Source organism: Aethina tumida, chromosome 4, assembly GCF_024364675.1.
Source record: "Aethina tumida isolate Nest 87 chromosome 4, icAetTumi1.1, whole genome shotgun sequence".
NCBI lineage: Eukaryota > Metazoa > Arthropoda > Insecta > Coleoptera > Nitidulidae > Aethina > Aethina tumida.
Genome location: NC_065438.1, coordinates 22,355,392 through 22,842,599, shown reverse-complemented (window position 1 = coordinate 22,842,599; position 487,208 = coordinate 22,355,392). Strand labels below are relative to the sequence as shown.

Sequence of the window (487,208 nt, the reverse complement as noted above, 5' to 3'; positions counted from 1 at the left end):
TTTAGAAAGATATTTCACTTTAATATCTCAATTTTAACTGAAAACTTAATGTGATACAATTTGTTTAAAAGATAAGAATTCTGCAAATATTTAACTCAGAAACATTAAAAACATTCTTCGAATGCCTGTTGAAAAGGTTTATGAAAACCTTAATCAGTAAAATTTTAAATAATTTATATGTAATTAATATTCAAAATGTCAACATTGACATACATAATTTTGTCTGTAAAATTAAGTACTTTAATTATTCACACAATTAAATATTCACCACAGAAATATTTAAATGTACTTAATATACTTATTAAAAGATTTGATTAAAAATTTTATAAATAATATTAATTAATTAATGCAAAAAAAATTATTATCTCAATGTTGAAAAGTATATTATTCTTTTGTTAAAACTCTTTCATCCAAATTTAATTAGTAAACAGAATAAATGTTTTCTAAAAATATATATAAATATATATAAAAAAACGTTGAAATATACAATTTTCTGTATAAAATCTCTCTTTTCTAATTAGACCAAATATACAACACAAAAAATTTCAAAACTTGATGAAAATTTTTATTAAAAATTGAATTATAAATATTTAATCCACAAATATTAAAGAAATTAAATGTAATCATTATTCACAATGTCAAGATTGAAATATACAATTTTCTCTTTAAAATCTCTTTTGTGTAATAAGAGAAAATATTCAACATAAAAACATTTAAACATGAATATTTTCAAAACTTGATGAAAAATTTTATTAAAAATTTAATTAATAAATTTTTAAACCGAAATAGATTAAAAAAATTATATATATATATATATATATATATATATATATATATATATATATATATATATATATATATATATATATATATATATATATATATATATAATTATTAGTCACAATGTCAACATTGAAATATACAATTTTCTCTTTAAAATGTCTCTTTTTTAATCAAACCAAATATTTAACATAAAAAATCAAAACTTGATGTAAACTATTATCAAAAATTTAATAAATTAATATTTAGTCCAAAAATATTAAAGAAATTAAACATACTTATTATTCACAATATCATAATATTCACATAATTTTCTCTTTAAAATCTCTCTTGTCTAATTAGACCACATATTCCACATATAAAAAATTTCAAAATTATTAAAAATTTAATTAAAAAATATTTAATCCAAAAATATTAAATAAATTAAATAAACTTATTATTTACAACGTCAACACTGAAATATATAATTTACTCTTAAAATCTCTCTTCTTTAATTAGACTAAAAATTTATCATAGAAACATTTAAAGATAAAAAATTTGATGAAAATTTTTATAAAAAGAAATTAAATATTATTCACAATGTCAATATATACAATTCATAAATGTCAACGATAAATATACAATTTTCTGTCTAAAATCTCTCTTGTCCAATTAGACCAAATATTTAACATAGAAACATTTAAAGATAAAACACTTCTAAATTTGATGAAAACTTTTATTAAAAATTGAATTAAAAAATATTTAATCCAAAAATATTAAAAAAATTAAATAAAATTATTATTCACAATGTTAATAATGAAATACACACTTTTCTCTTTAAAATCTCTATTGTCTAATTAGCCCAAATATTCAATACACATACAATCATTTAAACATAAAAAATTTCAATACTGGATGAAAACTTTTATTTAAAATTTAATTAATGAATATTTAATCCCATAATATTAAAGAAATTAAGGATAATTATTATTCACAATGTCAACATTAGAATATATAATTTTCTTTTTAAAATCTCTCTTCTCTAATTAGACCAAATATTTAACATAGAAACGTTTAAACATATAAATTATAATATTAAATATCCTATTTTTTCTGTAAAAATTATTTCTTTTAATTGTATCAAATATTTAGCACAGAAACTTTTAAACATACCTTAAATACTTTTATTAAAAATTTAATTAGTAAACATTTAAACCCAAAATATTAACTAACGAAATTAAATATAATTAATATTTAAAAAGTCAACATTGAAATATATATTTTTTTGATTAAAAATTCTTTAATCTAATTGTATCAAATATTCGACACATAAACATTTAAACATTCCTTAAATACTTTTATTAAAAATTTAATTAGCAAACATTTACACCCAAAAAATTGACGAAATTACACATAATTATTATTCACAATGTCAACGCTGAAATATATAATTTTCCGTGTAAAAACAAAATATAATTAACTGTTTTAATTGTATCAATCAAGGTTGATGTTTAATTACTTGATTACATTTAAGATAACAGTTTTTTATTGGCCATTTAAGAAAATCTATTTTAAGAATTTTTTGTTACCTTCAGTAATTTAATTTCGTGTTAAAAAATGGAGTATTTTAAGTATTCGCATTCATGTTCTTAATTCGATTTTCATAATATAAATTATAAATAAATACGTGCAAACGTGTGTGCTAATTTTTTGCCAAGGTTGAAATATGAATTTATTACGTGAATAATGTTTGGGGTTATAATTATTTATTTTTTGTTATTTACGTGAGTCGCCTTCGAGGATTTTTGTGTCATATACTTCTCGGAACTTTTGAGGGAGGAGTAAAATCCCGGTGACCTTTTAAACAATCGTAAATTTTGTGGATTTCCTAATAAAATTGTGGAAACTGCCCAAAGCAAATAACTTAAACTAGTTCAAAACACTAAAAACACCAACAAACCTAATTATAACAATCAAACAAAATTAAAACCAAATAGGTGTTCAAAAAATGGCCATCCAGTTTCCTAACAAGCGTTTAAGTATTTTGAAACAGCCATAGAATAGTTAAACGCAAAATATGCTCCTAAAATAAAACATATAATTATAAATTTAGAAGTATAACGAAACAATAAACGTCCGTGACTAAACCAAAACGATTTATTTGATTTTTAGTCAGTAATAGCTCATTACCTATCATTAACCATAGTAATTTGTTTCAGATTTTGCCATGGGCTGACTCATACCGATTAAGACAACAGAAAAAGGTAAGAGTTTATTACACATACTATTCTGCCCGCTTCTATGTTGTACCCATTAACAATTATCCTTGTTGCGAGTCGAGATCGGAGAAAGTCGAAGGTTTTCACCTAACTTTTTTTAAGAAAAATCACAATTTCTGATTGATGATCATACACCGAATTTTTCGAACTCGAGCAAAACAAAGAGTTTTCTTTGCTGTATCTTTTTTTTATTTTTCAATTAGAGATACTTTTAAGACATCTAAATATTTATTTTGAAGACTCCAATTATATTTTTTATTAAAGTCTTTTACTGTACCTTTTAAAATAGAAAAATGGTAACATATTAATCATTGAAAAAGATAAGAGTCTATAACTATAATTTCACTCAATGAATGTTGATAAATTTAGTAACAAAACAAAGAGTTTTCTTTGCTGTATCTTCTTCGTTTTATTTGTCAATTATAGGTACTTTTAAGATATCTAAATATTAATTTTTAAGACACTTCTTATATTTTTTTATAAAATCTTTTTACTATATATTTTAAAATAGAGAAATGGTAACATGTTAATCATTCAAAAAGATAAGAGTCTATAACTCTAGTTTGACTCAATGAATGTTGATAAGTTTAATAGCAAAACAAAGAGTTTGCTGTATCTTTTCCTTTCTTATTTGTTAATTAAAGATACTTTTAAGATATCTAAATATTTATTTTGAAGACTCCAGTCATATTTTTTATTAAAGTCTTTTTACTATACCTTTTAAAATAGAAAAATGGTAACATGTTAATCACTGAAAAAGATAAGAATCTATAACTCTAGTTTGTCTTAATGAATGTTGATAAGTTTAGTAGCAAAACAAAGAGTTTTCTGTGCCGTATCTTTTTCTTTTTTATTTGTCAATTAAAGATACTTTTAAGATATTTAAATATTTATTTTGAAGACTCCAATCATATTTTTTACTAAAGTATTTTTACTATACCTTTTAAAATAGAGAAATAGTAAAATGTTAATAATTCAAAAAGATAAGAGTCTATAACTTTAGTTTGACTCAATGAATGTTGATAAGTTTAGTATCAAAACAAAGAGTTTTCTTTGTTGTATCTTTTTCTTTTTTATTTGTCAGTTAAAGATACTTTTAAGATATCTAAATATTTATTGTGGAGAAATTGTAACATGTTAATGATTGAAAAAGATAAGAGTCTATAACTCTAGTTTGACTCAATGAATGTTGATAAGTTTAGTAGTAAAACAAAGAGTTTTCTTTGTTGTATCTTTTTCTTTTTTATTTGTCAGTTAAAGATACTTTTAAGATATCTAAATATTTATTGTGAAGACACTTGTCATATTTTTTATTAAAGTCTTCTTACTATATTTTTAATGTTGAGAAATGGTAACATGTTAATGATTGAAAAAGATAAGAGTCTATAACTCTAGTTTGACTCAATAAATGTTGATAAGTTTAGTAGCAAAACAAAGTGTTTTCTTTGTTGTATCTTTTCCTTTTTTATTTGTTAATTAAAGATACTTTTAAGATATCTAAATATTTATTTTGAAGACTTCAGTCATATTTTTACTAAAGTCTTTTTACTATACCTTTTAAATTACAAAAATGGTAACATGTTAATCACTGAAAAAGATAAGAGTCTATAACTCAAGTTTGACTCAATGAATGTTGATAAGTTTAGTAGCAAAACAAAGAGTTTTCTTCGTTGTATCTTTTTCCTTTTTATTTGTCAATTAAAGATACTTTTAAGATATCTAAATATTTATTGTGAAGACACTTGTCATATTTTTTACTAAAGTCCTTTTACCATATATTTTAAAATAGAGAAATGATAACATATTAATCATTCAGAAAGATAAGAGCCGTTAACTTGAGTTTGACTGAATGAATGTTGATAAACATAGTAGCAAAAGAAAGAGTTTTCTTTGCTCTTTCTTTTTATTTCTAATTTTTCAATTTGATAACTAGAGTCTTTTGTCTTTTAAAATTTTCAAATAAAGATACTTTTAAGACATTTAATATTCTATTTAAAGAACATTTGCAACATTTTTCTTAATAAAATTTTGAACTGTATCCATCAATATGTAGAAGTGGTAATTTATCATACAATGAAAAATAGTGCCGAAAGAGTTTTTTTTTTTTGCTCTATATTTTTCTTTCTAATTTTTCATCCAATAAAAAAATTTAAATGCCTTCTTTTTCGTTGACAAATATCGTTTTAAGCTTTTCTGGTCACTTTTATTAATAACATTTTCTCCAATACCAACAAACTTCTGTGATATGGGCGACGACCTCCACCGTCCGGCGCAACATCGATTCAACTCAATAAAAAAAAAAAAAAATTAAAATACCTTTATGACATTTTCGTGCCGACAAAATTCGTGCACTTGAATGAAACGTTCAATTTGAATCAATTACTCCGCGGCCATTGTCTCTCGTGTAATTTTTTTACGCCTCCCCTCGCGGAACGAGCCGACCGTCGCCCCGCAGCCAATCTCATTTTCCTCGATCTGTTGCAACCGGCCGCGCAATTATCTTTTCATTTTGCATTATCATTAAAATCCGTCGACGAATCCGCTCGGTGTGTACTTGGCCATGCTCCAATAAGCTTATTACATATTAGGTTTCGTATCGGGCAATTTGGTCGTTGCCTTCTCCCCGATTTTTTCTCTTCTCCGTGCGCAAAACGGCGCACCTGTCAGGTGAAACGCCAGGCGTGATGGAATTGTTGAAAAAGATATTTGATAGTTGATTTTTCGATCGACAAATGCCACAAAACTGTGAGTGTGTGTGTGTGTCTTAATACCTCTGTACGGGGAAAAAACGTTGCTTGTGGTAAAAATTTTTTTTGAAAAAATGCCTTAAGACACAAGTGACCCAATTGTATTATATTCGACCGTTTTAATTTAACTTTTTTGTTTCCCAAAACCGACAGCATATGAGTTGGCTGCTGGCAGTTTAGAAAATTTGACGATAACCGGACAAAAACACAAAACAAATCTCTTCAATCGTCTCCGACTAAACTAGGTTGCCACATTTTAATTTAACGTAAAGATTATTACAAATTTCTTGCAGTGAAACAATTTTATTTAAGCAATAAACTACCGTAATGCCATGAAGATTTTCTCTAGTGTTGCGATCTCGTTCTGCGGACGTGTAATGGTTCGAATCGCATTTAGACACCCACTCGGGTCTCGGATACGCATCTTAGATGGTCTTGCCATTTTTACAAAGACCTTTATAAGGCACAAACTGGACATGCATTATTCGCGATAAGACCATCGAGATAGGCACTAAATACCACGCTGCACCTGTTCTTTAACTCGATCAAAATGGATGTGGAGAAACACACTGTATTTATTGTGCTTAGATAAGATTATAAATAATGCATTTTATTACGGTAACAAAAAACCCGTCCATAAAACCGTCTAATTTAGAATAAAGCCATCGGTTCTTAAGTTTTATGTTGTTAAATTAGATTAAAACAATTAATCACACAATCAACGACCCGATTCTCTAGCAGCCCAATAATTTACGTGCCACCCAATCTAACTGTAGTGTATTTACATTGTTCGACGATCAGATAAAATTAATAATGAAATCACACAGTGGAACCGGACGACCATTAGCGTTCGAACTGAAAAAATGAACAACTAACACCCATCTCGTCCAGATTCCGAATCGTGAAGCAGAAGTGTCTGACGACGCCCAGGGACCACATTCGAGTTCCGTGGGCGTCACACCTTGTATTTACATCTTCGAATCGTTGTTACACAAATTCACAAATATGACTATCAATCAGAAATTGTGACTTTGCTTTCCATTGAGTCATACTCGAGTTATCGTTATTCTATTTCAATGTTGAATTTGTTATCATTTATTTATTTTAAAAGATACAGTAAAATATCTTTATTAAAAAAGTTTAAAAAATAAATATTTAGATATCTTAAAAGTATACTCAATTGATAAGTAAAAAAGAAGAATATTCAGCAAAGAAAACTCTTTGTTTTGTTACTAAATTTATCAAAATTCATTGTCTCAAATTTAAGTTAACGGCTCTTATCTTTCTGAATGATTAATATGTTATCAATTCTCTATTTTAAAAGATATGGTAAAAAAATTTTAGTAATAGTTTAGTTTTCAAAATAAATATTTATGTATCTTTAAAGTACCTTCAATTAATAAATAAAAAAAAGATACAGCAAAAAAACTCTTTCTTTTGATACTAAATTTATTAACATTTATTATATCAAACTCAAGTTAATGGGTCTTATCTTTCTAAATAATTAACATGTTACCATTTTTCTATTTTTAAAAGACTAGTAAAAAATATGATAAATGCCTTCAAAATATATATTTAGATATCTTAAAAGTATCTTTAATTGACAGATAAAAAAGAAGAAGATAGAGCAAAGAAAACTCTTTGTTTTGTTTTTAAATTTATGAATATTCATTGTGTCAAACTCAGTTGTCGACCCTTATAATTTTAATGTTTAACATGTTACCATATCTTTATATTGAAAGAAAAAGACTTCAATAAAAAATGTGGCAAATCTTTTTAAAATATATTTTTAAATGTCTTAAAAGTATCTTTAATTGAAAAAGATAGAGAAAACTCTTTCTTTTTTTATTAAATTTACCGACTTTCATTGAGTCAAACTCGAGTTATCGACTCTTGTATTTTTAATGTTTAACATACTGATAATAAAAGACTTCAATAAAAAATGTGACGAATGTCCTTAAAATATATTTTTAATTATTTTATAATTTAAAAATTATGAATAAAAAGATAAAACTCTTATTTGCTACTAAAAGTCGACAAAACTTTCATTTAATGTTTAACATGTTACCATATCTTTATATTGAGAGCAAAAGACTTCAGTAAAAAATGTGACAAATGTTCTTAAAATATATTTTTAAATATCTTAAAAGTATCTTTAATTGAATAATTAGGTAGAAAACATAGAGCAAAGAAAACTCTTTCTTTTTATACTAAATTTGTCGACTTCCATTGAGTCAAACTCGAGATATCGAGTCTCGTATATTTAATTGAAAAATTAGGTAGAAAAATAGAGAAAAGTGTTTCTTTTAGTACTAAATTTAATCGACTCTTATATTGTTCAATTTTTATATCTGACCATTTTTTTATTTGACAATAAAAGGTAAAAGGTACAATAAAAAGACTGATCTAGTAAAGGAAAGTCTTTGTTTTACCACTAAATTTATAGACATTCACTGAGTAAATCAGTTATCGACTCATATTTTATAGTGTTTCATATATTTTTTATTTTAAAAGATATTGATTAAAAATTTGTGTCCTCAAATTAAATATTATTATAAATTGACTTGTGTTACTTTCCACGTTTTTAGGGTCCTTTTTATTAATAATTGTTTTTATACGTCGATTCGATTACTATAATAATTTTTGAGACACGGTCGATTACTCGTGGTGTTAAATTTACAATCTCGAGTTGTTAACAGTGAAGATTCAAAGGTATCTCGTCTATCTTTCGCAATATGTAACAAGCAATTACAAGAGAAAAATGAAAAGCTAACCGCTGCCTGAGTGGCATCGATTAAGCTAATAATACGGTGTACATTAGCATATGAAGAGATATAATTTATTGAGTTCCTAGATGTTTAATTTCCAATTATCTTGAGTTAATTTGGATTCCACGTAATCATTTTCTGATCGTTTAGCTTAAGAATGTTTAAAAAAAAAACAACAACAAATTTTATCGAAAAGTCTTCAGAAACAGTAAGTCGTTTTCCAAACAGGATGCAATAAATTGATTTCCATTATATATAACATTAATTGGCCGTTTCAGCAAACAACAATAATCGATCGTTACCGATAGTGTCGAAAGAAATGAGATATTTAATTGAATTTCCTGCACATGAAAAAAATGCGTCCATAATAGGTCGTGCAACTTTCTAACGAAGAAATTTCCTTTGTTTAAATATTAATTTATTTAAATTTTTCCGACTTAAACTACGGAATTATGATTTAATAAAGTTGTTCGAAAATCAAAGGCAATTTGGCCAGCAGAAATTGATACGTTCCAGTTTTGGTAATTTATGTAATTGAGTTTTGCCTGGATGCCGAATAAATTATGTTAAACGCACGCTGTCTTTTGTATTGATTGGTCAATTACCCCCGGGATTTTTATCGAATTTATCATAATGCTGCATTAGATAGCCAATATTGATTTAATGACCGGCATAAATCAGCGGATGCGGTGTCATATATTACGGTGGATGTGGAGTATCGTGATTTTTTTTAAGTCGAATCGATTCGATTGTCACGTTCGATTAGATTACGTTAACGGGGTATTTTTTCGTGAAATTACCCGTCGTGCGTTGTTTATGACGATTATTACGGATGGATGTTGTTAGAGATTGAATTCACAGCAGGTCCTGAGCCCACAGACAATTACACTTTTAAAGCCGTTTGATGTAATGAATAGTGTGCCAGTTTAAAGCGATTTTTAACAATATTCAGACGCGGTCAGTGGAAATTGGAGCCACCGTTATTTGATTTATTCAAATTATCGTCCATTTATCTAATTGGATTATTAATATCGCTGCCATTAATAACGAAATTGTTCCGGTGATTTCTTTATTACTTGTTTAACTGATTTTTTATGCAAATGGGAGGTAAGTAGGCAGAATTGAATTGGAAAAATGGATGCAACAAATAAAAGGCCCAAAGCGTGCACTCGGGGGGAAACTAATTACAGTACTAAGGTACCGTGCAACGCAACAACGCCGTCCCTCCAGTTGATTAAAGGAAAAACGCGGAAGAGTAATTACGATCATTTCTCAACGGTTGACAATTCGATTTAACGGCAACAAGTAATTATCCGACGTCCAAAACAAAGCAAAACGTTTTCGCTCCCATTGTCCCAGATTCTGCGTTGCCGCGAACAAAAATGCACCCCGTGAGCTGAAGAAGCCGTTCCTGGTCGGATGATAAATTGTGGGGCGTGACCATTGTCTATCGACGATTGTAGGCCGTTCGTTCTACCAGATCTGCCTCCAAAACATGTCACATCTCTCGCCTTTTTCGTGTCACTTTTACTTGAGCATTTTCCTTCCTGATTGTTCGTCGGGTTCGTTACACTCGCCACACGATTTAAAACTGTGCATGTTTTCTAATTTATTTGAATATCAGATTCCAGGCGATTAAAATATTCGCTTTATGTTCTTGAATCGATAAAATTAAACACACAGTGAAATTATCGTTCGCTTACATGGCTGGCATTAAGGATGGTACGGGCAAATTGATGTCTACTGAAAGTATGTAAATTATTTCGCTTGCTTTATTAGGAATTAATAACCTGGCGGAACCAATATGACGGCCGGCATCAAGGATAAATCACTGGAATTCTTCCTCCTCATTAATTTATGTCAGTAAGACGACGGTACGTAAAAAACCTCGTGCTAACTAGTGCATTCGGTACTCGGAGCGTTGTTTAATGACGTCCGAAATAACTTAATTCGATTAAAAAATGCTTTTAATAACAATCGTAAAACGTAAAGCTTAATGCCTCTGCCGAACGGTACATTTTATATTGGCATTTAATGTCTATCAATCATGTAAATCTAGTAGAACCATTACGGAGTACCAGACATTTATCACTTGTCCGGTCGAGTTCCGCATGGTCAGTTGGTCAGTGCTGGTTTGTTGTGCACCGAGGGGGATAATGGGAGGCTGTGGACGCGGGTTCGTGACTCCGCATGCCTTTCCAACTAACCTACTGTTCGGTTGCCTCCGAGGAACGCACCGGTTTTTCTGTGACGGTAATTGCTGAAATTATCGGATAAACTGAACGATTTTGATTATGGAAATGCCGATGCGAGATAATTTCTGATATCTAAAGCGTTTGTTTACTCACAATGTTCACTACACTTCGTGACAAGTTAACTTTGGGTGGCCTCGGGCGGTCGTAGCAGTACCGCAACAGTTCCTTCGCTTCCAGTCTTCATTAGGTAAACATTATTAAAATAATGCCACCTGGCTAATGTCAACCTAAACCTAAAAAGACTATTAATGTTAAAGAAACAGTTCAGGAAGAAATAGAAAGAAAAAAGGAAACAAATGATAGTAATCTTGCCAACTGAAGTCTAGGAAGACGAAAGATAAAAAAGCAGGAAATTAAAAGAGGAAAAATGCCATTAATAGTAATGTAGTGATAATCTAAAATAAGTACCAGAAGTAAAGATTATCACTGTGTCAAGATAGATAGAGGAGAAGAAAATATCCCATATAAACAAAATTAAACTAATATGACCTAATTGACCTCAACCTAAACAGGATAATTATAAATGATCAGAAATCGAAAAAAAGAAAAATGGAAAAAATAAATCAAAAACAAATATCTATAATAGTAATAATCTAGTGCCAAATTAAGTCTGGTCAGTGGAAAGAGGAAAGATGATAAAATAGATAATAAAAAAAAAGAAATATGCAATTAATACTAATGAAAAGATAAGCTAAAAGAAGTAGAAGAAACAAAGTTTGTCAACGTGTCAGAATAGAGGAAATGAAAATGTCCGAGATAAACAAAATTAAACTTACATAACTTAACTGACGTCATCCTAAGCCTAAAAAGGAATTAATGATAAATGATAAGATATCGATAAAAAGAAAAAATGAAACAAAATAAATATTTATAATAGTAATAATCTAGTGCCAAATTAAGTCTGGTCAGTGAAAAGAGGAAAGATGATAAAACAGCCAATAAAAGGAAGAAAAGTGCAATTATTAGTAATGTAGACATAAGCTAAAAGAAGTAGAAGAAACAAAAGTTGTCACCGTGTCAGGATAGAAGAAAAGAAAATATCCTAGGTAAACAAAATTAAACTTATGTGACTTAATTGACGTCAACCTAAGCCTAAAAAAGAATGAATGATAAATAATCAAATGTCAAGAAAAAGAAAAAAGGGAAAAATTAAACGAAATTAAAATAATTATCACTTGACTAATGTGAACCTGAGTCTAAAAACAATTAACACGAAAGAAAAGATAAATGTTGAATGATCAGATATCAATAGGAAAAAGAAGGAAAAGAGAAAACAAGAGACATATCAGAACAGTATTATTAATCCAGTTGCCAACTTAAGTCTGGTCATTGGGTTGGAAAGATTACAATCCAGCCAATTAAAAGATGAAACACGCAATTAATAATAATGAAGAGATAAACTAAAAGAAGTAGAAGAAACAAAGGTCATCACAGCCTGAGAATAGAGGAAAAAAAATATGTTAGATAAATAAAATTAAAATAATACCATATGTCTGATGTCAACTTAAGCATAAGAAAGTAATTAGTGTTAATGAAAATATAAATGATGAATGATCATATATCAGAAATAAACTAAATATTTACAACTATATTCATCCAGTTGCCAACTTAAGTCTGGTCATAGGGAAGAAGAGAGATGACAAAACAGCTAATTAAAAGAGGAAACATGCAATTAACTAATTGTAATAAAAAGATAAACTAAAAAAAATGGAAGAAACATAATGATAATCTTCATTGTCAGAGAGAGAAAAATAAGATCTAGCCTAACAAAATTCAAATAATACCACCTGACTGATGGCAACCTAAATCAACAAAGCAATAAATTTGAAGAAAAGATAAATAATTAATTGTCAATGAGAAAAACAATGAAAAGCGAAAACAAAATAAACATTTATAATAGTAATTAGTTATTGAGGAGCCTAAAAAGGAATTAATGATAAAGGGTCAGATATCAAGAAAAAAAAGGAAAAAATGAAACAAAATAAATATTTATAATATTAATAATCTATTGACAAATTTAGTCTGACTAGTAAGAAGAACAAAATGATAAAACAGCCAATAAAAATAAGAAAAATACAATTAATAGTAATATAGAGATAAGCTAAAAGAAGTAGAAGAAACAAAGGTTGTCTCTGTGACAGGATAGAAGAAAAGAAAATATCCTTGATAAACAAAATTAAATTAATATGACCTAACTGACGTCAACCTAAGCCTAAAAAGGAATAAACGATAAATGATCAGATATCAAGATAACGAAAAAAGGAAAAAATGAAACAAAATAAATATTTATAATAGTAATAATCTAGTGACAAATTAAGTCTGGTTAGTAAAAAGGGGAAAGATTTTAAAACAGCCAATAAAAATAAGAAAAGTACAATTAATAGTAATGTAGAAATAAGCTAAAAGAAGTAGATATAACAAAGCTTACCACTGTGTCAGGATAGAAGAAAAGAAAATATCCTTGTAAAAGAAAATAAAACTAATATGACCTAACTGACGTCAACTTAAGCCTAAAAAGGAATTAATGATAAATGGTGAGATATCGAGAAAAAGAAAAAAGCAAAAAATGAAATAAAATAAATATCTATAATAGAAATAATTTAGTTGCCAACTTAAACATTCATTGGGAAGAGAAAAAATGTCAAAGCAATTAATTAAAAAAGGAAAAATGCAATTAATACTAATAGTAAAGATAAGCTAAAAAGAATAGAAGAGATAGAGGTTATCACTGTCTAAGGATACAGAAAAATAAAACTGATGTCAATCTAAGCTTAAAAATCTTGAAACCTAAAAAAATAAAACAAAATAAATATTTATAATTAATCAGTTAAAAGAGGAAACATGTAATTAATTGTAATTTACAGATAAACTAAAAGAAAAAGCTAATAATTATCTGAGGAAAGAGGAAAAGCTATCCAAGATAAACAAAGTCAAAAAAAAACCATATGACTAATGTTAATCTAAGGCCAAAAAGCAATTGGTATTATTATTGTTGTTTCCTTCATCATTCATTTTTTCTTTAACATTAATTGCTTTTTTTGGTTTCTGATCTTTTTTTGTCTCACTAAAAGTGATTTGCCTCTCCTACTCCGTCTTTTTTAGTTAATTGGACATTTTGTCGTCCACTTTTTAAACTTTCCTACAAATTGTACTCATATACTGTTACTACTTGAGATTAGAATATGTCTTCTTCTTTACCTCCTTCAGTTTCGTCTTTTTCTTGGTAACCAATCTTTCTTCTCCTTCTTACCCACTTCTTGGTATTTTCTCTTAATTTCTTCGACCATTAAATAGCATACTAAGTACTGTTAAATTAAACAATTAACAACGACCTCACGATTCGACGATAATTTCTAAGTGTGTGACCGACGGACGTACTTATTAAGCATAAAAAATGGTTTCGCGTCCAAAAACAATGATTATTTCTAATTGTGAGCGCGTCTGATTAAAGAACCAGCGTCCGCCTGTCTCACAAAATAAAATAAACGATGCGGATAATGTGGCGGTAATGAGAATAAAAAATTAACTTATTATTTTTAATGTGCGCCATTTCGGTGCTGCGGCTAAATTGGACCGAAATTGTGTGACTGGTTTAGTGGTTTATAAGTGCATCAATTTCGGTTGCAGCCGGATTGTTCGGTCGAAATTTTTCGGTTTTAGCCGTTGCGTCAGGACGGATCGTTTCTGTTTAATACGTGTGTGGTGTTAATTATGTTTATGGTTAAATTTATGGCATAATAAAACGATTCCACCAACAAAGTCGCAAATTATCGCTTCAATTTAAACAAGTTTTTAACGCTGACACCATTATGTAATATTTCCTCTGGATCTGCTCTGAAAATTACGGTACGGATTTTTAACGAATACCTGTTTTTCGAGATCGCTCGCACCACATATTATAATTAAACTGGCATACTGTGTTATTATGACAGGCCGTGTTATGATAGTGTTGAATATGTGTTTATGTACTAATAAATAGCTCTGTCGAAATATCTTCAATCACGCGAGCGTCTTGTTTAATAATAAGTGTTTTAAATTAATGCCCAAATCGTTGTTTATGGGGCTGCAAAAGCTGCGAAAACTGCACCCACGAAACAATTCATTCCTGATGCCTCCAAGTGAATTCCGATGTGACAGCGTTCAATACGGCACAGCCGAGACCGGTCATAATCATGTTTCATTCTCAATTAGATTTACTTATGCGCGATTTGATTTATGCATGTTTATCAATGTGGTTAATAGGAAACAAACCATACAAGGTACATCACAATCACGTTCGTTTCGCCGATTTTAATTGGGCGTGTTTTCACCATCTAATGAAGACTGGAAGCGAAAGAACTGTTGTGGATATTACTTAGACAGTGCTAACCTTTGTCTCTTCTACTTCTTTTAGTTTATCTCTTCATTAATATTAATTGCATTTCTCCTCTTTTAATTAGTTGTTTTGCCTTTTTTCTCTCCACAATGACCAATTACTATTATAAATGTTTATTTTGTTTCCGCTTTTCTTTGTTTTTCTTATTGATAACTAATTATTTATCTTTTCTTTAAATTTATTGTTTTGTTGATTTAGGTTGTCATCCGTCAGGTGGTATTATTTGAATTTTGTTAGGCTACGTTTTCTTTTTCTTTCTTCTCTGACAATGATAATCTTTGTTACTTCCACTTCTTTTAGTTTATCTTTTTATTACTATTACTCTTTTAATTAGCTGTTTTGTCATCTTTCCTCTTTCCTATGACTTAAGTTGGAACTGGATGAATACAGTTGTAAATATTTAGTTTGTTTCCTCCTTTCCTTCATTTTGTTTCTGATATCTGATCATTCATCATTTACATTTTCATTAACACTAATTACTTTCTTATGCTTATGTTGACATCAGACATGGTATTATTTTAATTTTATTTATCTAGAATATTTTCTTTTCCTCTATTCTCAGACTGTGATGACCTTTGTTTCTTCTACGTCTTTTAGTTTATCTCTTCATTACTATTAATTGCGTGTTTCCTCTTTTAATTGGCTGGTTTGTAATCTTTCCTCTTTCCAATAACCAGACTTAAGTTGGCAACTGGATTATTACAGTTCTAGATATGTCTCTTATTGTCTCTTTTCCTTCTTTTTCTTACTGATATCTGATCATTCACACATTTATCTTTTCTTTCGTGTTAACTGTTTTTTTAGACTAAGGTTCACATTAGTCAAGTGATATTATTTTAATTTCGTTTCATTTTTTCCTTTTCTTCTTTTTCTTGATATTTGATCATTTATCATCAATTCCTTTTTACGTTTAGGTTAACGTCAGTTAGGTCATAGTTAAATTTTGTTCATCTAGAATATCTTCTTTTCCTCTATTCTGATACAGTGATAATCTTGTCCCTTTTATTTCTTTTAGTTTATCTTTTCATTACTATTAATTTTATGTTTCCTCTTTCAAATGGCTTCCAGTGATAAGATTTAAATTGACAAGTGAATTATTACAGTTCTTCATATTCATTTTGTTTCCTCTATTCAGTATTTTTCTTATTTTTGATCGTTCATCAATTTCTTTTGTTTAATATTAATTTCTTCTAGACTTAGGTTGACATCAGCCCAGTGGTATTATTATAATTTTTTTTATCTCGAATATTTTTCTTTTCTCTGTCCTTAAACTGTGATGACCTTTGCTTCTTATACTTCTTTTAGTCTATCTCTTCATTACTATTACCTACATATTGCCTCTTTTAATTGATAGTTTTGTCATTTTTCCTCTTCCCAATAATCAGTTGACAACTGGATTAATACTGTTCTAGATATTTATCTTGTTTCCTCTTTTTCTCCTTTTCCCTAGTGATACCTGATCATTCATCGTTTACCTTTTTTTATCATTAATTACTTTTTTAGGCTTAGATTGACATCAGTCTGGTGGTATTATTTAAATTCTAGGTTATTTTCATTTTCTTTTCTCTGACAGTGATAATCTTTGTTTCTTCCATTTCTTTTAATTTATCTTTTCATTGCTATTATATTAATTGCATGTTTTCTCTTTTAATTAGCTGTTTTGTCATCTTTCCTCTTTCCTATGATCAGACGTAAGTTGGAAACTTGATGAATACTGTTGTAAATATTTAGTTTGTTTCCCCCTTTCCTTCATTTTGTTTCTGATATCTGATCATTCATCATTTATATTTTCACTAATTACTTTCCTATGCTTAGGTTGACATCACACATATGGTATTATTTTAATTTTATTTATCTAGAATATTTTCTTTTTCCTTTATTCTCAGACTGTGATGACCTTTGTTTCTTTTATTTCTTTTAGTTTATCTTTTCATTACTATTAATTGCGTTTTTCCTCTTTTAATAGGCTGGTTTGTAACCTTTCCTCTTCAGAATGACCAGACTTAAGTTGGCAAATGCATTAATAATACTTATTTTCTCTTTTCCTTCTTATTCCTTCTGATATCTGATCATTCAACATTTAACTTTTCTTTTAGACTCAGGTTCACATTAGTCAAGTGATATTATTTTAATTTCGTTTAATTTTTTCTTTTTCTTGATATTTGATCATTTCATCAATTCCTTTTTAGGTTTAGGTTAACGTCAGTTGGGTCATAGTTTAATTTTGTTTATCTAGAATATCTTTTCCTCTATTCTGATACAGTGGTAACCTTTGTTTCTTCTACTTCTTTTAGTTTATCTCTTTATTACTATTAATTTTATGTTTCCTCTTTTAATGACTGGTTTGTAGTTTTTTCTCTTCCCAACGACCAGATTTAAATTGACAAGTGAATTATTACTATTCTACATATTCATTTTGTTTCCTGTTTAACTAGGATATTTTCTTTTTCTCTATTTTCAGATAATGATAACTCTTGTATCTTCTACTTCTCTCTCGATTCTGTTACAGTGATAAGCTTTATTTCTTCTACTTCTTTTAGTCTATCTCTACATTACTATTAATTGCGTGTTTCCCCTTTTAATTGGCTGCTTTGTAGTCTTTGCTCTTCCCAATGACCAGATTTAAATTGACAAGTGAATTATTACTGTTCTATATATTCATTTTGTTTCCTCTATTCAGTATTTTTCTTACTTTTGATCGTTCATCAATTTCTTTTCTTTAGTATTAATTGCTTCTTAGACTTAGGTTGACATCAGTAAAGTGGTATTATTATAATTTTTTTATCTATAATAGAATCTTTTTCTTTTCTCTGATGATGACCTTTGCTTCTTATACTTCTTTTAGTCTATATCTTCATTATTATTACCTGCATGTTTCCTCTTTTAATTGGCTGTTCTATAATCTATAAGACCAGATTTAAATTGACAACTGAATTATTACTATTCCCTTAATTATCTCATATTTAGCATTAATTGTTTCTTAGACTTAGGTTGACACCAGTTAGGTGGTATTATTTTAATTTTGTTTAACTGTGATATTTTCTTTCTGTCTATTCTCAGACATTGATAACTGTTGTCTCTTCTACTTCTTTTAGTTTACCTCTACATTACAATTAATTGCATTTTTTGCATTATCATTTTTCCTCTTCCCAATGACGAGACTTTAGTTGGCAACTAGATTATTACTAGAATAAACGTTTAATTTGTTTCCTCTTTTCTTTCTTTATTTTTCTTGATATATGATAATTTATCATTTATATTTGTTTTAACATTAATTGCTTTTCCAAGTGGTTGTTTCCATGAAGATTAATACAGACCTCCTGCATCGCTAATAGATTGAGATGATCGTAAAACTGGAATTGTGGCAACAATAAGAAAATAAAACGTTTTTGGCTTTAAGCTTTCATTAGCACACATTTTAGTTGATTTTCTAATTATGCCTGCACCATAAACTTATTTTAACCTGTCAAGGATTATTTAAATTAACTTAAGAAACATTATTATATTTTAAAATCATCTTAAATTACAACATTTTAAATATGTTGACAGTTAATTAACCAACAAATGGAAACAGTATCACCAACGAACGAACGTGGCCAATTATGCAAATAAAATTAGTTCCAATCAAGAATGTTGTTAATAAACTAAACTTGCATGTAAAATGGTACATTGAATTGCCACTAAAACATAAAATGTAGGAATTTGAATCGTTCGAACTATTCGTACAGTTTAACAAATATTATTGGCCATATATGCAGATTCTGTAACTTATTTAACCCAGATTCCGGCTAATCGATGACAAATCAACTCTTGTGGCAGCCGCAATTAATAATAAATATTAATATTTATAAATTTACGTCGTATATTAATATTCAAAATTTTCTCCTGCAACCGTTACAAAAAATGCATTAACCCCAACCAACTAAAAATTATACAGACGTGTGTTATAACTAATAGTTTTATGAATATTCATGTGCAACAAATTTATTTTAATTAAATGGCGTGCAAAATTGCCCGTACATTGAACTTGGTTGTTAGATAAATTGAAGTTTTATTTAAATTTAATTTGTGAAAAAACCTCTAGTGGTTATTAAATTAATTAATTATCTTAAGTACGGCGATTTCAAAAATAATAAAATCACTTTTGGCATCTCATAATTCAATTTGGACACGATGTAATCTATCAGGATTAAATCTTGATGGGTTTCGACATCGCACATCCGATTTGACATTAATAAAATGTATTAATTACAATTTAGATCAGTAATTAATTTAAGGCCCTAAGCCATTTGTTGTTGTTGTTGTGTGCTTATAAAAAAATAGAAAGCCTATAAATCAAATTGCTTTGGAAACATTACAAGTTGTACAGCCTCAAATGTAAAAAGGCACCAAAACAAAAACACACCGCAGTTTAGCGTTGTGTTTCGAGTGTTTAATATTAATTTTACAATAATAATAACACTTTCTAAAGGCAAATTACGTACGTTTTTGCGCACGATTCAGTTTTATTCATGTACGTGCATTAGACATAAGAATTATCAATTATTACATGCCGCCGTGTCTGTATTATATATCAATTATACAAATCCAAATTGCATTTAAATTAGCGGTTGTACACGTAACGCTCGTTTGCCATTGCTGACGTTTGCTCCACATCTTTGATTATTCGTTGTTGCCTTCCTCTTCTGCTTTATTTAATCATTTCTGCGGCGTCTTAAGACTCTCGCCACAGCTCTGACGTATCTGATTATTCTGAAGGATAAAAATTCGGCTTGGGCCCTGAAAATGAGGTTCCTCGAATAATTGTTTTACTCGTAAGTTAACTTACTTGAAAGTCGCCATAGTAATTACTCTTGTGGCGAATAGAATAATAATTAGAGTTCCAAAACTGTATATAAAACTGATACCTTCGCTCTCGAAATAATTTATCAGCATCTTCTCGAGGGGCATCCACACGTATAGAAGTTCGTACTCGATAAACACGTACGCTAAAAGAAACTGACCACCAAAGTTTAATACTAAGTTATACGATGTCCAGCACTTACCTCCAAAAAACACTTCATAGGATTGGTCAAACGGAAATAGTCCAGGAGAATCTTTGCTTGCCAGGAAATGAGGAAGGTGCTGAAGAGGAAAAGGTAGCACGATAAAATTGGTCCGTTTTCGTTTGCCGTTAAAAGGTCTCGGTAGTAAACCTCAAAACATGTTAATATTAATGCCACAATTTGAGGAATCATTTTTTACTTAAGTTAGAAACTAGCATATGATTGAAGAATAATGTGACACATCGAATTAAATGACAGTGATACGTATTGTTTTAGTTTTTTTGTGTCCAAACTTAAGTTGGCAACTAGATAATTCTTCTACTTCTTCGTCCCTCGCACTATGGGGGAAATATGGAACTAGATAATTGATTAAAATGAAAAAACAGTAAATAAAAAGAGGGAAGATGCAATTAATAGTAATGTAGACATAAAATAACAGTAGAAGAAATAAACATTGTCATTGTGTCAGGATAGAGGAAAAGAAAATATCCTAGATAAACAAAATTAAACTATATGACCTGAATTGATGTCAATCTAAGCCTAAAAGTTATTTGTGATAAAAGATCATATTGAAGAAAAAGAAAAAAGGAACAAATGACTCAAAATAAATATCTATAATAATAATATTAATAATCTAGTGCTAAATTAAGTCTGGTCATTGAAAAGAGGAAAGATGATGAAACAGCCAATAAAAGGAGAAAAAGTTCATAGAATTAGAAGAATCCAAGGTTATCACTGTGTCAGGATACAGTGACTAAAATTAAACTAATATGACCTAACTGACGTCAACCTACGCTAAAAAAGGAATAATGGATGAATAAAAAGATTAAATGATCAGATATCAAGAAAAAGGAAAAAGGAAAAAATGAAACAAAATATGGTAAATACTATAAGAATAATAATCTAGTTCTAAATTAAGTTTGTTCATAGGAAAGAGGAAAGAAGATAAAAACAGCCAATAAAAAGAGGATAAGTGCAATTAATAGTAATGTAGACATAAGCTAAAGAAATAGAAGAAACAAAGGATATCACTGTGTCAAGAAGAAAAGCAAATATCCTACGTAAACAAAATTAAACTAATATGGCCTAACTAACGTCAACCTAAACCTAAAAAGGAATTAACGATAAATGATCAGCTATCGAGAAAAAGACAAAAAAGGAAAAATGAAACAATATAAATATCTATAATAATTATTATCTAGTGCAAAATTAAGTTTGGTCCTTGGAAAGAGAAAAGATGATAAAAACAGCCAATAAAAGGAGAACAAATGCAATTAATAGTAATGTAGACATAAGAAGAAAAGAAGTAGAAGAAACAAAGGTTACCACTTAGAAGACTAAAATAGTTTAAAAAATTATTATTTTTATCAAAAATAATTATTTTAGTTAAAAATAGTGTAATTAAATTAACAAATTTTAAACATTTTTTGATTTCTTTTCATACTTTAGAATCAATTAAAATTTATTAAAACAATTTACTTTTTGAGTTAATGTTTTATTTAGTAATACATTAAAAATTTCAAATTTTTTTGTAATTTTCTAAATTTTAAAAATCAGTTAGAAGTTTATTTTTGATTTTTTAATTTTTTTTATTTTTAAATAAATTTTAAACATTTTTTTTTCTATTTCTATCTATTCTTTAAAATCAATTAGAAGCTGTAAAATTTATTAAAACAAATTATTATTATTTTTTTAGTTAATTAATGATAAATAATCAGCTATTGAGAAAAAGAAAAAAGGAAAAAGTGAAACAATATAAGTATCTACAATAATTATTATCTAGTTCAAAATTAAGTTTGGTCCTTGGAAAGAGAAAATATGATAAAAACAGCCAATAAAAGGAGGGCAAATGCAATTAATAGTAATGTAGAGGTATAAGAAGAAAAGAAGTAGAAGAAACAAAGGTTACCACTGGGGAAGGATGATGTTAAGAAACAAAATGACAAAGCTGCCAATTAAATGATGAAAAATGTAATTAATAACAATGTAGAGATAATCTAAATGAAGTGAAAGAGACCGAGGACAGAGAAAAAGGAAACATCCCAGATGAAAGACGTTTTATTTTCTTATTGTTGCCACAATTCCAGTTTTACGATCTTCATCCATTTGCGTTACAGGAGGTCTGAATTAATCCTCATGGAAACAACCGCTCGATTGCCAACACAAGTGATTAATTATCTATAAAGCTACCATTTCCTCCCGATGTAAATTCTGATTTGTAGCACGTGTGCATTTTCTGAAACCGTACGAATTCTTCATTAATTAATTAAACCATTGTTCCACCGTTAATTAATCAAAAACAAAACTGGACGAGTGTCACCGCTTCGTTCCAGATACACAGATGGACCTTTACGATTTGCATTGGCGTGTTTCCTCGCCCGTTTTGCTCTTTAGATCAAGTTTAAGTGAATTATAATTAGAAGGTGTGTTTAAACACTTCTCCGGTAATTAATTAACCGTGGAACGTGTGGGCAAATCGAGGATTTTTATTTGGATCAACCTATATTTTATTGATGTGTTTGTGTCGATAAATCGGTGACGTTTTTTTTTTCACTTCGATCCTTTTAGCTTGTTGAACGACATTTTTCTACGCTGAATAATTGTTAATGTTTATTCATGTGATGATGGATGAGACTACGACAGGAAAAACCAGGTTATTTATTTATTTTTTGTTTGTAGACCAAATTAAATTATTATATTAATGCGTGCTAATGGAATGGTTTATTTTGAACGTAACGGTGAAAGAATCAACGAAAGTTGTGAATTTTATTATATATTATATATACAGATGTAAATTGAAAGATGACCAGTGCCAACAATGGAATATCTATATCGGATGATTAATTAATGCCAAATGGAACATCGTGTAACGTTATAAATCCTTTCGAAACCAGATCGGTTAATTATAAATTTAATAGAGCTTATTATATTATTTGGATCGCATGTACCAAATGGATTTATGCACGAAATCGTTTCGTTGCCCGTCAAACATTTCACTAGTCAAAATATTGTAAAAACTGTTACGTAGAAACCCCGAATAAAGGCGATTAGTAAACGATTTCGACGTATAATGAACCGGTGAATAATGGTGAATACACTCTCTCACCCATCACAAAGAGGCCTTACCAAATATAAAGGTGTTGTTCGTATTGTGTACGAAATTGAAATATGAAAAATCACTGAAAACTCATCGGTTGTTTTGTGTATCGATCAGTTGTTTATCAATTATGAGTGATGGCAACAATACCTACGTACAATCGATGGCTGAATTGATTTTTTCCATTGACGATCGAACAACGGTTGCTTTTTGGCAACCATCACACCGGGTAATCAATGTTTAACAATGAGCAGTTAGTAATTAAAAACATGGGTGTGACGGTTCATGAAATTGTTCATCACTAGTTACTGTATTTTTTTGGATCATGGAAAACTTATTAAAACCGATTATTAATTATTTTCTGATTTTAACATTTAATGAAATATGATATTATTGATTTTCTTAAATTAAAATAATATAAATAATTAAAAGTTACGTATTTCTTTTATATTTTTTCTGTAAAGCCAATTGGATGATACAAAATTACAAAAAATTTATTCATATTATTTGTTTAAATAATCTAAATTAAAAAAAATTAAACATTTCTTTGATTTTACCTATTTAAAATCTTAATTTTTTTTATTTTATTTATTACTTACTAAAATATTATTTGTTTAAATAAAAATAAGGCAAATTATTAAAAATTAAAAATGTTTGTTTCTATTTGTGTGTATCAATTGGTAGACAGAAAATTTATTAACAAAATGTTCAATTATTTTAATTTAACATTTAATAAAACATTATTTTTTTTTTAATAAAAATAACATAAATTATTAAAAATTACTCATTTTTTGATTTTAAAACTAAACAAAAATTGTAAAAAAAAATATTAATTATTTTTTATTTTATTTATTACAGAATAAAATATTATTTGTTTAAATAAAAATTAGGTAAATCATTTAAAATTTTTGTTTTCATCCATTTTTGAATATTAATTGGAAGAGAGTAAAATTATTAAAAAAAATATCAATTATTTTCTTATTTAATTTATAATTTAATAAATATCATTTTTTAAATAAATTATAAAAAATTACGCATATTTTAATTTTCCTAATTCTTTAAAACTAGTTGGATATAATAATATAATATTATAATTTTATTTCATTCATTACTTAATAAATTATGTGTTTAAATACAAATTATCTACCAACTTTCGAAAATCAATTATAAGATTGTTGACAGTTTTTTAAATAAAAATAATAAAAATTATTAAAAATTACTAATTTTGTCAAATTTTTTTAAAACAAATTAAAGAAATTATATTTTAATAAAAACAATATAAATAATTAAAATATATATTTGTATTATGTTCATTTTTTCTAATTCTTTAAAACCAATTAGAAGACAAAAATTAAAAAAATAATTTTTTATTAAAAATAACTATTTTAATTACAAATAGTGTATATTAATAAATTTTAAAATTTTTTTGATTCTTTTAAAATCAAAGAAAAAACCAGAGAATTTATTAAAACAATTTATTTTTTGAGTTAATGTTTTATTTAGTAATAAATTATTGATTTTTTTATATTAAAAATTATAAATTATTAAAAATTTCAATTTTTTTTTTGTATTTTCTAAATTTTTAAAGAGTTTGAATAGTTTAAAAAATATTTTTTTAATTTTTAAATAAATTTTAAATTTTTTTGTTACTATCTATTATTTAAATTCAATTAGAAGCCGTAAAATTTATTGAAATAAGTTAGTTAATTTATTATTTAATAATATACTAATAATTTTTTTATATAAAAAAATTATAAATGAAAAAAATTTCAACTTAAAATTGGAATTTAATATTATTAACAATTACACATTTCTTCGTTTGTCTCTATTTTTTAAGATCAATTGGAAGCGTGAAAATTTGTCAAAAAATAGTTAATTAAATTAAAAAATTATTAATTATTATTTTTTTATTATTTTTTATATTTTATAAATATTGTAAACTACTAAATTTTAAACATTTTGTGATTTCACACTATTCTTTAAGATCAATTATAAGCCATAAAAGTTATTAATTATTTTTTGAGTTAATTTATTATTTTGTAATATATAAAAAAATTATAAATTATTAAAAATTACATTTTTTTACTGTCTAATTTTTGAAAATCAATTAAGAGAGAGAAAATAGTTCAAAAACTTAATTATTTTTTTTATTTTTTAATAAATTTTTAAATTTTTTTTGTTTCTATCTTTTCTTTAAAATCAATTAGAAGCTGTAAAATTTATTTAAACAAATTATTAATTATTTTAAATTTAATTTATTATTTAATAATACACTTATGATTTTGTATATAAATAAATTATAATTATGAAAAATTGTAAATTTTTTTGTGATTTCCATTTTTTTTAATCAATTAGAATTTTACATTATTAAAAATTGTACATTTTTTCGTTTGTCTCTATTCTTCAAAGTCAATTGAAAGAGTATATTATTTAATAAAATATTGATTCATTTTTTAAAATGAATTCTTATTCATCTCCAGTTATCGTTTTTTGGGTGTGCTCTTAGACGCAATTAAAGGACTCAAAACTAGGAAGCGTTCAATCTTAATTGAGGCGTCAAAACAACGCGTGGAACTGTCGTAAATCTCGGTGCGTTACAGAATTTCGCGTCGAATATGGGCACGGTAAACGCCTCTGCCTTATTTACGATAATTATTACAATGCGTCTGGCTTAATCACTTTATGAATTATGATAAGACACTGATACTTTATTTCCCGGATAGGCTGGCATTAAACTGAACAATGTACAGTTAGGAGGATGTTGGATCTTGACACATAAACTACCTTGAAATTTTATATTCAGCATCAGCGCTTAGGAATTACTACTGCATGATCTCTGATTTATGCCACAATGGCCGTAAACTGCTTTGAACGTAACAAAAACCGATCGCGGGTCGAAAAATTGTTGCAGGTAAATCTGTCGGAAACTTCTCGGGTTTTAAGCCAAGTAGTTTTGTTGTTTGTGTGGCGAAACGCAGAATTATTAGTCGCCAATTTCCTTGTCTTGTCAAGGCTGTTGTTTCGCATAAAAAAAAACTCAATTACCGACTGTAAAACGTATTTTTAATAATCCGCGTAATTACTATTATGTCTTGGGACTGTTGTCGCAAGACGACAAAAACTGTCTTTGCTTTGCGGCAAGGACAATTTCTCGCGAATATTTTACGTTAAAAAAACCGCATTAATTGGAGGGTACCGTTACAACGGAAATTAGTGGGCAGACGAAAACAATATTTTAGTGTAAAAGTAGATTAATTTTTAAACATGTTTGCTTTATTTTAGAATAGGCATGATTAAAAAGTATTTTTTCCTGAGATACATTTAAATTTTATTATAATTTATTTCTATTTATTAAAACTATTTATAAAACAAATAAATTATTAAAAGAAATTATTTATTATTTTCTGACTTATTTTGATAATATAGAAAATTTGATAAATAAAATATTTAATAAATTATTTAAAATTATAAATGTTTTCTTTTTTTTATTGTTTCTCCTAAAAATATCCTTAATTATTAAAATTTACACATTTTTTTGTTTCTTTTTTTTTCTAATTATTCAAAACCAATTAAAAGATAACAAACACACTTATTAAAACAAATTATTAATTATTTTATTACTTCATTAATTATTTTACATTATATGATTTTAACTTTTTTAATAGAAATATTAAGAATTATTAAAATTTTCACATCTTTTATTTTTTCCAACAAAATAATTATTAAAACTAATTTTTTTTATTTTATTTAACAGTATATTATTCTCTTTTTAATAAAACAAATTTTAATTATAGAAATTTACACATCTTTTCGTTTTTTCCCAAATTATTCAAAACCAGTTAACAAATATTATTTTCTTATTTCATATACTTTTAAAATGTATACATTTTTCTGTTTCTTTTTTTCTAATTATTCAAAACCAGTTAAAAGACAACACATTTATTAAAACAAATTATTAATTATTTTCTTACTTCATTTATTTATTGTTTAACATTATATGATTTTAACTTTTTAATATTGTAAATTATTAAAATTTCACATTTTTTGTTTTTCCCAATTATTTAAATCCAATTTGAAGAAAAAACACTTATTAGAATAAATTATTAATTATTTTCTAATTTAATAAATTTTTAAATATTATAAATATATTTTCTTTTTTTTTTCAATTATTTAAAACCAATTGAAATACAAAATAAATATTAAAGCTAATTATTTTTTTTTACTTTATTTAACAGAAAATCAGTTAACAAAATTAAAATAAAATTATTTTCTTATATCATTTACTATTTAACATTATATTATTAACTTTTTTATAAAAATATAGTGAATAATTAAAATTTACATATTTTTTCCTTTTTTCCAATTATTTAAATCCAGTTTAAAGAAAAAACTCTTTATTATTTATTAAATTATTAATTCTTTTATTTTTTTCAATTATTTAAAACCAATTGCAGTACAAAACAGTTATTAAAACTAATTATTTTTTTTACTTTATTTATTATTTAACAGTATATTAATGTCTTTCTATTAATATTAAAATTATTTTCTTACTTTATTTATTATTTAACATTATATTATTTTAACTTTTTTAATAAAAATATTGTGAATTATTAAAATTAATTAAACATTTTTTTGTTTGTTTTTTTCCAATTATTTAAATCCAATTAGAAAAAACACTTTTTGAATAAATGATAAATATTTTTCTTCAATTATTTAAAACAATTATTAAAGCTAATTATTGTTTGACTTTATTTATTATTTGACAGTCTATTTTTGTCTTTTTAAGAAAAATATTTTTAATTATTAAAATTTAAACATTTTTTTGGTTTTTTCAAATTGTTTGAAACCAGTTTGAAGGAAAGACACACAAAAATATTATTGTTTCTAAATAAAAACTTAACAATTTATTAAATATTTTGTGCCTTCTCTTATTAATTTAAAATCTTTTGTTTTTAAAAGTGACTTATAAATTGAAATTGATATTACCATCCATTTAAATTATACTACGATGTGTTTAAAATCAACTCGTTATTGTTTTTTTGATTGATAACATTTTCCAAGCCTAATAAGATTTGAAACCATAATATTTTGGGACGTAATATATTATGTATTACGAAACAAACGCTCATAACTTGGAATTGCGGTTAAAAACACTTCAATAATGTTTTATTTTGTGTTTTTGTGAAAATTCCTCGAACACATATAGATTGATATATTGAGTTTGTAGCAAGAAATCGCAGGTTGTTAACGTAATACTTCTGACACATGGCAACGGACATTTAAGAGTGATTTATCATCCGGATTTTTGTTAAACGCGTCGAAAGTTAATAATTTAATATCACAATTGTTGAAAAAATTTTTAAAGGAAACGTTAAAATTACACGGCAATTACTCTTTTAGACGTCCGTTTAGCATGGGCAGCCGGTCGACAATTACGGCCGACCCGTACGCGACCGCGCCAATAAATAACGAAACGGCGAACTTTTGATACTTCGCGGACTAACAGAGCATGTCTGTTAAAACAGGTGGTTAAAATTTTTCAACAATCGTCGATATATCACGCACCGAAACCGGTCGGCGCTGCGATTTTCACGGAAATCGGCGACGGCCGCCGGTCCCGGGCCGCTCCGGAACCCGGACTCCATTGTCTCGACGGTCGGACGCGAATTGAACGGCTCGCGCCCATTAATCTTGGGGGCCCGTCCCGCTAATGTGTCTATTTGTGTGTGTCGTTCGGCGACTAAACACGGGGATTTTCATAATTTATTGACCGAACGGCCGGACGGATTCTTATCGTTGTGCCGGGACGTTATTGAATCGTTCGCTTAAGAGAAAACCCATTTGCATCCCATCTTCGTGGGCACTAATGGTTAATTTTTTAGCGACAACGACAAATCAACGTTTTATTGTTGGCTCGTTTGATTACACGTTTGTTTTGTGTAAATCTAACAAGGCTTGGAACGTTTTTGTTATGAGCTTTAATGGTTACTTTCTTGGCGAATCTCTCGGTGTTAAGACTGATTTATAGATTGAAATTACCTTTGCCGTTGACGTAATTAATGATGAGAGGTGCGACATATAAATTTTTCATTGTTTCTTCATTTAACTACGCTTTTATTCGCAATAAATCCAACGAAAGTTGAAACTGTTAAGTTTTTTTAAGAATCTCTTGCTGTTAAATTTATTTTCATTAAGTCTCGAAACGATTTTATTATTTTTTATTATTATTTATAGACTGAAATTCGACTTAATTAAAATTAACAGTTTAATTAAGTTTTCATTTTTGTTTTTTTTTTTATTATTATTTATACTACTTTTATTTTTACTAAATCGAACAAAATATAAAAAGGATTTGTTGTAGGTAATAGCAAATTCTCTTCTGGGATTCTCTGGAAAACTAACATTACATATCATAATAAAATCGTTTAAAGTCTTATTCGATTTATTAAAAATAAAAGTATAATAAAACAAAGAAAGAATAAAAATTTGTTTTTTAACTCCTCATAGTATTAATTAAGTTTTAACAGCAACAGATTCTCTTAAAGACTAATAATTACATCTCATAATAAAATTATTTCAAGTTTTATTTAGTTTATTAAAAATATAAGTATAGAATTAATTAAATCAATGGTAATACATCAATAAGTTTTAACACCAAGATATTCTTCAAAAACTAACTATTACATCTCAAATAAAACAAAGAAACAATAAAGAGTTGACTTTTAAGTCCCCTCATAGTATTAAATAAGTCAGTGGTAATGGCAATTTATTACAATTTACACATTTTTTGCTTTTTTTTAATTATTCAAAACCAACTTAAAAAATAACACACTTATTAAAACAAATTATTATCTATTATATTTAATATTATATTATTTTAACTTTTTTAATAAAAATATTGTGAATTATTAAAATTTTGACATTTTTTTTTTATTTTTTTCAATTATTTAAATCCAATTTGAAGAGTAAACACTTATTAAAATAGATTATTAATTATTTTTTGACTTAATTTAACTTTTAATAAATGATAAATATATAAATATTATAAATATATATTGTTTTTCTCAAATTATTTAAAACTAGTTGAAGCAAGAGTTTCTCTAAAAGACTAATTATTACATTTCATAATAAAATTATTTCAAGTTTTATTTAGTTTATTAAAAATATAAGTATAATATTAATTAACTCAATGGTAATGACAATATATCAATAAGTTTTAACACCAAGATATTCTTCAAAAACTAACTATACAATCTCATATTAAAGTTGTTTCAATCTTTATTCAATTTATTAAAAATATAAATATAGTGAAGCAAAGAAACAATAAAGAGTTGATTTTTGAGTCATCTCATAGTATTAAATAAGTCACTGGTAATGGCAACTTCAACCTATAAATAGGTTTTAACAACAAGAGATTCTCTAAAAACAAACTATTTCATCTCATAATAAAATTACTTCAATTTTTATTCAATTTATTAAAAATAAAAATGTAGTAAAACGAAGAAACAATAAATAGTTGATTTTTATCTGCCCATAGAATTAATTAAGTCAATGGTATTGATAACTTCAATCTAAAAATAAGTTTTAACAGCAAGATATTCTCTGAAGAACTAACTACTACATCTCATAATAAAGTTGTTTCAAGCTTTATTCAATTCAATTTATTTAAAATATAAATATAGTAAAACAAAGAAACAATAAAGAGATGATTTTTAAGTCCCGTCATAGTATTAAATAAGTCAATGGTAATGGCAACTTCAACCTATAAATAAGTTTTAACAGCAAGGGATTCTCTAAAAAACTAACTATTTCATATCAAAATAAAAATGTAGTAAAACGAAGAAACAATAAATAGTTGATTTTTATCTGCCCATAGAATTAATTAAATCAATGGTAATGATAACTTCAACCTAAAAATAACTTTTAACGTCAAGATATTCTCTGAAGAACTAACTACTACATCTCATAATAAAGTTGTTTCAAGCTTTATTCAATTTATTAAAAATATAAATATAGTAAAACAAAGAAACAATAAAGAGTTGATTTTTAACTCCTCATAGTATTAAATGAGACAATGGTAATGCCAACGTCAATCTATAAGTTAAGTCTTAAAAGCAAGATATTCAATTATTCAATTTTTTAAAAATATAAATAGTAAAACGAAGAAACAATAAAGAATTGAGTTTTATCCCCTCATAGTTTTAATGTCAGTAGTAATGACAATTTATAAATAAGTATTAAAGCAGGAGATTCTCCAAAAAACTAACTATGACATTTCATAATAAAGTTGTTTCACGCTTTATTCAATGTATTAAAAATAAAAGAACAATAAAACGAATAAACAATACACAGTTGAATTTTAACACCTCTTACTATTAAGTAAGTTGATCGTAATGGCAAATTTTAGTTTATAAATCACTTTTAACAACAAGACATTCTCTGAAAAACTAACTATTACATTTCATAATAAAATCGTTAGAAGCTTTTTTTGATTTATTAAAAATAAAAGTGTGGTAAAACGAAGAAACAATGAAGAGTTCATTTTTAACATCTCATAGTATTACATCTCATAACAAAATTGTTTCAAGTTTTATTCGACTTATTCAAAATAAAAGAGTATTAAAACGAAGAAACAATAAAGAGTTGATTTTTAACACTTCATATGGTAGTATTAATTATGTCGATGGTAATGACATCTTCAATCTTCAAATCAGTTTTAAGAGCAAGGAATTCTCTGAAAAACTAACTGTTACATCTCATAACAAAATCATTTCAAATTTTATTCGATTAATTAAAAATAAAAGTGTAGTAATAATAAGACAATTTTTAACACATTAATTCTCATTACAAAATCGTTATTCTTTATTAGAAATAAAAGTGGAGTAAAACAAAGAAGTGTAGATTTTTGACACCTCATGGTATTAATTAAGGCAATGGTAATTCCTTTAATAACTTTAATCTATAAATCAGTTTTACCAGCCAAATTAAATATTTATAGATTTCAGGAATTACTTAGACATTCAACATATTTTTTATTTTAATAATAAATGTTCATTGTAGATTAAATCAAGTTAATTTTTTTATATCTCTAATCCAATTTGATCATACATTCACTCCAACTAGTTTTGACCGTTAGTTGCTCGCGAAGCACGAGCTATTCCTTCCGATTTTTTTCCTCCATTATTTATTAAACACGAAATCGTTTCGATCAATTAACGTGGCCGAGTGGAAAGTTTGATGATGGATTAGCCCATATCGAGGTCTTTCGGTGCCTAACTAATCCCTTTTATGTTACGATCGCATCAGTTAAAAACGGTCTTGAATTCTGGGATCCGTTCGTTTAATGGTACAGCACCGAAAACCAGTCGCACATATCTCGGCAAATATGTGCACTTTCTTCGCTTTTTCTCATAATTAATTAGTACGAATCTTACATAACCGGCCGAATAGTTATCTGCAATTAATTCAAACGTGATTTAGACTTGGAATTGTTTTTTAACCAAATATAGAAATGCCGGCGACCGTTAATTAATTTATTAGATATTCACTACAGTTTAATGCTTTATTTTTCCACAATTAGAGACCCGATTTGCGCAAAAGAGGCTGTTGAAATAAATCCGCGCCGCTGTGACTTTCATTTTTGAGTAAATTATGCCCCCGATAATTAAGTTTTACGGCCGGTTACAGATCGGATCTCGAAACACAATTACATTTCAAAACGTGAATAGAGACATTAATCGGACGTATTTATTAGGACCATTATCGTTCCATTGTTACGCCGTTAAATTCATTTTTTATTTGGGAAATGCAAAAAAATTATGTTAATTGGCCTTTGCAATGACTGCAATCAAAAGTTTTTCTTTCTATTACTAGCTGGTGGCAAAACGTTTCAAGTCATATCGAAGTTGACATTACCATTGACTTAATTAATACTCTTTATGGTTTCTTCGTTTAACTGCACTTTGAATTTTATTAAATCGAATAAAACTAGAAACGATTTTACTAGTTAGTTTTTTAGAGAATCTTCTGCTATTAAAACTTATTTATAGATTGAAGTTGCCATTACCGTTGACTTTTTTGATACTATGAGAAGTTAAAAATCAACACTTTATTGTTTCTTCGTTTTACTACACTTATTTCTTTAATAAATTGAATTGAACGATTTTCTTATGTGATATAATAGTTAGTTTTTTAGAGAATATCTACTTAATTGGTACTATAAACTACTAAATATTTATTTTTATTAAATTTAATAAAACTTAAAGCATTTTTATTATGAGATCCAATAGTTAAAATCTCTTGCTGTTAAAACTTATATTTAGATTGTAGTTGCCACTTTCATTGACTTAATTAATACCATGAGGAGTTAAAATTCAACTCTTTATTGTGTTTTCGTTTTACTTGACTTATATTTTCAATAAATTATATAAATTTTGTTTTTTATAAAATCTTTTGCTGTTAAAACTTATATTTAGATTTAAGTTTCCATTTTCATTGACTTAATTAATACTATGAGGAGTTAAAATTCAACTCTTTATTGTGTTTTCGTTTTACTTGACTTATATTTTCAATAAATTATATAAACTTTGAAGTAATTTTATTATAAGATTCAATAATTAGTTTTTTATAAAATTTCTTGCTGTTAAAACTTATATTTAGATTTAAGTTTCCATTTCCATTGACTTAATTAATACTATGAGGAGATAAAATTCAACTCTTTATCGTGTTTTCGTTTTACTTGACTTATATTTTCAATAAATTAAATAAAATTTGAAGCAATTTTATTATGAGATGCAATAGTTAATTTTTTATTAAATCTCTTGCTGTTAAAACTTATATTTAGATTTAAGTTTCCATTTCAATGAACTTAATTAATACTATGAGGAGTTAAAATTCAACTCTTTATTGTGTTTTCGTTTTACTTGACTTATATTTTCAATAAATTATATAAACTTTGAAGTAATTTTATTATGAGATTCAATAATTAGTTTTTTATAAAATTTCTTGCTGTTAAAACTTATATTTAGATTTAAGTTTCCATTTCCATTGACTTAATTAATACTATGAGGAGATAAAATTCAACTCTTTATCGTGTTTTCGTTTTACTTGACTTATATTTTCAATAAATTAAATAAAATTTGAAGCAATTTTATTATGAGATGCAATAGTTAATTTTTTATTAAATCTCTTGCTGTTAAAACTTATATTTAGATTTAAGTTTCCATTTTAATGAACTTAATTAATACTATGAGGAGTTAAAATTCAACTCTTTATTGTGTTTTCGTTTTACTTGACTTATATTTTCAATAAATTATATAAACTTTGAAGTAATTTTATTATGAGATTCAGTAATTAGTTTTTTATAAAATTTCTTGCTGTTAAAACTTATATTTAGATTTAAGTTTCCATTTCCATTGACTTAATTAATACTAGGGGGAGTTAAAATTCAATTCCGTATTGTTTCTTCGTTTTATTACATTTATATTTTTAATAATTTGAATAAAACTTGAAATAATTTTATTCTTATAGGTAATAACTAGTTTTTTAGAGAATCTCTTGCTGTTAAAAGATATTTTTAGATTGAAGTTGTCATTTCCATTCATTAAATTAATACTGTGGGGAGTTAAAATTAAATTCTTTATTGTTTCTTCGTTTTACTACTTTTATATTTAATAAATTAAATAAAACTTGAAACAACCTTGTTATGAGATGTAACAGTTAGTCTTTTAGAGAAACTTTTGCTGCTAAAACTTATTTATAGATTGAAGTTGTCATTACCATTGACTTATTTAATACTATGAGGACTTAAAAATCAACTCACTATTGTTTTTTCGTTTTACTAGACTTATATTTTTAATAAATTCAATAAAACTTGAAACAATTTTATTATGAGATGTAATAATTAGTTTTTAGAGAACCTGTTGCTGATAAAACTTATTTATAAATTGAAGTTACCATTTCCATTGACTTAATTAATACTATGAGAAGTTAAAATTCAACTCTTTATTGTTTCTTCGTTTTACTAAATTTATTTTAAAAAATTGAATAAAATTTGAAAGAACTTTATTATGATATGTAATAGTTAGATTATTATTATGAAATGTAATACTTAGTTTTTTAGAAAAATCTGTTGCTGTTAAAACTTATTTTTAAATTGAAGTTGTCATTTCTATTAATTTAATTCATAGTATGAGAAGTTAAAATTCATTTCTTTATTCTTTCTCCATTTTACTACAGTTATTTTTAATAAATTGTATAAAAATTGAAACAACTTTAACATCTCGAAGATGTAATAGTTAGAGAATCTCTTGCTAAACTTATTTAATGCTACTTCGTTTTACTATATTTATATTTTTAATAAATCGAATAAAACTTGAGACAATTTTATTGTAAATATCTAAACCATTTTTAAAAACTGACCTAAAAAAAGAAAAAAAAAACTGTGAAATTAAACTAAATGGTGATCGTATCTAGTGTCCACCTGTCAGCTTATTAACAACCAGTCCCACATAATTTATAAATTAAATTTCGAGCAAGTATTTTCTAAAATTTCGCACAACCCGAGGTATTTCCTTGGTGAAACGGCGAACCGATTTCTTTTCGTCGTCCGAAATCAATTTACCACCTACATAGGCTGAAATTTATTCACTCGCTCGACGGCAGCCCATATTAACAACATATTCGACGGATGTTAATAGATTTGAGGTCTATTAGTGCAACGGTGTGGGCTGAAAATCATTATCCATCGGTGCAATGGCGTATAAATTTTAATTTCCTAACATCAAACAATGGAAAATAATGGCTATATTAGCCTTGCATCTTAAATTGTTCGCCATTAACCTTTATGTGGAATAATTGCAGGATTTTACGTACACCTCAAAATCACGAACAAACAACAATTTCTAAGAGTTTACGAATTGGAAACGGTCGAAATTAAATTTATTCAGTATGTGGAACTGACCGTTAAGAAATTTAATTTCGCACCGCTTTTTCGAGACACTAATAAAACGAAATTGTTTCCGCAACGAAATCCTTAATGAGATCGAAGGAAATGCTCGGTTTCCTCGTTTAATGGCGCAGTTTTTATTTAACAGTGGGTTAATCCTTCACATTTATATAATTTTTTTACGTACAGAAGTAGGCCACCATACATCTTAAAACACCTTATTAAAATCGATTACCGCCGACGAACAGACGTTACCGTTTCCCCAAAACGCCGGACCAGTTTTTTTTTCTTCTTATTTATTTGAACTAGACGAGAGATGCATTAGTATTTTATAATTAATGTTTCGGTTCGCGTTCCTGATAATCGTTCGGTCAGGTGTGTACGTAGAACGGCACGATTTTTCTGCTTAATGTAACCCACCAATTTAAGCTAATTAAGAGGAAACGAAAACTGTTCAAAAATTTAGGTTGAACATTAAGATGATAAAAGATAATGAAAAGTTTCGGATCTCGATTGCGGTTTCATGTCAATTGTGAACGATTTTAATTGTGTACAAATACAAATTAAGGTTTTTTTTAACGAACCGTTAATGTAAAGTGGTTGTTTGAAAGAGTTTTATGTTTTTCCAGCCTATAAGTTACAACAATATAAATCAACTGATTAGTGGTTAACAAAAGCTTTGTTGTAAAATAATAAAATTCAAATAACAATTTAATTTTATTATAATGCCTATTTTGAATAATTAATTTATTTATTCAATATTCAATACTGTTAAATAATATTTTAAAATAGACGTTTATTCAACATTGTGTGACGAAGACGTCTCTTGTTTTGAATGCCGCCAAATATTATCTTAAAACAGACATACTTTGCTCATTTTCTTTTCAAAGACCATCTCAGAAAAAAGCCTTTGACATTTATTTTCAAAAATATGTGATGAGGTCATGTCCGATTTGAATGTTGTCAAATAATCTTTTAAAATAGATATATTTTACTTGTTTCCATTTCAAGTACTATTTCAGCAAATAGTCTTTGACATTTTTCTTAGAAAAGACATATTTTGCCCATTTTCATTTCAAAAACCATCTCAGAAAATATTTTTCGACATTTTTTTCAAAAACATGTGATGAGGTCAGGTCTTTTTCTGAATGCTGCCGAATAATCCCGACTTTTGATAGTTTCCATTTCAAATGTCATCTCAGCAAATAGTTTTTGACACTTTTTTTAAATTATGTGATGAGAACATATATGATTTTGAATTCTATCAAATAATCTCTTAGAATAGACATGTTTTGTCTGGTGTTAAATTACAGAAAACAGTTTTTGATCTTTTTTCTCAAAAATATGTGATAAGGTCATGTCTAGTTTTGAATTCTGTTAAATAATGGTAAGAATAAACATATTTTGCTTATTTCCATTTCAAGTACCATTCCAGCAAATAGTTTTTTGACATTTTTTTTTTAAATTATGTGATGAAGTCATGTCTGGTATTGACTGCTGTCAAATAATCTCTTAAAATAGACATGTTTTGCGTATTTCCATTTCAAATATAATCTCAGAAAATAGTTTTTGACATTTATTCATAAATATGTGATGAGGATATGTCTGTTTTGAATGCTGTTGAATAATTTATTAGAATAAACATATTTTATCCATTTCCATTTCAAACACCATCTCAGAAAATAGTTTTTGACATTTTTCCAAAATTATATGATGAAGTCATATCTAGTTCTGAATTCTGTCAAGTAATCTCTTAGAATAGACATATTTTGTTTATTTCCATTTCAAGTACCATCTCAGAAAAAATTTTTCACATTCTTTTAAAATTATGTGATTAGGTCATATCTGGTTTTGAATTCTGTCAAATAATTTCTTAGAATAGACATATTTTACCCATTTTTATTTCAAGTACCATATCAGCAAATAGTTTTTGATATTTTTTTCAAAAATATGTGATGCTGCTAAATTATCTTTTGGAATAGTCATATTTTGACCATTTCCACTTCAAATACCATCTCAGAAAATAGTATATGATATTTTTTTCAAAAATATATGATGTCACTTCTAGTTTTGAATTTTGCCAAATTATCTCCAATCATTTATAAGTGATGAGGTCATGTCTTGTTTTGAATGCTGTCATATAATCTCTTAGAATAGACATATTTTACCCATTTTTATTTCAAGTACCATATCATCAAATAGTTTTTGACATTTTTTTTCAAAATTATGCGATGAAGTCATATCTGGTTTTGAATGCTGTCGAATAATCTCTTAGATTAGACATGGTATGCTCATATCCATTTCAAATACCATCTCAGAAAATAGCTTTTGACATTTTTTCAAAAATATACGATGAGGTCTGTTAAATATCTTGTAGTAGATACATTTTGGCCCTTTTCATTTCAAATAGGATCTTAGAAAATAGTTTTTAACTTAATTTTCAAAACTATCTTGAATACTTTGAAATATTCTTCTTCACTTTTGCAGTACCGAAAATATTTTTGAGACTCAATGGAAGGGTTTGTCTTATCTACCATGTAATTCAGTTATTTCTTCATTGACCATAATTTCATTTAGTCATTGTCAAAATTATTTCGTAGTAAATGGTTAAATTCTGAAGAGGAGGTCAAAACTGAGATTGACCTTTTCTTCAGTGCCAAGAACTCATCTTTTCTGATAGCAAGACTTCTCTTGCAGGACATGGCAAAAAATTATTCATTATGATGGCAATTAATTGTTGAATAAAGTTAAACTTCTAAAAGGGACATTTCTTCGATACAGTTAATAAATAAATTTTTTAAGTGCGCCACCAATAAATTACCACAAAAAGAAAATCCTTCGGAACACCAATTGTTTACAACTTATTAAACACAAACAGAAATATTAATTAATCATTCTCGAGTTTCAAATATCACATGCATGTGCAACTCGGAAGATTAATATTTATCTTGCGCATTAATTATTGAATGCTCATCGCGAATTTTTATTTCGTGCTCCAGCATCTCGATGCAAGTGTCTAACCATCCCACGTTACTTAAGTCGGTGCATAAATCATCGGTTAACGATAATGAATCCTTGTAACCCTTTGGGTGTGCCACCGAACATGGTGGAATCGTCGACGTTACTCAGCTAGGAATCCCCCTCGGGATTTATTTGTTAAATTGTGTCTTTGTGAGCTCAGTAATTGGTTGTTTAGATGATTTTTTTTTTTCATAAATTCCAATAGCAATTCAATCGGGATAATTCCGAGTGTCTGTTTCCGAGATAACGTGCAATCAACCTTGTGTCTAGTGTTTGTGTTCGTGTGTGTGAGTGTATTACGGCAACAAAAGAATATTACGGACCGATTATAGTTGAGATAATTAGAATTATCACGTTTCTTGTGTGTATTATATTTAAACTTATGTAGGTGTCAGTTTACGTTCGAACAATGCGCTTGATAGAAATGTATGATAGTTTCTCACGGTAGTGATTTAATCGGTACACATAAAGTCGATTGCAATTAATGGGGCAGGACGCGAATTAATTAGCGATTTTTCCATCGGCACAGGTGACAATATACAATGTCGCTTGATTGATCAACAATAACAGGCATCGCAGTTTCAAAACGTGAATGTAAAAAAAAAAACAACTAAAGAAACTAAGTAAACTTAAGTCTTAGGTTATATACAGAAAAATTGAAAGAAATAAGAAACAAACAAATACCTACAAAAAACTATATTTAAGAAAATAAATGTAAAAATTCAAATTATTTTATTTGTACGTGGATAAGCATTAAAAAAATGAAGCAATGGAAATAATGTATTATTATATTTAAAATGTGTAACAAATATGAAATTATAACAAACAAATTAAAATATTCTGAAAAAATTAAAGAAAAAATATTAAAATGAATAAATTAAAAACATAATGAATTATTAAGAACATGAAGTAATAGGAAGAATATAAATGACATTTTTTAAGACTTAAAATATATATTTACAAACAAACAAAAAATTCAAAACAACTAGGAAAAAATATAAACACTCTGAAATATTCTAAAAAATTTAAACAAAAAATGTTAAAATAAATAATATAAAAAATGCAATCATGAATTCAAAATTTTTTTAATTAAAATATTTATGAAAATAAATTAATTAGTATAAAAAATGCAAAATAAATAGGACAAAATATTAAACAAATTGAAATATTCTGAAAAAATAGAACATAAAATGTTAAAGTAAATAACATAAAAAATATAATCATGAAATGAAGATTTTTTCAAATTAAAATATTTAAGAAAATAAATTGATTAATATAAAATATAAAAATTAGAAAATAAATAAATAATGAGTTAATTAAGGAAATGGAGCACTATGAAGAATATAAATAAAAATATAAACATTTTTGAAGATTTAAAATATATACTTACAAACAAATAAAAAATTTAAAACAAATAAGAAAACTATTAAATAAATTGAAATATTCTGAAAAAATTAAACAAAAAATGTTGAAATAAATAAGATAAAAAATATAATCATGAAATGAAGATTTTTTTTAATTAATTTATTTAAGAAAGTAAATTAATTAATATAAAAAATAAGCAAATAAATAGATAAGAAGTTATTAAGAAACTGAAGCAATAGGATGAATATAAATAACAAATTAAAACATTAAAAATTTAAATTATATATTTTCAAACAAATAAAAAAACTTCAAAATAAATAAGAAAAATTATTAAACAATTTGGACTATTCTGAAAAAATTAGACAAAAAGTGTGAAATTAAATAAGATAAAAAATAATTATTTTTAATTTTATTTTTATTTTTAATATTGAAATAAAGATTTTTTTTTAATTAAAATAATTAAGAAAATAAATTAATGTAAAATATAAAAAATAGGAAAAATAAATAATGAACTGTTAAAAAATGACGCAATAGGAAGAACATAAATAACAAATTAAAACATTTTTTAAGATTTAAAATATATATTTTTAAACAAATAAAAAAATGTAAAGCAAATAAGAAAAAATATTAAACAAATTGAAAAATACTAAAAAAATTAAACAAAAAATGTTAAAATAATGAACAAATATAATCATGTAACGAAAATATTTTTTAATTTAAGAAAATAAATAAATTAATATAAAATATAAAAAAATATGAAAATAAATAAATAATGAGTTATTAAGAAAATGAGACAATAGGAAGAATATAAACAACAAATTAATACATTTTTAAAACTTAAAATTATATTTTCAAACAAATAAAAAAAATAAGAAATAATATTAAGCAAATTGAAATATTTTGAAAAAAAAATAATCAAAAAATGTTAAAATAAGTAAAAATATAAAAAATATAATCATGAAATAATAAATAGAAACAAAATAAAATATAGAAAATAAATTAAAGTAAAATATAAAATAAAAATAAGAAAATGAATAAAAATACATTTATATAAAAATTAATTAAATAAGAAATTATTAAGAAAATGAAGCTGTAGGCGGAATAAAAAACAAAATAAAACTTTTTAAAATTTAAAATTTCAAAAAAAAAAATAAAAATAAATAAAAAATCTGATACAAATTAGAAAAAATAATAAACAAGGTGAAACAGTCTGAAAATATGAATACTAAAATAAATCATTAGATAAAGTATTAATTAAATTAATTAACATATGTTACTATATTAATATAATATATAAAAATAAGAAAAGAACAATCCATTTATTTAGTACAAATTTTAAAAATTTTGAAAATAATTATGATATTTAATATATATATATATATATATATATATATATATAAATAAATTGGATTATTCTGAAGAACTGGTACAGAGAATTTAGGAAATCAAATTAGGTAATACTAATTTAAATAATAGATACAAAATATGAAAACAAATAGACAAGAAAATGAAGTTGCTGAATCACCTGAATTTACTCCATGAATAGCTTTAAAGATGTTGCTAAAAAGGATAATTGTTGTTATATACATACATATCATACAAATGTAGGTGATATTACATGCTAACACATATATTTTTACTTCCGACAGCTACTTACAATTACTCACATTGTTTTAATGCCTTTTTGTATTCAAATTTTCGTTTTTTCTGACATGAAAGATGTTTATTAAATACTTAACTAAAATTATCATAATAATAAGTACAGTGTTTGGTTAAACTTTGCAGTCAAGTGTATATATACTAATTCCCAATTCCAATTATGTAAATCACTGAAATAGTATATTAAACAGTAGTAACTAAAATATTCATACCTCCATTAATTTAAATGTGAGAAGATATTTATCACGTGGTTCTGACTCAGATGGAATCCTTTAATTTCCCTATTCATTACGCTGAAAAAATTAAATTTTATAGCTCATACAGTTACTCAGGAACAAATTACCAAAAGGAAAACATATAATTAAAACATTTTGTATGAATAATGGAGATTTCGGGTGTATAAATTGTTGATAGCTCAGCAATTAATATTAATTAACATAATTAATTATAAACGGATTTGAATACGATTTTTGTGTTGTGGTTATTTTCGGCACTGGGTCACAATATTCTATTTTTATCGAAACGCACGGTCTTAATTATAATATTAATTATCGCACGGTTTAATGGCGTTGCGTTGCCCAATGTTTAATATCCTTAATTTACATTTCAGCGTTTTAATAAAATTTCAAATCAGAATTTTGTTACACATACGAATTATGTGTTTCTAGCTCGGAGCGTGTTTCCGATAACATGTTTTTAATTGTTAAAAATCTTTTAATAGCATTATATAATACGTTCCACTTTCTACATGCATAATTACAAATTAATATCTGTTTGTCATTCGGGTGGCGACAATCAATAATTAAACGGGTACGTTTACCGCACTTTTACGCGAAACTCCCCAACCGCATAAAAGCATAATCAAAAGGTCAGAATTAAATACCGATTTACAAAACCAGAATATTGTTATTATTATTCACACCAATTTATTCCGGAAAAATACGCGAAAATATTAATCACGTTTCCACTTACAATGTAATAACGTGCGATATAAAAAAAAATACAACACAATATTCATTGATGCATATAGAATCGATTATCGTGTTATTTATTCAAGTAATTATTGGTATTGGGTAATGTGGTTGTTTAAAGTGAATTTCCCATTTTTTATTGGGAAATCACGATCGTAAATTGAATTAGACTGCTGTAATTATTTTCTTATTTTAATTTAATATAGTATACAAAAAGCTTGAAAAATATGAAATAAATAAAAAATTTCAGAATTTTTACAAAAATTTGCTTAAGAAATTAAAATAAGTTTGAAATAATGTCAAAAAAGAGTTTTAATATAAAATAAGTGTGTTGTAAAATGTAATTTATTAAAATAACTTAATATAATATGTAAAAAGCTTAAAAAATATGAAACAATTCAAACATATTTAGAATTTTTAGAAAAAGTTAATTCAGAAATTAAAATAAGTTTGAAATATGGTAAAAAAGTTGCTTTAATGTAAAATAACAACTTAATATAATATATCAAAAGCTTAAAAAATATGAAATAATTAAATAAAATGTAGAACTTTTACAACAAACTATTTCAGAAATTAAAATAAGTTTTAAATTCTCTTTAGCCTTTAATATAAAATAAATGTGTTCTAAAATGTAATTTATATAATATAATATATAAGAAGATTAAAAAATATTAAATAATTTAAAAATTTTTAGAATTTTTACAAAAAAAAAATACTTATTAATAAAATAAATTTGAAATAATGTTAAAAAGTGGCTTTAATGTAAAATAATGTGTTGTACTATGTTATTTATGAAAACAACTTAATATAACATATAAAAAGTTTAAAAGATATGAAATAATTCAAAAATTTTTAGATTTTTTATAAAATAATACTTCAGAAATTAAAATAAAATTGAAATAAGGTCAAAAAAGTGTTTTAATATGCAATAATATGTTGTAAATTATAATTTACGAAAACAACTTAATATATTATATAAAAAGTTTAAACAATGTGAAATAATTCAAAAATGTTTTAAACTTTTCAGAAAATTACTTGAAAATTGAAATAAGTTTAAAATAATCTCAAAAAAGCCTTCAATATAAAATATGAAATAAAAAATATTAAATAATTCAAAAATTCTACAAATTTTTACAAAAAAATTATTTCTGAAATTAAAATAAGTTTGAAATAATGACAAAAAGGGATTTTAATGCAAAATAAATGTGTTCTATAATTTATGAAAACAACTTAAAATAATATATGAAAAACTTAAAAAATATGAAATAATTCAAAAATTTGTAGAATGTTTACAAAAAAATTATTTCAGAAAACAAAATATGTTTAAAATAATGTCAAAAAATGATTTTAATGTAAAATAATGCGTTGTGAATTATAATTTATGAAAACAGTTTAATATAGTACATAAAAAGCTTAAAAAATATTAAATAATTCAAAAATTTGTAGAATTATAACAAAAAATTAAAATAAATATATTATAACATTTAATTTATGAACGTCATACTAGTATAGAAACCAGAAAAATATTAAATATCTCAAAGATTCGTAGAATTATTTCTAATTTATTTTAATTACAAAAGTAATTTTTTAAAAAAATTCTAGAATCTACCAAATATTTTTTATTCTTAGTATAATATATTAAGTTGTGTTCATAATAATTTTAAACCCATTCTTGACATTATCTTTTAAAACAATTTTTTAATTTTTTTGATATATTTAGTAGTTCACTTTATATAAATTATAAATAAGTTAATTGTATAATTAACACTTTTTGTTTTTCAAATTCATTTTAATTTTTTCATTAATTTTATACAAATTCTTCACATTTTTTGTTTTTTTTTTATATATTATTTGTGTCCATAAATTAAATTTCTGCATATTATAACAATTTAAATGTCTGAGATCGAATGGGCAGCTGAGTCACTTGATATTTGAACACACTTGTTCCGAGAAACCTTTTGCGGATTTTTAATCGATAGAAATCTTGGGTTGATCCGAGCGAATTCCGAACATCCCTCGGGGTGCGCCACCGCACCAACTTAGGTTATGTATCTACGACATCGAGGCGTTACGCCTTAAGGCAACGAAACGTCTAATGGCCCGCCAGTTGCGAAACTCCCATTCTCGAACGGGGTCAACAGCGAGAAATCAAACGCTAATGTGCACCACGACAACAACAAAAAAAATATTACGGGTAGCAGATCACGGCCACCCACGCTCCAGTCAGGGGCATGTGCAATTGTTTAGATTTATCTGGGGAATATCGGAGATCGGACGGTGATTCACACACACAAATGTTGCGACAACGTTAGTCTTTTTTTGTTAGTTTTTCTTGATCGTTTATCAATTTGTCATGACTAACCAAATCTTTGCAATTATCATTGGAATACTTTAGTTTTGTAACTGTATAATTTCTTAAGACTCATCAACATTTAAAATATGTTGTTGAAATTACTGACGCATCATTTTTTCTTAACTAAATTTATAATATCAAGTGTATAATGACTTTAGCAACTAAACCCAGATATAAATTATACTCAAATTATTATTGAGCTTTCAATTCATATTTTAAAAATGTTGACTTTAATTGATTTTCAAGTTAGATTACATTAAAGGACTTTTTGCCATTGTCAAGTAAAAATATAAATTCTTCGAATATATGAATTATGAAATGTGTTGTATAGTCTAATTTATGAATTTATCTTAATAATAATATATATAAAACTAAGACAGTACAGAATAATGTTTTTTAAAAATTAAAATTAATTTCAAAAAGTGAGTTTAATGTAAAATAAAGGTATTGTAAAATGTAATTTAAAAATGTGACTTAATATAATATATAGAAATCCAAAAAAAATATTAAATATTAAAAAATTTCTAAATTTTAAAAAAAAATTATTTAAAAAAATTAATATTAATTTTAAATAATGTCAAAAAATGAGATTAATGTAAAATAAACGTATTTTAAAATGTAATTTAAAAATATAACTTAATCTAATATATAGAAAACCATAAAAATATTAAAAAATTAAAAGATTTAAAAAATATATATTTAATAAATTAAAATAAATTTTCAATAATGTCAAAAAATGAGTTTAATATAAGATAAATGTATTGAAAAATCTAATTCGAAAATACAATATGTAAAAAAAATGTATTGTAAAATCTAATTTAAAATTTAAAAATACAACTTAATATAATATAATATATATATATAGAAACCAGAAAAATATTAAAAGATTTCTAGAATTTTAAAAAATATATATTTAATAAATTAAAATAAATTTCAAATAATGTCAAAAAAGTTAGTGTAAGATAAATGTATGGTAAAATCTAAATTAAAAATACAACTTATAATAAATATTAAATAATTAAAAAAATATTTAAAAAATTAAAATGTAAATTTTAATTAAAAATACAACTTAATATAATATATATAGAAAACCAAAACATATGAAACAATTTAAATAAGTTTAAATCTAATTTAAAAATATAACTTATTATAATATATTGAACCAAAAAAATACTAAAGAAGTAAAAAGTTTCGAGAAAAAAAAATTATTTAAAAAATTAAAATAAATGTATTCTAAAATCTTATTTCAAAATACTACTTATTATAATATATTGAACCAAAAGAAGTATTAAATAATTTAAAGGTTTTTAGAATTTAAAATAAAAATATATTTAGAAAATTAAAATAACTATTAAATGTTAAAAATTGAGTTTAATGTAAAATAAATGTATTGTAAAATCTGATTTAAAAATACAACTAATTATAATATATTGAACCAAAAAATACTAAATAATTAAAAAATTAGAAAAAAATTATTTAAAAAATTAAAATAAATGTATTGTAAAATCTAATTTAAAAATACAACATAGAATATATACAAAATTTTCTATTCTAGAAAAAATTCTAGAAGAAATTATTTAACAAATTAAATTAATTTGTAAATAATGTCAAAAAATTAGTATATTGCAAAATAAATGTATTGTAAAATCTATAAAAAATTAAAATTAATTTTAAATTAAATTTTAATATAATATAAATTATTGTTATTAATTATTAATATTGTAAAATCTGATTTAAAAATACAACTTAATAAAATATATTAATAAATTATATTAATTAAAAAATTTCTAGATTTCTAGAAAAAATTATTTAAAAATTAAAATAAATTTTAAATAATGTTAAAAAAGGAATTTAATATAAAATAAAAATATTAAAAATTCTAATTTATAAAGACAAAAATTAAAATAAATTTGCCAAAATGTCAAAAATGAAATCAAAATGTTTTTTAAATTAATTTGAAATAAAAAATGGAATGTAATAAATATTTTACAAAATTTTATTTATGAATACAACTTATAATAAACAGGTAACAAACAAATACTAAATAAATAAAAAAATTTCTCAAAAAAAATTCTTACAATTAAAATGAATTGGAATAAATGTGAAAAAGTATAATTAATGTAAAATAAAATAATTATTAGTAAATCTGATTTATGAAGTTATTTTGCTTCTATATGATATAAACACATAATTTAACGATATTGTCCAAAAAATGGATTAAAAACATTTTAATGAATTTAAAAAAATTAATAATGATTATAATAATATTAATAATAAGCGATCTTTGCTTCGAATAATAAAACTCATTTAGTTTTTAAAAGTTTACGTTTCTTAATAAATCAGTAGCTTGAATTAACGATCAGTATCAGTTTATTACACTACAAAGAAAATGATTCAAATATACCAATAAAAACAATGCATTTGAAAATGTATGTCAATCAAGTCAAGCAATTAAAATTATCATGTACTTTAATCCCATACAAGTAATAAAATTAATTTTAAAATAAACTGTGTTTTCCAATGTATTTAGATCAATATCATTAAAATCCATTCAAAGTTGGTGGCAACGAGTTCATAAAAAAATCTCTCAGGAACAATTTACTGGATGTACCAACAAATTGTGTGAACCAAAAGCAACATTTTAACATATCAGCACATTTAAAACCATCCATCCGACTTCGAACCTTCAACGTTGACATGCAAATCCAAAATTCGTGCCCGACTTTGATTGACTGAAAACGGATTAAAGATTTTTCGATAATTAACACACATGCATGATTCAACTTACGCGGCACGAAGATGATTATTTGACCTGGATCTGTTATTTTGGAATTCGTGTTCGTAGTAAATGCAAATGCACATGGTATGCTAATTGTTGAATTTTAATTGGCGGACGATTAATAATTAACAAACCGGAGCCATAAACCGAACAGAAGCGCAATATTTGTAAATCAAAAACGTGACAGTGGTTTAATAAAGGGGCCGCGGGCGAATTTCCTTCAACTTGAACGACCATTAAAGCCGTGTAGAATGATAATTTGATTCGATTGCAATTTCCACATGTGTTATTTCTTTTTCGGGGTATGGGCCAACTCGGTTGCGACAGCGACAGATATCGCCGAGTCATTAGCCAAAATATGAACAAAGACAGCGCCCGGAGTGGTTTTCTTATGCGATAGTCGTTCATTCATTAATTGTTCTGGAAAATAGACCATTAAGGACGGTTGCGTCACCCCGGTTTGTTATAAAATGTACAAAAGTGGAACAAAGAAATTTATTTTTATTTATCGTCCGGCATTTTTCAATTTATCATTTTTTTTTTCTGTTCATTCTCCTCTCTCGTTGCAACTGATACTGCAGTTACGTACCTGTCTCGCCTCCCATCGACACAAAAAAATGACCATTTTTATTGTTCGATTCGGAATTTACTGGGGGCCGGTTGTGTCTAGTCGAAAGCAATTATTGGTAATATTCAATTTATCTTACGAAATTGACTTTGAGATTTAATTGACGAATGGTCGACGATTCGTTGCCCATTATTTTGATGTGTAATTAATTACGGTACGTTTTTTATTGACGATTAACTGAAATAATATGAAAATGTGTTTAATCAATTTTTTTCAACTTGCACCGCCATTGCACAACTGCATCTTTACCAAGAACTGGGCGACGCCCTTTAATATTAATTGCTTGGACCAAATTTTAGTTGACGACTTTGGTAGCCGTTTTAAACACAAGTAGCCCGTGGTTATTTGATTATTGTTATTTTGTTTGTAATAATTGTATAACAATATAATTATACATTCGCCAATTAATCAATCGGTAATTATACGGCACGCTTTATTATTATTTTCAGCTGACCTTTCGTTAACAAAACTGTGTTTTTTTCTCTACAAAGCAATTGTGCTAAATTTGTGTTTATTAAATTTTTTCCATATATGGCTTAAAAAAACTGCTGCAATTGTTCACCACTTTCACTAATAACATTTTCTTCAATAATTTAATTTGTTGTTTGTTTTGTTCGAATCCCCAACAAATCAAATTGAATTGCAAATAGTTTTAAATATTCTCTTACATTAAATTAGAAAGTGCTTAGTTAGATATTATTAAAAATGCACAAGATACTCTAAAATTTTAATTGTAGTAAATGGCTGAAAATTAATTAACGTGAAAGTGTTTTCGTCGCTTTTAAATTCATATACAAAATAATGTTACACAATTATAAAAAATAATAAATCGAACTTAATTGAACTCTAATACAATCGTAAATGCGACTAATTAACACAGTAATTAAACAAATTAAATCGCCTTTTTAATGTTGTATTAATACAAGTTATAATTACTTTTTAGGGCGTTTTTAAAATTGTTTAATTACTTATTATTATATTATTGGAGGATACTTTGAAATTATATTAACTTTCAACATATTCTAAGATTTTAAATTGTATTTAAAAATTACAGTTAACTAGAGATTTTATTGTCTTATCGTCTCACACCCTTTATTGAAATATCAAAAACTATTTTCTGAGAGATATTTTAAATGGGTAAAATAACTCTTATAATTAAGAGATTATTTGACAGCATTCAAAACTGGACATGTTCTTATTACATAGTTTTAAAAAAAATGTACAAAACTATCTCCCGAGGTAGTATTTGAAATGAAAATGAATAAATGAATGAATGAATGAAGTAATTTATACCTATTGTATGAGATTAATTGACAGTATTCAAAACCAGAGATATCCTCATCATATGTTTCTAATTGCTGTCTGATCTGGATGTAGTGGAAGAGGTAGATCTTTTCATTTGATATGCTGAAGCCTTTTTAAGTATTTATTAATAAAAAAATAATATGATAAAAAAATAAAAAGTAAAAAATTTAACAAAAATTTCTTTTTTACTTCTAAATTTTATAACTCGTAGATAAATAAATATTATGAAATGCCCAACATATATTTATATAGGAAATTAAACGCTCTATAAAAAAGATATCTTGTGGTTAATCGATTACTCTAACCATTTAGAAGATATTCGCTTTCGAACCCTAGTACTGATTTTAATTGTTTTTTAATAAATATTTTAAATTTATCCATTTAAGTCGTGAAAAAAAAAAGGATCGAATCTGGATGTAGAGAAGTAGATCTTTTCATTTGATATCTTGAACTTTTTTTAAGTATTTATTAATAAAAAAAGTTATTACTTTTGAATAATAAAATTAATTAATTATTAATGAACTTAATAGGGGGACCAAAAAACTCGACTTCTGAAAAATTCCGACACTGAAAAATTGATTTCTATTCACTTTTAAAAATGCTCTCCAAAGATGATCTCTTAATTTTAATAGGAAAATCCTCCTTACCTCAGTTCTCCACTTTTTGGATATGACACCATCGATATCTCGCCATTACTTGATTATACAGTAAATGTCTATGTACATTTTTTGTAGGAAATTGAACGATCTACAAAAAAGGTATCTCACAATTTTTTCATAAGTCTTTCCGTTTAGAAGATATCGAAAATTAAAGTTTGAAGAATTCAACACAAGTTTACTTCCAAATTTTATAACTCATAGATAAATAAATGTTATCTCTTACCCTTTAGAAGAATTTCTTTTTAACTTCTAAATTTTGTAGTAAACATTATAAAATGTCCAACATATATTTTTGTAGGAAACACTCTTCTCCTGTGATTAATCGATTACTGTAATCATTTAGAAGATATTCGCATTAGAATCCCAATGAGAACTGATTTTAATAGTTTTTTAATAAATATTTTAAATTTATCCATTTAAATCATGAATTTTGAAATTATTCATAAAAATTTGAGTTTATTTTGATATAATAACAGTTTCTAGTTATGTCTTATATTTTGTTTTGTAATATATTTCTTTATATATTTTTCAACAATATTTTTTTTTCATAATATTACTCTTATCACAATTTAATATCATGATTTAATATTTTTCAACTGATTTATTTAAAATGTAACTCATTTTTTTTTCACAAAATTTATAATTAATTGTTTTTTTGTCTGGGGAATTTGAGAATTTAGTTGCAAATGTTGATAGTCTGTTGGTTATAACTTATAATATTAATGCCATCTGCGTTTTTTTCTAGCAAAATATCTTAATTGTAATAAAAATCAATTTTTATAACACAAAAACATATTTTTATTCATAAAAATTTGAGTTTATTTTGATATAATAACAGTTTCTGGTTATGTCTTATATTTTGTTTTGTAATATATTTCTTTATATATTTTTCAACAATATTTTTTTTTTCATAATATTACTCTTATCACAATTTAGTATCATGATTTAATATTTTTCAACTGGTTTATTTAAAATGTAACTCATTTTTTTTTTTCACAAAATTTATAAATAATTTTTTTTGTCTGGGGAATTTGAGAATTTAGTTGCAAATGTTGGTAATCTGTTGGTTATAACTTATAATATTAATGCCATCTGCGTTTTTTTTCTAGCAAAATATTTTAATTGTAATAAAAATCAATTTTTATAACAAAAGCTATATATATATATATATATATATATATATATATATATATATATATATATATTCAATGTAATATTTTCGTATTAATACTGGATCAAAATATAAAATTTCGAATAGAGAAATGGAACTTTTTTTCCTTTCTATTGATATATTTAATCATATTTATTATATAAAAAAAATTATTTTTTTCTGAAATAAACAATATTAAAATTCATAACTTACATGGATAATCTTATAATATTTATTAAAATACAAATATCGTCTAAATTGTTAGAGTAATCGATTAACCACAAATGTAGAGTGATTAATTTCCTATAAAAATATATATTGCGCATTTTAAAATATTTATTTATTTACAATTTATAAAATTTAGAAGTAAAAAAGATTTTTTTTTAAATTCTTCAAATTTTGACCTCTTACATCTTCTAAATGATACGATGTTTGTAAGATACCTTTTTGTAGAGCGTTCAATTTCCTAAAAAAATGTAAATATAAATTTTCTGTACGATCAAGTAATGACGAAATATGGATTTTACCATATGAGATTGAACAAAAAATAGAAAACTTTAAGAGTTCATCTTTGGAGAGCATATTTTAAAAGTCTAGGAACCAATATTTCATTAGCGAAAATTGAAATGATTCCATTGATGTGAATTAATTGTAAACAAAATAATTTCCAGCCGATTTTCAACGAGTTTAACGAACCGTCCGTAAATGGAAAACTGGATGGAAACGAACCCGAATAAAACGCCGCGGGAATTATACATATGTTAACATGTTCCCATAAGATAAATAAGCGCATTTGTTAATTAGATGGCGAGCGTGTAATTCAGAACAAGTATTATAATATGTGTGCCGGTATTTTATAATGGACTCTGGTTTCTGGTATCAATGCGAGTTATTAGTTAGCGTTTTGCGTCATTTAGGAAACGGTTTTGTAATCGTTTTGTCATTGGTGCGAATTCGTTTTAAGAGAAATTATAACGTCACAAACGATTAATATTTAATAAATGACGCACCCTTTTTTTCGTGTATTTTGTGCGTGAGTCATTTTGTCATTGAAAAAATCAACGAGCGTTTGTCGGTTCGGTAATTGATCACTTGAAAATTTGTAATCGACAAGTCCAGATTAGAATGATATCTGGAATAAATTTGTGTCCGTAGTTAATAGCCGTTTAATTTGAAAGACGTTTGTTATTCGGTTATCGATTTTTATGACAAATAATATTGCTCTCGAGATTTTAACAACTAAATATCAACCTTGTAATTATAAAGCCACATAATCGACTCACGGTTTGTTGATACAACCGTCTGATAAATTGTTTAACCTATTTATTAGTTTTTTTTATTGTTAGAATAAATCTTTTGTTGGTTTCGAACCTTCACATTTATTGCTACGGTTAAGGTTCTATCAAAAGTTGAAAATCACTAAACTAGGAAATGTTAATGTGGGTTGTGTAAAACCAATTGTTTAAATAATGATTCAATTACTAGAAATAATACATTATTGTATCAGACAATCAGTTTTTTACTTTTTACAATTAATATAAATGGTTTATTGTCTCCCAAGGAACAAATAAATGATTTATATATAATAATAGTAATGGAATTTAAATTTCGAGTATTAAAATAACAAGTCGAGTACTTTTTTATTTGATTGGAAAAATGATCTAATATTGATTTTAAACCTTGCAACAGTTAAATATATTTAAACAAGGAAATGTTACTGTGGGTTCAGTAAAAATAATTGTTTAAACAATGATTCAATTTCTTGAAATAATAGATCATACAATCAGTTTTTTTTTGCTTATTATAAATGGTTTATTGTATTTTGTTTTGGTCAAGTTAAGTCACTTTTGAGTTAGTCATGAACCTTCATATTCATTGCTACACTTAAGATTCTATCAAAAGTTGAACCTGAATTAGGAAATATTGCTGTGATGTGGGTAAAAACAGTTGGTTAAATAATGAGTAAATTCCTAGAAAACATAAATAATTATATCACTTAAACATATTTTACTTAATATACGAGTAAATTATTTATTATAATTTATGGTCTATTGAGAATACAAATTAAAGACTTATGAATAGTTTTAATAAATAAATTTGAATTTTGTTCCTTAAAATAACAATCAAGTACCTTTTTATTAGATATACATACCAAAATGACCTTGTGTAAGTTTTACACCAACACACTTATTGTTACCCTTGTGGTTCTATCAGAAATTAAATTTGATTAAATTAGGAAATATTAATATGAATTGGGTAAAAACAATTGTTTAAATAATGGCTAAATTCCTAGAAAACATAAATAACTGTATCACTAAATCATTTTTTACCTAATATAAATGATTTATTATAATTTGTTGTCTATTAAGAGTACAAATTAATGATTTATGAATAAATAAATTTAAATTTATACCTTATAACAACAATCAAGTACGTTTCAATTGAATCCACTAAAATGTTCTTATGTTAATTTTACATCTACACATTTATTGCTGCCCTTAAGGATCTATCAGAAGTTGAAACTCATTAAATAAGGAAATATTACTGAGTTGGATAAAAGCAATTGTTTAAATAACAGATCAATTCCTATAAATAATAAATTATTATATGACACAATCAGTTTTTACTTAATATTAATGGTTTATTGTAATTTGTTGTTTCCCAGTGAATTATTAAATGATTTATGTTATGCAGTAAAAGTAACTGTTGTCAGTTGGACATTTACTCTTTCATCTGGTATAATCATATATTGTTTCCGTTGTTAATTCAAAGCTTATTATTTTATTTATACATTATCTACTTTGAATTAAAAAAAAATGGAATTTTTTATAAATAACGTATAAAATCCGACGATTAATAGTTTCTTAAAGGCAGATAAAACGTAATGCAGCAATCATTAAGACATTAGATGAGCACCACCTTAAAACCCATTACAGATAAAGATTTCTTTATTAATTACCAATAAATAATAATTAATCAACTTTTTTCAATTGACTATTAGCATGTGGCAATCCCTTCATAACTGTACCATTTTATAAACACTTGCACAGATAATCATCGATCGAGATAAAATCTGGCCGATCCTAAACAATATCGAGTAAAAAAACCATCATCGCAACCAAAGTATAATTTCCCATGCGATAAGTAATAACTAATTACATTTTTGCCGCGGCTAAAATTATTCATTCAACATAATCACTAACAATTAACATTTTGTGCCATCATCTCATATTAATTAAGACTAATCCTTATCAGATGCAGTTTTTTTTCTTGTGTAGTTAGTTATCTTTATTGTTCGTGACTTTCACACTCGGCTAATAACCTAATAAATAAAACATCGGAGACCTGAAAATTTGCACAAAACGTCTATTTCTAATTTAAACACAATTTATTTTATAGATCAGCGAGTAGCGCGCATAAAACATGACGGAAAGTGGGCTTCCAGGTCGAAAGAGTGAAATTGCAATAATAAATGTCCATTTTTTTTTCGTAGTCGAATACAAATAAACGTCAACGATTAGATGTCTATGTATCGTTGTATCAAAATTGTATTTTTCAAGACGACCGAGAGAACTTCGGTCCGGTAAATATTTAATATTGAACACGCAGAGCATTTTGTCTAATTACACGTTCTCGTTGTGTGTGTGTGTGTATACAAATGCTTAACAAGTTGATGGCCGGGTAAATGGGTCGTCCACGATCTACCTGCAAATTACCGCGTCGAAGATTTGGTAGAAAACAGGATATATCATGTGTCAGGATTAATTAAAAGTTGTGTGTCTATCAAAGAACATAAAAAACGCCGGCGATATTAAATTCCAATTTAATGGGTTTTTGTGTGTAATTGTATAGTTTTCGATCGGGTTCTGCGTGGCCGAAGGAAGTTTGATGTCCGATGACACGGTAATCGAGTCGAGTGCCGTATATGGCGGTCATTAATTCGAGTTTTAATGCAAAGTAATTAATGTATAAATTGCTTGCGAGCAGACACTAAAGGTTCGCTCGCAAATACATTAAAACCGCCTGTTTATCTTGTACGCCGTTGCTTGAAAGCATCTTTTTAACGAAAGTTTTTGCTTTTTTCTTGTTTTCTGCGTTCAATTTTTATTATGTGAAAACGATTGATAATTGAATGTGTGTATTGTTTATTGATTAAAATTCGATACATGTACGGAGTGTCACAAATAGGTTGTCTCGAACTGTAAGAGTATTTCTAAGACAAGTTAAAGAAAAAAATATCTCCAGAGCTTCACATTTTTGTATTTAAGATGTTGATTGCTCCAAAAAGCAGTACAAAGGATAACTTTTTTATTGAATTATTTTTATACAAACGGTATAGTCTTTCTCTAAGGACTTTTTTACGAAAGTAAGCTACTTAACTCAAAAATGATATAAATCCTAAATTTTCTAATAATCAAATTTATATATTTATATTTTAATTTTACATTTTATTATTTTATATTTATTTATTATATTCTATATATTCTATATGTTCTATATATTCTATATATTCTATATGTTCTATATATTCTATATATTCTATATATTCTATATATTCTATATATTCTATATATTCTATATATTCTATATATTCTATATATTCTATATATTCTATATATTCTATATATTCTATATATTCTATATATTCTATATATTCTATATATTCTATATATTCTATATATTCTATATATTCTATATATTCTATTATTCTATATATTCTATATATTCTATATATTTTATATATTTTATATATTCTATATATTCTACATATTCTATATATTCTACATATTCTATATATTCTATATATTTTATATATTCTATATATTCTATATATTCTAAATATTCTATATATTCTATATATTCTATATATTCTGTATATTCTATATATTCTGTATATTCTATATATTCTGTATATTCTATATATTCTGTATATTCTATATATACTATATATACTATATATTCTATATATTCTATATATTCTATATATTCTATACATTCTATACATTCTATACATTCTATACATTCTATACATTCTATACATTCTATACATTCTATACATTCTATACATTCTATACATTCTATACATTCTATACATTCTATACATTCTATACATTCTATACATTCTATACATTCTATACATTCTATACATTCTATACATTCTATACATTCTATACATTCTATATATTCTATACATTCTATACATTCTATATATTCTATACATTCTATACATTCTATACATTCTATATATTCTATACATTCTATACATTCTATATATTCTATACTTTCTATACATTCTATATATTCTATATATTCTATATATTCTATATATTCTATATATTCTATATATTCTATATATTCTATATATTCTATATATTCTATATATTCTATATATTCTATATATTCTATATATTCTATATATTCTATATATTCTATATATTCTATATATTCTATATATTCTATATAGTCTATATATTCTATATATTCTATATATTCCATATATTCTATATATTCCATATATTCTATATATTCTATATATTCCATATATACATTCTATATATTCTATATATTCTATATATTCTATATATTCTATATATTCTACATATTCTATATATTCTATATATTATATGTATATGTATTCTGTGAATTCGTGTATTTTATACTCTATATATTTTCTACATGTTATATATTTTAAATAGTATTTTATATAATTTATATATTTTATATATTATTTCATATATTTTGTATATTTTATATTTTTTTATATTTTTGTACACTTCATGTTTTATATATTTTATGTTTTTGTATATTTTTGTATAATTTTAATATATTCTTTATATATTATAAATTTTATGTTTTTATATATTTTATATATTTTGTATAATATATATTTTATATGGTTTATACAGAGTATTAGAGAAATCAGTGCCGAAAATTTAACCATGGTTTAAACTCGTTAAAAGTTAACTTTCTCAAATCCATTTTTTTTTTTCAAAAAATCCATATTTTAGATTCTTTTTAAATTTTTTTTCGCTACCCGGAAAGTGTGCAGAAATATGACCATTAAAAATCAAGTGTTGGCACTTTTTGCACCTTTCTCGACTTATAAAGTGGGTAAAAAAATAAATGAAAAAATCTAAAATATGGATTTTTCGAAAATAAAATGTATTTGAGAAAATTATTGCACCGTATAGGTATTTTATAAATTTTATTTGACAACCTTACTATTAAAATATTTGTTTGAGAAGTAGATTGGGAGTAATAGATTATCAGTTACATTTTTGAAAAATTTCTAAAAATCTTAAATTTTTAAGGATTTACATAGTTATTTCCTATCTGGCTTGAAATTACTCATAACAAACAAAATCAACAAATTTGAGATACCCTGTACAACATTGTGAACTCATAATTTCACTTGTTTTTATTACATGCAAAATAACCGTAAATTGAATAAGTTGCTTTCGCCTTTATTTAAATGCAACTTTATATGAAACGAAACCCATGATTAAAAATATTTTGTCACAAAAAATAAATTGATGTCTTTAGCTTGTCGTGTACGTTGGCTGTACAGTTATACAATTATATATGCAAATCATCGACAACTGCCAATAAAACACATAAATTTAATAATAACTAAATTTCTGCATAACTTTATTTTATATTACTTAAATTATTACATATGTAAAATGTCACGACTTCATTAACACCGTGAAATTTTCTTTCTAAATCCTTGATTACATATTTACAAAGTTTTATGATCTGTTTGTACCAAAAAGAGTCTGTCAATACTACTCATAAATCTATTTTAGTATTTATTAATAACTTATCAACTAAATTAAGCATTGAGTGACTTTATTATTATTATAGGTATAAAATGTGACGACTTCATAAATACATATTAAGAATATTTTTATTTTTATTCTTATTTAATGGACGAACATCCTTGATTTAACTACTTCTACGGGGTGTTTTTCACATTATATAAACAAAGAGAAATTAAAATTAAATGAAAATTAAACAAATTGTTTGATTAAATTATTACAAATATTTTAATTGTACCTCTTGGTTTTTTATCACATTAATTAACATGATTAATCGATATATTACTGATAAAATCTATTCCAGGAAATAATATTATCTCAATATTTCACCAATTTATATTGTAAAAAAATGAAATAATTGTGTGATGAAAAAATTGCCAAATTAATTAATGAAATTTAAATTTAGCTTCTTCAGGAGAAATTAATTATTAACTATTACTTACACAAGTAAGTTTTGAATAATTTACCTCTGCACAATTAATTAATTTCAAAATAACTCTAACGTAAATAATAAATCATTTAAAATATGACTAGTAAAGTAATAGTTAATAATTAATTTCTTCCAAAAAATAAATTGATGATGTATTAAGTAACATAATCATGATTTTTATTTATAGACCACCTACCCAAAATTTTAGAAAGTTAATAATAATTGTTATAAATTTTACATTGTACTAAAGAAAAAAATCGTTGAATTTAAAATTTTGAACAGATAGTCCACACTAAAATGGTTGGGCAACAGACTAATTAAATCGATCAAAACTAAATGCACCGAACAAGCAAATACTTGATTGACGCATGTCGAACACAACATGACAATCCATTATTCCCTAATAGTTTCTTTGTCCGTTTTTTTTCTTACGCCGACACGTCAAGAAAAAAATAAAAATAGGTGCACCTATCGAAAACAATTGGGCACGACAAATCGCCAAACATCTTCGGCCTTGCGAAGCAATTTTTCTCAGTGCAGTGGTAAAAATGCAAATGTGCCGCGTGTAGCCGCCATGTCGGACGGATTTAAATCCACTTGTCAGATGCATAAACATAAAGAAAGGTGTTACAATTCCATTGTACGACACGGCATGACATGCATATGTAAATCCGGAACAGTTTACATGTTATTCTATTCAAATCCGCTTGTCACATTAGAAGCGGGAGTTTCCGAAACATCGGGTAATTCGATGTAATTAGTCACGATTCGGGTTTAGTTATTTTCGTTAATTTTATACGTAAACGTTGCACTTAGCAGATTTGAGAGTTTGCACTAATTCGATCTGTCAATACAAACGGCGATAGAATGCATTTCGTTGTGCTTATTTAGGTTGTAACTGTAAACTGAAATTGTGTCACAGTGTGCAAATATTTTTAGTTCTTTTTACTAATAGTATAATTAAAATAACTGCAAAACTTTTATTGAATGTGCAAACACTAAAAAAGGAACAACATTCGACCAGTTGTGGCTGATTATTCCCTTCTAATTCTAATCGTCTTGTAACAAACTTAATTAGTTAAACATAATTAATAAGTGATATTAATAATAATAATAATAAATTTTATAGCCATGACAACAAATATCCTTTGGTAACGCATCTTAAATGTCATAATATACAATAAAATTAAAATTATTAACTAACCAATTGATTATGATTGTAATTTAGTGCCACAAGCACGGTTATAAAATCATAAATGCAAATGCACGGACACTAAAAATTGTCACCAAACGTAAAAATAAACTTTATTGCCCATTATTTTCTCATAGACGAAAACTTACATAATTCAATCTATCGTAGAAGAGAGAACGCCAATTTGGTTGCATTGAATTGGATTAGAAACTAATGATGTACAAGCCATTCATTGCTAACAAGAAAAATTTCTCTTCGCTCACACCTGGGAAAACTGCAACCTAAAAAATGACGTGTCGAATTTGAATATTCCACTAAAACTTATTGTGCGACGAATAAAGAAAATGGTTGCGCCATTTAAAATGCTGAACTTGGAAGCCAACAAGACTGTGACTTTAACCTAGATTTTATTTGTTAAAACGAACCCATTGTTGGCATTTCGTTACAATAGTACAAATAACTCGAAACGGCTTAAAATGAAATAAAATAATTGGTTTATTTTGCGTTTTGCGTTCATTGAGGTCTAGGACTGGCGACCGAGACCCAATATTATTTGTACGAAATCGTATTATTCACTAATAGCCGAATCGCTTCGACTTCGATTTGAAACAAATAGCAAATTGTGCATGATAATGCACGTAATTTTGTATTCATAGACTGCTGAATGAATGCTTGACATTTGAAAAAAATTCCTTTGTTTCTGCAGTCGGTCGTGATGTGAACCAATAGTTAATCTTTCGGCTGTGCCATTATCCCTTGTTTCCAACAATAATTCATTTATGAATGCATTAAGACCGCTTTACATTGTCGTTTTTGCATAATCAAAAGACATTTTTTTATTGTTGTTATTGTCATGTGCCAATTTTGAATGATTAACCTGTAAGCAAGCATTTATTACAGTTGAAATTAACGAATATATTAGCATAGTAATTAGGCTGCTTTGAACGCCCATTTTTATTTCAAATACCATCTCAGCAAATAGTTTTTGACTTTTTTTTCAAAACTATGATCAGGGCATGTCTCTGAAAACAAACATATTTTATACATTTCCATTTCAAATACCGTCTTAAAAATAAGTTTTTGACATTTTTTCAATAGTATGTGCTGTCACATGCCGATTTCCATTTCAAATATCACCTCAAAAAATAGTTTTTGACATTTTTTTCAAGACTATGTGATGAAGACATATCTGGTTTTGAAGGCAGTCAAATAATGTGTTAGAACAGATACATTTTGATCAATTCTGTTTTAAATATTATCTCAGAAAATACTTTCTAAAATTATTTTTAAAACTATGTGATTAGGATATATGGGATTTTGAATTCTCAACTAATCTCTTAAAACAAACAATTTTTACCCATTTTCATTTTAAATATAATCTCAGAAAATAGTTTTCGACATTGTTTTCAAAACTATGTGATAAGGACATGTCTGATTTTGAATGCTCTCAAAAAATCTCTTAGAGTAGACATATTTTGCCAATTTACAATTCGAATACCATCTCAGAAAACAGTTTTTCACATTTTTTTCAAAACTGTATGATGAGGATATGTCTGTTTTTGAATATTGTTAAATAATCTCTTAGAGCAGACATATTTTGCTCATTTCCATTTCAAATACAATCTTAAAAAATAGTTTTCCACAATGTTTTAAAAAATATGTGATGAGAACATATTTGATTTTGAGTGGTGTCAAATAATCTCTTAGAACATATATATTTTGAACATTTCCATTTCAACTACCATCTCAGAAAATAGTTTTTGACATTTTTTTCAAAATTATTTGTTGAGGACATGTCTGTTTTTTAATTTTGTCAAATAATCTTTTAGATTAGTCATATTTTGCTCATTTCTGTTTCAAATACCATCTCAGAAAATAGTTTTTGACAATGTTTTCAAAATTATGTGATGAGGGCATGTGTGATTTTGAATTCTGACAAATAATCTCTTAGAACATATATATTTTGAACATTTCCATTTCAAATACCATCTCAGAAAATAGTTTTTGATAATGTTTTCAAAATTATGTGATGAGGACGTGTCTGATTTTGAATGGTGTCAAATAATCTCTTAGAACAGACATATTTTACTCATTTCTATTTTAAATACCATCTCAGAAAATAGTTTTTGACATTATTTTTAAAACAATGTGATGAGGGCAAGTGTGTTTTTAAATTCTTTCAAATAATCTCTTAGGACAGACATATTTTCCATTTCCATTTTAAATGTAATCTTAGAAAATAGTTTTCGACATTGTCTTCAAAAGTATATGATGAGGGCATGTCTAGTTTCAAATGCTGTCAAATAATCTCTTAGAATACATATTTTGCCCATTTCCATTTTAAATATCGTCTCAAAATATACCTTTTGACATTTTTTTAAAGACTATGTGCTGAGGACATGTCTAGTTTCGAAAGCTGTCAAATAAACTCTTAAGACAAACATATTTTATCAATTTTCATATGAAATATCATCTCAGAAAATAGTTTTTAATATTTTCTTCAACAGTATGTAATAAAGATAAGAATAATGTCAAATAATCTCTTAGAATATACATATTTTGGCCATTTCCATTTCAAACACCATTTCTGAGAATAGCTTTTCACATATTTTTCTAAATTGTGTGATGAAAACATACTCCTCAATTGAAGGTTAGGTTAGATTAGATGAAGACCATATTGGTGACTCAAAGGAAATTTTAAAATGTTAAATGGAAGAAGGTTCTACCTCATTCAAGATATTATACACATATTTTTACAATAACCCTTTTTTCCTGAAGTATAGTTATGAACAATCACATTAGAGTCTCAGAGGAAGCTTCAAAAATTTAAATCAGAAGTTCTACCTTATCCATCATGTAGTACAGATACTTCTCTATGTGTAATAATTATTTAATTCTGAGGAGGTCAGATCTAAGGTTGATCATTCGTTCAGTTTCAAGAACGAGAAGATTTTTCTCGTGTCATGAATTTGCTTTTAGATGGTTTAAAAAGATTGTTGATCATAATGGTGATCATAAAAAATCTTTTTTATAATAAATAACAGTATTTTAGCAGAAGTTTTTCAACATAATCGTTCTTTATACTAGTTATTAACTGATCAAGATTTTGTGAGAAATTCAAATAAATAAAAAAACCTTAATTTAAATTTATCGGACAAACACACAATCAAGATATAGGAACGCGATAATAAATAGTAATCCAAATTAAGGAGCCAAACACTAAATCTTGACTACAATTATTGGCAAGCAAAGATCTATTGTGGAATAAATAACAGTATTTTAGCAAACGCTTTACAACAACCAAAAATGGCCCAATAATCTTAAAATGCCCCGATAAGATTGCAGATCCAATTAAGATTTCATTCACGTAGTTGGCAAGAAAATAATAACACGGTCGTGATGTCCTTTCTCAAATTGACTGGTTGTTAATTAGCGGCCGGACAAAATCCAAATCACCACAATTTTCAACTGTTAAAACCATATAATCCAGATACGTATCGAATTTTTTTCGCACAATAACAGTATTTCTGCACCATTGTCAAACAAAGCTGATGGCTTAATTTGCCACGAAATAACAAAAAAAAGACCCAACGGATAATTACCACCTTCCGACTCCCAAGCAACGACGAGACACGGTTTTTTCAGCCACGGATGCCGGAGAGGCCGCAGCCTCAAACGTTTTTCGGGTCAAGGCTGTTCTCTGACCCATTTCACCGTGTCCCTATCACTCGGCGGCCGTTTGTGCACCGCGCTGCACGAACGTGCCCGTTCGATTTTGAAATGTGACCGCGTGAACCGGACGACCGGCGTTTCGTCTTCTTTTCGTTTTCGCGTGTGAGACCTGCGAAGTTCACGGTGTGTCGGACGCGCCCACCTCTTAACACTTGCCATTTTGCACGGTGACCTTTGCACGGTTTTCCGCGTAACGTTTCGACGACGTACTCGGGCCCCGGACTTTTTGGGCTCGGTGAAATTGTGATGCGGCGCGGCTGAAATGTCACATTTTAATTGTATTAATTAACGATTAACGACGTTTTAATGGTATTCGATACGGAGGAAATATTATGTTACTGCATTATACATGTTGGAAAAAAATTGTTTACGAGATGGATTAATTTATTTATAATAATACAGTTAGTTTATAATGCAAAGGTCAGCTTTTTGCGAATAATAATAAATGTTATAGGTTAAGCTTGAAATTGAAATGGAAAAAAATACAGTGAAACTTATTTTATTGTTACACATAAATATGTAATAAATAATGTCAATTCTAAAACTATGTCTTTGACATTTACTTAAGCTTTTATGCTATTTAAGATATTATTAAATTACCATTTGAATTTTTAACAAATAAACTTAATATAAATTAACATCTTATTGTTTTTTAATATTAATTTAATTAAAATTAAGAAAATTATGGGAAGAAACTGATTCTAAAAATGTGTATTTGACATTTAGAGACCTTCCATTCCTTTTGAACCATTTGAGATATTATTAGATGAAGTTAAGTTACAATTTTCAACAAATAAATTTAATATAAATAAATATCTTGTGTTTTTCTAATTTTTATTCAATTTATCATTAAAATTAAGAAAATGATGGAAGAAATTAATTCTAAAAATGTGTATCGGATATTTAGAGACCTTCAAAGCTTTCATAGCATTTGAAATATTATCAGATTGAGTTAGGTTGCAATTTTCAACAAATAAATTTAATATAAATAAATATACGACTGTACTATTTTAGATATTATTAGATTGAATTAGGTTAGAACTTATTTAATATAAATAAATACTTTGTTCTTTTGCTAGTATTAATTAAATTTATAATTATATGAGAAGAAATTGATTCTAAAAATATGTGTCTGACATTTAAAGACCTTTTAAGCTTTTGTAGCATTTTAAATATTATTAGGTTAAGTTAGGTTGGAATTTTAAAAAAAATATTTGGAAGAAATTGATTCTATAAATGTGTATGTGACATTTAGGGATCTTCCAAGCTCTTGTACCATTTGAGATATTATTAGATTAAGTTAGGTTGGAATTTTCAACAAACAAAATTTATTAATAATATATATTTTGCTATTAATTCAATTTATAGATAAAAATTAAGAAAATTATAGGAGAAAATTCATTCTGAAAATGTGTATCTAACATAACAGACCTTCCAAAGTTTTGTATCAATTGCCATATTATTATATTTAGTTACGTTGGAATTTTCAACAAATAAACTTAATATAAATTAATATCTTATTGTTTTTTAAAACATTAATTAAATTTGTAAATTAAATTAAAAAAATTATGGGTAGAAATTAATTCTAAAAATGTGTATCTGACATTAAGAGACCTTCCAAGCTTTGTACCATTTAAGACATTAATAAATTAAGTTAGGTTGGAATATCTTATAGTTTTTTTTAAATAATTTAATTTATAATTAAAATTAAGAAAATTGTGGGAAAAAAGTTATTCTAAAAATGTCTATGAGACATTTGGAGACCTTCCAAACTGTGTACCATTTGAGACATTAATAAATTAAGTTAGTTTGGAATATCTTATTGTTTTTTTTTTAATTAATTTAATTTATAATTAAAGTTAAGAAAATTGTGGGAAAAAAGTTATTCTAAAAATGTGTATCTAACATTTAGAGACTTTCCAAGTTGTAGTACCATTTGAGACATTAATAAATTAAGAAATTTTCAACAAATAAACTTAATATAAATTAATATTTTGTTGTTTTTTTAATATTAATTCATTTTATAAATAAAATTAAGTAAATTATAGAAAGAAATTGATGTATGTATCTTACATTCCAAGCTTTTATACCATTTGAGATATTAGATTAACAATTTTCAACAAATAAATTGAATATAAATTAATAATATACTGATATTAAGAAAAAATATCATAAATTAACATGTTTTTACTACTTTCAGTAGATTAAATTATGGGGTTGATATTAAAAAAAATCATTATTTTTTAATATCTTATAGAACAATACAGTTAAGCGGTACAACTAAGGTCAACGTTTCGTGCAAAACAATAAATATTATGCAGAACGGAATTCAAAATTTAAATTTATTCGCTTATCGCAAAATATAAAACATAAATAGACAATATAAAAATCGAAGGAATCTGCAGAATTCAATAAACACTTTTGAAAAACATCGAAAGAATTTTAATATAAAATTTAATGAGAAAACGTGTGAATAATTTATTCATAGCTTACGCATTATGTCGCGTGAAAATCTACTAAAAATAAAACCAATTTTTGCATTGCTCAATTGGGTTTTTTATTCATCGAAATTGTTTAATTAACCAACCATTACCTACCAGTAATGTCAAGCACATGTTCCCCAACATCACGGAATAACAAACGGCGAACAGACAAAACAATGAAATGTCATGGCCTTCCACATAATAAGTCATGAAAATTAATTTTTTACAGCATCTCGTTTATTAATAGACGAGATCCTGCGTTCAATTTAAGAGCAGTACTTTTGCACGAATGGCTGAGGAAAAAATATGGGCCATCCACCTGTATTACGTGCATTAAAAACGAATTACCGCACGGGCATAAATTAAAAGATTATTTGTTGTTTTATATAGTTTAAAATTACGGTCGGATTAAGTTTCACGAGACCGTTATCAGTTTGTTAATGACATTAACGAAGTATGCGATTGGGTAAAAATTTGAGAAAAAATGTTTAAATGGATCTAAATTTTTGGAATATTTTCGGAGTTTGGTCCAAATATAGCCTTAATCGTGCATCGGCATCTGAGAGATCAAAACGTCTGTTATTGAACGCCATCAATCAGTCTTAAGTCGACTTTGGTTCTATTGAACGTAAAACTACAACCCAAAAACTGATAATCGTTCCGTAATTTTCCATGAATAAATAAATAAACGTGTATAATTTAATAGTTTTACGTAAAGTTGACAGATTAACATTTTATATTTACCAAATTACAATATTATAACCATAACATAACTAACAGGTTTACTTCACGGTTGCGCAACAATTACAAAACTGAAAATTGTCACCACACAACACGAAAAAACTTGTGAGTGATTATTGTAAGAGTAATTTTAACCCAGTGACAAAACACTAATGGTTATTTTAACCAAATCACTTTTTTCGACGCAACAACATTTTCTAAATTAATGGCCAATATGACCGGACTGAAAAATCTAGATTAAAATCTACCGCTTAATGTACATAGCTGGGCGCACTAAAAATACCCATCAGCAGGTGAAATCCAGCAGTACTTTTTAATGTGCCCGATCTAGTGCACGATAATTATCAAAAAGGTCTTCGTATTATTTTTGCATCCGTACCCAGAACAACGATTACACCAATCGACTCTTATTAATTACACGAATTTACTTAGGGAAAAAAACCAAGCTTGGGCTTACGAAATTCATGTTCGTTCGTTCGTAGTTTTTAGGTGTACGAAATTGGTCACGCACCGATATTAATTTGGACGGGCGTAATTAGTCATCGGACGGCGCGGGAAAACAAATTGCAGGAGATGGCACGGCATTCGAAGTCGATAATTTTCCCCTCGTGAATGCGATCGATCAATTTCACGTCTATTGATATGCGTACGTACTGAAACTGGTGCTGAATGTGTGAATAAGTAAATTGTTTCGATCAAGATAAGAATATATTTGATTTAGTGGTAATTGAACGGATTTCCATTTGTCAGGCTGAATAAATTATTAAATGTCAACGTGGTTATATTTAATATAACATATTTAATTTTAAATATTTTCCTCGGTGATTCATTTATTCTTGATCTACAGTTCAGGGTAATAAAGTAAATGATAAAAAATATTGGATAGATTTATCAGTATCACTTCTTTAAACTAATAATTAGTTAGACCTTCACGATGATTCAAGCATTCATTGACTCATCCTGGCATTAATCTAATGACTTGGTCAATTTCATCTTAAAGTACCTAATTCCATGTCAACTTTAATCGACGCTGAAGGTCTACCAAAGTTTGTTGAAGGAGGGATATATTACGAAAGCTCCTTCCTATGATGTTCCACACATGTTCAATCAGAGATAACTCCATAATTGCCGAACAACATTGGAGACACTCCAAAATGACCTTACAATATGTGGTCAGGCATTATACTTTTGGAAAACTGGATTTTAAAGGAGAATTAACAAATTTCCTTGATGCATCGCTGGCTTGTAAAATTACTTTTGTGAAAAAAAGATTAAAATGAATTTTTCACAAGATATCGATGCTGTACAACCATACAATTTCTATCCAATATTAATTTCATCTCTAACCTTTACTTATATTGATTAGCTTTAGCTTAGATGCAGATTGGCTGATATAATCTGCAACGGATGTCAAGTATCAGATACAATATACACATCTCTCACAAAATTGAATGTCAATTACCTTTACTTACTGTTTTACTGTTCTTATTTATAACACGAGAATTTAATTAAAACTTAGGTTAATACCAATCTAACTATACATGGTTACGTTCCCGACATTTTCATTAGAAGTTTATGGAAAACGAAATAAGATATTGATTTGAAATTTTCATAGCAATTATACAGACATTTTAGTTTGTCTGTCCAAATTTTTCCACGAAATTAAATATACATAACAAATACCCGTTATAAAATTTGGGACTATAAGATGATCCTTGGTTAACATCTGTTCCAACATCAAAATTGATGGCTATACAGACATTCTAGTTTGACCATCCACCTATCCAAATTTTTGCACAAAATTAAATATAAATAACTAACACCCTGTATAAAATTTGGGATTATTAATAATGGTTTCTTATAAAATAGTCTTTGGTTAAAATCTGTTCCAAAAATGTACTTTTCAGTCTCAAAATTGGAGGCTATTCATATATTTTAGTTTGACCATTCATCTGTCCAAATTTTTGCACTAAATTAAACATAAATAACACCCTGTATAAAATTTGGGATTATTAATAATGGTTTCTTATAAAATAGTCCTTGGTTAATATCTATTCCAAAAATGAACTTTTCAGCATCAAAATTAGTGGCTATACAGATATTTTGGTTTGACCATCCATCTGTCCAAATTTTTGCACTAAATTAAATATAAATAACTAACACCCTGTATAAAATTTGGGATTATTAATAATGGTTTCTTATAAAATAGTCTTTGGTTAAAATCTGTTCCAAAAATGAACTTTTCAGCCTCAAAATTGGAGGCTATTCATATATTTTAGTTTGACCATCCATCTGTCCAAATTTTTGCACTAAATTAAACATAAATAACACCCTGTATAAAATTTGGGATTATTAATAATGGTTTCTTATAAAATAGTCCTTGGTTAATATCTATTCCAAAAATGAACTTTTCAGCATCAAAATTAGTGGCTATACAGATATTTTGGTTTGACCATCCATCTGTCCAAATTTTTGCACTAAATTAAATATAAATAACTAACACCCTGTATAAAATTTGGGATTATTAATAATGGTTTCTTATAAAATAGTCCTTGGTTAACTTCTGTTCCAAAAATGAACTTTTCAGCATCAAAATTGGAGGCTATTCATATATTTTAGTTTGACCATCCATCTGTCCAAATTTTTGCACAAAATTAAATATAAATAACTAACACCCTGTATAAAATTTGGGATTATTAATAATGGTTTCTTATAAAATAGTCCTTGGTTAATATCTATTCCAAAAATGAACTTTTCAGCATCAAAATTGGTGGCTATACAGATATTTTGGTTTGACCATCCATCTGTCCAAATTTTTGCACTAAATTAAATATAAATAACTAACACCCTGTATAAAATTTGGGATTATTAATAATGGTTTCTTATAAAATAGTCCTTGGTTAACTTCTGTTCCAAAAATGAACTTTTCAGCATCAAAATTGGAGGCTATTCATATATTTTAGTTTGACCATCCATCTGTCCAAATTTTTGCACAAAATTAAATATAAATAACTAACACCCTGTATAAAATTTGGGATTATTAATAATGGTTTCTTATAAAATAGTCCTTGGTTAATATCTATTCCAAAAATGAACTTTTCAGCATCAAAATTGGTGGCTATACAGATATTTTGGTTTGACCATCCATCTGTCCAAATTTTTGCACTAAATTAAATATAAATAACTAACACCCTGTATAAAATTTGGGATTATTAATAATGGTTTCTTATAAAATAGTCCTTGGTTAACATCTGTTCCAAAAATGAACTTTTCAGCCTCAAAATTGGAGGCTATTCATATATTTTAGTTTGACCATCCATCTGTCCAAATTTTTGCACTAAATTAAACATAAATAAAACCCTGTATAAAATTTGGGATTATTAATAATGGTTTCTTATAAAATAGTCCTTGGTTAATATCTATTCCAAAAATGAACTTTTCAGCATCAAAATTGGTGGCTATACAGATATTTTGGTTTGACCATCCATCTGTCCAAATTTTTGCACTAAATTAAATATAAATAACTAACACCCTGTATAAAATTTGGGATTATTAATAATGGTTTCTTATAAAATAGTCTTTGGTTAAAATCTGTTCCAAAAATGAACTTTTTAGCCTCAAAATTGGAGGCTATTCATATATTTTAGTTTGACCATCCATCTGTCCAAATTTTTGCACTAAATTAAACATAAATAACACCCTGTATAAAATTTGGGATTATTAATAATGGTTTCTTATAAAATAGTCCTTGGTTAACATCTGTTCCAAAAATGAACTTTCCAGCATCAAAATTGGTGGCTATACAGATATTTTAGTTTGACCATCCATCTATCCAAATTTTTTCACAAAATTAAATATAAATAATGAACACCCTGTATAAAATTTGGGATTACAAATAATGACTCCTTAGAGGATGATCCTTGGTTAACATCTATTCCAAAAATAAACTTTCCAACATGAAAATTGGTGATTATACAGACATTTTAGTTTGACCACCCTGTTTTTTTTTTTTTAGAAAAACATTAATACCTCAAAAACTATTGGGTGTTTGGTACTTAAAATTAATGTAAAGAACTCTTCTACAAACAACCTTAAAAAATCTAGTCACTTTTGGACCTCATTTGGACAATTGTACAAACCAAGCTTTGTTAATATTAGACCACTGTATCTACGTGTTCTATTTTCTACATTACTAAATTATTTCAATCAAGATAAGAATATGTTTGATTTAATGGTAATTGAACGGATTTCCATTTGTCAAAGGCAATGAGTTATTAAACGATGAGAAGCGATCTAAAGTGGTTTCTACAATTTACTCGCAAGGATTAATTTTATGCCTTTTGTAAATATACAGATTCCCAACACAAATAAAATTAACTAAGTTTGTTGTTACAGTTGCACTAATTCATCTACAGTTAATCCCGATCCATGTTATTAGACTCCTCGTTCCATCATCAAAGAAACAAACAATCCTCGGTGTTGTATTAAATCAAGATTACCAACAATTATATCGGTCATTGTGGCCGTAACTCATGTTTTAATTACACATTTAAATTAACGCATGGCAAACTTAATAAACATCTTAACAGATTTGCTAGGTTTTTCGTTTATTTTGGACGCTCCGTTAATTATTAGTTATGTTTTAGTATCGAGGAAAAAAAAAATGCAATGTGCACAGTGTGGCTTTTTAGTAAATCGACAGGTGTTCAATATTAAATTAATAAATAAGCGTATAAACCGTCCGACTTTAATTAAATAGCCCGATAATCATTTCTTCATTATCCTCGCCAGTTTTAATTACGTTTTTGTACGATCCACATGGCAAAAACACAAACGGTTTCGTCACACGGTCGTACCATTTTCTAATTAAGATCGTGGCGAAATCCGGCGCAGAACGACGGATAGATTTGGCGGGCACTAAAAATTAATTAACCTATTAATCAGTGCGCAGTATTAATTCGTGGCCGTACGCCTCTATCGTTGAATTTAGTTGGCCGTTTGTAACTAGATATCATTTATGGGCGAGCGTAAAATGGAGTAATAAAGTTTTAGATAAGGTACTGTTTGTGGTCTTGGTCTAGGCGCTCCGAAACAGGACCGTAAAGTTTTAATGAGCGTCGGGTTTATTGCCTCTTTTTTTTTAATAATGTAAACGTTCGTTATGGACGTTTTTAATACACAAATGTACGAGAATCTCGTCAAATCGACGTCTTACCATTGGATAACTGTAACTTACAATCTGTAAGGTCGTAAAATGTTGCTGTCGTGTTGAGAGGTAAACGGATTTTTGATAACACGCAATGTGGTCTCTTAAAATGACCATTTGATTAAACAAATATTTGTTTTTCATTAACTATTTTAATTCAAAAAATTTAAATTTTTTAACAATTTTTATATTTGTTTCATTTTTACTGAGTTACCTTATTTGAATATTGACTCTAAATATTGTTAGATTTGTTACTAAATTATTTTTAAAATTTTAAAAAGTAAAAAAATTATTATTATTATTAAATTTTATATTTTATTATTTATTTGGAATAAAAAGAAATTATATAAATCTATTTTTTTTTTAAATTCAATTTATCTATTTTTTTAAACTTAATTTTTAAAATTATACAAATTTAAACAAATTTATTTTTTTTTAATTTTTTTACATTTAAAGTTTATTATTTTTTTTAAGATTAGCTTTTTAAATTTTAACAGTTTTTTATATTTAAATATTTATTTTTAACCTTTTAAGCTTAACTTTATTAATTTATTTGACAATTTATTTATTTAATTTAAATGTTTTTTATATTTTATAAAGTTAAATTAATAATTTTGTTATTTAATTTATATTTTATTATTTAATTTTTAAGTTAAATTTTTAGATTAAATTTTTTATAATTTTATTTTTTTGTCTCTTGAGCTTAATTTATTTTGTTTACTTAACAATTTTTTTTATTCAAATGTTTTTTTTTATATATTCAAATTGGTAATTTATAATTATTATTTTTTAAGTATTTTTTTTAATTTTTTCATATATAAAATTTTCTTATTTTAATTGGGTATTTCTTATTTTTTAAGTTTTATAGTTTTATACATACAAAATAATATTTTATTTATTTCTTTATTTTTTCATAATTTATTTAAGGTTCATTGTGAAAATGCTGTAAATTTAAATCAATAATTTTATCTTTAAGGTTAATTTTTAAACTTTTATAATTATTATAATTATTAATAATTAATTTATTTTTATAATTTAATTTTTAAATTAACAATTTTACTTTTTTATTTTAAAAGTTTATTTTTAATCTTTTAATCTTAACTTTTTAAATTTTTATTTTATTTATTTTTATTTATTTATTTATTTTTAAATTTTATGTTTTTTATATTTAATTTTATTTTTTTATTAATTAATTTATTTTTATAATTTAATTAGTTTAAATTAACAATTTTACTTTTTTATATTTAAAAGTTTACTTTTAATCTTAATTTTTTATTTGTTTTATAAAATTATATTTATTTTTTTAAGTGTTAGATTTTTAAATTTTATATTTTTTTATATTTAAATGTTTATTTTTAATCTTTTAAGCTTAATTTTATTAATTAATTATTACTTTACAATTTAATTTTATCTTTTTTATTCAAATGTTTTTTTTTTATTTTTATAAATTCATAATTTTATTATTATTTTAATTTTATTTTTTTAAGTTAATTAATTTTTTAACGCAAATTTTTTAATTTTTTTATATTCAAAATAATAATTTTCATTCATTTGTCACAATTTTTTTTTTAATTATGATTGTGTATTTCTAATTTTTTAGTGTAAATTTTATAAATTTGAATTCACAATTTTAATTTTTTTATGTAAATGGTCATTTTTAATCTTTTAAGTTTATTTTTTTAAACTTTTTAACATATTTTTTTTTTGAAATATAAATTTAAAATAATAATTATATAAATATTTTTAATTTACTTGTATATTTTGTATTTGTTTACTTTTATTTTTAAATTTATAGCTTTTTAATACTATTTTTTTTTTAATTTTAACAATTTTATTTATCTATTTTTTAATTTTATAAATTGATATTTTTAGTTTTTTGTGTTTAATTTATTTTCAAATTTTAAAAATTTCAAAAAATATTTTTTTAACTTTTTGAATTTTATAAATATAAACTAATTTTATTTTTTATTATATATATTTTTTTTAATTTAATTTTTTTTTATATTATTTTTTAAATTTTGTAACTTTAAATTAATATAATTTTATATTTTGTTAAATCAAAATATTTTTTTGTCTCTATCATTTACTACTTTATTATTCTCAACTGTATGCCAAAAATCATTTTATGTGTCATTCCCAATAATTTTCAATTAATAACTTAATTTAATTTCTAAATCCGCAACAAAAAGGCCAAACAACTTAAAGCATCAATTAAAAAATTTTATCGACCACGTGTTATAATTATCCGGTCGTTTGTTTCTTCCTTTGCTCCTCGAAGATTACACGATAGGACAGACTTTCTGCCAACGACACGATTCGAGAACTAATGGCATCCGGTGAAACTCCAACTGAAAAAGTCCAGCGAGTGCGTATCGGTTATTAATACCGCACAAACGTTTGCTAATTTATTCGTTTTTTCGTAAAAAAAAGGACAACAAACCACGGCATCCTTGAATAATTTTAATCGATGACCGTTCTCATCTGTGATCAGATAAACTTCATAGCAACGTTTTCTGCGTGCGAGATTTACGACAGCAATTATCACTACGGTTATTTCCTCTATGCACACGTTTGCGACGAATTGTTTTTTGGCCCAGTTCGTAGTGGTGAAGGTGGATCAAAATTACCACGACTTTCAAATTATTAGATGCGAAACAATCACTCCGTTTTGTTTACAGTTAATACGCAAAATAATTTTGCGCCATCGGAAGGTCAGCCATTGTGGTCCAGTTTACATGTGTATTTTTTACAACGTGATTAAAATAATTATTCACCGGCTCAGGGAATTACATCTACATTAATGAAGCGTTTAATAATAATTCGTCCATTGTGTAATTAAAAAAATCTATATTAATTACAATTTCGAACAATGTAACATGTATCTGAGATCTAATTATTGTTTGCCTAATATGTAACGAAGAAGAAAATGGGACACACTCTCTCAATTATTCCTACCTCATTACTTGGAACATTAATTTGAAATAAAAAATTTGGCCATGACTGAAGATAATACTTACAAGTTTATTATATGCAGTTCTCACAGGTAAAATTGATGGCTGAATATTAATCAATACACATCATTTGAATAATCCTAAACCTACTTAAATTTTAATTAACCCACTGAATGGGTGAGGTGATATTTGTGTGCCCTTACAAATATGTTATGCTTTACTATCAGATAACAAAAAATTTCGTCTTCCTTTATTTGTGGCCTCTAATTTTAATGCGAAGCAATAAATATAGATTTTGATAGAAAAAACACAACATATAATTAATGTTTCGAAAACAAACCGGATAATAAATAATAAAATGGCATTTCTGAGGCTGATTCTAATCAACATCTGTCGATACAATTAATCCGACGAGTTATTTCGATTACGAATCATTAATTCAAGAACAATAAAAGCAATAATATCGTGAACAATAAATCACACATTAAAATTAGCCGCGAACAATATGCGATGATTGGTGTAACAATTGGATAAAGTCAACAAGCTTTTACCAAAAGGTACACAACACATGTTGGTTGCGGTAACACTTTCCCAATCGACGGTGTTTCATTTGAATATCTGAAACTGATAGCTTTTTAATGGGGTATCCATCAACTGTTTAGAAATTACGTTTTCCAATCAGATCCAATCGGAAATTAAATATTACGTACATCCTTCATTTATTTCGATGGAAAACGTAAAAAGGAACATTGAGCAATGAAAACATTATATAAATTTCAATTTATTATTTTTATGTGCAACATCTAACATTTTTATGCATATAAATAATTTAATATATTTATGAAATCTATAAATTTATTATTAAAAAAATAAAAATAAATTAATTTTAAATTTATAAAATTTTAAAAATCAAGTTTAAAAAATTTATAAGATTTAAATAAGTATACTTATAAAATTAAAAAAAAAACCTAAAATTTTTATTATATTAATAAAATTAAGCTTAAAAAAATTAAATAAAATAAAACAACTATTTAAATTTAAAAAGTTAGAAATACTCAATTAAATTTTAAAAAATTAAAAATAGTCAATTAAATTTAAAAAAATTAAGTATTTAAAATAATAATACCAGCTTTAAAGATTAAAAATAATCATATATGTTATATAACATACAATTACAAGTGGTACCCTTAAAGAAATATATATACATACAATATATAACGATGTTACGAAAAACTTAAAAATTTACTAAAAACATAAAAAACTACTAAAATCTCAAAAATTCATTAAAAACGTGAGAAATTACTGAAAGTATAAAGTGACCTAATTACATACGATCAAATTTCATACGATCATTTTCCATACGATCATTTTCCATACGATGAAAATCCGTACGATCAAAATCCATATGATCATTTTCCATAGGATCAAATTCCATACGATCATTTTCCATACGATCATTTTCCAAATGATCAAAATCCATTATTTCATTTTTTATACGATCAAAATCCATCGATCATTTTCCATATGATCAAAATCCATTTTCCATTTGAAAAATTGTGTTTAAAAATTTAAAGTTTATGTTTTAAAAAATTGAAAATCATTTTATACTCAAAATATTATAGTATTATTAAATTAAATTAAAAATAACAAGAAAATTGTTAAGTAAACTAATAAGGTTAATTATAACAAATTAAATAAATAAAATGAAGTTTTAAAAATTAAGCTTTAAAGATTAAAAACAATCTTTTAATTATAAAAAATTAAAATTATAATTTTAAATTTATAAAATTATCTTAAAAATTAGAAAATAGCTAAATTAAATAATATAAAATTTAAAAAATAAATCTTAAAGAATTAATTAAATTAAAAAATTTATAATAAAGTATTTTAGATTTATAAAATTATTAAGTTTCAAAAAATGAAAGAATATTAAATTAAAATAAAATTTATTTTTATTAAAAAAAAAATAATCTTAAATAATTAAAAACAACTAATCAAATTAAAAAATAATAAATTGTTATTTAAATTTATAAATCAAAAAAAAATAATCTTAAAATTAATTAAGAAATATTAAATTTAAATTCATAAAATTTTAAAAATTAAGCTTAAGCAAATGAAAATTATTATTTTTAATTTATAAAATTTTAAAAATTAAGGTTGAAAATTTTAAAATAAATTTTGCTTAAAATTTTAAAAATAAATAATAAAATTAAAAAGAAATTAAAATTATTTAATAGTTATAACATATCCAAATTTAAAAATAATCTTTAAAATTAAAAATTATATATAATTTATCAAAATTAATGTAAGTTTAAAAAATTAAATACTACCAAAAAAATTAAAATAATTAATTTATTTATTATTTTTTTTTTGAACAAACAGGGTAAAATCTTAAAAAAGACGCACTGGTGGAATTCGGTGTCAGATTCACACAAACAAAAAACCCCCCTCGGGGCACTTTTCCGCAGATGATAGTCAAATGTCAGACATATTATATATAAAAACTCATATATGGATGACAAAGGACATATATATAAGGCATATGTATATTTAAACAGTTTATTGTTTATCTGGAAATCTAACATATACATCGATAGTAATATATCAATTAGTCTAAGTAAAAAAGTACATCAGGTTGACCTTAATGACTGCAAATTCCTAACAGATTAATACGACAAATATTTATGAAACACTCATTTTAAAATAGTCACAGTTGTGCTTAAAATTAATAAATAAAAGATTTAATTAGGTAAATTAAGTGATAATTGCGTTTCCGTTACTTATAACTATATTGTTTTTAATTGCACTCCACTAACAACCATTATTTAAACACACAGAAACGTTTCACCAACACAGAACGATAATTACATGCAGATACGAAGGTTCTCCACTCGATATAATATTTCCCAGGACACCAATACACATTTATATAATTTTAATTATGATAATACGTATTATTAATAATCTATTACATGAAATTTATGAGATGACTGTAATTTATCTGAGCAAATTGACCACCCAATCATCGGATATCTTATTAAATTCAATATCGGATAAAAACTTCGTCGGTTTTTTTTTTTTTGAATATGTAATTGTGTTTATAGAGAAACTCGAAATTATAGTTATTTAATAATTTTCATCACGGAACTCTTTATGATTCGTATGCTGATGAAAAGCGCGACAAAAAAGCACCTGTAAACTTTCTAACCGCACACACGGGCAATCAGATCATTTTTTAAGGCGAATTAATTTTCAATTTGCCTAATGCATATATTGATTTGCTTCTCTTTGAATTACACAAGTCTCCAGCTAGTTGGCAACGACACGCAACGTTTTCATTATTTTCGTTGTTTATTTGCTGTTACGTAAAATATTTCATCTCCCCTTAAGGAGTTCGTTTTAATTATGCCGATGGTAATTATTTTCTAACCTATTTTACACCGACTGTAAAAAGATGTAATCTATGTGAGACACGTGAAATACTTAATCACAATAAAAAAAAAAAGGTGAAATTTCCCATCAAGAACGTTGTTTAACATATGCGAGAGAAGTTCCTGAATTCAGATCAGCACGACTGATACGGCCATTGTGTTAACTTATATTATTTATTATTCGTCTTGTTGTAGTTTTATCGCCTATTTAAATTTTATAACTGGTATTACGATTTTCATTTTAGGTGAGTAATTTACGGGGCTTCGCTGAGCTGAAAAGCCAACGCGAGGAGAACGAGATCACGATCCGGTCACGGTAAGAACAGTTTCAATTTATATTTTAATTTTATTAGTATTGCTTAAATTTCTTATTGGATGATTTACAAAAACAATAATATTTTGTATTATTTTAACTGAAACTAATATTAATTCTTTTAATTTTCAATATGGAACAGATAAATAATTAAAATTAGATCCGTAAGTTATTGTTTAATAACATTTTTAAACTTTTAGTGGATTCATTGGATAATATGCAAAAGCAAAAAAAAGTTTGTATTTTTTTTTAACTAAAAATAATTTTAATTCTTAAAATATTAAATATGTAAAAATTTTATTTTAAGAACTCCTTAAGACATTGAAAATATCCATTTTTTATAATATTTTTAAATTTTTTAATGGGCACATTCGATGATTTACAAAAACAATAATATTTTGTATTTTTTTAACTGAAAATAATTTTAATTATTTTAATTTTTAATATGTAAATGCTAAAAGATGTAAATTTTATTTTAAGACATTAAAAATATCCATTATTTATAATATTTTTAAATTTCTTTCTTTAAATTCGATAATTTACAAAAATAAAAATATTTTGCATCTTTTTTAATTGAAAATAATTTTAATTTTTTTTAATTTTTAATATGTAAATGATAAACGACTTACATTTTGTTTTAAAAACTCCATAAAACATTTAATATATCCATTTTTAATAAGATTTTTAAATTTCTTAGTGGATAAATTCGATAATTTTCAAACATAAAAATAATTTGTATTTTTTTTAATTGAAAATAATTTTAATTTTTTTAATTTTTAATATGTAAATGATAAACGACTTACATTTTGTTTTAAAAATTCCTTAAAACATTGAATATATCCATTTCTATAAGATTTTTAAATTTCTAAATGGATAAATTCGATAATTTACAAAAATAAAAATATTTTGATTTTTTTTAATTGAAAATAATTTTAATTTTTTTTTAATTTTTAGTATGTACATAATAAACGACTTACATTTTATTTTATAAACTCCTTAAAACATTTAATATATCCATTTTTAATAAGATTTTTCAATTTCTCAGTGGATAAATTCGATAATTTACAAAAATAAAAATATTTTGTATATTTTAATTGAAATTAATTTTAATTGTTTTAATTTTTAGTATGTAAATGCTTAAATTTTGATTTAAGAACTTCTTAAGACTTTGAAAATATCCATTTATAATAACAGTTTTAAATTTATTAATTGATACATTCGATAATTTACAAAAACAAAAATATTTTGTATTTTTTTAACTGAAAATAATTTTAATTTTTTTAATTTTTAAGATGTAATTTATAAATAAAATTTTCTATAAGTAAATGATAAATGATTTAAATTATATTTTAAGAATTCCTTAAGACATTGAAATTACCAATTTTTAAAGAATGTTTCTAAATTGCTTATTAAATTAATTCGATAACATACAGAAATAATAATATTTAGCAATTTTTTAATTAAAGTTAGTCTTAATTCATTTTAATTTCATGTACGTAAATGATAATTTATTTAAATGAGATTTTAACAATGCTTAAAACAATGAAAAACAATTTGTTTAAATAAATTTTTTATTTGATATATTTCATAATTTGTATTTTTTATGTGAGTTGAAGAATTTAACAAGATATTTAGGTTTCTCGCTGGACCACTCGTTAAAGTTTCTCGTAAAATGTAAAATATGTACATTAAAAACTGAGCTACTAAGAATTTAAAAATTAATTTATTCAACAAAATTGCTGGCAATTGACAAATAAATAAAAGATGAAACTGTTACTGAAAAAGTGAAAACCCAAAAGCAATTATATAACAATATTTTTGTTCAAATAATGATGTTCATTATTATATACATTATTATAAAAAATTAAACATTCTGATTATAATTATACCTGACAATTCAATTAATAATTCCTAAGCTACACCTCCTCTCATTCTAATAAATTATTGTTTTCAATTGTTGAAAATTACAATATTTAATGTAATTATGCTAATTCGTGCCTTGGAATGTATGTTCTACAGTATACCAAATAAATAACTGTGAATTAAATCTAAAAGTTCAAAATATTCATGTACAAATAAATACAATTGAAATGGCTTTGAATTCTTTACATAGTATTTAGATTAGGTAAATGTCAAGAGAATTACCCATAATAACATCAATTTAAAATTACATTCAATTGACTTCTAATTACCAACTTGTAATTAAATTATACAAAAAACAAGTTTCCACTTGGTTCATTATAAATTCTTGTGTTATAGTTGATAATCTTTAGACGCGTATGCTAATTATAACCATAGTTATTTGTCAGGTGCTTTTTTTCAATTTATCTTTCCACACTTCCATAATTAAGTTCATTTTTATACGGCCAACAAGTTTGGCGTACCAGCAACGAAAATCTAGGTTAGTTATTCTTAACGTAGCCAACGTATGATTGGCGTTTACAATGATCGTTGTTCTTTATTGGTTAAGGTACCACACATTGTTACCAACAAGATTGCGCAACGCCAATAAAATAAATATTAATAAAGATTTTTTTTTTGTTAAAGGCACCGTCGATTATTTTTGTTTATAAATAATGACCGTTACAAAATGGGTCAATCAATGTTTCATTCAATTTGCGATTGTTGCGATACACATTTGAGTTATTGTTATTTTTATCCGATAATTTGAAACTGTTCAGGATCGTGACTCGATCGTGATCTCGTTCGCCTTGCGTTGGCTTTTCTGCTCGGCGAAGCCCCGTAAATTGCTCGCCTAAAATGAAAATCGTTTTGCCTGTTACAAAATTTACATATAACTGCTTTCAGTTGTAAAAATACAAAATAATATTATTTTTAATAATTTTTTTAACGAATTCTAATCTAATTTATGTCATTTATCCTTTATATATTAAAAATTAAAAGAATTAAAACTATTTACTGCAAAAAAATACAAAATATGATTGTTTTTGCAAATTATTGAGTTTATCCATTATGAAATCTAAAAATATTATTAAAAATGAGTATTTTCACTGTCTTAGTAGCTTAGTTTTTAATGTACATATTTTACATTTTACGAGAAACTTTAACTGGATCCAGCGAGAAACCTAAATATCTTATTAAATTCTTCAACTCACATAAAAAATACAAATTATCAAATGTATGAAATAAAATATTTATTTAAAAAAAAAATATTCTTCATCTCATTTAAATAAATAGTCATTTATGTACATGAAATTAAAAAAATAAGACTAATTTTAATTAAAAAATTGCTAAATATTATTATTTCTGTAGCTTATCAAATTAATCTAATGAGCAATTTAGAAACATTCTTTAAAAATTAGTATTTTCAATGTCTTGGAATTTTTAAAACACAATTTAAATCGTTTATCATTTACACATAGAAAATTTGGTTATTTATAAATTATTAATATTTATTAATTTATTATTTAATTGTTTATTATATATTAAATTAAATTAAAACTATTTTCAGTTAAAAAATGCAAAAGATTATTGTTTTTTTAAATTATCGAATGTATTCACTAAGAAATTTAAAAATCTTGTTAAAAATGGATATATTCAGTGTTTTAAGGAGTTTTTAAAACAAAATGTAAGTTATTTATCATTTACATCCTAAGAATTATAAAAATTAAAATTATTTTCAGTGAAAGAAATACAAAATATTTTTGTTTTTGTAAATTATCGAATAAGAAATTTAATGCGTTAAGGAGTTCTTAAAACAATATTTAAATTATTTATCATTTACATATTAAAAAATAAAAAATTAAAATTACTTTCAGTTAAAAAATACCAAATATATTTGTTTCTGTAAATTATCAAATGTGTCCATTAAGAAATGTAAAAAATGTGATTAAAAGTGTACATATTAAGAAATTTAAAAATGTGATTAAAAGTGGATATTTTTAATGACTAGGGAGTTTTTCAAACAAAATTTAATTTATTTATCATTTACATATTAAAAAATATAAAATTAAAATTATTTTCAATTAAAAAAATACAAAATATATTTGTTTCTGTAAATTATCAAATGTGTCCATTAAGAAATTTAAAAAATGTGATTCAAAGTGGATATATTTAATGACTTAGGGAGTTTTTCAAACAAAGTTTAATTTATTTATCATTTACATATTAAAAAATAATAAAATTAAAATTATTTTCAGTTAAAAAATACAAAATATTATTGTTTTTGTAAACTATTGAATGTATCCACTAAGAAATTTAAAAATGTTATTAAACATGGTCATTTCCATTTACTTAAGGAATTCTAAACATCTAAGTTAAGTAAAATATCCTTTACGTATTGAAAATTAAAAGAATTAAAATTATTTTCAATTAAAAAAATACACAATATTATTGTTTTGTAAATTATTGAATGTATCCACTAAGAAACTTAAAGAATGGATATTTCCAATGTCTTCTAAGAAATTCTAAAAATCTAATTTATGTCATTTATTCTATTCTATTCTAAATTACAACTAAAAAATACAAAATATTATTGCTTTTGTAAATTATCAAATGTATCCACTAAAAACATTATTAAAAACAAATATTTTCAATGTCTTAAGGAATTCTAAAAGTCTAATTTAAATCATTTATTCTTTACATACTGAAAATTAAAACTATTTATATTTAAAAAATACAAAATACGATGGTTTTTGTAAATTATTGAGTACATCCACTAATAAATTTAAAGATATTATTAAAAACATATATTTTCAATGTCTTAAGGAATTGTAAAAATCTAATTTAAGAAATTTATCTTTCACATATTAAAAATTAAAAGAATTATAACTATTTTCAGTTAAAAAAAAAAACAAGAAGAATAAAACTATATTCTTTTAAAAGATATATATTATTTTTATAATTTATCGAAGAAAATTAACAACACAACAAAAAACAACAAAAAATAGATATTTTCACTATCTCACAACAATATTCTATTAATAATATCTATATTTAATGTTTAAAGTTCTAAATAATTGAAAACACTTGCTATAATGTTTTATCATTTAAAAAAATATATAGTAAAAAACAAAATAGTAGTGGAGACTTCAACGAGTGTCAAAGCGTGTAAACCAAGTAACAAAATTAATAAAATAATCATAGAAATATAAAAAAGTAAATGTGTGAAAAGTTGATTATTATACGGCTTATTACCTAAAGCTTTCAACTGGAGACTTAAACAATAAAGAAGTCGAGAAGAACATCAAATAAAAAATTAAGTTTCCCTTGTTTCTACACATGAAAGTATGGCAGACTGCGCGCCGCGACGCCCTCCGCGCAATGCCCATCAGACAGCGTCGAGTCCTTGCGATTGTGCAACGCACCCGAACCCGTTAGGTACCGGTACGTAGCGCCGCGGCCCGTTCCGCGTTCTGGCGGCTCCGTCTGTCTCGGCGCTCCGTGAAATTTTCGTCGGTGGGTCAGAATTTACACCTGCGTTACCCCACCAGCGGTACCAGTACGATCTAACGCCGCGGTGCCTAGTCTATCGAGGACCGTGCACCGTGCACCATACAACCCGATGTCTTGGCCGGGTACCATGGTAACATAGAACTGAACTAAATGCCGAGAAGTCCCGTGTGTTTGCTGCACGTAACGACGTAGTAGTAGAACGTTAGAACTGTGCGAAGTGTGATATTAGTGTTCTTAGGGCCCCACCGTAGGATTAGTGTGCATTTATTTAGTGATTGCATCTTATTGTTGATCAGTGCCGCCGAATTTGATACACAGGAATACGTTTCGTGAGTGTGTGCTATCCAAATCGTTTGATTGGTTCCTAAACTCCCGCTGCTGGTTGCCCACGAACTCTTTATTTTTTTTTTATTTCAATGTAAGTGAAAACGTGACTGCGACCAATTCATCTTCAGCAATAATTAATGATGATAGAAAGTATCTGATTTAAACGGAAGCACTTGTAATTTATGAAGTAAATATTTGCTTAACTTAAGTACGATCTGTAGAAAACAAAGAAAGATGTGAGCATCTACATATTTGCGGAGCTATTTTATTTTTACTGACACGTGGATAACTATTAAAATAAGCCTTATATTAAATAAGTATGCATAAATTAATTAGTAATGCATAATGCTTTGAAATAACGAATGTGTTTGAATTATTTCAGAGACTTTAACGAGCGATAAGACATGAAACAGATTTGTATCGAACACATTTGTACTTTATTCATTTTGTTCTTTATGGAACGTTTTGCATTATTCTTGTTGCTTAATATTTTATTGCTTCTTTACTTTACAAAAATTTTTATAATTAAAATAAAAATATTATTAAAAATTATAAAATTATAAAAAGATTTTATCTTCTTTAATTATTAATATAATGAATTAGAACCAGTAAATAAATTATTTATAATGATATTTCCTGCATCAACAAATATATTGATTCAATAATTAATATAAGAACCAATAATTAGTAGTCTAAATTATACTAATAAATATAAATAATTAAAAAAACAAAATGGTAATTTATTTTTTATCACATTGAATTAAAAACATACACATTCATACAGGTTTTTTCATGTCAAAACTAAATTTCAATGATTATTATTACTACCTAATTATTAATTAAATCTGTTTTTTACTCGTTAAAAATTATTTATACTCCAATAATTAAAATACTTGAAAAAAATTTATTATAAAATTAATAAAAAATAATTTATTTTTAAATTGATTATTAGTAGTTAAACTTATACAATTTTTTTATTATTAAAATAATAAAATAATAAATTTACTAACAAATTAATTTTTTTACTCTAAGAAATCTTGATATATTTAAATGTCTCTCAAAGTCAAAATACTAATTTATTTTTTAATTAATGATTAATTTTATTAACAAAAAAATATCAAATTTTAAATAAAATAACTGATAAGTCATTTGTTATGAAATTAATAGAATAATAAATTTACTAATAAATTAAATTTTTTACCACCATTAAGAAATTGTTTATGTAATCTCTCAAAATAATATAAATAATATAATATATATAATTTAATAAAAGTACCTACCTAATTCAAAAAAATAATAATATTTAATTTGCTAAATACAACTTTTCCTTCAAAAACAAAATTTTCAAACAAATTATCATTAATGATTTAAATTAGATTGAAAAATATAATTTAGTGACACATTATTAATTAATTAATTAAATTAATGATCGATAAAACTTTTCTTTTTTTCTTTGAAAATGAATAATTCTTATTAACATCTGTAGAAGTTATTTAAACTTTTACAATAATTTTATTTCCAACAAAAGTACTAAATTTTTAACAAAGTAACTCAAGTTTTTTATTATTAAATTAATAAAATAATAAATTTACTAATAAAATACATTTTTTACCATCACTTAGAAATTGTTTAAGTTTAAGAAAATATTATTAATAATTATATAATTTAATAAAAGTACTCACCTAATTAAAAAAATAATTTATACATATTTGTTAAATAAAAGTTTTCGTTCAAAAACAAAAAATCTAACTTGGAGACAAAAAATAATTAATTTTTAAATTAATAATTGATAAAACTTATTTTTTTTTCTTCAAGAATGAGTAATCTTAATAAAATTTTTAGAAATTATTTAAACTTTTTCAATAATTTTATTTCCAACAAAAGTACCACATTTTAACAAAATAACTCAAGTTGTTTGTTATTAAATTAATAAAATAATAAATTTACAATGCAACTTTTTTTTCAAAAACAAAGAAATTAAAAAAAATATCTCGTTAATAATTTAAATTAAATTGAAATATCTAACTGAGAGACAAAATATTAAATAATTTTTAAAGTAATTAATATTAATTAAAACTTGTTTTTTTTCTTTGAGAATGAATAATTCTTATTAAAATCTTTATAAATTATTTTAACTATAAATAACATTTACAACAATTTTATTTCCAACAAAAGTACCAAATTTTAAATAAAATTACTCAAGTTTTTTGTTATTAAATTAATAAAATAATAAATTTACTAATAAATTAAATTTTTTTGCACCATTTAGAAATTATTTATGTAATCTTCCAAGATATTATTAATAATTATACAATTTAGTAAATGTACTTACCTAATTTTCAAAAAAATTATTTAATTTATACATATTTGTTAAATTAACCTTTTCTTTCAAAAACAAAGAAATTTTCAAAAAAATTCACATTAATAATTAAACTGAAAAATCTAACTTAAAGACTGAATATTAATTAATTTTTAAATTAGTTATTGATAAAACATCTTTGAAAATGAATAATTCTTATCAACATTTTTAGAAATTATTTATACTTTTATAATAATAATATTTGCACCAATAATACCAAATTTTTACACAACTTTTTTGTTACTAAATTAATAAAATAATAAATTTACCAGTAAATTAAATTTTTTGCTACCATTTAGAAATTGTTTATATAATCTCCGAAAGTGATATAAATAATATAATTAAAGTTAAATGCAACTTTTTGTTCAAAATCAACAAAAATCTACAAAAAAATTCTTATTAATAATCTAAATTAAATTAAAAAATATGTCTCAGAGAAAAAATACTAATTTATTTTTAAATTAATGACTCATAAAAATTATTTATACTATTATAATAATTTTAACAAAATTACACAATTTGTTATAAAATTAATAAAAAAAATAAATTTACTAATAAATTAGGTTTTTTACAACTATTTGAAAATTGTTTATATAACCTCCCAAAATAATACAAATAATCAAATATTTTAATAAAACTATAAACCTATTTTTAGATATTAATTATAAATTTAAAACTTATTTATTAGATGCAACTTTTTGTCAAGAAAACGATGAAATTTTCATAAATATTTATGTCAATAATTTAAAATAGATTAAAAAATCTCTCTCAGACATAGAAGTATGTATTTTTTCCAACTTAATAATAAATCTTTTTAAAACTGGTTGAAATATTAAAATTGTATAAAATTAATATATTCAAATTACGATTAATTAATATAAGAAGACATTTATAATTTACAATTAGTAAATTAAAAAATATTAATAAAAGTGTCAATTTAAAAAAAACAAAATGCTAATTAATTTTTTATGGAACGAAATTAATTTAATACATACTTAATATTTTTAAATTTATAGGTATGTATTTCACATAAAAAAAGAGTTTTATGTCGCTGTGACCTATAAAATAAAATAGTAAAATTATAACATTTTTTTTTCTGAAACAATATGTTAATACCCATTAATATTTTAAAATACATTTTTTTATTGAAATTTTTTTCTTTAGTGTATCCATAAAAATAAAACGACTATATAATTTTATTACGTCCATAATATATTTATGTGTCTTACTCAACTAATTAATATTGGATTTAACTGACATTTTGTACATTTAGAATGTAACTGATATTGAAATAAACTGAAATTAATATTCCAAGGAAGCAATACAATATCCTTAAAGGTTTTTAAAAGAATAAATCGTTAATTAATACTAAAGTATCGGTAAATACAAAACTATTTAACTCTTAAGCGATAACCAATATATAATTAGACGGATTATCAATAAGCTATTAACGGTGAAATTTGCAGGTACAGATAGGAAATGCCTAAAACGAAAGTCGAAATGTTTTGTCCGGCTCAATTTTCATTCGACGCGAATCTATAAAATTCATTTATACGTTTTACACGTGTGCCAAATAAAGCCGTTTTAACAGCCGAATCGACATTCAACATTTGAAATTAACAAATGAAACGCTGCGCAATAAATCGTCGCGTTTCAATTTATTTTAATTACAAATAATCGCTCGAATATCGTAAACACTCGATTTGGTTTTTATATGCACAATTGCCACACGGCCTTAATTTAAAGCCGGGCAAGTTGTAAAATTCGAGATTTCTGTAAATGGGTAAGTATTACGGTATTTTAATTTAAAATCTGTGTACGACCGAAATCGATTCGGTTTTAATTTAATTAAATGTGTAATTAAACTGAAAATTGAAACGCGCACAAATAACTACGTTTCGCGTTTACGTTTTATACGTTTAATCGTTTTATCGTTAACTGTAATTAATACTAAATTTGCTGGCAACAATGTATGTGTAATGCGGAGATGCGTAAAGCTTTGCCCCCATATCAAAACGACTTATCTACTTTATGGGAATTCCGAGTTTTTAATGCGTTTAAGGAAGCTCAAAGGCAGAAATTTTTAACTGAAATTAATCGTTTTTCTTTATTTTTAAAGAGCCAAACTCTCGACCGTGTTTCAAGGTCTGTGTCTACGGAATCCCAAGTTTTTACATCTCAGAAATTTCGTGTTCATTATGAAAAAGCATAAAACCAAAGAATTTTGGCTCCAAATTTTGAATTCAAAAATTCATCGCATTTCTTTATTTTTAAAATAAACGCTGCTTTAGGGTAAAGCGAAACTCACCACTGAGCTTCAGGGAATGTGACTATCGACTTTCAAGCATGCTCAGCACAGAAATTTCAGGCTCAATATGGACTGAAGAAAACACAAAAGCAAAAATTTTTGGTTTGTTTTTTAAATTATATGTAATTCTAAAGGTAAAGATTTCCTAATTAAGTTTAACTGGTTAGGCCTTTCAAATGTAATGTTTACATATAACAGGAATTTTGAGTATTTTGTGGACTAAGGGAAACCCAAAAGAAGAAATTTTTGAACTCAGAAATAAGTCGTTTGTCTTTATTTTTAAAACGAGGGAGTAGCTTTACGGTAGAGCCAAACTCTCCACTGAATTTGAGGGACTGTGTCTATCGAATTTCAAGCTTTCACAGCATATAAATTTCAGGGCTATTATGGACCGAAGAAAACACGTAAGCAAAGATTTTTGGCTCCAAAAATAATTGTTGTTTTTTAAATTATAAGTAATTCTACGTAAAGGTTTCCTAATTAAGTTTGACTGGTTGGACCCATCAAATGTAATGTATACCTTTAACTGGAACTTCGAGTATTTTATGATCTAAGGGAAGCCCAAAAGACGAAATTTTTGGATTCAAAAATAAGTCGTTTGTCTTTATTTTTAAAAAGAGGGAGTAGCTTAACGGTAGAACCAAATTCTCCACAGAATTTTAGGGACTGTGTCTATCAAATTTCAAGTTTTCACAGCACATAAATTTCAAGGCTATTATGGACCGAAGAAAACACGAAAGCAAAGATTTTTGGCTCCAAAAATAATTGTTGTTTTTTAAATTATAAGTAATTCTACGTAAAGTTTTCTAATTAAGTTTAACTGGTTGGACTCTTCAAATGTAATGTTTACATATAACAGGAATTTTGAGGATTTTGTGGACTAAGGGAAGCCCAAAAGAAGAAATTTTTGAACTCAAAAATAAGTCGTTTGTCTTTAAAACGAGGGAGTAGCTTTACGGTAGAGCCTAATTCTCCGCTGAGATTCAGGGACTTAGTCTATTGAATTTCAAGCTTTCACAGCATATAAATTATGGACTGAAGAAAACACAAAAGCAAAGATTTTTGGCTCCAAAAATAATTGTTTTTTAAATTATAAGTAATTCTATGTAAAGGTTTCTTAATTAAGTTTAACTGGTTGGACCCATCAAATATAATGTTTACATTTAACAGGAACTTCGAGTGTTTTGTGGAGTAAGGGAAGCCCAAAAGAAGAAATTTTTGAACTCAAAAATAAGTAGTTTGTGTTTATTTTTAAAATGAGGGAGTAGCTTTACAGTAGAGCCCAACTCTCCATTGAGTTTCAGGGACTGTGTCTATCGAATTTCAAGCTTTCACAGCACATAAATTTCAGGGCTATTATGGACTGAAGAAAACACGAAAGCAAAAATTTTGGCTCCAAAAATATTTGTTGCTTTTTAAATTATAAGCAATTCTACGTAAAGGTTTCCTAATTAAGTTTAACTGGTTGGACCCATCAAATGGAATGTTTACAATTAACAGAAACTTCGAGTATTTTGTGGAAGGGAAGCCCAAAAGAGGAAATTTTTGAACTCAAAAATTAGTCGTTTGTCTTTATTTTTAAAAAGGAACTTTCAAGTTTTCATAGCAATTGGACTAGAAGTAAGCACAAAAGCAAAATATTAAATAAATACGGGCAGATATTTTGGGCACAAAAAATATTGTGGTGGAGCATGGTCCAAAATTCCCAAAATAGTTTTGACGTAACAAAGGGTGTAGCCTTGCCCACCTAATTTTCGGTCAGTTACTTTGTTCTCTCATGTACCACACGTCGTATCGTCGTGGGCAACAACATATGGCGCTCGCCGTCGCAAAATGCAGTTAGTCATCGAAAGATCTTTATTGCGGGTACCATAAATCGACGGCGTTTATTAAGGAATTTCCGACCAGACACAAATCACCGCCAATAACGCTCAAAACAACTATTTTATCTCCGTGTTCGTCGAGCATCGCAGATCCGGACGGATTTTACGATTTAGTTAAAACCGTCCGCGTCCGATGTTTATGAGTGTGCTTATCTGATTAGTGCCTCGGCCAATATTTGCATTGTACAAAACGGTTTAATATTTATATTTGAACGGCTACCGCGAATTTCTAACGTCGCACACGCCACTTTCGTGGTTTATTCATCGAATTAAACCGATACCAATTAAACTCCGAAACGAAAGCGCTTTCGTTTATTTATATAAATAAACATATAAAGAATTTCGTGTCGGTTGAAAACGATACAAAAAAATTGAAAAATAACTCGTTTTCATTCGTGTGCAATTTCTGTTTTATATTAATTAATAAATAAGTAACGTCGTACGTTAATTTTACGATTATGAATTTTTATCATACGTTAATGCAACCTTTTATAATCCCCTAATGTATAATTCATTGGCTCGAGGAAGCCTCTTGCCTCTTGGATCAACGTACCTACATTTTGATATGCATATCATTAAATTCGTGATCGTAAAATGGAACCGCATTTAAAATCATTTCCTAATATAGTTAAAACAATTTCAAACTTTAATTGTATTTAATTTTCAATTTCATAATGTTTTTTTGAATTTTAATCAAATACCAGTAGGATTAATGAAAGTGTTGTTTCTAAATTTATAAAAGTACAAAAATATTCTGAATCAATGATTAAGTTAAAAATGAATTTTTTTTATAATTTAATTAGCTAAAATAACTATTAATTGTTAATTAATTAATCCATAACTAATGATTAAAAATATTTTTATAAATTTATAAATATGTACGAAGTCAATTCAAAATTCTTTTTTAAAATTGTTTTTTTATAATGTGTATGGTTAAAATATTTATAATTTAACTCATTTTTCATAATTTTTTGTTAAAACCACATTTATACTTCAATAAATTTGTACTGAAACAATTTTTGAAAAATTCCTATATAAAATTGAGTTCCTTTATGCCTTTTTAGTTGTTTTTTGTAATTCAAATAACTAAAATAACTAATTATTGATTATTGAACTCAACTTTTGAAAATTTCTTTTCTAAAAAATAACTAGAATTTAACCAATTTTCCATAATTATTGATTAAAAATATATTTATACATTTATAAATTTATACTGAAACAATTTTTGAACATTTATTTTTTAATATTGAACTCCTTTATGTCTTCTTAATTGTTTTTTATAATTTAAATAATTAAAATAACTAGAATTTAACTCATTTTCCATAATTTTTATAAATTTGTACTGAGAGAATTTTTGAAAATTTCTTTTTTAAAATTGAGTTCCTTTTTGTTTCATGTTTTTAATTGTTTTTTTTTTATTTTAATTTTTATTTAATAACTGAAATAACTAGAATTTAACTAATTTTGTATAATTATTTATTAAAAATATATTTATACATTTACAAATTTGTACTGAGACAATTGTTGTTATTTTTTAAAATTGAGTTCCTCTATGTCTTTTTATTTGTTCTTTGTAATTTAAATAACTAAAATAACTAAAATTTAACTTATCTTCCATAATTATTAACTAAAAATATATTTATGCATTTATAAATTTGTACTGAGACAATTTTTGAAAAATTATTTTTTAAAATTGACTTCCTTTATGTCTTCTTAATTGTTTTTTATAATTTAAATAATTAAAATAACTAGAATTTAACTCATTTTCCATAATTATTATAAATTTGTACTGAGAGAATTTTTGAAAATTTCTTTTTTAAAATTGAGTTCCTTTTTGTTTCATGTTTTTAATTGTTTTTCTTATTTTGATTAACTGAAATAACTAGAATTTAACTAATTTTACATAATTATTGATTAAAAATATATTTATACATTTATAAATTTGTATTGAGACAATTTTTAAAAATTTATTTTTTAAAATTGAGTTCCTTTATGTCTTTTTATTTGTTCTTTGTAATTTAAATAACTAGAATCTAACTTATCTTCCATAATTATTAATTAAAAATATTTTTATACATTTATAAATTTGTACTGAGACAATTTTTGAAAATTTCCTATATGTTTTTTAATTGTTTTTGGTAATTTAAATAACTGAAATAACTGGAATTTAAATCATTTTCCATAATTATTGACTAAAAATATCTTTATACCATTATAAATTTGTACTGAGAGAATTTTTGAAGAATTGAGTTTATTTATCTTTTTTTAATTGTTTTTTTTTTGTAATTTAAGTAACTAAAATAACTAGAATTGAAGTTATTTTCAATAATTATCAATTAAAAATATTTTTATATCCTTATAAATTTGTACTGAGACAATTTTTGAAAATTTTTTTTTAACAGAGTTCCTTTATGTCTTTTTAATTGTTTTTTATAATTTAAATATCTAAAATAACCAGACTATTTTTGCAGTCATTGATTTAAAATATTTGAGATAATTTTTGTAAATTTTAAATTATAACACAGACCAATTAAATTCTGAATGGAATCTTAAACTAATTATCAGACAAATCTCATACAAAAACAAAAAACATTGACATTTTTAATATATGTAAAAAATAACAGCTAAATAATTATCATCGTCAAACAATTAATTAATGAAAAAATCAGTTATACCGAGAGATTTTAACGAGTGAGCAGGAGGGAAACCAACCAAAACTTACGAAACCACTCCAAAACCAAACAATAAATTGAAATCGTTTTATTTTTAATTTAAACACCTTTTTTAAAACTTTTCCCATTTTTACACGTTTTTATAAGGTCGTTTTTAATATACGACAAAAAGGAATGGAATCACAATACAGTTAGCAGTCGTAAAGATCATCTGCACCGCTGAAAAAAAATTGATGTCACAGATTTTTTGCATCGCAAATCGGAATGCGACCAGATATAAATTATAACTTTGTCGTTGTTTTTTTTATTATTATTATTTCTTTCACATCGAAACTCACCTTTTGAACTATAGCCGTGTCCTTGCCTTCCATAATATATTCAAAGCGATTCGAATTCGACGTCGATAAGATCATTAGCCAGGCCAGAAAGCGGCGTACGGTTTTGCATAATGGGAAATGATTAAAATTTTATACATTTAACAAACGGCGTGCGTAACCCGAAAACAGATCTTGAAACGATAGGCGGAAGTTGGATATGTAATAGATCACGCTGTTGTGCTCGTGTAATTAATGAAGAATGTCAATCAATTAGTGGACAAATTAAATATGGATTAGACACCTTATTTAGATAATTTTTTTACGTGTGCGAAATTGCGTGTCTATAAATAACAACGGCGTTGGCCAATCTAGAAAACAATGTAATTTTGATTTATTGTCCGAAGCATTTTTACAGTAAATGTCAAGGTTTTTATTAATATTATATTATCTTGAGTAAATTTTATTAATAAATCATTCGACGGCTGCAACATTAAATTAGGTTGCAACCTCTAAAATCTAATTTAATTTCAGCCATTTTTTTTTTTTGCCATCCACGAACAAAAGCTTTGTTTGCATACAATGTAGAAAACGGGGCGAATTATCTCTTCACTTCGGTCTCCGAACAATACAAGGAATTAGACAAATATTTGTCGAGATCTTCAAGATTCAGACAAACAAGACAAAACAGACTACAATTCGATATGTGTACTTTACAAGCGGGGTCTTTCTCGAGTGGTTTTCTTAAAAAAATGACTGTGTTATTGTTGTTTAATGACAATATGCAGAATTTTACTGGCTTATTTAACTAGTGATACTTAAGTTTGAACAAAACAACAGTTTATTGAACTTTTGTTTAATTTTATGTATTGTCGGATTTGAAAACTAGTTTTAAAATACTTAAGGCTGCAATAAATATAAATAATTGCTCTTTGTGCATATGTTAATGAATTAATAAAGTTTAAACAATATTGATGGAGAATCTTTGTGCAAGTTATTTTATTTAAATAGAAATAAAATTAATAGGAATGTTTGTTTGTAACAACACATATTGATATAAAAGCATTAAAGTAATAATAAATTTATTATTATTCAAATTTGCATAATAGTGTGTATTGTTAAACGTAAAAATGTTAAATAAATTTCTCTTTGTACAAATGCAGTTAAAATTTAGTTAAAATTTTGTTTTGAAAACTTATATTTAAGGAAAATTTAAATTAAAAATCACATTTTAAATTGCTGAATATGGAAATTTAATTTAAAAAAAATGTTTCATATTAATTTTATTCAATATAATTATAATTCCTTTCCATAAACATGTACATATGTATAAAGATTTCAATGAATAGAAATTTGTATTTAATTAGCCTGAAATCATTGTAATAGAATTATGTACAGCAACACTTAAATAATGCCTTAAAATAAATCTGTAATGGGCGAAGCTAACTAAAAGTTAACCGCAGCAATTCTATTTATTTTTATTGTTTAAATTATAAAATTTATTAAAAATAACTAAATATTAAAAGAAATATTTGTTGTCTCTGTTAAATTATAGATATTTTAACCATTTAAAATATTTCAAAAATTACCTCAGTACAAATTTATAAAGATATAAAATATATTAAATCAAAACAAAAAAATATAAAGAAACTCAATTATAAAAAAAAAACTTAAAGTCTTGTTAAATAGCTAAAAATTATAGAAAACCATTAAAAAGACTTAAAATATTAAAAAATAATTATTTTAAATCATTAATTATATAAAAAAGAAATAAATTGTATTTTCTATATTTAAATTATGATAAAACAATTAAAAAAGAAAACATAATTAAAGTCTAGTTATTTTAGATGTTTATGTTAATATGTAATGTGGGAGAATATCTAAAACTTAACCGTGTCAATAATATTATAAAACGTAACGAATATTGAAACAATTTCCTCGATAATTGCAAAATAGTTTTACACTTGTTGCACCGCAATACATTTCAAACTTTCCGTCGGTCGCATGTGAACAACAAAACCAGGAAACTTATTAGAACTGCAATAAATTAATTACGTTTATTTCTCTCGTGTTAATTAACGGCGAAATATCACCGACACAACGGCACCCGAAAATATTACATAAATATGATAATAATTAATTAATCACGGTTCCGCCTATTTTCAGCCATAAAAAATCGACAATTTTTTTTTTTTCAAAATATTTTATTTTTTGTGCATTAAACAGTATGTTAATTATAATTAACATTTTTTTTGTAATATTTTATTTACAAAAAAAAATGGGTTAGGTTAGGTATCCATTTTTTTTTTTTTTTTTTGAAAATATTATATTTTTGTATAAGAATATTCCTTTCACAAAAATGATATTATATTTTTAATGAACTCTGAAAAAAGTTAGGTTAGATTTCCATTTTTATACAAAAATATTTTTTCGTAAAAATTTCTAGAAAATCACAAAAATTTATTGATTATATTGATTTTTTTCAATTGGTCAAAACAGAACAAAAAGTTCATTAAAAATAGAATATAATAAAAAATGTAGACAACATATTTTTTCAATTTTTATGAATTTTTCACGTTTTATTCACAAAAATATTAAAAATTTGATTTAAATTATTGAAAATTAATAAAGGGTAATAAAAATAGAACAACAAAAAAAATGAATTTTTGAATATTTATTAAATTTTATAAAATGTATACGAAAAATTTTGATTAAAAAAAAAAACAAATTTTGAATATTCCGTTTTAAACAATTTCTCTTTTACCATCAACAGATACAGTTTTATATTTATTATTAACTGAGTTTACTCAAAGTTTACGAGATATTTTAGGAATTTTTTAAGATCTTGTTTAAATATTTGAAAATCTTGTTATTCTTAAAATATTTATAAATTTTGAAAAAACTTCAAAGAATCAGTTTGGTTAGGATTCTATTTCTTTTTGAAAATTTTCTATTTTTGATAAACCTTCTGAAAAAAATGGGCATACAGTATAAAAAAATATATTCATAAAAATTTCAACCGAAAACCTCAAAAAATTAGTACTTTTCAAATTTAAAGTTATTTTTCCTGTAAGATTTCACTTCATAAAAAATTGAAAAATTACGTTACTGGCCGAAATGGAAAATCGTTGCGCATCGAAAAAAATGTATGCAAATCCCGATGGTGGAAACTTTCACCCGTCATTTCTGGAGCGAATCTGACGTTTCAGACGGCGAAATATTCGTTGAACAGAAAGAAAAAAAAACCGGACCGAAGAGTGTAAGTCTAAAACGCACGCGTGTATAAAAAAAATGGCTAATGCTATATTAGGAGTTTCGTAGTGGAAACAATGATAAATAGTTACGGCAAGCCGGTAATTATGCTCCGAGTACTTAATGTTGGATATTCAAGTCAGCAAGAACAGAAATTTATATTAATGACCGGTGATTTGAGCAAACATTAAAATTCCATTTTCATTGAGGTACAAATTGAAGAAAGTTTCGATAAATTTCCAGGAATGTTAAGCAGCAATAACAATTTATGATCTATTACAAGACGCGTAACGTAATCGTGGACGTAATTTTCCCTTTTTCGATCACCACTACAAGACGAACAATTAAACGGGGTTTTTTTTCTTAAGGTAACGGAAAGTCCGAAGTTGCCGCAACGGATCGTTCCAGGAACGGCCGAAAATATATATTTTTTTAATAATATAGGTTTTCGGTGCTTCCGAGAAGTGCGGTCCTCACGAAATTAGTCATTTTATGGACGTCCGGACATTAATATTTATACGAAAATTTTACCCATAATCAATCGCATTTTTATGTTTGATAATGTCCGACCTTGATATTTAGCAAACAAGATTTTATATAACAGATCTGTGTATAAACTATACATATTTAATTAAAATGCTGACCGTTCGGGAAAAAGGTTATCACTAATGGATTTTTATTATTGCCGGTAATAACGATTCAGATATGGCGAATTTTATGTAATGTTTTTAATGATTTTTATTGATTTTATCAAGTTATATTGTTTCGCACAAGTAAATTACTAATAAAGTTTGTCAAAAGATTAATTTATTCGTGGTATAAGAAAGTTAAATTAAAAAGAACGCATTTTTATATTCGAATAAAATTTAATTTGTTTATTTCTCGGGTTATTTTAAGATTATGATTCAGTAACATTTTGTGCCAAATTGTTGTTTCTGTGAGCAATGATCTTACGCAGAGAAAATCATGAATATATTAAATATTAAGTGTTTATTATACCATATTTACTTATGATACAATTCAAAATATAAAAAATTAATTTAAGTATTTAAGTTAGAGTATAAAAAATCAATTTATTTTATTAATTCACTGGAAAATTTGTTTTTTTCTTTAATAATTTTAAGACTATGAATCAGTCGTATTATTTGACAGTTTAATATATTAAATTTACTAGGAACACAAATTAGAGTTTGAAAATCAATTTAATTTATTTATTTAGTGGAAAATTTGTTTATTACCTTAATTATTTTAAGCCTATGATTCACTCATATAATGTGACAATTAAATATATTAAATATAAACCTTTTTCACAGCAAATTCACTGGTGAATCACCTTAGAGTATAAAAATCAATTTATTTTATTAATTTAGTGAAAAACTTGTTTATCCCTTGAGTTATTTCAAGACTATGATTCATTCATATTATTTGATAATTTAATATATCAAATTTATTGAAGACACAAATTAGAGTACAAAAAATTAATTTATTTGACAATTTAATATATTAAATATAAGTTTTTTTCATATCAAATTTACAAGGAACCCAAATTAGAGTATAAAAATCAATTTATTTTCTTAATTTACTGTAAAATTTGTTTACTTATTGATTTATTTTAAGACTATTGATTCATTCATATTATTTGACAATTTAATATATTAAATATAAATGTTTTTCATATCAAATTTACTGGTGACACAAATTAGAGTATAAAAAATCAGTTTATTTTATAATATTACTGAAAAATATATTTATTTCTTGAGTTATTTTGATTTTGATTCAGTCATATTATTAGACAATTTAATATAATAAACATAAGTTTTTTTCACATCAAATTTACTGGGAACTCAAATTAGATTATAAAAATATAAAAAATATTTTATTAATTTACGGGAAAACTTGTTTATTCCTTGAGTTATTTCAAGACTATAATTGATTCATATTATTTGACAATTTAATATATCAAATTTATTAGAGGCTCAAATTAGAGTACAAAAAATCAATTTATTTTAATAATTTACTGAAACATTTGTTTATTTCTTTAGTTATAGTGTATAGTGACTCAAATTAGAGTATGAAAATTCAGTTTATTTTATTAATTTACTAAGAAAAATTGTTTATTTCTTGAGTTATTTTAAGACTATGATTCAGTTATATTATTTGACTGTTTAATATATTAAATATAAGTGTTTTTTACATCAAATTTAATGGTAACTCATATTAGAGTATAAGAAATCAATTTATTTTATTAATTTACTGTAAAATTTGTTTACTTATTGATTTATTTTAAGACTATTGATTCATTCATATTATTTGACAATTTAAAATATTAAATATAAATGTTTTTCATATCAAATTTACTGGTGACACAAATTAGAGTATAAAAAATCAGTTTATTTTATTATATTACTGAAAAATATATTTATTTCTTGAGTTATTTTGATTTTGATTCAGTCATATTATTAGACAATTTAATATAATAAACATAAGTTTTTTTCACATCAAATTTACTGGGAACTCAAATTAGATTATAAAAATATAAAAATTATTTTAAGACTATGATTCAGTTATATTATTTGACTGTTTAATATATTAAATATAAGTGTTTTTTACATCAAATTTAATGGTAACTCATATTAGAGTATAAGAAATCAATTTATTTCATTAATTTACTTAAAAATTTGTTTATTGATTGAGTTATTTTAAGACAATGATTCGATCATATTATTTGACAATTTAATATATTAAATATAAATATTTGTCATATAAAATTTAATGATATGAATAATATTATGATTAATGATTTAATGATTAGAGTATAAGAATCAATTTATTTTGTTAATTTACTGAAAAAATTGTTAATTTCTTAAGTTATTTTAAGACTACAATCCAGTCATATTAAGTGGCAATTTATTATTTCAGTAAATAATAATTTTACTCAGAGAAAATGGGAAATAATTAAATGTAAGTGTTTTTCATATCAAATTTGATAAGGACACAAATTAATGTTCTTACGCAGGGAAAAACATGAATATATTAAATATTAAGTGTTTATTATTTCAAATTTGTTGGCGACACAATTTAATGGATAAAAATTAATTTATTTTTACTAATTAACAGGATAATTTGGTTTTTTGGTATATTTGAAGACTGATGATGATTCACTCTCATCATTTGGCAATTTATTCACTCTGTAAGCAATTATCTTTCGCAGAGAAACATATGAATAAATTAAATATTTTTCATATCTATAAAAAAGTCAATTTGTTTTATTCATTTTTTGGATTATTTGTTTATTCATTATATAAACAATAATCTTACGCAGAGAAAAATGTAAATAATTAAATTAAAATAAGTATTTTTCATATCAAATTTACTAAAGACACGAATTAAGCCATAAAAAACAATTTATTTTATTAATTTACAGAAAATTTTAGTTATTTTTTGAGCTGCTTTAATGTCATGATTCCGCTCAATTTTTTTATTGTAAGTATTTCAAGTGTACAACAAAAAAACAAATATTTCTGCCGCAACACGAGTAGAGTAATGGAATTAATTACATTGGTAATATAATTTTATCAAATATTCAGAGTGGCACTTTCCGCTGGCACTTTCGAAATGAAATGAATGCCGGATCTGCGTTCGAAAAAACTTGGTCTTCACACACATCATCGCGTATAAACAGGTGTTGGTCATTTATCTAAAAAAAAACCGTAATGATAAAATAGATGAATCTAGTAACTTTCACATCGGATCGGTAAAGATGGGAAGTTTTTATGGGCCGATCGCGATTCAGGCAAAACGTTTACGGCGACCAGATTTAAATATATTGTTGTCTGTGAAAAATTCGACGTTTTTATTGAGACGTTGCAACGTGTTTATATTGTCTGCCTAACTGGATAGCACAATAAGAAAACCGCTTTCTTTCAATTGTGGCTCAACAATGATGGTACTCGGGTTCTAAAACTCACATGGACATGTTCCATTTGATGAAAAATCTTCATATAAACGTAACGCAAAACGACGATGTTGTTTGTTTATTATAGTGGGCCGTAAAATTTATAAATAAACATGTTATTTTATAAACGTTGTGTCCGTGTTCTTGCACAAAACTTGCGCAACGTTCGGGCAATTAAAGAAATCCAATGGATAAAATTAATTATCACCGATCATAATTGAAAAATTAATTAAACAATCGCTGTTACGTTACCGAATAAACGTCTCATTCATACATTTATTATTATTACTGAGAAATTAATTGTTGTGGCACTGAAAATCGTTCTTGCAGAAGTGAATCTTATTGTCGTTGCGAAACAAATTCGCTTTGCATTACGCCAATAGTTTTGTAGAAATTGTGTCGTCGTCTTTCCCACAATTAAAATAAAACTGCCGAAACGTTTTCACCCTCGGTTTGAAAAATACGACGGAAACTGTGTCACTTAATCGAGTCCGTTAATTAATTAATCATCAACTGTTGGACGTCGGATAGGGGGGAGTTTTAATTAAAATGCGGAATAATCGAATTCCATTCGGAGGCGCACACGAATCTCATTAAAACGAATTTTTAAGCGAGTGTCGAAACCGATGGAGCGGACCCGATGGACCTTTCATTGCCTCTCCTATTCAAATAATAATTAGTCGTCGGAATCGGAATATGAAAAAATGCCATTTGTTCCATTCCGGCATGCCTAAAATGGAGCACAATCGCACTTGTAATTTTAATTTCAATTGTGTATCGGTTACACATTCGATTGGGGGGTTACAGTTAGATCGAGATCAAAGGATCTGTAATTATTTTGCTTGACGAGAGGGGAAGCGCATCGGTTGAAGATTGATTTTCAATGATTATCTTAAATGCAGATTACCGTAAAAGGAAACTGGTGATTTTTTATTTTTAGGTTTTAAGGAGAGCAAGTGCACGACAGCAATAAAAAACGGTTTATTATAGAATGACCTAAAACTGTGTCAATCTTTGTTGTTAAAAATGAGAAGGAAAAACTCTTGTACGTGAATTCTACAATAGTGTTATTTGAAAATTTATTTTAATTATTACGTTTTCTCCTAAGATACTTAAAGTAAATCATAATTAATTTTAGTCACCAACAATAAAAGTACAAATACGTAAAAAAAATTTATCTCTTGCAAATTTTTTTAACACTGATTTAATTAACCTTTAGAAACTAAAAAAAATATTTAAAAATAAATTAATTCAAAAAAAATTAATTAACTTCCCTGATCTAATTAGAATAAATTAATTTTTACAAAAATGTCCTTTAGTTCTTATCGTTGGAAAACTTTTATTTAATCCAATCCTTATCTATCCAAAATTGGTTCACATTTACTTCTCCTGTAAATTAATAAAATATATTGTTTTTTATATGGATATTTTATGCTTAAATTTCTATTCCTATATGAATAAAATTTTGTATAATTTATTCATGTTTTTCCCCGTGTAAGATTCTTGCTTACATTAACAATAAATTGACAAAAATTATTACTGAATCATAATCTTAAAATAACCCAAAAGATATACAAATTTTGTTGTAAATTAATAAAGTAAATGGACTTTTTTATACTAATTATTGTGTTTTTTCTTTATTCACATTTTCTACTATATTCTATATACAGAAAAAATTAATTGCTAAATAATATACTTTAAATAAAAGAAAATAAATAAATTTTCCAGTAAATTAATAATATAAATTAATTTTATATATTCATATTTTTCTCTGTGTAAAATCATTACTTACAGAAAGAATAAATTGCCAAATAATATAAGTGAATAATAGTATCCAAATAAACCAAAATATAAACAAATAATCCAGTAAATTAATAAAATAAATTGATTTGTTCATATTTTAATTTGTGTTCTTTATTCACATTTTGTTCTGTGTAAGATTATTGATTACAGAGAGAATAAATTGCCAATTAATATGACTCATCACAGACTTCAAATAACCCAAAAAATTAAGCAAAGTTTCCAATAAATTAATAAAATAAACCTAATTTGTGTCAGCAAATTTGATATAAAGAATATTTGTATTTAATTAATTCACAGTTTTCTCTGAATAAAATTATTACTTACGGAAAGAATAAATTGCCAAATAATATGAGTGAATCATGGTCTTCAAATAAACCAAAAAATAAACAAATAATCCAATAAATTAGAAAACTAAATTGATTTTTATGCTTTAATTTGTGTTCTTAGTAAATTTGATGTGAAGAACACTTATAATTACACATCACATGTTTCTCTGTGTAAGATTATTTCTTACAGCGGGGATAAATTACCAAATAATATGACTGAATCATAGACTTCAAATAACCCAAAAAATAAACAAATTTTACACTAAATTAATAAAATAAATTTATATTGTATACCTTAATTTGTGTCCTTAGCAAATTTAATATGTGAAACACTTATATTTAATTAATTCACATTTTTCTTAGAGCTAAAGTATACTTACTAAAAGAATAAATTGCCAAATAATATGAGTGAACAATTAATCTATTAAATTAATAAAATAAATTAATTTTTCATACTTTAATTTGTATTCTTAGTAAATTTGATTTGAAGAACACTTATAATTAATTTATTCACAAGATTATTGCTTACAGAGAGAATAAATTGTCAAATAATATAACTGAATCATAGTCTTCATATAATTCAAAAACAATTTGTTGTGTGAAATTAAATTGGTTTTTAATACATTAATTTATTTCTTTAGTAAATTTGTTAATTATTAACATTTTTTATTATCAGATCATTACTTACAAGAACAATAATATGATAGAAAATGTGACTGAATAAAAGGTTTAGAATATCCCCATAAATAAACAAATTTTCAATTTGTTATATTTTAATTTGTGTCTCCAGTAAATTTTATCATAAACACATATTTAATTTATTCATATTTTTCCCTGAAAAAAAAATTATGTGTATGTGTAAATATAAACTTTAATTTTTGAAATCATAAATAAAATATATTGTCAATAAATGCCCTTTTTGTCTCATAAACAATAATTTTAAATATTGTAAAAACATTTCAAGATATTATATGCAATTTTTTTTATCAAAATTAACATTTTAAAGTACACTTAAACCAGTTTTTCTCAATATGGTCTAAGACGATACATAAAAATTGAATTATAAAAAAATATGTTAATTAATAAACATAATTGACAAGTTGTACACTCCTGAAACAACAGAAATGCGGCATTTTCTCAAAAAAACTCCCATTGATATATGCTAGAATGTGGACGAGGTAACCAACAGCAATTACACGTTTCCTTGCTTATGGCAAACCAAGCCTCTCCCGTCCCGTATTATGGTAATTGCGATTTAAATAACAATAAGTTCGAAAACAAATTGTAAAATAATAATAAATCATCCATCTTATCTGTGCACGATTCCTAAAATAAGCTTTCGAAATCGGCGTGAGTCACTTAAATTAAATTCCGAATCCAATTTTCGTTTGCAGCCCGACACGGACAAAAGGTTCTAGTCGAATTGGGGACTAGAGCAGCGTAAAAGTCCGATAATAATAGTAATTGTTTTGGGTTTCGGTATCCATAAATGAATTCAAGGAAACAAGAACGAAAATATAACAATTATGTGAAACTCTTTAATTAAGCCATAATTACGGTTAATGGAAGCCTTGAACTATTCTCACTATTTCGGGTTAGCCGTGATTTTGACCCCTTCGCCTCCTCCTTTGTTCCATCCGGAGTTTATTAATTGGTAATTGTGTAAAAAATCCGAGTCATATCTGCGTGGTTTTTTTAGAAAAGGTTAAGACCACTTGTGCAACGTCGTGCATCTATTAGCATGAGAACGAACGATTAAAATTCCGATTGCACCAAAAGCGTTTAAACACCTTTTTCAGATTTGCTTTGGAATTTTTTCGCGACGTTAATTGCTGCCAAACGCAAATCTGGACCGCGTCTATATTTGGAGGAAGTTACGTAAGAGGCTTGTTGTAAATTTGCATGCAAGAAATATCCTGACTCGATCGTCGACGTTCTCTGCCCATTATAATTTATTTGCCACTAATAATCTTGTGTAAACATTTAAGTGCATTTCTCAAAACGTCGTCGATAATATTCAATCACGCCACGGTTTTCTCGTTTTCCATCAATTAAACATACGAGATTTATTCATCTGCGGCCGCTTAAAATTTAATTGACATGCGGCCCGTTTTATTTAAGAATATTAACGAGTCGATCCCAAACCGAAACTTATGTATCTGGAGCAGTTCCGAATACATTTGAATCGTTGAAATCGTTAATAAATTACCGCGTGTTTACACTCCGGCGATTCGGTGCGCCCAATAAATTTTGTTTAGAATCGCGGCTCCACCTACCTAATTTAGGGTATAAAAAATCGGAGAAACTACATTTTTTCATAAATTTTTTGTTTCAAAATATTCTCTTCGGTGCATGTTTTCATTGAATAAATAAAATTAGAGAAAATTATATTTAAATTTGAAAAAATACTAATTTTTGCGGGATTTCCATGTAATATGAAAAAAAAAATTATTATTATAATTATTACATGTCTATTTTTTTCAAAATTTTCAAATATATGGATAACGTAATTTTTCAATTTTTTATAAATTTTTGTTTAATAATTTTTGTATCATAAAAAATCAAAAAATCAATAATTTTTCATATTTTTTTCAATGTTCTATTTTTAAAGGTGTCTTGGTCAGTTAAAAAAACTCAAAATTTCTTGGAGAAAAATTAATTTTAAATGTGTCCTTTCTTTCTTCTTTGAATTTTTCAGAAAATTCATTAAAAATATAAAAAAATTGTTAATAACGAAACTTTTCAGTTATGAAATGAAATCTTTTAAATTTCTGATTTTAATTTTTTGAGTTTTTTTTTTTCTTGTAATTTTTATGAATACATTTATTAATTAAAACTTATTGTTTCTTTTTTCCAAATTTGTAAAGATTTATCAAATATTTATGTAACAAAATTTTGATAAGGTAAAAATAATTATGATTTCTTGGAGAAAAATTAATGTTAAATTTTAAAAAATACTGATTTTTGATTGAAAATTTTATAAACAAAATTTCTTACACTATATGACTATTTTCTTTCAAAAGGTTCATGAAAAACAGCATATTTTGAAAATAAAATTGTTGATAACGTAATTTTTCAATTTTTTATGAATTTTTGAAAATTTAACAATTTTTATATGATAAAAAGTCAAAAAAATAATATTTTTTCATATATTTATTTTGATTAATATTTTTTTATATATTTATATATTAACTTTGAGGTTTTTTTCTTCAAATTTTTATTAAACATATGCTATTTTTTCAAATCATCAAAAATAGAATATTTTCAAATAAAAAAGGTATAGAAACCTTACCTAACTTATTTTTTTAGAAAGTTCTTCAAAAGTAGAATATTTTCAAAATAAAATTGTTAATAGCATAATTTTTCAATATTTTTATGAATTTTTTGAAAATTTTGTAATTTTTATTAAATTTAATAAAAAAATATAATTTTTTTTAATAATTTCTGTGCTTTTTCATTTGAAATTTGTATGAAAAAATATTTTTATACAAAAATAGAATATGTTCAAATATAAAAAAATAAATGGAAATGTAACGTAACGTAATTTTTCAATTCTTTATGAATTTTTGAATAGTTAAAAATTTTTAAAGAATTTCTTAGAGAAAAATTAATTTTAAATTTCAACAATACTGATTTTCATAATTTTTTCTTGAAAGTTATATGGAAAAATAAATTTATACAAAAAAAAAATTCAAAAATAAAATAGAAATGGAAACCTAACCTATCCCATTTTTTTTCAGAAAATTCATCAAAAATAATATTTCAAAAAAAAGTAATTTTTATTAAATTTAATAAAAAAATATTTATATATTTTTCATTATTTCTTATGATTTTTTTATAATTTTATATTGACTTTTTTACAATATTGTTGATAACAAAAATATATTTAAATTTTTTCATAATTTCTGTAGTTTTTTCCTGAAATTTTTATGAAAAATAGAACATTTTCAAAAATAAAAAAGAAATGGAAACCTAATCTAACCCATTTTTTTATGATTTTTTGAAAATATTTATATTTTTTTCATGATTTTTCATAATTTTTTTATAATTTTATATTGCCTTTTTTTACAATATTCTATTTTTAATGAACTTTCTAAAAGAAATAGATTAGGTTATGTTTCCATTTTCTCAATTTAATAAAAATAGCATATTTTCAAAAAAAATAATTATCGATAACGTAATTTTTATTTTTTTTTTATGAATTTTTGAAAATGTAACAATATTTATTAAATTGCAATTTCACGTTTTATGTCACAAAAAATCAATATTATTTCATATTTTTTTTTAATATTCTATTTTAAAGTGGGATGGAGAAATTGACTTGGCCAATTGAAAAAAATCAAATTTCTTAGAGTAAAATTTATTTTAATTATGAACATTTATTCAAACTTTTTGTTTTTTTTCTAAATTTGTAAATATTTTAACAATAATAAGATTTTCAATAATATAATATTAAAAATTTAGTAACTTTTTTAAATAAACAAAATCATAAAATTCCAAAAATATATGATATAAATAGAAAAAACGAATAGCGCCAACGGTTATCTCGTAAACTTTGAGTAAATTCAGTTGATAATAAATATAACTTTATGATAAAGGAAAAAACATTAAAAATCATGAAAAAAATATAAATATTTTTTTATTAAATTTAATAAAAATTCTCAAAAATTACATTGACATTTTTTTTTTTTTTTGATAATATTCTGTTTCATGAACTTTGTTAGGTTAGGTTAGGTTTCCATTTTTTTTTCCGTTTTTGATTTTTTTTAATGAACTTTTTGAAAATATTAGACATGTATATTTTACTCTTTAATGCGCCGAAGAGTAGAATATTTTGAAGAAATAAATTGCCATAGCTCAATTTTTCAATTTTTTATGGTTGAAAATAGATGGAGCCATGATTCTAAACAATTACCCAATAAATTATTCACCCCTTCCCTTAGTCCAGTCCGGAAACTGAAATCTGTCAAAATTTCTAACCCAATATTAATTTTGACAGCGTCCAAATTACCGTTCACAAAAATCTTCCCCACCAAAATGGCCGAGTGCAAAAAAGAAAGCGCAATTAAGCACAATAGACTGTTGGAAGAGCTGAAAAACACGGTGAAACGTGCGAGATCTGATAATGCGATTCACAGGTGATTTCTTATTTAATTACCAAGGCCCACGCCAATTAATTTAATCTCACGCAGATGTCCGTTCGTCCAGACTAAGCCGAAAACTGTATCGAAACGCACCAACTGCAACGCGGTGAAGGAGGAACCGCCCAAGGTACCCACATAAATGGTAACTCACCTCAGAAGAAGTTACACGTTGGCCGTTTTTTTGTTACAGTACGACGCCGGTGCAAGAACGAAATTGGAAACTTCGAGGCAACACTGAATGAAATTAATTGGTTTCGTGTAGTGCGTCAATCTAAAATCAAAACACGTGATTTTCCACACCTTTAAAGGCAACAGAGCAAATATGATTCCATTAAAGAAAAAAATGAGACGCGTGTTTTAATCAATTCGTTATGGGGATACAATGCCGTCATAAAATTGTGTAATTGAGACGTCAGAAAACATACACTTGGCGGTGCCTTAAGTGCTGAAACGAACCGGTGCTGAATTTTACGTTTCACACTTTCGCGAGTTGCATTGGTTGTGGGAACTACTTCTTCGGTTTTACTTACTTAGTCGATTAATTGGGGCAGAAAACAAAAAAATTTAAAAGTTTAAAGATTGATTAAAGTTTTTGAAATTAAAATAGTGACCTCTACGAATGAGGGTTGAAAGTAATTACCATTTAATTTGAAATAATTTTAAATAACAGTTTTCTGTTTTCAAGTTTACTTAATGGAACATGAAGTAGTGTGACTTGAAACCAAAAAAAAACGACAACCGTGATTAAACTATTCAACTCTTTTTGTTTAATTATTAAATATGTCTAAATTAATTGAGTTCAAAGAAGTAGCTGAAAGCCGGAAGATTTTAAACCATGACATCTACGAAAAAGGATTTAAACTAATTATCATTACTTTTGAAGTTGTTTAAAAATACAGTTTTCTGTTTTCAAGGTCGCTTAAAACATTAAATAATTTTCAAAAAACAATTAACGAACAAAATTGAATTGGTTATAGATTCCCTTGTTATACAAAATTACACAACAATAAAAAAAAATTAAAGATGTTAATTATAACTTTGGAAATTAAAATGCTAACATCTATTAAACTGGGTTAAAACTAACTGTCATTAGTTTTGAAATAATTTAAATTTACAGTTTCCTGTTTTCAAAGTCTATTAATATTAAATGGAACATTAAATGGCGCAATCTAAAATCAAAAGAGATAAACGTGATTAAATTGTGCAAATGAGATGGTCAAAACATTGTTTTATTGGTATTAAATTAAAGCAAAACAGATTTTACTTTTACTGACTTTTTATTTTGTTTATTTACAAAGAATTAATAAAAAATCAGGAGATTTATAGATTTTAGAGAATTATATGATTATAATTTTGAAAATATAATAGTGAAAAAAAAATATGGAAAAACGCTCAAACTTACTATAATTATTTTTGAAATTATTATTAATTACACTTTTCTGTTTTTATGGTTGGCTTAAACATATTTTCAAGAGGAAAAAAAAATGAACTAACAAAATTAAACTGATTATTGATTATTAGTGAAATAAACAAGAAAACAGAGAATTCAAAAATTTATACATATTTTTTGAAAATTAAAATTGAGCCATCCATGAAATTAAGTTTGAACTAATTCTCATTATTTGTAAGTAATTTTAATTTATAATTTCCATAGGAACAAAAGAAAAATTCTGCATTTAAAACATTAAAAATATTGTTTTAGTTTGTTCTAGACTATTGTCATTTATTCAATTAAGTAAACATTAAGATTTTGAAGTACTGATTTTCATTTTAAAAATCAAAATCTATCAAAATGGATTAAAACTAGCATCAATTAAAATTTATAATTAACTATTATTACTTTCAAAATTATTTATAATTTTCTGTTTTCATAGTCTGTTTAAATATATTTTTACAAACAAGAAAACAGAAAATTTAAAGATATTAAAACAGTTGAAACTAATTCTCTAATTTTTTAAGTAGTATCAAATTATAATTTCTTATAATATTAGATTGACACTTACCTTATTCTAGATTATTGTAATTTATTCTATTAAGTAGATAACAAACATAAAATTTAAAGATTTTAAAGTACTAATTACAATTTTTGAAATCAAAATAGTGACATCTATGAATAAACGTCCAAACTATATGTCATTACTTTGGAAATTATTTTGAATTACAGTTTTCTGTTTTTATGGTCGCTTTAAATTTGTTAAATAAATGCGATTAAATTCTGCTATTAAAGCATTCAAAATATTGCCTTCTTAGTATTAAATTAAAAAAAAAACACAAAATTTTGCTTTTACTGACTTTATTTTTTTGTTAGTTGTCAGTCAAAATTATTTAATTAATTGGTTCACGAAGAAATAGTCAAAAATAAGATTGTAAAGCATTATTCGTTTATAATTTTAAAAATAAAATGGCGACATCTATGAAAAAATGTTCAAACTAAATATTAAGAATTTTGAAATCATTTAAAATTACAGTTTTTCATTTTTAAAAAGCTCACCAAAACCAGAAAATTAACGAAATTCCTCAACAGAACAGTTCAAAACATTGTATCAAGTGCTAAATCGAACCAATGTGGAATTTTACATTTTACACTTTCATGAGTACGAGTGAGAAAATTCCAGCGACTTCCTTTTGATTATAATTAATTATCAGCTCTCGTAAAATTAATCGAACAACTGGAGCGCAAACTATCAAAAACTTACATCTCGTCTCATTGTCTGAAAACATCTAATTGGATTTGGATACAACAATGGTCCGTATTTTTTTTGTGTGTCACGATGTTTGCATTAAATGGTCTATAACAATTACGAGTTTAAAACTTAATTATCGCCATTAATTGTGGGATTCGTGACACGAATCGGTCCGCATGATTTCGTACGTTTTGAACCTCGACTGTCAATAATGCGTCGGAGGCTCTTATCTACGGTACTACCGATGCCTAATGATTTTAATTGTCCCTTTTCATTGAGTGTTTGAAAAAATGTAATTATGGAACTTGAATGGACCACCACTGTATGATAACGGTTCTAAAATTGGACAATTTATTTAATTTGTTTAGTGTTGTGTGAAAATTAATCACAAGGTGATGGCTTAATTGCTTAACAACTTAATTTATATAAATATTTGTTTGGAATTGAATGTTTTATTGAATGTTACCCATGTAAAATGAACGAAAGCCGTAACAATTCTATAAGATGTTAATGACACAAAAGTGAAACCGAACGTCGTTTAAAATTAAGTTGCGTTACGGCCTTATCGTCGCCAAAATTTAGTGTACGACCCAAGGAAACGGCACCAGGATACCATAACCGTTAATTGAATCGTTTATCCCATTAACCGTCTGGCAATTAACGTAGACAACCCATTGTAATTACTCCAATTTATGGGCGTCGAGATGGCATTTCAGTACGGTACGATCTGACAGCGCAACGATTGCGCCTTCAAAGTTTATTGTGACCCATGATATTAATAGGTAATTTGTATCATATTCTACATCAAACAACAATAACACAAGGGCACTGCTACAATGGTTTTTTTTTTCTCTCCCATTCCGCCGCGGCTGGAAAAGAAATTAATTGCAACACAATCTAATAATATTGTTTACTGTAGATAATACGGAGCACGACTTGAATGGTACTGCAGGATATAAATTTGCTCCTTAATTGCCTGGGCAGAGAGGCATTTGTATTCGCGAATAAAACCATTATTCACTTGTATCTCTCAGCGTTCAGTTAATAAGGTTAACTACCAGACCATTTTTCCACACGACCCGAACGGTTTTAATGCATCATAAGTTCCTATCGCCGAATTAATCGGCCAAAATTGTGAGACAGAAATTCCTTTGTTCCACTGATTAGCGATGGAAGAGTCAATATTGACGGTTTAACGCGTTCTGCCTTAATTAGACCTACATACCACCAGTAAACAAACAATCTCATTGTACGCTTCTATTATAGTTAAACAATATCGTCTTTATCGTGATTTAAATAAATCTTCATTATAACTATTCCATTATTCCTCTCTGTCTGTTTGTTATTCAGCTCGTTTAATCACGGTGTGTTCCTCGTATATTTATGTGCGGTTTTTAATTAATATTCATAACAGTTCGATCACGGATTAAATGTACCTGTGACCATTTACATTTGAAATTATGGTATGCACTTTAAATTGCTAAATATCTTGTGTATTTAATATTTTACTATGGAAACCATTTGTAATAGGAAATTAACTATGTATTATTACACCATATGAATTTAAAAGAGACAGGATGAATTATTAAGATGTAGTTTAACCGGTAAATAAATATCAATTATGTTTTAATTTAAATCACTGTGTGGACCACCAGAAAAATCAATTCAAGTTGTTAACATCCATAATTATCCATAAAAATTACATATAATGCTTTTGAAACTAATTAAAATTACAGTTTTCTGTTTCGAAACCATCCTTTGTTGTTTTGTGTCTCTAATTTATGTGTTTGCTAAAACAAAAATTTATTAAGATTAGTTGATAATGATATAAACTCGTAAACATTAATAATAATAATAATAACACTAGTAATAATAAATCTGTGGATCGACAGAAAATTGAATTATTGGTGCTGACAGCTACAGTGATCGATCAGAACTACAAATAATGTTTTTGAAACTAATTAATATTACAGTTTTCTATTTCGAAGCCATCCTTTGTAGTTTTGATTCTTCAATTTAAGTTAGAGGCACAAAAATATTAAAATTAGTTGATGATAATATAAAACTAATAAACAGTAATAATAATGAGTCTATGGACCAACAGAAAATTGAATTATAAGTGCTGACAGCTGTAGTTATCAATCAGAACTACAAATAATATTTTTGAAACTAATTAATATTCCAGTTTTCTATTTCGAAGTCATCTATTGTGGTTTTGAGTCTTTAATTTAAGTTAGAGGCACAAAAATATTAAGATTAGTTGATAATATAAAACTAATAAACAGTAATAATAATAAGTCTGTGGACCAACAGAAAATTGAATTACAGGTGGTGACAGCTACAGTGATCAATCAGAACTATAAATAGAGGCATAAAAATATTAAGATTAGTTGATGATAATATAAAACTAATAAACAGTAATAATAATAAGTCTGTGGACAAACAGAAAATTGAATTATAGGTGCTGACAGCTATAGTGATCAATCAAAACTACAAATGATGCTTTTGTGACTATTTAAAATTACAGTTTTCTATTTTGAAGCCTTCCTTTGTAGTTTTGATTCTTCAATTTATGTTAGAGGCACAAAAAGATTAAGATTAGTTGATGATAATATAAAACTAATAAACAGTAATAATAATGAGTCCATGGACCAACAGAAAATTGAATTATAAGTGCTGACAGCTGTAGTTATCAATCAGAACTACAAATAATGTTTTTGAAACTAACTACTATTCCAGTTTTCTATTTCGAAGTCATCTTTTGTGGTTTTGAGTCTTTAATTTAAGTTAGAGGCACAAAAAATATTAAGATTAGTTGATGATAATATAAAACTAATAAACAGTAATAATAATAAGTCTGTAGACCAACAGAAAATTGAATTATAGGTGCTGACAGCTATAATAATCAATCAAAACTACAAATAATGCTATTTAAAATTACAGTTTTCTATTTCGAAGTCATCCTTTGTAGTTTTGAGTTTCTAATTTAAGTTTTAGACACAAAAAATGTTAAAATTAGTTGCAGACGATATAAAACTAGAAAAAATTGATAATGATGCATTTAAAGGAAATGAAAGTGTGTATCATTATATTTTAAACCTTTTAAAATTCGAGTTTCCGGTTATGCCCAAATGTAATAACATATAATTGTCTCTGTAAACCATGAAAGATGCATTAATTATTCCACGGTACCGCTCGTTCCATTCATATATATATATAAATATAACCCGAATAGACGAATTTCTCGGACCTCCCACAAAATCAAACACAAATCCACCACGAAATTGCTTCAATTCATCACCGCACAAGATCCTAATGACGTAATGACCCCATATCATTTCCCCATCTGATCAGATACGTGTCTCCCCGTGACACCTACAGAAAAAATTCATTCTGAGAACATGAATAGATCGACAATGGTCGAATTTTTGTTCCATTGTCGCCTCGGCTATTATTCGTTGTTGCGGCGGTCGAAAAATTTCACGATTTAACGCCTAAATCTATTGGTAACTAGTTCTGTCGGTTTTTCGTTTTTCGGCAATCGAGGTCAGTGCGACTTTTGTACGACGATCTGGGAATTTCATGATTTCTTAGGCGGAATTAAATTTAACGCGTGTGGAAACTTTCACACTCGTCCAATAGATATTATTATTCGACATTAATGTTGTTTTATTATTGTTACAGATCATTACCTCCACAAAGGATGTCCACAACAAAAAGACGTACAAGCTACAAGTAAAACTAGTGAGTATTTATTACGTTTCACGTTATATTAAAATATTAAATTCCGTATTTATGAAATCAATTACTTATAAATTATTATAGTTATTTGAGCTACCATTTTTGGACATAATTAAACTAATGGAAGGCTGGTTCTAATAGCTGTGCCACGTGAAGTTAATACACAAAATATGTAATTATTTATTTCGAAACGTACAAATAATTATTAAAGAGATTTTTGTTCTTATTAGGTTACGAAACTCAATCATTTTTTTATGTGGGTTATTAAAATGGACTTGTTGATACCAAAGAAAATATCTTGAGTTGTTCTTCGTCTCTTGGTAACTTATTTTTTGGTACCAGAGGAAGTAATTTGTGTTCTTAAGGCTACTTTCTTTAAAATAACTTTTATTCAACTACATAATCACCTTTATAATCAACAATTTTTCTCCAATGTGACTCTTGAAGCTTCCTTTAAGTCTCCTCACCATCACTCAATCATCAAAACCTGTTACCCATGGGTTTACTAAAGACTAAAGCTTTTCATACAAGGAGAAACTGGCAATTATCCAACAGTAATTCTGTTACTGTCACTTAATTTGTATGTAAAGTAGACGAAGTGACACCTATGTTGGTTTCTTGAAAGCAACACACCCCATTAATTTTTTGTTTTACAATTACAGTTTCCTAACTTAAAATCGTCTTATTGATGGCGTTCTTTGTATTTAAATTTAAATAAACAGTCATCAATTAATTTTTTTATGAACCAAAGATTCCTTCGACAATTTAAAATGCCCCATCGAAACAATGAAACAAAGAAATTTTCACACGCAACGTTATGTTTTGTGTCTACTAGAAAGCTCGGATTCACGTTTGAAAAAAAATAAAAAAAAACGCCTCTCGGAATAATTCATTTTTTATTCAAACCCACGTGCATATGAGCCTGGACGAGGCAAAATGCATGATGTACGCCGATCTTCCCATTAATATGCGCGACCGGGAGAAAACGACATTAATATTAATCTGGCCGTATCGTTTTATTCATAATACGTGGCTTTTTTTTTTTTCTTTCCTTTTCGTGGATGCACCGTCAAACTCCGAAGTGGTTGTTGGTTGGTTACACATTCGAGGTGCCCATAACGGTATCGCGGGTTCGTTTGTTAGATCGAACATGTGTAATGTTAACCATAATTGCGGGGCCGCTTTATCACGTGAGAGTTTCACTAAAATTATATGTGTTTTTTTTTCCTTCGTACGTTCGGTCGCGCTGTTCACTTTCTATTGTTTTATTGTTTCGTTCCCGATAAATCGAATCCGTGTTTATCTGCCGCATCCCATCGGTCAGGGGCCGGAGATTTTGATCGGCGGCCCGTCCGTGTTGTTTGTTTTACGGCGGCAACCGTAAAATTCGGTGGCCGCTGACAAATTTTAGCGATTTTTTATGCTAAGTGTTTAAATGTACTTGTTTACATGAAATTAATGTAAATAAATAAACTTCGGATTCGTTACTTAACTACTTATTTTAAATATTTAATTGTTGTAACATGAAAATAAACGAGACATCAATAGTTACTGTTATTTTTCAATTACAGTTTCCTAATTTAAAAACTTCTTATTTATAGTGTTTCGTATGTATAAATTTAAACAAATAGTTATCTATTATTCTTTATATAAATTAAAGAATTTCTTCAACAACTAAAAATTCTCCATCATCAAACAGAGAAATTTTCACACCCAATGTGTTAAGTTGATAATCTTATATTTAATTTTTGTAATTTTTGTGCTTATGACATTGAATTAATTTAATTTTAAATAAATTGTCTATCTATTAGTTTGTTTATTGAAGAATTTCTTCAGCAACATGAAATTCTTCAACAAACAATAAAGTTTTCACAAATAATGTATCAACTTACTATTAATATTTAATTTTTGTAAAATAAAAATAGATGTAATGACATCTATGTTGGTATCTTCAAAATCACATATCTGATTATTTTGGTATCACTTTGTTTACAGTTTCCTAATTAAAAATCTCTTATATATGGCGTTGTATTAATTTAATTTTAATCTATTAGTTGGTTTGTTGAAGATTTTCTTCAACAACTGAAAATTCTTTAACAAAACAATAAAATATAGAAGTTTTTAAAAGCAATGTATCAACTTACTTTTAATATTTAATTTCTCTAAAATGAAAATTGACAGAGTGACATCTATGTTGGTGTCTTCAAAGCTACATATCTGATTATTTTTGGATCTTTTTTATTTACAGTTTCCTAATTAAAAATATCTTATTTATGGCGTTGTATTAATTTAATTTTAAACAAACTGCCATCTATTGGTTTATTGAAGAATTTCTTCAGTAAATTAAAATTCTTCAACATAACAATAAAACATAGAAGATTTCACAGGCAAGGTATCAACTTACTTTTAATATATAATTATTGTAAAATAAAAATTGGTTGAGTGACATCTATGTTGGGGTCGTCAAAGCTACGTATCTGATTATTTTTGTATCTTTTTTGTTTACACTTTTCTAATTAAAAATGTCTTATTTATGGCGTTGTATTAATCTAATTTTAAACAAACCGTCATCTATTAGTTGGTTTGTTGAAGAATTTCTTCAGCAACTTTAAATTCTTCAACGTAACAATAAAACATAGAAGATTTCACACGCAATGTATCAACTTACTTTTAATATTTAATTTCTGTAAAATGAAAATTGACGGGGTGACATCTATGTTGGTGTCTTCAAAGCTACATATCTGATTATTTTTGGATCTTTTTTATTTACAGTTTCCCAATTAAAAATCTCTTATTTATGGCGTTGTATTAATTTAATTTTAAACAAACTGTCATCTATTGGTTTATTGAAGAATTTCTTCAGTAAATTAAAATTCTTCAACATAACAATAAAACATAGAAGATTTCACAGGCAAGGTATCAACTTACTTTAATATATAATTATTGTAAAATAAAAATTGGTTGAGTGACATCTATGTTGGGGTCGTCAAAGCTACATATCTGATTATTCTTGTATTTTTTTTATTTACACTTTTCTAATTAAAAATGTCTTATTTATGGCGTTGTATTAATCTAATTTTAAACAAACAGTCATCTATTAGTTTGTTTGTTGAAGAATTTCTTCAGCAACATAAAATTCTTCAACATAACAACAAAACATAGAAGATTTCATAAACAACGTATCAACTTACTTTTAGTATTTAATGTCTGTAAAATTAAAATTGACGGAGTGACATCTATGTTGGTTTCTTCAAAGCTACATATCTGATTATTTTTAAAATTAATTCTAATTAAAATTCTCGTATTTATGACGTTGTATTAATTTAATTTTAAACAAATCGTCATCTATTTGTTTTTTTGTTGAAGAATTTCTTCAGCAACTTATTCTTCAATAAAATATAGAACTTACTTTTAATATTTAATTTTTTTTTTAATGAAAATTGCTGTAGTGACATCTATGTTGTTGTTATCAAAGTTGCATGCCTGATTATTTTTTATTTTTTTGTTTTTACAGTTTCCTAATTTAAAATCTCATTTTTATGACGGTTTTTTTAATTTAAATTTAAACAAGTCACCTATTAATATGTTTACTAAGGAATTTCTCCATTAAAGCAATAAATCATAAACATTTTCACACGCAACGTTTTATACCGTAGAAAAAAAGAGACACAAAATAAATCTTTTTCACCGCATCCGATCGGTACGGCACCGGAGATTTTAACGGGCGCAGCCGGACAAACCCGGCGTTTGTTTTCCGGCGATGACAAATTCGTACTGAATGCGGCCGTCCAAAAATGCAAAAAAATAAAAGGGAAAAAAATGAATGCGGCAGCGGCAACCGATTTGCATATCACAACTTAAAGGTCATGTCGTCGGTTCAATTTGTGAATATCGGTGGATCTCGGTGAGAGCTAACGGGACGGCAACACACGTAAAAGTGTACTAATGAGCCGTGGTCCGGTGTGTAGGCTGAGGTTTTATTTAATTCCGCATTAATCCGATGAATATATGACGGATAATTATATGTCGCGGCGTCTTAATGCATGCCTGCAGATGCCCGTACGTGTATGTTTTACACTATGTCCTCAAAATTATATGGAATCTACGCGTGTTGGCACATTGTAATTAGCGACGACTAGATGCGGTTCTGTACGTTTTATCGGCCATAAAACGTACGTTGTTTTTTTGGACTAAATTATAATCCATTAAGATGATAACACTCATTAATTTCCAATCGGTCCTCGTACATAACACGTATCGTACTCATAACTATTTTTGTTGTATTAATTAAGGATGTAATAATTGTCACGGACGTTTTTAAAACATTCTCATACAACTGGAAACATTATTTCCTAAAACCTAAAACTGCTGTTATTTTTTAAAAAAACTTTTATGCTGATGAAAATGCGAATTGATTAACTGTATTATTTAAATTTAAAAGAAAAAAATGTAATATTTTCACTAAACATATTTATGTGTGAAAGAAGCAGTTGTTATTTCTCTGCATGAACTGTTAATTACAAAAATGACACAATCTTTTATAATGATTTCTAAATTCCTAACGTTTAAATAACGATAATTTATTTTTTTTTTTTAAATTAAGAATTGTAATAAATATCAGAAATTTATTTAAGCGTCTATAGAAATTTTTAGTTTTGTGTAATTTCTAATAAGAAATAAAAATACATCCAACTGTTTTGTATTATTTATACTTTTTATATTTACATATTTCCCAGCATTTTTATTTTATGTATTTACTTAATTTATTTTATGTATTTATTTAAGAAAAATTTTTAAAGGATTTCTCATGGATCCAATTTTAAATGACTTAAATACTAGTAACTTCAGTTAAATGTATAAATAATATTTTACACTAAATTCTTTGTATCTTACGATACAGATTTATTTATTTTATATATTTATTTATGTAAGAAAATTTATTTTCAATTGAATAAATCATTACTGTTATAAATAAATTACTAATGGATATGTGCCATCTATTATGTCACCCACAAATTAACGATATTATATTTTTGAGAGGAAAATGACATTACAGTTTTCTGTTTTTCAAATTATATATTTATCTCAACATATAGATTTGTTTATATTTTTAACTCCATATATTTAGTTAAGCAACAAATTTATTTTAAACAAAATAATTATAAAAATTTCATAAAAATTGTAATAAATTATAAGCATTGAAAATCTAATAAAACATGACTATCATAAATAAATTGCAAATAAGCATGTAACACACAAATTAACAATATTATAATTTTTGGAAGGATAATAACACTAAAATTTTCTGAATAATATCTCAACAATAACATTGATTTGTAGGATATTTGACAAGAAATTTATTTTAAACCAAATAATTATAAAAATTTCATAAAAATTCAATCAATTTTATATCATTTTCTGTAATTTATTGTCTTTAACATTTCTAAAAAATAAATTAAAAGCATTGAAAATTACGCAAATAAATTATGTGCCATCTATTATGTCACCCATAAATTAACGATATTATATTTTTGGAGGATAATAACACTTCGACATATAGATTTGTAAGATATTTGTATACATATTTAACTCCATACAATTAGTTAAGCAAAAAATTTATTTTAAACAAAATAATTATAAAAATTTCATAGAAACTTAATCAATTTTATGTTGACATTTCTGAATAATAAATTATAAGCATTGTAAATCATTACTATTATAAATAAATAAATAATAAATAAATTACAAATTTTCTTTTTTCAAATTATATATTAATCTCAACAGGAAATTTATTTTTAAACACACTAATTATGAAAATTTTATAAAAATTGAATCATTTTTCAGTTATTTTCTGTAATTTACTGTTTTTGACATTCCCAAAGAGGGAGAATAATGAAACTACAGTTTTCTCTTTTTCAAATTATATATTTATATCAATATATAGATTTGCAGAATATTTGTACATATTTTTAACTCTATATATTTAGTTAAACAAGAAATTTATTTTAAACCATATAATTATAAAAATTTTATGAATTTCATGTAATTTACTGTCTTACTGTACTGAGATTTCCAAAGAATAAATTATAAACATAGAAAATCTAATTGCACAACAAATTATATATTAATCTCAACATATAGATTTGAAGGATATTTGTGTATATTTTTAACTCCATATATTTAGTTTAACAAAAAAACTGAATAATTATAAAAATTTCATAAATATTTAATGAAATTTAAAATATTTTCTGTAATTTCTGTCTTTGACATTTCTAAAGAATAAATTAAAAGAATTGAAAATCTAATAAAACATTACTATTATAAATGAATTACAAATGAATTTGTGCCATCTATAATATCGGTCACAAATTAACGATATTATAATTTTGAAATGATATCCATACTACAGTTTTCTGTTTTTAAAATTATACTTTTGTCTTGACATATAGATTTGTTAAATATTTGAATATATTTAGTTAAGTAAAAAAATTATTTTAAACAAAATAATTAAGTTATTTTATGTATTTAATTATCTTTCATTTCTAATGGGTAAAATTTCATAAAATATAATCAATTTTATATGATTTTTTTGTAATTTACTATTTTTATATAAAATATAAATTTAAATCATAATTATTATAAATAAATTTTAAAAATGCAATCTATGATGTGGCCTAGAAATTAAGGGATATTATTGGGAAGGTAATAAAACGGTTTTCTGTTTACCTTTTTAAGTATATGTATGTTTTTTAACAGCAGACGAATGTGTGAAAAGCATTTGCAAATTAATCATAATATTAAATATTATAATATTAAACATTTTTGTAACGATTTCTAAATTCCTAACATTTTTTTAGTGTGCATCCATAAGCAATCCCACAACAAGCATTAATATATTCATCTTTTTTTTTTCCTCTTAATTAAGTCCCGATAATCTCGGATGCAGGATAATAAATATCAGTGTCACATTGTACCGTTGGTCGTGCGGACAAAAAAATCGCAGCATTTTATATAAATCAGCCACGTATTTGCCTAACAAGTCTAAATATATCGCGGACAAATTTCCATTAAAAACCAGTTATTGAGATTGGGTGAAATAAATTAGCAATTTTAGTTTTAGCGTTTTATTGTTCGCAACACCCGACAAGTGATGTATGAATTAAACATCCGCGGAGTCGCGCGGTTTATAAATAATGCATAATTAATTCAAAAACGTGTAATATGCATTTTTATTAATCCTCTCCGATGCCATATCGGGCTCTGCCATTTCCATATTATGTGTTCTACTGTTCCGAGACGGCCCGGCCGTGATATATTTTATCCTTAATGATGGTTCACTTATTACTTCTTGCATTATTATGCAAATACCTTCATTCTTCTCTAATTGTTTACGAGTCCGTCCTTTGACAACCTTTACGTGTTCACCTGCGATAATCGTCATGTTGCACTGACGTACCGCACCAACGTCTCGAACGTCCTTTATTCTTACAACGCGATTATTATTCATATTTACGACACTGAAACCGACGCTGAAACGTTCCGTTGACAGCGTTAGTTGTTCTAGAAATTTTTTTGCGAACGCTCGTTTCGCGTTATATAACGAAATTTCTCCATCGATAAAGCCCGCCATTAAAACGCAGACCGATAAATATTTCAATATATCATTGAATATAATTTACACATGTGCGTGCCTAATTAGTTGTTGATGCCAATAAACGATCTTGTTCGTTTTCTGTTCCAGTTTTAATTAATTGCGGCAGGCGAATGACGACGAAACGAAGAAAAAAATAATAAAGTAAATTTAAGGTCACGTCTAAATGGAAACTTTTAGTTAGTTAGTTTCATGAAGTAATCGTGGAATTTATAATATTGTATATAAAACCTAAACGACACTTATGTAACGTATATCCGTCTCGGCACATTAAAACGCGGAATGCGAACTCATCAAATGTTAAATTCATATTACGGACTTTTCTATCTTTTGCAGTCCATCACCGGGAATTTACTTTATTTAGAAAATTAATTTCCCATGTTATTATATAAATCTTGGATTTCTTCAGATTTACTACTAATTGCATTATATCATTTTTTTATACTGGTCGAGATTTGTACACACATAACACAACGATATTAATTAGGTTGCTGAGTCATTGAGAAAATTTAATGGGGAAACCACATAAATATGTGGTATTTTCCACGACATCTACTGTTCCCAAAAGAAACTATTGTGTATTGACTTTTTAAGAATAGTTTTCTATAAACTGTGGACATCTCTTATGTAGAATTTTCAACGACACCTAGAGTTCAAAAAAGGAACCACTGTATTTTTGATTTTTAAAAGCAGTTTTCTACTAACCACTACCTTGTAAAATTAAATACTTTTAACTTATTTTAACATACCTACAACAACAAACTATAATAATTTATGACAATAAGGTGTGTTATTATATTAATCTTGGATTTCTTCAGGGTTACTACTAATTGTATTATTTGTACTCACACAACAAAACTATTTTAATTAGTTTATCAAATCATTGAAAAATTTCATTAAAATAAGAATAAATAAAAATATAGAATATAAAATTGTTGAAAAAAATAATTATTGTATTCTTGATTTTTAAAAAATAATAAAAATTATCTTAAAAAATTAAATATATTTATCTTATTTTCACATACTTACAACAACAATTGTAATTATTTATTACAATAAGATTTTGTGTTATTATATAAAGCTTAGATTTCTTCAGATTTCTATTAATTAATTTAGATTGTTTTTGTACTTACACAACACAACTATTTTAATTAGGATATAAAATCATTGAGAAAATTCAATAAAATAATAATTTTATTGAATTTTTAGGTACAGATGTCTTTTTTAGGTACAGATGTCAACCACATCTAAGATTCAAAAACAGTTTCCTACACCTCATTAGTTAAAAAAAATTAAACACTTTTATCTTATTTTAACATACTTACCACAACAAACTATAATTATTTATTACAATGAGATTCTGTGTTATTATATAAATCTTGAATTTCTTCAGATTTCTACTAATTATATTAGATTGTTTTTTGTCTATTCAAAATTTGTACACGCACATTATTTTAATAAGGATAACAAATCATTGAGAAAATTCATTAAAATATTAATAATAATAATAATAATAATAATAATAATAATAATAATAATAATAATAATAATAAATATATTTTAAAATTTAGAATATTTTTTCATATTTGTGTAAAATTTTCGACGACATCTAGGATTCAAAAATGGAATTACTGGATTCTTGGTTTAATACTTTTATCTTATTTTAACATACTTACAACAAGAATTACTGTATTCTTGATTTTTAAAAACAGTTTCCTACATATAATTAACTTAAAAATTAATACTTTTACCTTATTTTAACATACTTGCAACAACAAACTAAACTATTTATTACAATAAGATTGTGTGTAAGATTTTTTCTACATACATTAAATTGTTTTATGTACTATTAAAGATTTCTACAAACACAACACAACCATTTTAATTAGGATATCAAATCATTGAGAATTTATTTTAAATAATAATAATAAATAAATATATTTTAAAATATTAGAGCATTTTTACATATTTATGTAGAATTTTCAATGACATTAGTGTTCAAAAAAGGAATCTTGATTTTTAAAAACAGTTCCCTACACTTCATTAGCTTAAAAAATAAATTCCTTTATCTTACTTTAACATACTTAATACATACATATATATCTTACAACAAACTGTAATTATTTATTATAATAAGATTGTGTGTTATTATATGCAGCTTGAGTTTCTTGAGATTTCTACTAATTGCATTAGACCGTTTTTGTACTATTCAAGATTTTACACACACAACTGTATTAATAAAATTACCAATTCATTGAGAAAATTCATTGGAATAATAATAATAAATAAAAAATTTACAGCATTTAACTATATTTATGTAGAATTTTTAACGACATCTACATTCTTGATTTTTTAAAAAGTTTTCTACAAGCAAAACTCCTATGTTTTATTTATTTTAACATAACCTACAACATCAAACTATGATAATTTATTACGATAATAAAAAAATATATTAATAAATATTACAGGAAATATTTTTGTTATTGCAATTCGTTTTTGCGCATTCGCCATTTTCCCCAACCTCGGAATTAATAAGAACAAATTAAAATACATTAATTAATATTTATCGGAATGCTTCTACATCTAATTTAAAACTAGTTAGCAACAGTGTTGCGAATATTATCTGCCCACTAAATAACTTAAACTCGCTTCGTTTATTATTTTTTATTTCCAATTCGTTATGACCGATTGAAAAACGACGAATACGGATATTGGAAATTTGTAAGATTAAATCGTAAATACCGAATGTGGATCGTATAATCTAATGCTCGTAATTTAAACATCGGCGGTTTTAATGATGCGTACACCTGGAGTGGAAGAGTGGATAGATGAATATTGCACTTTTTATATGCGTTTTGTTTTCTTGTACTGCCATTTTATACCGATATGTTAATTTTATTATCTCTAAAAGTCAATTATACACACTTGCAGGCGTGCGGTAACACACACTTAAAAGACTTGAATGCGCGTATAATAAAATCCATTGACACTAAAACGCCGTTTCATCATCACTTGTATCGTACGTTAACTAGCCCTTGTAAAACAAACACGCTTAATCAATACTTATTGTCAGACAGGCGAATTTTTAGCCATTGACCATCGAGTGGTTTTGCGATTTCTCTTGTTTCTTTCCATCGCCAGTCAATTAACCAACAATAAAACACTGAATCCCGTAATTTATCTTGTTTGTTTTTTGTATTTTTTCAGAATTGGCCAAATAAAAGTTACCAGAAACCAACAATCGACGAACACAAGTGGTAAGCACTGAATTCGTACCATGTTAAACACAATAAAAATGATTGTTTATAACAAATTCGCTTGTTGTTACATGAATGGCTAATGAACAACCAGTCCGACCAGTTTTAATTAATATAATCTTATGAATTGCCCGGCATTTAATTTAATATATAATAATAATGCTTGTTTAACGGTTATATACGCCATTTGCGCGAGTTTAATTTAATTAAATGTACGTGTGAGATCCGAGCTAAATGCAGATGTTCTCGAAGACCTAATTTCGATCGTTTCAAACATTCCGCACCGCGAACATTCGTAAAAGATGTTATTGGTACAGATTTCTGCGTTGATAACTTTAACCTCCCTCCAATAGAGGGCGTTGATCTAGTTTTTAATTCATGTGCTCTTCTGAAACATTATAACATATAAACTTTTTAATATTTGATAAATCAAAAATTTTAAATATTTAAAACTTTGACTTAAGTTTTTTTAGTTTATGAACATTACAGCTTAAGAAATATATTCAAATATACATAATATATTACGTTATATATTCAATTTATTAAATTTTTTTAAATTAACATTTGTAATTTTATAAACTGGAGCATTTTGTCACAAAACTCCTTTAATATTTGATAAATCAGTAATATTAAACACTCAAAACTCCTTAAAACTTCCTGGTATACAATTTTTAGTTTTTGAACCTTCTGGTTTAAAAAATATATTCAAATTTAACATTTAGTTTATCAAATTTTTTAAATTAACAATCAGAATTTTATAAACTGAACCATTTTATCGTACAAATTCCTTCAATACTTGATTAATCAGTAATTTTCAACACTCAAAACTTCTTAATACTTTGTATTGTACAATATTTAATTTGTGAACCTTCTGGTTTAAAAAATATATTAAAATATTCAAAATTAATATCCAATTTTTAAAATTTTTTAAATTAACAATTATAATTTTATAAACTGAAATATTTTATCATATCCTTTAATATTTGATGAATCAGTAATTTTAAACATTCAAAACTTCTTAAAACTTTGATCTATATAATTTTTAGTTTGTGAACCTTTTGGTTTAAAAAATAAATTCAAATATTCAAATTTAACATTCAATTTATCAATTTTTTTTAAATTAACAAGTATAATTTTATAAAGTGAAGTATTATCATACAAACTGCTTTAATATTTGATAAAAAACACTAAAAATTTATCATTTTTTTTTTTTAATTAATAATTATAATTTTATAGACAGAAGCATTTTATCGAACAAACTCTTTTAATATTTGATCAGTAATTTTAGACACTCAAAACTTTTTAAAACTTTACTTTTTTTGTTTATAATATGTTATGTTTAATTTAACATTAAATTTATCAAATTTCAGATATTAAAAATTATAATTTAATAAACTGGAGTATTTTATCTATTTTTAATATTTGAGAAGTCAGAATTTTTAATTAATCCAAAGTTCTTGAATCTTTGTGCCTTACTTGCTTGTCGTTTTCAAAAACCTAGTTTGAATCGTATGAAACAATCTATACCACAAACATTCATAGAAGACGTTATTAGTACAGATTTCTGTAGTGATAACTTTAACCTCCCCTCCACAGAGGACGCTGATCTATTTTTTAATTCAGCAAACATTTCGGTATTTGCTCCAGTTTCGTGGTGATTTCACTCATGCATCGAACATTTTTGTCTCGTGTGCTTTTTATGCATCTAACTGTTAAATTTTGATAAATGCGATTAATTTAAATGACAAATTAACGCGAGGTAGAAACAGGACTTTCTACTTTGCGACGTGTGCAACCCGATAACCGAAGAATAAATCATTATGGACCGGAGAATCAACATAATTTTTTTCTTTCTTTGCCCGTGAATTTATTAACTACTGTTTTCAACAAATTTTGCTAATGAGTTAATTTGGTACGTGGCTATTTATAACCGCCACATATTTATTTATATTTATGATATTTATTAACTCGGCTACCACTTTCATATTTTTGGGTTTTTACGGGTTTTATTAGCACTATTCGGATCAACGATTTTGAAGATTCCCGAGCGGAATTATTAGAAAGTGGTACAGTCTAATTAAGTCACTTTGTACTAACTGTGATAATTGTGTTCGAACGAATTCTTTCGTAGAAAAGCGAAAAGGTTTGTTTGTTCAAGGTTTTATTGGGTACAGTTTTGGGACGTGGTCCGCCGTAATTAGTCCATCAATCAATCGATAATGTCCGGCAATTAAAACCCAACGAATAATCGAATGAAGATCTCAATTTTTTCGAACAGATGTACGAACATATGTCGGCGTGGCTTCTACTACAGGTAGCCGTCGAACGAAATAGCGTGAACAAGTGTGGTTAATGGAAAAATATTAGATGCGATTAAAAACAATAAAAACAACGAAACTATTCGAGTGCCGTTAGTCAACACCAATTCCCGATTTGTGATGCCGAAAGACGATGGCGGATATTTTGGCCGAACCGGGTCTGAAATCTCGTTGCTGCATTGTGCCCAATCGATTTGTCATCAACAATGTAATATGGTTCAGTTCGTACGTCGATCCTTATCTGTGAAAACTGTGTTGGCTTTATCTGTGCGGACCTGTCGCTCCGTTACGGGAAACTAATTAGATTACCACGAGGAAAGTACACACGTCCGATTTTTCCAATCGGTAATTATAATAGGATTCGGTTTTATCTTGATCTGCGTTAAGAGCGGATTGGCAATCTTTGACCAGTGAACGGAGCAATTTGCGATGAAAGCCCCGGATAAACGCGCGGGTCTTTTGTGTTTTCAGCGAACGCGAAACGGTCCCGGTGACAAGTGATCTAGAACATTGTAACGCCGATAAATTTCCGTGACGAAATCGCTGATTTTCAATGTGCTCATATTGTTGGTTCGGCGCGTCAAAAGGAACGATAACTGTAAGGAGATGTGTTGTGCAACGAGCCGAACATCTTGTCGATTAAAGCGTGGAAGTCCAAAACTTTCCGAGGACGTTGTCGATCCGTTTAACCGTTCGTTGTCACCGTTTTTATACAAACATGAGCGTTACATTTCTACCAAGGACACTACAAAATTAAAGGGATAAAAGTGTTAAGATGAATTTGTTTTATTCAAGGAAATAATGAAGGGCTTTTTTGCTAGCTTTCTACAAGCCAACTGAAAAAAATTGTACGTTCCTGAAACAATACAAAAAGTATATTTTAATATGTAAATTTTTAGATTACATACAGCAAATTTTAGAAATTAACCATTAAATTTAATAAACTGAAGCATTTTATCATATAAACTCTTTTAATATCTGACAAATTTGTAATTTTAAACATTCAAAGCTTCTTAAAATTTTGTACTTTATTTTTTTTAGTTTATGAACCTTCTAATTTAAAAATATATTCAAATATACAAATTTAATACTATATTTATCAATTTTTTCAAGTTAACAATTATGTATTTTATAGACTGAAATATTTTATTATATAAATTCATTTAATATCTGCTAAATAAGTAATTTTAAACAATTAAAATATTTTAAAATTTTGTACTTTATACATTATTTTAGTTTGCGAACTATATAGTTTAAGCATATATTCAAATATACAATTTTTTAGATTATATTTACCAAATCTTAAAAATTAATAAATAAAATTTAATAAACTGAAACAGTTTATCACATAATATCTGATGTATTTTAATATCTGATAAATAAGTAATTTTTAACATTCAAAGCTTTTCATAATATTGTGCTTTAAATATTTTAATTTGTGAACTTTGTAACTTAAAAAACATATTCAAATATACATATTAAACATTTATATTCATCAATTTTTTCAAGTTAACAATTAAAATTTTATAGACGGAAGCATTTTAACAAATAAACTTGTTTAATATCTGATAAATCAGTTATTTTAATTACTCAAAACTTTTTAAAACTTTGTACTTTACATTTTTTTAGTTTGTGAACCTTCTAAATTAAAGAATATATTCAAATATACAATTTTTTAGATTATATATACCAAATCTTAGAAATAAACAATTATACTTAATAAACTGAAGCATTTTATCATATAAACTCTTTTAATATGTAATAAAGAAGTAATTTTAAACACTCAAAGCTTCTTAAAATTTTGTGTTTTAAATTTTATATTTCATGAACCTTCTAGTTTAAAAATATATTCAAATATGCAAATTTAATATCATATTCGTCAATTTTTTCAAGTTAACAATTATAATTTTATAGACTAAAACATTTTAATATATAAGCTCGTTTAATATCTGATAAATCAGTAATTTTAAACACTCAAAACTTTTTAAAATTTTTATTCTTTACATATTTTTAGTTTGAGAACCTTTTAATTTAAAAAATATATTGAAATATATACAAATTTAACTTATATTCATCAAATTTCTTAAATTAACAATTAAAATTTAATAAACTGAAGAATTTTATGATATAAACTCTCTTAATAATAAAAAATCAGTAATTGCAAACATTCAAAACTTCTTAAACTTACTGCGTCTCATATTTTAGTTTGTGAACCTTCTAATTTAAAAAAATATGTTCTAATATAAGAATATAACAATATATTCATCAAATTTCTTTAAATAACAGTTATAATTTTATAAACAGGAACATTTTATCATGTAAACTCTTTTAAAATTTGAAAAATCAGTAATTATAAACATTCAAAACTTCTTAAAACTTTGTGCTTTATATTTTTATTTTATAATTCTTTCTACCTTAAAAAATATATTGAAATATAAATATACCAATTTATTGTATATTTTATAGAACAACAATGTGTGTATTTCACCAATATTTTGCCAGTTCTGCCAACATGTTAATTCTTAGATTAAGTTATTATAACAATTGTAATTACCCTTTACGTGTATGCTAATTTATGAACGACCTTGGAAATTTATTAATGCATATATTGAAATTAACCGATGTATTGTTTAAATTTTAATAGCCCAATAAATAATTGTATAATAATAGTAACTTCTTAGTAACATTTTATTCTGCCAACTTAAAAACATAGCTTTGTTTACAAACATACCGATGTGACCTAACCTGAAAATAAATTGACAGAAACCACAACCGTCCCCAGTCCTCATCATCACCATAAAACGCGTCAACACCGCTTACGTCACAGTTCCTGCTCTATATACGCAGGTGTACGGCTTCTGTGAGTTACATAAGCGCAAATAGCAGGACCGAACGAACGGCCCCGCGTTACAGGTGTCAATAAGTTTGTTCCAGTTCATGCATTCGAAATTGGCACCGAGCGCCAGGGACGGACGGACCCGGACTCCAAGGCCGATCCGGATTTACGAAACGGGGAATTTTTCCATCGTTTCCTCCGCCCACGATGCCGATTTGTAATTCAATCTGGCCGACATTAGCGGTCCCATCACGTCTTAACTGGAATGGAAACTTAATAACGCCGGCAATTACTATATTAATTTAAAACAGTCTGATAAATAAAGTAATTGTGTGATAATGTCTGTGCGATTTTCACGGTGAAGCGGGACGCGAAATTAAACGTAATTATTTCGATGCGAAACACACACACGAAGAATATTTCATGTATTAGATGACATCATGGTTTTTAAATATCTGTTCGAGTGCATTTTTTTACTCTTGAAGCGTGCAAAGGTCGAAAGATTCACAGTCGACACACTGGTTAAATATTTATGTGCGTCGTTTACTTTGGCTAAGATTATATGGTTCTCCTCAAATGTAACCTTTCTTGTATTCAATTAATTTTACTTTAATTAAATTGTAATTTAAACATTAAATCAAATCAATACATTAGTGTGTTAATTATATTACTGTAATAAAACTAGGATAAAATAAATCATTTATTTGTGAATGCCATCTGTTGGTGATCGTTTCAAGTTATTAAATGTAGGAATCTGTACGTCATCTATCAGAAATTATTTTAATTTATTAAATACAGGAATCTGTAACAATTGCATCTATTACTGACTTAATTCGTAACTCATTTAAATTACGGAAATTTGCATTTTACTCCAGTTTCTATTATAAAATTTAAACCCACAAAAAACCGAAGAAATTTAGAAATCGCATTACCAAGACAATTTATCAAACAACACACTTTTATATCGAGAATTAATTTTAATTGGCGGAAGTTCGGGATTAAAGCGGAGATATTAAGTTGCGAAACCTCGATTTTAATGCGATGCTTTTAAGGCAATTACGTGAAATATTCGGCCCCCGATCCTGTGGCGAGATGTGAAAACCGGTGTGTCGTTTTAGGAAACGGGAAATTGTCGAATATTCAGTTCATTCAATACGACAACGTATCGGCGACGTGTTTTTTTTTGCACCGTGAAGAAATCCATTTACAATTTTATGTCCCGGTTTTTTTTCCATTAGTTGTTTATTGCATTCTATAAAGTTCCAGTTAATAAAATAATGTAACGCAATAATAAATAACTTTTTGCTCGATTTTAGAATGTGCACGGTATGCATGTTTTGTCACATGAATAGAATTTCAATTGAATTGATCACTTATCAAATTTGGAGCGTTTCTGCTCCTTTTTATGGCGTTTCCTCATTTGCTGCCGCATTAACGTCTGGCGAATATTGCGGTGAAAAAAACCAATTATTGAAAAATTTTTAATTTACAATTTCAACACGACGGGCCGATTGATTGATTGATTCGCGAAGCGTGCACAAATAAATTGATTTAATACGACTTTCTTGCCGACAATATTTGGTTAATTTATAAATAATCCGCGGCAAAAATTCTCCGCGGTCATTATCGGGAAAATGGGATCGAACATCTGCCTCCCTAATGAGCCCGATTTTCTCCAGACAAATAACAGTTGGTGCGGTGCTAATAATGATCTACGTTTCACGTGTTGGCAAAACGTTAAGTAATACCTCATAATAACAGGCGAATATGTTACAAGAGTCAATGTCTCTCCCATTGTGTACCCAGTCACGATAAACGATTTTTACAAGACGTCGAATAATAATAATAAAAAAAAATAATTACTGCTCTATTCACCGCTAATGCACTCGGTTGCGCAAAGCCGTGTTTGCTCTTTGAGCAGATCCCGTTTGACAATGATTGATTGCAAGGTCGCCACACACACAAGGTGCAACAACGGGGTTGGATCTGTTCTCTTCGCCTTTGCCCCATTACCAGAAGGCCATTGTCGCAATTTCCCACTTTTATTCACAAATTAAATGGGAACTAATCACCGTAAACGATCTTTTAATGGTCAAGTCGAACAATTGCTTGTAATGATGTTAAGAAATCGCCGATTTTTGCACGATAATAATGGCAGGTATTAGGCACCGCAAAAAGTAATACACGTTTTTGGTTCGTGATTTAATTCGTTTTAATTTTGTATGTCACCTGTTGGAGGTAGTTTCAAGTCACTAAATGTAGGAATCTGTAACGAATGCGTCTGTGATTCGAGTTTTTAATACACATAATATGCGTCATCTATCGGAAATTATTTCATACTATCAAATACAGGAATCTCTGTATGTTTTTGTTTTTAAGCTACTGATATTAAATGTTACTAATTTGTAAGGAAATTATTTTCCAGCAATTTATTAGCCAATCAAAATTTAGACGATAAAATTTAATATTTTCAATTCAAAATTGTCCAATAAATTACCATATATAAACATAAATGTTATAATAACCTAACTTAAAAATGAACATGTTGGCAGCACTGGCAATAAATTGGGGAAATACACAAATTGTTGCCAATAAAATGAAAATAAATTAATATATAAAACAGATATAATTTATTTATGTTTTTAAAACGTCGTTCATGATTGACAAATATTCGCCATCGGTCAAGCCTTACGTGTAACTAATCGTTTCCATCATGCCGGGTTTAGAAATTGTTTTAATTACTTATATAAGTCGTTTATATGCGAATATTGTGGAGCATATTCAAATCACCTCCGATTGAATATTAATTTCGAAAAAATTAACAACCAAGGTTATGCTAAACAGTTTTAATTAATATGCACGGATTTTCAGTTATTTACATTGTTAAACCGACACACACACACACACCAAACAAATCCGAATAAACTTGTGCACGTAAAATAGTTGTTAACACGCAGTGTCACTTTTTAAATTGCCATGATTTATTTTATGGGTGTACGAACGCATGTCCGACATCTTAAAACACGTAATTAAAACCGGACATTAACACATTTTTTTTAATATTAATATCAACGGATCCTGCAAACGGATCATGACCTTCCTCTACGCGATCAAAGGTCGCCTGTCAAAAAATTTCGATCAATCACTAATTGTACGTATTAAAACCAATTTACTTGCGAGGTCGTCATTAACTAGATCGTTACAATGTAAATTTAATTAGTCGGGAAGGGTTATTAATTGTTGATTTTTAATTAAAGATATAATACACGCAATATTCGTATGGGCCCACCCGCTGTTGTCCGATATTAATTAACAATTAATTGATTGTGTAATTCGAAACTTGTAAAATAATAAACGCAATACTTTACTGTTATTTTGCTTGTCCAAATACTAACTGGCTGTGTTATGTTAACATGTACACAAAACGCATTTTATGTATATAATTAATGTTAACGACTGTATAAATAATTTAATTCGTTTTTATTTACCACCCGAAGAGATGCATCCATCGATAAATGTCAGGAGGAAGTTTCGTTTAATGATGGAATGTTCTTCAAAGATATGCTAATTATAGTCTGTTACATTAAATGGCCAAAAGGAATATTTGTTGTTTTAATTTAAGAGTGAAACAATAGAATTGGGTTAATTTTATATTCAAAGAGCTTAATAGGCGCCATCGTAAAAAGAACAATGTTGTGCGGTAGTTAAACTGCTTCTAGTTATACACAACGTGTTTTCTTCAATTTTTTTCTTTAAACAATGGACCGGATTTTATTACTTAAGTTGCTACTAATTAATCTTTTTATTAAATTAATACTGATCTCCTCCTCTTCCCCCGCCTTTTGTCTCCATGTTACTCTATTTACTAATTTTGCCAGGTGTTAAATTTCTTTTTTTTTTTTGCTAATTTTGTCCTGCAGGTTCTGGTCAATAAACAACTTGTCTATTTTGTTTATTTTTCTTAAACTAATGGACTGAATTACATTATTTAAATTGGGGATAATTGATTTTTTACCAAATTAATATTAATAATATTAATGTTTTCATATTAATATTATTTTCCCGACCACCTCTTACTTCCCCTTTTTGTCTTCATACTAGTTTTTTGCTAGTCTTGTCAAGCAGCTTTTAGTTATATACAACATTTTAGAGTCCTTTGTTTTTCTTAAACTATTAAATCAATATTAATAACATTGTTTTATATATTAATATTATTTTCTTGACTACCTCTTGTCTCTGCTTTCTGTTTTCATGCTAATAGTTTGCTAGTTGTCAAGGAGCTTCTAGTTATGAACAACATATTTTTCTTTAACTAATGGATTGTTTCTATTAAATCAAAATTAATAACATTATTTTTTATATTAATATCATTTTCTGGACCACCTCTTGCTTCTCTTTTCTGTCTTCATGCTACTTTTTTGCTAGTTTTGACCAACAGCTTCTAGTTATATACAACATGTTAAAGTCCTTTGTTTTTTTTTTTAACTAATGGATTGTTTCTATTACATCAATATTAATAACAATATTTTTTGTATTAATATTATTTTCTTGACCTCAGTTTCCTCTCCCTTCTGTCTTTATGCTAGTTTTTTACTATGTTCGTCATGCAGTTTAAAATAATATTCAACATGGTAAATTCACTTGTTTTTCTTAAACTTTCTTCCCTCTCCATTCAGCCTTCAAACTAGACTTTTACTAGTTTTGTCTTGCTGCTTCTGGTTTTCTGGTAAGTTATATTGTTGCTAATTTTTATATTAAATAAGTATTAATAGCATAAGCTTTTGTATTCCCTTCTGCCTACATGTTAATTATTTACCAGTTTTGACATACAGCATCTGGCTAAATTTATGGATACTGTACAGAAACGTAGTGGAAGAAACTTAATGGTTTGAGGTGTTTTTCTTCATAAGGCATATATACTCTAATATATTACAGCAGAAAATTGTAGATAACATAGATGTAATTTTTACAGGTTCCTGTATTTAATAATTTGGATAATTCCCGATAGATGGCGCATATCATTTGTATTAAAAATTCGAATTTATCACAGATGCAGTGGTTACAGATTTCTTTAAATTCTATATATGTTTGTAAACAAATTTTGATTCATAAGTTGGAAGTATGAAAAATTACTAAGATATTGCAAAAATATGATGTATGTATTAAATTATTTATTAAAAATCAAAATATTTATCAAAACTACATTTACTGAAAGTTATTAATAATATTGTGTATGATCAGAATCTAAAATAAAAAATGCATGATGTATAACTTTCCAATATCAAAAGCAAATCAGTAAAATATTGAGGTTATCCGATTGTTCGGGCGCATCTACGTGCAATAATTCATCATATCAAACACATTTCCCTTTTTGATTCGTTTCCAATGGTTTTTTTTCGTCTAATTAGGCACTCGATAAATTAAAACAGCTTATTTTCTAATATGAATTCCTGATTGCGTACGATTAAAATGATTAATCATCTTGCTCCTCGTGTTAATCCCAGTGTCCCAAATAAAACTACTGTTGCTTTTGTAATTATTAATGCAGAATGGCGTTTTTAATTTGCCGTCGACGAATTATTGTTATTAATAAATTTGTCGGGCGCATGTAAATAACTTGATTCGTCACACCTTCGACTTTTGCGGCGTAACAAATTATTAATACATTGATATCGTGGTTATTAAACACAGGTAGCGTCGTTTTAAAAAATCCTAACGGTGTATAAATTACTTTATGACTTGACGAATATTTCTAGCAACAATATGTCACGTGATGACCGACTTAGTAAAACCAAGAAATCACAAAAATCCATATAAAAGTACGTCCAAAGAATCGCACCGTTCAAGGCGTCGCCCAATTTGACTGCAACACGTATTATTCGGACCGTTCGGCGGCTTTTTGTCCGTTTCAACTCGACCAGGATGTGTAAATGCACCATCGAAAAAACACCACAATCAGATCTAATCGTGACCGATAACTACGAAAAATCGAATGTACAGTTACAAGCAAAACGACCGATTAAAATGTATCGTAGTAGTTTATATTCCTTGCGTCTGACCCAATAAGACCCTACAGCGCAGCAACACGGAACGGATCGTGCGTCATTTCGTGTCGGACACGCGCAGCGAAATTCGAGACGACTTGTCGTCGGTCCTTTTTTTCTGCCCTCCTCGATTGTCTGGGCGAATGTCGGCGACGCCCGTCACGATTTCTGCAACACGAGCTTGGGTTTTTTCTTTTCGACAATCCGACGAGAGAACTGAAAGCAGAGCGCCAATCCTCGTATTTATTCATTTGTGACTTCGGTTTTTAGTCGTGGTGCTCGGATAATGGAGAAACTGGTAAAAAACTAATGTGGAGAAGGAATGAAGATAGGAGGAGGTCAATAACTATAAAGACTTTTTACAAAAGTTTATATAATACAGTCCATTAGTTTAAAGAAAATAAAGGAATTTAACATGTGTCATCACCAATTTATCTGTCAAATACCTTTTGGAAAACTTATATTCTTCTACATGGACCTAAATTTTTAAGCTATTGTATAATTTCATTAGACTGATCAAAAATTGGTACGTGTAATACATAAATTGCAGCAAATAAAAATAAATTGAACAATAAATTGGTTAATAAATTGTCCAATAAATGAGTGTCTGTACGACATTTATAAGTTGAATGGAAAGGAAAGAAGAACAACAACTACAGTAATACGACATTAAAATTTATTTTTTAACAACAATGTCCAATTTATCTTTCAAATGCTTTTTGGAAAACCTATATTCTTCTATATTGACCTAAATTTTTAAACTATTATATTATTTCATTACACTGATGAAAAATTGATAAGTATAATAAATAAGTTGCAGAAAATAAGAATAAATTGGCCAATTAATTGGTTAATAAATTATCCAATAAAGATGTATATAATAAGACATTTATAAGTTGAAAAGGCAGTAAAGAAACATTAAACAAATTCGGTAATTTGATATTAATATTTATTTTTCAACAACAATCACCAATTTATCTTTCAAATATCTTTTGTAAAACATATATACATTAAACTCATGAAAAATTGATACGTGTAATACACAAATTCTAGAAAATAGGAATAAATTGACCAATAAATTGGTTAATAAATTGTGCGATCAATCGATGTGTGTAAGACATTTAGAAGTTGAAAAAGAAGAAAACAAAAATTAAACAAATACAGTAATTTGATATTAAAATTTATTTTTCAACAACAATCACCAATTTATCTTTCAAATGTCTTTTGTAAAACATATATACACTAAACTCATGAAAAATTGGTACGTGTAATACACAAATTGCAGAAAATAAGAATAAATTGACCAATAAATTGGTTAATAAATTGTCCAATAAATCGAAGTGTATAAGACATTTAGAAGTTGAAAAAGATGAAAAGAAAAATTAAACAAATGCAGTAATTTGATATTAAAATTTATTTTTCAGCAACAATCACCAATTTATCTGTCAAATGTCTTTTGGAAAACTTATGTACTTCTACATTGGCCTAAATTTTTAAACCATTGTAATAATTTCATTAGACTGATGAAAAGTTGGTGTAATACACAAATTGCAGCAAATAAGAATAAATTCACCAATACATTGGTTAAAAAATTGTCCAATAAATCGATGTGTACAGTAATATGACATTAAAATTTATTTTTAAACAACAATGACCAATTTATCTGTCAAATACCTTTTGGAAAACTTATATTCTTCTACATTGACCTAAATTTTTAAACCATTGTATAATTCCATTAGACTATAACAATTCTTACTTTTAGCACATTACAAGTGTAAAATTAACTCGTTTCGTTTTATTAAATAAAAATTAACTTGACTATTGCAACAATATAACGGAGTGGTTTCAATCAGAGTGATAAATTGTTAGTTTAAATATTCTTCTTAGCAATTTTTTTACCATTATATAAACGAAATGTCATGCACTTTACAATTTATTAATTGCGTTGCCACATGTTTCATCAAGTTTATAAATAAATTTTGATATCATTACGTAAAATAACAGTTTGAGAAAAACTCACAACGACTCAAAAAAAAACAGACAATAAATAACAATTTGTGCTGACGTAATCGTTCAATTGATTCGATTACAGAATCAATTAATAATTTATTATTATTTTAAACCGTCTGATATTTGAAAACAATTAACATTTAAATAATTTAACTAGTTAAATTATGCACATAACAGATAAAAAAACGATTGAGATTCTTCCGTGCAATAATTTATTCGGTGTGCCGATAATTATTCGCGACTCGTTGCATTTTTTACATGGTTTTGTATAATAATTCAGACATATTAATACATCCAACACCTCATTAGGTCTAATCAATGCTTGTAGATCAGACAGGCGGAACCTTGGAAAGAATACGTAATTGTTTTTTTCGCGATTAATTACCGATTGTAAGAAGTCGAAAAATATTTCGATGCGTGAATGATTTAATTAAGCTCGCAGCCTTCGAATCGGCATAAATTGATATCAAACGCGATGAAATCACCGCCGCATTTACGAACACAACGAGAACGGAGGAAATTCAGAAGTCTGGATTTTCTTGCCGCAAAACGTTTTGTGACTAATGCCCGGCAAGGTCGCAAACTGGGGTATTTTGCAATGTCAATAACGATTGATTTTTGCAATACGAAATTAAAAAAAATGTATATCGCCACGCTACGCCACATACCTCGTTAAGGTCAACGGTGGATTTCCTGAAGATAATTATCTAATTAGCAATGATTGCGGCGACAACAAACGACAGGAAAACGTTCTAATACGCCCAAAAATTTTATGGAATAAACCATTAACCTGGATTGGTCGTTTGTGCAAGTCAGTGCATCGTTAATTTTTTTCGATGGACCAAATTGATAATCTATTAGATTTAGTAATCCACGTGCCAGTGCTCATGATTGAAACGGAGATAAAAACTGCTTGATTTAAATATTCTTAACGGATACAGATTGTGAACAATCAGGATTTTGTTATATCAATATATTCAATTTTTCACTTATTTTAGGTTAGGTTATGCAGATGTTTGTAAACAAACTGTGTTTATATGTTGGTAACGTCAAAAGTACTAAAAGTTACCAGAAAAAGGGCGTCAGTAGTTAAAAATTTAATAATAAATTGGCGAGTATAGTAAGTCTTGGACAGTTATCTGACTTACCGTGAAATTCATGTTATAATTATTTTTAATATGTGTAATTAATTTATTGTAATGTTATTTTTATGTTTTTAGTAACTTTTCATACTACCAAGTTATTAAACACAATTTCCCTATAAATATGTACAGGTTATTCATTACACACCTCTTATTAAGAGTAATGCTATACTCCATTCAAGTTAAGTACAACGTACAAACACATTTAGTTGTGTGAGCTGATGTTGTGTATATTCTTATACATTAACATAAAGTTTTAAACTATTGTACAATTTCATTCAAAAATTGGCACATATATTATACAAATTGCTACAATAAATTGTCCAATAAATAATTATAAGTTAAAAAGGAAGGAAAAAAATTACTCTAGTAATATAATATTAACATTTATTTTTCAACAACCAATTTATCTGTCAAATACCTTTTGGAAAACTTATATTCTTCTACATTAACCCAAATTATAACGTGATAGATTAAAAAGTCTTGGACATTTATCCGACTCATTCGTGAAATTCATGCGACCTGCACCCGACAAAAAGGAATTTTATATAAAAAAAATAAGTATAACTGTTTGTTTGTTGCTTCGGTTTTGTGGTGTACGAACTAAGTAAATTGAATTGTGGTTCTTTTTGAGTCGTCTATTTGGACGCGACGTTTTTCGATTGAAAAAAAAATGCAACACAATTAATCGCTTCTAATTGCACACCGCAACAGTAAACAATTCCCCAAAGGATCGGGACAGTTGTGCACAGGTGGCGAAATTCCAACGTTTCATTTGACATTTGCGCGTTCGCAGACTAGGAATTCGGCTGGATATGGAGTGAAACTTAATTGATGCCGTACGCCCACGTTAAGTGCAACGCGGCCGTTAGAACGCCGCGATCCATTTTCCGCGGCATGGGTTTTAATTGGGCGCGCGGTGTGGGCACAAATGACATCCAATCATTTGACACGGTACGAAGACAAAAGGATAATCGGGCGTTTTGCAATTGATAATTTCTGGCGAACGAGGTGTGTTTCATATATTTTGATTGACACGTGTTAATGTATTTATTTTATAATTGTTTACGATGTTGGTTTGTGTTTAGAAAATGATGGGTTTAATGAAATTCCCAACTAGGTAAACTTTCAAAACTATCTACGAGTTGTGAATCCAATTGTCGGAACCTCAATTAATCAATCCGTATTTGGACAGGATCAAAATTATTTGAATAATCAACATTTTATTATTTAAATTGTTGCTAATAGATTTTTTATTAAATCAATATTAATAACATAAGTTTTTGTAGTGTGGTTTTTTCTTGATCTCTCCTCTTTCCCTTCCCTACTATCTCCATGTTCAACAACGTGTTAGATTTCTTTACTTTTATTGAACCAATGAATTAAATTTTATTATTTAAATTATTACTAATATGTTTTTATCATTAAATCAAAATTAATAACATAAGTTTCTATAGAAGTATATTTTCTTGATCTTCTCTTCTTCCTCCCTTCTGTTTCCAAGTTAGTTTTTACTAGTTGTGACATACAGCTTCTAGTTATATACATTGTGGTAAATTCTTTTAATTTTGTTGAGTCAGTAGACTGAATTTTATTACTTAAATTGTTACTAATAGATTTTTTCATTAAATCAATATTAATAACATAATTTTCTATAGTAGTATTTTTTCTTGTCCTTCTCTTTTTCCTCCCTTCTCTTTCTATGTTAGTTTCTACTAGTTTTGACATACAGCTTCTAGTTACATACAGTGTGTTAAATTCCTTTATTTTTATTGAATCAATGGACTAAATTTTATTAATTAAATTGTTACTAACGGATTTTTTCATAAATCATGATTAATAAGTTTTTATAGTAGTATTTTTTCTTGACCTCCTCTTCTTCCTCCCTTCTGTCACCATGTTAGTTTTTACTAGTTTTGATATACAGCTTCTTTATATACACAGTGTGTTAAATTCTTTATTTTTATTGAACCAATGAATTAAATTTTATTATTTAAATTGTTACGTAAGTTAGAACATAAGTTTTATTTTTCTTTTTGATCTCCTATCCCCCCTCCTTTCTATATATCTGTCTTATTTTGACATATAATTTCTAATTATGTATGGTAAGTTTTTTCGATGCACTGTATTTTATTATTTATATCGTTGCCAATTTTTTATTAAATCACTATCAATACCGTAAGTTATTATAGTATTTGTTTCCTTACTTTTATTCTTAGAACTACCATTTTCTGGTGAACGAGGTGTGTTCCAATATTCTGACTGACACGTGTTAATGAGCTTATTTCTAATTATTTTCAATGTCCAACGCATAAAAAATAATAATCTAATGAAATCTCCAACTAGACACACTTTCAGAAACATCATCAAAGCTCACAAATCAGTTGTCATAACCTCAATTAGCTTCGGCCATATTTGGACGCGATCAAAACCATCCAAAATAGCCAAAATTCCCCAATTTCCAAACGCTTTGTACATTTCGAATCCCGGTCAATTCGGTTGCACACTTCTTTTATTGTATCGTTTCCCGTTTCATTCCATTTTTACCAAGTTTTTTTACAGATGATTGTTGTGCAGTGAAGCATTCGAATTCTTCGTCAATTATTCGACCGTCTGCTGCGATTTTTAATTTGTTTGTTCGTTAGATTTTTGTTACTCTGGGCGTGTAATTAGAAAACGACATGGCCGGAAATTCGGCGGATTTTTTCGCTTCGCGCAAAAATGGCTGATGTGTCCATTAAAATTTGACAGTGTGTCCCCTGGAACTAAATTAAATTGGGTTTTTGCTTGGCCAAATGTGCATGTGTTATTACGTTCCTTTAATGGAATACGAAAGCTTTTTTGTGCCAAGCAATTTAACACTAATCAAATTAATTTCAACAATCGACTTGCAGGATTAGTTAGAAAACTGCAGGTTGGAGATTAAACAGGTGTGCTTGGGTGTTTTTACGTTTGTTTAATTACCATATAAAACTACTATTCATCTTATTGAATTTAGATGTGGAGATAAGGATTACTAATAAGTTGTTACGTCAAAAACCCCATTAACGAATTAGACGGGTAATTGAATTTTTTGAATGTTTTAATAAGTAATTTTTTGTACAAAATGAGTTATAAACATGTTAAGTGCACGTTGGAGCGAACATATGATATTTGTTTAAAGAGCAAGTTACAACATTTCATTGGCAAACTCTCATTAAACTGAATAAAATTGGAAAATCGACGGACATTTCCAAGCACTTGTTCATGTTTCCACAGATAGTTATCAAGAATGGCGATAAGTATCAAACTAATTAAAGATTCAAATAAAATTAAGCATCGCCAATGAATAAAATACATACAAGGTATCCGACTACATTTCTTGTCTGGCTATAGATAAATTCCTATATAAAGACGTTGGTCATGCGATAATTGCCAAAGAAACTGGAATCGGCGGCGTAAAAAAAACTGCTAATAACTAGAAGTATATTAATAATTAATTTTTAACAATTAAAACGTGCACAAGTACGGAATTGCAATTTACAATCAACCTCCGGATGAAACGACTCGTCTTTGTTGTTTCCTCCTGTGCCGTGGCTTTCATTGGACCGTTTTACCATTTGCTACCAATAACTGAATTAAATTAAGGTCGTACGAGTATCCTAATCTCACCGTTTTGTTGCCGAGCTAATTAACGATAAAATTTCATGGATTTTTTTGAAGAAAACCTCGCGAAAAAAAACTCGTTATTGGCCAATAAAAAATTGGGTTACTGTTTAAGATTCCGATTTAAAAATAAAATAAGTTTATCTCCGAGGACTTTTTATGGGTGACAATCGAACGTGCGATGATTGGTTGGATGTCCTTCCCCAAAGTGAATCGTACGGTTTCAAGGGTAAGTTTTTATCGCCTCGTTAATAATAAGGAAGCACTAAAACTTAAATGATTAATCACCTTCAAGCGTTTTTTGACAAACGAAAATGTAAACATGAACGGTTTATATGTTTGCTGTTTTGTCGTTGCAATCGTAAACTTTTTTAATTTATTTTAAACAAAATTTCGGTTTCGCCTGTTATTTTTATTATATAAATAAAAGTACAACTATCTCCACTAAGGGTCTAATTTGTTGGTTGAAATCTACTGTTTACTAGATGGCAGCACGTTATGTATATTGTTAATAGGCAACTAACGACACTTCTTTCAGTACATCGTTAATTTGTCACTGTGATTTAAAATCTAATTTATTGAATATTAATTCTTCATTTATAATTAATCTACATGTTATTGCACATAAAATGACTATACGATACCCAATTGTTTTTGAGATATTAGTTTTTTTTTTTAAAAAATTTTGGTAGATTCGTCTAACTAAAATGGCTATAAAACAACCAACTTTGATGCTGGGAAGTTCATATTTGGCGTACACGTTAACCAAGGACCATTCTATAAGAAGTCATTAATAGTACTTCAAAATTTTATACAGGGTGTTCGTAATTTACGTTTAATGTTGTGCACCTTGAAACATCAATAACTATTACGTGGTGGTGTTTCATTGAGCACCACGTATATTTTAGCATACTTAAATTGAATATTAAAAACCCTTTCGACTGGTATAAGTCTTCACTACGTCTAAAATGAATATTAACAGGTGCCTTATCAAAAATAGAAAGAAGAAAGAAAGATAAATATGTTTTTCCTGTTCAACACTTAAAATTATGTAAAAGAAAGTTTCTGCATTTGTACCCTTCAGCAATATTTTGACAAAACGAAAATATAAATATGAACGGTTTACATGTTTGCAGTTTTGTCGTTGCAGTTGTAGAACAACGCCGCAACAGCAATCGACCCATAACTCACGACCGGGCAAAACATAAAACCGAACAAACTAAAAATGTTGCAACACGACCGATAAATTAATGGTATAATTTACAATTAGAAAACCCATATCGACGATGACTGCATAAAACAGTAGCGTGCAACCAGATAATAATTAATAAAGGACAATAAATAAGCAGTATGCAGATAAGTTTTGCAAAATCCTTGGAGGTATTTGCGGGGAAAAAAATCACCATCTGAATTATACACGGTAGGATATCTAGTTAGCAATCAAAACCCCGAGTGTATGAATGAAATAATCAATTACCAGCAATGGAGCCGGATTAATAAATCTATACGCGAATGTTTCCTTGTGCCTTTACATGTTATTAATATACATGTGTTTTCGATATGTTTTCTTTATCGACATCCTAGTCGATATTTAACAGGTGACTGTTGAGTAATCGGTTCTACACACGGATCAATTAGAATACAATGAATTGCTTATTATTAATATTATTACATTGGTTTTCTCATACATTGTATAAGGTTACTTTGAGTTTACTGATTTATCTTTAACAAAATTTCATTCCTGGTTTTACTGGAAGTCAACTTTATTCTTTTCAGTGGAACACTCTGTATGTCTTTGTATTTTTAAATTGTACATTTAATTGTAAATAAAATGGCTATACCATGTCCTGTACCTAAAACCAATAGTTTTTGAATTATTAATTTTTTTCCAAATATTTGGACAGATTGATGATCTGATTGATGCTGGAGAGATCATTTTTGGCATATACTTTAATCAATTACTATTCTGTAAGGAGCCATTAGTAATACTTCAAAATTTTATACATGGTGTTCGTTATTTACGTATAATTTTATGCATTTTAAAACCTCAATAACTTTGTTATTTTTAATGGCATACCCTGTATATTTTTGGATTTTTAAATTCTACATGTAATTGTAAATAAAATAGTTATACCATGTCCTATACCCAAACCCAATAGTTTTTGAGTTATTAATTTTTTTCCAAAAATTTTGATAAATTGATGGTCTGACAAAAATATCTGTAAAGTCATCAATTTTGATGCTGAGGAATTGATTTTTGGCATACACGTTAACCAAGATGCATTCTATAAGGTTCCATTAGTATAACTCCAAAGATCATACAGGGTGTTCATTATTTTTTATATTTCAGTGACACACTCTGTATATTTTTGTATTTTTAAATTCTAATTCTAATTAATCGAATGGTTATACCATGTTATATACCTAAACCCAACAGTTTTTGAGTTATTAATTGATTTATAAAAACTTTGACAGATTAACGGTCTAACTAAATGTCATTTTTGGCATATACGTTAAACAAGAACCGTTCTAAGGAGCCATTATTAGAACTCCACAGTTCTATACATGGTGTTCGTAATTTACGTATAATTTTATGCATTTTAAAACCTCAATAACTTTATTACTGTCAGTGACACACTCTGTATCTTTTTGGATTATTAAATTCTAAATTTAATTTCAAATAAAATGTTTATACTATTATGTATAGCTAAATCCAATAGTTTTTGAGTTATTAATTTTTTTCCGAAGATTTGACAGATTGATGGTCTAACTAAAATGTCTGTAAAGCCACTAATTTTAATGCTGGTAAGTTCCTTTTTGGCATACACGTTAAGCAAAAACTATTTTATAAGAAGCCATTATTAGTACTCCCAAATTTTATACAGGGTGTCCGTTATTTACATTTAATTTTGTGTATCTTGAAACATCAATAACATTGTTATTTTTAATGAAACATAATTAAATTGAAAATTAAAAACCATTCAATTGATATAAGGATTCCCTATACTTAATATGAATATTAACAGAGAAATTGTATAAAAGAAAATTTCTCTATTTTTGCCCCAGTATTATTATTCTATCAAACGATGCCGATGGATCATAAATAAACAATTGAACGTATTTGCAGATTTCCAAAACGACACCAGCACCGGCACGGCGCACGTGAAGGAAGGGACCCGCAATGACCGAGTAGCTTTATGGAGCTGAAAGAATCTGTGATAATGGACGTGACGGATGCATTTCGCGGCGGCGACGACATAACGAAAACGGACTTTTTCGATTTCGTCGTGACGCCCGACTCGAACGACAGCCACTCGATACAGCAGTTCACTAAACAGATGCGATCGGTGAACGCGTTCCTGGGCAACGGGGGCGGCGGCCAGGACGGCGACGCCGACGCCAACGGCAACAAGGAGACGAACAACAACAGCCTGCTGATGCAGGACATACCGACCACTACCTCAGAAAGCGCCGCCAATTTCGAGGCGAGCTTCTGGAACGACAAGGAGACGGTGAAGATCGAGACAGCCATTTTGGAGGATCTGAACAAGTACTGTTGGAACACGGACGAGACCAATGGGGTGGTGCAGATAGCCAACAAGACGAATAACAATAACAACAATAACAACACGGACGGGCAGATCTACACGTTGACGGTGTTGAATGGGATCGATCAGAATGCCACGTGGTACCGACAGCCGTTATCCGCCATGGGTAAGGATGAGGACGGGTCCGTGTCCAGTCCCAGCTCCATGGAGCACCTGCAGACCGGCTTAGACATCGACTCCATTTTAAGTATTATGCCCGGCACCATCAATGGGTTCACGGGCACCTACAGCGAGGGGACCATGAGCCCCAACACCGACGGTCTTATCAAGTCAGAAACTTACACCTACGAGGACAGCGGGTTTGCTGACAACAAAGAGGAGCTGGCCAGCTCGCTGATAATCGACACGCCTCTCCTCGAAGCTCACGACAGTTTCAACAACAACAACAACGACTGGAAACTGACGAACAACAACAACACGGGGAGTGGCTCTCCGGACTCGTTGCTGCGGAGCGCCTTGCAAGGAAAGGCCTTCGTCAGATACAACGGGGCGACGAACGTAAAGTCGCCCAAGATCGAGAACAACACGGAACTGAGAAGAGCACTCAGCACGCCGCCCTCCAAATCCGAGACGATATACATCAAGGAGGAGGTCGACTCGATACCCACCATAGTGGCGGGCATCGACGCCAACGGTAAGTCACCCATTTAAAACGCCGTGGTTGGTTAATTAATGAACCGGTTTGATTTAAGGCAAAGTAATATTCGAGGAGCAGATAACAACGCGACCGGTGACCGAGACGGAGAACAACCCGTCGAGTACGCACAACGTGGACGACCTCCTGCTCTCCCAGCTCGACCACTCGTTCCCCGAGGACTTCGAGAAGCTGAAGCGCATCGCGAACGAGGTGGCCGAGTCCGTGAACCAGTACTGCCAGATCGACACGTCCGCCGACAATACCGTGAACAGTATTAGCCCCGATCAGATCGGCATACTGTACAACCTCAGCTCCCCCATACAGATCACCACGCCGGTGGTTACGAGCACCAAGCCGACGACCAAGAAGTACAAGCGGTCGAACAGCGGCGCCAAGTCGCAGACGACGGTCCAGAACGCCACGTCGACGAGCAACGGCGTCAGGAAGGAGAGATCGCTGCACTACTGCAGCATATGCTCGAAGGGCTTCAAGGACAAGTACTCGGTGAACGTGCACATACGCACGCACACCGGCGAGAAGCCCTTCACGTGCAGCCTGTGCGGGAAGAGTTTCAGGCAGAAGGCGCATCTAGCCAAACATTATCAGACACACATTGCGCAGAAGAACGCGGCGGCGGCCGGCACCGTCACGGCCGCCAAAACCAAATCTAGGTAGCTTATTATTAACTTTTCCGACCGATTTATTCTGTACGCGTTCCGTTCGACGTCCTGGATGCTGGGCGATTCGGTCGCCCACAATTGGCGACTTTCTTGTGTTTTCGTCGTAGCACCAGTTACAAAACGTGACCAGAAAAACTCTGAATAAATTCCTATGCAAATTGTAAACTTTTCGAACACGTTTTCTCGCAAGAATTGCAAATTTGGTTGTTTAGAAAAAAATAAATTATTAATAACTTGTATATGTATTTAGAAGACTTATGAATTATGTAAATGTACGTTTTCGCATTCTGAATTTAATTAATGTCGTTTTCCGTAAACACTTACGTTAATCATTTGCCAATTTAAATGTAAATTTTTGCTGAACGACCGTGATGGCCCAGCTCCAGTCAAAATCTGATCAAAAGCTCAAAAAATTGAAATCAAACAACGAAAATCAAAATACTCAATCTTGTACTTAAAACTCTTAATTAAGGTACTACGCAAATTAATTGTTTTTCAATCTTGTTCCTAAGCATAATTTGTTTTGTTAATTTTTTTATATAATTATGTGCTGTGATTTTTGAATGAAAAAAGTTATTCAAAAAAACAATGTGTAAGTTAATGGAATTCTGCCTAAAATTGTTCTTGCCATTTCTGTATTATTTACTATAATAAAATTTAGATATTTTTTATTTATTTATGATTACCTTGTAATTTTGTCGTTTTTAAGATTTACTTCTACAACTGGATGGTTCATAATATCTAGACTCGTGGGTTGCGCCAGACAAAAAAAAATCCACAGTTAGTCAGGATTTCAAAAGAAACGTCCCTCTCGGCCATATTTACAAATAACGCGCCCATAAAAAAAGACACGATATCATGAACTGTACCAATGATCAGGGTAGTTTCTACCCACATAAACTTAATGTAAGTACTTCCTAATGATAAAAGTATTATGACTCTACCCTGTTTCACGATTTTGAGGTGTGTCGAAAGTTTGCTGAGATGTGGCTTATTATTTATTGAGTGGAAATGTTGTAATTTCTGTAATAGTTTAATTGACCAAAACTTTAGATACATCTTCCGATCGATTCAATTAGTTAAAGTCGCTTTTAGCTGTTTGTTAGTGCTTAATTTGTTAGTTAAACTTCAGTTTACCATACGACAAGGCATTAAAAATGACCTTCTTACCTTATAATACTCACTTGTAAAAAGTATTAATTAAAATAATGTATATTGCGATAGTTTAATTTATTGTAACCAAGTTACAATGTGAGTACAACAGCATCCAGTTAGCTGGTGCATATTTTGTTAATCATTTTGTAATTTTACCACCTTCGAATTGTTGTTTATTTTATAAATATTTATATACGTTTGCAAAGTTTATTGTACGAAATTGTTCTTTTCTACAGTACTTACTTGTTTGTAATCAGTATTTGTTGATTTTTTTTACGAATGTTCTATTTCTTATTTACGAGAGATTGCCATGGTATAGGGATTTTTATATTCTTTTTGGATCTCATTCAAGTGTTTAGTACATCGCTTACTGTTGGTTTGTAACTGCCAATTTTTTTTTTTGTTTACTGTGTTCTATTAAAGACATTATTCCGATAGTCTATATACATATACACTGAGCTCTTCCACAAGACAAATGTCGTCAAATTCAAGCAGTCCGTATCTTCCAGGATCACTGACCTCAAAACATGTTTTCTTGCATTCCCGGCCACAATTAAATGTTCTAAGAAAGTAATAATGCGAAAAAATTGATTCTGGAATGTATATGACGATTGACGATCAAATATATTATACATATTTAAATGCATATAAACATTTTTTGTTTATACATTCGCCATAGATCATGTTTTTATACACAGTTTACGTTATGTATAGTTGTATCAGATTTTATCTCTTCTTTATTATTGTATTATTGATTTTATTGAAGTATTTTTATACCTAGATTCATATATTTACATTTTATAACTTTTTATTATATAAATGTGAAGTTTATAAATAAATATTAATTTGTGTTTTATTTATATTCCTCAAAAAATTACAAAAAATTAAATCTGATTTGTCTAATATGTAGGCAAAAATAATAATATAAAATGCTAATGAAGTAATGTTATTCAGGTGTGAAACTATAAGCTTATAAATTCGAAATCGCAGATTATGAATTTTTTTAAAATTCTTATTAATTTTTAATCAATTAATTCTTAAAATCTAACAATGAAACTGTGTTATCACAGTGTTTCACACGGAACGCGGAACAAGACCTCCATCTATGCATTATGCTGTTAATTTATTAGTAGTTGAAACTAACAGAAAACTGCTATATGTTTTAATTTAAAATTTAATAATTTTTACACAGAAATTACAAAAGATACTGAAAACCAGCCACAATATTGATTTTATCTCATTATTTTAACTATATGTATATCGAAATTAAATTTTATAATAACCATAATAAACCAGACACCATTGGAAGTTCCAATTTGGAACCTAACCTTTTTCTATCCAGTTCTGTGACATGAGATAACCTAAAATATTTAATAAATTATAAATACCAAATAATTAGTAAAAATGACGATTTTTAAGCTGTTTCAAGCGCCTCAATACCTAAAAAATGCCGCTAATCTCCTAAAATTTTCTCTCGACGTAAGTAATAAATCTTATATCATCAATGTAACCTAAAATTTATTATTTTTTTAATTTCTAGTCGAACTCAAAATTCATGTCCAGTTATGCAAAATACGCCGAACACAAAGACCTGAGATCAATCCGAAACATTGGAATCTCCGCACATATTGACTCGGGCAAAACTACTTTAACTGAAAGAATATTATTTTACACAGGCCGGATAGAGGCCATGCACGAAGTCAAAGGTAAAGACAATGTTGGTGCCACTATGGATTCAATGGAACTGGAACGACAACGAGGAATCACTATTCAATCCGCCGCCACTTATACTCTATGGAAAGACCACAATATTAATATAATCGATACACCAGGTCATGTGGACTTTACTGTTGAAGTTGAGAGAGCTTTAAGAGTTTTAGATGGGGCTATTTTGGTGCTTTGCGCTGTCGGTGGGGTGCAAAGTCAATCGTTAACCGTCAACAGGCAGATGAAAAGGTATAATGTTCCTTGTTTGGCTTTTATCAATAAGTTGGACAGATTGGGGGCAAATCCTACAAGAGTTTTGTCACAAATGAGGTAATAAACCACCATTTTCCAATTCTTCATTAATAATTAAAATGAAACATTTGTAGGTCAAAAATGAACCACAATGCTGCCTTCATCCAACTCCCAATTGGTGTTGAAAGTAACTGCAAAGGAATAATTGATTTAATCACACAAAAGGCCATTTATTTCGAGGGTGACTACGGGGACAACTTGCGCTACGATGAAATCCCCCAGGACATGCGCACTGAGTCGTCGGAACGTCGTCACGAACTGATCGAACATTTGTCCAACGCTGACGAACACCTGGGAGAACTTTACTTAGAAGAGAAACCAATTGAAGAAAAGGATATTAAGGCGGCAATAAGAAGGACCTGTTTGAAGAGAACATTCACTCCAGTTTTAGTGGGCACCGCCCTGAAGAATAAAGGAGTTCAACCCCTGTTGGATGCTGTGTTAGATTATCTGCCAAATCCTGGGGAAGTTGAGAACTTTGCTCTGAGAGAACAGGAGGGAAAAGAACCGGAAAAAGTACCGTTAAACCCTGCCAGAACTGCCGACAATCCATTCGTAGCGCTTGCCTTCAAACTGGAGGCGGGCAAGTTTGGACAACTGACTTACATGAGATGTTACCAAGGTTGTCTCAAAAAGGGAGAAACAATCTACAATGTGAGGACCCAGAGAAAAGTCAGAATTGCCAGGCTGGTGCGCATGCATTCCAACAACATGGAAGATGTCAATGAAGTCTATGCAGGCGACATTTTCGCCTTATTTGGTGTTGACTGCGCCAGTGGTGACACTTTCGTTACCGATCCCAAATCTGAGCTGTCCTTGGAGTCGATTTATGTTCCGGAACCTGTCGTTTCGATGGCTATTAACCCAGTAAACAGCAAAGACAGAGACAATTTCTCCAAAGCAGTAGCAAGGTTCACAAAAGAAGATCCGACCTTCCACTTTTACTTCGACAACGACAACAAAGAAACTATCGTGTCTGGTATGGGTGAGTTACACTTGGAGATTTACGCCCAAAGGATGGAACGTGAGTACAACTGTCCGGTAAAACTAGGAAAGCCTAAAGTCGCCTTCAGAGAGACTCTGGTTTCGCCGTGCGAATTCGATTACTTGCACAAGAAACAATCCGGAGGACAAGGTCAATACGGTAGAGTTACCGGTATCTTGGAACCTTTGCCACCAAACAAGAACACCATGTTGGAATTCGTAGACGAAACTGTAGGTACGAACGTACCCAAGCAATATATTCCGGGTATCAGACGTGGCTTTTTGGCCATGGCTGAAAAAGGATTGCTGGCAGGACAGAAATTGTCTGGGCTCAAATTCAGATTGTTGGACGGTGCCCATCACATCGTCGACTCCAGCGAGTTGGCCTTCTTTTTGGCTGCTCAAGGAGCCATCAGGGAAGGTACAAAATTTACTGCACTTTAAAGGAACTAAACATTTAATCAATTCAATTTTGTAGTGTTTGAAAAGGGAATCTGGCAGATCCTGGAACCCATCATGACCGTGGAGGTGACCGCCCCAGACGAGTTCCAAGGCGCTGTTATGGCTCAACTTAACAAACGCCACGGCATCATTACAGCCAGCGAAGGTACAGAAGGTTGGTTCACCATTTACGCCGAAGTACCGTTGAACGACATGTTCGGGTATGCGGGTGAATTAAGATCGAGCACACAAGGCAAAGGAGAGTTCACCATGGAGTACAGCAAATACATTCCTTGTTTGCCTGAAGTACAAGATCAGCTGGTGCAGGAGTACCAGAAGCAAATGGGTATCTTACCTGAGAAGGATAAGAAGAAAAAGAAAAACTAAATAATACGTATTTAGTTAATATTTGAATTAGCTTTAATTTGTGCAGGAACTGCAAAATGTTTTATTATTTATATTTTGTAAATATTTCTTGTTGTACCCAAGTAATAAAACTGTTTTATAAAATAAGATTGTTTTGTTTTTGGAATGAAAACAATGAAATGTGCTGATTATTTTATTTATTCAATAAACAATAATTGAAACACTGTTCTAGTAAATACAAATAAAAAACACAAACATCGAACTAAATTAGGAAAACACTGTTCAACTGGCTTCAGCATCATCTTTGCTGTCGGCGGGAATGTCTTTCTTGGGGGTTTCTCTTGTACCAGGCGGGGCAATGTCGTCCTTATCTGCCCATTTACCGTCGAACGCCTCCCGATCAATCACCTTGTTATCACCGGTATAATCGTCTCTGTCTTCACCTTCGGACAACGGGCCCTCGTGCCTCACGTTCTCATGGACTTCGTCTGCGTACTTGTTTACTTTGTCCGCGTCCTTTTCAACGTGACTCTTCTTCACGTTCTGTGTTTGGTCGTCGGAGTCACTGCGGCTATACGACCTGCTCCTCTCCCTCGACCTACTCCTGTCGTAGCGAGACTGTCTGTCCCTGTAATCCCTGTAGCCCTGGCCACCGCCTCCGCCTCTGGTAAACCGACCTCTAGGTCTTCTCTGATTGTACGGTCTATTGAACGGCCTGCCACCTCCTCTGCCGCCTCTGTATTCTCTGGTGTCCCTGTTATTGTAGTAGCCTCCACCGCCACCACCTCTGCCCCTCATATTGTTGTTGTGACGTGGATTTTGGAAACGGGGCTTATAATATGTGCCACGGTCGTTGTACCTTCCTCTGAACCCACCCCGTCTGTATCTACGCCTGTCTCCGCTGTAGCTACGTGACCTAGACCTCGACCTGGAGTAGTAAGAACCACTGCGAGACCGCGAACGGGAATAGTACGAACGCGACCGTGAGCGATAACTGCGCGACCTAGATCTTGACATCGACGTCGATCTGGAACGGCTCATCTTCGAGCGACTACGAGACCGACGCTTCGGCGACCTACTGTCAGACCTTGGCCTACCCGGCGGTTCTGGTGGTCTGCGACCCGGAGGCAGCGGCGGTTGATCGTGCTTCTTCATTTCGGGCGGCGTCATCAGCCTAAAGTTGCCGAACTTGTCCAGGACCACCGGCCCTGAAGGAATCATCGGCTTGGGCGGCGCCACCGGCGCCAACAGGGGACCCTTCACGCCCAACTTCTTGGCTATACCCGGCGGTATGCCCATCGGTATTGGAGGCGTCTCGATAGCGCGTTGCTTGTTGGAGGTGCCTGGCACGTCCTTCATGGTCTTCTCCATCTGCTTGCGCACGCTCTGCGCCTTCTCCGCGGCGGTGGGCGGCATCTGGTGCGACTTCATGCCGCCCCTGCCGTGAATCGGCGACTCATCCATCGAACCGTTTTTACCTACAACAAGAAAATGTTGGTTGAGAACCGAAATAAACGAAAATCACAAACTATCGTTAACCTCCTCTTTTGTTATCTTGTTCGTCGTGCCAATCGGAAGACGAAGGGGGCGGCACACCCGAACTGCGTTCGGGCGCCTTCCGCTTGAATCGGGTGTTACCTGAAGTGCCGGGTCCAATGTGCATCTTCCACTTTCCAGCGCTTGCGGCTGCGTCTGCGACCGTTTGACGTGCCTTTTGTTCCCTAGTGGGGGAGGGGGATTGCAGGAGGTCGTCTGCTGCTGCACCGCGTCGGGGGCTCTCGCTGTCTGACCTGAAATTGGCGCTCAATCTGCTTCAATTAGATTGTTCTTGTGTGAATTGGCTTAATAAATAAACAAACACCAACAATGCTTTTGATGTTATGGCTAAATGGTTAATTGATTGTTGTAAAAAGTTAGTAATATTTATGTACCTTTTGCTATCTTTTTCTAAAGCGTAATAGGCGTTCAATTTCGACTCTAATTCCTCCAAATCGGGTAAGCTTTCAAAGAACCTGTGCACACAAAAAGATAAAAACATTGACAACCTCCCAAAAATCACATTTAAATCTTCACTTCAATCAAGTTTCAATCAACTAAGTTTCAAATGCTAAAAAAAAAACAAAAACATATAACCATGATTGAAACTCGTACTAATGTCACGTATCCTTAAAAATAAACAACCACAAACCTCTTGGTGTATCCGGTTTTTTGGAACAGATACTCATCGTCATCTGAACCGGCCTGATGTCGCTTCGAATGTTTATCCTTGCTCAACTCTTTCTTTATGGCATCGCGTAATTTTTTGTGGGTGTCAAAATCGCTCAGATCCAATCCACCCGACTTTCTCTTTAGCTTGTCCTTCTTGCGCTTCTTGCGGCTCTCCTTTTTGGCCTTCTTCTCCTTTTTCTTTTTCTTCTTCTTGTCGGAGCCGCCCTCTTTGCGCTTCCACTTATTACTCTCTTCCAAGAACTTGCGCACCTTGTCTTCGTAATCTAGATTATCTTTGGTATTATCCAGGAAGGCACGCACTTTGCTCTCGTACTCGTCCATGTAGGCGGGCTGTGCCGACTTCGAGGTACTCGCCTCGATGCCGTGCTGCAAATCAAAGTCGAATGTAGCCGGGGCGGCCGGCTTGTTAAAGTTAAAATTGGACGTGGTGTCCTGTGATTGGTCCATCATCGCCATCCGTTTGCTCAACGGACTCAACGAACTCTGTTTCTCCCGTCTGAAAGTGCATCGAGTTAGTGACGTTTAAGGTGACATTGACAGTTGCCAAACAACAAAACTAACCTGTGCGACCTGGAACGTCGTTTCTTTTTCTTCTTGAAATCGGAATCGCCGGAGGAGGAGCTACTGTCGCTGCTGGAACTTGAGCTTGAACTCGAACTGTCTGAGCCGCTCGAGCTAGAGCTGGAGCTTGAGCTCGACCTGTGTCGGTTCTTACGTTTCTTGCTCTTTTTGCCCTTCTTTTTCTTACCACTGCTCTCCTTTTTACCCTCCTCCTCTTCCCTCAGCAGCTGCTTGAGGGCATCGTTCACGTCCGTCGACGACTTGCTGTTCTGCCCACCCAAATTGGGCAACATGAGCTCACCGGGCTCGATCAGGTTTTTACTGGACGCAGCGGCCGGCGCCTTCGATTTTAAAAAGTCCAACGAGCTCTGCGCCTCCTCGTGATACGGTATTATGGTCAGACAGCTCTGGTACGCTTTGCGCGCCTCCTCGATCTTGTTGTCGTCCTCGTAACTGCGACCGAGGGCCACCAACGTTTCGCCCATGTATTTGCGGGCGTTGGCGTGGTTGGGGTTCAGTTTCAGGGCCGTTTCGAAGTCTTCGATGGCACGCTGAAAGTTGCCGCTGTTCGCGTAGAGGGCGCCTCGCGCCACCAAACCCTCGACGTTTTTCGGATCGATGTTCAGGGCCTTGTTCAGGCATTGGAACGCCTCGGTGTGCTTGCCCGCTTTGAAATGGTCAATGCCGTCGGCCACGTTGCGGTACGCCCACTTGCTGGCCTGCACCTGGCGCAATTCGCCGGCGTACTCGTTTTCGGGGAACTTACCACTGAAAATATAATTAGTGAATCTCCATTGTTTTATATTTATTAAAAGAAGAAGGTTGGTTCCCTTGCTTTAAATTATTCATATTTGTGACTATTTTAGCATCAAAATTGGTGATTTTACAGATATTTTAGTTGGACCATTCAAACAAGCAAAATCTTTTGGAAAAAAAACCAAATTGGTGATTTTACAGACATTTTAGTTTGACTATCAATCATTCAATCTGAAAAAAAAATAATAACTCAAAAACTTTTGTGTTTAGGTATAGAACAAGGTATGGCCATTTTATTTGCTAATACATATAAAATATAAAAAACAAAAATATACAGGGTATTCCACAAAGTTTAAAGCCAAAAAAGAAAATTTTGTTGTAAATATCTAATTCTATCCAGGAAAAAAATTATAGAAATAAAAAGATAAACTTAAGAAAATAGTATAACTCAATTAAAAGTGTGGAAAAATATTGTAAAACCTTAAAATATAAATTTTAAACTTATAAAAGATTATTAAATTACTGAATAAATTTTATAAATATAGCATATGAAAAAGATACTTAGATAAATTGTATTGCACAACTAAGAACGTCTAATAAAAAATAATAAAATCATTATTACTAACTTTTAGAGTAAGAAATCCAAAAAATACTTAAGAAAATTATTTAAATGTAAGAAATATGATAAAATCGAAGAATTCTAGAAAAATTTTATCACGATTTTAAAAAATTTAAACCGAATTCTAACCAAAATAATAAATAATTCCTGGAAAAAAATACAGAAATATGACTTAAAAAGTATGACTCAATTAAAAATGTGGAAAAATATGGTAAAACTTTAATATATAAATTTTAAACTTATAAAAATTCATTAAATTTCTGATTAAATTCTAAAAATACACCATAAAAAATAATTTGATAAATTGTATAGTACAACTAAATACGTCTAATAAAAAGTAACAAAAATAATAATTTTATGAAACCTGCGAAATCTTTTATATTATATTAATAATTTTAACTTTCGAAAATTAATTAATAAACTAAATAAATTCTAGTGTAAGAAACCAAAAAAAATAGTTAAGAAAATTATTGAATTGTAACAAATCTGATAAAATCTAAAAATTCTAGAAAACTTTAACCATTAATAATAACTGAAACCAAATACTATATACTTATATATATGAAAATTGTATAAATCAACTAAAAATTTGGAAAAATATAACCTCAAACAATAATATTTTAAATATAACCTATTGGGTTTAAGTATAGGATGTGCTATAGCTATTTTATTTGAAATTACTGGTAGAATTTAAAAATCCAAAAATATACGGGATGTTCCATTGAAAATTACGAAAATATTGATATTTTAAGAAGCAAAAAATTAGACGAAAATAATAAACCCTCTGTATAAAATTTGGGGGTACCAAAAATGGCTCCTTATAGAACGGTACTTGGTTTACGTGTATATCAGTAATGAACTTTCCGGCATCAAAGTAGGAGACTTTACAGACATTTTAGTTTGACTATCAATCATTCAATCTGGAAAAAAAAATAATATTTCAAAAGCTTTTGCGTTTAGGTATAGGATATGGTATAACCATTTTATTTGCTAGTACATTTAAAAAAACAAAAATATACTGCGTATTCCACAAAGTTTGAAATCAATAAAGGAAATTTTGTAGTAAATATGTAAAAGAATTGTTCAAATCAATACCTATTTTCATAATCTTCTAATGACTAAATTAGATGAGTCACCCTGTATATACTTCAAACATATTTTTATCTTATTAATGTACCTTTCATAAATTGTAATTAAACATTATTTAATGAATAACAAACCAAAAATAGTCACAAAAGGAAACAATTTTAAAGCAAACAACACATTAATATGAATTAATAGTACTTACCTAAGCCCCTTCATGACAGATTTGTGATTGTTAACGTCCATCTGTTCGGCTAGATACTGAATGTTATTCGGATTGTTGAAGCCGACGCTCTTCTCTAATAGTGCATCGTAGGATTCGTTCTTGTGCTCCAGCGCTTTCCTGAAACCGAGAAGCGAACGTTTCACACAAACACACACTTCCGCAACGAAGGTAGACCTCCTCGTCCAAAACTATCGTTTTATTATTATTTGTTGTTGTATAATGTTGTTGTTGTTGGTTGTTGGCAAAAACACATGTACATGAACGCACAGACACGAGAGACGTTGTTGCTTGTGCACCGAGGAGGATGATGCTGCGATCGTGCTGTTGTACATAATCAGGTAGTACGGTAGTACGTAGCGGCAGGTAAGAACATTAAACAGGATCGTCCTCGGTGCCATATTTCTAGTTTAATTGCTCGTTTAATCGGGATTTACGAAAATTTACACAACACGCAAACTGCGTCGCAAAATTAATTATTCCTGTGCCTAAATCCCCAACATTTTGTTTAAACATTATGAACCAGAGTCACTGTGAAAATTTCGATTGATTGGGGGGAGGGGTGGATTTCGTGTTTTTTTTTCTGTTTGTTCTCTGTAAGAAATCTAATGATTTAAGTCAGTCCCTTAAAATTTAATGGTTAATACATACCGAAACACCACTGTGTCCATCCTAGTTCCTGTTTTATTATTTATCTACTTATAGAATGTGTTTTTAGTTTTATTATAATACAAGCGGTTTTTGTTTCAATATATATTTGGTACGGTTACTCCTTTTTATTTAACATGTTTTATTTGTCACAGATACAAATAATTCGCATCCTCACGATACGTATCATTTCATCGTGGTACTGCGAAAAACATGAATTCATCAACAACTATTTCAATAATATTCACTAAATATTATAATAAACACACATGTGTAAAATTGACAAATTATCCCTCACCTGATTCGATGACAAAACACATAACAATATTCTGGGAGGTTTCGTAAAACGGTGGTGTGTGCAATTATTATTGTTTATAACCAACAGGGTGCTGTGCACACACACACACTATACAACATTTTTGGGGTGGACTTTTGTAAGTCACGTTTTATTTGTCTACACTTTTTTAACAACAACGAGAGACGATTTGAACGCATGTTTAAGGCATTTTTGGCTTTGTTTTTTATCTATCTATCAATCAGTGATTTGCAGTACGTCAAGTACGAAACCTTCTAAAAAGAAAAAAGTACTTTAGTTACACGGTGCTGCTGCGTCCGGACCACAACAAAAAAAAAAGACTGCCAGCTGCTGGTGTCGTTTCATTTCATTCAAACATCCTAGCCAGCTAGAACAATGTTTAAACGCCGTTCTGACGCATGCATGAAAAACAACAAACTGCGATCATCTTCTAGTTCGAGCGAGTCCAGCCTGATCGATTTATACATATATAAGAATCGACCTAAAAAACAAACCCGCGCCCAAAAAAAAACTAAATAATAAAAGGTAAATTTATGAAAAAAGAGCAGTCTCGGTGAATGAAATGGAGATAATACAAGAGAGAGAGAGAGATAGAGATAAAGAGGTGAAAACGACCCGTGGCGTGACGACACATGCGCACTTACTTGTAGGCGAGCGGAAAGTCGTCGGTGGTGATGAGACCGAGCGGCGGTCGCGGCTGGTCGACGTCGCTCGGCTTGCGGGTGACGCCCTTCATGCCGCAGAGCATTTTGTCAGTGTCGGCGACTATTTCCAGCACCTCGCAGCACACGTAATCGTTCATCATGTAGCTGCGCGTCGTGCCCTTTTTGTCCACGGCCGGTATTATGCTGGCGACCGGGCAAAATGCCTGAAAGATGTTTTTTTTTACAATCTTATGTTCTGTTGCCTATTATTTATTTAATGGATGTTTTGAACATAATCAATGGTATGCACTATAATTATCTCTTTAGAGATAATTAAGTATTTATACTTTAATGATAAAATGTGAGATTATAAAATTGCTGAACATAAAATTTAATTTAATTACTCAATAATTTCTATAGTAAACAATACTCAAAAAAAATAATAAAAAAAAACAAAATAAAAAATGTTATTTTATTTTTTTAAATATATTTTAATTTTTTTTCAAATTTTTGAAAATATAACAGAAAATTTTGTTCATACAAATAAAAATAAAAATAATAAAATTATGAATTTTATGAAACCTGCTAAAATATTTATATTTAGTAAATAATAATTTTAACTTTCAATATTAATTAACTAAAAAGAATTATTTAAATGTAATAAAATCTGAGAATTCTAGAAAATTTTCATCATTAATATTATTAAATAATAACTTAAACAAAATAAAAAGATAAACATAAGAAAATTGTATCACTATTAAAAAATGTGAAAAATATAAACTTTAAACTTATAAAAATTCATTAAATTACTGAATAAATTCTAAAAATATACCATAGAAAAAAATACTTAGATAAATTGTGTGGTACAACTAAAAATATCTAATAAAGAGTAATTGTATCATAATTTTATGAAACTTGAAAATTTTTTATATTATATATATAATAATTTTAACTTTAGAAAATTAATTATTAATGTACTAAATAACTTCTTGAGTAAGAAGTCCAAAAAATACTTAAAAAAAATTATTTAAATGCAACAAATATGATCAAATCTAAGAATTCTAGAAAACTTAAAACTCATTAATGATTTTGAATAATAATTTATAAAGTTGCAGAAATAAAAAGATAAACTTAAGAAAATTCTATAACTCAATTAAAAATGTGGAAAAATATCATAAAACCTTAAAACATAAATTTTAAACAAAAATTCATTAAATTACTGAATAAATTCTAAAAATATATCATAGGAAAAAAATACTTAGATAAATTGTATGATACAACTAGAAACTTGTAATAAAAAATAATAAAATCATTATTTTATGAAACCTGTGAATTTTTATTATATACATAATAATTTTTAAACTTTAGAATATTAATTAATATACTGAATAACTTCTTGAGTAAGAATTCCAAAAAAAATACTTACGAAAATTAATTAAATGTAACAAATATGATAAAATCGAAGAATAAATAATAATTTAAACCAAATTTTTATCACAATGATAAATAATTCCAGGAAAGAAATACAGAAATAAAAAGATAAACTAAAGAATAACTCAATTAAAAATGTGGAAAAAGATTTAAAACCTTAATATATAAACTTTAAACTTAAATTACTCAATAAACTCTAAAAATACTTATATAAATCATATACATTATGATTTTAGCTTTAACGAAAATTAATTAATATACTAAGTAAATTCTATAATACTTAAGAACTTTATTTAATTGTAATAAATATGACAAAATCTAAAAATTCTAGAAAACTTTAACCATTAATGACTTTAAATAATAATTTAAACTTCTAAGAATAATATTTTAAACATATAAAAATTCATCAAGTTGGTGAATAAATACTTAAAATATACCATAGAAAAAAACTTTGTATGGTAAAACTAAAAATGTCCAATAAAGTGATAAAAACATAATTTTATAAATTACATAAATATTAATTTTAACTTCTTCAGTAAAAAATACAAAGAAATACTTAAACTTATTTAAAAATAACACATATGATAAAATGTAAACATTCTAAAAATGTTAACCATCAAAAATTTGGAAAAATAATAACTTAAACGAAGCCATTAAAACCTTAAAAAATTAAATTACAAATATAGAAATAAGATAACAAAACATATGAATTAATATATTCTAGAATAAATAAAACGCAAGAGGAAAATTGGGTGAATAATCTAAAATGTGGAAAGATAAGCAAACAAATATGATAAAATGTACAAAACCTTGAGAAGCTTAACTAGTACAGATAGAAGATAATAAACTCATATAAGAGGTATAATAATTTTTGAGGAATTTTACACATATATAATGTATGAAACAATTTATATATTATATTTGAGTAATATATTATTTGATAACTTAAATCAATAAAAATTCTTCAATACAGCAAATATTTGAAAAATGTACTTAAATAAAACTGTATGAGAGTCAAGTAATTAACCTCAACCAATAATTTGAAGGATCTACTTGTAATAAACAGATAAAACTGTGTAAAAAATGTAACATTGCACAACACTTTTAATCAGGCTCACGTAAAACTGAGATAATATAACCCAATTAACCTTTAAAATTCTAAAATTAAGTCACTTGTCAGTGGTGCATAATCAAAACAAGACAAAAACAACATTAAATGCACCTGATAAAATACCAGAACTGACCTTTACATTAATGTCGGCGGCATATCTGACATTGGCTCCCACTCCAGTGGTGCAGAGCACCTTCAGCATCATGCCAGACTGTTGCTTACTCACAATCGTTCCAAGAATCAAATCTCCAACTTTCACATTCTGCAAGAAATCAGAGGAGTCCTTATAAAATTCTAGCGCACAGCCAGACATAATAGAAATTATGAATGACAATCAAAAACCAATCGAATGACAACAACAAACAACAAAAACAATCAGTGACACTTACATCAGTAAAGTATTGAAGCCTCTTGGACCTGTCGGCGCCGATAAACGTCTCGACCGGCGGCATGACCGCGTACAGGTCCTCGCCGGGCTGCTCCTCCCGTTTGGGGCACCGCGGCGCCGTCGTCTGCATCGAGTACAGCCGGGCCGCGTTTTTCACAATGAACTGGTGCAGCTTCAGCCGTTTGCCGCGGTCCTGGAACGGTAGGTTCTTCTGCCGTTGGCCGTACACGTTAAAGTTCAAATCGGAGATGTTCCTCATGGCGAGATCGCGTTCGCCGTACTCGGCCTCCCACATTTTCTGCAGCTGCTGCCCGTGGAAGTTCATCGCTTTGGCTAGCAGCTGCACGTTCAGCTGCTCCATGATTCGATTATTTGCCTTTTTGTCTCTTATGTCTCTCACACTACTTTAACGATTTGTTTTTTGGGGGGTTTAATTGTAGTGGTAGTAAATAATAAAACCTGTAAAGAAACACGGGCAAATGGACAACAACGTATCGACTGGCGTTGCCGTTTGACTTTTTGTTTGTTTTCGAAAAAATTTTTTCTAGACTACACTTTTTTTTTGACTGCACTTTTGCGGCTATTAAAACGGACTAATACAAACACAGTGGTTCCATTTGTATAATCGACTGAATTTCTTACAGGACACATTCAAAATGGCGTGCTCTCATTTGGCGACAACGACAGAAATGATTAATATTGCTACGTCCACTGCGGCTCCGTTTCCTCGCTCAATCAATCATCACAACAACATTCAATTCTACATTTGCATAATGTATATAACAAAATCGGCCTGGAATATTAGTTATTCGATGCGGCGCGACCAATATTCGGTCTCTTACCTGGTTTTTATACAAACATGGCACAGTGCATTTCAAACAAAACACTTCCCCCGGCTTCGCTCTTTGCTAACGACTGATTTGCGCATGGACGCCGGGGCGTCTCGCTCGCTGTTTATCTGACGCGCCAATTTCAAATGGTCCCGTTCGTTTTTGACATATGACTAGTAACGCCAGCATGACATGTGTCATTCGTAAATTTAAAAACAATAAAAACAAAAACAAAATTAAAATAATCATAAATTAAAGTTTGTATCACTCTTTTTTAAATATTTCACTTATTACTGTAATAAATTAGTAGTAATCTATATCGACGAAAACAAATAAATTAAAAACAATTTCGATTAAATACGGTTGTTTAAAATGATTTGATAAACATAAAATTTAAAAATAATTATTGCAACATGCAAAACAAAACCTAGAAGCTAATTTAGTAATTGAATTATTGATTACAAAAATTTAAACGAAATTGTTTCTGTATTATTCGAAATAATGCTATAAAATATATAAATATTGTTAAAGTCAAATTTGTCAAACAAAATGTATAAATTGTTTTACTAAAAAATCATTATTAAGTGTGTAACTTTAAGTTGTTTCAGAATCAGATTAAAGATTCCTGTAATACCATACATGATACAGCTTAAAAACGATTTAAATAAATCTTTAATGACATTCAATTCAATAATATTAGGTTAAATACCCCTTTTTATAACAATTAATTCAATTTATAAATTTATATTAATTTTCAGTACAATTTTTCTATAATCAATATGTAAAGACTCCTTAGAAAGTTATTATTCAATTAATTAAATGTGTAAATTTAAGTCTCGCAATCAAAATAATATTTTCAGTAACATAAAGCATAAAATTATAGTTTAAAAACAATATGAATAATTCTCTAATGATATAGTCTATTTTCATTTAGTAATATACCTTTTTTACACAAGTAATTCAATTCATAAATTTATATTCATTTTCAGCATAATTTTTCTAAAATTAATTTATTAAGGCTCCTTGGAAAATTAATATTTAAATAATTAAACGTATAAATTTGAGTCTCATAATCAAATTAATATTTTCAGTAATATAAGGCTCCTTAGAAAAATAATAAGTAAATAATTAAAAATATAATTAAAATCTAATAACATAGTCCCTTTTCATTCAGTAATCTTACATTAAAAATCCTTTTTCTATTTTTCTATAATTAACTTATTAAAGCTCCTTAGAAAATTAATATTTAATTAATTAAATATATAAAGTTAAATTTCACAAGCAAATTAATTTTCAGTATAATTTTTCTATAAACAAATTAATATTTAAATAATTAAACGTATAAATTTCAGTCTCACAATCAAATTAATATTTGATATATAACACAAAATTATAGTTTAAAAACTATATGAATAATTCTCTAATGACATAGTCTCTTTTCATTCAGTAATATTAGATTAATATTAATATTTTCACTAATAAAAATCCCTTTTTATTCAGTAACATTAGATTAAATATCTCTTTTTTACACAAATAATTCAATTTATAAATTTATATTCATTTTCTGTATAATTTTTCTATAAACAAATTATTAAAACTCCTTAGAAATGAGTAAAGTCTCGCAATCAAATTAATATTTTCAGTAAATTAAAACAAAAAAATATAGTTTACAAACTCTGTGAAGAAATGTCTAATAAAATAGACCCTGTCAATTCAATAATATCAGATTATTATATAAATAAATAAACGTTTATATCCAAATTTTTGTGTAATTTTTCTATAATATAAAAAATAATACATCAATATATGAAAAAAATATGATAAATCCATGAAAGTTAAATTTTATAGTTTAAAAATTTGAAGAAATGTAAAAATTAGCAAACAAATTTATCATATCATAGATGCAACAATGTTGAAGTTTCCAGTAAATATTTGCATCAAATTTCTAATAGTTTAAATCATAAAAATAAACACGTACCCAATTCTAATAATATGTTTGTCTAAGACATATCGTCAAAGCACAATTACATGAACAATGCGATAAAACAGAATTTGTTTTCTTATTATTTTTACCATACCAGATCTTTAATTGCAATGTCAAAAGTTTATCTGTATTGTTTTTTACCCTTTATGTGTGTGGCAACAAATATTTTATGCCTAATCGAGTTATGGAAGGTATTTAAATAGGTCCGCGAACAAAATTAAATCAGTTGTGCAGCAGTTGCGGTTCACTCCAACATGGGTGCACATACACACATCGGTCTTTTATGTAAGTTTATTTACTGTATTTTATTATCCGTGAGTTAGAATTATTAAATATTAAATTTTTTTAATTTATTATAGTTTTGGCGTTGGTCGCCTGCAGCAGCGCCTTCAAAGTATTCGTACCCCAAAACCAAGAAGTAATTTACGAGTATGAAGCCCTGATTAAATCCGGAACATTATATCCCGCCGCGTTCGCTTCCGAGTTCTTCCTTAACGGTAAACTCCACATCCAATACCATGACCAATACCTGGTGGTCCAATTCTCCGACCTGAAGTACAAAATGTACAACGGTCTTGAGGACGGTAGCCAATACAAGGCACAATACGTGCCGATGCCAGCTGGTGTTGAAGACTTGTACAAGAGCTTCATCATAGCCATCGATCAATCGGGCTTAGTTTTGGGCATCAAGGTGGACAAATCCGAAAAATTATGGTCCGTTAACATCAAGAAATCCATTGCTGGTATTTTGCAAATGGAATTCTCTAAGGTGCAATACGAGTCTAAAAAGGCGCACGCCTTCCATCTTAAGGAACACTCGATCTACGGGCCTGTGGAAGTTTTCTACAACGTTTTGCCTCTTGACCACTATGTGGAAGTTCAAAAAATGATCGAGATGCCAGATTTCGACAACCTTTACACACACTCCATCAGTCCTGTTAATGAGAACCTGTGTGACGTACCGTTCCAAGAACCGATCAGCTACGACGCCTTCAGAAGATACTGGATCGTCGAAGAAGATGGACACAAATACGTCAGTTTCATCCAAGGTAGCGGAGGAGTTTACTACCACCCCTTCGCAGGACAATCCGAGGCTCAATACATTTTGGTCAATCAGACTTTCAATTTAATCGAACACATCCCAATCTCCAAACAATTTGCTGCACCAGTTGATGGTCTTGCAATTAACGATCTCAGTTACATTTTCTTCGATGAAATGGTCGAAATTGAATCCGTGCCATACCTTAATTTGGGACGTAACGTGATCGATCAAAAATCTATCATTCCGAAAATTTTGAGCTGGTTGGAGGACATCTGGAACTACCCTCAGAAAGATCATCTCAAGCCACAATTGCCTAATCTCAAAGAAGGACAAGTCATCAACCAACTTAAAAACAAATTGATGCTTTTGGACTACCAACACTTAACCGAGCTGTACACCCAAATACTCGCCAAGCCTGAAGAAATCCAAAAGATCTTCTACGAAGTTTTGCCACTTGCAGGAACCAAAGCATCGAGCTTGTTGATCTTGAAACTGGTACAAGAAAACAAATTAGACGAAAGCATCATCACTTCTTTGTTGGAATACTTCCCCAGTTATGTAGTTGTTCCATCCCAAAAACTGGTTGTAGCTATGGAAGGGTTAATCAAACTTGACGACAAATACGACTGGGATATCAGGAAATCAGCCATTTTGGCCTTCGGTAATTTAATCGGAGTCTCCTACGAATACTTGGAGAACGTACACAATTCCAGCTACTTCCATTACCACATTAAAGGAGACAATCTCGTCGCCTACGGAGAATACGAAGAAAACTATGAAGAGAATTTGAACAACTTCTTCAACAAGTATGTAAAATGGTACTTTGAAAAAATGAAGGAAAGCTCAGACCGCGACGTACAACTGGCCTACATCTACGGTCTGTCTAACATGGGCTTGGACATCGTTCTTCCCAGCCTCATCCCTATTGTTAAAGGAGAAGTGAAGGAACTTGAAACTCACAGATTGTCCGCACTTTGGGCTTACGTCACCATCGATTACGATCCGTATTCAATCTATAAAGTTCTCTGGCCAATCTTCACCAACAAATACGAGCCACTTGAACTCCGTATTGTCGCCTACTGGATGATCATGGAAAATCTGCCCGACATGCAAACTTTCAACTACATTTACTGGTACATGCAAAAGGAACCAAATCCCGAATTATACAGTTTCCATTATTCCTACATTTCCTCCATGAGCGAGAACACCGATGTTTGTCACAAGGAAAAGAAGCTTTATGCCTCCCAATTGTTGGCTTACATGCATCCACCACAGGAAGGTTACTCCGAATATATTTTAACCAACTTCATGAACATCAAATACAAATGGGGATTGGGCACTCAAGCAGCTTTCATCCAAACCAATAACTCCTACATTTTCAACATACTCGGTAGCAGCACCATTTTCAACACCTATTCCGAAGACTGGATCGCCTATGTCAAGATCCAAGGTTTGGAATTGGACTGGAAATCAATTATGCAAGAAAACATCGCCGATGCCAACGCACTGAACAAGATCAGCAAAGCTAAAGTAGAAGAGGGTGGCGGTCACGTTGAAATAGTGGTCATGTCCAACCAAAAGGTCACCGACTCGTATTTCGTTACTTTCAACGAAATCAAGGACCTCATGTCACTTCCTTGGTTGGAATTGTTCTTCACCAAAGACAAGTTCGAAGACAAATCTGTGATGATCAGCTACGAAAAATACGTCAAAACTTTCCTCCCGACCGATATTGGAATGCCCGCCCTTATGGAAATTCTCCTGCCTTCAGCCACATACTTCGAATTGACGACCAGCAAGGAATTCAAAAATGAATACTTTAACATTCACTGGCAAAACTATTTAATTAACTGGATCCACTCCAGACATGGACTTTCAATCTACAATTCATTCGTGGATGTCTGGCAAGGCATTAACAAGTTCCACACTTACGACATTGCCTTCCCTCTGGTCTTCGACTTCTCCTACAACATTCCCACCAACGTAATGAAGATTTCCTTCGGCCAATTAAACGACCCCATCAAAGATGTAGTTGGCATGAGAAGTCACGCCACATCCCTCGTTTTCGTAAAACTACCAGAGAATTCCGACGTCCTGAGCAAATCCTGTCCTGGTTCCATTCCATGGTACATCGTTAGCGCCGGTGATAAGTACAGACACAACGTAAGTACCTTTACGTCCATCCCTTTTGTTTAACTAACTGAAGTTGTTTACAGTACCCATTGTACTCAGAAGAAGACGAATACGGTGGTCGCGAATGGGACATGATCGTTTTCGACAGTGAATTCGAAGTTACCAACGGCACCTTAGGATATGTGGACGAAATTATGTCGCAGATGTACACCAAAACTATCAGCACTCCTTGGGATCACATTGTTCTCAGCCTTTTGGATTGGGACACTTATGTTTTCATGTTGCCGGAACAATTGAATCACGGCTTGTTGATTCGTGGTACTCCTTTGAAGGACGTGAGCACAATCGATTTGAGTATTAAATGGGACATCAAGAGCGGATCCGACAAGTGGACATACACAAGTGGTTACAAATTAAACACCAAGTGGAGCTGGGCTGTTAAGAGCCAAGAAAAGAGTTTGAAGAGTTTGCACTTCAACACTGTTATTGACATGAATGACGGACACACTGTCAACGGTTTCCAGATGGACATTAGCGCCGTTGTTCCCGGATCACCTGAGTACAAAATGTGCTTGGATGGTAAGAAGAAATGGGCCTTGGATAAGGTTACTGGTCATCTGGTGGTTGGCTTCAAGGAGTCAGGCAAATGCGGACCTGAAGACACAATTTTGGATATCCAGATGGAAGGAGTAAAATCTAATGAACAACTCAGTGGTAATTACTTGTATGGCACTTGTCAATATCCAATGCCATTCTCCATTCAACCCTTCAACACCCTCGAATGTATGGTCGACCACTCTACAGTCAGGAAATACACTTACAACATCAAAACTCCCAAACCCTTGCCTCCACAATTATTGGAACCTTTCTACGGGATCTTGAACATGGTCAAGGGATACTTCTTCTCTCACTACGACACTATCGATTCCACTAGCATTAAAGACAACACAGCTTTAATCGAAGTCTACTACCCAGTAACAACGCAAGAAGTCAACATGTACGTCTACACTCCCAAGGGTAGCTGGTCTTTAACCGGCTTGCCTTTAGATTACTGGGGCTGGTTCGGCTTCTACCCCGACTCCCTGTATTATCCCCTCGAATTCTACGAAAATCTAGTTCAATCTAGCGATTACCACGTGCTCCATGTTGACGAACAAGTCTTGAAACAAAGCGCGGTCAATTTCAACGACTGGATCTTCTTCATCGGCAACGATGAGAGCTCAATCACCGAAGGTGTCTACCTAAAGAAGTCCTCCAACGGCAAATTCGATCTCAAAATCGTCGTCGACGGACACACCGCCATCATGAAACCCGGCAAGGAAATCACAGGCACGATGGACGGTGCAGAAATTAAAGAAAACCAGAAGTACGAATTCCTGTATTGGGACACAATTAAGGCTTTGGGCAGGAACGAGTCCGTGGCCATCATGTTCCCACGCAGCGGTCTCTTTGTGGAATACGATGGATGGGTGAAATTGCGTGTACCTGAAGCCGACTTTAAATGGAAGGGTGCTGCCCTTGCTGCTCTTTGAATGTATTTTATGTTTTGTATGACTGTTTAACTTTAGGATAATAATAAAGCAAATTAATTCATAGATATTTTTCTTTCTTCTTGCAAATATTAAATAAATATTCCAACATAAATTAAATGACTTACAATGTATCATGAAGATTAATAATTAAATATATTTACATATTTGTCGGTAAGTGATAAGAATTATAACATAACAACAGTTATCAACAGACCTGATGAATCAACAACAGCAAATTATATAACCTATTATCTCAGTTTAATAAACCGCTAACATCAGTAATTAATATTTAAAAATAATAAAAACATTATAAACAAAAACAAACAGATTAATTTATAGAAAACATTTATTTATATATAAAATTCATTTTGTTTTATTTTTTCTGGCAGATTTATAATCATAATCTTTGGCTATGTCAATTTCGAATCTCGGCACAAAAAACTCGTAAATCTGAACAATTATATACGCTAAAGAAACGACCAAAAGATACGGCCAAACTCCGCTGGGCAAATAACTAAAAAACAAACGAAGTTAATATATTACAATTATTATGGATAAATTATAAAACCTTTTCAATTGTGCTTTTAAATCCTTTTTCGGTTCATGCGAAACCCGTTGATAAACAATTTCAGTACGATCCGAAACGTTCTCCCAATTATAATACTGTCTAACTCTTTTGTTACACTCAAACGGACATACAACATTGCCGGTTTTTAAATCATTTATCGCCGTTTCTAAACCTTCCAATAATGACGGAACTGTTGGTTCAGTCAGATAGATTAAATCACTTGGTAAAACTTCCGGAATTCCACCTACTTTTGTTGAAACGACCTGTAAACTATTTGAGAGATTTTTAATGTTACTTTAGGACAAGACTCAGTATTTTTACCCGCATGAAACAGCTTCAACTATCGCCATACAATAAGCTTCAGTTAATGAGGTGTTTAAGAATATGTCGCCTCTGATTAAAACGTTTCTGACTTGGGAATGTTCAAGACTGCCTAGCAAAGTCACGCGATCTTGAAGACCCTCCTTTTCACGTACTTCTTCTAACAACCTAACAGTTAAAGATTAAGATACTGAAATTGGTTATGAAGTACACATGTTACCATCTTTTTGGTCCATCACCAGCTATTAAAAAGTTGATTTCCTTATATTTTAGACACAGGTCCCCAATAATTTGAGCAGTCAAATCAACACCTTTCCTGTACACCAGTCTTGAAACAATAACAATGGTAACTGCAACAACAAATAATTATAAAGCAAAACGTTTTTCTACTCAAAAAAATTACAAACTTTGTGATTTATTCCTTTGCGTCGGATCTGGTGTGAAGCAGAAGGTGTCGACAGCGTTGGGAATAACAGAAACTCTTTCACTAGGCACACTGGCCCTCAGGACAGTGTTTTCTTTGCCAGTATGTGAAACACATATGCAGTGATTGCACCCTGACAATGATATTTGGAGAAACATATTGGCAATTACCGCAGTCACGTCGGCGAATCCGAACAAACTGTGGTCTGTGAATACTGTTTTAAGACCCAAAAGACTGCCAATGAGCATGGCTTCGTGCGCCAAAGCCGAGAAGGACGAATGGCCGTGTATAATTTCGATTTGTTCGCGGAGCAAAATGTACCTTAATAGTGGGATGTTGCCGATCATTGTGGGGAGAATGCATTGATTGTAGAAAACTTTTATGGGGAGATAGTACACCTTAAGACCGTTGGTTAAATAACGGACACCTACGCGGTCGTTGTAACTGTGGGTGATTATAATGACTTTGTGGCCTTTCAGGATGAGGCACTGTGATAGATTATAAATGTGTTCCTCGACCCCGCCCATGTTGGGGAAGAAAAAGTCTGAGACCATGCTGGAACATTGAAATTAACTTAAGGGTGATATTTTTATTAAGGTTAACAGACAAACCATATTTTGTGGCGCATAGTTTTAATGCAACAAAATATAAATGAACTGTTAAAGCATCAGCTTTTTATCCATGTGACACTTTGAATATAATCAAAGATAATTTTATATTTAATGTTTTGACAAGTTACAAATTATAGGTTAGCTCCCGAAATGGGGGTACATTGTATCTATTAGTAGAAGGAACTACAATAATTTACAAAAATTATTACAATGACGACATATTATTTTACTAATCTTTTATAAAATATACATCAATTATTATTCAAATTGTGTATTAAAAGTCGTCACATATGTTTTAAATGAATTTTTATTTTTGTAACTTTGGTTGCATAAAAATTTCTAAGTTAATCTACCCGTCTGTAGTAGGTTAAATTGTCATCCAAGGTCCATTCAAACTAACCAAAATAAACCTAAAAATGATCCAAAAAACCGCAATATTCGAAAGGACACTTCATAAACTATTAAAAAACAACATTAAAAGATTTTCTACTGCGTATATACAAGGGCAGGAACCCGAACCAAAAGTGAGGGAGTATTTCTACTACATTGACCATCAAGGAATGGTAAACAAATATAAATTACAAACATTCTGTATAGTTTAAAGACTGTTGAACCTTTCTAGTTGTTTTTAGACGACTCCAAGATGAAAAACTTCACTTCCTGCTTCAAAGAAAAGAAATTCTTGAGGTTCTTCTTCAATCAACTCAGACTGAACAACACAAACCGTTACAAAGAATTTCCATACCTCTCAATTTGCGGCAAGGAACGTAACTTCATTAGATGCGACGATTATCCCATAGTTTTCACGCATTTAATTGATAAAATCATGAAAGATGGAAGTAGGGAGAAACATCTTTCATACAACCATGCAGGTGATTTATTGTCACTAAAGTTTCAACCAGAGAAAATCGTGATGATGCCTCAAACTGGAAGGGTTTATCATCCTGCTCCAGAAAGAGCCGGTTCCATTGGACTTGTGCAATCAAAATTGGCCATTGAATTCAGCAAGTCCTTTAAATTTGGAAATGGGGAAGAGTTGCCGCCAACTCAATTCATGTTTGAAGGGAAAGAGTTTGTTTTAGATAATAATTGGTATAGTGAACTGGTGAAATAATATTTATATTATAGATATTTTTTATATGTATATATTGAAGGAAAATAAATTGACTTTTTAAAAGATTTATTGAAAATAGTTCAAAAGCATTCATGTATATAAAATTGTATATATAATTTGTAACTTTATTGCACCTATGTTAAACAATAGCAAAGTGCTCTTTAATAAACTGATTGGTATAAACAAATAAAACTGGGCTTTAGTTTCATCACTGTCATTCACAATTTGGCAAGTATAACACCAGAAAATACTGTTGATTTGATTGAACATACCTAGGCACAATGTAAAAAGATGTAAAGATCCTATTAAGCACCACTATATACATGATATTAACAATTAACTGAATCACACAGTTTTAAGTAGTAGGCAGTAGAATCGCAATTTAACAAGTCAAAAAACAACATCATGAATTACATAATGGAACCCCTTAACCAATTGTCATGACTCGCTCTCAGTTTCTGGAGTTGGAGGTCTGCCTAAAGGCTTATTGCTGCCTGGAAGCACCCAACTCAAGCCCATTTTCACTGGTTTCTCATCCTTCAAGTAGTTCAACATTTGCTTGTGAACCTTGTCATGTTCTTCTGGGTCATACGGACAGAAACTTATGTAGTGTTTGTCCTCAGTTGGCGGATCGTCATATAAGTGATCATGGCTCTGTTTTACCAATTGTTTGGCTCGGTTAATGAACTCTTCACGGTTTTGGAACAGTTCAGTTGCTTGTTCATTAATGCTGTGTCTGGTGCTGTCTTCAATGTGCTGGAAAATCCACTGGATATACTTTAATACTTGCCAGATATGTTGCTCCTCTTTTCTCCAAGTGGGGAATGCCCCCAGTAAGTTTAGTTCATTGCTTTCTGGGTGTATCACAGGATGGACAATTTCTGATTGGAATATCACTTTCTAAAAATCAACTTTTAATAATAGTCTAGGTATTGAGTGTTAAGTATTTACTGGGTGTCCAGAGTCTGGGAACTTTTCATCTAAGAATATGCTAAACCTAAACACACCATCTTCATATGGGCCTTCTCTGACGTAAATAAACCCAAACCACACTAAAAATCATCCCATTAATCTTAAATTTAAGAGAGTTAAGGGAAACATACAAAAGGGACTTTCTCTGGACGGAATCACGTAAACGCCTTTCAAGTTTTCACTTTGCACCAACTTGTATTCGGCCAATATTATATACTCTTGTCTGTACATGTGATATATTTCACTGTAGTCGTCATTTTGTAGTACTCTACCGTGCTCGGGTGGCAGGACCTTTCTCAGACTGCCTTGTCTCGAAAAATTCTGATTATCGCTCTAAAAAGTAAATGGTTCATAACAACTTCAACGACATCTAAAAAGCAGTACTTTTGAGGCCCTCACTGCGCTGTACATAATTGGGGGGTGTTAATATAACTGTATAACATAATAAAACAAAGTAACAGATAAACTTAACGAATTTATCGTGAGATAAACTATCACATCTCTAACTACGTAAACATATTGTTTGACAGATGTAACTGTCATCGAAATTAGGTTATTCGTCTTCTCGTTTATTCATCTCTTTTTTTCAAGGTCAAATTTAAATTTGAATCAGATAAAAATATTTAATAATTACAATTGTTAATTTTTAGAGTATGAAACATTCGTAACTGTTGAGTTATTGTAATATAATTTTATTGCTCATCAATTTTTCATTAAAGTTATAAGTTATTTTTTGTTAAATTAAAATAAAATTTTAAAATATATATTTAATAATATATATACGAAATTAAGTTTAAATATTGCTTGTCAAAAACAACCCCTCGTCTATTCAAGTATTTTCATTGACACTCCGATACCTCGCTTGTCTGGGAATCCCAGCACGGTACTGTCAATTGCAATGAGGTCGTTCCGACAAAGCCGTATCTTAGATTTTTTTACACTTTCTTTTTATAATTTCGTTGAATACACATGTGTTAAATTATTAATAATATTTGTCGTATTGGTGATATGTCATGATTTTATTATTGTTTTCGTCCGAATTCAATAATCAATTTAATACGTCCGAATTCTCGTAAACAGAAAAGGTTATCGGTGATAAATAGGACAGAAAATAATTTCAAGAACTGATATCTTATTAATAGTTAAGAAACTCGTGTAAATTGTCCTTGTACAATTTTAATTAGCAAGAATAATTACAATTATCTTGTGATTTTCATAACTTTATGTTAATTTAACAGTGCAATTTTCAGCTTTGTGCTAAGATACTGTTCGTGTAAATGAAGGTTTTGTGATAAAATACCGTTATTGTATTGATTAAATTTATAGAATATTTTCATTTTTGATAACATGATTCACTGTTTGTGAATCACTGACGCTAATCTGCAATAAATTTCCATACATACACATCAATTACCTAATAAAAACCCCCCAAATCAACAATTGTACTCAGCACAACAACAATCCCTCATAAATATTAAACAAACAAAATTCAATGAAAAATACTACCGAGAATCAGTTTAACAGTCCCCTCTCTTTGTACACTGAATCGAATCATCGTGATCGCCGGTTCGAGCAACGCTTAAAATCAGTCAGTATTTGTCTCGCCACTTGAAAATGTGGTGCCTCAAGATCCTCGCCTTGGCCCTTGTGGCCGTAGCCGGTTACGCTGATGCGGACAGCAAAGTTGTTTGTTATTACAACAACAGATCTTTCTTTAGGGAAGGTAGGAGTTTTTTAATTATTATTTATGTTTTTTTAAGTACTAGATTACCGGTTTTTCGACGAATTTGCATAATTTATTAATAAAGCTTTCTCCACTTTTGGATTATGTAATTTTTTGATGTTATAATATTCAGATTGCAAATAAGTTTTTAAGTGGTTATTTTTTGATTTATAATCACTTACGAAATTATTGGTAATATTTGCTTTCATTGGGATTCTCTATAGACTTCAATAATTTTATTTGAAAGTTGGTTTCTTCACTAAGCCATACATTGTAATCTTTGTTCGATTTATGGCCGCACCCAAATTATTCAAACATCATTTATATCAATTAAAGCAAAGCCACAAGAATAGATTTATTTACATTTATTAATAAAAAATGCTCACATTAAATTAAACTAGATCACCTTGAGGACACGAAGCGTAGCGACCGTAAACTCATGTTATTCAAGCCTCAAGAACTAAACAATTGCTTAAACGACAATTTCAGGACAGGGAAAATTCGACATCCCTTTCTTGGAACCAGCTCTTCAGTTCTGCACCCATTTGATTTACGGTTTCGCGGGCATAAACGAAGTTAACCACAAGCTTGTGCCGTTGAACGAAAATTTCGATATCACCAAAGCCAATTACTTGCACATTACCGAGCTGAAACGCAGATACCCTGGACTTAGGGTGTTGCTGTCTGTCGGTGGTGGCCAGGATGTCTCTGGGGACGGCGACGAGAAGAATCTCAAGTACAGGACTATCGTAAGTACTATGTCATCGTTATAAATACACCCAAATAATTGATTTGCATATAGAATTAAGGTACTAAAATCAGAAACTTGTGAGTAAACAAAACTATGAACTTTAATCACGGTGTCACGCCAGTTGGTTGCTCTAAAAATAGATGAGAATTAACATTACAGATAAAATTTGTGTTGGTGACAAACCACAGGAACATTTTTATTGATTATTACTAACCCATTGTTTCAAATTGATAATTGAGTAATCGATTATTAATTATAGTTGGAAGCCGTTGAGAATCGTTTGTCCTTTATCAACGCAGCCAGAGACCTTATCAAGCACTATAACTTTGATGGCTTGGACCTCGCCTGGGAATTCCCCGAGAATAAGCCCAAGAAAATCAGAGGAAAGATCTGTAAGACTTCTTTTACTTAATTTTTACACATTTGGACATTTTTATTGCAATTTTAGCTTCGTTCTTCTCCGGACTGAAGAAGAAAATAGTCGGCGAATCTGTAATTGATGAGAAGGCGGAGGAACACAAAGAACAATTCACCGCCTTGGTACGCGAAATCCGTAACAACTTCAGACACGACGGCCTCCTTCTGACTTTGTCCGTACTTCCCAACGTCAACAGTTCCGGTACTTATTGCTCAATAAACTCCACAGAGCTGTGACTGATGGCGTACTATTTTCAGTCTATTACGATCCCCGTCAACTGGCTCCAAACCTAGACTTCGTCTCGATTCAAGCCTTCGACTTCTACACCCCGGAACGCAACCCCAAAGAGGCCGACTATCCGGCACCATTGTACGACCTGATCGACCGCAAGGTGGACGAAAACGGCGACTATCAAATCAGATACTGGTTGAGCCACGGCTGTCCCAACAGCAAACTGCTCATGGGTATCCCGACCTTCGGACGTGCCTGGAAGCTGACCGAGGATTCCGGATTGACCGGAGTGCCGCCCCTACCCATCGACGGACCGGCCGAGGAGGGTCCGTACACCAAAGAGCCCGGACTTTTGAGCTACCCGGAGATTTGCGCTAAGCTGGCCAATCCGCAGAAGCTGGCCGTTCAGTCCGGCACGCATTTGAGGAAGGTTAACGATCCGACCAAAAGATACGGTGAGTGTTGGATTGCGTTTTGATTATTTGGTGTTTGGCCCGGTGATAATTAATCACGGGGACTTTTCAGAGAATTGGACAGTTAGCGATGTTTCAAACAGATATGGTAAGATTCGTTTAATCTGCCTGTGCTTCTCTGTACTCTTCATTTCCATCGTCTTTTGTTTGGAACTGACTAAATTTGTTCACCCTTCATTAATTTTTGCACAATTTACATTTCATTAGGAGTTTATTATTGATATGGCTTTTGTTATAGGAACCTACGCCTACAGACTTCCCGACAAGAACGAAGAAGGTGGAGTTTGGGTAGGCTTTGATGATCCAGACACAGCAGGAAACAAAGCTGCTTACGCCAAAGCCAAAGGCTTGGGTGGCATTGCCATTTTCGACATAACTTTAGATGACTTCCGTGGTCTTTGCACCGGCGACAAATACCCAATTCTGAGGGCTGCTAAATACCGATTGTAAACTATTTTATTTGATGTGAATATTTTGTTTTTGTATTTATGTTTTTATTTAATAAAGAATTATAAATTATACATATTTGTTTGTTTTTGCTTATACGCATTTAAATGTTGTTGACTGCAATTAAGCTGATCAACAAATTAAAGAAGCAATCAGCAGTAAAATAATACTTTGTGGAAGCATCATTTTCTCTCGCCAAATAAGCACAATTAAGTTGGGGACAGGATATTAGTAGTTCTTCAATTTACTGCTCATTATGCAATATTCTCTGATAGCAGCAATTTTTAGTTTAACTAAGTCGATTTTCTAGAATATTCCAGGAGATTATCATATTTTTGTTAATCATTGTTTTTTATTCCTATTAATTAATCTCTGGTCAATATTAATGAACGATAACCTTTTATTCCAGTTGTTGTATTCAAGATATGATTACTCACAATATTTATAAATAACACACAATATTTGGTACTACAATATAAAAAATTTAAATAAATGAACTAAGAGTCAAAGCACTATTTAATTTTTTTTTTAAATCAATATTTGGCCTCATCTTTATGAGTCACCCCTTTCTAATTTTCATATTAAAATATCCTTTTATAAAATGGCCATTTTCTTCTCGAAATAATTGATTCAATAATAACAATTTCTTCAATATTGATTTGTTTTGTTGCACTGGAGACCAGTTATCAAATGAAGAAACAAATGACATCATCAACGTTAAAATCGGTCGGTTCGCCGCTGAGAAAACGTTCAGTCAGTGCGAAACCGGCCACAAAAATGGTTCTCACTGTTTTAGTTCTGACTGTGGGGCTTTTGGCCCCCGCCTTTGGCCAGTACGCCAAAATAGTTTGCAACTACGAGACCAAAGCTCACACCAGAGAAGGTATGATAATTTTGTTTACTATAATTTTGTAGTTTGTGAAAACGAATATTGTTTAAATTAAATGTGAATAAATTTAAATATCAAGCGCAAAAAATAATTAAACCTTGGTTCACCTGACTTTTGACCATGATCTGAAAAGCCAATGAAGAATAAATAATATTCTGGACCTTGCGAAACACTAGAATTATTCATTACATTTATGATTTGCATAATTCAGACACGGGCATTAAATTAAATTGTTTTTTCGTGTTTTTTTTACAATTCAGATCACGAGTTTGTTTGCTTTGTTTTTAACAAGATTAGTCATCCCAATAAATGTTCTTTTTTAATTTGTTTTTCTCATACATTAACAGCATTGTTGTAAAGCACATTATTTAAATTTATGCACTATAGTTCTACTTATGTTATGTAACATGAAACAATGAACAGATAAAACATTGTTATGATATTTGATGCTTCAACATTTACTCACTGAATGAATAATGGATAAATTATTCATTGTGTTTCAGGACAAGGAAAATTCGACGTGAACAACTTAGAACCGGCTTTAGATATTTGCACCCACCTAAACTACGGTTACGCCGGAATCAACGATGATAGCTTAAAGCTCGTTCCCCTAAATGAACATTATGATGTCATTAAAGACAACTACAGACGCGTCACAGACTTGAAAGCCAGACATCCAAAATTGAAGATCCTGCTTTCGGTCGGTGGCAATGAAGATATTACCGGCGAAGGTTCTGAAAAAAACCTCAAATATAGAGAGTTGTTGGAGTCGTCGACCAAGAGAATGGCTTTCGTAAACTCCGCCTACACTTTGGTCAAGAGTTTCGGCTTCGACGGCATCGACTTGGCGTGGGAATTCCCCGAGAACAAGCCCAAGAAGGAGCACTCAACCATCGGCAAATTGTGGAAGTCGTTCAAGAAAACCTTTACCGGAGACAGCGTTTTAGATGAGAAAGCTGATGAGCACAAAGATCAATTTGTAGCTTTGGTCAGAGAGTTGAAGAACGCCTTCAAACCCGACAATTTTTTGGTCACCTTGACTGTCTTACCCAACGTCAACAGCTCAAGTAAGACTATAACTTAAAGGTATAATGCTTGACTCATAATTGTTATTTGTAGTTTTCTATGACCCGAGAAATTTGGCCCCGCACTTGGACTACGTGGCTCTGCACGCGTTCGACTTTTACACCCCCCAACGCAACCCAAAACTGGCCGATTATCCAGCCCCCTTGTACGAACTGATAGATAGAAGACCGGACGAAAACGTCGACGCCCAAGTCAAGTTCTGGCTGTCCAATGGTTGCCCAGCCAGTAAAATAGTCCTGGGAATCCCCACCTACGGCAGGACCTGGAACCTGGACGAAGACGCCAAAGTGGACGCCGTGCCACCGCTAGGATTGGATGGACCTGGTGAACCAGGCACCTGGACCAAGGACGCTGGACTGTTGAGTTACGGTGAAATTTGTACCAAAATCAAGCCTCTTAACGTACCCACCGGACCGGGAGATCTTAAACAGGTCCCCGACCCCACCAAAAAGCATGGGGTTTACGCCTATCGTCTCCCAACTGATTCGCAAAAAGGTATCTGGATTGGTTATGAGAATCCCGAAACTGCGGCCACCAAAGCCGATTATGTTAAAGCTAAAGGATTGGCGGGAGTTGCCATTGACGACTTAACCCTGGACGATTTTAAAGGCGTTTGTGATCGCAACAGTTACAGCATTCTTCGCGCTGTTAAATCCAGATTGTAAACTAGTTTATTGTTTATTTAGTTTTTAGGAATTAAATTAATGTGATTTACTACTGACTTTTTTTATTAACACGACTAAAGGGGGAATAATTGTAAGCTCAATACAAATTATTTATTTAAACTCGGATAAACGTTCAAAAAAATACAAAACATTAAATTAATTACTATATACAATTATAATTATTCTTAATCTATCTTCCTCTGCCTCTTCCTCCTCCTCCTCTTCCTTTTCCACCCCTATTGCCACCAAATGTTTGTGCCCTGTTGAAACCTTTATTAGGGGCCCGATTTTTACCCTAAACAAAACATTTTACATCAATTATTGACCCAAAAACTATTAAAGATATAAACTACCTTTGATTTGAAATTGCTTTTAAAGTCTTTTGGATTTTGGACGCCTGAAGCGCCACCTTGGAACTGCCGGTAGTCCACAGACGAGTAATCGAAAGACGAAAAGTTCTCCTGAACATTCTGATAATTATTTTTCTTTTTCTCTTTTTTATTTTGCCTAGCCTTTTGCTTCTTCGACAACTTATCACCCTTATCGTTTTTATTACCCCGATTTTGATTGTTCTGTTTATTCTGCCCCTTCGGCTGTTTTTCAGGACTGTGCTCCATTTCGCTGGCTTTCCTCTTCTGTCCCCTCTTAGCTATATTATCTCCAGAAAGCGTGACATGGGGAACGGGCGTGTGAAGCGTATTTTCTGGCTGTTCGTAAGCATCGTGATGGGAAATTTCTTCTAACTCGTCGTGTTTTCGTTTCTTGGAGCCGCCCATTTCCACCAAACTCCTCTCCTCTTCCGCCTTGTCCGCCTCTGTCTGTTTTGTGAGATTCATGAAGTGTTCCCGTATCTGTGTTTATTAAATATATTAATATATTATTCTATAATTAATAGTAAATACGTACAGATTCCATTCGTTGATCGTCTGTGGGTTCATCAGCCTTCTTCTCGTTATCAGCCTTTTCCTTTTCAGCTGCCAATCGTTCCTCTTCAGCTTGTATAAAAGGTTTCACCATTTTATACCTCTCAAAAGGACCCATGAACTTTATGGATTGCAGTTTCTCACTAATCTCCTCATCAATCTGTAAATTAAGACCTAATAAGCCATATCTATTAATAGTTTTATTCAATTTTACCTTGTTGAAATCGTTTACTGAGCTGTTAAAAATAGATAACTCTGATTCAGGTTTTTCAAAGTCAAAATCCTTGTTGAGGAGTTCCATAAGTGGATTAGAGTTGTTGTCCAGTAAAGTAGGTAAATCGTCCCTAAACTCGCCGCTCTTGCTCAAATCGTGGGGGCAGTACAAGGGGCTGTCCATGTTCAATTTAGACACCTTAATCGTTTGGCCCCTTGACCTGGTTTCTTCTTGCAAAATCGGCTAAAGAAAAGCAACGTTAAGACACTCTTAACTTCAAAATTTTAGTATTTTGTACCTTGTTGAGTGACTGTTCCCTGGCCCTCAAAATAAACTGATGCAAGTTTAATAGGTTGGCCTTAACTAGAGGTGGTATTGGGTTACAACACGCCAAAATGCCCTGCATCTCCCTGGGCAGACTTTCGGCGATCTGCAGCAACATATGATTGGGTAAAACGTACCCAGTACTCTCGTCCTCCTCCCTCGAAATTGTGTCCCGCCATTTGTACAGTTCTTTGAGTGCGTACAGTTGCCTGTTGTCGAATATTCGCTTGCCTTTCCTATAGAAATCCATGTAGCTGTCTTCCCTTAAAACTGGCTTGAAATATCTCTGTAAATAAAACATTGTTAGAATCACAGCTAGAGCCTGAATGAGTTACATTTACTTTCAAACATATTTCGGTGCTGCGTTGAAAAACGGACTTCAGAAGGTTGTCTTTTCCGTTGGCCCTTTCGTACAGGGCCTGCTTGAGCTTTTGATACACGTAAATCAAGTAGTGCGTGTCTTCTCTGGCGTACGCCTTAAATTCCTCCGGCAAAGGTCTGATCCTCCAGTCTGCCAGCTGGAAATATTTATTGGGTGTAACGTTACAGAATCTGTTCAACAAATACGACAACGATAATCCGGAATACTCCAGAACTTTAGACGCTTGATGGGTGTCAAACATGTTCACAATATACAGGGACAAATCCCTTTGCAACCACTGGATATCCATGTCTGCTCCGTGAAAAACCTGTAAAATAAGTCACCCGTCAGTCTGCGCATGAGCAGTAATAGAAAACCTCACCTTCAGAATTGAGGGCTTGGTGAACACCTCATTGAGAATCCACAGTTTGTCCCTCAGGCTCAGTGTGTCAACAAGATAGTCTTTATCCAATGTCGAAATCTGCATTAAGCAGGTGATCCCCATAAAACTCCTGTATGAATGATGTTCCAAATCAATAGCAATTACTTTAACGCCCCTCAGTTCCTCCAGCATTGCGTCCAGTTGCTCAGGCTCAGTGACCTCGACCAAAGGGGTCTCCTCAATTGGTTTTGGCTGGATTGGTTCTTCCTTCTGCAGAAACTCGTCCGCAGGTTCGAACCGTTCCAGCTCATACTCGTAGGGATGAGAATACTCTTCCCCGTTTTCCGTTTCCTCCAAGAATATCGCCAGGGGCTTCAACGAGTTCGGTTTTTCTTTTATTCTCGGTTCCCATGGTTTATCCGAGTCGTTGCATATTTTATCCTTGAAGAATGTTTGTGGTCTTACAATGTTTTTGGCCGTCAATAACCTAATTGTCTTGCCCGCATTGCTGTCTGTCACTGGTGGCTAAAAAACAATGAAAATTAATCAAAGTCACATAAAAATTCCAGTTGAAGCATACCACAGAAGAACTTATTGAAAGTTTGGCGTTTTCAGCACGGTTCCATGCCCCATTCGTCGGCAATTCTACACTCACTGCTTGCATTTCTACAGGTTTGTTTGAAACGTTTCTGATGCCATTCATTTCGTCGATATTCCCGGCCACTTTTTCCAACATGTTGTCGTTCGCCTCTATTATCAGTTCAGTTGCATCGGCTACTATTCTGTTACGAATGTTGCCTTCAATATCATTCTTTCTTAGGATGCTGTTTATCATTGTTTGTATTTTGTCCCCTTCCTTGGACAAGATGGTTTTGAAGGCATCGTGTGTGCGGTAGAAGTCATAGTCGCGTCCCGTAGGCAAGGCATTTGAGTTTCTTATCGCTTCCACTAATATTTTGAAGCCTTCCTAAAATCAAACGGTATTATTTTAAATTTGACGTTATAAAAACACAGAAAAATTAGTACGTACTTTTGTGAAATCCTCAACTGTTTTGTAGCCCGGAAAGAATTGTTGTGGGGTTGTGCTGTCTTCTGAACTTGTTACAACGTGTTTTTCTTGAGACATTTTTCACAGTAACGGAATAGATTTGGGTGGTGACTACGTGCATTTATCACACTTTTATTGCTTTCAAATATAAACTATTCAATACGTGAGCAATCAACGTTAAATAATATTATAAAGGTTCAATTTTTAAAATTGACGTCCCACATAACCTATAAACTTAAAATGTGAGTCACTGTTGCCAATTCTATCACCATATTCGTGTTGTCAAATTTACCAAACGCCAAATTCAAAATTTTCGTAAATTCTTATAGAAAAAAGAAATTGTTCCTGCGCATGTCTTCAGGCTCATATACGTATTATTTTACGTCCAGAATTAGGATTCAAATTTAAAGTTTATATAGACGAATTAATATTTAGCTGAATAATTATCGAACTGTGCCAAGTACTAGGACCCCCAAGGCTAATGCGTAGTACGGAGTTCGCTAATAAAGTTTACAAATCGTTGGTGCAATCGAAAAAACCGACTATTTCTGAATATTATTTAGTTAATTTCGAACGTAAACAATGCCATTAACATCGTCCGTCAGAATATCCTCCACAAGACAACAGTTTTGATCAACCGCCTAGCTGCAATGTAATTGATACATTAGCGCTTGACCAACAACGCTCTAAATTACTTTCCGCTGACAGATTTCATGTATTGTTCCAAAAGCAACAGGTTGTTGTGTGTCTAATTAATTTTCGCGTTTCAGAACCAGAAACCACGTCCAGTTCTTCGACAGTAAATTTCCTGTAGCCTAGTTATGTAGGTAAAAGTCACCCACACCTACTTTCACAGTTCTCCCTCAGGAGCGAAGAAATCAAACTAAAATAAAAATGGCATCTGAATATATGGAAATGGCTGCGGCGGTCGCATTTGGTGTCCTGACCGCGATATTCGTGAGCGCACTTGTGATATTAGTTGTAATTTGTAAGCGGCAAAGGTTCTTCCGCGACATGTTCGGTGAGGGCGGCGAAATGTCCAGGTAAAGAACGTCCGTTTCAGACCCCAAGAAAAAATCTTCAAATGCCTGTTTTAGGCCGGAGAAGAAGTTAATAGAGCCGGACAAGCCCGAAATGGAATTGGGGGAAGTCGGGGAGGTGCACTCCAACATCGACGGCATCCTGGCCAACGAACAGTGGGTGGATGATGCCACAGGTTTGATACCTCACTGTTTGTCAGTGCTCAAGACTTGCAGATGTCTGACTGAAAGACTGACTGGACTGGCTATGAATTCCGTGCCTTTGTCCGGTAATTTTGCCCAATTTGTTGAGGTATTTTACATTAAATTATTTGTTTTACTTAGTTGTCAACTTAATTTTTTGTGGATTTTTTCAGTCTGCCCGAAGAATCTCATTTAGAGTGGATGAAATGGTTAAAAGCATGTATCCACCACTGGATCCTAAATTGTTGGAGGCTAGAGCCACTGCTTTGTTGCTGGCTGTTACACATTTAATTTTGATTGCCAAGTATGAGTGTGGGAAAACTGATAGGACTGAGTTTTATTGGATTGACAGAGCTTTATCTGATATGGAGGGACACATATCTGTAAGTAATGAACTTACAAACACATGTATTTAATTAAATTATTCCTCTTTTAAGGTCTTGCGTCAAGCTGCAGCATTAGAGGAGAGACAAAATGGTGTTTTATATTTAAACGCTGTTATGTAATTATTATATCTTTGAAGAAAGTGATATTTTATATATTTGTTTTTAATAAAAACTTATAATTGTTTGGTTATCAAAATTTTATTTATTTTATTAATAAAAAACTGATAAAATTGTAAATGTTTTATTACTGGTTTTATCACAAAAGAACCCTCAAATAAAAAGTAGTTGGAGAAAAACGTCAACAAAAAAAAGAATAATTAATTATACTGTGCAAGTGTTATATAACTCTGATAAGGTGATAAAAATCAGAAGCCATAATTAGTTAGTAAATTTAAATAAATAATTCAATAGTTTTAAAATTGTAAATTACATAGCACAAATATTGTTCATACTAATAAAAATAATTTACTATACAAAAAAAAAATTGAATTACTATCATTATTTCCGTTTCGAATTCTCTTTCAAGATTTTATTCTTCAGATGATCCTTGTAATCCAAAATGCCTCCTTGCCATTTCGTCACCGTTCCGTTCTCGCAAACCCAAATTACCTCGGCCACCTAAAATAAATAAAAAAGTTAATACCTTAAATAATACCCAAAAACCGTTAATTTACTTGATTGATGAGCCTGAAGTCGTGACTGACAAGCACCATGCCACCTTCGAAGTCGTTTATGGCATCGGCAAGGGCATCGATGGTCTCCATGTCCAAGTGATTGGTGGGTTCGTCAAGTAGCAAGAGATGCGGTGCTTGCCAGGCCAGCCACGCAAACACCACCCTGCACCTTTGTCCGTCAGACAGTTGACGAATTGGACAAACTTGTTGACGTCCGGTGAGACCGTATCGCCCGATGATCTTCCTCATCTCCTCCTTTTCCTTGACGTCGGGGAACTCCTTCATCATGTACTCAAGGGGCGACAGATCCAGGTCTAGAAGTTCGTGTAAATGTTGGTGATAACGGGCGATGCGCAAGTGAGAGTTCTTCCTGATCATACCCTCCGTCGGTGTCAACTGTAAACGACAACAATTAGTAAAAGTACTTAAAAATTGTGGAGGAAACGTACGTCTCCATAGAGTAGTTTCAACAAGGTACTTTTTCCAGCTCCATTGGGCCCTACCAAGGCCAACCTAGTGTCCAAATCGATACCGAACTCCAAGTTCTTGTAAATCCAAGGCGTAACATCGTTGTACCTGAAGCTGACGTTCTGCACCATGATAACTGGCGGTGGAATGGTGCCGCAGCTCGGGAAATAGAACGTGACTGTTTTCTCGTTGGTCACTTTCTCCGTCAGCCCTTGGGCCACCATTTTCGCCAAAGTCTTTTCCTTAGACTGAGCCTGTCTGGCCAACTTGGCTGAGCCGTGACCGAACCTTGCGATGTAGTTCTTCATGTGGTTGATCTGGTCCTGTTCCCAGTTGTACTGTTTCATCTGGTTCTCGAGCAGTTCCATGCGGGTTTTGACGAAGGCGTCGTAGTTACCGGTGTAGTATTTCAGGCGTTTCTTGTTGATGTGAATAATGTTGGTGCAGACGCCGTTCAGGAAGTCCTGCGAGTGGGAGATCAGCACCAGGATTCTCTTGTAACTATAAAATTAACAGATTAGAAGTGATCATGTATGCAATCAGTGGGTATTACTTCTTGAGTTCTTCTTCAAGCCATACGCAAGCGTCCAAATCCAAGTGGTTGGTGGGTTCGTCGAGCAACAACAGATGTGGCTTGACGTACAGGGCTCTGGCCAACGCAATCCTCATTCTCCAGCCTCCACTGAAGTCCTTGGTTTTCTTGTTCTGCATGGCGGGTGTAAAACCTAAACCGTTAAGTATGTTGGCGGCCCTCGCTTCAGCCGTATCCGCAGAGATTTCATCCAAACGCTCGTAAATGTCCATGAGTTGCTCCTGCGACTCTACAAACAAACAAAACGTAGTTTTCGTTGATTATAAACCCTCAGGATGAGTCCTACCGTCATCCTCGCAGGCGACCAGTTCATCAGCCATCTTCTCAAGCCTCACCCTCTCTTCATCCACCTCCATGACGCACTGCAAGGCTGTTTTATCGGACGCCGGCATCTCGCGGGTCAAGTGGAAGATGTCGATGTGTTCCGGAATGGGGACCTCCCTGTTGCCCAACACAGCCAAAATCGTGGACTTTCCGCTGCCGTTCAGGCCTAGTAAACCGTAACGACGACCACAATTCAACTCGAGCATGGCATCCTGCAACATTTCGCTGCCGTGGAAGGTGATCGAGAAGTTGGCGATTTTAATGTCACGGGACTTCGGGTGGACGGCCAGGGAACCGGTGCAGGCGCGTGCCTCCGCATTCAGGCGGGCGTCCGCCTCCAACTTTGCACACAGTGCCTCTAAAATGATTTAATTTACGTTAATTACGACTATAACGAGCTCAAATATTGTTTAAACAATATTTAACAGTCGGAACTGTTTAGAATGTATTTCAATACTTTTAATAGTGATTACATGCAGATAAATTAACCAATAATGAGTACAAAGGTACAACAAACTTTTAATTAATAATGAGTAATAGAGAAATCATTCCTCTTGGTGAATTAAAAACCACAACAATAAATAAATAAATGCTACGTTTGCATTGCAGTCAAGTGGCACAGTTCAATTTCTAAAAAACAACCAAACTTTACACATAAACTTTCTCCATACCGGCATATATTTTGACCAAAACAAACAAAGTATTCATACCTTCAGCACTGATTTCCTCGTTCTGCCCATTGGAGACGCCGTTGGTGGTCTCGCCGTTCTTCTGGGCGGGCGCCGGTGTCTTCTTGGTGCCCCCGCGGGCCTTGGCCGCATCCTTCTTCCTCTGCTGTTCGCGTTTCTTGGCGTCCGACGGCATTTTACGTGGTCCGGCTCACCTGTAACACGAAACGACCGATTTCGATTAGTTTTTTCTCGCTGCCACGCTCGAATTACACGGGAAATTTCCGTCTTATTAAGGTCATGCCGTCGATTCGTTCGTCGGCTATTAATTTCACACTGTCATTCACGTAACTGAACCGTTTCACGTGGGGTGATCATTTCGGGGGTTGAACTCACCGGAGATGCGTTAATAAATAAAAGCGGTGCGTTTTTACGGCGATTCACGTGCGTCCACCGACGGATGGACGATCCAAATGGGTTTGGTGACTTTCACCGGACTGTCAATTTTGAAAACGCGGTGCCGATCCAGTGGAACTAACCTAAGTTGTTCGGACGAAATGCGCTGCGGGTTAACTTAATTGCACATTGTGGAGGGCGCAAATCGTTCGGTTTGGTCTAAGGCAACTGTCTGTGTGATGGTTGTGCACATCAAACGTTCACGGGATGATTTATTAACGATTTATTTATTCGATACGTCAGGGGGATTCCGCACGGAAAATCCCCCAGGAAAGGCGCGGGATTCAAAATTGGCACATGCAAGGTCAAATTATAATAGTTATCAATTTTTATTACACTTCCTTATTTCATAATTAATATTCTGATTAAATTATGAAATACCTGTCAAAAATTGTCCACGCGTGAATGTTGTCAAAAATTTTTAATTTCAACGGTCTTTAAACGTCAAACTCAAAAATGAAGAGTAAAATATTTTATTTAAATTCTACTTCAACTTAGAACATCAGACCTCAGAAGAATTCAAAAACATTTCAAACATACTTTAGTACTTCAGTCACAGTAATGTCACCTTTTGTTAAAATTAAAAATAAAACAACCAATATGACAGAAGCCATAATCCATATAACATTTTATCATCAACAAAGTCCATCTACAAATTGCACATCCTCAATACAAAACATGTGTTATATAACAGGCGTATATTTACTGATATACATAATACAAACTTTATAAAAATACGCATAAAATACTCAGTTGTTCTTTTTACAACTATTCATTTTAGGTAAGCTCTTCACGTTTTCCATGATCCCGTCCTTGCGCATCTTCAGTTCGTCCCTCTTCTCCTTGACGTTGCTCAGCAAGTTCTCCTTTTTGCTCAGGACGTTCTCTATAATGTTATCCTTCCTTTCATTATACATTTCCTTGAGAGCCTCGCGACTAGGAACAGGTTTGACCCAACCCCACCGTTTTAAATAATTAATCGCAACGGTGGTGCCTCCCAACGTTACCGTGTATCTTGCTGGTGTGGCGATTTTGTACAGGGCATAAGAAATGGCCATGTATCCCATTTTCGAGTCCTTCAGGGGTTTCGTAATGGTTTCGCTCACACTCATCGACTCCAAAAGTGCTGGGACATCTACCCCACTAAAATAAAATAATTTTTGTCAATATTTATTTATTTAAGGAATAATTCAACAAGTGGTCAAACAGTTTGACACATTGTACATGTTTACTTTGACAGTTCCAATTGTTCGAATTGATTTTTACCTTTTTGCTAGGTAGTAGAAGCCTCCAAACCATGCAGCAGACGTGACCAAGTGTACAGGCACCAAAACATACCAGTACTCCCTGTACATTTGCTTAAACCTTTTGAATAGTGTCAGTTTTACTTCCTTATTTTCGCTTTTTGGGTCTGGTTTTTTGTCACTTGTGGAATACCATTTAACGTGTGCATAATTGGACCAAACACTTTTGACTAGAGATTCGTGCGTCGTTTTGTCGTACCTTGTGTGTTTGTGTAAAATACTGTATTGGCACATTGGTGGTAACACCGAACACACAGGCAAATCCTTGAAGCTCGAAACGCGACATTTCAGGACCCTCCTAGCCAAACAATTCATAGTTGTGGTCGAAACGATCATTTTCTAGTGTGTATAAATATAATAAAACCGCCCTGGCACATGGATGCAGTTGAAAAATGTGTGCAATGTGTTGCGTTTTAAGTCAACACATTATTTTATGTTTACACTGTTAGCGGCTGTGGTATTTATCTCGTGAACGTGCGGATTTGGTTGTTAATAAATTGCGTTGCACCAGTTTTCCTATGAATTTACACCAGTTTTCGAGAATATTTTCTACATTTTTCAAATTCAGAGCGACAACTTATGACATAAGTGACAAATCAGCCGATACGGCGGACCAAATCAAATCACATCTAATTTATACATTATAAACATGTGCACTAATTAGTAGTGCGACTACAACAATTTTACCAATGATAGAATTACAAAATTACCGATAATAAAACTTTTTATGTAAACGTCAAATTTGACGTTTCAAATCAATTGTACATTTATTTCCAACAGATTAAATTGTTTGTGTGAAAAGACGCCGATTAAAATTATGTTTTGTTGAAAATTTCGTTCCGGTGACAGAGGGGGCAAGAGGCACAGACTATAGTTGCCATGTTTTCTCGATTTTTTTGAACGTCTCATTTCCTCCGCATCTTCGCACAACAAACGGCCGAAAATCGCTGACAAGTCGACGTAAATTCCGCGAATATCCAAACGTCTCGACCCTCTCCAAAGCCGCATATAAATAGAACCGGATCTCGATAAACAATGACCAGTCGAAAAATCTAAAACGAATAGGTAAAAAAATGTATTTTTAGACGTGTTTTTGAACGCTCCCGTCGTTGTGCCACCTAAATTGTTTAACCGTTTCCAGTTTAGATTGTAGACAATGCCAAAATCCCACTGAACCTCACAACAACAACAACAACAGCAACAAAAAAAGCTACCAAACAACCACAACTATCATGAAGGTGACAGTCACAACATTAACGGACGTAATATTCGTCCTGGACGTGTCCGAGGACCTGGAACTGGAGAATTTCAAAGCCTTCTGCGAGATCGAGTCCGGCTTTCCGGCGGGCGAAATCGCCATCGTTTTCAATGGGATGCCACTGCTTGACAACAAGAAGTCCCTCAAAGACCACGGGGTGCAAGACGGCGACGCCGTAATCCTCCAGCATATGCAAAGTGCCTCACAGGCCAGCATCGATCAGGCATCCTCAGGTCAGTTTTGTTTGGGGGCTGTTTTGAGGTAAATTTCATGAGTCATCTGTGGGTGTTTAGAGAACAAAGGGTTTTTGTGTGTCATTGTTTGTTTGCACATTTATAAATAGAACAATAATCCAGGTTTGTGTGACAAACTTACTCACCTAATTAAACTGTTTAATTGAATACCAAACAATTGAAGAATTACTGCATGCCTGTTGACTGTCAAATTTTGTGTCAAATCAAAATTCCTAGTCCTTTAACTCAACTGATGTAGTGACACAATCGATGAAAGTGATTTAAATTGCATAAATGTGCCAGTGCGTAATTTTAATCGTATTGTTTCAGTGACGAGTTTCGATTTCAGTCGGATCGAAATACCGAACAGTCAACGAAACCGGTCGGTCGAAGATGATCCGGTTATGATCAGGGACATGTTCCTCGCTAATCCCGATCAACTGGCGTTGCTGAAACAGAACAATCCGCGGCTCGCCGACGCCTTACTTAGTAACAATATCGGTAAATATAGCTTTTTATTGCTAGAAAGGGGGCGCGCATGCGCACTGCAATAATTTAGTTTGTCGTATCTTTGAGTGCGCATGCGCACTGTAATAATTTAGTTTCTCATATCGTTGAGTGCGTATGCGCACAGCAATAAATGTTCATTGCATGAAGTTTAGTTTTGTGTTGTTTTAGACACGTTCGCGTCCGTGTTGAGGGAACAAGTGTCCGCCAGGCAAGAGAGGGAACAACAGAGACTCAGGATGATCAACGCGGATCCCTTCGACACCGAGACTCAGCGGCTGATAGCCGAAGAAATTAGACAGAAGAACATTGAAGCGAACATGGAGGCGGCGATGGAGTACAATCCGGAATCGTTTGGCACGGTGGTAATGTTGTACATTAACTGCCGGGTTAACGGGTATCCTGTAAAGGCGTTCATAGATTCCGGTAATAATTATAAGTATTAATTATAAATGGGTCTAATTCGAAGTAATTATTAGGTGCTCAAACGACGATAATGTCTAGCCGATGTGCGGAACGTTGCAACATAATGAGGCTGGTGGATACGCGATGGGCGGGCATTGCAAAAGGCGTGGGCGTACAAAAGATAATAGGGCGCATACACATGGTTCAGATCCAGATCGAGAACATCTATTTGACGACCAGCTTCTCAGTGCTGGAGGAACAACCCATGGACATGCTCTTAGGTCTGGACATGCTGAAACGCCATCAGTGCTGTATCGACCTGCACAATAACGTGCTGAGGATCGGGACGACGGGCACGGAGACGGCGTTCCTAAGCGAAAGAGACCTACCCGAGTGCGCCAGGCTCAGCAGCATGTCGGAGGAAGAGTTGATCGACCGTTCCAGGAAGGATGTGGAGGAGAAGGACCTGCAAACGGCGATACAAAAAAGCAAAGAGTCAGGTCAGTTAACTAACTACGTCGTTCACGAACGAACTATTGTCCTGTTCAGAGTTCCATGAAGGTCATCACCCGTCCAAAGTCTGTTTCACATTTCTTTTCCGTAGAAAAGAAACGCCATAGTTGTCCCCACCATCACCGTCACAGGCAGCGTGAATGCGACGGCGAACCCTCCCCCAGACCCAAACGCATCCACCACTAAATCGACCATCCGGATTAACCACCTCCTTCTCCCCTCATCAATAAAACAATTGTATGCTTTTAATGGGTTTGTGTTGTTTTGGTTTTTGTAGCGGCCGGTACGAGCGGAACGGCGCAGGCCACGTCCACGCAGCCGGACAAGTTCGGGGAGCAGGACGTGCAGGAGTTGTGCGCGATGGGGTTCGCGAGGGACCAGGTGTTGTTCGAGCTGAGGCGTTTCGACGGCGATAAGACACAGGCGACCGCCGCCCTTTTCGCAAAATCGCTCAAGTTTTAATAATCAGTCTCCGTATTCTCTGCTTTATTTTGTACAAAGACGACAGATTCATTTATTTATGTATACCCAATGAACACTACTATTGTGAACAACCATTCAGAGCTGCTCAACTTTTTTAATTGTTTGTTAACTTTTTATTTTATTTTGTATATATTCACACTTTTTTGTGTTAAAAATCGGCTATTACTGTAATATCATGTTGAAAACAGTACAAGTGATCAAGTAGAGGATACTGCTCAATCATTATTTTATTTTTTGATCAGGTTTCTCTATTTAACGTATCTTGGAGAGTTATGAAGACCTGTTGAAATCTTTATACACGTTATATAATTTTACAATTGTAAGCAGGTAGAGAAAACAACTCGACAAGACGCTATTGTTTTGGATAATCGGATATTTTTGTACATTTATAAACAAACAGCGATTTGGCGAAAGTCTCATGTAACATTATGAATAAGTATTTTGTGATTGTGCGGTGTTACCGGTCCAGGCCGGTTGTCCTAAGCATTTCTATTATTATACAAGACTGCATCGTTTCATTAATTATATTAAGATTTATGACAATTGTACGGGGATTTATATAGACTTACGGTGTTTATAAATTCATATCACGGCACTTTCTTTTGTATCTATTACCTACAGTGCAGCATTATTAATTTGGCTTTTCTGTAGGGTGGATTGATTGTAATTGGACAGTGGGATGTTCCAGAAAAAGGGCATGCAATTGTGGGATATAAAAATCTTATTAAAAAGTTATACAAGTTATTTTATTCCTTTTTCCCTTTATTTATTGTGATTGTTTTTGGAGGGATAAATGAGGTAAAACTAAATAAATTACATTCATTTATTAAAGTATTTCCAACACAAAACTACAGGAAAAAAGTGTCAGTTTTCCACTTCGTAGTGGCCCAATTTTTTGGGGACACGTTTTCGTTGCTATAAAAATAACTCGGCCTACAAATTTAAAAGCGGGCCCCCATAAAATCGTCGCCAGATAAAGTGTCAGTCTATATTAATTTCTTACCATATTTTTATGGTACAGAAGTAAAAAACGAACACTCACAAATAAGATAACCAATGGACATCTTAAACTAGCTATGGAATGCATTACGATTTAATTAAAAATGTTAAAACGAAAAGAGGAAGCTTGGAATGCACTTAAATGAAACAGAAACGAATTGTGGAGTAAAGTGGGTGTGAAATTGGGAGGAAAGCAGCTCAAGTGAACAGAACAAAAATGACTAGAAATAGTATAATCTAGTTTGGTATATCCACAGGCTCTTGATTAAACCTGATTTACAACCTAAACGCCTTAACAATTACAATACATAATCATCAAAAATATACATATCTAAACTGGGTTTGTTTTCTGTGTTACCTATAACTAAGTATTCCTGGTTTCTGTTATTAGTTTCAGTATGCAGTTTATCAAATAAATATCTACCTACTTAAAAACAAGCAATATCATATTGTTCCTAGCTTTTATCACATTTGAATTTTAAAAATGTTTGTACAGAGTGGTTTTTCGTTAAACTTTACACCATTAAATTTTCTTTGGTAGATAATATTAAACAGCATATATTTACAACTTAAATTCATCACAATCTCGTGAAACTTATGCTAAGCTATTATACATAAATAGGAGCTATATATTTATAAAAAGTAACAATACAATTTCGCTAATAGATTCATAGTTCTGGGACACTCTGTACACTTACGTCTTAAAATAATATTCATGTCTGATTATTTCCGAATGTCGCACAGAATATTGAGATTCTTTTAATTAATATTGCATACCAAAAATCACATGTTAACTAACCAAATTAATCGCAAATATATATATATATATATATATATATATATATATAAGTACAGGGTTGTTCAGCGACATTCAGTTCCAAGACACTATTAAAATCCTAAAATAATAATTTCACTTATCACCTATACGAAATAAAACATAACTACATCTGACTCCAAGGGTTATCTTACCAAATACTAAAACAATAAAACATTGTCATGGCGAAGACTCGAGAGTTTACCCACGAAATTCATCAAATGAGAGAGAGAAAGAGATCAAACATCACACCGGCCAAAAAAAAATTAATTTAAAAACCAATAATTTATCGAGGTTTGCCCAATTTTATAAACATAAATAATAAATATATCATATATATATACAACGAGAGTTCAATACTTGTGATTGTTCAATGAAACCTCTAGCAGGTACACATCATGTAGGAGGCAAACTGTCTTTATCTTCTCGAGCCTTTTCTTCTCGCCGTCGACTTCTTGCTGCTCGTCTGTTTGTTCGCCAACGTCGGGTTCGTCAGCCACGGCAATGAGAATTCTCTGCGAAAAAATGAATTAAAATATAAATTTATTAAATAATACAGTTGATCTCTTCTATTATGGTTCAATTTTAAGGGTTTTAATAGTGGATAAATAAATTGGCCAATTTCTCTATTATACAGAACGAAAAGAGTTTGATCCATCTGAATCCTGAAAGAGACATCATGTGCAATAGAGACAGTATGTCTCCCACTATGGGATAGACTTCTACTGTCTCCGTCCTGCATGATTTCTCTCTAAATTCAGACGGGTCAAACGCTTTTCCTACTATATGTCGCAACTACTTGGAAGTTACAAAATTCGACAATGAATGGGTGTGGGTAAAATAGCTAGTAAGTATATTTGTGATTTATCTACAGGGAACTAATAAAACAAATCATCCGGTTACATAATCAAAACACAAACTTACTCTGTTGTGTTATTGAAGACGGGACTGTTCGATGCGCTATTCCACGTCCGTTTCTGCTCCAAACTAAAGCAAAAACACAGTAAAATGCGCACATTCCCTTAAACAACCTGGTCCAACCCAAAACTTACCTGGGATGCAGCTTGGGAATGGGGGCACCAAACGCACAAACAGGCAGTTCATCGAACACCTCAATGCACTTGACGTCCTCGCCGAAAGGCCACAACGACGTAAGTGCGTCCTGTTGGTCCTCCGTTTTGGCACCGGAACCCACCCTCTCTTGGCGCAGCTTCAGTTTCTCAATCACCCTCTGCTCTCGTATCCTTTGTACGTCCCACCTAATAAATAATTTGTAAACTAGGGGTGTTTAAAATGTTGGGTTGGGTTTTACCTCTTTCTTCGCCTTTCATCTATTTCTAACCTACTGTGACGTTTATTGTAGACTTCGTCGTCCAGATTCTCTGTACCCTCCATTGTATAACAACTGACGTAGTGCTTTATCCTCCACCTCGGCACCTAAAACAATAAAAAACGTTAATATCGATGGTACTAAGGGTGAGACTATTAGCCCTGCCTCCAGATTACAGGAAGATTCCGAGGTGGCGTCCAGCTCCGACTGCACACCGTTCGTCTCGCCGACCTGCGTAACGTACGGCTGCGACGTCGTCACGATGCCCGTGTCCTTCGGCACGCGCCGCCGCTTCTTCTTCATGCGCCTGAAACTTTTGTCGTCGTTCAGCGAATCGTTGTTCGAAAACGCCGACGAATTACTGTAAACCCGCTTCCTTCGGATGCTCATCCTCAAACTTTTCATCGGATCGAAGTCGCAGTTCTCGAACGTGAAATTGAAACTGTCCCGTTTCCGTTCGTAGTCGCCGTCCAACGGCCGCACACTATCGCCGGCCTCGTCCACGGGCGCCGCCTCCTTCTGCACGTCGTCTAGAAGGGCGGCAGTCGCGCCACCATTGTCACCGGCGGCGGGCGCACAAACAACACCAACAACACCACCACCACCGCCGCCACTTAAACAATTGTCCAGGTCGAGCAGTTCGATGTTGTCTTTGTTGTCCTCCTCCTCGTACGGCGACGAGTCCTGGGTCATATCTTCCGCGTATGCGGCCGGCGTCAGGTGGCGGTACGCCGCCTCCTCGTCCTCCTCTTCCTCCTCCGCTTTGATCGAACGCTGACTGTGCTTCTCCGGCCGGAAGGGGGTGCCTTTTTCCATGCAGTTTATGCGCTCCTTTAGCTAACACACATTTTATGATCATTAAAAAATACATTCAAAGTTTCTTGTTTAATATAAAACATATAAACTACAAAAAATAATTCTATAAAATAATTTGCGCACGTGCAGGTCGAATAATTATCCGAATACACACTCGAATATTAAATAATTTAAAAAAAATATTTTATTTTAAATAAGTGATTATACAGAATTAAAACTACGCATGCGCAGAACAGATTTAAAGTTGCGCATGCGCAGAACAAGTGGTTGTCACTTTAAAAATCATTTGAACTAATAATTAAAAAAAAACAAGAAATTGTATTACTGTAAACAAGTTAAAAGTTAGAAGAATTATACAAAATTAGAACTGCGCAAACGCAGAACAAGTGGTTGTTAGCCTTAAAAATCATAAGAATACAGAATAATTTAAAAAATTCGAAAATTGTAATATTATAAACAAGTTAGAGGACTAACTGAAAGACCTAAAACTGCGCATGCGCAGAACAAGTGTTTATCTTATTTAAATCATTTAATCATAAAATAATTTAAAAAAATTGGAAAACCAAATGAGCCAATTATATAATATTAAACTGCGCGTGCGCAGAGCATTTATCTTCGTTTCAACAATATATAAATAAAAAAATCATAAATTAAATTATTATAAATAAATTAAAGTACTAATTGCATATAATTGAATCTGCGCATGCGCAAATCGAGTAAAAATCATTTAAACGCTAAACAATTTTAAAAAATAATGAAAACTGCGCATGCGCAGTACTAATACTATACTAAAAATCATTGTATAAAACCAAACAGAAGGTCAAAGAACTAATTATATAGAATTACAACTGCGCATGCGTGAAACTACATGCAAGACCTAATATTCATTTTATAAAACGTTGCACGTAAAGTAATAAGAAAAAGTAGAAACAAGTTAAACGATTTTTAATTATAAAACATATTTAAAAAATAAAAATACTTGATAATTTACATAATATTGAATAAAGAATCCACGACGTAGAAATAAACTACGCATGCGCAGATCAACCAACTTATGTCCATTCTAGAATATAAAAAATTCAAAACATCGTTACCAGATGAATTAAAAGAAGTTACATAATATTAATAACAATATTTAGAGACTACAATAAACAAATAAATTTATTAAAACTAGTAAAAATAACTAATAAACTTGCTCATCGATAACAAAGAGCTTTAGAGGTTATTAATAAATAATATTAATAGAGTATGTAAAATTTATTGTTTAATATTTATTAAACACTCTGTATATAAGTTACCGTTATTACATAGAGTTGTTATTTGTTTATATACACTGGGGTAGTCAATAAACAAAACATACAGAGTGTGTGTGTAGAAGAGATGCTACATATGGTCGAGATAGCGGAATAGTGGCATTACCATTTCATTTTCCTTGCGCAGGATGTGTATTTGGTTCTCTTTGTCGAGTATCTCGTCGTTTTGCTGCTGTATCAGATCGAGATGCAGGATGAGCCACTGTTTGAGGAACTTAACCTCGCTTTCGGTGTTTTGACAGTTCTCGGCATCGGGGCCAACGTCGTCGTTCTCGCTGTTCGACGCGTACATATGATCGTAGGTCGTGTTTAGGTCCTCGTCGTCCGTCTGACTGTCGTGGTTCTCGTCCAGGTATTTAAGGCAATTCGAATTCCTCACTATCGCATTGTCAGTAAAGTCCTCGCTCATTTTCGACCGAACAACGTTATGGGCATTGTTTACGTGCAGTATTGGCATTATACACGCGAACCGGGGCCGATCCCCATCCTGCCACCCTCGCCGACCCGTCAGCCAGTGCAGAAGCGCCAAGACACCCACCTGGCCTTCATGCCCGTAAACAAACGCACGCACAACGAACTGAGGTTATGTCCGGCGCATATTCGAACTACGCACGGACATGCGAACGCTCATCGCGATTCCTAAGCGTACAACAATTGGCGTTTTGGCCGCGTCCCGTCGCGGTTCGGTGGCGGAAGCGTTGACAGCGGAGCGGACGGCGATCGGGGCGGTGCGTGTTCCGATCCCCGTCGCTTTGATTGATCACGGTGCGGATGCGGTGCGTTAATTCCCGATTTTGCGGGTTTAAAATACGCCAAAGCGATTTGTCAACAAGCCACACTTCTTTTGACTTTTAAACAATGCTGCCAACCGCTTTCACCTGCGAATTACGTTCGCCCTGTAAACGTTACATCAATTTATTGGTTTATTCAAGCGGTTATTTATAACATTAAGACAATAAACTGGATTTTCCAATTGGTTTTTTTATTGTGTGTTTATAAATATAAGCAAAAAATTAATGGTATATGAATGAATAAGTTTTCCCGCCCTTATTTGCGCATGCGCCTTGGACATCCGTCCATGGAAACTTTGGATCATAAAATTAAATATAAAATCCATATTAATAATACTCTCACGTATATATTATATTATATTATAATATAGACTAAATTTGAAAAGCAAAAATACATATTTTAATAATTATTTAATTATTAAACACAAATTTTAAAATACAATAATAAAATATTTATTAAAAGTTTATGGAGAACAGGAAAAACTATTGGTTTTAAATTTCAATTATAATTTGACTTGAACCACTTTTCTAATCTCTTTTGAACAAAATTTCATTTCCGGTTTCGCCGGAATTCTCATTAACTTTGTTATTTTCAATGAAACGACCTGTATAATTTTGGATTTTTTAATTCTACATGTAATTATAAATAAAGTGGTTCTACCATGTCCTATACTTAATCTCAATAGTTTTTCAATTATTAATATTTTTCCAAAAATTTTGACTAATTGATTCTCAAACTAAAATGACTGCACAATCACCAATTTTGATTCTGGTAAGTTCATTTTTAGTATACATGTTAACCAAGGACCTTTCTATAAGTATTCTTAAATTTTATACAGGGTGTTCGAAACCATTAATATGTTAAAATCTCTGTTAATATTTATTTTATGAATAGAAAATGCTTATCCCAATCGAAAGTTTTATTAATAGTCAATTTAATTATGTTAAAACATAATTGGATTCCATTCAAAACGACAAAGTTAGTGATGTCTCAATATGCACAAAAGTAAACATAAATAACGAATACTCTGTATAAAATTTAGGAGAATTCATAATGGCTCCTTATAGAATGGTACTTGGTTAAATTGTATGTCAAAAATGAACTTTCCTGTATTAAAATTGGTGACAGACATTTTAGACTATCAATCTGACAAAATTTTTTGAAAAAAATTAATAACTCGAAAACTATTGGGTTTAAGTATAAAATATACTATATAGCCGTTTTATTTGGAATTACTTAAAAATCCAAAAATATACAGATTGTTTCACTGAAAATAACAATGTTACTGATTTTTAAGATGTAAATAACGAACACCCTGTATAAAATTTGGGAGTACTAATGACGGTTCCTTATAGCATTGTCCTTGGTTAACGTGTATGCCAAAAATGAACTTCCCACCATCAAAATAGATGGCTTTATAGATATTTAAGTTAGACCATTAATCTGATAAATTTTTTTGGAAAAAATAATTAATAACTCGAAAACTATTGGATTTAAGTGTAGGATTTGGTATAGTCATTTTATTTGGAATTACTTATAGAATTTAAAAATCCAAAAATATACAGGATGTTCCATTGAAAATAACAAGGTTATTGGTGATTTAAGATGCAGAAAATTAAACATAAAAAAGAACATCCTATATAAAATTTTGGAGTACTAATAATGGCTCTTTATACGATGGTCCTTTATAAACGCGTATGTCATAAATGAACTTTTTAGCATCAAAATTGTTGGTTTTACAAACATTTCAGTTAGACCATCAACCTAACAAAACTTTTGGAAAAAAATTAGTAACTCAAAAACTATTGGATTTAGGTATAGGACATGGTATGCTATTTTATTTGTAATTACATGTAGAATTTAAAATTCCAAATATATACATGGTGTCCCATTCAAAATAACAAACCGGACACACAGAAACTGGAACTGAAATTTTATTCAAAATATATTAGAAAAGTGGTTTAATTGCTATAAAATTTCCAAAAATACACCTTTTTCCTACATAAACTTCTAATTTAATCAGATAATGAATTATAATTGTGCAAAATTAATTTAAAATATAAAAGCAAACAAATTAAATGATTATTGTAGAAATAAAATATTAGCAAAGATTAAATATGTAATTTTATATTTACTTAATCCTTGATATTAATCTGATTTCTTACGAAATAATACAACTAAAAATTCCATAATACATATGATTTAAAATTGTTAAAACTCTCTTTAAAATTTAGTATTTTTTAAAAGATTTATATTAATAAAATAAATTCTAATGTCAGTGTTTAAATATATATTTATATATTTTATTATCAGTGGCACCACCTTAAAATCACCTGAATTAAACCACATATACTCTGTACGTAACAGCATTACACGCGAATCGTAAAGTAAACATTAAATAAGGATTTAATAAACAAACATTATACAAATGTTGAGATCAAAGATCAATGCTTCCCAGAATCTCCCTTCCCGCAACTAACAAAAACGGCGGTTAGTAATAACGTCCACTTCAACAATCACATTTCCTACAAAAACAAACATTGTCCACCCATTTTTTACCAATACAATCTGCAACATTGAAAAAGTTAAAAATACAACGATTTTCCAATACAACTCAACGAAATGAGCGCATGCCTAATGTTAAGGTTATATGTCTAAACCGATTCGAATTTTGTAATCATTGCCGATGCGTCCACTACACTAACTGGACCAGTTCAATAAGCACACGAACTCGTGAGTATTAATAAACATTCACATTTAATAATGCTAGGATTAATTGAGTTTGTTCGTTTAAAATTATTTTTATGTATTGATCCAATAACCTCACAAATTGCGGCGCATCATTTGAAAGCGGTTTTAATGGTTTTACGTGTTTTATAACTGTTCTTTGGTACGGCGTGGAATAAATCGATAAAAACGTTTAAATACATTTTTTTGCCCTTATATATAACAATACAAAAGGTAAATTTAGTACAAAAGTATAGTAAATCATTTTGTAAGTCTAGAAAATTTATTTAAAATTGAAAGTTATTGTCTACAATAAAATAAATTGAATTTGTTCAATTAAAATAATGTCACCCAGAATGTAATTTGTATTTGTAATTGTGGGCGCACATTTTATTTCAAATTTACGTAACTGTTGATAAGGTTTTTGAAACACAAAAGACCTATCATAAGTAATTAAATTGGAGGATGTTGCGAACGTCATTAGGATGTTTATGTGAATCATACAATTAATTTACTTGTATCGGAATCGGATATTCAAATATGTTTGTGTACACTTCTGTAATCACAAAAGATAATTATTTATCATTGCCAAAACCAAAACCTTCGGTTTTAATCTAATAAGAATGTAGAGATAAAACGGATTTAACTTGTATTTTTAACCAGACACTTTGATTAAAGGGATTTGGTTTTAATTGCATAGATTAACAATTAACCCATATATGCAGATATATGGTGGTACAATAATTTTTATTGTCATTTAATTAATACACACGTGATAACATGATATTGGATATTCAATACAATAATAATAAATAAAATACATAAAAAACGCTGTATCTACTGTTATTTTAAGTTAATTCGTTCAACGAACTTGAAACCTTGAACGTGCGGAAAGTGATCACCTATTAGATAATAATTCTATTGTCCGATCGGTGATTTTATTTGCATAATTATATTTATAAAACTGAAAGTAACACTTGAACATGTCTCGCACGCAATAGAGTAATGGAAATAAAATTACAGTCATGATTGTGTTGTTAAAATAAACTTTTTATTGGCGTCTGAGATTTGCGGCTCAAATAGCATTAATTAAGATAAATCCATTGTGTTATATGGTACATGTTTTTACACATCGGCCGTCAGTACATTGTGAGTACGATAAACACAAATCTATGCTAATGTATATAGTTTAGATTATTGGTTGTAAGAAAAAATTGTTTATTAGTCTAATATCTGTATTCGTCACGCAGTTTAAGCCGGTGCCATGGTTCTGTTCGGGGCATGGGACTACGTGGTCCTTGTCATCGTGCTGATGATTTCCTCCGCCATCGGGATCTACTACCGATTCACGGGTGGCAAGCAGAAGACGATGACGGTAAATTAACTCCCATAGTGTTGTCTCAGTGTCTTTTAAACTTTCAAATTAACAGGAATATCTACTGGCGGACAGGAACATGTCCATAGGACCTGTGGCGTTCTCCCTGATGGCCTCATTCATGTCGGCAATCACCCTTCTGGGTGTCTCCAGCGAGAACTACTCATACGGCATCCAGTTCGTGGTCATCAACTTATCCTATGGCCTTTTAACACCCGTCGCCGCCTACTTGTACCTCCCCGTATTCTTTAACCTACAAGCCACCAGTGCCTATGAGGTGCTCTGTTGAGTTACACCTCAATGTACGTTTTATTCACAACGATTGTTTCAGTATTTGGAGAGACGATTTGGCAAGTTCTCTCGAGTTGCTGCCTCCCTTTCCTACAGCTTGCAGATGGTTCTGTACATGGGTGTAGTCTTGTACGCCCCTTCGTTAGCTTTGGAAGCCCTCACGGGCATCAGCAAGACCACAGCTATTTTATCAGTGGGTTAGTTACTGTCCCACATTTCCCTTCAGGGACACAATAATGGAACTCATTGTTGTAGGTCTGGTGTGCACCTTCTACTCAACAATCGGCGGTATGAAGGCCGTACTGATGACGGACGTGTTCCAGTCCTTGCTGATGTTCGCAGCCGTCTTCAGCGTTATAATTTGCGCCATCGTGGACAAAGGAAGCATTGCGGAGATCTGGAGGATTGCCGAGCAATACAACCGGACGGAAATCCTCAAGTAAGCTTCCGTTATTGATCTCGTACAAGAATTACACCTTCGTTATTGTTTGCAGCTTCGACCCCGACCCCACAGTCCGGCACACCTGGTTCACCTTAACTCTGGGAGGTGGAGTCACCTTCTTGTCTTTGTACGCCGTTAACCAAACTCAAGTGCAACGTTACCTAACAGTTAAGGATCTGAAGACTGCGCAAAAGGCTTTGTGGTGGAACTGGCCCATATTGAGCGCCCTGAGTTTGAGTACCTCCTTTTCTGGTTTGGCTATTTTTTCCAAGTACGCCACCTGTGACCCAGTGATGAATCACCAGATCAACAGCACAGATCAACTGATGCCCTACTATGTGGTGGACTCCCTGGGACACATCCCCGGGTTGTCCGGGTTGTTCGTGGCTGGAATTTTCAGCGCCAGTTTGTCCACCGTGTCTGCGGCCGTCAACAGCTTGGCCGCCGTCACCATCGAGGATTACTTTAAAGCAAGTCCTTAACTTACAAAGAGGGCCTCACCAGCTAATTAATATTAATTTGTAGCCTTTGTACAAAATGATAACGAAGAAACCTTTGTCGGAGAAAAATGCGAGTATTAAAACGAAGATAATTGCCCTGGTGTACGGTTTCGTATGTCTGGCGATGGCCTTCCTGGCCCAGTTCTTGGGCGGAGTCCTCCAGGCCTCCCTCACCATTTTCGGAGTAATAGGAGGGCCTCTCCTGGGCTTGTTTTCGCTGGGGATGTTCACGACGACAGCCAACGAACTGGTACACTCAAAAAGACTTATATAAACCAGATAAATCACTCTTAAGGGTTTGTTTTGTAGGGCTCAGTTACTGGATTAGTGGCCGGCATGTCACTGGGACTGTGGATGGCTTTCGGGAGCCCTAAGCCGCCCCTAAAATCGTTACCTACTTCAACTGAAGGCTGTGATAGTACTTACTTATTTAACGCCACATTGGCGAAAGCTTCAGAAACGATCGATGAAAGGTATGATAGAAAAACGTGTACCCATTCGATTTTTTAATCAATTTTGTTGTTTTAGTCAGTATTTTTGGTTGTACAGAGTTTCCTATTTGTACAACGGAGTATTCGCTCTTATTTTAACTTTGATTGTTGGTTATTTGGCCAGCTATTTGTTGGTGAAAATTGGGAAGGTGGAACAAAAGGAACTGGATCCTAAATTGTTCGTGCCTCCGGTCGCCAGAATGCTTGAGAAGTCGCGTCCCAAAGCGTTAAACCTCACCAATCTTTCAGGGTCTGATGAAAGTCTGAAAAATGGTACAAAGAAAGATAGGAAATATTAATATTTGTACCACTGTAGTACAAATTATTAGTCTAATTGGTTTATGTAATGTTAATGTTACTTAATTTTAAATGTTATAGGTTTGTTACAGATTTTATATTTTGTAAAATAGAACATTTTATGAGAAGTGTTTTTGTTTGATCACAACGAAAGTCGCAAATCAAATTTGAAGACAATAAATTAACGTATTACTATTCTGTTTTAATATTTTATTATTATTATTTTTATTTTATTAAAAAATCATTCACCTCGCGTCTATAAAACTGCCAAAGTACAAATAAATTATTTAACTTATAGTATATATAATGTTATAAATGTTTTAGAACAAATTTGTGAACAAATGTCTTCCAAAAGAACAATCATTTGTTGTTAAATTAAAAAAATATTTTGTAAAATGTTTATTGTAGTAAATCATACTATGATACAGTTTATGGTTTGTTTTATTTTTTTACAAATATCCTTGATAAAACCCGAATTAAAACCTAGTTAAACATTAAACCAAAAATAACAGACTCTCACGACACTTGACCAAAATCCTTGTTTACCACACACCAATTAATTTATTGTTCTGAACACACATGAAACATGTGTCACTAATATTATTATTGTTTCGATATTTTCGCGGCAAAACCGCAAACCAAGTGAACTGAAATACACAAAACGAACCGGTATGAACTTAATATATCGGCGGAAACCAGATCGAACTGAACGGAATGGGAACTGGGAGAATGCGGTGCATTATTTTTTCTATTCTTTGTTTTAATTGTACCGTTTAATTGAGTTCAATTGATCTGTCACTGATGCATCCGTATTCGTTACAATTTTATTTGTCACCAGTCGAAAATTGGTTCGGTTGGCCGAAAATCTCGGAAAAGAATTCGTAATGAACAAGATATTAATCGTATTGAATGAATCACACGCCACGTTTGGGGGATTTTCTTAAACGTCATTTGTTACAGTGGTTTAACGAGTCGAATATATCAAAAATGTCCCAAAATAAATATAAATTTTAATATAGTGAGCGTTGGAGATTATAAAGATGTATTAATTTAATAATTTGTGATAGAAATGTACTTGACAGATTGTAATAAACAATTTTTCTTATTAAAATATATACTAATTGTAAAATTTGAACAATAACTCACAAATATCTAACTAAAGACCTTATTAAAAATGAATTTATGATAATAAAAATAGAATAAATCATTAAATACATATACTCTAAAGTAAATTTTAAAGATTATGTATAATTATAAACAGATAGAAGATAAAATCGAACAATAGGAACTTGATAAACCTTTTCAAGAAAAAATCCCAGTAAATTACTATTTAAATCAAATATTGATTTTGCAAAAAGATAAGGAAGTCGCCAAGATTACCGTTTATTCAAATTGATAAAACAGAATTTTTAATATTCTTTTTTTAACATTACAAAAAACCCTGAACTAAATAAAATATTGTGATGCAAGATGCCTTATCCCTTCTTAAAAAATCATCTTTCCGTGTTAATTAAGAATGTGCTATTTAATTCACGACACCAGACAAATTCGACTTAGTTTAACCAATCGGTGGTCTTTGTTCAGTTCAGTGTTTTGTTGGTGTCGGGTTTTAATTACGTTGGTGATTTTCTAATGTATACATGTCCTAATCGACAAATCATTCAGATTCAATTTCGTACCGATTTAATTTTTGTAAAAATTTATTAATTGGGTAAGAATTATTCTTTAATCACCCCCTGTTTAAATAAAATTTTATGTCAGTTTTCAGCAATTAAAAAAAAAATTAAATAGTACAAATGATTTTCGCAAAAAATCACAGACTGAAACTCTTCATAGTCATATTCGCGATTAACTCCCAGTCGGTTTGGGCAAATTGTGAGCAAAATGTGGAGAAAGACAGCTTCATCTGGGCCGACTACCTGGTGTTGGGGTCGATGCTGGTGGTGTCTTGTGGCGTCGGGGTGTTCTACGGCTTCTGCGGCAAGAAACAGGAGACCGGGAGCGATTTTCTTCTAGGCGGAAGTTCCATGGGCACCTTCCCCATGGCCATGTCACTGGCGGCAAGGTATAATGGTTAATTTAAATCTGCGCTGGGATTTAACGTAATTGTTTCAGCTTCGTAACGGCGGTGGAACTTTTGGGAAATCCGGCTGAAATGTACAGTTATGGGTCGCAATTCTGGGCGATTTGCATCGCCTTCATCCTGATCGTGCCTTTGACGTCGAAATTTTATCTACCTGTGTACATGACTTTGAGATTAACCAGTAGTTACGAGTATTTGTCGCTCCGGTTTTCCCCGCACATTCGTTACCTGGCCAGTGCCCTCTATATTTTGCAGATGGTTTTGTACACTAGCGTCGCCGTTTATGCTCCCGCCTTAGCTTTAAGTAGAGGTAAATGTTATTTTTACGAAAATTAACCATTTTATTAACTTTTGGTTTCAGTTACTGGATTAGACGTTTATGTGGCGGTAACAATTGTGTATATAGTTTGTATATTTTATGCTTCTCAGGTAAATTTCTGCAGCTTTTCAGTTTCAACCAGCAATTAAATAATGTTTTTTTAAGGGAGGAATGAAAGCTGTAATAATCGCTGACACATTCCAAGCAATAGTACTTATAGGTTCACTTCTGACCATCGCCTATATTGGTGAAAAGTATATTGGAGGAACTGGTCCATTATGGTCAGAAAATTACAATTCAGGACGACTAGAAATATTCAAGTAACAATTAATATTATTAGTTAATACATTTTACTAATTTACATATTTTTTTCGAAGTTTAAATCCGGATTTCACAATAAGACACAGTTTTTGGTCCGTTGTTATTGGAGGAACTTTTTATTGGATGACCATGTTTTGCTCCAACCAAGCCTCAATTCAAAAATACTTATCGGTAGAAACAATAGGACAAGTCAGAACGTTAGGAAATATTTCTTATTCACAACATTTATATTACTAAAAATCCTAATCATTTTAGGGCACTTTGGACGTCTTCATTCGGCTTAATTCTAATCTACACAGTCAATTTTTACACAGGAATGATAATGGTAGCCCATTATAAGGGTTGCGACCCTTTAACTTCGGGTCAAATCGAAGCTTCAGATGAAATATTACCCTTTTACGTAATCACCAACATGGGTCACCTGAAAGGCATGACTGGCTTTTTTGTTGCCGGCATATTTGCAGCCAGTTTAGGGTAAAATATTCCTTCAACTTCGTTAAAAAATACTAATTAGTTGTTTCTAGAACCGTGGCGTCCGCCTTGAACAGCTTAGCAGCAGTAACACTTCAAGACTTCATATTCGGTGCCTTTAAAATCCACATTGCGGACGGCAAACAGGCGTTCTGGGCGAAAATAATTTCCGTAGTTTACGGAGCCATCAGCTTCGGCTTGGTTTGTATTTTATTGCAACCACGGGAATTGTCCTAAGATGAATTGTTTTAGGTGTTCATTGTAGCACAATTGGGTAGTGTGATGCAAGTAGCAATCAGTTTTAACGGTATGGTTGGTGGGGTGACCTTAGGGCTGTTTTCTTTGGGGATGTTCTTCCCTTGGGCGAACTCAAAAGTATTTATTATTTCAGTGTCGTGTGTAAGAGAAGATTAATTAAGTTGTTTTTAAGGGTGCCATGTTTGGTAGCATTGTAGCCTGTGCACTTATTTGTTTAATGTGTCTTGGACAACAAGTTTTAATTGCTAATGGTACACTGGAGGCGGACAGAAAACCGACGACTATTGAAGGATGTTCCTGTTTTAACACCAGTTTGATACAATCAGATCAAATTATTGAGGAAAATAGGTAAAAAATGTGGTACAATTTATATATGGGTGGTTATTTAATTTTTTGTAGTGAGGAGTCGTTTTTCCTGTACAGAATTTCGTACATTTGGTACTCGATGATAGGATTTCTGACAACTGTTATCATGGGAATGATAGGGTCGTTCGCAACCGGTCATCAAAACCCTAAAGATGTAGATGTGGACCTAATTTCACCACCTGCCTTTAATTTCTACATGTCTTTGTCTGACAGAACTAAGGACTGGCTCAATTTACCTCTAAAGCGCAACAGCAACAAAGAAATGCCGTTAAAAGTTACAGTTAACGGCGAAGGAAAAAAAGATGACGACCCTCAGGAAGTCAAAAGGAGAAAATCTGTACCCGCCTAATTATGTACCTTAATTTTATTTACTTAAACATATTATTTATTACTTTTATATATAAATATTAATAGAATAAAACTCTGGTTTTACTGCTTTCCTTTACTGGGAATAAAACTAGATTCTATAGAGATTCTGTATTTACAATGTCATGAACAATGAATTACGAGAAGTTGCCAATAGTTAAACTTAAAACTAAACAAAAACCATATAATCTTAAAGTAAGTTTGTCATCTTATTGTGGTCTCCAGGTATACCGGAAATACTGGGATTGTTGTTGCTGTGATTCTGGCAGGGCATCGAGAAAATAATCGACCTTATGAGACCGTCCCTGACGCAGTCCGCACATTGTCTGTGACTGAACATGAAACAAACCCCATTGCTTGTCGACTGCTGCGGATACGTTCCAATGGGGTAACAGCCTATCTTATTCAAGACCACCCCGACTTTATATATCTGGAAAACAAAGTTATTTTTAGTGTTGACTATGGAGGGGAGATTGGTTTTAAGTTCACCTTATTTCGTTGTATATAAACGGGGCGGTTGAACGAAATCTCTATGAGAGATCGATAGCCGACTTTGCTTGTGAAATGCGTGTAAGTCAACCTGCTGCCGTCTGCGTCCAATAAATGTGCGTACAACAGTTCAGGATAATTAGAATTCGACACTTTATCATCGTCCATGGGCAACTGAGCGGGTACCTGAAATTAAACCATCAGTGGAATGGAGTGGAGGTTTTAATGAGTATTGTTACTTGTATTCCGTAGACGCAGATGTTTTTGTCGCAAGTGAATGTGACGGCGCAGTCCAAGACGCTGGTGTTCATGCACTCGGTGATTCGCAACACTTGCCTCGTACAGTACATTTTTTTTGTCGTGTCGACGCCCCCCTCGATAAATTTGGTGTTGAACTTGATCATCGATGCCCGCGATGTGATCATGGAGGTCGCCCCCGCCTGTAACAATACAAAATTGTTAATTAAACCTCATAAGTAACAACCACAAAGACCCTCAATTGTTTCAACTATTACCTTGCCTTGCTAAATAATAATATTTACAAACTATAAATAATAATTCAGAGATTTGAATGATCAGATTCGAAGAAGCTGTGAAAGCTGTTGTCGTTGAATTCCTGTCCTTGGATCCAGTTGTGGACCTTGCTGAAGTAGGGCTCCTCAGGTGCGATCTTCTCCCTTTCATCCTCTCTTTCCTCGTCTTCGAACCACACCTTCATAAACTCCTTGGCCAACCCATCCATGTTATCCACATCATACTTTTTCCCGTAATCCTCCAGGAACTTTCCCGCATTGCCTGGCGCCGTAAACGCCTTCCTGGACGGTTCGACCCTGGTCAGGGCGAACCTCAACCGCCCAGCTTCAGCTATGTTAGTGGCGTTGACCACCGGCGTCTTTTTAGGCAGATTCTCCACCCACTCCTGCATTAACTCTGAGGATTTTTCAATCACATCGTCCCAGTCGTCAGTGCTCCTCCCTATTTGTTGCCTGAATATTTCCCCGAGTGAATTACTGTAGTAGACGACAGGTTCGTCGTCTTCCAACACTAGTTTTAGGCCGGCAATCGAATAGTCGATGCGTTCATCCACGGTAAAGTTTAAAAGTATGTCTTTCCTAAGCCGACACTCTCTTAACGTCCTTTTTAAGCTGGGCATTGAAAGAGGCAAAGGCAAACCAGTGTATAAACATTTCTGTGTCTCTTTTTGACCCGCACAACACACCAAACATTTTTCAGGTAAAACTTGCAAGTAACAAGGCATCGAGTTTAAAGCGTGTGAGTAATAATCCACATTTTCAAAATCTCTTGTGTCTGCTTTCAATAAATAATGTCTGGAGGATAAAAACAAATCGTTGTTGTGCAAAACTAGATTGCAAAGAGGGTTACAATCGCCCAATTTTAAGTCGTGCACGTTTCTATCTCTGGATCTCAGGTCGAAAAGATAAATTTCCCTTCCAGTCACAGCATAAAAGGTGTTTGTGTCTCTGAATGTGAACTGGCCAAACTTGTCTTTGTTGCATGCAAATGTTCTCATGTGTTTACCTGTTGTTAAGTCTGTTACTTGTAGTCTTAGGTCTATAGTTAGGGTGCCAAGCTTTGTTTCATCTTTGTGCATTTTTGCGTCAAAAAACCCCAATTTGTGTTCTATTGTGTGTTTTAAATTGACTTCCTTCAGGTCATTTATTTCTATAATACTAATGCAGTTTTTTTCTCTGGTTGCCAAATAATGTTCTGTGACCAAAATATTATAAATAGATGTTTTGGTTTTGAAAGGAATTTTGTGTGTTTTCTTTGACTTATTCAAGAAGGTAACACACAAATTGTTTTTGCAATTGGGCCTGATTAAACCTGTTTTACCATCAATACTGCAACATTCCAAAAATCCACCAGTATAATAAGCATTATAGTCAAAATCAAACATTGGATCAGGATCCTTCATTTGGTAAAATCTTAATAGACCTTTGGGGATGTGCAAGTATTCAGTTTTTCCAAATCTTTCTCGAATGATATTTTGTTTATACTTCTTATAAATAACCTGACATTTAGCCTGCTCTTCTTTATATTTCGCTTTGGCCTTTGGCAACTCCAACAAAATGTCATCCTTTAAAATAGGAAATGGTTTATGCAAAGGAACTGGCAAATGGACCTTAATTTCACCATTACTTTTCTGACAGTCTTCGAAAACGTCACGTTCAACAAAATCCATTAACAAACTGTGTTGCTCATTCTGCTGCAAGTATCTACGTTTACCGTTCACAAAAAACATCGTCACAAAACTTCTCCAGTTGATGACTAAACTGTTACTGACAGTTCGCGCCAACACGTGTCTACATGACAACAGGTAGTCCCAATGTCGCATAGCAAACACACCAGAACTACGCAGTCGACTGACTAAGCCACAAGCAGGGTACATTTGAACTAATTGCTAAATTTAAAATTTCAAAAACTGACCTCATTGGACACCATGTAAGCGTCCTGCTTCCTGCGCCGCATCTTGGAGGTGGAGAAGCCGTCTGGCATCGGAACCGAGGCGGTTTCCGAACATATGTTCATCAATATCGCGAACTTCTCCGCCTGCGTCAGTAAGGTGGAGTGGGCCGGCCCGTCAGCGAATTGTTGGGGTGTCAACGTTAAAAATCTTACTTTCATCATCGCGTCGCGGATCGTTGGTCGATTCGCCGTTGCGTTTTCGAACGATGAACTGCCTGCTGAAAGTTTTTATCAAGTTGTATTGAATGGTTCAGTTTTAAATGTGGACTTTTGTTAGTTTTGTCCAAACTGTCACGAAAACCTGGTTGTATTAGTGTAAAAAACAAAGCGCAATTACCTATACCCTCTAGTCTAGGTACTTTCGCACCTGAACTGTGATTGTGTTTCTCGGCGTAGCGCGTCAACGCTGAGAACAGTTCCAATTCCGAATTGATGTTCAGCTCGTCCTGATCCATGACGGTTAAAATGGTTGAGAGTTCCACGTCGTCGAAGCTGCTTTCGCTTAACACTTCCTGCGTTTGGCTGCAAATTATCTACAAACCACACATTAATTAGTCACTTTCTTGTTTGGTGAAACAACAGTACTTACTTTGATGCATTTATCCATTAACATGGGTTCCTCGAAGAGCTTGGCGAACTCGTAAGCACGACAGGCGTTTTTAGGGTACAAATCTGACCATAGATATTTCGTGCATTCCTCCACTAAGTGAGGCAACATGTACTTTTTCGCTCCATAACACAATTCACATGCCTGATCGAATGATGTCAAGTTTATTTTGTCTGTGTAAATATACCTGGCAAAAATTATATTAGCATTAAACTCAAATGTAATAAGCAACTAATTAATAGTAAGAACTAGAACAATTCCATACTCACTCAAGCAGGGCTTTGAAAGCGTCAGGTTGAACGTCCAGGATGGCTATAGGATCCTTCTCGGCCATGCCCCCGTAAAACATAGCCTCGAACACCGGACTGGACATCGCCAGGAACAATTTGTGACCCTCCAGTATCTGCGTGTTGGGTTCGATGCCCACGATGAAGCGACAATCGCTCCATATTCCCGTTTCAAGCAAATACTGTCCGCGTTCCTTGACGATTTTCCGGGATGTTTGCCAGTCGCAGGGCGGAGGCGGAGAACCCATTTTTTCACGCACCGACGCACTATTTATAACCAGGTTTGGTTCGTTATGCCGTTTCAACGATATCGATCACTGGATTGGGCGAATTGGACACATGTCACTCCCCCGCGATGGAGTTTTGGCGAAATCAGCGGCAGTTCTTTGCTTTATTTCACTTAAGACGTAAATATTTTTGTTCCTTTGACGTTTCGACGGTTTGACGTTTCAGGTTTCAGTGGTTTTCGCACCGACTGGTCACACTGTCATGGTGGGAATTTTAAAAATTATAATGCATAATCAAGGGCGCTACACGATTGATTTATGTTCAATAAAATGTTAACCACAGAAGGTATTTATGCAAGTATAAATTATTATAAATATACAATTTTATGAAACTACTTGGAGTAGTTCCATTTCATCCTTATTCTAACCTATAAAAATGTTATTGTGACTGTCGCCCGAAGTTCCTTTTAAATAGTCACAAACATGCCACCAAAAAAAGGAGCAGCCAAACCCGCAAAAGGCGGTGGAAAGAGCGACGACTCAGGGGATAAAGGTATAACTCCAAGCACATCAAAATCATAAAATTTATCGTTTCTTTGTAGGTGGTAAAGAAAAAAAAGGTGGGACTGCGGTAAAAGTGCGCCACATCCTGTGCGAGAAGCAAGGCAAATGTTTAGAAGCTTTAGAGAAACTGAAAGCGGGGCAAAAGTTTCCAGAAGTGGCCGCCGCTTACAGTGAGGATAAAGCTCGATCAGGAGGTGATTTGGGTTGGATGACTCGGGGTTCAATGGTGGGGCCTTTTCAGGACGCCGCTTTTGCTTTACCCGTTTCGTCAGTCAACAACCCCGTGTACACGGACCCCCCGGTTAAAACTAAGTTTGGTTATCACATTATAATGGTTGAAGGGAAAAAATAAATTTTATAATTTCTTAAAAGTTGTTTTCTTATTAATTATACCATCAAAACATCAAGTTTGTTTGTTTTATTGCACCTGGTACTTAACTGTAATAAAAATTACATCAATTTTTAATTCAAAACTAAACCAAAAATAAACTAAAAGTTCCTCAAACTCGGGTACACGACCGCGCGCATGCGTGGCACGCAACTGTCAAATACAGTCGCATTGATGACATCTTGGTCGTCCGCTGGCGTTTCGTCTTGTCGTTCGTCCTCAGCAAACTTCAACGAAAACGTGCACGTCAAATAAAATGGGTCGCAGCAGATCGAGGAGCCGAACGCCCAGGAAACATCACAAGAAACACCACAAACGCAGCAAGTCGAGGGATCGATCGGACAGGAGTTCCAGTTCGCACAACAAAACGTACAAGATCATCGACAAGCCGAAGGAACGGGCCCCGAAAAGCAGGTAGAAAAAAAAAACAGTGAAGAAGCGAAACTGAGAAAAGTTCTGGCGAGCGTGGAAAAGTTGAATGACTGGTTTTGTAGTACCGTTGTTTGAGGAAGAACAGTTTTGTTCCTGTTACAAGCATTCTATTGAAGTGGATTTGTTATTGTATTCAATTTCATGAGGAAGCTAATGATTTTTATGTTTTTATGGTGTATTGTTGGCTTGTAAATACGTAGCAATTGTGGAAATTTTGGACTGGTTTGATAATGGTTTTTTGATAAAATCCTATCAGTTCAATTTAATGTACTTTCTATTGTATATGTAGATGATTTTGAGAATTATCAGTTTTATAATAAAAATACTGTTATTTACGTATGGTTCATTTGCCAAATATTAAATTACACGGAAACATCTACCATGCACAGTCCAAGCTGTTATAGAAGAAAGAAATACGACACAAATCGTCTAAAACTAAACTAAAAGTAATAGTAAATCATATTGGGAACTGTAAATTCTATGTTTAATGGATTTTACACATTATGAAGTAGTAGATTAATTAATTAATGGATGTAAACATATCAGAAGTTGGCTAATTTTCCCCAAAACCGTTGAAGGAAACGCTCCCACTCGGTGTCTTCGTCGACCAGCAGTGAGGTGTCCATCGACCTGACGAAGGGCGAGCGCCATGCGAAGAAACCGTCCCGCACCCACAAAATGGACGAGGTGGAGCGGCTGGCCGAGATGGAGCGGCAGAGGCGTCAGAGAGAGGCGGAGCAGCGGCTCGTCGAAGAGGCGACCGCCAAACGTATCGAGGAGCTGGTCAACCGCAGGGTCGAAGAGGAATTAGAAAAACGTAAGGACGAAATAGAGCGCGAGGTGACGAAGCGGGTGGAGGAGGCGAAGCGGATAATGGAGCGACAGATGATGGAGGACATGGAGCGGCGTCGTGAGCGGCAACGCGAAGAAGAGAAACGGCGTGAGGTAAGAGTTCAGTTCAGGCCGCCGGCCGCAGTTTGATCCTCGAATTAATACCGTATATTTTCTCTGTATACCATTGTTTTTATTTTTTATTTTTTTTGCTTTTCTTATTTATTGTTTCCACGTGTTTTGTAACAGTTTTGTGGTTGTCGGCCACGCCGACGTTGTTGTTTCTATTCCGTTTTTCTGTTACTTTGTACAACATAAAACCGGTGGATTTTTTAGCTAGTTTTTTTAGAGTTGAGGACACAACAAGTTTATTATATAAGACGTTTGAAAGTGATAATAAAGTTGCAGATTTTAAAATCGATTTTGTTTTATATTGTAAATTACCTAGTTACGTTCAATATTTTGGGTTGTCTCAGCTAAATTTGTTTTATGTTTTATCTAGTCAGCTGGTTTATTGTCCACTCACAAATATTTAGCGATAATATGGTACTCTTCCATTTTGCGTCATTCGATATTTAAATATTTGCAAGGAATTTATTAAATGTATAATCAATTTAAATGATTTAACCTCACAAATACAAACAATGGTCTACAGGGTCCCTAACCTAACTTAATGGGTCGTAGTAAAATACTTTATTTATGACGTCTTGTTCAGGCACTTCTCTATATAAACCATTTTTTATGACAATTTGCTAAAACATTCATTTAAAACAAGTAAAGATAATTTTTGATTATAAAATTATTGTTGGGAATACCTAACCCAACTTAGCCTAACCTAACCTAACTTAACTTCAAAGATTATATTGTATTTTAAAACCACTTGTTTAATTATTGAGTGAGGAAAGTTTGGTCACTGGGTAAAGGGACATCCTGTATTATACTTGTAAAAATTGTAAGAAATTATTTAGCTGAAGCAGCCCAAAACAAATAGTAATAAATCTCTGTAAAACACATGTAGTAAAAACCACACAAAAGAGCAACAGTGTTAAAAATTGGGCACACAACACGAAAAAAATCCATATAAAAATGTAACACATAACAGACAAGCAAAACAGGCAGGTAGAACGTAGACTTTCAAGAATCTCCAAAAAAGCAGTGTGAAAAAAATTGCATACAAAATTAAATAAAAAAAGACAAAAGACACTGTTTAATATTTTGTAATCCGTATGATAAAATAGCCGCTAGCGATTGAATAATAAAGGTCTAAAGGGTCTCGACAGTGAACAATGTGCGAAGCGTAGGTGAGAAAATTGTTGGGATGCAGTTGTAGCCGATTTGTTGGATGAGCACACACGCCAATAACCACGCGTCTCAGGTATTATCAAATCTTTTTATTTTATATAAATATATATATTTTTACCTCCTAAGACAAGTTTTCAAAAAAAAAAAAATATAATCAGTTCCATTCAATGATCAGGATTTGTATTTGTATTTACTTTTTTTTTGGAAAAGAACCTGATTTGGTCCAAGCCTAGCTGTGAAAGTCAACCCTAAAATTAAACAGGATTGCAGGCTCAAGGAGGAGGTTTGAAGATTGTCCTTAATTTTTATGTGGCAAAAATCGTCAAGCCTTTTCAGACTTAAAAAATGTGCCCCAAGATCGTCCGGTTTTTTGTTCAGAAAGGCGTTTTTGGGGCACGCTTTTTAACAGGTTGTCAGTGTTCAGTTGTCACCACAAAAGTAACTTATTTAAGGTTTTTGTGTGAGCAACTGGAGGTGTGAAAGAGAGCTAGGAACGGACGCACAAAAGTGTGGCTTGTTGCTGATTGTACAAAATGTTTTATAGGAAGAAGAAAGGCGGAAACAAGAAATGGTGGAGAAGATATTAGAGGAGAACCAGAGGAAAATCGAGGAGGCACAGAAGAAACTGGTAATGTTACCGTTTACCATGAGTGATGTCTGGGTCGATAGTTGTTGGTTTTAGGCGGAAGAACGTCTGGCCATGGTGGAAGAACAACGAAAAATGGACGAGGAGAGGCAGAAGCTGAAGAAAGAGCAGGAGAAACGGACTAGGGAGGAGCAAAAAAAGATCCTCGGAAAGAACAATTCGAGGCCCAAGCTCTCGTTTTCCCTCAAACCTGTTATTTAGTGCGGTGGTGTGTGTGTGTGTGTGTGAGTGACTGACTTCGATTAGTTGATATGAAATTGTTGCAAACTTATTAAAACAATTGTAACTTTATAGGGATTATATGATAATGCTTCTCTTGTATTTTTAATATTTGGATAGTGTAAGTATGATTGTTTATTATAAACAACCATTTTGTACGAAGAGGATCGTTTTATTGATCCCAACTTTTTATTTTGAATATCCAAGTGTTTTGGGTAAAATCTATTTTCTTTATTTAATATAAATTATGTTAAGTAATGTGTCGTGTTTTATTTATGGCCAAATTAAGTTTAAAACATCATTTATAACTCACTTGTCTTGTCTCAAATAAATTACGTAATTTCAAACATTGTTTTTATTCTTATCATGTCATTATAGTTACTGTTATCAAGTTTTACAAATATTTTAAAGTAATAAACAACCTGCACAAGAAATAAGCTCATGTCGCTCCGATCTGTTTGATTTTTTGCAAAAAATCTTTCCTGCCTTCATTTTTTAAGTTGCTAAGCACAGCTTTAAATACATCTAACAAGTCCTTATCCGAAGACTTCGAAGTTTTAGCCTTTTTAGCTTTTTCCTTTTGCACCATGAGCAAAAACTCCTTCAAGGTTTTGCTTAGCTCCTCGTCCGTTAGCTGATTGCCCTTAGTCATCATCTCCAGCTTTTGCAACGAGGTAGTGGATATCGAAACGTCGTCCTTCTCGTTTTGATCCGCCACAGCGTTGCAGTACGTGTCGTGGCCCTTCGCTCCGACGTTAGTTTTGGCTGTCTCGGTGCCGGTACTCTTCTTGTTGTTCTGCTTCTCCTTCTCCCTCTTGATCAACTTCTGCAGATTGTCGAGCGTCTCACGCATCCCCTTGCCGAAATCGACCAACGCACTCTTCGTCCTCACGATCTCCTTCGTGGGACTTTCGCGTTTCTCGGTCGCTGACATGGACCGTTTTTCGGTGCCCGACGTCTTCGTGACGTCCGATATGACCGAATCGACGGAGGGTAACGTTTCCACCATGTTGATCAGGGACATTTGAGGCGCCGGCTTGCCACACACCCGCAATTTCAGGGCAGTTTTGCTGTACTCCTTCTCTTTCTGCTTGTAAATCAACTCGAAGTTGCCGGTCGGCGATTTGGGGTTGCGCCGATGGTCCACAACAACTAAAACATTAACTTGAGTAGAAGAAAACTTCCAACAGCAAAAACGTACCTTTGATCACGTCTTCCAAAACCTGAGGACACATGACCCGTGTAATCGGTGTCGAACTGAACAAAGCCGGATTTGAGTTTATCTCGATCAACCAGGCGTTGAAGTCTTCGGTCACGACGTAGTCAGCACCGTACAGTTCGAAGCTGTTCAAGTTTTTCTTGTCCATTTTGTTTTGCAACATCAGCACGGCCGCAGTGAAGCACTGCTTCATTGCCGGGTAGATGCTGTTCTTGAACGCCTTCGGGTACCCGATGTTGGACAGGTAATCTTGGAACTGTTGGGACGTCCACATTAGGTACGACGGCAGCGTCAGGTCCCGCATGTTGTGCATGTATCGTTTCTGCACTGCATTGTTGGTCAAATGGACCGATTCGTGCAACCAGTTCAGGTTGTATGTCTGGGAGCAGAACCGCAAGTAACAGGATCTGAAAAAGGAAAGACCAAGGAAGAGTTTGGCTCGTTGCTACAGGATGCATGGGGCTTACTTGTACATCCAAATTGTTAAGGGATTTGAGCAGCTGATTAGGAACCATTGCCTTATGTCGAACTTGGTGTTGTGGATTAGGAAAGGACGTTCTGGAAGTGAATGAAGAAGTAAAACATGCCTTGGTTTTATTATATTATTTTACCAATATATTTTTGCGCAACATATCTTCTTTTGGTGTTGGCGTGGACAATGTTCATGATCCTGTTAATGTCCCGACAAACACTAATGCCAATTCCCATGCAACTGTTAATGGGTTTGAGGATCCACAAGTTCATGTGCCCATCCATTTGCAAATAAGGGAAAATCTCCCCAATAATCTTCAACAAAAACTTACTTTTCTTAACCATATCGGATTCAGATTGATCGTGTGTGACTTGCCTGAAATGGTTTCCGATGTAAACGATTTTGGAGAAGGCTTCCAGGAACACTTTCCATTGTCCTTCGGTCGCCTCAACAATCGGATAATCGATGTCGTGGTGCTTTTTACGTTTGATGAACTTGTAACATTCCGCCACTGCGAAGTCGAACATATTTATGGAGATTTTGCCTGAGGGCGACAGGATTTTTTGTTCACCACTTTCGTGAGTTTTAACAACCCATTTTATCAAGGAAATGGCCGCCGTCGTCCTGCAAAACAAACCTTCAAAACTAACACCGATTAATTGCTCAAATGGACCTGTAATCCTTAATGAAGTTCTTCCTATCCTCGTCGTCGTTAACCCTGTAGGTCCTGGGATGGTTCATCCCCGCCACATCCGGAATCCTGTACCAGTACTCCTGCTGCGACCCGTCGCACAACCCGCCCTTGTTCGTGTACGAGAACACGTCGTTCCTGAACCGGTTCACCAGCGGCTGCTTCTGGCTGGTGAAGGACTGGTGGTGCGCCGACCAGTACAGATCGACGGGCTGATCTCCCAAGTAACGGGAACAAATCACCCGCTGGACTATGGGCCGTTTGTCCTCGATGCGCATGTAGCTGGCCAGGTCGGTGACGGTGTAGCTCATGAAACGGCGGACGTCACCGGTGCACGAGGGAAAGTACAGCTTCTCGATCCAGCCGCGGCGCACCAACGCGTTCCTTATGGCGTCCCATCTTCCACGTATCATGAACACCTTGTGGTGGTGCACTGCGAAGTCCACGCGGGCCTTCAACTCGGCTAGGCTGGGTATCCGTTTGCCCTGTCTGGAGTAAAATCAGGTTGCAAACCTTCTAAATAAACTCCATCCCAAAATTAACAGGACACTTTATAGAACACATCATGAGTTTATGTCAAAAGGTTTGTCGAAAAAATAAGTGGTATTAGAAGTGTTCTGTTGCTATAATATGACCAGAAGAAGCAGCACAAGATACAGCTTATCACAATAAATGGACATACATCATGATATATCACCAACTTGTTTAGCATGCCTCAAGATTGCCTAAAGAAGAAAAATTTCAATCAACAAAAGTAGATGGAGCCCTTTTACTATGACTCCAAGTTCTATCCAAGACAAGATACTTTCTGCCAGACCTTTTAAGGAGTCTGATCCAAACTGTATTAACAATATAATAGGTGAATAAATTTTAACCTCATACACTTGCCACAAGCGTTCTTTAGGATGCAACTCATCCCATGTAACCCATCTAATTTCTTTGAAGTTAGACATTGTCTAGTCGGTCAGGGGTCTAATATACTGCATTTTTTGTCCCCTTAGATTAGTTTGAAGATCCAGGTGTAATGGCACATGTGGTACCTTTCATTTATTGGACATAATAATGGTAATATAATGTGGTTCTCATGATTTGACACAGGTGTTGGGGTGACCATCCAGCAGTTCTGACTTAAATTTGATAGAGTGTATGACAACCAAGATATGATGATTAGATGGAACTGTGGCTAGTATGAAACACACCTGCTACGAAGGATAAGAGCTGTCATTCAGACAAGGAGGAGAAATGTCTAAATACCTAGTGTTCGGTTAATTTAGAGGTTGTATGCAGGAGTAACACGTACGTGCGAGTTTTGGATTCGGGTACTATCTTCGGAGGCGACTTCTTCTTCACCTGTTTCTCGTCCTTCTTCTGCGTCCTGACCGGTGTGGCCAGTCTGATCTTCGAGTTCTTGATGCTGGTTCTGTAGGTCTCCTTGATCTGTGACAAAACGTTCGTGTAGGATTCCTCCTCAACGCCACTCCGACGCTGGTTCAGGTTAATCAGGTGCTCGCGCAGATCGTTCAGCACCGCCTGCATCTCCTTCGACACCTTCGCCAAGTGGTCCTCGTACGAATACTTGACGAGATCGTACTCCAGCTTCTTCATCTCGCTTTCGCTCTCCATTTTGCTGAGCTCCTTTTGTCTCGGTTGTTGCTTATCCTCGTTCTCCTCCGCTATGTCCGTCAGTTTCGGTTCGTTCTCCTCGGGTATTTCGGTCAGTTTGGCGCGATTCTCGTCCGGCGTTTCCGGTGCTTTCTCGTCGTTGTTGTGTTCGTCGTTTTTGACGGTGAGTCTGACGCTTCTGAACGTTTTATCCTTAGTGTCGCCTATTTTGGCGGTCTTGTCCCGTTTACCGTCGGTCGATTCGTTCAACGACGAAAACACCGAGACGCACTTCTTCGAGTCAACGTGCTCCTGCTCCTGGTCACCATCCTCAACACTATCATCGGAAGCAATTTTTTTTAAACACTTCGTGCACACTTCGTCGTCACTACTTTTGGAACCGTGTGTGTTTTCTATATCGTCAATTGACTAGAATCAAAAATCAAAATTGATTTATAAATAATTGAATTATCAATGAATTGTACTTTGAGTGAGTTTGATGTGCCTATATTGGAGCTGTCATCACTCAAAGACAAGTCTGCGTTAAGCAGTTCCTCACACAGTTCCATTATTATGGACGAATCCGTGTCTTCAGCTATACGAACCTGAAAAACACTTTTTGAGCAATTTCCTTCCGGTTTTTCAATGGAATTTACCTTTTTCCCCACAGATCTTTTTCCCGCGTATTCCTAAAAATTTACAAATAAAACTCTTGTGCATAATTTGAAGGGGGACATGACGAACCTGTTTTTTGTTCATGTTACGTGAATTTTGTACGATGATTTGACATTTACGAACGGTGACATTGACAGTTTTTTGAAAATTTTTGCTGTGGCTTTGCGTGTGTGTATTTCAATCATCATCAATCAATATGGCCATTATTAATTTTGATTTGAATGGGCCGAGGTCGTGTTTCAAACTAATAAATTAAGTGGCGCAGGGAAAACTATATGTTATTATAGTTGTTGGGAATTTTAATGAGTTTCTAAAGTTAGTTTTGAGGGTGTTGATGGTAATTGAGTTTGTTTTCAACCAAAATTAGATTGTTAAAGTTTAACGACGATTAATTACACATAATTTCCTTCATAAAAAAATCACTTGGATACTTCCTTTGTTCAAATTTAGCTCTCTATAAGTGTTTACATGAATCAATAAAGTGATTATCTCATAAAATCAATTTGCACCTAGGATAAGGCGTAAGAGATTGGATCGAAACGGATCCGTGACGTAGGGCGGGTGTTTTTTTGTGCCAGGGCGTCACGGTTGCATTTTCCTTGGCGCGTCGATCACCTGGCACCGCGTCCCACTTTTTCCTGCCAGCTTAGAACTGGGACAACCTGGAAACTGTTGCATTCCAGTGTTGGACGTATTGTGATCCATTCGATCGTTAGGCGTGTTCCAAGTGTGTTCGTATAATTTAGCTTTACCTACACTGCCCATTTTTCAATTAATTTTATATAATAAAGCAATGAAAATTGTTTAAATGTCATTAATGGAGGCCAAGCTTAATGAATCAACAATGGACCAAAGTCAGGTGACAAGAAAACCTAAACAAGCCATCGATCTGTTGTCAAAAAACCCATGAGGCAAGTCCCTGGGTAACATTGAACGACCGGCGTTACCCAGGCGAGCGAAATTCCCCACGAGCGGCCACAAAAGATGCGCGACGTGCCAGCAAATGGATTATAAAACGAAGCCCAATAAACCGGACAATCCCGCGATCCAATCAAAATTTCCCGAGATCCAAGACATCCTAGACAAAGTCACGAAAAACGTCAAGAGGGACATCAACGATGACCTGAACATCGAGCTGCCCGACAAGAAGGAACTGCAAGGAGCGCCATCGTCGGCCAAACTGACCGGCACCGACGGCCCCGGTGCCTTCGAAGCCATGAACAAACGTTCCAACAGCGTCGTCGAGAACAAGTACAAAATAACCATCACCTCCGAACGGCTGTGTCAGCTCAAGAAAACCGTCGACACGGCCGTCAAAGAGCACAAAATTTTCACCATGCGAGGTCAGTACCACCAAATGCCAGGCGCGTTAACTTTTAAGACACAAACCGATCACCACCTTGGGAACTAATCAATTCCACAAGACCCCACACAAAAACCAACACGGCAGGTCCGACAGTTTTTAAGAAGGGCCCATTTTTAGGAAACTGGGGCGTGATAAGGCGCGAACTGCTGAAGCGCGGCTGGATCGAAAAGTACGAGCCGCAGAACAGGAAACTGGTGAAGCCGGAGGAGGACATAACCGGCAACCTGCCCATGAAACAGGAGTGGGAAACTCAGAACGCCTACGTGCAGAAGTGCGAGAAAACTGTTATGTCACGCATGCTGCAAAACGTCGAGTGCGACCTGTACTACAGCACCAGAAAGGACCAACTCGATTTGTCGCATCGTGCCAGCGCCTACAAACAAATCAGCAGGTTCAGCAGGAGCTTGTTTTCGTCCAAGGAGGGTCTGGCCTTGCTCCTAACTCAGGCCTATTGGTATTTGGAGCCGGGCGTTGCCTCCGTAAACTTCCCCAGGTGTTACGTCTTGGGTTAGACTTAGGTGTTGTTGTTAAGGTTAATTTTGAAGTAAGTAATTCCCACAGGGTTCCCGGATCATTTCAACATGTTCGTCGACGATTTTCGTATGACCTCATGCATAGGGATGCTAAAGTGGTTCTCGGAGAAGTACAACCCCAAAGAGAAATTTTCGGTGCAAGCGCACGACGGCAAAGTACCATTTTCAGCCATACAATTCGCCATGATAAGATGCCAAGAGTTCGTGGACCGTCAGAAGCACAACGACATCGACAAGGAGCTGCCCACAGTTTTCGATTACGAGTGGGACGAGTTCCTCAAACAGTTCTACCAACTGGCCCACTACAACGGCATGTTGGTGTACAACAAGGACTATCTACTGACCTCCACCTACGCCACCATCAAAAGCATCCTGAAAGAGGTGGAGACCCACTGGCCTGAGTACGGGTTGGACGGCCGCAGGAACATTTGGATTGTGAAGCCGGGCAACAAGTGTCGCGGTCGTGGCATACAGCTGGTCAAAAATTTGGACGACGTCGAGAAGCTGATGAACTTGAAGCAGAAGTACGTGGTCCAGAAGTACATAGGTACGAGGCGTTGGTGCACGTTAATACGACTCACGACGATAATCATTAGGTAATTTCAGAAAGGCCCCTCATTATCTACAACACCAAGTTCGACATACGTCAGTGGTTTTTGATCACCTCCGTTCAACCACTGACCATCTGGATGTTCAGGGAGTTTTATTTGCGGTTTAGCAGTCAAATTTTCAGTTTGGAGAACTTCCACGAGTCCTTGCACTTGACCAATCACGCGGTGCAGTGCAAGTACACGAACGTCGAGCAGAGGAGCAAGGAGCTGCCCGACAATAACATGTGGGATTGTCACATGTTCAAGGCTTACCTCAAGACTTTGAACGCAAGCGAAAAGTACGACCAAGTGATTTATCCTGGTACTGTCGTCATTTCTTTTGTTGTTCCAGTCAGATTTCTGTTTTGCCAATTGATTTTTAGGGATGAAGGAGAATATTATTTGTGCAATGTTGGCCAGTCAAGACACGATGGATCGAAGGAATAACACGTTTGAACTTTACGGTGCGGACTTTATGATATCCGAGGATTATAGGCCGTGGCTAATTGAAATTAATTGTTGTCCGGACATGTCGTTTTCCACGTCCGTCACCTCCAGAATGTGCGTCAAAGTCATGGAGGACACCATCAAAGGTAACCCAATTTACCCACATCGACACAACTTTAATTATTGAGTTTTTTAGTGGTGATCGACAGGCGTACTGACCCGAAGGCAGACACCGGTTTATTTGAACTGGTTTATCGCCAGAATTTTCCAAAAACTCCTCCCTACTTGGGCATGAACCTGGCCGTCAGAGGTAGGAAGATTTTCAGGATGAAATCCAAGTCGAAGCAGGAGAAGAAAGAAGAGAAAAAGAAGCGTGACACAATTTTGGTTGGACAAAAACGAAGGGAGATAATCAAAAACAAGTTTATACCAGATAATAATATACTGAAGACGTTCCCAAAATCAGTCAAAGGTCCAGAAGCCTACAAAGGCCCACTTATTCAGGATCTAATTGAGGAGTTGCACAAGACCTTCACATACAGTGACGACAATGGAATTGATTTTGTTCCAGCTCTGCCGACGATCTCCGGGAAAAAGGAGGACAAGCTGGACACGGTATCTGACAAAAAGGGAACGGCCAAACCGAAATCAAAGACTAATCATCAATCTTCTTCCAACAGAAAATTAAGCGTAAAAGAAAATGATGGCGAAGGAAAGAAGTTGGTGAGGAGCAGGCCGCAACAACTGCTCAGCGGTTGGAATGGCGTCAAGCTGACCAATTTTAAGGACACGTGGGAACAACAGACTATTAGCATATTAAAGGGCAAAAATGTATTTTCTAATTTTCCGGTGAGTGATACAAATAAAAATTTTTTAGCCAACGATGATTATTTCGATTTGAACAAACTGCTGCCTCAGATCAATGAGGAGGGCAAAGTTAGAGGTAGTGATGTCAAAGGTAATGTTTAAGTTTGGGGAATTTTGTTGATTATGGCATATTAATTGTAAAAGAAAAATTTATTGCGACAAATATACAACTGATAATTTATTAGATTTTTATTTATTTTCTAGCATAAATAATTTTAATATGATTCTTAGACTACTAATGTCAATTTTTGTGCATTTTTCTGACAAACCCTCGTAAAGAAAAATTCCTCCACTTTGTAGAAAGCAAGCGATGTTGTCGAATCGCCTTGACTGAATTTTACTATATCCAATAAATTTTGTTTTTTGATGGATCTTAGTTTGCATATCTATTTAAGTACAATTGCAGTAATTTAAATTATCATTTATTAATAACTTATCTAATAATAATAAATCATTATTGTCATGACTAATTTAGTCAAGTAAGTAAGAAAATCAGATAGTGTATTTTTAATGGTATTATTATCTTATAATTTAGATCAAGTGATTAAAAATTTAGAACTTTATCAAAATTACTAAAATAAGTTAACCGCACGGTGGTAATAAAACACATTTGTAAATTAAACAGGATTTTATTATTTCGTATTAATTGTGAATAATAATACATGAACCAAGTATAAAATTACTTTAGTATACTTTGGTTTTATTAAATATTAACTTGAGGTTTTTAAATAATCTTTGCTTAAGTTGATTTCTATTGCATTGCCATCTGCCTGGCAATATCCATAGTTAAAGATAATACAGGTTTCTATACTGATATTATGTATTTAATTTTATTTTTTATATTGAGATTTTGACTCTTCACAAATGTCAAATCATACATATTTAACAAATTGAAGTAATGGCTTCATTATTCAACTTATTAGTTATGTATTATTAAATCAAACCCAATGGGCTTTATGACTTTAACATTCTAAATAAATCTCAAAACGTCATAATAAAATTGACGTATTTAAATTCACTAGATTGAATAAATAATGACTTCATTATTCAATTTTCATTTTCAAATCAAAATTAATTGAATAATAGACACATTATTTAATAGATGTGAATAAAATATTTCTCACAGGTTTATTTATTAACAATAATTTTAAATATATAATTTTGAGATGTCTATTGAGGACAATTCCAATTTTTTAATTTTAGTAATTTTCCCATTATTCAGTTTAGATTATTTTCTTATTTGCTAACAATACTTTATTTTGAAGATGACTTTCTCAGAACAAATGTCGAACAAATATTAAGATAGATTAAGTAATTACTCCATTACTCAATTTTCATTGTCAAATCAAAATTAATTCTATAATAGACATTTTATTTAATAGATGGGGATAGAACGTCAAAATAAAACACAAATATTTAAAATTGACAGATCGATTAAGTAATTTTCTCATTATTCAACTTTTCTTATTTGTTAATATTTTATTTTGTCATTCTCTGAACAAATGTCGAATATTAGTTAAAAATATTTAAATTCACTAGATTGATTAAGTAATGACTTCATTACTCAATTTTCTTTATCAAATAAAAATTAATTGAATAAGAGACATAGTATTTAATAGATTGGGATAAAATATTTTTCACAGATTTATTTGCTTACAGTATTTTATTTTAAAAATGTAATTTTAAGATGTTTATAGAACACAATTGAATTTTTTTATTTTCGGTATTCTTGACTCTTGACTCATTAAAGTCAAAATAAAATATAAACACTTAAATTTAACTGATAGATTAAGTAACTTTCTCATTACTTAACTTTGATTATTTTTTTATTTGTTAATAGTTTATTTTGAAGCTGTCATTCTCTGAACAAATGTCGAACAAATATTTGTTAAAATATTTAAATTCACTAGATTGATTAAGTAATGACTTCATTACTCAATTTTCATTATCAAATCAAAATTAATTGTATAATAAACATAGTATTTAATAGATTGGGATAAAATATTTCTCACAGACTTATTTACTAACAATATTTGATTTTAAAAATGTAATTTTAAGAAGTCTATAGAGCATAATTGTATTTTCTTAATTCTGCTCATTAACGTTAAAATAAATACAAATATTTAAATTTGACAGATTGATTAAGTAATGATTTCATTATTCAATTTTCATTATCAAACCAAATGTATTTGAATAATACACACATTATTTTATAGATATGGATAATATATTTCTCACGAACTTATTTGCCAATAATATTTTATTTTAAATATGTAAAATATTTAGAGCACAATTGTATTTTTTTTTAATTTCCGTATTCTTGACTTCCCATTAGTTTCTAAATAAAAATATTTATATAAAGGTTTAGAGATGGATTAGGTAATTTTCTCATTATTCAACTTCCCAACATTGGCTTCAAAGAAATGTTACTTGAAAGTTTGATTTTAGCATATTAATAGAACAATGGCTCCATAATATTGCGTAATAAATACATAACTCGTCAGTTGTAAATTTTAAACAAGTTTCCAAAACCAGTGCAACCAACCGTCCGAGCTTTTCCGACTGCCAACAATATCCAACAAACCGCCGCGTCGAAACCACCGTGCGCCAGCGAGACACGGCAACACGGTCCCCTTTTACCGATATTTGTTTGACATGATGAAAGCAGCAATATGGCGGCCGGCAGTGTAGCTGGTGCACGAGAGATGTGCGTGAAAACGCAGTGATTTTTCCGCGTCCGCAGCGTCTCCGGGTGCGACCACCGCACCAACCCCGAACGTCCGAAGTACCCCACGCGAAACGCGACCGACAGTTACGCGACACAATCCGCTGCGAGGCCCCGTTTTTGCCCACCTGAGGAATGTTGGATTTTTTCGTCGCGACCGAGAGTGCATGAAAACTGACTTAGTTGAGCCGATTTTTGGATAATTCGGCTGTTGTGTTGTGCTGTTTTGATTTTGTACGTGTGATGCGGCAGTTTTGATTCATTGGTGGCGATCGAATCGGTTGTAAGCGTTCCGTACGCAGGTGAACAGACAGGCCATCGAACCACTGGACAGATATGGCCTTCAATGAGGTAAATTTCTCCCCGGTTTTTCGCCGTACGTAAACAATTCGTAAACGTCGTTATAAATAGACGATTTACGTCGCATTTAATCATCTTACATGCTTTGAACGTTGAATAACACGACCCGTTCCGGAGGCCGGATCGATTTGCCTCTGGGTGCAAGGGTAGCCAGCAAAACAAAACTTCTATCCGGCCCGTGCATCTCAGCCGAATCCATTGATAATGAATTAGTGGAGCGGATCGGTCGTGCTCTCCATATGTATTACGTTTTGGGTCGACTTTTCTAGCCGTGATGTAACGTTTGATATTTAACCCGATTCGGAATGAACGGACAACCTGTTTTTTCAACGTTTCGAATCACATACACGCTGATATTTGCCTAAATAACACCGCAAACTGTCCGTCAGAAATTCCAATAACAAATCGATGGAACGTTGAATTGTTCGGTTGGCCGGTAATTAATCTTGTTATCTATCGATTGTCGGTGAAATTTGCCTGGATTTCACGTTAATTTGCGTCCCCAGCTCGAATGTTTTATGGTGTGATGCAACGGTCGACATTTACCTGAATCACGATGCACTAATTATTCATTTCAAATCTGCGGCTTTGCCATTTTCCTTGTTTTAAATGTTAATTGATGTTATTTTTTAATAAATTCACATGAAATTGTAACTAAACCAAAGGCTAAACGGCATAAATGTCACAACCTAAATTTGAGGTTAAATATTCCACAAACTGATTAAAGCATAATGTCACAACCTAAATGTGAGGTTAAATACTTCAAAAACTAATTAAATCACAATCCAGTTGGATTTTTGTAGGAATTAAGGCAAAAAAGTGAAACCGAATATAATTTTGGTAATTGTATTTGACGTCGTTAAAATACAGTTCTATTCAACAATTTTTTAACTTCAATTGATGGTATGTTTTAAGAAATTGTAACTAAACGAAGGGCCAAACGAAATAAATGTCACAACTTAAATTTGAGGTTAAATACTCCACAAACTGATTAAAGCATAATGTGAGGTTAAATACTCCACAAACTGTTTAAAGCACAATCCAATTGGATTTTTGGGGGAATTAAGGCAAAAAAGTGACACCGAATATAATTTTTATAATTGTATTTTACGTCGTTATAAAATACGATTCCATCCATCATTTTTAACTTTAATTGATGTTATTTTTTTATAAATTCACACGAAATTATAACTAAACCAAAGGCCAAAACAGGATAAATGTCGCATTCTAAATTTGAGGTTAAATACATACACATACTGATTAAAGCATAATGTCACAACCTAAATGTGAGGTTAAATTCCTCAAAAACTGATTTAAGCACAATTCAGTTGGATTTTTGTAGGAATTAAGGCAAAAAAGTGAAACCGAATATAATTTTTATAAAGCATAATGTCACAACCTAAATGTGAGGTTAAATACTCCACAAACTGATTAAAAAATTGCACAAAACATTCTTTTATAATAATATTAATATTATTTAATATTTATAATTTTATAAGAAACATCTTAAAAAAACATTTTTAAGTTTACACAGAACATCCCAAAAAGTTTCAGTGCATTCTTTATACTGTACAGAACAGCTTAAAACGTTTCAGTACACTCTTAATTTTACACAGAACTACTTAAAAAGTTTCAGTACATTCTTAATTTTGTATATAATAGCTTAAAAAGTTTCAGAACATTCTTTATTTTATACAAAACAGCTTAAAACAAACTGATTAAAGTACAACCCAGGTGAATTTTTGTAGGAATTAAGGCAAAAAAGTGAAATCCCATATAATTTTTATAATTAAAGCATAATGTCACAACGTAAATGTGAGTTTAAATACTCCACAAACTGATTAAAAATTACACAAAACCTTCTTAATTTTATACAGAACAATTTAAAACGTTTTAGTACATTTTTAATTTTATAAAGGACAGTTTAAAACGTTTCAATATATTCTTAATTGTATACAGAACAATTTAAAAAGTTTCAGTACATTCTTTGTTTTATACACAACAGCTTAAAACGTTTCAGTACATTTTTAATTTTATGCAGAACATCCTAAAAAGTTTCAGTACTCTCTTAATTTTACATAAAACTACTTAAAAAGTTTCAGTACATTCTTAATTTTATACAGAACAGCTTAAAAATTTTCAGTACATTCTTTATTTTATACAAAACAGCTTAAAACAAACTGATTAAAATACAATCCAGTTGAATTTTTGTAAGAATTAAGGCAAAAAACTGAAACCCTATATAATTTTTATAATTAAATCATGTCACAACCTAAATGTGGGGTTAAATCTTCCACAAACTGATTAAATTTGCACAAAAATTTCTTAATTTTATAATAATCTTATTTAATACAGAACAGCCTAAAAAGTTTCAGTACATTCTTAATTTTACACAGAACATCCTAAAAAGTTTCAATACTTAAAAAGTTTCAGTACATTCTTTATTCTATACAAAACAGCTTTAAAACAAACTAATTAAAGTACAATCTAGTTGAATTTTTGTAGGAATTAAGGCAAAAAAGTGAAATCGCATATAATTTTTATAATTGTGTGCTACGTCGTTAAAAAATGCGGTCCCGTCCATCGTTATTTTTAACTCTAAAAACTGGTAAAAGTGTGACTAAACCAAAAACGTCGGACCTTCCTCAACATTTATAGCAATGATGTAATTTTTTTCACACACTTTTCCGCACGTTTTGCGCTTGCACTTCCAATTAGCGACCCAAAAAAAAAATAATAATAAATAGATTCATCTACGTACAATATTACGTTCAAATATTTAAACAAGTAGTTGATTGTTTGTTTATCCGTTGTAATTAACGTGCCTTGAGCAAACAGCCGGTGTTAAAAAACTACCTAGTACAAAAATTTCCTGCTCAAATATTTACTGATGGTAGTTTTCTGGGCGAAAAAGATTTTCGCCTCGTTCAGTAAAAAACGGTACGACTGCGTGCCTGCGGTACAGCCGATTTCACATCGGAAAAGTCATTCACCCAATGCCACCTGTTCCACGCGGTCTCCTTCTCTCTCTGCGGCACGCTCATCTTCATCGTCATCACCACCCAGTCCCTTGTCGCCTCCTCGGGGTTTCCTGCAAGGTTGGAGATTTTGCGTGGCTGCGGGGCTTCCCCCGTCCTAACAGGATGATTGCGTGACCCGAAACCCCGACTCGGGTTTGTTTATTAATAACATACGTAAACAACAAACACACACACATGTGTCGCAACAGACGTAATTCCGATTATTACGTGCCGTTTTTTTTTCCTATAATAAACACACATACGAAATGTCAACAACGGAGATGAATAATTAAAGTTTCAAGGACGTTCCCGAAACGCTCGTCGTCCGTCCGTCCGTCCGTAGTTTCTACGTTTCTCGCTCTCTCGGCCGTTCCGGGTTTTACAGTTAAAACGGTCCGTGTAGTTTTTCATATCGAACGGCTCAAGTGCCGGGAGTACTGGTCGGACTGAAAAATATGTAAAATGGGGGGAAAATAATGTAGAAGGTGGACGGAAATTTACTCGAATCTTGTTTGTGTAAACACGAACTAAATATGTTATTTTATGGACGTGGGGGAGGCATAATGGTTTTAATTATTCACGCTTATCGTTCCCGTTTGATGTTACGTTGGCCGTTGATTAAACAAGGCTCCCCGAAGTTTCCGTTTTTCCTGCCTCAATCTAAATACATTAAAGTTATGGCATGTATCAACGGTGTTTGGAGTTGTTGCACGACGTGCACGGAGTTTTATTTTGCTTAGTATGTGTTTATTGATAGTTATACGAACATGTTCAAACTGAATTTTATATGGAAGTACTCAAAATTGTTCTCCCCATTCTGAACAGCTTAAATAGAGTCGCTGCATTTTAAATTTTATTCAAAACACTTACCACATTGTTTATTTTATACATATCAGCTTAAAACGTTTCAGCACATTCTTAATTTTATACAGAACATCTTAAAATGTTTCAGTACATTCTTAATTTTATACAGAACAGATTAATAAGTTTCAACAGGTTCTTTATTTTATACAGAAAGACTTAAAACGTTTCTGTATATTGTTTATTTTATACAGAACCGTCTAAAACGTTTCAGTAAATTCTTAATTTCATACAGAAGAGATTAAAAAGTGTCCGTATATTCTTTATTATAACTAGAACAACTTAAAATGTTTCAATACATTCCAAATTTTATAGAGAATAGCTCATAAAGTTTCAGTACATTCTTTATTTTATACAGAATAATTTAAAATGTTTCAGTACATTCATAATTTTATACAGAAGAGTTTAGACAGTTTCAGTACGTTCTTACTTGTATAAAGAACTGCTTAAAAAGTTTCAGAACATTCTTTATTTTATACCAAATAGTTTAAAACGTTTCAATACATTCTTAATTGTACACAGAACTGCTTAAAAAGTTTCAGTATATTCTTTATTTTATACAAAAGAGCTTAAAACGTTTCAGTACTTTGTTAATTTTATATAGAACAGCTTAAAAGGTTTCAGTACATTTTTTTATTTTATACAAAACATCTTAAAATGTTTCAGTACATTCTTTATTTTATGCAGAACAAACTAAAACATTTCAGTACATTCTAAATTTCATACAAAATAAGTTAAACAGTACATTCTTTATGTTATACAGAATAATTTACAATTTACATTGTTTATTTTATGCAGAAGAATATAAAACATTTCAGTATATTCTTAATTTTATAAAAAATAATTTAAAATATTTCAGTGCATTCTTTATTTTATACAGAACAGTCTGAAACGTTTCAATACATTCTTATATTATACAGAACAGTCTAAAGGATTTCAATACATTCTTAATTTTATACAGAATAGCATAAAACGTTTCAGTACATTCTTTAATTTATACAAAACAGCTTAAAAAGTTTCAATACATTCATTATTTTAAACATAACTTAAAACGTTTCAGTACTTTGTTAATTGTATACCAAATAGCTTATAACTTTTCAGTACATTCTTAATCTTATACAGAACTGCTTAAAAAGTTTCTGTACTTTCTTTATTTTATACAAAACAGTTTAAAAAGTTTCAATACATTCTTTATTTTATACATGTCAGCTTAAAACGTTTCGGTACTTTGTTAGTTTTATATAGAACAGCTTAAAAAGTTTCAGTACATTCTTAATTTTATAAAGAACAGATTAAAAAGTTTCAATACATTCTTTATTTTATACAGAACAGCTTAAAAAGTATCAATATATTGTTTATTTTATACAAAATAGCTTAAAATCTTTTGAGTACATTCTTAATTTCAGTTGTTTGTTAATTTTATATAGAACAGCTTAAAATATTTCAGTACATTCTTTATTTTATACTGAACAGTTTAGAAAGTTTCAGTACATTCTTTATTTTATACAGAACAGCTTAAAAAGTTTCAATACATTGTTTGTTTCATACAAAACAGCTAAAAATCGTTTGAGTATATTCTTAATTGTATACAGAACATCTTAAAAAGTTTCAGTAAATTTTTTATTTTATATAAAACAGTTTAAAACGTTTCAGTAAATTCTTAATGTTAGTGTATTCTCTTATATGGTATTGCTTTAAAAGTTCCTGTATATTCTTAATTTTACATAGAATAGCATAAAAAGTTTCAGTACGTTCCTTATTTTATACAGAACATATTAAACAATTCCTACATTCTTAATTCGATACAGAACAATTTAGAAAATTTAAAAACATTCTTAAATTACTACAGAAAGCTTTAAAATGTTTCACTACATTCTTTATTTAACATAGAAGAGCTTAAAAAGTGTCCCTGGATTCTTTCATTTATACAGAATAGCTTAAAAAATTTAAATACATTATTAATATAGAACATAAGGTATTCTTATTCTATAGAGAACATTTAAAAAGTTTCTTTAGAGTTTTTAATTCTTTCTTTAATAACATGTTAAAAAGTGTCACTATGTTATTCAATTTATGTAGAACAACTTAAAATAATTCAATACATTTTAATTTATATAAAATAACATCAAAATGTTAATATATTCCTTATTGAATAACGGAAAAACCTGTCACTCCATTCTGCATTTATTTGAATTAAAATAAATAGTTTAAGAAAATTAAATTTTTACATGTATTCTTGAATTTGTATTCAATACGTCAACATTTCTATGTACAATGTACATTGTAGATAGTCGTGGAATGTCTAAAATAATATTGGTTTCTACATAACATTTATTATATAAAATTAAGAACGTTGTGAAACTCCACAAGGAATTTTATATGTAATTTGACAAATACAAGTTTCATCGTTCTTTCCCCATTAAAACCGCATTAAAATAAAAATAGGTAAACCGACCGTGACTCACAATCAGTCCGAAAGGCCGATAAACCCGATCGCGGTGGGTTTTTTTTATCATCGGTCTCATAACGCCCGAACATTTCCCCCCATCGATATGCAAATGTGTGCGAGTTCCACATTCTGCATGCGATAATGGAATGGGAACGGTGCCAAAATCGGTCCGCGCTGCGCCAAAAAGGGTCACCGCACATAGTTGTTTTTACGTGTTTGATTAACCGCAATCGGTTTTTTTGGTAATCAAACGAAATCTTGGAGGGTTCAAAGTTCGTCGTCGTGAGTCACCAATTCGGCGGAAGAATTTATCGGATTCGTTTTCGTCGGAACCAGATCGTGAAACTGCAAAGAGGTAAACGAACCCGAACCAAACAATGAGTTCCCCCCCGGTTTCTCTCACACACACACACCCGGTGCACGTCGTTACATCACTCACACAATCGGCGAGAAATTTCAATGGGTGGCTTTACGTTTCGATTAATAAACGCACGGCATACGGACGACGGGACGAAAACTGTCGAAGAAGTCGTCCGATGCAGCCTTGAGGTGATCACATTAATATATGTTATTTTTTTATTCGTTATGCAACTTGGATGGATGATGAACTTTAAAAATAGCATCGATGTTCGTGGTGAAAAGTTGTTTGTCTAGTCCGGACACGTCGCATTGTTATGGTGATTTCGTCGTGTCGTATTAAATAACGCATCCTTGCCGAATTAAATCATGCAATCTCAAGGATTTAACGCGATTCTTTTATATCTGATTCACCGTTTTGTCTGTGCAGCATCCGTCTTTACGACTGTTTGACCTTTACTGTTTGCTTCACTTTCTAGACATATGGGAAAATCGTTGAAATTATTTAGCCAATAAGTTTTCTCTTCTCTTATTTTAATTATATTAATGATTATAATGATTTTTAAATGTTTACAGTAACTTACTTTCGCTTCTAATATTTTATATTAAGTCATTTGCATTTTGTTTTATTAATACTAATATAAACTGATTTCACATTACATATTGAATTTTCCAAATTCCTAAATTTATATAGACAGACTTTCAGTACATATTTTATTTTATGTGAAACAAACAGTTTAAAAAGTTTGTTTATATTTTTCATTTTATGCAGAACAGTTTAAAACGTTTCAGTACATTCTTAATTTTATACATAACATCGTAAAAAGTATCAATATATTGTTTATTTTATACTGAACAGCTTAAAATATTTTAGTACATTCTTAATTTTATACAACGCAGCTTAAAAAGTTTCAGTACATTCTATATTTTATAGAACAGTATAAAAAATTCTTCTACGTTTTTAGTTTTATATAGAACCATCTCAAAATTCTTTATTTTATTCAGAGCAACTTAAATAATTTCATTACATACATTCTTCATTTTATACAAAACAGCTTAAAATGACCCTAGATTTTTAATTTTATACAAATTAACTTAAAAAATGTCTTAATGTTATAAAGTATAGTTTAAAAAGTTTCACTAAATTTACACTTTTTATTTTATACAAAATAGCTTAAAAATTACACTTAATTTTATACAGATTAACTTAAAATTTCACTAATTTTTTAAATCTGTACAGACAATTTTAAAAAGTTTCATTCATTACAGTCTTAATTTTATGCAAATTAGCTTAAAAAGTGTCACTAAATTCTTAAAGATAAGTTTTAAAAGTTTCACTATAGTCTTAATTTTACATAAAACAGTTTAAAATTAAAAAAGATGTTTAATTTTATACAAATTAATTCAAAAAGTTCCACAGTTTTAAATCTATACAGATAATTTTAAAACAATTCACCACATTCTTAATTTTATAGAAAACAAATTAAAAATTTCAATAGATTTTTTATTTCATATAGACTAGCTTAAAACGTTTCACTAAATTCATAAATATATACAGATAAGTTTAAAAAGTTTCACTACATTCTTAATTTTATACACATTAGCTTAAAAAGTTTCACTAAACTCTTAAATCTATACAGATAGGCTTAAAATGTTTTACTACAATCTTAATTTTATAGAAAACAGTTTAGAAGTTTTACTAAATTCTTAATTTTATACAGATTACCTTAAAAATCTTCACTAAAAATTTATACAAAATTGCTTAAAATTTACACTAGATTTTTAATTTTGTAGATATCAGCTTAACGTTTCACTCTCTCACGTAATTTTCTACAAAATTGTTTAAAAAGTACATTCCTAATTTTATACAGATGTGCTTAAATGATTTCATTACATTCTAATGATTTTAAATGATTTTCAAATGCTCAGCTAATTGCTTTTGTGGGTAGCACTCGAGATTAGATCTACAGTTCATAAAATATTCATTTCCAAACATGAAATAAAAGTTTGGCCGTTGATTTTTCAAATTAAGCAGTGACGCAACCGAGAGGGGGACGAAAAAGCGAATTTAATTACCGAACTGGAGTTAATTAAAATGGGTCTTTTGCCGGGTGGCGTTTTAAAAAGCTGTTAAGTCCGCTAAAAGCACACACGTGAATGTTTTTGCGAGCCTGCCGACGTAATTGGGTCACGAGATTTTTATGTGTTTTTTTTTCCGTACACTACCAAAAAAAACGTTAATAAGTTGGACTCTTTGGAACAATACAAGATTAATTACGGCAGCGTAAATTTTTAAGATTTCGATCAGGTTTCGTTTCTTACGGTCATTATTAATGTCGTTTGAACGAAAAACCGTGGTAGAAATTTAGAATCGATGCGCCGCACATCTGGAACTATCGATACACCTGTGTAGTCTGGGTTGTCTATATTTAGTAACTCAAATAGGTTTATTCAATTTTAACGCTCCCATTAATATTGATAACTTTCGCTTTACTCCTATAGTTCACATTCACAAAATAATTCACTCAGTAACCGTGTTTGAGCCGATAAAACAAACGATGCACGTCAAACCCCCAGCTGGAAAAAAAGTGAGGTTAAAGTTGGGAATTGCCCGTCTGGGGACATATTATGAATAAATTAGCAAATCCCAACATTTGCAAAAATAATTGAGGTGAAACGAAAGCTGCTTTGTTTCAATAATAAATCAATAGAGAAAACAAATGTGTGGTGCATCCTGGTTGCCTATGACTGATCATTTGACAGGCTAATTTGTTGGTTCCATTTAAAAACAGACACGGTTATTTTATTAATTTTTTTATTAGCCGGCCACAACAACCTTCTTCCGCATCCGCAGTTTGTGCGGACCTCTAAAATAAATTGACTAATTAGAGCCATATAAATGCAACGCTAACGAAACGCTATTTTCGTCGATTGGTTTGGGTAATTACTTATTACTAATTAGTCAGTGATTTAAATTAAATGTGACTAACGCCGATAAAACATTATCTGAATAATTATTGTCTATTGTTTGTAGGTATTTGTTGTTGGAAACGCAAAAAAAAAATTGTTTACGTTTAAACAATGTATGGATTTTTAAGTCAATAATGGCCCCCTGGATAGAGATTCAGTTGTGTGTGTTTAAGGAATAATTACGGTAAAAGTCAACGAACGTGGTTGAATCATGGATCTGTAAAAGGGAGTGCTCGGTACACGTATTAGTCAAACCGAAAACCTACACGTAATTTCTTATTATCATTTCGTACGGACAACAAAGAAACCACGGGCACATTAGACAAAGGACCCGAATCAGTTTCGTCATTTCATTTGAATGCGGAACGAAAAGTTGCGTGAACATTTTTCGTAACCACGAGGAGTTTTTTAAAAATATATACTAGTATAATAACTAAAAATGGAACAGTTTTTCTGAGGTTAATGTGGTAAAAGTGGGAAGTAAACAAAACAACAGACATAATTTAGCTCATATAAACTTTGTTATCTAAACACTTCAAATATTTATTTTATAATAAATTGAACATACTTTAGTTAGCTGTTGCTCTCTTTGTTTCGTCAGTACATTCTGAATTTCATGTAGAACAATAGTTTAAAAAAAATTACCACATTCTTAATTTTATACAGAACATCTTAAAATAATGATTCAATACATTGTACACTCAATGAGTACATTTTCAATTTTATGCAGAATAGCTTAAAAAGTTTCAGTTATTTCTTTATTTTATACAGAATTACTTAAAATATTTCAGTACATTCTTAATTTTACATAGAATAGTTTAAAAAGTCTCAGTATAGGTTTTATTTTATACAGAATAGCACAAAATGTTTCAGTACATTCCTTATTGTATACAAAACAGTTTAAAATGTATCAGTACATTCTAAATTTTATACAGAATAGTTTAATAAGTCTCAGTATAGGTTTTATTTTATACAGAATAGCATAAAATGTTTCAGTACATTCTTTATTTTATACAGAACAGTTTAAAATGTATCAATACATTCTCAATTTTATACAGAATAGCTTAAAATGTTTCAGTACTTCTTAATTTTACATAGAATAGTTTAAAAAGTCTCAGTATAGGTTTTATTTTATACAGAATAGCACAAAATGTTTCAGTACATTCTTTATTTTATACAGAACAGTTTAAAATGTATCAGTACATTCTCAATTTTATACAGAATAGCTTAAAATGTTTCAGTACATTCTTAATTTTACATAGAATAATTTAAAAAGTCTCAGTATAGGTTTTATTTTATACAGAATAGCACAAAATGTTTCAGTACATTCCTTATTGTATACAAAACAGTTTAAAATGTATCAGTACATTCTTTATTTTTTACAGAACAGCTTAAAAATCCTTAGTACATTTTTTATTTAATACAGAACAGCTTAAAATGTTTCGGTACATTCTTTATTATATACAAAACAGTTTAAAATGTATAAGTACATTCTCAATTTTATACAAAACAACTTTAATACATTATTTACTTTATACAGAACAGCTTTAAATGTTTTAGGCACATTAGACAAAGGATCCGAATTAGTTTCGTCATTTCACGTGAATGCGGAACGAAAACTTGCTGCATGAATATTTTTCGTAACCACAAGAGGTTTTTTTAAAAGCATGTACTAGTAGAATTACTAAAATTGGAACTGACTTTTTTCAGGTTAACGTAGTAAAAGTGGGAAGTAAATAAAACAACAGACATAATTTATGCAGCTCATATAAACCTTGCTATCTAAACACTTCAAGTATTTATTTTATTATAAATTGAACATAATTTAGTGAGTTGTTGCATTTTTATTTTGTTTCTTTAGCTTTCAACGTCCGGAGTAGACAATAATAACAGTTTCGTTCCCCGCAAATTCGCCAATCGTTTCGTGATATGTTTCATGATTTGGGCGCGACTCTCGCAATTAACCTTGTTTAGCAATAATTCCGTCACAAGGTCGCGGTCCAGTTCGATTTATCCAACGAAATCGCTCGACCATTGTCCCAACGATTTTACTTACGATCACTGGATCTAAATATTTTCCCACTTGGTCAGACATATCTCGGTTTTCTTCACGTTTCAGATAACCGCCACGTTTATTATACAACATTTTTGTTGTATCTCAAGGATGCGTACCGTTTAAGGCACGATTTCCTAGCCGGTGAAAGTCTATCTTCCAACATAATAACGCACGACGTCCGATAATTGTGCCCCGTGGTTGGTTGAAATAATTTTTCCTACGTCTGTCCGCGGGTTTTCGTTTGATTTGATTGCCCGGCAATTTATAATGCACGTTAATTTTCTTTGTGAGTTTGTGTGTGCGCTCGAAGCGAACAAAATTCGTTGGGTTAATTGCGATTCAGCTCGACAAGCTCTCCATCTAATTAGCTAGGTGTGTAGGTGACATTTTCCGCTTGCCAAACCTTTGAATACAATCGGGCAAATCGCGTTGCAGAACCGTTTTTCAATTGTATCGAAACGACGGTTTTTACGGGCGGCCGCTACCGTAATTTCATCTAAAAGCAGTACGGTGACTCAGTTTTTGGGCCTGGCATTTTAAATGTCTTTTTGGTTGCGTTTTTTTTTCTCGCGTTTCCATTAGTCAAGGTCGGTCTTGCGATTGAACTGGTTCGGAATTTTTACTATAACTGTTTTTGTAGACTTAATTTATTGTTTTTGTCAGTTTTGTTTTCGTTTAATTTTATACAGAACCGATTAAGAAGTTTTATTATGTTCTAAATTTATATAAAACAGCTTTAAAAGTTTTACTGCTGTCTTAATTTTGTACAGAACAGCTTAAAATGTTTCAGTACATTTTTTATAGAACAGCTTAAGAAGTCTCAGTACATTCATTATTTTATACAGAACAGCTTAAACAAATTTAATACATTCTGTATTTTATACAGAACAGCTTGAAATGCTTCAGTGCATTCTTAATTTTATATAGAACAGCTTAAAGTGTCAGTACATTCTTTATTTTATAAAGGGCAGCTTAAAAAGTTTCAATATATTCTTTATTTTATACAAAATATTTTAAATTGTTTCAATACACTCTTTATTTTATATAGATAAGCTTAAAACGTTTCAGTACAATCTTAATTTTATACAAAACAGCTTAAAAAGTTTCAGTACATTCTATATTTTATACAGAACATTTTAAAAAGTTTCAATATATTCTTTATTTAATATAAAATATTTTAACTATTTTATACAGAACAGCTTGAGAACTTTCAGTATATTCTTTATTTTATATAGAACAGCTCAAAAAGTTTCAGTACATTCTATATTTTACACAGAACAGTTTAAAAAATTTCAATATATTCTTTATTTTAAAATATTTTAAATAGTTTCAATACCCTCTTTATTTTATGTAGATAAGCTTAAAACGTTTCAGTACAATTTTAATTTTATACAGAACAGCTTAAAACAGTACATTCTTCATTGTATACAAAATATTTTAAAATGTATCTGTACATTCTCAATTTTATACAGAACGGCATAAAAAGTTTTAGTACATTCTTTATTTTATACAGTTTAAAATGTATCATTACATTCTCAATTGAACAGAACACCTTAAAAAGTTTGAGCACATTCAGTATTTTATACAGAATTGAAACATTTTAATGTTTCTGTATATTCTTTATTTTATACAGAACTGTTTAAACTGTATCAGCACATTCTCAATTTTATACAGAATAGCTTAAGATGTGTCAGTACGTTCTCAATTTTATACAGAACTGCTTAAAATGTTTACCTGTAATGTATTCGTAATTTTATATAGAATAGTTTAAAAAGTCATAGTATAGTTTTTATTTTATACAGAATAGCTCAAAATGTTTCAGTACATTCTTTATCGTATACATAATAGTTTAAAATGTATCAGTACATTCTCAAATTTATACAGAACAGCTTAAAAAGTTTCAGAACATTATGTTATACAGAATTGCTTAAAATATTTCAATACATTCTTTATTTTATACAGAACAGTTTAAAATGTACCAGTACATTCTCAATTTTATACAGAACTGCTTAAAAAGTTTCAGTACATTCTTTATTTTATACAGAATTGCTTAAAATGTTTCAGTACATTCTTTATTTTATACAGAACAGTTTAAAATGTATCAGTACATTCTCAATTTTATACAGAATAGCCTAAAATGTTTTCGTACATTCTTAATATTATATAGAATAGTTTAAAAAGCCTCAGTATAGTTTTTATTTTATATAGAGTAGCTCAAAATGTTTTAGTACATTCTTTATTGTATACATAATAGTTTAAAATGTACCAGTACATTCTCAATTTTATACAGAACTGCTTAAAAAGTTTGAGCACATTCAGTATTTTATACAGAATTGCTTAAAATGTTTCTGTATATTCTGTCAACAGCTTAAATGTTTCAGTACATTCTTAATTTTATACAGAACATTTTAAAATATTTCAGTATATTCTTTATTTTATACAGAACAACTTAAAATGTTTCACTTTATTCTTAGTTTTACGCAGAACACCTCAAAAAGTTTCATTACATTCTGTAATTATACAGAGCCCAAGAAGTTTAATTAACATTGTACTTTAAAATAATCTTTTGTCAATAAAAACACCATACATATTCTCGTGTAAAAAAACGTCGCGTTGTTAAAAAGTCCGGACACGCGTGTCCTGTTCAACCTCGCGTCGTACTCTTGGCATTACAATCGAAGAAACTGAAGGAGCATTCGGTTCTGCGAACGGACACATTCCTGGGAACGCAACGAATATTTATGACTGTTGTTTTCAGGTGCGTGCGATCTGTCAGATTGCACAATTTTTTTAAAAAAAAATCGAAAAAAATAAAAAATCGGTACGAATGTGTGACACTTACTGAGGGCAAATCCGAGATAATATGGTGGTCGAATGGAAACTTGCACTGTTCAATTGGGTGAGTAAGTGGTGGAGTTGGCCCTGGTGTTTTCAAATTATCCGGGGAAAATTTGAAAGATGTCACAGTCGGTCGCAGTCAGAATTGGCAGCTGTCTTGAAAGTGGCACCGGTTTTTTGAGTGTAGCAAGTTGTAATCTAGTTTAAGTCGGCTACAAAAGAGTTCAGTTTATAGTTTGAGGTTATTATGATTTGTTTGAGACTATTTTCTGTAAGTATCAAATGTTTATAAATCTATTTTGGGTCTGCAACGATGTGGCCTACGGCCATTTCACACACATCACAAGTTTTTGCATAAATCGTGAGCAATAATTTATATTTTATGTGTGTCAAATTTTTTACCAGTGCAGGCAACGTCCCTATTTTTAGGTTAGAATATTTTATTAAAGGAACCTGTACATTTTGTAAACAAACTTTATAAGTTGGCTGTATTGAAAGTTACCACAAAATTGCCAAAAAATGGAAGTCAAAAATTAGAATAAACATTAGACAACAAATTGGTCTACAAACAATACACGTAGCAATTAACCGAAGGTATCAAAATTGACGAGTGCAAGGCAGCTATTAAATTGGCGAAAATCTGAAACGTCCGAGACTCCGGGGACAACAAAATGACGATAATAGTAAAATTGGTTGGAAGACAACGAGAATAAAATGCCGCGCTCCGGTGAAAGGTGCGTCGCCGCACGCCTATTGTCCCCCCGTTTGTTTTTGTTGTGTTCGGTACTCGGGTTTACTGGGTACGCTCGTCGCGAGTCGCGACTTCAGTGCCGTTCGAGTCGTGCGCGTGCCAATGTGTCAACCGTCGTTTTATTGTTTTTGCGTAATTGTTAATTAATTCGTGCGTTCACAAGTGGTTGTTGTGTGTGCGACAGTTTTACCGGGTGGTACGGATCAGTTTTTTGGTTGTTTGTCGCCCCGCATTCAGAATGTTAATTTATGAACATTCCTGAGACCATAATCATACGAATACGTTTGAATGGATTCGTAAAAATTTCTCGCCGTCGATTGCGCGACGATTTGAAATCGTTAATGACCGAAAAGCCCACACCGCACACATGTTTATAAATATTAATGATTATTCATAAGGAGGCGCAACGAACGAGAGAGAAAACCAAGCCCCGGCCCAGGCGGATAACGTAACAGACAACAAACAATCGAAATATGTAATTATACAATTACGGAACGATTTTACAATTAAATTTTCCCACTACAATTTATCAAACGTTCGGTTTTGTCCTCGCGATTCAATGTACTTTCTCACATGTGAAAGAGAGTTTTATCGGGTCGTAAATGTTGGTTGTTTTATGCCATTAAATCTGTCGTATTTCATATTCTATCGTTGCGTTGCGTTGCATTGCGATATTGTGATACAATGTGTACGACGGATTGAATAAATGGTTCGATTCGCGTACCTTGCGACGACAATCTGGATAACTGTTGCGGTTGAAATGTTCGCGGTTGATCTTCCCAAGATTACTGATAACGGTGGTATTTATTACTACTTGTACACAAGTTTATTTGTTTTATTATTTTATGGTTGAAATCTTGGTGAAATTAGTAATATTCGTGTAATATTTACTGACATAAATTTTTATAGTATTTGTTTTATGATTGATGAATACATTTTAATTGTTTTAATCAGCATAAAAGTTTGGTGTGTTTTATGATGACTATAGAAATAATGAATAGAATTTAATTATTTCATTTTCATATACTGTTTTATTAAATTAGAAAGTCTAAAATTACATGTAATTTGTGATGTTTTTGGTACAATCAAGTTAATTTTAAACTGAACTACTTGCAGAAGCTCAAAAGTTTTGTATTTTTTATATAATGATAGATAAAGAAGTAATGAATAAACTTTATGTTATTTTCTTATACTGTTTTCAAAATTTCATGCTTATTTGTAATGTGTTTGGTATCAGCTTAATTTTAAGATAAACTATTAAATTAGAGAGATTACTTCGAAATCACATGATAATTTGTAATGTTTTTGATATAATCAACTTAATTTTAAACTAAACTATACCCAGAGCCTCAAATGTTTCGTATATTTTATAATACATGCAGGAATAATGAATAAACTTCAATCATTTAATTTCCTTATATTCTTTTATTAAATTAGAGAGATTACTTCGAAATCGCATAATAGTTTGTGATGTTTTTGATATAATCAACTTAATTTTAAACTAAACTATTTCTAGAAGCTCAAGTTTCGTGTATTTTATGATAAATGCGGGAGTAATCAATAAACTTCAATCATTTTATTTCCTTATATTTTTTTATTAAATTGGAGAGATTACTTTAAAATCACATGACAATGTGTGATGATTTTGATGTAATCAACTTAATTTTAAATAAAACTACCCAAAGACTCAAATGTTTTGAATATTTTATAATAAATGCAGGAGTAATGAATAAACTCCAATCATTTAATTTCTTTATATTCTTTTATTAAATTAAAGAGATTACATCGAAATCGCATAATAGTTTGTGATGTTTTTGATATAATCAACTAAATTTTAAATTAAACTATTTCCAGAAGCTCAAATGTTTCATATATTTTATAATAAATGCAGGAATAATGAATAAACTTCAATCATTTTATTTCCTTATATGCTTTTATTAAATTTGAGAGATTAGTTTTAAATCACATGATAATTTGTGATGTTTTTGATATAATCAACTTAATTTTAAACTAAACTATTTCCAAAAGCTCAAAAGTTTCGTGTATTTTATGATGAATGGAGCAGTAATGAATAAACTTCAATCATTTTATTTCCTTATATTTTTTTATTAAATTGGAAAGATTACTTTTAAATCACATGATAATTTGTGATGTTTTTGATATAATCAACTTAACTTTAAACTAATCTATTTCCAGAAACTCCAAAATTTCCTAATGTATTTTATGATGAATGCAGGAGTAATGAATAAACTTCAATCATATTATTTCCTTATGTTCTTTTATTAAATTTGAGAGATTACTTTAAAATCATATGATAATATATGATGTTTTTGATATAATCAACGTAATTTTAAACTAAACTATTTCCAGAGGCTCAAAAGTTTCTTGTATATTATAATGAATGCAAGAATAATGAATAAACTTTAATTATTTTATTTCCTTATATTATTATATTAAATTGGAGAGATTACGTCGAAATCATATGATAATTTGTGATGTTTTTGATATAATCAACTTAATTTTAAATTAAACTATTTCTAGAAGCTCAAAAGTTTCATGAATTTTATGATGAATGCAGAGTAATGAATAAACTTTAATCATTTTATTTCTTTATATTATTTTATTAAATTGGAGAGATTATTGTAAAATCACATGATAATGTGACTAAACTACTTTCAGAAGCTCAAAAGTATTTAATAATGAATGCAAGAATAATGGAATAATCTTTAATTACCTTATTTGTTTATCCAGAGTTATTAAATTAATAGATATTTTAAATTCCACTGATAATTATTGATGTTTTTACTAAAATCATTTTAATTTTAATCTAAACTACTCCCATCAGCTTGTAAGTTTCATAGATTTTACGATGAGTATAGATAAAATGAATAAATTTTAATTATTTCATTATCTCATGTTATTTTATTATACTAGAAAGATTACTTTAAAAATACATTATATTTTTTAGCTTAGTTTAGTAGAGCCCACTTAATTTTAGACTAACCTTGTAAAAGGTAGCGTAAATTTAATAAATTTTATTATATTTTACTTCTCCTCGTTACAACTAATTTAAAAATTGATAATACATGACGTTTTGGTGTGGGCAATTAGTTTTAGATCGAAATGCTACCAAATATAACTTTCGATAAATTCTTAAATCTAAATCTTGACAGCTTCTGAACGGCTGTGATCGATATTATATTCCCAGAACGCAACAACGAGTAGTTGCATTTTAATCAATCATATCGAATCTAATCGGAACGCACAGATAACGATTAATCCCCCCACGAACAATCTCTCCTCCATTCCTCCACCGAGGGCGACAAACAAAACAAAAAAACCTTATCAGTTGGTACAGGTGCGTGATGTGCGACGTACGAGACGCGTCAACGAACAACGACACGAGCTAGTACTATCGAAGTAGTTAATTGTATTATGTGGAGCAGCGCCCAACAGAAACAGCAGAACATCCTGCGGCACTCGTCGACGCTCGAGCAGAAGGGCGGCTTCCTGGGCGGCAACAGGAAATGGACGCAGAGGCCGGCCTCGTGGGCGGCGCCCAACTGTCTAAACATCTTGCCGCCCGAACGCAACCACCGGCCCATCGCCTCAGTAAGTGTGTAAAAGAACGGTGCGACGTTACCGTCCCCGACGACCGGTGATTTGTCGTCTAATAAAAACGGTGCGTAGCAAGGAGTTGGACGACCTTTTGCGGGTTTCGAGTGTTTGGGGATTTCGGACACGTTCCCTGGACGCTTGGATTGTATGCAAATCGCGTGGCGCTACCGTTAGCCTAGGCTGTGGGGCTAAGAAACTTTTGTCTCTTCGCGACAGACCACAAATAAATAATTCACTTGTTGTTTTCTTACGTGTTATTATAAAATTTACGAGCAATTTTGACAATGGTAATTATGTAAAGTAATGGTTAGATTGGATGGATGTTTTCTTATTTATTCATTTAGTCATGCCAGTTTCTGAATGCAAATCGTAAATGTTTAGGACATCAATAAATATAAAATGTGTTGCACAATGTACCATAAAAATGAACATTAAAAATTATTTACAAAAGGTGGAAAAGTCGTGTGTATACCATTTACACAATTTTAGATTGCGCACTTTATAAATTGTGTTGTTGTGTTGTGAAAATTTAAACGTGGCGATCTCGAAATCAATTAAAATTTTGAATATGTTATAATCTTAGTTCCAGGAAACTTATCTCACTAAAAATGATGATTTACCCATTAAATAGTTATAATTAGGTACTTAATTTGCTAATTCTTATAAACGTTTATATCTATTATTATTTTAAACGATTACGATATTCAGTTTCTTTAACTAATTTTAAGACACAAATCATTTTCTGAAACTTCAAAAATTTGTAATCTGAATTTCTGTATGGAGTATAAAATTTCCTAAATTTTAAATGTTACATCAAAAATGAATAAAAGACCAGTTCAATTTCAATTCTAGACTGTAATTAACTAAGATAATATGCAAAATCTTTAAGAATAAAAAAAATTTTCAATATTAGACAATTGGAAATTCAATTTTTTTTAAGAAATTTGAAAAATATACATTAAATTTATTTATTTTCAAGCAATAATCATCTGAGAAAATCAGAATTTCTGTAAGAACTATAAAATTTCCCAAATTTATTAATTTTAGATCAAAAATGATTAAAATTCATGTTTAATTTCAAGTTTAGACAATAATAATTTGACATTCATTAAGGATAAATAAAATTTTCAGTGTTAAACATTTTCTGGGACAAGAATATCTAAAATTTCAATTGAAAATTTAATTGTTAAAGAAGTTTGAAGTTTGAAATATATATTTTTCAAGCAACAGTTGTCCGAGAAAATCTGAATTTCTGTAAGGAGTATAAAATTTCCTAAATCTATTAATTTTAGATTAAATATTAATAAAACTCGTGATTAATTTTAAGTTTAGACAATAATCTCCAAGATTTGAATTTGAAAATCATTAAGAAAAAATAAAAGTTTTAATATTAGACATTTTTAAGCAATAATCATCTGAGAAAACTCATGTTAAATTTCAAGTTTAGATAATCAACCAATATAATTTGGAAATCATTAAGAATAAATAAAATTTTCAATATTAGACTTTTTCTGGTACAAGAATCTTTAAATTTGAATTGAAAATTTAATTTTTGTTAAAGAAGTTGAAAATCATTAAAAATAAATAAAATTTTTAATATTAGACTTTTTCTGAGACAAAAATCTTTAAAATTTCAATTAAAGATTTAAATTAATTTGAAGAATATATATTAAATTTATATTTTTCAGCAATCATCCGAGAAAATCTGAATTTCTGTAAGAAGTATAGAATTTTCTAAATTTATTAATTTCAGATAAAACTCAACTTCAATATTAGACAATAATCATCCAAGATAATTTGATATTCTTTAATAATAAATAAAATTTTCAAAATTAGATATTTTCTGGGGCAAGAATCTTCAAAATTTCAATTAGAAATTCACATTTTTTTTAAGAAATTTGAAAAATACACATTAAATTTATTTATTTTTTTAAGCAATAATCGTTTAAGAAAATCTGAATTTCTGTAAGAGTCTAAAATTCCTTAAATTTATTAATTTTAGGTCAAAAATGAAAACAAAAACATGCACACAATTTCAATTTTAGACAATAATCGTCCAAAATAATTTGAAAATCATTAAAAATAAATAAAATTTTCAATATTATACACTTTCTGTGTCAAGAATCTTCATAATTTCAATTGAAAATTAAATTTTTTTAAAGAACTTGGGAAAATGTGTATTAAATTTATATTTTTTCAAGCAACAATAATCTGATAAAATCTGAATTTCTGTAAGAAGTATAAAATTTCCAAAATAATTTGAAAATCATTAAAAATAAAATTTTTAATATTGGACATTTTCTGAGACAAGAGTCTTTAAAATTTCAATTAAAATTTTAATTGTTTTTAAAGAAATTTGAATTTATATTTTTCAAACAATAATCATCCAACAAAATTTGAATTTCTGTAAGAAGTATAAAATTACCTAAATTTAATAATTTTAGGTCAAAAATGAGTAAAACTCGTGTTCAATTTCAAGTTTAGACAATAATCGTCCAAGATAATTTGAAAATCATAAAGAATAAATAAAATTTTCAATATTAGACTCTTTCTGGGACAAGAATCTTCATAATTTCAATTGAAAATTAAATTCTTTTTAAAGAACTTAGGAAAATATATATTAAATTTATATTTTTTCAAGCAACATCATCATGCGAGAAAATCTGAATTTCTGTAAGAAGTATATAATTTACTAAATTTATTGATTTTAGGTTAAAAATGAATAAAATTCGTGTTCAATTTCAACTCTAGATTATCCAAGATAATTTGAAATTCATTAAGAATAAATTAAATTTTAAATATTAGACACTTTATGGGGAATCTTCGAAATTTCAATTGAAATTTGTTCAAGCAACAATCATCCGAGGAAATCTGAATTTCTGTAAGAAGTATAATTTTTTATAAATTTATTAATTTCCGGTAAAGAATGAATAAAACTCGAGTTAAATTTCAATTCTAGACTATAATCATCCAAGATAATTTGAAGATCTTTAAAAATTTTCAGTATTACAGATTTTTTGAGGCAAGAATCTTTAAACTTACAATTGAAAATTTAATTGTTGTTAAAGAAGTTTGAAGAATATAAATTAAATTTATATTATTTAAGCCACAGTCATCCGAGGAAATCTATATTTCTATAAGAAGTACAAAATTTTCTAAATTTATTAATTTCAGAACAAATATAAATAAAAATTGTGTTTAATTTCAAGTTTAGACAAAAATCATCTAAGATAATTTCAAAATCGTTAAGAATAAATAAAATTTTCAATATTAGATATTTTGTAGGGTAGGAATGTTCAAAATTTCAATTGAAAATTTAATATTTGTTAACGAAGCTTGAAGAATATATTAAATTTATATTTTTTAAGCAACAATCATCCTAGAAAATCTGAATTTCCGTAAAAAGTATAAAATTTACTAAATTTATTAATTTTTGGCCAAATTTATCCAAGATAATTTTCTGGAACAAGAATCTTCAAAATTTCAATTAGAAATTTTTTTTGTCTGGCATTAATCATTGAGAAAATCTGAATTTCGGTAAGAAATATAAAATTTAATAAATTTATTATTTCATACATGATAATTTGAAAATTTATAAATAAATTAAGTTTCCATTATTTGAATTTTCAAATTTCTAATTGAAATAACGAATCTGTAAGAAAATTAAAAAATTAAATTTTATGTTTTTAAAGCAAAAATCTGGTAAAATCTGAATTTCTACAGGAAACATAAAACCTATAAATAACTTTATCTAATAAATCGTTTAATGTCAATTTTCTTACAATTTACTTGGTGAATGTAAGTGATTATTATTACAGGAATCTAATGAATGTTTTGTGAACAAAAGAAATCACCCGATCGACCGACTGCAAAACAAAACAGCAACGTTCGTTTCTAAATATCACAGCCGGAGCACTATGAAGGAGAAGAAAATGAAATGCACCGCCCGCGGGCTGAATAAAAAAAAAATCGTACAAGAGATGTAATCTCTCACGTTGTTTGTTTCGTTCGCGCCGTTGCACACACACGTGAAAGTAAAACGGAACCGATGACACGACGTCCATTTTCCAAAACATTTGCATTGTAAATTCGCGTTCGTTCTCGCTCTCGCATCGGTTTTTCGTCTTGCGTTTATCGTTCGGTTTGTGCATAACGTTTCCAATTAACGAATTAACCGGACACACTCTACATATAATCGATGCGAGTTTGCGTTTTATTATTATTTTTTTTTCTCTTATTTTATTCTTCTCCGGTTTGTTTATCGTTATTTCGCGCACTGAAAAGTCGTTTAATTTCGACAATTAACACCGAATGTTTCCAGTTTCCTTCGATAGTTAGTTTCGAGTAATTGTTTTTGTTTTTTCTAATTATAATTGCCAACAGATTGGAATGCGATGTAACGATTTATTTATAATCATATCAGTGTTATCGAACGAGTCACTTTAGATTTAATTGTGAGTGATTTATTGTTGTAATTTCAAAACCGACAAAAAAATGTACTTAAAACCATTTTAATGCATTAAATTATTAAAATTTCAAACTTGAGATGAAATTTTTCAATAGAATCTCAACCTAAAAGTTTACAAAACTTAACATTTTCCTAAACCATAAATCATCAAAATTCTGATCAGAAATTTCAAATTATATGATGAAATTAGAAAATATAATGGCAAGTTACTAAAATTTTATAGTTTGTAGGCAAATATTATTAAAATTCCAAATTAATTTATCATTTTTCAAATTATAATTGTCGAGAAAATATAAAATTTTCTTTACTAGACACATTCTGAGACTACAATTTTCAAAATTTCAATTGAATATTCAATATTTTTTAGGAAAATTTATGTAAGAAAATCTGAATTTCTGTAAGAAAAAAAATATTTTAAAATTATAATAATTCAAATTAGAAATTAGAAATCATGTAGGAAAATTAGAAATTTATAAAAGAAACTTTTAAGGCAAAAATCGTATGAAAACTTGTAAGAAAGTATAAAATATTTCAAAATTATGATAATTTAAATTGAAAATTTGAATTTATCTGAGAAAATGTACGGAAAATAGGCAAAATGGCAGAGGTAGAAATAATCTAATAAGAATCTAAAATTTTGTAAGAAAAAAAAAAAATATTTTAAAATTATAATAATTCAATTTAGAAATTGAAAACTATGTAAGAAAATAAAAATTTTTAAAAATTATTAATATTTTTAAGACAAAAATCATCCAACAAAATCAGAAATTCTGTAAGAATATTTAAAATATTTCAAAATTATATTAATTCAAATTGGAAATTACAATCTATGTTATGTATGAAAATTAGAAATTATACAAAAGATGAATCCATTTTTTCAAAAAAAAAACTGAATTTGAAATTCTGTAAGAAAATCAAAAATTCTTATAAAAAAATATAAAATATGTTAAAAGTATAATAATGCAAATTAAAAAATTGAAATTATGTAGAAAAATTAGAAATTTAGAAACATTAATATTTTTAAAGCGAAATGATATCTAAAAAAATTTGAAATTCTGTAAGAAATAATGTTTCAAAATTATAATAATACAATTTAGGAGTTGGAATCATCTATATATGAAAATTAGAAATTTTACAAAAAATTAATATTTTTAAGAAAAAAATTTTGAGAAAATCTCATTCTGTAAGAAAAAATAAAATATTTTAAAATTATAATTCAAATTAAAAAAATTGAAATTATATAGAACAATTAAATTAAAAAAAATCCAAAAAAATCTGAAATTCTGTACGAAAAAATAATGTTTCAAAATTATAATAATACAAATAAGAAATTGGAATCTGAATTAGAATTGGAATTGATTAATATTATTAAAACGAAAATCATATAAGAAAATCAGAAATTTTGTAGGAAATATAAATTAATTTAAAATTATAATAATTTATAATTGTATGAAAATTAAAAAGATTACAAGAATAACAAATACTTTTTAAGACAAAAATCATCCAAGAAAATCTGAAATTATGTAAGATAAAATATATTTCAGAATAATAATAACTCACATTAAAAATTGGAAATTATCTAGAAAAATTAGAAATTAAAACAAAAATTAATATTTTCAAAAAAAATTGTATAAGAAAATCTGAAATTCTGTAAGAATAAATAATATATTTCAAAATTGTAATATATATCTAAATTGGAATCAATCTGTGTAGGAAAGTTAGAACTTTTAAAAATGATTAATATTATAAAGAAATCATGCGGGAAAAATTTGTAATTCTGTAAGAAAATATAAAATATTTCAAAATTATAATAATTCAAATTAGATTAGAATTTTATGAAGGAAAATTAATAATTTTACAAAAGATTATAGTTTTTAAGGTAAAATATCATCGAAAATCTGTAAGAAAATATAAAATTCTTGGCATAGATAGGATTAAATTCAAATTTAAAGGTTCTTACTAAACTAGTTAAAAAAATATGGGACCAACTAAAAATTAGTTAGGACAGTTGAAAATTATTAAATTTTAATATTTTGAGGGCAAAAATTATCAATTATTTGTAATTTTAAAATTATAAAGTTTACAGAAAATTAAAAAAATAAATAATAATCAGAAATTCTATAAAAAATGTGAAATTTTTAAATATTTAAATGAATTAATGAAAATGAAAAAAAATTTAAATTGTAAAAGCGAAAATCTTGAAATTTATTTCATCTATAAAAATTCGTATTTCTTAAATGTTAAAATTACACTAATCCTGAAAATCTGACCGACCCACGCAGCTCCGCAGAACAGTCCGACTTATTCCGTTCATTTTTTTTTTCAGAAGGTTGATCCGGAGCTGATATTCACGAAACAGGAACGGATCGGCAAAGGGTCGTTCGGCGAGGTGTTCAAGGGCATCGACAAACGTTCGACGCAGGTCGTTGCCATCAAAATCATCGACTTGGAGGAGGCCGAGGATGAGATCGAGGACATCCAGCAGGAGATCATGGTGCTGTCCCAGTGCGACAGCCCCTTCGTCACCAAATACTTCGGATCCTATCTCAAGGTAAAACAAAAACGCTTTAATCGCACCAAATGTCGATTTTGTTGAACAATCAAAAGATAATCGTATCTTGTAATCCCACATCAAAAGCCGGAGCCCGTTAACGTGTGTGCGTTTTCTCTGATGGAATGTAAATTTTCGCCGTGGAATTCGAACGGATCGGGAGGCCCCGAGGGTGTGCTTCAAGGTTCGCGTCGCGATTCGTATTAATAGAAGTGACATTTAAGGCGCGCGCCCGCAATGATTGTAAGAAAAAAATTATCTTCAAAGCGAGACCGTTAGACGTTGCAATCGCTGAACATTCCCGAGGAAATTTTATTTCGATCCGTTTGGATCGTTCGTTCGATGTTTGCGGGATGACGAAACAATGGTTCGTAAAATCGGGTCCACGATGGTTGTTACGCGTTTACGCAATACAATGGGTGGTTTTAGGTAAAAAAACGATGGTGTTCCGTTGGAGATTTTCGTCCTCGAAACGGGCCGAACATGATGTTCGTACAGGTAAAGTAAATTAGTGGGTTTATTGAGGAAAGTGGCAAGAGGAGAAAACGCCAATTTTGTTTTTGTATCTCCTGTTCAGTAAACGTTGACGGAAATGTGCATAAATTAACTTTTTATGGGCAATATAATATTAATACTTTTAAGCCTAAAATTATCCATGACGACCTGAAATTCTTCTAGAAAAGCCATATTGAAAATTTAAAATTTTCCATTAAAATACTCTTAAAAATTTTATAACAATTTTTGGTAATTTATGACATTATGAAACTCTTTAAGAGAAGTGAAAAACTCCAAAATATGAAAATTTCATATTTTGTAAGCAAATTTATAATATTTCATAAAATTAATCTTTTTTCAAAAAAACATTATGTCATTTTGTAATTCTGTAAGAAAAATGAAAATTACCAAAATATAACAATTTGAAGTCAAAAATGATATAAATCTAAATTTAAAATTTTTATATTTTATGGTAATTAAAGATGTTAACCAAAATTTCGATTTTAGGCTTAAGTTACAAAAATATTATAACAAATTGACAATTTTTGATAATTTATAATATTTTAAAATTTTAAGGTTAATTTTAAACAAAATTTCATTGAAAATTCTTCATTTTGTAAGAAAATGTACAATATTTCATAAAACTAAACTTTTTTAAGACAAAAAAACATTTATCACATCTTGAAATTTTGTAAGAAAAAAATTTTTGTAAAAAATTACTAGAATATGATAATTTGAGAACAAAATAATGTAAACCTAAATTGAAAATTTTAAATTTTATAATGCAATTAAAGATATAAACCAAATTTTCAATTTTCAGACATAAGTTCCTCATCAATTTTATATCAAATTGACAATTCTTGATAATTTATAATATTTTACAGTTTTAAGTGTAATTATTACTAAAATTTCAATTGAAAATATATTTATACTTTTAAGGAAATTTACAATATTTTATAAAATTAAACTTTTTTAAGGCGAAAAACATTTATTGAAATTCTGTAAGAAAAATGAAAATTACCAGAATATGACAACTTGGGGGCAAATATAATGTAAATCTAATTGGGAATTTTTAAATATTATAAGAGAGTTAAAGATATAAGCCAAATTTTCAACTTTCAGGTTTAAGTTACTTAAAAATTTTATAACATTGTCATTTCATGTTAATTTATAATATATTTTACACTTTTAAGGGTAATTATTAGTAAAATTTCAATTGAAAATTCTACATTTTGTAAGGATATTTACAATATTTCATAAAACTTTTTTAGAGCAAATAAACATTTATGACATCTTGAAATTCTGTAAGAAAAATGAATTATCAGAAACTTACAATACTTCATAAAATTAAACTTTTTAAGACAAAAAACATTTATCACATCTTGATATTTTATAAGAAAAATGAAAATTAATAGAATATGAGAATTTGAGAACAAAAATGTAAATCTAAATTCAAAATTTTCAATTTTTATATTAAAGTTTCTTAAACATTTTATAACAAATTGACAATTTTAAATAGTTTATAATATTTTACAGTTTTAAAGGTAATTTATCACCAAAATTTCAATTGAAAATTCGGCGAGAAACACTTGAGACATTGTAAGAAAAATTAAAATTTTAAGTTTTATAACGCAATTAAGGATTAAACCAAATATTCAATTATTAGACTTAAGTTACTCAAAAAATTTATAACAAATTGACAATTCCTTCAGTTTTAAGAGTAATTTATCAGCAAAATTTCAATAGAAAATTCTACATTTTGTAAGGAAATTTACAATATTTCATGAAATTGAACTTTTTAAGGCAAAAAAACATTTATGACATCTTGAGATTCTGTAAGAAAAATTTAAATTTTATAAGGCAATTAAAGATATAAACCAAATATTCAATTTTTAGACTTAAGTTACTCAAAAATTTTATATCAAATTGTATCAGTTAATTAAAGATTTATAATTATTTACAACTTTAAAAGAAATTATCAGCAAAATTTAAGTTAAAAATTTGATATTTTATAAGGAAATTTAAAATTTTTCTTAAATCCTTAAATAATTATGACATCCTGAAATTCTGTAAAAAATGAAAATTTTGAAAATATCTTAATTAGGGGACTAAAATGATCAAGGCAAATTATGTACACAAAATTTAGGCCTAAATTTCTTAAAAAGTTTATAAGAAATTAATAATTTTTAATAATTTACAATATTTTAAGGACAATAATCAACAATTAAAAATTTGAACCTCTGTGAGAAAATTAGAAAAATTGCATTCTTAAGACTAAGATCATTTATAATTACCTGACATTCCTACGAACAAAATAAATTACTTGATTTGATTGAGGAAAGTGACGAGGAAGAGAAAACACCATTTTTGTTTTTATCACCTGTTCAGTGGACATTGACGGAAACGTGCATAAATTATCTTTTTATAAACAATGTAATTGTCGACTTCTAAACGGTATTTTGAAATTTTAAAATAATTCAAGTGGGTTTGTTAATTAATCGAGATAAAATTCCGAGTTAAAGTCGTTACACAATCACATCGAGATTCGGTTGCGGTCTAACATTGATGCGTAATCAAATCGGCCAAACGGGAACACAGGTCAATTTCGGACTGATAAACAGGAAGCCTTTCCTGTTTGTTTTCAAGGAACCTCATTATTAAATTTTAATTTTCTGGTAGATTAGTTACTTATTGATGTATACGAATTGCAGGGTTCGAAACTATGGATCATCATGGAGTACCTGGGCGGCGGCTCCGCCCTGGACCTGATGAAGGCCGGCAACTTCGAGGAGATGCACATTGCCATCATACTGCGCGAGGTGCTCAAAGGTCTCGACTACCTGCACAGCGAGCGTAAGCTGCATCGCGACATCAAGGCGGCAAACGTGCTGCTGAGCGAGATGGGCGACGTCAAACTGGCCGATTTCGGTGTCGCTGGCCAGCTAACGAACACCACCAGCAAACGGAACACGTTCGTCGGCACGCCCTTCTGGATGGCCCCAGAAGTCATCAAGCAGTCGCTGTACGATTCCAAGGCGGACATCTGGAGTCTGGGCATCACGGCCATCGAACTGGCCAAGGGCGAGCCGCCCAATTCCGAGCTGCATCCGATGAGGGTCTTGTTCCTGATACCCAAGAATAATCCGCCGCAGCTGACCGGCAGTTATAGTAAACAGTTCAAGGACTTTGTTGAGGCTTGCCTCAATAAGGACCCAGAAAATGTATGGTATATTTGTAATGTCCAGTTTTGGTGTTTAATGAGTCGCTATTTCAGAGACCTACGGCTAAAGAATTGCTCAAATATCCGTTTATTAGGAAGGCGAAGAAAAATTCATATCTGGTAGATTTAATAGACAGATACAGAAAGTGGAAGGGAAGTAGGAACGATGAAAGTGAAACCGAGTCCGAAAACTCCGATTCGTAAGTGTTAATTTACCCCAACCTAAAGACCAATTAACTGAGCAATTTATAAAATATTCCAGCGAGGAACCCAAACAGGACAGCGACCTAGACGACCCGTGGATAATGACGGTGAAAGGCAACCATCCGATGAAAATGCCAGACGACATCGTCAGTCCAAACCACAAGATAGCATCGAACAACAAGGTGCAGAACGGCTCCTCGGCGACGACGATCGCCGCCAAGTCGCCCCCGAAAGACGCCAACCTCAACCACTACAGGCCCGACAAACAGACGGCCCAGCCGGCGGTCAAGTCGACGTCCGCGACGACCATGACGACGGTCGTGCAGTCGCCGACGTCCGACAACAAAAAGGAGATGCGCGAGCAACGAGAGAAGAGGATTTCCAGAGAGCTGAGTCCGCTGGACCATCGGGGAGAGCCCGAACAGGAGAAGAAGTCGAACAGACGGTCGGTGTCGTCGCGAGAGTACAGGGAACACTCGACCAGCACGACCAAGATCGAATCGTCGCGGCCCCCTTGTCTCAGCGGTTTCATCTACCCCCTGATCTCCGAGGTTTGTCCAATGTTTCGATCGAAGTTCGTTGGTTATACGTTGATGTTTAGTTGCAGAGAAAGCACCAGTATAACGGCAGGGCGGCGGACACGTCGCACAAGTCGGACGCCATCGACGACCTGCGGAACGCGTTCGAAATAGCGGAGCGCCAAAGCCCCGGCATAAGTGAAACGTTCATCTGCGAGCTGGTGCAGAAGCTGGTGCCGTCGATCACGGACCAACGGTTAAGGGGAGTCCTTGACAAAGTCACGAGGTAATCAATTTGTTGACCTATTTATTGAGCAAATTTTAAAGTTATTCGTTGTTCGCAGGGAGTCATAGAACAGGATGCGAAGAGAATAAGAAAGGCAGCCGCCCAACATGGGCGGCCAAACCGGAGAACCTTAATATCAACTTAACTATTAAAAAAAATCACATAGTATAAAAGAAAATTTTTCCTACCTTTTAAAGATAACTTACGGATACATACATGACAATATCTTATATCTCTTGAGCTTAATACATAGCACTGGTAGCGTAAGAGGAGAGTTTTGCAATGCCATAACGTTTGTTGTTGAGATGTTCTTTCTGTAGGTTAAAACAATTATTAATAATAAATGGGGACGTTCGTTTTAGGTCCCGTAGGCACGTATTTAAAAAGAATTTATCACGTAAGTGCCAACTCCATCCAGTTCTTGATGAAAAGCATGCTGTTCCACTTTAAATTAAACCTTTTGAAAATTACAAAAAAATAATATTAATTAATCATTGCCAATTGCCCCCATTGGGATTATGTATATATGTAAATCTAGATCGAAGTATATATCATTAAGATAATATTTTTTCTTGCAATGTATTTTTTTAGATGTGTACATAATATACATATATATTATAAATATATAGTTATCTATCTTAATTTTTAATTATATTTGATGTACTGTGTCATCCAGGTTCATTATTTATTTAATTTATTTGTACTTAAACTGAAACTGTTGTTGTAGTTTATTAATTAATTGTGTTAGATTTTGTAAATAAGTTATGTAAAAAACACTTGAAGACAATAATATATTTATCAAGTTGAATCAAATTGGTTTTCTTAATCATTTTAGCCGATTTTGTGATGTGTGGGTAGTGAGTACAAAAAAATGATCGAATTGTTTTGTAGCAAGTCGGTTTAAGTACAAATAAAGATCGTTTTTAACAAGACTTGTAGCTTAGTAAGATTTAACCTGGCGATGTGAATGCGTGAAACAAGATTTAGAAGTGCCCTTCAAATTTGCATCACAAATTCGAACGAACGTCAAAAAATAAAAATGAATACGACCCGAAGACGAAGTTTATTGTGGTTTTCGGGCGCATGAATGGATATATGAATGTTTATTTAGTTATTTGTTAGGTTTTAGGCTAATTTGTTAATATTGTGTTGTATAATGGGTTCAGTTAAGTAAAACTACAAATATATATTCTATAAAGATAAATGTGGATGATGGATTTCCGTCCTCCAGTTTTTTGGGAGGGTGATTTCTAAGGTGACATGTTGGTAGGATGGTCCCACTTTCAGTATTACTGTGCGAACTTGTTTTTTATTATATTTTTTTGGTAGTTGCAATCGAGTGTTTGCTCAGGCTTCCGAAATACTTACTCACAATCAGTGCTTTATGTCTACGGTCTGTGTACATATGATTATGTTGATTATTCGATTCGGAATACTGTGATAGAGTGAACATGAACTGCATGTAAGTATTTTTTTAACGGGGGTGATGTTTCGATTATTGAACTGTTGCCGTCAACTATTTCTTGTTGTTTTTTTTTTAAATATTGTTATCTCATTTAGAGTCTTATAGTTTTGCCCGCATAGTTAATACTGTACAGTCAATTACTGTATGTACTTTTAGACTAACTATTCAATAACACACCTGAATTTTATTCAAAAGTATGAGATCTGTTCGTTCTTGTACAAACTAAACGGTGTACATTAATAAATAAACAATTATTTCAATTTAAATTGTGTGTTATTTGACAACCTTCCTAATTATGTGTAAAACTATTGCTTAAATCTACGTTATAGAATAAATTGATCAATAAAAACTTTAAATTTTTTAATTTATTTAAGCTGAAAACCGGAATAAAATATTTAAAAACTTTGCGTAGCCCGTTGCTAGGTTAACTAGTCTCGTTCTGAACCTACTTGTAATTAATCAAAAACTTTAAATTAATATCGTTTAATTAACAAATAAAAGTATTTATTACCTTCAATGTCCTTTCCCTACTGGCCTATTGCCTATCTGATGGTTGGTTGGTTCTTCATAGTCTGGGTTCCTTCAGGGCCTCCTTGGAACATCTTGCACATATCTTATCTTCCAACAATCCAATCAACAAATAGAGAAAAAATGTTCTCTAAATGTGTTAGCCAAAGATAGAACATTTGTGATCGCTCACATGTCTTTACAAGTTAATGTTTCTGTGATCTAATTTCAAATCAAGGTTTTCACAAACGAATTGGGGACCGAACATTGTTTTGTAGTAGAACACCCTTCGTCCACTAAACGCACCACCGAATTCGTTTCCTCGTAACATTATTCATCTTAGTGAAGTGTTAATTATTTTTATTTATTTATATCATAAATAATTAAATTATTCGATTCGATTATTCTTATAATTTAAGACTTTATATTTGGAATACTTTTACTTTTGTAATTGCCACGATTTATCGAAAACATTTATTTATCTTTACTACTGCAAATAAATTTCAGGACTTTACTTATCTAATTATTAAGAATTTATATTGTCAATTATTTTATTTAATTTTAATTTTATTGTAAGAAATTCACACGACTTAACTATTACTGAATATTTATATATCATAACAGTTGGACTGAAAAGTTCATAGGCATAGAAAAAATATTTTTTTTTATAGAATTTGATTTTATTATCCAATATAATTGCCTTTTCGGGAGGTCTGCAAAATACTCCTCCGCGAACTGAATTTTTTATTGATGAGCCATCTTTGGAGGTTTGAGAAGAGATAATAGTCCGATGAAGCTAAATCTGACGAATAAGGTGGATGGGGAAGCAATTGGAGCCTTAAATCGATGCTTTCATCGGCAGTGGAGTTTTCGGAAACCATAAAACTCTCTAAACTAATATTTCACGGTGTAATCTGAAGGAGCATAAGCCCCATGATATTTATCCAACTTTCTTTTATTTCGCGATAGCAACGCATTTTGGTGGTCAAGGTGGTTACTTTTCAACCCACCCGTTACAGTACTGTTTCGGATACTTTTTTCGTTAAATCAACACTTATATCGATTTTTGATTACCTCAATCGTTTTAGGAGTTTAATCTAATTAGTTCAAATTATTTTAGCCTATGTCAAATTTGTAAGCTATTAATGAACTATTAATTATTATATATGTATTAAAATCAGGATTTTTTTGTACACTTAGAACATAATTATTAAGATCAGACTTTTACATTAACCATAAATAAATAAAAGTTAGTTTATTCGTTTTTTTAATGTAAACTGCATATTTTTATAATGAACCACAAAATGCATAATAATCCACCTTCTCCATAACCTCAAACTTCTGACGTTTATATAACCTAAAAAATGACCCAATTAATTGGATAAAATATATAATTTTCACAATGATTTTACAAAAGTTTGGCCGGAGAATTTTGCAAAACGCCCAAAAACCATCGCAAGTTCACCGTTGTAAGAGTCAATCGACTGCAGAATACTGTCTGAACAACGTACGGTACGAGTGTCCCCCAAAGTGAATTCAAATTTAATCGGTGCATTGCAGGCAATACGACTATGATAACTTCACTTGCACCCTGCTGCTCAAGAATTCGGCGAGGGCTTGCGCTTTCGCCGTGCGGGGTTTTAATGTCGAAGTGTCCCGGGTGGCTGAACAAGTGTCGCAAGACACCATAGGGTTGATGCGGTTGAAATTCTGGGAGGAAACGGTCGATAAATGTTTCACGAAAGATGTTAAGAAGGTCCCTCAGCATCCAGTTGCCATAGAAATATATAAGGTACTTTTAAAAATTACTATTTATACTAGAATTCAATTATTTCATGCTTTAGGCTTTACTGAATAATCAGCTGACAAAAAGGTACTTCAAAAACTTAATAGAAGTGAGAAAAGACAACTTAAACATGAAACACTTTAATAGTTTAGAAGACATGGAGAAATATGCTGAAAAATCTGTGTCTAGTGTATATTATTTAATTTTGGAAGGTTGTGGGGTTAAAAATATGCACGCTGATCATGCTGCCTCACATTTAGGTAAAGCACAAGGAATAACACAACAACTAAGGTATAAAATATCTTTATTAAACAACTGTATATTATAAAATACAATTTCAGATCAATTCCTCACTCTAAAAGGCTTAATTTCATTCCTTTACCCCAAGATATTTTAATAAGAAACAACTTGAGTCAAGAAGAAGTAATTAGAGGCAAATCCAGTAGCAAATTGCAAGATACAATTTTTGAAGTAGCTAGTAGAGCCCACCAACATTTAGTTAAGGCAAGAAGTTTATCAGAAAGTGTCCCAAAGGAGGGTAGAGCTGCACTGTTACCTGCTGTCCCAATTTACAGCTTTTTAGACAGATTGCAAAAAGTTAACTATGATGTGTTCCATCCAGGACTACAGAATAGGCCCTGGACGATTTTACCTAGATTGTATGTCAGTAATTTAAGAAATAAATATTAAAACTACATTGTCTTACTTTAATAGGAAAATAAGGAAATAATTTATTGTTATTTACACTTAAAATATATCACAAATTCTTTTGTATCACGTCAACAGTTAAAAACGCCTGGTATTTCCATCAGACAGTAACACCCACAACCAGTAGGGCATATATCCCGTATTTTAAACCACTCCATGAGGTGTTTGGTGTGACCTCCGTGTCCGCAGATGACGCAACAAGTCGCCGAGCCCCTGACGGAAATGTGACAAATCGCGCACTGCAGCGACAGCCGCTTGCACCTGACGCAACAGCAACTTTCCTTAACCGAAACCTGACATTCTTTGCACTCCGGCGTGAACTGCACCCCCTTGTGCGACTCAGCCGGGGCACACATGTATTTTATCACCTCGGCCCGTTTGTAGATCAACCGCCAGCGGTGTAGGGTCTCCGCATAGACCAGCTTGTAGTACTCGTAGAGGGCGGACGATGGATCTTTAATCGGGGGCGTCACTTCGCTCGAATCGTCCAGTCGGAGGTTGTCTAGAGAGGTGGATCTAGAGGTTTTCAGGATGGGGATCACCCAGCCTTCTGCAATCACGTCCGCTGGCGGAATTGTGTGGTACGGTGATCCACCAGACTGTTAAAAGAAATGTCTATTAGTTTTGATTTTATATTAATTTAATATTTATTATAAAAGGCAATAATATGGCAGCTGTTAATGGTGTACAATAGGATATATCCAAATAACACTGTTCATTTTAATCAAATTAGGTTTAATAATAATTTTCTTGGTTTAATTCTTATTTCTTACTATCTATAGTTAAGATATTAATTTTGTATAGTCAATTACAATGTCATCATAAGGCTGGTTTAAGGATAGATGATTCAAGTCCTATCCTATTATAACAATTATAATATAATAATTTGTGCTACTTGGAATATTACCGACTGTCGACCATCGCAGAGAAACAACAACACGGTTAATAGCAACACACAACGTCGGTCACAAACGAGTAAAAGCGCATGCAAAAGTGTACAATTTAGTTACCTTCAACCATCTCATTCCTGGTGCAAGCTAAAATAAATATAAGTAAAGTCATATAGTTATGTAACTAGTTATTCGTAACGGACGTACACAAAACTAGAATTAGAACAAACCGCGTATGACGTAGTCAAATAACATATTAAAACCTTACCGTGGGCGACTTCAGAGACTTTATCGACGTCTTACGCGACGTAACCGTGTCGTTCTCCTTCCCAAAGATGCAGCTCAACATTGCCGCCATTTGAACGTCCGATTGGGTCGCATAATGGGAAATCCTGCAACGAAAATCACCGGAAAATGAACATGATCAAGTACCCAATTAATGGAACGTACAAGGAACGCATAAGCTGATTGCCGAACGGATGCTGGGACCACGTCATCTCCTCGTCGGCCTGCTGCGGCCCGGCCACCAGTTCGGCCAACGTCCACGCCTGCACCAGATCGCATCGCCCCACGGCGGCGGCGCTGGCCGCATTGTGGCGACAGATTGTGCCCACGTCTCCGTCCAATATGTATTCCTCGGCAAGCTGCTGGTTCACGAAGAACAGACGTCCGGCGTCGTAGACGTGAACGGTGGCTTTCGATTTTGGGGGCGCATGTTTGGTTGGACGCCTGGAAAATATTGTAATTAATAAACGGAGTTGATCAAAGACAGTGTGGCACCTTTGCTTTTGGAAATAGTAGGCGGACACGGTCATTCCGTTGCTGTTCCTCTTGGCGTTAATGTTCTCCAGGGCGGACAAGGCCCTGGGCGTCGTGGACTCGAGCTTGTTGCCTAGTCGTCTGTGTACGGGACGGCCGAAGCACACCAGCATCCCAACTGAGCAGAATTTGGCCCCCGAAGTCCGGGGGAAAGGGATGTAAGCGTCGTTCAGGCCGCTAAAAACTGGCGATTGTTCTATGTACGGGGTGACGATTGTCCTGTCGCTTTCGGCGTCCCGAGACAGTTGCTCCAGAGAGGTTACCATTTGTCGCAGGCACGGCTCCAAGCAGGTACGATTTTTGGAAACCCTCTGTTGCGCCAAGTGGTTCAACGTTTGAAGCAAAGAAGCCGCCATTGATTCGTTGCCATTGGGGGACTAAAAATGTACTTCATCAGCAACAAAACAACGTGGAACATTAATTAAAATTACTGTTATTGTGGGATGGAATACTGGAGGGACTCCATGTGGATAAGCATTGGGAAAGATAACTTGTAAGTTGACCACCAAGTTGTTAACGGTAGCCTTGACGCTGCACGTCCTGCCCATCAAATCCATGCTGATTACTTCCAAGTTGGGAATGTGGACGTTCATAAGGGAGAACTCCTGTTGTAAAGGTTGTATTTTAGGGGAAGACTTGGCCTCCACCTGTTTGGAGTCTATTGTATTAACGGAAATCGTATCAGACGTGTCTTTGTACTCCTCCGGTTCGTGCCCGCACAACTTTTGAAGGAATGGCTCAATTTTCCACACCAGCAGGGTCTGATCTTTTGACCATGTGATAAGCTGGTAGTTTGTGTCGCCTGGACGTTGCTTGCGCCACTCAAATTCAAGCACCACGTCTCTGTGACCTAAAAAATAATCCTTGTAATTATAATATACACATATTTGTTCATTATTACCAATAAATGTGTGCATGGGAGTTGTTCTATTAGCTGTGTTCCACAGTAACAAGCTGTTCTCTCCTCTCCTCAACTGCGGAACTACAACGGTGACCATGCCGTTGCCGAAAGGCGTGTACCTTGCCCTCCAAACGGGCGAAGCCGTGGTCAAGACGTACTCAGGCCTCCTCGGGTTTTCAGTGTCGAAAAATTTGACTGTATTATCCTGACTGGACGACGCCAACTGATACTCAGACACGGGACTCCAGTCCAGCCCGTGTATCTTGGACAAATGGGCAGATATGTATTTGGTTGGGGCGGTACCCTTGCGCTGATCCCACACCTTGATGTCGCCGTCGTGCGCCGTCGCCAACAAGTTGGGCGAGAGCCGGTTCCACCGGACCTGCGATGCTTCGGCGATGGCGCTCAGCGACAGGGTGGGTTTTCGGGCGTCCCGGATGTCCCAAATATGAATGAACGTGTCGGCGGAACAAGAGGCCAATATGTTGGGGTCGAAACGGTGCCAACTTAAGTCGGTTATCACCCTGGTGTGGGCCCTTAACGAGTGCGTCAGGGTCAGGTCCTCGTTTTGGAGGGTCAAAACCTCAAGTCTTTGGTTACTCTAAATAAAATACATAATATAATATAAATAATTAGTGTGGAAAACGTATTTATTATTAAAACAAAGCTATGTTTAATTTGTTTAAATACAATAACTAAACTAATAATTATTAATAATGATATTGTATTCTATTCTGAGTGAGTATTAGTCTATTTTATTGTTATCTTTTTTGTGACTCACTGAAATTACGCATAGTTCTTTATTGTGTATTGTTGGATTCCACTCTGCCGTCCCCACATCATATTTGCTTTGTCTGGGAATTTTTTTTAATGAAAAATCCTCATTTAAGTTTGTGATTGCCACGCATTTCCTCCTGCGAACATATCCTTCATTGTACAAACTACTAGTACATTCAAAATGTCTTAAATTACCCAGCTAACAGTACAAAAGTACCAGTACAATCCACAGCCATGGCGTTTGCTTGTAGATCTTTGACTTCGAGGGCAACATGGTACTCTTTGTTCCAAGTTATTGTAGACATGTTTCCAACAATGTGTACTAGTCAAATACAAACACAAACTAGACTTTGTAACTGATTAAACTATTACTTTATTTACAACATTTAAACAGCGTATTTTCTTTACTTCACATAAATGTGTTTTCATAACAATAAACATAACCTCAAAATCACAAATTGTAATTGTTGTACTGGTTGTATCTGGGTTTTGTTATCGGTGTCTTATTTAACTGGTTGTTTATAATAATTGTATCTATTTGGATTAGATATGGCGTTTTTTGACGTTATAGAATTTGAAATATTTTGACGTCTGCGAACCGCCATTTAAATATCTATAGTGCATTTGCGCACCACTTATTTGTTCATTTATTTATTTCACGCAATAAAATTATTGTATGTATACGGCTGGATTAAATTCACAACGATAAATTAAAAATTAAATAAATTATAAATTATGAATCATTCACTAAGAAAATCCTTTAAAAAGTAAGTAAATATTGAATTCAGTTTGTTCCATTGTTGCCAATTCTAATATTCAGTTCATAATCAGGGAATTCGATTTTTAAATACAAATTTTAAATTGTTGCTTCGACAAATTCTGTAATTAGTTTATGTCGAAGTAATAAGTCATTTTGAGAGTGAAACTTTAACTTTTCGGTAAATTTTTGCCAATTTCATTGTTTAAAATAAAGCGGCGTTGCCAGATTGTCGGCGAAGCGCGATTAATTTAAATCAGTTGGACAGCGAGACAAAACAAAACGACGAAACAGTCGCGTGGGCTACTAAACTCGACACATCCATTTAGGATGAATATTTCACACATTACTCATTAACATGCACTACGTCTCACATTTACATCATCGCTAAAAACTGCGTTGCAATTGAAACACATGTGCAAATTATATTTAACAACGCACGAGTTTATAGGTAAACAGTTTATTCAATAAAATATCAGTAAAAACAAAATACAATTCAGTGTATATATACTTAAATAAATTATATTATTATGGAGCAAATGTCGCTTTAAATTTACATACAAACACATAAATATTATTGTTTAACATTAGGTCCTTGCTACTTAATAAGGAAATCCAATTTGACGGCGGCTGAATTTTAATTCTGACTAATTTCAAAACTAGTGACAATTTTCACTCAATGCAATTTCTAAAAATAGTCCCGATATATGTGTTAGACAAACTTAGTTAGCAAATATTTACATCACGCGCTGTTTATTTTATTCGGTAAAGGAAAAAAAATGTGACGAAATTCCCAATAAAAATGACGAAGCGCACACCACCACTAAAACCAATCCCGTCCATCAAAGCGACATATGCACTGACTAAGTTACAATAACAGTCGTATAAAAAAAACAAACAAAAAAAAAATAAATCAGTTGGTCCACCCTGTAACCGTCCCACCGAGCCGCACCAACCGGTCACTTGATCCTCGGATAGTAGTACAACACCGACGAGCCGGGCAGCTGCCAGTTGGAGGCGTGTAGCTCGATCAGCTGCAGGAGCGTGCGACGCACCGCCGGCGCCCCCGCACTGTTCAAGAACCCGTCCCTCACACTGGCCAGCAGCTGTTCCAACTGCTGCGGCAGCTCCGTCTCCAGATCCCTGCCGATGGAGGTGAGCACAAAGAACAGACACTCGGTCTCGCTCAGGCACTTGATGGGCAGGCTCACGCAGGCCTGGCAACACTTGGCCAACACCGACAGTAGTACCAGGTCTGGCTGGAGGGACTCGAAGTGGTCCTTGAGCTGGTGACGTTTTATTTGGCTGCAGATCTCGGTCAGGAACCACATGAAGGCGGTGAAACGGGTGCCGTCGCCCGCCTTGATGCCCCGCAGGATCTTGTCGCGTTCCTGGTACCACTGTTGGCACATGTTGAGCAGGGATTCGAGGAAGGTTTGGTTCTTTTCGTTCTCTATGATGGAGACGCACAGCTTGGCGATGGGTTCGCAGTACTTGATGCCTTCCACCACTTTCTCCATGATGATTTTGACCAGATCCATTAGGGTGCGGGAGGGCAGTTGGTTCGGGTCCTCCATGGCCTGCTTGAGATGCTCCTGGTCCTCCTTGGCGAAGATGGACAGGTCCATGTCTTCTTTGGGCAGCGACTTCAGCTTGATGGCGAGGTTCTGCGAGTCGGCGGCGCCCAAACTCTTGGAACGCTTCAGCGACTGGCTCTGGGTTTGGTGGTGGTTGTTGTTCCAGTTGGCGTAATGGACCGGCTGATTGTGGCCGGTGAACACAGGATGCGCCAGCAACTCAGGGGCGTACTGGAAGCCGGGCCGAGGCATGTGATTCAACAGTTGATTGGATGACGCAGAGTGTAACAATGGTATCGGCATGCCGGCCGGCAGTATCGGTATCAGACCGGGATGATTGACGTGACGCAGTATGTTGCCGCTGGACTTGCTGTGCTGCAACGGCATCGGTTCGTAGGCCATGAGTCCGTGGAGGTTGCCGCTGGACTTGGACGGTTGCAGCTCGTGACTCATCGTGAACTCCTTGGCGTGGACGTTTAACTTGCCGGGCACGTTTGGCATGTCCGTTCTCACGTTGGGCGGCCTGTATATCTCCATCGTGGGCTTGGTCTTGATCGTGGCCATCGTTTGGGACCTCCTCTTCTGCGGGTCGCGGTTGGGACGTACGAAGCTGCGTTCCCGCATCACCACCGGGGTCGGGTTGCCCGGGGTGCGTTTCAACTGCGACATCGTTCGGTCGATTTGCCGCGCACTGACTGATTAGTTCTCGAGGCGGTACCAATTAAAACGGTCACCACGCACAGTCTCCAATTTTGGTTGCGGCAAGGCTGATCGGCGATCACACGCCTCGCACATTACAAACCTTCATCATATTTATTGTATTAATTAATCGGGTGGAATATTGCGTTGCGGTGACGTTTTTCCGTTGAGTTTGGAACGAAGACTGCGGACAGCTCGCGCGTTAATTTTAACCCGGGCTTATTTATAAACCGACAGATATAAATAACCCGAGTACAACACAGATAAAACAAACGGCGGACTTTTTTATTTATTATGTAAGGTGCCACACAACTCACTGTACCAGGAATTGGTATTGCAATATTGTGCCACTGAGTCGTACAACAACTTGAACCCAACTAATACATTGGGATCGGTGATGTGCGGTGCGATGCACACAAAACCGATGACAGAATCCGCAGAAATAATTCGGTGGGTTGGAGCGGAGACGCGATTAGGTCAGGCGCGTTTGCATATCGTAATTTATGCTTCCAAAAGCCAAATTTAATTTGTTCGAGTCGTTTCTCGTTCCCTGTCTTCCGATGCCATCTCGTGATGGAGGTTTTAAATACTGTTTTTAATATGTTAGGTTCTGCTTTTCGGTGGCGCTAAAGTTAATTTATTCCCCTTTTTGAAAATTACTTTAAACAATCGATTTTATAATTTTTAAATGTGTGAATTACAGAAAATAATTATTTTAATATGTATTTGTCGTCCTATATGAGTGTAGAAGTGACTAAATTGTGTCTGGATATTGATTTTCATTTTTAAATTTGTTAACATATGAATAAATGTTCAAGAATTTTGTGGTTTTATTGTAATGACCCTATGAATATACATAATTGGATCTGAAGCTGAGATGGGAGTTGTCTTTCTTTTCTATCATACTAGTAGACACACTAGTCAGGGTGGAACCTTGGAGGTCCGGAGTTTATAGGTGGATTGTTTCTCTGGAGTGGCTAGGTAATCACATCAAAGTGTGACTGAATCAGGACATTAACAGATCTAAACTTTACAAAGACTGAAACTGGAGCAAATTGACAGTCGGCTTGGTCCCTACGGAGTTCTTTGAATCGTACAATTTCTTCTTTTTTGTTATCTCGATGGTGTCAGAATCTGATTCCTTTTATAATTTGTTCACTACCTTGATCTATGCGGCTGAAGCATGAAGCTAACAGATTTAAACTTGATAAAGGCTGAAGCTGGAACATCTCGCCGACTTAACCTTCTTGGTGTTCTTTGAATAGTACAATTTCTTCTTTTTTTACCTTGATGGTGTCAGAATCTAATTCCTTTTGTCGTTTGTTGAGTACCTTGATCTGCATGTCTGAAGCATGAACCTAACAGCTATGAACTTGGTAAAGGCTGAAACTGGAACAGATTAACAGACGGCTTCACCTCCTTGGTGTTCTTTGAATAGTACAATTACCTCTTTTTTGTTACCTTGATGGTGGTTTGTTCAGCACCTTGATCTGCATGGCTGAAGCATGAACCTAACAGGTCTAAACTTGTTAATCCCTGTCTTCATTCGGGGATTCCCCACTTCTATTGTTGGTAGTCCTGAATACAATAAGTGACGTGATCCTCGAAGTCTGTTCTTGATTGAACATAATGATAGATTATTTACTAATCTAATTTATAAATGTCTAATCATTTATTAATTAATAAAATATAAACTTAAATATTGATGATTCATTAAAATACAAAATTTAATATACGCCACAGAAAAATAATATTCATCTACACGTGTTTTTGTGAACATATTTATCATAAATTATGATGCAAAAATGATTGCATCTTATTCGCATAATTAATGTTAATGCACAAGAAGTTTGAACCGAATTGCGTTTTGATAAAAAAATTTCCACAACAATTAATATTCATAATTATCAAGAATACAATTTTCTTCGTCCACGTTTTACAAAACTGGCCCCGATTTACATAAACATCCGACAAACAAGTCGTCTAGTAGAAACCGAATAAAATTAATGGAGGGATTTATTTAAATACTTGTCCTAACAACAAAACCGAATCAATATCGTTAATCCACTAGTGTCGAACGAATACTACCGTGTATAATAATTGATTATAATTATTTTTTTATTTTTTGATTTTACGAGCGAATAATTTTCAATAACGTTTCTTGTGTGAGCATGTTGGATAACCAGATTAAGGAGAAGAGCACGATAAATGTGATTGGTGGCGGCGACAAACCGGAGGTGTGGAAGGTCGAGCCCTCGGAGACAGCGAAGAACTGCCGGAATTTTATCAGGGAAATCGTCGACAATTTAGATCTACAGCCTAATCCCGAAAAACCTGTCATCGCACTTTCCATCGGTACGTTAAAGCTTTACAAATCCGCAGAAATGCACGTGGAAAGCATATTGCATCATTTTTTAAAACTTGAATAACTCTAAGCTTCATTTAGAACAATTTTCATTTCAAAACCAGTTTATAACTAGAAATAATTGTTGTTTCTTTAATACAAACCATTTTCTATTAATTTTTTCTTTGATAACTGTTAATTAAACAGTTAAAATCATAAAAATTATTAAAATTTTATTTTTGCGCAATTCTTTTACATATGTTAACATTTATAAATGCGTCAAAGCCGTTTTTTTCTTTCACATAGTGAAATTTTTTTCAACTTTAAAAGAGAACGTAGTGTTTACTCCAGCAAATATTGCTAATCTAATTATCATAACTCGCCACTATGCAAATTTTACACATTCTCACTGAAACTTGTAATAATTAATTATTAATGAAACCATCCTGTTTTATGATTATATAAAGAATGTAAACTTATTCTTGTAATTTTTAATTAAGTCTAGTTGAGTGCGTAATTTTTTACATATTAAATAAGTTTATAAACAACATTCACATAATTATAAATTTTATATAATAAATATGACTTACATTAATCATTTTGAAAATTGTAATCTGGGTTGTCTACAACATAGTACGACCAACATTTTTGGGAAAGTTAAATGAACCATTAAAATACCAAAACATTTAACTCAGGCGATCCGACCGTTTATGGAAACTTGCTTCCGTCCCATGAGACAACAAAAGCGGTGATCGACATCGTCGAAGAGGGCTCCTGCAATGGGTACGCACCGAGCGTCGGCTACGAAAACGCCAGAGCGGCGGTAGCCGAGTACTTGACCCATGACGGCGTCCAGGTCTCGTACCAGGATGTAATCCTGTGCAGTGGTTGCTCGTCCTCCCTCGAGCTGTGCATCACAGCTCTGTGCTGCAGCAAGAGGAACCACAACATCCTGATCCCCCGACCCGGCTTCCCGATCTATCGTACATTGGCCGAGTCTATAGGCGTGCAGGTCCGGTACTACAACTTGTTGCCGGAGAAGGACTGGGAGGCCGACCTGTACCACCTGGAGGAGCAGATCGACCAGCACACGGCCGCAATAGTCGTCAACAACCCTTCGAACCCGTGCGGGTCGGTTTTCTCGCAGGAACACTTGAGGAACATCCTGGAGATTGCGCACCGCAGAAGGATACCGGTTATAGCCGACGAAATCTACGAACAGCTCGTCTTCCCCGGCAAACGCTTCGTCTCGTGCGCCTCCTTGAACTCGCACGTGCCGATCTTGATATGCGGTGGCTTGGCCAAAAGGTTCCTGGTGCCAGGATGGAGGATGGGTTGGATCGTGGTTCACGATGAAATTGGGGCGTTCGATAAGGTGCGCAAGGCGCTGGTCAGTCTCAGTCAAAGGACGATTGGCAGCAACACCCTGATACAGGGGGCTTTACCCTCAATTCTGCGCAACACTCCTCAAAGTTACCACGACCAGTTAATAGTCGTTTTGAGACGTCACGCTCAACTTGCCTACGACGCCTTGAAGGGCGCCAAAGGTTTGTCACCATTCATGCCTGATGGTACCATGTACATGGTCGTCGAGGTGCAAATGAACAAGTTCCCCATGTTTGAGGACGGGCTGCAGTTCGTACAAAGGTTGATGGCTGAGGAATCCGTCTTTTGCCTTCCTGGTGATGTAAGTTGTAAATGACATTGAAATGAGCACCTTATAAGTGTATTTGCAGTGTTTCCAATTTCCGGGATTCATGAGGATCGTCCTGACTGTCCCGGAGGATCTGCTGTTGGAGGCCTGCGGCAGGATTTCGGAATTCTGCAACCGTCACTACACTTAAAACGCTTTTATTGATGAGAGGCTAATCACGTAAAACTACCTCAGTGTTTTTTATTAGAAACAAGGTGATTTGTACTGTAATAAAATGTTATAAACGATTGTCTGTGGTATTTTCTTTATTTGAAGTGAAAGACTAGTGTTTTTAAAATGTAGATTTATTAACATAATTACAAAAAATAATTCGGAATGTACTGAGACAAACGCTAAACTGTACATTAACTAGCGACTAAAAAAGTTGTACATACCCAATGAATAATAAATAAAATAAATTAAATATTGTCATTCGAGAATACATAAATTAGTTTGGGCCTTGTCCTAAAAATCCACCAGGACTATTGTCTTTAAACGCTTATCCTAAAGGTTCTACATACAATTGTTTTACAGTTAAGTTCCCCGAACTTAATACAAAATAAATAAAACAAAAAATAACTCTAGCAAATTACTAAGGTGGAAGAAGGCACTTCCACAATCCTAAATTTAATACTGTACAGAGTCACAATTCATTTATTCAGTCCATTAATTGTAATAGCTTTCATCTTCGGCGGTCACGCACATGAACAGCTTGGCGCACGCATTGTTAAAGTCGTTAAAAGTCTTAACCAGCCACTCGGGCTTGTTCTCCCATGCGATCGTCACTAGATACACGGGTATGCCGACCACGGTGAACGCCACCCCTATCGCGATCTCACGCGGACTCTTCACGCACGGACACGTAATCAGCAGGGTGCAGATGATGAAGAAGATGATGGGGAAGACGATGCTCACTTTGATGGGTCGATTGAGGGTCGCCTTCGTGCGACGCATGTACAACAAACCGGCCACGCTGATGGTGATGAACAGGGCCTCGACGAATGACACGAAGTTGATGAGGACGTACACGTCCTCCGTGATCAGAAGGGCCAACGTGATCAGGCACTAAAAATGAACGTTTTAAAGATTTAACAAACAAGTGGGTTATTAATGTAATGTGTGGTGTCAATCAAGTGGCGATGAAACAAAGTCGTCCGTCTTAACAAAAGGAGAGCCGTGTTCAATCGGTGTCAGGCGAGCATTAAATGCTTCCTGTCACCATTACGTCGAATTAGCTCAATTCCTTGTCAAATACACCGCACTTATGTACTTAAACAAATCGCTTTATCGCCCCCCAGTAGGAATGATATCTTACCATGAAGACCAACGATGGTACCGGCGTCAATCTTTTGACGTCTATCAGGGCGATGGCTCTGGGTAGATGTCCGGAACGTGCGCCTACGAAGAACAACCTGGAGGAGGCGAAGATCGCCCCGTTTAAGGAGCCAAAGGTGGAGCAGGCGACGAAGAAGGGCATCAGGAAGGAAAAGGTTCCCAACATTTTGTCCCCGAAATTCACAGCAACGGCGTCCGAATCCAATATTTCTGTTTTGCTCAGCACCACAAAGTAGGCGATGTTGGTCACCACGTAGACTATTGTAACGATTGGCATTGAAATGCAAATCGCCTTTGGAAGATTCCTGAAACACAAATTTTCATATTCTTTGTACTTTTAAAATAAACAGCAGAAACTTAAGGATTAGAGTTATTTTTGGATATGGAAATTATACACTTCCTTGTACATTAAGTTCATTCAGTTGTGTTTTAATACTATATTAATATAATGGTGATACAAAAGGCTTGTTTATAACTTCCTTTAATAAGTTAAATTAATTTCATTCTCTGTGATGGGAATCATGAACATTTAAACATCATATTATGATGTTTAAAAACATAAATAAAATGTTTTTTCTTCAATGTGTCTTATTTTTGCCACATTTTTATGAGATTTTGAATACAAAATGCCTTAATTGACCCACTTATTTTTATGGGGACACCCTTTTACTTACTTATAAGGATCCTTGAGCTCCTCAGTGACGTAATTCAAGTAGTTCCACCCCGAATACGAGAACAAACCGGAGTAAAAGGCCAGGGCGATATTTCCGGGGCCCCACTCCGTGCCCTTCATGGGATCGACGAAATGCTCAACGTGCCCAATGCACAAATAATAAACTCCGGCAATGACAATGATCAACACTGCGAACAGTTTGGTGAGTGTGAAAATGTCCTGCACCCTCGTCACCCACTTGACGTTGTAGCAGTTGATGATGGTGAGAAGACAGGTGGTGGCGGCTGCCAGGAGACGCACCGCTTCGTACGGGACGGGACAATCGGGACCCCAGATCGGCTGCAGGATGTACTGGGCGAAGGTGATGGCGGTGATCGCATTCCCGGTCGGCACCAGGATGAACAGCGCCACCCACAAGTAAAGGAAGGCGGGAAGAGGACCGAACGCTTCGCTGATGTAGGCGTAGTCGCCTCCCGATTTTGGAATCATTGTACCTAAAAAATAAAAATGTTGTATTTAGGGTTTCCTCTAACACTAAAAAATTGAAATCAATTGAGAATATTTAGAATATTTATTAATGTTTTTTTTTTGGTAAAATGTGGAAAGTGAAAAACAATCACTAGTTAGCTGAAAACTAATTTATTCTAATAAAAGTATGAAAAAAGTCGTTTTTTCAAATGATTTTCTTCCTAAAATGTTTACTATAATGAATTTCTGTGTATTATTTTATTTGTGGGTTTTCCCCATCATTAGAAAATTTGAAAAAATTAGGAATATTTAGAAAACAATGACAGGTTAGTTGCCAACTAATTTATTCTATTAATATTAATCAATAAGTCATTTTTATAAACATTTTTCTTGCTAAAATGTTTGCTATGATGTATTTTTGTGTATTATTTTATTCGGGGATTACCCTAACAATATAAAATTGGAAACAATCAGGAATATTTAGAAAAAAAAGTCACTTGTTAGCTGCAAAATAATTTATTCTATTAATATTAAGCAATAAGTCATTTTTTTAAGTGTTTTTCTTGTTAAAATGTTTACTATGATGTATTTCTGTGTATTATTTTATTTGAGGGTTTCTCCTAGCACTAGAAAATTGGAAACAATTAGGAATATGAAGAAAACAATCACTAGTTAGATGAAAACTTATTTATTCTAACTCTAGTAAGCAACTTTGATGTATTTCTGTGTATTATTTTATATTTATTTTATTATTTTCACTAGAAAATTGGAATCAATTAGGAATATTTAGAAAATAATCAATCACTAATTAGTTGTAAACAAATTTATTCTATTATTATTAACAATTAAGTCATTCTTTTTAATGTTTTTCTTGTTAAAATGTTTACTATGATATATTTCTGTGCATTATTTTATTCAGGGTTTCCCCTAGCACTAGAAAATTGGGAACAATTTGGAACATTTGGGAACAGTGACTAGTTTTATTGCAAATGAATTTATTCTATTTATATTAATCAATAAGCCATTTTTATTAACGTTTTCTTACTAAAATATTACTATAACCTTTTTATGTTTTATTTGAGGTTTCTCTTAACACTAGAAAATTGAGGACAATTTGAAATCATTAGGAAACAATTGCTAATTAGTTCAAAACGAATTTATTCTATTAATATTTATAAATTAAGTCGTTTTTATCAATATTTTTTTGCTAAACTTATGCTATGACGTTTATATGTTTATTATTTGGGGTTTCCTTTAATACTAAAAAATTGGGAACAATTCGGAATCATTAGTAAGCAACCGCAAACAAATTTATCAACCTTTTTCGGACTTGTTTAAGATATTAACAAAATCATTTAATATTTCAACTATGATAGTCTGGATGGAGAATACTGAAAAATCTTCTTCCAACATTTAAATTTAATAGCCACATTTGTACTTAGCACACATTAAATAATTACCACAATGACTTAATTTGCAATAATGCGAAGCATTAACAAATAAACGGTAATTATTGGCAAACAAATTTAACTGATTATTTTTGGGTCATTTTCAGTGACGTCAGACAGGTAATTAAACTAACATAAACATTTATCGCCATCACAGTAATAATTAAACGCGTACAATGTAACGGCCAACTTTATCTGTCGCAACAAATGTGTGTGTGTCTGTTTGTGAATAAACAGAATTGATAAGTTACGAAAAACTTCCGATAGTTGGACGACTTCCTCGTAAAAAATCTGAGTTCAATAAACACTGCAATGTGTACTTTGAGACGTTTTATCTCGCATTTTATTTGGTCCTTCGTCAAACAAAAGGGAAACCCGATCGAGATGATGAAAATCTCTACAGCTTCTGTATCACTCGAGTGATTCATTCATTTAGTATTTACAATTTTTGGAACTGTTTACACTAATTCTATTTACTGGGGAAACTGAGGTCGGGCCGTATCTATAAATTATTTAACAATAACTGGATTCGATTGAAGTTATTTCAATAAAATTTTATGATTACCGTGCTATTCTTCAACACGAAATCCAATTTAATTTCTTATTAATTTTTTTATTATTTCATCATGCCACAAAACTTAAAATGAAGGTTATTAACAACAAAATTGATTTACAATTTCCACTGATAAAATTAGAAATTTAAAAAAATGTAAATGCTTAAACCTTGAATTTTTGTTCTGTAAATTGACAACGTTTTTACAATATTGTTTTGAAGCGCCTTCGCAATAATTTTATAACAGGTGTTGCTTAAGTAATGTTCCATATGCTCACAAGCATCTTATTTTAATTTAAAGGTTTTTAATTACTGCAAAGTTTGTGACTAAATTGTTTACAAATTATTTGCTTGATGCACAAATAGTTTGTTCTCTATAATATGCATAGTATACGGAATGTGTGAGTCACAACTAATCGTATTTAACACAAATGTAATTTTATCTTAATGATGTGCGACAAAATTAATAAATCAAAACATATTCCAATGGTTTAGTGTTTACTATGTGTGGGTTTCCTCTTACGCTAGCAAATTGGAAACCATATTTAGAAAACTAGCTGCAAAAGAATTTATTCTATTAATATTAAGCAATACCTCATTTTTATTAATGTTTTTCTTGCTAAAATGTATACTATGATGTATTTCTGTGCATTATTTTATTTGGGGGTTTCCCCTAACACTAGAAAATGGGCAACAATTAAGAGCATTTAGAAAAAAATTGCTAGTTAGTTTCAAACGAATTTATTCTAATAATATTAAACAATAAATTGTTTTTATTCATGTTTTTCTTGCTAAAATATTTACTATGATGTATTTCTGTGTATTATTGTATTTGGGAGTTTCCCCTAACACTAGAAAATGGGAACAGTTAGGAATATTTAGAAAATAATCGCTAGTCGGTTGAAAATGAATTTATTGTTTTAATTATAAACAATAACTCGTTTTTATTAATGTTTTTCTTGCCAAAATGTTTACTATGATGTATTTCTTTATTTTATTGTATACGGGCCTTTCTCTTAGCATTAGAAAGTGGGAAGCAATTAGGAATACTAAGAAAAAAAAAGATACTCAACTGCAAACGAATTTATTCTTTTAATATTAACCAATAAATCGTTTTTAATAATGTTATTCTTGCTAAAATGTTTTCTATGATGTATTTCTGTCTAGTATAGTATTTAGAGGTTTCCTCTAAAAAAAGTGGAAACAGTTAGGAATATTTAGAAAATAATCACTAGTTAGTTGAAAATGAATTTATTCTTTTAATATTAACCAATATGTCGTTTTTATTATGTTTTTCTTTCTAAAATGTATACTATGACGTATTTTTGTATATTATTGTATATGTATAGAAAATGAGAAGCAATTAGAAATATTTTGAAAAAATTAGTTAATTGCAAACGAATTTATTCTTTTAATATTAACCAATAAGTCGTTTTGATTAAAGTTTTTCTTTCTAAAATGTTTACTGTGATTTAGTTCTGTGTATTATTTTGTTTGGCGGTTTCCCTTAACAATCGATAGTTGCAAAAGAATTTATTCTATTAATATCAACCATTTTTATTAATTTTTTTTTGTTAAAATATTTAGCAATAATATGTCGTTTTGATGAATATTTTTCTTTCTAAAATGTTTACTGTGATGTAGTTCTGTGTATTAATTTATTTGGGGTTTCTCTTGACACTAGAAAATTGGGAACGATTTCGAATCTAATAAATTAAGTCGTTTTAACTAATGTTTTTTCTTGCTGAATTATGTGACGTTTATATTTGTTGTAAATTAATAAATCAAGACATATTCCAAAACTTTAGTGTTTACTCTGTGTTTATGTGTTGTGATCTGACACAATCAATATAAAAACATTGTTTATTGACTGTTTTTCAGTTTTACAAACCAGTTACAAAACTTCATTTGATATTTAGATTTTGTTTTACTTAGATACTGCGACAGACCTTGATTTGATTAATTAAAATTTACATTGTGTTCAACAATACTCTTAATAATTATATCAAATGCATTTATCGATAATACTTCCGATAAATGATTAATACTGGTTAAATTAATATTGCAATAAAGTAAGAGTAAATAAAGTACATATGCTCAATCAATTTACGTTGCGAAACGCATAACACACTTTCGACTGATGCAACGCTAATCGAGTTTGCGATCCCACCTGGACAATACCGTTCTTTATCAACTAGTTTATGCACGAAAAGCAAATACAAATGTAAATTTAACGACGTCGTTACTAAAAGGGGGACGGAAATCGGGTTTATAATTAAACGCACTCAAACGAAAAGCGACGCCAGGTAATCGGACAATCAACAGGTAGCACGTTGCGTACCCACGTGTTCCGCAGAGATGATGTAATTTTGGCGCCGTTTTGCACCGCCAAAACGAAACTCACCCAATTCGGCGTAACACAACGCCCCGATCATCGACAGCACGCCCGACGAGATCCATATCAGTACGGAGGCACCCACCGAGCCAGAGTACTTCAGCACCCCTTTCGGCGACACGAATATCCCTGACCCAATTATTACGCCGACGATGATCGCGACGCCGTCCATCAGCGACAGTTCCTTCTTCATCTTCACCCCCGAGCTTTGGCTCACGTCGCCCACGCTGCCCTTCTTCGAACCCATGGTTGGCAAAAACTTATTGAACAGACACGATCAGCGTTCAGCAATGTAATACCATCACAAACACGTGGTTCCGGCGCAACCGGCTGCGACACCGCACACAACCAAGACTGTAAACGTGAACCGACTGCGACGTGGTGGTGGTCGTCGGCTCGGTATGGTTGGGCTGTGGTCCCCCCGCGCCGCATCCTGTGCGAAATTGGGTCTAATCGCTTTCGATGGGGCTCACGGCTAAACGCCGGATGACTGCCTTGCCACATCTTTATTCGGGTGCGATATATTCTTTCGGATTCGTCATTTTCAATTTTTATACGTTTACAACTTAACTGTTTAAATTTAACTGAACAAATACTATTGATTTTAATATTCAAATTATTCATTTTTCATTGAAGTTTTTACTTTAACAATTTAAAAAAATCTTACGTATGTTTTTAACATTTTCATTTTAAATAGACATTTACAAAAATCGTTGTTTAGCAATCTTAATTTAATTAAATTAAATACCAGGACTCCCAAATTTAATCGAAAAAGTGAATTAAATTTATTGAGCTGATAAAATCGATGAAAATAAATGATCAAAACAACTTAAAATTGAATAAAACAACCGTTATAATTTTATAGTTTTGATACTATTGTTAGTTTATATTATAAAATTGGGTTTAATTAAATAGAATACAATATAATAATAAAAAGGCAGGGTTACAAAACAGATCTTTATTATACTCTCATTCATAAGCATGAATATAACAATAAAAATTAACAAACAGCCTTCGATTCACACGCATCAATCCGGGTACATCGAACATCAAAAGGGTATACATGATAATATAGGTAAATACAAAATTCTTGTAAACATCTATAGAAAATTTAAGTCCCTTGTTACATAAGAATATGGAATTATGATTTAATATCGAAAATCTTGGCCACACCATCGTCTCCGGTGGTCAACAGTTTGGTGCCATTAGCAAAAGGTTTCATGCTTAATATTCCTTGTCTATGGCCTGTCAGAGTTTCCAAATGAGTGCCCTGTTTTACATCACAAACGTATACGATCCCATCAGCTCCTCCTACGAACATTATGCCGCTTTTTGCCTGTTTGAGGATCGTTACAGAGGCAAGCAGCTGAGCCTTGTGTCTTAGCGCCTGTTTTCTGACGTCCCAGACGCACAACATTCCAGACAATCCTCCAGTCACAACCATTCCTAAGTCACTGTCGAAATGCGCCACCTCCATGTCTGATTCGGCCTCGTCTCCGACTAAAAAACTGGTTACAATCTTACCATCTGACATCTTAACCAGTTGCCCAGATGGGGTGAGTATGGCCAGGCTGGCGTCCGCGTTAATATCAAACGAAAATATGGGTTGGTCTAAGTTACATTGCCACACCGCCGTCACAGTCTTCAAGTCCCACAGTTTCAGTAACCCACCCTGGTAGGAGGCCAACAGTTGTTTGCCGTTGGGCAATATCTTACCATGGGTTGTGTGTGCAAAGCCAGCTGTAGGTAACACCTTGGTGTTGCCCTGGGGAATCTGCCACACGTAGATGTCGCCCGCCTGGAACCCGGCGACCAGAACGTTGGCCTGCCCGTGCCAGGTCAGCCAGTGCAAGTCATCACCTTCAAAGCACCAGATCAGCTTCTTGTCGATCACGTCCCACACCTGTATCATGCCCCCCATGTCGGCCGTCACCACGTACTGGTTGGTGTGGTTGAACTGCACGATCACCACGGAATCCCTGTGGCCGGTACATTCCAAGACAATCTCCCCGGTCTCCAGATCCCAGACGTAGGCGGCGTCGTCTTGGCCCCCGGTCACCGCCAACTTGTCGTCGCTGCTCACGTCGCCGCAGAACACCGACTGCGTGTGTTTGGTGAACGTAAACTTGGCCAGGTCAACTACTTCTTCGTCGTTGATGTCGACGGACTCAAGGACGTCCTCCAGGGAATAGGGGTCCGGCTGGTCGTCGTCGTCGTCCTCCGAGTCGGAATATATGATTTCGACGTCGTCTTTTAAGTCGTCGGGCAACTCAAAATCACCGTCGTCCATGGTGGCTGGAGTTTCTGGGTCCAAGGTGGTGCAATGTTTTGGAGAGGCGATCTAACCTTATTACTTCGGCGCACGCTGTCAAACGTCACAAATGTTGTCAGATGAACTGGCAGTTGATTTTTTTAACAGAGAATTTCTGACAAGTGTTTTTTGTTTTATACGTTATGTAAAACAATTGTACAACAATTATCATACACATTTATTTTATTATTTTATTTGATTTTTTATTTTTGCATGTGGTAGCACTGAATCTAAAATTTGAAATATTTTTTCTATTTAAAATTTTTAGTTTTCAATTTGTTTAAAAAGTATATCGGGGCTTCAATGACAAATCTCGGTGACACTTATTAAAAATATGTATTTGTACCGATATAAACCAGAAACTGTTTAATGTACATGAAATATTTAAAAGTTAAGAAATGTAGAAGTGAAAAAGTATAATCTTTACAATCTAATTGGGGATGGAATTTCTAATATTCCCTACCGAGGATCAGGTTTTCAATGATTAAATTAATAATAAAATTACTAGTAATATATATCCTACAAGTGGTCAACCTGTCAATGCGTGTCTACAAAATTAATAATATCAGTATATTTTGCATGTATTTTAAGATGTTGCCTGCTTCAAATGAATTTTGTTGCCTTCATATGACATTTCTGCACATTTGTAATCAAATTGTTTAACACAAACAGTTAATAAATGAGAAATTTGATTGTTGTTTTTTTTTGGGTGTTCGAGCAAGTTCTGGGTCGGTTGTGTAGGTGGCGCCGGTGGCAATTAGCGTAATTTTTTTGTTGGGTAAATAATCGAGTGATTTATCACAATCCATGATTCCCTGATTGAATCACGAACGACTAGTGAGTCGTCCCCGGTCCCGCCCTCACCGTCAACCCGTTAATCGGCCGTTCCCAGCGCGTTTCACCCCGTCCATCCACCCTCGCCGCAATGGATCCATCGCTGGACCAGTCGTACGTGCAGAAGATGCAGTTCATGTCGCTGAACGGGCAGAACGAGGACCCGAGATACGGACGCATATCGAACGTGTCGAAGGCCGAGCCCGCCGTGCCCGGTTACCAGAAACACAAGACGGTGGGCGCCATCGAAACGTTCGCTAACGAGTCTGCGAAATCGAACGACTACACCATGTATGAGCGGAGCAACATCATTGCCAGTTCGAAGTACGCGACCCCCAAACAAGTGGAGACGATTGCGGCCCAGAAGGCCGTGGAGGAGAACGACGTGTACGTACAGTGTGCCAAGCCCCAGGTGCCCATCAGTACGAGCCCTACTCATTCATTGAGTGGCTCTTCCCAACATTCCAACAGCCCCAGAACCAGTATGGCCACTAATGCAGGCCCGGTGTATGAGAACATCAACTATTACCCAGGTAGGACGATGCCACAACAATACTACCAGCAGCAACCGGCTGACGTGTACAGGAAGGCCCAGCCCCAAGTACCATCAGGTAACAGATTGAACAGGGATCTGGACGGACCCCCGGTTTATGAGAACGTGCACAGCATGTCGCATAAGAGCTCCGGCGCCATGGCTGGGCCCCAAGTGGCCGCGAGTGCCTCCCAAATGTACCCTGTCCAAAACTACCAGCCAGCCTACAAGCACGCCGAGTATTCCGTGATGCAAAGACCGCAGACGGCGAACATCAGCAAGGCCGCCCCCCAACAGGGCTATTATCAGGAACAACCCGCCGCCAAATCGTTCACCCAACAACAACTGGACGAGATCAACGCGAGCGACTACGTGTGCATGACGGGCAACGTGTCGCACACGTTGAGCACCAACACCCAGTTCCAGACGTCCTCGGCCAAGAACTACGACCGGTCCCCGGCAACGGGCATAGCACAGACGCCGACCAAGGTGCAACCTGTGAAGGAGCCGAAGAAGTTGCCGATGCAGGAGAAGATAGTGGACAAGCGGCCGTCTCCTGCCCCGAGTCCGACGCCCAGCACCTGCAGCACCACCAGCACTGGCAAGCTGAAGATAAGCGGCAAGAACCTGTTGCCGTACAGCGTGACGCCGCCCAAACCGCGTGGGCCCACCGAGGCCGAGCGCAAGATCGAGGAGATGACCAGGCAGATTGAGGAGGAGATGGAGAAACACGAGGAGGAGGGAGAGTATTTCGGTAAATAAAACGAGATAATATTGTATTTTTATTCATTATCATGTCATTGTCCATGATTGATCAATTATTAGATTAGCTTTGTTTTTTGTTCGCATATATAAAAAATTCTATTGTTTCCTCTTGACCATTTAGAGCACACTTTTTTCTAATAGGTTTCTGAGAACTCCTTTTATTAGACATAAGTGGTACAATAACTCATAACAAAGTAACTTTCTGTTGTTCAGGCATTTGCCACACATGCGGCGACAAAGTAACCGGAGCAGGTCAGGCCTGCCAGGCGATGGGCAACCTCTACCACACTAACTGCTTCATTTGTTGCTCATGCGGCCGTGCCCTGCGCGGCAAGGCGTTTTACAACGTGCACGGTCGCGTCTACTGCGAAGAAGATTACCTGGTAAGCATCAAATTTCTAATCCCAATTCGTGCAAAATCTTACCAACATTTGACGTTTCTTTTCTTATAATTTGAAGTACCATTGAGTCGAAATCAAATAAGAACGTAAAGTTAAGAATTTGTTTCAGTACTCCGGGTTCCAACAGACGGCCGAGAAGTGCGCCATTTGCGGCCATTTGATTATGGAGATGGTGAGTTTGATCTGAACTGGCTGTTTGATTACTAACAAGGAGTGACTAACGTCGGCGATGCGGTGGCGGGACTAATGACTAACACTTGGATATGTTTAGTTCTAACTGTTGTTTCACACACATTAATTTATTAGCAGCAGTTCTTCACCAGTGCAGGCAACCTTACCAATTTTTGGTTATGTTCTTTTAGTATATGAAACTCATATAGTTTTGTAAACAAATTTGGTTTAAAAGTTGGTAGTGTCAAAAGTACTAGAAAATTTGTGAAAATTAAAAAAATTGGCAATAAATTGTGTGTGTAGAACAGCTATAATATTATGCTTTTGCTTATTGCTTCACTGTTTGTCCTTAAAGTACTTTTTTGTGACTTCTAATTGTGTTGTCTGTTGAATTAGATATTACAAGCCATGGGGAAGTCCTACCATCCGGGTTGTTTCCGGTGCTGCGTGTGCAACGAGTGCCTGGACGGCGTCCCGTTCACCGTCGACGTCGACAACAAGATCTACTGCGTCAACGACTACCATCGCATGTTCGCGCCCAAGTGCGCCGCCTGCGGAAACGGTAAACCATCCCACCCCCAGTCAACCCAACCCCTTTTAGTCTGCTCGATTACTAATTGAAACGTTACAGGTATTACGCCGGTGGAGGGCACCGAGGAAACGGTGCGGGTGGTCTCGATGGACAAGGACTTCCACGTGGACTGTTACGTGTGCGAGGAGTGCGGCATGCAGCTGACCGACGAGCCGGACAAACGGTGCTATCCGTTGGACGGACGTCTGATGTGCCGCGGCTGCCACATACAGCGGCTGCAGCACACCGCGCCGCACCGCCAGCCGCTCCACCCGGTGCCCGCTAGCTACCAGTACACCGGGTAGAGGCCGGTGGAGGAGGCGTGCGATTGGTAGGTCACCAGCGCCATCTACACACACGTCGATGTTCGATGTTGTGCAATGTGTATATGTAAGTGTTCACGAGCATTATTGTATAATAGGATCAGTTACGGTTGGGTTTTGATTATTCTTTTGTGCCGTTGGTTCGGTGGTTGGCTGTTTCACTGTGGCACGACGATTTTTATCGTTTTACTATATTATTTATTATTCAGTAAAAATGTGTATGTCCATATCCTAACATAATCTAATAATGTGAAAAATTGTATTTTTGTTTAACACGTTCAAAATTATAGTTTTTATTGTTCAAATGGTACTAAAATCATCACTTGATAACCTGAGAAACGTTTTAATTTATAAGTATTTATAATTCAGAATGTCTAAACAAGTATTTTATCAAATATATGTTCTTCATTATCCATCATTTGTCAAGATTAATATATCACAAATAATGATATAAAATCATATTTTATCTATTCTATCCATTATTATATTAAATTGGGCTAAAAAAAACATCTTTTTAAATTGTTGTACATAAAAATTAATCAAATCAGGTTTAGTTTGGTGTAATTTGTTTATTTCAGGCTTAAAAATTCAATATCATCTACTTTAAATTGTGTGAAATTTTGTACAAATTTGACACTTTTGTAGCACTTGAAATTTACAGATTTTGTGTGTAATCTCATAGGTAAAATTGTAAATAATAATTAACTGCAAGTAAAACACAAAATCAGGTTATTAGTCTGCATTCGGTGAGTTTTTAGAACCACAGAAATTGCAGTTTTAGGTTACCATAAGGTTAAATAATTAGGTAAATACTACATTTCCCGTTCTCATCATCAAAAACTTGATGTTTTATAAGTTTTCATACAATTTTATTTGCGTTTAACAATTTTTTAAAGCATTAGTTTAAGGTGTACATATTAATTGCATGAAAATGCTTATTATTCAACAATGGCAAAAATTAACTGGATTTTGACGACGTTTTTAATGAACGGTCAAAATTTCAGTTTAAGTTAATTAAGGAATATTATTATATCCTACAATTTATGGATTAAGTTTTAAAAAATAAAGTTGTACAGTTATTAGAATATATTGTATATAATACACAAGTATTAAGACCACAAATTAGACAACAAGTCTTGTATATATGATGCGTATTGACTACACGCCACCCTTTATGATAATAACACGATAAAATTCAAGCTGGAAAGTGACGATCAGGCATTGCAATCTTCAACTTGTACATAAATGGATTTGTGATCCATCGTCACCCAATTGTACATAAAAATTAAGTTGTTTTAAGGTTTTAAACTCCTTTTATTAGGTGTAATTCGTTGTAACAGTATTTAATTTTAAGATCCTTCGTCGAACACCAATACTATGGAATTAATTGTAACATAAATTTAGTCTTAGTGACCTTCTCTAATTAGAATAAGTTATTTTTTGTTTAGTTGTTTGGGAACCAATTCTATGGATTTAATTAAGGTTAGTTTTAAGGAATTGCACCAATTAACACGAGTATCATTTACGATTTAAGTGACACATCACAGTTCCAAGCTGTACATAAAGGAACTGCTGATTGTTGGTCACCAATTTGTACATAAACATTAAAATTAACGCATTAAGGCTGTATAGGATAAAACAAAGACTCAATTAACAATTGGCTTGGCATGTATCATGACAACAACGCGGTTCGCCACCCTGTACATAATCGAATCTCGCGTCCCAGTTGTCATTAGGCTTTAAGACTTTTTCGTTCAGTTATAAATTAGGTTGACATTAATAACATTGCACATTGTAACCCACATTAAATTATAGAAATTCAGTCCGCAAACCGTGTACATAAAAGGACTTATTTATTAACGAGTTAAATTCGCCACGTCACAGTTTTACCTTTGTACATAACGAAACTGACGATTTGTTGTTGACAAGATTTTAATATTATTTTAGCGTTTTACGTCGCAGTTCCCAATAAAATCTGTACATAACTGGAGCTTGCGACCTAAGTTGTATACATCTACTCAAATATAATAGCCACTAACTAGAATCGTGATCGCAGTTCAAATCTTGTACATAATGTGAATGATGAACTGCTTTAATTATAGGCACCGCCCCACTAAAATCTGTAAGACGATCTGGACTAAAGCCCACCGACAACAATCACAGTTCACAATCTGTATATAAAAGTAACTGGTGATTTGTTGGTACTAGATTTATTGTAATTTTTAACAAATAATTGTAATTGTCTGTTTAATCTGTGAATGATGGAAAGGAAGAACTTTATTAATTAATTAATTATTCGCCCATTTGAATAATAAAACTGCCCTGTTCTGTATTCTGTGATGTGTGACAATGAAAACGGTGAACCAACAACAACGAATTCGCTTATATATATATATATCAATGTGAACGTGTCGTTCATCAAGAAGATGATATGGCAGAAAATGATTATTTTTTAATTATCTGAAAGAGATAAAGGGAGACGTTTAATTCACTTCTATCGAGTTTTCTGCTTCCTTCTGGATGAACAACGTGTCGAGAAGTTCAGCTTAATTTTTGCAATGTAATAATTTCGCATTATTATTATCTGTTATTCAATTTCGTCGAACGTTATGTATATAAAAATAGGAAAAGCAGAAAAGACGACAGCAGCAAAAATTCTGGAAAATCCCGAGTTGACTCTTGCATATTTAACAAAAATAAAGAGATGTCCTTCGTGTCGGAAAGTGAGGAATTAGTTTTTTATATATATTTTCTTATGTGCTTATGTTTTGTATATAACGAAATTCGCATTTTTAAGTCTGATTTTAGAACGTTTCTATTTTATTATAATTACAGTTTGGTTCATTTCTGTGATACCATGTTTAGATTGTAAGTTTGTTTCATATTACTTATGTATTTCATTCCATTTTTTATTAAAAGCAGCTTATTATCTTATGTGTGTTTATTTAAATAATTAAAACTTGGTGGTATTTACAAACTCCTTTATTTTAAAGTGTGTCAAGAGCTTATATCGTACTTAATTTATCCAATGTACAACTTAAAACGAAAAAACAAAATCGTGAGTGAGTTACTTAAATAATTATAAAAATAAATAATTACAAAAAATAATACTTATTGTTAAAATGATTGAGTTCTTATTATATTTATAGATCCTTATTACAATTTGCGATAAAATCTCAATATTCAACAAAATTTTTAGGTACAACAATCACATATACTAAGTACAAAATTACCACAATTATCATTGGCAGTAACAATAACAATATTATAAAAGACGTTGACTGAGACTTATCAACACAATAGATAAACACAACGTTGACGTTCAATAAAACCACACGCGCTTCATTTGATTAGATCATCAGTAAATGCAACCATTAATAAAACTTAATGTACAGCCCGTATTTTTGTTACTGTATGCATAAATTTGGTAATTTCATAATGAGGGATCGACTTGCTTCAATTCCTCCAGAAAAAGCCATCATATCTTACAACCTACAATGCACTACATGAGTTAAACACGTAACGCAACGCAAATAATTAATTAATAAGTCCTTGGTGATCAGTTAACGGTAATTGTGCTGCCGGAAACCCTCACCGTCAGCTACCAAATCCGATTCTCCGTTTGGGGCGCACGCATCACGCCCACACCGCCGCCCAGCCGCCGATAGTTCATCGAACTGCACAACCGCCACTGGTTCTGTTCCGTGTCGTAGAACTCGATGGATTTTAGGTAGGCAGTGCCGTCGAAACCGCCCACCGCGTACAGTTGTCCGTTCACCACCGCCAGTCCAACCTGAAATGACAATATGAAGTGGTGTTTTTGTGCTGGTTGGCTGTGAATCTTACCCCGCTTCTTCGGGACGTCATGGCGACGATGGGGCTCCAGGTGTTGGTGTGAGGGTTGTACCTTTCAGCGCTGCTCAGTTCCATGCAGTCGTCTCTGCCGCCCACCGCGTATATTAAATTGTTGAAGACGGCACACCCCAGGTGTTTGCGCCTCGTCGACATAGGGCTGACGAGGGTCCATTTGTTGTGTCGTGGGTCGTATCTTTCGACAGTGTTCAGTGGTGATTGTCCGTCTGAACCTCCTATGGCGTACAAGTAACCGCCCAGCACAGCGACGGCAACGCCCAAGCGACGCGTCGTCATCGGTGCCACCTTAGTCCACTTGTTCTCTTTAGGGTCGTACCGTTCCACGTGGTTCAGACACTGCACTCCATCTTGGCCTCCGACGGCGTACAACAGGTTGTCCAAGACGGCCACGCCTACGCTAGTGCGGCAAGATGTCGTGGGGGCCACATCGCATGACCACTGATCAGTCTGAGGATCGTATCTGAAATATAATGTCAATGAAAAGACGTATACTTAGAAATGGAGGTGTAACGTGTACCTTTCAATGCTGTTGAGATAACTTTGTCCGTCGTGTCCACCCACGGCGTACAGGAGATCATTGAGGACGGCCACGCCCACGCCACAGCGACGTTTACTCATCGGCGCCACCATTTTCCACTCCATGGTGGTTGGATCGAACTTCTCGACCGACGCAATGGCGTCTCCACTGCACCAGCCTCCGACCGCAAATAACACCTCTCCTGCAACAACAACACCGTGAAAATATAACACTATTATAAGTTTTAGTAGTACCATACCTCTCCTCGTGGGTTTCCGCGGTCGGGTCCTCGGCCCCTGCATCAGGGGTCGCTCCTGCGGTAGCAGCAGATAGTTCTTGGCCTCATCGACCAAGTCCCTGCACGATTCGTCGGATCTCACCAATAAATCGGAGCCCACGGTGCCCACTAAAAACTTCGGACTGAGCAGCGGTAGGCGCACGTGCTGCAACACTTGCGGCAAGTGTTGGCGACGGTCGCTTACGTTGTACTTCACCCACGACATCACCGCATTGTACACCTGCTCCTCGGTTCGCACGTTCAGCTCGTCACTAGATATTATGTCCACCAGTTGGCCTACTGGTAGCAGCAAGAACTCCTCCGACTCCATCACCTATTTTTTGTGTTTTTAGTTACTCTAAGTTTGATTTACTTGGTTAAGTAGTTACCTCTTGGAAGTTGTGCTGTGTAAACTTGTCGGCTATGCGCAGCAATTCCCTGCAGGAGTGCGTGTCGGCGAAAGCCCTGATGCCCAAACAATTGGACGGATCCAGCTGTCGCTTCAGGAACTCACAACAAATATCCTGGATTTCCGTCAGTTGAAGGAGACAGGCAGCCGGCAATAACATCTGCACGTTCGACTCCTCCACGATTATGTGCGACGTGTAACAGAAGTCTATTAGCAAATCCATGGCCAGTTCATCTATGTCCCTTATCGTCACCTCAGTTTGCCTCGATTCCGCCAACTCTCCTGCACAAAACCCCCAATAAACACCACAAAATCACCTCGCAAGTTGTTACAAGACAAACCTGTAAACATAGCCCTAAAATACGGACTGCAGGCGCTCAGGATGACGCGATGGGCGAAGATCTTCCTGGAGCCGACGTTCAGCACCACATCGCACAGTTCGCGGTGCCTCCGCAGCAAATTGAGCTCCGTCAGCGTCGTCTTCGGATGTTTTTCTGAAGTGTGCGACAGACGGGCGGGCGAGGGCGGCCTCTCGCCGCCGCTCACCGCGCCCACGCCACCGCCACCGGTCATCTCCCCGCCGCCCATCCGACAGGGCACATGAAGATGGGGGCCCAATTGTATGCGTAGGGGCGGCGACGCCCAACCCCACACCGAGTCTATCTGTGAATGAATATGTGTTGTTCCGTTAAATTAATAGAAATGGTTGTAGTATTTGTAGTGAAAACGAAACGACAAAAGTAAAAGTGTGTCCTGACAATTTGTGCATGTAAATTTTACTTGTATGTGCACTGAATAATAATTCACATGACTTATCTAAAAATATGTAGACTTTGGAAAGCAAACATCGGAGATTTCTTTCGAATTGAAAGTTGTCCAATGTCCAAACCATAAACTTTATGATTATTTTAGTACCTCATTAGGATAAACAGTAAATGATCTTATGATTATTTTATTCTAATTAAATATTTTCTGAGAATTGTTATTGCTTGTAGAGAAAAATTACATTACTGAATTCTTTTAGACAATATAAGTATTAAATTTATCATAGAAATAGATAAATACATGAATAAAAGAATTGTTTTTAGTATCTCCAATTCTCTTCACTGTTATACTACTACACTGTAGTCTAAATTTATCACACGCACAACACACAACTAATAAAATACGACTATTTAATAAAATATTCAACTTTTATTGCCAATTTTCTACAATTATCGAACGAAAGAGTTCAATGGAAGTCACAAAACAATAAATAACGGGTCCTCAGCTCACCTTTACTTGGTTTCCTGGCACTTTGAATGGAAATTATGTAATCCGGTCAAACGAAACTGTCCTAATCCGTCTGGCACATTAAACAAACGGAGTGGCCACCAAATTTATAAACATAAAGGATTATGTTATTGGTCAACAACCGTATCACTTGTGCGAAATGTCACGATTTTGACGTTTATTCGGTGGAAACAAATCGCTAATGTTGGTAAAATTGATTGAAAATGAACAAATTACAGTGTGCCAAACTAAATTTATTGTAATTCCACGATGTTGTCACCAGATGTCGCATCAACATAAATTAAATAAAATTCTTCCTTGCAAGAAGCAACATTGTCAACTCTGTAAATTTGGGCCAAAACTTTGTAAACCATTGGGAAACTTAAGGACTTTGACTTCGAGAACAACTTTAGTCCAGAGTATTTATAGGTAAGCTTAAATAATTTAGGGATAATTTAATTGATCCCGTCACCTTGTTTGCTCATTAAATAATTTGTATACTTTCGATCATATGATTGTCAAAATAGTGGTGGCAACCATGTATTTTGACGTTTATATATATATGTAGGCTATGGATCAAATAAAACCACAAAGACGTCTAATGGAGCCGTTGTTTACTTACAGCTTATCTTGACCTTGAGCTTAATTAAACAATATGATGTGACAATTAAAATCTCCTAAGCAAGCAGTAATCGCGTGAAGCCTCTACAGAATGGACGGGCGAGTGTTGTCGGTGCAAAGTCACGTAGTGCACGGTTACGTGGGCAATAAAAGTGCAGTTTTTCCTTTACAAGTGAGTAAACGCAACACTTTCACTATTACAATACAAAATAAACATTGCAGTTACTGGGCTTTGATGTAGACAACATTAATTCGGTGCAATTATCCAACCACACTGGTTACAAAAGTTTTGCTGGTCAGGTGCTAACTGATAAGGATTTAGTACAGTTAAGCACAGGACTAATTGATAATGGCTTAGATGAGTATTCTCACATTTTATCTGGTTATATTGGTTCATCGTCATTTTTGTATGAAGTCACCAAGCTAGTCACACATTTGCGGACCAAAAATCCAGACATCTGCTATGGTAAACAAATAAAACACCAATTAAGTCATTTTACACAATGTTTATTATAGTTTGTGATCCTGTAATGGGAGACAATGGTAAATTATACGTACCTCAAGAGCTAGTCACCATCTATAAGGAGTTTGTAGTCCCCCTGGCCACCATTCTCACCCCAAACCTATTTGAAGCTGAGCTCCTAACTGACCTGAAAATCAACAGTGTGGAAGACGTCTGGAAAGCCATCGAAATCTTACATGGCAGAGGTTGCCCCACTGTTGTAATATCATCCGCAGACCTCGGCGACGGAGAGCTCCACGTCTTCGCCAGCCACAAAGGTACCCATTCAATTTTCAAACTCGAACCTGTAACAAAAAAACGGAATTTTAGGTGCGGACGTTAAAAGGGTGACAATGAAGATCCCAAAGATTCCCGCACAGTTCACAGGCACCGGGGATCTATTTGCCGCCCTGTTTTTGGCATGGATGTACAAAACTCAAGACCTTAAAGAGTCTGTGGAGAAAACAATAGCTTCTTTACAAGCTGTCCTGACCAGAACTTATGAACATGGTACTGTTGTTTTAAAACATTCATTGTTTATACGGTCGTCGCTTTATTTAGTTTTAGTTTCAGGCAAAGAAATGAACGTAAAGAACTTGGAGTTGAAGTTGATACAAAGTAAAAAGGATATTGAAGAGCCTCAGATCAAGTATGAGGCTGAAATTGTTGATTAATTTGCTTTTTTTACAATCACCGTAAATCAAAGTCTTCCAAAGTATACATAGATGTGTGTTGTTAATAGATTTGTTATGTTTAAGCATTAAATTTTATTATATACAGCATATTATATATAAACAATAATAAATAAATATTATGCAATGTGTAAATAATGAAACAAACATGGCTTTATTTACTCTTTATTAAGTTATACAATACTTACTTAATTAAATTACAAAAATATCATTTAAACAAAAATAAGTTAAAAATCTACAGTAAGATAAAACTTAGGACACTTATAACAGAAGAGATTTATGAACAATTTATTTTTATACAATCTAAATTACAACAAATTCAATTCGCAACCCGTCAATATTTTTGCAACAGTCCATGTAAGTCCTTAAATTGATGACTTGTCATTAAATAATGTAAACATTATACATTAAAAGAAAACGAATCCATCAACTTAAAGAGTAGAAAGTAATTTTAAGTTTGATTTCTTTCAAAGTTTCTGAGAAAAACGTGACCACAATTCAATATTAATTTGTATAAATTAATAGACAATGAGAGAACAATTAATTCAATGCAATTTATTGAACCTAAACAATTAGGTACTTCTTAAATTCAACATATTTATCAGAAATAATTTTTTAATTATATTAGCAGCGTTTTTCCCAAGAACTAAAGTAACCAGTGAATCAACAAATACATTTTTATCATTAAAATCGAAGTCAGTTCCGAAATATCACATTTATCACTCAAAAAAATTACAATGTCATCGAATGTCCAAACAATTGTGGTACACGGAATCGCATTTAACTATGGATTATAACTACAATCTATTTAAAAATGTTTTTTTTGCGTTTGATTTTATTAACTAACGTTGTGCGCACGTTCATAGAAAAACATACAAACAACCAGGAAATAATAATACTGTACGCCCATCACGTGTGTGACAGCGTCGAACCTACAAATCGTAAAACTACCCAAAAACGAAAGACTAAATAAAGAAGCTATTGTTCTCCAGATATCAAAAATATGTTATTTCAAAACGTTTTGTTTATTTGTATACAACACAGGCGTGTGGTTTTTGATTGCTTACCCACCCAACTGATATGTAATCTACGAGATGCTCGGACTGTCCGTGCCGCTGCTGTTATTCGAATTTTCTGTGCCCTCCTTGGCCGCCGTTATCGTCGTCGACGACTCCTTGTTGTTGTCGGAGGTGGCACCGCCACCGCCGCCCCTGTTGGCCCCCTTCGAATTCTTCTTCGCTGTCTTCGACAGACTGGCGACCTCCTTCAGCAGGTTCTGTATCTTTATGTTGAGCATGTCCACCTTGTCGTTGTACTCCTTCTGCGAGTTCTTGAGCTTGGTGCGCAGCTCGTTCTCGGTGGTGAAGTGATTCGCTTTAAGCTCCGTTATCTGTCAACAAAATAACACGTGTACAAACACAAACAACAACAAACAAAGGCGCCGCAGTACCGTCTTGTCTCTCTGCAACAGTTGCGCGTTCTTTTGCGCCAGCTGCTTCTGCAAGCTGGCGATCTGTTCCTTCAGTTGGGTCATGGCGACCACGTGATCCGACGAGTTCGGATCCAGGTCCGCCCTTACTAGGCCCGGGGCGGCGTTGTTACGCGCCACCTTGTTCGGTGGCGCTCCCTCCTCCGAGGGCGGCATTTTGGTCACGTCGGGTCTGTTCGGCCGCTTGTTGTGGCTGCGCATCCTAAACATTGTTGGTTGTTTTAAAAAGATTTCGCCCAAACTGAGGTTTTTGTGATGTGAGCAGCTCCAAATTAGACAGAAACAACCTGACTTAAATGTTCAAACAAGATATTGACGTCAAATATTTTTATTATTTATTCATTTTCGACAAACCTTTCACTTTCCTAATATAAATAATTTGTGACATTCCTGGTTAGGTTAGGGTAGGTTAATGTCACAACTATTAAATATGATACTGGACAAAGTTATTACTAAAATTTAATAGTCATTGATAATTTGTTTGAAAATTATCAGTATTGTCACAATTTTTGCGTGGGTTAGAGAAAACCACAATTGAATTTGTTTTTATATTGAGTTGAAAAATGAAGTTTTCTAATAATATATCATTTGAAATATATTTAACCAAGATATAACAACATTTCAGATAAAATTCGACATATCTAATATTGTCGTCAATGAAATATATAGAAAATAGTATTTTTATAGATTAGATTAGATTAGCTCAATGTTAAACTATCAAATTTGATATTTGATAAGTTATCACTAAAATTTAATAACCGTTGATAATTTGTTTGAAAATTATCAATGTTATTACTATTTTTCTTATGAGTGAGAATAAATTACAATTGAATTTATTTACCTTTAAATTGTGTTAAATAAAGAAGCTTTCCAAAAATATATAATATACTTATATTTGACTAAGATATATTTATATATATATATATAAGATATTTATCATAGGTTAGATTAGATTAGATCAGTGTTAAAACTATCAAATTTGATATTTGATAAGTTATCACTAAAATTTAATAACCATTGGTAATTTGTTTGAAAATTATCAATATTGTCACAATTTTTTTCATGAGTGAGAGTAAATTACAATTGAATTTGCATTTAAATTGTGTTAAAAAAAGAAGCTTTCTAAGAATATATAATTTGAAGTGTATTTGATTAAGATATAACCAAATTTCTGATAAATTTCGACATATTTAATATTGTCGTCAATGAAATATATGGAAAATAGTATTTTTCATAGATTAGATTTCGTTAGATAAATGTTAAAAATATAAAATTTAATAACCATTGGTAATTTGTTTGAAAATTATTGTTGTTGTGTTGTGTTAAAAAGGAAGCTTTCTAAAAATATATAATTTGAAGTATATTTGACTAAGATATAACCAAATTTCTGATAATTTTCGACATATTTAATATTGTCGTCAATGAAATATATGGAAAATAGTATTTTTCATAGATTAGATTACGTTAGATAAATGTTAAAACTATTAAATTTGATATTTGATAAGTTATCACTAAAATTTAATAACCATTGATAATTTGTTTGAAAATTATCAATATTGTCACAATTTTCTTCATGAGTGAGAGTAAATTACAATTGAATTTGCATTTAAATTGTGTTAAAAAAAGAAGCTTTCTAAAAATATATAATTTGAAGTATATTTGACTAAGATATAACCAAATTTCTGATAAATTTTGAGATATTTAATCGTCAATGAAATATATAGAAAATAGTATTTTTCACAGGTTAGATTAGGTTAGATCAATGTTAAAACTATTAAATTTGATATTTGATAAATTATTACTAAAATTTAATAACCATTGATAATTTGTTTGAAAATTATCAATATTGTCACAATTTTCTTCATGAGTGAGAGTAAATTACAATTGAATTTGCATTTAAATTGTGTTAAAAAAAGAAGCTTTCTAAAAATATATAATTTGAAGTATATTTGACTAAGATATAACCAAATTTCTGATAAATTTTGAGATATTTAATCGTCAATGAAATATATAGAAAATAGTATTTTTCACAGGTTAGATTAGGTTAGATCAATGTTAAAACTATTAAATTTGATATTTGATAAATTATTACTAAAATTTAATAACCATTGATAATTTGTTTAAAAATTAGTAATTTGAGTGAGTGTGAACATAAAATTTGATTCAAGAACATAAATTATCATTTGTTTCATAGACGACGATTTTAAATATCACATAATTTAGCAGGAATATCACTATATTTCAGATAAAGATAATTTAAGGCTTGTAGGAAATTTTACAGTTTGTCAAAAACAAATAAATAAACAAAAAAACTAATTCAGAGACAGTATGAGCTATCAAAATGAGTATTGGGCTATCAACAAGAATATTGAACTTATGTCAGGTTATCTCTAATTTGGAAATACTTGCACCAACAAAAGACAACCATTCCGCCCTTACTTTGGCTCCTTGTGTTTTTTATGCAGCTGAGAGGACATCTTGATGTGGGCCCGACGTTCGGCATCGCTCTGCTTGGTTTTGGCAAGGGCACGCTTGAAGGAAAGTGTGCAGAGCCAACACAATAGTTTACCGTCGACCTAAACAAATATTAATGTCACAACGATTATAATTAAAGCATAGGATAATGTAGAATCAATTGGTTTTACCAAAGGAAATCAATTTTACGATGTACCGTTCAAGGATTCAATATTATAAAATGTTTATCGAGTTGTGTGAATATTATTCAGTAGAAACACAATCAATTTTTATGGCACCAGTAAAACGTTTTCAATCACACAACGTAGCATAAATTTTAAAACAGAATATTTAATAATTCGATAGTAAAACATGTACTCATAAAAAATGAAAAAATATTGATTATTAAAATATTCAAGTGTTTTTTTTGATAGTAAATCAATAATCAGACATTTAAGTTTTTATAAATATCAATTAATATTTTAAAATACAGTGTAGTTTATTAATTACTTTTTAAGCTTAAAATAATGTAATTTCAAGGTCAACCTTAAAATATTAGATTCCATTTTATTAAATTACTTAAATTTCTCTCTTGAAGTATTCTTTTGTTTCTGTTAAATATTGTCTGTAATTTTATTGGTGGTTGTTTGTCAACATATTAATAGTTGCCTAGGTAAACTAAATAATAGAAACAATACAAAAATTGACTAATTTAAAATGGTAAATAGGAAATATATCAATAAGGAAAAATATTTTGAAGTATGTAAGCTTTGTTTGAAAAGGTTGGTTTAAACAGAGATTAATTAATAAAAGCAAAACTAATTTTTAACTTTAACCACCTGTATCACAATTATTATTAACCTTCACACGAGGTAAGTTCATTTAAATCACATTATCAAGCAAAAAATATAGAACTATGACCCATTCATTGTAGGGATTTCCTATACATGTTTATAAATATCATTGAAGCCTTTGTATATAAATATACAGTAAGTTTTGTGATTATTTAGGAATTCATTTATCTCTATCATTATTATCATGGTTCACAGGTCAGTTTCAACACCTCAACTGCTGCGCCTCAACCATCAACAATTTCATAAAAATATCCAAAACTTGCTTGTGCCAAGCACAGACGTCATTGTTGCGACGCAGTTCGCACGTATTTACCAAAAAAAAACACAAGCCACCTACCTTTTTGTCGTCGTCGTGCCTGTCGAACGCGCACTTCTGCTTGCACTGTTCGCAGTTGACTGGCGGACCGTACTTCTTTTCGGAATTCGTGCACCTCTGGCACTTGTTGCCGATGAACGCGGCGATTATGTTGCAGTACTCGCACGCAGTCGGTTTACCGTACGATTTCACGTTCTGTTCGCATTTCTTGCAGATCGTGCTCGTGCTCCCCTTAGAAGTCTGCTGAAACTCCGAACGGCAGTACGTGCATTTCACCACCGGAAACGCTCCTCTGCACTCCTACGGAAACACGATTCGATTTTGTTTGATTTGTACCATTCGTAAACTGGCAGACAGTGCGTCGGGACGCCAAAAAACAGCCCCCAATCGTGTGGAAAAAACTTAACCTGAACAAAACACGGGGGGCGGGGGGTGTACGGAACTTACTTTGCACAGTTGTTGGCCGGCGGACAGTTCCTCGAAGGGGTGACGGGAAAAACAACGGGAACACGCGAACAATGCGGCACTCATTTCGAATGGTACGCGTTGATCGTACGCAAAAATTGACAACGAGTCAAACGCTAAAGACTACACAATACCTAGGGGATTTTCTGGTACCAATTTGCAATACCAATTGCGAATTCCGAAATTCCCCAACTATATTTTTAGCATTTTATTAGTGTACCCGTCATTACTTACATGTTTACAAGGTTATTAATGTATTAATTAGTAATCAGTAATTACATCTTTGACTAAGCAATTAAAATTGCACATTTGCGATACGTGTAAAAAAATCGGTCTACAATCTACGACTCAAAAAAGAAAATCAATTAAAAACACATATGTAAAAGCTTTCACCTTTTGTTAATTTAAAATGTTATTGACGCAATTTAAAAATAAATTTAAAGATTCAAAATATTTACAAGTGTACATATCGCCAACGTAATAAATATTAAATCCTGATGACACGGACCAGTGGCGGTACTCAGATGGTGTACATGACAAAGAAAATAATTTTATTGACATAGAAAGGTATAACGGTAATATGTTGTAAATTACGACAATTAAGCAATCAATAAACAATTAAACAATCAATAAATTTCAATGATTATTTTGTGTAGAAGAAGAGGCACATCTTCAATATTTCTGTTTGGTTCCAACATTCGCACACGTGCTTTAAGGTCGAGCTACTGTTTCAATGATAGGGGAGCTGAGGTGTGCCTCCAGCCAATGAGATACCAACACAAACGAAGTCCCCGTACATTGCCGATTCTTCAGTTTCTAAAAAATTACTTGTTCGTGTGTGATCTGCTGAATTCAGATGTGGAAAGGTTTTTAATACTGCACCTCTTTTTTACGATTTGGTGTTAACCAGTAATAAGATGAAAGAATTTATTAACAAAAGAAATGCCGTTGACGTGATGAATTTTTTATTAAATAAGTGTGAATTTCCAGTTTAAAATACTATGACAAAATGTTTGTTATTAAAAAATTACTACTTAATAATCAATACGAGTCAAAAAACCAGATATATTTGTACGATAAATTTGATTGGCTAATTGGATTGGATTGGAGTGAATATATTGGGTACAAATGGGTTTTTTGTGATTTGAAAAATTTTAGTTGCAGACTAAATTTATATGACAAAAGCACGGATCAATCGAATGTTGTTGATTATACGCAAATAAAAATAAAATATTGTTTTTTTTTTATTCTATATATAATATGCTTTTTCAGACTCGTGTTGCACGAGCCGCCACTGCCATGTACACACAATTTTTACAATTTATGGATGTTTTTACAACCAATTCTGCGTTGAGCATATGTACAGAGAGTTTTCTCAAATTATGCTACATTCAAGAATTCGAAAATTACGAAATTTCATGGAGAAAAATGTGTTAAAAAGGTGACAGTGACAGATTACAGTTGAGGTTGGCGATTCTGATCGGGAACTGGCGGAACTTTTAAGAGTATTCTGAAATTTCTGAAATCAAAAATATATGATAAATAGATGTAAATTCTTAGTGTATTAAATAAACAATTTTGTGATACTTTAATAATTGTACATGTTTAAATAATTGAGAACATTTTAGAGAAAAGCGTTGTTGTGCCCTAATAGAGAAAATTCGAATAATTATTCATTTGTTATATAAACTTATTAATTATTACTGTACTTATTAAAAGCATCATAGGAATTAACAATTTTATGTTAAACTGTTTTAATAAATGAATGACAGACTTTATTGTTATAACAACCGTCTGGAAACTAACTGACAACAAGTAAGTACGAGTCAACTCGCATAATAAGTAATTATCGATCAGTTTGGTGGGTGCTTTGTTATCCGTTAACTAGTTTTATTTATTCGAAAACCGAGTAAATCGTAAATCGAAAGACCAGAAACCGCAGTTTCGCGCGTTTAATTCGAATCGGGCCCCGATCGCGCAGCTTAACCAACAGATCCGACCGAAAAATCCCTAGATCAGCTGAAGACTGGCTCGACAAGTAATGAACTTTCTCCTGACGTTGACAAAGATCCAGGCTTAAAATCGGTGCACCTCGCGTTCGAAACGTGCAAACCAATCGTCACAGACGTCCCACGAGCGTCCGGACGTTCCGACGACGCGTCCTAGTTCCCCGAGCCGTTCGGACGGCCAGAAAATGTCCGTCTAGGAACTGGTGCAAACATAAAAACAAGAAAGATTGTCATTCGTAATTGGGCAATGTTCGTGTTGATCGTTTAGTTTAATCCGGTGTATTTTGTGTTTGTGTTATGGCTACGGAGGCGGCTAAACAGAGCGGCGCGCCTGCAGGCGGTTGTTGAGCGTTTTTTTTTTTCATATATCTCCGTTATTATGGTTTGCTGAGGCGATTGCTTAATTTGGAAGTGAGCGAAGAAAGTGAAACTCGGGAGCAATGTCAACGATGAAAAGCGGCGGCCTGGCCAAAAAGGAAGGCAAAATGCGCATCCGTGCGTTTCCCGTAAGTAGTGCGACGTTTAACGTTGCAGTCACAAAAACTCAACACTCATCCCTTCATTAATATCTAACCGGACTAGTCATTCTGACACTGTTTCCACGCGCGAAAACAATCGACTTAAACGTCAAAACACTAAATTCTTCGTCGATTCGTACACAAAAATCCAGCCATACATTACATTTTTACTATGCTTTAAGTAACACATTTTATTTACAATGAGTGGCCATTCATACTTTTCAAGCCAGTGGGATCATCCTGGCGACATAACCAATACCAATGTAAACAATCCTAATGAATTCAAACTGAATTTAACCCGATTTCAATTGATACAGATGACAATGGACGAGAAATATGTGGAGAATATATGGGCCCTGCTCAAGAACGCCATCCAGGAGATCCAGAAGAAAAACAACTCGGGACTCAGTTTCGAGGAGTTGTACCGCAACGCGTACACGATGGTGTTGCATAAGCACGGTGAAAGACTCTACACCGGACTCAAGGAAGTCGTCACGCACCATTTAGAATTTAAAGTTAGTTTTGTTTTGTTGCGGATTTGGCCTAGCAATGTTATGGGGTCATTTTTGTGTTTTTTAGGTGAGGGAGGACGTGCTGAAATCCCTGCACAATAACTTTCTGATGGCTTTGAATCAAGCATGGAATGATCATCAAACTTCCATGGTTATGATTAGGGATATTCTCATGTATATGGATAGAGTTTATGTTCAACAAAATGATGTTGACAATGTATATAATCTTGGACTTATAATCTTCAGAGATCAGGTATGTTTTTCCTTTTTAATTATCAGTAAATTATTATTGAATGAATTAGCAGTTACTTTGTTAGATTGTCATTATTCATAGCTTTATTTAATGAGTTTTGTATAGATAAGAGATAATCTATTTTACATTATTAAAAATTCACTCTGTAATGGTTAATCAGCTGAATTTTGTATTATGTTAATGTGCTGATAATGCAGTAATTGATACAACAGTGAAATAATATGGTAGTTTTTCTTAAGTTACATGTTTATTTATTATTTGTTATCTATTTATATTATATCAATCAATCATTTGGATCGTCTGTTTTTCGTTTACATTATTTTTTGCACTCCCACAGTCAGTAATTTTCTTCCTTTATTTCAAAATATAATTCAATTTCTTCTTTTTAACAATGATAATTTAAATAAAAATTAAAATTATCATTGTTTATATTTTTTTTAATTTTCTCCTGTTTATTTTTGAATTAACTAAAGTTTGTGTGACTTTGATATTCCAGTTTTTATTCCTAAATTACATAATTATTATTATTGAGGCTATTATGTAATATTTAAATTGTTTATTTTCTTTCTGGGATTTCCTCTATTTATTTTAGAATAAACTTACTCCTTTCTTAATATATCAACTAAATTTCAGTTTTTGTCATTTTAGTATTTAGGTTTTTATTCTTAACTTACATACTTATGAATTATTTGTTATTTAGTCTGCTATTTGATATTTAAATTGTTTATTTTATTTCTGGGACTTCCTCTATTTATTGTACGATAAATATAATCATTTCGTAACATTTCATCTAAATTTTCTGGGTCTGTGTCATTTTTTTATTTGTTATTGAATCCTTTGATATTTAAATTGTTTATTTTATTTCTAGGATTTCTTTCTTCTATTTATTTTAGAATAAACTTACTCCTTTCTTAATATTTAAACTAAATTTCACAGTTTGTGTTATTTTAATATTCGTGTTTTTATTCTTAACTTACATATTTATCAATTATTTGTTATTGAGGCTGTTATTTGATATTTAAATTGTTTATTTTATTTCTGGGACTTCCTCTATTTATTGTAGGATGTCTGTGTCATTTTAATATTCCAGTTTTTATATTTCCACCTTTTATATTTATTAATTATTTGTTATTGAGGCCATCCTATGGTATTTAAATTGTTTATTTTATTTCTAGGATGTCTTCTATTTATTTTAGAATAAATTTACTTCATTTTTAATATTTCAACTAAATTTCACAATTTGTGACATTTTAATATTCGAGTTTTTATTTTTAACTAACGTATTTATAAATTATTTGTTTTTGAGGCTGTCTTTTGATATTTAAATTGTTCATTTTATTTTTGGGAATTCCTCTATTTATTGTAGAATAAATTTAATCCCTTCTTAACATTTCATCTAAATTTTCTGTCTGTCATTTTAATAATCCAATTATTATTTCAAACTTATATATTTATTAATCATTTGTTATTGAGACTATCCTATCATATTTAAATTGTTTATTTTATTTCTAGGATTTCTTCTATTTATTTTACAATATACTTACTCCTTTCCTAATATTTCAACTAAATTTTACAGTTTGTGTCATTTCAATATTCGAGTTTTTATTCTTAACTTACATATTTATGAATTATTTGTTATTGAGGCCATCCTGTGATATTTAAATTGTTTATTTTCTTTCTGCGATTTCCTCTATTTATCTTAGAATAAATTTAATACTTTTTAATATTTCAACTAAATTTCACAGTTTGTGTCATTTTAATATTCCAGTTTTTATTTTCAACTCATACATTTATTAATTATTGGTCATTGAGGCAGTGTTTTGATATTTAAATTATTTATTTTAGAATAAACTTAATTCCTTCTTAATATTTTAATTTATTTTTACAGTTTGTCATATTTTAATATTTTAGCTCGTATTCCTAGTTATATATTTATGAATTATTTATTATTGAGGCTATCATTTGATATTTGAATTGGTTATTTAATTTCAAAGATTTCTTCTATTATTATTATTAATTAACAGTTTGTGACATTTTATTATTAATAATAGTAATATTTAATATATTTTATTCCTGTGTTATATAATTGTTAATTATTATTGGAGATATTTTTTGTTTTGTTTCGATTTATCGTATATTTATGTATATTTGAATTAGATGATATCTGTTATTCCACACTTAATTTATAATATTGATGACGATTTAGGTGGTGAGATATGGCTGTATAAGAGACCATCTACGTGGCACCCTCCTCGACATGGTGATGCGCGAACGTCACGGCGAAAAAGTCGATCGCATCTCCATCAAAAACGCGTGCCAGATGCTTATGGTGCTCGGCATCAAGTCCCGCTCCGTCTACGAGGAGGATTTCGAACGACCCTTTCTGCAACAGTCCGCCGAATTTTACAAGGTGGAGAGCCAGAAGTTTCTGGCGGAGAACAGCGCCTCCGTGTACATAAAAAAAGTGGAGGCGCGAATAAACGAAGAGTCGGACAGGGCGAAGCACTATCTGGACGAGTCGACCGAGTCGCGGATCGTCGAGGTCGTCGAGGAGGAGCTGATCAAGAAGCACATGAAGACAATTGTTGAGGTAACTTTGTACTCTGTCCATCTGTATATAAATAATAAAATTGCTTTTTTTGTGGTGTACAGATGGAAAATTCGGGGGTGGTGTACATGCTCAAACATCAGAAAACCGAAGACCTGGCGTGCATGTACAAGTTGTTCGGGCGTGTCTCTGACGGTCTGAAAACGATGGCCGACTGCGTTAGCCAGTACCTGCGTGAACAGGGCAAGGCCCTGGTACAAGAGGAGGAACACCAGCCGGCCACCAACGCCATCACCTTCGTTCAGAGCTTGCTGGATTTGAAGGATAGCTTCGATCATTTCCTCAAGAACTCGTTCGACAACAAGAAGATCTTCAAGCAGATGATCGCCTCCGATTTCGAGCACTTTTTGAATCTGAATCCGAAAAGTCCGGAGTATCTGTCTCTCTTTATTGATGATAAACTCAAGAAGGGTGTCAAAGGAGTAAGTTAATAGTTTTTTATTATTCAGGGTGATTCACCTAACTTAATTGTTAGAGGTTTCATGGAGAAGCTTCTAATGAATGAGTTATGTGAGTCATCCATTATAAATAGTTCCTTTTTCTGGTACTAAACAGTTAAATCTAAATTAATTTTTAGATGTCCGAGCAAGACATCGAACTGGTATTGGACAAGTCGATGGTTCTGTTCCGGTTTTTGCAAGAGAAGGACGTGTTCGAGCGCTATTACAAGCAACACCTGGCCAAGCGCCTGCTACTCAACAAGTCCGTCAGCGACGACTGGGAAAAGAACATGATCTCCAAGTTAAAGGTACGTGGCCTTGACTTTGTTCCGTCTGATGGACGATCTCTTTTTTTGAACGGGAGACTGTGAACACAGGTGAACGGCGGCAAGTGCAAATTGCTAGAGGAAATGCTGGATAGTAGGGTGCTCATCGTCGAAACCGGCGACGATGGGAACGTGTAAATTACCTGTCGCTAAGAATTGTGATAATTCATTCATTCGATGGTCCTGTAAAATTCTCATGTACTGGTCACTTATCATTTTGGCGTAAGCATGCACAATTATATTGTTTTGTTTTTTCCCATTTTTGTCCAACTTGTTCTCGGCATACATGCTCCATTTAATTAACAATCCGTAACAATCCGATCGGTGACCATTTCAGAGAATTTCGCTGGACGCAACGATTAAGTGGAGTATTGTATGTGACTTGCGGTTTTAAAATTGATTTCGTTACATTTCAGACCGAGTGTGGATGCCAATTCACGTCAAAATTAGAAGGAATGTTTAAGGATATGACTGTCTCGAACACGATCATGGACGAATTCAAGGAACACATTTCCAAAACTGAGGTTCGTTCACAATTCTGTTGTAATTGTGTTGAAGCGTTTGTTAATTTTGGTTGCTTTACAGAGTAATTTGGGCGGCGTCGACCTCTTTATGCGGGTCTTAACCACCGGCTTCTGGCCTACGCAAAATGCAACACCTAAATGTCACATTCCGGCCGTTCCGTTGTCTGCCTTCGACTCCTTTCGTAGGTAAGTTACGGAAGTGTAAAGTAATCTTCATAAGACAACTTTCTTGAGTCACAAACAAAGAAAGTTGTTCATTTTCTCGTTCAGTTCATTGTTTGTTCATTCAAGCACTCTTTTAAGACAGACAGGCGCATGCGCAGTAAAAATTTACTTGTTTTAATTTACAAAAAATTAATTTGGGATAGTTCTTGTTTTCACACACCCAACACAGAGTAGAAAGTTCATTACCTCGTTCAATTCAAAAATCTCGGCTGGCGCCTCGGCAACGAACACTCGCCTCGAGTTGAATTTAATAAACAGACAGGCGCATGTGCAATAAAAAATTTAATTAATTAATTTAAGTTTTTTAAAATTAATTTGGGATATTTTTTGTGTTCACACACCCAACACAGAGTAGAAAGTTGTTCATTTCAATGTTCATATCAAGAACCTCCGCTGGCGCCTCGGCAACGAACACTAAACTTAGATTAGAATTTAATATTTCATGCGTATATACAAAGATTATTATTTTATTTAATTCAAAACTTAAATTTTTATCCCCTGTAGTTGAGTTCTCCTTCCCTCAGTCCTACAGCCTCAGCTGTCGCTTCAGCAACGAAGTTCCACCCTTATTGAAATGTGTCTGTTTACAGGTTTTATTTGGCGAAGCACAGCGGCCGGCAGCTGACGTTACAGCCGCAGCTGGGCAACGCCGACCTGAACGCCGTGTTCTACGGTCCGAAGAAAGACGACGGCGGCGCCGCCGAAAAAGACGGCGCGTGTTCATCATCGACGAGTCTGATGGTCGCCTCGACCACCACCGCCACGACAACGTCGACGTCGTCGTCCTCGTCCCGTTCCGGCCCACGCAAACACATAATCCAGGTGTCCACCTATCAGATGGTGGTGCTGATGCTGTTCAACAACCACGATAAACTGACCTACGAAGAAATACTGAATGAATCCGACATACCCGAACGGGATCTGATCAGGGCGTTGCAATCGCTGGCGATGGGCAAGGCCACGCAACGCATACTGATCAAAAATCCGAAGACTAAGGAAATCGAATCCACGCACGAGTTTTACGTAAACGATTCGTTCACGTCGAAGCTGCACCGCGTCAAGATACAGACGGTGGCTGCGAAGGGCGAGAGCGAGCCGGAACGTCGCGAGACCCGCAACAAGGTGGACGAGGATCGTAAGCACGAAATCGAGGCGGCGATCGTGCGAATAATGAAGTCGCGCAAACGGATGCCGCACAACATACTCGTAACGGAGGTGACGGAGCAATTGAAGAGCCGCTTCCTGCCGTCGCCGGTCATCATCAAGAAGCGGATAGAGGGATTGATCGAACGTGAATATCTGGCGCGTACGCACGACGACAGGAAGGTTTACACCTATGTGGCTTGAACTGTTTTCTATTCTATTAATTTAACGAGTTACGAGTGGACAGTGTGTGGGTTTTACCGGACACTAGATGATTGATAATTCGTATAAAGTAACAATTAAATTATTTCAAGAGAGATCTTTTTTTTTATATATATATATATATATATGAATAAGCAGCAGTTGTAACTTTGTACACACACACACACATGGACTCTCACTTCCAGACTGCGTGGAGGCTTGACTGAGATTGAAACGGGGCAACTGGAGGACGGGGACATGCACCGTTGGCGGGTCGTCCCCACTGCCTTTTTCCCCGCCCCCCTTAAATTAACCCCAAATCACCCGTCGACGGATTTCTTTGATTGTCCGCCTCTTACACCCGTATTTAATCGGGATCCGTCGTTGCCCCAGAAACCAGTTGTAATTTCGTTCGTCGGCTATCGTTAAGGATTTTTAAATTTGTTAGCTAGTAACATGATTGATTGAATGATTGATTGATTATTTCTACTGAACTATCAATTTTTTGTTTGTTAAATTGAATTGGAAGTTTTGTTGTTGATTCCACCGAAAAGCTACCACCGGACTCATCGGCAAATGTTCTTTCAACGGAAAATCTGTGCGTTCGTTCGTTTACAGCATATGTAAAAATAAATTGATTATTGTATATTTCAACAACATATGAAGCAATATTTTTGCAAAAACATTTAAAAATTTTCCGTCTAATAAATTATGAGAAAATATTGTTTATTGATATCTATCATTTTTTTAACTTTTAACCATTCCATGTAAGGAATAACTACATGAAGGGTAAGTTTCAGAGGGAATATATTAATAAATAATGGAAGAAAACATTATTGGCAACAAAATTAAATTGGTGGGAGTTGTTCATCTGGATCCACCCGAAGGATTTTGTCGGCCAGCACCAGCTTGTTGATCAGTTCGTGTTGATTCATTCCACCGCCCAGTCTTGCTAGGCGGAAGCCTTGCTGCAGCACCTCTTTGCTGGACTTGGGCAAATAATACGGGAACTGGACATTGAAACGTATTATCAAATTGCCTTTTCGTGGATAATCGTCCAGTATTGGCATTCCTTCGTTCTCCACCACTTTTTCATAATTGGGCCTGAAATTAATTACTATGATTTACAAATTTATATTTTTTAGTTAATTTTAAGAAAAATGATTAATTTATGTAGTCGTTAACGTTTTTTTGGAACAATACAAATGTATCCATTAACTCAGAAATATTTCAAAGCATTTCCAATTTGAAATAAGACAATTATGCTTCATTTCGTGATCAAAACGATGAACAAAGTGAAAAGTTTCACCAACACACAACAGAAGTAGAAAGAAGGTATTAAGAAGCTTCAGAGTTAAGCAAATGATGACAATAAATTTAAACATTCTTTCCGTCATAACAATTTCATTTTCTTATCCGATTTTGGTCCTACAAGGTTTGAAAAGCTGTTAATTGAATAAATTAATCAATTAAAAATATAAAATTTGGAATATTAGAATGGTTTGTTTTGGAAAATGTCAGTATGGATAACTTTTCTTATATATTTATTAATTAGCTTTTAGAAAATTTGATAATTTATGTATTCAAGGGCTCACTTAAGAACAATGTCCCAATTACATCCAAATAATCAAAGTATTTCCAAATTCAAATGAGGCAACTGAGTTTCTCTTCAATTATTTGGTTTTCTTCCACAAAATCTAGTTGGTCAAAGCGATGAAAGAGGTGAAAAGCTTCACCAACACATGACTGAAGTAGAAAGAAAATATCAAAGAAGCTTCAGAGACGATGATGGCAGGAAGATTTAGCAATAAATTTAAACATTCTTCCATTATAACAATTTCATTTTTTATTCAACTTGGGTCCTCCAAGGTTTGAAAAGTTTTTAATTGAATAAACTAATTTTTAAAAATGTAAAACTATAGAATTTCCAATTCTAAATAAAGCAAATAAGTTTCCCTTCAATTATTTGGTTTTCTTCAAGAAAATTTAAGTAGTCAAACCGATGAATAAGGTAAAAAGTTTCACAAACACATGACTGAAGTAGAAAGTAGAGAACAAAGAAATTTCAGAGACAAATAGCATTCTTTCCATCATAGTAATTTTATTTCTTATCCGATTTTGGTCCTCCAAGGTTTGAATAAACTTTGAATTTGGATTTTGTATCTGAATCACCGTGGGAAAATGTAAAAAATATAATTTTTTAACTATAGTTAGTGTTAATATTGTCGCCTTACGAAACGACATCAGTTATGGGTATTCGAATGGTGCGTCTGTCCAACGTCTTGACCGTGACCACGGTACCCAAAAGCGCCTCCTCCAAAGAAATGTCCACCGTCTTGATCAAGTTGTGCTTCTCCCTCGTGAACTGGTCGTCGGGCCTTTCCTGTATAACGAAAATTATGTCCGCTGCAACGTTTTAAACTAGTTTTCGACGTACATAACAGATTAAATACAAATTATATACCGGCAATGTGAGTGGCGGACTGATCACCCTCCTCCTCGAACGTCACGGTGCTGCCGGCCTCGATTCCTGGCTTGAACGGTATCGTCAGGATCTTCTCCTGCGGCTCAGTGTGACACCGATCGTCGTCCGTGAACTGCAACCTGTTGATCTTCATGCGTTTTACCCCGCCGAAGTATATCTCACGCAGCGTCAGCTTCAAATCGTGCACCACCGGCGGTTGTTTCGTGCGCAGGCTCTGTCCCTCCTTCAGGTTGTAGAGCTGCGGCGCCGGTTTCTCCAAGTACTGCAGCAGGTCGGCGTACGGCGACTGCGTACCGAAGAAATCCCTTTAGAAACACCAATTAATTAATATGCGTACTAGTATGATGTGGGTTACTTGTAGGTTTTCATCGGATCACCGTGGTAGTGGTAGGGTGGGAAAAAGTCGTCGGCGGTGGGCACACCGTTTTTCAATCCCTCTTCGCCGTACTGGTCGAAAACGGCGCGTGTTAAGGGACATGATAGAACGTCGTAGGCTTCACCTAACAGGGCGAATATCTTCGGCGAGTGGGGCTCACTCCTCAGACGTTCAGGGTTGAATTCTAACGCCAAGTTTCTATAACTGTCCAGGATTTTATAGTACAAAAAATATAACAAAATATAAATAAAGCTTACGCCTTTTTGATTTCTAGGTTTGTGCTGGTTCTCGGAATCTGCAAAACTCCGTAATAATCTATTCCCATTTTGAATTTACCTCTCTGGTTTTGATTCAACAACTATCGATTCACAATTAAATCAACTAAATTACTTTGTCACTTTTAATTAAATTGACGTTTTTCAGCAGTCAATTTACTTTTGTTTTACAAGTTAAATTAAATAAAATGTTGCCCACTTTGATTTATTAAATGTTATGGAACCGGTGTAATTTCAAAATATTTACTATTTACTAAAATTCGGAATAAAAAATTCAAAGTTTAGTGCCCATTTTTTTTTGGGTTGCCAGCCCTGACTCCAGCGGCATCTTCGTTCAAATAAAAGTCGTTTTTGTTGTAATTTTGACAGTAGCTGCCTCAAACGTCAGTTATGGATTTCGACCTGAGCAAAGAAAATATACAGCCCCTACGAGGGGGCCGCAACCCCCAACAGCTCGGCATGGCGCTGCAGGCGCAGACCAACAGGGAAACGCAGCTCGAGCTCGAACGGCAGAGAGAGTAAACCGATCGTCTTAGAGATTATGGTGTAGGTTATGATTTGAATGTTGCAGGGAGTTCGAGACGGCGATCAGAACGTACGAGGGTGTCGATCCGCTGGACAATTGGTATCATTACATTTCGTGGGTAGAACAGAGCTATCCAAAGCACGGACATGAGGGCAATCTGGTCAATCTCCTCGAACACTGCCTTGCCAGGTTTGAATCTGATCCCAGGTACCTTGACGACAGACGGTTTTGCAAACTATGGATAAAATATGTAAGTGTGTTTTTGATTTAAATGATCAAAATCTGTTGGTGGTTGATCAATGTCAATGTTTTTTTTCTTGTTATTGTTGATGAAATTGAGAGCTCATATGTTTGTTATTGTCATTTCAATCAAAAACTAGATGAAATATTACTAATATTATTATTTAAAACCTAATATTATTAATATTAGAGCAGAGATCTCAGTTTTAATCTGTGCTTTTGAATAGTTCATTAAACACCCCAATTCAGTTTGACAAATTCTTTCCAGATTGACATGCATTCAGAACCAATAGAACTATTTCACATGATGTACGCAAATGGGTTATGTAGGGGTTGTGCAGACCTTTACAAAGCATGGTCTCACTATCATGAAGCTGCCGAGGATTTTCAGGGCGCCAACAACATACTTGAACTGGGTAAAAAGGCTATGGCCCAACCATATGAAGAACTCGAGATGGCCTATCAAAATCTGTTGATGGCTGTTGGACAATATGTAAGTCTTTTCTTATTATTGTTGTTGTTGTCTGTTACTATTAGTATTACAAGTATTACTTGATTGTTGTCAATGGTGGTTCATGAGTCTGATGAGGCACATTATATTTAGATCAAAAAATCACACTATATTTTATTATTGTTTATGCACAATTTACAACATACAATTGAGATGAGTGCTATTGTCCCAAAAATCTTTTTTATCAAGTATCTGACCTATTCTTTGAAAAAGTCAAGCCAGCAAAATAATTTATTAATTACTGTACTTAATCTTAATATTTCGCCATATCGTAATAAATAAGAGGCACAGTATTAAAAACCTTTCCACAACTGAATCCGCCTGACACACACACGATCGAGTAGTTTTCGAAACTGAAGAATCGGCAGTGTTCGGGAACTATGTTCGTGTCCGTATTTGGACTTACCTCATTGGCTAGAGGCAGCCTCAGCTATTGAAGCAATAGCCCGACTTTAAAGCCCATGCGCAAACGTTGAAAACGAATAGAAATATTCAAGATTTGCTTATGAAAAGATTTAACGTGTGGAGGCACATTTAAAAGTGCCTCTGGAAAACTTGCTCACAAAATATTTATTGAAATTTAATGTAAAACTTGTTTAATTGTCGCTTTTGCAACATATTACCCTTTTACCGTTGTTTAAATATTAAATTAAATTCCATTTTAAATAATAAAAACATGTATTTAATATTAACGTTGTCAACAAAATCATTTTCATAGATGAGGCACTGCCTCACCTGCCTCATCAGAGTAACCGCCACTGGTTGTTGTTGTTACCGTATGTTCTGGTCTTAAGGTCGTTTCGGAATGTGTAACTTTGTAGACCCCCCTACTGTAATTCTCGATTTTAAAGAATTTGTGGCAGAACTTGCATGGGCCGGACGTGGCGCGTCGCTCCATCGTCGAAAAGCGCCAGGTCCTCACCTCTCTCCACACGTATAGGCCGGGCAGGGTGGCTTCGGTCCGCACGGCGTCGGGCGGTCCCGGCGCCGTCGGCTTCGGTCACGCGGCCTCCGCCCCGCACAGCAGGACCAACGCCCCGATTGCGGTGTTCGAGGACAACAGAACGGGGGCGGGAATGACGGCCGGACCGGACGACGTCGGACCGCAGAGCATCATAACGGCGGCGCGACGACAGAACGCGGTCAAGGAGAACGCACTGAGGCCGGGCGCGTGGACAGGTGCCACCAAGAAGCGTCCGACCGTTATGAAAAATAATCTCGGATTTACAGGTGGGTGCTTCCCGTCATTCTATAACAAGTCTGATCGATCTAATTGTAATTGATTGGTTGCAGTGCATGAAGATGGGACGGACAGTCCAGAAACATCGTCCGGCGGCAGCAACAACAGCTTCAATCATTCGTTGCCACGCGAGTGCTTGGAGGACTATTCGAAGTGGCGGCCCAGCATCAGGTTGGCTGAACCGGCGGATCCACGTATGATACCGATGTACCCCAAGGACAGGGTCTACATAGATCCCAACACGGAATACAGTATCGAAGAGCTGCGTTCGATCAGATACAACTCGAGGCGGAAGTACCACCGTCGGTCTCAGGCCGCAGACGTCAATGCTGATGGTGCAGCCTCAAATCACAGTCAACAGATGCAACAGACCATGCCGTCGTTGATGTTACAACAGACTTTAGTACCCAGACCGGACAGTTTTTATCAAACCATGACGTTCCCGGTAATAATGACACTATTATTATTATTAGGTATCAGAAAAAGTAATTTACGTTTTTAACATATTTAAAATAACTTTTATTAACACCATTATAATCAACAATTATTTGGCCAGCAAATTTTTTTCTCAATTAAATCGTCTATTATATAAAATATTGGACAATATACTGCTACTCAGAGTGATTAACCTAACACATTTTTTGTTAGTATAACTTGACTTGAACTACTTTTTAATGTATTTTAAACAAAATTTCATTTCCTGTTTCGTTGCAAGTGACATCTAATTTGTTATTTTCAATGTATATTTCTGGATTTTTAAATTCTACATCAAGTGGTCATATCATTTCCTATACCTAAACTTATACATAAGTTTTGAATCTTAATATTTATTTTTTATCAGACCAACAATCTGTCAAAATTATGGGAAAAAAATAATAACCCAAAAACTATTAGGTTTAGGTATAGGACATGGTTGGCCATTTTTTTTGTAATTAAACGTAGAATTTAAAAATCCAAAATATACAGAGTGTTCCATTGAAAATAACAAAGCTATTGATGTTTCAAGATGTATAAAATTAACCGTAAGTAATAAACACCTTGTATAAAATTCGGGAATACTAATAATGAATCCGTATAGAATAGTTTTTGTTTAACGTGTATGCCAAAAATGTACTTTTCAGCATCAAAATTGGGGGTTTTTAAGGACATTTTAGTTATATAATAATCAATCTGTCAAAATGTTTGGAACAAAATCAATAACTAAAAACTATTGGGTTTAGGAATAGTATATGTTATCCCATATTATTTGCAATTACATGTAGAATTTAAAAATCTGAAATTATACAGGGTGTTCCATTAAAAATTTCAAAGTTGATGTCACTGCGAAACTGGAAATAAAATATTGTTCAAAGTAAATTAGAAAAATAGTTCAAAACAAGTTATAATTGCTAGAAAATTTTCAAACCAAAACATTTTTTCGTTCTCCATAAACTTCTAATGAATATATTGTTCCACCAGGTTTACCTGCTTTAATTATTTGTCCATATTGACGAAAATTTTTATAATCAGTCTATTTTTGGTTACAAGTAACAATACAAGAGGATCATTTGCGTTACGTGCAAGGAGAGAATTGTCATATCTAACGCCTAGTTTTCTTAACTTCACTCCATCTCTTCATTTGTATTTGTCTAACATTTTAATTAAATTTATTGCATGAAACCTCTTTGAACATGACTGGCCTATTTTTAAAGATATATTGTCCAATTTCTTCATTGGTATAGGTGCAATTTTTCGTGCAATTGGCAATTCTCTTGCATGAAGGCATGCGCAATAGAAACAAAATGGGCAAATGATATCAAAACACAATTTACACTACACAAAAAATATATATTTTTCTTAGGTTGGCAACACTTGACCCAGAAAGTAAAATTAATTTAGTAATAAAACTTGAATACGCACACTTAAAAAATAATTTAAAAACAGTGTAGAAAAAAAATAGGAATAAAAAACAATTAAAAACATTAACTACTTTTTCCGGAACCTACTAAAATGTATAAGCAAAAAGTTAATCGATTTGTTATCCAGCCTCACGCCGACAAGACAGAGGCCACTCAGTTGCAAGACGACAACAGGACCCAACATCCGGTGGTGATCCTTGACTCGCCCGAGGCCAGCCCCCAACACCCGTCCGCGATGGGCGCCTGCGCCCCCGTCACGAACAACAGTTGGTGCATCGGTCAGCCGCCGCAGACGCCTCAACTGCAAGACATGTCGTCGCCCAAGCTGGAGCCGATGGCCAGCAACAGCTGGCGCATCGGTCAGTCACCACAAATCCAGCTGTCGGACACCACTCAGTTCGAGGGCCTACCGAACAACACTTTACGCGTGGGTCAGGCGTCACAAACGCAACAGTCCAAGCTCGAACTGCTCTGGAACAATTCGTCAACCAGCGATTCGTCAACGGCGAGTCTGAGCGCTCCGGCGCCCAAGTCTAAGGTGGTGGTTTATGAGCAATCCATGACTGAAGTACCGGCTCACACCATTCAGCCGAAAGGTAAATTGAAGAAGTTTATAAATGTGATTATTGTTAGATAAATAAAATGGAATACGTTCTGTGTATTTATGTATTTATTTGAGGAGCTTATAAACAAGAAATACTGAAGGTATTCATAACGATACACTAAGCTGCATGTACAGTTGCTAAAGGGTTGGTGGGTGTGGGTTAGTTTTAAGGCGTAACTTGTTTGAATTTGCTTCCACGACTTATTGTCAAACACCTGTCAATTTCGACTGAGCTATCAGTTGGAGTACTACATCAGTCACACTTGCTCAACCAAAACCTAAGTTCACAATCATGGTTAGACAGTCAACAAAACGTAATTTACACTAACATTTGTAGAGGTACAACAGACACAAATAAAATTTCCTCCACAGGCACCGCCATGAAGACCCCATTCAAGGCCCTGACTGCCGACGAGCTGGCCGAGACGGGTTCACGTGGCGGCATGGACGTGGCCGAGACGGCCAAGGCGGCCGACGGGGCGCACTCGCGTCGCAGCGTGGCCCCCTCGCCCGTCGTGCCGCCCGTCAACGCGGCCCTCTTTAACGACGACAGCTCGTCGTCGTACGAGAACCCGATACAGGATCTGAACGCCACCTGCAACACGCAACTGTTCAATCTGAATTGCATGCATGTGAGCACGCCGGAGACCAAGAGGCAGCAGGAGCAGGGCGTCACGACGGACGAGGAGGTGGGCAGCACCAGGAAACAATTGTTCGCCGAACCGTACCAGGTGCGCAGGAGCGAGGCAAAGGCCCTCAGCGTCATCTATGAGGACTCGAAGAGTGGTTTTGGGTAAGGGACAGGTTGTGACGACTAGTCACTAGATTTACGACATTTATTATTTTACATTTACAGTTCGTCAACGTCTAGCGGTGGCTCGACGAAATCCTCGAACCAGACGACGGCCTCCACAATGAGGGGCAGCACCATGGCGACAATAGAAGAGCACAACAGTTATTTGGCACAAAATCTGATGGCGAACGCCGCCTTACGTTCCAGCTTGTTGGGGAATTTAATGACTGATTATGGTACCCCTCCACCTGTGGACCACCGTCAGGATGTATCATCGGTGAACACTGTCCTAGGGGATAGCTACACGCAGTCCCCCAGGCCGTCCAGTCTGTCCGTTCCTAATGAAACGCTTGAAAGGTACCTTAATGGAACTAACGAATGAATCTTTTTTGAGTTAGGTTGTTGTTTGTAGGACGATTCCTAAACCGGCGTCCGTGACACCACTGTCAGTGGCGCCAGCGAATCCATTCGATTCGGAACTAATAAATCAATTGTTGGAGAGAGTTCGATTTCCGGGTCCACACACCCAAGGATATAAGCGTGTCAGTATGCTGCCCAAACTGGCACCCAAAAAGGATCCAGTATTTATAGGTAACGTATAATTTCTACTAATTTTTTACCACTGATTTACTGAGTTGTTTTTTTTTTACAGATAACACTGAATATATAGTTGAAAAAATGATAGGTAAAGGCACTTATGGAACAGTATTTAAAGCTCTGAACAAAAGGTACCGTGAATATGTGGCAATCAAATACCAAAAACCACCGAATCCTTGGGAGTTCTACATCTGCAGGGAGATTCAATCTCGACTGAACTCCAACGAGCTTCGCGCCCATTTCATGGACGTATCCCAGGCCTACTACAGTGAGTACTCATCATTTTACACATCCATGGGGTGATCCACCTGACTTATTCATTAGAAGTTTATGAAAAACGGGAACGAGTATAAGTAATTTGTATAGCACCCTTGAACTAATTTTTCAATTTTAGCAAAAGTTTATCATTAACCTTGTTATTACTAATGAAAGTCTCTGTAAAATCTACGTATAATTATAAATAAAATAGCTATGCCATGTCCTATATCTAGACCTAATAATTTTTGAGATATTTTTTCCCATCTTGGTGGTCTGTCTAAAATGTCTGTAAAACCACGAATTTTAATGGTAGGCGGCTCATTTTTAGTACACATGTTAACCGAGGATCATTTTATAAAGAAACATTATTCCTAATTTGTATACAGGGTGTTCATTATCTGCCTGTAATTTTGTGTTTTCTTAAAATATCAATAACTTTTTTATTATCAATGGAACACCCAGCGTATTAAATTCCAGGTAAATGCAAATAAAATAGCTATACCATATCCTATAGGTTTTGTGTTATTAATTTTTTCCCAAAATTTTAACAGATTGTTGTGTGGCTTGACAAAAATGTCTATAAAACCACCAATTTTGATGCTGGAAAGTTCATTTTGGCACGTTAACCAAAAACTATTCTATAAAGAGTCATTATTAGTATTCCCAAATTTTATACTGGGTGTTCATTATTTAAGTTTAATTTTGTGCATCTTGAAACATCAATAACTTTGTTATTTTAAATGGAACACTCTGTATATTTTGAATTTTTAAATTCTACGTTTAATTACAAATAAAATGGCTATACGATATCCTATACCTAAACCCAATAGTTTTTGGGATATTAATTTTTTTTCCAAAATTTCAACTGATTGTTGGTCTGACAAAAATGGCTGTAAAACCTCCAATTTTGATGCTGGAAAGTTCATTTTTGGCACACACTTTAACCAAGGACCATCCTATGAGGAAGCATTATTAGTACTCCCAAATTTTATACATAGTGTACATTATTCATGTTTCAACAACAGCATCAATAATTTTAGTTATTTTCATTGGAACACATGAATAACGAACACCCTGTATAAAATTTTGGTAATACTGGCTTCTTATAGAACGGTTCTTACGATTAATACTCGTTAATCGTAAGAACCGTCTTACGATTAACGAGTATGCCAAAATAAACTTTCCAGCATCAAAATTGGGTCTTTACAGACATTTTAGTTGGACCATCAACCTGTTTTGGAAAAAGTTAGTACTATTGGATTACGCGACAATTACATAAACAATTTCAAAATCCAAAAATATACATATATATTAAAATAACAGAAATAACTGGAAAATACGAGGTTAAGTCAAGATATAATTGCTATAAAAATTTCAAAATCAATATCCTGTATCACTCTCCATAAACTTTTCTAACGTATCACCCTATATAAAAAAGTTTAGCCAACGTGTGATTCGTTTTCAGTGGCCGACTCTTCGATACTGATCTCCGAGTTCATGCCCTACGGCTCCTTGCTGGACGTGGCGAATCTGGTGAAACAAAAATCGGGCAAGGGCATGAAGGAGATCCTCTGCTTCTACTTCACCTTGGAAATGCTGAGCGTGGTCCAGACGCTGCACGACATCCAAATCATACACGCCGACATAAAACCGGACAACTTCCTGGTGATGCTGAAGCCGGACGGCACCGCCGGCCTTCAACTGATCGACTTCGGGTGCAGCATCGACATGACTCTGTTCCCGGCCGGCACGACGTTCACGCAGAAGATCACCACGGAGGACTTTGTGTGCTGTGAGATGCGCGACGGCCGGCCCTGGAGCTACCACACGGATCTGTTTTGCGTCGCGGCATCCGCCCACGTTTTGCTGTTCGAAAAGTATATTTCCAGCTTCCTGAGCAAGGCGGGCAACGTGTGGTCGATCAACAGTCGGTTCCCGAGGTACGCGAGGGTCGACCTATGGAACACGCTGTTCAGTGCGCTGCTCAACCAGCAGGAGGGGCCGGCTGACACGGCTCCGCTCATGTTCATGCTGAGGGAGCACATCGACAACACCGGCAGTTTTTCGGACGACATGAGGTTTCTGGTTAACATGTTGAAGGGTCGATAGCGTTTTTAAGCGAATTAGCCGCGGTGCATTCTATTCTCTTTTATTGCAGTTGTATGTTTAATTGAGATTTGATAAATCTTGATTACTGTATTTTAGGTTCTTAATTAAAGCATTTTAATTTATTTTTTCTTCATATTGTGTTTTATTCTATAGGAATCGTGTTTGACTGGTTCCTTTACTATGTTGATACTGTGAGAAAATGTAAATTTATGATCTTTATAATGTAAACAATGTAATATTATTATCCAAAGGCTTTAATATCTTAAAATAAGAAATAATATATTGTATAACCCATTTTAATTCAAAAATACAGTCGTTTAAATTATTGACTAACATTTATAATCTAAAACATGATTGGCAACTGTGACTATCACTGTAAAAAATTACGAATCCTTAGTTTTTCGTCGTACGTAATTAGTCCGAGTACGCCCTCGGGTGGTTACAATAGAACTGTCAAATGGGGCAACAATTATTTCCTAAAATATTGTCATTTTGACTTAAATGCCTTGTTAAATCAATATCTCAATCACACAGCTTGTTAAATTCTGGGGTGTCAATGGTGCTACCTCCTCCTTTCACCCTTTTGAGTCTTGCGCTTCTCCTTTTTCTCCTCCCTCATTTGTTTCTGTTTCTCTCTGCAATTAAAACAGTTGAATGCATGTTAACATTTATAAATCATAGTAACTAACCTGTCTTCTTTGTCCTTCTCTTTTTTCTTTTGGCTGTCAAGTCTGGCCTGCTCACGTTTCTCCTTCTCAGCCTGCATGACAGTCAGTGCATTCAGGTTCTTTTCCAAATTGGTCTCTTTGGGTTCACCACTGGCTTGGTTATCATCCTCCTCCTCTTCGCTGTCAGTCATCTGACTGTACTGAGATAAAATAGCCTCCCTGATTTTCTTCTCTTCATCGGTGTACTGTTTCTGCTTCGTGGTAGCCAGCGACTGTGACTCTAACAGTTTGGCCAGCTTCTCGTTCATATCCTCGCTGCTGAGACACGGTGCGGCCTGCTCCTGGGGCTTGTACTCCTCCCATTTGGCCAGTATTTCGTCGCAATGGGTGCCGATGTCGTTTTCCTAGGACATTGCGGGTTCTACAGCGTGCAAAACGTGTGTGTGACAAACGAGTTATTTTTACCTACATTGCTCAATATCTCGGCGAGTATGCCCTCCAGAGCTTCGCGTTTTTCGTCGTCCGCTTCGTCACCGTCGAGGATTCCAGTTATGTATGATCCGAACACCGATTCGTCCGTGTTTAAATCCCGCAATTTTTGATCCAGCCATCGCGAAAACTTTTCGTGACTAGCGCCGGCCATTTTTCGTCACCGGTTTGCAACACTGTTCAATTTTGCCATTAATTTTTTTCCTCGTTTATTGGTTAGTAGGAATTTTCGTAACTTGCGAAATGTGATGCTAAATCAATTATGCATATTTGTACCATAATTTATTATAAATTTTTGTTTTATTTGTATATTTTTATATTCAATGCAAATATTGAGTTATCTGGGTTGCCTACCCGATGCATATTATAGAAGTTATATGCCTTAAAGAAATTTGACTCGATTTCTTTTATTTAAAATATACGAAGTATACAAAGACACCCATTATTATTATTATTATTAGTTATCAATCATATGACCTATTTGTAGTCAGTGAGTAAATATAAGAAGATAGAAAATGTAATAGTCTACAATTAATTTATTGAATATTTTTTGACTGTACATTTGTGGACTGAGAATTGAAATAAACAAATAATGTAACCGCCGCCAATCGGGCTTGTAAATCTTGTTGATTTAAATCATGTGCCCATTCAACTCGGCCCCAATTACTGCTTTGGTACACTTCCTCCAATCTGGACAACAAAACTGCTTTTTCTGGTGTTAAGAATCTCTCTGTGCATGCTAGAGTTAAAATTACTGATTTTAATGTGTCCACTCCATACATAAAACCTAAAAATTTCACTTTATTGTCAAATTTAATACGACATATTCATGAAATGATACCATTAACTGCTGCAAAATTGTGTGACAATAAATGTTTAGTTAAGGTTGCTTTGTCTTTTTCAGAAACAGGTGGTATGTCCATTTGAGTTGACTTTTTTATGTTGACATCAAATCTTTTATTAAACCATTCTATCACTGGGTCCCACTGTTGTACTTGTACCTTTAATAAATCGTCATCTTCCTACAAGAATAAGCATGAAAATATGTACTTTTCACCACTTAATGTTACATACATTTGCTTGAAACAAAATTGTGTCTGTATCCAAGTAATTTGTTATATAATTGACTATATCAAACTTGGTTAAATTGTTGGGATTATCTAGTACTGTATTACATAAAGTAGTCTACAAACAAAATAAGCGAGTTAAGATTTTAACACCACAGATCAAGTGACATACAATATGCATTTTACTTTGTACAATTTTGTCTTTTTGACTGTTCCATTCTGTTGCAACTGCAAGTGCCAATGGTTCGCTATCCACAGTAAACAAGTTGCCTTTAGGTGTCTTTAATTTGCGTTGATCTAGAGTTACTTCGAATTTACCTCCGCTTCTCAATATACTTGAATTTTTGTAAAACCTCTTGCGCACAGCTTAAAAAAAATGATATTTATATGTGGTGTGAAGGTGACTGTGGTATTTACCATAATTTCTCGTTGAAGCGGCGAAATTTCCGCCAGTTATCGGAGACGAAAGTAACGTAAAAGTCTTTTTTATTAAATTGGACATGTTTTATTTGTATTTTCCTAACATAACCTAAAACCGAGTGCTGTCGAAATCACCAAATTTGCGTTGGCGCCCTGCTATATATACAAAATTTAAATTAACGTCAAACTGACAAAGTTTAAATTATGACGTGGTCGTTGTGTTATTAAATTGTTTATAAATATTACTTAAAGAATTGTGCCGTTGTCGATAACAAAAATGCTCAACCCCCACCGATATTATGCAGTTGGTAGACAGTGGTGCAGATGCGCTACCGCCGCACAACTACCGTTAGACCGACCGCACCGACAAAGCGAAAAGCGCCGCGGCCACAAACAATCCGTTCCGTGTGCGTGCCACGACCATTTTGTTTGTATAAACCGAACAGCCGAAGCGACATGTCGACGAAACGTAAGCGGGCACCGGCCAAGAAGGCGGGCGGCAAACGCGGCAAGAGGAAGGAGGACAGCGACCTGGACAGCGATCTGAGCGAGCGCAGCGACAACGAGAACACCATCCAGCCGGACGAGGTGCTGATCGCCGGCCATGGCGACGCGCTCGACGAACCGACGCCGCTGCCCCAGGAGCTGCTCAACACGCTCATCAAGCCGGCCGGACAGCTGGTCATCTTCGGCAGCGTCAACTGGGACACGGTGGGCAAGCGGGAGGTCAAGGCGGGACAGAAGGTCAGGCCCAATCTCTATGTGCCTCACAAATTCACCGATCACAAGGTAAGATCCGAATCGGCGTTTTTACGTCGCCCTTTTCCTTTGTCTAAATGCTGTATAAGCTAAAACAAGTGGCACAGTTTTTCTTGGCTTGTTCCATACTGTTGTTTTGTTCCTTCCTGTGTTTATCTCCAGTTGACTTGCACTCATTGTTTTCTATTTTTCAGGGATTTTTAAACTTGTTTGAACGCTTTTTTGTATGTTGAAACAAGTAGTTTTTCTATAATTTATGTTTAATGATGAGTCAAGTAATGTTTACATAATAAAAAATTCATTTCTTCAAACTTTTTGTTGACTATTGATTCAAAACACCTGAAAAAAGACAAATATATTTATTCATTGTCATTATTTTATTTATTTTTGTGCATTTCAGTCAGAAAATATATTTTTTCATTGTCTTTTCTATAAAATACAAATTGTGCATGTTTTTTAAATGTTTTTCAATAATGAGCCAATTTTTAATATTATTTGATTATATTCATCTTCATTTACAGCTCTCAACACCCAAATTGCTTTTGAAGCATCTAGTGGAACAAATTTTCCCACCTTTGTTCTATATATTAAGCAATCAAAGTTTCAGGAAACTTTTGTCTGAGTCAGCTTATTGTCTAGTATACTATCAGTCAAAAGCAACAAACATAATTGTATTATTTATGCTATGTAAACAGCCTTTTGTTGAAGCTAAGTACGTGTGTCCTTTCCAGGTTCGTTTGGCGGTGAGCGGCTGCGTGGCCGCCCACAGCGTGATCGTAAACGAGGAGGGCAGAGCGATGACGTTCGGCCGCAACCAGTACGGCCAGCTGGGCCAGGACAACACGACCACCAAGGACGTGCCGACGCCGGTGCCCGGTCTGGAGGGCATGAACGTGATCGGTGCGGCCACCGGTCGCCACCACACGCTCTTCCTGACTGACACCGGCACCGTGTATGCGTGCGGTGACAACAGATCCGGCCAGTGCGGCGTCGGCAACCTGCAGCCGCAGATCGTGACGCCGACCAGGATCAACTATCGGGGTCCACCCATTGTCAAGGTGATTAATTGGTAGGTTTTGCTCGTGGACAAATTTTAACAAGAGGTTGGTTTGTGTAGGTCGGCTGCGGCGCAGAGTTCTCCGTCATCCTGGACATCAAGGGGGGCCTGCACTCGTTCGGTCTGCCGGAGTACGGCCAGTTGGGCCACAATACCGACGGCAAGTATTTCAAGACCAGCACGAAGCTGTGCTTCAACTACGAAACGAGCCCGAAGCGTATCGTGCTCTACATCGAGAAGAGCAAGGACGGGCACGTGTCGCCGGTGGATGTGACCGAGATCGTGGACTTTTGCTGCGGTCAGAATCACACCGTGGCCATCGACAGCAAGAAGAGGGCGTTCTCGTGGGGTTTCGGCGGCTTCGGGCGTTTGGGGCATGCGGAGCCGAAGGACGAGATGGTGCCTAGGCTCATCAAGTATTTTGACAGTCAGTCGCGTGGCGTGCGCAGCGTGAACTGCGGATCGACATACAGTCTGGCGCTCACTGAGTACAATGGGCTGTTCCTGTTTGGGCAGACCAAGAGGAGCGGCGAGGCTAACATGTACCCGAAGCCGGTGCAGGACTTGGCTGGGTGGAACATCCAGCACATCGCCACCGGATTCACGTCCATCATCCTGTCGGCGGATGATTCGGTGATTGCGTGGGGGGCGTCGCCTACGTATGGCGAGCTGGGAATTGGAGAGATGCAGAAGAGTAGCACCACACCCAAGGAAGTAAGTTCATTGACATCCTTTCAACACAGTACCTAGATGCTTATTGATTATTTTGCAGGTGAACAAACTGTCTGGTGTGAAGGTGTTGGGCTTGTCAATGGGTTTGTCCCACACTTTACTAATTGCCGCTAACGACACTCCAGAACAACAGACTAAATTAGACTCCTTTGAGGAGTTTGAACCCTAGACATTAGGTTTAAGGATACACTACATACATGTAATGGGACTCTGATACTGCCCTTTTATCGCTCTATCCACGTTTTTAATTTTTTTTTTGTATGATGATCGTTTTGATTTTTTACCTATTGTTTTTGAATTTATATTTCAGTATTTTTTTACTATTTATTACATGGTATATTGTATACTAATTGTCACTGTAATCAAGTATATTTTGTATGTTCATTTTTTCATTAAATAAAAATTTATATTACACATTTTAATAGACTGTTTAAGTACAATAATAAAACACTTTTATCAGTTTCATAAATGGGGTATATTTGTGTTCTTAGATTTATTGCATTTGACCAAGTTTTCATAATACATCATGTACTGCTTTTGACTCTTGGTCAATACAGAGAGACTGTCCACTTTAAATCCTAGAGCTTCCAGTTCCAACAGTCTCTTCCTGGTTGTTTCAACGCTGTGCAATAAAATTTTCGGCACCTTTATAATATGGATTGGGGAAAAGCCTTGACTGTACAGAAAATCTATCATTTTTTCAACCTTTTTCAAACTTTTAGACTTTAGCTGTGGGTGTTTTGATATTAAAATTTGTATCACTGAGTCAGTGCAACACAGCTTCTTTGACAGATATTCAGACAATGAAGAATCACCTAGTATTTCTCTATTATCAGTTTGTCGCCTTAAATATCTAAAAAGCAGGAAATACACCTTGTAAATTTTAAACAATTGACTCAACTTACGTGTAAAAATGCGGTAGCTGCGCCCTAACCATCCAAGTCTTAAGAATTTCACTGTTACTTTGTTTGGCTATTTCCAATCTATCTGTTATAGTGTCCGAATTGTATCTCAAAACCCACAGGTCATGTTTAATGTCCTCCAAACTGATGCCATATTCTACAACATCAATTCTGTGATCACACAAGTAAGATACCAAAATCAATACACACCTAAAAGAATTTTTACGTTGTTCTCAATAATGTGCAAGTCAGATGTTATCAAAAACGGCCGCCTCGCCAGCATTTGACACGTTTCATTAATGCTACTGTCCAATAACAAGCTAATATGTTCAATTCTTTTATTACATTTTTCTTCATTAATAGCCTTCAACACCTGAATCGTCTTTAGGGCGACCAACGGAAATGTTTTCTCTATCTCAAACGGCAGATTTTTTAAATCTTTTAGTTTTTGTTCCACATTTTCCGCAGCTAAAGCCTCAGGGAACTGCAGCAGTTGCTTGGCCTTTATGTTCCTGTTCACGAAAATGTTGTAGTTGTTTTGTATGTGCGTGACCGGGACGTTGCACAACTTTTTATTGTTCGAGACGATTTCCAGTGCATCGTAACGTCTGATGTCGAATAGTTCCTCCAATTTTTGAGCACTGTGTTTCTTTCCAATTGTTTTAACGGTTGTGGTATTTGTCGGGGAATTACACAAGAAACATTTCCTTTGAGTCACTGGTACGATACGGTACTGAACAAAACTAAACAGTCTTGTAAACATATTTCACAGCATATTTATTTATAAATATTTTATTGTTTTAACCTCACATTCTCTTGTTTTGACACTTAGTTCAAACGTACCATCGTTTGTGCCTAAAACACAATTAGATTGTAGTTACAATGCACCAAACCTCTTGAAAAGTGTTGACGTTTTGATAGATGTTTCGTGTTTACTTGTGTTTACAATGACTTTAGACAACGGCACGAATATAATACAACAAATAGAGAATGATGGTAATCACTCATTTAACTTACATGACATCCCCCACAAACACTTTCAAACTTTAGACTTCTACAAATGTTTCCTGCAGTCCAGTTCGAAAAAGGCCCTGGACCAATCCTTAACCATAACTGAGCAAGTAACAAAACTAGGAGAAGGCATAGAGTTGCTCACCAAAGAGCTCCACAAACAAGTATTGGAAAAACATGAAGACCTACTTACGCAAGCCAACCATGCCACCAAATTGGAAACTGTATTGAATACAATGAACATGCACGTCCAAAATTTATTCGCGAACGCCGAGAGGCTCAAAAATCAGATTACCGTCCCCTATGAAGCATTGGAAACGCACACCAAAGTATTGGGAAGGTTGCATTTGGCCAGTCACATCTTGAGGCAAGTCAATAGAATACAACAATTGAGTAAAAGATTATCAAATACAAATGATCCGGTTCAAAAGGCGACGATTCTGCAGGAACTGGAACAGCTGGCTGCTGATCCTGATTTAAAAGATATTGACTCTGTTACTGCTGAACTGAGGAATATTCGAATGCAGCAGCAGAAAGTAGTCAATTTGGCCATAGGTTCATTAAATCAGGGCATAATGAATGAGAACATTACACAAACCACCACAGCCTTGCAGGTAACCATTTAAAACTCTCTTACAATATAATGCTAATGATTTTGTTTTAGATTTTTATCAATTTGGGTACAGTGAAAACTGTCACAAACAACTTCATTGATCAAAGTTTGAATGAGTTTAAGGATTGTTTAAAAAGTGCCTTTGAAATTAACCAAAGTGTCTCATCAAAATCCAAAGGTGGCCCAGGGAAGGCCACACTAAGCTCTTCTCAAGGGTTCAGGAACAAGCTTTGGAGTGAACTGGAGAAAGCATTTTCAGAAGATATCTATCAAATTTGTAAGCAAGTCAAATTCCTTCAGACAACCCTTAATTCAATCACCAATGTTGATTTGAATGTTGCCCATCAATTTTGGACTAGACTGGGTGAAATAATGCAGGAGGAAATTAAATCATCTACTGCAGCAATTCAACAGGCTTTAGAAGAGGATTATCCCAAATTGTTGAAGGGATACTATGAGATGACTAAGAAACTCAAATATGAACCCTTCAACTTTAAGTAAGTTTAAATGGGAATTAATAATTTTCATTAATTATATTCATTTGTAGTCGCCACATTTTAGACAAGTACGAAAATTCATATTTATCCACCTGTCTAAGAAAAATGTTAGATCCAGCCCAATCAATGTTTAGTACAGAATCAAATGTACCAAACCATGACCAAATTGATTCTTTAATAAGAGTAATAACAAGGTATCTAACAATATTTAATGCATTAACTTAACTTTATAAACTTTAAAACTTTTAGTGAATTGAGTGTGGCATTGATTGAGGAGCATTTAAGTGAAAAAGTTGCCAAAAACGTTGGCAAATGTATTAAAATGTTCGCCGTAAAAACAGAACAACAACTGGAGACTGGCCCTGAGGCTGCACAAGTAATAGGTAACATTTTCTTCTAGACACAATAATGTTGTGTAACTTAAATTGTTTTAAAGCTGGAAGTGCAAACACTGGTCAGCAGAGGAACGTGCAGTACGCCAACGCTTTGTATTATCTCCAGACCCAAGTCCATAGAATTTTGGGCAACATGAAGAGCAGCATCCCTGAGTCTGGTATTAGTATTATTGTTGAAAGTTTACAGGCACTGGACAATCTTGCCGCTGCCATAATACAGCCACTTCTAGGTATTATTTACTGTCAGATTTGTGTCAATATATTAAATTTTACTTTTTTTGGTTGCAGTTTCAATAAACTCAGTAATAGAGACCATAATAGTGACGCTTCACATTGAAAGCGACTGGGTTAGACTTCAAGTGCCGGCGAACAAATCGTCGGTGTCTTGCAGCCCCTACATGAGGGAGTTGCACCAGTTTATAACGCGAGTCTACCAGACTTATCTGAGCAATTTCGACAACAAAGAAGTTCTACTACAAAAGTAAACTGTCCCAGTCACTGACCGGCATCAATCTAATAAATTTTGCTGTATTGTAGGTGCAGTGAAATCGCCGTCAGGTGCATAGAACTCCTGGTACGCCACTCGACGCTCCTCCGACCAGTGTCGCAAGGTGGCAGGTACCGTCTGCACGCCGACTACAACCAACTAGAGGCCTCCCTGAAAATAATCTGCCCCCATTTGGCCGACCTAGGGCAACCGTACCGTCTGCTTAAGTCCATGGCCTCGCTGATCGTCCAAACACCAGAGGAAATCATAGCCAGTCAAGTGTCGGGCAGTTCGGTGCCGCACAGCACCATTTTGCTCATGCTGTTCTCGTACGCGGGCAGCGACCTGGCCAGCCCACATCAGAACACGGGTTGGAGCCTACCGAAGCTGTCCACGTGGTTGGACGAGCATCGCAACGAAGCTGACCGGCTAGATCTGGTGGCTGGGGCGTTGCAGAGGTACGAGGCCTTGGTCAGACAGAAGAACTCGGAGAACTACGATCGGATTTACCCTATCATGTCCAGGTTGTTGGAAAATGCGGTTCAACAATAGTCAGGTATTATAAGTCTTTAAATATTGTAAATATTGTTATCAGTTTTAATAAATAATTAATTGTGTATTGCTTATTTATTCTTGAAAGAGGTTGGGTATTAAATAAAGAAAACTTATTTAATTTGCACAGGTACACTTATATTTGATTTGACGTTTCTACATCATTGTACAACAGTTCAATATAAAGCTATGTAACATATAACATAATTGAAGTAGCGTTTTATAAGTTAATATTGTTTAGTTCCTAAAACCATCAATAATTTTTAATTACACAACAGGTTAACAATAGAACTTTTTAACCAGCAATTCATTGGTTAATAAACCAACGTGTACAAAAATATATGCAATATCAGGAAAAACCAGAGATCTACATAATTAATATCATAGATTCCCCTTTAAGACCAGAATGAAAGCCTACATGGACTACTATGGTTTGTGACATAAATACTATGTTTTAATTAATAACAATTATTGCATCAATTTTCTTAATTCAGTCGACACGTGGAAGACAAAAACAAATAGGCCGAAAAATGGTCTACTAAAAAGCTTTGGAACACTGACTAGAATACAACGTTACACGTAAAACTGAAAGAAGAATAGACGAACTAACGACTACATTTTTGTTACACAATAACGCTATGATATGGATCCACCAGCATAAGCCAAAAAGTGTTTAAGCTTAGATACTAAGGTCTATTCTCCGTTCGAAACAAATCGGATCTTATAGGGGAAACCGACTGGACCCAGAATTCAAGCATCAACACTTAAGTACTACTGATTTGATTGGATATTTTCCCACACCCTGTTCGTTTTAGTTTCGTTACTTGTACAAGATATGACGTTTTACCCTCATTATTGCTCCTTGCGTCTTTTTTACGTTTCACCAGATATGCCCGGCTAATACATTTCGGTGGGTTCCTTCCGTTCGATGGTCTCTAACAGTGTCTTCACCTCCGTCGCCAGTTCTTCGCTGGCCAACACCTCGTAGGACATCACGCCCTCCACCGACATGCGGTCGAACACCAGCTTCGCGGCCTCCCAGCACAGAATGTTTTGTTTGATTGTGTCGATGAGGATCTTGCATTTGGGGAAGAGTGTCGCCAATAGCCTACAACAATCACAATCAACACCACATCAGAGAACATTAAAGGGAGGAGAATGTACTTGAATATGCAAATGACGCAGTCCTTGAGGAAGACCAATTGGTGGTCCGGAATCGAGGCCTTTTCTCGATCCATCATGTTGGCCGGTTCGCGTCCCATTTTCTTCTCCAGGTCACCTTGTGCGAAAAATTCGGCGTATATTAGCTGCGCGACGTTCTTAGTTTCCACCCAATCCTGCAACAACTCGTTTTTTATTCGTCCTTCAGTGTAGGGGTATAAATTGTTACCTTGGTCTGGTCAGAGAGGTCTGCGCAGGTCATTAGCAAGCAGGACAGGAAGTAGCGGTGCTCAGGGTCTCTTGGCCGGTAACCCTCATTTGCCATAACCAATTGCTTGTTGTGGATCTTGTAGTGAGTGGCCAAATCCGTAGCTAAAATCATGTCGTTTATGAGATCCAAACATTTGCTATAGTCGTCATGATTTAGAGATTCCAAGAAGTTACAGCCCTAAAAATGCATTAATTATAGGCTTAGCGCACATAGTTGACATTGTAATCCAATCTTACATCAGTGTTTAATATGCAGAGAGTTTGGGAGACGTGATGTCGTTCCATGACTGAGCCTTCGCTTGAATATAAACTGGCCAAGACACTGTTCGACTGTTGCTGGAACGCGTTCGTTGTGCCCCTGTGGTCGATGTCGTGACATAGGCATGATATTAAATACGCCATCGCCTCTATTTTACTACAAAAAACGTTTTATGTTTTAACATTCTGGCTGTGACGAGTATTCTTAGACTAAAAGCTCAATTTTTTATAAAAGAAACAAATTTTCTATAAGCAATTTTTATGTAATAAAATATACAGGGTGTTTCACATAACTTATTCATTAGAAGATCATGGAGAATTATTTTTCAAATTCTAAAAAATTAATAACTCAAAAACTATTGTGTTTAGGTATAGGACAAGTTATTGATGTTTCAAGATGTACAAAATTAAACGCAAATAATGAACTCCTTGTATAAAATTTGGGAATACTAATAATGACTTCTTATAGAATAGTTTTTGGTTAGTTTTATAGACATTTTTGTCAGAATCTGTCAAAATTTTGGAAAAAAAAAAATTAATAACCCAAAAACTATTGGGTTTAGGTATAGGACATGGTATAGCCATAAAAATTTCAAGTCAATACCTTTTTTCGTTCTCTTCTAATGAGTAAGTTAAATGAATCATCCTGTATATTAAACTATAATAATTTGATATATCATAAATTTGAATTTTTGGAAAGCCTGATTTTCTAAATTATCTAAATTTTAAAGAGATACATATTTTTTGAGATAAATATCTTATATTGCGTAAAAATGTGCCTGTAGAAAGTTTTTCAAAAAGATACTAAATTTTTAACTTTTTCTGGTCTGGAGATGCTCATAATTTGTCAAAAAGAATCAACGAATAAAACCGAAGAACTTACCTAAAGTATTTCTTCTCCACCAGCTGGAAGTTCTTCAAGCACAGATAGGCGAAATGGGCAACGGAAAACGCGTGCATCCAGTTATGGTAGGGCACATCCCTGTACCCCTTCTTCACGTACAAAACAAACCGTGCCAACGACTCGCGTTTGATCATGAAATCATTAATGAAACCCAAATCCTCGAACATCTTGACGACGTAGCAGGGCGTCTCCGAGAATATGATCTTGCGCGGTGTGAACGAGAAGCTGGCAAACTCCGGATGCAAATGCGGGCTCTTGCACAACGCCAAATCGGCCACGTTCTGGTCGCTCACATGCATGTGGTACATCATCAGTTCGTTGCTCAGCTTGCTCCTGGCCTGCGCGTCCTGCATTTTCTTGTACACCAAACTGTGCATGATGGAGATGCCGCAGTAGATGCTGAAGGCGTTCGCCACCTGTTCGTCGAAGTAGTCGAAGTGTCCGTCGATTTTGTTGCATAGCTGGGCCACCCCGACGATGTTGCCTTCGTCTCGAATCGGGAAGCAGAGGATGTTGCGGGTTTTGAAGCCCGTGGCTTCGTCCATGCCTTTGTAGAACAGCGGGTGTTTGTACGCATTCTTTATGTTGAGCAGCTTTCCCGTGGCGGCGACGTGGCCTAAACAAACAACCTCATCAACACCTCTGCATTACTTTAACGGCTGAATCCTACCGGCAATGCCTTGATCCTTGGCGATGCGTACTTCGGTGTTCTTGTCCGCCGGGCTGACGCCGTCGAACACCTTGGCCACCAGGTGCATGTGGTCCGGGTCCAGGAGGAACAAGGAGCAACGTTCGGCGTTGGTCAGACGTCTGGCCTCCGACATAATCTCCTTAAGAAGATCACTGAGATCGCCGAGGTGCGAGAACAACCTCCTGGCCACCGACAGCAATGACTGACATTGCTTCTTGAGGCGACACTCCTCCTCCATTTCCCGCGTGTTCAGCAGCACCGTCAGGCAGTACTTGAACGTTTCGTTGACGAGGCGGGTCACATATTCCGGGTCACGTTTCGGTCGCACGAAACAGATTAGGTAGACCGGCGACACCTCCGCCTGACCCGGGCAATAATACCCTAAAATTCAACGTCAATCTCTAATAAAAAAGTCGAAGACAATAATTTTTTGTGTTGTTCCACCACACATCTACCGCATATGGTAGATAATGAACTAGAATTATCCTTATCGGTAAAAGCAAACTAAATTTGGATTATTAATTCACTACCAGATAAAATTAACCCTTTAGTGTTGGGAAAATTATACATAGTTTATCAGGTTGTTTATTTTCACCGTTAATTCCAGCGTTTCCTTTGTTCTACTGTTTTATTCAAACGCTCTAATTTTAGACGCCTTTGTGCCACTTACCCTCTGACAATTGGATAAATTTAGTACATTCATCGCCTGACTTCTATTATTATTGCATGTATAGGGCATAATTTCCTTTATATTTAATACAGGAAAAAATGTGCATTTGATACCTTAATTGGATAACATTTAACATGCCGCCTACGAGTCGTCTTCTTAATGAGGCATAAACACGCACCCAAAATGAGTTATGGGACTGTGAATAAATCGTGATATTGTACCGTTTCCTTGTAAAATGCGATGGGAATTGTCTTGTCAAATTCGATTATCTATTTCCGGAATAAAAAAACACGTGTGCCCTTAAATAAAGAAAACATAGCAGACTAAATTACATTCAAATTGTTCACCTATCTATGCTTGATAATCAAGTGTGTGTGTGTGTATTAAATCAAAAAACAATTCTCTATAAAAACAAGTAGCAGTATCTACAAGCCCAGATAATTATCTACATAGATTAATCTTGTTTTGATCTTAAAATTCCACTCAGACTTTTCAATTTAATAAATTGTTGAGACAAGTAAATAATTGAAAGCACTTACTCTTTCTTCCCTTAGAAATGATGGGCACCAGGAATATGTCATTGTGGTGATCATCAGACAAGACTTCCTGCAACAGACCCTGAATTTTCGGCTCCAATACTTCCGCACACTTTAGCGTGTCGTCCTTGTACTCCACAAGATTGTTAATCTCGTCCTCAGTTAGTGGAGTCCTTCTTGGTGATTCCAATATTTTGTCTGTGTTGACCTGCACCACGGCCTCCTCGGACACGCTCAACAAGTTGATCATGAACACCCTCTTTGCGTCACTTTCATCTTTTAACTTTAAACGAGCCGTTAATGAATTTTTAACTTAAGTAACAACAAGTAAAACTTACATAGAGGTTGATTTTGTACTCGAGCAATTTGGTGGAGTTGTTCGTGAGCGACGAGATGAGATTTAGGATTTTTCCGGGGCTCGAGACGACAAGTGGCGGCGTCGGGTGGCTGTCGACAATTAATTCTTTTGGTGCCACTTCCTCGACGCAATAGGGCGGCGGGTCGTAAAGGCTTTTTTGATTTTCCGGTGTGGCCACCCTCTCCATATTTTTTTGAATGTGCACTTAATCACTGCGAATTTTGAGATTGACGAAAAATGGAGTTACTTACATGAAGATTAGATTAGTGAATGATATTTTACTGCTGATAGTGTCATGGTGATGTCACATAATCATTTACCAAATGGTTTTGTTTGCTTAATTGGGTTATTTTATTGTGCCATTAAATTAATTAAATCCATAACGATTATTAACCACAACCGCCGGGCCGGATATGGAAGCATGTATGGCTGAAAAGTTACATGATTGTGTACTTTTAGACTGATTAGTTTTCAACTGTACTTTCGTTAATATTTACTCGAAACTATTACACGACATTGTTTCAATTATCCCGGGATGTAATTAACTGTACAAACACTGGATGTGGACATGATCCGTTTTGTGTGCTTGAATGTTTTTTAATAACTATGATTTGTACTAGACAGTTTGAAATGTCTTATTGTGGTGTTGACGCGAAAGTGTCTATTTTTAATTGTGTCGTCCACAACGACAACTTCTTATCTTTGTCGTAGGACATACTAATCTCACTCTAAAATCCATAAATAAACACTGGAAACTAATCGATGTCACTAAACTAGGTTATGTTGATTTAACCGTACTGTTTGACGTCTGTCAATGCTTGTCATAATTTCAGGAAATTTTAGAACTATTAGTAATTTATTTATTTAATGTGTCAAGTTCTTAGTACTGCACATTTATTATTGACAATTCGTAACCATCGTTGACAGTTGTTTGTTTTTGTTGTATCTTGCTGTGTGTGAGGATAGTAATCGTAAATGAAACAGAAAACTAAAATACGCTGTTACTGAAGACGGTCAATAGGTGTCGCTGTATTGAGCATGAAGAATTTTTAAATATATGATACTCATCAAAACGTCAAAAAATTGAAACTAACAAATTTTATTAAAACAAATAAAACAATGTTCATTGTTAAATGAACTTCACGGGACATTATTAAATACAGAAATATAACACATAAAAATATGAAATATTCTATGAGCTATCACTAATACAAAACACAATTATCTAGTTTAAATTCGATGAACAACAGTAAAGACCATTTGGAAGGTAACCCAAATGGAGTACATGAAATACAAACTGGAAGAACAATTGAAAATTTGCCTTGGATTACAATTAAACATTCAAGTAATTCCAATCAAACATCAAGTAAATTCAAAACTAAATAAATAAACATAACGAAGACAACCATTAACCATGTTGGGTGCGGAAATGCTTGTTTCTGTCCCCCTTTTGCCTAAACGCTTTTCCACAAGCCGTACAAACGTACGGCTTTTCATCCGTGTGAATCCTCTTGTGGTTATTGAGGGCGTCCGCCCGGAAGAACCGCTTTTCGCACACCTACAACAAATAAAACGGTCATTTTAAAGTGTCCGTTTAAGGAAAACGTGCGTACGTCGCAGCCGTAGCGTCTGTCGTTGGTGTGGATCAATCTGTGCTGGTAAAACACCGACCCAGTTAGGAAACTTTTGTTGCACACGTTACACTTGAACGGCCGTTCTCTGGTGTGCACCTTCCTGATGTGGTCCTTCAAGTCCGGACGTATGGTGTAACGGGCCTCGCAGTTCTCGTACGGGCAAGCAAACGGTTTAATGCCTGAAACAGTTGAGGCGAAATTGTAATTCAGTAATGGTGAATTCAGTTGTAGTACCCTGATGGAAACGCATGTGCTGCCATAGGTGAGAGGTTTGTGAGTAGCTGCGTCCACACGTGTCGCAAATGTAGGGCTTCAACTTCTTGTGAATCCTGCTGTGAATTGTCAGTGCAGCGGCGCTTGTCAAAACCTAAAAATGGATGTAATTTAGATAATAGAATTAAAAATATTTTCAAACATAATAAACATACAAGTATATTAAGGACAAAAAAGGTGCTGGAATTTGTTGTACTAAAAGTAAGTGAAGAACAAAGAAGAGTAGATAAATTTAATGAATATTTTATTGAAATTATTAAATAAATACAAGATAATATTTTAAAGCAGAGTGTAACATTTGATTAGGCTACAGTGTTAAAATTAAAAAATCATATTATTAAAAACAACAATAGATATTGAACTTATGATAAAAACAGATATAGTGAAATGTATTTGAAGTGTGGTGAAATTGTGTTTTAGATAATAAATTAAGTCTTTAGGAAATGGTCCATTTTTACAAAACTGGAAAACTTCTCATATATTTCTGACGCAAAAAGTTTCTATTTCTTCCTTATGCAGTGACTACATACCTATAAATACTGTGTGTATATTTAAAAACAATTTGGAAACGACGCTAAAGAACCAGCTAATTAAATATTGTGATAAAAATAATATAATTAAAATAATCGAAGTGGTTTTTGTAAAGGACACACCTATGAAACTATTATTTTGAATGTATGTGATGAATGGTTTAGTGACATAGAAAATAATAAAATTATATTGGCAGTTTTCCTAGATTTCAGGAGAGCTTTTGAAACGTTAGACAGAACATTATTGTTACAGAAGTTGAATAAGGTTGGCTTTAGTGAAACTGTCTTAACTGCTTTGAAAATTACTTAACAAACCATCAATCAAAAAGACAAATTTAAAAACTGATTTTAATCAGAATTGACAAATGGAATTGGTGTTCCACAAGGAACAGTGCTGGTGGCTGTTTTGTTCAGCTTACACATAAATGATATGATGAACTATGTTCGTGATTGTAATATTTGTATGTTTGTAGATGATACAATACTGTACGTTGCTGGTAATATTGATTATATGTTTAAAATTGTAAATTTGTGAGTAATCTGTGATCTTAAAATGGATATGTGATAATATTTTAAACATAAATACTGATAAATCTTAACGAATGTTGATAAGTAAACCTTATAAATTATCAACCTATAATATACATCTTAAAATTTATATTAATTATAAGGACTTGAGAACGTAGCAGAAATTAAATACCTAGGTATGATTATAGATAACAAATTAAATTTTACAATATTATAATTATGTTTTAAAAACAATTTACAATAAGATTTATTTATTTAGGAGAATGACTTACAACTTAGATTTAAACATTAAACAAAAAATGAAGTTGGTTGTAAGAATAAAATCAGATTAAATCATATTTATATAGAAAAATAAGCTTTGTTCTTGGAATTCATGAATGTGATACCAAAGGAAAAGAGAAAAACAAATATAGGGGGATGTATTTTAAGTGTGGGGAAATTTTATTTTAGATAATTTAATTAAGCCTTCAGGAAATGGTCCATTTTAACAAAACTGGAAAACTTCTCATATATTTCTGATGCAAAAAGTTTCTATTTCTTTGTTATACAGTGACTACAGACCTATAAATACTGTGTGTATATTTGAAAACAATTTGGAAACGATGGTAAAGAACCAGCTAATTAAATATTGTGATAAAAATAATGTTATTAAAATAATCAAAGTGGTTTTCGCAAAAGACACATCTATGAAACTATTATTTTGAATGTATGTGATGAGTGGTTTAGTGACATAGAAAATAATAAAATTATATTGACAGTTTTCCAGGATTTCAGGAGAGATTTGGAAACATTAGACATTAACATAACATAACATTATTGTTACAAAAGTTGAATAAGATTGGCTTTGGTAAGACTGTCTTAACTGCTTTGAAAATTACTTAACAAACCAGTATCAAAAAGTCAAATTTAAAAACTGTGTTTCATTCGAATTAACAAATGGAATTTGTGTTCCACAAGGAACAGTTCTGGGGCCTGTTTTGTTCAACTCACACATAAATGATATGATGAACTATGTTCGTAAGTATAATATTTGTATGTTTGTAGATACAATACTGTACATTGCTGGTAATATTGATTATATCTTTAAAACTGTAACTCAGGAGTAATCTGTGATCTTAAAATAGATCTGTGATAATATTTTAAACATAAATACAGATAAATCTCAACGAATGTTGATAAGTAAACCTATAAATTATCAACCTATAATCATACAGATTTTAAAATTAATATTAATTACAAGGACTTGAGAACGTAACAAAAATTAAATACCTATGTATGATTATAGATAACAAATTAAATTTTACATTATAATTATATTTTAAAAACAATTTCCAATAAATTTATTTATTTATTTATTTAGGAGAATGACTATCAACTTAGATTTAAACACGACAATATTAATTTATGTTAACCATTAGTTCTCATTTTGATTAATGTGCTTCAGTTTTGTTTAATTGTAACTCGAATGAATTAAATCAATTTCAGAAACTACAAAATAAATACATGAGAGTAATATTAAATGTCAATAAATATACTCCAATATAAATATGTTGGATGCCTTAAGCTAAATGAACATTAAACAAAAAATTAAGTTGGTTGTAAGAATAAAAATCACATTAAATCGTATTTATATAGAAAAGCTCTGTTCTTGGAATTCATGAATGTGATACCAAAGGAAAAGAAGATTTATGTTAAAACTGTCAAAAATTTGTGATCTTTAAATGGATCCAGTGGTATCAGTTTAAGTATTTAATATAGATAAATATAAATTTATGTTGTACTTCTTGAGGTGAAGGGGTAAAACAACATACTTCTCCGCATTCCTGACAAGTAACATTGTCGTTGTGCTCCTTCTCCCGGTGCATGTCCATAAGCTGGACCGACTTGAACACCTTGCCGCACTTCTCGCACTGATACCCAAATCCGTTGGCCGCCTCCGGACATTGCGACTTCTTCGGCCCCCTAGTCACCTTCTTTTTGCGTCCCCGCTTTTTCTTCTTCGGCTCCTCCTTGACTCCCGGCTCCTTCTTAACCGTCACTCCGTCAGGCAAGGCCACCTTTCAAAAAGAAAAAAACAAAACAAATTAGCAAACCGTCCGCCCAACGGCGTTTCAAGCACCCGAGCCCGGATTTCACCTCTTCTCCAGGTGGGGACGCTTGCTCTTCGTCGCTACTTGGCGGCTCCTCCTTCACCTTCACCAAATCGTCGGACCCCTTATCCACGTGGATCTTGGGCACGAAATGCTTCTGCTTCACCTTGTGTATGTACAACAGCTCGTGCGACTTGAACGTGCGCTCACACTTCTCGCAGCATATCATCCGGGCCAGATAAAACACGTTCGCCGTCTCGACGCACGGCCTGAGCCAGTGCTGGGCGGCCGCCACGTACGAGTCGAACACGGCGCCGCAGCTCTTGCACTCGTAGTTCTTGTCGGTCGTGTGGGTGCTCTGGTGGCGCATCAGCACCGATTTATCGGAGTACGTGCGGTTGCAGTACTGGCACTGCAGCAGGATTTCGGTCAGGATTTTTTGTACGTCGGCCACGACGGGCACGACGGCTTCGCCGGGCGGCGCCGTGTCCGTGGCACGGTCATTGTCGCGCTTGCATACGGTCAAGTGGAGGTCGGCAATCACCGGCGACGAGAACAGCTGTTGGAGAGGAGGTTTAGAGAAGCGGGATTGATGCGAGTCCAGGAGGTGTTGGAGAGGTGTTGTGTGGTGTTTGGTGGTTGACGAACGGGTTTTGAATGCCTGATGCCACATTATACAATAACAGCTAACATTTTATCATGATGTACAATCAATGGAATTGCAAACAACATACATACATATATCAATAAAATGTTTTATCTAAAAACAAAAAAATCAAATTTATTATAGACAATGATATATCAATTTACCTATAAAACTGGAAAGATTTCATTCATCAAAAAAGTAGTTGAGTTATTTGAATATGTAGTATATGTTACAGTGGTTGAAGTGGATAATTTGAATTTTTTTTAGATTAAAAATATTTTCAATATATTTTATTTTGACCAGTAATATTATTTGAATATTTGCAGCTCTAGAATTTGTATGTTTGTATAAAGATTAATCATATTCCTGTTCTTTAATAATTTTTATTTCTAATGAACGTATTTGAACACATTTTATGTTTTAGTTCATTCTTATTTTACCTGTTGTTTAACACCGTCAAATGCCTAAAGAGATATTTAATATAAAAAGGTATTTTTATTAAGAAAGAGAAAACTGGGAGTCATATAAATAACTAAGAAATATTGTTAGAGATATGACAAATAATCAAATATGTTTTAAAAGTACATTAAAAGGCAAAAAGGTGTTAAACTTTGGAAGGAGCTTAAAAAGCTATTTCCTAATAAAATATTCATATAAATAATTTTGAGAAACTTGATAATAAGGGAAGTATACCTGATAAATTTAATGATTATTTTATTGAGTGTTAAACAAATACAAAATAATATAGATAGAAGATACTGAAAAATTTTAATCTGATTGAAAATAATCAAAGTGGTTTTCGTAAAAGAGACTCCTGAGGACACTACTTCAAATGTTAAATTCCTTAAATCGATGAATTTTAGAAGAGATTTTGTAACGTTAGACAGAACATTATTGTTACAAAAATTGAATAAGATTGGCTTTGCTGTAACTGTACTTAACTGGTTTGAAAATTATTTAACAAACTGATATCAAAAAGTAAATTAAAAAACTGCATTTTATCCGTATTAACAAATGTTCCACAAGGAACAGTGCTGGGGCCTGTTTTGTTCAACTTATACATAAATGATATTGTGAAATATGTTTCGAAGTGTATTTTTTAGATGTTTGCAGACGATATAATGTTGTGCATTGCTGATAATATTGATTATACGTTTGAAACTGTCAATCAGCAGAAATCTGTGATCTTTAAATGGATCTGTGATAATATTTAAAGCATAAATACAGATAAATCTTAGTTCATGTTGATAAGTAAGCTCTATAAATCAATCAATATATAATAATATGGATTCTAAAATCTATATTAACGATAGGGACTTGTGAAAGTAGCAAAAATTAAATTCCTAGGTGTGATTATAGGCAACAATTTAAATTTTACGATATTATAATTATGTTTTAAAACAATTTCCAAGATTTCTTTATTTAGGAGAATGACTTAGGCCTGATTTTGATTATTCTGCTTCAGATTTATTTAAATGTAACTTGAATGAATTAAATCAATTTCAAAAACTACAAAATAAATATATAAAGATTCTTTGAGGGTCAATAAATATATTCCAATAAAAACTATGTTGGAAGTTAATCTTTATAAATATTAAACAAACAATTATTCTAAAAGTTAAAAAGTTATGTATAAAATTAAAAACCACACAATCATGTTTATATAGAAAAGTAATTTATAAATATAATACTAGACGAAAAGAGAATCTTTATGTAAAAACTGGCAAAACTTTAGAATCGTCGTAAATCTGTCTTCAACACCCTCTATTAAACACAGTATGGGCTACAGTCATAGGGTGTAATTATTTATTCATAGATGGGTCTAGATACCATTATATCACTCAGATATCCGCATTTGCACATTACGTTAACGTGGCTCAAATCATGAGTAAAATATGGCTCCAATTATTGAGTTGCTTCTATAACAATGTGGATTAGAGACACTTAAGAGTTTTTGTAGATCACAAGGGCCAACCTAATAAATCATGAAATCGTTCGGATGCAGTGGCCTCCACGTACACCAGACTGCAAACCAATTGAATATGTATGGGGTCGTTTTCAAAGACAAATTTAAACTCAAAACCACCAGCCTCAAAATTTGGGGGAGCTTGCTAATGCTCTTAGAGAAGAATGGAGACCTGTGGATCAAGGATTTACTCGTCCACTAGTTTTGAGTACGCCAAGGAGAGTGGAAGCTATTTGTAGAGGAAGAAGGACTACAAAAGATTGACTGGAAAAAGGTAACTGTTAATATTGTGTTTTTTTATTATTTTAATTAATTTTGTAAGTAATTTGTTGATACTAATTTAATTACTGGTTTACCGTTGATTTATGAGATATTTCAAATTATCCACCTCAAAACACGTACGGTGTGAGTCAAAGTTGATAAACAGACCTCGTGACAGTGTCCGCACTGCCATACGGTCATGTCGCTGCGATAGAACTTGGGCAGTATGTCCGCCTTCTTGCAGTGGTTGTCGCGGTGGATGCGCAGCCGATTCTCGTTGACGAAACGCTTGTCGCAGTTGCCGCATATGTACTCGTTGTCGTTTTCGTGCGCAGCCACGTGCCGCTCGTAGTTCTTGGCCAGCACGAACTGTTTGTGGCACTTGTCGCACTCGTACTTGTTCTCCTTCGGCTCCGCCTTGACCGGAGTCTTGAGGACCGCCTTTTCCGGCTTGAAATCGCACTGGTGACGCTGGTACTGGTACTTGGTGGCGAAGTTCACGTCGCAGTTCTGGCAGCGCGTCATTACGGGGTAGTCCAGCTTTTCTGTGACGTCATAATGAGGAATGTTATGTATAATATTAAATGTTATTTTTTACCTGGCAATTCGATGGCGGCGGGGCCCTCGATCCAAACGCACAGATAGTCGTCGCCCTCGTCTTCCTCGTCGTCTTCGAGTTTGGGATTTCCGTTCTCGTCCATCGTTAGTTTTAGGCCCAACGACTTTGGATCTATCATTGTGACCGACAAAACTTGATCGCTTTCATTGTCGATTTCAAATCTTATTGTGCTTTCGACTTGCGTGCCAACAAGTTTGTGGATCATGTAAATATCGTTATCTGAATTCGAATCCATTTCTGAAGATGTATCTGGGAGCAACTGGGGAGGACGTAGAGAGAGCGGAGTGAAAGCAAAATGGCACCCTTAAACAATTGACTATCAATAATCACCAAGCAACTATGTTAAAAAATAAAATATTTATATTTAAAATCAATTAGTTTTATAAATTTAATTCTATGTTTCTAATTTCCGATAAAAAAGCTAGAGAAAGTTATTTTTGCCTCCATTTTAGCATATAAAAATTTAAAATATGTTGTAACGTGTGTTGCATATCGTCGCATATTATCAAATTCAATTTTTTTTTCATGATATTTTCGTAACTTTTGTTCCAATCGTGTTTAAATTGTACATATATTATCCTAAAATATATATACAATTAAATGTAAAAAAACTTTTTTTCATACTGAAACTGAAGCGTAGAATCTTGGGGATTCCCCTGTTTTTTTTTCCCTATATTCTACACCACTGAATATTTTTGTTGTAATTGTTCTATGCTATTGACTGGCTGAGCATAAACCTCTCATTCATTTGGCCCACACTGTAAAATCTAATGGATAAAGATCTGGTGAGCTTGGAGGTCAATTTATAGGAGCATCATTCCCACGGACAAACCATTCATGTGAAAAATTTTTGGAGAACTACTGACTTTATTGCATTCTCTTAAAATTGAAGATACATTTATCCAGTAAAATTACCAGGAAGAAAAGTATAGCCTAGTAGGAGACAAAGATGGAAAAGGTTTACGCAGTGCCAAAGGTGGAAAAGGGTTACCTGGAGACAAAGATGGAAAAGGTTCACGTGGAAAGAAAGATGGAAGCGGTACAGATAGAGATAAAACCGGAAATGGTTCGGACGAAGACGAAGATGAAGACGAAGAACCTAAGGGTTCAGCAGTTCAAACAGATTACGGTAAAGACGGAGAAGAAGGCGATTTGGATGAAGATGATACAGGAGATAATTTAGAAGGAGGTAAAAAAGGAAAAAGTGGTATTAAAGGCAAAAATGCAGGATATCCTGGGAAAAGTAAGGGCGGATGTGAATCAGAAGAGGACCAAATTGAAGAGGGCTTAGACGATGAAGAAGGAGATGAATTTGTCAAACGAAAAAAGGGGAAAGACGGAAGACACAATGATAAAGATTAAAAGAGTAGAGATAGAGGTAAAAAAGGAATGGGTGAAGGATGTGATAAAACTACTTGTGAGTACTTGTAGGATACATCAGATGATGAGTAGGGGAGCACCAAATCGGCATTTAGTTCCTACGTTAGTTCAAGAACTTCTTCTCCGGCGAGAGTTACCACTAGAATTGATGCAGATACAGAGTGCTCCGACATCCAAGTAATAAGCAAGTCTCGTGACAAAATTGTTACAAAAATCTACAGGGGACATGATGGCAAAGGTGGGGCTGGTAAAAGAATGGGGACCAAAAAAGGGTTACCCATTGATGGTGATGAAGATGATATTGACGACGATGACACTGAATTATTAGGTGGAAGAAAGGGAGCAAAAGGAGGACCTGGTAAAAGAACGGGCGACAAAAAAGGTTCACCTGTTGATGGTGATGAACATGATTTTGGCGGCGATGATATTCACTCTCTAGGAGGAAGCACCATTTCTGGTAAAACTTGTCTCAGCAGAGAATATTATTTTTAACTAGAAGGTATGGTTGTATTCATAGCATCCTCAGAACCATTGATAAAATTGCATCTGAACGGTAGATCTTGTAAAAGATCTTAGGCTTGTCGACAATGGTAAGAATGGAGCTGTTGTTATTGCTCTTCTTCACATTGCCGAATAGATATATTAGTTTGGTTTGATAAACGTTTTGTACTAATGGATGGATTAGGAATAGTTTGAATAGATTATTCTCCTCATGAGCAACTATCTTAACTGTTCTTGGTTTTATAGAAAATGAACCTAAACTAATCTATTATATAAACACCTTATATATAGTTGAAATTTTTTAATTATTGTATTAACTGTTTCAATTAAATAAGGAAATGCGTGACACTTAGGAAATGTGCTTTATGTATTTATAATCTTTATGCTTAATTATGGTTTATCAAAACCAGTTAAAAGTGAGTGATTTTGGAAATTGAAGTGGTAAAACAAAAACTTCAACATCTCCAATTAATTTGACGCGTACGTCAATATTTCGATTCCAACATTTTGTAACTTCAATGTCAGTTTTCAATTTAACAAAAATCTAAAAAAAAATTAAATTCGACCATGAACTGACGAGTACGGAGAATGTCGTACATCAGCAAAAAGGGGCGTGCCTTCTGCAACCCGGAGGCATGTCCAACTCCCCACGAAGTACGATCAGAAGGCCGTTTGAAACGCTACTCGTCGTCCCATGATCCACGTAATTGGTGCTACACTGTCGAAGACCGGCGCAAACACATCCTCGAGCTATTGCTTTACGGCAGACATTGCAAAGCTAGTTCGTTACTTTCAATTGAAGACATCCTTCGGCTCTTCACCAAAGGATATTTGGACAATCTTAGACGACTCACTTGTGTCGCCACGCAGTTGGTAAATCTTCTGGAGGGAATACCTCTGGATGACTGGCAGAGAAAAAATTTAGACAAATTGGTAAGTGTAAAATTACTATTATAGTATATACTAACTTAATACTATATATTATAATATTTGATTATATTTACAGAAAGGAGTAGTCGAATTCATTGTTAACCCACAACCTGGCCAGAAACCTTTGGAACCGTGTGGCAGTGCTGGTGATTCATTAGACACACAAGGGGAAGAGGAAGGAATAAAACCGGAAGATGGTAAACCTGGAAGGGGTGCCGGAGGAAAAACCAAGGGAAAAGGTCCTGGTAAAGGCAAAAGTGGACAGGGTTTGGGTGACGAAGGTGATGATCTTGATAAAGAAAGAAAAGGAAAGGGTGGACTAGATAAAGATAAAAAGAGTGGAGTTGGAAAGGGACCGGGTAAAGGAAAAGGTGGAAAAGGTTCTGGTAAAGACAAAGATGGAAAAGGTTTACCCGAAGACGAAGATGAAGACAGTTTACGCGGAGTCATTGAGGGAGACGGTTTACCCGGAGACAAAGATGGAAAAGGTTTACGCGGTGCCAAAGGTGGAAGAGGGTTACCTGGAGACAAAGATGGAAAAGGTTCACGCGGAAAGAAAGATGGAAGGGATAAAACAGGAAACGGTTCGGACGAAGATGAAGACGAAGATCTTAAGGGTTCAAGCAGAGGTAGAGATGCAGGTAAAGGCAAAGGCAAAGGTGGAACAGATTACGATAAAGACGGAGAAGATGGCGATTTGGATGAAGATGATACAGGAGATAATTTAGAAGGAAGTAAAAAAGGAAAAAGTGGTATTAAAGGCAGAAGTGCTGGGTATCCTGGGAAAAGTAAGGGCGGAGATGAATCAGAAGAGGACGAAGAGGGCTTAGACGATGAAGGGAAGGGTAGAAGAGATAAAGATAAAGATAAAAAGAGTAGAGATAGAGGTAAAAAGGGAATGGGTGAAGAATGTGATAAAACCACTTGTGAGTACTTGCAGGACACATCGGATGATGAGTACAGGAGCACCAAATCGGCATTTAGTTCCTACGTTAGTTCAAGAACTTCTTCTCCGGCGAGAGTTACCACTAGAATTGATGCAGACGCAGAGTGCACTGACATCCAAGTAATAAGCAAGTCTCGTGACAAAATTGTTACAAAAATCTACAAGGGACGTGATGGCAAAGGAGGGCCTGGTAAAAGAATGGGGACCAAAAAAGGGTCACCCATTGATGGTGATGAAGATGATCTTGGCGACGATGACACTGAATTATTAGGTGGAAGAAAGGGAGCGAAAGGAGGGCCTGGTAAAAGAACGGGCACCAAAAAAGGTACACCTGTTGATGGTGATGAAGATGATTTTGGCGGCGATGATATTGACTCTCTAGGTGGAATAAAGGGAACAAAAGGAGGCAAAGTAGGAGATGGTAAAGATGGCAAACCTAGTGGCAAAGGGGGTAAAATGGCAAAAGGTGGGGACGGTTATGATGATGATGATAATGATGATGCTGATGATCAATCCCCTGGAGGAAAAAGGGGAGCAAAGGGTAATAAATCCCCTGGTGCTAAAAAGGGACCAAGAAGTGCAAGGGGCGGTGATTATGATGATGATGGTGAACCGGGGAAGAAGTCGAAACGCGGTAAAGGTGATGACGATAATGATGGTGATGATGACGTTGATCAATCACCTGAAGGAAAAAAGGGACCAGAAGGTGCTAAAAAGGGAGCAAGAGCTGCAAAAGGTGATGGTAAATCAGGCAAAAAGTCAAAAGGCGGTAAAGGTGATGACGACGATAATGACTATGACGATAATGATGTCGACAAATCATCTGAGACTTTAGATCCCAATGATGATAAATATTTATGTAAAATTGGTCCAGCTTTTTATTGTAGTCATGTCAATAAAGGAGGAAGATCCAAATCGTCTCCAGGCACTAACAAAGATGACGGAAACGGCAAAAATGCTGGTGGTACTCGTAATAAATCTAGGCAAAGACGCGGCAACACTGTATCTCCTAGTACTTACAAAGGTAACAATAAAAAAGAAAAAGAGTCATCACCAAAGAAGAAAACTAAACCAATGGATGATGTCGAAAATACGGACACAGATTATGTAAGGATTGCGTCAATATTATTACTAATAAATATATATAATTATTAAAAATTCCAGTCTGAAATGGAGAGTATGTATGCTCCGCGCTCTCCTGGAAAATCTGCCTCGGCAAGAAATGCAAAGAAAAACAAAATACATCTCAAAGTAGCAAGAAAAACTACATCGATGAGAGACAATCTATCGTCAGACGCTTCGAAATCGTCTACTCTGTCCACCCCTGAGAAGCAGAAAATGCCACCTCTAGAGCAAACACCTTATTGGAATATAAATCAGGTTAGAAAGTATTGTTAAGTTATATAAAATGTATTAACACGATTGGTTCTAGTATGATCTTTGTGGAAGTGAGTGTTTGAACAAAATAAAAAGTAGAGAAGATGCAGGAATTGATACATTACTGGATAATGGCGACATGTCAACAGAACAGTTGGTACAGAAACAATTAGAATTGTTGAGAAGTTGTTGCGATAAGTTACAGCTTGTCGAAGAACATAAACGCTGTACAGCTCTGCCCACTCCCATTACCACACAATTAACTCAAATTCGCACCAGAGTGGGTAGCATAGAAAAACTTAACCAGGATTCTGAAATGCTGACAGAGAAGGTAAAGAATTTGGAACGGGAATTGGAACAGTACCGAAGCTTACCAAGTCAATTGACAGATTATCAAAACAAGTGCGATCTTCTGTGTCGCGTCTCGGAAGAACGAGACAATTTGCTGAACGAGGTGGACAGATTGAAGGCTGCCAATAAGGATTTAAGGGAGCTCGAGAAAAATGCTGAACGCACCAAAGAATTGGAACTGCAGTTATTGGACCTGGCGAAGAGGGAGAATCAAGAGCTGGTTAATACTAAAGCGTCCTTAGAAAGTTGCCGAGCAGATATAACGAGACTTCAGAAAGAAAATGAAGAATTACAAGTGAATTTAATCAATCGCGATAAAGAATTAGATAAAGTCGATTTGCTTCAGAAGCAAAATGAACTTAATGAAATGGAGAAACGAGCTTTGGAGATAAAGATTATCGAAATGTCGAAGGTACAAGAAGAACATGAGGAATTGTTGGACAAATTAGATAATTTAGAAGAAATAAAGAACGAAAGGGACTTATACAAAGAGAAATGTGAAGAGTTAGTCAAATTTGAAATGCAGAACGAATTAATGCAAGCACAGCTGGATGCTGCGAAGAAAATGGGTTTAGAACGAGATGAGTTGGCCGAAAATCTTTCATCCATGCAGGCGCAAATAATTGATAAAGATAACGAAATCACGTATCTCAAATGTGAGTTGGAGAAGATGGAGTCAGAATACAAACAAGAGATAGAAAGACTAAAGATTGAAATTGAAAAGTTACGCAGCCAGTTGGAGCTTTCGAGTGGGGATTCAGATAAAAATTCAATTCTCCCAAAAATTCAATTGTTAGAAAAAGATTTGCAGGAAACAAAAGCATGTCTAGAAGAAAAAACTAACCAAGTGAAATGTCTTCAAACTTTGGTTAAAAGTGGAAACGATCCCTCCCTAATGATGGAAATGAAGAAGGAGTTAGAGATGGCTCAAAATGAGAACAAGAAGTTGCAGGAAATTGCCACCAAAATGGTTTCTATAACTGGAGATGAACATGTGCAGCAGATGCTCAAACAATCCGAATATGCAGTAAAAAAAGTTGTAGAAGAACTGGGAAAGCAGTACCAGCATTGGGACTGTAGCAAAATTAGAGGAAGAAAGAGATCACACTCATCAGGTAAAATAAAAATTGCAAACAATAAAATCACTTACCGAATGTCACTTTCTTTTTAGTTGCGTGCACTTCATCGGCTAAGCCAAGACAGAACAGAAGCGCTTCGCAAGAAAAAGAAAAAGCTCTTATGTCACATTTGTTCAAGTTCAAGGAAAAATGGAATGATGTGGGCAAGTCTAAAAGCAAACACTGTCACGTGTATTTGAAGAGGGAATTGGAGGAAATAATGGAGCAAAAGATTAAATTGGAAAAGAGGCTCAGAGCGGAAATGCATAAACGAGTCAGCCTTGAGGAAAAAATGAAAAGCCGGTCTAATAGTATGCATTGTATTTGTTGATAAATAAATGAATGTCAAATTATTGTCATAAATTTTTTATTTAAAAATGAATGTGAATTTTGGGTGACATCGTCTGATATTAAATAAAATTTTCGTGTAACATGGCTTTTCTCAACCATAAGAATTTTCTCTACAGCGGTAGAGTGAAAGAGTCATTTCGTCCGGAGGCCAAAATGAAAAGCGTGGAGTCAAATCAAGATTTGCGGGCTTGGTGTGGGAATGTCGAAGATCGGAGGCAACATATTCTAGAACTGACAGCAAAAAACATTGGAGTAAGCCTGATGAAAGTAAATATACATTACCTTATACTACTGCTGATCATTTAATAGGAATGCGCAGACAGCAAAGTTTTACCATTAGACATACTGATAGAGCAACTAGTAAAATTGGGACAAGATAATGGTGAACCTCTCAAACGTAAAATAAAACATTATGAAAAGCTTTGGAGTCTATATCAAAAGTTAAAATTGACTCCAGAGCAGCAACAACAATTAAGAGATTTGGTAAATAAAGTATATCTAAAAGAAAATTGTTTATTTATTTTATATATTCAGATGGATCAAATTGAGCAAGATATGGAGGAAGAAACGCAAGATCGTCTACGATCTAGATCCGCAGCCAGTGGAATTGCTGGAAGATCCGAAGACGATAGAAAACGACATAAAAGACCACCGGGCAGTGATGCTGGTAGAGAAGATAAGAAAACGCGTGCTAGATCTGAAGCAGTTAGACGTGGAGATCATCTAGGAAAAGAAAAGGAACCACCTGGAAGATTGTTAACGAAACAGAAAGATAGACCTCGTACAGGAGAGCCCGAGAAAATAGAGGAAGAGGGGACACCAGATGGTCAACGCAAGTTTTCCCGTGGCGGACCTTCCCCAAGGAGGATGGAACCAAGTGCTGCTGATGGTAAAAGAAAGGGTCGCGGAGATGATGGAGATAGAATACCCCCTAAAGGAAAACTGGAGGAGAGACCAGGGTTCCCCGAAAGAGAAAGTGGCAGGGAACCGGGTCCAGTGGGAAAAGAAAGAGGACGAGAAAGAGAACCTTCATCACTTAGAGGTCCACAAAAACAGCCACGTGCAGTTGATAGAGGGGGGAGACGTGGTGCTGATGACAGAAGGGGACGTGAAAGTGCACCTTCACCTGCAAGAATATCTGAAAAAACTCCCTATGATGGAGACAGAGGAAGAAGACCCGGTACTGCTGGAAGTGAAAGGGGACGTGGAGGCCAACCATCACCAATGAGAGAATCTAGAAAAACTCCTCGTCAAGAAGATGGAGGATTAATGAGCGAAGGTGAGCCGTCGCCAATAAGAGAGCCTAGGAAAATAGCTAGAGATAAAGAAATCGGAGCGGAACCAGGTGCAACTGGTAGACCAGGAGGACGTGAGGGTACACCTTCGCCTGCAAGAGTATCTGAAAAAACGCCCCGTGAAGGAGACACAGGAAGGAGACCGGGTGCTGTTGGAAGTAAAAGGGGACTTGAAGGTCATCCATCGCCAGGCAGAGGTACATCTCCATTGCCTGATAAAAGTGTTCGCCCAAAAGGGTCACATATTAAACCAAAATCTGACTTATCAGATGAATACTTAGTTGATCCCTATGGAAATAAAATTTTGGGACCAGATGGTAAGCCAATACTTGCAAGACCGGAGAAGAAAACAACTGAAAGAAAACCTATTGCAAAGGGATCTGCAGGTGTACCTAAAAGTTCAGAGAGAAAAGATATTCCTCTTGATAAATCTAGACAACCTGCCATAAAACCTAAAAGTTCTGAAGGTAGACAAATGCCGATTTTGGGGCCCGATGGTAAAGCTGTTACTGTTGGAGCAGACGGTAGAGCTGAAGGACCTTTGCCTGCAAGAGTGTCTGAAAAACCACCCAGTGAAGGAGAAACAGGAAGAAGACCGGGTACTGTTGGAAGTGAAAGGGGACGTGGAGGTCAGCCATCACCAAGAAAGGAAGCTGGACCAGGTACAACTGGCAGAACAGGTGGTCGTGAGACTACACCTTTGCGAGCAGGAGAACCTAGAAGAACTCCTCGTCAAGGAGATGGGGGATTAATGAGAGAAGGTGAACCAACGCCAATAAGAGAACCTAGAAAAATAGCTAGAGAGAAAGAAATGGGAGCAGAACCAGGTACGACTGGCAGAGCAGAAGGACCTTCGCCTGCAAGGGTATCTGAAAAAACGCCCCGTGAAGGAGAAACAGGAAGAAGACCGGGTACTGTTGGAAGTGAAAGGGGACGTGGAGGTCAGCCATCACCAAGAAGGGAAGGTGGGCCAAGTACAACTGGCAGAGCAGGTGGTCGTGAAACTACACCTTTGCCAGCGGGAGAACCTAGAAGAACTCCTCGTCAAGGAGATGGGGGATTAATGAGAGAAGGTGAGCCGTCGCCAATAAGAGAACCTAGGCAAATTGCTAGAGAGAAAGAAATCGGAACAGAACCAGGTACGACTGGAAGAGCAGAAGGACCTTCGCCTGCAAGAGTATCTGAAAAAACGCTTCGTGAAGGAGAAACAGGAAGAAGACCGGGTACTGTTGGAGGTGAAAGGGGACGTGGAGGTCAACCATCACCAAGAAGGGAAGGTGGGCCAGGTACAACTGGCAGAGCAGGTGGTCGTGAAACTACACCGTTGCCAGCGGGAGAACCTAGAAGAACTCCTCGTCAAGGAGATGGGGGATTAATGAGAGAAGGTGAGCCGTCGCCAATCAGAGAACCTAGGCAAATTGCTAGAGAGAAAGAAATCGGAACAGAACCAGGTACGACTGGAAGAGCAGAAGGACCTTCGCCTGCAAGAGTATCTGAAAAAACGCCTCGTGAAGGAGAAACAGGAAGAAGACCGGGTACTGTTGGAAGTGAAAAGGGACGTGGAGGTCAACCATCACCAAGAAGGGAAGGTGGACCAGGTACAACTGGTAGAGCTGGTAGTCGTGAAGGTACACCTTCGCCAGCAGGAGAACCAAGAACAGGTGGCGAACAAGAACGACCAGGAACACCTGCAAGTGACAAATCACCAATGATACAAGCTAAAAAGCTACCACGTGCAGATGATAGTGCGCCAGGTAAAGATTGGAAAGAAGGTGATGAAGGTAAACCATCACCTACTAGGGAACCTAAACAACCAACCCGCGATGGAGACAGGGAAAGAGGAATGGGTGTTGTAGGAAGTGAAAGAGGACGAGGTCAACCATCACCAATAAGAGAACCTCGAACAATTCCTCCTCAAGGAGGCAAAGTAACACAGAGGGAAACACCGGGTGATGAAGGAAAGCGTGTAGGTAAAGATGAAGTGAAATTGACACCAAAAGGTCCTGGAGCAGACCTTATGAAAAAACCTAGTGCAAAGAAGGACGAAAATGATGCTAGAAAACCGATAACATCTAAAGGTTCAGAAGCTACATCACCATTGACTGATAAAGGTGTTCGTCCAAAAGCGTCACATATTAAGGCAAGATCTGATTTGTCAGATGAATACTTAGTCGATCCTTATGGAGATAAAATTTTGGGACCAGATGGTAAGCCAATACTTGTAAGGCCGGAGAAAAAGCCAACAGAAAGGAAACCTATTGCGAAGGAAGCTGCAGGTGTACCTAAAAGTTCTGAGAGAAAAGATATTCCTCTTGATAAATCTAGACAACCTCCCATAAAACCTAAAGGCTCTGATGGTAGACAAATGCCGATTTTGGGGCCCGATGGTAAACCAATCACTCTTAGACCAGATGGAAAATATAAAACTGAAGATGGTAGAGAGATTCCTGTCGATAAGTCCGGAAAGCCAATTTTGGGTCCAGATGGTAAAGCTGTTACTGTTGGAGCAGACGGAAAATTAAAAACTGCTGATGGAAGAGATGTTGCGACTGACAAAACAGGAAAACCTATATTGGGACCAGACGGAAAAGCAGTTACAATGGGACCAGATGGTGTTTATAAAACAGCTGATGGTAGGGAGATTCCTGTTGATGAATTTGGAAAACCAATTTTAGGGGCAGATGGAAAAGCTGTTACTGTAGGACCAGATGGTAAATATAGAACAGCAGACGGTAAAATAGTTCCGGTGGACAAATCAGGAAAACCAATTTTGGGACCAGACGGTAAAGCTGTTACTGTTGGAGCGGACGGAAAACTAAAAACTGCTGATGGACGAAATGTTGCAGTAGATAAAACAGGAAAACCCATTTTACCATCTGATGGAAAACCGGTGACTATGGGTCCAGAAGGTGGTAGGGGAGTTCCGGTTGACAAAACGAAGAAACCTGTAACGACTGGACCGGTCGGAATGCCTAGAACTCCTGATGGTAAAGAAGTGCCTCTTGCTAAAGCAGGAAAACCAACGATTGTTACTAGTGACAAAACTGGGAAACCACTCATTGGGCCTGATGGAAGACCTGTTACTGTGGGACTAGATGGAAAATATAGAACTGCAGATGGTAGAGAAGTTCCTACTGACAAAAGAGGAAAACCAATTACTGGATCTGATGGTAGACCTGTTACTGTGGGACCAGACGGAAAATACAGGAATGCAGATGGAAAAGAAATTCCAGTGGACAAAACCGGCAAACCAATCATCGGTGCTGACGGAAGTCCCGTTACTTTGGCACCAGATGGTAAATATAGGACAGCAGATGGTAGAGAAGTCCCGGTTGATAAGTCGGGAAAACCAATTCTGGGTGCAGATGGTAAAGCTATTACAGTTGGTTCAGATGGAAAGCCCAGAACAGCTGATGGAAAAGAAATACTTACTGACAAGTCAGGAAAACCAATCATCGGTGCTGATGGTAGACCTGTTACTTTGGGACCAGATGGTAAATATAGGACTGGAGATGGTAAAGAAATACCAGTGGACAAAGAAGGAAAACCAATTATTGGTGCTGATGGGAGACCTGTTACTCGAACACCTGACGGAAAATATAGAACTGCAGACGGTAAAGAAATCCCAGTAGATAAAACGGGAAAACCAATCATTGGCGCTGATGGTAGTCCCGTTACTCTGTCACCAGATGGAAAATATAGAACCGCAGATGGCAGAGAAGTTCCTACAGATAAAACAGGAAAACCAATCATAGGTCCTGATGGTAAACCGGTAACTCTGGCACCTGACGGGAAATATAGGACTACTGATGGAACAGAAATTCCTGTAGACAAAACAGGAAAACCAATCATAGGTCCTGACGGGAAACCTGTTATTGTGGCTCCAGACGGGAAATACAGAACTGCAGATGGTAAGGAAGTACCTGTAGATAAAACGGGAAACCCAATATTAGGTCCTGATGGTAAACCAGTAACTCTAGCACCAAATGGGAAATATAGAACTGCAGATGGCAAAGAAGTTCCAGTTGATAAAACTGGAAAACCAATTTTGGGTGCTGATGGTAAGGCTATAACAATCGGTTCTGATGGAAAACCTAGAACCGCCAATGGAAAAGAAATTCTTGCTGACAAGTCAGGAAAACCAATCATCGGTGCTGATGGTAGACCGATTGCTCTGGCACCAGACGGGAAATATAGAACTGCAGATGGTAAAGAAATTCCAGTGGATAAAACGGGAAAACCAATTATAGGTGCTGACGGTAGTCCTGTCACTCTATCACCAGATGGTAAATATAGGACTGCAGATGGTAAAGAGATACCTGTTGATAAAACAGGAAAACCAATCATTGGTCCTGATGGTAAACCAGTTACTCTGGCACCTGATGGTAAATACAGAACCGCAGATGGCACTGAGGTTCCCGTAGATAAAACTGGAAAACCAATCATAGGACATGATGGTAAACCAGTAACTCTAGCACCAGACGGGAAATATAGAACTGCAGATGGCAGAGAAGTTCCAGTTGATAAAACGGGAAAACCAATTCTGGCAGCCGATGGCAAAGCCATCACGGTCGGGTCTGATGGAAAACCTAGTGCAGCCGATAGAAAAGAAATTCTTGGTGACAAAACAGAAAAACCAATCATTGGTGCTGATGGCAGACCTATTACTCGAACACCAGATGGCAAATACAGACCAGCAGATGGTAAAGACATTCCAGTTGGAAAAACTGGTAAGCCAATAATTGGTCCCGATGGTCGACCCGTAACATTATCACCTGACGGAAAATATAGAACTGCTGATGGCAAGGAAGTTCCGGTTGATAAATCTGGAAAACCAGTTCTGGGTGTAGATGGTAAACCTATTACAGCCGGTTCTGATGGCAAACCTAGATCCGCCGAAGGAAGAGAGATTCTTACTGACAAGTCAGGAAAACCAATCATTGGTGCTGATGGTAGACCTATTACTCGAACACCAGACGGAAAATATAGAACTGCAGATGGTAAAGAAATTCCAGTGGATAAAACTGGGAAACCTATCATCGGTGCCGATGGTAGTCCAGTCACTTTGTCACCAGACGGAAAATATAGGACTGCAGATGGCAAAGAGGTTCCTGTTGACAAAACTGGAAAACCAATTATAGGTCCAGATGGTAAACCGGTTACTCTAGCACCAGACGGCACATATAGAACAGCTGATGGCAAAGAAGTCCCTGTTGACAAAACAGGTAAGCCAATCATTGGTCCTGACGGAAGAACAGTAACTCTGGGTCCAGATGGGAAATATAAAACTGCAGATGGCAGAGAAGTTCCGGTTGATAAATCGGGAAAACCAATTTTGGGTGCTGATGGTAAACCAATTACAGTCGGTTCGGATGGAAAACCTAGAACAGCCGATGGTAAAGAAATTCTTGTTGATAAAACAGGAAAACCAATCACTGGTGCTGATGGTAGACCTATTACTCGAACACCAGACGGAAAATATAGAACTGCAGATGGTAAAGAAATTCCAGTGGATAAAACTGGGAAACCTATCATCGGTGCCGATGGTAGTCCAGTCACTTTGTCACCAGACGGAAAATATAGGACTACAGATGGCAAAGAGGTTCCTGTTGACAAAACTGGAAAACCAATTATAGGTCCAGATGGTAAACCGGTTACTCTAGCACCAGACGGCACATATAGAACAGCTGATGGCAAAGAAGTCCCTGTTGACAAAACAGGTAAGCCAATCATTGGTCCTGACGGAAGAACAGTAACTCTGGGTCCAGATGGGAAATATAAAACTGCAGATGGCAGAGAAGTTCCGGTTGATAAATCGGGAAAACCAATTTTGGGTGCTGATGGTAAACCAATTACAGTCGGTTTGGATGGAAAACCTAGAACAGCCGATGGTAAAGAAATTCTTGTTGATAAAACAGGAAAACCAATCACTGGTGCTGATGGTAGACCTATTACTCGAACACCAGACGGAAAATATAGAACTGCAGATGGTAAAGAAATTCCAGTGGATAAAACTGGGAAACCTATCATCGGTGCTGATGGTAGTCCTATCACTCTGTCACCAGATGGAAAATTTAAAACTGCAGATGGCAGAGAAGTTCCTATAGATAAAACAGGAAAACCAATTATAGGTCCTGATGGTAAACCGGTAACTTTGTCACCTGATGGGAAATATAGGACTACTGATGGCAAAGAAGTTCCCGTTGACAAATCAGGTAAGCCAGTCATTGGTCCTGACGGTAGAGCAGTAACTTTAGCACCAGATGGAAAATATAGAACTGCCGAAGGTAAAGAGGTTCCAGTTGACAAAACTGGTAAGCCTATAACTGGGTCCGATGGTAAACCAGTTACTGTAGGATCGGACGGAAAATATAAAACTGCAGATGGCAGAGAAGTTCCTGAAGATAAAATAAGAAAACCAATCATTAGTCCTGATGAAAAAACTGTTACTATGACACCAGATGGGAAGTATAGAACGGCTGATGGTAGAGAAGTTCCTCTTGATAAAACTGGTAAACCAATCACTGGGTCTGATGGAAGACCTGTAACTTTATCGCCCGACGGTAAATATAGAACTGCTGATGGTAGGGAAGTCCCTGTTGATAAATCTGGAAAACCCATTTTGGGTGCGGATGGAAAACCTGTTACAATTGGGTCGGATGGAAAACCTAGAACTGCTGATAGAAGAGAAGTTTCTGTTGACAAGACTGGAACGCCAGTCACTAGTCCAGATGGTATACCTGTTACTTCGACGCCTTTAGATAGAACAAGAAAACCTGCCATCGGTGCTGATGGTAAACCTCTCACTAAGACTCCAGACGGTAGATATAGAACTGCTGATGGTAAGGAAGTTCCTGTTGATAAAACTGGTAAGCCTATTATTAGGCCTGAAGGTAGACCTGTAACTTTGGCACCTGATGGTAAATATCGAACTGCTGATGGTAAAGAAGTTCCTGTTGATAAAACTGGAAAGTCTATTACTGGGTCTGATGGTAAACCAATAACTCTGGCACCAGACGGTAATTACAGAACTGCGGATGGTAGAGATGTTCCAGTTGACAAAACTGGTAAACCAGTTATTGGGCCAGATGGCAAACCAGTTACCTTGGCGCCAGATGGTAAATACAGAACTGCAGATGGAAGAGAAGTTCCTATAGACAAAACCGGTAAACCAATTACGGGGCCGGATGGTAAACCAGTTACTCTGGGGCCGGACGGTAAATACAAAACTGCGGATGGAAGAGAAGTTCCTGTTGACAGAAATGGTAAGCCAATCATTGGGCCTGATGGAAGACCTATAACTTTAGCACTAGACGGAAAATATAGAACATCTGATGGTAAAGAAGTTCCAGTTGATAAATCGGGAAGGCCCATCTTGGGTGCTGATGGAAAACCCGTTACTATTGGGTCCGACGGAAAACCAAGGACTGCTGATGGAAAAGAAGTTTCTGTTGACAAGGCAGGAACACCAATCGTTGGTCCAGATGGTGTGCCTGCTACGTCGGCGCCATTGGATAGAACAGGAAAGCCACTCATCGGTGCTGATGGTAAATCCCTAACAATGACTCCAGGCGGAAAATATAGAACTGCTGATGGTAAAGAGGTTCCTGTTGACAAATCTGGTAAGCCAATTATTGGGCCTGACGGTAGACCAGTAACTCTGGCTCCAGACGGCAAATACAGAACTGCGGATGGTAGAGAAATTCCAGTTGACAAAACTGGTAAACCAGTAATTGGACCAGATGGAAAACCAGTTACCATGGCACCAGATGGTAAATACAGAACTGCAGATGGAAGAGAAGTTCCTACAGACAAAACTGGTAAACCAATTACGGGGCCGGATGGTAAACCAGTTACTCTGGGGCCAGACGGTAAATACAAAACTGCGGATGGAAGAGAAGTTCCTGTTGACAGAACTGGTAAGCCAATCATTGGGCCTGATGGAAGACCTATAACTTTAGCACCAGACGGAAAATATAGAACATCTGATGGTAAAGAAGTTCCAGTTGATAAATCGGGAAGGCCCATCTTGGGTGCTGATGGAAAACCCGTTACTATTGGGTCCGACGGAAAACCAAGGACTGCTGATGGAAAAGAAGTTTCCGTTGACAAGGCGGGAACACCAATTGTTGGTCCGGATGGTGTGCCTGTTACATCTGCGCCATTGGATAGAACAGGAAAGCCAGTCATCGGTGCTGATGGTAAACCCATAACTATGACCCCAGACGGAAAATATAGAACTGCTGATGGCAAGGAAGTTCCTGTTGACAAAACTGGCAAACCAGTTACTGGGCCAGACGGTAAACCTGTTACCATGGGCCCGGACGGAAAATACAGAACGGCGGATGGCAGAGAAGTTCCTGTAGACAAAACTGGTAAACCAGTTATTGGGGCAGATGGCAAACCAGTTACTATGGGACCAGACGGTAAATATAGAACAGCTGATGGTAAAGAAATTCCAGTTGATAAATCGGGAAAGCCTATATTGGGTGCTGATGGAAAACCCGTTACAATTGGGTCGGACGGAAAACCGAGAACTGCTGATGGAAGAGAAGTTTCTGTTGACAAGGCGGGAACACCAATCGTTGGTCCAGATAGTGTGCCTGTTACATCGGCGCCATTAGATAGAACAGGAAAGCCAGTCATTGGTGCTGATGGTAAACCTCTAACTGTGACCCCAGACGGAAAATATAGAACTGCTGCTGGTAAGGAGGTTCCTGTTGACAAATCTGGTAAGCCAATTACTGGGGCAGATGGCAAACCAGTTACTATGGGACCAGATGGTAAATACAGAACTGCAGATGGAAGAGAAGTTCCTATCGACAAAACAGGGAAGCCAATTACGGGGCCAGATGGTAAACCAGTTACTCTGGGACCGGACGGTAAATACAGAACAGCCGATGGAAGAGAAGTTCCTGTGGACAAAACTGGTAAGCCAATCATTGGGCCTGATGGTGGACCAATAACCTTAGCACCAGACGGAAAATATAGAACCGCCGATGGTAAAGAAGTTCCAGTTAATAAATCGGGGAAACCAATTCTGGGTGCTGATGGAAAACCCGTTACAATTGGGTCGGACGGAAAACCGAGAACTGCTGATGGAAGAGAAGTTTCTGTTGACAAGGCGGGAACACCAATCGTTGGTCCGGATGGTGTGCCTGTTAGATCGGCGCCATTGGATAGAACAGGAAAGCCAGTTATTGGTGCTGATGGTAAACCTCTAGCTATGACCCCAGACGGTAAATACAGAACTGCGGATGGTAGAGAAGTTCCAGTTGACAAAACCGGTAAACCAGTTATTGGGCCAGATGGCAAACCAGTTACTATGGGACCAGATGGTAAATACAGAACTGCAGATGGAAGAGAAGTTCCTATCGACAAAACTGGTAAACCAGTTATTGGGGCAGATGGCAAACCAGTTACTATGGGACCAGATGGTAAGTATAGAACAGCTGATGGTAAAGAAATTCCAGTTGATAAATCGGGAAAGCCTATATTGGGTGCTGATGGAAAACCCGTTACAATTGGGTCGGACGGAAAACCGAGAACTGCTGATGGAAGGGAAGTTTCTGTTGACAAGGCGGGAACACCAATCGTTGGTCCGGATGGTGTGCCTGTCACATCGGCGCCATTGGATAGAACAGGAAAGCCAGTCATTGGTGCTGACGGTAAACCACTAACTATGACCCCAGACGGAAAATATAGAACTGCTGATGGTAAGGAGGTTCCTGTTGACAAATCTGGTCAGCCAATTACTGGGCCTGACGGTAAGCCAGTAACTCTGGCTCCAGACGGTAAATACAGAACTGCAGATGGTAGAGAAGTTCCAGTTGACAAAACTGGTAAACCAGTTATTGGGGCAGATGGCAAACCAGTTACTATGGGACCAGATGGTAAATACAGAACTGCAGATGGAAGAGAAGTTCCTATCGACAAAACTGGTAAACCAGTTATTGGGGCAGATGGCAAACCAGTTACTATGGGACCAGATGGTAAATACAGAACTGCAGATGGAAAAGAAATTCCTATCGACAAAACTGGGAAGCCAATTACGGGGCCAGATGGTAAACCAGTTACTCTGGGACCAGACGGTAAGTATAGAACAGCTGATGGTAAAGAAATTCCAGTTGATAAATCGGGAAAGCCTATATTGGGTGCTGATGGAAAACCCGTTACAATTGGGTCGGACGGAAAACCGAGAACTGCTGATGGAAGGGAAGTTTCTGTTGACAAGGCGGGAACACCAATCGTTGGTCCGGATGGTGTGCCTGTCACATCGGCGCCATTGGATAGAACAGGAAAGCCAGTCATTGGTGCTGACGGTAAACCACTAACTATGACCCCAGACGGAAAATATAGAACTGCTGATGGTAAGGAGGTTCCTGTTGACAAATCTGGTAAGCCAATTACTGGGTCTGACGGTAGGCCAGTAACTCTGGCTCCAGACGGTAAATACAGAACTGCGGATGGTAGAGAAGTTCCAGTTGACAAAACTGGTAAACCAGTTATTGGGGCAGATGGCAAACCAGTTACTATGGGACCAGATGGTAAATACAGAACTGCAGATGGAAGAGAAGTTCCTATCGACAAAACTGGTAAGCCAATTACGGGGCCAGATGGTAAACCAGTTACTCTGGGACGAGACGGTAGATATAGAACAGCTGATGGTAAAGAAATTCCAGTTGATAAATCGGGAAAGCCCATCTTGAGTGCTGATGGAAAACCCGTTACAATTGGGTCGGACGGCAAACCGAGAACTGCTGATGGAAGAGAAGTTTCTGTTGACAAGGCGGGAACACCAATCGTTGGTGCGGATGGTGTGCCTGTTACATCGCCGCCATTGGATAGAACAGGAAAGCAAGTCATTGGTGCTGATGGTAAACCTCTAACTATGACCCCAGACGGAAAATATAGAACTGCTGCTGGTAAGGAGGTTCCTGTTGACAAATCTGGTAAACCAATTACTGGGCCTAACGGAAGGCCAGTAACTCTGGCTCCAGACGGTAAATACAGAACTGCGGATGGTAGAGAAGTTCCAGTTGACAAAACTGGTAAACCAGTTATTGGGGCAGATGGCAAACCAGTTACTATGGGACCAGATGGTAAATACAGAACTGCAGATGGAAGAGAAGTTCCTATCGACAAAACTGGGAAGCCAATTACGGGGCCAGATGGTAAACCAGTTACTCTGGGACCGGACGGTAAATACAGAACAACCGATGGAAGAGAAGTTCCTGTGGACAAAACTGGTAAGCCAATCATTGGGCCTGATGGTGGACCAATAACCTTAGCACCAGACGGAAAATATAGAACCGCTGATGGTAAAGAAGTTCCAGTTGATAAATCGGGGAAACCAATTGTGGGTGCTGATGGAAAACCCGTTACAATTGGGTCGGACGGAAAACCGAGAACTGCTGATGGAAGAGAAGTTTCAGTTGACAAGGCAGGAACACCAATCGTTGATCCGGATGGTGTGCCTATTATATCGACGCCATTGGATAGAACAGGAAAGCCAGTTATTGGTGCTGATGGTAAACCACTAACTATGACCCCAGACGGAAAATATAGAACTGCTGATGGTAAGGAGGTTCCTGTTGACAAATCTGGTAAACCAATTACTGGGCCTGACGGTAGACCAGTAACTCTGGCTCCAGACGGTAAATACAGAACTGCAGATGGTAGAGAAGTTCCAGTTGACAAAACTGGTAAACCAGTTATTGGGGCAGATGGCAAACCAGTTACTATGGGACCAGATGGTAAATACAGAACTGCAGATGGAAGAGAAGTTCCTATCGACAAAACTGGGAATCCAATTACGGGACCAGATGGTAAACCAGTTACTCTGGGACCAGACGGTAAATATAGAACAGCTGATGGTAAAGAAATTCCAGTTGATAAATTGGGAAAGCCTATATTGGGTGCTGATGGAAAACCCGTTACAATTGGGTCGGACGGAAAACCGAGAACTGCTGATGGAAGAGAAGTTTCTGTTGACAAGGCGGGAACACCAATCGTTGGTCCGGATGGTGTGCCTGTTACGTCGGCGCCATTGGATAGAACAGGAAAGCCAGTCATTGGTGCTGACGGTAAACCACTAACTATGACCCCAGACGGAAAATATAGAACTGCTGATGGTAAGGAAGTTCCTGTCGACAAAACTGGCAAGCCAATTACTGGGGCTGATGGTAGACCAATAACTATGTCACCAGACGGAAAATATAGAACTGCGGATGGTAGGGAAGTTCCTGTTGATAGAACTGGTAGGCCAATTACTGGGTCTGATGGTAGACCAGTAACTCTGGCACCAGACGGGAAATATAGAACTGCTGATGGTAAGGAAGTTCCTGTGGATAGAACTGGTAAGCCAATTACTGGCCCTGATGGTAGACCAGTAACTTTGGCTCCAGGCGGGAAATATAGAACTGCTGATGGTAAAGAAGTTCCTGTTGACAAAACAGGCAGGCCAATTACTGGGCCTGATGGTAAAGCAATAACTATGTCACCAGACGGAAAATATAGAACTGCGGATGGTAGGGAAGTTCCTGTTGACCAAAGTGGTAAGCCAATCATTGGACCTGATGGAAGTCCTATAACTTTAGCACCAGACGGAAAATATAGAACAGCTGATGGTAAAGAAGTTCCAGTGGATAAATCGGGAAAACCCATCCTGGGTGCAGATGGGAAACCTGTAACGATTGGATTAGACGGAAAACCGAGAACTGCCGATGGAAAGGAAGTTTCTGTCGACAAGGCTGGAGCACCAATCATTGGTCCTGATGGTGTACCTGTTACTTTGGCACCTTTAGATAGAACAGGCATGCCGTTTATAGGTGCTGATGGTAAACCTTTGACTATGGCCCCAGACGGAAAATACAGAACTGCTGATGGGAAGGAAGTTCCTGTTGACAGAACTGGTAAGCCAATTACTGGGCCTGATGGTAGACCAGTAACTTTGGCTCCAGACGGGAAATATAGAACTGCCGATGGTAAGGAAGTTCCTGTGGATAGAACTGGTAAGCCAATTACTGGCCCTGATGGTAGACCAGTAACTTTGGCTCCAGACGGGAAATATAGAACTGCTGATGGTAAGGAAGTTCCTGTTGACAAAACAGGCAGGCCAATTACTGGGCCTGATGGTAAACCAATAACTATGTCACCAGACGGAAAATATAGAACTGCGGATGGTAGGGAAGTTCCTGTTGACCAAAGTGGTAAGCCAATCATTGGACCTGATGGAAGTCCTATAACTTTAGCACCAGACGGAAAATATAGAACAGCTGATGGTAAAGAAGTTCCAATGGATAAATCGGGAAAACCCATCCTGGGTGCAGATGGGAAACCTGTAACGATTGGATTAGACGGAAAACCAAGGACTGCCGATGGAAAGGAAGTTTCTGTCGACAAGGCTGGAGCACCAATCATTGGTCCTGATGGTAAACCTGTTACTTTGGCACCTTTAGATAGAACAGGCAAGCCGTTCATAGGTGCTGATGGTAAACTTTTGACTATGGCCCCAGACGGAAAATACAGAACTGCTGATGGTAAGGAAGTTCCTGTTGACAGAACTGGTAAGCCAATTACTGGACCTGATGGTAGACCAATAAGTATGTCACCAGACGGAAAATATAAAACTGCGGATGGTAGGGAAGTTCCTGTTGACAAAACTGGCAGGCCAATTACTGGACCTGATGGTAGACCAATAACTATGTCACCAGACGGAAAATATAGAACTGCGGATGGTAGGGAAGTTCCCGTTGACCAAAGTGGTAAGCCAATCATTGGACCTGATGGAAATCCTATAACCTTAGCACCAGACGGAAAATATAGAACAGCTGATGGTAAAGAAGTTCCTGTTGATAAATCGGGAAAGCCCATCTTGGGTGCAGATGGAAAACCCGTAACGATTGGATTAGACGGAAAACCGAGAACCGCCGATGGAAAAGAAGTTTCGGTTGACAAGGCTGGTGCACCAATCATTGGTGCTGATGGTGTACCTGTTACTTTGTCACCTTTAGATAGAACAGTTAAACCGTTCATAGGTGCTGATGGTAAACCTTTGACTGTGGCCCCAGACGGAAAATATAGAACTGCTGATGGTAAGGAAGTTCCTGTTGACAGAACTGGTAAGCCAATTACTGGGCCTGATGGTAGACCAGTAATTCTGGCCCCAGACGGGAAATATAGAACTGCTGATGGTAAGGAAGTTCCTGTTGACAGAACTGGTAAGCCAATTACTGGGCCTGATGGTAAACCAATAACCATGTCACCAGACGGAAAATATAGAACTGCGGATGGTAGAGAAGTTCCTGTTGACCAAAGTGGTAAGCCAATCATTGGACCAGATGGAAGTCCTATAACTTTAGCACCAGACGGAAAATATAGAACAGCTGATGGTAAAGAAGTTCCTGTTGATAAATCGGGAAAGCCCATCTTGGGTGCAGATGGAAAACCCATAACGATTGGATTAGACGGAAAACCGAGAACTGCTGATGGAAAAGAAGTTTCGGTTGACAAGGGTGGAGCACCCATCATTGGTCCTGATGGTATACCTGTTACTTTGGCACCATTAGATAGAACAGGCAAGCCGTTCATAGGTGCTGATGGTAAACCTTTGACTATGTCCCCAGACGGAAAATACAGAACTGCTGATGGTAAGGAAGTTCCTGTTGACAGAACTGGTAAGCCAATTACTGGACCTGATGGTAGACCAATAACTATGTCACCAGACGGAAAATATAGAACTGCGGATGGTAGGGAAGTTCCTGTTGACAAAACTGGCAGGCCAATTACTGGACCTGATGGTAGACCAATAACTATGTCACCAGACGGAAAATATAGAACTGCGGATGGTAGGGAAGTTCCCGTTGACCAAAGTGGTAGGCCAATCATTGGACCTGATGGAAATCCTATAACCTTAGCACCAGACGGAAAATATAGAACAGCTGATGGTAAAGAAGTTCCTGTTGATAAATCGGGAAAGCCCATCTTGGGTGCAGATGGAAAACCCGTAACGATTGGATTAGACGGAAAACCGAGAACTGCCGATGGAAAAGAAGTTTCGGTTGACAAAGCTGGTGCACCAATCATTGGTGCGGATAGTGTACCTGTTACTTTGTCACCTTTAGATAGAACAGTCAAACCGTTCATAGGTGCTGATGGTAAACCTTTGACTATGGCCCCAGACGGAAAATATAGAACTGCTGATGGTAAGGAAGTTCCTGTTGACAGAACTGGTAAGCTAATTACTGGGCCTGATGGTAGACCAGTAATTCTGGCCCCAGACGGGAAATATAGAACTGCTGATGGTAAGGAAGTTCCTGTTGACAAAACTGGCAGGCCAATTACTGGGCCTGATGGTAAACCAATAACCATGTCACCAGACGGAAAATATAGAACTGCGGATGGTAGGGAAGTCCCTGTTGACCAAAGTGGTAAGCCAATCATTGGACCTGATGGAAGTCCTATAACCTTAGCACCAGACGGAAAATATAGAACAGCTGATGGTAAAGAAGTTGCTGTTGATAAATCGGGAAAGCCCATCTTGGGTGCAGATGGAAAACCCATAACGATTGGATTAGACGGAAAACCGAGAACTGCCGATGGAAAAGAAATTTCGGTTGACAAGGCTGGAGCACCCATCATTGGTCCTGATGGTATACCTGTTACTTTGGCACCATTAGATAGAACAGTCAAGCCGTTCATAGGTGCTGATGGTAAACCTTTGACTATGGCCCCAGACGGAAAATACAGAACTGCTGATGGGAAGGAAGTTCCTGTTGACAGAACTGGTAAGCCAATTACTGGGCCTGATGGTAGACCAGTAACTCTGGCCCCAGACGGGAAATATAGAACTGCTGATGGTAAGGAAGTTCCTGTTGACAGAACTGGTAAGCCAATTACTGGGCCTGATGGTAGACCAGTAACTCTGGCCCCAGACGGGAAATATAGAACTGCTGATGGTAAGGAAGTTCCTGTTGACAAAACTGGGAGGCCAATTACTGGGCCTGATGGTAAACCAATAACTATGTCACCAGACGGAAAATATAGAACTACGGATGGTAGGGAAGTTCCTGTTGATCAAAGTGGTAAGCCAATCATTGGACCTGATGGAAGTCCTATAACTTTAGCACCAGACGGAAAATATAGAACAGCTGATGGTAAAGAAGTTCCTGTTGATAAATCGGGAAAGCCCATCTTGGGTGCAGATGGAAAACCCGTCACAATTGGATTAGACGGAAAACCAAGAACTGCCGATGGAAAAGAAGTTTCTGTTGACAAGGCTGGAGCACCCATCATTGGTCCTGATGGTATACCTGTTACTTTGGCACCTTTAGATAGAACAGATAAGCCGTTCATAGGTGCTGATGGTAGACCTCTTACTTTGGCTCCAGATGGAAAATATAGAACCACCGATGGTAAGGAAGTTCCTGTTGACAAAACAGGTAAGCCAATCGCAGGGTCTGATGGAAGATTCATTACTTTAACACCAGACGGAAAATATAGAACAGCTGATGGTAAAGAAGTTCCTGTTGATAAATCGGGAAAGCCCCTCCTGGGTGCAGATGGAAAACCCGTAACAATTGGATCAGACGGAAAACCGAGAACTGCTGATGGTAAAGAAGTTCCAATTGATGAGGCTGGTAAACCAATCATTGGTCCCGATGGGAGAGCCATTTCCTTGGCACCTGACGGTAAATATAGGACTGCGGATGGTAGAGAAGTTCCTGTTGACAAAGCTGGAAGACCCATCTTGGATGCTGATGGTATACCCGTTACAATTGGTTATGACGGGAAACCAAGAACTGCAGATGGTAGAGAAGTTTCTGGTGACAAAACAGGAGCACCAATCGTTGGTCCAGATGGTATACCTGTTTCTTTGGGACCCATAGATAAAACAGAAAGACCAGTCGTCGGTCCTGATGGTAAACCTCTCACATTGGCTTCAGACGGTGAATATAGAACCGCTGATGGTAGAATGGTTCCTGTTGACAAAACCGGTAAGCCAATTGTTGGGTCTGATGGTAGACCAGTAACTTTGGGACCGGACGGAAAGTACAGAACTGCGGATGGTAAAGAAGTTCCTGTTGATGATACTGGTAAGCCAATCATTGGTCCCGATGGGAGACCCATTTCCTTAGCACCTGACGGAAAATATAGGACAGCCGATTCTAGAGAAGTTCCTGTTGATAATGCAGGAAAACCTATCTTGGGTGCGGATGGTATACCTGTTACTTTGCCGCCTCTTGATAGAACAGGAAAGCCGGTCGTCGGTCCTGATGGCAAACCTCTCACAATGAGCCCGGATGGAAAATATAGAACAGCAGATGGTAGAGAAGTTCCTGTTGATAAAAGTGGTAAACCAATCACTGACTCTGGTGGTAGACCTATTACTTTGGCACCAGACGGAAAATATAGAACTGCGGATGGTAAAGAAGTTCCAGTTGATGAGACTGGTAAACCAATTATTGGACCCGATGGAAGACCCATTTCTTTATCACCTGACGGTAAATATTGGACTGCGGATGGTAGAGAAGTTCCTGTTGATAAAGCTGGAAGACCCATCTTGGGTGCTGATGGTATACCCGTTACAATTGGTTATGACGGGAAACCAAGAACTGCTGATGGTAGAGAAGTTTCTGTTGACAAATCAGGAGCACCAATTGTTGGTCCAGATGGTATACCTGCTTCTTTGGGACCCATAGATAGAACAGGAAGACCAGTCATCGGTCCTGATGGTAAACCTCTCACATTGGCTACAGACGGAAAATATCGAACCGATGATGGAAGAGAGGTTCTTGTTGACAAAACCGGTAAGCCAATTGTTGGGTCTGATGGTAGACCAGTAACTCTGGGACCAGACGGAATGTACAGGACTGCGGATGGTAAAGAAGTTCCTGTTGATGATACTGGTAAGCCAATCATTGGACCCGATGGAACACCCATTTCTTTAGCACCAGACGGAAAGTATAGGAGTGCAGATGGTAGAGAAGTCCCTGTTGATAATACAGGAAGACCAATCATAGGTCCTGATGGTAGAACGATTACATTAGGACCCGACGGCAAATATCGAACTGCAGATGGTAGAGAAATCCCTGTGGACAATTTAGGAAAACCTGTTATTGGTCCTGATGGTAAACCTATTACCTTAGGAGTAGATGGCAGACCTAGGACCGGAGACGGGAGAGAAATTCCAGTTGATAAATTAGGTAAACCAATTTTGGGACCTGATGGAAAAGCAATTTTCTATGGAGAAGATGGTAAACCTAGAACTGCAGATGGCAAGCCTGTCGATTCGGATGTGTACCTTAAACAGATCATGGAAGACAGACCGAAATTTCAGATTGTTAGAGGTTCAGATGGCATTCCATATTTATATGATAAAAGTGGTAAGCCGATGGTTGATTCTAATGGAAAGCGCATTTTAATGGGAGCAGATGGTAAACCTAGAACTGTTGAAGGACATGAAGTTATAGTAGATAAATCTGGTAATCCCGTTTTGGGTCCTGATGGTATACCAATTATATTGGGACCTGACGGTAAAGCTAGAATGCCTGATGGTAAAGAATTATTTTTAGACAAATATGGATATCCTGTTATGGGACCAAATGGTAAACCTATTGTTTTGGGATCAGATGGCAAACCTAGAGCGCCAGATGGCAAAGAAGTGTTACTCGATGATAAAGGAAATGTGATGTATGGGCCTGATGGGAATGTAGTTCTTTTAGGACCAGATGGAAAACCAAGAACAACGGACGGTAAAGAACTTTTTCTCGATAAACACAATAAACCAATAATGGGACCGGATGGGAAACCAATTCTTGTGGGACCGGATGGAAAACCTACAACAGCAGACGGTAGAAAAATATCCTTAGATGAAGATGGCATACCCAAATTGAGTCCAGATGGTAAAGCAATGATTTCAAAAGAAGAAAAGCCAAAACCAAAACTACAAGTTACAAGGGGTCCTGATGGTACTGCTTATTTAACTGATGAAAGTGGTCAACCATTGCTTGACATTAACGGATTGCCAATACAAGTAGGACCAGATGGAAAACTTAAAACGGCCGATGGTAAGGAAGTTCTGACGGACAAACTGGGACACCCCATTTTAGATCGAGATGGTAAAGTAATTCTTATTGGACCTGATGGGAAACCTAGGACACAAGACGGTAAAGAACTGTTGCTGGACAAGCACGGAAATCCAGTTTTGAGTCCCGATGGTAATCCCATTCTTTTGGGGCCAGATGGTAAACCTAGAATGGAAGATGGTAAAGAAATTTTCGTAGACTCGTTTGGTGTTCCAATGTTAGACCAAAAAGGTCAACCTATTGTTTTGGGATCAGACGGAAAACCTAAAACAATTGATGGTAAGCCGATCTTATTAGACTCTTTAGGTCGTCCCATAATGGGTCCAGATGGAACGCCCATGGTTTCAAAGGAAAAACCAAAGTATCACGTTACAAAAGGCCCTGATGGTACCTTATATTTAATTGATGAAAACGGGCAACCGTTGGTCGATTCCAATGGTATTCCTGTACGAATAGGGGCGGACGGTAAACCAAGGACAATCAACGGACTAGAACTGTTACTAGACAAACATGGAAATCCAGTTTTGGGTTCGGACGGCGTACCCATTACTTTAGGAGTAGACGGTAAACCAAGATTGGCAGATGGTACAGAAATAGCTGTTGATAAATATGGAAACGCAATTATTGGACCTGATGGTCTCCCTGTTGTCTTAGGATCAGATGGGAAACCTAAAACTGTAGACGGGAGAAAAATTTTAACTGACAAGTTCGGAAATCCAGTTTTGGACTTAAATGGAGAGCCCGTCCTCTTAGGTCCAGGCGATAAGCCTGTAACAGCCGACGGAAAAGAAATTCTAACTGACATATTTGGAAACCCAGTTTTTGGAACTGACGGCCGACCCGTTGTCTTGGAAAAAGGCGAAGAGAGGCCGAAATACCGTGCCACTACTGGCCCAGATGGTACTTTATATCTAACAGATGAAAATGGGAAGCCATTACTTGACTCTGATGGGAATGCGATCGAAGTGGGGCCGGACGGTAAACCTAAGACCAAGGATGGTAGAAAAATTTTACTGGATAAATATAATAATCCTATTTTGGGACCAGATGGCCTTCCAATTTTGTTAGATGATGCTGGAAATCCCGTAACTCCAGATGGTAGGAAGATTTTCCTAGATAAAAATGGCAAGCCTATATTCAGTACCGGAGGTAAACCACTGCTTGTTGGGGCCGATGGAAAACCTGTTTCTTTTGACGGCTACCCTGTTATGCTGGATTCTGGCGGTAATCCATTAGTAAGTCCTAATGGGAAACCAATTTTATTAGACGAAAGTGGCAAACCTGTATCTGATGATGGCACACCGCTTTATTTGGACGCAAAAGGCAAAACTTTATTTAGCCCAGATGGCACACCACTTATTATGGGACCAGATGGTAAGCCTCTTACTGAAAGTGGTAGATCGATATTATTAGATGAATCAAATTTGCCGATTTTGGGTCCGGATGGCAAACCGATTTTACTTGATGAAAATGGCAATCCTGTAACAGAAGATGGTAAATTATTATATCTGGACGATAAAGGTCGTCCGATTTTCGGACTCGACGGTAAACCTTTGTTAACTGGAGCACATGGTGAACCAATGTCGGCAGATGGTAGACCACTCCTTTTGGATGAATTAGGTAATCCAATTTTAAATCCCGATGGTACATCTATTATGTTGGGACCAGATGGTAAGCCAATAAGTCCCGACGGACGGCCATATTTAATGGATGAAAACGGAAAGATTATTTATGGACCGGATGGCAAGCCTATAGTGATTGGAGTAGATGGAAGACCCGCTACCCTAAGTGGCACGCCAATTCTTTTAGATGAATACGGACGACCAGTTCTTGGAAAAGACGGATTACCTATTATTGTAGGAGCACCAACGGGTAAATATTAAGATATTGAATAAGCATTTTTTTATAGATTCATTTAATCCCTAGAGGGTAAAAAACCTTGTCCAGGTGTTTGTGGAATGCCAAAGAAAGCTCCACCACCAAGCGGTGTTCTACTAGATAAATCCGGTTCCCCTGTTTTGGGTCCAGATGGCAAATATATACCATTAGGTCCTGATGGCATTCCAAAAAGTCCAGATGGACTTCCATATTTGCTTGATAAACATGGCCTTCCTGTTTATGGACCAGATGGTAAGCCAATATTAGTTGGATTGGATGGAAAACTTGTTACTTCGGATGGAAGGCATATTCTTATGGATGCATATGGGCGACCAGTATTAGGGGCAGACGGTTTACCGATTGCTTTGGGGCCTCCACGTAAAAAAGTTGGACTCCCATATTTGCTTGATGATCATGGCCGTCCCATTTATGGGCCAGATGGTAAACCAATATTAATTGATTTGGATGGAAAACTTGTTACTTCAGATGGAAGGCCGATTCTCATGGACGAATATGGGGGACCAGTATTGGGGGCAGATGGCTTACCGATTGCTTTGGGGCCTTCGCGTAAAAAATTAAATTAGTTATTTTAATTTTATGTTCATAATATTTTTTTTTAGGAGGTAAAAGACCTTGCAGAGGCGCATGTGGAATGCCAAAAGGTGGACAAAAAGTTCTGTTAGACAAAAACGGTAATCCATTTTTAGATCCTTTTGGTAAATATGTTTTAATAGGACCAGACGGCAATCCTGTAACGGCAGATGGGAAAAAAATCCTAACTGACATATTTGGAATTCCAATTTTTGGACCAGATGGGCAACCTGTTCTCTTAAAAGAAAGCGAACAGAAACCCAAATATCGAGTTACTGCGGGCCCAGATGGTAATTTATATTTAACGGACGAAAATGGGAATCCATTACTTGACTCTGATGGAAATGCGATTGAACTAGGGCTAAATGGTAGACCTAGAACTAAGGATGGTAGAGAAATCTTTATGGATAAATATAATAATCCTATTTTGGGACCAGATGGCCTTCCAATTTTGTTGGATGCTGATGGAAATCCTGTAACTGCTGATAGTAAGGAGATTTTCCTGGATGGAAATGGCGAGCCTATATTTAGTACTGGAGGTAAACCACTACTTATTGGGGACAATGGAAAACCTATATCCTTTGACGGCTACCCTGTTATGCTGGATTCCAACGGTAATCCATTACTAAGTCCTAATGGTAAACCAATATTGCTAGACGATAGTGGCAATCCTGTGTCTGATGATGGTACACCGCTCTATTTAGATCCAAAAGGCAATCCTATATTTGGTCCAGACGGCAATCCACTTATTGTAGGGTCAGATGGTAAGCCCATTACTGACGATGGCAAGCCGATATTATTAGACGAAAACGATTTTCCAATTTTGAGACCAGATGGTAAACCGATTTTACTTGATGAAAATGGTAATCCTATAACAGAAGATGGTAAATTATTATATCTGGACAATAATGGACGTCCGATTTTCGGACTTGACGGTAAACCTTTGATAACTGGAGCACATGGTGAACCAAGGTCGGCAGATGGTAGACCACTTCTTTTGGATGAACTAGGCAACCCAATTTTAAACCCCGATGGTACGTCTATTTTGTTGGGACCGAATGGAATGCCAATAAGTCCAGATGGACGACCCTATTTAATGGATGACAAGGGTAAGATTATTTATGGACCGGATGGCAAGCCTGTAGTGATTGGAGCAGATGGAAGACCCATTACCTTAAGTGGTACGCCAATTCTTCTAGATAAATATGGTCGACCAGTTCTTGGAAAAGATGGATTACCTATTATTTTAGAAGGTATTACAAGTAATAATAAATTTTTGATTAAACATTTTTATTGATTCATTTAATTTATAGAGGGTAAAGAGCCTTGTTCAGCAGTTTGTGGAATGCCGAAAAAACCTCCAAAATCAGGTGGTGTTCTATTAGACAAATCCGGTACCCCTGTTTTGAGCCCAGATGGCAAATATATATTCGTAGGACCTGATGGTATTCCTAGAAGTCCAAGTGGGCAGCCATACTTGATTGATGACAACGGCTTACCTGTTTATGCATCAGATGGTACGCCAATATTAATTGGAATGGATGGAAAACTTGTTACTTCAGATGGAAGGCCAATTCTTACGGATGCATATGGGCGACCAATATTGGGGACAGATGGTTTACCAATTGCTTTGGGGCCTCCTCGAAAGAAAGATGAACTCCCACATTTGCTTGGTGATGATGGCCGACCCATTAATGGGCCAGATGGTAAACCAATATTAATTGGTTTGGATGGAAAACTTGTTACTTCAGATGGAAGGTCAATTCTTACGGATCCATATGAGCGACCAATAATGGGGGCAGATGGTTTACCGATTGCTTTGGGGCCTCCACGTAAAAAATTAAATTAGTTATTTTACTTTTATATTCACAAAATTTCTTTTAGGTGGTAAAAAACCTTGCAAAGGTGTATGCGGAATGCCAAAAGGTGGCCAAAAAGTTCTGTTAGACAAATACGGCAATCCAGTTTTGGATCCGTTTGGTAACAAAATTTTAATAGGGAAGGACGGCAGTCCTGTGACAGCGGATGGAAAAGAAATCCTAACTGATATATTTGGAAATCCAGTTTTTGGACCAGACGGTCAACCTGTTGTCTTAAAAGAAGGCGAAGAGAAACCAAGATATCGAGTTACTACTGGCCCAGATGCTATTTTATATTTGGCGGACGAAAATGGGAAGCCATTACTTGACTCTGATGGAAATTCGATTGAAATAGGGCCAAACGGTAGACCTAGAACTAAGGATGGCAAAGAAATCCTAACGGATAAACATAATAATCCTATTTTGGGTCCTGATGGCCTTCCACTTCTGTTGGATGTTGTTGGAAATCCTGTAACTCCAGATGGTAAGGAGATTTACCTAGATAAAAATGGCAAGCCTATATTCAGTACGGGAGGTAAACCTCTTCTTGTTGGAGACGATGGAAGACCTATTTCCTTTGACGGCCAACCTGTTATGCTGAATTCCAGCGGTAATCCAATACTAAGTCCCAATGGTAAACCAATAGTGCTAGACGATAATGGCAATCCTGTATCTGATGATGGCACGCCGCTCTATTTAGACTCAGGAGGCAATCCTATATTTGATCCAGACAGCAATCCACTTATTGTAGGACCAGGTGGTAAGCCCATTACTGGGGATGGCAAGCCGATATTATTGGATGAAAACGATTTGCCGATTTTGAGACCAGATGGAAAACCAATTTTACTTGATGAAAATGGTAACCCTGTAACAGAAGATGGTAAATTATTATATCTCGACAATAATGGACGGCCGAAGTTTGGACGTGATGGTAGACCTTTGATAATTGGACCACGTGGTGAACCTACATCGGCAGATGGTAGACCACTTCGTTTGGATGAATTAGGGAACCCAATATTGGGTCCTGATGGCACAGCCATTTTATTAGAGCCGGATAGTAAACCAATAAGTTCTGATGGGCGAGCATATTTACTGGATGACAACAATCAGATTATTTATGGACCAGATGGTAAGCCTATTTTGATTGGAACGGATGGAAAACCCATCACTTCAGATGGAAGGCCGATTCTTACGGATGAAAATGGGCGACCAGTATTGGGGGCTAATGGACTACCGATAGCATTGGGACCACCACGTAAATAATTTAATTTAAATTTGAAGCTTAGTATTACAAAATTCCTTCCAGGTAAAAAACCTTGTAAAGGCGTGTGTGGAATGCCAAAAGATGGCCAAGTTCTTCTAGACAACTTCGGCAAACCAGTATTAGATCGGGATGGTAACTATATTTTAGTGGGTTCAGACGGAATACCTAGAAACACTAGAGGACTACCATATTTACTTGATAAAAATGGTTTACCTATTTATGGACCAGATGGGGAACCTATTGTGATTGGAGCGCTTGGAAAACCTTTGACATCAGATGGCAGGCCAATTCTTATGGATCACTATGGACCAGTTCTTGGAGAAAATGGATTACCGATTGTTCTTGGTCCAACACCTTCAGGTAATATTAAAGAAATTAATGGTAAATTCCTAAAAAAAACTTCTTGTAGCTGAAAAAGCACCATGTGGTGCACTTTGTGGAATGCTTAAAAAAGATTCAAAACCTAATTATTTGTCAGACAAATACGGTAACCTAATTTATGATCCCGATGGCAATAATATTTTATTGGGACCAGATGGTGTTGCCAGGAGTTCAGACGGACGACCTTTTTGGCTTGATAGCGATGGATTACCTATTTTTGGGGCAAATGAGAAGCCCATAGTGATTGGATTGGATGGTAAACCTGTAACTTTAGATAGCAAACCGATTCTTCTTGATGAAAACGGGCGACCTGTACTTGGAAAAGATGGAATACCCATTGTTTTAAGGACACAACCTAAAGGTAAGATTAAAATGCGAAATGATATCATAATTAAAAATATTTGTTTTAGATGATGGCAAGCCTTATAAACGAATACCTAGTGACATTCTGTTAGATGTATATGGTAATCCAGTTTTGGGTCCCGATGAAAAATACATCTCATTAGATAAGGATGGCGTTCCTAGAGATCCAAAAGGACGAGCCTATTTCCTCGATGAAGAGGGACAATTAATGTATGGTCCAAATGGTAAACCCCTCTTAAAAGGACCAGATGGCCATCCGGTGGCTACAGACGGCAGGCCAATCCTTGTAGATGAATTTGGACAACCGATTTTGGGGGACGATGGATTACCCACCATTTTAGGTAGAAATTCTAATAAATATGTATGTGTGTATATACAGATGTTTATTATTTAGGCGATACAGAACCTTGTCATGGAATTTGTGCACCAGAAAGTTTAAAACCAAATATCTTGTTAGATAAATATGGGAAACCAGTTGTAGGTCCTGATGATAATTACATTTTGTTAGGACCAGATGGCATACCCAGGAACTCGAAGAATCGACCGTATGTTCTAGATGAAGATGGGCAGCTCATTTATGATCTAGATGATAAACCCATAATAGTTGGCGTTAAAGGGAAACCTGTTACTTCTGATGGTAAACCGATCCTTTTAGATGTGTATGGTCAACCTGTTCTTGGATTAGACGGGTTGCCATCTGTTTTACCGGGACCACATAAATGTACAACTCAAAAAATCCTTAAATTAAATTATTAAATAATATTTTCCAGATGATAAGAAATTTGATCCAGTGACTGCTCAAGTCCTGACGGATAAATACGGTAATACAGTTTTGGATCCCGATGGTAAGACTGTCTCAATTGGTATAGATGGTGTACCAAGAAATTCGGAAGGACGACCATATTTATTAAATGGAAATGGACAACTTATCATTGGAGCAGATGGAAAACCTCTACTATTAGATACTTATGGAAAACCTGTAACTACAGATGGTAGACCAGTTTTAATGGATGAGTTTAATCGACCCATACTTGGCTCAGATGGATTACCAGTTGTTTTAGATAAATTGCCTATAAGTAATAAAAACGTATTTAAAATCTTCTTAATGAATGCATAATTAATTTCTCAGGTTATACCGGTGATATTTCATTTAGTCCAGACGGAGTACCCAGAAATTTAGACGGACAACCATACTTGCTTGATGAAAATGGTCAACTTATTTATGGGCCAGATAATAAACCAATATTAATAGGCACTGATAAAAAACCAGTGACATCAGATGGTAGACCAATTCTTATGGATGCGTATAATCATCCAATAATTGGTATAGATGGAGTACCTATTGCAGTAGGTCCTCCCCGTAAAGGTAATATTCAAAATATTAAACATATTCTGGTTCTGATACCCTACACTTTGTATAGATTTGAAAAAATCTCATGGTAGAGAACCAGGCGACTATTTGCTTGATAAATATGGTAACACTATCCTCGATGAAGATGGCTATAACATTATGTTAGGTCCAGACGGAATACCTCGAAATAAGAATGGGCAGCCATATTTTCTGGATGATGAACAACAACCGATCATGACTTCAGATGGTAAACCCATATTGATTGGAGAAAATGGAAAACCTGTAACTTCGGATGGAAGACCGATTCTTCTCGATGAAAATGGACGCCCAATCATTGGCCACGATGGATTACCAATTGCTTTAGGGCCACCACCTAAGGGTAAAATTTATATACTTAAATATTATTTCTTATATAATCTTTCTAGATAAGAAAATACCTTGCGGAGGTATTTGTGGGTTACGAAAAAGGGGTTTAAAACCTGATGAAGTTCTTTTGGATAATTACGGTAAACCAGTTTTGGATCCAGATGGTGACTACATATTACTGGATCCACACGGAATAGCTAGGAGTCCAAGTGGACGACCATATTTTCTTGATGGCAATGGACAACTTATTATTGGGCCAGATGATAAACCAATTATAATTGGCGATGATGGAAAACCATTTACTTCCGATGGAAGACCAATTCTACTAGATGCATATGGTAAACCAATAACTGGAGAAGGCGGAATACCGATTGCTTTAAGAGGTCCATTTAAAGGTAATATCAAGTAATCAGTGTTAATGTGAGATGTACTTTACTTTATAATACATTCAGATTTTATGAAGCCTTATGGTTGGAAACCAGGTGATTTATTGTTTGATAAACATGGTAACCCTATTTTGGATAAAGACGGTAAAAACATTGTATTAGGACCAGATGGTATACCAAGAAATAAGGACGGACAGCCATATTTCCTGGATGATGAACAACAACCGATCATTGCATCAGATGGTAAACCCATATTGATTGGGGAAAATGGTAAACCTATAACTTCGGAAGGAAGACCGATCCTTATCGATGAAAACGGACGCCCAATCATTGGCCAAGATGGATTTCCAATTGCTTTAGGTTCAGCATCTATAACCAGGAGTCCAAGTGGACGACCATATTTTCTTGATGGCAACGGACAACTTATTATTGGGCCAGATGATAAACCTATTATAATTGGTGACAACGGAAAACCAGTAACTTCTGATGGAAGACCAATTCTAGTTGATGAACATAATAAACCAATAACTGGAGTAAACGGAATACCGATTGCTTTGGGACCACCACATAAAGGTAATATTCAAAGTAATAAGTGTATAACGGGAATGTACTTAAGATATATTTTATGATTTATATAGATTTTATTAAGCCTCATGGTAAAAAACTAGGTGATTTATTGTTTGATAAATATGGTAATCCTATTTTGGATAAAGACGGTAAAAACATTGTATTAGGACCGGACGGTATACCAAGAAATAAGGACGGACTGCCATATTTCCTGGATGATGATCAACAACCGATCATTGCATCAGATGGTAAACCCATATTGATTAATGAAAATGGAAAACCTGTCACTTCGGATGGAAGATCGATCCTTATCGATGAAAACGGACGCCCAATCATTGGCCACGATGGATTACCCATTGCTTTAGGGCCACCACTTGAAGGTAAAATTTACATACTTAAATATTATTTTTTATATAGTCTTTCTAGATAAGAAAATACCTTGCGGAGGTATTTGTGGGTTACGAAAAAGGGGTTTAAAACCTGATGAAGTTCTTTTGGATAATTACGGTAAACCAGTTCTGGATCCAGATGGTGACTACATATTACTGGATTCACACGGGATAGCCAGGAGTCCAAATGGACGACCGTATTTTCTTGATGGCAATGGACAACTTATTATTGGACCAGATACTAAACCTATTATAACTGGTAATGACGGAAAACCAGTTACATCCGATGAAAGACCAATTCTACTAGATGCATATGATAAACCAATAACTGGAGAAGGCGGAATACCGATTGCTTTAAGAGGTCCACTTAAAGGTAATATCAAAGTAATCAATATTAATGTGAGATGTACTTTACTTTATAATACATCCAGATTTTATGAAGCCTTATGGTAGGAAACCAGGTGATTTATTGTTTGATAAATATGGTAACCCTATTTTGGATAAAGACGGTAAAAACATTGTATTCGGATCGGACGGTATACCAAAAAATAAGGACGGACAGCCATATTTCCTTGATGATGAGCAACAACCGATCATTGCATCAGATGGTAAACCCATATTGATTGGGAAAAATGGAAAACCTGTAACTTCGGAAGGAATACCGATTCTTATCGATGAAAACGGACGCCCAATCATTGGCCAAGATGGATTTCCTATTGCTTTAGGTCCAACACCTATAACCAGGAGTCCAAGTGGACGACCATATTTTCTTGACGGCAACGGACAACTTATTATTGGGCCAGATGATAAACCTATTATAATTGGTGACAACGGAAAACCAGTAACTTCCGATGGGAGACCAATTCTAGTTGATGAACATAATAAACCAATAATTGGAGTAAATGGATTACCGATTGCTTTGGGACCACCACGTAAAGGTAATATTCAAAGTAATAAGTACATATCGGGAATGAATTTAAGATATATTTTATCATTTACCTAGATTTTATGAAGCCTCATGGTAGAAAACAAGGTGATTTATTGTTTGATAAATATGGTAACCCTATTTTGGATAAAGACGGTAAAAACATTGTATTTGGATCGGACGGTATACCAAGAAATAAGGACGGACTGCCATATTTCCTTGATGATGAACAACAACCAATTATTGCATCAGATGGTAAACCCATTTTAATTGGGGAAAATGGAAAACCTATAACTTCGGAGGGAAGACCGATCCTTATTGACGAAAGTGGACGCCCAATCATTGGCCGCGATGGATTACCAATTGTTTTAGGGCCACCATCTGGAGGTAAAATTTACATACTTAAATATTATTTCTTATATACTTTTTCTAGATAAGAAAATACCTTGTCGGGCTATTTGTGGGTTACATAAAGAAGGTTTAAAACCTGAAGAAGTTCTTTTGGATAATTACGGTCAACCAGTTTTGGATCCAGATGGTGAATATATATTGTTAGATCCATATGGAATAGCCAGAAGTCCAAGTGGGCAACCGTATTTTCTTGATGACAACGGTCAACTTATTATTGGACAAGATGATAAACCCATTGTACGTGGAGACGACGAAAAACCCATCAGTTCCGATGGGAGACCAATTTTGACTGATGCATATGGTAAACCAATAATTGGAGAAGACAGAAAACTGATTGTTTTGGGACCACCACCTAAAGGTATTATCCATAATAATAAGCGCATATCTAATATATAAAAAATACTTTACCATTTAAATAGATTCTATGAAGCTATTTGATAGAAAACCAGGTGACTTATTGCTCAATAAATATGGTAATCCTATTTTGGATGAAGACGGCAAAAATATTGCAATAGGACCAGATGGCATACCTAGAAATAAGGAGGGGCAGTCGTATTTCCTGGATGATGAACAACAACCGATGTTTACGTCAGATGGCAGACCCATATTGATTGGTGAAAATGGAAAACTTGTAACTTCGGAAGGAAGACCGATTCTTCTCGATGAAGACGGACGTCCATTCATTGGCTATAACGGATTACCAATTGCTTTAGGACCACCACCGAAAGGTAAAATTTACATACTTAATAATTTCATCTGATTTAATTTTTATAGATGAAAAAGTACCTTGTCGGGCTATTTGTGGGTTACATAAAGAAGGTTTAAACCCCGAAGAAGTTCTTTTGGATAATTACGGTCAACCAGTTTTGGATCCAGATGGTGAATATATATTGTTAGATCCATATGGAATAGCCAGAAGTCCAAGTGGGCAACCGTATTTTCTTGATGACAATGGTCAACTTATTATTGGACAAGATGATAAACCCATTGAACGTGGAGACGACGAAAAACCCATCAGTTCCGATGGAAGACCAATTTTGACTGATGCATATGGTAAACCAATAATTGGAGAAGACGGAAAAGCGATTGTTTTGGGTCCACCACCTAAAGGTATTATCCATAATAATAAGCGCATGTCTAATATATAACAAATATTTTACCATTTAAATAGATTCTATGAAGCCATTTGATAGAAAACCAGGTGACTTATTGCTCGATAAATATGGTAATCCTATTTTGGATGAAGACGGCAAAAATATTGTAATAGGACCAGATGGCATGCCTAGAAATAAGGAGGGGCAGTCGTATTTCCTGGATGATGAACAACAACCTATGTTTACATCAGATGGCAGACACATATTGATTGGTGAAAATGGAAAACTTGTTACTTCGAAAGGAAGACCGATTCTTCTTGATGAAGACGGACGTCCATTCATTGGCTATGACGGATTACCAATTGCTTTAGGACCACCACCGAAAGGTAAAATTTACATACTCAATAATTTTATCTGATTTAATTTTTATAGATGAAAAAGTACCTTGTCGGGCTATTTGTGGGTTACACAAAGAGGGTTTAAAACCCGAAGAAGTTCTTTTGGATAATTACGGTCAACCAGTTTTGGATCCAGATGGTGAATATATATTGTTAGATCCATATGGAATAGCCAGAAGTCCAAGTGGGCAACCGTATTTTCTTAATGATAATGGTCAACTTATTATTGGACAAAATGATAAACCCATTGTACGTGGAGACGACGGAAAACCCATCAGTTCCGATGGAAGACCAATTTTGACTGATGCATATGGTAAACCAATAACTGGAGAAGACGGGAAACCGATTGTTTTGGGACCATCACCTAAAGGTATAATAATAATAAGCGCATAACTAATATATAATAAATACTTTACCATTTAAATAGATTCTATGGAGCCATTTGATAGAAAACCAGGTGACTTATTACTCGATAAATATGGTAGTCCTATTTTGGATGAAGACGGCAAACATATAGTAATAGGACCAGATAACATACCTAGAAATCAGAACGGGCAGTCGTATTTCCTGGATGATGAACAACAACCGCTGTTTACATCAGATGGCAGACCCATATTGATTGATGAAAATGGAAAACTTGTAACTTCGGAAGGAAGACCGATTCTTCTCGATGAAGACGGACGTCCGTTTATTGGCTATGACGGATTACCAATTGCTTTAGGTCCACCACCGAAAGGTAAAATTTACATACTCAATAATTTTATCTGATTTAATTTTTATAGATGAAAAAGTACCTTGCCGGGCTATTTGTGGATTACATAGAGTGGGTTTAAAACCCGAAGAAGTTCTTTTGGATAATTACGGTCAACCAGTTTTGGATCCAGATGGTGAATATATATTGTTGGATCCATATGGCATAGCCAGAAGTCCAAGTGGGCGATCGTATTTTCTTGATGACAATGGTCAACTTATTATTGGACAAGATGATAAACCCATTGTACGTGGAGACGATGAAAAACCTATCAGTTCCGATGGGAGACCAATTTTGACTGATGCATATGGTAAACCAATAACTGGAGAAGATGGAAAACCGATTGTTTTGGGACCACCACCTAAAGGTATTATTTAATAAGCGCATATCTAATATATAACAAATACTTTACCATTTAAATAGATTCTTTGAAGCCGTTTGATAGAAAACCAGGTGACTTATTGCTCGATAAACATGGTAATCCTATTTTGGATGAAGACGGCAAAAATATTGTAATAGGACCAGATGGCATACCTAGAAATAAGAAGGGGCAGTCATATTTCCTGGATGATGAACAACAACCGATGTTTGCATCAGATGGAAGTCCCATATTGATTGGTGAAAATGGAAAACTTGTAACTTCGGAAGGAAGACCGATTCTTCTCGATGAAGACGGACGTCCATTCATTGGCTATGACGGATTACCAATTGCTTTAGGACCACCACCGAAAGGTAAAATTTACATACACAATAATTTTATCTGATTTAATTTTTATAGATAAAAAAGTATCTTGCCGGGCTATTTGTGGGTTACATAAAATGGGTTTAAAACCCGAAGAAGTTCTTTTGGATAATTACGGTCAACCAGTTTTGGATCCAGATGGTGAATATATATTGTTGGATCCATATGGCATAGCCAGAAGTCCAAGTGGGCGATCGTATTTTCTTGATGACAATGGTCAACTTATTATTGGACAAGATGATAAACCCATTGTACGTGGAGACGATGAAAAACCTATCAGTTCCGATGGGAGACCAATTTTGACTGATGCATATGGTAAACCAATAACTGGAGAAGATGGAAAACCGATTGTTTTGGAACCACCACCTAAAGGTATTATTTAATAAGCGCATATCTAATATATAACAAATACTTTACCATTTAAATAGATTCTTTGAAGCCGTTTGATAGAAAAGCAGGTGACTTATTGCTCGATAAACATGGTAATCCTATTTTGGATGAAGACGGCAAAAATATTGTAATAGGACCAGATGGCATACCTAGAAATAAGAAGGGGCAGTCATATTTCCTGGATGATGAACAACAACCGATGTTTGCATCAGATGGAAGTCCCATATTGATTGGTGAAAATGGAAAACTTGTAACTTCGGAAGGAAGACCGATTCTTCTCGATGAAGACGGACGTCCATTCATTGGCTATGACGGATTACCAATTGCTTTAGGACCACCACCGAAAGGTAAAATTTACATACACAATAATTTTATCTGATTTAATTTTTATAGATAAAAAAGTATCTTGCCGGGCTATTTGTGGGTTACATAAAATGGGTTTAAAACCCGAAGAAGTTCTTTTGGATAATTACGGTCAACCAGTTTTGGATCCAGATGGTGAATATATATTGTTGGATCCATATGGAATAGCCAGAAATCCAAGTGGGCAACCGTATTTTCTTGATGACAATGGTCAACTTATTATTGGACAAGATGATAAACCCATTGTACGTGGAAACGACGGAAAACCTAGCAGTTCCGATGGGAGACCAATTTTGACTAATGCATATGGTAAACCAATAATTGGAGAAGATGAAAAACCGATTGTTTTGGGACCACCACCTAAAGGTATAATTCATAATAAGTGCATATCTAATGTATAACAAATACTTTACCATTTAAGTAGATTCTATGAAGCCATATGATAGAAAACCAGGAGACTTATTACTCGATAAATATGGTAATCCTATTTTGGATGAAGACGGCAAAAATATTGTAATAGGACCAGATGGCATACCTAGAAATCAGGACAGGCAGTCATATTTAATGAATGATGAACAACAACCGATATTTGCATCAGATGGCAGACCCATATTGATTGGGGTTAATGGAAAACCTATAACTTCGGAAGGAAAACCGATTCTTATCGATGAAAACGGTCGCCCAGTCATTGGCTATGATGGATTACCACCTAAGGGTAAAATTTACATGCTCAAAAATTTTATTTGATATAGTTTTTCTAGATAAAAAAGTACCATGTCGAGCTATTTGTGCATTACATAAAGAGGATTTAAAACCTGAAGAAGTTCTTTTGGATAATTACGGTCAACCAGTTTTGGATCCACATGGTGAATATATATTGTTGGATCCATATGGAATAGCCAGAAGTCCAAGTGGGCGACCGTATTTTCTTGATGGCAATGGTCAACTTATTATTGGACAAGATGAGAAACCCATTGAACGTGGAGACGACGAAAAACCCATCAGTTCCGATGGGAGACCAATTTTGACTGATGCATATGATAAACCAATAACTGGAGAAGACGGGAAACCGATTGTGTTGGGACCACCACCTAAAGGTATTATTCATAATAATAAGCGCATGTCTAATATATAACAAATACCATTTAAGCAGATTCTATGAAGCCATATGATAGAAAACCAGGTGACTTATTGCTCGATAAATATGGTAATCCTATTTTGGATGAAGACGGCAAAAATATTGTAATAGGACCAGATGGCATATCTAGAAATCAGGACGGGCAGCCATATTTCCTGGATGATGGACAACAACCTATCATTGCATCAGATGGCAAACCCATATTGATTGGGAAAAATGGAAAACCTATGACATCAGAAGGAAGACCGATTTTAATCGATGAAAATGGACGTCCAATCATTGGCCATGATGGATTACCAATTGCTTTAGGGCCACCAACACATCCAGATGGTGAATATATATTGTTGGATTCAGATGGAATACCCAGAAGTCGATTATTTCTCGATAATTATGGACAACATGGTAAACCATATAAAAAACCTGCATCATCAGATGGTATGTCGACCTTTGATGAAAAAGGTAAGGCAAATGTGGAAGGAATTTATATACTACTATTTTAATTTATAAACGTTTATAGGAGGCTGGAAGCATTCTCAAGAATTGCCACGACAAATTCCGAAACCTGGTGATATCTTAATGGATAAATATGGCAATCCAATTTTAAATCCGGATGGTGGAAACATCTTCCTTGATTCAGATGGATTTCCTAGAAGCCCCAACGCGTGGCCGTATATGCTTGATGAAAACAGACAACTTATTAACGGACCAGATAATAAACCATTATTGATAGATGTAAATAGGAAACCAGTGACCTCAGATGGTAGACCTATTCTTCAAGATGAAAATGGAAAACCGATTCTTGGAGAAAATAATTTACCGATTGCGTTAGAGCAAGCCCCCAAAGGTTTCAAATGACAATTTCAAATTTATTTTGAATACATTATTTTGAATAATTTTTAGATGACGAACCACCAAGGAGGCATTCAAAACCTGGTGATATCCTATTGGACAGTTACGGCCACCCGATTTTAAGTCCGAAAGGTGCATATATTTTCTTAGATGGATGTGGCAGACCTAGATCTGACAAAGGGTGGCCGTACTTTCTCGATGGTGATGGACAACTTATCAATGGACCAGATGCTAAACCACTGCTGATCGGAGCAAATGGAAAACCTGTCACTTCAAGCGGAAGTCCAATTCAGCTAGATGAAAATTATAAACCGATATTTGGAGAAAATAATTTATTGGCTGATGTAGATAAAAATGGTCCAGATGGGCAACTATATTTACTTGATGAAGACGGAAATATTGTCAGGGCACCAGATGAAGAACTATTACTACTAGGTATTAAATAAATTATATTTAACGGTAATTAAAACTCTATTCTATTCTAGATGACACTGTTACAATTGTATTAGATAAGTACGGTATTCCAGTTTTGGATTTAGATGGTAATTATATACCAGTCGGGGCAGACGGTGTTCCTAGAAGTCCAGATGGACGACCCTACTTACTCGATGGTGTTGGACATCTTATTATTGGTCCCGATGGTAAACCATTAGTAATTACACGTTATGGCCAGCCAACAACCTCAGATGGTAGGCCAGTTCTTATGGATGAATATAATCAACCAGTCTTAGGTGCAGATGGGTTACCCATTGCTTTAGGTCCTATACCTAAAGGTAGTTATTTAATAGTAAATTAGTTGAAATGTAAAATAAATAGTTACAGATGTGGATAAACCTTGCCGTGCTCTTTGTGGTCTATATAAAGAAGGCTTAAAACCAGATGACGTTCTGTTGGACTTATTTGGTAACCCAGTTTTGGATCCATATGGAGAATATATTCTATTAGATGGGAATGGGAAACCTAGAAGTCCAGACGGAAGACAATTTTTACTAAATGAGAATGGCCAACTACTGAAGGGACCAAATGATAAACCTGTTGTGATTGGGAACGATGGAAAAACTGTAACTTATGATGGCAAACCAATTTCCATAGACGATGATGGAAAGACAATTCTTGATGTAGAAAATAAGGTACCAATTGTGTCAGGAACAACAGGTAGTAAACCAGAAGAGCTGGGAGTAAAGGACGAACCTAAAACTTCCAACCTGGATCAAACGAAACAACCGATGCTCGGTCATGATCGATTATCGAGTATACCAGAGCCTCCTCCTAAGAGTAACTAATAAACTAATAGATAATTAATTATAATCTACAAATTACTTTCTTTAGGACCTTGTAGGGGAATTTGTGCCTTAAGAAAAAAGGGTTTAAAACCAGATGACATTCTTTTGAATAAATTCGGCAAGCCAGTTTTGGATCCAGAAGGCGAATTTATAATTTTAGATCCAAATGGTAAACCCAGAAGTTCAGATGGGCGACCATATTATCTTGATAAAGATAAAAATCTTGTTAATGGGCCAGATGATAAGCCTATGTTAGTGGGATTAGATGGAAATCCAGTGACTTCTGATGGTATGCCAATCCTTTTGGATAAAAACAAGGCAGCAATATTTGGACAAGATGGAAAGCCAATAATTATAAAAACTTATCCTACGGGTAAGTTAGTATAACGCCTATTATTATTGATAACCCAAGTTTTAATTCTAGATAAGAGTTACGCCCCAGTTAATACTGATGAAGTCCAGGATGGTAGACCATATTTTCTCGATGAAGATAAAAACATTATTGATGGGCCGGATGGTAATCCTTTAATGTTAGGCTTGGGAGGAATTCCCGAGACTTTCGACGGTAAGCCAGTTCTTTTAAATGAATACGGGCGACCGATATTGGGAAGTGATGGGTTACCCATATTAAAATTATCTGAAAATGAAACAACATCGAGTGGTAAGCCCCGTCCTGCAAGTAACATACAAGACGGTAAGTTTCAAAAACCTTTTGCTTAACTGAACTGATGAATGTTATTAAAGGTAATCTGCCGATTTTGGGACCAAATGACCTGCCATTACAAACGAGAAATGGTAAGATTGTAACATCCGATGGTCGGCCCGTTTTACTAGGCCAAGATGGAAATCTTATCCTTGGGATTGATGGTAAACCTGTTGTCTTGTCGCCTAATGGGGGACGATTGATATTTGGCCCAGACGAAGAATACCATACCATAAGTAAAGTAACACCAATAAATAACACCCAAAATGCATTTTTCTTTTGGCAGGTGAAAACCCAACCCGCTCGGAACTGATTCAATTGGGTATCGTACCTGTTGTACTAGGTCCAAATGGAAGACCAATTCTCGGACCCGATGATAAACCTATAACCTTAGGTGATGGTGGCAGACCAGTGACTTCTTACGGTACTCCAGTACTGACGTTCCCAGACGGCGTTCCAATGTTAGGACCAAACGATAAACCAGTTTTTGTTGGACCTATTGGTTTACCAGTTACTTCAGATGGAAGGCCTGTTCTAATCGATCGGAATGGACAACCATTGCTTGATGATAATGGGAGGGTAATGATTGCGATGTCGTGTACGAATCCTTATGTAAAAGCTCTGGATGGTAAAGAAAGTCGTTTAACTAACGAAGAAATGATTAATATTATTTTATTAGTTGGCAGATTTACATACCCTACAAGAAGTACTGCTTCCATCCAACATTTATCTAGTCAGCAAGATCCGTCTAAAAGGCGGGAAGGAAAATCAACTGAAAATGACTTAAGACAAAATATGAGGGAAGAACCAAAATCTACTAAAGAGTTTGTCGAAAATCCTAAAGGAATTGCTAGATCACATCTGGAAGACATCAGAGAAAGAGATACGTCTGAAGACATTTCTGAAGTGGAAGAAGATGACATTCCAAAATCAATAACTGAGAGGATTTTCGAACGTAAGAAAGTACATGCTCTCTCAGCTTCAGCAAGCGATGAATTTTATAGTGCGGAAGATTACGGGCCAAACGATGTTCCTTTGGATAAAGGAATACCCCCCGGCAGATTAAAAACTGGCCAGAGTACATGTAAATTACATTCTAAACGAAGACCAGTATTGGTTGAAAAGAATGGCTACGGTCCAGAAGATTATGGACCGGATGATAAAATCAGAAATGTTGATACTGATGAAGATTCTACAATACTTATGGGAGGAACTTTAATTTGTGGGCGACAACCTCGTAAAAAGAAAAATAATGATAAGATTAAACATGAAACAAAATTGTCGATGGAAGATGTAAGCATTTCTTCACAAAAGAAACCACGTAGAAAAAGTAAAGACAAACAATTTGAAGAAAATGATATTGGGCCAATTTCTGAAGTTCAACGCAACAGAAAATGTCAGTTAGAAAGTCAAAAATTCCGTCGTGCACTGGATGAGTCTCAACATGATATTATTATGTCTTACGATAGACAACTAGTTAAACCAGCAGAAAAAAGTGATGATCAATGGGTTCATCAAGTTCGTCGAAGAGCAAAATCACCTCCAAAAAGCAGAGATGTTCAACGTATCCAAGATAGATCTGGACACGATATAATTATGTCTTATGATGGACAATTAGTAAAACCAGCTGAAAAAAGTGACGACCATTCAGTTCACCAAAATCACCGAAGGGCAAAATCACCTCCAAAAAGTAGAGATGTTCAACGTATCCAGGATAGATCTGGACACGATATAATTATGTCTTATGATGGACAATTAGTAAAACCAGCTGCAGCTGAAGAAAGTGACGACCATTCAGTTCACCAAAGTCACCGAAGGGCAAAATCACCTCCAAAAAGTAGAGATGTTCAACGCATCCAAGATATATCTGAACGCGATATAATAATGTCTTATGATAGACAATTAGTAAAACCAGCTGACGAAAGTGACGACCAATCAGTTTGTCAAGGTCACCGAAGGGTAAAATCACCTCCTAAGAGTAGAGATGTTCAACGCATCCAAGATAGATCTGAGCACGATATAATAATGTCTTATGATAGACAACTAGTGAAGCCAAAAGAAGAAAAGGATGTAAGTTCCTTTTGTGCAGCACACCGAAGTAAAAAACATCATTTAAAGGATATAGATTTACGACATACACCAGGGGAATCCCAACACGATATAATAATGTCATATGATAAGCAATTAGTAAAACCACAAGAAAAAATACATAAACGTCCATCTCATACCTCCCATCTTAGTAGAAAACAACCTTCAACGAGTCAAGATGCACACGATAACCAATTTGGAAAATCACCGAAAGACAATTCTGTGTCTGAACCTCGCCATATGACAAAACGACCTTCAAGCAACCAAATAACAAGTGGAAAACCGATTAAGAGTCACGACTTACAACACATTCCAAGTGAATCGCAGCAAGACGTAAGAGTTTTCGATGAAAAGCTGGAAGAAAAACACGACAGATCAGCTAGCGTGTCTCAAGAGACTAAAAGACGTCGATCATCAAAGTGCCCGGCCGTTTGTCCTACAGGAGTGCACCGCAAAGTGAGAAATGAAACACCTCCTGGCGATCGCAGACATCTGTACAAGAAGAAGAGAAAAGACCAAGACGAATTGGACGACAAGTCCAAGACTGAATCAACTTGCAACAAGTCCAAAGACAACCCGTGCAAATGCAAAGCTAAAGACATCAAAGAGCGAGTGTGTACGTGCAAGCCTCAAGAGAAGACCTTATCCAAAGATATTCTATCGGCAATAGTGAGTAGGGCGAGGAAAAGGTCGGCACAGTTAGCTGCTATGTCTGGTGGCGTCTTCGTACCACCAGCCACAACCGAAACCGTCGTCAAGTCGGAATTCTCCGTGACTTTGGTAGAAAAACTGACCATGGCGGATGGCCAATGCGTCTCGCACACCGAGGACTTCGTACATAAGACGGAGAAGACCTGCACCACAATCATGTCACCCAGGCGGATGGACTACACCGACGACGATGAAACAAAAGAAGCACTTCAAGAGAAGGACGTGATCATCGATAAGCTGAACTCAGAACTAAAAAAGGTAATCTATTTTTTATTATATTTATGATTGGGGATGGTTTGATTGTGTGTCAAAATGACAAGTTTTTACGATCCGCTTTACGTGAGTATTTAATTTGAACTCACAGAAAATGACCAATGTTGTTCCATTCCATAGGTCAAGGAAGCTTTCTACGAAGAACAGTGCAAAGTTACAAAACAAACTCTAAGTCAATTGGATAACCTCAAAAGTCTAGTGCAGCAAAGAAATGATTTAAAAACTAAATTGGAGCGTTCACGCCATGATCTGAAGAAGCTTCAGGTGAGTTCGCCCGACTCCAGTCAACATCTAAATTAAGGAAAACATTCCAGGATGTTCCACCAGAAGCAGAACATCTAAAAAATATATCCGATGAATACTATATTCCCTTTGCTTTGGAACACACCACCAGCGATGACATCCACGTGTTAGAAAACGAAATCGAGGTAATGAAAGCCTGCCCACTGACGCCAGCTTTGGAGGCTGAAATCATGAAGAAAGAATTGGAGGTGCTCAAGAAGTACTGCGCCAAAATGTCCACCGTACAAAATGAAAATCAACGCCTAAAAAAGGACTTGAATAACATCAGCACCCAGTTAAAGGTGGCCAATAACACTCTAAACGAACTGGGCGTCACTGACCCCGAAAACGCCTTCCAAATAGACCTGTTACAGGAAAAACTAAAAACCTACCACGAGATTCAATGTGAAAGAAACAATCTGAAACGCATGAACAGCATACTAGAATCGGAGCTACAACAAAATCGCACGCAACTGGAGGAATCGCAAGGGTTACGAGTCCAAGCCGACTTCGTTAGCAAGGTGGTGGAAGAAAGGTTCCAGCTTCGCAAAAAGGTCGGGGAATTGCACCAAATTGAGCAAGAGGTCGCCGAATTGAGAAGAAGGGCAAACCAAGTGGACGACCTGGAACACCAGCTCTACGTCGCGGCCAAATCCAACGAGCTGTTTGAAGATCAATTGGGCCAGATGCGTCGCGAACTCGACGACAAATGTTGCGAAATCAAAACGTACAAGGAACAAGAACAGAAGCTCCGCGATCAGATCAAGAGTATAGAAATGGAGAAATCCAAACTAGAGTCGGTTGTTCACGAAGCTGAGATGCTTCGATTGGAGAAAGTGACCTTGGAACGCAACATTGAGAATCTAAGTCGCATTAACAACGACTACGAGGAAATGTGTTCGAAGATGGAATGCATGGAGAGCCTCAAACTGGAGGCGGACATGTACAGGGAAGGTATGAGGAAGCTGGAGGAGGTGACCCAAGAGAACGAGTATCTTAGACAAGAGGCCGAACGAATTAACATGATCCAAGAAGAAAAGGATGAGTTGAGTGACCAAGTGATGCAAATGGAGCAGTCGATCAATTGCCAGGAATGCGAGATCAAACGGCTGGTGTGTTATATCGACAACTACTCCAAAGCTCAGGCCCAGAAACAGGTAAGCATTAGTTTTAAGATTTAGTTTTCAGATGGTGAACGTTGTGTTATTGTTGCAGAAAAATCTGAATGATCAGCTAGACTCTGTGAAGCAGCAATTGGACAAAAAGAATAAACAAATTGATGGTCTAAACAAAGAGATGAGCAAAATGTCCATGAAACTAGAAAAAGAATCAATGAGCAGCACCATACTGCAAGAATTGGACGAAGCACGCTCAGAGAACTCCAGAATACAAGAAGAACTCAAGACGACCTCCAATCAATGTTTGAGTCTTAATGAAGAACTGGAAAACACTCGTCGAAGGTACAAGGACTTGGAAGAGGAGATCAAATCTATTAATATGGAGAAAAGTGACACAATGAAAAACGTGGAGTCGGAAAATACTTTATTGCGCAAAGAAATGCAGGCACTTCAGCTGGAGAATAGTAAGAGGGACTGCTTGATAAAAGAAATGGAGAAAGAGATTTCTAAATTGACGATGACATTGAAGGACAACGGTGATCTAACATCACATTATGAAATGGAATTTAAGAAGTACCAGGATGTAATAGATGAACACGAAACCATAATTTCATTCCTACACATGTGTTTAGAAGATAGGAATGCTCTGATAACAGGGTTGGACAGTGAGATGTACAACATTCGTGCAATGTATGAATATGGGTGCAACTGCTTAGCGACTATCCAAGAGGAATTAGAAAGGACTAAGCGAGAGAAAAATGAGCTGGAGAAGATGATGGGAGACGGAGGTAAACTAGAATTAGACAGTAAGTACTTAGAAGCTTTACAGCGGGCACAAAGCTGCGTGAAATCAATGTCCACAGCTTTAGATACACGTTACCAGCAGTGGGGGAAAATAAAGGAGAACTTAGAAAATTCCCCACAGAAAAATACCACTCAGAAAACAACCAACAGTGACTACAGATGCCGATGTTCCAATAAACCAGTCACCCAAACAAAAATATTCCAGGATTCAAACGATAAATCCAGCATTAGTTCGATGGGAGACATGGAAAATGAGTGTTCGAGCTCGGAAAGCTCAGAAGGCAGCTGCGATTGCAATGAAGCAGACCCTTGCATCTGTTGCAAATGCGAAGGTACCTGTTCGTGTAGCTTTTCCGAAGACGGCATCTGCGAGTGTTGCAAGTGCAGCTCGTCCGAAAGCGTCATCGAATCTAGCAGTACTACTAGTAGTTTGGAGAAGGACAAACCTCGAAGAGTGCCGTGTCCTAAACTGGCAAAGGATGCGCAAATGCAAACTAAGGGTGAACCCAAAGACAAGAGTACCGGTCGAGGTAGTACGAAAACTGATAAACCTGGTGGTGAACAAAAAGATGACGAATATCGTGCGACAAGTAAGCGGGAGTCGAAAGACAAATACAGAAAGGATGAATTTGAAAAGATTACTCTTGAAAAGCATCCTGCTAAACAATATATAGATTTGTCTAAAGGAAAACGAATTGTGTGCGGTGGCAAAGACCAAATTTGTCCAAAAATGACTAAAGCAACTGAAACACCAAAAGAAACAACGGTTTGTGGAAAAGATCAGGTCTGTCCGAAGTTTGGCAAACCTGCTGGAAGGCCAAAATATGACGCTGATGGTATTCATCCGATAATAGAAGAATCTGATGATGAGAAAATTGATAAAATTCATGTAAAGAGTTTGGACACATTCAAAGATTCGAAAGGCGGAAGTAGAGACCAAGTATTTCCAAAAACTAGGAGTGCTGAGGAGCCTATGGAGGAATATGAAGTTATAAAGGGAAGTTCGTCAGCCTTCAAAAAAACACATAGTGTAACACCTATGATCAGGTCACTTAGGGAGCCACTTAAAGATGATCCTGATACAACTGGGAAAAGAAATAAACAATCAAATGATGTGATTTGTGGAAAAGATGGTCAAATCTGTCCAAAAACTACCCACCCTGTAACTCATATAGATGCAAGCACCGAATGTGGCAGAGAAGGTCAAGTCTGCCCAAAAACTGGCCAAGCTGGTTATGAATATGATAAATATGATAAACCAAGCAGTTCCAAAAGGTATACAGATACAAGCGACGTATGTGGCAAAGACAGCCACATTTGTCCTGTAACTGGCGAACCTAGTTACAGAAGATTCAAAGATTTTATCCAAGACACAGCAACCAGTTCCAAAATGTACATCGATGAAAGCACCGTATGCGGAAAAGACAGTCATATATGTCCAGTGACTGGCCAACCTGGTGTAGTAACCGATCGGCCAGGTAGAGGTCTTGATAAATTGGCAAGTGATGGAAAGAAAGTCCCAGACAGTATGAAAACTGTTGATGATACATTATTGTGTTCTAGTACCATTTATGACGAAACATCGGCAGAACGAATTGACAGATATTTACCAGGCGAAGAACCCACAATGCTTCTCCTAGACGATACAGGAAGACTGATATCACCAGCGGAAGCCGATAAATATTTACCAGGGCAACAAATCAGTAAGCCGGTTGTAGATGGCATAGGAAGTCCATTAACTCATTCAGTAAGAATTTACGGACCTCCAATAGCAGATTTTGGTAGATCTTTAGCAGCACAACCACCCACAATGCTTCCTCTAGATGAAGAAGGAAGACCAATATCACCAGCGGAAGCTGATAAATATTTACCAGGGCAACAAATCGGTAAGCCTCCTGTAGATGATACAGGAAGGCCGTTAACTCAACCAGCAGTAACTGATGGACCTTCAATAGGAGGTTTTGGTAGATCTCTAGCAGCACAACCACCTCCAATACTTCCTCTAGATGATAAAGGGAGACCGATATCACCAGCGGAAGCCGATAAATATTTACCAGGATACCAAGCCGGAAAGCTGCCTTTAGACGATACTGGAATACCATTATCTCAACCAGCGAGAACTGATACACCTTCATTAGGAGGTTTTGGTAGATCTTTAGCAGCACAACCACCTCCAATGCTTCCTCTAGATGATAAAGGGAGACCGATATCACCAGCGGAAGCCGATAAATATTTACCAGGATACCAAGCCGGAAAGCTGCCTTTAGACGATACTGGAATACCATTATCTCAACCAGCGAGAACTGATACACCTTCATTAGGAGGTTTTGGTAGATCTTTAGCAGCACAATCACCTCCAATGCTTCCTCTAGATGATAAAGGGAGACCGATATCACCAGCGGAAGCCGATAAATATTTACCAGGATACCAAGCCGGAAAGCTGCCTTTAGACGATACTGGAATGCCATTATCTCAACCAGCGAGAACTGATACACCTTCATTAGGAGGTTTTGGTAGGTCTTTAGCAGAACAACCACCGCCAATGCTTCCCCTAGATGATAAAGGGAGACCGATATCACCAGCGGAAGTCGATAAATATTTACCAGGATACCAAGCCGGAAAGCTACCTGTAGACGATACTGGAATGCCATTATCTCAACCAGCGAGAATTGATACACCTTCATTAGGAGGTTTTGGTAGATCTTTAGCAGCACAACCACCACCAGTGCTTCCTCTAGATGATAAAGGGAGACCGATATTACCAGCAGAAGCCGGTATATATTCACCGGGGCAACAAGCCGGAGTGTTGCCTGTAGACGCTGCTGGAATTCCATTAACTCAACAAGCGAGAACTGATGGTCTTCCACCAAGAGATGTCGATGGAACTTTGCCAGAGCAACAAACCAGAATGCTTCCTCTAGATGATACAGGAAGACCAATATCACAGGCAGAAGCCGATAAATATTCACCGTGGCAACAAGCCGGAAAGATTCCTGTACACGATACTGGAACACCATTAACTCAAGCAGCGAGAACTGATGGATCTGCACCAAGAGATGTCGATAGAACTTTACCAGAGCAACAAACCAGAATGCTTCCTCTAGATGATACAGGAAGACCAATATCACAGGCGGAAACCGATAAATATTCACCGTGGCAACAAGCCGGAAAGATTCCTGTAGACGATACTGGAACACCATTAATTCAAGCAGCGAGAACTGATGGACCTCCACCAAGAAGTGTCGACAGATATTTGCCAGAGCAACAAACAAGAATGCTTCCTTTAGATGATACAGGAAGACCGATACCACAGGCGGAAGCCGATAAATATTTACCGGGGCAACAAGTTGGAAAGCTTCCTGTAGACGCTGCTGGAATACCATTAACTCAAGCAGCGAGAACTGATGGACCTCCACCAAGAGATGTCGATAGAACTTTGCCGGAGCAACAAACCAGAATGCTTCCTCTAGATGATACAGGAAGACCGATACCACAGGCGGAAGCCGATAAATATTTACCTGGGCAACAAGCCGGAAAGCTTCCTGTAGACGCTGCTGGAATACCATTAACTCAACAAGCGAGAACTGATGGTTTTCCACCAAGAGATGTCGATAGAACTTTGCCAGAGCAACAAACCAGAATGCTTCCTTTAGATGATACAGGAAGACCAATACCACAGGCAGAAGCCGATAAATATTTACCTGGGCAACAAGCCGGAAAGATTCCTGTAGACGCTACTGGAATACCATTAACTCAACAAGCAAGAACTGATGGATTTCCACCAAGAGGTGTCGATAGAATTTTGCCAGAACAACAAACCAGAATGCTTCCTCTAGATGATACAGGAAGACCGATATCACCAGCGGACGTCGATAAATATTCACCCGGACAGCAACCTGGAAGACCAAGAACTGACGAACCTTCAGCAGGTGCCGATAGAGCTATACCAGAGCAGCTTACCCGAAAACTTCCTTCAGATGACATCGACCGCACAACTTCGTATCCGCCAGAGTTGAGATTGGAAGATAAAGAAATGAAGGATTTAAAAGAAAAAGAACTTTGTATATGCAATGAAATACTTGAAAATAGACAGGACTGTCTTCGTTTAAATGAGCTAGTGAAGGATCTAGAAGATCAGTTAAGAAAAGTGAAAAGTGTCGATCCTTTTTCAGCTAAACAAGTTGACTTAATGAAGGAAAATGAAAAACTTAAAAAAGAGCTGGAGAAAACGCAAGATGTAGCTGTAGGTCAATCACCTATGAAAGATGGTATACCAACCAAACAGCAAACATACGATACAAATTTGGACGACCTGAAGAAGCAATTAGTCCAAGCAGATAAAGAGAAGGAGCAGATAGACAGAGGTGCACTAACAGCATTAAAAGACTATCCAAAGAATGAGAAGGATTTGGTGAACGAATTGGAAAATATGAAGAAACAACTGCTAGATATGCAAAAAGAAAATGAAAAATTGAATTTGAGACAGATGCCAGAATCACAGTTGATAACAGAGTTAGAAAAACTAAAGAAAGCTCAGGACGAATGTTTAAAGAGAGAGGCTCAACTTGAAGATATGGCAGCTAAAAAGCAAGACTATCCGAAAGGTGACAAAGATTTGGTAAATGAACTGGAGAGTATGAGGAAAAAAATGGCGGAAATGGAAAAAGAAAAAGAAAAAATAAATCTAGCTCAATTACCACAATCAAAATTAATAGATGAGTTAGAGAAAATAAAAAAGGAACGAGACCAATCTAAAGATGAAGCGGAGCAGCTGCGCCATGAAATCCTATTTCCCGCGGACGGTCCAAAGCCAGATTCCAAATTATTGGATGAGTTTGAAAGACTGAAGAAAGAACGTGATCAATCTAAAGCTGAGGCGGAGCAATTGCGTAAAGAGAAACTGCTCTCACCGGAAGGGCAAAAACTAGATGCCAACTTACTAAATGAATTAGAAAAACTAAGGAATGAAAGAGATAAATATATGCCTGAAGCTGAGAGAGCGGCAACAGGTAAACCAACAGCGGTGGACGGTCAAAAGCCAGATACCCATCTGCTGGAAGAATTAGACAAACTGAAGAAAGAACGTGATCAACTTAAGGCTGAAGCGGAACAATCGCGAAAAGATAAACTACTCTTACCTGAAGGCCAAAAACCTGATACTAATTTATTAAATGAGTTAGAGAAACTGAAGAAAGAACGTGATAAATACATGGCCGAAGCTGAGCGCTTAGCATCTGGTAAACCATTGAGTGCAGATGGCCAAAAACTAGATTCTGCTGAGAGACCAGCAACAGGTAAACCGACAGCGATTCAAACTGAAGCAGAACAAGTACCTAAAGACAAGCTTCTCTCACCTGAAGGCCAAAAACCAGATACTAATTTATTAAATGAATTAGAGAAGCTTAAGAAGGAACGTGATAAGTACATGGCCGAAGCTGAGCGTTTAGCATCTAGTAAAAGTGTAAGTGCGGACGGCCAAAAACCAGATTCCAAATTATTAGACGAGTTGGAGAAACTGAAAAGTGAACGCGATCAATGTAAGGCTGAAATAGAACAGCTGCGGAAAGGCGATGGTCGAAAACCGGACGAATTAGAAAAACTGAAGAAAGAAGCAGCAAGTAAGCCAACGGATGATCAAAAAACGTTTACTAACTTGTTGGACGATTTGGAGAAGCTGAAGAAAGAACGTGATCAAATTAAGGCTGAAGCGGAACAATTACGCAAAGAGAAACCTGGAGCTGTGGATAGTCAAAAAGCAGACCCAAACTTATTAGCTGAATTGGAGAAGTTGAAACAGGAACGTGACAAACTATCGGCAGAAGCTCAGCGACTAGCAACAAGCAAGCCAACGGATGATCAAAAAACCATCAACAACTTATTGAACGATTTGGAGAAGCTGAAGAAAGAACGTGACCAAAGTAAGGCTGAGGCGGATCAGTTACGCAAAGAAAAGCCGGAAGCAGTGGATAGTCAAAAGGCAGACGCAAACTTGTTAGCTGAATTGGAGAAACTGAAACAGGAACGTGATAAACTATCAGCGGAAGCTCAGCGATTAACAGCAACTAAGCCAACGGATGATCAAAAAACGTTGAACAGCTTAATGAACGATTTGGAGAAGCTAAAGAAAGAACGTGATCAAAGTAAGGCTGAGGCAGATCAGTTACGAAAAGAAAAACCGGAAGCAGCTGAAATGGTGAAGTTAAAACAGGAACGTGATAAATTAGTGGCGGAATCTCAGCGACAACCAACAAGTAAGCCAACGGATGATCAAAAAACATACGCCAACTTATTGGACGATTTAGAGAAGCTGAAGAAAGAACGTGACCAAATTAAGGCTGAAGCCGAACAATTACGCAAAGAGAAACCGGTAGCTGCAGACAGTAAGAAACCAGACACAAACTTATTGGCTGAATTGGAGAAGCTGAAACAGGAACGTGACAAGTTAATGGCTGAAGCACAACGATTAGCTACAGGCAAACCAGCCGATGGCCAAAAACCAGATTCAAATTTGTTGAACGAATTGGAGAAACTGAAGAAAGAGCGAGATGAATGTTTCAAAAATGAACAAAACTTAAAAAAACAAGTTGGAGAATTGGAGAAAGATAACAAAAGGCTTGCAACTGAACAAAAGATAATCGAGAAGTCTGTAACGAATCTCAAAGGTAAATTAGAGAAGGTATCGGCCACCAAGATCACAGAAACTGCGTCTAAATTGAAGTTGTTAAAGGAACTGGAAGACCTGAAAAAGAAACTGGCCAATCAACAGGTGGAAAATGTTAAGCTTAAAACAGATTTGGACACAAGCAGCGTCAAAGGTATGGATTACGAAGACGACAATGCCAAACTGAAAGAGCAGTTAAAGAAATTGGAGGGAGAGAACAAAAATCTTAAGACCCTAAACGAAAAAGCGGCCGACGAGAATGCGAAGCTTAAGAAGGACGTGATGGCTGGAGACAAACCTGTAAAAGATGTGGACGGTCCAATTAAAGAAAACCAAACCTTGAAAGCTAAACTGGCTGATTTGGAAGCTGAACTATCTAAACTAAGAAAACAGCCAGAATTATCTCCAGCAGCCGCAGCAGCAGCAGCAGCGGCGGCAATCCCTCAAGATGATTTGAAGAAGAGGTTAGCTGAACTCGAGGCACAGAATGCCAAATTGAAGAAGGATTTGGAATACGCTCAAGGTGATGTAAAATCCGCCACAACTGGTATGAATTTGATAACTAAGGAGAATGATCAACTTAAGAAAAGATTGGCGGAACTCGAAGCTGCGCTGGATAAGGCTCGTACAACTGGAGGAGAAAAAGTACCAGAGGGAGCAGTTAAACCCGGTGGACCAGCCAAACCTGACGTACCAACGAAACCAGATGCAGCAGCGAAACCTGAAGTACCAACGAAAGCAGATGTAGCAGCCAAACCGGATTCAGCAGTCAAACAGGAGAATGAAAAATTGAATAAGGAATTAAAAGAATTGATGGCTGAACTGGAGAAGCTTAAGAAGGAGTGTGATGTTACTAAATTGGAAGCAGCGAAAAGTGACAAGGTGACCGCACCAGGTACAGAAGTTGATGGGTTGACCAAAGAATTGGCCAGCTTGAAAAATGATAATGACAGATTAAAAAGGGAGTTGGAGAACCTCAAAAACAGTATGAATAAAAACATGTCAGATTCGGAGAAGGCCAAAAATGACGCTGAGAACAAGGTCAAACAGTTATTGGATGAAATCGAAAAGCTTAAAAACGAATGTAATATTACAATTGCCGGTTTGAAAGAGTCCTTTGAAAGGGATGCTCAAAATTTGAGAGAGAAGAACAATCGAAGTATTAACAAGCTGCAGCAAGCCCAGCATGAAAGCTTCAAGGATTTGACCAACACCTACGAAACCGACATTAAAAAAATGCAATACGAGTTAAAGCTGTTGCGTCAACAAAACGAACAATCAGAAAATGACAAAGCTAAATTGAAAAACGTCATGGAAGAGCAAAGCAGAAAGAGCTTGGACATCAAACGCAAAGTGGAACAGGTGGAGGAGGTGATGAAGCTTGAGAGGGAAAAGAGCAGAAATTTGGAGAACCAAATCAAAGAGGAGCGCAGAAGAAGCGAAACTCTCGCCAGCGTTATTACAAAAGAGAAAAAGGAGAAAAGGGAGATGGAACTGAAAATGAAAGAGGAGGCGATGCGGAATGAGGTACTGAAAGAAAAGTTCTTCGAGGAAAGAGAGAAGAGCATGGGTTTGGCCGACACCATATCCCAGTTGAAGTATACGGCTTACGCAACGATCACAATAAGGGACTACGACCAAAAGTCGGAGCCACTAATGCAGAAAAAGGTCGAGTCTGCCGACAAGGCGATCAACGAGGACAGATCATTGGCTTCGCTGCTGCATGGAAAGCATTCGAAAGGTTCGCAGGAGGCGAGGTCTCAAACCAGGAGAAAGTCTAAGGACGATGAAGGTTTGGAACAGCGGGACAACTTGGAGAAGAAAAGGATGGCCTCGCAAACTGACAGAAGTGCTGCTGGTGACAAGAGTAGCGGTATTAGCAGAAGTCAACCTTCCACCACCCAGACTGACTACATGGAAGCAGGAGAACGACCCGTAACTAATAAAATCATTAACATCTAATCCACCAAACATAAAATTATTTTTTGCAGGAGAGAGGATCTACACCGGTGCCAGATGTGATAACCATAACAGCTCCGTACGATAAACTGTGTCGTCCAAGACATTGTTGCACGTGTAAAACTTCGAAATGCGTCTGCAATACAATCCTGAAAAACACTTTACACAAGGCAGAAAAGGATGGGCTTCAGTCGCTGAACTTCAAAGAGCTTCAAAATTTGTCAATGAAAATTACTGACGCCATGTCCAAACTGAGCAACCTTCCATGCAAAGAACAAAAAAAGAACACCCTTCTTCAGGACGAGGATATTTTCAAGTCAATCGACAAGCAGAGCCTGATTCAAAGGGTGAACGCTTTAGAACAGGACCTGTTGAAAAAGGAATACGATTCTAACCTTAAAATCGAGGAGCTTCAAGGTTCCATCAAGTTGGAACGGGAGAAACTAGAAACGCTCAAGAACATTCTGGCGAAGGAGATCAAGAAGAACAGATGCCTTGTCCAGAAAATGGATTCACAAGTGTTGGAGTAAGTAATTTTAAATTTTTTAGTTTGTGCTGTTAATTTTAAGAATTTCAGCGCTTCAAAATGCACTGAAGAGCACGAACCACGTAGAAGGTCTCAGTCATTAACGCCGGTAAATTGCCATATTGTATTTTTTCCAAAAATGTTTTTTTAATGACCTTTTATAGGGTATTACATGTAAGAGGCAGGATGTCAAAAAGAGATTGGACGTGGATCTGTTAAACGTAAGTCCAAAATTGTTGGAAGTTGATTATCTTAACCACAGTTATTGCAGGAAGCAAGGTTTAACGAAATTCTTAGGTCTCGAAGGCAAGAAAGACCCAAATGCAGCAAATCCGGACGAAGATTCTGAGAAAAGTTTTCATCATTACATTTCCATCTTGTATTGTTATTGTAACGGTATTGAAAATACCATGTCTTTGGAATAATAAAATTATTAAAAGAAAAACCTATATACTTCATTGTCATAGCAACAATCTCCAATTTACTATCACCGTATAAACAATAATTTTTTCACATGTCACTGAACAAGTGACATTGTCCATTTTGTCGTACACAAATCCATAAAAAAGTGAGCCGCAATGGACTCGGAATTGAAAAGGGCGCAAAGGGAGCTCAGGCAGAAGTGCATGCTCATCAAATGTATGGAGGAAGAGATCATGAACTTGAAGAGGGAGTTCAATAATCTCGAGAGAGCTTTCAAGCAATGTTGCAACCAGAACACGGATCTAGACGTAATGTCCTTGAGGGAAGACAAGCAGGTTCTCGAACAGAAACTGAAGAAGAAAAGCGAAGAATGCGAGTGCCTTAAGACTCAACTGCAAGAGGGTAACAACGACGAAATAGCTTGTTTACAACAGCAGATTGCGGCACAAAACCAAGTGTACGAGGAAATGAAGAAGGAAAATTGCAAACTACAGACGGAAATCGAGCAAATAAGGAGCAAGATGAAGGAGCTGCAAGATAAGCATTGCGCCGAAATGCTGGAGAAATCCAGAACCATCGAAATGCAAAAGGAGCAGAACAAGCTTTTGAACCAATGCCTAAGCAAAAGTGAAAGCGTCATCGATTCGCTGAAAGACATTGTGCAAGAAACCACGTCGGATCAGAAACAGATGCAGGAAACAACGATGAGTACGCTCGAAGCAACTCGGAGGATATGCAAATGTTTATTGGATATCGAGGAAGCAAATAACGATTCCCCGGAATCCGGTATGTGTTCCTGCGGAAGCGAAGGTACGGATACCGATGGAACGACTGGTGCCGACTCGGAATACGATGAAACGGAAATAACACAAGGCGACACTACTGGGGACGTAACAGATGGAGAACAAACATTGACTGACGAAACTGCATTAGAACAAACAATGACTGACGAAACTGCGTTAGAACAAACAATGACTGACGAATCTGCATTAGAACAAACAACGGATGACGAAACTGGAGTAGTAGTAACGGAAGTCTCAGTCAACATAAAGGTAGAAGAGACAGATGAGACAGTGGTCGAATCAGCGGGAGAACCGACAACAAAGCAATCTGTGGCAGGAACTAAAAGTCAGGATAAGACGTCAATATTGGTGACACAAGATGATGGCACACAAGACGAAACAGTGGGAGACACTGCACAAGAGCAAGCTGCGGAAGAAACAAAGCAAGGGGAGGTAGTAGAGGGAGTGTCGCAGGAAATTGGCAAAGCTATGAGTCAAACGGGAAAGCGATCTGTGCCAGCCATAAAAGAAAAAGAATCTTGTGTCTCTCAAAATAAGTGTTGCTCCTGTTCGTCGGATAAACTTAAAATGGAGGGTAATTTGGACAGTGGTGACAAGGTTTCAAAGGTAAAAATGGGGGAAAGTCAGGCTAGTGTTAAAACTAATGAAGAAGAAATAGACAAAATTACTTTAAATGCATCAGCCTCGAAAGCTTCAAGAGCTGGAACAGAATCGAAATTATCCGCGAAAGCTTCTAAAGAATCAAAGAGCGTTCAAAGCGCGAAGGAGTCTTCAAAAGAATCACTTGCTAGTTCCAAAACGAACAGTTGTAGTAGTTTCAAAAAGTCCTCAAGAGGTTCAGTAAGCTCGAATGAACCAACACCGCCTACAGTAATACAGGTTGAATGTGTCCAAAAATTAAAACAACCTTCGAAAGTTCCAGACGCAAACGCAAACGCATTGAAAACTAAGTGCTCCGCAACTTCAAAATCTTCATTGATAAAAGAATCAAAATCACAAGGCCCACAAGTTGAATGTTCCCAAGGATTAAAACAACCATCGAAAGTTTCATTTTCTAATGTCTTGCAAACCGACTGCGACGAACTTTTAAAGACTAAAGCATCATCGAAATCAAAAAGCATTCAGTGTTCGGATGTTCAACAAAAACCATCGGTGACTTCAGAATGTGAAAAATCAAAATCCGAGCTTTTTGCGCCACAAGCAACTTCTTCGAAGGTTCCCGTTGCCGATAAATGCATATGTACTGACGAACTACAACAACAAATACCAGTAGTAAAGAGTCAGTCGAAAAATTTATGCGACACATGCGAAAAGAGTAAAAAATGAATTACTAATTTAATTAATTTACTATTTTTCTACATTTTCAAATAAACATTCACAAAGTTTATAAGTTTTTATTTGACATGTCACAATGATTTATTATCATTGTATCTCTGCACGTTCATCCTAAAGGTGGGGACAAAAGTGAGTCATTTAAATTTCCCGCATCCCTTTGCTTACAAAGAAATTAAAAAAAAAACTAATATCTTTTATTGAAGTTAAGTTGGTAATTTTATTTTAAGTTGGTACATTGTAAACATCAAATTAACGAAGTGCAGCCATTATATATATATATACAATTATTATTTACATGCGAGCGTCAGATTTCCGGACCTGGCAAACCGGCGTCCATTTCTCTTATAGAATGGATGAACTCCCTTACTTCGAGGACGGCTACAACTTACAAATGAAAACGTTCAACTTCATTTTGTACATAATTCATAAAAGTAAGTCGAATTGGTTTTCGAGACCATGGCCGCAACGGTTTGATGTTCCAGCCCCAATAGTCCAGCAGGTGTTCCACGAATGGGTCGAACTGACGGCCCAGCAACGCGGCGCCATGAACATGGTCCTGTACGACGTCCCGGACGAGGGGCTCTACGGCTCCATAATAAGCGGCTTTGTTATATGGAGCCTGCTTCAGGACATGGAAGGTATTTTAGTAGAATACATTATAGGTAGAACTGTTGCCATTTTGTACGTAACGATTCGGCTACTTACAAAGAGATGTCGTGACCTGTTTCAGGGGCGGTCGGTTACCACGATGGCTACAACCCGAATTACACGATGGTGGCGGACGAACAATTTGTTGTGACGAGGAGCTTATTGATCATGAGGACGGTTATGGCCGTCATCAAGCTGAAGATGATATTGTGTTTCGAGATTGAAACGTTCAATGTGAACGATCTGCAGCCCCTGAACCGAAGAGATCCTGCCGAGTCTATGCCGAAGCTGATCGACATCGAAGAACTGGAGTTGCCCGAGAAGGAGGAGAAGGCAGACAATTGGAATTTTGGAGGTGGAGACATGTAATCACTGACGTCCTGTTTGTGGATGTAACTATATATTTTAAACAACATCCACATTCGCTGCAATACTCAGTTTAGTTCAGACCCTTTCGAATGAAATTATTGGGTCAATAACTACTACAAAGTGCAATTTGTTTTAATCTGTACAATTTTAAAATACTGCATGACAAGACAAATATATATTTACTCAACACAACTTTAATTTTATTCCAAGACCGTTGTCTCTAGATTACATTATTAAATTAATTTAAAACTGGTTAATTATAATGTCTTAACTGAAAATTAAAATAAATTAATACAGGCAAATGTTGAAATTCAAATCTGCTCCAGCATATGGAAGGCATTTTAATAGAAAACATTAAAGGTAGAATGTTACCCACTTTGTACGCAGGCGCTCCGGCTACTTACAAGGAGATGTCGCGATCTGTTTCAGGGGCGGTCGGTTACCACGATGGCTGCAACCGGAATTACACGACGGACGGTTATGGCCGTCATCAAGCTGAGGATGATATTGTGCTTCGAGATTGACACGTTCAATGTGAACGATCTGCAGCCTCTGAACTGAGAAGTCCCGTCCGAGTATATGCCGAAGCTGATCGACATCGAAGAACTGGAGTTGCTCGAGTAGGACGAGAAGACGAACAATTGGAATTTTGGAGATGCAGGTATGTAACCACTGACGTCCTGTTTTTAAACAATATCCACATTTAATACCATACTCAATTTCGTTCAGACTCCTTCGATTGTAGTTATTGGCTCAATAACTATTGAGTGCCATTTGTTTTAATTTGTACCATTTTAAAATACTACATGAAAAAAATTTACTCAACACAACATTAATTTTATTCCAAGATCGTGGACTCTTAATTACATTATTAAATTAATTGAAAATTAATTAATTATAATGTCTCAACTGACTCAAATAAATTAATACAGGCAAATGTCGAAATTCCAGCCCGCTCCAAGACATGGAAGGCATTTTAATAGAATACATTAAAGGTAGAACGTTAGCCATTTTGTACGCACACAGTTAGGCCACCTATAAAGAGATGTCGTGACCTATTCCAGGGGTTGGGGGTCGGCTACCACGATATCTACTACCCAAATTACTGAAGCTTGTCATCAAGCTGAAGATGATCCTGTGCCTTGAGATTAAAACTGACTTTTTTGTGGATAATAATATATTTTTTAAACAACTTCAGACCTCTTAAAACTGGATTGAACAACAATTGAAATGTGCCTTTATAAAATACAGCATGAAAATATTTATTCAACAAAACGTTGATTTTATTTCTATACCGTGGAATATTGATTACACCATTAAATCAATTAAAAAACCCATTTAATTATAATGTCTTAACAGCAAATTAACATAAATTAATACACGCAAATGTTGGAATTCCGTCGATGATGCAGATGGATGGCAGTGAAAGTTGGCTGGCGCTTAGAGTGTGGCGAGGTCGAACAAGTTCGGATAGTTTTTTTATCATTTTGACGTACACAAACCGGTGAACGTACCTATTTTTAATAATTTAATTACTCAACACATGCATATTCAACATTTTTTACGCAATGAACTCATTTATGGACGGCGATAACGATTTATTTATTATTAACAAGGCGTTACTCCGCATTTAACATAAATAAACAAATTGCCTTGCAAAACGGAAGCGTGTTATGAACAAAAAAATTTGGACGACACGTGTCGTCCGTCCCGCAATCCGCAAAATGTTGTGTGTAATTACTTACGGACTTTGTCGTTCGATGCACGCAAATAAGCGGGACTGTTAATTGGACCGAAGTTTGGGTTTATCGGGTTTAAATTTAGGCACGTGTGTGTGTGTGTGTGCATGGAGATAAAAAACTGATCTCACCTTGGCTGCCACAGGCTGGTGCATCGTGCCACTTTACGACCGTGGAGCTTTGAGGATACATGTCGCATTCGTACTCTGATAAGTCGTTAAAGTGGACACACGAGGCGACCGTTAATTTTATCTAAAATTGACACAAGGATGATTCACGGAAATGGCGAAATATTATCGTTTTCACACATTAATTCTAAAAATAACTTGATAACTATTGACCAACATGGTAAATAGGTAAATACTCCCAGCATTAAATGACGAAGTCAACAATAAAAATACACACAAGCTGTATCGGTAACAAACTTTGTGGTCGTCCTCCAGAAATGTATAATTACTCAATTACCCGTACCCCACGAACGAAAACCCCACAAAACAAACACACCCATTAGCATCAATTAATCACACCGACAATCGAAAATACCGAAAACAATTCGCAGACATGCGTAGGACGTTATCGGATTGAAGCAAAACAAAACAGGTATCTCGTACCTGAATTGTTTCACTTTCGTTTTGTGATCGCCATCAGAGCGGACACGTTTTTTTTATTCTCATCCCATCAACCTCCACTAATTGACTAGTGTTGTTTTCTGTGATTATCTCGAGTGGGTACTCTTAACTTGCATTTATTTTGGGGTAAGTTATAATTCATGATTTTTATCACATTTTGTGACCAAAGGAAAATTTTAGTTGGCGCATCCACCATTTTTTAAAAAATTCTTATCTAAAAGTACATTTTAATTGGTGCACCACTTTTATTAAAAAACAATTCGTTGGTCAAAGTGACAAACACTTATAACTAATTCATTCTGAACGATAACCACCTTAAAATTACACGCCAGATAACCGAAGTCGATAGCCATGCAAATATAATACAGTCATTAAACATTTCAAGTCCCACAACATGAACCTGACGGCGGCCACAGTTTTTGCCCTAGTTGTGTTGGGATACGTCGAATGTAAGAGGTGCAGCGACAACCCGGTGGTTTGCACTAGCTACGGGGAAGTCCGGGGCAGCTACAACGCCTCCAGACACGGCAGGAGGTTCATGTCGTTCCGGGGAATCCCGTACGCCCAGGCGCCAGTAGGACAGCTGCGATTCAAGGTCGAACTCAGCCATAGTTTTAGTGAATGGTTAGGATGTGTTGCATTTGCAGGAGCCACAACCGATTGAAGCCTGGACTGGACAGTGGGACGCAACTAAAGAAGGGCCGGTTTGCATCCAGACCAACTACCTATTCTATCAAAACCCTCCGGTGGAAGGTGTCGAGGATTGCCTATATTTGAACGTCTATACTCCTAGGACGGATGGGGAGTTGCCAGTTATGGTGTTCATTCATTGGGGTGCCTTCACTGCCGGGAGGGGCACCAGCGATTACATCGGTCCCGAGTACTTCATGGACCAGGATGTTGTCCTAGTCACCTTCAATTATAGGCTGGGAGCTTTCGGTTAATACTCAAAAACCATCTACCAAACATAATCACACACGTATGTTAATTGTTTCAGGATTCTTATCCACACTAGACGACGAAGCTCCAGGAAACTACGCCCTAAAAGACCAGGTTGCCGCCCTCAAATGGGTGCAAGCTAACATCGCCAACTTTGGTGGCAACAAAGACAAGGTGACCATTTTCGGACAAAGTGCAGGGGCTGGTTCCGTCCACTACCACCTTCTAAGTCCACTCTCCAAAGGGTTGTTTCACCACGCCATAAGTGAGAGTGGAAGTGCCCTCTCACTTTGGGCTAAACCTTTAAACGCCCTCCAACCTACGGTGGTTCAAGCCACAGCTGCACTAGTAGGTTGCCAATCTTCCATCGGAAATAGCACTCAACTTGTTGAGTGTCTGAGGAACGTGCCCGCAGAAACGTTGGCCAAAAGCTTCGGCGCCTTCAAAGTAAATACACTGATACTAATCATTTGGAGTTGTACTATGAGCCGTAATAGTTTCTAGGTATGGATTCGGTGTCCGTCTTCAGCTCGGTTACCGAGAAACAAACTGAAAGGAACCCCAATCCGTTCTTCACCAAAGAACCTTTGGAGTACATTCTAGCCGGGGAGTTTCAAAACGTACCGTGGATTTTGGGGACGGTTGAAGATGAAGGAATCATAAGAGTTGCCAGTAAATTACTTAACATTGTTGTTGTTTTTTTATTAATGTTTGTGTGCTTCAAGGTTTGGTGCGACAACCTAAACAACTGGAAGCGTTCAATGCCAACTTTACATCGTTGCTTCCTCAAATGTTAGTACTTTCAGTCAGTACCACAGACGTTGAAGGTGAACTAAAGAACATTACCGACCATTATCTCAACGGCCAACCATTTCTGGACGTCAACGACCCGAATAGTATCCAAGGGATGATTGACGTAAGACCTCACACGTTGAGACACAAACTCAAATCAACCAAGTTCTTGTAGCTTTACACCGGAAGGTCGTTTTCTTACGGCTCCTACCAATCGGCCATGCTTCATTCGGCGATGGGCCACAATCCAGTCTGGTTCTACAACTTTAGATACAGAGGGGAGTACTCCTACGGTGATCTATTTGCAGGAACCGACAACAACGTTGACTTTCACTGGGGTGTTTCCCACTGCGACGAGCTCTTGTACCTGTTCAAATCGAGCTTGTTCCCCGATTTAATTGATCCCACTTCCAACGCCATGGTCGACGTCATGATACAGTTATGGACCAATTTCGCTAAAACCGGGTTGGTACTTCAAGAATACTGAAGGTATATGATAATAAAAGAATGAATGTTTTTAGGAAACCGGTTGATTCAACAGTTTTAGATTGGCAACCACTGAACGTCAAGTCGTTGGAAGAGATGAAGAATGAGAATTTTAATTACATGGTTATTGCAGGAAGCCCAGAAAATAAGACCATAACTATGGACATGGAAACGGGTTTTGAAAATGAAATGATGAAGTTCTGGATCTCACAAGAGTTGTTCGAAAATATTCCCGGAATAGACTGAACTACTTTTGTATTCATTATTACCATTATAGAGTATTATTAATAAGTATTATTAGTTTGTAAATTATCTTAATATTACATAAGTATCTATAAATATAAGTATAGTATTGTATAAGTATTTTATTTTATTTAATTCTGCGTTACTAATTGCCTGACTTACCATCAATCATTCAATATATATAATAAAAAATGTCCAAGTTTATTTCTCAAAATTATTCCAATGTTGTATGTTATTTGATAAATAATTCCTAAACCTTTACAAAATACTTTAAAGCAGTGTTAACATAAAAATCCTCTTTTCCTCCTTTACATTACATTATTTTTTCACAATATTTGATTAGCTTGTTCTTTACCACCATTTCCAAATTGTTTTCAAATATACACGAAATATTTATAGGTCCGTACTCACTACATAACGAAAAATTAAAAAATTTTTGCAGTATAAGAGAAGTTTTTCTGTTTTGGGGAAATACACCATACCAATACCAAGTCGTATTTATAATATCTAAGATTTCCAGACACTTCAAATACATCCTTCACTATAATTGTTTTTATCTTAAGTTCAGTATCTGTTGCTATTTTTAATAATGATATAATATTTTTTTATTCTGACATTGTAGCCAAATCAAACGTATCAGACTCTGCTTTAAAAGAAATATTCTCTAAAATATAACGTCTATTTTCACTTCTATTTATACTATTTTGTATTTGTTTAATATTCTCAATAAAATTAACTAATTAATTAACTTTCTTTCTTTCTTTCTTTTTTCCAGTGGTCAAGATTTTTTTATGCATTAATGTACTTCTAAAATATTTTTTTTTTCCTGTCACAATATTTTCCAGCTGTTTAAATGACTGCCAACCTTCTTTATTAGTAAAAAGAGATTTTTTAATATCTAATCCTTTTAATAGTTTCTAATATTTGTTTATTCACCTATTTATTCTCAACATATTTAGCAGGAATATTTATAAACTTTATGGGACTCAATTTGTTTAAATTGTTACACTTTTTACTAAATTATTCGATAAAATATATATACTCGTTATTGAGTTGTTCCATTATTTATCCACTAATCTCATATAAAATATTTGCTTGTTGTAATTTTTATAACTTCTTATAATTTTATTGACACATTCTATTTTATAATTTTAGTAAATACATAAACTAATTAAGTAATGTTCCCTCATCTTAGGTATTGAAAGTACCGCTGACTTCAAGAGCTTTTGATTGGAAATTACATAATCGATAAAGGTTCTTCTATTTGGATTTTTTACTAATTGAAACATTTTTAAAATATATTTCTCCTGAACGTACCTGTCACTACATTTCTCAGTTGTTTAAATAACTCCAAAGCTTCTTCTTTATTAATAAAAAGATATTTTTTAATATCTAATATTTCTTTATTTAATAGTTTCTAATACTTCTTTATTTATTCTCAATATATTTAACAGGAATATCATATAGGGCACATTTTTTTTAAATTGTTAATAACACTTGTTCTATTTTATAATTATAATTTATACTTATACTAATTAAATAATGTTCCCTCATCCTAGATGTTGAAAGTACCTCTGACTTCAAGAGCTTTTGATTGGAAATTACGTAATCGTTAAAGGTACCGGAATATTGGGTTATTCTATATGGATTTTTTACCACTTGAAACACTTTTAAAATATATTTGTCCTAAACGTAATTGTCACAAGATTTCTCAGTTGTTTAAATAACTCCAAAGCTTCTTCGATAACGAAGTAAAAAGAGATTTTTTAATATCTAATATCTCATTCTTTAATAGTTTCTAATACTCCCCCATTCATCTATTTATTCTCAACATATTCAACAGGAATATTCATAGTCTTTATGGAACACATTTTATTCAGATTGCTAACAACACTTTTTACTAAATTATCACATTAAATATTGAGTTATTCCAATCTTTAACCACTAATTTCATATAAAATTTTTGCTTGTAATTTTTATAACTTCTTATAATTTTGTTGACACATGTTCTATTTTATAATTATAGTTTATACTTATACTAATTAAGAGCTTTTAGTTGGAAATTACAAAATCGATAAATGTACTAGAATATTGATTGGTTATTCTAGTTGGACTTTTCACCAATTGAAACATACTTTTAAAATATATATGTCCTCGACGTACATGTCACAATATTTCTCAGTTGTTTAAATAAACTTCTTCTTTAATAACATAGTAAGCGGATATTTTTAATATCTAATATTTCATTCTTTAATAGTTTATGTATTTATTCTCCACATATTTAGCAGTAATATTCATAGTCTTTATTTAACACATTTTGTTTCATTGTTAACACAAATAACATAATCTTCATAAACAATATTGTATTATGTATATTTCCCTAAGTTGTTTTTAGTCATTATTAAATTGTAAATAATAATATTAATTAATTTTGAGACTAATTAAAATCTTGACTTCAGATTGTGCTGGATTAAAGGTTGGATTAAGCAATATTATATCTTTTAAGAAATTCCCCTTCTGTATTAAGTTTGTCACTGATAAAAAATCTATATACTGAAATTTATAAGATTATCTTCAATAGTTTAACAGGCTACCAAAACATAAATCCATGTAAATTAGGTTGTCTAATTTATTGTCTAATCTGAATAACTAAAATTGTCTATTAATAATAAGTTTTACTTAATAATTATTTTCTCTTATCTATTAAACGTAGTTAAATATGTAATAAAATAATCAACATTTTAACAATTTAATTAATATTTCGTATTATTAAATAAAAAATGTTTTTTCCTCTTTTTAAATACAATTTAGTATAATTATAATAAATTTATGTTTTAACATTTTAATTCATTTGTTGAATGATGAAACATTGCCATTAAAAAATACGAACATAATTAACAATATATTCACATGCTTACGTATTTATTTTGTACAAACAAAAAAGTTTGATAATTTGTTTATAAATATTTAACTTAATTAATTAAATAACACTCAGATAAATTGTAAAGTGAATGATTCGCAATTACGTATTTTTATGTTTAAATCGAGAAAAATGCAATCAAAATGATCCCTGCATGCTGCAAAACAACCATAAAAATTACTACGCCTAAATTATTAAATTGCATCACTAATTATAAAATAAATTGCACTTTATTTTGTTTGATTATCCGCCGTTCGGTCTTTTATCAGTTTTAATTAACGATGATTTATGGACGGGTTTTTGTTTTTAGAAAAGTTGCAACTTTTCACTAAAATGTTTTTGATGCAAGTGAACAATAAAAAACATGTTTTTTTCGCAAATCCTCCATTATCGTGCATTAACTAAAATAAACAATGTATTTTGTCTGAGGTTCGCCTGAATGGAAAACATTTTTATCTCGTCACACATCTAAATAAAACGGATTCGAGTCAATGTCGATTCGATGATTTGCTGCAACATAAACACTGGCTTGTTCATGTCTGCACGATACATTCGTTGCAATCCCGATGATTAAACCGATCGTCTAGGAACTATGTCAAAGATTAATCCATTAATTTTCGTAGAAAGAAAAACAACGAAATCTAATCCACAACTTTAAAACGGGAGCACCCTCAATCGAATCGTGTCAGTGTGCCAATGGTTCGTCCATTAACAAACATTTTTGCGAAAACAAGCCAAGACGAAAACAAACGCATCGCATAAAATGTATGAATGATTTTGCGGGAGAGCAATCGTAAATCGATTTATTTATAAAAGGGACATCGTCGGCTTAACCAGTACGATTCGCGTCTTGAGTACGGAACGTTGGGGCTGTGTCAAAGATCATAAGCGTGCAAGCGATTAGAACTACATAATTGCCATTCTACCGGGTAAGTCATTACTCTTTTTTCCTTTAAAAACGTCAATGTTTATGAGAAATTTTGCCTTTGGACGTAGTTCTTCAGTTTAATTGTTGTTTTTTGGAGTTGTAGACACATAAATATTAATATATTTCTGTGAGATTTTCAAAAACAGTTGTTGTTGTTTTCACTTTCGTATTAACTAGGTTTATTGTTAAGTTTCTCTCGTAGTTTATAATTTAAAATTTATACTCAGTGAACACATAGATTCAATGGTTTAATTTTAACAAAATTCAGTGTGTTGTTGCTGAAGAATGTTCATAGTAGAGTTTTGGTACTACAGTTTTCTTCTGTAATCTGTGTGTGGTGTTAAATTCGTACAATGAAGACACAGTTCAGTATCCATTTCACTCTTGTTGTGTTTAAAAGATTATTTTCTCCATTTCCAACATCGTTAGTATAAAGATGTCCAAATTTTAACCATCTTATTGAGTTTGAGAGTCTAGACATTGTTTGCCAGTCAGATGAAATGGAACTGAAGCTCTGTCTGTTAAAGGACGTAGTCTGAAAAAAATTGTGATTGACGTAGACTAACTTAGAAAAAGGTTGAAGGACAAACAAACGTCAAGTACATCGACACAGAACTCTATGAGATTGCTTTGTATCCACCCGTACAATTGCTTTGAGAAAAAACAAGGTTTCTGAGATACACGTGTATGTTATGTAGGTTTTGGCACACTAAAGAATGCCTGACTAAAACTGGCCAATTTTGAAAATAATTTTATAGTTCGAAATTTATATTCAATGAACACATAAATCAAGTGGTTTAATTTTTAAAAAATTTGGTGTTTTGTTGCAGAAGGTTGTTTGTAATACAGTTTTGGTACTGCTTTTTTCTTTTATAATCTCTATGTGTGTTAAATTCGTACTGTGAAAGCACAGTCCAGTATCCATTTAACTTTTCTTGTGTTTGAAGGATTCTTTCTTTCATTTCCAACATCGTTAGTATAAAGGTGTTCCAATTTTAACCATATAAGTAGGTAAAAGAGTTTATTCTTTGCTTGCCAGTTAGATGAATTGAAACTGAAGCTTTGTCTGTTGGAGGACGTGGTCTGTAGAATAACGTGATTAACGTAGAGTGGTTTAGAAGGAGGATGAAGGACAATCAAACGTCAAGTATTTAGGCTTAGAACTCTACGAGATTGCTTTGTATTGCCAAGAGAAAAAGCAAGGTTTCTGTGATACATATGTATATTCTGTAGGTTTTGGCCAATTTAGCCACCCTAAAGAGTGCCTGACTATAACTGGACAATCTTGAAAACAGTTTTATGGTTTTAAATTTATACTCATTGAACACATAGATTCAGTAATTGAATTTTAACAAAATTTGGTGTGTTGTTGCTGAAGGCTGTTCGTAATAGAGTTGTGGTATTACTTTTTCCTTCTATAATCTCTTTGTGTGTTAAATTCGTACAATGAAGACACAGTTCAGTATCCATTTCACTTTTGTAGTGTTTAAAAGATTCTTCCCTTCATTTCCAACATCGATAGTATAAAGATATTCAAATTTTAGCCATCTAAGTAAGTTTAAGAGTCCAGACTTTGTTTGCCAGTCAGTCTGGCTGGTCTGAAGAACATCGTTAATGATGTAAAGAGGTTCAGAAAAAGGTTGAACGACAAACAAACGTCAAGAGCATCGTCTTAGAGCTCTACGTGATTGTTTTGTATCCATTCGAACAATATAAAGCTGGATAATAGTACTGACAGAAACTTAAGATTTATGAACATAAATGGGTGCAAAACTGCTGGGCCAAAGTTTAAAATTTTGTCTACAAAGGAACGTTTTCATACGGAGAACCGTCCGCAGGTACAAACGAAACGTTTTCATAACAATGGGGCGTTTTACACTGTGATGAGCTCGTCTACTTATTCAAATCACCGACCCTCTTCAATAACGACCTAAGAATGAACGAAAGCTTGGTGTGGTTCTGGACTAATTTCGCCACCCTCGGCAAAGAGTGTCTGGCTAAAACTGGATAATTTTGAAAACAGTGCCGACAAAAAGATACATCAACATGGGGGGCTGCAAAATTGCTGGACAAAAGTACAAAATGAAATTGGGTTTGCACAAGGACAGAATGCGGTTCTGGGAGAATATTAAACTGTTTGAGAATCCAGAAGGTGTTCAACGAAAGTGTCTATGACCTCTAAGATGGTCCAATAATAGAGAACATATATATTTATGCTGAGCTGTGATAAATTATTTGTATGGCAATTTATGGGAAGACTTTTATTTAATCTTGAATAAATTAACACACATGATATTCTTGTGTTTATTTTATTGATCCAGTTGTGGTTTAAAAAGTTTTAAATCAGACAAATTTTACTTAAATATGACGCTTATTTCCATAATATTAAACACAACTAATTATAATGGTATTGTTTTTTGTATTCGTTAAGTTCGACGTTTCCTCAGTTATAGTTCTTCTCCAACTTGTTGAAAATGCTGAAACAAACAATAAAGGATTACAAAAGAACAGAAAGAAAAATCTGCATCCTACATATTTTGCAAATATTTAAGGACTTTTTTTCCTTGTCGTTGAGTCCGTTGTTTAAAACATCCAAGTTACAACTCAGAACTTTTAAAATATTAATTCCAACGACCTTAATGTGAGGTCTAAGCTATTATAAACTATAATAAACTGTCAGTTTGCCTAGCTTCACGTTTTGTGCTGGACAATAATCTCTGGTTTCCTTGCAAGCATCTTTCAAGTGTTGTGAAGCTAATGGGATGTTAAATGGAGTGAGGTAGTCTTCAGTGATGAGTCTCCATTATATAGTTGAATATGTGACAGTAATTGCCAGGGAGTAAAGAGAAATTCTTAAATTGTTTTTCAAAACACAGTTTTCCAATAAGACTTCATATTGGGAGTATTACTTTGGATTGTTTCCAACATTCCTATGAAAATGTCTTGCCTCTTCGGACTCATCTATTGAACACGTGTGAGACATCTAAGGTAGATAACTTCGTATTTCTGCCCTTCTTCCCCGGTCTTGGGCTGACATTCAACGTCAAGTAAAGGTGGCATGGAATGAGGTACCTTAGTATAAAACTGGTACCACATTAGATCAGTACCAAGACAAGTCATATTGCGAGGACAGCAAGATCCTCGGATTTATTATCTATTGAACAGATGTGAGACATCAAAGGCTTCGTATTTCTGTTGTTTTTCGACATTCTTGAGCTGACATTCAGCGTCTAATAGAGGCGGCATGGAATGAAGTACCTTAGGACGAAACTGATACCTCATTAGATTAATACCAAAGCGATCAATAAATGCTCGATTAACTTGGATGTCCAACTCATTATTAATTAAAAAAATGGTACTGATAATCTGAATTTTTAATAAATTACTAAACTATTAGGCCAAACTGTTTACCAAAAATCAATGAAAAATGATGACCGGATCTACGTGTTCTATTTTCTATGTCACTGAGTATATCTTAACACAAATTGATACCAAAACAAGCTTAACCCACAAATAGTCATTACTTCATACATGTTAAGCAAATTGCTTTTAATTTTATCTGTTAATTAAGTAACTACGTCTAACAACGAAAAAAACTACATCTAAAATTAGATAACAATTGGTATAGGCTCGTGCAGACAAAAATAGAATTTAAAACGAAACAATGTTAGATAATTTTAATAATAAACAACATAAAAAATGACAGATAACATATTGATCGATAAAAACCAGACGAAACAAGAGTTTTCTTCGCAATCATTCCGTTACAAATCATCTCCATCGAACTTCCACACGAAGCAAGATATCCGACTCTCTCCTTTCCACTTTTGAATGCACATCGAATGCGAAAAGGTTATCGATTCGTCCACCGTTATCGAAAACAACACGTACTGACCGAAATTTCTTGCGCGAATGTTTCCACAGTGTCCAGAAGATGCTCGCGGCACTCGTGTTGTTCCTCGCCGCCGTCACGGCCCACCAAGAGGAGCCGATCGTCGAAACGGAGCTGGGCAACGTGCGCGGCTCCACCAGACTGAGCCGTAACGGTCGCAACTACTTCTCGTTCACCGGCATACCCTACGCCAGGCCGCCGTTGGGCGAACTCAGATTCAAAGTAAGTTTTTCGAGGAGAATGAAACTGGTCAGCACCAGGTGTTTTCCTTTAAGAGTCCCCAAAAGTTGGAGCCGTGGACGGGAATATTGGACGCTACGCAGGATGCGTCGCACTGCATCCAAAAGAACTATCTGTTCGGGAATCCGAGGGTGGAGGGTCAAGAGGACTGTTTGTATTTGAACGTGTTTACGCCGCAGATCAGGCCAAAAAGAAATGTGGACAGGAGTGAACTTTTACCGGTTATGGTTTTTATACATTGGGGTGGCTTCTTCGCCGGCTACAGCAGTACCGATTATTTGGGTCCTGAATATTTTATGGACCAGAACGTCGTGTTGGTCACCTTTAACTACAGGCTAGGAGTTATGGGCAAGTAAAACTTAAAAACCTTCAAAACACCGCTCCTAACTTTATACCTTAGGTTTCCTGAGCACCAACGATGATGCTGCTCCGGGTAACTACGGATTGAAGGATCAGGTTGCTGTTTTAAATTGGGTCAAGGCCAACGTCAAGCATTTTGGTGGCAACTCCAACTCAGTAACTATTTTTGGACAAAGTGCCGGTGGTGCCAGTGTTCATTATCACATGCTAAGTCCCCTTTCCAAAAGTAAACAATCCTGTTCATCACCATTTCCTTCTTAATTAAATTAAACATGTTTTAGACTTGTTCCACCGGGCCATAAGTCAAAGTGGCACTGCGTTTGCCCTTTGGGCTTCACCAGTAAAAAAGGAACAGCTTTTGATCACCAAATACCAATCAAAACTGGTCGGTTGTAATATAAACGGTACCAACACGGAGATGATTACCTGTCTGAGGGAAGTAAAGGCCGATGTTTTGGTCGATAGCAACGACATGTTTAAGGTAATTTCAAGATTGGAAAGCTAGACAAATGTGGTTTTGTAGTTGTTCTCAATAGATCCGTTGAATGTTTACGTACCATCCGTTGAAACCATGACCAAGAATAACCCAGATCCATTCATCACCAAGACACCCAAAGAATACGTGGAAAATGGGGACTTTAGAAACGTGCCTTGGATCATCGGACTCGTACAAAACGAAGGGTTGATCAGAGCTGAAGGTGAGTTAACAAAAATGTCTTTGGTTTAATTGTTTTGGTTGATTTTTCAGCTTTGATCAGACAGTCACAAACCAGAACTGAACTAAGCAAACGTTTTGACGTACTGATGCCTCTTCTCGCGGCTTTTAAAATGAGTGTTTTTGACAAAGACATACCGGAAATTTGGCCAAAAGTTAGGCGGTACTACTTCCAAAATGGTGCGGTAGATTTCAACAAAACTGAGCACGTTCAAGGATTAATAGACGTGAGTACACACAACAGAATTAAGTCTAGCCGGACACTAAATAAGACGTTTTTAGCTTTACACCGACCGTGCCTTTGCTTACTCGTCGTACCAGGCAGCTTTGTATCACAAGTACTTCAACCACAAGGACATTTGGTTCTACAATTTTGACTACAAAGGAACGTTTTCATACGGTGAACCCTTCGCAGGTACAAACGAAACGTTTCCATATCAATGGGGCGTTTCACACTGCGATGAGCTCGTCTACTTATTCAAATCGCCAGCCCTTTTCAATAAAAATCTCTACGGGCACGACCTAAGGATGAGCGAAAGCTTGGTGTGGTTCTGGACTAATTTCGCCACCCTCGGCACGCCAAAGAGTGCCTGGCTAAAACTGGATAATTTTGAAAACAGTACCGACAAGAACTTGAGATACATGAACATGGGGGGCTGCAAAATTGCTGGACCGAAGTACAAAATGAAATTGGGTTTGCACAAGGACAGAATGCAGTTCTGGGAGAATATTAAACTGTTTGAGAATCTGAAGGTGCTCAACGAAAGTGTCTATGACCTCTAAGATGGTCCAATGATAGAGAACAAATATATTTATGCTGAGCTGTGATAAATTATTTGTATGGCAATTTATGGTTAGACTTTTATTTAATCTTGAATAAATTAACATACATGATATTCTTGTCTTTGTTTTATTGATTCAGTTGTGGATTAAAAGGTTTTAAATCAAACAAATTTTTCTTATATATGACGTTTATTTCCATTATATTAAACGCAACTAATTATGATTGTATTGCTTTTTTGTATTCGTTAACTTCGACGTTTTCCCAGTTACAGTTTTTCTCCAACTTATTGAAAACGCTGAAACAAACAATGAAAATTAACAAACAAACAGAACGAAAAATCTACATCGTACTTATTTTGTAAATATTTAAGGACTTCTTTTTCTTTGTCGTTGAGTCCGTTATGTAAAACATCCAAGTTACAATTCAGTACTTTTAAATTGTTAATTCCAACAAGGGTAGTGTGAGGTCCAGACTGTTGTAAACTGTAATAAACTGCCAGTTTTCCTAACTCCACGTTTTGTGCCACACAATAATCTCTGGCTTCTTTGCAAACATCCTTAATATGCTGTTGAGCCGGATGCCAATCCATAGTACCGTAAGAGCTCAAAAGACCCATTCCATTAACTGCTGCGTTAATCACGCCCAAACCCTAAAATAAATTAACTTAAATGGACCGGAAACATTAATTAAAAAACCCTCACTTGAAACTGTGGCAAGAAATCCACAAGAGTGTGGTCAATAAGTGTGAGTCTGGTGTAGCTCAAAATAGTTTCTATTTTGACGGTACTTTTCTCAACAATTTCGGCCAAAACTGAAACAGGATATCCGGTTATCCCAATGTGTTTAACTTTTCCCGATTGTACTATTTCAGCGACTGTCGGAAGAGTTTCATTGAGTATTACATCAATGCTCGGAGCAAATTCCACGTCGTGCACTTGCAGGAGGTCGACGTAGTCCAGCTGCATCCTCTTCAGGGATAACTCGATGCTTTCCTTCGTCTTTTTGGCCGAGAAGTCGAAGCGTTTCTTCAGGTCGGCTTCGTATCTGCCCACTTTGGTGGCCATATAGTAAGCCTTCCGGGGGATACCTTGCAAGCACTGCAAAATAAATCACTAAGAGTTGGGTGAAAATTGTGTGACGAACAAATTTACGTATCCCAAAGCCTCCTCGGACTCCCCATGTCCGTACCATGGGCCGGTGTCTATGAAATTGATGCCGCTTTTTATGGCGGCGTGGAGGGCCGCCTTCCATTCCTCGAGAGTACCCTGACTAATAACAAGTAAATCATTGGCAAGGCAGAAAATTGATCAGCACTCACCCATAAAAATAGGAGAAGACGCCCGTGCCAAAAGCAAGTTTGGACACTCTCAATCCGGTGTTGCCCAGTTCCCGGTACTCCATTTTTCGTACGGCCTCTTCATCGTGGAAGCCTGGCACGAAAGTGTCGGGTAGGTGAGACATTTTGGAGTGAATGTTGTTCACCAGCAATAGCAAACTAAACTAAAAATATTCGCGTAAGTGATAAACAGATATTATTTAGTTTATTAAGACTTTTTATAAATAGACATAACCTTTATTCATTTTGGTGGAATTTTTATCGAGAGATTTGAACATGTATCAAGATAAGATTGTTTTTATGGCCATTAATTTAGTATACATACAAGAGTGTTATTGATAAAAATGCAATTGGAGTCGGAATAAAAGTAAACACGTCTATAAAACTGGGAAGTAAACGATTTCGATATTCATCAATCACAATAATGTAGTGGGGATCTAATTGTTGGTACATGTACAGTGATTATTCAAATTACATTCTTTAATTGAACGTAGTTCCATTATCGCATTGAGTTCCAACACGTACCGTACACGTACAGCTTATCGAATTAAAGAATAATTGTTTAATATTTCTAATAGTGATAACTAGCAAAACCAATTCTAAGATAACGGTCTCATTTCGTTCCCAGTTACAAGGTTGTTACTATGGATACTTGGCCAACAAGCGATAATGGTATGTAAATTATTTTTTAACGTCTGGCGGCCTACAGAAATTTAAAAAATATTGTACTGTAACCCATGAAAGTTGATTAACCTTTTATCTGTGTTTACATAATTTATATCATTGATATTCCAGGCAAAATCAGATACCAATTATTAACAAAAGAATATTTAGAAAGTGCACTTGAATGCATGAAAAATTCATTCTATAAATACGAGAACGTGTGCAACGCTGTCGGTTTACCGCAGAACCCCCAAGCAGTACCCGAATTGGAGGAGCTCACACTGAGAACCGCAAAAGATGGAATGTCTGTTATCGCTGTGGATGTTACAACTGATAAAGTTGTGGGAATTTCATTCAATAAAATACAAGTAACCGTCTTGGGAGTTTATATGATTATTTTTATTCTATAAAAGTTGTATTCTAGGTGAAAAACAACGAAGGGGAAGGCACGTATTTCGAAAACTTCGCACGTTCCTGCAAGTACTCGTCGTCCAGAGGTGTGGTACAGTACATGAGAGACGCCGACGCAATTTGCGACCTTTTTGAGCTGTGCAACGTTGATTGTTTGCTGGAACTCATGTTCCTAGCCACCTTACCCGAGTACGGAGGCAAAGGAATCGCCACCAATTTGTGCCAACTGTCTTTAGACCTGGTCCAGAAATTGAAGAAAGGGCAGAACGTCAAACGGTCTTTGGACGGGACGGAATTACCCCTAGAACCAGTGCCTCAAATTGTTGCCGCCTTGTTCACGTCTTTTATTAGTCAGAAGATTGGAAGGAAGTTGAATTTTACTATAGCAGTTACGGAGAGTTACGATAACTTTTATCATGAGGGAGTACCGTTTTCTAAAGTTATTGGGCCTAAGACACCTAACTTCACTCTGGAGTACAAGGAAATTTAAATAATTTAAGTTAAAAGTTCAATGATTAACATAATATACTTCTGAAAAATAAAATAGCTTAAGGGTCTTTTTCAGTTCCACTTAGCCCTCTCCAATAACTCCTGGGGATTTATTAACTGGGAAAGATAAGTTATTAGACCTAAGTTCACTGTGGAGGGCAAGGTAATTTAAACAACAGTTAAATTAATAAAGTTAATGGTTAAAATAACAAAAAAATGTGGAAAATGAATTGAAATAAAACTTTATAGCAAAAAATAGTTTAACGGTCCTCTTCAGTTCCACCTAATGGTACCTCCTCCAACAGATCTTGAGGATAACGTAACTGGGATAAAGTTAATGGACCTAAGGTATCCAAATTCATTTCAGTGTACAAGAAAATTTAAACAAAAGTTAAAGTGATAAAGTTTTATGATTAAAATAATAAAATTCTGAAATATTATATGGTAAGAGATTACTAAAGGGTTTTCCCTTTCCCGGTTCCACTTAATTGCACCTCCAATAACTCTTGAGAGTTGGTTAACTTTGAAGTTATTAGACCCTAACTTCACTCTGGAAGATAAAGAAATTTAAACAGCAGTTAAAGTGATAAAGTTTTATGGTCAACATAATAAAATTCTGAAAAATAAAATAAAACTTCATATGGCACGGCTCTTCCTCAATTCTACTTAATGACACTTCCTCCAATAACTTCTAATGATAACTGAGAAAAATAAGATATTGGACTTAAGTGGTCCAACTTCACTCCACAGTACAATGGAATTTAAAAAACAGTTAGTGATAAAGTTTAATGGTTAACATAATAAAATTCTGAAAACAAAATAAAATTAAACTTCTTATGGCAAAAAAAAATTAAAGGTCATCTTCAGTTCCACTCAATGGCACCTCCTCCAATAACTCTTGAGGATATCTTAACTGGGAAAGATAATCTTCGGAGCACAACAAAAATGGCCTGACGCTGGTCAATTTGTATTGAGCCACCGATTTACTGATCCACTCCAAATCAACCGTTATACATCTGTACTTTTCGAGGTATTCTGCAAAAATGGACATTTAGTGGTGTCAGGGCCATCAAATGGCAACTTACTTTCGTAGATTTCGAAGTCTTGAGTTCCGACAATTTCGGACACGATTATTCCATGCAAACCGTCCCCAAAGTTGTTCATCGAATTCAAGTCTGGAACGACTTTTCCGTCTAATAATTTGATGACTTTCTGCAACAGATATATTGATAATTGTTAGGTTTAATTTTAGGTTGTCAATGTACCTCCACGTCGTCCTTCACTGCGGACTGGAAAGGGGGCAAACAACAAAACTTGAAGCCCTTGAACAAAGGCCTAGTTAGCCTCGAAAGTCTTGCGATCTTTGGGCCAGCAATGCCAGTTCCATCCAGCACCTCATAAGGAGCCTAAAGTAAACAAACAATTATTTACAGTACCAACATTAAAAATAACTTTTTTACTTCTGGAACGAGCCTGTTCTGCGCCAGGGAGTCCTTGACCCAATTATAGTTCAAAACCCAAGCCCCTGAAGCAACAGCCAGAATAAACTTCATGGTGTGCTCCTCCACGCAGTTGTTTTCGTCAACGTTGGCTATTAAGTGAGTCACAGACTCACTGTAGGTGGGCGAGAAAGTGACCAGCTTCCTGTGGGCCAACGTCGAAATGGTCAGAAGCTGCATTTTGTCCAACCTCGTTGCTGTAACCATCGGCTTACTGCCGATGCTACTATTGAGGTTTTCCTGGCTGACGTTACTGAAGGACGTACTCGGCGACTGCTGCACATAACTAAACATACTTCTTTGCCCCGGAATGGAGCTCAACATTCCCTTTTTACCCTTGGGCGTGTCCAACGGTTGGCTGGCCAGTTTGTTCCTGATCTGCGAGAAAATGGGCGAAAACGGCAAGTCCGGTTTGTGGTCTTTTGAACTAGGTGTGCTGGTACGGGAATTGATTTCCGGAAGGCTCCCCTTCCTGTTCAAGGTGTTCAACGCTTGGGAAGTGGGTTGAGATTGATTGGGAGGCGTTACCGGCGGCGGATCATCGCAGAATTCGGCCGGGGGCGGATCGTCGCAGAATTCCGCCGGAGGCGGAAGGGCAATTGCAAAATCGTCCGTGTTTAGAGACTGAGATGCGTTTCTGCAAAATGATCAACCAATGAAGCTGCCAGTAATTTAAATATTTAAGTACCTTTCGGGTAAATGCGGTGGTGTGCACTCGATGACGTCCTCGTCGTCGTCGTCGTCTTCGTGATCTGACGCTGAAATTTCTGCGGACAACAAGATGTTTTGTAAGATGTTAATTTTAGGCGAGTTGTTAGATGAAGTGGGTGCATTACCGTTGTTTTGAATTTCTATGTCCATGTCATCATTAAAATGGGTAATGTCTTTATTAATTTTAGTGGCAACATTATCTTTATGTTCAATTTTTACGTCCATGACTTCTTTAAAATCATGTTGTAATAACTTGTTTTTACCCAGGCCTTTTGGTTTTCTACCTTTAGCCTTTTTCGGTGGTTCTGGTTGTTCTGTCTCGTAGATTATGTCCGAAATGTCTGTGTTGATGTTTTTGGACGACCTCTCGAATTCTTCTATGTCCTTATCTAGTTTAGACAGACAATTTTCGTCGAAGTAATTGTCATCATCAAGCTTACCAGAACTGGGTAATCTTTCCAATAAAACATTACTAGTTTCAGAAACTTTTGCTTCCTCATCCACGTTCCTTGGAGGCTCCGCTACTTCTTCATTGGGCGGATTATCGTACATCTTCATTATTTTATCCAGACAATCCTATTGCAAAAAAATATTATTTAAACCCCCTCAACAACATAGTCCAACTACTTACATCATAATCGACCTCCTCACTTTCCTGCGAGTCAAACTTGATGCTCAGATTGGTCCTCAAAAATTTTGAACACGCCTTTTTACGCGGTATCCCCTCCTCGCTGTCCGAGTCGATGACCATCGGCCTCTTGTGGGACTTCGGCTTCTTCGACTGCGGTTCATCATGTATCAGAGCCCGGGTGACGATCTCCTGCGAATTGATGTTGTAATTATCCAACGAATCGCTCGACAGCACGTTGGGCGTGGACTTCTGTCTGTTGAAATCAGGCACAGTTATCGGTGATATCTTTAATATGTCCGGTTTGTCCTGCAGTTTGGCTTCTAGGGCGGCTATTTCCTGCGAACTGAAGTTTCCCACGTCCCATCCGTCGTTCGAACCTTGAGGTTTTCTTTCGGTGACTTTGCAGACTTCGGTTTGTACCGTTTTATTTAGTGATTGTAAATTAGTTTGGGTGTGTTGTTCACATGTCTTATATACAATTGTTTGGACTCCATTTTCTTTAACGTTTTGACTAGTTTGTGTGCTTTTTACTAAAGTTTTGCACGTTTGCACACTCTTTTGACTCGTAGTAATTTTATTTGATATAACTGGCACATCTATTTGATTTGTTTCATTTTCAGCAGTTTGACAACCAGTTTCAGTCAAATTTGGGCTGGTGGAGGTGCCTTTTTCTGATGTGTTTGATACTCTTTGGATGCCTTTTTGTGTTGAATTAATTATTTCATTTGGTAATTGTAGTTGTGACACTTGTTTCTCACAGCCTTTTAAATCAGAAAGTAACAAACTCTCTGACGCAGTTAGGCGTTTTTTTTTTTCCAAACGTGCTATACATTTTTTGAGAATTGTATGTATTGTGCCTATCTGTCTCTGTAAATTATTGTCATCTGGTGATGCACATATGTCTTGTGGACTGTACTGTTCTTCTAATAAAATTCGAATTACATTGTTGTCGCTTTTCATAGCTTGTTCAACGGCAATTCTCTTGTCAGACTCATCACGTTTGCGTCCAGCTTCGCTGGCTGTGCCCTTATTCAGTTCCACCTTGAGTTTCTTGGCAGACTTCCTGGATATCTTGGCATTGATGTCCTTCATCCTGTCCCAGCCTGATGGGCTCACACTGCTGTTGGTGCCCACCTCCTTCATTTCAGCCTCCAACTTGTCCAAATACTCATCCTCAATCAGGTTCTCTATAACCTTAGCCTCAGCTCTTTTGATCAGTTCCTCAGTACTCACATTCTCCATCGCGTAATTTTGTTCAACTGGTATGTCAGTGCAAATGGTGTGCCTCTTAACATTATCAGGTAGGGTCTCAATTTTCACCTCCAAAGACTTGCACCTCTTTCTGTTACCATCCAGAAGCACCTTAGGCAATTGTGAAATTGAGGGTGAGGGCCCCTCAACGTCCAAGCAATCGTCCACAAGCTGTTGCGTCTGCGTTAGTATGTCAAACCTGTTCTTTGTGCTAGACAGCCACTCAATCACAGACAATTTGTTCACTGCTAGTGCCTCTTTACTGCGTCTATTGCGTTTTTGCGACACGTTAAGGTCATCTAAGAGGGCATTGAAGGAGTTTTCTTTATTGCTGGAGTTGAGATCTTTGCTTTTCCTTGTGTAGGTCCTTCGGGGCTTACCTTCCGCAGGTTTTGTCAAGCTGATAATGTCCGGGTCGCTGTCAGAGTCCTGTGGTTCGGGAATTACTGCAATAATCAGCGTTAATTTGAGTAATACATTGAGGATTATACTTACATGACACATTATGGTTTGTTTTGATTTTATTGCAGAACTGAAGGAAGGTTGACCCCAGGTTATCGATGGTTGGATTGTGCCAGGCATGATTTCTTTTTAGTTTTAAGTCTTTTTGGCAGACCTGGCATTTTCGTTTTGTTGATTTGTTGAAACATGTTTGACAGAATATGTGGTTGCAGATCAAGTCCACAGACGACTCGGTGACTGTTTTGTGACTGCAATTGTTTGACTTAACATTTGTTTGATTTTTTGTTAATGACACTTACCAGATAGAACATTGTATGTTCTTTGAAACTTCGGAAAAGAGTTTTTCAACTTGGGCTAGCTGTTCTTTGTTCATTTTTGCCTAGGTTTGGTGTTTTCCCGCTATTTTTTGTGACGTTTTAGGTAAAAGTCACACCAATAATAAAAAGTGGAATCAGAAACACTGAGCTTATTTGTTACATATTTGTTTATTGTTTTGTTTATTGAAAATAAATACAGAAAAAATCTGTACAATAATAACTTCAAAACTGAACCACCTGTAGACTGCAAAACTGCGCATGGCATAAAGTAGCCAAAAAATTTTGAAATTTAAAAATATTTTCAATTTAATATTTTTGAAATTAGTACAATCATATCTATTATTAAATTTAATTTTTAATAGAAGTAGATAAAATTAAATAATAAACACGATTAACTATTGCGATGTTGTAACATTTCGTATATTTGACGCTGTTATTAATGATTGTATATTATATTTTAATAGATTTCATTGTTAAATTAAACAAACATAAAATTATAATTTAAATCTAATGATTGTCCTAATTGTTCACTTTATTTAGTAACATTTAATATAAAATAATGAAGTTTTGAAATATGGCAACATCAGAATCATAACCAACAATTTAATTCTAAATCCAATAAGAACTTTATCAAAGACATTTCGCAACATTAGACTGCATTGTTGACGTAAATCTCAAAATGATACGCGTCAAAAAACCGCCCAAAACTAAAACATGTATTCCCCGATTGCATAAATACTTGACCTTTGCGTGACCTTAAGTAGGTCCGCAATTATTTCGCCGGTAACGTCATCAATTTGCTCAATAGCCTGCACTAAAATCCAGAAATAATCCGAATTATTGGACATTTCATAACCGGAGCTCACGCCACTGTTATCAGTAGTCGCATAGAAAAATATCTTGCGGGTCTTCGGCCAGTTGCACACACAACCTAACCAGAACCGGCACGTTACTTCCAGTTACTGCAGCATGTCTTTGAAACAATCCACCAAATTTTTGTCCACCAACGGCGTTAACACCATTAAACAGAGGGCCAGGTACGCAACAACCCCCACAACCACAGCAACCCTCCGCTATTATATAATCTTGCGTTCCAGCTCATGGTGGTCTCAGGTGCAGATGGGCCCCCCGGACGCCATCCTCGGCGTCACCGAGGCCTACAAACGCGACAGCAACCCAAAGAAAATCAACCTGGGCGTCGGCGCCTACAGGGACGACGACGGCAAGCCGTTCGTGCTACCTTGCGTGCGTAAGGCCGAGGAGAGCATCCGCGCCAAAAACCTGGACAAGGAGTACGCCCCGATCTCCGGTACGGCGGACTTTTGCAAGCGCAGCATCGAACTGGCGCTGGGCGAGGGCTCCGACGTCGTGGCCAACGGTTTGAACGCCACCGTCCAGGGCATATCCGGTACCGGTTCGTTGAGGATCGGAGCCGCCTTTCTGAGCAGCTTTTTCCCCGGTTCGAAGGTCGTTTACTTGCCCACACCCTCGTGGGGCAACCACACGCCCATCTTCAAGCACGCCGGGCTGGACGTGAAGACCTACAAGTACTATGATCCCAGCACCTGTGGACTGGATTTCAAGGGGGCACTCGACGATATTTCCGTAAGTGTTTTAGTTTAGTTGGACGTGCATTTTAGTTATAATTAGTTTGGGATTTTTTTTAAGTTGAATTCTGCCAATAATTGTATTTATAGTACGTGCAAGGTCAGAATTTTATGTAAAAAATGCAAAATGCCGGTCATATAATTATATAAATCAAAACATCAATTTAGATTTGTTTATGATTCAAGTCAAGATTAGAGGTTTATTAATAATTTCTGTTAAGTTGTTATTATTATTTTTATCTTATCTATGTTTGTTTTTAACCATGTTTTTTATATAATTTAGTCATTTTTACCTCTTCACTAATCATTTCATAAAAATCTCCACTTGAACTTTACTTGGGTACAGTAGATTTTATCAAAATTCGTATAATTTTTTTATAGTTGAAGAAACAAAAAAAAAGAATCAAAATTATAAAACATATACAAGTATGTGTAAGAAGCAAGAAACGGACATTTATCCTTTTTGACCTGTTCCTAGAAGTTCCTAGTTGAATCAAAAATAGAATCCCTTTTAAAAAGGACAACGTAAGTATGTCAATATTGATTATCCTTTACACACTTCCTTTTAACTCTGTCTTTCATTGTACTTTGGGATTCCCTTTCAGTTTTCTTACACAGCACATTATTTGTTTACTAAATAAGTTGATAAAAAAGATTACACACTTACGACACATTAAACATGTTACTGATAATGATTCAGCATCTAATTTAATTGAATACAAATCATTATTATTAATTGGAAACACCAAAAGTCAAAGACCTAGCAAACATGAAAGATGAAACCAGATAAGTTCATTTAATTTTTATTAGTTCATGAATAACACAAAGTATTTCACTTTCAATCATCTACAGACAAAAATAAACAAATGACAAATGAATTTTGTTGTGTTCATGTTTATTGATTTTTTCAATCAGTTTTCGTGGTCAAATGAGAAACAATACTAACTTATCTACCAATGGAAAATAGAATTTGACCTATTTTATCGTCGATAAATCTGTAGAAAATCCCAGAGAAGTCCATCATCCTCTTGCACGCCTGTGCCCACAACCCGACCGGCGTGGACCCCTCAAAGGAACAATGGGCCGAACTGTCGGACCTGATCAAGAAGAAGAACCTGTTCACGTTCTTCGACATGGCTTATCAGGGTTTCGCCACCGGTAGCGTGGACAACGACGCCTACGCCGTGCGTCACTTCATCAAGGAGGGCCACAAGATCTGTCTGGCACAGAGCTACGCCAAAAACATGGGCTTGTACGGCGAGAGGGCGGGAGCCTTTAGTATCGTGGCTGAGAGCAAAGAGGAGGCCGACAGGGTGATGTCGCAGATCAAAATTTTGATCCGTCCCATGTACTCGAACCCCCCGATTAACGGGGCCAAGATTGTGTCCGAAATTTTGGGCAATCCTGCCCTCAAATCTGACTGGTAGGCACAACGGTTGTTGGTCGTTCTGTCGGTTACAGTTTTGTTACTTTTTAGGTTGAAGGAGGTGAAACTGATGGCGGACAGGATTATTAGCGTTAGGACGAAGCTGCGTGATAACTTGAAAAAGGAGGGATCGACAAAGAACTGGGAACACATCACCAATCAAATTGGAATGTTCTGTTTTACTGGCATGACTCCAGATCAAGTCAGTTTTCCAACATAAATTAATGACACATTTAATAATTTTAAATGGTTTTAGGTCGCCAAAATCACGAAAGACTACAGCGTCTATCTGACCAAGGATGGTCGTATTTCAATGGCTGGTGTCACTAGTAAAAACGTAGAATATCTCGCCCACGCAATGCACGCCGTTACGAAATAATTTTAGAAACGAGAAGCGCACTATTTTTCTTATCAACGCATTTTAATTGTACATTTATTTTATTGTGAACCTATCAATTAAGTATAAAGTATTATATTATATCAATTGAATAAAACTACGTAATAATAAATACACTTTTTATTCAATATAAAAAATAAATACACCTCATTTTTCTTTCTCATTCTCTTGGACGCCTGTGCCCACAACCCCACCGGCGTAGACCCCTCAAAAGAACAATGGGCCGAACTGTCGGACCTGATCAAGAAGAAGAACCTGTTCACGTTCTTCGACATGTCTTACCAGGGTTTTGCCATCGGTAGCGTGCCAACAACGCCTACGTCATGCGTCACTTCATCAAGGAGGGCCACAAGATCTGTCTGGCACAGAGCTACGCCAAAAATATGGGCTTGTACGGCGAGAGAACGAGAGCCTTCAGCATCGTGGCTGAGAGCAAAGAGGAGGCCGCTAGGGTGATGTCGCAGATCAAGATTTTGATCCGTCCCATGTACTCAAACCCCCCGATTAACGGGGCTAAGATTGTATCCGAAATTTTGGTCAATCCTGCACTCAAATCCGACTGGTAGGGACAACAGTTGTTGGTCGTTCTGTCGGTTACAATTTCGTTACTTTTTAGGTTGAAGGCGGTGAAACTGATGGCGGACAGGATTATTAGCGTTAGGACGAAGCTGCGTGATAACTTGAAAAAGGAGGAAACACCAATCAAATTGGAATGTTCTGTTTCACTGGCATGACTCCAGATCAAGTCAGTTTTCCAACATAAATTAATGACACATTTAATAATTTTCAATGATTTTAGGTCGCCAAAATCACGAAAGACTACAGCGTCTATCTGACCAAGGATGGTCGTATTTCAATGGCTGGTGTCACTAGTAAAAACGTAGAATATCTCGCCCACGCAATGCACGCCGTTACGAAATAATTTTAGAAACGAGAAGCGCACTAGTTTTCTTATCAACGCATTATAATTGTACATTTATTTTATTGTGAACCTATCAATTAAGTATAAAGTATTATATTGTATCAATTGAATAAAACTACGTAATAATAAACACACATTTTATTCAATATAAAAAATAAATACACCTCATTTATCTTTCTTTTCACTCAACAAAGAATTGTGCAGCCTTGAGACTTCACTCTCAACCAGTTCATGAACGACTCTGCCATTAACATCAATGAAATTTGCTACACTCTTTTTCGAGCTGGCTTCCCTTTTTGAGCCTTTGGCATCCTTGTATGACAAACTTAAGTTATACTTGTCATCATATTTGGCTAGATGAGAACTTGCCTCCCAAACTCTCTCCTTCTTTGAGCCATCTTTCTGGATACAAACAGCAAAAATACCCTTTTCCTTGTAAGTTGTATAGAGGGTTAAAATACCCATCATTAAGAAGTACGTGCTCACACAGAAGATCAGGACAGGCCTAAAATTTCATCAATGAGTTTTAGCTAATACATTATTAACATTTATATTATACCTAGATTGTGGGAATGGGTATAAATAATCCCAGAGTAGGGCATACATTGCTACACCAACAGCAATGCTGCATATAACCAGTCTACCATCCATTAATGAAAAGTTTTCTGTATAATTGTATTTTTGTGTGAGGACCTAAAATTACGGATGTATTGTAGATGATCACTTAAATATTGATTAAAAGGTGTTATACTTCTCTGACTGCATCATCCAGGGCATTTTTCACAGCGGTTCCGTCCCATTTGTTGATTTTAACATTCTAAAATTCATGTTTTAATACGGTTTTCATAAAAAATAAATCGAATATAGGGCTTACTTTATCATCTTTATCTTTTCCAGGCATTTTTATTATAAAATTGGGGAGAAACTTCTAAATTATTTGGTTGTTTTGAACAAGCTGTCGGCAACGCGACACGTCAGAAATCAGTATCGGTAAACGTCAACGCAAATAGCATGCGCAAAATATTTAATTAAATTCCGGGTCTAAAATTATACAACTGTTTTGTGGCACGATGAAAATTCAACATTTTACAACTATTTTAGTGAAATTCTATTAAATAATATTTGTAAACATTTGAAAAATTCCGTTCAACATTTGAACTACCGACAAAGCATTTAAACTATTTTGACACATAAATATTTGTCATACGAACTGTCAGGTAGGTTGAAAAACCGAAATAATCTAGGTTAGACAATTCGAAAAGACCTCATTAATTCACAAAAACTCAGGGATTTTTATGCATAGCATCTCACCATTAACGACCAAACGATATTCCAGCAACTATGGCGTCCACAAAGATCACAATAATACCGCCAATGTACCAAAGAATTATGTCGAGATTTCCGCAGGATTTCACCTTTTGCTTCGCCTACGGAAGCGCTGTAAAGAAGCAGCTCGAAAACGAAAACAAACAGAACATGATCGATTTAATATTCGCCGTAAAAAACCCAAGCGCGTGGCACGAAGCCAACCTTAAAGAGAATTCTAGCCATTACAGTGGCATTAAGTATTTGGGGCCGGGTATGGTTGCCAAATATCAGCAGAATTTCGGCGCAAAAGTTTACTTTAACACCCTCGTGCCTTTGGGTGATGTTACTGTTAAGTATGGAGTCATCAGTACTGATGATTTGGTTACTGACTTGCTGGAGTGGTCACACTTGTATTTGGCTGGTAGGCTGCACAAACCTGTGGAGATTATCAAAAAGCCCTTGAGTACTGAATTAGACACTGCACTACAATTAAATTTACAGTCTGCAGTGCATGCAGCATTGTTGGTTTTGCCTGAGGCATTCACTGAATATGAATTCTATCATGCCATATCAAATCTAAGTTATGCAGGTGATTTCAGGATGACTTTTGGTGAGAACAAAAACAAGGTTGAAAACATTGTTAAGCCACAATTGATAGGGTTCCGTAATTTGTACAAACCTTTCATAACATCAATGTCTGATTACCTGGATTACCCAGTGTTCAAACCAAAAAGTGACCAAGACTCATGTGCATCCACTGAAGAAGTGTCAGATGATCCCACACTAGTGTTCTGTTCACAAGATGTAAATCCACTGGCAAAACTTCATCATTTAAATCAGCTGCCCAGGTGGCCACAAAAGGCACTCACCAGGTTCTGGAACAGGGGCAGTCTGAGACAAGACACAGAAGATGTACTGAGGGCTGTGGCCTATGATCCAGACTGTAGTGCTATTGTTAAATTGTGCATTTCGGACATTGTGTGGAAGTCTTCAGTTACTCAGAGTATTAAAGGAATCGCGACCGCAGGACTCGTGAAAAGTGTCAAATATAGTACAAAAAAAATACAGAAAATGTTTGCCTAGTTGTTGTTTTCTTTAGTTCGTTCAATAAACGTAGTATTTATGTTGAAATAGTGTTTTTGTTCACAGAATGCATCAATTATCAGATTCAGACTCGATAGACTCAGATGAGGGGGTCAGATTTAAGACCGCGAGTGTGAGAGACAAATACAAGAATTCCGAATATGGATACGAACGGAAATCGCAGAGGAATGAGAGCAGATCTAGGAGAGACAGATCACCAACTCCGGAGGACAGGCGGCAAAGAGACAGGGATCACAGGAGGAGACATGACAGGAAGGAGAGCAGAGACAAGCATGCTGACTACAAGAGGAAAGAGAGCAAGGAATACAGATCAGAAAGACAGAAAAAGGAAGACAGGCGCAGCAGAGAGGACAGTAAAAGAGACAAAAGTGAGAGAAGTAATAGACAAGAGTCGCCCAAGAGTATGGAGGCTGAGGAGTGTTTGAGAAGGGTTGTGTCCAAAAAAAAGGAAGATGGAGATGATACTGTTGACAGAAAAAAATCCAAAGATACAGATGAAAATAACGTAAAAAAGAAACCTAGTGAAGAACCTAATATAGGACCTGCTTTACCTCCTCACCTATCAAAGAAATCAGAAATGATTAAAGAGGAATGTAAAATGGATATTGGACCTGCTTTACCTCCTCATCTGTCAAAGAAATCAGAAGAAATTAAAGACGAAAGTAAAATAGATGTTGGGCCAGCTTTACCACCACACTTGGCCAAGAAAACAGAGACTGAAGACACAAAACTGGACGAGAAACCTAACATAGGCCCTGCTCTCCCTCCTCACTTGTCAAAAAAACTACAAGACAACTCGGAAACTGATTCAAAACTCGAAAAACCGAGTATAGGTCCTGCTCTCCCTCCACATTTACAGAAAATAGATACTGAAGACAGCATAGGCTCCACAGAAAGTGACACAGAAGAACCCCCAAAGAGATGCATCGGCCCAACACTTCCGCCGCATTTATCCAATTTCCCCTGCGACGCAAACCCCCAAACGGAGTCGCTGTCTGAAGGCGAAGACGAGGAGATTTACGGTCCCGTACCCGACAACGGTAAACTGACCGCCGCTCACGTCGCACTGGAAGAAAGGGCGTTGCAGATGAAGCTGGACAAGTTGAATCCCAGCGATGACAAACTTCCGGAACGCGAGGAATGGATGATCGAGTTGCCCGAAGTAAAGGCGGCCAAATTTGGCCTCGGACCTAGACAGTTTAGGAGCAAGACAGGGCCCGACATGTCGGATAGGTCGTCGTGGACTGACACACCCGCCTCCAAGGCGGCGAAGAAGAAAAAGAAGGAGGAGGAGAGGGACTTGAAGGTTGAAGCGGAGGAGAAGAGTATCAAGGACAGGGACAGGGAACAAGAGAAAATCTCCAAGAAGCACAAGAGAAACAAAGAAAGTCTTGTTGAGTTGCATCAGAAGAAGCTTAAAAAGGAGAAGAAAGTGAGTTGCTGAAATAACAAAAGATTGAGAGTATTATTTTAATTTTTTGCAGAACTCGGGACCGCAGGAAAGACGTCCGTTTAGTAGGGAGGTGGATCTGCAAGTAAATCGTTTCGACGAGGCCCAAAAGAAAGCTGTCATGAAAAATGCCCAGCTGTTGGATGATCGGTTTTCCTCCGGCAAATCGAAATTCTTGTAAATCTAATTACAACCAGATAAATAAATTAAATATAATTAAGTACAAATGTCTGAAACATGCCAATAAATAAAAAACGTCATATTAGTCAATCGTTTTATTATAGACAACAATTGAGTTTATAAATACATGAAATAAAAACCCTGAGAAAAATGCCCTCAAAGTGTAGTTATGTCATTAAACGCAAATAAAATATTAAATAGGACATTCTCCGGGTTTTCCTACTTCGAAGGTAACCCACAAAGTAACAACTGAGATGAGAATCATGAAGATAGAAAAGATTATATCCCCAATTGCAATTTTCTTGTAGTAGTTGCATTTGGGAAAGGCGGCCAAAAGGCTGCGCACCATCTTCTCAGTCAAGTACAAATGAGCAGCGATCACCGAAAAAATAACTGCAATTATCGAGATAGCCACTGAGGTTTCAGTTAAATCTAGGAGTGGTTCCTCTTGCTTCAACGCTGACATACATCTGCAACGGACTTGCTTTTGGCGTTCCGCAGCCAGATCATCGACGTCGGAGTAGTCCTCAACTTCTAACAATTATAATAATCATTAAACGGTTGGGTTTGTAAAGATCCTCATCTTACCAGCTACATCAGGAGATTTCTCTTCTGAGTCCAGCTCAGTGGACCATTTCTTTCCTTGGACGGTCCAGCAGTTAACCATCAACATTGTGTCAAAGAATCTGAAAGCACGTTAAAACAGTTCAAAATAATTGCGTCAGACTATCTTACATGAAATAGAAGATGAACATTCCAATGTTCATTAGAATCTTGGTGATCGGCATGTTGACCAGACTGGTTAGCTGTTGTCAAGACGAAGGTGTTAACTACAGTGCTGGCTTAGCTTCGAATCACCGGGCACCACCACTATTTCATACCGTAGGATGTTTTGGCTGTAGAATTCGATATTTATTTCCTCTTATCACCTTATTTACGTCGATTATTCATAGTTGGGGCATTTGCAGAATTTGCACTCGAACAACACCCGACAAGAATTTATTATATGTAGTTACTGATATATTTATATTATATCATGGATAAACTTTATATAATAATTTTAGTGAAATTAAAATAATTTAAGAGAACAATTAATTATCTTTTAATATTTATTTTTAATATTATTGTATTATATTTATCATATTCCTTCAGTGAAATAAAATACCTTGCAAATATAACACTTGATTGTCAGTCTTAAATATACTGAACTTGTTTAGGATTCCGGTGCGATGAATAATAACCATATATTGTCGATAAGTTGAATAAACATATATTTCAGCAGTTTTGCACTTCGACAAAATCGTCCACTTGAAATCAGTTTTCAACTTGACTTTGCTCTATTAAGAACTAAGCAAATATGAAGTGCGTCAAATTGTTTATTTGTGTTATTATAGTTTTTTGGCTTTTAGGGTAAAAATGTGAGAATATTTTAATGACAATTTACAAAATATTGCTTTCAGATACGTAGAAACTATGGCCATTACCAAACGGGACTTGGAAGACGCTAAAGCCAAAGACCAAGCCCAAGTGGAAAGTAATTAGATGCACTCTTATTTAACGAATGTACCGTAGTACGAGCTTGTTTTCCAGCACTTCATGACATCAACATAGAAACCCAGCTGGTCAAACGACCACTCCCACGTCAAGTGATGTTCACATCCTGGCTCACCACCGAAACCATCCCCAAGTCGAATCGGTTCCAGCTCTTGGAGTCTCCCAAATTACGGGAGGACGACTCCCCGCTGAATTTAATCCACGTTTCCGTCATATTCATCGTGCTGGTTGCCCATATCTATTTCCAGGAGAGGATTGAATACGGCGTGTTTCAGGCTTACTCTAAATGTACATATTACAAAAGACTTATGATCGCCAATTTGATTGTATCCTTTCTACTCGTCTGGATCGTTATTTTTTTAACGATGCTGCTTATTTATAATCCTTATAACGAGTGTTCGATTGAACAATAATTTTATAGGTATATTGTTCGTCGTTTCTTGTTCAGTGTTTATAATTAAAATCATGTTCAGTTTTAATTGTTTTATTTGCCTATATAAAAATTTACTAAAAAAATACAAGGACTGTCCATCAATGAGCAGAACTTAATAAAGATTATAATTAAATATACAATATGTAGTAGTACCGTAAAAATACGGGTATAATCGGGGAATCACAGGTCAAACATAAAATTACATTTAGATAAACTCCAGTTAAAATCAGTTTTGTGACTTTGCTTTATTGAAAACTAAACAAATATGAAGTGTATTAAATTGTTTATTTCCGTCATTGGTGAGAGGAGTGAGACGTGTGAAAATATTGTACCTAATAATATCCCACCTCTTCGTCATATTCATTGTGATGATTGTCTACATTTATGTGCAAGAGAGGACCCAATACTGAGTGTCCCAGGCTTACTTCAAATACACATATTACAAACAACTTATTATCGCCAATCTGATTGTAGCCTTTTTGTTCATGTGAATCGTTATTTTTTTAGTGATTAAGGGTATATTGTTTTAAACGTTGTTTCTTGTTTAGTGGTAATAATTAAAAAAATATTCTCTTTTAATTGATTTATTTTCCTACATTAAAATTTATTAGAAAAATACAGTTACAACATAACGGTTTTTTGTAACATATACAACAATATCACACTATTTTTGTTTTGTAAATAATTTTATAATTACGTCGATTTAATTAATTAATGGTGACAAACAAAGATATATTTTATATTAAAATTGTGTAGTTTATTTTTCTACATGAAAAATGAATTAATGCGTTAATACAGTAAATTATATCATTGAGTAATATAATACTAATATAAAAAAATGTTTGCTTGAAGTATATAAATTTATTGTCTTGTGATAACTTCACAAGAATAAAGTACAGTCAGTCATTAACAATTAATAATATTAGTTATGTCAAGTACCTCAAGCAACTAGTCTTTTCAGGAACGTGCTCTACATTTTACATACAATCAGCAAATTGTAGAAAAATTCAGCCGCATTTGTTCTATCAAATGCAGTTGGATTTTATTACAATCAACTAGTAGTATGCTTGAGGGCACAGTAACAATACTATTGAGCGGAGATTGATATAATAAAAGAACACAGTTTACAAATCAGATTATAATATACAAATAAACAAAGGACTGTCCATAAGTGAACACAACTTAATAAATAAAAATTAAATATAAATGTAAAAAATGTAGTTGTATCATAAAAACGCGTGTATAATCGGGAGGGACTCAATTGATCGTGATACAAAATACCCCAGTATCTCCGCCTTTAAAAACATTTCGATTGCAGCAACACCTGTCCGTCTCATATTTCACTCACTTCTCGTACGGATTGTCGGAATCGATCAGCACCGATATTTTATCGTAAGCGTACCGCATTTTCTCGTACAGTCCCATCGAACAGCCGTTCTTCTCGATCGACGAGAATTTAAACGTCCTAAACGACTTGTCTTCATCGATGTACGTGATCGCCGACATCAACGGACACATTATTATTTTCGTGTGGTCGCCGAAGTTCATCTGAAAGGAAACCATTAATAAAACCATTCATTTAACAGGTACCAAAAGTTATTACTTGGACGGTGCCGTTGTTGAGTTGCATCAGTACCCCGCTGGTGGATCTGCACCATTGATGCAAATGGGGCGTCCTCGACAACGAATCGCTTTCTTTTACCACGGAGGCGCCCGTCTTGATCAGGTGTTCTCGCATGTATCGGTTGAAGTAGGAGAGAAGTTTTATCTTTTTGTCCAGCGGTTTCGGATAATTGTCCACGGTCATGTACGTTTCTTCACCGTTTCTGTCTATATAATGTACGGTCCTAACGGGAAAAAATACATTGTAATCATGTCCAGAGTTCATTAAATTAATTATCTTACACTCCGTTCGGCAGCATAATGAGTTTGGTGGTGTCGTTGAACATGACGCCGACCCCTTCGTCGGACAGCTGGTATCCAAAACCGTATTTATCGGAATAATCCACCCACTTCGACACCCAGATCATCGGTTGTGCGTTGGGATCAGACATTTCATCCAAGTATTTTTGATTCCTGGCTGGTTTCGTTTTAAGAACCTGCACAAAAAAGAAACATATATATTTTTTTACAAGCATTATAATTTTCATATTATAACCCTCTTAAGCAGGGTGAATAACCCAACTTATTCATTAGAAGTTTATGTAGAATATAAAAATATATTGGTTTAAAATTTTTGTAACAGTTATAACTTGACTGAAACTACTTTTCTGATTTATTTTAAACAGAATTCAAGTAACATCAACTTTGTTATTTTCAATGAATCACCCTGTATATTTTTGGACTTTTAAATTCTGCATGTAATTGCAAATAAAATAGCTATACCATGTTCCAAACCTAAACCAATAGTTTTCGTGTTATTAATATTTTTCGGAAAATTTTGACAGATTAATGATAGAACTAAAATGTCTGTAAAACCACCAATTTTGATGTTGGAAAGTTCATTTTATATACACACTTTAACCAAAGACCATTCTATAAGAAGCCATTATTTGTATTCTCAAATTTTATACAGGGTGTTTATTAATTACGTTTAATTTTATGCATTTTAAAAACATCAATAATTTTGCTATTTTCAGTGGGATACCATGTATATTTTAATATAATAAATTGATTGTAAGCCTTTTTCTTGTCTGCACTGATAATAGTGTACCATGGATGGCGTATATTTTGTATCTGACATTACATTACATTTTTGGTAAAATCTTTGTTAATATTCATTTTATGTATAGGTAATTGCTTATATCAATCAAAAGATTTTTTAATATTCCATTTAATAATGCATAACAAAGTTATTGTTATGTTTTAAGACGTATAACGCAAATAACGAACACTCAGTATATAATTTGGAGGTACTAATAATTTATCTAAGATAAATTAGTTAAGCAGGTCCAATTAAGTTATAATTATTATAAAAATTTCAAATTAATGCCTTTTTCGTTCTCTTTATAGTTCTAACAAGTTAAATGAATCACTCTGTATATATATTGTACTCAGTTCAAAACTCAAAATGCCCCGCCTACCATCATTGTTGATAAAGTAGAAAACATACTGATTTCAACATAACCCTAAATTAATAATACTGTTTTCTTCATTTTAAAAATTTAAAAAAGGAATAATACGGTAGTTTTGAAGCTTCAGCAACAAACACTTATGTCGATTAAAATTTAAGCTTTTAACGTCTGTATGAACTATTATCATTCACATTTGAATTTGTATCTATATTTCCAATTTATGTTAAAATTTTATTATATTTTTAAATTATGCCTGTTTTGACCTATTACCTCATCATCAGAGACCACTTCACTGATGATATATCAACAGGCAAGTACTTCTAAACTCCCAAAAATTAATAAACCTTGCAAGTGAAGCCAAAAACCTACTTTCAACAACATAGACTTGAGCGTGGCGAAACTCTCCTTGGCGTCGAAGGCGTGGGCCTTTTGCACGGCCAGTCCGGCCGCAATAGAGTCGTGCAACGGTTTTTGTGGCGTCACGGCCATCGCAGCGTCGCCTAAAAAGCACAATTAAACCTGACACACCAGCGTAAACTGACCATTACCTTGATTAAGCTCCAGGAGAGGTTTGCGGGCGCCGGCATAGCCGGGCGTTTCCATCTTATCGAAACGGGGCGCCATCGTCAGACAGCTGACGGGCAACGAGGGCGGGCAATAGCCTAGCATGAACTCGTGCTGCGCCAGCTCGTTCACTTTGGGCCTGTTTTTCGGTTCCGCCTGCAACATCAGCTTGATCATGTGCTTGGACGGGGCGGAGATGGCGGAACTGATCCTAAAATAGGTGGCAAAGTTGGTCAATTGTTCTATGTAAGGGTTTTTAGATGTTCCTACTTGTAGTCGCATTTTTTGATGCGCGAGTAAGTTTCTTTCAAACTGCTAGTTTCAAACGGAGGTCTGCCCATTAATAGTGTGTACATGATGCAGCCTATCGACCAGATGTCCACCTCAAAGGAGTGGCCCTTTTTGTTTAAAATTTCGGGGGCTATGTAGTTGGGGGTGCCACACAGTGTCTTCTTTCGTTCTCCGTCGTACTCTATCTTGGCCGCCAGGCCGAAGTCGCCGATTTTTACCTGCAGTTCATCGTTCAAGAATAAATTGCCCAGTTTCAAGTCTCTGTGGATAATTTTCTGGTAGTGCAAGTAGTTGACGCCACTTAAGATCTGTTTCATGTAGAAGCGAGTCTCTGGCTCGGATATCGCTTTCCTTCTTTTATGTAATTCCATCATTGACTGGAAAATTAATTAAACAATTAATAACTAAACTAAATAATATAAACTGAAGAAATAAGATTAAATAAGGGAATATTATAAATATTATTATCAGAAAGTATAGTGAGCATTTGAGCTTCCAAAATTGAAGTTTGAATGAAGCCCAAAAAGGGTTCTTAAAGACAAACTATCAGTTACACTGTTGACAAAATTATTTAAAAAACATTATAAAGAAAATAAACAATTATGAGTTAGTATGACCAACACAAACAAACACTGTAAATGTAAATTTATAAATACAGCAAAAAAAAACATTAGAATTCATTTAAAAACGTTACCACTAATAAAAAATCAACAACTAACATATTCAGTCAATACTTACTCTTTTCCTACACAATTCAAGTACAATGTAGATGTTCATACTGTCCTCAAAGAAATTATAGAATCCCACCACATTCTTGTGATTGAGGGACTGATGGATCTGAATCTCCTGGGTCATTTTCTCCTTCTGGTTCTGCTTGACCATCAACTTTTTTGGCACTATCTTCCCGGCGTAAGCCTGGTTGTTGTTTGGGTTGATTATCTCGTAGCATTTTGCAAAACCACCCTAAACAGATCGCATTAGCTGGTGAACTCGTTTGTTTTTTTGTATTATCGATATTGGACAAAAAACGGTCGAGAGAACACATGCACTCACCTTTCCGAAGAATCGGCCCTTTTTATACTGGGTTCTGGTGTTCGGATCGTAGATCAGATCGGGTATTTGCGTGGTGTCGTCCTCCCTGGACATTGTTCGCGATTCCGATTGTCGAGTTTCACTTAAAAATTGAACGTTTTGGTGGCCTGAACAGCGGGACCGCTTCTCTGCTCTGTGTCCGCCGACTGTTTTGTCAGTTATGGAGAATTCGAAACGGCAACGGTGATTGGCCGACGTGCGTCGGGACGATGCGATTGGTCCGTTCGAACGCGTCGGTCACTGGTGTTCCTGTAATTTTGGCGGTACGGTTCGTCGGTCACGGATGGCGCTCTCGGTGACCGATTCGAATTGGAATCCGTTCGAAAATGCCGGGAAAGTTATCTTGAATACGTTACACCTGTTGATCATTTTTTTTTTGTTTTGTTTTAAACGTACGTTTACTTACAGAACGAAGAAGTCCGTTGTGTGCTCCGTGGTGCCGTCCTGGACTTCGGGATCTGATGTTTGGGATACGGGCTGGTGTTAAACAATCGAAAAATGTTTACTGTTGTTTTGACAACGTTTGCGTCATGAAATGTCATATTTTCAATTGGTATTTGTTGTCAAGTTCTCAATAAAACTACACATTGTTTGCATTTTTATTTATACTTGAGGTTACATTAAAATTTTAAATTGGATTAGGATAACCCTAATTGGTTGTTTAATAATTAAAAATAACAATTTGTGTAGGATTTAACTGGCCAATTAAACAAACAAATATGAAGAATATCTATAAAAAAATATAATAAGACATTTTTAAAATTCTGTAAGAAATATGTAGTATATTTTTTACAAAAAATGTATTTTGGAAAATTTTTAATAAAACTTTAAAAATGTATACGATATTTGTTAAGAAAGTTTAACTTTTCAAGGTCAACTTTATTAAAATCAAACTTAATGCTTTGTAAGTAATTGGGACAAATTTTAAAAATGAATAACCTAAAAATTTTTCAATTTTAAGTCAAAATTTATAAAAATTTAATTTTTTACAAACTACTTTAGATTTAGAAAATTCTAAAAATCTTTCAATTATAAGTTAAAATTCAATTTTTTTTTTGAAAACTGCTTACAAAATTTTAAATGGAATTTGTAAGAAAATTGAAACTATTAAAAATGTTTCTGTTTTAAATGATAATACATATAAATTTTACTATTTTAAATAAAAAATCATAATTACTAAAGATATTTTTTAAATTTTAAAATTCTGTAAGAAATTATAAATTTTATAAAATAAAATTTAAAATAATTTTGGAAAATGTACAAAACATTTATTAGAAAAATTTAAAATTTTCAAGTTCAATGTTATTAAAAACAAACTTATGTTTTATAAGAAATTGGCACTAATTTTAAAAACAATAGAATGATTTAGAAAATTCTAAAACTTTTTCAATTTCAAGTTAAAATTTGTTAAAATTTAATTTTTTTTTTTGAAAACCTCTTACAAAATTTTAAATTTAATTTGTAAGAAAATTGAAACTTATTTCTGTTTTAAATGATAATGCATATAAATTTTACAATTTAAAATAAAAAATAAAAGAAATTTGTGAATTTTTAATTCCGTAAGAAATTGTAAATTTTATAGAAAAATATTATAAACAGAATATTTTGAAAAATTATTAACATTTGTTAGAAAGATTTAAAATTTTAAAGGTCAAGTTTATTAAAATTCAATTCAAAATTTTACAAAAAATTGGATAAATTTTAAAATTTAATATTTTACAAAATGTAATGAAAATTTTAAATAAAATTTACAATTTCACTTTTTTTAAAGGTTCTTACAAAATTTTAAATATATTGCGTAAGAAAATTCAAAACATTAAAATGTTTTTCTTTTAAATTTATAAAGAGATTTTTGATATTTTGAAATTCTGAAAGAAATTGAAAATTTCAAAATATTTGGTAAAAAATTATAAAATGTTGATATTACTTTTTTAAAAAAAGTTCAAATTTCAACGTTATTAAAATTAAAAAAATTACAAAATTTTCAGACATTTTTGAAATTTTAAAATTTTTTAAGTGACCAGTGTAAATTCTAAAAAGTGTTCGCTTTATTAAGAAAAAATTTAATAAAATATTTTTCATTTTATTTAAAATTGTAAAATTTAGAAATATTAAAATTTTGAACAAAACTTGTTAAGAAAATTTATCATTACCAAGGTCAAGATTATTTTTCAAAATGTCATTACGAAATTACGAATTACAAAAAGTTTGCAATTTTCAACAATTATAAAAATGTCCCAATTTTTAGAAAATCTCTTACCAAATATCAAATTAAATTTGTGAGATAAAATGACAATATAAATAATATTTATGCTGTCAATAAATATTTTAATTTTACTATTCTGAATAAGAAATATTTTCAAAAATATAGCTGAAAATTTGAAATCTGTACGAAATTCCAAAAATATTAAAAATCTGTACAAAGAAGCAAATTTTCAAATTACGACAATTTCTAAGAAATTTTTATAATTTTAATCCTACGCTACTTGTAGATGTATTTTGGGATAATACGTACCAAATTTAAATATGATTTTCCTCATTATTCGTCGTATTCTACCTGATTCTAAATAATGACCATCTTGTGTAAATAATAGTTACAAATTTATACACATCTTTTATATTAAATTATATCCAAACCATTCCATTAACTTTATTTATGGCTTTGCTTACAACTCGGTACAAAAATTGTCGATTAAATCATGAAATCATCATCCGAGTAATAAAACTAAATGGCATTAACTTAAAATCTTTATTAGTCTACTAGCACAATTTACAAACAGCATAAAATACACTTACGTCAATAAAACAAATAAATTAATCAAATTAAATCAGTCCAGGGGCGCGACCCGTCATTTCAAATATTTAAACACCCAACGTCGGGTTGGTGTAGCGCACGTATTTGAGCAAATCGTCGTTCTCCTCGCACACCCACGGTTTGCGGTGGTGGCAGGCGACGTCGTGCCAGTTAACGCCGTCGTTGTAGAACTGATTCAAAACGGCCAAACAGTTTTCGGTGGCGCCGCCCTGTTGCGCCTCACGGTTGTCCGGCTGGGGTTTGCCGATGCCGCCGCTCTCGGACCAATCGTTCTGGTCGCGTTGGGTGGTCGGGGCGAGTTTCTGCAGCACGGCGGTCCAGAACCATCCGTTCACGTTCAGGGGTTGAAGGTCGGCACGGTCGCAGCCTTTGAAATCGCACAATCTGCCCGACGTCCAGATGTATTTGACCTGTCACAAGGAGTATTGGTTAGAATGCGCTTGCGCAGTAAATCACCGCTGCATCACTGCGCATGAGCAGTGTCTTGCTGAGGGTTTTGAAGTGAATTTGTCTAATATCTAATTGATATGCACGTACTAAAACCTTGAAGACTCATTCAGTATGCAAGGAGCGGATTTAACTGTATATTTAACAGTGTTTTTGAATCATAATATTATTTCCTCCTTCACATGTAATCATTGATGATTACTATTCAATACGTGCGCCACAAAAAACGTTATTAATAAATTTAATAACGTTTTTTACTGCCTAAATTGTAGGTCAATGGATAAACATTTATAATAATAATACCTTCTCGTCTACGATACGTTTCTTGATCCATTCATTCTCGGCACTCGTCTCCAGTGAGACCAGGTCCATGCAACGTTTCCTGCAGAAGTTTCTGCCGCCCAACCAGTCCTCCTCCACACCTTTTAAGGCCGGATCCCTCCAGCTGAAGAAGTAACCTTTACCTGTGCGACAGAAAAAAAAAACCAACGGTAATTCAAACTTTCTTCACACCCACAAACACATCGATTAGGCGTGCCACGGAGAAGAAATGGTTTCTGGGTTATGGTGGCACGAAATAAAAAATCAAATCGGACGAAAATTTACATTTAAAAGAAACCGATGTGTGTGACACATGAAACAGACGGCGGGGATGGTGAGAGTTGTGTGATCTGTTCTCAAAAAGGAGTAAAAATCGCACCGTGAAAGTAAACGAATTAACTACCAGCCATTGTTTCACACGATCAAGATAAAAATTGTTCGTGTTGTATTGTTTTGTCACCGTTTAATTAATAATTATTTTGAGCTGAGATAAGGATGTGGTTTTTTTTTATTTGCTCGCTCATAATTAAAACAAACAAACTTTAGTGCATGGGTGTATTTGCATAAGGTGTGATATTATGTAACTTTTCAAGGTGATGGTGGTCAGAAAATATATCCTGGTGTTAATGAATTTGATTATTTAAATCTTGAGGCATCTGCATTTACTATTAATGTCACCGGGTTTTCTATAATTTATTATAATATTAATGTTAACAGGAATCACTTTAATGGTCACGACATATTAATTGTTTACCAGAAAACTTAAGTTAATATGCTCCCATATTCATTAATATAAAATTGTCTCCCATTTATAGTAATGGTTGGTAACTTTTTAAACATAATTTAAAATAATCTCAATAAGATGGAAAAATACAATTCTCACCATTAATTTTTTAAGATAAACATATTTTTATTGAAAATTGTAATTTACAAAATAGAAAAACTAAAAAACTCTTATTTTTTCATGTCTTTTGAATAGTCAGATAAAGTAGAATAATAAATATCGTTTTTATTAAATATTGTGGATTACACTATAAAAAAACATAAACTAATATAAAAATTTTGTTATTTTTTTATTTTTTAATAAAGAATGCTTCCAAACTAATTCAACAGGTCAAACTTGATCAGTTTTTTGTAAAATATTGTTGATAGGAATAAAAAATTAAAATTGCCTCCCATTAATAGTATTTGTTGGTCAATTTTAAAAAATAATTTAAAATAATCTAAATGAGTTAGAAGAATACCAATAATATTAAATAAAAATATATTTTTATTGAAAATTGTAGCTTGCAGGATAGAAAAACTAAAAAAAAACTCTAATTTTTTTCTTGTCTTCTGAATACTCAGATAGGGAAGACTGATAAATATGGTCTTTATTAAATATTGTGCATTATAGCAAAGAAAAACGAAAATGTAATAGAAAAAATGAGAAATTGTTTTAAACATTCTGTGAAAATGTTATTTTTTATTTTTTTAATAAACAAAGCTTCCAAACTATTTCAACAGGTCAAACTTGATCAGTTTTTTGTAGAATATTGTTGATGGGAATAAAAAATTAAAATTGCCTCCCATTAATAATATTTGTTGGTCAATTTTTAAAAATAATTTACAATAATCAAAATGTGTTAGAAAAATACAAATTTCATCATCAGTTCTTTAAGATAAATATATTTTTATTGAAAATTGTAACTTGCAGGATAGAAAAACAAAAAAAAAACTCTAATTTTTTTCTTATCTTCTGAATACTCAGATAAGGTGGACTGATAAATATGATATTTATTAAATATTGTGGATCATAGCACAGAAAAACGAAAAGCTGATAGAAAAAATTACAAATTATTTAAACATTCTGTGAAAATGTGTTATTTTTTTATTTTTTTTAATAAAGAAAGCTTCCAAACTAATTCAACAGGTCAAACTTGATCAGTTTTTTGTAGAATATTGTTGATGGGAATAAAAAATTAAAATTGTCTCCCATTAATACCATTTGTTGGTGAATTTTTAAAAATAATTTAAAATAATCTAAATGAATTAGAAGAATATAATTTACACAACCAATTCTTTAAGATAAATATACTTTTATTGAAAATTGTAACTTGCAGGATAGAAAAACTATAAAAAACTCTAATTTTTTTCTTGTCTTCTGAATACTCAGATAAGGTGGACTGATAAATATGATATTTATTAAATATTGTGGATCATAGCACAGAAAAACGAAAAGCTGATAGAAAAAATTACAAATTATTTAAACATTCTGTGAAAATGTGTTATTTTTTTATTTTTTTAATAAAGAAAGCTTCCAAACTAATTCAACAGGTCAAACTTGATCAGTTTTTTGTAGAATATTGTTGATGGGAATAAAAAATTAAAATTGCCTCCCATTAAAAGTATTGCTCATATTGATTATTGTGGTGTACAAGATGGAAAACAAAAAGCTCTTATTTTTTATGTCTTCTTAAAACTCAGTTAAAATAAACTAATAAAATTTAAAATTTAAATGATAAATAAAATAACTGCAAATCAATAAATGCCAAACCATTGACATTTTACATTTAAATTTAAATATCAAAGTGGTTATAATATTGTTAACACTGACTGCTAAGATGAATAGTTAATTTAAATTTACTTCCTCATATGTCAATTATTTTTTATTATTTTTAAACAAAAATTTTTATTGTATATTTAATTTTATTATGAATAATGACTTAATATTATATAATTTATAATACATTTTTTTTGTTTTATGTGTAATACATTTATTTACAATAAAGTAATACATTAATTGTATTACTAATTTCCTATATTATATACTATTGAATATTTTAACAATAAATTTCTATAATTTTTTTCTACATAGAAACTTGTAAATTTATTTTATTTATTGCTTATTAATTGTTATTTACTGAAAAAATTCTTTTAATTTTCGATAAACTAAAGCATTTGAACAAAATGGAACTAATTTATAAAATTATTATAATAGAAACATTTAAACTATATAAATTTGTTCTTGCATTTTTTTCTCACATTTTTTTTAGACAAAAACTTACAAATTTACAGTTTTAAAACATACTAGAACCACGTGTAACCAAATTAAACAACGTACGAATTTAAGTAAAAAATTCAAACGGAAAAGCAAAACTTACCATCGGGAGTCCTTTCGTGAATTACCCTCTGGGCGCACAACTGCGGCACCGGCGGCTCGAGGATTCTCCCATTGGGGAATTGGGCTACCGCAACGGCCAAAAGACCAAACAGCACCGCACACGTCTTCAATTCCATTTCCGTTTCGTTCGAATTAAATAACTCTTCTTCACTTCAATTCAACACCTGTCCGAACCCCAAAACTGTGTTCCTTGCGATGCGTGCGGAGCGAATGACGAAGAGGTGGCGTACGGACGGTGATTTATGTACCGCAGGTGGTGGGGCCATCCACCTTGACCCCGTGAACGAGGAATCTCGGTGAAAGCGGGGAACCGATGACGGGGCCACAGGACGATGGCCCTTTCGGCCGAAATGCGAGTGTGGTTTTCTCGGAAATCGATTAATTTTCGATTTTCTAAACACCATCGGTCTAGACGGCCCACTGAATTTGTCCATTACCAATTTCTAAAATTGCTATTTACTCTTTGGGATTTACTTTAATGCATGTTTAATGTTTTCTTATTAAATAATAGAAATATTTTTAATTGATATTCAATCACAAAAATTTTAAAATCTTAGCAGAGCCATATAGATAGAAAGAACAAGAAGTCATTGAAAAATCCCTCATTCAAAACTTCCTGCTATTTCAATTGTATTAGTAGTATATTTAAATATACTCCTGTAACCCAACCTAACCTGGTTTATATTGGATGAAAGGTAAATTAATTACGGCTGTGGCATCTTCATGCAATTTTTATCTGTTTTCAGTCATTCTCACCAGTTGAGTAATTTTTTTTAACATAAATAATTTCTATATCTCAAGTTTTACATATAAAATCATTACCTTATTCAATTACAAATATAACTTAACCTAGCACGAGATAGAAAAGAAAATTGAATTGCAAGAACAAAAAGACGGTGTATAAGCTGTTTAATCTAAATATTTTTACTTATATAAACTGTTTTCATGCTATTTTAATTGTATTGGTAGTATAATTAAATATTAGCTTCTGTAACCCAACCTAACCTGATTTATATTGGGAGAAAAGTAAATTAATTACAGTTGTGGATTTTTTATGCAATATTTGTCTGTTTTCAGTCATTCTCATCAGTTGAATAGCTTTTTTTTTAACATAAATTCTTTCAATATCTCAAGTTTTACATATTTAATCAATACCTTCTTCAATTACAAATATAACCTAACATAACGTAGCACGAGATAGAAAAGAAAATTGAATTGCAAGAACAAGAAGAAGGTGTATAAGCTGCTTAATCTAAATAATTTTACTCATATAAACTGTTAAAACGGATAAAAAATGACTGATTCAAAATTTTCTGCTATTTCAATGGTATTGGTGATATATTTAAATCTTAGCTGCTGTAACCCAACCTAACCTGGTTTATATTGGGAAAAAAGTAAATTAATTACAGTTGTGGATTTTTTATGCGATATTTGTCTGTTTTCAGTCATTACCACCAGTTGAGTAGATTTTTTCAAGATAAATTCTTTCAATATCTCATGTTTTATATATTTAATCAATACCTTATTCAATAACAAATATAACTTAAATAATCTAGCACAAGATAGAAAAGAAAATTGAATTGCAAGAACAAGAAGACGGGGTATAAGCTGCTTAATCTAAATATTTTTACTCATATAAACTGTTTAAACCGATAAAAATGACTGATTCAAAATGTCCTGCTATTTCAATTCTATTTGTAGTATATTTAAATATTAGCTGCTGTAACCTAACCTAACCTGATTTATATTAGGAGAAAAGTAAATGAATTACAGTTGTGGATTCTGTATACAATATTTGTCTGTTTTCAGTCATTCTCACCAGTTGAGTAGCTCTTTTTCAACATAAAATCTTTGAATATCTCATGTTTCATATATTTAATCAATACCTTATTCAATTACAAATATAACCTAACATAACCTAGCACGGGATAGAAAAGAACATTGTATTGCAAGAACAAGAAGACGGTGTATAAGCTGTTTAATCTAAATAATTTTACTCATATAAACTCTTAAAACCGATAAAATATGACTGATTCAAAATTTCCTGCTATTTCAATTGTATTGGTGGTATATTTAAATATTAGCTGCTGTAACCTAATCTAACCTGGTTTGTAGTGGAAAAAATGTAACTTAATTACAGTTGTGAAATATTCAACTATATTTTGACTGTCATTTTCACCAGTTGAGTAGTTTTTTTCAACATAAATAGTTTCAATATCTCAATTTTTTTATACATTTATTCAATACCTTAAACAAGTACAAATATGTGCTAACCTAACCTAACATAACATCGGTAAAAAATATTATCAATAAATTTAAATTAAGTAGGTAATTCCAAATGGTCTTCAAATCATTACATTTTAAACAGAAGAATGTATTAAACAAATCTGCTTAGGAACATTCCAAAGAGTCCTTAAAAACTTTCAGGAGCAATACTAATGTTCTAATTAGGTTGTCTGTCATCTTGCTACAAAAATAAACAATCCAATTGTTATGCATGACTTGAAACTTTTCAATTAATTCTTATTCATTTTAAGACATATTCATTATCAAACCATTCAATTTCGATTTTCAAGTTCAATTAAGACAGTTAGGATTCATTTTCTCTTCGGTCATTTGGTTTTCTTCCTAGAAAATCGAGGTGAACAAAGCGGTGAAGAAGGTGAAAGGTTTCACCAACACATGACCGAAATAAAAACAAGAAATCAAAGCAATAATGGAAAAATCAAACTTTTTGCTACATTAATGTAATAATTGGAATCTTTAGGTTCAATAAATAAATCCCATTGTTAATTCAGACATTTTTCTAAACGAAAAAACGAGAAAAACCGTTCGGAAAACCACTGAACAATCGATGGAGAATCAATAACCGGGCAGCTTTCTTTTCCACATATAAGATGCGTCCTGCTCGCGTTCGGATCCGCGTGAGCCGCATCGCAAAAAGGTAAACAAGCACTTTCTTCGACCTTAACGCGATTTTCGTTTTCATTCAGTCCATCGTACGCGCCAACGGGGTAATTATCGTGTCGTCGTCGTTTGCGGAATGCGACTTCGACGCACGATAATTCCTAGGAAGTAGTGTCGCTATCGAAAATCGACGGCAATCACGGATAAATAAATGTGCCTTGAAAAAACCTTGTGCTAAAGTGCATATTAAAATGCACAATCTTCATTATCTATTGTTCGTCATTTTTAATGATTGTTTTCTTCGTTCGTATCCTCGCATCTTGAAGCGGATTGTTTTCTGTTAAATTTGTTCATACCGCGTTGCACAACGTTATTTTGTATCGAATTAATCGCACATTCCGATCAGCTTCACTGTTTGGCGATGTCGAACGATGAAAACAAGACGACCAATTTGACAATGACCGTTGGGAAATCCTTGGTTATATTAATTATATAATAATTAGCGGGTTTTATGCGGTACAAATTGGTAAGGACAAAACCATAAACGGTTTGAGGTTGCATTATTTCGTCGCACGAATACGGATTGAATTTTGAAAGGACCACCAAAACGGAATGATGATTTAATTTAATTTCGCCAATTAATTGATGACATAATTCAACTTTTGAGTCATGTTAAACACGTTAGATTATCGTCGATCATCTAGAAAAATATTTTGTAGTGAAGAATAAAAACGGCTGCAATATAACTAGTAAAGATTTTATCGTTGCACAATTAGAATTTAAGGAATTTTTCATAAACTAGAGATAAATTCGTTTTAAAACTACTAAAAATGATTCTAAATGTAAACAGTGCTATTCAGTATCTTCTTTTATTGTATCCTTGTAACTGGATCCAAAAATCAGAGTCTCAAACTGATAAAACTTACAATAAAGAATAAAATCTTGAAACTACATTTTAATATAAATTTGAAAATAAGCCCGTCCTTGCCATTTTAACACTATTAAAAATGTTGTCATGCTTCTAAATGTAAACAGTGCTACTCAGTATCTTCTTTTATGCATCTTTGTAGCTGGATCGGAAAAGCAGTGTCTCAAACTGATAAAACTAACAATAAAGAATGAAATCTTGAAACTACATTTTAATATAAATTTGAAAATAAGCCCGTCCTTACCATTTTAACACTATTAAAAATGTTGCCATGCTTCTAAATGTCAACAGTGCTACTCAGTATCTTCTTTTATGCATCTTTGCAGCTGGCTCCAAATATCAGTGTCTCAAACTGATAAAACTAATAATAAAGAATACACTCTTGAAACTACATTTAATATAAATTTGAAATTTTAACAGTATTAAAATGTTGCCATGCTTCTAAATGTAAACAGTGCTACTCAGTATCTTCTTTTATTGTATCTTTGTAGATGGATCCAAAAATCAGTGTCTGAGACTGATAAAACTAACAATAAAAAATAAAATCTTGAAACTACATTTTAATATAAATTTGAAAATAAGGCCATCCTTGCCATTTTAACATTATTAAAAATGTTATCATGCTTCTAAATGTAAACAGTGCTACTCAGTATTTTCTTTTATTGTATCTTTGTAGCTGGATCCAAAAATCTGTGTCTCAAACTGATAAAACTAACAATAAAAAATAAAATCTTGAAACTACATATTTGGAACCTTTAAATTTTTTTTATATGAATTGGAAAATAAACAGGTCCAAGACTTTCATCTATCATTTCTTTGCTTTAGAAACCAATTAGAAAGAATTAAATATGGATACAAAATGAAATTTTTCTACCATAATTTCAAAACTAATAAAGATTTTATCATTGTTCATTCAGAATTTAAGGAATTTTTCATTAAACAGCTATCAAAACCTGGTATGTTATATTATACATGTTATATTATTGTCTCTAGACTAGAGATAAATTCGTTTGAAAGTATTAAAAATGTTGTCGTACATCTAAATGTAAACAGTGCTACTCAGTATCTTATTTTACTGTATCTTTGTAGCTGGATCCATAAAACAGTGTCTCAAACTGATAAAATTAACAATAAATAATAAAATCTTGAAACCACTTATTTGAAACCATTAAAATTTTAATATAAATTGGAAAATAAGCAGGTCCAAGGCTTTTTTCTATCATTTCTTTGTTTTAATAACCAAAAATAATAGTTTAAGTAGAAAGAATTAAATATGGTTACAAAATTAAATTTCTATACTATAATTTCAAAACTAATAAAGATTTTATCATTGTTCATTCAGAATTTAAGGAATTTTTCATTAAATAGCAATTAAATCTTGGTATGTTATGTTATACATGTTGCCTTATTGTCTCTAGAATAATTCGTTTTAAAACTATTAAAAATGTCGTACAAATGTAAATATTTAATTTAAAATTAACATTTTAAAATAACTTGAAAAATAAGCATGTCCAATGCAAATGTTCCAACATTTCTTTGCCTTAGAAACCAAAATGATAGCTTCAAGTAGGAATAATTAAATGTCGCTACAACATGAATTATTATAGTTTAATGTCAAACTAAACTCAGAATTTAAGGCATTTTTGATTAAACAACAACTAAAACTGAAGGTTGAGGCCGTAATAGAAGATGTAAGTAGAATAATGTCGTTCAGTTTAATATGTATCGCAGGTTCGATTAGCGAGGAAAATCGATAATCACCATTTGTTGAAGATGTTTTTCACGTAGCCGATGATTAATGTTATTAATGCAAAAACCGGCAAGGTTACCTAACACAAAACAAACCAAGAACTACTTCAATGCTTTTCATTTTACACATCAACAATAATTACTCTTTAACGAGTTTAAAAATTCGAAGTGTATTTAAAATATGTTAATGAGTGTTTAAACGCATTGAAATTTTACTGGGAACAATTAAATATTGACATTGTCGAATGGAATTCGTCAAACGATTGGGAAATTGTGTAAAATCATCAAGACACAATTGACACGCGTGTACAATATTTCTTGAACAATCGAAGCGAAGTGAGAGTTCGCACATTGTTTATTGTATTATTTTATATCACTCGAAATTTCGCTTTCCCTTTTCAAAATTAATTCGGGCAATTATCAAATTTCTACATGTCGACGCATTTTAATGCCCGTTCCGTTTAGTGTCGGTTTCACGGCACACGATAATAATGTAATGCAAGGCGAACTTATTATTGATGTAGGGCCACAACAATTATGTCGATGAAGATCGATAATTGACTTTAATTAAACATCAAACACGCGCAACATTTGTAATTTTAATTAGCGCCATTAAATCGCCGCCTTCAAATCGAAATTGCTCAACAATCGCACGCGGTCTATTGTTCCAGACGTGATTAATGACACAATTAAAAACGCACCAGTATCAAATTTTGTTTGAATTAATATTTGAATTGGGTAATTCCCCCGTAAGGAAAAAACGAAAAGCGGCAACGCCGCATGCGATAATCGATACGAGGAATTCCGTCAGTCAGTGTAACCAAAATTTACTTCCGTGAATCATGAATTAAACGTTACAGATAAACAAACCGAAATGGGGCAGGGTAAAAGTCAGTTTACGGAAGAAGAACTGCAGGACTACGAGGTGAACCTCCTCACCCTACAAATTTATAATTTAATAATCGTTTTCATTTCAGGACTTGACATATTTCACCAAAAAAGAGGTGCTTTAGTGAGTAAAATGAAAACAACAACCTGTCATTACCTGTCAATGTAACGTTTTTCAGTGCACATCAGAAATTCAAAGCACTGGCGCCGGAAAAAGTGGGACACAACAAGAATGCCAAACTGCCAATGAGCAAGATCCTGCAGTATCCTGAGTTGCAGGTGAATCCTTTTGGCGAACGGATATGCAAAGTTTTTAGTTCTAGTCAAGATGGTGATTGTACATTTGAGGATTTTCTGGACATGATGTCCGTTTTTAGTGAGGCTGCCCCTAGGATGGTTAAAGCTGAGCATGCCTTTAGAATATATGGTGATTTTATTCATTGGTTTTGGTTTTTGTTTAATATTTTTGTTGTAGATTTTGATGGAGATGATATGTTGGGATATTCAGACTTAAAACAGGTTGTTGAGAAGCTTATTGGTGATAATAGGTTGTCTGAGTCTGAAATGCAACTTCTGATCAACAACATTTTAGAGGAGGCTGATTTGGATGACGACAGAGCCCTTTCCTTTGCTGAGTTTGAACACATTATTGATAGGTCTTCAGACTTTTTAAAGTATAACAAATAATTATAGTATAATTTGGAGATTTTCAACTTATTTTTGTTTCAGCGCATTTAGAATCCGTTTGTAAATATTAAGACTGAATTTATGTTCTCTATTTGATGGATCTTTTGATATTCAACCCTTTTTGTTGATTTGAAATATACTTGATTAAACCAATGTTATTTATTATTTAATGTAAGTAAAAAGGAGCTCAATAAATGCCCCAGTATATTATTTAGCAAATCACTTATTTTCTAGTTATTTGATAAAAATAAAACGACTAAATTTTATACATTTATTACAAATAATTGAAAAAATTCCACACTTTTATTAAGATTCCTCTCCTCACAAATTACTCTTCACCAGTGCAAATAACCAGGTAGTTTCATCCTCATAAAAATCCAGGTGGTGCAAAATGAGACCAACACACAAATAAATCCAACAGCTGTGATCATGAGTCTGTTCAACTTTGGTGTTTGTGGTGAATGAATGTGGTCAAGCACTATAAAACCTAAACCACCCATTGAAAACAAGAAGCTGGAAGCCAATCCTTCCATAATGTATTGACCATTTACCCTGTAGGGCATGAAAGCCACCTAAAAAATATATTTTTAAGACTTGAAAGAATTTTGTAACATTAACTTACTGGTCTGGAGTGACCATGCTCATCTGTTGTTGATCCTACACTTGGAGGCTCCACAATTACGTCATAAATAATACCTGAAGAACACAATAAATAAATTTAAATAAGAATAAGAAGTGTTTATGTTGTTTACCTCCGGTTACAAGAAAATACGAGAACAAAACTATGGAAAACATAACCATGGGTGAGGGTTGTTGCAGCCATGACGGCCGTTTTATTTTTATATTGGGTACTTCGAGTATTGCGAAGGGAAGTGTGAAAAATTGTTCCATTTTTTTAGTAATCAACCTACACAAATTTCATTGCCACACGTCAAATGCCGGTTCGAAAACAGGAATCTGCGCTGTCAACTAATTGGTCATGCGCACAAATACCGATTCCGTGTTTGTTTATTTTAGATTTTCCGATATTTTCACAACGAAAAATTAAAACGAGGTTCACATAAATAAAACACAAATCAAAAACTTCATCTCATGAATATTTCATTACAACGCACAAAAAACGGTTGGTAAAAGTGGATGATTTGATAGATTGATTGACACCAGTCAAAATATGTTGATTATGTGGCTGTAATAATAAAAAAACAATAATGGTAAAGAGCCCCCTGTCGTTCAGGCTGAGGCAAAATGCGGCGCAACCGAAGCGCAAGGAGTCGCGCAAGGAGAGCAATAAGAAACAGTCGAAACATCCGCCACCAGTGTATGTCCAATAAATAATAAATAAACATGTTTTACATGACGTTTTTTAGTAAACCGGAGCTGAACACCACGTCTACCAATCCGTTGCTTTATCCGGGAGGCGACACCGCCTTCAAAGCGTTGTTGTCGGCGAGGTTTTGTGCCGCTATTTGGTCTCACATATCAGACTGTGATGAAACTTACAATTACTGGGAGCCCTTGCACTACTTAGGTTAATTATATGACTATTAATGAGGGGGGTGTTACAGTTTTTGTTGTTTCAGTGTTCGGAAAGGGACTGCAAACATGGGAGTACAGCCCAGAGTTTGCCCTAAGGTCTTACACCTACTTGATGTTTCATGCTGCCCCCGCCTATATTTATGAGAAAGTATTGCAGCCAAATCCTTTATTAATGTTCTACTTCATTAGGTGTTTGTTGGGTCTTGTTTGTGCGTTTGCTGAGGTCTACTTTTACAAGTAAGGACTGGTCTCAATCAATAGTCTTGAATTAGAGTTAATTTTTTGGTTATTCCAGAGCTGTGTGCAAAGAATTCGGCGTCCACATAGGCAGAATATGTCTAACATTCCAGTTATTCTCAGCGGGAATGTTCATATCGAGCACCGCATTCCTGCCCTCCAGTTTTGCCATGTATACGTTCGCCGCCGCCTGCGCAGCTTGGTGGCAACAAAGCTACGCCCTAGCCATATTTTTCACCGCCCTAGGGTCCCTCTTAGGTAAACCATGAACGTAATTTAATGTTCCATGCTCATGTTTTGCTGTTTAGGTTGGCCCTTCGCCGCCTGGTTGGGCATCCCCATCGCCTACGACATGCTGGTACGGAAAAAGCAGTACGTGGACTTCTTCATGTGGGCCGGCCTGTCGTTTTTGGTTGTGATCGTGCCCATGGTCGCCATTGATTCGATTCAGTTCGGCAGACTGGTGATTGCACCCCTCAATATTGTCTTGTACAACGTACTAGGGGGGCACGGCCCTAATTTGTACGGGACGGAGCCGTTCTCCTTTTATTTCATCAACGGTTTTGTCAATTTTAATTTCGTTTGGGTCTTGGCGTTGTTCAGTCCCTTGGCTTTGGTTCTGAATTACTTGTTTGTGCCGTCGAAGAACAAAAGCACGTTGTTTTTGCCCTACTGGCTTTCGTTGAGCCCCCTGTTCCTGTGGCTGGCCATTTTTACACTCCAGCCGCACAAAGAGGAACGTTTTCTGTTTCCGATTTATCCTATGATATGCTTAAGTGGTGCCATCTCATTGGATATACTACAGAAGTTGTTCTTTAGACTGTGGAGTCTGGTGCAAAAGATGCCTGTTGGTACCCACTACTTGGAGAGAACCATGGTCATTACCTTGCTGGTTTTATCTGTGACAGGAGCTTTAGGTAACACATTAAACTTTAATACTGCGCATGCGCACATGGTTGACGGTTTAAAATAATCTGTCTTAGGTGTGTCCCGCATTTTCGCCCTCTACAAGAACTACCACGCGCCCCTGGACCTGATGATGGAACTGAACCGCTTCCCCGCCGAGAAAAAGATATCGGAACGGGCGCAGATCAACGTTTGTCTGGGCAAAGACTGGTACCGATTCCCCAGCTCGTTCTTCCTCCCCAACCGGCAGTGGAACGTGCGATTCGTGCAGTCGGAATTCGAGGGCATACTGCCTGCACCCTACTCCGAAACGTGGAACGGCACCGCCATCGTGCACGACCACTTCAACGACCGCAACGAAGCGGTGCCCTCGTTGTACTTCGACGTGAATAAATGTCACTTCCTGTTGGACTTGGACATCGGCACGGAGACGGCGCTGGAGCCGAACTACGCCAGGGACAAGGGGTCGTGGAAGGTGATCAAGAGTTGCCCCTTTCTTAACGTGGAGAAGTCTCACAGGTTTTACAGGGCGTTTTTTATACCTTACTGGGGGGAGGAGTACGTCACGTACGGTACTTTTAACTTGCTGCAGTCGACCAAGTTTAAATACAAAAAGTAGGGCAGGGCCCCTTGGTAAAGGGGTAATTCTAGTCAACGATGGGACTGACATCATCAGAATAATTAGAGGCATTTTACGTTAACGATTTATAGCATTTCGAACATTCCATTACAAAAGAACTGACGCCAATCATTTTTGTATGTCCCCTGGGTAATATTAAGTAATAATAAATGTTGTAAATAATGTGATTTTGTGCATTTAAACAACCTTGTAGGCTAGTTGTAATGTTTCGATGATGTTTTATTCGTTTTCTAGATGTTTGTGTAACGAAAAACTGAATAAAACGGTTGAAAAACGTATAAAGAAAAACAGATTCCATATTATAATTGTTGTTTTATTGATGTAGCTAACAACAGAGGATGCCCACTGTTCGGATCACACAATGAATCAGTTACAATCACAAAATGCACCTGCGTACATCAGTCTAACATATTAGGCACAGTGTAAAAAAGACAGCTAAAATCATCATGCTACATTCATTCTTATGCTCTTGGAATGAATTACAACAATTTACAATTTCTCTAAATAAATTTTCATTTTTTCGTTAACTCGAAATGTCTGCTCATTTATATACAAGAAACGTAATTTTAATTGCAGAATTTGATGAAAATAGCACCTAGAAAAAAATTAACGCAAACATATTTTCAATGTACAACCTACAATATATTTACAAATCACAAACTATATCAACAAAACATGTTTTGAATGCGATTTTTTTAATGTTATTGTCACACTACCACAATTGCGATCGTCCTTGTATAAGTATAAATGTTGATATGCACTAAAAATTACATTATTAACTATAAAAAACAGTAGTTATTGTAATTTAAGAGTACAATGTATATATAAATAAATGGTAGTACTTGTAGTATTGTAAACAAAATAAATAATTTTCAAATAACAAATAAAAAAAATAATACAATAAGTAAATAATTGCAATACACAATAGGCGGCATTTTATCACACAATTTATATATTATAGTTCATTCTAAATATATTATCTATATATAGTTACAGTAAATAAACAATGAACATAGCATGATACGGTTTTACAGCCTCATGTTAAACTATTTAATCGATTTAACAAATTCTCTACTAAAGTGCACAAAGTCCGTCATTTCCTACACGATTAGAAAATTGAAAAACATTAGTAAAAACTGCAACAAATACAAACGAACAAACAACAGGTTGTCAGTGTTCATCAACTAAACTTAGCCAATTTGTTATATAGTTCTTTATTACAATTAATTAATTCATTTTTTTTTAAATATATTATATATATTTTGGGGTAGCGTTCACTTAGCACAGACAGAAGAAATGTTCAGGGTTTGTTTTCCTTGATCCGGAGATGTTCGCCCAGTCCAGAACAATATGTTGGATCCGCGTCCGATGCCGTCGCGACGTACACACGTAAAAAATTAAACGGAAGAAAAACGATCAACTTAAACAAAAAAATATATATCAATTAAATGAAGAGATGTAAATATATAAACCTCCCGACACTGTTTCAGCCACTGCGTTTAAAAATCAGTCCGGAAAAATCAACACTTGATTTATTTAAAAAATTTAACTATGTTATATCGTCCATTTTTTTTTACTTTAAAAAGTTATTTTACAAATTTATAATTCATTTAAACAGGATGTCCTTCACTTCAGCAATAAACAAATCAACACTGCACTATCTCATTCTCTTTCTCCCGTTTCTCTATTCATTTTTTTTAACAATATTTTGTTTTGATTGCATAAGGCCCGATCCGAAGAGTGAGCTACTAAGTTTGTTATTTTACAACTATTTTACTATATAATCCATATACCTTTTTTTTAAAAATCAATATTTTTAGAGTTTAATTGAGAACCCACACATACAAATTAACTGGAAATTTAGTTTTCATTTTTTTTATATAATATATATATTATATATATGTGTATATTTAATAGCAACACCGCCAGGTCTCTTCACCTCAACTTCGAACAACATAGTGACCGTTTACACGATGAAAAAGCAACAGATTTCAGCAAAACAATCATAGCGATGTAATAATCAAAAATAAAACCAAAACTCAATGCAGGTGTGTGTATGTGTCTAGTTTAAAGAGCCCTATTAAGACATGCAAAACGGAGGGGGAAGGAGCACTCCGCGGCGAGGGGTCGGCTGGACGCGCGCGAACACTACCGACGACCGGCGTACGGGGTGGAGTGGCGTGGGGTGTTGTTACGCTGCCTGGCCTGCCGAATCGGTGATTCGAATTGCGACCCTAGTTGCGGCCGCGGCCGCCGCGTCCTCCTCTGCCGTTCTCACCGCGATCCTGGAAAACAGACAGGTTACAATCCGTTCAAATTTACTTCAGTTTATCTGAATCTGAATTGGCCCATTTTTCGCCATTGTTTCAGTAACTTTTTGGCAACTTTCGATACCACCAACTTACCAACAAAGTTGCATGTATTAAAATAACCTAATTAAAATTAAATGTGTTGCCCACACTGGCGAAAAATTGGTCCGCATTTTTTTCAATAGATAGGGTGAATCAATTAACTTAGTAGTTTATGGAGATCGGAAAACGGTATTGATTTCAAATTTTTATAGCAATTATATTTTTAATTAAACCATTTTTCAAATTTATTTTGAACAAAATTTCATTTCCGGTTTCACCCAATAGGTTAGAGTTAATAATTATATTCCAAAAATTTTGACAGTTTGATGAACTAACAAAAATGTGTGTAAACCCACCAATTTTGATGCTGGAAAGTTCATATTTAGCATACACGTTAATCCGGGACTATCACATCTCTCGGGCAGTCCCGCTCCACAAGCCAGTGGTGGCGGGAGGCTGACGGATCAACTGCAAGCCCAATCCTCACCCAGGGAGGTTCTAGGACCTTCCTCAGATTGGGCTTGTTCTTCCGGGAACCAGTTGACAGGGGGCTGGCATCTTTGTCAGTCCCGTCTTCTGGTTCAACTTCACCCGTGTATGTATATACACGCCCTTTCCCCCATATGTGCTAGCACATATGGTTTCCAATTGGTTATGATCTCCGGATCGGTGCCCGGAGGGGGGTTTACACTTTCCCCTCTCTGTCCCCAGAGAAAAAAAAACAAAAAACGGGACTATCCTATAAGGAGCGATTATAGGTACTCCCAAATATTATACAGGGTGTTTGTTATTTACATTTCATTGTGTGTATTTCAAAATATCAATAACCTTGATATTTTCAATGGAACCACATGTTTTACCATAATTAAGTTAAATATTAAAAAACCTTTCGGTTGGTATAAGGGTTCTCTATACATAAAATGAATATTATTATATATTAGCATAGTTATTTATGTTTCAAAATGCACAAAATTAAACATAAATAATGAACATCCTGTACAAAATTTGGGGTTACGTATAATAGTTTCTTATAGGATAATATTTGATTAACGTGTACACCAAATTTGAACTTTCCAGCATAAAAATTGGTAACTTTACAGACATTTTGTTAGATCATTTCTCAATATTTTTGAAAATAAATTAATATCTCAAAAATTATTGAGTTTAGGTATAAGACATGGTATAGCTATTTTATTTGCAATTACATGTAGAATCTAAAAATCCAAAAATATATAGGGTGTTCCATTGAAAATAAAAAAGTAATTGGTGATTTAAGATGCTCATAATTAAACGTAAATAAAGAACACTCTGTATAAAATTTTGAAGTATTAATATTGGCTTCTTCTAGGATGATTCTTGGTTAACATGTATGTCAAAAATGAACTTTCCAGCATCAAAATTGGTGGATTCACAGACATTTTAGCTTGACCATCAATGTGTCAAAATGTTTGGAGAAAAATTAATAACTCAAAAACTATTCAGTTTAAGTATATGACATAGTATAGCCATTTTATTTGCAATTACATGTAGAATATGAAAATCTAAAAACATACGGGGTGTTCCATTGCAAATAATAAAGTTGACATCTCTTCCAGTGAAACAGGAAATGAAATTTTGTCCAAAATGAATTAGAAAAGTAATTAAAGTCATATAAGCTATAAAAATTTCAAATCATTATCTCTTTCCCTTCTCCATAAACTTCTAATGAACAATCTATTGAAGTGGTCCCTGTAAGTATATTGAGATCAAAAAACATCCAACAACGTGTACCTTATGGTGCGACCCGCCATGGTGGTCGCCACCCGATCTGTGGTGCCTGTCGGACCTGTGACCGTCCCGGTCGCCGTCCCTGTGCTCCCTTGCACCCTTGTGGTGGTCCCTGCCTCCACCGCCGCCGCCTCCGCCGCCGCTACCGCCACTCTCGTGATGGTGGTGATGGTGATGGTCTCGGCCGTTGGACGCGGGCGCCTGTTGCGGTGGCGGCTGCTTGCGGTTGTCCTCCTCCTCCTGTCGCTTCTCGTAGTGCACGAAGTCGTCGAAGATCGACGTCGAATGCCTGTACGAGTGCATGATTCGCAACACCTGCAGTCCCTTGGGATGGGGCACTTCTTGCGTGTCGCGGGAATTCGTCACCGGCTTGTTGTCGTTGTTCTCCAGGCGGATGTGACGCAACTGCACGTTGGGTACGTCCTTCACGTAAATCCAACGGACCTGAGACACCACAATCCACACGTTGGGTTAACGATTGCCGTTTGGTTAATATATTAAATGACGAGATGTTCTGTTTACCTTAAACTGTCCCTTCCACTTGTCTTGCGACCAAACGGAGCTGTTGGCGTTGTAGTCGACGGCCGACACCATCTGGGCCATCCCGCAAAAGTGTCCGGAGCCATTGACGGAGAAGAACAAGTAGACGGGTCCCATGCCGCCCACGCCGTCCCTCTCTCGTTCCCTGTAAGCCTGATCCAATCGCTTGTTACCGTGCTCAGTGCTGCACCAGATCTCGTACTTGATGCTCCTATGAATGTCGTCCTCCGAATACGACTTGATGACGAAGAAGCGTGCGTTCGGCGCCGTCAGATCGAAATCTGTGGGATTGTAGTTGTTCTTGCCACGTAATTCATCGAGCACGGGATGCGTAGGAGCGGGCGCAGCCGCCGCTGCGGCGGCCGCCTGTTGCTGGTGTTGCTGGGCGGCTCCGGCCACCATCATCTGAACCGGAGGCGGAGGCATCATACTCTACAACATCCGTATTATTGTTAATTTCGCAACCAATGATGATTATTTGTACATACCTGTATGTGGGAACCTGGCGGCACGTTGATGGGAGGCGGGGCCATGTGGGCCTGGGGCGGCGGCGCTGCCATCAGCGTTCTCGTTTGATAGGCGTGCACCGCTCCGGCACCGGGATGCGTTGGGGGCTGAGGCGGAGCCGAAGGCAAGGGTCGGCCACCGGTAGGAGGAACGTTCCAGCCGGGTCGCACCGTCACGCCACCACTACCGCTGTTCTTCGGCGCTGCGACGCTGTTCACCATTGGCATCTACAAATGTAACAAATAGTTTATACATTGTAACAAAAAGGTGGCACCAAAAGGTCTTACAGCTTGAGGCGGGGCAGTTTTCGCCGTGTCCCACGTCCCGATATCCATGTTGTGCTTGCCAGGTACTATTGGACCCGGTGGCATACCGGGACCCTTCTTTTTCACACCCTGGCTTTGCATGTTCAGTGTAGGTTTGGCCGGTTGGCTCGCTATGCTCGCCCACGTCGTTTTCTTTTGCTGGCCACCTCCTAGAGACTCCTTGCCGTCCGATTTCATATCTGTATAAAGGCTCAATTACAATTTGTACAAGAAACAACATGTAACAATAGTTACCAAGATTCTGCATGGCCTGTTCAACGTTTTTGAGCGAGTCGGGCATCTGCTGCGTGTACATGTTCTGCGGATCGCCCCGATAATAGTCGTCGTACTTGCGCTGCTGCTGCTGTCCGCCCAACTGGCTGCCCCACGTATTGTAGTCGCCGCCGTTGCTGTGGAAGTAGTTGAACGAAGAGTGCTGACCCGCCGCGAACGCCGTCGCCGTCGAGAACGTCGTCGACGGACCGAACATCCCTGCAACAACAACGACAACATAAAAATCACAGCCCCGAGCCCAATAACAAACAAAAAATTACCGTCCATGGAGTAAGTGTCGTGTCCATAAGTGCCCAGAAAGGTCATGGGATCGGTGCCGTTCGACCAGGTGCCATCGCCGACGCCGTACGCCTGATACGGATAGGTGCCGCCGCTGCCGTAATAGCCGGCCGTGTTCATGTTGTACAGGTCGGTGCCCGTCGATATCGGCACGCTCGCCCCGTACGCATGCGCAGCCGAGTTCTGCTGCTGCTGTTGCTGCTGCTGCTGCGCACTGCGCCATGGTTCGAACTCCTCAGAACCGCTAGCACCCTCGCCTGCGCCTAGCTGTTCTTTAGGGCCATTGGACACTGCTCGGACAAACGTTAGTCAATTACAATGAAACACATACTCCATGTGACTTATTTATTGATTATTACAGGAAGTTTTAAACGCCTAAATTGGGTATTGGGGACTTATTATACAAATAAAATGTCTACAGAAACTATTTTCTTTTTACTAAGTCTTCAAGCATTTATTTACTTCACGAAATTTAATTATTTAAGTACTTCAAGCCAATTCAGAGTCAGACTAATTTTTCTGAGTAAAGATCTCAAGCATTTAATATTGGGATTTTTGAGTTATTTGTGATTGTCCTAACATGAATATGATAAATGGTGGTAGAACTGTAAGGACCTAATCAAGTAAAATTCCTTTACATTTCAACATATTCATAAATTATGGAAATTAACATTTTTATTTATCTTCTGTAGTTTTATTACTGCTTTATCCATTTTATTTTTAGAGTTTTATGACAGATTTTCACAATTATGGGAATTTAAACACTATCATGAACATTGAAATTCTCAACACAAGTGTTACTAATAACATAATACAATATTGAAATGCATCACTTTTTAAAAATAACCTTGATTTTAATAGTTCCTGATAACATTACTGCGTGCATGATTACCGGCTAACAAAAATCACATACACTCAATTGTATGACTCAAGTTGGATTTAACCTTAATTCAAATTTCATCAAGTATTTTGACACTTGCAGCTGTCAAACTTGATTTGACTCACATCAAACTGACACATTAAAAGACATCAACTGTTAACAGAGGTGAAATGTTTAGAATGTTATTCAGTTCAGTAGATCTGGAGTAAGATATGAATTTTAATGGGGAACTGACTAGGTACAGTTTGAAACAAAGAAACCTCTAAAAAAACACCATAATGGTTATCAGTTGAGTGCAATGTTTACATAATGAGTGTGTGTTTGTTATGGTTTTGTGGCACGAATCGGCCCCGCATTTCCAAATGGAAAACAGATACAGGAATGTGGCTTTTAGATCGGATTGGATAAGAGTGGCGGCCTTTCGGATGCATACCTTGATTACCCTGTCCTTTCATCCGCTGCGGATCGGCGACGAACATGAAACACAAAGCGCAGTTAAATTTTCAAGAGGAAAAATTCGACAGTCCAGTCGCACTGGGAATTTTTTTATGGTTGTCGAGTCGGGCCGTTCGGGTGCTCCTCCTCGAATCTGTCAAAGCGTAACTGTTGGATGCGTTACCTGGTCTGACACGCCTGCTGACATTGACTGGTCTTTTGTGTGTCCGCCAACAAAGTCGGCCCCAGTCCACCGGCACTGTGTACGAGCACCACGCAGGAGCGCGCCCTCCGTCCGATCAATCGGCACCGTTACTACGATGACGGGCGTCGCGTCGCAATCGCGCCAGTCCACGCTATACAAATGGTGCGGTGCGCCGTTGACCGCCACCAAAAAAACAACACCCGATTCGTGTAATGACGATAAGTCCAACAATGGCGCCTCGACTGGGACAGTGCGTGCGCGCAGCGCGTTCGCGTCGCGACCGAAGCGCCGCACCCAGGCGGGAAATCCGAATTCGGGAGCCCTAACACACAATACCATCGTTCCGGGCCATTTTTGCTTACGAAATAAACATCTAACTGTGATGTCCAAGTCCTAGGCCCGTGCACATGCACCGGCACAAAAGCAAAACGTCAACAAAACCACTGTCGTATTGTGACGGGAGCGCAACTGTCAGATTGGAGGTTACAAACAGGGTGGCCAACTGCGGCAGTTCGTTTTCGCAACAGGTTAATATTTATATGTGCAAAAAAAAGTTATTGTTTCAACGGCCCATCTAATCAATAGTTTTAATTTGTTTTAATTCTAACGCATTTTAATACCAAACTCAACCCATTATTGGTTTATATTTGTATTATGATTAAAAATCATTTAACTTTGAGTACGTAGACATAAAACCACTCATTAAAATTGACCTATTTATTTTAAAATCCAATTCAATTTAAATACAATAACAATATATCTCCTTCAAACAAATTACATACATAAAAATCTTGAGATCTAACGCTCATTAAAACATATAAAAAAATATGTAAAAAATATTTCAAATAAATAATTATCATAGTTTAAAATCGCGTATGTACATTAAAAGTTGATAGATGAGCTTCGTTAAATGGAATGGAATTGCCTAAGTGCGACTATCATTATTTTTTTTTCCGGTCTTGGACGCACTTCGGACAGTACCATTTTCCTTTGGGTTTCGTCGTCAGCCCCACACACGCGAAGTGGAACCACTCTATGGGACACTGTAAAAATCGTTCATTAGTAAAGTGTTTTAATAAAAAAAGTGAGTACTTACGTCTGGATTATCGCAACCAATCATCTCACCATAAGATACTTGGTGACATAAGCAATAGGTGGGTTCATTGGGGTCCACAGGCATGTCCAGGACGTCACTAGGATGCGTCAGACCCGGTAAAACTGAAGCGACAACATCCGCAACTGTAATCAACAACAATCACATTGTAACTGATTTCTATCATATAAGTTATATAGTTTTTGTAGTGTCAGTAGTAAGTTAAGATTGTTGTGGCGTAAATAAATGTGTTGTTAGATGCGTCCGTGTTAGTATTAACGAAATAAATGAGGATGAAATGATACAGACCCTCACCTGAGGCGGTTTTGGCCCCACTTGCCACACTGTTTGTGATGGCATTCCCAGGCCCAGATTTCTGTTTCTTTTTCTTCCCACCCTTGGTGGCACCTGTAGAATCTTCCTCGCTGGAATTGCCGGAACGTTTCTTCTTTTCGGTTTTGCCGTCCTTTGGTTTTTTCCTGCCTTCTACAACAGATTGACAATGTTAATTGTGGGTTTAATAAGTTTAAGGTACAATACTTTTGATTAATGATGCTTCATCCTGATTCCTGGAGTTTTGCGCCTTGTCTTGGATTTCCGATTCGAAGCGCGCCAAATCGTTGTCCAACCTTCTGATGTGTTTGTCTACTAGTTCGTAGGTTTGTATTGCTAGCTGCACCTTGTCATCGCCGTACTCCTAATAAAAGACGTTTTAACTTTCAAAAATTTGCCCCGTTTTTGTTGTTTACCTTCGCCTTGTTGAAGAGTTTTTGTATCTTATCAAGTTGCTCCTTTTTTTGTTCATCAGTCAATGTCTTTTGGTTCCTCAAGTATTCATCGGCCAAATTATCAATGTTTTTCATCAAAGTTTGCGCCCGCGAGTCGAGATCACGCATCAACGTGAAGTTTCTTTGCAGTTCGATCGGCAGGTGTTCTAAACCTAAAATATAGCTTATAATTGGTTTCCAATCGTCTAATTAAGCCGCACTTACTATCTAAGTAGTGTTCCAGATATAAAGCAGAGGTCATTGTTGTTTCTGTTGGAGTAATTCTGTCTGGGATTGTGTTTTGTTTCCTAACTACGAGATAATTACTGATTGTTGTTAAAAAATACGACGAATTGTTGACAATTGTATGACAGTTCGGGATGCGTCAGTTTTATGTCAGGACATCTATCTGAAAAAGTGTGAACTAACTTTTTGCTTTAAACAATTCTTTTATTTTTGAATTTACTTTATATTTTATTTAATAAATTGTAGAAAAAAAATTAACAGTAAATTATTTAATATATTTATATGTATTTATTCTTTTTTTATTCACTTTTGTAACTAGGCGTATTGTGGGTTGCCTAAGTATTGTTCACAATTCATGAACATCGGTTTGGGTTGTGAGATTTTTCATATTGTACAAGAAGAAATTTAAACACAGTAAATACAATAAAATTTATGTACAAAATAATTAATATAAACAAAATTTAGGAGAAAGTGAAACATGAAAACAATAATGAACAAAATCTGAATAATTTCTGAAAAAAATGCAGCCCCTAAAATAGAAATTTTAAAAATTTTCTTTTTTTACCAATCCTGTCTAAATTTGGTGATATAATATCATAAAATATATACCTACATTCAATGTAATAAACTTTTTCCATAATGATATAAGTACTGTATATTCCGGGGATTCCCCTACTTTTCTCACCCTATTTTTAATACTATCAAGCTTTCAGGTTTTTTAAAAAAAGTAAATATTTATGATTTCTAATTTTAAAATAGTTAAATATAAATATTCATTTATAACAGACATATTATTCCCATTTTTTAATAATTAAATATAAAATTTTCTAAAAATAATGTGAGTCGTTTGAATTGTAAAGTGTATTAAATTTTCTTGTATATTTTAATGACCTTTGTAAACAAATTTCGTTAAAATTTTAAGTTTTTGCTTAAAATTGTACATTTTTTATAATTTACAATTCCTTACAGAATTTTAAAATTTCAAAAATATCTTTGAGAATGTTTAGAATTTATTTATTTACAATTGTTGTATGTATATTGTAAATTTATATTTTCATGTAAAACAGAAACGCTTTTAATATTTCCAATTTTCTTACAAATTTTATTTAAAATTTGTCAAGAAATTTTCAAAAAATTACGGTTTGGAAAAATGACAAATTTTAAAATTTGTTCAAATTTCTTGTAAAAAATTTTGAATTTTAATAATATTCTCCAAAATTTAATTAATAAGTTTTTGTTTAAGTTTGTGCGAAAAATTGTACATTTTTTGTAATTTACAATTTCTTACAGAATTTTAAAATTTCAAAAATATCTTCAAAATTTTAAAATTTCAAAAAAGTGCTATTTGGGAAAATGACAAATTTTAAAATTTCTACAAATTTCTTGTAAAAAATGTTAAATTTTAATAACAATTTCCAAAATATTGTAATTTTTTAAAATTTACAATTTCTTACAAAATTTAAAAAAATTTCCAAATGAATGTAAGTTTGATAATTTCTGATTTAAAATTATAAAATTTTTAAAATTTTCAATTTCGACTTATTGAAAAGTCTTTTAAATTTTGCTCAATTTTCTTCCAAAATTTTAAATTGTGTGCCTGACCTTGGATATTTTAATTTTTTTTTAAAAATTTTAATAACAATATGTCTTTTTATTTATATTCTTTTTACAATTTATTATCTAAAATTGTAAAATTTTTGAAATTTACAATTTCTTACATAATTTTAAATTTTAAAAATGTATTTAAAATTTTGTTATAAAAATATATTTTTTTATTTCTGTTTAAAATAACGTTCATTTATAATACGAATAATTAATATTTTTAATTTTCTTACAAATTTTATTTACAATTTGGTGAAGGCATTAAATTTCTTGTAAAATTTTAAATTGAATTTTAATGCCTTGTCCTTGAAAAATTCAAATATTCTTAATTAACAATTAACAACAAAATCCAGAATATTTTTTATGTAAAATTTTAAAATCAATATACATATTCTTACAGAATTACAAAATTTCAAAAAATGTCTAAAAATGTTAAATATTTGTATTTTTATTTTAATGTCTTTTTATTTATTTAGGTTATTAACTATTTTATAAAACTGAAATAATTATATAAATATAAAAATAAACAAATAATATTAACTAAAAGTATATTCGAGTAATATGCATTAAATGTCTCATTAAAAAGAGCAACATTCAGATCTTGGAAACATAAAATTTAATTTAATGAATATTCAAAAAAATAAAAATAAAATAAAAAAAACCGTTTAAAATGTGTAAAATCTATTTAAAATTAAAATTGTAAAAAACATAAGGCACAATAAACAAACTCATAGTTCTTCATGTAAATTTACTTGGAGATTTCCTAAATAACCTCCACTGCTATTCCTCTTTCCCGTATTCTCTCCTCGCATGAACCTCGGGGGATCCCGCAGGCGGTTTACAAACTCGTCAGTAATTTCGATCCTAAAATAACACGCATTATTATTGTATTTCACGTACACATTTAACAGCGAAATTACTCTTGAATGAACGCTTTTCCTTTCACCGTTGTCTCCTTTTCGTAATGGTCATAGCTACACTCAATATCAAAATACGCGTCAGAATAACTCTTGAACACCCGATCATGTTGAATGACCAAAACATTTTTAAAAACGCCGTCTTTCTGCAAAAACAAAACGACGAAATTAGTTTTCGAATTGATGAACGAACGTGGGTAATTACGTAGTACGTGTAGCATGTGTGCGGATCGAACGGAACCTCCATGCGGAACGTCCTGTAGTCCGAGTCCTGTTCGGACGAATCCACGCCCAGCATGCAGGGCGTTTCGAAGTCGCGGAACTGATTGTTGTTGACGAAAACCATCCCCTCGAACGTGTACTTCATCTCGATCACGATGTGGAAGCTGTCGTCGTGACACTCCAACGTGATGGTGCTGAAACCCTTGTCCTTCCCCCGTTCGGTCTCGTGATTGTATAGGATGGCCATCCCGTCCGGACCTTCGGAGGACATCATGCCCAATTCCCAGTCGTCCGCGATCGCCCCGCTCGAGGCGAACAGGAACAGGAGGAGTCCAAACAGACGTGCCATTTTCGTTGACGAACACAACACAAAATGAATTATGGTGGCACCTTTGCGGCCACAAACACCGGAGGTTTTTGTCGCAGACAAAAACCATCCGACGGTTTATACAGCGAGTTCCACATAAACGTTGTTGTTTTTTTATCTCCTCATCGTCTACAGTCCGTGTTTAATTCGATCAAAAAATTCGCCGATCTTATCGGTGATTCGTACCGGAATTAGGCCGGATTAAAACCGGATTTGTACGTTTAAATCGGACGGCAGGATCGGTGGGGACACGTGGTAGATCGCGTGGACCGATTCGAATGCACGTGCATCCCTTTAGGGGCGCACGTAGTCGAGGGGTTAACGTAAACATTGATACGACCCCCACAAATTAAACCATCGTTTCGAGCACCGTCACTTCACTAACAATTATTTTATGGTCGTTAATAAAAAACTGATTATTTTCGACGATTTTCTCAACAGACTTAAGTTTTTTAAATCTGAAACAGTGACGATGCTTAAGCCCCGTTGTTTTTCTTATTACAAAACAAACAGGGACGATAATGTGCGTGACGCCCTCGTGAAATCGGACCTTTTTGACGATTTCATCCCCCCTGTACATTAATGCTGTGAGAGAACAATTGCTAGAAACATATGTATCAAATAAGTAAGTGTCACCCCTATTTCGGGAGGGCTTGAAGTGCATTAAAACCCCATTATTGATTCAATAGATGCTAATTTTGCACATTGTGTGTGATAATTAAGATGTTAAACAGTGTTGAGTGGAACTGATCAGTTTTTCGGCGATTCTAAATCGTATAATAATAATAGTGAGGGTTTAATGCTGTTTTGTTGTATTAAAAGAAGATATTTATGTTTAGGATTTATCCAGTTATACCTAGCATAATCTATTTCTACCCTGTATCATCTATTAAATACAAAAGTGAATAAATGTTCTCTTTCGAAATGTGTACCCATTTTTTTAAATATATACCCGGTAGTATAGAAAATAACATACATACACTTAGTATTTTTCTAAATATATACATGTTTTTCATATACTTTTAATTTATAACTTAGGTGAATCACCCTGTATATTGAGAGATAACATAACAGAACATATAGGTCGAGTCGACGTCATATTTCATTCATTTATGAAGTAAATATGGATAAGAGCAGTGAATGATGAATTTAGACAAAAATATTGAATATGTTGATCAATATCACTTTATTAAACTAATAATGAGTTCAACCTCCACATGGCAATGATAATATTAAGCTGAGAAACGTTCAGATCATATCGAGGAGTCAGATTAGGTCTTCTTTGATTGGGCATATGCATGCAAGACACAACTTGCCAAAGTTTTGCGCCTGTCTAAGACTGTTAAATTTTTCAGTATTGCTGAAATGATCCAATGATTCAATTACAAAAGCGGACTGTTATTATCTATAGAAGGAGAAGTGGAACAATTGTGTGACCACCTTCAGCCCAGAAACCTGCTAAAGATCTGGATACTCAAAAAAGAATTGAAGGAAGTTGTGTACACACATTTTTATATTCTATATACTACACCCCTTTTATTTTTTCTTCCATTTATATATCTGTCTGTACTGTTGATATTTTCTCTGAATTCTACAAAACTACAACAAAATTTAAGGGAAACTGATCAGCTTGTGACAATGATAGGAGTGAACATTTTATTAATTGTTACAATAACATTTGGGAGTTGTTAATGATGAATTCAGACAAAAATATTGAATATATTCCTAAATATCACTTTATTAAACAAATAATGAGTTCAACCTCAGCATGGCATTGATATAATGAGGTGACCAGTTTTCCACCACTTCTTCACACTACTACCAAAGTTTGTGAAGGGAGGACTGAATTACAAGTGTCTCTCTGATGTTCTACGTGTATCCATGCAATCGGTGATAAGTCTTGTTACTGTTGAAAAACTGGATTTTGAAGTCTTCTAAGATAAGACAGCAAATGGTACTCCGCATTATCATCATCAGATTATGTCTTCTTTGTTTGGGATGTGCTTGCAAGACACAATTTGCTAAACTTGAAAGAGTTCCTAAAGTTCTGCTTCTTTACTTATAAGGCTGTCAATTTTTTTAGTATTGGTGAAATGATCTAATGATCCAATTATAAAAGCAGACTGTTATTATTCGTAGAAGGAGAACGGGAAGAATGGTGTGATTACCTTCAGCCCAGGAACCTGCCGAAGGTCTGGGCACTCAAAAAAGAATTGAAAGAAGTTGTATACACACAATTTTGTACCCTTTACACTGTACACCCATTTTATTTTTTCTTGCATTTATATATCTGTCCCTCTACTGTTGATATTTTTCCTGAATTCTACAAAACTACAACAAAATTTTGGAGAAAACTCATCAACTTGTGCAATACTAGCAGAAAACATTTCATTAATTTTTGGAGTAAAATTTGGGATTAGAATAGTAAACGATACATTCAAACAAAAATATCGAATATATTGATCAATATCACTTTATTAAACTAATAATGAGTTGAACCATCACATGGCATTGATTTAATGAGGTGGCCACTTTCATCCTTGGGCCATCCTTACCACCTCTTCTTGATACTACTACCAAAGTTTGTGAAATGAGGTCTGAATTTCAAGTTTTTCTCTGATATTCTACGTCCAATCGGGAAATCTTATTGGCCATGATAACAAAATACGTCAGAATGCTACACTCTAATGTAGATATGTCAATATGTGGTTGGACATTATCCTATTGAAAAACTGGATTTTGAAGGCTTCTAAGATAAGGTTACAATATCATCGAGTTGTCAAATATTAACCTGAAAATCGTTCAGAGTATATCAAATCATTGCTTCTTTGTTTGAAAGAGTTCTCAAAGTTCTGCTTCGTATGGCAAGTACTGCGTCTTAAGTTTATTTATATATTTGCTTTAGGAATAAGGCTGTCAAATTTTTTAGTGTTTCTGAAATTACATTCATCCAATTACAAAAGCAAACTGTTATTATCTGGATGAATGGTGTGTACACCTTCAGCCCATGAACCTGCCCCATATTTATACCCTTTATTTTTTCATCTATTTGTATATTCCACTACTTATGACGTTTTCCCTGAATTCTACAAAACCACAATAATTTAGGACAAAACTAATCACCTTATATTAAACACAGGGGTGAACATAAGTGTTAAGAAGATTTAGCAACGGAAACAAATAATTCACGGTAAAATGGATGCGTCATTTTGATTAATAGTCGTGACATATCCAATTAAAAACCGGAAGCGATTATTTCCGGGACCCCGTTTCATCCCCCGGGGTAGAAACGGGACATTAAAATGCTCAATTAAAAACGCGTATTTATTGATTCATTGCGATTCCGACGTGTACGATGGACACGTGTAGTTTTTGGTTTGGGGGTGGTGGAGAATTTGTGGGTATGCGTTTTTAATGACATGTGCGTTTCACTGGGGGGTGCCGCACGCAAATTACACCTTTGAACTCCGGTTTCACCTGGAAATTTACACGGTATCCGATTATGTGTGCATTTATGCGTACTGTTGCAATTAATTGATAAATTATTATAGAATTGGATTTGTTAACGAGGAACGATTTAGTGTTGTACACATAACTGGAGTGAATCGAACTGCGGTAATGTTCTAATATTGGAAATCGATTGCATAAAAGAACTTTTACAATAACAATTTCAAAAATCGATTTGTTAACAGCTCAGAACAAACATGTGATCACTATCAACTTTATTTTTATGGCGAAACCATTAAAACCATCAAGAACTTTCTTACAACTTTATTGGAAAAACATTAATTAACACAAAAAAGCAAATCAGACTAGATCAATGGTGTTGGCTAAATTCATGTTTCGGTTCACCAACTTTGTGTACTTGCGCCTGGAAACCCTCGTGCTTGTCTGCTTTGTACTCGACAATCCTCATGGTACCATCAGCCTCCTTCAGGGTGTAAACTCCTTTAACTTGATCGCCGTGCCTTTCTTCTACGTGTTGCTTTTCATCTCCCGTGTGTGGATCGTGCACTGCGTAGTTGTAGGAGTACTCCACCGGTCCGTGTTCCTCGGGTACCAAATGGTCGCAATTAACTAAAGCTGTCAGGGCGAAGAAAACGACGATTAAACTGTTCATGTTGTTTGTTGTACGGTTGAAGTTGATGTGACGTTACGGAAGATGTTTCTCGTTTATATTGTTCAAGTTTTGGTTGGTTAGCCCAAAATTATTTGAACGAATCATTAATTAATTAAGTAAATATGTGTTTGCAAAAGTGAATTTTGCATTTCGCTTTTGTACCAGACATGCAGAAAATTGCAGTTACTTAATTACACAGTCTATTAATTCGTTGTGTTTCAATTAACGCACTCGATTATCAAAATTCCTTATTTCCTATTCAAGTATAAAATGCGTGGTGTTTTTCAATCAGACCATCATTTCAACGTGCATCACAACAACAGCAACATGTACAGTTTACAAGGTTTAGTTTTTGTGACCATTTTCGTCGTTTACGTCCAATGTGGAATTGAAGATTACCATTATATACCGATCGAAGCTGAAGCTGAGGAACACCACGAACACCACGAGCCCGTCAAGTACAGCTTCAACTACGCGGTGAAGGACAAACACTCTGGTGACGACAAGGCCCAATACGAAGAAAGAGACGGTGACCAAGTCAAAGGTTATTATATGATGAAGGAGGCTGACGGTACCACCAGGATTGTTGAATACAAAGCTGACAAACATAACGGTTTCCAAGCTGTGGTCCACAAAGTTGGCGAGCCAAAACACGAGGAGTATTATGAATATGATCACAAGTATTAAATGTTTGTAAGTTTTGTTTAATAAATGATGTTTTTCAAAAAATGTTTAGTATTATTTAAGTGTTATTGGTTCGTTTTGTATGATTGTTACACTGGTATGAAATGAACTTTATTAACTTAATGATAAACAATCAGAATTTAAACAATTTCCCTTATACTCATAAGTAAACCAGTTGAAATCAATACGGAGGAGAAGTACGAATACAAAAATTAAAACACTGCCAAAGTAGGCTTCCCAGTGTCCTCCTCACTCCTCTGTCGATCATGTACCATATCTTTATAAGAATATTTCCCATGTTCCTGTTCTTTTTGAACCAAATGGTCGTAACTATCTGAAGCTGTCAGAATAAAGGAAATGGTGGTTAAGCTGTGCATGCTGTTTGTTGTATGGTTGAAGTTAACATGATGTTTCACGTTTATATTGATCAATATTTCGTTGCATGGCACAAAATTATTTGAACCAATAATCATTAATTAAATAAATATTTGTTGGCAAAAGTGCATTTTACGTTTCGATTTTGTACCAGACATGCAGAAAATTGCAGTTACTTAATTATACAGTGTATTAATTCCTTATGTTTCAAGTAACATCCTCAATTATCAAAATTTCTTATTTGCTACTCAAGTATCTGATGTTTTTATTAACAGACCCTCTTTTTAAAAAGCACCACAAGAACAGCAACGTGTGCAGTTTACAAGGTTTAGTTTTTGTGTCCATTTTCGTCGTCAATCGAAGATGAAGCTGAGGAACACCACGAGCCCGTCAAGTACAGCTTCAACTATACGGTAAAGGACAAACATACTGGTGACGACAAGGCTCTATATGAAGAAAGAGACGGTAACCAAGTCAAGGGTTATTACATGATGAAGGAGGCTGACGGTACCACCAGGATTGTAGAATACAAAGCTGACAAGCATAACGGTTTCCAAGCTGTGGTCCACAAAGTTGTCTAGCCAAAACACGAGGAGTATTATGAATATGATCACAAGTATTAAATATTTGTAAGTTTTGTTTAATAAATGATGTTTTTCGAAAATTATTTAGTATTATTTAAGTGTTGCCGGTTTGTTTTGTATGATTCTTATACTGATACGAAATGAATTCCATTAACCTAATCATAAACAACCAGAAATTAAACAACTCTTCTTATACTCATAAGTGAATCAGATGATATCAATACAAAGGAGAACCAGGAATACAAAAATTAATAAAACAGCCAGAGTAGGTTTTCCAGTGTCCTACTGACCTTCTGTCGATCATGTAAGATATTTTTCTAAGAATATTTCACATGTTCCTGTTCTTCTGAAACCAAATAGTCGTAACTATCTGAAGCTGTCAAGATAAAGGAAGGTGGTTGAGCAGTGCATGGTGTTTGTTGTATGGTTGAAGTTAATGTGATATTTCATGTTTATATTGATCAATATTTGGTAGGATAGCCCAAAATTATTTGAACCAATCATTAATTAAATAAATATTTGTTTGCAAAAGTGTATTTTACTTTTCGATTTTGTACCAGACATGCAGAAAATTGCAGTTACTTAATTACACAGTCTATTAAATCCCTGTGTTTCAAGCAACATCCTGAATTATCAAAATTTCTTATTTCCTATTCAAATATCTGATGTTTTTATCATAAGACCTTCTTTTCAAGGAGCATCACTACAACAGCGACATGTACAGTTTACAAGGTTTAGTTTTCGTGGCCATCTTCGTCGTTTACGTCCAATGTGGAACTGAAGGTTACCATTACATGCCGACCAAAGCCGAAGCTGAGGAACATCACGAACACCACGAGCCCGTCAAGTACAGCTTCAATTATGCGGTGAAGGACAAACACATTAGTGACGACAAGGCAGAACACGAAAAAAGAGACGGTAACCAAGTCAAGGGTTATTACATGATGAAGGAAGCTGACGGTACCACCAGAATTGTTGAATACAAAGCTGACAAGCATAACGGTTTCCAAGCTGTGGTCCACAAAGTTGGTGAGCCAAAACATAAGGAGTATTATGAATATGATGATCACAAGTATTAAATATTTCCAAGTTTTGTTTAATAAATGATGTTTTTTGAAAATTATTTAGTATTATTTAAGTTTTGTCGCTTAGTTTCTTATGATTGGTACGAGTTGAACTCCATTAACCTAATGGTAAACAACCAGAAATTAAACAACTCCTCTTATACTCATAAGGTAAAGCAGTTGAAATCAATACCAAGGAGAACCAGGAATACAAAAAATAAAAACTGTTAGAGTAGGCTTTCCAGTGTCCTCCCCAACCCTCTGTCGATTATGTATGATATTTTTCTAAGAATATTTCACATGTTCCTGATCTTCTGGGACCAAAAGGTCGTAACTATCTGAAGCTATCAGAATAAAGAAATGTTGTGTGTATGATTGAAGTTAATATGATGTTCCATGTTTATATTGGATTATTTAATTACACAGTCTGTTTATTCAAAATTGTCGGTTAGTTTTGTATTATTGTAACTCCGGTAATCTAAATATACAATCAGAAATTGAACAACTCCACTTGAACTACACATGAGTAAATCAGTTGAAGTAAATACAAAGAAGAACAAGAGAAACAAAAAGAAACAACTTTCCTGTTTTCCCTTCAACTCTCTATCTATCGTTTACAGCATTATTGTAGGAATATTTCATTGGTTTTTGTTCTTTCGGAATCAAATAGTCTTAACTAACATATATAAAGATGTCAGTACAAAGAAAGTGGTGGATGAGCTGTTTATGTTGTTTATTTCACGGTTGAAGTTAAAGTGACGTTCTGGAGACGTTTCCTGTTTATATTGTTCAAGATTTGGTTGGATAGCCCAAAATTATTTGAACGAATCAAATTATATAAATACCAGTTGGCAAAAGTGCATTTTACATTTCGATTTTGTACCAGACATTGCCGTTACTTAATTACACAGTCTATTAATTCGCATTATTTCAAGCAACGCCCTCGACTATCAAAATTCCTCATTTTCTATTCAAGTATATATTAACTAGTGTTTTTTTAATAGACCATCATTTCAACGTGATTCACTACAACAGCAACATGTACAGTTTAGAAGGTTTAGTTTTCGTGTCCATTTTCATCGTTTATGTCCAATGCGGAATTGAAGACTACCACTACGTACCGATCGAAGCTGAACATGAG

General features: G+C 33.9%; 67 protein-coding genes and 1 long non-coding RNA gene across 106 annotated transcripts; 36 read left to right on the top strand and 32 right to left on the bottom strand.

The window, feature by feature from the left end:
* The first annotated feature begins 2,977 nt into the window (after nucleotides 1-2,977).
* LOC109596862 (uncharacterized) lies at nucleotides 2,978-151,463 on the top strand. 5 transcript variants are annotated; one of them, XM_049966062.1, is made up of 5 exons: nucleotides 2,978-3,023; nucleotides 115,585-115,644; nucleotides 126,500-126,549; nucleotides 147,672-148,786; nucleotides 148,845-151,463. In XM_049966062.1, the coding sequence occupies exons 4-5, from the start codon at nucleotides 147,742-147,744 to the stop codon at nucleotides 149,462-149,464; spliced, it is 1,665 nt and encodes a 554-aa protein (XP_049822019.1). In that variant the 5' UTR covers nucleotides 2,978-3,023; nucleotides 115,585-115,644; nucleotides 126,500-126,549; nucleotides 147,672-147,741; the 3' UTR covers nucleotides 149,465-151,463. The 5 variants fall into 5 exon arrangements, with proteins under 5 accessions (XP_049822019.1, XP_049822021.1, XP_049822020.1 ...); XM_049966064.1 differs by lacking the exon at nucleotides 2,978-3,023 and adding an exon at nucleotides 79,398-79,461; XM_049966063.1 differs by lacking the exon at nucleotides 2,978-3,023 and adding an exon at nucleotides 84,986-85,202.
* On the bottom strand, nucleotides 19,593-20,641 carry LOC126265264 (uncharacterized). Its single transcript, XM_049966066.1, has 3 exons — nucleotides 20,229-20,641; nucleotides 20,012-20,181; nucleotides 19,593-19,962 (listed from the first exon to the last, which is right to left on the bottom strand). The coding sequence occupies exons 1-3, from the start codon at nucleotides 20,418-20,420 to the stop codon at nucleotides 19,878-19,880; spliced, it is 447 nt and encodes a 148-aa protein (XP_049822023.1). The 5' UTR covers nucleotides 20,421-20,641; the 3' UTR covers nucleotides 19,593-19,877.
* Nucleotides 151,464-151,961: 498 nt separating the features above from the next.
* Nucleotides 151,962-154,581, top strand: LOC109596868 (elongation factor G, mitochondrial). Its single transcript, XM_020012466.2, has 4 exons — nucleotides 151,962-152,103; nucleotides 152,165-152,661; nucleotides 152,718-154,048; nucleotides 154,106-154,581. The coding sequence occupies exons 1-4, from the start codon at nucleotides 152,029-152,031 to the stop codon at nucleotides 154,453-154,455; spliced, it is 2,253 nt and encodes a 750-aa protein (XP_019868025.1). The 5' UTR covers nucleotides 151,962-152,028; the 3' UTR covers nucleotides 154,456-154,581.
* Nucleotides 154,582-154,614: 33 nt separating this feature from the next.
* Nucleotides 154,615-165,433, bottom strand: LOC109596893 (tetratricopeptide repeat protein 14 homolog). 6 transcript variants are annotated; one of them, XM_020012493.2, is made up of 10 exons: nucleotides 165,286-165,433; nucleotides 164,445-164,902; nucleotides 164,189-164,317; nucleotides 161,514-161,737; nucleotides 159,888-160,025; nucleotides 157,225-157,992; nucleotides 156,623-157,159; nucleotides 156,366-156,446; nucleotides 155,974-156,242; nucleotides 154,615-155,912 (listed from the first exon to the last, which is right to left on the bottom strand). In XM_020012493.2, exons 2-10 carry the CDS (start codon nucleotides 164,802-164,804, stop codon nucleotides 154,717-154,719), a joined length of 3,702 nt encoding a protein of 1,233 aa, XP_019868052.2. In that variant the 5' UTR covers nucleotides 164,805-164,902; nucleotides 165,286-165,433; the 3' UTR covers nucleotides 154,615-154,716. The 6 variants fall into 6 exon arrangements, with proteins under 6 accessions (XP_019868052.2, XP_049822777.1, XP_049822779.1 ...); XM_049966820.1 differs by lacking the exon at nucleotides 165,286-165,433 and having other exon boundaries at nucleotides 164,445-165,279; XM_049966822.1 differs by lacking the exon at nucleotides 165,286-165,433 and having other exon boundaries at nucleotides 156,073-156,242; nucleotides 164,445-165,279.
* A 1,995-nt stretch (nucleotides 165,434-167,428) lies between these two features.
* On the top strand, nucleotides 167,429-172,029 carry LOC109596885 (uncharacterized). The gene is made up of 3 exons (XM_020012480.2): nucleotides 167,429-167,542; nucleotides 167,617-170,462; nucleotides 170,516-172,029. The coding sequence occupies exons 1-3, from the start codon at nucleotides 167,512-167,514 to the stop codon at nucleotides 171,962-171,964; spliced, it is 4,326 nt and encodes a 1,441-aa protein (XP_019868039.2). The 5' UTR covers nucleotides 167,429-167,511; the 3' UTR covers nucleotides 171,965-172,029.
* Nucleotides 172,030-172,292: 263 nt separating this feature from the next.
* LOC109596861 (phosphatidylinositol N-acetylglucosaminyltransferase subunit A) lies at nucleotides 172,293-174,049 on the bottom strand. Its single transcript, XM_020012459.2, has 6 exons — nucleotides 173,889-174,049; nucleotides 173,261-173,832; nucleotides 173,074-173,203; nucleotides 172,854-173,021; nucleotides 172,533-172,802; nucleotides 172,293-172,478 (listed from the first exon to the last, which is right to left on the bottom strand). The coding sequence occupies exons 1-6, from the start codon at nucleotides 173,903-173,905 to the stop codon at nucleotides 172,328-172,330; spliced, it is 1,308 nt and encodes a 435-aa protein (XP_019868018.1). The 5' UTR covers nucleotides 173,906-174,049; the 3' UTR covers nucleotides 172,293-172,327.
* A 174-nt stretch (nucleotides 174,050-174,223) lies between these two features.
* LOC109596886 (UPF0598 protein CG30010) lies at nucleotides 174,224-175,067 on the top strand. The gene is made up of 2 exons (XM_020012481.2): nucleotides 174,224-174,451; nucleotides 174,511-175,067. The coding sequence occupies exons 1-2, from the start codon at nucleotides 174,305-174,307 to the stop codon at nucleotides 175,000-175,002; spliced, it is 639 nt and encodes a 212-aa protein (XP_019868040.1). The 5' UTR covers nucleotides 174,224-174,304; the 3' UTR covers nucleotides 175,003-175,067.
* Nucleotides 175,052-176,607, bottom strand: LOC109596883 (protein crossbronx homolog). Its single transcript, XM_020012479.2, has 4 exons — nucleotides 176,359-176,607; nucleotides 176,106-176,307; nucleotides 175,954-176,054; nucleotides 175,052-175,902 (listed from the first exon to the last, which is right to left on the bottom strand). Exons 1-4 carry the CDS (start codon nucleotides 176,383-176,385, stop codon nucleotides 175,441-175,443), a joined length of 792 nt encoding a protein of 263 aa, XP_019868038.1. The 5' UTR covers nucleotides 176,386-176,607; the 3' UTR covers nucleotides 175,052-175,440.
* A 927-nt stretch (nucleotides 176,608-177,534) lies between these two features.
* On the top strand, nucleotides 177,535-180,091 carry LOC109596873 (chitinase-like protein Idgf4). 2 transcript variants are annotated; one of them, XM_049966920.1, is made up of 7 exons: nucleotides 177,535-177,697; nucleotides 178,187-178,446; nucleotides 178,708-178,840; nucleotides 178,897-179,067; nucleotides 179,124-179,552; nucleotides 179,623-179,658; nucleotides 179,809-180,091. In XM_049966920.1, exons 1-7 carry the CDS (start codon nucleotides 177,589-177,591, stop codon nucleotides 180,018-180,020), a joined length of 1,350 nt encoding a protein of 449 aa, XP_049822877.1. In that variant the 5' UTR covers nucleotides 177,535-177,588; the 3' UTR covers nucleotides 180,021-180,091. The 2 variants fall into 2 exon arrangements, with proteins under 2 accessions (XP_049822877.1, XP_019868029.1); XM_020012470.2 differs by lacking the exon at nucleotides 179,623-179,658 and having other exon boundaries at nucleotides 177,540-177,697.
* A 628-nt stretch (nucleotides 180,092-180,719) lies between these two features.
* On the top strand, nucleotides 180,720-182,657 carry LOC109596874 (chitinase-like protein Idgf4). Its single transcript, XM_020012471.2, has 3 exons — nucleotides 180,720-180,900; nucleotides 181,410-181,973; nucleotides 182,026-182,657. The coding sequence occupies exons 1-3, from the start codon at nucleotides 180,720-180,722 to the stop codon at nucleotides 182,655-182,657; spliced, it is 1,377 nt and encodes a 458-aa protein (XP_019868030.2).
* A 97-nt stretch (nucleotides 182,658-182,754) lies between these two features.
* LOC109596860 (exosome component 10-like) lies at nucleotides 182,755-190,777 on the bottom strand. The gene is made up of 16 exons (XM_049966751.1): nucleotides 190,641-190,777; nucleotides 190,287-190,459; nucleotides 189,539-189,934; nucleotides 189,214-189,481; nucleotides 188,642-189,161; nucleotides 188,193-188,588; nucleotides 188,020-188,136; nucleotides 185,892-185,984; nucleotides 185,442-185,828; nucleotides 184,862-185,386; nucleotides 184,460-184,807; nucleotides 184,093-184,404; nucleotides 183,795-184,037; nucleotides 183,564-183,740; nucleotides 183,011-183,508; nucleotides 182,755-182,952 (listed from the first exon to the last, which is right to left on the bottom strand). The coding sequence occupies exons 2-16, from the start codon at nucleotides 190,438-190,440 to the stop codon at nucleotides 182,848-182,850; spliced, it is 4,539 nt and encodes a 1,512-aa protein (XP_049822708.1). The 5' UTR covers nucleotides 190,441-190,459; nucleotides 190,641-190,777; the 3' UTR covers nucleotides 182,755-182,847.
* On the top strand, nucleotides 185,391-188,072 carry LOC109596875 (transmembrane protein 98). 2 transcript variants are annotated; one of them, XM_020012472.2, is made up of 5 exons: nucleotides 185,391-185,533; nucleotides 186,680-186,952; nucleotides 187,007-187,241; nucleotides 187,306-187,515; nucleotides 187,570-188,072. In XM_020012472.2, exons 2-5 carry the CDS (start codon nucleotides 186,804-186,806, stop codon nucleotides 187,636-187,638), a joined length of 663 nt encoding a protein of 220 aa, XP_019868031.2. In that variant the 5' UTR covers nucleotides 185,391-185,533; nucleotides 186,680-186,803; the 3' UTR covers nucleotides 187,639-188,072. The 2 variants fall into 2 exon arrangements, with proteins under 2 accessions (XP_019868031.2, XP_049822881.1); XM_049966924.1 differs by lacking the exon at nucleotides 185,391-185,533 and adding an exon at nucleotides 186,204-186,624.
* Nucleotides 190,778-191,301: 524 nt separating the features above from the next.
* On the bottom strand, nucleotides 191,302-192,606 carry LOC109596892 (uncharacterized protein C18orf19 homolog A). Its single transcript, XM_049966923.1, has 2 exons — nucleotides 191,967-192,606; nucleotides 191,302-191,843 (listed from the first exon to the last, which is right to left on the bottom strand). Exons 1-2 carry the CDS (start codon nucleotides 192,338-192,340, stop codon nucleotides 191,450-191,452), a joined length of 768 nt encoding a protein of 255 aa, XP_049822880.1. The 5' UTR covers nucleotides 192,341-192,606; the 3' UTR covers nucleotides 191,302-191,449.
* A 203-nt stretch (nucleotides 192,607-192,809) lies between these two features.
* Nucleotides 192,810-196,147, top strand: LOC109596891 (protein DDI1 homolog 2). Of its 5 annotated transcripts, none has more exons than XM_020012488.2 (6): nucleotides 192,810-193,069; nucleotides 193,151-193,495; nucleotides 193,826-193,996; nucleotides 194,174-194,428; nucleotides 194,482-194,907; nucleotides 195,198-196,147. In XM_020012488.2, the coding sequence occupies exons 2-6, from the start codon at nucleotides 193,237-193,239 to the stop codon at nucleotides 195,380-195,382; spliced, it is 1,296 nt and encodes a 431-aa protein (XP_019868047.1). In that variant the 5' UTR covers nucleotides 192,810-193,069; nucleotides 193,151-193,236; the 3' UTR covers nucleotides 195,383-196,147. The 5 variants fall into 5 exon arrangements, with proteins under 5 accessions (XP_019868047.1, XP_019868046.1, XP_049822879.1 ...); XM_020012487.2 differs by having other exon boundaries at nucleotides 193,146-193,495; XM_049966922.1 differs by lacking the exon at nucleotides 195,198-196,147 and adding an exon at nucleotides 195,017-195,169 and having other exon boundaries at nucleotides 192,811-193,069; nucleotides 193,146-193,495.
* A 65-nt stretch (nucleotides 196,148-196,212) lies between these two features.
* On the bottom strand, nucleotides 196,213-201,570 carry LOC109596889 (uncharacterized). 2 transcript variants are annotated; one of them, XM_020012485.2, is made up of 6 exons: nucleotides 200,782-201,562; nucleotides 198,712-199,383; nucleotides 198,529-198,653; nucleotides 198,269-198,475; nucleotides 198,141-198,203; nucleotides 196,213-197,731 (listed from the first exon to the last, which is right to left on the bottom strand). In XM_020012485.2, exons 1-6 carry the CDS (start codon nucleotides 201,130-201,132, stop codon nucleotides 197,635-197,637), a joined length of 1,515 nt encoding a protein of 504 aa, XP_019868044.2. In that variant the 5' UTR covers nucleotides 201,133-201,562; the 3' UTR covers nucleotides 196,213-197,634. The 2 variants fall into 2 exon arrangements, with proteins under 2 accessions (XP_019868044.2, XP_019868045.2); XM_020012486.2 differs by lacking the exon at nucleotides 198,141-198,203 and having other exon boundaries at nucleotides 200,782-201,570.
* Nucleotides 201,571-203,834: 2,264 nt separating this feature from the next.
* LOC109606470 (uncharacterized) lies at nucleotides 203,835-211,823 on the top strand. Its single transcript, XM_049966750.1, has 19 exons — nucleotides 203,835-204,200; nucleotides 205,445-205,569; nucleotides 205,625-205,846; nucleotides 205,901-206,057; nucleotides 206,116-206,299; nucleotides 206,355-206,772; nucleotides 206,828-207,052; nucleotides 207,112-207,275; nucleotides 207,331-207,590; nucleotides 209,382-209,655; nucleotides 209,706-209,983; nucleotides 210,035-210,102; nucleotides 210,158-210,312; nucleotides 210,370-210,510; nucleotides 210,569-210,787; nucleotides 210,838-210,985; nucleotides 211,037-211,159; nucleotides 211,215-211,390; nucleotides 211,442-211,823. Exons 2-19 carry the CDS (start codon nucleotides 205,459-205,461, stop codon nucleotides 211,755-211,757), a joined length of 3,639 nt encoding a protein of 1,212 aa, XP_049822707.1. The 5' UTR covers nucleotides 203,835-204,200; nucleotides 205,445-205,458; the 3' UTR covers nucleotides 211,758-211,823.
* Nucleotides 211,824-211,870: 47 nt separating this feature from the next.
* LOC109606469 (BTB/POZ domain-containing protein 6) lies at nucleotides 211,871-216,107 on the bottom strand. Of its 7 annotated transcripts, none has more exons than XM_049967028.1 (7): nucleotides 215,627-216,107; nucleotides 215,340-215,544; nucleotides 215,088-215,283; nucleotides 214,712-214,965; nucleotides 212,503-212,703; nucleotides 212,264-212,449; nucleotides 211,871-212,204 (listed from the first exon to the last, which is right to left on the bottom strand). In XM_049967028.1, exons 1-7 carry the CDS (start codon nucleotides 215,890-215,892, stop codon nucleotides 211,965-211,967), a joined length of 1,548 nt encoding a protein of 515 aa, XP_049822985.1. In that variant the 5' UTR covers nucleotides 215,893-216,107; the 3' UTR covers nucleotides 211,871-211,964. The 7 variants fall into 7 exon arrangements, with proteins under 7 accessions (XP_049822985.1, XP_049822987.1, XP_049822988.1 ...); XM_049967030.1 differs by having other exon boundaries at nucleotides 214,712-214,968; nucleotides 215,118-215,283; XM_049967031.1 differs by having other exon boundaries at nucleotides 215,118-215,283.
* Nucleotides 216,108-216,200: 93 nt separating this feature from the next.
* On the top strand, nucleotides 216,201-216,806 carry LOC109607974 (peptidyl-prolyl cis-trans isomerase NIMA-interacting 4). The gene is made up of 2 exons (XM_049967033.1): nucleotides 216,201-216,424; nucleotides 216,474-216,806. The coding sequence occupies exons 1-2, from the start codon at nucleotides 216,355-216,357 to the stop codon at nucleotides 216,785-216,787; spliced, it is 384 nt and encodes a 127-aa protein (XP_049822990.1). The 5' UTR covers nucleotides 216,201-216,354; the 3' UTR covers nucleotides 216,788-216,806.
* Nucleotides 216,807-216,953: 147 nt separating this feature from the next.
* Nucleotides 216,954-220,415, top strand: LOC109596903 (UPF0430 protein CG31712). Its single transcript, XM_020012506.2, has 4 exons — nucleotides 216,954-217,237; nucleotides 217,834-218,200; nucleotides 219,933-220,016; nucleotides 220,071-220,415. Exons 1-4 carry the CDS (start codon nucleotides 217,080-217,082, stop codon nucleotides 220,233-220,235), a joined length of 774 nt encoding a protein of 257 aa, XP_019868065.1. The 5' UTR covers nucleotides 216,954-217,079; the 3' UTR covers nucleotides 220,236-220,415.
* A 178-nt stretch (nucleotides 220,416-220,593) lies between these two features.
* On the bottom strand, nucleotides 220,594-225,034 carry LOC109596904 (tubulin glycylase 3B). Of its 2 annotated transcripts, XM_020012507.2 has the most exons (9): nucleotides 224,982-225,034; nucleotides 224,894-224,926; nucleotides 224,723-224,842; nucleotides 223,936-224,666; nucleotides 222,618-223,124; nucleotides 222,084-222,568; nucleotides 221,940-222,030; nucleotides 221,455-221,879; nucleotides 220,594-221,405 (listed from the first exon to the last, which is right to left on the bottom strand). In XM_020012507.2, exons 1-9 carry the CDS (start codon nucleotides 224,994-224,996, stop codon nucleotides 220,693-220,695), a joined length of 3,120 nt encoding a protein of 1,039 aa, XP_019868066.1. In that variant the 5' UTR covers nucleotides 224,997-225,034; the 3' UTR covers nucleotides 220,594-220,692. The 2 variants fall into 2 exon arrangements, with proteins under 2 accessions (XP_019868066.1, XP_019868067.1); XM_020012508.2 differs by lacking the exon at nucleotides 224,723-224,842 and having other exon boundaries at nucleotides 224,982-225,017.
* A 284-nt stretch (nucleotides 225,035-225,318) lies between these two features.
* On the top strand, nucleotides 225,319-228,729 carry LOC109596858 (tubulin glycylase 3A). The gene is made up of 7 exons (XM_020012456.2): nucleotides 225,319-226,255; nucleotides 226,396-226,785; nucleotides 226,840-227,358; nucleotides 227,418-227,723; nucleotides 227,785-227,994; nucleotides 228,045-228,463; nucleotides 228,529-228,729. Exons 1-7 carry the CDS (start codon nucleotides 225,916-225,918, stop codon nucleotides 228,550-228,552), a joined length of 2,208 nt encoding a protein of 735 aa, XP_019868015.2. The 5' UTR covers nucleotides 225,319-225,915; the 3' UTR covers nucleotides 228,553-228,729.
* Nucleotides 228,730-231,327: 2,598 nt separating this feature from the next.
* Nucleotides 231,328-264,193, top strand: LOC109596896 (serine/threonine-protein kinase 26). Of its 3 annotated transcripts, XM_049965996.1 has the most exons (8): nucleotides 247,184-247,298; nucleotides 250,452-250,714; nucleotides 257,515-257,739; nucleotides 260,946-261,455; nucleotides 261,509-261,654; nucleotides 261,717-262,209; nucleotides 262,260-262,462; nucleotides 262,521-264,193. In XM_049965996.1, the coding sequence occupies exons 2-8, from the start codon at nucleotides 250,538-250,540 to the stop codon at nucleotides 262,528-262,530; spliced, it is 1,764 nt and encodes a 587-aa protein (XP_049821953.1). In that variant the 5' UTR covers nucleotides 247,184-247,298; nucleotides 250,452-250,537; the 3' UTR covers nucleotides 262,531-264,193. The 3 variants fall into 3 exon arrangements, with proteins under 3 accessions (XP_049821955.1, XP_049821954.1, XP_049821953.1); XM_049965998.1 differs by lacking the exons at nucleotides 247,184-247,298; nucleotides 250,452-250,714 and adding an exon at nucleotides 231,328-231,791; XM_049965997.1 differs by lacking the exons at nucleotides 247,184-247,298; nucleotides 250,452-250,714 and adding an exon at nucleotides 246,321-246,412.
* LOC126265260 (uncharacterized) lies at nucleotides 246,038-246,705 on the bottom strand. Its single transcript, XR_007547801.1, has 2 exons — nucleotides 246,356-246,705; nucleotides 246,038-246,233 (listed from the first exon to the last, which is right to left on the bottom strand). It is a non-coding gene; the product is annotated as an uncharacterized LOC126265260 (long non-coding RNA).
* A 1,583-nt stretch (nucleotides 264,194-265,776) lies between the features above and the next one.
* Nucleotides 265,777-266,917, top strand: LOC109596882 (NADH dehydrogenase (ubiquinone) complex I, assembly factor 6). Its single transcript, XM_020012478.2, has 4 exons — nucleotides 265,777-265,946; nucleotides 265,995-266,226; nucleotides 266,279-266,511; nucleotides 266,562-266,917. The coding sequence occupies exons 1-4, from the start codon at nucleotides 265,837-265,839 to the stop codon at nucleotides 266,908-266,910; spliced, it is 924 nt and encodes a 307-aa protein (XP_019868037.1). The 5' UTR covers nucleotides 265,777-265,836; the 3' UTR covers nucleotides 266,911-266,917.
* Nucleotides 266,918-266,999: 82 nt separating this feature from the next.
* On the bottom strand, nucleotides 267,000-271,025 carry LOC109596881 (GATOR complex protein WDR59). Of its 2 annotated transcripts, XM_020012477.2 has the most exons (9): nucleotides 270,511-271,025; nucleotides 270,320-270,452; nucleotides 269,539-270,139; nucleotides 269,069-269,487; nucleotides 268,599-269,014; nucleotides 268,269-268,547; nucleotides 268,087-268,210; nucleotides 267,939-267,965; nucleotides 267,000-267,527 (listed from the first exon to the last, which is right to left on the bottom strand). In XM_020012477.2, the coding sequence occupies exons 1-9, from the start codon at nucleotides 270,618-270,620 to the stop codon at nucleotides 267,000-267,002; spliced, it is 2,637 nt and encodes an 878-aa protein (XP_019868036.2). In that variant the 5' UTR covers nucleotides 270,621-271,025. The 2 variants fall into 2 exon arrangements, with proteins under 2 accessions (XP_019868036.2, XP_049822756.1); XM_049966799.1 differs by lacking the exon at nucleotides 267,939-267,965.
* Nucleotides 271,026-271,516: 491 nt separating this feature from the next.
* Nucleotides 271,517-273,950, bottom strand: LOC109596880 (CBP80/20-dependent translation initiation factor). The gene has a single exon (XM_020012476.2). The coding sequence runs from the start codon at nucleotides 273,316-273,318 to the stop codon at nucleotides 272,032-272,034; it is 1,287 nt and encodes a 428-aa protein (XP_019868035.1). The 5' UTR covers nucleotides 273,319-273,950; the 3' UTR covers nucleotides 271,517-272,031.
* A 1,450-nt stretch (nucleotides 273,951-275,400) lies between these two features.
* Nucleotides 275,401-277,633, top strand: LOC109596879 (tyrosine aminotransferase). The gene is made up of 3 exons (XM_020012475.2): nucleotides 275,401-275,703; nucleotides 276,388-277,379; nucleotides 277,429-277,633. Exons 1-3 carry the CDS (start codon nucleotides 275,520-275,522, stop codon nucleotides 277,534-277,536), a joined length of 1,284 nt encoding a protein of 427 aa, XP_019868034.2. The 5' UTR covers nucleotides 275,401-275,519; the 3' UTR covers nucleotides 277,537-277,633.
* A 39-nt stretch (nucleotides 277,634-277,672) lies between these two features.
* On the bottom strand, nucleotides 277,673-284,705 carry LOC109596878 (Y+L amino acid transporter 2). Its single transcript, XM_049966798.1, has 4 exons — nucleotides 284,267-284,705; nucleotides 279,395-279,887; nucleotides 278,701-279,025; nucleotides 277,673-278,450 (listed from the first exon to the last, which is right to left on the bottom strand). The coding sequence occupies exons 1-4, from the start codon at nucleotides 284,502-284,504 to the stop codon at nucleotides 278,052-278,054; spliced, it is 1,455 nt and encodes a 484-aa protein (XP_049822755.1). The 5' UTR covers nucleotides 284,505-284,705; the 3' UTR covers nucleotides 277,673-278,051.
* Nucleotides 284,706-285,200: 495 nt separating this feature from the next.
* Nucleotides 285,201-286,718, bottom strand: LOC109596869 (angio-associated migratory cell protein). Its single transcript, XM_020012467.2, has one exon. It carries the CDS (start codon nucleotides 286,545-286,547, stop codon nucleotides 285,399-285,401), a length of 1,149 nt encoding a protein of 382 aa, XP_019868026.2. The 5' UTR covers nucleotides 286,548-286,718; the 3' UTR covers nucleotides 285,201-285,398.
* Nucleotides 286,719-286,996: 278 nt separating this feature from the next.
* On the top strand, nucleotides 286,997-293,099 carry LOC109596888 (LIM domain-containing protein jub). Of its 2 annotated transcripts, none has more exons than XM_049966641.1 (5): nucleotides 286,997-288,688; nucleotides 288,913-289,082; nucleotides 289,198-289,272; nucleotides 289,668-289,833; nucleotides 289,903-293,099. In XM_049966641.1, the coding sequence occupies exons 1-5, from the start codon at nucleotides 287,494-287,496 to the stop codon at nucleotides 290,145-290,147; spliced, it is 1,851 nt and encodes a 616-aa protein (XP_049822598.1). In that variant the 5' UTR covers nucleotides 286,997-287,493; the 3' UTR covers nucleotides 290,148-293,099. The 2 variants fall into 2 exon arrangements, with proteins under 2 accessions (XP_049822598.1, XP_019868043.2); XM_020012484.2 differs by having other exon boundaries at nucleotides 286,999-288,688; nucleotides 289,210-289,272.
* Nucleotides 293,100-293,132: 33 nt separating this feature from the next.
* Nucleotides 293,133-296,693, bottom strand: LOC109596887 (kelch-like protein diablo). Its single transcript, XM_020012483.2, has 7 exons — nucleotides 296,517-296,693; nucleotides 295,583-295,904; nucleotides 295,222-295,523; nucleotides 294,815-295,166; nucleotides 294,556-294,757; nucleotides 294,012-294,498; nucleotides 293,133-293,958 (listed from the first exon to the last, which is right to left on the bottom strand). The coding sequence occupies exons 2-7, from the start codon at nucleotides 295,827-295,829 to the stop codon at nucleotides 293,767-293,769; spliced, it is 1,782 nt and encodes a 593-aa protein (XP_019868042.2). The 5' UTR covers nucleotides 295,830-295,904; nucleotides 296,517-296,693; the 3' UTR covers nucleotides 293,133-293,766.
* A 124-nt stretch (nucleotides 296,694-296,817) lies between these two features.
* Nucleotides 296,818-298,475, top strand: LOC109596898 (pyridoxal kinase). Of its 2 annotated transcripts, none has more exons than XM_020012499.2 (6): nucleotides 296,818-296,942; nucleotides 297,138-297,306; nucleotides 297,357-297,600; nucleotides 297,651-297,914; nucleotides 297,967-298,146; nucleotides 298,198-298,475. In XM_020012499.2, the coding sequence occupies exons 2-6, from the start codon at nucleotides 297,226-297,228 to the stop codon at nucleotides 298,308-298,310; spliced, it is 882 nt and encodes a 293-aa protein (XP_019868058.1). In that variant the 5' UTR covers nucleotides 296,818-296,942; nucleotides 297,138-297,225; the 3' UTR covers nucleotides 298,311-298,475. The 2 variants fall into 2 exon arrangements, with proteins under 2 accessions (XP_019868058.1, XP_019868059.1); XM_020012500.2 differs by having other exon boundaries at nucleotides 296,821-296,942; nucleotides 298,204-298,475.
* LOC109596900 (protein FAM76A) lies at nucleotides 297,626-304,045 on the bottom strand. Of its 3 annotated transcripts, none has more exons than XR_007547880.1 (7): nucleotides 303,889-304,045; nucleotides 303,463-303,741; nucleotides 302,257-302,393; nucleotides 299,779-300,019; nucleotides 299,396-299,718; nucleotides 297,834-297,941; nucleotides 297,626-297,784 (listed from the first exon to the last, which is right to left on the bottom strand). XR_007547880.1 is itself a non-coding variant. In XM_049966642.1 (5 exons), the coding sequence occupies exons 1-5, from the start codon at nucleotides 303,970-303,972 to the stop codon at nucleotides 299,416-299,418; spliced, it is 1,044 nt and encodes a 347-aa protein (XP_049822599.1). In that variant the 5' UTR covers nucleotides 303,973-304,045; the 3' UTR covers nucleotides 298,480-299,415. The 3 variants fall into 3 exon arrangements, 1 of the variants encoding a protein (XP_049822599.1); XR_007547879.1 differs by having other exon boundaries at nucleotides 299,400-299,718; XM_049966642.1 differs by lacking the exons at nucleotides 297,626-297,784; nucleotides 297,834-297,941 and having other exon boundaries at nucleotides 298,480-299,718.
* A 1,814-nt stretch (nucleotides 304,046-305,859) lies between these two features.
* LOC109596897 (cullin-3) lies at nucleotides 305,860-313,398 on the top strand. Of its 2 annotated transcripts, none has more exons than XM_020012497.2 (9): nucleotides 305,860-306,421; nucleotides 306,751-306,948; nucleotides 307,013-307,198; nucleotides 309,405-309,788; nucleotides 309,851-310,228; nucleotides 310,384-310,554; nucleotides 310,989-311,096; nucleotides 311,158-311,282; nucleotides 311,912-313,398. In XM_020012497.2, exons 1-9 carry the CDS (start codon nucleotides 306,356-306,358, stop codon nucleotides 312,666-312,668), a joined length of 2,373 nt encoding a protein of 790 aa, XP_019868056.2. In that variant the 5' UTR covers nucleotides 305,860-306,355; the 3' UTR covers nucleotides 312,669-313,398. The 2 variants fall into 2 exon arrangements, with proteins under 2 accessions (XP_019868056.2, XP_019868057.2); XM_020012498.2 differs by lacking the exon at nucleotides 305,860-306,421 and adding an exon at nucleotides 306,545-306,696.
* Nucleotides 312,800-316,001, bottom strand: LOC109596857 (dnaJ homolog subfamily B member 13). Its single transcript, XM_020012455.2, has 5 exons — nucleotides 315,784-316,001; nucleotides 315,506-315,730; nucleotides 315,130-315,455; nucleotides 314,900-315,071; nucleotides 312,800-313,769 (listed from the first exon to the last, which is right to left on the bottom strand). The coding sequence occupies exons 1-5, from the start codon at nucleotides 315,849-315,851 to the stop codon at nucleotides 313,514-313,516; spliced, it is 1,047 nt and encodes a 348-aa protein (XP_019868014.1). The 5' UTR covers nucleotides 315,852-316,001; the 3' UTR covers nucleotides 312,800-313,513.
* Nucleotides 316,002-316,094: 93 nt separating this feature from the next.
* Nucleotides 316,095-324,710, top strand: LOC109596895 (uncharacterized). Of its 2 annotated transcripts, none has more exons than XM_049966517.1 (11): nucleotides 316,095-316,319; nucleotides 316,373-316,577; nucleotides 316,836-317,060; nucleotides 317,930-318,308; nucleotides 318,372-318,763; nucleotides 320,344-320,812; nucleotides 321,193-321,613; nucleotides 321,677-321,970; nucleotides 322,026-322,204; nucleotides 322,266-322,478; nucleotides 323,934-324,710. In XM_049966517.1, exons 1-11 carry the CDS (start codon nucleotides 316,192-316,194, stop codon nucleotides 324,575-324,577), a joined length of 3,549 nt encoding a protein of 1,182 aa, XP_049822474.1. In that variant the 5' UTR covers nucleotides 316,095-316,191; the 3' UTR covers nucleotides 324,578-324,710. The 2 variants fall into 2 exon arrangements, with proteins under 2 accessions (XP_049822474.1, XP_019868054.2); XM_020012495.2 differs by having other exon boundaries at nucleotides 316,096-316,319; nucleotides 317,942-318,308.
* Nucleotides 324,711-324,857: 147 nt separating this feature from the next.
* Nucleotides 324,858-325,948, bottom strand: LOC109596894 (coiled-coil domain-containing protein 43). The gene is made up of 3 exons (XM_020012494.2): nucleotides 325,715-325,948; nucleotides 325,267-325,649; nucleotides 324,858-325,212 (listed from the first exon to the last, which is right to left on the bottom strand). The coding sequence occupies exons 1-3, from the start codon at nucleotides 325,886-325,888 to the stop codon at nucleotides 325,140-325,142; spliced, it is 630 nt and encodes a 209-aa protein (XP_019868053.2). The 5' UTR covers nucleotides 325,889-325,948; the 3' UTR covers nucleotides 324,858-325,139.
* A 304-nt stretch (nucleotides 325,949-326,252) lies between these two features.
* On the bottom strand, nucleotides 326,253-327,399 carry LOC109596865 (ATP synthase mitochondrial F1 complex assembly factor 2). Its single transcript, XM_020012463.2, has 5 exons — nucleotides 327,219-327,399; nucleotides 326,974-327,167; nucleotides 326,809-326,919; nucleotides 326,576-326,756; nucleotides 326,253-326,521 (listed from the first exon to the last, which is right to left on the bottom strand). The coding sequence occupies exons 1-5, from the start codon at nucleotides 327,301-327,303 to the stop codon at nucleotides 326,271-326,273; spliced, it is 822 nt and encodes a 273-aa protein (XP_019868022.2). The 5' UTR covers nucleotides 327,304-327,399; the 3' UTR covers nucleotides 326,253-326,270.
* A 92-nt stretch (nucleotides 327,400-327,491) lies between these two features.
* LOC109596864 (protein RCC2 homolog) lies at nucleotides 327,492-330,191 on the top strand. Its single transcript, XM_020012462.2, has 4 exons — nucleotides 327,492-328,010; nucleotides 328,712-329,038; nucleotides 329,098-329,751; nucleotides 329,810-330,191. The coding sequence occupies exons 1-4, from the start codon at nucleotides 327,546-327,548 to the stop codon at nucleotides 329,936-329,938; spliced, it is 1,575 nt and encodes a 524-aa protein (XP_019868021.1). The 5' UTR covers nucleotides 327,492-327,545; the 3' UTR covers nucleotides 329,939-330,191.
* A 29-nt stretch (nucleotides 330,192-330,220) lies between these two features.
* LOC109596867 (transcription termination factor, mitochondrial) lies at nucleotides 330,221-331,487 on the bottom strand. Its single transcript, XM_020012465.2, has 3 exons — nucleotides 330,882-331,487; nucleotides 330,675-330,828; nucleotides 330,221-330,622 (listed from the first exon to the last, which is right to left on the bottom strand). The coding sequence occupies exons 1-3, from the start codon at nucleotides 331,432-331,434 to the stop codon at nucleotides 330,232-330,234; spliced, it is 1,098 nt and encodes a 365-aa protein (XP_019868024.2). The 5' UTR covers nucleotides 331,435-331,487; the 3' UTR covers nucleotides 330,221-330,231.
* Nucleotides 331,488-331,491: 4 nt separating this feature from the next.
* LOC109596866 (conserved oligomeric Golgi complex subunit 5) lies at nucleotides 331,492-334,291 on the top strand. Its single transcript, XM_020012464.2, has 8 exons — nucleotides 331,492-331,667; nucleotides 331,722-332,296; nucleotides 332,347-332,792; nucleotides 332,843-332,986; nucleotides 333,042-333,175; nucleotides 333,229-333,417; nucleotides 333,476-333,668; nucleotides 333,725-334,291. The coding sequence occupies exons 1-8, from the start codon at nucleotides 331,619-331,621 to the stop codon at nucleotides 334,224-334,226; spliced, it is 2,232 nt and encodes a 743-aa protein (XP_019868023.2). The 5' UTR covers nucleotides 331,492-331,618; the 3' UTR covers nucleotides 334,227-334,291.
* A 54-nt stretch (nucleotides 334,292-334,345) lies between these two features.
* Nucleotides 334,346-339,963, bottom strand: LOC109596856 (cGMP-dependent 3',5'-cyclic phosphodiesterase). Of its 2 annotated transcripts, none has more exons than XM_049966245.1 (9): nucleotides 339,572-339,963; nucleotides 339,055-339,526; nucleotides 338,720-338,999; nucleotides 337,490-337,891; nucleotides 336,799-337,435; nucleotides 335,895-336,072; nucleotides 335,617-335,835; nucleotides 335,391-335,563; nucleotides 334,346-335,334 (listed from the first exon to the last, which is right to left on the bottom strand). In XM_049966245.1, the coding sequence occupies exons 2-9, from the start codon at nucleotides 339,259-339,261 to the stop codon at nucleotides 335,124-335,126; spliced, it is 2,307 nt and encodes a 768-aa protein (XP_049822202.1). In that variant the 5' UTR covers nucleotides 339,262-339,526; nucleotides 339,572-339,963; the 3' UTR covers nucleotides 334,346-335,123. The 2 variants fall into 2 exon arrangements, with proteins under 2 accessions (XP_049822202.1, XP_049822203.1); XM_049966246.1 differs by having other exon boundaries at nucleotides 339,055-339,503.
* Nucleotides 339,964-340,157: 194 nt separating this feature from the next.
* Nucleotides 340,158-348,151, bottom strand: LOC109596872 (zinc finger protein 345). The gene is made up of 7 exons (XM_049966174.1): nucleotides 347,601-348,151; nucleotides 347,171-347,547; nucleotides 344,176-344,688; nucleotides 343,851-344,096; nucleotides 340,943-341,075; nucleotides 340,688-340,887; nucleotides 340,158-340,632 (listed from the first exon to the last, which is right to left on the bottom strand). Exons 1-7 carry the CDS (start codon nucleotides 347,854-347,856, stop codon nucleotides 340,483-340,485), a joined length of 1,875 nt encoding a protein of 624 aa, XP_049822131.1. The 5' UTR covers nucleotides 347,857-348,151; the 3' UTR covers nucleotides 340,158-340,482.
* A 1,845-nt stretch (nucleotides 348,152-349,996) lies between these two features.
* LOC109596853 (uncharacterized) lies at nucleotides 349,997-354,578 on the top strand. Its single transcript, XM_020012452.2, has 5 exons — nucleotides 349,997-350,435; nucleotides 350,509-352,485; nucleotides 352,543-352,758; nucleotides 352,811-354,221; nucleotides 354,278-354,578. Exons 1-5 carry the CDS (start codon nucleotides 350,091-350,093, stop codon nucleotides 354,553-354,555), a joined length of 4,227 nt encoding a protein of 1,408 aa, XP_019868011.2. The 5' UTR covers nucleotides 349,997-350,090; the 3' UTR covers nucleotides 354,556-354,578.
* Nucleotides 354,578-382,811, top strand: LOC109607037 (mesocentin). Its single transcript, XM_049966749.1, has 15 exons — nucleotides 354,578-354,827; nucleotides 354,885-355,058; nucleotides 355,110-361,076; nucleotides 361,473-376,830; nucleotides 376,885-377,403; nucleotides 377,457-378,680; nucleotides 378,741-379,259; nucleotides 379,312-380,541; nucleotides 380,593-380,910; nucleotides 380,960-381,292; nucleotides 381,342-381,635; nucleotides 381,689-382,015; nucleotides 382,065-382,370; nucleotides 382,424-382,660; nucleotides 382,738-382,811. The coding sequence occupies exons 1-15, from the start codon at nucleotides 354,657-354,659 to the stop codon at nucleotides 382,809-382,811; spliced, it is 27,051 nt and encodes a 9,016-aa protein (XP_049822706.1). The 5' UTR covers nucleotides 354,578-354,656.
* Nucleotides 382,812-383,141: 330 nt separating this feature from the next.
* LOC109604362 (uncharacterized) lies at nucleotides 383,142-408,267 on the top strand. Its single transcript, XM_049966748.1, has 26 exons — nucleotides 383,142-383,406; nucleotides 383,464-383,970; nucleotides 384,036-384,344; nucleotides 384,391-384,726; nucleotides 384,785-385,291; nucleotides 385,357-385,665; nucleotides 385,712-386,047; nucleotides 386,109-386,417; nucleotides 389,458-389,793; nucleotides 390,581-391,024; nucleotides 391,083-391,409; nucleotides 391,466-391,849; nucleotides 391,900-392,187; nucleotides 392,231-392,689; nucleotides 392,744-393,070; nucleotides 393,122-393,391; nucleotides 393,442-393,636; nucleotides 393,687-394,028; nucleotides 394,080-396,457; nucleotides 396,593-396,736; nucleotides 396,787-397,911; nucleotides 397,970-407,272; nucleotides 407,329-407,822; nucleotides 407,874-407,931; nucleotides 407,987-408,043; nucleotides 408,094-408,267. Exons 2-26 carry the CDS (start codon nucleotides 383,469-383,471, stop codon nucleotides 408,169-408,171), a joined length of 19,617 nt encoding a protein of 6,538 aa, XP_049822705.1. The 5' UTR covers nucleotides 383,142-383,406; nucleotides 383,464-383,468; the 3' UTR covers nucleotides 408,172-408,267.
* Nucleotides 408,268-408,326: 59 nt separating this feature from the next.
* On the top strand, nucleotides 408,327-410,440 carry LOC109604355 (myosin heavy chain, non-muscle-like). Its single transcript, XM_020020874.2, has one exon. The coding sequence runs from the start codon at nucleotides 408,401-408,403 to the stop codon at nucleotides 410,372-410,374; it is 1,974 nt and encodes a 657-aa protein (XP_019876433.2). The 5' UTR covers nucleotides 408,327-408,400; the 3' UTR covers nucleotides 410,375-410,440.
* A 144-nt stretch (nucleotides 410,441-410,584) lies between these two features.
* On the top strand, nucleotides 410,585-411,592 carry LOC109604360 (uncharacterized). The gene is made up of 3 exons (XM_020020882.2): nucleotides 410,585-410,814; nucleotides 410,866-411,021; nucleotides 411,114-411,592. Exons 1-3 carry the CDS (start codon nucleotides 410,679-410,681, stop codon nucleotides 411,398-411,400), a joined length of 579 nt encoding a protein of 192 aa, XP_019876441.2. The 5' UTR covers nucleotides 410,585-410,678; the 3' UTR covers nucleotides 411,401-411,592.
* Nucleotides 411,593-413,744: 2,152 nt separating this feature from the next.
* Nucleotides 413,745-416,324, top strand: LOC109604357 (juvenile hormone esterase). Its single transcript, XM_020020878.2, has 8 exons — nucleotides 413,745-413,894; nucleotides 414,154-414,363; nucleotides 414,416-414,707; nucleotides 414,766-415,154; nucleotides 415,205-415,379; nucleotides 415,433-415,623; nucleotides 415,675-415,964; nucleotides 416,021-416,324. The coding sequence occupies exons 2-8, from the start codon at nucleotides 414,163-414,165 to the stop codon at nucleotides 416,229-416,231; spliced, it is 1,749 nt and encodes a 582-aa protein (XP_019876437.2). The 5' UTR covers nucleotides 413,745-413,894; nucleotides 414,154-414,162; the 3' UTR covers nucleotides 416,232-416,324.
* Nucleotides 416,325-419,924: 3,600 nt separating this feature from the next.
* Nucleotides 419,925-426,179, top strand: LOC109604377 (juvenile hormone esterase-like). Of its 2 annotated transcripts, none has more exons than XM_020020901.2 (8): nucleotides 419,925-420,077; nucleotides 424,001-424,190; nucleotides 424,244-424,556; nucleotides 424,609-424,794; nucleotides 424,850-425,049; nucleotides 425,092-425,266; nucleotides 425,317-425,510; nucleotides 425,566-426,179. In XM_020020901.2, the coding sequence occupies exons 2-8, from the start codon at nucleotides 424,011-424,013 to the stop codon at nucleotides 426,064-426,066; spliced, it is 1,749 nt and encodes a 582-aa protein (XP_019876460.2). In that variant the 5' UTR covers nucleotides 419,925-420,077; nucleotides 424,001-424,010; the 3' UTR covers nucleotides 426,067-426,179. The 2 variants fall into 2 exon arrangements, with proteins under 2 accessions (XP_019876460.2, XP_049822482.1); XM_049966525.1 differs by lacking the exon at nucleotides 419,925-420,077 and adding an exon at nucleotides 423,797-423,928.
* A 57-nt stretch (nucleotides 426,180-426,236) lies between these two features.
* Nucleotides 426,237-427,528, bottom strand: LOC109604375 (uncharacterized). The gene is made up of 5 exons (XM_020020898.2): nucleotides 427,386-427,528; nucleotides 427,219-427,336; nucleotides 426,769-427,164; nucleotides 426,418-426,716; nucleotides 426,237-426,362 (listed from the first exon to the last, which is right to left on the bottom strand). The coding sequence occupies exons 1-5, from the start codon at nucleotides 427,526-427,528 to the stop codon at nucleotides 426,284-426,286; spliced, it is 1,035 nt and encodes a 344-aa protein (XP_019876457.2). The 3' UTR covers nucleotides 426,237-426,283.
* On the top strand, nucleotides 427,458-429,034 carry LOC109604376 (uncharacterized). The gene is made up of 4 exons (XM_020020900.2): nucleotides 427,458-427,581; nucleotides 428,032-428,075; nucleotides 428,199-428,434; nucleotides 428,491-429,034. Exons 2-4 carry the CDS (start codon nucleotides 428,048-428,050, stop codon nucleotides 428,965-428,967), a joined length of 741 nt encoding a protein of 246 aa, XP_019876459.1. The 5' UTR covers nucleotides 427,458-427,581; nucleotides 428,032-428,047; the 3' UTR covers nucleotides 428,968-429,034.
* Nucleotides 429,035-429,544: 510 nt separating this feature from the next.
* On the bottom strand, nucleotides 429,545-434,388 carry LOC109604354 (uncharacterized). Of its 2 annotated transcripts, XM_049966523.1 has the most exons (9): nucleotides 433,820-434,388; nucleotides 433,554-433,768; nucleotides 431,808-433,504; nucleotides 431,302-431,752; nucleotides 431,154-431,232; nucleotides 430,427-431,102; nucleotides 430,232-430,372; nucleotides 430,052-430,178; nucleotides 429,545-430,001 (listed from the first exon to the last, which is right to left on the bottom strand). In XM_049966523.1, the coding sequence occupies exons 1-9, from the start codon at nucleotides 433,891-433,893 to the stop codon at nucleotides 429,817-429,819; spliced, it is 3,645 nt and encodes a 1,214-aa protein (XP_049822480.1). In that variant the 5' UTR covers nucleotides 433,894-434,388; the 3' UTR covers nucleotides 429,545-429,816. The 2 variants fall into 2 exon arrangements, with proteins under 2 accessions (XP_049822480.1, XP_019876432.2); XM_020020873.2 differs by having other exon boundaries at nucleotides 431,154-431,752.
* A 252-nt stretch (nucleotides 434,389-434,640) lies between these two features.
* LOC109604370 (aspartate aminotransferase, mitochondrial) lies at nucleotides 434,641-438,319 on the top strand. Of its 2 annotated transcripts, none has more exons than XM_049966527.1 (5): nucleotides 434,641-434,874; nucleotides 434,935-435,442; nucleotides 436,446-436,867; nucleotides 436,922-437,072; nucleotides 438,067-438,319. In XM_049966527.1, exons 1-5 carry the CDS (start codon nucleotides 434,807-434,809, stop codon nucleotides 438,187-438,189), a joined length of 1,272 nt encoding a protein of 423 aa, XP_049822484.1. In that variant the 5' UTR covers nucleotides 434,641-434,806; the 3' UTR covers nucleotides 438,190-438,319. The 2 variants fall into 2 exon arrangements, with proteins under 2 accessions (XP_049822484.1, XP_019876450.2); XM_020020891.2 differs by lacking the exon at nucleotides 438,067-438,319 and adding an exon at nucleotides 437,127-437,379 and having other exon boundaries at nucleotides 434,646-434,874.
* Nucleotides 437,373-439,231, bottom strand: LOC109604372 (signal peptidase complex subunit 2). Of its 2 annotated transcripts, XM_049966529.1 has the most exons (5): nucleotides 439,064-439,231; nucleotides 438,941-439,006; nucleotides 438,749-438,882; nucleotides 438,354-438,694; nucleotides 437,373-437,413 (listed from the first exon to the last, which is right to left on the bottom strand). In XM_049966529.1, the coding sequence occupies exons 1-4, from the start codon at nucleotides 439,088-439,090 to the stop codon at nucleotides 438,355-438,357; spliced, it is 567 nt and encodes a 188-aa protein (XP_049822486.1). In that variant the 5' UTR covers nucleotides 439,091-439,231; the 3' UTR covers nucleotides 437,373-437,413; nucleotide 438,354. The 2 variants fall into 2 exon arrangements, with proteins under 2 accessions (XP_049822486.1, XP_019876452.1); XM_020020893.2 differs by lacking the exon at nucleotides 437,373-437,413 and having other exon boundaries at nucleotides 438,313-438,694.
* A 39-nt stretch (nucleotides 439,232-439,270) lies between these two features.
* LOC109608103 (GPALPP motifs-containing protein 1) lies at nucleotides 439,271-442,316 on the top strand. The gene is made up of 3 exons (XM_049966526.1): nucleotides 439,271-439,406; nucleotides 440,647-442,033; nucleotides 442,086-442,316. Exons 2-3 carry the CDS (start codon nucleotides 440,648-440,650, stop codon nucleotides 442,230-442,232), a joined length of 1,533 nt encoding a protein of 510 aa, XP_049822483.1. The 5' UTR covers nucleotides 439,271-439,406; nucleotide 440,647; the 3' UTR covers nucleotides 442,233-442,316.
* LOC109608104 (phosphatidate cytidylyltransferase, mitochondrial) lies at nucleotides 439,413-440,610 on the top strand. Its single transcript, XM_049966528.1, has one exon. The coding sequence runs from the start codon at nucleotides 439,531-439,533 to the stop codon at nucleotides 440,578-440,580; it is 1,050 nt and encodes a 349-aa protein (XP_049822485.1). The 5' UTR covers nucleotides 439,413-439,530; the 3' UTR covers nucleotides 440,581-440,610.
* A 60-nt stretch (nucleotides 442,317-442,376) lies between the features above and the next one.
* On the bottom strand, nucleotides 442,377-443,132 carry LOC109604352 (uncharacterized). Its single transcript, XM_020020872.2, has 3 exons — nucleotides 442,967-443,132; nucleotides 442,820-442,917; nucleotides 442,377-442,765 (listed from the first exon to the last, which is right to left on the bottom strand). Exons 1-3 carry the CDS (start codon nucleotides 443,017-443,019, stop codon nucleotides 442,425-442,427), a joined length of 492 nt encoding a protein of 163 aa, XP_019876431.1. The 5' UTR covers nucleotides 443,020-443,132; the 3' UTR covers nucleotides 442,377-442,424.
* Nucleotides 443,133-443,512: 380 nt separating this feature from the next.
* Nucleotides 443,513-444,198, top strand: LOC109604361 (uncharacterized). Its single transcript, XM_049966747.1, has 3 exons — nucleotides 443,513-443,641; nucleotides 443,692-443,765; nucleotides 443,822-444,198. The coding sequence occupies exons 1-3, from the start codon at nucleotides 443,589-443,591 to the stop codon at nucleotides 444,196-444,198; spliced, it is 504 nt and encodes a 167-aa protein (XP_049822704.1). The 5' UTR covers nucleotides 443,513-443,588.
* Nucleotides 444,199-445,213: 1,015 nt separating this feature from the next.
* Nucleotides 445,214-449,546, bottom strand: LOC109604358 (serine/threonine-protein kinase polo). Its single transcript, XM_020020879.2, has 8 exons — nucleotides 449,201-449,546; nucleotides 448,886-449,110; nucleotides 448,127-448,524; nucleotides 447,841-448,067; nucleotides 447,662-447,792; nucleotides 446,124-446,317; nucleotides 445,822-446,065; nucleotides 445,214-445,766 (listed from the first exon to the last, which is right to left on the bottom strand). Exons 1-8 carry the CDS (start codon nucleotides 449,291-449,293, stop codon nucleotides 445,563-445,565), a joined length of 1,716 nt encoding a protein of 571 aa, XP_019876438.1. The 5' UTR covers nucleotides 449,294-449,546; the 3' UTR covers nucleotides 445,214-445,562.
* A 2,428-nt stretch (nucleotides 449,547-451,974) lies between these two features.
* On the bottom strand, nucleotides 451,975-456,202 carry LOC109604359 (uncharacterized). Its single transcript, XM_020020880.2, has 3 exons — nucleotides 455,966-456,202; nucleotides 452,805-452,965; nucleotides 451,975-452,464 (listed from the first exon to the last, which is right to left on the bottom strand). Exons 1-3 carry the CDS (start codon nucleotides 456,099-456,101, stop codon nucleotides 452,102-452,104), a joined length of 660 nt encoding a protein of 219 aa, XP_019876439.2. The 5' UTR covers nucleotides 456,102-456,202; the 3' UTR covers nucleotides 451,975-452,101.
* A 6,158-nt stretch (nucleotides 456,203-462,360) lies between these two features.
* On the top strand, nucleotides 462,361-463,297 carry LOC109604367 (calcium and integrin-binding protein 1). Its single transcript, XM_049966692.1, has 5 exons — nucleotides 462,361-462,494; nucleotides 462,547-462,581; nucleotides 462,637-462,884; nucleotides 462,933-463,131; nucleotides 463,187-463,297. Exons 1-5 carry the CDS (start codon nucleotides 462,444-462,446, stop codon nucleotides 463,206-463,208), a joined length of 555 nt encoding a protein of 184 aa, XP_049822649.1. The 5' UTR covers nucleotides 462,361-462,443; the 3' UTR covers nucleotides 463,209-463,297.
* Nucleotides 463,298-463,401: 104 nt separating this feature from the next.
* On the bottom strand, nucleotides 463,402-464,035 carry LOC109604368 (oligosaccharyltransferase complex subunit ostc). The gene is made up of 3 exons (XM_049966693.1): nucleotides 463,897-464,035; nucleotides 463,767-463,840; nucleotides 463,402-463,716 (listed from the first exon to the last, which is right to left on the bottom strand). Exons 1-3 carry the CDS (start codon nucleotides 464,033-464,035, stop codon nucleotides 463,480-463,482), a joined length of 450 nt encoding a protein of 149 aa, XP_049822650.1. The 3' UTR covers nucleotides 463,402-463,479.
* Nucleotides 464,036-464,330: 295 nt separating this feature from the next.
* On the top strand, nucleotides 464,331-466,768 carry LOC109604351 (alpha-1,2-mannosyltransferase ALG9). Its single transcript, XM_049966690.1, has 6 exons — nucleotides 464,331-464,462; nucleotides 464,512-464,672; nucleotides 464,725-464,917; nucleotides 464,976-465,175; nucleotides 465,226-465,834; nucleotides 465,901-466,768. The coding sequence occupies exons 1-6, from the start codon at nucleotides 464,353-464,355 to the stop codon at nucleotides 466,440-466,442; spliced, it is 1,815 nt and encodes a 604-aa protein (XP_049822647.1). The 5' UTR covers nucleotides 464,331-464,352; the 3' UTR covers nucleotides 466,443-466,768.
* LOC109604363 (YTH domain-containing family protein 2) lies at nucleotides 466,756-474,579 on the bottom strand. The gene is made up of 9 exons (XM_020020884.2): nucleotides 474,006-474,579; nucleotides 473,820-473,844; nucleotides 472,488-472,796; nucleotides 472,189-472,425; nucleotides 471,916-472,133; nucleotides 471,610-471,855; nucleotides 471,104-471,553; nucleotides 470,585-471,025; nucleotides 466,756-468,748 (listed from the first exon to the last, which is right to left on the bottom strand). Exons 1-9 carry the CDS (start codon nucleotides 474,363-474,365, stop codon nucleotides 468,698-468,700), a joined length of 2,337 nt encoding a protein of 778 aa, XP_019876443.1. The 5' UTR covers nucleotides 474,366-474,579; the 3' UTR covers nucleotides 466,756-468,697.
* A 149-nt stretch (nucleotides 474,580-474,728) lies between these two features.
* On the bottom strand, nucleotides 474,729-476,267 carry LOC109604365 (inhibitor of growth protein 5). Of its 2 annotated transcripts, none has more exons than XM_049966691.1 (6): nucleotides 476,112-476,267; nucleotides 475,869-476,059; nucleotides 475,660-475,816; nucleotides 475,429-475,605; nucleotides 475,123-475,265; nucleotides 474,729-475,069 (listed from the first exon to the last, which is right to left on the bottom strand). In XM_049966691.1, the coding sequence occupies exons 1-6, from the start codon at nucleotides 476,146-476,148 to the stop codon at nucleotides 474,968-474,970; spliced, it is 807 nt and encodes a 268-aa protein (XP_049822648.1). In that variant the 5' UTR covers nucleotides 476,149-476,267; the 3' UTR covers nucleotides 474,729-474,967. The 2 variants fall into 2 exon arrangements, with proteins under 2 accessions (XP_049822648.1, XP_019876444.1); XM_020020885.2 differs by having other exon boundaries at nucleotides 475,435-475,605.
* Nucleotides 476,268-478,398: 2,131 nt separating this feature from the next.
* Nucleotides 478,399-479,267, bottom strand: LOC109604366 (uncharacterized). Its single transcript, XM_020020886.2, has 3 exons — nucleotides 478,857-479,267; nucleotides 478,655-478,797; nucleotides 478,399-478,598 (listed from the first exon to the last, which is right to left on the bottom strand). Exons 1-3 carry the CDS (start codon nucleotides 479,220-479,222, stop codon nucleotides 478,463-478,465), a joined length of 645 nt encoding a protein of 214 aa, XP_019876445.1. The 5' UTR covers nucleotides 479,223-479,267; the 3' UTR covers nucleotides 478,399-478,462.
* A 4,363-nt stretch (nucleotides 479,268-483,630) lies between these two features.
* Nucleotides 483,631-484,047, top strand: LOC109604350 (cuticle protein 7-like). The gene has a single exon (XM_049966746.1). It carries the CDS (start codon nucleotides 483,631-483,633, stop codon nucleotides 484,045-484,047), a length of 417 nt encoding a protein of 138 aa, XP_049822703.1.
* The last annotated feature ends 3,161 nt before the right edge of the window (nucleotides 484,048-487,208 follow it).

Excerpts from the sequence above, each read along its gene's own strand:
- LOC126265264 (XM_049966066.1), bottom strand. The coding sequence starts at position 20,420 with ATGATTCCTCAAATTGTGGCATTAATATTAACATGTTTTGAGGTTTAC. Across the intron at positions 20,182-20,228 it reads CTATGAAGTGTTTTTTGGAG|TTTCTTTTAGCGTACGTGTT; the intron begins GTAAGTGCTGGA and ends TTTGGTGGTCAG. Across the intron at positions 19,963-20,011 it reads ATTACTATGGCGACTTTCAA|GGCCCAAGCCGAATTTTTAT; the intron begins GTAAGTTAACTT and ends CCTCATTTTCAG.
- LOC109596862 (XM_049966062.1), top strand. The coding sequence starts at position 147,742 with ATGGAGCTGAAAGAATCTGTGATAATGGACGTGACGGATGCATTTCGC. Across the intron at positions 148,787-148,844 it reads GGCGGGCATCGACGCCAACG|GCAAAGTAATATTCGAGGAG; the intron begins GTAAGTCACCCA and ends GTTTGATTTAAG.
- LOC109596868 (XM_020012466.2), top strand. The coding sequence starts at position 152,029 with ATGACGATTTTTAAGCTGTTTCAAGCGCCTCAATACCTAAAAAATGCC. Across the intron at positions 152,104-152,164 it reads TCCTAAAATTTTCTCTCGAC|TCGAACTCAAAATTCATGTC; the intron begins GTAAGTAATAAA and ends TTTAATTTCTAG. Across the intron at positions 154,049-154,105 it reads TCAAGGAGCCATCAGGGAAG|TGTTTGAAAAGGGAATCTGG; the intron begins GTACAAAATTTA and ends TCAATTTTGTAG.
- LOC109596893 (XM_020012493.2), bottom strand. The coding sequence starts at position 164,804 with ATGGAGCAGCTGAACGTGCAGCTGCTAGCCAAAGCGATGAACTTCCAC. Across the intron at positions 161,738-164,188 it reads CCGCCGACATTAATGTAAAG|GCATTTTGCCCGGTCGCCAG; the intron begins GTCAGTTCTGGT and ends AACATCTTTCAG. Across the intron at positions 156,243-156,365 it reads TTAGAAAAAGATAGCAAAAG|ATTGAGCGCCAATTTCAGGT; the intron begins GTACATAAATAT and ends TAATTGAAGCAG.
- LOC109596885 (XM_020012480.2), top strand. The coding sequence starts at position 167,512 with ATGGGTGCACATACACACATCGGTCTTTTAT. Across the intron at positions 167,543-167,616 it reads TACACACATCGGTCTTTTAT|TTTTGGCGTTGGTCGCCTGC; the intron begins GTAAGTTTATTT and ends AATTTATTATAG. Across the intron at positions 170,463-170,515 it reads GTGATAAGTACAGACACAAC|TACCCATTGTACTCAGAAGA; the intron begins GTAAGTACCTTT and ends AGTTGTTTACAG.
- LOC109596861 (XM_020012459.2), bottom strand. Across the intron at positions 173,022-173,073 it reads GGTGATGGACCAAAAAGATG|GTTGTTAGAAGAAGTACGTG; the intron begins GTAACATGTGTA and ends TTTAACTGTTAG. Across the intron at positions 172,803-172,853 it reads GTTGAAGCTGTTTCATGCGG|TTTACAGGTCGTTTCAACAA; the intron begins GTAAAAATACTG and ends TCTCTCAAATAG.
- LOC109596886 (XM_020012481.2), top strand. The coding sequence starts at position 174,305 with ATGATCCAAAAAACCGCAATATTCGAAAGGACACTTCATAAACTATTA. Across the intron at positions 174,452-174,510 it reads ACATTGACCATCAAGGAATG|TTGTTTTTAGACGACTCCAA; the intron begins GTAAACAAATAT and ends GAACCTTTCTAG.
- LOC109596883 (XM_020012479.2), bottom strand. The coding sequence starts at position 176,385 with ATGTACAGCGCAGTGAGGGCCTCAAAA. Across the intron at positions 176,308-176,358 it reads GCGCAGTGAGGGCCTCAAAA|AGCGATAATCAGAATTTTTC; the intron begins GTACTGCTTTTT and ends TTTACTTTTTAG. Across the intron at positions 176,055-176,105 it reads GTCCAGAGAAAGTCCCTTTT|TGTGGTTTGGGTTTATTTAC; the intron begins GTATGTTTCCCT and ends GATGATTTTTAG.
- LOC109596873 (XM_049966920.1), top strand. The coding sequence starts at position 177,589 with ATGTGGTGCCTCAAGATCCTCGCCTTGGCCCTTGTGGCCGTAGCCGGT. Across the intron at positions 179,068-179,123 it reads TCCCAACGTCAACAGTTCCG|TCTATTACGATCCCCGTCAA; the intron begins GTACTTATTGCT and ends TACTATTTTCAG. Across the intron at positions 179,659-179,808 it reads CGATGTTTCAAACAGATATG|GAACCTACGCCTACAGACTT; the intron begins GTAAGATTCGTT and ends CTTTTGTTATAG.
- LOC109596874 (XM_020012471.2), top strand. The coding sequence starts at position 180,720 with ATGACATCATCAACGTTAAAATCGGTCGGTTCGCCGCTGAGAAAACGT. Across the intron at positions 180,901-181,409 it reads CAAAGCTCACACCAGAGAAG|GACAAGGAAAATTCGACGTG; the intron begins GTATGATAATTT and ends ATTGTGTTTCAG. Across the intron at positions 181,974-182,025 it reads ACCCAACGTCAACAGCTCAA|TTTTCTATGACCCGAGAAAT; the intron begins GTAAGACTATAA and ends TGTTATTTGTAG.
- LOC109596875 (XM_020012472.2), top strand. The coding sequence starts at position 186,804 with ATGGCATCTGAATATATGGAAATGGCTGCGGCGGTCGCATTTGGTGTC. Across the intron at positions 187,242-187,305 it reads ATTTTGCCCAATTTGTTGAG|TCTGCCCGAAGAATCTCATT; the intron begins GTATTTTACATT and ends GGATTTTTTCAG. Across the intron at positions 187,516-187,569 it reads ATATGGAGGGACACATATCT|GTCTTGCGTCAAGCTGCAGC; the intron begins GTAAGTAATGAA and ends TCCTCTTTTAAG.
- LOC109596860 (XM_049966751.1), bottom strand. The coding sequence starts at position 190,440 with ATGCCGTCGGACGCCAAGAAACGCGAACAGCAGAGGAAGAAGGATGCG. Across the intron at positions 184,038-184,092 it reads GGGAACAGTCACTCAACAAG|CCGATTTTGCAAGAAGAAAC; the intron begins GTACAAAATACT and ends GCTTTTCTTTAG. Across the intron at positions 183,741-183,794 it reads CAGTAAACGATTTCAACAAG|ATTGATGAGGAGATTAGTGA; the intron begins GTAAAATTGAAT and ends CTTAATTTACAG.
- LOC109596892 (XM_049966923.1), bottom strand. The coding sequence starts at position 192,340 with ATGATCGTTTCGACCACAACTATGAATTGTTTGGCTAGGAGGGTCCTG. Across the intron at positions 191,844-191,966 it reads TTCTACTACCTAGCAAAAAG|TGGGGTAGATGTCCCAGCAC; the intron begins GTAAAAATCAAT and ends ATTTTATTTTAG.
- LOC109596891 (XM_020012488.2), top strand. The coding sequence starts at position 193,237 with ATGAAGGTGACAGTCACAACATTAACGGACGTAATATTCGTCCTGGAC. Across the intron at positions 193,496-193,825 it reads CATCGATCAGGCATCCTCAG|TGACGAGTTTCGATTTCAGT; the intron begins GTCAGTTTTGTT and ends GTATTGTTTCAG. Across the intron at positions 194,908-195,197 it reads ACAAAAAAGCAAAGAGTCAG|CGGCCGGTACGAGCGGAACG; the intron begins GTCAGTTAACTA and ends TGGTTTTTGTAG.
- LOC109596889 (XM_020012485.2), bottom strand. The coding sequence starts at position 201,132 with ATGCCAATACTGCACGTAAACAATGCCCATAACGTTGTTCGGTCGAAA. Across the intron at positions 199,384-200,781 it reads TGCGCAAGGAAAATGAAATG|CTAAAGGAGCGCATAAACTG; the intron begins GTAATGCCACTA and ends AATGTGTGTTAG. Across the intron at positions 198,476-198,528 it reads GATGAAAGGCGAAGAAAGAG|GTGGGACGTACAAAGGATAC; the intron begins GTAAAACCCAAC and ends ATTATTTATTAG.
- LOC109606470 (XM_049966750.1), top strand. The coding sequence starts at position 205,459 with ATGGTTCTGTTCGGGGCATGGGACTACGTGGTCCTTGTCATCGTGCTG. Across the intron at positions 207,276-207,330 it reads TCAGAAACGATCGATGAAAG|TCAGTATTTTTGGTTGTACA; the intron begins GTATGATAGAAA and ends TTGTTGTTTTAG. Across the intron at positions 210,788-210,837 it reads ATATTTGCAGCCAGTTTAGG|AACCGTGGCGTCCGCCTTGA; the intron begins GTAAAATATTCC and ends AGTTGTTTCTAG.
- LOC109606469 (XM_049967027.1), bottom strand. The coding sequence starts at position 214,673 with ATGTACCCTGCTTGTGGCTTAGTCAGTCGACTGCGTAGTTCTGGTGTG.
- LOC109607974 (XM_049967033.1), top strand. The coding sequence starts at position 216,355 with ATGCCACCAAAAAAAGGAGCAGCCAAACCCGCAAAAGGCGGTGGAAAG. Across the intron at positions 216,425-216,473 it reads CGACGACTCAGGGGATAAAG|GTGGTAAAGAAAAAAAAGGT; the intron begins GTATAACTCCAA and ends GTTTCTTTGTAG.
- LOC109596903 (XM_020012506.2), top strand. The coding sequence starts at position 217,080 with ATGGGTCGCAGCAGATCGAGGAGCCGAACGCCCAGGAAACATCACAAG. Across the intron at positions 217,238-217,833 it reads GAACGGGCCCCGAAAAGCAG|GAAACGCTCCCACTCGGTGT; the intron begins GTAGAAAAAAAA and ends AAACCGTTGAAG. Across the intron at positions 220,017-220,070 it reads AGGAGGCACAGAAGAAACTG|GCGGAAGAACGTCTGGCCAT; the intron begins GTAATGTTACCG and ends TGTTGGTTTTAG.
- LOC109596904 (XM_020012507.2), bottom strand. Across the intron at positions 224,843-224,893 it reads AAAGATCTGTGGGGAAAAAG|GTTCGTATAGCTGAAGACAC; the intron begins GTAAATTCCATT and ends AGTGTTTTTCAG. Across the intron at positions 223,125-223,935 it reads CCCGAATCCAAAACTCGCAC|ACAGGGCAAACGGATACCCA; the intron begins GTACGTGTTACT and ends ATTTTACTCCAG.
- LOC109596858 (XM_020012456.2), top strand. The coding sequence starts at position 225,916 with ATGGATTATAAAACGAAGCCCAATAAACCGGACAATCCCGCGATCCAA. Across the intron at positions 226,786-226,839 it reads CCCCAGGTGTTACGTCTTGG|GGTTCCCGGATCATTTCAAC; the intron begins GTTAGACTTAGG and ends TAATTCCCACAG. Across the intron at positions 227,359-227,417 it reads CGTGGTCCAGAAGTACATAG|AAAGGCCCCTCATTATCTAC; the intron begins GTACGAGGCGTT and ends AGGTAATTTCAG.
- LOC109596896 (XM_049965996.1), top strand. The coding sequence starts at position 250,538 with ATGTGGAGCAGCGCCCAACAGAAACAGCAGAACATCCTGCGGCACTCG. Across the intron at positions 257,740-260,945 it reads ACTTCGGATCCTATCTCAAG|GGTTCGAAACTATGGATCAT; the intron begins GTAAAACAAAAA and ends TACGAATTGCAG. Across the intron at positions 261,655-261,716 it reads GAGTCCGAAAACTCCGATTC|CGAGGAACCCAAACAGGACA; the intron begins GTAAGTGTTAAT and ends AAAATATTCCAG.
- LOC109596882 (XM_020012478.2), top strand. The coding sequence starts at position 265,837 with ATGATTTTACAAAAGTTTGGCCGGAGAATTTTGCAAAACGCCCAAAAA. Across the intron at positions 265,947-265,994 it reads TACTGTCTGAACAACGTACG|GCAATACGACTATGATAACT; the intron begins GTACGAGTGTCC and ends GGTGCATTGCAG. Across the intron at positions 266,227-266,278 it reads TTGCCATAGAAATATATAAG|GCTTTACTGAATAATCAGCT; the intron begins GTACTTTTAAAA and ends TTCATGCTTTAG.
- LOC109596881 (XM_020012477.2), bottom strand. The coding sequence starts at position 270,620 with ATGTCTACAATAACTTGGAACAAAGAGTACCATGTTGCCCTCGAAGTC. Across the intron at positions 267,966-268,086 it reads AGTCTCTGAAGTCGCCCACG|CTTGCACCAGGAATGAGATG; the intron begins GTAAGGTTTTAA and ends TATTTATTTTAG. Across the intron at positions 267,528-267,938 it reads CAGGAATGAGATGGTTGAAG|TCTGGTGGATCACCGTACCA; the intron begins GTAACTAAATTG and ends TTCTTTTAACAG.
- LOC109596880 (XM_020012476.2), bottom strand. The coding sequence starts at position 273,318 with ATGTCGCAGTTGAAACGCACCCCGGGCAACCCGACCCCGGTGGTGATG.
- LOC109596879 (XM_020012475.2), top strand. The coding sequence starts at position 275,520 with ATGTTGGATAACCAGATTAAGGAGAAGAGCACGATAAATGTGATTGGT. Across the intron at positions 275,704-276,387 it reads TGTCATCGCACTTTCCATCG|GCGATCCGACCGTTTATGGA; the intron begins GTACGTTAAAGC and ends CATTTAACTCAG. Across the intron at positions 277,380-277,428 it reads TCTTTTGCCTTCCTGGTGAT|TGTTTCCAATTTCCGGGATT; the intron begins GTAAGTTGTAAA and ends GTGTATTTGCAG.
- LOC109596878 (XM_049966798.1), bottom strand. The coding sequence starts at position 284,504 with ATGGGTTCGAAGAAGGGCAGCGTGGGCGACGTGAGCCAAAGCTCGGGG. Across the intron at positions 279,888-284,266 it reads GTTGTGTTACGCCGAATTGG|GTACAATGATTCCAAAATCG; the intron begins GTGAGTTTCGTT and ends TTTATTTTTTAG. Across the intron at positions 278,451-278,700 it reads TACCATCGTTGGTCTTCATG|TGCCTGATCACGTTGGCCCT; the intron begins GTAAGATATCAT and ends GTTCATTTTTAG.
- LOC109596869 (XM_020012467.2), bottom strand. The coding sequence starts at position 286,547 with ATGGACGACGGTGATTTTGAGTTGCCCGACGACTTAAAAGACGACGTC.
- LOC109596888 (XM_049966641.1), top strand. The coding sequence starts at position 287,494 with ATGGATCCATCGCTGGACCAGTCGTACGTGCAGAAGATGCAGTTCATG. Across the intron at positions 288,689-288,912 it reads GGAGGAGGGAGAGTATTTCG|GCATTTGCCACACATGCGGC; the intron begins GTAAATAAAACG and ends TCTGTTGTTCAG. Across the intron at positions 289,834-289,902 it reads GTGCGCCGCCTGCGGAAACG|GTATTACGCCGGTGGAGGGC; the intron begins GTAAACCATCCC and ends GAAACGTTACAG.
- LOC109596887 (XM_020012483.2), bottom strand. The coding sequence starts at position 295,829 with ATGGGCGGCGGGGAGATGACCGGTGGCGGTGGCGTGGGCGCGGTGAGC. Across the intron at positions 295,524-295,582 it reads TTTTAGGGCTATGTTTACAG|GAGAGTTGGCGGAATCGAGG; the intron begins GTTTGTCTTGTA and ends GGTTTTGTGCAG. Across the intron at positions 294,758-294,814 it reads GCGGAAACCCACGAGGAGAG|GAGAGGTGTTATTTGCGGTC; the intron begins GTATGGTACTAC and ends TTGTTGTTGCAG.
- LOC109596898 (XM_020012499.2), top strand. The coding sequence starts at position 297,226 with ATGGACGGGCGAGTGTTGTCGGTGCAAAGTCACGTAGTGCACGGTTAC. Across the intron at positions 297,601-297,650 it reads AAATCCAGACATCTGCTATG|TTTGTGATCCTGTAATGGGA; the intron begins GTAAACAAATAA and ends TGTTTATTATAG. Across the intron at positions 298,147-298,197 it reads GACCAGAACTTATGAACATG|TTTTAGTTTCAGGCAAAGAA; the intron begins GTACTGTTGTTT and ends CGCTTTATTTAG.
- LOC109596900 (XM_049966642.1), bottom strand. The coding sequence starts at position 303,972 with ATGAGTGCCGCATTGTTCGCGTGTTCCCGTTGTTTTTCCCGTCACCCC. Across the intron at positions 303,742-303,888 it reads CCGGCCAACAACTGTGCAAA|GAGTGCAGAGGAGCGTTTCC; the intron begins GTAAGTTCCGTA and ends GTGTTTCCGTAG. Across the intron at positions 299,719-299,778 it reads TGTTGCAGAGAGACAAGACG|ATAACGGAGCTTAAAGCGAA; the intron begins GTACTGCGGCGC and ends TTTTGTTGACAG.
- LOC109596897 (XM_020012497.2), top strand. The coding sequence starts at position 306,356 with ATGTCAACGATGAAAAGCGGCGGCCTGGCCAAAAAGGAAGGCAAAATG. Across the intron at positions 306,422-306,750 it reads TGCGCATCCGTGCGTTTCCC|ATGACAATGGACGAGAAATA; the intron begins GTAAGTAGTGCG and ends CAATTGATACAG. Across the intron at positions 309,789-309,850 it reads ACATGAAGACAATTGTTGAG|ATGGAAAATTCGGGGGTGGT; the intron begins GTAACTTTGTAC and ends TGTGGTGTACAG.
- LOC109596857 (XM_020012455.2), bottom strand. The coding sequence starts at position 315,851 with ATGGGAATAGATTATTACGGAGTTTTGCAGATTCCGAGAACCAGCACA. Across the intron at positions 315,731-315,783 it reads AACCTAGAAATCAAAAAGGC|TTATAGAAACTTGGCGTTAG; the intron begins GTAAGCTTTATT and ends AATCCTGGACAG. Across the intron at positions 313,770-314,899 it reads CCCATAACTGATGTCGTTTC|GCCCAATTATGAAAAAGTGG; the intron begins GTAAGGCGACAA and ends AATTAATTTCAG.
- LOC109596895 (XM_049966517.1), top strand. The coding sequence starts at position 316,192 with ATGGATTTCGACCTGAGCAAAGAAAATATACAGCCCCTACGAGGGGGC. Across the intron at positions 318,764-320,343 it reads ATCAAACCATGACGTTCCCG|CCTCACGCCGACAAGACAGA; the intron begins GTAATAATGACA and ends TTTGTTATCCAG. Across the intron at positions 322,205-322,265 it reads AAAGGATCCAGTATTTATAG|ATAACACTGAATATATAGTT; the intron begins GTAACGTATAAT and ends TTTTTTTTACAG.
- LOC109596894 (XM_020012494.2), bottom strand. The coding sequence starts at position 325,888 with ATGGCCGGCGCTAGTCACGAAAAGTTTTCGCGATGGCTGGATCAAAAA. Across the intron at positions 325,650-325,714 it reads TCGCCGAGATATTGAGCAAT|GAAAACGACATCGGCACCCA; the intron begins GTAGGTAAAAAT and ends GCAATGTCCTAG. Across the intron at positions 325,213-325,266 it reads GAGAAGGACAAAGAAGACAG|AGAGAAACAGAAACAAATGA; the intron begins GTTAGTTACTAT and ends TTTTAATTGCAG.
- LOC109596865 (XM_020012463.2), bottom strand. The coding sequence starts at position 327,303 with ATGTCCAATTTAATAAAAAAGACTTTTACGTTACTTTCGTCTCCGATA. Across the intron at positions 327,168-327,218 it reads CGCTTCAACGAGAAATTATG|CTGTGCGCAAGAGGTTTTAC; the intron begins GTAAATACCACA and ends ATTTTTTTTAAG. Across the intron at positions 326,522-326,575 it reads CAATTTTGCAGCAGTTAATG|GTTTTATGTATGGAGTGGAC; the intron begins GTATCATTTCAT and ends TGAAATTTTTAG.
- LOC109596864 (XM_020012462.2), top strand. The coding sequence starts at position 327,546 with ATGCGCTACCGCCGCACAACTACCGTTAGACCGACCGCACCGACAAAG. Across the intron at positions 329,039-329,097 it reads GGGGTCCACCCATTGTCAAG|GTCGGCTGCGGCGCAGAGTT; the intron begins GTGATTAATTGG and ends TGGTTTGTGTAG. Across the intron at positions 329,752-329,809 it reads GTAGCACCACACCCAAGGAA|GTGAACAAACTGTCTGGTGT; the intron begins GTAAGTTCATTG and ends ATTATTTTGCAG.
- LOC109596867 (XM_020012465.2), bottom strand. The coding sequence starts at position 331,434 with ATGTTTACAAGACTGTTTAGTTTTGTTCAGTACCGTATCGTACCAGTG. Across the intron at positions 330,829-330,881 it reads CAACGTAAAAATTCTTTTAG|AATATGGCATCAGTTTGGAG; the intron begins GTGTGTATTGAT and ends TTGATGTTGTAG. Across the intron at positions 330,623-330,674 it reads CAGCTACCGCATTTTTACAC|ATATTTAAGGCGACAAACTG; the intron begins GTAAGTTGAGTC and ends CCTGCTTTTTAG.
- LOC109596866 (XM_020012464.2), top strand. The coding sequence starts at position 331,619 with ATGACTTTAGACAACGGCACGAATATAATACAACAAATAGAGAATGAT. Across the intron at positions 333,176-333,228 it reads TGAGGCTGCACAAGTAATAG|CTGGAAGTGCAAACACTGGT; the intron begins GTAACATTTTCT and ends ATTGTTTTAAAG. Across the intron at positions 333,669-333,724 it reads AAAGAAGTTCTACTACAAAA|GTGCAGTGAAATCGCCGTCA; the intron begins GTAAACTGTCCC and ends GCTGTATTGTAG.
- LOC109596856 (XM_049966245.1), bottom strand. The coding sequence starts at position 339,261 with ATGGAGAGGGTGGCCACACCGGAAAATCAAAAAAGCCTTTACGACCCG. Across the intron at positions 337,892-338,719 it reads CATTTCTAAGGGAAGAAAGA|GGTATTATTGCCCGGGTCAG; the intron begins GTAAGTGCTTTC and ends GTTGAATTTTAG. Across the intron at positions 335,335-335,390 it reads TGCGTCATTTGCATATTCAA|GCTATTGGCGACACTCTTCC; the intron begins GTACATTCTCCT and ends TGATTGTTGTAG.
- LOC109596872 (XM_049966174.1), bottom strand. The coding sequence starts at position 347,856 with ATGGATTCGAATTCAGATAACGATATTTACATGATCCACAAACTTGTT. Across the intron at positions 344,097-344,175 it reads CGTCCCCACCTGGAGAAGAG|GTGGCCTTGCCTGACGGAGT; the intron begins GTGAAATCCGGG and ends TCTTTTTGAAAG. Across the intron at positions 341,076-343,850 it reads CTTGTCAGGAATGCGGAGAA|GTTTTGACAAGCGCCGCTGC; the intron begins GTATGTTGTTTT and ends ATCCATTTTTAG.
- LOC109596853 (XM_020012452.2), top strand. The coding sequence starts at position 350,091 with ATGTCGTACATCAGCAAAAAGGGGCGTGCCTTCTGCAACCCGGAGGCA. Across the intron at positions 352,486-352,542 it reads AAAATACGGACACAGATTAT|TCTGAAATGGAGAGTATGTA; the intron begins GTAAGGATTGCG and ends TAAAAATTCCAG. Across the intron at positions 352,759-352,810 it reads CTTATTGGAATATAAATCAG|TATGATCTTTGTGGAAGTGA; the intron begins GTTAGAAAGTAT and ends GATTGGTTCTAG.
- LOC109607037 (XM_049966749.1), top strand. The coding sequence starts at position 354,657 with ATGGCTTTTCTCAACCATAAGAATTTTCTCTACAGCGGTAGAGTGAAA. Across the intron at positions 361,077-361,472 it reads GAACAGCTGATGGCAAAGAA|GTTCCTGTTGACAAAACTGG; the intron begins GTCCCTGTTGAC and ends GATGGCAAAGAG. Across the intron at positions 382,371-382,423 it reads TTTAGATAAATTGCCTATAA|GTTATACCGGTGATATTTCA; the intron begins GTAATAAAAACG and ends TTAATTTCTCAG.
- LOC109604362 (XM_049966748.1), top strand. The coding sequence starts at position 383,469 with ATGAAGCCTTATGGTTGGAAACCAGGTGATTTATTGTTTGATAAACAT. Across the intron at positions 394,029-394,079 it reads TTATGTAAAAGCTCTGGATG|TTGGCAGATTTACATACCCT; the intron begins GTAAAGAAAGTC and ends TTATTTTATTAG. Across the intron at positions 396,458-396,592 it reads TGAACTCAGAACTAAAAAAG|GTCAAGGAAGCTTTCTACGA; the intron begins GTAATCTATTTT and ends TCCATTCCATAG.
- LOC109604355 (XM_020020874.2), top strand. The coding sequence starts at position 408,401 with ATGGACTCGGAATTGAAAAGGGCGCAAAGGGAGCTCAGGCAGAAGTGC.
- LOC109604360 (XM_020020882.2), top strand. The coding sequence starts at position 410,679 with ATGCGAGCGTCAGATTTCCGGACCTGGCAAACCGGCGTCCATTTCTCT. Across the intron at positions 410,815-410,865 it reads TTTGTACATAATTCATAAAA|CCCCAATAGTCCAGCAGGTG; the intron begins GTAAGTCGAATT and ends TTGATGTTCCAG. Across the intron at positions 411,022-411,113 it reads CCTGCTTCAGGACATGGAAG|GGGCGGTCGGTTACCACGAT; the intron begins GTATTTTAGTAG and ends GACCTGTTTCAG.
- LOC109604357 (XM_020020878.2), top strand. The coding sequence starts at position 414,163 with ATGAACCTGACGGCGGCCACAGTTTTTGCCCTAGTTGTGTTGGGATAC. Across the intron at positions 414,708-414,765 it reads TTATAGGCTGGGAGCTTTCG|GATTCTTATCCACACTAGAC; the intron begins GTTAATACTCAA and ends TAATTGTTTCAG. Across the intron at positions 415,965-416,020 it reads ACCAATTTCGCTAAAACCGG|GAAACCGGTTGATTCAACAG; the intron begins GTTGGTACTTCA and ends GAATGTTTTTAG.
- LOC109604377 (XM_020020901.2), top strand. The coding sequence starts at position 424,011 with ATGCTCGCGGCACTCGTGTTGTTCCTCGCCGCCGTCACGGCCCACCAA. Across the intron at positions 424,795-424,849 it reads GCTAAGTCCCCTTTCCAAAA|ACTTGTTCCACCGGGCCATA; the intron begins GTAAACAATCCT and ends AACATGTTTTAG. Across the intron at positions 425,050-425,091 it reads ATAGCAACGACATGTTTAAG|TTGTTCTCAATAGATCCGTT; the intron begins GTAATTTCAAGA and ends GTGGTTTTGTAG.
- LOC109604375 (XM_020020898.2), bottom strand. The coding sequence starts at position 427,528 with ATGTCTCACCTACCCGACACTTTCGTGCCAGGCTTCCACGATGAAGAG. Across the intron at positions 427,165-427,218 it reads CCGAGGAGGCTTTGGGATAC|TGCTTGCAAGGTATCCCCCG; the intron begins GTAAATTTGTTC and ends TTTATTTTGCAG. Across the intron at positions 426,363-426,417 it reads CTTAAATATTTACAAAATAA|CGTTTTCAATAAGTTGGAGA; the intron begins GTACGATGTAGA and ends TGTTTGTTTCAG.
- LOC109604376 (XM_020020900.2), top strand. The coding sequence starts at position 428,048 with ATGGATACTTGGCCAACAAGCGATAATG. Across the intron at positions 428,076-428,198 it reads TTGGCCAACAAGCGATAATG|GCAAAATCAGATACCAATTA; the intron begins GTATGTAAATTA and ends TTGATATTCCAG. Across the intron at positions 428,435-428,490 it reads TTTCATTCAATAAAATACAA|GTGAAAAACAACGAAGGGGA; the intron begins GTAACCGTCTTG and ends GTTGTATTCTAG.
- LOC109604354 (XM_020020873.2), bottom strand. The coding sequence starts at position 433,893 with ATGAACAAAGAACAGCTAGCCCAAGTTGAAAAACTCTTTTCCGAAGTT. Across the intron at positions 430,373-430,426 it reads AGAACAGGCTCGTTCCAGAA|GCTCCTTATGAGGTGCTGGA; the intron begins GTAAAAAAGTTA and ends TGTTTACTTTAG. Across the intron at positions 430,179-430,231 it reads CAGTGAAGGACGACGTGGAG|AAAGTCATCAAATTATTAGA; the intron begins GTACATTGACAA and ends TATCTGTTGCAG.
- LOC109604370 (XM_049966527.1), top strand. The coding sequence starts at position 434,807 with ATGTCTTTGAAACAATCCACCAAATTTTTGTCCACCAACGGCGTTAAC. Across the intron at positions 435,443-436,445 it reads GGGCACTCGACGATATTTCC|AAAATCCCAGAGAAGTCCAT; the intron begins GTAAGTGTTTTA and ends ATAAATCTGTAG. Across the intron at positions 437,073-438,066 it reads CTGGCATGACTCCAGATCAA|GTCGCCAAAATCACGAAAGA; the intron begins GTCAGTTTTCCA and ends CAATGATTTTAG.
- LOC109604372 (XM_049966529.1), bottom strand. The coding sequence starts at position 439,090 with ATGCCTGGAAAAGATAAAGATGATAAA. Across the intron at positions 439,007-439,063 it reads GAAAAGATAAAGATGATAAA|AATGTTAAAATCAACAAATG; the intron begins GTAAGCCCTATA and ends CATGAATTTTAG. Across the intron at positions 438,883-438,940 it reads TGGATGATGCAGTCAGAGAA|GTCCTCACACAAAAATACAA; the intron begins GTATAACACCTT and ends CCGTAATTTTAG.
- LOC109608104 (XM_049966528.1), top strand. The coding sequence starts at position 439,531 with ATGGCGTCCACAAAGATCACAATAATACCGCCAATGTACCAAAGAATT.
- LOC109608103 (XM_049966526.1), top strand. The coding sequence starts at position 440,648 with ATGCATCAATTATCAGATTCAGACTCGATAGACTCAGATGAGGGGGTC. Across the intron at positions 442,034-442,085 it reads AGCTTAAAAAGGAGAAGAAA|AACTCGGGACCGCAGGAAAG; the intron begins GTGAGTTGCTGA and ends AATTTTTTGCAG.
- LOC109604352 (XM_020020872.2), bottom strand. The coding sequence starts at position 443,019 with ATGCCGATCACCAAGATTCTAATGAACATTGGAATGTTCATCTTCTAT. Across the intron at positions 442,918-442,966 it reads ATGTTCATCTTCTATTTCAT|ATTCTTTGACACAATGTTGA; the intron begins GTAAGATAGTCT and ends ACGTGCTTTCAG. Across the intron at positions 442,766-442,819 it reads GAAATCTCCTGATGTAGCTG|AAGTTGAGGACTACTCCGAC; the intron begins GTAAGATGAGGA and ends TATAATTGTTAG.
- LOC109604361 (XM_049966747.1), top strand. The coding sequence starts at position 443,589 with ATGAAGTGCGTCAAATTGTTTATTTGTGTTATTATAGTTTTTTGGCTT. Across the intron at positions 443,642-443,691 it reads ATAGTTTTTTGGCTTTTAGG|ATACGTAGAAACTATGGCCA; the intron begins GTAAAAATGTGA and ends TATTGCTTTCAG. Across the intron at positions 443,766-443,821 it reads AGACCAAGCCCAAGTGGAAA|CACTTCATGACATCAACATA; the intron begins GTAATTAGATGC and ends CTTGTTTTCCAG.
- LOC109604358 (XM_020020879.2), bottom strand. The coding sequence starts at position 449,293 with ATGTCCAGGGAGGACGACACCACGCAAATACCCGATCTGATCTACGAT. Across the intron at positions 448,525-448,885 it reads TTGAATTGTGTAGGAAAAGA|TCAATGATGGAATTACATAA; the intron begins GTAAGTATTGAC and ends TTAATTTTCCAG. Across the intron at positions 448,068-448,126 it reads ATCAAAAAATGCGACTACAA|GATCAGTTCCGCCATCTCCG; the intron begins GTAGGAACATCT and ends CACCTATTTTAG.
- LOC109604359 (XM_020020880.2), bottom strand. The coding sequence starts at position 456,101 with ATGGAATTGAAGACGTGTGCGGTGCTGTTTGGTCTTTTGGCCGTTGCG. Across the intron at positions 452,966-455,965 it reads TCACGAAAGGACTCCCGATG|GTAAAGGTTACTTCTTCAGC; the intron begins GTAAGTTTTGCT and ends TCTGTCGCACAG. Across the intron at positions 452,465-452,804 it reads AACGTATCGTAGACGAGAAG|GTCAAATACATCTGGACGTC; the intron begins GTATTATTATTA and ends TCCTTGTGACAG.
- LOC109604367 (XM_049966692.1), top strand. The coding sequence starts at position 462,444 with ATGGGGCAGGGTAAAAGTCAGTTTACGGAAGAAGAACTGCAGGACTAC. Across the intron at positions 462,495-462,546 it reads AAGAACTGCAGGACTACGAG|GACTTGACATATTTCACCAA; the intron begins GTGAACCTCCTC and ends TTTTCATTTCAG. Across the intron at positions 462,885-462,932 it reads GCATGCCTTTAGAATATATG|ATTTTGATGGAGATGATATG; the intron begins GTGATTTTATTC and ends TTTTTGTTGTAG.
- LOC109604368 (XM_049966693.1), bottom strand. The coding sequence starts at position 464,035 with ATGGAACAATTTTTCACACTTCCCTTCGCAATACTCGAAGTACCCAAT. Across the intron at positions 463,841-463,896 it reads GTATTTTCTTGTAACCGGAG|GTATTATTTATGACGTAATT; the intron begins GTAAACAACATA and ends TGTGTTCTTCAG. Across the intron at positions 463,717-463,766 it reads AGCATGGTCACTCCAGACCA|GTGGCTTTCATGCCCTACAG; the intron begins GTAAGTTAATGT and ends TATATTTTTTAG.
- LOC109604351 (XM_049966690.1), top strand. The coding sequence starts at position 464,353 with ATGGTAAAGAGCCCCCTGTCGTTCAGGCTGAGGCAAAATGCGGCGCAA. Across the intron at positions 464,463-464,511 it reads TCGAAACATCCGCCACCAGT|TAAACCGGAGCTGAACACCA; the intron begins GTATGTCCAATA and ends GACGTTTTTTAG. Across the intron at positions 465,176-465,225 it reads CGCCCTAGGGTCCCTCTTAG|GTTGGCCCTTCGCCGCCTGG; the intron begins GTAAACCATGAA and ends TTTGCTGTTTAG.
- LOC109604363 (XM_020020884.2), bottom strand. The coding sequence starts at position 474,365 with ATGGTATTGTGTGTTAGGGCTCCCGAATTCGGATTTCCCGCCTGGGTG. Across the intron at positions 471,554-471,609 it reads CGCCAGGTTCCCACATACAG|AGTATGATGCCTCCGCCTCC; the intron begins GTATGTACAAAT and ends CGGATGTTGTAG. Across the intron at positions 471,026-471,103 it reads AGTGGAAGGGACAGTTTAAG|GTCCGTTGGATTTACGTGAA; the intron begins GTAAACAGAACA and ends GTGGTGTCTCAG.
- LOC109604365 (XM_049966691.1), bottom strand. The coding sequence starts at position 476,148 with ATGACCTCTGCTTTATATCTGGAACACTACTTAGATA. Across the intron at positions 475,817-475,868 it reads AACTCTTCAACAAGGCGAAG|GAGTACGGCGATGACAAGGT; the intron begins GTAAACAACAAA and ends GTCTTTTATTAG. Across the intron at positions 475,070-475,122 it reads TTGGTTGCGATAATCCAGAC|TGTCCCATAGAGTGGTTCCA; the intron begins GTAAGTACTCAC and ends CGATTTTTACAG.
- LOC109604366 (XM_020020886.2), bottom strand. The coding sequence starts at position 479,222 with ATGGCACGTCTGTTTGGACTCCTCCTGTTCCTGTTCGCCTCGAGCGGG. Across the intron at positions 478,798-478,856 it reads ACACATGCTACACGTACTAC|AAAGACGGCGTTTTTAAAAA; the intron begins GTAATTACCCAC and ends TTGTTTTTGCAG. Across the intron at positions 478,599-478,654 it reads GGAAAAGCGTTCATTCAAGA|GATCGAAATTACTGACGAGT; the intron begins GTAATTTCGCTG and ends GTGTTATTTTAG.
- LOC109604350 (XM_049966746.1), top strand. The coding sequence starts at position 483,631 with ATGCGTGGTGTTTTTCAATCAGACCATCATTTCAACGTGCATCACAAC.